The sequence below is a fragment of the Mastigoproctus giganteus genome, chromosome 11 (genome assembly GCF_048544385.1).
Source record: "Mastigoproctus giganteus isolate SK-2022 chromosome 11, ASM4854438v1, whole genome shotgun sequence".
In the NCBI taxonomy this organism is placed as follows: domain Eukaryota; kingdom Metazoa; phylum Arthropoda; class Arachnida; order Uropygi; family Thelyphonidae; genus Mastigoproctus; species Mastigoproctus giganteus.
Window position 1 is genome coordinate 50,693,012 of NC_143585.1, and position 576,716 is coordinate 51,269,727.

At 37.2% G+C, this 576,716-nt stretch overlaps 1 protein-coding gene across 3 annotated transcripts; it reads right to left on the bottom strand.

The window, feature by feature from the left end:
• Positions 1-31,947: 31,947 nt before the first annotated feature.
• LOC150078005 (teneurin-m-like) lies at positions 31,948-433,102 on the bottom strand. Of its 3 annotated transcripts, none has more exons than XM_090385355.1 (28): positions 432,926-433,102; positions 234,176-234,263; positions 106,537-106,725; positions 86,511-86,583; positions 82,035-82,237; positions 79,592-79,681; positions 62,607-62,875; positions 60,350-60,461; positions 60,145-60,249; positions 59,633-59,827; positions 59,339-59,548; positions 58,850-59,035; positions 58,490-58,636; positions 56,377-56,581; positions 56,055-56,081; positions 55,697-55,816; positions 55,189-55,465; positions 54,619-54,886; positions 54,245-54,385; positions 53,601-53,850; positions 53,053-53,288; positions 52,669-52,826; positions 51,172-52,216; positions 44,345-44,610; positions 43,047-43,355; positions 38,948-40,550; positions 36,598-37,484; positions 31,948-32,693 (listed from the first exon to the last, which is right to left on the bottom strand). In XM_090385355.1, the coding sequence occupies exons 3-27, from the start codon at positions 106,676-106,678 to the stop codon at positions 36,634-36,636; spliced, it is 7,488 nt and encodes a 2,495-aa protein (XP_090241481.1). In that variant the 5' UTR covers positions 106,679-106,725; positions 234,176-234,263; positions 432,926-433,102; the 3' UTR covers positions 31,948-32,693; positions 36,598-36,633. The 3 variants fall into 3 exon arrangements, with proteins under 3 accessions (XP_090241481.1, XP_090241483.1, XP_090241484.1); XM_090385357.1 differs by lacking the exon at positions 432,926-433,102 and adding an exon at positions 361,195-361,219; XM_090385358.1 differs by lacking the exons at positions 234,176-234,263; positions 432,926-433,102 and adding an exon at positions 148,942-148,995.
• Between the last annotated feature and the right edge of the window lie 143,614 nt (positions 433,103-576,716).

Sequence of the window (576,716 nt, forward strand, 5' to 3'; positions counted from 1 at the left end):
ATTAGACCTGAATGTTAGGGGGGTGGGGGAGAGATACAGGTGGATGCCATTTCATTTTAGATCATGTGATCTCATTCAATATATGTTAAGCTGGAACTCTTGGTTCTCCCTCATGTGGATATGAGATTTTCATTGAGGAATGTTTGATGGAAATTCTTTGACCCTTTTGGTTACTACAGTGTTCCTAACTGATAATACTGAATCATCATTTCACCTTAAGGAGGAGCCATCTTGTTGCATATATTCAGGATACTTTTTTAGAGCAATTACTAAATTACAAGGAAGAAACACCTTCGGATGCACTTTATGACATTGATAAAAAATTGGTGATAAAGGGAGTATCTTCAAAACTAAACTGATGGTGGAAAAAGAGAAATCAAGTTTACATGGCATTGCGTCAGTAAAAGAAAAATCGCCTAACCATTCTCTGAGAATTTTTCTGGGTCTTAAAATTCAAACTACCCACTTCTACAATACCAGTTTTGCTCCACAAACTTCCATCTCTTGTAGTGGGGCTGGCTGAAGGCAAATTTCTGCACATCTGAGCAAGAGGGTGACATCAGCTTTTAGCCTCAATCCATTCAAAGCCTTAAACACTAATCAGGTCTGGTACCCAGATGCTGCAATTTACCGAGACTTTTTTTTTTTTGTTTTCCAACCCTGTATGTAGTACTCATTTTACTGGAATCAGAATTAGATCTCTGACCGGTTTTAAACAATGCAAAAAGGAAAGGTTGATGAATTAACTTTCAAGTGACCAGTGCACTTTATATATTCTCGAATTTTTGATGCCCTCGTGAATAACACAGTAGAACCGCACAACTTCCAACACTGGGACCTGATTTCGAGCGCCATGGATGACGAAGGAATTTTTAAGGACATTTTTATGAACATGTTTGTGTCAGTCAAAGATAGCACGTTTTCTCCAGGAATAGCGGATTTATCATCCAGCAAACCAGGCAAAGAGCACATGCAATTTAATACCGAGCAATATATACTAAATAGCTGATGCGCCTAAAACATTCAACATATCGATGTCACGTACGTGCCAATTGCTCTAATATTAGAAGATTTATCCGATGGCTCGATATTGTTACAGATCCGAAGTCAGTCTATCGTTAACCAGAGATATCCATTCTTAGATCCCTAGTGTGTCATTCTGTATTCTAGAATTAGCTGACATCTATTCCGATTCCAATCTGCTTAATAACCAAATTGCAGTGTATGCTAATGATCTCTCAATTTTGTTCATTGAATGAAAATTACTAATACCATACTTGCTAGATTTTCTATAGGGATATATGAAAATGAATTCCAAGTCTTCTCAACTAAATCTGCTATGATGATTTTCCTCAGAAAGTTAAGGCAAAGTATGTTGTTGATAACATGGTAAAGGTAAAAGCAAAACCTCGCTATTATCTTCTGTATCTCCAGGCAAGACTGGAATCTCAAGAATAGGACTTGAAGATTGCTTTATCTTACTGTAAATATTTGGTAGCATAGAGTAACTCGTAACTTTCCATTCTAAGTTAGACATTGTTCAATTTTGCTTTTGCCTTAGCCCTCATGGATAACACTGTATAATCAGTCTTCACCTGAGACCGACCAACTCAACCACATTCTGTGTGTGTGTGTGGAGAAGAGTTCGAATGACGCTAGAAATTTTTATGGATTATTTTTAACAACGTGGTTGAGTTGTTAAAACCATGCTAATCTCAACTGAGGCTAGCATGGTTTTTCCTCCCGGAAACTCGCTGGAAAAAAAGCAAATCAACCGCAGAACACAATTTGCAGCCATTATACACTGTAACTGCCACTTTATTAGGTACACCCTTGCTATGCACACAAATGGTTTGTCCCACAATGTTGCAAGTCACATGACCACAGTTGTGAATATAAATGCAGCAGAACAACCTTTCTAGTATCAGTTAAGCGTACAAACCGTAGCGAGAATGGGGAAAAGGAGTGATCTAACGGACTTCGAACGTGGCATGGTAGTAGGTGCAAGAAGTGATGGACAAAGCATCGCTGAAACGGCAGTTCTGAACTTTTCACGCACCGTAGTTTGAAGGATGTATCGAGAATGGTGCAACGAACAGAAAACACCCTCTCAACGGCACTCCTGGGGAAGAAAATCACTTATTGATGAGAGAGGTCAGATGAGGATGGCTAGAATTGTGCAAGCAAACAGACGGGCCACAATGTCGCACATCACATCAGAATACAACCTTGGTGCACAGAACAAAATATCGCAACGGACCACTAGTCGCACTTTGTCGCGAATGGGCTACAACAGCTGATGGCCACATCGCCTACCTTTGTTATCAATGAAGAACAAGAGAGCACCCCACCTGTGTACACAGCAACACCAGCACTGGACCATCGAGGATTGGAAAACAGTTGCTTGATCTGACGAGTCGAAGTTTCTGGTGCATCATTAGCATTAGTAGAGGCATATGATGCAAGAAAGCAAGCTTATTCAGCATCAGCCAAAAAAAAAACCCCCACTCCCATTTCACCCCTCCGTTCGTTCGAAATACCTGTCCAGTTGAGCTTTAAATTTGTTTAGGCTATCAACTTCAACAAGTGATGGAAGTCGGTTCCACCAACCAACCACCCGCTGGCCAAAGGCAAATTTCCGCACATCTATCCGACATCCGTCCTTCCTCAATTTGGATTTATGCCCTCTGAGGTGATTATTCTGAGCAAGATGAAGAATCCCATTGGCATTGAGCATGCTCAAACCATTCAAAGCCTTATACATCTCTATCAGATCACCTCGCCGGTGACTAGTCTCCAGACTCTGTAATTTGCAAAACTGAAGCCTTTCTTCGTAAGAGCAACCCTTTGTTCCATTCACTAATCTTGTTGCCCTTCTCTGTACCCGTTCCAGCAGCTCTACATCCTTCTTGAAATGAGGCCTCCAGACCTGTATACAGTACTCAAGATGTGGCCTAACCATTGCCTTATACAAGGGAATAATCACCTCCTTATCCCTGCTAGAAAAATTCCTGTATATCATTGACAAGACACCATGAGCTACTCTTGCAGCTCGTCTGCACTGCTCAGAGAACTTCATATCTGCCTGCACAATTACCCCCAGGTCCTTTTCAATCTCCACCACTGTCAGTGTAGTACCGCAGAGTTGATACGTTACTCTGGGGTTACTGTTTCCCATATGTAGTGCTTTACATTTGTCAATGTTAAACTTCATTTGCCACCTCTCAGCCCATCTGTTCAACCTTTCCAGATCCTGTTGCAGCAGCATAGCGTCAGTAGTGTCCTTAACAACCCTGCCAACCTTTGTATCATCTCCAAACTTGGACATTAAACTTGATATCCCATCATCAATATCATTCATAAACACTGAAAACAACAACGGACCCAACGCTGAACCCTCAGGAACTCCACTAATAACATTAGTCCACGTTGAGCAGTGTCCATTGATTACCACTCTCTGTCTTCTGCCACTCAACCATCCCCTTATCCATAGCAGCAATTTGCCTCCAATGCCACACTGCTCCAATTTGTGCAGCAGTCTTCCATGTGCAACAGTATCAAAAGCCTTTCTAAGATCCAAATATATAATATCAAAGTTATTCCCTGCATCCAGTTCTTTTGTGACTACATCATAGTATCCAATCATTGGTCAGGCAAGACCTGCCCTTAACAAAACCATGCTGCGTCTGAGCTATAACTGAATTCTTGTCTAGATGATCCTGCAATGCTTCTTTAACCAGTGCCTCCATTAACTTACCTGGAACAGAAGTTAAACTAACAGGTCTATAATTACTTGTGTCAGCCTTTGATCCTCCTTTGTGAATTGGGGTTACATTTGCACATCTCCAGTCTATGGGTACCTCCCCTGAGTCCAAAGAAGCTCTCATAATTATGGCTAGGGGTTTGCTTACTTCCTTTGCTGCCTCCTTTAATATAACTGGATAGATCCCATCCACCCCAGGTGCCTTTTTTATGTTTATCCTCAACAATCTCTCCTCCACTTTCCTCTCAGTTATTAGAAAATCATCTAGCTCACTGCCAATGTTTACTTTACCTACATCATTCTCCTTCCTGAATAACTCCTCATGCGTGAATGTAGATGCAAAATACTCGTTTAGATTGTTAGCCACCTGAGCAGGATCCTCAACTGTTGAGCCATCAATATCCAGTGGACCAATCTGATTCATCCCTTTCCTTCTCGAGTTTAAATATGTAAAGAACTCTTTTTTGTTTTTCTTTGTATCCTTTGCCAAGGATTTTTCGTAGTCTGCCTTTGCCTGCCTAATCTCCTTTGTGACTTGGTTACAGACCAACTTATATCTATCATAGGCTTCCATGTCACCCATTAATTTGTATGTATCCCATGCATTTTTCTTCTCTGCCACATGTCTCATTAGTTCATCTGACATCCATTTAGCCCTAAACCTTGAACAATATTTCTTAGTTGGTATGTAAAGCCTGGTAGCCTCCAAGATTAGTTCCTTGAATGCTTCCCATTTTGAGTTCGCTGTTGGTAACATCATCAGTTGGTCCCACTGTATAGAATTTAAATACTGTCTCAGACCATCATAGTCGCCTTTACGAAAACAAAAACCCTTCCCTTTACCTCTGATGGTAGTTACCTCCTTGAGTAAATCCCACTTCAACACACTGTGATCACTGTCACCTAGTGGTTCATTTATCTGCAGATTCTTAATGCATGAAGAATCACTACTGATAATCAGATCAAGAGTATTGCTCCCTCTTGTTGCCTCACGAACATGCTGATGTAGAAAACAATCATCCAATAAATCCACAAAAGCCTTGCTAGTGTGTGAGTGACCAACCCACAAATTCCAGTCAATATCTGGGAAATTAAAATCCCCCATTATAAGACTCTCTGATTTACTGGTCCACTCTATTTCCCTGTACAATATCTTATACTCATCAGAGTCATTAGGCCTATAGCACACTCCTACTCTCAATTTTGATTTCCCTATGCTTATGTCACACCAAACTGACTCGACACTGCCCTGGCCATCGATGTCGACTGGCTTCACTTCCTTGGACTTTGTGTTTCTTAATTAATAGCATAACCCCTCCTCCCCTCCTGTCCTGTCTATCCTTTCTATACACATTGTATTCCCCAAATTCCAGTTCCGCATTACTTATATCTGTGAGACACCACGTCTCTGATATCCCAACAATATCTGCCTTTGATGTTTTGAGCAATACCTCAAATTCATCAAATTTATTTACCAAACTCCTAGCATTGGTGTACACGCAGGTATACATGCACCTGTTTCTATTCTTAGCTACCCTAACATAACCCATGTGTTTACTTGTACCGCAATGACTCCCAGCAGTCGACGAATGACTCCCATCATGTTGACGAAAGGCTCAGAATTTGGCGAAAACAAGAAAGCTGGCAAAATTGGTTGAACTGATTCTCTGAAATTATATTTACAAAGCATTTTATACCAAATATCAACTTTACTGTCTCAAAATCTCATCAAACATCTCATACTCGCCAGACATGGTTCTCTTAATGCTCTTTGTTTTTGATTTCTTCTAGTCAACTCAGCCAACTGCACTTGTGTGTACTAGATTGAAGCCATGTTTGTACAACTGCCGTAATTATCAAGATATAAGATAGAACGTATGCACTACACTATAAACTGCATGATTTTTCTCCTACCATGAACACTAGCTCGTTACTATTGAAGATATTTTCTCAGAATTACAAGAATTTTGTAATTCTGAAATGTAGATTTTAATGCCCCATCATTAAAATTTCGTGGCCTCTTCCTGTGTGTTTGTTTTCTATCTGCTGTTTCCTGAATATTATGATCTTGTTGCAGTTCTTGTCTCTGCTTCGCTTCTAATGGTTATCAAACCTACAACTCCATCACCTGATTTTGACTGTTTCGGGTCCACTAATTCCTCTGAGGGATACTGATACTGGCATCCATCCATGCGGAATCATTTTGCTGGCACTGTATTCGCACTGCGGGATTTCTACCCTAAATGTTTTTAAATTATTATTTTTTTTTCTTTCTACTATTTTCTTCTTTTTCTACTGTCCTGTTAGATAAGTGAAAGGGGATGACCGTTTGTGGATGTGTTGCTGCCAGGGTGTTGACGTAGGATTTTGTTGAATGTTTGCAAACTCTCTTTAGACAATCAGTGCGTGGTAGTTGAAAACTTAACTGCGATCCTTCTCTTTGTGATGTAGACAGGTACTGGGCAGGCCTTTCTGACGATCACACGCTTGGCATTAAATTGGCTAAAAACAACAAAAAACATACACTGCACGAATATAATATTTTTCTGAACATTTTACAAAGGTCTGTACCATGATAGAGTTGAACTGGTGTTTAGGAGCCTGCTCAATAAGGAACTATACATGTCTACATGCCCTTACAATGTTGCAACCCATTTTTTGCATGTGAGCGTTGGCATCTAAAATGGCTGGATATCAAGTACCAGTACCCTCGACCCAAAGTAAAAGTAAGCAGTTTAAAAGTATTAGATAAATTGTTAGAAGATTCACAGAAGAGGACGATAGTTTGTTTTTTTTTCTGTTGGGTGGTCTATGAGTTCTTCTTTGCATCATTTGCAAATACTAAAACCATCAGTACACTAGGCTTCACAACAAAATTTACATGAAAAGACTGTCCATAGCTGAAGCAAAAATGCCGGTAGGTCATATTAGCGCCCTCCCAGAAACTTTGGATTTTTGACACTGGGGAATTTCACTTCATACCAACCCTTATGAAAAATATGGATCGCTTCCATATTGTAGACAGATTCCAGTCTGCTTAAAATGCTATATATAAAACAAATCTTAGATGCGGGTCTGAAACGTTTTGCTGAGAGTAACCGACATAGACCCTTGTCCTTAGCACAGCTGTAGAATCGCTGTCTTCCCTACATCGGCCTTCGTGGGTAGCGCAGTTAGTGTAATCATCGTTCTCCCCTCACGGGTGGAAAAGACCGTAGTTCGAATCTCGTCGATGACATGAAAAATTTTTATGGACCTCTTTCACAGTGTGGCTGAGTTAGTTGGTCTCAGGAAGTAATATGTTTTTTTTCTTATCAATCCAGAAACTGGAGTTCTCCATCCAGTAAACAGGTAAACGGACATAACATGCTATTTACAGACATAATATAAACGACGCAGTATGGCCTAAGTCTCTGATGCGCCTAAAACACAAACGAATAGCCAATATAGAATGGTTATCTTATTAACTGTTAGTCAGTTAGCCATTCTCTTAGCTTTAACTCAAACCCAAGTTAAATTCACAAAGTGGTAAACTCACCCAGGCCCTTTCCACTATTGTGATCGCTAACAAGGAAACTAGCTAGAGTTTTGAAGTTTGGCATCACGCTCATTTCACCTTTACCTTTCTGTGGCACTTAGAGCAATGATGATAACGAACTTGTTGGAATTGACTTAGCAATAATCATCATCATCATCGTTATTATTATTATAAACTTTTTCTCCTTTATGAAATTTTTTCTTACCCCTTGATGTGTACTATTACCAAGTACATGGGGTGGTTGGTTGTGTCCGGTTACTATTATTATTGTTGTTATTACTGTTAGCCGAGGAACTCTCTTACTATCCTACAGGGTGTTCCGGATCATGACACTCTGTAGTTCTATTTAGTGTCCTCAGCGAATCCTATTGCTTCCACGTTCTTATGAAGGCTCTTTGGCACCGTTCCCGTGGTTGACACAGTGATCGCGATGATCGTTACTTGTCCCACATGCCACATATCTTTGACTTCCTTTCTTAGGTCTGTGTACTTTCTGATAATTTTATCGTATGTTTTCTGGGAATTGATACTGTTAGGCACTGCTATGTCGATCAGGTAGGTAGCCATTTTCTTCTTGTCAATGAGGATTTTGTCTAGTCTGCTGTGCTGGATCACCTTGTACATTATTATGACACGGTCCCGGTACAGTCTGTCAGTAGAAGTCTCTAGTATAGTCTGAGGCTTGTACTTGTAATACGGTAAACTTTCTTTGGTCAGCTGGTATTTTTGCACGAGCTTCTGATGTATTATCTTGCCCACCTGGTCGTGTCTGTGAGTGTACTCCATCTGGGTGATCGCCTTGCATCTTGCGTTGATGTGCTGGATAGTTTCTGGAGCCAGTGGCATCGACGACGTGTACCATCTGTTACTCCGGGGTCTTTGAAGATGTAGTTCCTGGCGTTTGTTACCGGGTTGATCCTGCCAGTAATCGTATGCTTGTCTCAAAGATTAAGCCATGCATGTCTAAGTACAAGCCTAAGCAAGGTTGAATGGTGCACATGAATCCTTTGGTCTCTGGGTAGAGCCTTCCTTTCGTGAGCCAGGCGTTGAAAGCCATCTTATTTTTGTAGTCTTTGTTGGAGGTCATTGTAGTGTCTGCCATGGAATATTTTCTTCTTCCATCTTTCTGTCTTTGTTTTTTTTCTGTCTGTGTGAGTGTGGTCTCCTTGTTGAGGTTGAGTTTTGTCTGCCATTTGTCTATCTTTCTTATGGCTTGGTAGATTAGTGCTGTGTTTTCCTGGAAATAATCGTGCAGGTTCTTAATCGCCTTCTCTTGTTTAACGAGGTCAGTCACTCCCCTCTGTCAATATACAAAACTTATCGTTGTATATCTGCAATTTGGGTGACTTCGTCTGGGGTCAGCCACCCAAATCGCTGTTTTTCCTTTCAATTTAGGTGATTGACCCCCAGAAGAATTCACCGAAATTGCAGATATACGTAAAACGATAAGTTTTGTATAATTATCCTTCTCTATACTGTCTTTTGTATATTATATAATTTGCGCGAACGCATCTTAATTTTGTATTTAAAAATTAACTTCTGGTTAGCATCACGAACTCGATTCCTGGTCGGCACTTTTCGAATGATATATTATTTATCTTTGTATAGTCAAAATTCGATATTGATGTAGTGAACAAATATATGCATATTCGGTTTTGGTTAGAATTGATTCTTAAGGTACAGTGCAATAGTTTTCAGTTTTAAATGTTAACGAAATACCCCTCAGACTAGAGCAGCACACAGCACACTGTAAATTGAAGAGCTCAGAGCAATGAGCTTGTTTTGACTCGGTTCGAGGAGGGAACTACCGAGTGAAGTCCTACGAATCAAAGTCTTATCCTTTGCACTACGTGTGGCGTGTATCTAGTCTAGCAGGACTTATAACTGAATATAACATTGACTTAGTAAAATTTCAGGATATTCCTTTTCTATACGCAGAAAAAGTTAAGCGGAAATTCAGTGTTTTGATGGAAGAATTTCAGTGATTGAAGAAAAAGTTGATGTTCTCAGAGGATTTGAAATGAGTGACCCATCAAGTACTCACTGGCCCACTTCAGCGCTCGAGCCTGTTCAAAGACTAAAGGTACTGGCTTTGGATAGATTCGCCAAAGGAAAAAGGTGCTACTTCCACAGGAAGTAGCCCTCGTGAGTAGCATAGTTGGTAAAATCGCCGTCTTCCCTACACCGTGTGCAAAAGACCTCACTTCGAGTCCCGTCGATAACTTGAGGAATTTTTATGGGCCTTTTTCACAACGTAGATGAGTTAGTCGGTCTCAGGCGAGGGCAGCATGGTTTTTTCTCCCCGAAAATCGCGTTTTCCATTCAGCATACAGAAAATCGACCCCAGAACACACGCAATTTACAGACAATACACATGGAGCGATATGGCCTTAGTCACTGATGCTCCTAAAATCCTACTCAACAACAATAACACAGAAAGTAGCTATTTTGATGATTCTGTTTTGAGAAAAATGGGAAATCTTATGCAAAAAAGATAGGGAAAAAGGACAGAGTTATTGCAAGAGTCAAAAGTTGTTATCAACTTAGAGTACAAAATATGATATTGTTGAAAATGTAGGTACTGCTAATGACATTAAAGATAGGCGATCTGAGGATTTGATACACGCATATGAGGTAATGTTGAAAAAGCCGTCAATTTGGGATAAATTTGAAAGCGTTGGTAATTTTACCTAGGCATGATAGAACAAAGCACACGATGAGAACAATTTGCTAATTTAGTCCTGGAGAACTGGGTCCGTTTCACAGGTAGAATTTTTGTCAGCATGCCCTGCACTTGTTTACATGAGGGATTGTTTTAACATGAGGGATTGTTTTAACATTTATGTTTAATGGGACAATTAAATATAAATGGTGTAAGAATGCATGTATTTTCTGATGCTATCGAGAGGTGTTAGGCAGGTCAAAAAAAAAAAAAAAACGCTAGCACGGGGAATACACAAGTAGTTTAATGGCAGTCATTAGCAAAGAGAAAATGATTTTTGCAGGGCCTTTATTTGGACATTCAGTAACCTGGAAAGCAAGGTGCGAGCGAACGATCAGTGTCCTTATGGGACAAGCAATTATATGGGCTTAGTTAGAGTTATTAAGGACAAACACACAGGAACATATCTACTTCCTTATACCCTAATAGTAGGAGCAGAATAAGTAAATTATTTCAAGTAATGAAAACATAACAGATTCCTAAAGTATTAAAAATATGGTGTCACTCTGGCAAAAGGGATGCAAATTTGAATAGAGTGAATATTTATAGAAAGGACGAGGGGGGGGGGTTGCTCTTGGTTAAGGGACACACAGATTCTAAAAACTCTCTGGATTTACAGGAAATGTTCTTCTACTGAGTGAGAGTGGCAGAACATTTATAGATTTACCGGATGCCTATTTTCTATACCAACATGCTAGAGAGGCAGCAAAAAAAAAAAAAAAAAAAAATACGATTGAGATCCTTTCACGATGATCGTGCATTACTCCCTGAACCGATGACTCCAATAACCATGCTTCCAATGTCATGTCGACCACAGAAATTCTACTGACCAGTGTATAGTTGCCTCTCACCTTTTTAGCAATTCCCTCATAGAATGAGGAAATATTAGTGTTTCTTTCACCCAAGAGAATCATCTTAGAATCTCATAATGATCTCATTAATTATCCTCTTTCAGTCTCAATGAGGTAACGGATACTTTCGAGAAAAGCTATGCCTATTTAGTAAAACATCGCACGAATAAAAGCGCATATGTCACATTCACGTTTCTTCTTTTTAAAAGATTTTTATGCCTTTTCTGAGATTAGATGATTAAATAAAAATTGCTCCCCTTCTTGAAACACAGACAACGAAGCCTGGAGTGCAGTTATCCGATTTCTATGTGCTAAAAGTAACCACATAAAAATTTATTAGAAACCGCGATCTTTATATGATCTTCAGTCATGTGTAACGGATAAAAGGTGATTTTCTATCCAACACACAGCTCTGATCTTGTCCCTATTCACATGATCTGGCCTTTGAAATTAAAACCAAAATTTTACTTTTTTTTTACATTATTATCGGTCTATTTTTCTTAATCTTTCTTTAGCAACTATTTTCAGAAGAATATATTTTTATTTCTTACGCAATAAAATCGAAGTTAATCCAAGTAAAAATTCTTTGTTGTTGGTCTTCTCGCATAAGATGATCTTTAAGTAGTATTCAGAAGTCTCATTTCGCCAGGCTAAAATTAGCCACATCTTCTTTTCACCATCTTTTGCCAAGAATTAAAAAATTCCGTTCCTCTCTTTTAGTAATTAACGTACTTCATTTCAAAGTGGCTTTTCAGCAAGTCTTTGGCTAATTTGAATAACAATAGAAATCTACTTAAGAAATTAATTTTCTCTTTAAGATGTTGAAAGTTCAGCTGTGTAAAGTTTCATCCAACGTTAAGTCTTTAAGAAGTAAACAATATCTATGAATTAACCAGAGTTTGCAATTTCCTTCTATCGAAAGGTGGGAGGAAAACCTGATTTTCTATTTAGAACTTCAAAGAGTGCGTAAAAAGAACTTTGTGTAAAGTAATCTTCTCGTACTTTTTTTTTGACTTGATGTTATAAAGTGCGGTGTAATTGTTGTATCAAAATGAATTTAATGAAGTAGGGACTGCTGCAGCAACCATAATATTCATTAAGATGGCCGAAAAGTAGAAAATTTAGAGTTACTTTTGGAGTGACTAACTTCGGGTTGACTATAATCTCGTGAAACGTCTTCGTGGATACCATGGTGATTATAATCACCGTCCTCTCCTCCCACACTGGGTGGAAAAGACCCCTGTTCTAATTCCGTCAATGAATCTCAAAATTTTATGGACTTTTTTCACTTCGTGGCTGAGTCTCAGGCGAGGATAGATGTGATAACGCTCGGGTGGCCCTAACATGACATTTTGTTTTTTTTTTTTTTAAATGGGCGTATTAAAGATTTCTTGAGTTAGAAATATGAAGTCGCTGAATTAACATCTATTGAGCTATTACGCACAATTCATAACAGTAGTTTCCTAGACTAGATTGTTTACTAGTACAAAAACTTTTTTTTTTTTTTTTGGTAGTTGTTGGCGCATCGGCTTCTGTGGCCATATTGCACCTCCCAAGGTTTTTGCAGTACTTTGATCCAAGCCCGAGGCGGGAATCGAACCCGCGACCTTTGGGTTGCCGGGGAGAGAGAGAGAGAGAGAGAGAGAGAGAGAGAGAGAGAGAGAGAGAGAGAGAGAGAGAGAAAAAAAAAAAAAAAAAACCTTTATAAATGTTAAAATACTGTAGTATAGTTGACTTCATAAGAAATCAATTGATGTATCATATGATGCAGATGCCCTATTTATTAATCACTAATTGCGACTGGCAATTTGCTATGTGACCAAAAGTTAATGCAGATTTTTAGGATAAAATTAAAACTTACTTAAAAAAATGAATAAAATCTGGCCGATCATTTCTTGTGATTGGCCAGCGGGCAGAAGGTAATAATGGATGATACTAGCAGTATTCCACCAGCCACATGGTAGAAACTTCTGTTAGTTGGTGAAGTCGGGCCTCGATGTGTGCGGCACAGATTCATTTCACGGCGTGATAATCAATGAAGTGATCGTTCTCACTGTAATGACTGAAGATGACAATTGCATAAGAACGATGGATAATGTTGGGAACTGGGCAGCAAGACTCGGGCTATCAAGAGTGAGCAGATTCCAAAAATCCTATCTGAGGATTGCGAATCGCCATTCAGCTCGTTGAAGGTGAAGAGGATGTTGTTATTTGATTTTTAGGAGCATTAGCAACTAAGGCTATATTGCTCCGGGGATATGCGGTGGTCATTTCCTGACCTTTCCGCATCCTCCGTATTTGGTGGTCACGGGCTCGAACCCCGGTCTGATCAAGAAGCGTGTGCTACGCACTGTTGCTCCTGTCCACCTAGCTACGGAGGCGCCAAAGAGGATTAAATATTGCCAGAGAGGACAAGTGATTATGAAACTTGCAAGGAGCAATAATGTTAGAAATACTGAAACCAATGTACGATTGAAGGACATGGGAATCTTTTTCACTAGAGTTACAAGGCCTACGCCAAGAATTATTGTATTTAACGTTGAAAAAGGAATTCAGCAGCAAGAACTGTTGAGTGAGTTGTATGAGCGGAATTTATCTGAATTTGGGATTCGGAAGGATTGAGTTTTTAAAGGAGTGTACAGTGCTCATTAACTAAACCTTTATATTAGGATTACCTAGAAAGTCACTTTAACTACCCATGTATATTCTCTGTAAATTGCATGTGTTCTCTGGTCGATTTACCTGCTTTGCTGGTAAAGCAGGTAAATGGACAAAAAATCCATTTTTTCCGGGAGAAACCCTTGCTATCTACGCCTGAGACCGACTAACTCAGCCACGGAATGAAAAAAGCCCATTAAAGTTCCTCTCGTCATCGATGGGATTCGAACCAGGGCCTTTTCACATCCGGTGTGGGGAGGACAGTGGCGATACCACTATGCTACCGGCACAGACGGTGCTTATTAACTATGGAAACTTCCTTTCTAGTAACTGGACATGGCTACCTCAATCAAACACTCCATCAGTTTGGTTTGCATCACACGGATCTCTGCTGCTACGGGAATACAGAAGATTGGAGTCACCTGCTGTTTAATTGTGCAATCTACGACGATTTAGGGTGACGCTTAGAAATAACATTCCAGATCTCTCTCATATATCTAGTCACACCGACCCAGCAGGTCGAGATGCTGAGGCTTTTGCAATTACTAATGAACTAGCACAGATTGTTCATTTACCTACAAGAATACCGGACAATCCTAATCATACAGCCAATACGCTTGATCTTTTTCTCACAAACAACCCTTCTAAGTACACGGTCGAAGTGAGAGGTACTTTAGGCACTTCAGATCATAACTTGGTGATTGTCTCTTCTCCAATGGAAACTTTATCTCATGGCTATTCCCAACCTCGTGTTGTTTAGCATTACAAGAATGCAAAATGGGATGACCTGCGAGACTTCTTTTCTTCTTTTCCTTGGTCGGATTACTGTTTCAAAACTTCTGATGTCAACATTTGCTCAGATCGTGTCAGTGAAATTATTCTTGCAGGGGACCGCCAGAGGGCTGCCTTACTAGTCGGACGTGCTGATCAACGCTAAAGGAAAATGTGCTTAAATATGCGTTTTAATTATAGTTATTGCCATAAAAAGTGTTCTCAACTAAAGAAGTCAACTAGTGGACTCTCACGGTAAGAAATTTTTTAAATTTCAACTGGGAATTTAGCAGGCTATTTGCGTTTTCATCTATATCCTTTGTTTGCGAGACCGCAGTGGTCACCATGTGGCTGGCAGCAAGGATATAGAGAGGCGCCAATATAAAGCGGCGGCCACGTAAATACCCTGCATTTGACTGGGGAGGTGCCCCAACTTGTGCTAAACCCGAGCTGCAAGAGCGTTCCATCATCTGTGCTGAATTACCGTTACTGTGCTAGTGAAACATGTATTTTTTGTCTTCCCCCCCCTCTGCAATAGACATACCGTGAACAGAATGGATCTTAGCAAATATACGTGTAGTGCAAAAACTGATGTCACCACTGTTATCGGCGCCAAGAAAAACCCCCAGAGAAATTAACCCCGTTTTCCTAGGGCCACTTATATACTAGGCTGTTTCCCCCCCCATACTAGTGGGGGAGAGCCCGAATCTTCGCCTGCAGATCACACGGCAACAAATATACCCACGGACTAGTGGTTTATATCCTCCAACAGCTCTCAGAGCCCTCATACAAAATAACGCGTCTAGACCTCACTAATCCGGATAACTTCGAAAATCCGAAATGGATACAAACATGATGGGAGAACCACACGAAAAAGATTGTGACTCTGACTGTGAACAAGTTAACCCTGAACACCAATTCCATACTGAAGAAGTTAAACCGACACCTTTGGCTAAAAGAAAAAATAAAAATCAAATAGTCTCTAATTCGGACAGAGCAACTAGAAGCCAGAGCCAACCAAAGGACGCTCATGATGATCCTGGCTCCCTACAACCAGGAAAACAAGTTGAAACCAAGCCGAAGGATTCCCCCCTGGACTCTGCACTCCCAGAGGGATCCCCCTTGGATCAAGCACGCACTCTCAAGACAGCCCTAGAAGACCTATTTAGGGACCAGAGCAACAGAATCTCAGCAGGTCTCAGACGCCAAATTGCTACTTTATGGAATAAAATGGAGTCCGTTTTATTCCAAACATACTTAGAATCTGAAATAGCCACAGCTAAACTGCAGGCTTATAAGGAAGGAGAAGCAAAAAATATGCCACAGCGCACTCTCTCCTATGCAGATGCGCTGAGGATACCGGCTCAGTGTGACCACACAGCCACCCAACCAATACAAGCCAAGGAGAAATCCACCACTCGGCGACCTAACATTGTAGTGTTGAGACCCCTTAATAAAGTGGACAAACATTCTAGTGAAGGCATTAAGCAGGCAATAATTAATAAACTCTCCGATGACCTAAGGACCACGAAAATAAAATCGGTACGAAAGACAAGGAATCCAGGTGTAATCATCGAAACAGAGACCACAGAGGAAATAAACGAAATAATAGCCAACCCCAAGATAGCAACCCTGGGACTCAGAGCGGAACCCCCAAGAAGGAAGGGGCCCTCCATCCTTATATACGACCTTGATAAGGATATCAAACCCGAGGAGGTCGCAAGAGAACTGTTTGATAGAAATCTGTCCAAACATTTGCCAGATCAAAATCTAAATGATCATGTGATACCCAAGCACACCATCAAGACCAAGTCCTCGAGCACAGTCAACTGGTCGGTAGAACTCAGCCCGCTGGCTTGGCAAATACTTATAAATCAGACTAGAGTTTATATATATTGGAGCGGCCACCGATTCCGCGAACATGTGGCTATCATCAAATGCTACAACTGCTGCAAGTTCGGACACACATCGCACACATGCTCCCAGGCTGTGCGAACCTGCGGCCACTGCGCTGGCAAGGGCCACAACTTCACCGACTGCCCAAATAAGAGCACAGACGCCGTCTGTGCAAACTGCAAAAGTCAGAAAATGGATGCCTCCCATTCCCTCAGAGACAGCATGTGTCCCATATACCAAAAATACAAGAGCTTGACCCAATCCAGAACAGATTATGGCACCACACCATAAACAATTCAACACTAAAGTAATCAAATTCTTCCAGCTAAACGCTCATAGAACCAGGGCAGTGGCCGACCAGGTCAGGATGAAAGCCGACGACGAAAATATAGATATCATCATACTCCAAGAACCATACGCAGCCGCCAATCAAGTAAGGGGATACCTTCTACAATACAAGATCATACAACCTGAAAATGAAATCCCCTCGGCCGCTATTGTGGTCAGAAACCCAGATATAACAGCTACCAGGATCACTCACCTCTGCACGGCCTGGGCAGTCTGTGCGCATCTTATCTCAGCACTGGGAGCCTTCTACGTCGTAGCCCTTTATTGCCGCCCTGGAGAGGACATAACGATGGCTACAAGGTACCTAGAACATGTAACAAATATCCTCCCTGACCAGAAACTAATAATAGGAGCGGACGTGAACTGCAGGTCACCAGCTTGGTACAGCCATACCCCGGACAGGCAAGGGACAAGGAATGGGCAGCGCCTGGAGGAATTCCTAGCAACATCAACGATAACAGTGCTAAACCAACCTAATCAACTACCGACTTACTGCAACCTACGATGGGAATCAACCATCGATGTCTCCCTAGCCACTAGAAACATTGCTGGCAATATAACAGACTGGACGGTTCAGGATGCCTGGACAACGTCCGACCACAGGGTCCTGACCTTCCAACTCAACAGAGACCATCAGAGACAATATCCTGAGAGAAAAATGCTGCAGAGATATGCGGTGAACACTGCAAACTGGAACCAATTCAGAGACACCCTAATAGCAGAAAAAGATACACAGCAAGCTGCAATTCAAACAATCCAAGACCCTGACCAACTCCAAAAAATAGTCACAGCGATCATTACTAAAGCAGCGAATGCTGCCATAAAACGAAGAAAACCTGCCTCAGGTGCTGTACCATGGTGGAGTCCGGAGCTCCAGAGGCTCCGAAGAGAAGTCCAGGACAAACGAAAAGCATTCCAGAGAGCCAGACGCTCCTGGCCTGCCCCTGAAGTGGATGCACTACGGGAAATCTACAAAGAGGCCAGAAACCAGTACACCTCGCTCATACGCAGAAGTAAACAACTCTCGTGGGAAAATCTGGTCGCAACCACTGGCAACACTGACCCCTGGGGGGTGGTCTACAAAGTAACCACTAATAAACTTCCCAGGGGAGAGGTAATTTCAACCACCATAACACCACAGGGAGATGCTACCAATTCTTGGGAGGCATCTGTTAACAATATTTTGGATGCAACCTTCCACCCTCATGTAGACCCACAGACACCCCAACAAATCAAGATGTGCACAGAGAATGACGACTACCGAACAGAAGACAGGGAACCGGATTTCACAATAGAGGAACTACAAGCGGCTGCGCACCTTATTAAAAGTAAGAAATGTCCGGGTCCGGACCTCTTGGAGCCCGAAATCATCAGGAAGGTGGTGGAGATAGCCCCTGACATGCTACTGAACCTCTTCAATCTATGTCTCCAAACTGGAACCTATCCGAAGGACTGGAAAAAAGCAAATATTAAACTCATAATTAAAAACCCGACAAAACCACCAGACCAACCAACTTCCTACAGACCAATAGCCCTACTAACAGTCTGCAGTAAACTCTTGGAACGACTCCTGTTAACCAGAATACAGGCTCACTACCTACAGGCAAACCTAATGTCCCCAAACCAGTACGGCTTTAGACCGGGAACGTCGACTGTAGATGCCCTGAAGAACGTCCTTGCACGTGCAGCTGCCACAGAAAACAAATATTTCCTGGCTATCTCTATCGACTTTGCTGGGGCGTTTGACACCCTTTGGTGGCCGAGCATCCTGGCCCGGCTCCGGGGGAGTGGGATGCCAGGCAACCTCTATCGAGTAATCCAAAGCTACCTCTCCAGTAGACTCATCATGGTGAATGCTCCATATAAAATACTCACCAGAAAAATCAACAGAGGCTGTCCACAAGGCTCCGTTTTAGGACCTACGTTATGGAACATCGTTTTGGATGAATTCCTAAATACCGATATTGGAGAGGCGTCTTCACAAGCCTTTGCAGACGACCTCATCTTGATGATAGAGGGAAACAGCAGAATTCAGCTGGAAAGAAAGGCAAATCATGCCCTTAAAATCCTACAAGAATGGACCAATATCCACTTCCTTAGGATCTCTGCAACCAAAACGGACTCCATTCTCCTCAAGGGTGCCCTAGATTACAGGAGACCCCCACAGATTAAGATTGATGGTATCACATTACGACTGTCCAAGGAACTTAGATACCTGGGAGTAATACTGGACCCCACTCTCTACTTCCAGGCACACTTGAAATACATCCGTAAGAAGATACGGGGCTATACAGCCCTTGTTACCAGAGTCGCAAAAAGGGATTGGGGATTGAAAAAGAAGACCCTCAAGCTGTTTTACAAAGCCGCCTTCCTGCCGATAGCTACCTATGCTTCCGGAGCTTGGTACCCCAAAGTCACCATGGCTGTAAATCGCAGAATCCTCGACTCTATCCATAGAGCCATGCTGCTCGCTATAACCCGGGCCTGCAGAACAGTTAGCACCCACGCGCTGCAGGTGCTGGCAGGAACCCTACCTTTAGACCTCGAAGTAGCTAAATGTGGAGTATTATATGAACTCTCCAAGGGAAGAGCCTGCACCTTCGCCGGCTTCGACGCAGATCCTACCACAAATCGTTTGACTGAGAAAAAGAGACTTGCAAATCATCTCATGCAAACCTGGCAAACCAGATGGGAGAATTCCCCAAAGGGAGAAGTCACCAAACGATTCTTCCCCAACGTTGGAAAACTCTATCCAATGGCTCCAGCATGGTTCACGCCGGGACTCCACGCGACCTTCCTGCTAACAGGACATGGTGCCTTTAAGGCTAAACTTACAGCCCTGGGCATTACAGATGACCCTACTTGCTGCTGCTGTGGAGAGCTGGAGAGCTGGCACCACCTCATGCATGAATGCCAGCTTTATGATGACCTCCGCTGCCAACTCATCACTCGGATCACTTTTTTGCCCAGAGATAGAGAACAACACCTCCTGGATGGGAGACAGGAATATATTGCCTTCTCAAAGTTCGCTGAAGCCCTGTACAGAAGAAGACGGGACCTGAATGCACATTAGCCACATAATGGCTAGAAGCCAAAATGTGCATAACACCAAAGATGGACTACTAAGCAACCATGAAGATAGACAAAAAATCTGAATGAAGGACGAATAGCAGCTGTTCTGGCGGCCTGAGCCAAGCACTAGCCTGGCTCTCCTTTAATATCCCTTCCTGGCAGGAGGACGAGATGACCAGTCGCCTCGCCCCCTGCTACCCCACCTTTCTTTCTGGTGAGGCATGGGCATGCCTCACTGACCACCTGGGGGAATCTCTTCTGTGTCCCCCATACTTCTGCCTTTTCCCCCCAACCTTCTTCCTCCCCTCCCCCACTCTATCTATACACAACGCGAGCGCCCTACACACTAAATTTAATCTAGCAAAAAAATAATCTTCGCCCAGTCTCGGCCTAATTATCCTACGCAATGCCCTACTCCTGCCATATGAATGCATGCACACGTGCTGTATGCAAACATGCAAAGTAATTACGATTGCATGGTGCGTATATATTATGTATCACTGTTGTGTATATGTGCATATATGTGTATGTGTACATAAGTTTTTTTTTTTTTTTTTTTTAGGTCCTAGCTGCCGAAATCTCAGGAAATTAAGCGGCAGGACCTGCCAGAGTAAAGCTTAGTCTACTGGTGTTTCCTGGTCTGCCTCCACGGGGCGAAGGTGGGGCAACGCTGGGCTCCAGCAGGGGTCCAGCGGCTAAATGACCAGATGAACAACGGTACACGACATTACACAGGTACAATACCCACACACTTTTAAACCTCTGGCATTCCCAGGAAACTGGTACACCCACAAAGAAAGCAACGCGGAGATGGGGGAAACCCCTGGGGCCGCATGACAACAATATACCTTACACCTTACACCTTACACCTTATTCTTGCAGGAATGGAATCCTTTATCCCACACTCCATTTTAAAACCTCGTCCCTTATCTAAACCTTGGTTTTCCAATAAATGTTCTAAGGCTGTTCAAGAGAAGAATGTTGCATGTCGTAATTGGCTTGTTTCTAATTCTTCAGTTTCATTTTCTGCCTACACCAAAGCTCGCAACAATTGTAAAGCAGTTATTCATCAGTCCAAACTAGCGTTTGAACAGGCTAAGAGTAGAAAACTTGCTTCTTGCCCTAATGGTAGCCGAGCATTCTGGTCTCTTGCCAAAGCTATTGGCCGCAACTTTTGCCCATCTCTGTTCCCACCTCTGTCCAAACCAGATGGTTCTGTTGTCACTTCAGCCAAGGATAAAGCTGACCTGCTAGTATCCCATTTTTCTTCCAGCTCATGTATTAATGATCTTGGTAAAACACCTCCCACCATTCCCAACACGCTCCATTCAATGCCTCCTGTGGTCTTCCGTCAAAAGGATATCAGAAGGATTTTGATGAATCTTGATGCTAAGAAAGCTCCAGATCCTGATGGTATTTCTCCACTTGTTCTCAAAACCTGTGCTCCTGAACTTACTCCTATTCTTTGCCGCCTTTTTTCACTTTCTTATTCCAAAGGTGTTTTTCCTTCTGCTTGGAAATTTGCTCATATCCAGCCAGTTCCTAAAAAGGATGACAAATCAGTCCCATCCAATTAACGTCCCATTGCAATTACTTCTACTCTTTCTATAGTAATGGAGAAATCAATTAACCGCCAACTCTTAAACTACCTAGAAACCTTCTGTCTGATCAACGATCGCAAGTATGGATTCCGTCAGTGTCGATCCACTGGTGATATTTTGGCTTATGTTACCCATTTATGGACTAATTGAATGGAAAGGTTCGGTGAAACACAAGTAGTCGCTCTTGACATCTCAAAGGCTTTTTGATCGTGTTTGGCATAAAGGTCTTCTAAACAAACTTCCATCTTATGGTTTGCCAACTGTTTTTAGTAATTGGTTATCCAGTTTTCTCTCTGATCACTCACTGAGGGTGATGGTTGATGGCTCTCTGTCTTCTAACTTCTCCACTAATGCCGGTGTCCCCCAAGGTTCAGTTCTTTCCCCCACTCTTTTCCTCTTGTATATCAACGACCTTCTTCCATTGACTGGAAATCCTATCCATAGTTTTGCCGATGATAGCACATTGCATTCAACTTTCCATTTGGAGAAACCTTGTCCTGCTCAATCAGCTTCAACTTCTCGAAAATCTGCTACCATTTCCTTAAATGCCGATCTTCAGGTGAAGTGGGGCAAAGACAACTTAGTTGATTTCAACCCTTCTAAAACTCAGTCTTGTCTTATATCTCGCAAAAAGGAGTCTTCTGCTCCTATGTTTATCTTTAGTGACACTCCGATTTCTAGGCAAAATGATATATCTCTTTTGGGGATTACCCTGACTTCTAATCTCTCTTGGCACAAGCACATTACAAATATTGCTTCTTCTGCATCTAAAAAACTTGGTTTTCTCTTTCGCTCTCGGCGTTACTTTTCTTCCAAACAGCTGCTCACTCTGTATAAATCGCAAATCCGCTCTGCCATGGAATATTGTTCCCACATCTGGGGTGGTGCCCCCAAAACCTCTCTCAGGCTTCTTGATTCCATTCAGAAGAGGGCAGTTAGGTTAATTAATGATTCATCTGTAACAGAGTCTCTCCATTCGCTTTCTCATAGACGTACTGTTTCTGCTGCATGCCTCTTCTACAGATACTTCCATGGGCAGTGTTCTTCTGAATTGGCTTCCATAATTCCCGCTCTCTTTTTCAAAATAGTCCGAACACGTGTCGCCACCAGCCAACATCCATTTGCTGTCCAACTTCAAATTCACAGAACCAACTTTTCATCTTCCTCGTTTATTCATTCAACTGCCATTTTCTGGAACAACCTTTCTTCGTACGTATTTCCTGAAAATTACAATCTACAGAAGTTCAAGTGCAATGTCAACAAATATCTTCTCTCGTCTTCTCAACCTCCAACCCAAGCACGGTACTAAGTACTATAGGTTCTAATACCTCTCGTGTGTGGGGTTCACATAAAAAAAAAAAAAAAAAAAATATGGACATGTGCACTTTATACACATGTCCACATTGTTCATTTTGACATGCAAGCCTTGTCGGTGTCACAAGGTAAAAAGCCAAGCCCTAAGACTAGTTTTAAACTAAAATTAGTTTTTCGTTTAAAATGAGAATAGCAGATTTTTTAAACAGAAAGAGAGATTATCCTCCACTCTATCCCTACTTTTTTAAGTGATTGGTACATGCAAAGATTCTAAGGCATTTCAGATATCATAGGTCATCAAAACTTTTATGTGTAAAAAGTTCTCATATTTATTAACGTGTTTTTAAACACACTGTTTTTATTTCTTAAGGGTTTCCATATCATGTGAGCTAAATACGAATGATTTTTTCCCTCAGATTTGATAAAATATACAGGGTGTTTCAGTTAAACGTTTCAGAACTTCTAAGAGGGGTAGGGTACATCCTGACAACTCGAAATCATATAGCAATGTGGGGTCGGAAATGCTTTCCTGAAGCGGTGTTGTACACAGAAGCACCATAAAGAAAAGAGACCGTAAGTGAGAAATCGTTTTAATAATACATGAAAAGAAGCAAAAGGTACATGGATTAAAGTAAGTGTTCGAAGTTTCTTCAACCTCGTATTGCTTTCGCACAGTGGTACCTTGGAAAATGTGCTACAAATCCCCTTTTTCCTGCTGAAGTGTTGTTTTCCGATGAGGCATCCTTCACAAGGGAAGGAATTTTCAACACGCATAACGACCATATCTGGGCGGTCGAGAACCCGCATGCAATACGACGTCGTGCAGCACAGATTCGATTTTCGGTCAATGTATGGGCCGCTATTATGGGAGATCACCTCATCGGACCTTACCTGTTACCGTGTCGTCTAACCGGACCTATCTACTTGATCTTTCTGCAGCAAGTATTGCCACAACTTTTGAGAGATGAACAGATTTCTGCATCGACGCAACAGACAATGTGGTTCCAACACGATGGAGCCCCTGCCCATTATAGCGGAGATGTTCGTAACTACCTGGATGTCACATTTGGTCAACAGTGGATCGGACGTGGTGGTCCCGTGCGTTGGCCTGCTCGGTCACCCGACATGTCTTGATTTTTATTTCTGGGGTCATATGAAATCGCTAGTTTATGACACCCCTGTTGACAATGCTGAGGAGCTGGTTGCAAGAATCGCAGTAGCTGCCGAAGAAATTCGAAATTCGCCTGGAGTATTCCAGAATGTTCGGATGTCCATGCGTCGGAGATGTGAGGCGTGCATTGTAGCCCGTGGAAGAAACTTCGAACACTTACTTTAATCCATGTACTTTTTGCTTCTTTTCATGTATTATTAAAACGATTTCTCACTTACGGTCTCTTTTCTTTATGGTGCTTCTGTGTACAACACCGCTTCAGGAAAGCATTTCCGACCCCACATTGCTATATGATTTCGAGTTGTCAGGATGTACCCTACCCCTCTTAGAAGTTCTGAAACGTTTAACTGAAACACCCTGTATTTTGGGGATTCCATTGGCATAATCTGTTTATTTTACCGTGGTTCATTTTTCCATCCTGCTATTCCTGCTTGGGCTTGGAGTATAATGGATATAGTCACTTACCATAGAAAATTAAATAAAAGATTTGTGCGGAACATACTTTTGAAAAATATTTGTGTGACAAAGTTTCCAGTTGCACACCAGTTTTGAAACAAAATAGATTGAATTGGATGCGTTTTGATGTGGTTAGTTGTTAGGAAAATACTGAGACAGCCTTCTGTCCAGCTGTTTATACAGTAACCACTGATCGTCTTTAGGAACAGCTTATTCGTTTTCTATAGGTTAAAGGCTCAATTCCTAAATTCACAAACTTCTGTACGTGGGGAGAACAAGGCACAACAGATGAGAAATGGGATCGTCTTTTTCAAAATCGGAATACAAATGTTAGCGAAGAGAGAAGTATCCTTCCACATCCTAAGACTTCGTTCCACAAACTGATGCAGCAGTTCATGGAAACAGAAAGACACACTATCGCAGTGCCGCAGTCTGCGCGGTAGCACAGTGGTATCGTCACCGTCCTCCCCACACTGGGTGGAAAAGGCCGGAGTTCGAATACTATCGATGACGCGAGGAACTTTAATGGGCTTTTTTCACTCCGTAGCTGAGGTAGTCGGTAGATAGGATGGTTTCCCCCCCTAGAAACTGGGGGTTTTTGTCCAGCAAAACAGGCAAATCGACCAGAGAACATATTAATTTACAGATACAAATACTGGTTTATATAATGAATTACGGATGACCCTTATATAATAATAATAATTAATGTGGCAGTGTCGCAAACCAAGGCACGGTCTCAAGGGTGGAGACAGCAATTCTCCAGGAATGATCAAATCTGAAAAGCTGGAACAGAGCCGTTCTTGAACATCCTCCATATTGTATGGTCTTCTTTCCTCCCAACTTCCATTTGTTCGGCAGATCAAAGAAACATATCCGTGGCCAGGTTTAAATAAAGTCAATATGGTCCTCAGCCGTCTATCTGAACAAAATCCTTGGATTGTAATATTGAATTCTAATATGAAAGTAGGGCGGATAGCAGAACGAATAGATGCTTAATCTATAGCAACTTTAATCTATAGTCCAAAGATGGATAGATCCACGCCTATCTCACTCTGGCTGATCCTTACAAATAGGAACTGTCTGAGGGACATGTTCTAATACCCTGGAAGTCTTCGACAGCTTAAGTATTCAACCGGATAAAGACTAAACAGTACTAAATTACAACACTAAACATGACATAATATTCACTATAATTCATTTCACTTCCTATTAAAGCACCAACTAACAAACTCAAATTCAAAACGTCATATTTTGCGAAAGTTCATACAAAATTAAACATAGATATATAATATAAAAACATACTTATCTGCCTGTTATATTTTCATTATTTAATTTATTCATTATCTCGCTGTAACAGTTTCCTCTATCCCAATCAAAACAAATATTAAATTTTAATTTAAAAATGACAGTCCTGTACTATAAATGCATTCTTGTTGAAAGCAGCAGAATGAAACATCCGCACGCAAAGGTGAACTAACGCCACCTACTTCCTAAAAACAAATGCAGTAGAAGGTTGGCCAGTCAACAGTACTTAGTCATGATGATTGGTTAATGACGGGACCAGTCTATATATAAGAAAGGTATGATGCCATTCTTTTATGATGCAGACATCTATTTAGTATTCTACCACACTTTCTGAGTTCTTTTTCTGTATAAGATGAAACCGCGCCCTAAAAATACAGAGGAACAGTTGTGCATAATAAATTGTTACTATCATCACTTATTATCCTAAATTGCTTTCTGGTTCATGTATTCATTAAGTGAATAGTTTACTAACCATGGTCTTTGGAGTTTTTATTTGTTTTCTGTTTTTTCCTTCTCGCTTTGAGTAATTCCTCATGCCTTCCGGTACGCACATTTTGATAGATATGCCACCTCGGGGGTGATATATGAAACCCATATGATATTTATCAAAGATAATTAATAGTTTATATTTATTCAGTTGTCATAATAAACAAAGGAGTTTGTTTTTTAGCAGTCATTTGTATGCAAACAACGATTTGTATCCGAAATCGGGTATTTTAAATGCGTACGATAGTAGAAAAGAGAGCGATTCAGCCCTTCTTACTTTTGGATCCGCTGATGCAAAGAAGAGAGAGAGAGAGAGAGAGAGAGAGAGAGAGAGGAATATAAAGCCTGTGAGACGTAAGCAAAGCCAGATAAGCGGACAGGAAGTCTTTCTTGAACATTGCCAGGACGACCTAACCAAACAGCAGAAATTTCAGCAGTGCGTAAGCATTTACGGGAGAGTGGCGGCAAGGTCATTGAAAGATCCGTCGGAGTCCCACGAGTAAACTAAAGAAAGAGGACATAAAATGTGTACGTGCTAAGCATTTTGTTCATGAATGTCCGGAATAACAAACGAAACTCGTGTCGCTGACTGGAAGAGGACAAAGTTGACTTGGCACACCGACAAAGTATGTGAGAGACGAGATAGGATAACCGTTGCTTTTTATTTCGTTTCAGAGTGGGAAGGGAGGAGACCAATTGTTCCAACGTATACTTACTGTAATGAATATGAGTCACAGCAGCCCATTATGTGCTGCTAGAGTCTTTTATTGTTTTTTAAATTTTTGTATTCTGACCAGTAGAAAGCACTCACTTAATTGGGAAATGTTAGAATAGATTAAGCAAATCTGATTATTCAAATATTTGGAAAACATTGCCGTATCATCGCATGTGCAGTACACAACATTAATTGATTAATTACACCTGGTTAATCTTATGATGCTTACGTATTTCACCTTGAGATTCTTCGACTATTGAAATACTTCCATCAACACTATACACGAGCGAGAAGTTCCCAGTCCTGCGGTGTCAGCGCTGCATCCTTGAGGTTTTTCTCGAAAATAACGAACCTGCGTTAACTGTTGGAATACTACTGTCTGCGTTCAATTATTTGTAGGTAGTGCAGCACCAGTGCAACCCGTTGTGAAGACAAAGTTTGTTCTATTGCCAGCATAATAGACTATTCCTCACACTCAAATGCGTACGCTTTCTCTTTTCACCAGCTTCCTTGGAGCCATCATGATACACTGTAAGTGAAGTTATAATAAAGAAACAGGGCACAGATATGATGTGAACTTATTCATAAACAGACTGGGGCCCTTGACATATGAGTTCCCGATTTCCTCTAATTCATCTGCACTTCACTTCAGAATACACTCTGGTGCCAATCACTTTTTAGGCTGTTAAATTCGCAGTCTGTAAAATCAAGATCTTTAAAATGGAAGGGCTTAGTGTAGTTTTAAAAATTCGTTTATTTCTGATAGTTAAGGACTTCACGAGTCACATAATAATATATAGAACATGTCGATTACTTAACTTTTATTACGAATATGAACAAAAAACGTATTACCCTAAAAACTGTGTGCGTACTACTAATCAAAGAAGACAAATACAGTAGACTTCTATATTTGAATCAAACAGGAGAAGCTCAAGGTACGTGTTCTAATAGATAATTAGTATTGGTATTAGTAGTGGCAAAATGACGCAAGGAAACAACCTTATACAGAATTGTCCAATAACAAAAGGAAAAACTACCTATCTCCTATAATAAGTTGTCAAACTATTCCTTATATTTATTCAAACTGCCCACCTATCTGCACAATACCAAATGAAGTTTGTTCCAACAGCTGAAAGCTGTTGGAACAAACTTCATTTGGTATTGTGCAAACATTCCAACAGCTTTCAGCTGTTGGAACAAACTTCGAGTTCCAAACAACGAGTTCCAAAAGCTTTCAGCTGTTGGAACTCGTTGTCTGAAAGCAATATTTCGCACTTCTGTCCTGCAGCCATCCTCTCCTTCCTTATGTGTGTCGTATGAGAAGGAATAAAGGATGTCACGAGTATTTGGTTTACTCAATCCAGAAAAAAGGCCTTGAGCGCCGGGTATATTCACAATGAAATAATATTGTACCAACCAGCAAACTGTTTAAAAATAAATAACTTTAATCTGAGAATTTTAAATACATATATGTTATTATTTGGTTTTTAGGAGCATTAGCAACTAAGACCATATTGCTCCGGGATATGCGGTAGTCATTCTCTGACCTTTCCGCATTCTCCGTATTTGGTGGTGACGGGCTCGAATCCCGATCTAATCAAGAAGAGTGTGCTACGCACTGCTGCTCCTTCCCACCTGGTCATATACATATAAAATAAAAATTAAAGACTGAGAATTGTATAAATAAAAGCGCTAAAACTGTATACAACGCTGATTGGTAAAATATTAATTAATTATTCAATCCATTGAGCCTTCAGCTCTTCGATGAGGCCTCCTCGCCTAGTTTACAGACGTTACAATTCACAGAACTGAAGTCCATCTTTGTAAAAGTACCCCTTTGTTCCCCTAATTAACCTTGTTGACTCTTCTTTGCACCCGTTTCAACAGATCCTCATCCTTCCTCAAATGAGACTTCCAGACCTGTGTGCAGTACTCAAGGTGCAACCCAATCATGACCTTGTACAATGGGATAATCACCTCCTTGTCCCTGCTAGCAAAATTCCTGTATATCGTTGAAAGAACCCAAGAGAACCTAAATACCTAATAGTCCTGCACTTCTGACAACTTCATGACGGATTACACAATACCCTATAGGAGTAATTTTACAGTCCAACATGAAGAATGAAAAAGACCGTACAATTTTCCAAGCGATAATTATACAGTAAAATGTACAATTACCATTTGTACAGAGAATTTTGAAAGCAAAATCCCTTCTCTTTATACAATAGCTACATATATAAATAAATCTCGTATCAATACACTATGATCACTACCATCTGGTGGTTTCTTTACCTGAAAGTTCTTAATACATGAAGCGTCACTGTTAACAATTAGATCAAGATTATTTGCTTCCTCTTGCCTCTCCAACAAGCTAGTAAAAAAAAAAGCATTCATCCAGTAAATTTAGAAACGTTATGCTACTGAGGTGCACGACCAACCCACATATGCCAGCCAATCTCTGGAAAATTAAAATCGCCCATTATAAGACATTCCGATTTATTGATCCACTCTATTTTATCCTTGTTTGGCCCACATTCTTTATACATGGCTTTCAATGGATAGAAAATACTGTTATTAGGCTGTTGGAGCTATTTGTCACTTCCAGATAAAATTAGCAACATAGCAGTCCCAGTTATTTCTTTCTTTCTTTTCCAGTGTGCTGTGTTTTGCTTAGTTCAGTTTCCTAAATTATTCCTTTCGCATTGGTTACTACAAAGAATGGTAATAACATTGAAAATTTATATAGTGAATAAATTACTAAAGGCGCTACAGGAACCGAGTTTTTTTAATAGTTCTCTTTTGAGCAGTGTTGAAGTGCATACACTGCATAATTATGACTTGTAATCGATAATTAAGATAAATATGAGTATATATTAAACAACTCTACCATTTGGCCAAATTTAAAAGAATAGTTATTGTTACAGAAAAATGTTCGTGTTTCATTTCTACCAGTTGTCTGATTTCATCTGGGAAGCTCAAGACACGAGCGCTATTATTTGCGTGGAATTACAAATAAAAATGGACAGAGAGAGCTCTTTCTCTCGGTGAAAGAAGGAAATAACTTTGCAGTTAATTCATTTTTTTTCTCCTGTTAATTCATTAAAACATGCCACTTTCATTATGGCAAGAGATAAAAATCAAAAAAATTTATTCAGAAATGCATAGCGAAATAACGAAGATATGGATTGAAAAGAGAACCAATGCCCTTTAACTAACTCAAAGTCACGCGATCTTCACAGATTTTGTTTCGGAAGCCATTGCAGTAATTTTCGGAACAGACGCTTGCGATGAGAGAGAGAGAGAGAGAGAGAGAGAGAGAAGAGAAACAAAAGTGACATAAGAGCATGTGCGCTTGTTATAGCTACAAAATAGACCGTTATGGATAAATTCACCTTTGTTATTTAATTCCCTTAAATCTGAGAATTCTAGTGAAGTTTGATTTTCGTTTTTTTCCAGGCATTCTGCAATTCTATCTTTCATTTTCTCTTCTCTCTCTAGCTGTACACTCATTATTTATTCTAATTCCTTTCATTAGATTTAAAAATTTTAAATATAATAGTATAACGCACACTGAAATAAAGTACAGCGATAATAGCGCTCCACGTGGTGACATCGATGAATCGAATTGCAGGATAAGAAGGATATCACGTTAATTTACAATTTGATATTTGTATGCATATATCGTATATGGAACATAACATCTATTGGGGTTATTATATAACTTGTCCAAAGATGAGTAACATAAGCCAAAAGATTACCAGTGGATAGACACTGATGGAATCCATATTGTCGATCATTGATCAATATGTAAGGTCGTATGCAGCCCTCGCGATTAGAACAAGAGATACGATTGCTGATCTTCCACATCAGAAATTCTCTCAAGGATTCAGTGTCTTAGCTACAACCTTTGGTTTCATAAATATTGTGTTTCCCACAGTTGATTGGATGTAGTTCAATCATGCCAATAATTGGTAAGAGTTTGTCCAACGGTGGATGAAGTGAATCAATAGCAATATTGTATTTAAATTGTTAAATTCTGTAAGTTTTGTAGATTTGGTTCTCTACTACATTCTGTAATAGAGAAGCGTTCAATTATTGCTATTTTACAACTATTCTTGTTCAATTATTGTTATATTGCAACGGACATTTTGTAAGTTTTTAGTAGGATTCATAGCTTAGGGTTCAATTTTCTCTTCCCGTTTTTCTTTATTGTGTTTCTTTTTTCTTTTATTTGTTTTTCAAATCAAAAAGTCTGCAATGAGGAACCAAGTTAGAAAATGGCAATAGCAATACTTAAGAATCATTCCCGTAAAACATCTCCAACAAACAACCTCGTTTGAATCGGATATAAAATTCACAACAAAAATAAACAAAATTATAAACAAAACGAAAGTCTTAAAAAAGTTGAAACCCGTTCTTTCAATTCGACAGGTGCTCTTCGAAATGTATTCACTTTCATACAATAGCCTATTTACTGATTTTTTTTGGTATGCTTTATTTTGGCACATACTGTACATGAATGGAGAATCTATAGTTAATGCTTTACAACGAGTTTAGATTAAAGGAAGGATATTTTTTATATTCATCTAGCAGTACCGGCTTGAGGTTTAATTTTGATGGAGGCGTGGCACCTACCAAATATTAAAAATAAGAAATATGGCCGTATTAGAATTTAAGTTCGTATTGAGAAGGAGGCGATCATCCTAGGCATCCTAACGTATACTTTGAGCCGGCCCTACCAACAGGACTGCTCAATGGAAAAGGCAAAAAGAAAAAGACTTCGATTCACTTATAAAGTTTCTGAAACTCTTTGTGTTAGTTTTTGCGCATATGCAGTGTTCATTTGAGATCTTTATTTCTTGGTTAGAGGTGTGAGTGTTTGTGATTATTTCCCCACAAATCTCTGTAAACCACTTCTATTTCTGGGTTGTTTTTAACGATTTTTTGGTTAATCTGATAATGTAATTAAGACATAATCTGCACTATGCTCTACCTGGGAAGTTGGATAGACACAAACCACACTTGGAGTGATGTATAAATATTATATTTGTGCTCTATAGGCCGTCGTACCTCAAACAACCACCTTAGTGGCGGATGAGGTCATTAATTCACACAATGCTCAGTTGGAAAAAACTTGACCTGTTATTAAAAATAACAACCAGGAAACCTTTTATACATTCTCTGAAAGAAACTTCCACATACCATACAAGCAGTATTAACACTGCATCGTAAAGAAGTTAATAATATAAGACAGAACCACTTCATTGAAGATTCCTGGGAATCAAAAAAGACACACCATTGGCATTGAACCCGATTTCCGGATGTAACCCGGATTCGAAACACTTTCCACTCACGCACACACACACTTTTTTTCTCTTTCATTCTCTCGAGTACATTTTCAGCCTACAATCACGTCACGTGATCGGCTTTAAGCAGTTCACCAGTGTCCTCGCGTTTTATATTTTTTTTTCCTAGATTGTTCTACAAACCCTGTTTAGAAAGAATAGCAGTCTTTTGTACAGCTATGAGTCCATGGGGAAAGAGCACAATGTTCTCAGAAAGTTGAGCACATTATCACCACTGGTATGCATGTGATTTGTCTTTAAGAAGGCATGAAAGTAGCAGGCATTTCCATCGATCCTTCACATCAGTCTTCGAGGCAAGGCGCTGATCTTTGCCACAAACACAAACTCTGTGCAGAATAGAGATGCTCAGCAACTCGACAGGAATTCGGTTTAAGATTTTTCGGCTGGAAAATAATCACCGACGAAAAAGACAACGAAGGGTCGAGCAGGCATGTTTTTCAACTGTCTTTTTTCAGTAAATATCCAGCAGGGACGTATATGGCAGAAAAAACATGTAACACCAAACAAAGATTTAAAAAAAAAAGAGAGAAAGAGAATTACATCGGTCAGAGGTCAACAGGTTATAGTTGCGGTGGACGGAGAGGCATGAGTACTGAGGCATGCAGTGCTTCCGGCATCAGTCCAAGCGACTGTAAATTTGGCATTTTTGGCAAAATGTATCTAGAGGGGAAGAAAAAAGGAAAAATTACATAAATATTAGATTATGACTGAATATAAACAGCATTATCTTTCAGAGGTTTCTTATTTCAAAACTTAAATAGACTTCTAAGAAACTTTATCCCAATAAAAGTAAATATTAATTAAAAAAAATACCACTTTAGTCAGGTGTAACTCGTGGTAGCTAAGAAATCAAAGATTAATAAGAAAAAAATATATTTACTTAAGACATAATATACACTTCTGTTTGTTTGTTCCTTTTTAAAATAATGTTGAAAATCCTGTTATCTTAACTTGATATTATTTTGAAATTGTTAAGTTCTGCAGATATTATTTCAAACACGTTAATTTAATTATTTTCTGCCTGTCTTGCTTGAACGACACACTCTACTGAAAGGACTTTTGCAGAGCGAAACGTTAAGCTTCCAACATTCTTGGTGGTAAATTAAAAAAAATCGAATTCCAAGGTAAAACTTCTAACTTGTTGAGGTTCACTTTTGTACGAGTGAGGCAAGTTGCGATTGTAACAAAACATGGAACAAAACTGTTATTTACTTAAATTTGTTCACTCCGTTTTTATCCAATCGTAGCCGCCACGATTGGACAAAATGGTTGTCATCTAACTCATTTAGCTATGAAGAAAGGAGTACCACAAGAATCTCTTTTGTACCATTGTTTTTGTCTCTCCTTTATGCTACATCACTGAAGTAGTTTCATTGGTTAGTCTCAACTTATCGTATGGAAAAAGTGAAGATCAACTCACTACAATTATTGTCATTCGCGTACTTTGCAGTTCTCAGGGTAAATAATATGTCCCATTGATCATTTAATATCCCAGTTTCTCAAAACGATTATTTGTACGCAGTTCACTCTATACCATGCACTACTGTAACTCGCTGTACGTAGTATTGTCGATATGTTACTTATCACGTGATTATCACAACGGTATCCCAATTTTGTGGCCTCCTCAGAGTCAGATCCTAACCCCATCGAACATCTTTGGGACGAAATGGAACGTTAGCTTCGGGCCAGGCTAACATGCTCGCAATAAGTAGCAAGAAAATTGACCTTGAACGAAGAATGGACCAAAACACCTCCTTCCTCTTGTCAGAAATTGGTTCGGAGTCTACCAAAGAATACAGTGCGCAATTAAGGTCAAACATTACTAAGTATTTTATAAATAAAAGGTTCTTTGAAGCATGCAAGTGTTGGGTTACGTTTGGCAATATAGTGTATATGTATGTATTTTTTTATGAAAACCCCAAAAACGAAATGTATTAGAACCTATAGCACTTAGTACCATTATGGGTTGAAGGTTGAGAAGATGAAAGAAGATACTTGTTGACATTAAACTTGAACTTCTGTAGATTGTATTCAGGAAATACGTAAGAAGGAAGTTGTTCCAGAAAACGGAAGTGAAGGAATCAATGAGGAAGAAGAAACGTTGATTTGGCGAGTTTTAAGTTGGACAGTAATGGGATTCTGACTAGTTGCGGCACGTGTTCGGATTGCTTTGGAAGAGAAAGCAGGAATTATAGAAGCCATTTCAGAAGGTGCCCATGGAAGTTTCTATATAGAAGGCATGTAGCAGAAACAGAACGTCTATGAGACTGTTAGAGTTGGGTTGTCAATTAACTTGACTGCCCACTTGAATGTAGTCTAGAAGCCTGAGGGAGGTTATGAGTCACCTCCCCACATATGGGAACAATATTCCATGGTAAGATGGATTTGTGATTTGTACAACGTGAAGAGCTGTTTGGAAGAAAGGTAACGCCGAGGGAGCGAAAGAGAAAACTCAGTTTTTAGATGCAGAAGAAGCAATACTTGTTATGTGCTTATGCAAAACGAAATTAAAAGTCAGGGTAATCCCTAATAGAAATATGTGATCTTGTCTAGAAATCTCAGTGTCATCGAAGATAAGCACAAGAGTAGAAGAATCCGTTTTTATAAGACAGGACTGAGTTTTAGGGGAACTGAAAACAACTAAGTTATCTTTGTCCTGCTGAAGAGAAAGAACTATATCTGGAGATCAGCATTTATAGAACTGGTGGTGGATATTCTACAAGTTAAAGCTGGTTGTGCAGATCAATGTGTTTCTCGAACTGGAAGGTTGAATGCAATGTGCTTTTATCAGCAGGATTTTCGGTCAATGGAAGAAGATCATTGATGTACAAAAGGAAAAGAGTGGGAGAAAAACTATTAATAACTGTAATATAACTATCATATTTTAGCTGAACTTCTGCAGTCAGTTTGATAAATAAATGTGTTATAGGAATAAATAAATAGGTTATGCACATACTTGTAAAACACATATTTTGGAATAGTATCGATTACATCTTAATCCGGAATGAGTAATACGTTCATTAAAAAAGTAATGGGGAATATTCATTAGCTGGTTTCATTCACTGTAGCAGGCTTGCCTAGCTAAAACTCAGCTTTTTATATAAAAAAAGTATAAACTTCCATATTAGATAATATATTAAATATTTAATTAAAGCTCTATCACATTAACACACCTATTTGAAAACCGATATGAACAGATTATAAGCAGTGAAGAAATTACAGACAGAAATTTTGAGAAATTAAATAAAAATAATAAATATCGATTGTCGAAAAGTTTATATATTCTTTCTTTATAAACTTTGTTTTTCTACACTCACTGAAAGAAAAAAATTAGAAACCTTTATTCAATATCCAGTAAAGACATCTTTTTCTCGAATTATAGCCCGTACATGAAGTTGCATGGCTTCCACCAGCTGCCTGAAGGAGTCTAGCTCCAGGTCTCACCATTCTTCAATCATGATATTTGCCAGCTGCTGTATTATGGCCCTTAGAGAACTGTGAAGCCGAACTGCCCTTTCGAGCATATCCCAGGTGTTGCATTCAGATCTGGAGAATTAGCGGGCCAGGAAAAATGTTGGAAATCTTGGGAATGTTTCTCAAATCATTCAAATCCAATTTTTGCTCAGTGGATAGTTGTGTCGTCGTCTTGAAAGAATTTATCTCGGTCAGAGTAAAAATGAAGCACTGCAGAACAAAGTTGGTTCGATACGATAGATAGATATTCATTGGACGTAATAAATGACCTTCCAACGGTATGAGTGGACCAATCCGTACCAACAGAACTTACCTGCATACCACGATACTACCTCCAGCCACTTGAGTACTGGGCACGCGATAGTCTGGATACATGCGGTTCACGCCACACTTTCATCTTGCCATTGGTACAGAAAAGTGTAAATCGATTCTTCACGCCATACTGTTTCACAGTCGAGTCTTGGAGTTAGCGACACCACTCCAGTCGAATCTTTCGATTTCTTTCGAATTTTTAAATTAGCTTAATAGTTCGGTTGGAAATGAGTCTTTCTTTGGCGAAATTGAAGTTTTCAGTCATTGGCTACATATTGGACTTTTACTTTAACGAACAAGTCGCTTTAAGTCCCTGTGGTCTCGTTCTTGGAGTACCGAATTTCTGCTGCAATTATTCCTTTCAGAGCTTCTTCTCCTATCGTCTTCCACTCATTGTGTACTATTGACATGGCTGCTTTTGACACACTGGTGATTTCCTTTGTTTTCTCAATTACTATTGTTAATAAACGTGCCCCAACAAGAATATCTTTCTGATAATCGGAAATATTACCTGTCTTCACCATTACAAGACTAAAAAGCACCATAAAAGTGTGCGTACGGTTGTTATCTGATACCATATGATAACTGACATTTGCATAATGTACCTTTAATTATCGTTTGATTCCAGTTGCAAAAGGTTTCTAATTTTTGGGGTAGTGAGTGCAGTTAGTGGGACTACATATAACTCAGAGCTTAATCCGAATTAATTCACGAATGATTTACGTTCAAAATATAACCAGAATTTATTCAATAAGTTTATAGCAGTCAGAAGTCTTACCTGCAATAAATTTTCTTCCTTCTGTGGATTTTAGGCTTAAGGTTTTTCTGGACTCTCTTTTTGAAAGATCACTGTTGTTGGGTCGTCTGCGAGTTGGGGATATTTGTGTATGTCGTGAGCGTCCGTAGAAAAGTAACTTCCCACTACACCTATGGCCATTAACTCTTCTTTTTCTGTTTTTGTCCATTCGAGAGAACCCCGTTGACCACTACGTACTAATTCAATTTCTTGTTGCCACGCTTCTTCGATGGCACGTTTTCTTGTTTGTTGGAGTAACCTCTGTCGTTCTTGTTCTAGCGTGGTTCCGTATCGGATGTTTAACAAAACACTTGGACTGTGCATTTTCAAGTCCACCTGACCACTTTTCACGACTACGTTCGCTGTATCTACGGGGTGCATGGTAACATTGAACATCGTTCCCAGTCTCTGTAGCTGATCCCAATCCTCCTGCATCTTCTTCAACTCTTCTTGAACAAAGAAAAACGAATCCTGTCCGTGGAGGGAAAAATGGAGGTCAACCATGTGGGTCTCGTTAAACACAGAGGTCATGACATCGCGAAGGATCGGACTGGCCTCGTTCACTACGTGCACGATGGCTTTGTTATGTTGTTGGGAAAGAAGGATTCCATCCCCTAACACCGATGGTAGATTTGACACCTCTGAGTACATGCTGTTTAAAAACGATTTGTGCCCGCAGATTTCGGTTCTCGGCACGGTACTAAAACGCGAAAACTCACGCGCCACCACTTCGGCTGTACAGCTTAATCCGGAAATTACAGGAAGGCTTTGATGTAATGTCAATGTCTGCTCCAGGCGCTGTGTTAGAGTGGGTGTGGGGAGAACTTGATTCATGTCGAAACCAAGGAGAGCGAGCCACTCTGATATATCTGCACAGTAAGAAAAAAACATAACATATAAGAATGATTAAACAATTTTATTGGTCTAAAAATTCTATGTATCGTGAATATATTTTCTAATATTTTACACGAAGTAAAGCATAAGGAAGGTTCCATTTTCATCTTGAAAAGTATCAATTCTATCAATTCTTGAAAAGTATCAATTCTATGTAAAGGCTGGTTTGAATATCGGTGATCTCTCTCTCTTTCTGTTGATCTAAAGTCATCAATTTCGAATTACAATAATTCCAAATTGACGAGGGAGATAGAACAGCGATACCAGACCAGCCTTTACACATGCCGAAATATAAATCTTCAGCGGTAATTTGTATTTGGTCGAGAAATTTAAAGTGATAAAGTAGCAGTTATGGGACATAGTAGTGATATCATGGAGTTTCAAAAGGGCATGAATGTGAGAGCTCGTGCGTTGGATACTTTCAAATCGAAAATGGCACGTCTTGTCAGTTGTTCACGGCTCACTTTGGTTAAGGTGTACAAATCCACCTCCTGCCGACAGAACTGTAAAGGATTATGCAAGGTGTTCGTGAAGAGAGAGACGGTGCATTGCGTTTGTACGGGCTCAACGGGCAGGTCTCTGTGCAAGCGTTCACACCACATTACAATATCCCAAATGAATATGCGCCGCACACTCAGATGTATGGAGTTCCCATAACAGACGACTCAAGAGACACCCTCTCCTTACAGCTGATCGTTGACGACGAATGCTATGGTATCATTCACAACGCTGATTGGACACTGAAGAGACCGGCAACCAACGGTCCAACGTATGGACCAACGCTTCACTGGTGAGAGCTACCGGCAGTTCTTAGGGGATCATGTCATGTACACTCTGCCATGTTTCATTTTTTCCCGGACAGAAATGGGATCTTTCAAGACAATAATGCATCGTGTCATCGGGCCCACACGAGTGGTTCGCCACAGTGAAAATATCAACCATCTTGATTGGCCTCCAAATTCGCTTGACCTCAGTCCAATTGACCTCCAGTGGGATGTTTTGGAACGGGAAGTGAGCCTCATGGACACGCAAATCCGACACTGTGGAAAACCTTGAAGCCATTCCTAAGTGTAGTCAATGGTGTAGTCCTAGGCGTTGTGAATTCCTAGGTGAATAGAATAAATTATCTGTGCGAACGGTGTCCTAACACGGTATTAGGTAGGTGGTCATAATTCAGTGATCATTGAGTGTAAAGTATAAGTAATTAGAATTCACCTTGATGGATGCTCTCCTGGGAGATAAGAACTCGTTCAAAGGTAATGTATTTTAAACTTTCAAAGCATGTATATTGGTACAAAATTTGTAATGACTTCTGTAAATTTACATGGATTGATAATCAAATTAGAAATTTGTGTCCTAGTTAAAACACAGTATTAAAATATAGCATTGATGTATTATGTACTTAGTAGTTTGATGACCGAATTGCATGCAAACTCACCTGTTAAATGGTTATCCACGTCCGTGTTAACATTAATTGGATCATTATTGTTAAAACGATAAACGTGGATGTTATAAGGCCACTTTAATAATTCTGGAAATTCCTCCCATCTTGGAGTCAACCACTGTGGTCCCTGAGGATCGTACACTTTCCCGTGAAAAAAGATTAATTTTGTCAATGGATCGCGAATACCTCCACGAAAATCCAGCGGTAAATAGAAAGTTGGATTCGTGTCCACCATAACTTTACCAAAGGGCGTTCTTCTTATCTCTTTGAGTACAACAGCCTCTGGTGTAAAGATGGCCTGAGGTGTTCCAACGTGATCAGTAACAATATAATACTTGATTGTATCCGTGTATATATAAATAAGATGATCGTTGGTGTCATACAAAAGAGAAAATGTCATCTTTTCTTTAGGCAAATGTACATGAGTCACTTGCAGAGGATTTCTAGTGTTGGAATAGAAGAATTGAGTGATATTCCCACGATGGTCCTTCCTGGCACAGAGCCTCTCGTTTGAGTCGTAATAGTAGTTGACCTCGTAGTGATTTGCCTGGAATGCGTGCATTAGTTGGCCCTTGGCATTAAAGGTAAATTTTTCTTCTCCCCTTTGAACCACAAATCCTCTGGCATCGATGGAGTACATATGAATATCGTTGTAGCCAATTAGCCGATTTCCATCGTCGTATCGCATAGATACTTGAAGTAAACCTTCGGAGATGCTCTTCATATTCCCATTGACATCGTACATGAACCTCCACTTACGAGGTCCTGTCACCTCTTCCAGAAAACCATCAGCAGTATAAGTATAGTTTACCGACAACATGACTCCATCTTTACCAATTTTTGTGTTGGTCAGTTTGACTCTGCTGTTATTATCATATTGCAGACTCAATGAATAGATCTCCTTGTTCCATAAAGTAACAGATAGCATTGTCATTCTTCCATACGCATCTAACGCTATTGTTTTCGAATAATGTCTCATTTCGTCTTGTATAAAGATACTGTTGATCTTTGGCCTATGCACGAGAAATTGTTGTATCTGTTCCAAGATACCAGACTGCCCATTGTACCTGTATCTACTTTCTGGGATTATTTTTCCATTGATCTCCGATTCAACCGTAGTAATCTGATTCTCATGACGAAAACGGAACTTGGAATTACTAAATCCTCCTCTTCCTCCGAATCGTATCCTCTCTTCCTTCAATAGTGTTCCGTGATACCTATAGTCCACCCGGATATCGGCATCCTGGAGAGTTTTCAAAGTACTTTTAACCAGGGTCTTCTTATCGTAATAAGCGAAGTCTGTTCTTTCTCTTCCACAGAAGATGATTTGTAGTTTCCCGCTGTCATCGTAAATATACACCACTCGACCTTTGTTTTCCGGATACAATTTAGCAAGCACTTGGCCCCGATCATTGAAGTGCAGTACATAAGGATTCCTAACTCCTGGAGCTAAGTACAACAGCTTGTAAAATCCTAGAGATGTTTGAGTAGCAATTTCATGTTTATGTCCATTTGGAGTGATCACTGCTTGAAGACTTCCAGCATTGTCGTACTGCAGGAGATAGCGGCTGCCACTTGGAAGGATTACTTCGCTTGGCTATAAAAAAGAAAAATATTATTAGAGAAAGTTGTACAAGTTATAGATTTTTCATCAATAAAACTTAATTTTTGTTTACTGGTTTACATCAATGAATTTTAACTCCAAAGTCCTTTTTAATTACTCTAAGTTTACTCAAAGTGTCCTCACAAGATGATGAATAATTCACTCCTTTTCATATAAAGTAGCGTTGAGGATTTCTAAGCATCCAATAACTCTAGGATTACAATATAATCCACCGATTAACATAACATGAGATCAACCGCAACGAAAAGTGCTTTATAAATTCTTCAGATTGTATTTTAATCCTATTAACAAATAATAAAATCCTCCCATTATTAAAGATAATCCCTTTAGGAAATTTTAAGAAGTGGAGAAAATGAAGCGACACTTATTTTATGCCACGACAAGGATGAACTCTACCATTTTGTGACTTCGGCACTGCGTGTCACTCCTCATTTAATGCTTTAACATGTTTCGATGTACCAAAGACTGGGCTTTGAGATTTCCTCCATTTAAAGTTTCAAAAGACTTAAAACAAACACAGATTAGAGAAAATGGAGATCTTTTATTTGATCTGGTATTTTATACAAATGGTAAAACTCCATTATCATTACTTCTAATGGATGGGACAACAAACAGATGGAATCGACAATTTGGATGGATCTAATAGCAAAAGTTAATAGATTTTCGCCAAGGTCATGAAGTCAGCACTCGAAGTTATTAGTTTATGGATGAAGTATTTTCCAAAGAGTTTGTAATCTCTATTAGATTAATTGATTTAAAATTAGCACCAAACCTTCTTTATTATTCTATTGATTTTTTTTTTATCAGAAGCTTGTTAATAGTCTATTGAAATGTTGGCATAAACAGTACATTTGGGTACCAAGAGAAAAACCTTAAGATTTACACAACAAGACAAGAGCCACACTTGTAAGCCTCTTTCTATTTTAAAGAAGAGGTTTACAAGCACACCTTGATGACCTAGAAGAGAGCTCAATATAAAATTTCATAAAAATCCATCTGCAGGGTGTTGAGTTGTTACATACAGAAGGACAAAGAAATAATACGAAGGTTGATCATTTAATTCATGGACTGGTGCAAGATTTTATGTTTATAGCGCGAACTTTCCATAACTGCCGCTAGAGGCGCTCTGCCTGATCGCTACTGAGCAGATTGTGTGCACATGCCAGTACTTGTCGAGCTAGTATTGTGTGAAGTGTGTTTTTTATCCACGTGTCACTGTCAATTGTTTTGAAGCAAGGACGGCCATATTCCGATGTAACCGAACTTTACGGTGTGGAATGGTTTCTCCATCAAGACAATAACAGGCACGCTAATATTGTGCAGGCAGTGATCACTGCCACAGGTGCAAAGATTCTGCCACATCCCTCTTATTCAGCGGACTTAGCCCCGTGTGATTTCTTCCTGTTTCCACGTCTGAAGAAAGCTCTGAAAGGCAGACGTTTCGCGTCCGACACAACGATGCTCGCAGAGTCACAACGGAAGTGCGTAAGGTTCAAGGGGAGAGTATTTCGAGAAGGAGAAATCCACAGAAGATTCAGATGATGACAATTAAGATAAGATTTTGCACTAGTCCGCGAATTAAATGATCTCCCCTCGTAATTGTCGGATTTATAGTTGTCCGATTTTAATGAAATTCAGAAAAAAACTTTCTAAAAGAGTCAAATTTAAAATTTAAAAAATCCATCCACTAGTAGTCGAGTTATTACATTCGGACAGACGAAAGAAAAATAATAATAGCTTAATTTCTATTCGTACGATTTTTATGACATTTAGAGGGCTCGAAAAATCTTTCTAAAAGAGTCAAATATGAAATTTCGTGAAAATCCATTCACTAAGAGTTCAGTTGTTACATGCGGACGGATTGACGGACAGACATGGTGAAGATGCATTAAAGTACCTCAAAAGACATGTAGTAAAAAACTTACACATCTTTATAATTGAAAATTTACTGTGGATCCTGGAAAGGGTCTGCCATCACTAAATAATAAACATATTGTGTATTTTTGAAGAAATAAGACAGTATGTTTAGAAATTCGAAGGGACCTACCCGGAATACGCTTGGGCATTATATTAGAATAATACAATCTACCCTTTAAATGATAACATACACAGGAAGTCAGATAAACACAGACTCCATTAAAGACAAACAAATAAAAAAAAATAGATATGTTGGATGAAAAAGGAAGTGATGTATAAAACGAAAAAACTGAAAATATCTGAAGAGACAATAAGGCAGATGGATAACCGAGTGACAGATAGATAAAACAAAAAAGGCACGGGAAGGACGTAAACAGAAACAAAGAAAACCAAGAGAAGATTTTCAGATTTCTTGAATATCTTCCTTTATTGTTTTCCTTCGACTCAGTTGGCTTCACCCCCAGCTCAACTGCATTGCATTAGTCTCCTATTTATGGCCCAGCCAGCATTAGAGATTGGATAAGAAAGGGAGGGATAAAAAGGGGCTCGTACCGTTCCTGTTGTCTTCTTGTCATACTTGTACATAATCCCATTACTGTCGGAGTAGCGTACTTCCACGAGACGACCCTCGATGTCAAAGTCGTAGCGACGAGACAACACTCCTCTCTTCCAGCTGGTTAGTCGGCCGAAACGGTCGTACTCCACGTGCACCGGAGTGACATTCTGGGCGGACTGCCATTGTACGGGGTGGTCACGGGTGTCGTAACGCGCCGTCACTAGCGGTGAATGTTTCCTGTCGTACACGGTCTCGGTATGTTGCTCCTTGTCGAATTCGGTCACAAAAAGGATGTCCCCGTTCACCTGAAAGAAGCAATAGTTGGTTTTGAGAGAAATGTTGGAAGGGATTTCTGTTAGGGATGGGGGTGGGGGAGGAAGAACGAAAACGGAACAGAACGCGGAAGTTCTATTGAAAATCCCCGGCTGAGTACGTATGCGGAGGTCCTACGACTTCGGAACAGTTCTTATTGTTGGAATGTTTCATCTCGTCTGCTTCGTGTCGGTTGTCGTCTGCTGCGACGCATTTAAATGTTGATTTCATTTCTAGCGCGTGTTTCATTGTTAACCAGCTATGACGCGTTGGAATTCAGTTCGTTTCTCATTCGCAGTCAGGTGAAGATTGCGCGTATATTTGCAGCGACACTTTTAGTGAAATTCTTCAATTGCTGACCTCGCGATCGGGATTTGATTTTAGTGTTTTCGTTTTAAAATAAAATGTCTTCCGCTGTTTTAATGGAAAACAGATTTAGAAAATAACAACGAGGAGAATTGGATTTATTAACAAATTTTGGCTATGTAGTGAAGTAAAGGACATTAAGAGCGATTGCAGAGTGGACAGTGGTTGAAGAATTAATTGGCGAAGATTTTTTGTAAGAATCTCGTAAAACTTTATGCGATGTAAACATAAAAACTAGAGTGAAATAAAAAGAGAAAGATAAAGGATAGTTATGAAAATGATATTAACAAAATAAGAGTAGATATACTCAATGACCGGATTTTGGCTCCACTACTCATGGGATTCAGTGTCCTGCCCATATAAATTTGTAAAATAAAAATAAAATATCGATTCTCCAATATTTTGGAGAATCCGAAATTATTAAAAATGGAGTCCGATTCTCCAATATTTTGGTAAGATAGGGTATAAATAAACAGGCATTATGAATTCGGATACGCACAGTATTTTATGGATTCCAAATTAGAATTTAAAGACATTATTAAAGACAAACAGCAGAACAATTATTAATATCCGAGTTATATTTCGATAAAATGAATTATTGTACAGAAAAACTGACCTTTAGTTTTCTCCCAACACGTGCCACTCTCCTCTCCTGTCCGGTTCCTTCTGTATAGACGTAGTAATGCCACTGGAAGCGCTGAACAATATCGTCACTCATTGTGATTTTCATGCTTGCAGGCACTGGAAAGGTTTCTCCAACGACCAGGCTATGGTCAGCCAAATCGGGGTAAGGGACGGTATCTATTTCCATTGAAGATGAGTCCGCATATGTCACACTTAGACTTCCATCCGAATATAAGATGAGTCGCTCTTCGGTGGAACCTACGCAGTAGAAGAAAATTGCCTTCACTGCTGTGGAAGGATTTTAAACAAGACAGGTATAATTGGAGACTTAAATTATCTTCATTATTGGCAAGATAAATCAGTGTGATCGCAGAATTACTAAATCACAATCATTAAAAAGTTATAAAAGTAATAGAGTAATTCTAAACAAAAAAAAAACCTGATATCTATTCCAACCTCAGTTCTACCCGGAGTTAATTTAATTTTCTGTGTGGCCTTTATTAAATTCTATTATTCTACACTGCTGAACAAAATTAACAGAACACATAGAAGCTCATGCAGCTTGCGAAAAACCGCGACAAAATGTAGTTCGGTGATGTACCATGACTAACGATGAAATGAGGGCATAGCGAGAAACTTCGGACAGGTATAAGAGACATTTATAGGGGTTGTATAAGAATTTCCAAAAAGATGGCATTACAGAAGTCGATACAAGATGCTCGAAAATATGGTCACATGACATCAGTACTGCGTATGATATACCTCCAACAGCTAAACAGGCCTGAACGCGGTCGATCATGCTCGATATAAGGGTTTCTATAAGATTTTGTGGCAACAAATCACATTCTTCCACCAGCACAGACCTTAGCTCACCAAGTGACCGAGGAGTTGGCTGTCGGCGTGCAATCGCCCCACACATGTTCGATCGGATTCAAGTCTGATGATCGTGCTGGCTACGACAGTCGTTGAATGTCTTCAGTTTCAAAATATTCCTCCACCACTTGAGCTCTATGTGCAGTGACGTTGTCATGCATGAAAAGAAAATCTGGGCCAAATGTACCCCTAAAAGTCGCACGTAGGGTTCGAGGATCTGTTCTCGGTACCTCTGCGCAGTTATGGTATCCTAACATAAACATGAAGAGAGGTGCGACGTTGATCATTATTCCGCCTCACACCAGAACACCGCCTCCACCATAAGTGTCCCTTTCTCTGATGTTGGAAGGATGATACCCATTCTTCGTTCTTTCAAGATGAAATAACATCTAGAATCTGTTTATAGGCTAAAACGGGACTCATCAGAGAACAGAACTGTACCCGATTTTTCAGGCTCCAATTCACATGTTCATGGCATCGGTTTCGACGAGCTCTGCGATGGTTTGGGGTTAATGGGATGCAAACCACTGACTTTCTTTCGTAGATTCCTCTTGAATTGAGATTTCTTAACACAATCTGGTTGAAAATGTTTTCACCTTGTAGTCGCAGCAACCTCAAGAGACAGTTGGTGACATGCCATCGTAGGGTTCCGTATTGCTGTTAGAGCCAGATACCTGTCTGTTCTGGTTGAGATAGCCCAAGGGCGACCTTGGCCAGCTCTTCCTTTAGTGGTTCCTCTCTCCTGAAATTTCTTCCATAGTGCCGAGACGATACTGCGTGGCACGTTAAACCAACGTGCCACCTTCGCCTGCAACTGCCCGGCTTCAAGTCATCCAACGGCCAGCCATCTCAAAGAATCATCTAAATGACAATGATTTTTCATCCTGAGTACTGGAGATATGGCTATTCCACTGAGCAAGACAAAAAAAGGGAATGAATGGCTTCAACCCGCGTTTAATAGGCATGAATAATTTGCATAATGTGCAGCTCTGTAAGGTGATAGATCGATTTCTATCGGATACTCGGAATTTGCATGCCAGGATGCCCATTATATCAAATATTTGCCTTCGGCGACACTATTCTCAATAAAATATCCATGAAAAACATTTTTTTCTGTTAATTTTGTCGAGCTGTGTTTTGCCTTTTTAACGTAGCGTTGAAATTAGCGCAGCCGGCTTATTCCTATGAAATCATTGTATGGCAATGATTTCGTAGGGATACAATTCGTAGGAAAACGCGATTGTATTTACTTAATTCCTAGAGTAATGGAGAAAACAATTAACTGATAGCCCCTATTCTGTTTTGAACTCTTCCACTTGACATCGATTTATGGATTCTGCCAATGTCGATTCATTGGATTTTCACTTACGTCACTGAAAATAACCACAAATCATATGGAGAAAAGTTAAGCAGTTGCTCTTCTAATAAAACTATGTCATTTTGGAGCTGCATACAAGTGCCTCATCTCCTTGGCGATGTTAATGAGGTCATTATTATTTCACTGGATAAGTGAAATGGTTAATGAAATGGTTAGTGAAATGGTTTCACTGGTTAATGAGGTCATAGATTATTTCACTGGAAAAGCATTGATATCTTCCCAGTCTATAAGTGCAAATCTCCGTGATGGGTAATTTTGACTCCATTGGTGAGAAAGGTTATCGAATTCGTGGTTAAGGATATGTTACATTAAGGAATGATATCTTTAATGAATCACTTTATGGGTTCCTGAAGGAGAGGTCTCACCTACCAATCTAGTTAATTCTTACGATTATGTCAGGAAACAGTTGGATGCAAGAAACAACTTTGATATTATTTACCTTAGCTTTAATAAAGTTTTTGACATCTGGTTTCCCCAAGAAAGGTTATCATGTGAACTGGAGCGAATTAGGATTATTGGTAAGCTCCTTTGTTGGATCAGAAGCTGGCTAAAAGACATGAGACAGAGCGTCGCCATGTAAACTCCTTCAGTGATCAATATTAGCACCAATTCTGTTTCGCATATTCCTTAATGACATTGATGAAGTTGTCAAAGGTTTTGATGATTTTAAGGTAGGAAGGGTGGTTATTCTGTCATTCTATTTGCGAGACCCAGAACTAGGTCATTTTGCTTCAAAACACGACTTAAGTTGGTTGCACAAATGGTTTGAAAAATGGCAATTGAAGTTTAACTTCTAAACGTTATTTGTAAGGCATGGGAAGAGAAGTTAAAAGTTATTTAGTGGAAAGGAGTTAGGGGCTGCAATTCGCTCAGAGCATATGGTATTCTCTCTATGATATATAAAAGGATGTTATTATTCCTATGTATAAGACGACTTTGAGACCGCGTTTAGAATTTGTGTTCAGGTCTGGAGGTCACAGTTGAAGAAAGGCATAGGGCTTCTGGAAAGGTTCAAAAAAGGGCAAAATATTGGTAAAAGGTACTAATCAGTATCCATATAATGGTTTAGAAGGTGGTACTGCAAAGTTTTACAGACATCCCAGCGGGGAGTGATGCAAGAAGCAAAAAAAATCAGCTTACTTGCATTTCGCCATTATAATATAAACTTCTCAACTAGTTGTAATACTTAAAGGTTTCGTCCTTTCAGTTACTCATTCCACTTGTACAAGCATATCTTTCACTGATCTTCTTATATTTAGAAAATGCACTATGTGTCATAAGTTTGGGACAGAAATACATTAATGTAAGTGGCTAAAACACTATTTTAATATAGTCTATATCTAAATCACAATTATAATTTAGTGTAGATACATCTCTATCCTTTAATACAGCAAAAAATCCATGCGACAAGCTTTCTAGCATTATTTGATGAGTTTCACCGAAAATATTCCTGCACTCCAACCAAGAAATCTTCAATCCAGCTTGTGAAATTAGCCTGCATAGTCGATTTCAAACGCGCCTCTCCCATTTATCCAACAGATGCCAGTGGGGTTTAGATCGGTTTGTTAGCTGCCATTCCAGTGCTATCACGTTCTCTTCAAATCAAACCATCGTACATTGAGCTTTATGGAAGGGAGAATTGTCCTGAAATTCTCCGTTTCGTAAAACGCAGTGGAAGGGAGTCTAGATTTTCCTTCGTTGTAAAATTCCAGCGGCCAAAGAAGTCGGGCACCGTCAAGAATATCACGGGGAGACAGTCGATTCATTCTACCATCTACAAACATCATCGGTCCAATGTCATAACATATCATTATCCGATGGTGTTCCAATGCTTTTCGATAACATAATGTAGACATTGTCCTCGAACTTCTGAAATACTGGTCTGTAAAAACGTGATCGACAGGCGACACCATTCTTTACTCGTTCACGATCACCCAACATCCCTTAAAGGTTCAACAATCTATCAAAATAAGTTTCTCCCTCTTCCTTCTTTGACACAACTCGGGTCTGCGCGGGTAGCACAGTGGTATCGTCACAGTCCTCCCCACATCGGGTGGAAAAGGCCCGGGGTTCGAATCCAGTCGATGACGCGAAGAACTTTAGTGGGCTTTTTTCACTCCGTGGCTGAGTTAGTCGGTCTCAGGCAAATCGACCATAGAACACACGAACTAACAGACATAAGATACACAGCACGGCAGATGAATTTCATTATTCGGGTGGCCTAAAAATAATAGTTTGACACAACTCTCGCAGTGGTTATAATCACCATCCTCCTATGTCATGTGTAAAGGGCCTGGGTTCAAATCCTGTCAACAACATGAGGAAGTTTTAGTGGCTTTTTGTCAGGCTGTGGCTTTAGTTAGTCCCTGGCAAGGGTAGCAATTTTTTTTAAGCCAGAAACTCAAGTCTTTCTTCCAGAAAACAAGAAAATCCAAACATAAATTACTAGGTCTTGTGAGCTACAGCTCGGGTAAAACGTAACTTAAAAGTATTTTGTTGTTGTTGTAGGCCATATTGGGCTGTATGGCTGTATATATTGTAAATTGAGTGTTTTGTGGTCGATTTTCCTTTGTCTGAACGAAAAAACCCGTGTTTCAGAGAGAGAGAGAGAAAAAAAAAACAGGCAACCCTCACCTAAGACAGTCTTTATTCTTCAAAGATTCCTTTCATCATTGTCGAAATTCGAATCCCGGCCTTTTCTACCCGGTGTGTGGAGGAAAGTGCTTATACACACTGTGCTACCCAAGAGGGCAGCTCTTTTTGTGTTTTTATTCTTTCACACCTAATATTTTGTGAAATACACTTCGCTCATTTGCATTTCCTGAAATTTACAGCATCCAGGAATTAAATCCAAACTTTCTTCTTCTTCTTCTTTGGTTCTTAGCTGGCAGCTGGGGGAGGCGGTTGGCCACGCAACCAGTATGCTGCTGTAGGTGCCGCAGGGTTTCGGACTTGCTCTGTGATGTTCTTCCATACCTTACGATCCATGGCTTCAGTCCTGGCCTGGTTAAGGTCGAGACGTCGGCTCTTCAAGTCATCTTCCACTTGCTTGGCCCACGTTTTCCTAGGCGCCGTCCGTTGGATGCTCCATTGGGTGGGTCGTTGTCTCCAAAGGAGTGTGGATGGTATTCTGTTCGTGCCCATTCTACATACGTGGCCAAACCATCTGAGCCTTCGCTTCTGGATTTGGTCGGCAATGGTTGGTTGCTGTTGGCATCTGGCGCGGATGGTATCATTAGTGATGCGGTCGCGAAGAGAGATGCCCAAGATCTGCCGCAGGCATCGCATTTGGAATACCTCAAGTTTGTTCAAATCTAACTTGAGACAAATCCATGTTTCCGATCCGTAAAGAAGAATGGGCAGGATCAAAGTCCGGAAGAGTCGGATTTTAGTCTTTGTGGAAATGTTGGTCCTCTTCCATAGACACCATTTGAGCGAGGCGAACGCAGTGGCCGCCTGTCCAATTCTGCTGTGGATTTCCATGGTGGATGCAACTTTCTTCTCCTGGACCAGCGACCCAAGGTATTTAAAGTCCTGCACTTGCTCGATCTGGACGCCTTCGAGATAGATGGTGGTTTGCGACCCATCTGTTGTCAGGGCCTTTGTCTCACCAGCATTGATCTTCAAACCGTATGGCCGGGCAATGCGGGCAATGTCGTAGAGGATGTCCGTGGCTTCAGCGTCGTTACCGGCAAGGATAGCACTATCATCAGCAAACATCAGGTCAGTCACATAGTGATCCTTGTCATAATCCAAACTTTATTTATCATTATTACCAAGTGGTGTTGTCCCATACTCATATACAAGATTGAAATATTGTCAGACACCCCACAACCCACATACAGAATTTCTTTGAATATGTGGGTGCCCAGATAACAGAAATTAGGATTTCCATTCAAAATTTCCAGACAGCAAATACACCAGACTCAATCTCAATTACCGTAGCGATATTCAATCAGAAACACGAACCACGCGACTCTGAATCTCTAAAGTGAACCGAATCCGACAAACCCTAAGGATGTAGATCTTAGACTGGCTGTTCCCCAGCTTCGCACTTTAACTAATTAGTCAACAGAGAACCGACTGTCATAGCAAGTCTGTAGCAAATCGTACAGACTTGTAATTTCCAACCTAATCCTGAACAGCTGAAGGTTTCATCACTGCAAGTCCTGCCACAGAAGTGTCATAGTCTCCAAACTGTTGTTCACAATCAATCTTCAACCCATCCACGGGTACTAGAACACAATAATTTCATTAGCTGTTCCTTGTGTCATTGCTACTAATCCATTCCATAGAAAACGGGGCACAGGTACTGGACTTTGGTGAATTCAACGCATCCTTAACTCTTCTTCCTCAGGATATACGAGATCTCGTAGTTCACATACACAAATATGGTAGAAGATAAAATACAGCCGAATTAAAAATTTATTAGTATAATTTTTCATAATAAATAATTTCCAGTACAAAAGCGCTAATTTAAATTTAAATTTGTAAAAAATTCAGTATCAATCTCCACCTTTAATAGAACAACAATAACGGAAAATGAAATGCACTTTAAGAAGGCTTACCTATCCTTGTAGTGACATCGGATCCTTTGATTAAGAGAGAAAGTGCACTTTTATCATTTCTGGTGACAGTCACAGATGCTCCTTTAGTGCTAAGATTGTACGACAACTTTATGGTCTCGCCACTAGGGGTAATCGCTTCGGTCAACCGTCCATATTCGTCAAAATCGTACACGTACGACCTACCAGAACTATCCGTTTTACTTCTAAGAAGACCAGTGCTGCTGTGATAATCAAAAATATTCTTGAAGTTATATGGAGTGGTAAAGCTCTGGAGCATGCGCATTCGTGACATCTCTAATCGACACTTGCCACCCTGAGTATTCTCGATCGTATTGACTTGATTACTGTAATCCCTAAGGATGTAGATCTTGTTACCTGCAGCATCAGTAACTGTGCTCAGTTTCCCAAAGCTCGTATTCACGTTGTAGGAGAACGTATACACGGTCTTTCCAGTCACGATATTCTTCGTAGCGATGTGTTGCCCGTGTCGATTGAAGATGTAAACCTCGTGAGTTTCCGGAGCATAGATTTCGAATTCGTTCAGTTCGTTGAGTTTTGGCAGAGATGAGGTGACCGAGCGAATTCTTAAATTTCCCTGGTCACATATGTGAAGGTTACCATCAGGAGTTACAGTGATGGAAGAGATGGTGTTTAACTTGGACGTCGCTGCCAAGAAGTGTTCCTCATTAAAACATCTACAAGTTTCGTCCAGACAGCTACACTTGGACTCTGCACCGGCGAATTTTGCTATCCTCCCATCACTCCCAATGATTCTAACTCTGTTGACCATCTGAGAATCGCTTTCGGCAACGTAGAGGTCACCACTAGGGGCAAACGCGATGCTTTGCGGAGATTCAAGGTAGAGATCGGTGGCGAGGTCACTTCTGTCGCGTCCCGGGGCTGGGGACGGACACTGGAGAGGTCTACCAGCTACTACCTTTAGACGTTTGTCTTGAGTTAACTTTAAAACCATATGATCGTCCAAGATGTGTAAGGATCCATCTAAAGGGTTCATAGCAAGCTCGGTGGGCCATCGTAGGTTAACCTGAGAGAGAAGGAAAACAAAATCTATTACCTAAAGATAAACTCCTCCAACAGAGATACTTAAAATAACTTCAAATTACTATTTTAGCTTTTATTAACTATTTATGACAAACTTACAACATTTTAAGTATCAATCGTATTTACAACACAGCTCTTGTGATTTTATACATCTAGAATAAATACTGTTTTATGAGACTACAAATGTGTAAATGCTCTTATTGGAGGAATTAAATATTTTATGGAGGCCATAACAGCTATGATAACCAGAATTTTGTGGCATTTACTGCTCCGAAACTTTTCCAATAGTGGATATACATAATGACGTAAAGTGGCACTTTTGAGAAGCAATATTCAGTTTTAAACCCGGTTTTATTCCACGTAGAGATTAAGTTTGCTGTTTGTCATACTCGTAAAAGTTGTACAATTACTGATTTGGCGAGAGAGGGACTTTACCTGGGATAAACTCACAATCCTTCCACAGGGAACTGGCTTCCAGTGGCTTTTATGGTAGTAATCTCCGATGATGGTATGAATAATTCCCTTTCTGTCAACCACCCTGATGTTCGTCCCATCAGCAATGAACATTTCGTTATTGGCTGATATAGCTATTCCTAATAACAGAGATAAAAAGGGGGGGACTTAGAGGGAAAAGATTGAAGCAATAAAAACTATAATTTAAGTCTGCAAGTTTCTCCAACTTTTCACGAAATTTAACTTACAAATTCGTTGTATAAAATTTAAATGTGAATTAATATATCAAAGAACATATTATAACTATTTTCTTTAATGGTGTATATTTGTACAGTTTTTTTTTAACTTTAATTATAATTTTAATACCTTTAGGATACGCTAATTTGGCATCTCTCGCTGATCTTTCATCACCACATAAATCTCGATCTTGAGGCAAGCACTTTTCTCCATTTCCCACAATGGGCAGCGTATTATTTCTTCCATTTACCACACCTTCCACGGCAATAGTTCGTAATATCTGATGACGTTCTGGATCCGAGATGTATAACTTTCCATCCAGAGGTCCCACTGTGAGATGGTAACTGTAGGACACTTGAGCTGGACTAATAACAATAGTTCTTTAATTATTAATATTATAATATTTAAATTTCTTAGTACGTTTCGAAAACCATAAAATAATTAATAATATTAATTTAAAGCTTTGATTTTTGATATTCTTTTTAAATATTTTTATAATTTAATAATACTTAACTTTAATATTATTTAAATATTTCAATTAATTTATTGTGATATCTTCCAAATTGAAAGAGTACAAAGGACATTATAAGATTTCAGTTTAAAATAAACTCGTGCAATTTATTACATTTAAAACATTAAAAACAGCGTGTCTTATGGAAAAGATTCAAAACCCTTACCTTAATTCGACAATAGTTTCTGCTCGGCCATCAGGGGTAATTTTTCTAATCAAGTTAAAGTCTCCAACATAAATGCTCCCATCTGGACCACTAGTTAAGGCAACTGGCGCTAGAAGGCGTTGTTGTTTGGCAAGACCGTTACAATTGTCACACTGTAATGGCCGTTGGTGACCATCGCCCATTGTAGTCAGAAGTAATTTGGGTTTATTTTTGAGATAGATATTACTGCCATCACCTTTCTGTAAAATTCCTGAAGAATAAAATTATCGCATTGTGAAATATAGTTGTTTATAAAGTTCCGTACAAAAATAAGAAGTCAAAAGTTTATAACTTTTGACTTCCTTATATTATTTTTACATTTATACTTTAAACTTCAAATTACGTACACTAGATGGCAGCACTCGAAAGATTCTTTATATTCTACCTGTATAGCGTGATATTTTCACAAATATTTGCTGTTTCGTTATAAAAAATATATATAAAAGTAAGTAAGTAATATTTAATTAAGGATTTATAAGAAATCTTTACTTCATATATGAATTAAGGAGATTTATATCTTACACAACCTCTTATTATATCTCTTTTATACAAGCGAACGTAATACCAACAGCGTAATTTATCCTGCACCTCTTATTTCCACTTACCTTCATGAAAATTATATTTATGATGGATAGCGAGATTCCAGCCACCAATATCCGAGATGCTCATGTCATGACCACTAACTTGGGTCGTTTGAACTTCCCATATGGTCTCTGGGCACGTGCTGTATTCATAGCCTACGTGGACTGCAAGAACATGGAAATATTAAGTGAAGTATCGAGGTCAGATGAACAAATATAGATTTTTAATAAAAATTATATAGTTAAGTTGGTATATATTATATACATTTCGCATATTTAAACAGGCACACATTTATTCATTCTTATTTATAAGTGACAGTAATTTTCCAATAAGAATATTAAGACTAAATTATTAAGATTAAATATTATTGATTCAACTAATCTTGTCAATAACAAACCTGTTGCTGTTGCAGCCCCGTATACTTTCTGTCTATAGATGTTTCTTCTGTTCCAAGCGTAAGTAAACTTGATCCCTGGATCAGCCTCAAATTTCTTCTCAAACAAAATACCTTCGATAGAAATGCGTAGATGTATCAGTCTTAAGGCAGTTGGCACTATATCGGGAGTTAATTGCAACTGGATGGTAGATAAATACCCGGCAGCACGGCTACTGTGATATACGAGATACAGATCAGTTCCAGGGATGGGTAGGCTTTCCTGAATAACCTACAAACAATGAGATGGAGTTACTTTTAAGTCAGAGTAACAGAATGCGGCAGAAAACTTAAATCACAATAACAAATGGAGAAAACTGAGAATCTTTTTGAAATGCTTTATCTTTAACTAATGCTTTAACAATTATAATTATTACATTTCATTTTATAACTAGTTATGTTTAAGGGAGAAACATTTTTAGTGACTTAGTACTTAGAGTTATAGCAAGGATAAAGTTTCAAAGAAAGGACAGAATAACAGTTTCTCACGGAAGACTATGTCATACACTTTTTAATATAAATGCAAATATCTACCTGCGATTCTGCCAAGACAGAGCTTTTCTCTGGACACCCTCCTTGGAAACCATGTTTCCATGTTGCTAGGACGACGGGTTTCATAATATCGTAGTCATGTTCTGTGCAAAGTGGTGGTTTATATTCGTGCGACTTGTCTTCCTTCATCCTCATCACTAGCTGATCGATGACTACAATCTCATTCCAAGGTACAAGCACTGTTAATTCACGAGGAAGGAACGGATCCCTTTCGAAACCTAACTTCACTGCCCCACCACCGTTCACCAGCACGTCAAACCTGATATGAAGTTTAAAAGAAACACTCCATCATTCTTTCGCAATTTCAGAGTTGACAAAGCAATGTAAAGGTAGTTCTACAATGCCTGTCCAAAATATTTACGCAACCTTATATTGTTAACGGTATTTCTAACTCTTTTGTGAATCTGAAAAGGTTTTTAATGAACTAAATTTATTAGAATTCTTAAGAAAGAAGTGTTAAATCTCTAGAGAGAATTAAAAATAAGCTTACCATCCTGTTTCTTGTGTCATCGTAAATCCGGTATGTGAGCTGCTGGTTAGACTCACTCTTACTCCAATAAGACCACTTCCTGAAGGGCCAACCACCTGTCCACGGATCACAGAAGTTCTCCTAAAAATGAGATGAGAGAAAATAAATAATATTTACTTTAGTGGAAATATGAAGAAGCAGATTATGCGTGATGTTTATGTACACTGCGAGCGTTCTTTGGATTCTTGGGATGAAAAAACTGAGTTACTCAGAACTTATATTAAAAAATGCACACATTTTAAAATGCTTTAAACTAAAAATGATTTCAACCATCTTAAATTGGAAAAAAATGAAAATTATAAACAGGAAGAGCCCCTACCTTTTATTGAAATGGCTCCAAAACATGCTGCATCAAAGAAAAAAAGAATAAAAAAATCACAAATTAGTTTTAATGGCAAACCATTTCTAATCTAGTATGCTAAACACGAAAAAACGTGATTTATTTCTAAGCAACATTAGCCTTTCACTAAACAACATATGTTTTTCTTCACGATGGAAAATGTTGAAGTGTTAACGACTGTTAAGTAACCATTTATTTTAATTAGATGCATCGTTACCCAGTTAATAGACAATTATTTTACGTACCCCTCCACATTTCTTATTAAACGATGGTAACACAAAGTGTGAAGTCTGTTTCGTACCTTCCATTAAACGCTGTCTTCCTAGTGTAGTTCTGGACAGATTCTTCGATAAGAAACTGCATCCTTTCAAAGAAAGAAGCTGTTATAGCGGGAGGTTGCTTCCGTAGAAGAATATCTAAAGGGTCTGCTGCTGTGACACAGATGGGGGTGTTCTCACAGACGCTCTCCGAGCAACACTCGCTGTCCGCACAGTCGATAAGACCATCTGAAAAAGAAGGGGAAAAAAAAAGAATGACATCCTGTCACAATAGATAGGGTCTTCTTCCTGCTAAGCAATCGTACTGTATCAGTTACTTGGTCTTAAGAATACTACAGAAATCGGTAATTGTTGTCACTTCGTGGCATTGCTTCTGTGGGAAGGGGGGGGGTCAATCATTTTCACTGCTGATTGAGAGAAAAACCAATACAGTAAATGCGGATGTAGGGAATTATAACACCCTAGGAACATTTAGAGCAAGAAATCTTAAAAGTCATAATATGGAAGAAGACGTACGTTCACTTATAGATCTCAGCGTGTTCTTTTTGATAAATTGCGTGTATTTTAAATGTCCAGAAATTACGGTGATTATATCTGGTTATATTTTAACTATTCTTTTAATCTATTCTCCTGTAGCTTTCATATAAGGGATAATGACCTTGTTTCATCCAAGCTCCCTAGTGATTAAATTTGGTAGCTGACGATTTTATAATAGCTCTTTTGACTGTGTGGTTGCCTAGCCTGAAAGGACATTGAAATAGGTCCACTTACTCTAATGACAGCAAATGGACTGCATCGTGAAAATAAAAGCTCGGCTCAGCCAACAGTTGATTCTTGGATATGTGTGTAGTTGACATGGAGTATCTTTGTAATGATATGTAACTTGAATTTTACATTTTACAGTATTAATTTCCGAGATGGACAGTGTCCATTGGACTGTTCCTGACTATGGTTGTACGAGTGTAACAAGAGTGACAGACAATGAGCAAAACAACCATCTTGAACAAGATCTGTGGAGCAAAATCCATGGTGGATATCAATATGTCATCTCTGTAATTGTTCTTACTCTTCAGTCGGTTTATTCTTTGCAGAACGAAAAACCAGAAAACCCAGAAGGAAAATTTACACAACCCTCGATTGAGACCGACTACCTCAGCCACTTTGTGAGAAAAAAAGTCCAAATCACTCCTCATGTCATTGACGGGATTCGAACCGAAGTGGGAGATCAAATCTATGATTTTAACCATTGTGCTAACTGCGAGGCTTCCCTCCTGTGGCTCTCAGTTTCCTCGACTTGAACCACATCGAAAATCTTTGGGATTAGGCTGTAGTTCGCCGTGGGATAATTGTCCAGACGCTACATAGATAACGTGGCGAATCATATCTTCAGATATGATGAACTCATAACACCATGCCATAGCGTATATGGGCAATTCTGCGGGCCCTCGTGAGTAGCACAGTTGGAAGAATCGCCGTCCTCCCCACATGGAGTGGAAAAGATCTGGGTTCGAGTCCCGTCGATGACTGGAGGAATTTTTATGGGCCTTTGTCACAACGTGGCTCAGTTAGTCGGTCTCAGGCGAGGGTACACAGTTTTTCCCCCCCGGAAACTAGGGGTTTTCGTCCAGCGAACAGAAAATCGACCACAGGGCACACTCCATTTTACAGACAGCATATACAGAGCAATATGGCCTTAGTCATTAATGCACCTAAAACCCAACTATTCTGCGGACCATAGTAGTCCGACTGTGTATTAGGTATGGTACTGTTTCACTCTCTTTAAGGGTATAATTTAAATATCTCCCGAATTCTGTGTTTTTTTTCCAGTAAGCTCGTTTAGTTTGTTTTCTCTTCTGCACACGTTTATACAATAGTTTTAACTTTAATTAGCAGTGCAATTTTTTGCAAAGCAATTCAATTAGAGTGATATTTATTCAACTATTGTCGCTACCGGAGTTGTGATGTCAATGAGCTTTTAACAATACATAGATTGTCTTTACTTCTTGAGATTTCTTTCGTAAGGGGGTGTTTGTTGTTAAACGACTACAAATTTGCGCCGTGTAATCTATATAAAATAATATCATTAAGCCGTTTCTTCCTGTTATATACGAAGATGATTATTGTAATTAGACGTACCATTATCATTATCCTGTCCATCTTCGCACTTTCGTTCTAGGGGAATGCTGCAGTCTTCTCCATCCCAGTCCATGTCACACTGACAAAGCCATTCGTCTTCCTCTATAATGCATTCTCCATGGTTGTCACAGCTCTTCGGACATCCCTCTGAAATCAAAAGCAATGATGTTCATCGCCCAGAAACCACTAAGAAAACGAAAAATCGAGTAGAAAGACATTTCATTTTTTTTACATTTACTACAGCCTCTCCCATAACAACTTCCAGACATTTAATCACGCCTTCTGGTGGCAAATAACGAACTATTACGTACAGACAGGCATGTGTTTAAAAATTCAAATACTGTAGAAGTCGAATCTTACCAAAGGTGCAGTGTCTGCCATTCCAGCCTTCGATGCAAAGACATGTTCCATTCCGACATTGTCCATGTTCCAAACAGCGTGGATCACACAGTTTTTCGTTGCATTTTGGGCCGTTCCATCCTTCCATACATACACACATCCCTTCTTCGCATCTTCCCTGGAAGCCACAGTCCAAATCACATTTTTCTGGAAGAAGCAATTGCAATCATTACTCTGTAATTACATTTGCTTTTGGAATCCGGGTAGTTATGTACAAAGACTACTCTATCATTGCATACTGCAATGGTGACTTATTGAACTATAAGGGGGGGATGTTTTAAGATTTTAAATTCCTCTTTCGTACCGTTCGTAAAATTTATGAAGGTTTACCGTATTATACTCTAATTACTGAAATAAAATAAAATAATTAATAAAACAAAATAAATTTAATTAAAAAAGTGATTATTTTAATGCTTCATAGCCTACTTATGAAATCAAGCGTACAATTACCTTGAGAGCAATCTGATCCAGTCCACTTCTCGTCACAAACGCACTTTTGTTGGTCTAGGTCATACTGACCATTCCCTGAACAGTCGGGAAGGCACCGTAGAGCATCAACATCCGGTTCGCTGCAGTCAGCTCCTTTCCACCCTTTCCTGCAAATGCACATTCCACTAAGACACACTCCGTGGCTTGAGCAGTCCGGGTCCAGGCAGTCGACTACAGAAAATGGAGTGCGTTTTCAATTAGCAAGCATCTTTGCGGAGTTATAAATGAAACCTTAATAAGAAGTTATTGGCTTACCCCTTTCGCAGTGGATTCCCTTGTAACCAGGGAAACATCGACACATTCCATCCGCACAGTCGCCATGTCCGCTGCAGTCTGGAACTTCACATTCGTCCTCCCTTAGTTGGCATTCTTTGCCTTTCCATCCGGGACTACACACGCATTCACCTCCCACATATTGACCTCTACCAGTACAAAGAATAGGGCACATTCCTAAGTAATAGAATAATTGGTCATCTCAGATGAAATTTCATCACCACTCAAAACTACAAATAATTTAAATGTTACACAAAGTGGAATATTTTTCAACAGAGTTGGTGTGTACTGTCTGTCGAAATATTTATCGTGTGTTGGTGTGTATGGGGAGAAGGATAGAGGTTTAGAGTTAAGCACAGATATGAAAGTACATTTTAAAATGGAGAAATGGTTTTAAAACCATTTGTTATATGTTTAGAAAATTTGAAAATTAAGATCCAGAAAAAGACAATATTTGACTGAATTATACAATACTCACAATACTAAATACTTACTATAGGCACAGGAATCCCCCGCATAATCAGGGTTACAGACACAGCTTCCCATCACACAGGTCCCATGTCCGTGGCAATCATAGGGACACGACAAACTAGATTCATCTGGAAGACAAAGTCAGAGGCCATGAGACCATTTCAAAAACCATCGATTTCACTATTAATTTAATTTAATTTAATTTTCTCATAAGAGGAACTGCCTTACCAGTAAGTCTAAGAACAAAGGCTACATCTTGGGTCTCTTCTCCATCATTATACACCGAAATATACCACAGACCTCTATCCAGGAATTGAATGAATTCGATACTATACAAGTCCTGTAAATAAAATACATCGAACTCATCACAAAAATGTACTCTAAAAGAAACAATACAAATATAAAATTAAAAAGCAAAAAGAGTTCAAATACCCATTTATACGATGTGGTAGAATATTTACAGAAATATCCTAACGCACAAATATTCTAACGGAAGTCGCCTGAAGAAATAAGCACGCAGACGACTTCCGGTTATCTAAACCAAACGAAAAGCATTACTATGAAAACAATTTTTAAACATTTCCCTTAAAAGGTTCAGCCATATTCGAGGAGTCTAGTGTTTCTGGAAAACCTTAAACACTTTTAAGATTAATTGCAAGACTCTCTTTCCGTGAACGCGAAAAACAACAAACTCTTTAACTCAGTCTCTTCCTTCGAGTTCCTTCAACTGATTTTCCTGCTGCCTCTCCAAAATGGAACTTTGACATCGCGATTGTTGAGGCGTTTATCACGCTACACCCTCGAGACTTGCTTCGCCTGCAACGGGATCAGGAACCAGCTGACACGTCATATATTCACATTGTTAAACATACGATTAAGTCGATCTAGGCTAAAGCCGGCCAAAAGATATTTAGGAAAAGGAAAAAGCTGTTCTCGGAAATGAACCTAATCTCGTATTCTGACAATGCAACTTTTAATACGCATGCGCACTTTTTCCCTTCATTTTTATCGTCTGTGAAAGTGTTCTACGGTGCAGAATAAACAACCAAGAACATATTTTTTTTGGATGTTTAGCCTGCTAATGCCATTTTACACCGAGCTATTCGTTGAGAGAAAATAAAGGAATATTTATCAGATAAATGCTTGATGAAAATTGATTCCGCTTCCCCTTTTATTTTTTTTACACGACAACCCAATCATCAGATTGAATGTCATAGCGACAATGGAAAAATTTAATAGCTGAAACATGTTTATTCAAAAGATGCCAATGTCGTCTGCTATGTGTGGATGCAGATGTACACGTTTGGTTGTTGTGTGAACTATAAACCAAAAAGAAAATAGTTTATTTTAAGAATTTTATGGATTATGTATTGACATGACATCAGTTCATATAGTGGTTATCTACCTATAATTTAGAAACAATATATTTAATAAATCGAACGAGTTCCTGTACTTTCTACACGCAGTGTATATTGTTATTTTTCAGGAAGCTTATTAAGCCATGCTTTAAAATCAACAGGGACGGAAATGGACATAGATTTTTCAATAATCATCACTGGAGCAGACGATATGACAGAAATTGGCATGTTAAGATGCAGCATTGTTCAACAAACGCTTTGGCAACAATCAACCTTGCAAGCAGACGACACAACCAACAATGGAAAACGTTGGTTTTCACAAACATTCACAAAACGGTTCATTAAAATCAAAGGCTTTGGCAACAATCAACCTTGCAAGCAGACGACACAACCAACAATGGACATTCACAAAACCGTTACATTAAAATCAAAGAAGATTCTAATATATTTTTATCGATATTTTTGTAAACAAAGATAGCGTTACATTAGGATAATTATTCTGTTACTGAAGAACCTGAAATAATATTACTCCAACTCCATTTATAGCTTTATATTAGTATGCGATTACAGCGTTGCAATAAAGTCTCGACAAAACTAAATCAGTAATTATATTCACAGTATATTACCGTTGTAATTCGCTCGCGTTTATTACCTGTTAGGTGCTTAACAGATTTCTGAAGTCACGCAATCAAAGCGATGGCTTTTATTGAGACGAAGTGTGAGATTCGCTTACCTGGAAAGGAAATAATTAGAATTCATGCACTTGCTAGACATTCCTGTTGGGAAATAAACAGATAATCCAGGGCTTTCGGGTATTGCAACATAGATAAGTTAATATAGATGCTCCATTACAATTAAACTTCTGGCGGGTTTATCCAGTCGGTGAAGTTTAATTTCAGTGAATTGCTGAGTAATTCTAAATTATACAGTTATACTACGTTCCTTAGAGATTCAAAATGTGGTTAATCATGTAAGTTTGGCCTTCAGTTCCTTTATACGCTTACACCACAAAACGAAGTTGGGTTTGTTGTTAGACTTAACTAGTGAGAAATTGATTTAGAGCACTATATCTAATTTTATAAGCTAAAAATAGCATTAGGCGTTGAAATCAATGCAATGATACTCACCCTACCAGCTCTTCTATTTCTTCTTTCACCAGATCCCAAAATTTCCATGAAATCGTATCTTGTATGACTGGGTATATCATTTCGACGCCCGAATACTCCAATCCGGGCACCTTGAGGCACTGTGTAATTGAACTTTACCAAGGAAGGATTTTTCTGTCGGAGTTGTACGTTCCAATGCCCATAAGAAGGAATTTTGTAAGCGTGCAGCTTTCCAACTCGAACTTCAGCGAATACCTTACTTTTTGGAGGGTTGGAAGAGGACAGAGGACCTGAAATGGAAATACGATGTACAAATAAATATCATTCGTACCAGCGATTATTTAAATTCCTCTGACTTTTTAAGCAATCACCAACAGTCATGTCCTAGCCGAAGTCTTTGCAGAAACACCAGCAGATGTACCTCTTTAGTGATTTTGAACTTCGCGAAGAATGTTTAAAACTGTCATTCCAATCCACACTCGCTCAATTTAATTAAATGTCTTTATTCGCTAGATGGCATTGTTGTTAGTGCGTGTGTGTGTACATGCATGTGGGTTGGGGGGAAAGAGTGGCGGTAGGAGACTCATTTCTTGCGATTTTCTCCACTACTCTCTAATTCACTGTTTCTGAGAAAGACTTCAGCTTTATTAAGACTAAATGAAGCGCAGATTGCTTCTAAGATAAGTGGAAACGCTTGGAGTGAGGTAGAAGTAATTCTTTTGTCTCTCTGAGATTACTTGCAAGCAAACAACGATGCCTGGTTGGCGTTTGATTAAGCACGTTCACTTTTTTTTTTAAAGTTTGGTAAGATCCTTTTGCGTTTTACCTCTTCTTCCGATTTTTACTCAAAAACAGTAATAAAAATCGGTGGTAAATCCCTCATTTCATGTAGAGGAGCTGCAAACTAAAATATTTTATTTATTTTAAAATGTCCCTTGGTGTGAATTGTCTCTCTACTGGTATCTATTTCTGCAGCCGGATCATTTATAAAATAAAATTAACTTTTTCCTTTTTTTCGTTGACACTAGATGGCGCAACAAGTAGCCTAAATATTTTCCAAATGTATTTCTAATGTTTCCTTCAAACAGGAAGCATAGTTGGTAAATGTGGCTGAAAACATCGATTTTTTGCTCTATCAGAATATTAGTTTGAAAGAGCGTAGAAGGAAGAAAATAAAAGATTTCAAAGTTTAAAGATGTAACTTTAAGTTTGTCAACATGTACACAGAAAGACCATTTAATTGTCTACTAATATTTAATTTAATTTAATTCTTTACTATTCATTCATGAAATTTAAACTCTCTAGAAAACACCAGGCAAGAAGAAAGTCTAGTTAATTTATTTTTAAAAAAAAAATCAAATATAGTTAATTATTTATTGGAAATTTGCTAATACAAAACCTATCAAACGAATTCTCTGATCTCGAGTTAAAATATTTTTGTTTTATTGTTGAAAACTCGCATTTCTGAGCGCAAAGTTCAGATCACGTGGTCTGAGCCGGATGTGTGCTATTATTCTGTGGAACTGACGTCAGCATTTCTGGTAGAGAATTAAAATTTATTTCTAGACAGAAGTCTTCTCTTCTAGTTGATCTAAACCTCGGGATTTATATATATTCGTGCGTGTATGTATGTGTATTCTATCTCAGATATATATGTTTCTATTGCAATAAGAAGCGTCTACCTTTCTTTCTTTCTTTCTTGCCGGCACTGCAGACAGAAATCATTTTCAGTTTGTTCCAGCGTTCATTTTAGATTCATATCGGGAAGATTCTTTTATTTATACACCACTGCAGATAGCTGCGACTTATGAGGGAATTCAGCATATCTCCAGGTCTTGCGGGCACATCATCTATTCTATTAAGTTTTATCCAGTCTTGAGAAGAAGAAAGTTTTTTTCGGGTGCTCGAATTGAAGTAGCTGAGAATAATATCCAGGAGAAGCATGGAAAGAAAAGGCTGATGGAGAGAGAGAGAGAGAGAGAGAGAGACAACGAAAAAGAAAGAGAGAAAGTGAGAGAGAGAGAGAGAGAGAGAGAGAGAGAGAGAGAGAGAGAGAGAGAGAGAGAGAGACAACGAAAAAGAAAGAGAGAAAGTGGGAGAGAGAGAAAGAGAGAGAGTTTATGTTCACAGGTCCTGTAGAGCAGTTTCTGTATTTTTTTATGTATTAACAATTAATTAATATTAAAACAAAATTTTATTTAAATTAAAATTAATGGGGGATTTTAACTTCCCAGGTATAAACTGGAACTTGTGGGTTGGTCACTCACACACTAGCAAGACTTTTGTGGATTTATTGGATGATTGTTTTCTACATCAGCATGTTTGGGAGGCAACTAGAGGGAGGCAACTAATACTCTTGATCTGATTATCAGTAGTGATTCTTCATGCATTAAGAATCTGCAGATAAAGGAACCACTTGGTGGCACTGATCACAATGTGCTGAATTGGGATTTACTTAACGATATAACTACCATCAGGGGTAAAGGGAAGGGCTTTTGCTTTCGTAAAGGCGACTACAATGGTCTCAGAGATCTTTGAGGTTCTATACAGTGAGACCAACTGATGATGTTACCAACAGCAAATTCTAAATGGGAAGCATTCAAGGAAGTAATTCTGGAAGCTACTAGGCTTTTTGTTCCAACTAAGAAATACTGCTCTAGGCAATACTGCTCTAAATACTAAGAAATACTGCTCTGCTTAAATGAAGTAATGGGACTCGTGGCAGAGAAGACAAATGCATAGGATGCACATAAATTGTCAGGCGACACAGAAGCCTCTGATGGATACAAGCTAATCTGTAATCAAGTCACAAAGGAGGTTAGACAAGCGAAGGCAGATTATGAAAAATCTTCGGCAAAGGATGCAAATAAAAACAGAAAGGAGTTCTTTACTTATATAAAGAACTCCTTGCTGTTTTTGCAAGATCACCAATAGTTGAACCTCGATGGTTCAACTATTGGTGATCCTGCTCAGATAGCTGAAGAACTAAATGAGTATTTTTGTATGTTTATCAAACTCTAACAGATGTTTGATAAACATCTGTTAGATGTTAACAAATGTTAACCAGATGTTTATCAAACTCTAACAAGGAGTTAAAAATGATTTTGTAATAACTGTGTGGAGGAGAAATTGTTGAAGTTAAACATAAGAAAGGCACCTGGGGTGGATGGGATCTATCCAGTTATATTAAAGGAGGCAGCAAAGGAAGTAAGCAAACCGTTAGCCATAATTATGAGAGCATCCTTGGACTCAGGGGAAGTCCCCAAGGACTGGAGATGTGCAAATGTATCTCAAATTCACAAAGGACTTCTGTTCCAGGGAAAATAATGGAGTTACTGGTTAAAGAAGCATTTCAGGATCATCTAGACAATATTGCAATAATAGTTAAGACACAGCATGGGTTTGTCAAGGGAAAGTCTTGTCTGACCAATTTGATCGGATACTATGATGTGGTCACAAAGGAACTGGATGCAAAAAATAATTTTGATATCATATATTTGGATTTCAGGAAAGCTTTTGACACTGTTGCGCATGGTAGACTATTGTACAAATTGGAGCACAATGGTATTAAGGGTAAGTTGCTACAATGGATAAAAGGATGGTTGAGTGGGAGAAGACAGAGAGTGGTGATCAATGGGTACTGTTCTACGTGGACTAATGTTATTAATGGAGTCCCACAGGGTTCGGTGTTAGGTCCACTGTTGTTTTGTATATTTATCAATGATATTGATGAAGGTATATCAGGCTTAGTGTCTAAGTTTGCAGATGATACAAACGTTGGCACGGTTGTTAACGACAGTAAATACAGTATACTACTCCAACTGGATCTAGATAATTTGGGCAGATGGGCTAAGAAGTGGCAACTGAAGTTTAACCTTGACAAATGCAAAGTACTGCATATGTGGAGAAGTAACCCCAGAGAAATATACCAACTGGGTGGTGTTACACTCAGGGTAGCGGAGAATGAAAGAGACCCGGGGATAATTGTGCAGTCAGATATGAAGTTTTCTGAGCAGTGCAGAGAGGCTTCCAGTGTAGATCATGGGGTATTGTCGATGATATACAGGAATTTTGCGAGCAGGAATAAGGAGGTCATTATTCCCTTGTATAAGGGAATGGCCAGGCCACACCTTGAGTACTGCATACAGGTCTGGAGGCCTCATTTTAGGAAGGATGTACAGTTGCTAGAACGAGTACAGAGAAGGGCAACAAAACTGATGAAGGGAACAAAGGGCTGCTCTTATGAAGAAGGCTTAAGTTCTGAAAATTGCAGCTTCTGGAGAGTAGGCACCTGCGAGGCGATCTGATTCAGGTGTATACGGCCCTGGATGCATTGAGCAGACTCAATGCTGATGGGATTCTTCTTCTTGCTCAGATTACAAACCTAAGGGGGCACAGATTCAAACTGAGGAAAGACAAATGTAGAATAGATGTGTGGAAATTTGCCTTTAGCCAACGGGTAGTTGATTGCTGGAACAAACTTCCATCTGTTGTTGTGGAAGTTGATAGCTTAAATAAATTCAAGCCAGAACTAGACAAACATTTGGAATGAATGGATCAGTGAAATGGAACTGGGTTTTTTTGGCTAATGCTGTATAAGCTTGCTTTCTTGCATCATGTGCCTCTACTAATGCTAATGCTAATGATAATTAATTTTTAACTTTTTTTATTTTAAATATTTTCGGTGACCCACTACGAATTATCTTCACAGTTCACCGGTTGAAAAACCCCGCTGTAGAGTATGAAAACACGATGACACGCGAATATGAGCATTCCGTGTGCAAGCTGCTTACTGCTGTCTATCCATCCGATCTTAAGCTCTTCCCCGAACTTATGTTCTGATCAATTTTGCAGCGGAAGGTAATTAGCATTAGGGCGAAAATGAATGAGAGCTCGGATTACGAAGGATGGAAAGAGGAAGGAAATATAAATATTAAAAAAGGACCAAACGAACAGGAAAGCAAGAAACTACGATGGGGGAGGACCACACAGCGACTATTACTACATGTCGAGTCACGCAACATCGCATTTCCTTCCTTGTCCTCGTAATTTGAATTAATGCGTACAGTGGCTCCCCCTCTTGGAAACTTCCTAATGAAATAAAATTTCTAATAATTGAAAAAAAAAAAAAAAAAATGGGGTGCAGAAATATGATTTGATATTTTTTGTGCCAAAATATTTGATGTACGAAGCGTGAACATTTTGTGGACCACCCAGAAGTTTCCAAGAATGATTTAACATTCAAAAATAAACGCAACATTCCTTGTAAGAAATATTAAAACTAATCACAACTACATTCATCCAACAATACCGGCATTACCTTTATTTCTGAAGCCTTCGACTCTGCCGTTTCCTTGACAACAGCTGAACTTGGCAAGATATGTAATTTTCAGTAGATTGGTCCATAGTGCGCATTGCACATGGAATAGTAACCGAAATGAACAGAGGAGAGAGACATTTTATAAAGATAAAATGAAATCTTCCATCCCCCTACACAACCCTCCCATAAAACGTGAAAGTTGTACTGATTGACTTAGACCTACTGCATCTCCAGTACACCATTTCTCTAAAAGAGAATTCCTTAGAAAGAAACACGATGGTCTACCATCCGCATTTCTAACAAACTGAATTCGAAGAATTTCCACCGTTAAAAATACCGAAGGAAGAAAAACAAAAATTTGAAAAGGAAACGAAAGAAGAAGGAAAAAATCGTTTATAATTAATGCCTAAAATTATGCTTCTTCACACAAATAAAAATAACACAGACAACTGCGCTGTCTCACGAAAATATAAGACACTTAGACAAAGGAGGTGACGCATGTATCGGTGCAGACTGAGAAAATCAAGGGAAATAAGGTTAAATAACTGTATTGGACCTGGTAAATCTTTAATGTGTGAACAGAACAGACATTCGTTTCTCGGATTATCATTACAAGGATTAATATGGTCCACAGAAAGATACGGGTGTAATGAGAATCATGTGAGCTGCATAGTAATTCTCTGACAAACCATCAATTTTCTACGAGTACCTTAAGGAAGGACTGCTACTATCATTACCCCCAACTCGCCAGTAATAGCATTCTCCAATATTTTGATAGGGCAGTGTACTTCGGATTATCGTTGATAAGAAAGCAATAAAAAAGTTCCAAACTCTGATCGGATAGTTTGACCTTTTGATTCTCAGGACGCGCATTAAAGACAATTACGAGGCTACTCGCGAAGCGCATGCAATCTATACGAAAACAGCGGGAGCATGAATTTTAACTCGATCCACGCTGAAACAGGATATAAGGATCTTCGCGTTGACAAACTTGATCAACTCCATGCAGAATTTCCTGTTTTTGTGGTGGTGCCTCGCTCTAAACAGTGGCTTCCTTCTAATAATCTCTCTCTCTCTCTCGCTCTCTATCTATCTTTCCTATTTGTTCCACGCTTCTATTAGCAAGTTACAAACTTTCCTGGCATGCCATGAAAGGTCTCCCAAGTAAAGTCTTGGTAGACCACTCTAGGAAATTAACACCTTCCGGCTCTGGTGCAATGGCGATAATTAGAGGCACAAATAAATAACCCACGCTTCCCTCCCCTTCATCGGGGTTCCCTCATGTCTCGTACTCTTCTCAGCCAACACGACATGACGTGCAAATGTATCAAGTTTCAACCATGTGATTAGGCAGTGTCGGCACTAAGCCTGAATAGCATAGAAGCGAAAATTAATTCGTTTTCGAAGTGTGAGCAGTTATCCGAAGGGGTATTAGATAATCATCATTAGAAGGGAGATACTTCAACGTCACCCACAAACATCTGTAACTACCAGTCCACACGCGATGAATGAGTTTGTTTCCTGTGATCTTCTAAGGAGAGCTGCTCTTTGCAGAACTGTGGTAGATTTGTTGGACAAAAATAAACAGTTTAAAATGTTCCAACTGTCAAATATAATTCTTTAAACAGGAGCTGTAGCACTTAAAAAATATATACTTTGTAGAGTCTAAAAGAATTGGAACTTTTCATCAACCAAACGACCATTAATTTCCATTTTCAAGTCTGAGCATGCGTGAACAAGCTACGCATTCGCAGACGTTGCGTATACGTAGTTTTTTTAATGGATAATCCTAATTTTAACCTTTGGTGGCGTTAAATTCGAAATTATTAATTCATCGGATGAATTTGAAAACATTGGAAACAAAAATGGAACGAAAGACATCGATAAATTTGTTAAGCAGCCCGTGTCGAAATCCCATGTCTTCTCTTTTTCCAAGATGCTCGTCATTGATAGCGCAACAAGTAGAAATCTCCAGTGGATTATGCAGAGATTGGCCATAGCAACACAATCGCGATATAAAAGAATACGCATTTATATTCCTGGAGATTTGAAAACGTAATGGAAAAAACACTGAGGATACGAAAAATAAATGCTTCTAAAAAACCATAAACTGAAGAAAAATCGGATTGCATTTTATTGTACAACCATATGTTTTTTCTTCTCTCTCTCTCTCGTTTCCAGATAGGATGAGCAATATCATGGGAATGAATGCAATGTTTTCGTAATGTCCTTACTGATTCGAATTCATCATAGGATGTATAATACAGAAGTAGACATCAAAAAAAGGAAACCCTTTCATGCATATTATCGAAACGAGATATACCGAGATAGACAAAAGCCTTGAGGATTTAACTAGAATGAACCGTTTCAGCATTAAAGAAAGCTCCACTATCAGTCTTCCGTTGAATATTGAGTTGGTAAAGCTGCGTCGTAGTAGAAGCCATTTATTTCACCGCAAAAGATTGTTTTGAAAATTGAGATACAGTCTGCAGATAGATCTGTTATATCCGTGATATATGAACGGCGCCATAATGCTGCTCATATATGAAAGATATCATATTGTGCTTTGATCATTTTTTAGTATTTTTATATGTCTTCCAAATGGTGTCATAAGTGAATAGCTTTATGCTTCTGGGGAATGGATCATAAGACTGGAGAGATGTCTCTTTTATTTTGAATAAAGGCTTTGCATTCTCTGCTGAATAAAGGAAAATCATCTTGTCTTGGAAGAAGAGAAGATAGCGTTTAAGTAATCTATGATTACAATTATGCGTCTATCTGCTCACTAAATGCTACATAAAAGGATACAAGTAATATATAAACAATGCTTCACTGAACGTCTTAAAGAGATTTCTTATGACATCTAATATTTCTCCACTTAACGAGAGAATCAGAAACTTCTTATACTTCATGGCTTGTTCCCTCCTAACAGGTTTCACTGACCACCTCTTGAAACAGTAATTCTGTGGAGCCTCATCTATCAAACGGGTTACTCTGCTCTCTCTGCTAGCTGGTTAATTGGATAATTTTGCTTTTTCATCCCATAAACAAACTATAGAATACATCCCATTTAGAAGTTCTGTTTATACTTCAGTTCTACTACGCAAAGGTCGTAGGAGTTTAAAATTAATCGTTTTGACAAGAATAGAATCATTAACCATAGTATTTTCTTGAAATATGACTCACATATTTTAATATAAAATCTGCCTAATATTTTTTTTCCATTTTTCTGAATGATCCCCTTAAACTGATTCTGCAATTTCCCTTTACTTTTGATTCACATCACTAAGATGTGATCAAATATATAACGATAATATTTTCACATAATTGCTCACTGAAACTCAAATGAATAACATCGTAAACCAGTCTTACAAAAGAATCAGCATCATGAAACCATTCTCAGATCTAAGAAGAGCACTTAGATCCTTAGTTCAGATCTAAGAAGAGCACTCTCTCAAGCTCTAGTTTTACCTCACCTGCAGTATCCTATATAATCTGTACAGCATCTGTCTACTCATACTAATATGGTTAAAAATATTCAGCCAAATCTAATTTTCTTAAGCTCAGTTATAAATCTGGATGCAGCTATAAATGTATATTTTGAAGACTACCTAAATGTTTCCTCTGTAAATTGCTGAAACATGATCCAAATTCCATTCTCCTATATCAACACTACTTAAATACCTAATTGAAATTGGAAGCCATTTTATTTGTGCGCTATTGTATCTGAAAATACTTATCCTATGATTTGAGATTTTCTCACTTCTTCCATTCCAGGACCTCTTCTTTTATTTATTTTATTTATTCTTTTTCTTAAAATTCTACAGTTTGCTATTTCTCCTATAATTCCATCACTCTTTCTTCTATCATCCCATCACGCTTTCTCTTATCATCATCCCATCACTCTTTCTCCTATTATCATCCCATCACTCTTTCTCCTATAATTCCATCACTCTTTCTCCTATCATTCCATCACTCTTTCTCCTATCATTCCATCACTCCTTCAATTCAATATTTCTTATAATTCAAAATTTTTCTCTTTCTCCTGTAGTTTCAGATTTTATTCTTTCTCCTACATTTCATATTTTACTATTCCTCTTATGATTACGAATTTTTCTCTTCTCCTTACTTCTGTGCTTCAATGTTTCCTCTTAATTTCTGTAGTTTTATGTTTTACCATTTCTCTTACAATGCAAATTTTCCTATCTCTCCTGCAGTTCCGCACTTTTGATTGGCTATTCACATTTTCTTATTTTCAAATGCCGAGCGGTTTAACAAATTGAAGATCTTTCTATGTAAATTTGTGTATCGCATTTCTTCTTAAATAGAGAATTTCAAAAGTAAAACTAATAATAATACCTGCCCCTGTAGAGGATGCTGCCCAGTAAGGCACTTCTCTAACAGCTTATAACAAAATCGCAGCTTGTTTACATACATCGTATACCCATAAAATATTTGATTTTCCAACAATGAAATAACACAAACAAAACTTATTCTCCATTTAAATCTGCTTTGAAATGTCTCTGCTTATTATCTTCTATTTGAAGTAAGATGCGCGGTGCTGTTGGAGATAAGAAATACGAGAGAAAAAAAATACAACCTTTGTGTACTTTTCACACAAACAGAGAAAGCCAATCCCGTCTTAATTTACGAAAAGGTACTTTTATAAATCTAGTATGGCAAAAGGAAAAAAGAAGGCTCGTGTTTTTCCGCTTCAAAGAACACTTCATTATATCAAATTTTATGCGTCTATCCACCATATTCAAAGATTTCCGTGCACTTCACAATCAACCATACAAGTGATTCCCTTTTTACGTTATAAGTAACAAACCCTCCCAGGAGCTTATTATATTTGCCCCTCCTCCCCCCAAAAAAGGAAACGAAAAACTAGTATATTGGAAAATCTTAAAAATATATAACTGAAAGGAAGATGGTTTTGATAAGATCTTTTTCTTCACTGAAAGAAAGATTGCTTTTCTTGTTGACGAGAAGCAAAAAAAAAAAGGTCTAACTTTATCTATTTCTTGTTTTACATCGATTCTTACATTCTCATAAAACCTGAAAAATAATTTAACTCGGAATAAAACGAACGTAGGGGAGGCGTGTGGCAAAGAAAAACAGAGAGATGGGAAGAAAAAAAATTAGCCTTGCATTCTCGTTTATTGCCCCAAGGTCTAGTCATAAAACAACAGTAAACGTAGAACGAACTGAGCTGCATGAAATTACCCTGGGAGTTTCAATTCGTTCGCCATGGTAGATTTAAAGCAATATACTTGATATTTGGTTGTTTGCCGGCGAGAGGAGGAAAGAATTTAAATCTGAGGACGAAGGTATTGCAGCCTTTTCTGGTGTGTGTCCTTGTTTTGAAGGGTGCACAGGGAGGTCGGTATCCTTGATCCCATGTGATGACTTTTAAAGAATTGATATTTTTAGTTTGTGACCAGCGAACAGTTCTCGATTAAGCCTTTTTTCTTTTAGACTGTTATAGTCCTCCTTAAAATGTTTTAATAAATTGGGTAGAGCTACTAGGATTCAACAACTCGCTTTGCTATTTATAAACAAGGCCTCTAAAGTTTGAATCATGGAATATACAAGTTGTTCCAATCAATACTTCGGTTACTTTGTTATTTTTTTCGCCCATTTCGTGCTCATAATTTATTAGGCTATTTATTTTTGGGTAACTACACGGTAGAATAATCTTAAAAGCGCTGACCAATAAAGAATTGTGGATTTGAGAATCGGAATGTGACAACATAAAGCATCATCGCTTGTAACCTAGAGTGGGTGTAACAATGCTAATTTGATTTCGAATAGGTGAAGCATTATTAACCCAAAAAGTGCCTTTAAACTTTATTATTTTAAGGCAATCGAATAGCCATGGAACTTTATAGGTGGGATTTTTCCGTAATCCAAACTGTGGCTGGAAGGAACACGACTATTACTGTGGTTATGTATGTTAGTAGATACGCTGCCATGTCATTTTATTAGAGAACCCAGCGATTCCTCTCGGTGAAGTCATTAAAGATGTATCATGGGTCATCTAACAGTCATGACCTTGGAAGAAGCATGATCATAGGCGCCTGTCCAATCAGCAGGCGTGGGCAATAACGGAATTCACCCATGAATAGACGCTGAATGTGTCAAGGGTCGTCTTTGATGGTAGTGGTTACTGTGGGACAAAGCTAGCAATTAGTACAGACAAATGACTGTCTAATCCACAAAATACACAAAAATTGGAAGGCAATATTGCAATGCTCACATATGGTATTTTGTAAGGTGTGGGACGTGCTTTCAGGATCGATTCAGGAACTGAAAATAATGAAAACGATATCAGGAATGTTTTATCTAAATATTCCCAATATCGTTTGTTTCCAAATTAAATTACAGCCCTTTTGTGTTCCAGAAACACTAAGAAACAGAACCAGGAAAAGTGGAGAGAAGCAGTTATAAAAATCTTAGAACACAAAGCCCTAAATGCGTAGAGGCTGTATTTCTGCACTGATATACCTAGATACTAAAACGTGCGTGTGTGCTATCAAGCCTAAATAGCGCAAGAACTCAGTATTTCATTAGAAATGGCGTATCTTTGAGGCACCGAAAACATTTCTAAATAAGAGTGAGTGATGAAATGTCGACCTCTAAAAACAAATTTTAAACCACACTTAAAATTGACGAGATAAATCAATACAAACTGGACAACATCAGAGGATTCTTCCTAAGCGAGGACAGAAAGGGGGTGTTTCTATCAACGTTGATAGGAAGTGACAGCTCATCGCTAAATCTGATAAAGAACGCTGCTGACACTTTCATTAAAGTAGGTAATAACAAAGATAAGACTTTCAACAAAATTTCCTCACTACAAAAAAATAAGCAAGCAGGAAAAGTATACTCGGCAGGTAATCGATGGCTGGGGAGACCCCAAAGAGAGGATTACACACGTCCATTTCTCTAGTTATGGGCGTGAGCGTGGAATTTTTTTGTTTTATGCTTTATTTTTAAGTGTAGCGCCTTTGTAATTCCAAATCCCTTCTAATGTTCAATCAGAGTAAAGATTTTTTTTATCCCAAAACACTTTTATATCTCAAAAGGTAACTTTTTTTTTCTGTCTTAGCTCTTCACGTTGTTTGTTAATAACTAATGGTTCTTCGTTGGAAGGACTAAACAGCGGCCCTCGCCAATCGCTAGTTTGTCCTTTGCGAATCTATTTATGAGAAAAACTGTTCGAGTTCATAGGCTCTGTACTTCCTCAGGCTGTTTGAGTCATCTATTCTAATCTACCTACTACTTTATCCGCCATTAATGTATTCTAACGAATACATTAATGGCTAATAAAAAGGTTAGAATAAATGGCCAAGACATGTTAGAATAGGTTAGAATAGATGGACAAGAGTCGGGACATAAACTCCCTCCTATCTGGGCGTGGGTAAAGTTCCACACTCTCCCATTAACTACTAATTCTTAGTTTTTTTCTTGACATCATCTAGCTTTGAACTAAGTACCTCAGGTTCTCTATGCTTAATATCATTACCTTACGTTGGGACATCCGTCCTGCGTTGACCTTACTAAGGCGTAGGTTGTTACAGATTATGATGTCGACACTGGTTTTAAGTGTCAATACTAATTTTCACATTGCTACTCTTCTGTTATACCATATGAGTTCATCAACCAACAGAATCGATTACGGTTTCTGGCTTTGAGCTTCATGAGCTTCATTTTCCACGCGTTCGCGATCCTCCCGGAATAAATAGCAGTATTCAAATACTGAACATTGAGACAGACAAGAGATTCCATACTGTGCTCCAAACATTTGATACACTACAGACATACGCAGGTGTCATCATATTTCGCATTGATATAGGTTCCTATGACAACCAAATGATTGCTGTTTCATATCGCCTACAACGTAATGAAACTTTAGTGAACTAGCAAACATTAGAGAACTAATCATTAGAGTTAAAGAACTGTCTAATTTTAAAAGAAATCTTAGTTCAATTTTAACCCAACCAACGTTATCTAATGTTTCGAAAGTGTGAAAAAGAGAAAATAAAGAATAAATAGGGAGAAAATAAGATAGTCAGAAAGGAGGAATAGTGATGTCTCTTTTTATGGCGAAATATAACGAGAAATAATGGGAGAAAACGGAGAAGAAACTGAAAGAAAAAGAAGAAGGAAACGGAGGACGGTGAAGAAAGGATAAAAAGTAGAGACAGATTCAGTGAGAGAGAGAGAGAGAGACGCGATGAATAAGTGATGGTAAGAAAAAAGTTAGCACGAGAAGTTCTCTTCTCTTCTAAATTCAATTCGAGAACAACGACTTCTTTTAGGTGAACTCAGTTATAAAATACCTTGCATAGAAATGTCTAACAAATGGCGAAAATACAGAACAAAGCCCTTAGAGTGGTGTTGCCAGGGAATATGGTTACGTTCAGCTAAGTGTACATAAGACATTCACCAGAGGAAACACTACGATACGGTATGAGAATGGATATATATCACCATGGCAACGCATCAGTGGAGAAGATAAATCTAGATAAGCAACGACAACATCATGCCATATATATTACCTCGAGCTCCCAGCGTCTATATTAGATAGTGTTTTCGAGATATGAACATATGTTGGAGCGCTCTACCATCCGTTTCGTTTACAAAGTGTCTTCAGGGATTCAATTCGGAACAAACGAAATCTCGACTGTCATAGAGAGTATATTTTTATTTAGAGCATCAGTCAGAGTAATAAGGGTGGAAGAAATTGGTGCATGTACGAGCATACACTGTAGAACTAAGTATTGTCTACGTATGCGATTTTACATTGCTGTCCTTCCATGTCTGTTAGTTCAATACACTTGTTTTCACTGACAAGGCATTATTTAGTCATGTGGTAGAAGTTATCGCGGATAGACATACAATTAGAGCTGAAACTTTCTATAAAGTGTGAGATTTATAAATAAATAAATTAATTAAATACGTTAAAATATTAATTACGTATTTTTCGCCCCAAATTAAAATAATAATATAATTTTAAATACTTTGAGAAAAATAATTATGATTATGGACACGGTTAGGTTTTTCTGATATAGTTTCAGATATTTCTCCAGTACAAAAGAACTCTTAACTCACCTTAATACGATGAAAACTTACGTTAAGTAAGTTCAAGGTTCCTTGAGAAAACTGAAAAGGTTTTTCATCCATCAAAAAAACCCCCGAAAAACTCTTTTAATCGTTGGTCGTCCGGGACCACAGGCTGCTTACATTTTTTGATATACTGCAGTAGTCAAAGGACACCCCCCAAGATGAAGATATGATACGGGCAAGTAACTGTAAGATTAAGGTATGCTCTAATTAAAATAGATTGCGGACATTCTAATTAATTTCACGGTCGTCTGTACATAAAGCAGGGAAAGAAAGTAATTATTTTAATCTCATTAGATCCTCCTTTCTTAATTATACATGCAATTTTCTCTCTCCTAGTCGTTAGGAAACTTCCTAGTAATTAGACCATACATTAGAAAACAGTACGGTGCTAAGAGAAGGTACGCGCCAGACCGTTTGGAAAGTGGAGATTTATTAATTGGTCTTCCATCCCGCTAAGATAGTTGCTGAGCATTGTATACAGTAGCGAACCAGTAATAATGCTCGTTTGGGAGGGTTGGGGAAACTTTATTATAGATTTTATTTAATTTAATATAATTCTATTGAGTTCTATTCAAGTATTACGAGTCAATTTAATTAAATTATAAGTTAATTTGGTGTGTTTTATGGTACTATACAAACCTTAGTTTGTATAGTACCATAAAACACACTAAAGTTTTTGTTTGCAACAGCATGGAGCACACTCTGCCCTCATAACAAGATGCCTTGGTATTTCACAACTTCATAGAAACTCTAAATACAAGCTGGAATAAATTATAAATTGTTTTTCAAAAACTTAGCTGGTTTTAGAAAAGCTCGTACACATATGCTTATGATTTTTCTTTAGAAATTCAGTTATATTTTAATATTAGAAGAAATCGTGATGACTGCTGATTTACTACAGCTTTACGAGTTTCTTAATCAAACATAGAAAGCCAACTTGATATTTATATGTCACTTTTATGACACTAGAAGCATCTGAGAAATAATACTGAGCGAACGGAAATTAGTTCATAAAACTGGACTTCGATTGTGCATTTTTTATAACAGCTAATTATATTAAGCAGACATTCTAACTTTCGAAAGCTTCAAAAGAAAAAAGATCATCATATAAACCTATGTTGACATTTCTTGTAAACTTCTTTTTTTTTTATCGAGCTTTTATATGTCAAGAAAATTGCACTTAGGAATTATTTGTTTATAATCTTGACGTTCCTTTTTTTTGGTCTTGTTTTTCAGTGCGGTTGAGTTCTGTGGTTTATGTTTTGATCAGCCAAGTCAGCTTCTACTAATCCTGGACTGTTTTGTTTCTAGCGTAAAGAAATCTGACAAATGGGCTATTTATGGTGTAGTGTCGACAGGTTGACAGCGAAGTACGCTTAATCCATCATCTGTTCCTTTTTCTGTAGAACTGACAGAACACGATTAATTCTAGTCTTGTGCAGCACAGAAGGAAAAACATTTAAGACAACTTTCTTTATTCCTTTCACAATAAAAGTAGAAAGTGACAAGAGCACGCAGAGAATTACTGCGAATGTATTTGCGTTTCTTTTCCCTTCTTTATTCTGCGTCTATACTCTTTTTCCCTTACTTGGCCTGCCTATTGCTTTAAATTATCATTGCATTAATATAAACCTACCGCGAAATACAAAAGAAGAGTTCCATCTTCCCAATTGGTAGTCTACAATTACGCACGAGTCAAAGACTACATTTCTCCATTGTTGAAATTGACAACTAAAAACACGTATCGTCTGCTACAGTCCGTTTGCAGACGATACATGTTTTCTCGGTGTAACAATTTTTACGCTTAAGTGGATTAGATGGTTAAACTCAAAGGCAATTTTATGAAGGTAATCTCTAAAGACTGAGTCTGAATGGGGAATGGCTGAGCATTTTGAGAGGCGTCTATCAAAGAGGGGGAAAAATTGTCCTTTGGGTGTTTTCCAAAAGGCTATCTGTAGCTATAGAAAGAGGCCTTATTTATATAACAAAGTATATGAGAAATGAAATACACTAATGGTTAGAAACAGTGATTTGCATAGCAACGTTAGAGGCTGATGACTCAGGGATGGTTTTTGTTAGGATGCTTAAGAGAAATTCCCCGAAGTCATTTGCATGCTCGAAAGAAAAGCGTATAATGGATATAACTAAAGAATGTGTGTCCATTTAAATAAGCCATCGTTTGTTTATCTAAACACAAAGGAAAAAACTTAAATGCATAAATAACTCTTTAATGGTAAAAAAATACACTGCCTTTCCAAAAGTTCTTGCCCCTAAAACTTTTGGAAACTTTATAATATTTTCAAATATGAGAGTTAATATGCCAGTAATAGTTAATGATTTTAGCACCTGGATGGGTTGAGGGCTGGGAGGATTGAACTGAAAGAACTTTGAAAAGAGTAAGCGAAAGAACAGAGCATTGTGGATCTAAAGTTGCGATTCCTAATTGCTATTTAATAATTAAAGAGATGCATTTTGTACTTATTTGAATTAAATAATACATTACTTAGCTTTTTTATTAAGTATTTATGGTTTAAGTATTATTAAAATGACATACTTTTTTGCCGTACTCCCAATAGCTCAGTTTCGTCTCTCATGAGAGGACACGCATGCGTACTATCCGTTTGCCATGTGGAGAAACCTAAAGCTATAAAAAAAGAACAGAAATGCATTTAGTGGTAAATGAAGTTAAAAATTAAAATACAAAGAAAGAGAGAGAGAGAGAGAGAGAGAGAGAGAGAGAGAGAGAGAGAGAGAGAGAGAGAGAGAGAGAGAGAATATAATAAATCTAAAAGTATTTCCATGGAAAAGCATAAACGTATTTTAATGAAAATTCACAGCGCACTTGAAGATGTTGAATTTACCACAGAAGGGCTGTTCAAAAAGTAGTGGAGTACTGCCATCTAAATACGTTCATTATCAGGAATCATGTGGTTTACGTATAAAAGTAGGGAGGACAATTTTTGTTAGAGATTTCGAACCCAAACTTCTCCCAATGATAAACCATTAAGGAGGACTAAAACAAAATTTCAGGAATTCCTTAATAGAACTGGAGGTAGTGAATCATTCCGATACGTCAAAATTAAGCACTTTCCCTTCGGAAAAGAAGTAGCATTAATTTTATCAGAATTTTAATGAGCACCGATTACTTTGCTAGTTCAATTTTTCCTTTCCTTCTCATTTTTCTTTCTTGTCTCGACCAGCCAAACGTGATGAAAGATGGAAGGGAATGGAATTTTAATTACCATTGTGCCGTTTCTTTAAATAACTTCTCGCATTTCGCTGTCACAGTTCTCATTCATTCTGCGACATTTCAGAAATATTCTGGATTTTACGCAATGCGCGATATTTCATACATTTTCCTCGACGCTCTTCGCCTGTTGCTGATCATTTGCATATTCCTGTTCGCTTTTTTTGATTTTTCTCTTTTTTCAATCGCAGCTACCAAATCAATAAATGCTTCTGTGGTCGTAAACTTCAGTCGGTTTCTTCTGATATTATCCCATCTGTATTTGAGGCATGCTGTGGCAAAAAACAACAAATTGTACTTCGTTTAAAATGCTTACATTCTTACAGGAAGCCTATGGTGAGGATTCTATGAAACACAGGAGGAGTAAAATGGGCACAAATCTTTCCGTGAGTGTGTTGAAGGCATAGTCCACTTCGAGATCATACCACAAGACAGAACTAATTAAAAAGGTATACAAAAAGTGCTTTCCTGTCTTTGAGATGCAATCAAGAAAAAATGTCCCGAGAATAGTCTCGAGGGGAAGGGATTGAATTTTGCTTCATGACAAGGTCCCTGTACACAGATCCATTTTGGTTAAATAGTCCCCCACTACGTATGAAAGTTTCATTGGCATTAATTAAAAGAACAGAATAAGCATTAAGCAATGATGCTGAGTTTAGTCTTCAAATAAGAATACAGTACTTACATAATTTGCAGAAATTAATTAAAGCAAGTCCTCGTTTAACGCGATAACTACCTCAAAGGTACTGCGTTAAGCCAAGATAATTTCCTTTTAAAAATATACCTGTAAGTACAATTCAAATTAAAGCGAAGACAAAGTAATGACTCCTCATGACCTCAGTTGCTTTGAAGCAAGAACAAAACAAACAGAAGTCGTTTGGTGGGTAGTGTATTCAATTTTTATTGAACCCAAAAAAGTAATGAACGTAATCTTTTCTATTTACATAGAGAAAGAATGAGTGAGACATTAAGAACTCTAGCAACCTATTCTTTTGATTCATTTTATTTCTTTTTTTCCTTTCCTACCATATTTTTTCTTTTTTCTGTGTATCGACTCTTTTTATTCCTCTTTCGCCATATACAACGATAATTATCAAGTGACAAATGAAGAAAAAAATTATGATCGCCATAATTTTATTCCAGTAGTTAAAATCCCAAGAAAATGAAAAACAAAACCCTTAATACCATCTTCTTTCTTGTCCCCATTCGAACACAAGTCTTTAATTAACAAAAAGCCGGCACAGGATCCCAGAAACCAAAAATAAATTTCTTCTTTAGCAGCAGTCGGGAAGAGCGAAATGTATGAAATATGTGATTCAAATGCGTTGGTTCTGTTCTTGCTTTTTTGGCTATCTGCACATCCTTCTCCATCCATCAACTTACCACCCGCTAATGCGACATTTGGGATTAAAACATAGCCTGGTCTTGAACCTCTGATGCCCTAGCTAGCGTCTAGCGTCGTAAGCTGAGAATAGGGAATTATGGGAACTGACAGAGGTATCAAGACGGGTCACAGGTCGAAGGATTATCCTGTCGTCAACTTCCATCACGGATGACAGAAAGACAAAAGACAATGTATAGGGTCTTAAGGAAAACTTACCACACTTCTATTTGCCGGGCTTCGTTACATATTAAACAGTAAAAATGATTCTCAAACAACATAAAGGCATTTACAAGGTGTAGTAAAAAATAATACGTTGCCTTTGCCCTTATAATAGTTTAAGTTTGGTTATAAAAGTGTCTAACTCACCTAAAAAACAGGCAAGGGCAGTTACAAGAAGCAGTGCTAAGAAAATAAAAGCTATGGCAGTACACTTCCAGCTACAGTGAGATGAAACGGTTTTGCCAAGGTGGAAATGAGAATGGGAAAAATGATTCGAAGTGGGTCGCCTGAGAGCATTTCTAGATGAAAGGACGGGACCGGAAGGCTGAGAAGAATACGCTAGATGACACCTGGAAAACATAAAACCATTAAATTATTCCTAAATAAATAAGATTAGTGAAAACAAGACCACTAAGTTAAGCCTAAAATTTCCTTCGAAGCAAAAGATAGATTTTAATCATTTTTAACGATTAGATTTTTAACAATTAGATCCACGAAGCATTAATGATTTTAATCATTTTTAACAATTAGACAGATGATTTTAATCATTTTTAACAACAATTAGATTTTTAACACGTAGATCCACCAATCAAAAGATTGATTTTAACCATTTTTAACAATTACATTTCTAACAGTGGAAAAGATAGAGTTTAATTATTTTTAACAATTATATTTTTAACAATTAGATCCACGAAGCAAAATACAGATTTTAATCATTTTTAACAATTAGATTTCTAACAGTGGAAAAAAAATTCTTTAAAAGACCGTTTCAAGCCAAACAGTGTAATATTTTTAAATATTATTATCTGTGCGAGAAATAAGGGAAATAAATGTATGAATTTGATTCGCAACAGTGCTGCTAATGCAAATTAGTCCGAATTAAGTAAATTAGCCGGTTATCCCTTTAACGATAAATGAAAATTCAATCACAGCTTAGATTATTTGTCTAGCAAACACATTTTCACATAAACTGTACACACCTAAATTAATTAAACCTGATTCAGTTAGTGCTACTTACTTAGGTTAACATAATTGCTAAAACACCTTTCAACACCAAACACCTGAATAATTAAGAACCATTGAGAGCATCGGGCTGTTTATTTTAGCGAAAACTCATTAAAGCTTCAGAAGCCGGTAGATGTAGTCTATTCTAATGAAAAGATGATCGGAGGAAGTTTAGCTGCGAACGAGCACATAAGAAACAGGTGTAACTCTTCAAAGGGATTATCTCGACATCTCTCAGTTACGTTAGACTATTTGTGTCTTTATCTGTGAATATGTGAAATTATTATTATCTATTAAATAAATTTGCAAAATAATCGAAGAAGGTATTTGTAAAATGATCCATTCGTAACATGGTTTGTACCGTCAGGTCTGCTCATGCGCTGACATGAAGCTATGGCATTCTTTTGATTGCTGTTTCAAAAAATTCCAAAACGTTTCGAAACCTTTAGAACGTTTAGTACATATAAATTAATATATTCACTCACTACCAGCTTTATTAGCTGCCTCAAAACATTGTAAACAAATTGACTAATTGTGACAGCCGAATATGGCTATATATATATATGCAGCCCTACCAAAAGTATTGTGGCATGCCTCACAATATTAGTCTACCTTGCTCTAGAAGTCTCCTTCAGTATCCGCATGCTCTCTTTTTGGTAGATGTATCTCTTTGCAAAACCGATCATGTGTAAGTAGTGCTGGTTTCTGTTTTTTGTGTTGTCTCACTGAGCAACCAACCAGAGAGAGTTGCTAAGTGGCCAGTTCCCTGTCACGTAAAGGCGAGAGAGAGAGAAATTCAAGTCCACAAGAATCAGATTTTGGAAAGGAGAGGTATCCAACGTATCTACATCCAATATATCTATTGATCTCACAACGAAAAAGGAATCTATCATTAGCAATCAAATTCGCAATTTAGTCCCACACTGGAGTGAAGCTTCCAGTGTTAGCTGTCCCACACCGGAGACTAGTGTAAATGATTATGGAAATCAGATGATGTGGCAATGAAATCCCTTACAGGAAAAAAATTCCGGGATCAGCTGATCGTATTTCAGTGTTCTAATCGCGAAATTTGGAGGACAAGTAGATGATGGTGAGGAGATGAAGTCAGAAGAGGATTTTTCCATGTCTTTTGAGAATTCCCACGATAAGGGGGGGGGGGCTGCAGCTGTGATACCTCCCCTGCAAGTTCCACGTAAGAATGGATGAAACTCTCCATTATCAGTAAGAGCTTCACACAGGAAACAGGAAGACGGTTCCCTGCGCTGAGGCAACGCTGCCTCTGGAGAGAGTGCCCTGGAGCCATCGTACATAGGACGTTGTTGGAAAGGCAGTAGAAGAAGTTCAGTGTTACAGAGTAGCAGGGTCAAGCCCTCAAGAAGACAGTAGAGTCCTCTGGTTTAATTTGTGTGTCAAAGTCCACATAGAGATCACAAAGCCTAGAAGCACCTGGTACTTCATTGAGGCTTAGCCTTAAATGTGGACATTTGGTTGATAAACTGAAATGGATTCTCAACACTTTCCCGACATCTTTGAATTTATTCATCGACTCGTAGACTTTCCATTGTATCGTGTATACTTACAACTTTCGGAACCGACATTCTATAACGCATTTCTGGTTTTATCCACTCAGCACTCAAAAAATTAATTACAGATGGTATTTCAGTCTTTCATGATTGCACTAAAACCACCATCTTGTACATTCTTTTTAAGAATGATGATGCGGACGGAGAAGTTTTTCACCAGGAGTCTTTAAGAAACAAACAAACCACAATAGTTTCGTTCTTTCATTTGCTATAATTTAACTCTTTAAATATTTCCATTTTAAATCGACCAAATTCTGAACTCATTTATGTTCATTCAAAGGTGTAATTATTAATCTTATTCTTTTTCTTAGCTTTCATATAAGAAACATAATAAGCATAAGAACTCTTGGTGCTTTTTTGCAGTTTCTAAAAGCAACTAACATGGGAATTATGTCCTGCCACTACTTAACGAGGCTCACAAAAAAAAAAAAAAAAAAACCCCTGAAAAAATGAAAGAAGGAAACACAAGCGAATTTCCAATTCTAAACTCGTACAAGCAGAAACTAAAAATGAAAAGTAAAAACAGCTTCTCATTAATCCTAGCGGTTCGATATATGCTCATTTTGTGCCATGCCAGATATGTAACGGTGGTTGCCTTGGTAACGCTTTCCCCCCCCTGCCCCTCCCACCATCGCCCGAACCTTCCATGGTGAGCGCGTTACCAACGATGTCATCAGTTGCAGGAAAACAATTGAAATGACTTTAAAAGCGTAATTCTTAATTAAGCTTCCGCTTCATTGAGACAATGAATTATGGCCACCGACAGATGTACACTGCTTCTAATGAGAAACCGTTGGAGTCCTTTCTGGAACTTCTTCATTAATTGGCATATTAATTAAAGCTAACTGTTTTTAAAGTGTATGCAACACGGCCATCCAATCGAGACATTCTTCCCGGTGAAAAATAACATTGCTCGCGTCGTGAGGTTTTTGTGGGTAATTTGTGCCACCATACTGAGGTAATCATTTGTGGCAGGCCATTTGTCGCCACTCTGGACAGCACAGAGAAAGAGAGAGAGAGAGAGATAGTGAAGTGTATCTGAAAACGTTGTCGCTAGCGGCAGCACCTTGTCCTGGTAGTTGATAAATCATTCGTTGGTGTTTTGGTAAGGAAGTTGGTATGGTTTCATTACTTAATTAACACGCCACTGTGATTATGAGGTTTTCGGCAATTGATTCGCATGAAAGGACTTTCAGTGCACATAGAAAAAAGACAAAAATAAACACCATAGTGGATTCTTACACAGAGATTGAACAAGCGAAATAGTAAATTGAAAAGAGGCTTATTATGGAATGAAAATTAACAATTTATTTTAATGCGTTGCTGATAAAAATTAAATAAACAGAATACACGAATAAAGTTATTGTAAAATTAATTACCTATCCTCAATTAAAGCAGTCCTTAATGGACCTTAATGCCTATGAGGATTATTATTGCGTCACCCAATAATAATTCTCATAGGCATGGGGTCACAGTTTGTATATGACCAACTTTTGACTACTTTACTGAAGTCATTTGTAAAATCTGCATTAAATAAATAGTTTAAATCATACTGGCTATAAAAACACACCAAAGGTCAATACAACCCCCCTTTCAATAATGCTAAATGGCTCTAACTGTAACAAGTCAAATTTTGTGTGTTCTGTGGTCGATTTTTTGTTTGATGGATGAAAAACCCGAGTTTCCGGGAGAAAAAAACCATGCTACCCTCGACTGAGATCGACTAACTCCGCCACGTTGTGAAAAAAACCCATAAAAATTCCTCTCGTCATCGACGGGACTCGAACTCAGGTCTTTTTCCACCCGGTATGAGGAGGACTGAGATTCTACCAAGTGTGCTACTCACGAGGACCATATATAATTTAAAGCAATGTCTGAATAAAATTGGATTTATTAACTAAAAGTTCAAGAACACAAAAGTATTTTAAATTACTTTTAGAATTCGGTAGATTTTATGGATTTTACTTAAAATGATTGAAACTGATAATTGATTTAAAAAAAAATCTGAAGAATGATATAATTGATAAATACCTACCTGTCTGGACTTCTTTTAGAATGGTCGTATCCGGTCATCTTGTAAGGAGTCGCCATATCTTCTGAATAGGGGCCTATAAACATCGAGTAACAAATCAGTACTAATTTAAAAAAAAGAAAAGAAAAACGTATATTTTTATTTTTTATATCCATCTTTTTTATTTCTAACTTATCCATGCCTTCGATTTAGTGTTACATTTCTTCAATTATCACTTTCATTTTCCCTTCATCTTCGTACTTGCATTTGTATACACTTTACAAATTATATTCGAAATTTCACTAGCTTTTCTGTCAGTAATTAGATGCAGTATCGATCTGGTGAAGTTTATTTTGCTCCATTTCAGTTTGTGTCATGGCTGATTTGATATTTTCTAGCTAAAGCAAACAACGCATCAGTGTTGGCTCCCAAGAGTTTTCATTACGTGGATATGTTTATTTTCTGTTGCTCATCTTACTGATACCGTATAATTGGATTGGGATGGTGGTAGTGAGTGCTTGTGAGCATATGTAAGTGTACACACATTCTACCTCTCTCTCTCTCTCTCTCTCTCTCTCTCTTGGGATTTAGAGAGGTTGACTTCGTAATCGGAGCAAACCACAATGGACCAACGCATTGAGCTATGTTCAGGAAGATAAGGTCACTTGACTGTAGGCGGAAATTACTGATTATATGGATGATATGCCATGTTTGTTGGAGCATATACTGGCGTACCTCCATGTATGTATTATAATCCCAATTTACCACCAGCACTGCAGCTAAATTGGCTATTGTAAACACCCCGCACAATTAAAATAAATCTGTGGTAGTAAACAGCAAGCAGATAACAGTAAATTTTTAAAGACCATCTTTATTGGATTTATTTCTTTAAAAAGCCTTCCTCTAACTAATTTTCTCCAGATTATAGACTGGATCGAATCTGATGTTAACGTCTTGGCAGGCTCTCAGTTCTACTAGACATAGGTCACGATTATTCCCGATTTTCAGTCCGCGCAGGACCAAATGTACAGAATGGGTATTTATGAGACATGCTTGATGCTGATTGATTTGCTGGATATTAATTTAGTTCGAACTTTTCTCCGTATGAGATTATAATGTTCTTGGAATCTTAGGTCTTTGTCAATGATATAGCAAGATCCCTATCACAGAAGACTGGGAATTACCTTGTCTTATATACAAGCACTACCCTACTAAAAGAATTCGCACGCCTCTCCTGGTGTAGTGAAGGGTGTGAACGAGAGTCATGCAAAATAAAAACAGGTTTAAAGTGTGCAGGAAACAGTAGAGATATTATAGAATGAATTGTGGGATGGTGTGTAAGGTTACATAGTTTCAAAGAGTCTTAATTGCCGGCTGCCATATCAGCAATTTGTTTATGCGTGCTGCAGCCACAAGTTTGAACCATGCATAATCAACCGTAGCTGATACAGTGAAAAGATTAAAGGACCAGAGCAGGTGGACCATAAAGTCCTTCATGCTACAGCCCGATAATGCAGCCCATATAGTGAGCAATTTAAAAGCCCGGTTTCAGGAAACGAAGTCCAACAATGCGCCCAACAGAAAAAAAGATTCCAGACTTAAATTCGATCGAACATCTTTGAAATGAATTGGAACGCTGGATTAGGGCGCGGCCGATACATTTCGCTTCTATGGCTGAACAGGCGAAAGCAGTGAAGGGGGAATAGACACATATTACTTGATATTACACGTACTCCCCTGCTAAAAGGAACGGATAGAAAGTAATCCAAGACGAATCGATGTTATTTGGAGCCAAAGGTAGGCATTCATTTATCAATTTGTTAAATTAAAATTCCAGATGTAATAATGTTCGAATACTTTGGTAGAGAAAGTGTGTATCCTTTCCTTTAGAATTCATAAGCAGGAAACAGGTTACACTGGCAATTTTTTCTCTATTAAAAGGTTAGGGCCAGGTGTTTCAAACAGTTGACAAATTTCAGTGTGGGTGCATGGTCTGCCACTCAGCCATTTAGTTTATTACATAAATGGTGCTAAATTACTAATGATCCAAGTCGGAAATGATGACAACTTTTTTTTTAATAATAGTATAATTTGACTAAAGGAACTTAAAAGCTCCTTCCATCCTTATACAAAGTATCCGTCAACTTCGGCCAGCAAGGATATTGGAACGTGGTCATTTTCCCACAGTGTAGGAGGGCACCGACGCTATCTACTTCGCTACCCTCGCGATCTTTGAGCGAGGAGGATCCTATGAAGTAGGTGAAGTATAGAGAAACTTCTAAAGAGAAGAAAGAGACAGAGCGTTGCGTGTTTGGATTAATTGAAAACGCATGTGAGGTTGCCCAGTGAATATGTTTGTTGAGGGTATACCGAAGATGGCACTCCAGTGTACCATTAACAAACCGAGTAATTCAACCCTCGTAATTTAACGTTATCTGCAAGCATGCTAATGCAAGTTGGCTGAACCGAAGGAACAGAACAAAGTTCATTGACGAAAATATTGAAAAGTAATGCCCCACACGGATTACTGACTCACCCCCGCTGCTTGAAGTGTCAACAAAAGAGTAAGGAATAAAGAAGAGTAAATACTAGAAAGAAAAGCACAGAGAAAGTGGTTATTTATCTAGAGGTACTTGTGCTTATAGAAACTACTAAAGCCATCTATCATGGTGTTCTTCGTTGGCAATACCATGATATGGCAATGGGCCAGTAGGCTTACTACCGTTAGCAACAACACTTGAACGAATGGGAAAATTAAGTTTATCTACTTTAGTCCATATCTAATAGTATTACTCAAAAACTTCATCACTATGTCAGTTCGTTAAGCCTGGATTTTTTTCCTTTTACGTTTAATATTGATTTGCAAAACTTCTGTAGTGTTAAACGTAAAATTGATTTAGTTTTTACATTAAGGAAAAAAACCGAGATGGAGGGAGGAGGAGGTTGAACTTTGTGAATATGCATTTCGTTCCAGCATCTTCGTTTTTTTTTTCTCTCTCTCGCATTTTTTAGGTAAGAAAAATGGCGTTTTTCCGAAAAAGAAGACAGCATCGTCTTATGAGAAGTTATGTTTATTAAAATATTTCTTTGGCAGTCCTGTCATTTTTTGCTGTTTTTCCCGGGCAGTTAAAGTTTCTCGAAAACAGTTTTTATCCGAATCGCTAATGATCCAATACGGGGGGGGGGGATTATAATAATAATAACAATAAAAAAAAAAAAAGAAGACAGTTGGGGAGGGTAGTTAAGGAGAGAGCACGTGCAGGATATGTCTCCTGCTCGTTTCCAGCTGTTGGTGTCATTTAGTAGGGCTAGGTGAATAAAGTTTTTTATTTTTTTCTTCCTATTTTTTGAATGAGTTCACGTGGAACCAATAAGTTCCATTTTTATAGGAGGCGCAAAAAATACGCTGGGAAGTTTGTTTCACTGATGCTGCAGCCTTATTTTTTTCATCTCTGTGTTTATCTCTATAATAAAGAGACATTTTGTGTTTTATGAATCTTCTGGAGGATTAGCGACGCACATCTAATCTCGTCAACAGAGCATTCGAGTGTTATTTAGTGTGAAAGATTGCTTTTTGAATACGAGTGACCACATTTTATAGATAAATTCTACTTTTTTTTTTTCATTTAATTTGCCGTCAGAGGGCGCTGTCGCAGAAGGGTTAGTTTATCAGTTAACGTTGGTATAGGAAATTTTAGAAGAACTTTAAAAAAAATAAAGATGATTCTAAAAGAATTGAGTATTGGTGTTTTCTCTGTTTTTTTTAGGCAAAAATTATTTAATTTTATTTTAAAAATAAGAAATTTTTATAAAATACACCATTTTTAATTCTAAATGTATTGAATATTTCAAAACAAATTGATAATTATATGTAATAGTCGAAATTTTGGATCTGAAATTAGCATATTTGAATAGTTAATAAATTAAAATTTAGTTAAATTAAATCAAATTAAAATTACTGTACTTGTAAACGTTCCAAGAATCAGTAAGGTAAGTTGATTTTTCTTTCTAAGTTGTAGTCTTTTTCTACATAATCATGCGATTGCTGAAGGCTTTTCCGAATTAAGCTTTTTTCTTAAAAATTTAGGCTTATTGCGGTCATTTTTAAGTTCAATTAAAGACACTTATCTGCAGTAAATACCACAAGAACCGGTAAGAGGATTTCATTTGTGTTGTATGTGGGAGGCTTAGTGATTACCTACATGATCGTTCGGTTGCTAAAGGCTTTTCCAAAGTAACTATGGATAGAGTCTGCTAATGTGATGTAATGATTGCTCATTCTAGGGAACCTTAAAAGCGGTATCTTTTAATGGATTGTACTTCGAAAATCCGCCTTGCCCCAATGGTTGAAGTGAAAAAAGAGTGTTAATGGATATTTTTGTTGTTGTTACTTAATAGGTGAAATGGCTAAGGGGGTTGCTGCAAAGTACCACAACTAAAAGCAGAAGGCAGAAACGATTTCTTCTATTCTTAATGGCTCTGTGCCATCACTTAAATTTGAGAGCGTAACTTGCAATGTGCAGTACTGTTTATTTTCTTAGATTTCTAGGCCTATCTAATGTAAAAATATGCGAATTAATGGTGTTTATTGCGAAGAAAGCCTTGATAAAAATCATTCCTCTAGTATAGTATTTGCGTAATGGGAAGAGATATTTCGTTTCCCATTACCAAAGTAAGTTTATCAAATTTTGGTAACCGTAAGACTAAAATTTTTTATTTTAATTTCTTGAGAGGGTGCTGTCGCTGAATTAAAATTATTAATGCATGGATAAGTTTGTTTGATAAACTGAGGAGTATTTGTAATTATATTTCACCAACTACTAGTTGTAAATAATTCGAAATTAATATACACTTTAATTAGAAGATGAGAGAAATAATTATAAGTTATAATTATTAGTTTCAGAAATCTCCCAAAGGATCTATACGCTAATTATACCACGAAGGGTCTATTGAAAAATTCTGAGATCTTATTTGACTCCTTGTGATTTTTAAATGTTTCCTAAACTGCAAACTTATTTGACAACTAGAAGGAAATTACTAAAAATACGACTAGAATTCCGGAAGGCATTTCAATAAAAAATTACAGGCATGATTCGATAAGAAGAGATAGCATCGTTACAATTAGATAATTCAGTCGGAGGGAGATTAATTTGAAATGGAAATGTTCCAATAATGTGTGAATAATTTATGTGTGTATTACTGAATCTGTCTCAAAACTTTTCTGATAGGCTCTCGTAAATGTTGGATGAGTATATTGCAGTGCCTCTGTTTTCTTATTATTCATACAGGACTCTATACCACTGTGGGGGGGGGGTGTTTATGAAAATGTTATTTTATATATTTGGTTATATTTATTATTTCCCCTTTTAACAACTCCCCTTTATAATAACTCCCCACTTGCGCATCTGACTATACTTTACAGAAAATTTCCAAGTTCTAGGGGTTTGTTTGTTTGTTTGTTTGTTCGTTATTTGGTTTTTAGGAGCATTAGCAACTAAGGCCATATTGCTCCGGGATATGTGGTGGTCATTCCCGGACCTTTCCGCATCCTCCGTATTTGGTGGTGACGGGCGCGAACCCCGGTCTAATCAAGAAGCGTGTGTTACGCACTGCTGCTCCTTCCCACCTGGCTACGGAGGCGCCTAGTTCTAGGGGAAAAATCTCCTTGAGGTGTTTAATTCCCTTTGGATAGGCTTTTTCTCAGAATAACAAAGAGACACACAAATGTTGTATAATAAAAATACAGTTTATTGGACACTTTTACATAGATACATCAAACAAAAGAAATTTATTAAGCTCATGACCAAATAGATTTAATTTCATCTTCTTATGACAAAATGTATATGAGCAAAGTATTTTGCCTATTGAGCAAACTCAAGGAGGGCTATTTCCTTTACATAAATCATAAACAACTATCTCCACCTTTAAACTAACAAAATGTTTCTACTTCCTTACTCCTGAGTTCAATTGACTTTCAAAGAATCTATTAACATTCTCCTTTCATTACAAAACAATTCCTACTCCAAATTGATAAGCTCCGATACTCTTAATTTCAGTATAAATCATTACTCTGTTTTCTAACAGATTATAGCCTACAACCTTCTCTAATCTAGGTAATTATTATTACTATCAAATTTCTACAATTAACTACTTGCACATTCGGGGGTTACTGACATCCGTCTATCCCCTTCCAAAATTCATACTTAGTCATTCACTTATTTAACCAAATATTAACAAGTATCAATCACATCAAAAATTTTATATCTATTCCCTTCCAAAATTTATCTATATGTATATTGACTTGCCCTGGGTAATGTCCTTCAGTCCATAACATTCACTAACTTATTCATTACAATAAAGTACTACTTATACATATGTGTTCAATCAAAAGTTCTGATAAATTGGTTATCAAGTGTCTATAATCGATGTGATGGTGAGAGTACTTAAACAAACTAATCACTTACTGACATAACTTGGCAGACTTCACGGTACATCCTTCTCTAAGCGAGTAGGGGATTCTTTCTATCTGGGTCGCATCTCACAATCACTGGGGGAGTTCGATATAAGATACTGGATTCCTTCCTGGGTACCTTTTTATTTCTTTATGGACGCATTAATTTCATCTGATCAGAATGGCTGTACTCTTTTTGTCCGGCTTCGGATTTCATCAGCTCCAGCGTACTTGCTCTCAGAATATCAGGCAATATCGTTCCTTCATAATGGAGTTGACTCCTTCTCATCTACTTTAAGGATCTTGAAAACTTTTCCCTCTTTTCTATGGCACGTGTTCATCTCTCACTTCGAAACTCAATCTACTTTTGACTGACTGACTGACCGACTTCTGCACCTCAACTTCATCTTTCCACTTACTCGACTGCCTCTCTCACTAACTTATTAGATCAACGACTTAACTGTTCACCTAAAGCTTATCTACCCCTCATACTGACTACACATTAAACTTAGCCACTTTTCTCCACCGGCTACTCTATCTAAAAAAACTCATTCCTTTCTTTTCTTCTCCAACTCTCATCTTACTGCCCAACTCACTGACACTGACTCACTCTCATCTTACTGCCCAACTCACTGACACTGACTCACTCTCATCTTACTGCCCAACTCACTCTTTTTCTGTCCGTCTCCATCCACAAATTTTTCTTACCAGTCTGTCACGCCTCTCCACAGTGTTCTACCAATCTCCTCCTTCCTATATTCATTTTTATCCTTTCATTTGTTGGCAGGTCAGCCAGTCCCGTGTCACGTGATTCACAAACCCCTCTCCTTTTTTTATTTCCTACCTGTTGACATCCGTTGAGCTCTTTCATGTAGGCCGAATGTATCAAAACAACTCCTTCTGGGTCATCACAGCTTGTCTCAAAAGCACTACAGACAAACCACAAATGTGTCACTGGAGACCATCGCGTCTATTTTTAGAGGCTTGTGTGTGCGTTTAGCCATATGCGTTTCCGGTGCGTGACCCCTCATAAACTTGTTGCGCCGTACCACCTGCTGGGCTTGCTATAGTATTTTCCGTCAGTTTTCTGTTTTGACGGATGCAAAGCTAATTTTTCTGTTTTTCGTTCTTCCTACCTTTTAAGTTTTACAATCCTTACTGGATAATTCTTGTTTATAGAAACTGACGCTATTAACATTTCTCCCAACGGCAAGAATCCAAAAAGGAAAACTAACTTCAGAAGTCAAAAAAAATATTTTATTTTTGTAAGATTTTCAGATCTTACACCACCAAGTCCTTTATGGTAATAAAGCAGCTAAAACCATTTTTGGACTGCTATTTCTCGGATATGTCCAATTTCACCAATGTAAGGGGGGGGAACAACTTAAGATCGGACTAAACTCATTTCCATCTGAACAACAGCCCAACTAAAGAGGCACCATTAAAAATTCCTCCAGTCTATGGCACGATTCGAACCCGGACATCTTCAAACGAATACCAGAAGGCACAATCACTCTGCTATCACGAATATTTTACCCATTGGCTAAATTTGTGTTTCTCGTTCTCTGCCACAAAGAGGAGTGCTTCCAAACACCGGCATATTTTTAAGAAGAGTTCTACCGTTATCTTTCCTTATTTATCATCTGATTCGGACGGATTTTGTTAGTGGTGGAGCGATAAGACGCGAGTTGTTGTTTAAGGCCACCATGTTTTTCTATTCACGTTTGACACAATGTGACTTTTTGAATTTGGGGTTTCCAAGGTCGTGTTGACATGGCACCCTGTGAAGAAAGCTCGTATCCCTACAACCGAGGATTAATGGGTAAGAAAAAAAAATAGGAAAAAAAGAGAATATAATACTGTAAAACTAAAATTTTATTTAATGGATAAAAACAGAAATTTCAAATATAATAATCCGGTATGGATTGTTTTGTATATTACTAACAAACCCACATTAGTTGTTTTTTTTTTTTTGTTAGCTTTTAGCTTGAATATCATTCAACATACATTTGCGACAAAGAAATAACTTATAACAAACATGGACGGAAGATGTGACCAATGAAATATACTTTGCTGTGGTATCCTGGCAACTCATGTAGCCATCTTTTCTCTCCCTTTCTCTCTCTGCCATCATTAAGCTTACGAAAAGAAGGATTCACGTACTTTGGATTTATCTGGCATCAAGAGTTTAAATTGGCAGGACAACAACTGCTAACGAGTGAGTTATTTATATCTTTCTTGTAGTGGAAGAATTGTAACTCACCGTTACAACTTACTTTTCTATCATTCTTCGAAGTTTACTGCTTTTTCGTTTTATAGAACCTCTCGGAGTCAACAATTTGATCATAGTTAGAATTTCAACAGAAGCAGAAAAAGATAGTTATTGGAATAGAAAGTAATATTTCTACACACTGAATTAAATCACAATCCAGAATTTTTGGTATTCGTCTTCGGGTTAAAAAAAGGTTTATTTTATAAATATTTATATTCGTTGAAAGCGTGGAGATATTTAAGGATTCTCCTGGTTCGTTTAAACTAAGGGATTACTTGTTTGAAAAGAAGGTACGGTGAATACCCTCTTTGTTCGAAATTTCACGAAAACGTATAATTAAGATATATAATCCATACAATGTTTGATAATTATTAGGAGGAAACAGAAATCAGGCTTCTTTAGTGCCTACGAATAACGAACAAACTTTACAATGGGCTGTTTCCATAGCAACAGAACAGCGTCTCGTTAGATGTTGCAATATATAACTGCATGTTTTCTGGTGGGTAGCATTTGTGCATCAACAGTTCCAGCTTTGCGCTATTGTCGCTTTATTAGTCAATCAGAAAATTGTGCTTTCCATGGGGAAAAAAAGGAACACTGTATTGTTTACTAGTAACACCAGATGGTATTCATTTATCAAAAGGATCCGTTAAGGTCTTTAATTAGTAAGAAAATTATTAACCTTCCTTACAGAGGACCTGATTGAGGTCTATAAGGCTCTGTGAGGCAATAGGAAAATGAAAGAAGGAGAGATTTTCACTGTTATAAAGGATTGCAGAACTAGAGGCCATATTTTTTTCAATTTACGGTGGAAGAGATTAGACTGGATTGGTGGAAGAGGTTTAGACTGGATTTTAGCCAGCCAGTTGGCAACTTGTTCCAGCTGATTACTGGAACAAGTTGCCTCCGAGAGTAGTTGAGGTTGACAGCTTGGAGAAATTCAAATGTCAACGCGAGGAACTTTCTTATCTACTTTTTTATATTTTTTCTTTCATATTTTATGTTTGATTTATTTATTTATTATTATTATTTTATTTATTTTATTATTATTGTTTTATTATTTATTATTATTCCTAATAATTAAAAAAATTGTTTTTTCCTAATAAAAATCCTTAGTGATTTTATATTAGGATAAACAAACAATAATTTACATTTAGATGATAATATCCAGGTACTGATACCATTATCTTTACGTGTAAACTGTATTCTACTAAATCTTTTCAAGTTAGGCTTAGCCAATCTTAATGAAAATCGTTCTTCCACATTTTTTTCCCCTCTCAGTCTGGTATTAGAGATTAGTCGGTGGTTCTTTTTGTGTTTAATTTCATCTAGGGTTGTCTTCCAATATTTTGATCCAGCAAGAAAAAATGGCAAAGTGTCTTTTAAAACTTAGGAGGAAATGTTTTCTTAAGTGCTGAGTCCTTGAAGCGCCAAAAAATCATCTAACGAACGTTTTTTTTTCCCTTTCTTTCCCTTCTTTTTCTTCTTACGGAACTTAGTAGTATCGACCTTAATGACTTTGTGCCAGCAGTGTTGTTGAAAGAAGATGGTGGGCAAAAACCTCCCCAGACGTTTAGTGGCTGACTTCCAGCTGTCGGTGTCATTTAAGTTGGAGTTTTGCTTTGGCAAGCACTGATGAAGTGCATGTGTGAATGGGAAGGGGTAAGTACGTGGTTCCACTCTGAAAGCCTAATGATAGCTTTGTATGGATCAGAAAGACAGTGTTGATAATACTCTGGAGATTTATCATTTCCAACACTAGTTCCACTTAATTCCGAAAGATGGCGCGATCACTCAGATAAAAATTGTTGTAGAAATTTCCACGAAGTCATATTTTTGACAACTATTTCCTCAATTTTAATTTTTCAACACGAATAATAATAATAATAGCAAATGATACACAAATATCGGTCATTATTATTATTATTATTAAGAAAGATACTTTTCGCTATCGACGTTTCGGAATGCATGCTGAATTCTTCTTCAGAGTGAAGATCGATATTTGCATTATAACATTATACATATGAGGGACTATCTTGAATTTTCAACTGTTTTCGAAGAATTTAAACTTCAAAGAAAAAGCTTGCCTTTAGGACGAGTTGCATTGGTATTGCACTATTTTCAACGAATAGTTTTAGCTATAATAGAAATAAAAAAAAAAATTAAAAAAAACTCTTGATTTCGTATACCGCACGATATCTTACCGAACAACTTCTTTACAACTCTTTTGTCTGGGTGCTGGAGACTTACCTTAATAACTGATGAGGGACCAGTTAGTCCTGAAACAAGTTGTCATTGCAGTCATCTTTTACACAAATGGCCAATTAACCTATCAGTGAGCCATCTGTTCGAAAATAGTGCAATACCAGGGTACCTCGTTGAAAAGACAAGTTTGTTCTGCTGTGAAAATTATGACCATTGAATTGTCCGAGCAATTTAAATCCTGCTGGCAGCAGAAATAGATTAATGCAAGCATCTTATAAAGAAGAAATCTCACCTTTTTTTTTTGTATGGATTCTTAAAGACAAACCGATCAATTATAGGAGTGCTGGATTGCTCTCTTAATATTTCTGGATTGTAAAATGCTGAATTTCAAAAAAAAAAAATGTGGTAAAAGATATTTTTGGCCTAGTTTTCTTTAACTTGAATAAGTTCTGGCGCATAATTGCTAAAAATTATAGAAATAAGGAAATTTTCTGTATGTTGCACTTATTGAGATCCTAAAATAGGTAGAAGTATGAATTCCGTCAGTGTCGACCAACTGGTGGTATTCTAGCTTATGTTGTCCAATTCAATGAAAACGTTTGGTGTCTTTTGATCAAAGTCTTTTATTCGTGTTTGGCATAAAAGTCTTCTAAATAACTTCCATCTTATGGTTTGCCAATTTTTTTGTAATTGGATATCCAGTTTACTTTCTGACCGCTCACTGCGGGTGATGGTAGATGGCTATAATTCTTCTAACTTTTCCACTAATGCTGATGTTCCCCAAGGTTCAGTTCTTTCCCCTACTCTTTTCCTCTTGTATATTAATGACCTTTTTCCATTGACTGGAAATCCTATCCATAGTTTTGCCGATGAAAGTACATTGCATTCCACTTTCCATTTTGATAAACCTTGCCCTGCTCAATCAGCTTCAACTCCTTGAATATCCGCTACCAATTCCTTAAATGACGATCGCCAGTGGTGCAAAGACAACTTAGTTGATTTCAACCCTTCTAAAACTCAGTCTTGTCTTATATCTTGCAAAAAAGATTCTTCTGCTCCTATGCATATCTTTGGTGACACTTCGATTTCTAGGCAAGTCGATATATCTCTTTTGGGGATTACTACGACTTCTAATATCTCTCTGGGCACAAGCACATTACAAATATTGCTTCCTTTGCATCTAAAAATCTTCGTTTTTCTCTTTTGCTCCCGACATTACTTTTCTTCCAAACAGCTGTTCACTCTGTACAAATCGCAAATCTGCCCTGCCATGGAATATTGTTTTCACATCTGGGGCAGTGCCCCCAAAACCTCTCTCAGGCTTCTAGATTCCATTCAGAAGAGGGCAGTTAGGTTAATTAATGATTCATCTCTAGCAGGGTCTCTTCATTCGCTGTCTCATAGACGTACTGTTTCTGCTGCATGCCTTTTCTACAGATACTTCCATGGGCACTGTTCTTCTGAATTGGCTTCTATAATTGACGCGCTCTCTTTTTAAAAGCAGTCCGAACACGTGCCGCCACCAGCCAACATCCATTTGCTGTCCAACTTCAAACTCACAGAGCCAACTTTTCTTCTTCCTCATTTATGCATTCGACTTCCGTTTCCTGGAACCACCTTCGTTCATACGTATTTCCTGAAAATTACAGTCTACAGAAGTTCAAGTCCAATGTCAACAGATATCTTCTGTCGTCTTCTCAACCTCCAACCCAAGCACGGTCCTTAGTACTATAGGTTCTAATACCTCTCTTGTTTGGGGTTTTCATAAAAAAAAGACTGTACATTGCAAGTGTGAAAATGCAGTTCCATATTTTGCCAATAGATAAGAATGTCGATTTAAGAAGACATTGATAAATGAAACAGAAAGAATTATTACACTTATTTGTGACCGGAACGCTAACGATACCCTTTTTGTGCAGAAAACGTGTTCGGTGAGCTTTAAATTATTGACTTCTTAGAAAAGAGAGCAAAATTTAAAAAGGAATAAAGTCATGAAAAGATTAAGGTAGTTAAAAAAACAAGTGAATATATAGGAGCATATCTTCAATTAAGTGAGGATAAAAATAGAAAGAGAAAAAGAGAGAGACAGAAAGAATCCTAGTTAAGTTCTACCACACGCACACACTGAGAATTCCACAGAAATTGTATCCTATAAGTTTCCATTTTCGTGCAGATAGCTGTTATATGACAACTTTACTGTTTACCAGAGATTTTGTTCATCTCTAGAGAACAAGAAGTATTTCTAGTCAGCCAGCATCGAATTTCCTATTCGTTCAACAATCGAGAGTTGGGAACCAGTTGAAATGTTTCTTCACAGCACTGGATGTCTGAAAAAAGAAAACTTTCACTTATTTCTTCTGCGTACTCTGCAGTGTTTTTTTACAGCGATAAATTTCTCTGGAGAGTATATAAACAGAAATGATTTCGCAGAATTTCCCATCAGTTTGCTAAGGGCAAAGAATCCGAAGTACATAAGATGCTAGTAGATCTCCCTCACTGATTTTCAACCTTGCATTGGCACGAACGTACTCTTTGAATGACACAACAAATAAGTTCCTCGTTACGGGAAGTGACGTCAAAGCTGCATTTTTCTTCTAAAATATCGAAGGAAATGCTGGAGAAATAGGCCCAAGATTGATTTTCATCCCCTTTGCAGAAAATAGGGAGTTCCAATTATCTGGTACATACTGCCGTTCAGATGCACACAATGCAGACTAATTTTGATAATTCAAACGGTTTAGGCATCACCCTAAGCTTCAAACTATATTCAGTCGTATTATTCTTGGGTAATGCAGTGAGTATAGATAGAATACAACTCAATCCTACGCATGCTATCTATGAGTTGGCTCGTCCGGCATCAGCTAGGGTATTAATTAATCTTCAATAACGGTACATTCATAATCCAGTGTCGCGAATTCACGGACACTAATGAGAAATAGCTGCAACTCATACAATTGTCGTAATGTACGAAGGTATTCATTCTTGCATGGGGAAAGATGATTCTCTATTAGTGACGGTGATATATTAACATTAACAGACGTAGCGAACACCATGTCAGAAACAGATTAACATTAGTAAACAACTCATTTAATTAGCCAGTTGGAGTATCGGGTTACTTGTAACTCATGATATAATAGACGCTAGACAACAATATCTGGTTGCACAATGTTGAAGAAGACCAACGGACACGTGAATCATTGTCAGACGAATAAACATTTATGCTTCACTATTCAGTTTAGCGTATCCTTTACGGTGGTTGTTGAATGGGGAGGGAGGGCAGGGAAGAAGGAAGGCAAAGGCAGGAGAAATTTGGGAAACTTCTATCCACGTAAAAGTATCCTCTCTTGGGATTCGACTCTTACTGCAGGAAGTTTAGAACGGCTACTCAGCCAACCAAGACCAGTGTGTTCTGCATGGTTTGATGAAAAATGAAATCTATCGAAAATAATTACGTTTTGCTATTGGAGTTGAAAAATGGCGAGGGGGAGAATTACAGATTCATTGATAAGCGTCGTGCGAGTATAATTAATTTTAGTTAGGGCGCCTATTTTTAAAGGGAATTAGCCGCACGAATCTGCTTTATATAATGTGTTTTCCATTTAAAGATATGCACAATATTAGCATTTTTTTTCTGCAATTTTTTTCTTGATTTTTATATTAAAATTAAAATTATATTGTTGTGAGTTTCAAATCGTGGGAAAGCAATATGTAATTTGGAGATTGCCATTTTCTTGATGGAACAGTGATGTCATTTATGAAAAATCAGGTTTCGTTTTAATGGGCTTTTGTGGTTAGCCCAGTGGGAGCACTAAGTGAATTGTAACCATTGAGCGTGATTTGTAGGATTTTGAATGATGAAAAACCCAGATATTCTAGTTCTTATCCTGCAATACAAATCAGAAAATCGTTTTTTTTTTTTTATTTATCCAGAAATCAGAAACTCTGGTTTCTGATTTTAAAATACAAGAAGATCGACCACAATCATGCTCATACAGATAGTATACTTACGTCTCGATCTTTGGTGTAAAGCCAAAATAATAATCCAAACCAGTTTATCCAAAAATAATAATCCAAACCAGTTTGCCACTTCCATCGGATTTTTTTAAAGTTTGTTACAAAATGAGGCTTAGTAGACCAACGAGTTTAAACGGTGGAATAAGAGATTTAATTATATAGATAACGTAGGTGCTTTCTACAGTTTCTTTTTCCCCCCATTTTTTTCTCTTAAAACAGTTCTTAACAGCCGTGTATCAAAAAACTCTCATGGTAATAGAATGAGTTCATTTTTCAGTTATGCGTGGTGATACCCTCTGGTGTTTTCAATTAGAAACAAAAAACTAACAATGAAATCAGCACGCGACAAAATAAAAAAAAAAAAAAATAATAATAATTCCTAACGTTGTTCTTTTTTATTTATGACATATAGTGGCTCCCTCTTTTGTTTCTATCCGAGACAAGCCCAACTACAAAAAAAAAAAAATATATATATATATATAAAAAAAGACTGATATTCCATTTTGTTCTCTATGTATGGTGGCGCCTCCTGCTTTTTTTTAAAGTCAAAATAATCGTGTAATTTAAAAAAAAAATACTGAAAATTAAGCAAACAAAAATCGGTAATGTATTATTAACTTTCTAATATCTACCGATAAGAAATAACGGAATTAATTGGCTTTTAACAATTACAAATAGAAATTAAACTGGTTTGTAGTGCACCTCTCAAGAACATCTGAAATCTTTTGACTTACTTAAGTTGATTAATCAGAAATGTCATAAACAGAAGGGAATGTAAATGAAGGCACTGAAACATGGAAAACGAAAGTTGCAATCTTTAGAGTGCATGCGAAAAGTACGGATGCCTCCTTTACAAATTCTCAAACCCAGTGTCTCTCTTATCGGATTCCCAAGCAGAAGAAAAGTGCTCAATATCTGTCGTCATTAAAGCAGGTCATTCACCCTAACAAGTCATACTTAGAAACACTTAAATTATTAAAGACCCAAATAACATTAAATTTTATCAAATTTTGCAAATATTCGCATTATGAATGTAAGAGAATTGACAGAATGAGTTTCAGTAAATTTAAGTTTCTGCGCGATGAAAGTTTAAACCTCGACAGGAATGCACATTTAATGCCAATAAAACCTATTAAATTATAATTGCGAAGAATTTATTGACATCGTGAACAATGTGGTTAGAAAGGAAAGATGATTTCTGCGCTAGTTTGTTTCTTTCTCGCAATTATAATTTATTATGAAACATTCCACGTTACGTTGCTCTATTATTAGAAGGTGATTGTTAAATGCTTCACTGGCTATTGTTAAAATTATTCTTTAATTGTGAGAGATCTCTGATGATGGAAGTATTAAATTATTCTTGAAACGTCAGTTGGAAGAAAATTAACCTCCTAAAAATTATTAAACGCAGTTTCTATTTCTTTCCTTTTCCCACACTATCTTTATTTCCAATTTTTCAGTCAAGGCTCCTACATAATTCGCCCTTAAAAATATTTAATAAAATATAAGTCCATTACGTAATAAAAGGTTAATTGTTAAGCCGAAAATGTGCTTAAGGAACAAGGTAGAAAAGTGAATATTATTCTTTTTTTTTTCTAAATTTCTTCTTATAACTGGGCAAGGTATTTCGCAGATTAATGAAGAAAAATGACTCGTACCACGTCATGTAGAAAACCAACCAGTCTAGAAACTGTCACAGATCCTTCATTTATTCCGGCTAATGTTTCTTGATATATTCATTAAGGGCAAGACTCCGAAAATGCCCCGCTACTAAGTCTATAATCCCCTCTTCTTAACGCTAAATGAACTCGGAAATTAACAGCAGTGGTGGCACTGTGAAGTGTTCTTCTACAACAGGAAATGGAGTATTAGCGTATTAGTTGATGTGGAGCCACAAAGCATGAAATATATGATGCAGTAAACGATTCAGACAGTGCCAAATAATGGGACGGGTCAAGTGTGAATCAAGAAGAGTTCTTCGCATAATTTCCCTAACTGCTTCTGAGTCTATTTGCAGAAATGGTACAGAGATTAAAACTTCCTCCCACACACACATACATGTCCACGTGTCTCAGTACAAATGATTATATCTTTCGGAAGTGACCATCCTCATGAAATAATTTCACGGATGCGTGAGATTTCCGAGAATTTTTCCACTACAAATCAACTCGGGGTGACACTTTGAGGGGTATTACGCAGCCAAATATGGCAACCCTGTATTGGTTGTTGCTAATATAAAATTCTTTAGATTATAAATTCTCTAGCAGTTTATATCAACGGTGGTTTGGAAGTATCAGAAGCGCAGCAATAAATTTAAATACTTTCAAGTGACGAACTCAATAATGAAATCCAGGCATGTTAATAACTGTGAGCGTACTCTAAAAATATACAGAACTCGAAGTTTGTGGATATGTGTATTCAGAAGGCAATACACGACGAACAGATGATCTATCATGGAAGTCCTTTATTTAATCATTCACTTCGATTCATTATGATCTCCTAGCCGATGATTGCTTTTAAATGAGGCTCTTTTAATTTATACAATTTATTCATAACTAGATAGCATTATCACTTTTAAATTAGATTTTTACTCAATTTGAAGCGAGCCGAAATAGATCCGAATTCGATTCCACGTACACTAGTGTGCAAAATTTAAGGACCAGTCAGGATTTCACTTGTAGCTTCTCATAGGAGTGGCCTGGATATGGGAAAAGCATACCAAAGGAACATCGCGAGGTACAGAAATGATGAAGGAAACAACACCGACACAACAATGGAAACAAAACGGTACAGAGGGACTTTATTCAAAAATGGCAACATAGCACTGGCTGCCATGATACAGTTGCATCACTGCCAAAGATGGAACAAAGGGAAGAGGTGGTCCTCAGTAGGAGATATGGCCACCCCTAATGTCGGTGCAGGCTTTGCATCGCCTGTCCATACTTAGAACAATGTTGTTGATAAGTTGTTGCGGTAACATCGTCCATTCCTCTGTTAGCGCCACCTTCAGCTGGTGAACATTTTCCGGTGAGTGTGGACGTGCCGCTAGGCGTCTCCCCAGAGCATCCCGTATGTGTTCGATGGGATTTAGATCGGTAGAACGGGCAGGCCAATCCATTCGAACAATGTCCTTACTTTCCAAAAGCATATCAACAGCTGCAGTGCGATGGGGTGCGTTATCATCCATAAGCACGAACTCGGGGCCAATGGCACCTCAGAACAGACGCAAATGGGAAGGATTACTTCAGTACAGTAGCGTGCACCGGTTACAGTACCGCCTTCCAGTATCTGGAGTTGTGTACATCCATCCAAGATAACGCCTCCCCAGATGAGAACACCTCGACTGCCATATCGATCCCTTTCAGTGATGTTTGCGGGGGTGATACCGTGTGCAACCTCTCGCCAGATTAGCTGACGTCAAGAATCGCTGCTGAGACTGAATCTACTCTCATCAGTAAAGAGTACCTTAAGTAAATATTTTGTGGTTGTAACCTTTAGAAATAGTGTTGGTCCTTAAGTTTTGCTCACCAGTGTATTTGCTGGTTAGACGGGAGGGAATTTCATGATCTCTTATCACAAATTGACCGAGTTAGTCGAATTCAGGCTAGAATCATGTGGTTTCTTCCATCGGAAACTCGGGTTTTTCATCCCGCTATGCCCTCAATTTATTGTTAATGTGTAGTGCCTATAAATTGAAGATATAGATGGATAAAAAAGCTCAGTTCTCTTGGGGAACCACATGATTCCACCTCAAGTTATAAACCGTCTAACGCACTCCTACTTCAAACATTTGTTATTTAAGGGGCCACGTCCATTATTTTTGTTAGGAATGAAACTTTTGTAAGTTTTACATCTTGTCAGAAATTTACTTATACAACTGAAACTAAATGTAAAAAAAAAAATAATTTGGCTAACAGTACAAAAATGGAGCTTGTTTACAAATGTTTCTAAACGTACCCACTTAAAGAAATAATCTTCCATTACTTTGTGCATTAAACACAAAAGGACACGAAATAATAATCCACATCGAACAGTCACTGACGATTCTGAACAACTTTTATCATCGTTACAAATAACGGATCAAATTTATTACTATTTCTCCTCGTTTCTTCGGTGAGTTTGGCAAAGAAGCTTTATCACATCATTCGAAGTCAGAAAATTCACTTGTGTGCCTGTCAGCTGTTTCTGTCAAAGCACGAGAAACAAACGGCATTAAAACTGAACTATGTTGTGAGAAGCATTACATCTCCATGGTTACGCCTTGCGCGGTACGTTGGTTTTTTACCAATGAAAGAATTGGGCGGTCAAAGGCACATCATTTTAATTTGTTTAAGGAGCTCTCAATGACTGCTGTTTTCAAGATGGATCATGGTGCTATCCACGGAAATATCACGCGTAATATCACTACCTTTTAAAATAATGAAGCTTCTTTTTTGCAGTTTTTTTTTTAAATCGTGGTGATAGGATATTGAGAAAGTTTCTTTAGAATTTGTAAGTAATACGTTAAACATTTTATATCAGAAAGAAAGAAAAAAATCCACGTTATCAAATACGTTGTCAGCTTCGTTTTGTATAAATGAACAGTAGCGCCTCCTACCATTCTTTTTGAAAATAAATCTGTCAAAATTAATATTGTATTAATTAATTAAAATATACTTTTTAAATCCACATTATCAAACACATTGTCAGTTTCGTTTTGTATAAATGAACAGTGGCGCCTCCTACAATTCTTTATAAAAAATCAACCAAAAATATTAATTAATTAAATAAAATATATTTGTTAAATCTACATTATCAAATACATTGTCAGTTTAGTTTTGTATAAATGACCAGTGGCGTCTCCTGCTATTCTTTTTGAAAATAAATATACCAAAAATAATATTAAATAATTAATTAATTAATTAATTTAAATATATATTTTTTTCATTTATTACTATTAAATTTTATTATTCAGACTAGGAGAACACAGACAGTACATACACTCAAAAGAAGTGCTTATTAAATTTAATTTTAAATTGAAATTAAAATTTTACTTAAATAAAATTACATTCATAATTTGTAGCCAATATTGGGGAAAAATTTATATAAAAAAACAATTGTAAACTAACCGGTGACAATGAGTGCAGATCCCTGGGGTGGTCCAGTTTCAAAGGGAGGTTCAGGATATTTATCAGGATCACCGTCGTGGGAACAGATTGGCCTTGGGGTTTTGGTACTAGTAGGAGCTGGTCTATACCCTGTCCTGCCCATTGACGCGGTTTATGATGAGACCGCTTAATAGTTGGTACATAGAAGATCTATAAAAGAAAATGAAAATTTCTCTGTTAGTAAGAAAAAGCCAAAATAAAAAAAAAAAAGAAAGCTTACTAAACAGCAACAAAAAATAGTCAGATGGACAAGACAGGAGAAAATGGATTAAAGGCATTTTTAGGAAGTTAAGAGAGGTCTATAAATCATATCGACGTCAAGAAGAGATTTTGATATACATTATTTAAATAAATGCCGCAAGCAGCCGGAAAAGTTTTTGTGCGAATTCACTATCAGGCTTATATTGCTGATTTTAGTTTTGAGATCAGCTTCTAATTCGTTCTTCGATATTTTTACAAAGAATTGCGTGTTGTAGAAACCATAACTAAGGCATAAAAGTCCGTTTCAGACAATTCTTAAAAATGACGGATGTCAATTGAGCAAAAACAGTTTTGTAAGGGATGTCTTGCAGAACCATATAACCGCACCACACTTACGAGATGTGATGCGAACAACAGAATCACATACAGCTCAGATTTTTTTCCCTTTTTTTATCTTAACTTTCTTGGAATATATATCTCTTTGTCTATCAGACTTTTATAGACACAATATATAGTTCATACGATTGTGTGAAATAAAGATGCAAACACCTGTTTCACAGTTCTTGGTATTGTAGCTTCAAGTTCTAGGGCTCCAAAGTGATTCCCCTAATTTGAATACGTTTCTTTTGCAGTGCATCTTGCAAATGTAGTGAGGTTTCTAACGATATGTCCAGCCAGCGCATATTCTTCGTCATTCGGAACTTATTAATATATTTATTTGAAATTTTTGCCAGAAAGAAAGCTATATAAGCAATATTGTTAAAACCAAGTGATACAACATTTCCATTAAAAATTATTAGTTTCATAAACATACACTAGGTTCAGGAGAAAAAGTTTTACCGATGATGTTTTTTGTATTTTTGTAATTTAATCAGCTCTATTCGAAAATTGGCTTCGACACAGGTTACTTTTAATCAAGCCAAGACCATAATTTGCTTAATAAACGAAATCCGTTGCTACATCGAGGCAAAATAATCAACATAGAATTCAAAGAAGTTTTCTGCTGCTATTACGAGAGAAACCAATGAATTCCGAGTCTTCCTGATAATACAATATCCTACGTGCCAGAGGGGAGGAAAAGAACTCTGGGTACAGATAAATGATAGCTATTGTGCTTTAAAACTGAAGTGGTGTTGAAGGATAGTAGGTTTATGTTAACTTTGCTGGGCCTTTTAGAGTCAGCAGTACCAGTAGGGAGCGTTCGTTGATGAAATGAGCTATCCCTGCAGCTGGGGTCCCCCAATAAGTAATCTACTGGTAATGTCGGGGTGAGGGATCGGATCCAATAGCGAGAATCTGTGAATAGGTTTCACTCAGCCGACCGTAATTCTATGTTTGAATACAGACAGAAATGTATTCAAGGTAGAGGGACATTAGAATAGCTAAAAAGAGAATAATGAAAACAGTGATACGTATTTATGGAAAAAAACGGACTTTGCCTGCTCTTAGAAGAAGGAATTTCTGTTATTCAGTTAATGAAATATCTGATTCTTTTTTTTTTTTTTTTTTTTTTAGCTGCGAGAAATTAAAGAATAGAATTTATAAAAGGCTGCGTTTTTCACTTTGGATATAGGCTTTTTGTTAAATGTTCCTCAGGGAATACATGGTACTCCTAATAGTTTTTCAGTATAATAGGATTTCCATATGAGTCACTACTTTTAATAATTGCGTTGTTTAATGTGGAAATATGTAGATTGAAATAATGGATCGTTTGATAAGTATAGAATGTATTATATATATATAGTGTTCCAAGCAGCTTTTCAGTAAACTAAGGAAGTTAAATATGCGCTATACTTTGATTTTTTAACTTTTCATATCTGGCATAACTTTGAAAATTTTACCTTGGGAAAATAATGGAGAAAAATAAATGTTGGACACATTTTAGGACAGGGTACTGAGAAAAAAAAGGCTGTGGTTAAATCTTGTGATTAATAGAAGGGACTACTTCCTAAACTATCTGGGAAGGATGATAAAGGGGGTGTCAACGCATTAGGCTGTCTGCAGTGAAGCTGCATGGTTTTTTTTTTTATCCCGTTTTATCTCAGTTTCCTATTTTTAAGGATGATAAACCCTGAAACTCGGGTTTTTCATCCGAAAAATAGGAAACGGACCACAGATATACACCCGTTAAAATTAGATATACTAACTCCCCGTGTCTTTAGTTACCAAGTATATATATAAGCTTTCTTATCTAAACATCGTTAAAGTTTTGGAAATTATTCTTGATTCTTTATGAAGAATCAAGAATAATTTTCCTTTTCAGCTGAGTCATCGCAAAAATAGGTAATTACACAAAACTAAATAAAAATAACTGCCAAGCTCCATAATTTCTCTCTCTCTCTCTCTTCCCCCCACTTCTATCGCTATATTACTATTTGCATTCACCGACAGGCGCGCATTGCACCCGCCAGCACATATAATTAGCTTCTCAGGTCTTGAGCTTTCTCGCTGAAGCCAATTGCTTAGCAGAACAGGGCAAGAAATTAATGTTACCGTGTAAGGGAGTAATAACTAAAAAGGTTTCTCATTCGGTCTCTTCCCTTTCCATCAATAGGAAGACTAAGTATTGCTGCCAAAGATCAGAGAATGATTGCGCAAACAGGCTTTGTTGACTTGTTGATGAATGTATGGTATGTTATCAATATCCCTATAGCTATCATAAGGGGAAAAAGCGTAATTGAATCGTGGACAAACAGAAGCATGCAGAAAATATACAAAAGCACAGAGTGCCGACAAAGAACCAAAGATACCTAAAATTCATACAATATTAGGGGGAAAAAAACATAAAAAGTCTGTGCGTTCCTTTTATAAAACATTAGAAACTGTTTCTGTAAGAGTGATTTCATGTTCCAATGATTTTTTGTTAAAAAATACCATGGTCATTGTTTAAATTATAAGTTCTGATCAAATTTTCTTAGAACGTGAAATCACCTTCTTGTGCAAGAACTGTTTTAAATGTATCGGCAATTATTTTGCAGCATTTTGCATACCAAAACATTATTTAAATGCACTAATGCAAATTAATGTTTGCTAGTAGATAACTCCAGTAAGCTACATAATTTCCATTTACCGAATCACATCTAAAATCTTGATGATCTTTCTAAGGGAAAAGTTACATTGATATTAAGGACCAAATCTCTGTGCTTAGGGGATTGCTAATGCCTTGCAGTTTCGGAGAGTTGGTTATAACAGACATATGTAAAACATTAAATGAGGTAGTTGGTACTCAAGCGCGGTTTTTCTGTGTCTTCCACGCAATTGTATAAATGTAATGGGTTATTAGATTTGGAGGATCCGGCAAAAACGGAAACAGACCAATTGGCTATCTATTACTGGTTTCCATTCATCTTAAAACCACCTCATCTAACCCTGCACAATGGTTATTACAGTAGCATCGGATGGTGATCACTCCTTTTCCACCGGGAATAATCATCATCATTCGAAATATTTGTGATTTGTTTCACGTATCTGTCCTTCTACCTATATGGGTTTTTAAAAGAAAATGAAGAACCCTTAGAATTTAAAAGAGCATACTTAACATTAGTAGACGGTGAGATAGCCAAGGAAACACAGAGGAATAATGCCATTTATAGAAATTTCCAATAAAATTATTCATAAAATTTCGCACCGATAAAATATTCATAGACTCCAACAGAATTATTCATAGAATTCGGAGGATTGTTTTAGATTATTTACGTATAAATTTATAAAATATATTTATTAACTCATTGGAATGCAGTCAATAGGATTATTTTTGAAATTTTTATAATTCGTCTTTAGCGTCTTGGAATTAGTTCTAAAATTTGTAAATCTGTTCTTAGAAATTCATTAAGTTATTTATAGAATTATTTTGAACAGATGGATGGGCTTAACTTTTTATAGGGTGGGAGGGATGCCAGTTCTTGGTTGTTATTATATTATGCCAGTTCTTTGTTGTTATTATATTATGCCAGTTCTTTGTTGTTATTTTTAAATTAATTTTTTTTTTATTTTAGCTATGATCGTATTAGGCGTCGCTATAAATTGAAAAAATATACAAAATCGACCAGATATATGCTATATATCTTCTCTACTAACCACGAGGGCTGCTCTGCTTATGAAATACCTATTCTTAAGTATAATTGTTTTTTCCACTTGTCACTGGTTTGGAGAAGTCTGGGTTCGAGTTCCGTCGTTAATTGAAGCAATTTCTAAAGGCGTTTCAACTGGGGTTGTACTTAACCCATCTCAGCGGAGGGGAGTGAATAGGATTGTCCCTTTCAATTATTCTGTGTTTTTCAGTCCCCAACATTCAAATTAACCACACGTGTGCAGATATAATACATAATGGCGCAATATGGACTAAGTTGCTGATGTATCTAAAAATCGACCATAAAAATAAAAGACATCCTCTCGCTATCACTTCCTTTTGTTGTTAGTGTGGAGACAACTGTCATCTGGTCCGTCACCCATGGACAACTCAATTTCAGTACTCGACAGCGTGACTTTATATGCTTATTACGTGCAAGGAGACAATTTGAATTACAAACTACTTTCTGTTTCTCAAGTTAGGAAACGAAAACAATTGGAATTAATTTTCAAAATCACAGAATGAGCATCTAAAAATTCTTGCTGAATTTTTACACAAAGAAAACTACGAATGATGGGGAAAGGTCAGGGAATGACCACCGCATATCCCGGAGTAATATGGCCTTAGTTGCTAATGCTCCTAAAAACCAAATAACAACAACAACGAAGAAAACTGATACTAGGGCTAACCAAAATGCAATAGAAGTGAAAAACGACTTTTAGTATTTTAAAAAAAAAAACAAAAAAAAACCCCAGTTGAGGAATTCCTTTTTTTATCTACTCTGAAAAACTTTGACGTTGGCCAACATCACAGACAGTTCCAGATGTCACTCCCAAACCACCAACACTATTTCTTCCCTTTGTTATTCTTTCTCTTTCTCCGATTTTTCTTCTATTTTATCTCAGATCAATTTTCCTACCACGGAGAAGCGCAGAAAATATCAAAACAGTGTCAACAATCTGCACTCTTCCTTTCAATGAAGAGGGTATTCCCCACAGACCGACCACCAACCTGATAGAAAGTGGACAAACTTTTACCTTCAGTACTCCCAGTGGGAGAAGCGTTCCGAGCGCGATCTACTATTAAGTCCCTGCGAAGCGTACTGCTAAGTTAGTCTTTCAACCCCGAAGTGTTTCAAGGTTGGATGAAATATTTAGTCTGCTTAGAGCTGCTTTGGATGACGCCACAAACACAAGAAGCATTTAGCCCCGCGGAGCAGGAAAAACGTGGCTGTTCTTGGGAAACCAGAATTTCATTTTGGTTTGTGATCAGGCGTTTGAAACGTACTGCAAACAGAACAAGGAACTGCAATTCGCCCGCGCACACAACATAGTTCCAATCAACGATGGTGTTTCGAAGACTACTTCAGGGACATTTGACACAAAACACAGTTGACAAAAAAGAACTCGACTTCAATTTCCCTATAATGTGAGCTTTTGCCTTTTACTGCTTTTTTTTTGGTCCTTACCGTTCTTTATTTTTTTTTTTTTTCAATTTAAAAAGATTCGGTAAGTGTTTTATAATGTATCTTTTCTTAGGAGCTTACTTATTTCGATTCTGTGTACAGTATATCGCTTTTCTCGCATAGAATTCAATTTAGAAAGTGTCAATAAAGAAAAAGAATTACTGAATTAGGAATACCAGATACTTAACTGTAGCTCGAGTTCGATGCGATTTTGATTGTGTCTGTAAGTTGCGTGTATCCTGCTGTCTGTTTGCCTTTTTTTTTAGATGAAAAACCCAAGTTTCCGGGAGATAAAACCAAACAACACCTGGCTAGAGACACATTAACTCGGTCTCAGACGAGGGTTATTTGGTTACTTTCTCACATCTCAGGCGACCTGAAAGTGAATCTGGGCTCAAACCCGATTTAAATGGAATTCGTAGCCACTGTTCTAGCAGCGAGGGGTGTGCTTTTTATTTTATTTGAACATTTTTGTAATTTTTTTGTATTTTTTCTTATGCTAGATACAAATGTTGATTATTAATTATTTTTATGTATATTTGATCCAAACATGTGTACATAGAAATGTTGGATTAAATGTTTCGTGTGGGGGAAGAGGTTTATGACTAACAGATCAATTAAATTGAAAATTATCATGTAAAAAAACGGAGCTTAGACAAATTTCTATTGTTTTATGTTTGTTGAAGACTAGCACGTAATAATTATAGGGTGGTTATTCTTTCTGCTGCGCCATCCAAGAGTGATTTTGTGTTATATGCGTATTAATATAATCTTTCAGATAATAATAAACATATTTTTGGTCAGTTCAATTTTAACATTTCATCCGTCAAAAATCACTAAAGTTTTGGTCATATTTTAGGAGCCATACTCCTTCTCTGCATTTTTCTTTCAGCTATCATTTTCCGAAATGTCTTGCAAGCAATGTTTCGAGGGTAATGGCCAGGAAAGGAGTATTTTTTGGAAAAGATTTTCGATCGTTCTGACGCAGCTGTGTGGCTACTGCTGACCACTCTTCCATTCGCAAGAATCTCCTGGAATCTGGAGGCGGGTGGGGGGGAGTGAAGAAAGAGAGAGAATAGATAGAAAAGGAAATATTACACGGGATACCAAGAGACCTGAAGTGAGGTAGACAAAAATACAAAAAAAATTATATATATAAATCAAAAGAAAGAAAGAGAGAAAGCTTTCCGGAGAATAGATTAAGACTTTCTGATATGCTAAATTCGACTAGATTTTATTTGGAACATGAAATAATTTGATCAATAGCTTGATCATTGAAACTCTAGCCTTTGAAATTACTACAAACTAATGCTGAGAAATATTTTATTTGCTTTAATTAATTTCTTAAGGATATTATGTACAATAAATCGCTCTTTTTAGTGAAAATACAATTTACAAGTGAATTATTAATTACTTTTCAACACTATCTGTAATTAAATCTGCATATATATAAAAAAAAGAAATGAATTCACTCTTTTAAATTGTATTATTAGAAGGAGAACTAAACAATTTATATCTGAGAGAGAAAGAAATTAAATTTAATTTCAATAATTTAATTACACTATATTAATATATAGTGCAATTAAATTGATGGGGTAAAACGGAGGAGATCTGATTAGGAGAAAGCACTAGCAAAGTGAGAAAGCACTAGCAAAGTGAGCTAAGAATGGGAATAAGGAGTTCTTCCCATGTGTGAATACAAAAAAGAAGAGAGTAAATCAAATAGGTCTCTTAATTGGTTGCAGTGTAAGGTCCATAGAAATCCCAGCGGAAATGGCAGATGAGTTGAATAGATACTTCTCGATGATATTTACAGGCGAAAGCAAGCTAGCCTCCCTGAGGAATGTTAAGGAATCAGACTGCTGCAAAATAAGTGATATAATGATCTCAGAGAATGGTTTATTATAAAAGCTACAGAGGTTAGAGGATAGCAAGGCAGAAAATGGTATATATACAGTTATACTGATATATAATAGTTGTAATTAAAAAGGCTTCATGCGAGTGTATGTGGGGAACGTCAACGGGAGTGTCATTAGACTCCGAGAAGATCTCTTTGCACTGAAAAACTGCAAATATCATACCAATCTGCAAAGATGGTGCTAAAGAAGAACTGGGTAATTGTAGCCCAGTGAATTTGATTTGCGTAGTATGGAGAATTATGGATTCTGCATTTAAAGATGCACTTCAGAACTACTCGACAAGAATGGTACCTTGAATAAATCCCAGCATTGTTAAGAGGAACTTGGTCATTGGGGTAAATTACTGTGATGCAATCATTAAACAGTCAGATGCGGGTAACAATTTTGACATTATATACATAGACTTTAGTAAAGCTTTCGATAGCCTCCTCCAGTGCAGTAAAGGGCGATGGTTCCTTACACTGTTGTGACTAATAGTAATACTAATGCAAGCATTGAGGGAAGGTATATAAGCTAAAAGAAGCTGGAGTTGGTAGTGGTAAGGTCCTACGCTGGATAAAAAGTAGGAGACAAGTAGTTGTCTTAAATGGTCAGTATTCAAGTTGGACCAGTGTAACAAGTGGGGCCCCTCAGGGTTCGGTGTTCGAAACAGAAGAGAACCTTTTTAGAAATAGATCATATCCTATTTCTAATTTTCATAAATGATATTGACGAAGGTGTGTGTCAAAGCTTGCTAATGATTTGAAGGAGGGAAGTGGGGTTAACAGTTCGAGTCGGGGAGATGTTGGGTAAATAAAGTCTAATGTTTCAACATGTAAGGTAGGAAACAGAAGTCCAGGAGTCTAGTATAAGCTAAAGAAAGAGCAGCTAAAGGTGTTTCAAGAAGAAAAAGGTTAAAATAAGGACGACCAAATCAGTGATGAGTGCAAATCGAAGCACATGTGAGGAACGGCTTAGAAGGTCTGGACTGCAAAACATCTTAAGGGAGATCTGAAGAGGTTAAGTAAAATGAAGCATGTGAGAGAAGAACCAGGGAAGAGTCCAAATTTAAAATCTTAGAGAATGGCAGAAGATTCGATCTCATGAAGTTTATCTATGTTCAGAGGGTTGTCGGACACCGAATAAGTTGCCTCTCAATGTGGCAGATGGACAGCCTGTCGGTTCAAAGCGAAATTGGATGGTTACTTGTGGAAATAGAAACTATGAATATTCTGTTTTATTATTTTTATTTATTTATTTTAGCCGACAGAAAAAGTCCACTTCTTTGAATTCTTTGGCCTTACTAATACTAACTAATACAGTACATATATGTAAAGAAATAAAAACTGCATTTCCAAATGTGCTGCCATCTATCGACTCCTCTGAAAATCTTAGAAATAATTTTGAGAGATTTTTTTTTTTCCCAAGGGCAGAATGGCTAATGAGGCTATCGATGCGGACCAATTGAGGTATTTATGTAAGTAAAATCAAGGACGAATTTCAGCTCCCAAACGTTTTTCTATTGGAAGAATGACATTTTTATAATATCCTTCACCCACCTATGAACACCTGAATATCTTAACGTAGTTAGTGCCTAGAACAGACAAGTAAAATCAAATTTTAAAAGACAGCGTCATTGGGAATTTAAAATATTCGATGCCACATTCGAAAGAGATGCGGCTGACTTCATTTTCTTTGAGGATAAATATGGAAATTCCGTTCCTGATGCCTGCTATTTGAACCTTTCCCCACTGGCAGGTTGTTAGAAAGAAAGAAAGAACGAACGCTACTTTATGAATTTTGTCACGCATTTTGACTTCTTTCGGGATCGCGCAAACATCAGCAGACTTAGAATGTGAATACCTTTTCACGGATGTGTCTTCTGTCTTCTTCGTAAAATATCTTTTGCAAGATTCACTTGAATCGAGTATCAATAGAAAAGTCTCAATTTCTTTCTTGTTTTCCACTGACGTATTTTGCTTTTCATTAAGGTTTTCATCTTTTCCAGCTTTAATATCTTTGCTTCCCATTTTTTTAAAGAATTCCTTTTCTTCCTTTTCTTTTTTCTTTTCTTTCACCGCATATCCCCCCTACCCTTACCAACCAGAACATCTAACTAGGACAATAGTTGTTTGGACTTGAGCTGCAGAATTCTTCAAGACATTTCAAAAATCTAATTGACTCTCTACCTGACGGGAATTGGTTTACGTCAGTCCAGCGCCGAAGGCGCTCTTGTCTTGAATTTCAAAGCACTAATCCATAGAGATCACCTAGAAAAATCCCCGAGGCTAATACATAATTGGATTCACTAAAACAACATTAAAATCACTAAAATATAAAAGCATAAATCGATAACTTTACTGTCCTCAAGCAAACATACAATCCTTTTCTATAGTGTTGATGAAAAAATATATGGTAGAGGTTGACACAACTTTAAGCAAATGCAATCGCATTGAAGATACATAATATCCAATCATCATGACTCCATAAGGGAAACCCTTGGAGAATACAGAAAAGAAAATAGAGAATTATAGCATTTGACTTAGCAAAATTTTGGACGAAAGCATAGTTCTTTTGCTTGCAATGCTTAAAGGACTGAATAGCGGAGGTTGTTTTGAATTCATATCCTCCATCTATATTAATATTTCTTCAATATTTAGAAAATATTACTTAATTGTGTTATTAGAATAACGTAAATAAGTATCAGGATGTGGTTTTTATCCAGGCGATGGAAGTTAAAAGTTTTGTCATTTTCTTAGTAATTCACAAACTTCCCCCACCCATTTAGAATTTTTTAGACCACTGTCATGATCTTTTTCCACATTGAAACCAAACCAAGTTAGTCCATATATGAAACGGGGTGGGTGGTTTACTTTTCCAGAAATTTAAGTTTTTCATTCCAGAAGAACACCGATCACTGAATACATAGAATTTAAGGTTTACAGATACAGTATTATATCGATACTTGGGGCCTTAGTTACCTTAGCACAAAATCTACGACAACCAACCATTATGACAATATAGTGTTTCTTTGTATGTCGCTTAGAAAAGGTGAGAATTCGACTATATTTGTCTGGCGGTACCAGGGATACTCCCCCCCCTCCAACTCCGTGATGGTATCGCTTTGACGCATACAATACTCTGTAAAGGCTAGAATGTGAAGAATGTGTAGTTTTGTGTGTGTGGGTGGGTTATGCTGTTATGTTGTTCATCTGGCGTTTTCGCCTAGGGGCCCGTGGAATACCACCGATCTCTTGATTACCTTCGAATGGGATGGGAGAGTAGCTGCAGAGTAGCCTGGGGCTTTGTATGGAGTGAATTCGACTGTGGACATGTGCATATGTAAGGGCAGCACTTGGAACGTCAGTTCAGCTCGCATTGCTGTGAAAAACAGAATCAACTGTAAAGGGCCAGAAATGTGATTGGTGTAGGTTTGTGTGAATAATGTGCGTGTTGTTGTGTTCTGGCCACTTTTCTACCCAGAGTCACCTGGACAGATGATTCTGGGTACTCTTCCACACCACGGGAAAGTGGGCTAGTCACAGTAAAGCACGTACCGTCTCAAGAGAGACTCTGACCCACCTAGTCTTGCCAAAAGGTAGACTAGGATCCTCTAGGAACCCATTTCAGAGGAAAGAGAAAACAAAACAAAACCACCCATGGTGCAGGTTAGGAAAAAAACTTAAATTAGGTTGCACTAGAGCGCTTGAAAAAAATATAAATAAAAAATAAATAAAATAACGAAAATAAATTTAAAAAATTGGCTGCATTAGAGTGGGAACTCCAGGAAGAGCGCTTGAACAAAAAAAAAAGTTAAATTAGGCTGCACCACAGTGAGACTCAAGGCACAGCGCGTCGAGAAAAAAAATTCAATTAGGCTGCGCTAGAGTGGGAATTCCAGGCAGATCACGTGAAAGAAAAAAAAAAGGAAGAAAGAAAGGGGCTGCGAATATTGGGTCTCTTCAGTCACTGAAGAGGTGCGGTATCGTTAGGTGCCGTTACAACAATGTAACTCAGCTTCCTGCGCTCAAAGGCTTAGGTAGAATAAGATTGAAATGCTTTAGATTGTGAGGCGTTTGGAATAGAGGCTCTGGTCGATGTTCCGAGATATCTGGCACAGCCTGCGGCGAGGTCCTTCTTAAGTCATTGTACAACCTACATTCGAAGAGAAGATGTTTCCAGCTTTCTGGGCTGCCGCATAAACAGCGAATCTGTTGGTAGCAGACCCAGCAGATGTAACTTTTCGTTGAGGGACCCGTGTCTGGTAACCAAGTAGGTGAGAGAAAGCCAAGTCTTAGCCGTTTTCGAAGTTTTGAAATTGACATCAGATAAGAATTTTCTGGTAAAGGAGCCCATATGTGAGGTATCCCATCTAGACTGCCGAATTCGACTGTGTCATCAAAGACCTTTGTGAGTAGCACAGTGTTTATAATCGCCGACTTCCTCACACTGGGTGGTAAAAGCCTGGGTTCGAATCCCGCCAATTACACGAGGAAGTTTTGAGTTTTTTCACTCCTTGGCTGAATTAATCGGTTCAGGCGTGTAACTCGAATTTTTCTTCCAGAAAACCAGGCAAATCGACCAAAAAAAAAAAAACTACCATATTAGGGCTTTCCCAGAAGGAACTGATCTGCATGTGTCATATATCAAATTGCATGTGTCTGGTCGATTTGCTGGACGATAAACGCCAGTTTCCTGGGTTAAAAACTTTGCTATATCTGCCAGACACCGACTAATCCATCCAGGGAGTGAAATAAAGCCCACAAACGTTCCTTGCGTCATTGACAGGATTCGAACTCGGTCCTTTTTAACACCACGTGTGGGGAAGACTATGAATTATGAACATTGTGCTACTCGCGTGGATGGGCAAACCGACCAGAGAACACTCCAATTTATGGAGATGACATATTCTACGTATGTCATGGATGATATTGTTCTCGGGTATGACAGATTTTTTTTTTTTTGTGCCTTGAAAGAATTCCTCCCCTCTCTTATTAATTTTTTTTCACAGGGAACTATTAATAGCCAATCTCAGAAAATTTCTGAATCTCAGTTCACGTATATTATTATTATTTATTAACTTTTTCAATCCCCTGTACAGCGTTGAGCTAGGAGTGTTGACCAGTATAGAATAGATACAATTTACAGATGTGTTAATCTGATGCCCATGCATTATTCTCATGTCCTTAGTTACCTCTGTTTTACCTTAAACAGCTAAACTCTAAATTTACAGTGGCGAAGTAATTTTTAATCTTAACATGTTCCTATTTCTGTTTCACTTTTTTTTTAGTACAGGAAAAATTATGAGTTTTCTTTTTTTACTCTAAAGTATAAGATGTTCTGTGGTTTCTAAAGTCTGCATTTCAAATTTTCACCGAATAAAAAAATCTTAATACAGCGCCCAAAGATATGTGTAGATCTAGAATATCTAAAACATCTGAGTGCATTAGAAGTGGCGTAAATAAAGTCTGAGAATTCGGAAAAGTAATTAAGTGTCAGCGCATTAAAATTAAGGAATTTAGAAAAGCAATTAAAATATTTCAGTTGGATACAGAATTGTTTAACGAAAAAAAAAAAAAAGGTACTCTAAAGGGAGTGTGTAGCAAATGGGAATTCTTTCAGCAATTATGGATGCTAAGAGTTTCTTTTAATCAAGAAACTGACTTTTATGAAATATAATTGCGTGTTATTTATTATTTCTTCTATTACTTTCTTATATTCGCAATTGGTATTCTAAGTTTGTACGTGAAATTTAATGAGATGAGTAGCTTATGTACAGCATCGTATGCAGATTTAATAAAACGAAAGCCTTGTCATAATTTTCGACGCATGCGCTACTTAACTTCTGTTCAATGATTTTCAAAAGAAAGAATAAAGAAATTCTTTGATGATGCATTATATCTGCATATCAGCACACTGCGTATATTATAATTAAAGAAAACCATGTTATCCTCTTAGGAGAGGGCAACATGGTTTTTTATCCCGGAAACTGATCTTTGGTCACCAAACAGGCAAATCGACCTCAGAACACACATAATTTGCACGTATCGTATTATGTGAAGAGCAATATGATCTAAGTCCCTGATACGCCTAATATACAACAAACCAAGGGTAATCTCGAATTATCAAATATAATAAATAAAATAGGAATCCTCAAATATATATAGATACTATTCTTATCATACAGAAGTTAGATATTTCGATATTTCTTCACTTTATCACGGTTTTTTCTTAATTTTTCCTTTTGCAATTTCATCCGAGCTACCACAGGATACAACTATTGCTATTCACCCTAAGTAATCGAATGTCATTATTGTCAAACCAGGATTTAATAATAGGTTTTATGGATGATTTAGAAGTTACTTATCAGCTACTTCGCTGAAGAAGAAATTTTATTGGCTTTATGGCCAATAAAAGTTCTTCCTCATCTGGATTTCTGGTGGAAGAAACCATGCAGTCTCATGGTTGACCATGGTTTCTTCTACCGGAAATCCAGTTTTTATCCTGGAAAACAAAGAAACCGACTAGGAAGCCATACAATTTATAGACACAGTATACTGGCACTTGCCGGCCTAAGTTTCCCAGCCACAAACTCTAAATAACCCAACTCTTTGATCATCAGGTAAACTGGAGAGCAGAAGGCAAACCTTAAACAAACTATTGATTGACAGTCTCCTGACTTGACTAGGCATAGTCAAGAAACAAAATATATTTCTATAAACAAAATTTCTTTAGATTAGAATTAGAAAAAAAGCGTCCCTATTCTTTAGGGATCTCAGTGTAAAATCAAGATATCAGTTATGGCCATTCATTAGCTTCATTCTCTATCATATTCTTTTATTACGCGACAGCAAGGTGATGAAGATGTCCTCATGTACAACCCGGAGAAAATTCACAAAATTCTTCCTTCAAAGACCTGCGCTGCAATTTATCGTGATCCATATTTCCTTGGCTTTACATCCGATAATAAATTTCAGCCGCTGTATCTCGAAAGAGGAAACAATAGCAGTAGGCATAAAACACGCCACCTGTTGGCAAGCAAATGCTCCAACGATCCCCGAACAGCCATTTATAACAACCGCAAGAACTTTAAGTCGCCCATCTTCCAGTCTACGAATAGATAAACGCCCAGTAAAGCCGCATATATCTTTCTATAAACAAGCTCTCTAGTGCTGGCAATGAATGAAGGTGACTCACCTATACATCATCACAGAGGAAAGAAATAGCAGTCTCATGTACTGCCTATCAAGAGAGATAAAGGTGGCTTATCTGCTATCAAAAAGTGCACGCGGGGGAAGGGATGACTGGGTCGGCTCCATATGGACCTATTTTTAAAGTTGACTACGGTCCCATGCGACATACACATGCATGCGATAGATTTCGACTTAAACATCGCTACCCCGAAGACGTCACTTCACACTACGCCGAACTTATAGAAGCGGTGATAGCTAGCATCAGCGTTACGAACTCACTCTTCTTTATTTCTCCTTGGAATTCTTTTTTCGTTGATTTTTTATTCATATTATAAAGATCACACTTTTGGATGCTTCAATTGTCCTTTCACCATTCTCTTATTGGTTTGCCATCTTTGCTAAACTCATCACCCGAAAGTAAGATCCGGTGCATGCATTTGATAGGAATTTAGCATTTGATCGATGCTTTTGTAAAACGCAAGCATCCGAACAGGCATTGATAAAGGTTGCGATACTTTACGAACTGAATTATTTTTGTTAAGAAAGAAGATGGCCCAGACTAGAAAGAGAATTGACAATTCTGTCTGTGGTATTTTCGCTCCATCCTTTGGCTACTTTCGTTATTTTTTCTGTCATTCGTTTTGCTGATTTTCAGTCTCTACTTTTCCTTCTCTTCCTTTTTATATTTCTTTAAAAACGTTCTCGTTTGTACTAGGGGGAAAAACAGTTTGGTGCTGATCTCTAACGGACCTGAAAGAATTCTTGTTGTCAAAAGACAGTTTGGTAATTCTAAGGCTATCACATCTGCTGAATAAACCGAGTAATTCGAAGGTCTTCCTTCAGTTCTGGAAAGGTATCTAGAGGATGTGGTACAATTCTGATGCTCCTTTTCCACAGAAATTCAAAACCACAGGACGATACACGTGGTTTTATTTTATGGTATGAAGGAGAATTTTTTTTGCTGTTTCTCTGATCGTTCTTATTCGAAATTCTGCAGCACTGTGCGCAATCGGCATAATATAGCCCAATGATAATGGAATATTGTGATAATATACAGTATGCATTTATCAGCATAGTCTCTTCCAGCTCCCTCGAGGATAGCTCCCTGCATTAAGCACTGGTATCCCCCACAACAAGCGAAAACGCCCGGGTTCGAATCCCCTCAATGAAGTGAGGAACTTTATTAAGCAGTTTTCACAACGTTGCTGAGTTAGTCGATCTCAGGCACGAGCTGTATGGTTTTTACTGCCATAAACTCCAGTTTTTCATCCAGAAAACAAGAAAATGGTCCACAGAACACACGCAATTTGCAGACATAATACATACGGTACAATATTCCACGGCTCTCACATCTGCTGAATAAACCGAGTAATTCGAAGATCTCCCTTCAGTTTTGGAAAATGCCGAGAGTCGTGACAAATCTGATATATATGGAGCATGTGGTACAATTCTGAAGCTCAGAATTCATCTTCTAAGTCGCTGATACACATAAAACCTTACAACAACAGCTTTTCCAGCATTTTTTTCTCTTTTTGAGGAGTGGACTGAGAGTTTTATATTGGCTGCTTGGTTGTTTAATTGTGAAATCCTAATGCAACACTCTCACTGTTCGTAAGCGGTAATAATGTTGGTACGAAATTCATGACAAAGTTCTTCAAAGCAGTCTTTCAATTATTAACACGTAGTAACTTGTCATTGCGTCTGATGAGAGGTTAATAACCCGGAAATGCAACGTCTGCGCAGCGTTGACAGTAGCTATCTTCACCAAACATTCGATTCAAGACACTGAAGGTAGTCCGGTTTGGGGTTCATCCACTACAGTTTCCCTAAAGTCAGAAAATAGTTGACGCCCACGGAAAATATTAGCAAGCATGGATTCTAAAGCCATATTGAATATTTCTGTGGAAGTTTTCCATTTTTATCAATTTTTAATAAAGGCCATTTTGCGATGGTCTTTATTAAAATCTATATTTCATTATTGTAGAGCTGTTAGCCCACGACAGCCGTGAAAAGGATTTCGAACATTTATTTTATCACCAACTATTTTTCTAACATAAGACTTGGACTTTGTAAACACAAAGGTGGTTTGTTGATCAAGCATTTTATTAAATCTCTCTTTCTCCGTTTTAATCAGTATTTCTTTATTTTTTGTTGCTTCTTCACACAGCATCAAACTGTTCCTCAAAATCAGTTATCTCGACCCTTTACAGAATTCAAGGGCTTCCTTTCTCTTTCTACAGAGGCAATTTTCGAGCACTTGGAGAAGGAGACAGTCTCTCATCATGTGTTAAAGATCAGTGGCCAGCTGTGATTGTTACAGAAACTTGTGTACGTATTGCTTCAAATGGAAAACGATCACACTCCAGCTGTACTTTGATGGATAGCGAACCGAAATAAGAGTTTTATTCTTTATACGCTGTTAAACACGATATTCGACATTAAAAAGAATAAAAGAAAAAAATTAGATAAATATTTGTACTTGGGCAAGGCACATTACCAGTAAGTATGAACTCTACAAACGATAATAAGCCAGTGAACTGCAAATTCGCTGCGAAAGAGAAAATGGAAAAATATTTACTCTCTTACTGCAACAAATTCCAAACACGAACAGATAACAGTTTCAATACTTCCTTGAAATTTTATGAGCATCTGTTCCATTTCGGTTGTGCCAGGAATTCTTACCATGTTTCTAAATAATTATTAGTATTAATTTATTTCATTTTGCACAAAATGCTTAGCATCACCTGAAGAGATCTTCTTCTGGTCAAGTAGAAATAGGTTGGGCTCATTGACATTTACTTTGACTTGATCTCTTCTGCTCATTGACTTGACCAGAAGAGATCTTATTCTGGTCAAGTAGAAATGGGTTGGACTCATTGACATTTAGGCAACTATGTCCAGGGGGCATTAGTATATCGTGTTTTGCAAACGTGTGTCCCATGGTCGGTCTTCCTGAAATTTACAGTCTTAAGAAAAAATATAAAGAAATAATGAAATAAAAGCATAATAAAATTAATTTTAAACATTATCAGTTGTTAACAAAAATGAGAATGAACCAGGAAACTTATTGGCTGATTAAAAGTTGTAAGGTTTGCGGGGATTCCCAATTAACTTAAAGATACACTAGCAGACTGATGAAGAATAATTTGTCTTAAAGACCTTTAGAGGAAATCCCGATAAAGCTCCAAAACGTTTAAAAGAAGACAATCATTGGAACACAAAGATCAATAAAGTCAATAGATATAAATACAAGCCCAAACTCCACACTAACATTAAGTCCGGAATGTAGTTTTCTCTTTACTATTTTCTAAGGTCGTGATTACTCTTTGTGAGCACACAATCGAAGTTAATCGAAGTTAAATCGAAGTTTCCGACACAGTCCAAGTATTATCCCGCTTGGAAAGACGATGATAAGTAAGTTTTTCATACATTCTTCGTATTTTCTTGAGAAATTATTACTTCCCCGAGGAAGAGAAAACGAGCGGGAGACACCATGATGGGGAAGGAATGGAAATCAATGCAGTGATGCCAGAAGCAGAGGAGATGTGCAGATACATTCACTTTACACCCAAGCGTGGCGGAGAAGATGAAAAATGAAGGGAAAAAAAACCTTAAGAAGAATCAAGGAAAAGAAAAGCGTCCTTGTTTACTGTGGATGTGCGGCTTGAGATGATTATAGATATATTCGGAGTATGAGGATGCGTGACGCAATACAGGACACAGAAAATGGGTTTGGAGGTGCAATTGCTCTAACCACATAGAGTTAAGAGTAATCCAAAGTAATCCAAAATGTATTCAAAGCGCATGCAATCGAATTTATAAATCGAGGTTTGCATTAGTTCGTTTCTTCTCTCTCTTTTGAAATACTTTCGATTAATTCGTTGTGCTCGTAAACTGTTAATTTATCAGTTTCTTTAGTCAACGTATCGATTAAGGATTAGCTACACTATCTCACCAAAAATTGTAGATGATCATGAAATATGCAAATATTGTGGCTTATAAAGGTGATCGTCGGAAAGCTCGATATTCATTTAGGAGAATGATAGTTGGATGTAATGTGAGGAAAATATCAGTGTGCTATTTCTCAGGACTTAAACATTCCCAAGTCCACAATTAACTAAGTGAAAAAGCAATGGAATAACGCCCCATATCACAAAGAAATGGTGGATTATGAATGTATAGTTTGAAGAGAACAACATACATTGGAACACTGCAGTAGCCAGCATAGAACATAGATCTCAATCCAAATGAAGGTTTGAGATGCATTTGAATGCAGAATGAGAGTACGACAAAGATGGTCTTCTTCACTGAATTGGAAGAATGATTTAAAGAAGTAGTGGAGTCTAATAGAAAGTCAGTAGTACAATACTACTGGTTTTCTTCTAGAAACTAGTAGTCGTCTACGACGCATCGTAGAAGAAAAACAGTATTGGGATTCTCCAAGTGGATTGACTTCAGATAATGATCTTTGAATGTGCAACACATCAAACCTTTTTTTTTCAGCAGAACAGATTCTCTTGAGATTATTAAATCGAAATATTTCTGCTGACGCTACCATGCACTATCAAAACTTGAAGACAGATTGATTGGATGGGTTACGAGATTTATTGCAGAAGAAGAAATTCGTGACTTCCAATTCCACTAATATCGAAAATTGAAATCAGCATAGTATTAAAAGAAATATAATGCCACTGCCAAAGAGAATGTACAAAAATCATTTTCATCATAATTATAGGCATTGTAAAGATGTTGGGATGCTCGTAGAGAGTCATAAAATTAGTATGCTAAAGGTGACCACAAAAAAACTCAAACTATTATATTAGGACCACCCATTATTTCTAACATACCCATATATGTATTTTATCTGCAAATTGCGTGGGTTCTCTTGTCGATTTGCTTGTTTTGGTGGAAGAAAAACCCCTGTTTCTGGGGGGGGGGAGCCTGAGACCGACTAACTCAGCCGCCGAGTGAAAAAAGTCCATTAAAGTTCCTCTCGTCATCGACGGAATTCAAACCCGGGCCTTTACCACCTGGTTTGGGGAGGACGGTGACGATACCACTGTGCGAGCAGAAAAAGGTGACCACAGCACTAAAGATTAATGATAAAATATACTTATGACCATCCCATCCGAATGGGCTATACCGGATAGCTCAAAGTATAAAAAGCGAGCAATTTTCTAAGCTGGATCAATGGTAATTTGCATCGGGTCGTGCAAGTCAAAGTGAAAAGTAGCAGTCACTGGACGTAGTAACGATATCACGGAGTTTCAAAAGGGCATGATTGTGGATGCTTCCATATCGGAAACGGCATGTCTTGTCGGTTGCTCACAGACCACTTAAGGTGTACAAAGCATGGTATCGAACGGTTAAACCACCTCCTGCCAAGAGAAGTATAAAGGATTACCAAGGTAATAAGATTAATAACACGATAATAAGGTGAAGGATTGAGCAAGGTGTTCGTGTTAAACGAAGGGTGGCGGGTTATATGGGCTCAACGGCAGATCACTGTACAACAGTTTACATTGCAGTACAATATGGGGAATATTTAAAATAACTAAATGCACAAGGCATAATACTTTAAGAGTTTAATATCTATATAATATCGGTGTGTAGATACACCATAGACAACTCTTAAAAACTACAAAGTAGTTATTGTGGGCATCATTTGCTCTTTCTCATATTGTGCTCTGCCTTCACGACGAGTTGCCATGATAATGCACTACCTCGAATAAGTAACGCTTCACTAATAGAGAAGACTATTGTTACTTATTCTCAGTGAGTACCACCACCCAGGCATGTTTCAAGGCTATTGGCCTTGAAACATGTCTGGGTGGTGGTATCTACACACCGATATTATATAGATATTAAACTCTTAATGTATTATGCCTTGTGCATTTAGTTATTTTAAATATTGTCATATACACCTTTTGGCATCTCTCATATTGTGTGATTATCTTCACAACTGGGTCGTCATCTCTGCAATATCTGGGTACTTGCCTGCCCTCACGGATTACAACAGTCTTCTCTATTGGGGAAGCGTTACCTATTGGAGGAATTTGAGTGGTGTGAGTTGAAGAGTTACTGTCCCTTTCATTCTTCGACATGTTTCTTTTCCTCTTCCACTACTACTATTACTTTCCCTCTACCTTTTTGCTTTTCTAAGTCTAATAGGGACAAATGGTTTGAGTTTTATAATTCATTTGTTTGATCTGGTCCAATGGGTTTTTTTCACATTAAATTCACAATAGCCTTGAAACATGTCTGGGTGGTGGTACTCACTGAGAATAAGTAACAATAGTCTTCTCTACTAGTGAAGCGTTTCTTATTCGAGGTACTGCATTATCATGGCAACTCGTTGTGAAGGCAGAGCACAATATGAGAAAGAGCAAATGATGCCCACAATAACTACTTTGTAGTTTTTAAGAGTTGTCTATGGTGTATCTACACACCGATATTATATAAATATGGGGAATGCAAGAACAATATCCGAAATGGCGATGCTCAGCGCACTCAGAAGTATGGCGATTCCACAGCAGACGATCCAAGACGCACCCTCTCCTCATCGCTGATCATCGTTGAAGGCGAATTCTGTGGTGTCAACAACACAGAAATTGGAAGACTGGAAACGAGTGTGCTGATCGGATGAATGCAAATACCTGGTGCAACATGCTGGTGGATGCCTTCGGGTATTGTGCAAACAACACGAGTCCATGGACCCGTAGTGCATGGTGCCCACTGTCTAGACAGGTGGCGGTAGTTGCTTAATACGGGTTATGTTCTGCTTGCAAGAATTAGAACCCCTGGTATGTATAGATCAACTTTTCAGTGGTGAGGTCTATCGGCAGCTCTGTTTGCGCTTGTAGCACAGTGGTATAGTCACCGTCGTCCCCCCCCCTGGTGGAAAAGGCCCGGGTTCGAAACCCGGCGATGATGCGAGGAACTTTAATAGGCTTTATTCACTCCGTGGCTGAGTTAGTCGGTCTCAGGCGTAGATAGGAAGGTTTTGTTTTCCCCAAGAAACTCAGTTTCTTGGGGAAAAAAACATTTGAAATGTGTTTTAAACACATTCGAAATGTGTTTTAAACAATTCAAAGCTTGTGTTCAGCACTCCATATTCGCCATCTGATCTGGTAGAGCCAATCCCTTGCTATCGAAGAAAGTGATCAAAATCACGTTGGATTTTGATATTTGGAAATGACTTTTTGTGTGTCTCGGAGAACGTGCAGATCTTCTGTTTTCCCAAATCTGTTGTCATAATTGCTTTTCCTATGATCGGAAGCGTTATTATTGGATGTCCATTGTGCTTCCAGATCCTTACTGCCCTTTTGAAATCTTGCAACAACACTGTGACAACTCAATCTCACTTTCCCCAACTGGAAACAAAATTTAATTTTCGTTCTTTCTTCCATCAACTAACACAAAGAAAACAATTTGAACAACAAAACGACTGCATGTGAACGACTTACGAAATGCAATTGACCTTGTAAAGGGAAACAGAAACCGACCATAGATTACCCACCATTTAAAGATGCAATATACTAGCTTCATTATATATTCACTCAGCTCATTTTGGAATTCCTCTTTAAAAGATAAATTACAAAAGAACAAATAAACTGTTATTTTTCAAGGGACTCTCTCTCTCTCTCTCTCTCTCTGAATACCATTGCATTTTGCTGATCACGTATGCAAATAAAGAGATGGTCGCCCCTCACTGACAAAAATCTGGTAAAACTTCCATATTGTCATTTTCTGCCTCACACACGTTCTCAACTAGTAGACATATGAAGTCACCGACGCCCAACAGAATATCCAAAAGAAAGAAAGAAAGAAAGAAAAAAAGAGAATGAGCACGTGAACTAAGCGCGCCATTAATCAGCCCCTGCTCTACCGCCCACAGCTGTTAGTCATTTGTCAATGCACAGTGTAGCCCTTGATATCTGGTTACTTAACACTCGTCAGATAGACTTCTGTCCGCTCAGAGCTGTTCATTCACTGTTTCACTCGCCGACAGTTGCAAGAGTTACTGTGATGGAAGGCGGGAAGAGAAAGGGGGAGAGAGAAATGAAGGGTGGAAGAGGAGGGATGGTTAGTGTGTGTGTGTGAATTCTTTCTTTTATCGTAAACCCCAACAACAACGGTGCATCTCTTCTTACATTTTGGTTTCCTGAAATTTCGAATGAAATAAAAGATTTGGACCAGAAAACAATGAGAAGAGAGGATGCTGGGAATTTAACGCTGGCGTTCTACATGAGGGAAACAACTAACTGTTATTTCTGTAGGAGGGAGAACAGCCTTTAAACAAAACATACGCAGAAGTGAAGATAGTGCTGTAGCCAAAATAAATCATTTCCGGTTGAGTTTTGCTGAGATATTTTACATAATTCGGGAAGCGTTGGCCAGAAGTTATGCAAGGTCACAAGTGCAGTTCTTTGCTTCTAGGAACAACAAAGGGGAGAAAAGAAATCCAAAGGAAAAAAGCTCTGACAAGAAAGAAGCTCTCAAAAGATTGTCTAAATTCTATTCTAGTGAAAATCGTTTGTAATTTTAGTTTTAATTTATTTTATGATGACAAACAGCAGAACATATTTGTTTTTATAAACCAACTGAGGTTTTTATCAAGTTCACAAACCGAAGTTTGTATTATACTTACAAACCGAAGTTTATATTTCTAAAAACATTTTTTTTCTCCCTAATAATATTTCTCATAGATCATACTTTCATAACGAGCTGCCTTGCTATCGCATCAAAAATATGCATCTTTCGTAATGAAAAACATCATCGTCAATATTTTTAATAATAATGCATTATGGGAAAATTTTAATTCAGACTTGGGTTTATATACACTGAGTGATCACTGAATTATGACCACCTACCTAATACTTCGTAGGTCTTCCTTTTGTCCTCATTACAGCAGCTCTCTGACGTGGCATTGATTCAACAAGATGTCGGAAGCGTTCGGGAGGAATGGCCAACCAAGCTGTGTGTAATGCGGTCAGCAATGCAGGTATGGAGATGATTGGTGTATCGAGACTCCTAATATGCCTTTCCATAGTGTCCCAAGTGCTCTATGGGATTGATATCGGTGGAGTTCGGAGGCCAATCGATATGCTGGAAGTCAGAACTGTGTTCCTCAAACCAAGTGCCCGATGGCTTCACAACAAGTGCCCGATGGCTCAACGCATTGTCATCTTGGAAGACCATCGCCATTCGGGAAAAAAGTGTAACATAGCGAGCTGTACACAGTCAGCAAGCAGTTGACGATAGCGAAGGCCACTGATACGTTGTTCCACATGCACCAGGGGTCCAAGTTCCTACCAGTGAAACATGCCCCACACCATACAACCGCCTCCATCGGCCTGCACTTTTGGATCAAGATGGATCATGCATAATGGATCAAGAGCCTCGTGTTGTTGACGCCAAATCCGTACACGACCATCATGATGGATCAAGAGTCTCATATTGACGCCAAATCCGTACACAATCATCACGGTGTGGAGTAAATAACGTGACTCATCCGACCAGCACATCTTCTTCCAGTCTTCTAATGTTCAAGTTGCATGCTCTTTGCACCAGGCGAGTCTTTTACGCCGTTGAACCTTAGTAGAGGATGTCGTAGGGGTCGTCTGCTGGTATAGCCCATACGTGCGAGTGTGCGACGCATGGTCATGGCTGATATTGTTCTGGGTTGGTCCATGTTGTATTGGGTAGTCAACTCTTGAACAGTGCTGCGCCTGTTCGCCTGTACGAGTTGTCGGACCCGGCGCTCACCTCTAACATCAACCTTTCGCTGACCTTTGCCCTTCGCTGACTACGGCGGCTCTCGAACACCCCACCAGTTCAGCCGTTTGGGAAATCGCGTCACCAGATCGTCGAGCTCCCACAATCTGTCCATTATCAAAGTCCGATAAATCCTTCCTTTTACCCATCACACTCGGAATTTTACTACCTGCTGAACCACTGACACCTTATCTATGCTACGTAGGTTGACTAACTGCGCACTCTCGTACCTCACGTGGTCAACGGCTCGCATTCAGTTTTCATAGGGGTAGTATTATTCAGTGATCACTCAGTGTATAAGCCTAGTGTAGCAAATTGTATGTTTATATCCACAATAGCTCCATAAGGCAAGAAGATTTTAGACCAAAAGAATAGCACTGTATTCTATGACATCTCATGGATTGGCATACCAGGCATGCGCAACTCTGTGCCAGCACAATGGTCACTCATCTATGGTAGGGTCTTAAAAAGATGATTCTTGCTATCCATTATGCATTTGTGGTTCTCCTAGACATAAAACTTTTTAAACTCTTTCTTTTTTCCATCATGCAGCTTTGCATTACAACCACCTTCTGATGAGATGTGAATATCTTCCAAATTAGCTGTCAGCTTGATGGCACGTTTCTACATGTTTCTTTGTAAAAAAATCCTGTTTATTTGTAGTGCAAGTCTAAGGAAATGCTAAAAATGCTATATTTCACCCCATCGATGAATTACTTTTTTTATCTGTACTGTTTTTTTATTAGTTAAATTTTTATTAGATGAATTAGTTTTTTTTATCTACTATTAATGTTAATAATCAAAAATGACGGATATGTCAGAGTCACGTTAGGCGATTATCTAACCTAGATGATTACTGTAGCTAAAAAAATAAAATAGGATCGTGTGAAGAGCCTTGAGGGCCTCCTATATGCAAAACGAAATGATACGAAGTAACATCAGTCACCTAAAGTTCTGCTAATCACTGACCACACGAATAAAATATTTTTTTCATAAAAATAAAAAAAACATAAATGACTATATAAGATTAAAATCATAAATTAGATGTGAAATAATTAAGTGAAAAAATATGTACGACTCATTTGGTGATAAAAATATACACAATTCACTTATGACACGAATATTTTATTTTCATAATTTACAGTTAAAAGTCATTATATTAAAAACAAACCCATATCAGTTAAAATAATTTTAGGATCATATTAATTACATTTTTATAAAGTATCCTGAACCGCATTGAAGACTACTTTATTCGTTCGCTAAAAATAAAAGGAAACTCCTGTGTTGCACGCTGTCTTGTACTACACATTGATAATACACATGTCCAATAGATAATCTTTAAAATGTACGGAAAATTACAACTCCTTAAGTACAATCCGTCCACAGAAAAAAACTAATAAAATCAAACGCAGATAATAGTATCCTACTTAACTATACCAGTTTGACTACTTCATCTGCTGTTCCATTTCAGGAATACTTCTGCCGATATTTCCAAGAGCCAGTTTCGCATAAGAACAATTTTCGATCAAATAGTAAGGCATTGTAAAAGCAGCTGAATGTGCTCTCCAGGACTGTTAAGTTATGCTAAATCTGATGGCTTAAGTAAAGAGAAAATGGAGTTGAACTCAGTGTGAAATGGTTGTGTCACTCACCACAAAAATGGAGGTACAATGCCGTTTGGAGTTGATGCCTCACCTACTGTGAAATTGATGCCTAACTCGGTATGAAATTGATGCCTGACGACCTATGAAATTCGCACTTAACTCGCTCTGAAGTTGGTTTCGCATCTCTGTGAAAATAATGGCCGTCTTACTGTATAATGGATTTCCTCTCTCCTAGAAATTGATGTCCAGCGCATTGAGAAACTGGGTGCCCTACCGTAATGTCCTATTCCCTCTACTGTTACGATCCTTATGGTCGAATAAAAATTGGATTCGAGTGAAGTTCGACTGCACAATCCTCATTAAAATTTCTTTTAACGCTATTAGCTGTTATTGCGAACTATTTTACGATTATGAATGATTGTCATTAACAGTAAAATCAAGATCGAGTTGTGATGATTTTCTTCTTGTACAGGAAACTATTTTGGAAGCATTTTCCCCACAGTATTCCGCAGTGGATTTTCAATTTTCTGCAGTTAGCAGTTGTCCAGGGAAAAATTAATACCAAGAGAGAAAAGGAAGTCTTGTTTTATAGATGCAGAGAAAGGAAAGCGATATTGGTAATACGCTCATAGCAAAAGAGGTTGGAAAGTATACTTAATCCAAGATAATTTTTTGTCTGTAAATCTGAATTTTTGTTTACATTTTATTTTCTATAAATCTTAATGTTGGAGATAGTCATGAGAATAGCTAATTATTTTTAAGTGTGAAAAGAGTGGATTAAAAGTGATAAGAAGGAATAATTCCCACTCACAACTGTCGAATGGGCTGACGACCAGGATTTCAGAAGCTGATGATGGTTATTAGAACTGTTGTGATTGTTTTGAAAATCAAACTCTATCAAAATGGTAAAAATAGAATGGTACTATCATCGGAAACGGTGGTTGGGCTAATTAGCGAAAGATGTTTAATAAAATTGAATAACAGGATCAAAATATAGATTTTGAATTCTTTCTGCATTGAAAAGTAGAAGTCAAAGCGAAGCGTCTTCTCTCATTATGCATAATGAGTCAGAATGAAATTATCAACTCGGATGTAGCTGCATTCTATTAACTATAGAAAAATTGTGATTTCTCAACTTTCCAATATCTATATTATTCTTTCTTTAGGCTCCTGAAAAAGCATGTGATCCTTGTACAGATCTCTGCAGATCTGAGTAGCTGACTGAAGTGTGTTGTGTTAGGTAAAGAGAGAATGTTTCCGAATAATATAGACATCGCCAATATTTCTTTCTTAACCTCAGCAGAAAATTAACTACCTATCATCTAAACCAACTTGACATATGCAAATTCACGGAGGGAAAGAAACAGCCTGAATGATTCATTTATATTATAATCTGAAAAAAAAAATCAAAGTTTTCAATCATATTAATCTATATTACCAAATACTTCAGATGAGAAATATCCAGATATAAAGATATACAAGTATATAGACTTACATCTATCCAAATTCTAGCAAACAAAGAAGCAATCGTGCACTGGTGTGAAAAACTTATTGACAAACAATATTTCTAAAGGTTACAACCACAAAATCTTTGCTTAAGGTACTGCTGCTTTTTTTCTTCTTCTTTACTGATAACCGTAGATCCAGTCTCAGCAGCGGTTCTGGACGTCAGCTAATCTGGCAAGAGACGTCACCTCTTCTGGAAAGGACGTCAGCTAATCTGGCAAGACGTCAGCTAATCTGGATCTGGCACACGGTATAAAACCGAAAACATCAATGAAAGGGATCGATATGGCGGTCGAGGTGTTGTCGTCTGGGGAGGCGTTATCTTGGATGGACGTACACAACTCTAGATACTGGAAGGCGGTACTGTAACCAGTGCACGCTATTGTACTGAGGTGATCCGTCGACATGTGGGTCTGTTCTGAGGTGCCATTGGCCCCGAGTTCGTGTTTATGGATGATAACGCCACAGCTCATCGCACTGCAGCTGTTCGTATACTTTTGGAAACTGAGGACATTGTTCGTATGGATTGGCCTGCCCGTTCCGCCGATCAAAATCCCATAGAACGCATATATGACGGGCTCTGGGGAGACGCCTAGCGGCACGTCCACACTCAACAAAAAATGTTCACCAGCTGAGGATAGCGCTGACAGAGGAATGGACGATGTTACCGTAAGAACTTATCAACAACATTGTTCTAGGTATGGCCAGGCAATGCAAAGCCTGCATCGACATTAGGAGTGGCCATATCCCCTACTGAAGACCACCTCTTCCCTTTGTTCCATCTTTGGTAGTGATGCATCTGTATCATGGCAGCCAGTGCTGTGTTGCCATTTTTGAATAAAGTCCCTCTGTACCGTTTTGTTTCCCTTGTTGTGTCGGTGTTTCCGTCATCATTTCTGTATTTCACGAGGTTCCTTTGGTATGTTTTCCCACATCCAGGCCACTCCTATCAGATGTGACAGGTGAAAACCTGACTGGTCCTTAAATTTTGCACACCAGTGTATAATCGTATAGCTTTGATAATATTTTTTCACTAATATTTTCTGTTTGGTAACAAGAATAATTTAAAATATTTATAGTGATTGAAAATCTGTACCTTTCTTTCTTCTTTTTCTCCCATTCTCCCTCCCTATATATAAAAGGTACCCAGCCGTGTTTTATGGTACAGTAGAGAATACTTCAAAGACATCGATTCGTGACGTCCCGATCGATAGTTAACTATATTGTATTTATCTAATAATTTAATAATAAAACATCCTTTCATTTTCTTTTCTTCTTTTTCTGCGTGGGATTCTTCTATTGTATGCAGATTTCACACATGTTGGACACAACAAATTTGGAAGCGAAATTAGGGAAGGTAATATGGCAAGCATCGCAATGAAATTAACCATCTTCTTCTCATGTCTCCCTCTTTCTCTCCCACCCTTTCTGCAGAGCATTTCACCATAAAGTGAAAATATTTTAAATTAAGAAAAAAAAATTAAAAAACAGCTCGAAAAACTTTTATGAATAGACCTGGATTTTTGCTCGACATTCCAGGCGGAGAGACGCGATGAAAATGCGTGCTTCGAAAATTATTCCCGCGTCTACGTTATTCCTTTTATTCTCTTTGGCATGTCCTCAATCACCATCACTCTGCGGCATCGACACTTGTCCTGCACTACTCATGAGGAATGCGGAAACAAGCAAACGGAGATGCCTGAAATACTTTCTCCCCACATGTCGTAAGAAGATGTTTAGATGAACTGCAGATATGAGGCTTTGTTTGGAGTTGTCGAACGACAGTCTCATCTCCGTAGTTACGAACATACGCACACACGCACGTACACACCGAATACTTAGCTTCTTCATATAGTTTTATTACTTCATAAAAATTTCTTACTTTTATTAGCTTCATCTTGATTGGGAAACTTTCTCACCGAACTTGCTATATAGTGCTCTTTTTGTGGATAGGGTGTACGACCTAGGTTTATTTCCTATTTTACTGTAGTTATGCCTGTTTGGAAACATATCCTGAAACCTTGCAGACTATTGATTATTTAACCACCCTGTATATGTAGTTTCACTGCATAACACAGGAGTTATCCAAAACGGTACATTAATAACAAGAGAAGGAACTTTTACCCTTTAGGATTCGATGGTGTTCATTGGTAGGAAATATTTATTGAGGACTACTGAGTATATTATTATCTCTCTCGTGATTATAGAAGTAGTTAAAATAAATGAAATATATATTGATAAATATGGAAAATATATATTGATAAATATGGAAAATATATATGGATAAATAAATGAAAACTTCACAACAGTTTTATTGCCTTAGCTTGAGGGAAAATATAGTTTATCAGAACTTTAAGGTATCATAATTTCAGAACACCCTTCAAAGATATATTCATTACTTATTTATAATGTCCGTTTGTGAACCCATGCATACGTTTTCTTGGTAGGAGCTTTCATTTCGGCACTTCACATAGATCTCTTCCCAAACGCTCTTGGCAAATCTATCATAGAAATTCAAAGCAACAAGCTGGACATCAGCCATTGAGGTTCCCTATATTGATTGATGAGAGGAATTCCCATTGAGCCAGAATTCAGTAAAGCGGCAGTATTCCTATCTTACAGGTATCATTGTTTCTGAATTATTTGGAATTCAGTTCTAGTAGTTAATGCCCCTTCTTTAATAGTAGTGGAGTCGATAAGGGTCTCGTGATTACAGCCAAGGTGTTCTTAATTAGACAAGTACAGTAGTCTCTTCTACCAAACGATATTTATTTGAATGATACTGAAATAAATAACCCTTATAAATAAGTTTCCTATGGTATAGAATTGCTTTTTAACAAAGAACCAGTGTTATGTGGATGGAGATAGAATAGAAGAAAATAATAAAAGCGAGAAGAAACAAGGGGTGGCACTAAGATAGATAATATAAGAAATTAACCATAAAATGAGTGAAAATGAAAAAAAAATACGGAAAAAGACAGAGAAAGTAAGAATTACTTGTGATGATCCCGGCACTAAAAGTATAAGAACCTAAGTACTTTGGTGCCGCGTATGGGTTGAAGAGTGAGGAAAAAAAAAACAGACAAAAGATTGAGAATGGAATGACATAATAAGATATTTAATCCCAAAATTCAACATACATTTAAAAATCCTACGGATAAAAAGATTCATATGAGAGTAAATGCCAATATTCCGATTTGTAGTCATTTCAGGAGACAACTTAGACTAGATTAGGCTCAATCTGGGTTATGTGATGTCATTTCAGATCGAACTGAAAGTGAAACATCGGGGTTTAAGAATATCTTTCTTTTCTTAAAATATATATATCTGTTTAAAAAGTCTTTGAGGTCTTGGAACTTAACTTTTGGATTAAAATAAAAAAAAAAAACTAAATAAACAAAAAAGGGGAAACTTGTTCATCAAGAAATTAAAGTATAAGTTGAAATCTTCTATGTTTGTTCAACAGCAGAAGACAAAGAGAAAAAAATAAAAAGAAATGAAAGAGAGAGCGAGAAAGGATAAGGCGAGAAGGCATTATTTCTCCAGACGCTAATTACGGATCAACTATGACGGTCAGCTTGTGGCGACGTGTATAATTTGCAGCTGAATATCAATTTATTGTTTGTGTACGGCATACTGTTCTGAGGATTAGCGAAGCTTATCACGACTTCTAAATCTAGTAGCACAACACCAGCTCTGGTTGGCTGTGACTTCGTAAATAGCTACTCTTGTGGAGACTCAGCACGAGATAGCAGGGGAGAATTAATTGCAGGAGACCGCAAGAGCTCTCAACCGTGAAATATGTAAAGGTCTATAACAACCGCCCATGGAACTGAAGTCGTTTCATTAAATGTGCTTTGCTGGCGAGATTCTGTGCAGATAGATCCTCCACGCTTCTATCATGCTATTAAAGTAAACGGTCCTGTTTCATCGAAAACACTTGGGAATGCGTTTTAATTCTCGTGGCTGCTCCTGCTAATCTCAAGGAACTGTGGTTTATACGAGAATTGAAAATGTAACCACCCCCTCGTCACATTTGTGCAACAGATGGACATATAGCCTGATTAATTTGGTGTTAATTTTATCCATGATCGTGTCTGTGACCGCAGTTTCATGTATTTTCAGCTGCGGTAGTTAATTGTCTGCTTATCTATATGTCCAATGCTCTGACTGTCTGTGTAGTTAGTTACACTCAAGTTTAATAAATGGTGCTCTTTCATACACCACCTATTCGATATATATATTTTTTTTATTCATTCGATATGTCAAATAGTTCTCTTCTGTGTTAGTCGTCAAATACTAATTTAGAAAGGACTAGCCGAGCTGATATGCGTGAATAGCTAAATAAAATAAAATGGATTTTTTTTTAATAAAATACAATTTAAACCATTCAAATACAATTTTTGAAGAGTGGGTAGTTGCATTATTATCTTGAAAGAATCCTCTGCAAGCTGGATAAAAATGAAGGACTGCAGGGTGACGTTGGTCCAGTACCACAGATATTCATTGCAGGTAACACAACCTTCAAATAGCATGAAAGGACCCTGTCCGTACCAACAGAAAAATTCCATACCTAACGCCCCCTTCAACTGCTTGAGCAGTGGACACGAGACCAGTCTATATGTATAGCCTCGTGAGGTTCACGCTACACTTTCACCCAAGAACACAAAAGTGTAAATTGAGACTCGTTAGACCACAATATTTTTTTCACTGTTCTACAGTGCGTCGTTAGCGTACGGGTACTTGTACGTCCAGGAAAGCGTACAGCATTTATATGCTACGAATAAACCTGTGATCATACCATGTGACAACTTATATTTGCATATTGTATGTTTAATTACCTCTTGATGTCAATTTCAAAAAGGTTTCTAATTTTTGGACGGTTAGTGTATGTATAGTTCTGGAAAATACAGAGTAATTAAAAATAGTTGAATAGTTTTTGAACTACATCACGCTTGGGTAGTGTACATGGGGTCTTCGATTGAAAATATACACTAAACTCTCTCAGCAGTTGTAAATATTAATTTTAATTTTAACTAATGAAGTTCCTCGCTACAATTCAACCATGCCGGGTGAACAGCTATACATTTTAGTTTTAATTTTAAAATTCGTATCACTATGAAGCTAATAAAGGGCTAAAATATGAAGCTAATAAAGTTTCAATTGCAGCGTGTTTGATAAACACGCTGCAATTGAAACATCTCGGGTGATATACAAGACAAAATCAAATACAGTGCCATGTACCTGAATTCTTGAACTTTGCTTCCTGTCATGTTTCAACTGAGGCATTTATCCCCAGGGAACTCAGCAGTGGCAACTCAAATGTGCGACATAGCTGTTGCCAATTTAGTTCACATTTCAACAATAATCTGTCATACTGCTTACTCTGTACTTAGGTAGCGCTATAAATAGGCCCAATCGGCTGTTGCTTGAGTCAAGCGAAGACAAAATGGCAGACAAGCGCTAGTAATGAAAATTTCGAAGTATGAGGGAGGAGTCTGTCCGTTGTCTACTCAAATATGTTAATATTTTTTCAAGCTACTGAAGCCCAATTGATTTCTTCCATGACGGGACACTGATTGCGTATAAACGCGGTGTTCTTAAATAGGATGATTGCTCTTTCTTTTTTTAATTTACGCCGGCTCAAGTAAAGTTACGAGTCATCAATATATTTCATGGCCAGTTGGTATGTTTCTCTTGATTAAAAATCAGAATTCTCAAGGAAAAGTTTTTGGTCTCTCACCTGAGACCGAATAACTCGGCCATGATTTAAAAGTGCCCATGAAAGTTTCCTCTATGCTAAGAGGAAATTGGAATTGAACCTAATTCCAATTTCCTCTTGTTTAGCTGTTTCCTCTGCTTTCTTTTCCACACAGTGGAAGAGAGCAGAGGAGCTATTCGCTTTGTATATGAACAAACCCTGTATATGAACAAACCCATTACCCATTCACACAACGAAATCGGTGGCTAGTTCCACGACAATTTTGTGCACGCTATCGATTATTCGGCCTTCAAAAAATCTACACATTACATAAATGGGGAATTTAAAATCCCTTAAACCACTTTGTGCAGATATCTGAGAGAACCTCTTTCCTCTGTAACAACTTTTGCCTGTCCGAACTGCAAATTTTTCATCACATCATGGTGGATGACAAAATGCAACATTGTCGGATTCTCTGTTGGTATAATGGATTAGCCTGTTGATGAAGATTCCGATAATGTTCGATATGGTTAAGTAAAAACCTGCAAATCTACATTGAACAAGTTAGGGATCCCCATAAAATGAACGCATTTTCTGCTATCGGAGCTGAAAAAACGTTCTGCGTCGAACGAAGAGTGACAGGTATTAATTAACTTGACATATGGCTGAGATCCCAGCTGGCACAGGTCAAATCAGGTGTTTTTATCGAAAACTTGGCGTACCTTCATATGGAACTTTATTTTCTTCTCAAGAAGCTAAAATTATGCTACTTTACAAACACAATATGATGTTTAGAAAGAACTGGGCTTTAAATAAAATATTTTAAAAATTGCTACGAGTTCGTTCATTGCCTAAAACAAATTTTAGTTGTTTATCGTGGTTCAGAATTTATGAACTTCAAGAGAGGAGAATATACATCAACAACACCGAAACATACGAAAGAAAGAGACACTTTTTGGTGTTTCCAATACCAACGACACATTTGCTGGCTTGGATACAGAGATGCTGTTGATAGAGCAAGGTGGAAAAGAGTTTATTCTAACCTAAGATGTTCGCAGAACTTTTTTACAAGTACGCAGAATTTTTACAGTGCATGTTTGCACTGTAAATCTCTTCGCTGTAAACTTTTACACAAGTACAGCAGGTACGTGTTTATCTTTCTTTTTACCTTCTGGCTGGTTTTCTCACTTGGATATTTGGCGATGCACGATTTTAGCTGCTTGAGAGGAAAGGCGGAAGGACAGAGCGATATTATGTATCTGCTGAAAGATAAACAGTTAAGGTCAGACGCGAGTAGCCATATGGATATTGTGAGAATAATAATAAAAACTAAAAACCGCAGTCACGTTAGCAGTCAGCTTCAAACAGAAAAATCTCGCTCATATTTCATATTTGAAAGCCTTCAACAAACATTAGTCCTCGGGGTTTCTTGTGTGTTGTACTAATTAATCCTCCTCATCTTCCTTAATTACCAAACAACTAGTAATTACTTTTAAATTAACCCAAATATCACACTTTTAAGATATTTATTCACTGATAAGGCATTAATTTCTCCTGTACTATTGTATGACAACACTCTGACAGATTTAAAATTAGCATACAAGGAGAAAAGAATAGCGAAGGAGGAAAGAGGTAATTAGAAACTTAGTAATCTCTTTTGCAGCTAACGGCAGTTAAAAATCTCATGTACTCGTATATTAAATAAGAACTTTAACTTTTATATAGAAATTAGTTCTGAGGTTTTAAATGTTATTATTCGATACAATAAAATTCAATAGAAATTGAATCAATCACAAGTACTTTATTAGTTGGACTTTGAATGCTACTGATACCAAAATAGGTTTGATAAAAATTCTCTCTCTCTCTCTCTTTCTTCGTATACTTAATTTTGGCATTTTAAGGAATGAGAAAACAGTCGAAAAACTGTATCAGTGTTGACAATGAAAGTTTCAAAGATTGCTGAAAACTTTTTCTTAAGATGAACGCACTTACTATTGTGTATGTAAATCCTGTTGACAATTACTAATTGTTCTAGAAGAGAAGTTTTAAACCGGATTAAGTAGAGACAGCAACGCTTCCAAAGAGAACATCGCGTTTATACTAAAAGAGAAGATTGGAACCTGTGAGGTGTGTTTACATTTAACATTGAAGTGCACAGGGACTAAATCCCTTGCAGATATTAATTACGTTTAGGTGAAGGCTCTACTTTACTTCAGACAGGTTTCTCGCGAAATTATATTAGGTTCTTGATAACTAGAAGCGATAATAGGTAAGCCTGTTTATGATAATTTAGTAAGTTTGAAAAAAACTAAAAGATTTTAGTCTCTCTCTCTCTCTCTGTTGAAAGTTTAACGTATAAATCCTTTCTTAAAAGCTTTGAACAACCAAATATAAAACCAATGGGCTGTAGCAGGAATTGTATGAGCAAATATTAGCTGCTCAACAAGCTATATTCTTCGAATAATAAAGAATAGTCACTGAAGAGTCACTGAAGAGTCACGCTCTCAGTTAATTACAAGCAGAGAAACAATATGATTAGCCTTCTTTAGTCTATTAAATGTACGAGAAGTCTTATAGATAGCACCTGAAGTCAGTTTGATGTAATAATGGCTGTGACATGCAGAGGGGTTATAATCCATTTATTTCCACGCGTGTGGAAAAGGCCTGGAATTGAGTCCTTTCAAGATTGGAATAACTCTTCTAGGCTTCGTTTATTTTCCTTCAGAAACTAGAGTTTTTCATTGACAAAGAAACTCCTTTTGACCTTAGTTTCCTTGCCTCGAATTTTAAATTAACAACTATAATTAGTTCATAGAGCACGCTACAACATTTAATAAAAATAAAATGTACCTCTTATTTAAAAACACATGATAGTTTCTTTCATCACTAGACCTCAATAGTAACAACAGAGTTCATCCTCTTGGATTTTTCCTTTATTTTTTTTTTCATTCACTAATCATTTATTGTAATCCCTTCGCTGGCTGCTGACCAGCTGTTCTAATGCTGCTCAAATTGGAAAACATGTAACTCGTAAAGAAGGAAAAATAATAATAAATTAGTATACATTCCAAGAAGAAACCGGTGTATGATTCCAAATGTACTGAAAGGTTTACAGCTTTTCTAAGGAAAAAAAATGTTTAATTTCAGACGTTAGAGAAGATGAGAAAATACCCAAAAAAGGCTCAAAAGATGCGTAACATTTTAAAATAATGTACTCGTTTCTTGTTGTTGTCAACCACAAAGAAATTCCATTTCGTATCTTATTCTTTAATACAAAAGCAAATTTTAATTGGACGTCAGAAGATTAATTTATGTCATCACTTTCAACGGAACATAAAAATTTGAGATTTCAAAAGTAAAAATCTTTTTTATTTTGAATAAGATTCTTTAATTCGACAATAAAATCCAGTCTGTGTGCGTAATAATTTCTTATTTTGGCTCGATGAAAACTAACATCTCATAAATTTCGAAAGGAAACGTCCTTCTTGGAATATAAAAAAATAATAACAATTTTTGCTGAATGGTTATAAATATGAAAAATGACCGCGTTAATTCAGATGACTCTCTTTAAATAATATTAAAATGGCTCTTTCATAAAGGGCTTCAACGTTTTCACTTCATTTATAATAGAATATGTCATAAGAGCGGACAATGAAAAATTAGCTGACAATTATTGTCATAGAAGTGTCATGCATTGCTCGCGTAAATGTCATTTATTTTAAGAGGATGGTAAATATTAAATGATAATATAAACTCAAAATAGATAAACAAATAAAAACAGAGAAGGTGGAGAACGAGAGAAGCTGGACCGCAAGGGTAGCTGGAACTCTAGTGAGAGAAAAAGAGAATAGAATTGACTAAGAGAAAAAGAGAAGAGAGTTGACTAGAAAAGAAAAGACTGAGATGGAAAGAGAAAGACAGAAAGATAGAGAACGATAAGAGAGAGAGAGAAGAAGGACAGAAACAAAGAGGAGGAATGGAGAGAGACCAGAGAACCAGATAGAAAAAAGGGGAGGAAAAGAGAACCACAAAGAAAAGACAGAGAAAAAAAACATATTTCAATGAAAAGGAAACACAGATGGAGAGAGAGAGAGAGAGAAAACCGTGAGAAAGAGGAAAGAGAGAGAAAGAAACAGACACAGATGGATGAGAGACGTGCAGATTTTGAAAGGAGACTGTAAGAAACAGAGAGAGAGAGAGGGAAAGAAAGAAAAAGAGTGGGAAGAAGGACAGAGACAAACAGGAGGAATGTAGAAAGACCAAAGAAACAGATGCACGAACAAAGGGGAGGGAAAAGAGAAACAAAAACAAAAGACAAAGAAAACAAACATATTTCAATAAAAGGGAAAGACAGGTGGAGAGAGAGAGAGAGAGAGAGAGAGAGAGAGAGAGAGAGAGAGAGAGAGAGAAGACCGTGAGAAAGAGAAAGAAAGAAACAGAGAGAGAGAGATGGATGAGAGAGACATGCAGATTTTGAAAGGAGACTGTAAGAGAGAGAGAGAGATTCAAGGCTATCATTATATATGCGTATTCAGCTATTTTTGGTCGCTTTCTTCGAGCAAAACATCCTCCCAAATCAGACTCATTCAACGCGGATGCAAATAACGACAACGGGATGATTATGCGCCATTCTCAGCACTACAAATGGAGCCCCCGTTGTAGTAAGGTGAGGGATTATAGTAGATTACCCAGCGAACTCGTTGACGCTTCTCTCCTTAGCCACCCCACACGTGGTGAATACGCGCATTAAACATGCACAATGGCACACTCATAGGACAGGAATGGGACTATCTGGCGCAACGGCGGATCCTCTTTTCTCTTCTCAGAGATAACCAGGCGTGAGTTTGCTCCAGTTTGTCGCTGTTTTTTTTTTTTTTTTTTTTTTTTGCGAACTTTAATATTAGATCTTTAAATTTAGAACTTTAAATTTAGATTTTATTCGATATAATTACGACATAAAAAAGAATTAAGCTGGATTACTCCAATAATTAACGTACTCTAGTGAGCTCTTAAAAATAACTCTCTCTCAACACACACACACACACACACACACACACACACACACACACACACACACACACACACACACACACACACACTTAGAGCTTCGTACGACGTTATTAACTTTTAATGAGCATTACACTAACGCATTTCAAAATTTCGCGAGGCATAATTGCCAATTAGTGTCAAATTAATTTTTAAAAATATCTCCAGATAAAAGTGATGGGTTCAGTAGGTTTATTTACCATCCCATTTTATTTCTGTATTTCCGGCAGCTTTTAGAAGGAAGGCGGAAAAATTAAATTCCATTTATTTTACGAAATAGTTTTAGGAGGAAACCGTATTGAAACAGTCCATCATGTTAAAATAAATAACTAGAATCGTATCTGGAGATCGCGCATTCGTTCCAGAGAGAGAGAGAGACTGTAATGAGGAATGTATTGAAGCAGCTCGTTTTACACGCTAACAGAACGTTACCATGGCATCCCACTAACTAATGACGTTAAATTTAAAAAAGATCTCTCCATTGTTGTGCATATCTCTTAGGAATTATATAATGGCTCCATCTTTATCTCTCTCTCTCTGTCGCTATGGCAATGTATATCATAAAATATACGCGTTTCTACTTTGAAATTTCCAATTCCGTTAATATTTTAAGTACTAAAATAAAACCCACAAAGATGACGTCACATACTGATGAAGATGTTAACGCTTAAAAATGACACTTATGGAATTGCTATTAAAGAACAGCGAATAATTTAAGTAACCTCATAAAAACATTGAGAAATATTATTAGGGTGAATCGTATATGCATAATTGCGAAAACAGAAGTAATCTCAGTGCATTTTTATCTCGAAGCGCCACTTGGAATATTAAACTTTAAAATTAGAATGAATATTTAAATTTTATGTATGGTTTTGGGGTGTCTCTCTCGCTCTTTCTCTCTGTCCTCGCTGTGCTTGGCCGCAATGGAGGTGATGCTGTACGATATTCACGCTTCCTGACTGCTTCTGTCTCAAACATTCCTTGGCAGATGATTACGGTCCTTGTAAGAGCACAATGTTCATGCCTAGTGATTTCAGCCTGTGTCTGAAGCAAGGCACGCTATTCTCTTCAATCGCAATCCAATATTGCTGTCCTTTACACCTCTTACGTAATGCAATAGGATTTTTTTTATCTTACAGTTATTTAAGAAACCTTTCGAAGAATTTTTTGAACGTCAAATTTGATAAATGTTAAGGGTGAAGCGCTTTTAACTGAATTTCCAGCAGCTTTAATTACATACTTTGGAGTAATGAGATTAAAACATTGTCAATATTCATTTTAACGAACTCTGCGCCTAAATATTCAAATAACAGATAATTTATAACTTTTAGATTTGGATAACTAACGATAGTTAACTTTAACAATTATAGTAAACAACTTTTATTTATTTATTTACAGAATGTCGTGTTCCCACTGAATAAGTACGAATTCTTTAATTCCAAGGTGAGAAACAAATATGACACAAGACGAACAGCAAAGTACAATCTGTATTTTATAAAAAATGCTTTAAAAGAGATTTATTCAAAAAATGTATTTTTAAATAATATAATTTTAGTGTAACTTTGTTTTAAAATTATTATTTTTAAACAAACTACAACAAATTTTGGAGAAAAGAAGAGAATTCAATCTACCAACATTTCTGCTCTTTATTGATTATGAAAAAGCATATGACAATGTAAACCGGGAAGAACTTTGGCAGATTCTACTTGAAGAAAATATCCCAACCCAACTCCGGAAAGCGATCCAAAGCCTATATAAAAACTCAAAAGTCTGCATAAAATATCCTAATGGCCAACTATCAGACCTAATTAACACCAATAAAGGAGTCAAACAAGGATGTGGACTATCACCGAATTTATTTAATATCTAATAAAATCCAAATTATTTAATAAAATCCAAACTATATTATATGCTGATGATCAAGTTATAATTGAAAAATCCGAAGATGAACTACAGATAGCAGCAAATGAACTTAATAAAATATGTAAAAAGTACGAGATGAAAATCACCTCAAAAACAAAATCAATGGGATTATGTGGAAAAACATAAAGAGTCAAAATTGTTATTGATGATAAAATAATAGAACAAATATCTGACTTCCCCTATTTGAGAAATTTAATATGAAATGAAGGGAAAGACATCCACACTAAACTACAAAAATATAATAAAATGAATGGAATGATTAAACGCCACTTCAGAAAACAAATGACAACTGAAACAAAATTACGACTGCACAACATCACTTCAAAACCAGCCCTCTTCTACAGCTGTGAGACTTAGGTCATAAATAAGAAAGATGCACACAAACTAGAAGCAGCACAAATGAGATTAAGACCATTATTAGGCTTTACAAGACTAGACCACCAAAGAAATTTAGATATCCGCGAGAAATTAAAAGTAGATAACATAGTAAATGACATAAAACGGTATCAGGAAAAATGGATCAACCACATAGAAAGAATGAACCCAGACCTGATCTCAAAATTAGCCTTTAATTATAAACCTACAGGCAAGAACGATGTTGGTCGACCAAGACAACGATGGCGAGATCAAGACCACCTCCAAGAGCTACAACGGAACAGGTCTTAAAAGACCTAAGCCGGACCAAGTTCATGATGATGATTTTTAAACAAACTTTCATGAATTTTAAAATTCTTTGATCTATTATTTTTTACGATCACTATCCGACAGAAAGTGAGATGATTTACTTAAAAAGAAGCTTTTGCTATTTTTAATATTAAATTATTAAGTCACAGTAATTAGCAGCCATTGGACTATAATTAATTGGACTATAATCAGAACTCGTTAACTTTATATGAAGTTAGGGTTATAAAGTTTTTAACATTTTTATATTTTTAATACTCGGTATTTTACAGTTAAAACAATCTTAGCAATTAAACTTTTCATTTTTAACTTTAAAAGAATCATTAACAATAACGCAGAGTGGAAAAGACCTGGGTTCGATTCCATCAATGATGCGACGAATTTTTATTGACCTCTTTCACAACGCGGCCGAGTTAGTCGGTCTCAGGGGAGGACAGCATAGTTGTTTTTCTTCTTAAAACTCTACAATATAAACTACAACATTAACAATGACGTTGTTTATCAGATGTTCAGATAAAGTTAAATCAATATTTTTTCCAAATTGGAGTTAATACTTTCTGCTAAAATAGGGAAAAGTAAAGAAATCCAAAAAACAAAAGCGAATATCTGTTTTACCAGAGAAAGTTCATGTTTCAAATAAACAGAGAAAGTTTATTTCTCTGTTATTAGATAAACCCAGAAATGAACTTCAAAGAAACAAAGTAAAGGGTTGATATTTTTAAATAATGACTAACCCTTCATGATTCAATCAAATTTTATATCGAATTTAAAACAAACTCAGTTCGTACTAAGAGTGCTTAATATATATTACTGCATTTATGCAATTTTATATTACTATTATTACTTATTAAGATTAAGACGGTACATGTTATTAATCCAAAGCGATTACTTAACTACCGAAACGCCATCTAGCAGGTATCGGTGCCGTTAATAACAACGCTGTCGGCGAACTTTCCAACTAAATAAGGGCCGCTATCTGACATTACAATATAGCAAACTACATCAAGAGATTAATCAGGTAATTACAATCTTTTCGCTAAAGCAAGCCCCATCGATGCTTTCCCCCCCAAAAAAAGAAAGCAAAAAGCTACGCTGTCAGAGGGATATTCCGAAAGCAGAAACCAGCGAGAAAGAGAAGAAAAAAGACGAAAGAAAGAGAGAAATCCCCGATATCTCCAACCTCCAGACTGCATCGGAGACCTTATCTTGGTATTCGTTCGTTGGTCAACTTTCGGTTACCGCAAAAACCTAAGAGACAGCGATGCCGCTCGTTATGGGGGGGAGGGTAAAGCGAGGACTTACCTTGTCGGGATCGCTGTGACACCCCACATCCGTCTGTTGCTATGGCTAGCCACCGGCAGCACCGCACACAGTGACTCCGAAAATGCGAATGTGCCGAGAGGCACCTCGCGCATGTAAGGATATAGCTGGAAGGTTAATACAGCTGGCGCTTTAGAAAGCCAAGCCAGTCAGAGAGAGAGAGAGAGAGAGAGAGAGAGAGAATGAGTGACTCTATAACCAGTGGCACTCTTAGAACGACACACAGAAGATGCGGAGGAAAAAGGATGGATGAGAGAAATGACTTTGGAAAAAGGAGAAAGCGACAGTACGATAAGTAGTTAGATATGTAGAGAGACAGAAAGATATGGTGGAAAGAAAGATGAGGAAAAGTTAAAAATGCAATGGCGCACACAAAGGCCGTTGGTGATAGATGAGCGGAAAACAGAAAACAAAAGAGATATTCAAGAAAAATGTTCTGACAATAGAGTTGAAGAAATTGTATATAAGTAGGCTTAACTTCTGTTGACAGCGATAACCGAATTTTTTTTTCAAAAATATTATTAAATGTTATTTAACTTATACTTATAGCAGTTTTTTTTTTGTTACTTACTTATTTTGATTAATTAGACGAATTTCTTAGAAGGAGATGAAGTGATTTTGCTCATTAATCATGCATATGGAGAGAAAATTAAAACAAGATACATATATCCGAAAGCTCCACTGTTTAGGAAATGTTCGATTAGTAATTTTTAGAATTCTTTAACTTTATCGATATGCCGTTTTAAATATGGTTTCTGATTTCTTTTAATATGGATATTAATTGTGGGCTTGAAGAAGCTTAAACTACTGACATAATAGCATGGATTCTAATTTAAACAGATTGTAATAAGTTATTTCAGAATGATGAATTACATGTTAAGATCGATGTATGGGTTTTCTTTTTTCTTTTTTGAATAAATTATCAAATAGGATTGATAATTGTTCTAGATTAACGACAAATATTAAGATAGAGTTTCTAAAAAGAAATTTTATTTTGCTTTTTCAATTTCTAATGTCATGTACTTCGTAATTATTCAGAAATTATGTCAGAAAATTAAAATTCTGTTTATTTAGTTTCTCGAATTCTTTAGTATCAGATAGTATGAAGGATGCTCAAAAGGTTCTAAGAACGAAATATAAGAGATATAGGTACAAAATTCTAGGTGTTTTTTTCTTACTTTTCAATATATTCACCCCCGAAGTTTAATACACTTATTGCATTTAATCCACAAAAAAATCCGGCAGGTTGGACATTAAACCAAGCTTCCTTTGATGCTTTTAGCTCTTCATCATCTTTAAAATGAGTTCCACAAAGACGAGGCTTGAGATTTCTGAACAAATAATAGTCACTTAAGGTCACGAGGGGATGATTTAATTGTGCAAATCCATGTCCATGAATTTTAGCCTGTGAAACGTGGGATTTTTGCACAGGAGCATTGTCATGTAGAAGCAAAACGCGATTATCCAAACTTCCTCGTATTTTTTATCCGAATTACAGCTTTTAACTTTGGGATAAGCCTAATATAATAGTCCCCTGTTATTGTGGTTTTAGATGCAAGGTAATCAATTAACAACAATCCTTTTGTGTTGCAGAAAATTGAGGCCAGCACTTTTTTTAGCTGATGGTTGGGTTAAAAATATATTTTTGGGGGGTTGGAGATCCTTTGTGCTTCTACTTCATTCTTTCAAGAGATAAAAATGTTGAAAAGTTTCATCATCAATCACCAAACGTATGTGGACTAGCAAAAATTAATTTTAAATTCTCTCTTTGATGGCTCCACTCTTTGATGTTTTTCCTGGATGGAAAAGATTTTGTGAACCCATCTTGTATAAACTTTGGACATTCCCAAGTGTTGTTAAAATTCTCTATGGGAAATGCTAAATACATTTTTTAAGTTCAAACAATTTAATTCTTCTGTTTTCTAAAATATTAAGAATTAAACTGTTTTTAATTAAAATATTTGGATCAGTAAGTTATAGGGAACACAATTAAATGGAAAGTAAAGGGAAAATGAGGAGGTAGAATAGTGAAATTAAAGAAATAAAATCTAGCAGTAGAGAGATAAGGAAAGAATTAAATAGAAATGCGGATAAAGGCAATTCTCGGATGCCACATCCGCACACAGAGACACCGTGGTACAAAATAAAAAAAAATAACACTAAGTTCCCACTTCTTGTTCTCCAACTTGTTGCGAATTGGTAATGCAGAGAAGAATTTTTCAGCATGTCCTCCAGTACGAATTCCAGTGGACGTAAGCTATTAAATAGGCATCAACGTTTCCCGTTCTCATTACGAAATCGGCGACATCAGTGTTATCGTTTTCTGCCGTACAGAATAGAAAATTACTTCTATTCTTCTTTAAAAACGCCTAAGGCGTTTTTGACAGATAGCTCGCTTTCAGGAAAGAGGGGAGAGTAACCATGGTAACAGTGACACGTGGAAGATCAGGATGCGACCTCAGACCTCTTGTTGCTGAAATCTTGGTATCTAGGAAGACATTTACGTTGAAAAGTTCACTACTTATGGTTACACATCTGTCTCTGACTGTGGAAACAGTCGCGCTTTCATGAGAGAGACGTTTTCAAAATGAGTTGGTGAGAAAGACAGACAGACAGACATAGAGAAAATGCAGTTAGAGGCAGAAGAGATTATGATATCGAATATAAAAGAAAGACAAGAGAGAGTGCGGAAAATATAGAAGGCACTGATGAGAAATAGAAATATAAAGTTATGTGAATTAATCTAAATATTCGTTCTTTAAACAGAACTAATATAAGAAATGATTTTGCGACGTTCTCAACTTATTATTTTCTTAAAATTTCTTCAGAATAAAAAGAAATCAAGTAAAATAATAATCTTTCGCAGTGAACATATTCCTTTCCATCATCATCTGCTGAATCATTGCTCAAAACTCTTCAAAAACTTTAAGATAGTCTAAGAAGCGTGAGGGTGTATCTAGATAAGCTTCTTTCTCCCCAAAAAATCCAGAATATCTTACCTAGTCTTCAATCATCTTTATGAGAATATATGTAGCATACATTTTTTATCAACGTGGCTGAGTTAGTTGGTCTCAGGCGAGGGTAGGATGGTTTTTGCTCCCAGAAACTTGGGTTTTTCCTCCAGCAAACAGAAAATATACATAGGACCGCTTGAAAGCATCCATTAACTTTGCTTTTGTCAAGAAATTCGTTGAGAAAGCTTTACAAGCAATGCTAATTGCCATTTAGAAAAGACTAAATCTTAGATTTAGTTTCCCCAAGCCCCAAGAAGGGTCGTGGCTTCATCAGAATGTATATAAATATTCAGAACAGTAGAATATGAAGCCACAATTCTAGTTTTTCATTCTCACCAGTTGTAGTTGCATATGTCATTCTGTTTATCAAAGAAAGGGCATTCGGTGAGTTGAATGCTCTTCCGTTACCACAAAGACAGGAAATATAATAGTAAATGGTATGCCTTGTGTTGATACTTTTAGCAAATTCTTGAGATGTATGTAATTCCTCTCTGTCTTCCTCTTATAGCAATTGCTTGTTTATCAGTACTTCTAACGATACAATAGAATCTGAAGTGAGAGTTTTCATCCCACATCAAGTTTCTCCTTCCGATCATACTGATTGCCCTTAAATCCTCCTCGACTGTCCTGAGAAAACTTTCTTATCTATTGGCAGGGAATGAAGTCACTTAAGGAAAACTGGCTGTTCGTCTAGATGATCGAGTTGGAATACGAAAGTACCAGCATCTTCCAGACTTTTTCCCTGTGGAATGTAAATTCATCCGGTGATGCTATCAGCAGCAGTGAGCAAATTTGCAACGAGGAGTGAAGATCTACTATGCCGATTCGATGCGTTTGGGGAATACGGGGCGAACGAGATCACACTCTTGGTTTAAAGAAATCTGTGTTCGAGTGACCCAGCAAACGCACCGCCTTCTTTGTAATTCCGCAGATGTCAATCACCTCTTGTTTATACAAGTCAAAGATATTGCGGTATTCCAGCTATGCGTTTGAGTTCCGATGCTGTCTAAGAGAACAACTGGAAGAAATAAATCCTGCACAATTTTATTTTGTGCTTCAAAAACTATTAAAACTATATTAATATAAAACTAGAAACAACAAAAAAAAACACTCAGCAACGAAAAATATTCTTAATAACGTTCTGATTCAGCAAATAACAATTACAACTCTAAATCTTTAATTAAAAACCGAAAGAAACAAACTTCAGACGTAAACAGAGAAGAGAAAACATTATCACAAAGCCCATATCTTTTACGAACTAAATCTTCTTCATGCAACAGCCAATTATTTTTTCATAAGTGAGAAAAGAGAGACTCAGAGTTCTTCCTTAACGTAATAAACATAGGAGACTTCAACGCTGGGTGAAGTGTTTACCTCGAAAGGTGTTTACCAGGAGCATAGATGGAAAGGCCAATAGAGAAACAGAAGAGGAAATGAATTATAGAAGAGTTCAGTCATAACTCCTACACGTCCCAGAGTGATGGGCATTTTTGTGGCCTGCTTGTTTGTTTCGGGAAGTGACTTAGCAGACATCAACATCAAAATCTCATCTCTGTAAGCAGAACCATCTGGATGTGGAATTCAGCGATTCTCATTGGAGGTATAATGGTAGAAGGTAAAGTCGATTAAACGAGATAAATGTTTCATGATATATCTTTAAAATATTCAACTGTCTTGCTGTAGTTTAATGCTCTGCGAATAGGAATCCAAATTTATTTTCTGTCTTTTCTCAATGTCTCTTAACTAGACCAATAATCATTATATAAACAACAAATTTATTGATGTTTCTCGGTGACATCATCATTATAACCAAAGAGATGGCCACTTGATCCATCAGTACAACCATCCATATTGACTACGTGTTGTACTAGAGATAAAGGAAATAGAGGAAAACTCATAACTATAGTCGATATATGAAATCCAGTAAATGTACCTCAATACAGAACTAGCAAGGTCACCTCTAAAATGCAACGTCTAATGCTAAGGTTCAGAAGATGCTTTCTTTGAGCTAAAAGTAGCTCTTACTCACTACCACCTTGTAACATCAGCACCGTGAAGTGTCCTTTTTCTCACTCAGAGCCTCAAGAAACAATCGAATACGCTCAAGATTTTTACTTTTAAAGTAGAAGACCCTGGTGCGTAATACTCGTGTGATGGAGTGAGGTTTCAGAAGGTAATTTTGTTTTAGAATGGAAGTGCTAAGGAATGAATACATTTCTTCAAAGTTAAAAGAACATTTCTTAAAGTTTCTTAAGAGAATGCAAATTTCTTAACGCTACCCCAACGTATAACAGTATGCCCATTACTTTCTCATTACATTACAGACTCGATCCGGACTGGTGAAACATCCTGGTTTCCTTTTAGACAATAATTTGAAGAAATGGACTTCAAAATATCTCTCTCTTTCTCTTTGTTCGAATTTCTCTCTCTCTCTATCTATATTTCTATTTTAGAAGTGATAAAAACTGAGCAAGTTCTAACGTTTCTTAGTTATTTCAGTTTGAAATCGTGGATATTTGGAATTTCTATTTGCTTTCTTATCTATTTAAAAGAATATTAAATTAAAAACGTAATAAGCAGTTAATTAAAAAATTATAATAGGAACACCTTTGGATGATGCTTGAATTTTATTTTAATTTGATTATTAGAAATACCTTTCACTAGAATGGGTACAAATTAAAAATATTAAATCAAATGATCAAATCGGATTTTATTGATATAATTCTAATAATATCTGTTGTGTGAACTGTTTTTCTACTACTTAACAGGGCATATAGTGTTTTCTTCAATGACCAGAAGAGATCGATTGATGACATGGAATTCAATGATGATTCATCTTTGTAAATTGCTAAGCTGAACATTTAAACCTAACAAAACGGTTGATGTGTTTATTTCTGGAGTGAGAGAATTTGCTTTTGTACTACTCTTGATATATCGGTGTCAAACCAGCATTGAAATGAACCAGTAAAATTCGCCTACACCGGGTGGAAAAGACCAGAGTTCGAATCCGGCCGATAACGTGAGGAACTTATATAGGGTTTTGCACAACGTGGCTGAGATAGTCGGCCTCAGGTGAAGGTAGCATGGTGTTTTCTCCAAACTCTGGCTTTTCGACAAATGTTTGCAGATGAATGAATAAATATTTATTGTATGTAAAGACAGGATACAATGCACCCATCACGGCCTGCTGCCAAGAGTTTCACATGGATAGTAATATAATAAAATAACAAGATAAATAATTTAATAAAAAATAGCAAAACTAAATAAATAAAATAAAATCCATGAACACCAATACCATGTGAACCAGTTGTCCATACATCAAGATTACAGGATTTGTGGCTCATAGATTACAGTGGCACAGATCAGTTTTTTTTCAGAGTTCGCAGATAGATTTTTACAGTTCAGATTCGTCACCCTACTGGGTGGGGAGAAAATCACGTGCCTTCATTAAGATTCTACTCCTGTACCGCTTGTCACAGGAAAACTGGTTCAGATCCACGTCCAGCGATTGTATCGTCGTTAACATTTGTGTGGATAGAAACCTGTCAGATTTATGTAGTCTACCATGGGTCGATCACAGCTGTGGCTTTGCCCTCAGCGCAGGAGGAGGAACTCTCCAGCGGATCACGTCCCAGATGTTGGGAACAGAGATCTTTCCCGTGAGCATCTTCACAGCGAAAGTTAAGCATCTCTGCTCCATCTTCACTGGCAGTTGTTCCAGACCGAGAGCAGTGGCCACAGTTGTATTTCTCTGCTGTGGAGGTAATTGAGACTTCCATATGGCCAATTTAAATAACCAAAACTCGGCTACAGATAGTAGCTTTAGTGTAGTTTTGGTCGCAGAACCCCAAATTTCTGCTCCACAGAGGACGCATTGGAAAATGACGGTCTGGATGAATTTCTTTGTAGTGCTTGAGTTGGTAACATATAGAAGGTATTGTTTTGCCGTCCAGCGATTTCGGCTCATTTGTATGCGTAGATGTTTAAGTTGGTAGTTGAACCGTAACTTTACTTCGAAGATCACACCGAGGTCCCGATGCTTTGCTACACTTTTAATGATTTTTACTTTTTTGTGTAGGCTGAATCACTGTCTGAACAGACTTCAATGAAAAGACCATGCAAGCGGACTTGTCTGGATTAATCTTCAGACCAAAGAATTTGAGGTAGTTTCCTAGTTGTGCAAGGCTGTTGCTAATTGCATTTCTACATCTTGCACGTTATCCGAATGCTTTATTGTGGTTAACATCTTTAAAACGTCCGCATACGTAGCCGAATAGTTAGGAGTGCGAGTGAAATAGCACGCGGTCTTTGAATTGACTAGTGTTCAAGCCCGTGACTGCTGAATGCGATTAACATTTGTATTGATGATTTATTGTAAACTCCACTGACTTGGTGGTTGTGCCGGAATATAAACAAGAACATTATGTCGGTCCAGTTGTTTACTAGAGGGACAAGGATTTAGGCCATATGCAAAGCATTATGGCCGAAGTCGCCTATGATTAAGGTAGAAGATTTAAGATAACCTCGAATTTTAACCCATCCTCGTGCTTGTATCAAAATAAAACGGTGACTACCATCCTTTACGAATACTCTGAAATTAATCCATCCTGGAACAAACAGAAAAGAATTAACAATTGGGTTCTTTTATCTGCAAGGGCGCAAATCAAAAATTCTTATAATTTAATCAAATGAAATCCCCTATTAAAAGTCAAAGTCCCAGGTACCAGAAAGCTTTAATGCGATGCGTTTTTTATTAATCTAAGTTCCTTGCACACTTCTCAAGGTAAAAAGAAAAAAAGAACAGCCGTTCTATAGGGATTTATCACTTGTTCCATCATTCATTCAAATCACCTAAGTCTACAACGGATGACAAGCTTTGCATAGTTTACTTCTTATTCTGAACATATTTGCCTCCGTACATGTGCTGTTAAAAGAGCAAGGCGGCATTTTGGAGCTAAAAGATGGCAAGTGAAGGTGGTTGCACTGCGTTGGCAGCTTGGGATGTTTACTTTCCATTAACACTACGCCCTGTGTTGGGGATAAGTCTGCCTGCTGCCTAGTGTAAGAAAAATCGATGCTTAAACTAAATACCCTTGTACAAATAGCTCTGTTAAACCGAACAAGTGGGTTGGTGTAGCTGCCCGCCGAAGTCAAAAGGCAATTGTAAGATGCCGCGTATCATTCCAGCTGTTCTAAATAGGAAATTAAAACTTATTTGGCGAAATAAGGGAAAAAGAGATTTAATTTGACTTCAGACTAGATTTTTAAATTTATCGGAAGTTGTTTGAATAAATCCTTAGAAAACTACTGAGAACTGCCAAAGGTTTCTGAAGCTGAAATTTGAAGGAAGAATGTCTTAAGAAAAACGAAAACTTCCAGAGTGATGATTAGAAACTGCGGTATTCTTTTAACAGCAAAGGCATCCTTCTTTAATATTAAGATGTAAATCGGGAAGGTCCTCACAACAGAAATTATTTCAGCCTATTGGAATGCGACCAATTCTTCCAATTTACGAAATTTTCTTAACGTGATCAAAAGAATTTTATTCTAACAAGATACTGTAATTACTGCTACAAGATTACTCGAGAAATTTCTCCTTTCTTTTACCAAACACGCAACCCCACTGAAGAAAAACAAAGCTAGAGTGCAGACAACTGGTTAACGATTTAAGAAAAATACAAACTTGCCTTAGAACGAAGCAAATTACGACAATAAAAAAAGTTCCTTTTTCAACCACTTCTTTCACGTAATTTGCAACAATTAACCAACCTCGACACCATCTTGTTTCTTCAACACTTAGCTTACAAGTCGATGAAATTACGATTGCAAAACAAGGCATTTAGCGAGCAACTTTCTTAATGAGATTAACCGAGGAGGAAACAGATGTGAAGAAACCTGTTTTCATGCGGATTGTCTCAAGAGAGCTCGATAATATGTATGTTCCTGACAGACCACATAAAGAAAAGAACCGATTGCAAGGTCCTCTGAGTTAAAGTAGGTTGGTTAAGTCTTCGAGACTCCCAAATCGCATCGCAGTCAAAAGAAGTTTCATTAAAATAAAATTAGCATTGGGTAATGATAACCGCGAACTTCCTCATAGGATAATTCATTTTCTTTATCTATTCCATTTTTTATTTTCTGTTTTTTAAGCGCACTAATTTCTTTATCTGTCTCTCGTACGTACACGTCAATTACAGACTCGCTCTGAAGACAACTCTGCACCATTTCCAGCCATCAAAAGTATTTCCTTTGGCCGTGTTAATCCAATGCATTTTATGAAGGACAACCAACTCCAATTAGGTGTTATCCCAGCACGGTAGCTCTACAGTTGTCAGACGAGCTTAAATATATCCGGAGTGCCGAAAGAGAGCGGCCTTTTGACAACCCCACTCGTAACTTTATGTAACAGACATATGCTCGAAGAAGAACCTATCTTCCAGGTCTCGGAGGACAACAAAATTAATGGCTTCCCTTACAGGCAGAGCATCCTTTGCATTCTTGATCAGACTGGGCTGTCGGCTTGACAGACGAATACGTGTGACAATTGTGCGGCTCCGAGAGGAAGGTATTAATTTAGATAATGGCCAAAAGCCGAAGCCTCTGGGGATGGATGCGAGAATGGCTGGAAATGCAATTAAAAATATACGTTTATATTTCGATAAGAGTACACATACTATATGTAAAAGTGGATATATTTATATTTAATTAAAAAAAAAATTCTGCATTTTAACTGATTAAAAGGTAAGATAGAAATAGAGAAATTGATAACAGAAAGATAAAAATTACAAGAGGTGAAAGGAAGTTGTTTTCACTCCTTTACCTGGAAAAAGATAGAGAGAATAAACACCGAGTAAGAAAGAGAAAATTTTGTTAATACCAACTAAAAGAGAGCGAAAAGACAAAAAGGAACTGAAAGAGACAAATCGAGAAAGAAAGAGACTGAATAAAAAATAAAGAAACATTGTGGAAGGTACTGAGAGAGAGAGAGAGAGAGAGAGAGAGAAAGCGAGAGGAAGAAGGCACAAAAAGAGAGTGAAAGGAAGAGACAAATGCAAGAAAAAAGTGAGAAAGATACCAGAACAGACTAAGAGAGAAAGAGAAGAAATTAAGAAAGCAAAAGAGCGCGTGTGTACCCTGCACGCACGAAAGATGTTTTATGTGTAACATTTTTTACGAAAATGGTAGTAAGAAGTGATATCATTTGCGTCATTTCCGTCTCGCATTTTCGTTACTAATCGGTTTTATCGGTAAGTAAGAACGATGATTCGGTAGAGTGAGTGACTGAATTAGCATCTTTATCTAATTTAGAAAGTGATGTCATTTCCGTTTCTTATTTTCGTTACCAATCTTTTTACTTCAGTCCGAAACAACGATGTAACGTTTTATGCTCACGCCAGCTACTTTACCGTATCAACGTTAGTGACTGCATTAGGAAGTGACGCAATTTGCTTCTTTTCCTTTTTACATTTTCGTGACAAATTGGTTTTGTTGATTCTTGATATTTTCACATCAAGAATCAATAATCAACTGCAATAGCATCATTTGGGAAGTGATGTAATTTCCGTCTCTCGTTTTCGTTATCAATCGGTTTTACTTCAATCCGAAATAACGATGTAACGTTTTATGCTCACGCCAGCTGCTTACTTTACGGAATCAACATCAGTGACTGTATTAAGAAGTGGCATAATTTGCGTCTTTCTTTTCTGTTTCTAATTTTCGTGACAAAATTGGTTTTGCTGATTGTTGATTCTTGATGTGAAAACATCAAGGATCAACAATCAACTGCAATAGCATCATTTAGGAAGTGGTGTAATTTGCGTCATTTCCGTTTCAAATTTTTCCTGACAAATTGGTTTTACTTCAGTCCGAAATTTAGTAGGTCCTGCCAAAGATTTTTCACATCAAAAAGACAATGAGAAAGAGAGAAAGATACAAGCAAGTGAGCAAGCAAAAAGATAGAATACGGAAGCAGAAAGGAAGAATGAGAAAGAGAGAAAGATGCTTAAGCATATTAAGGAAAATAATGAAGGAAAGAAGATACCAAAACAGGGTGAGGGAAAGAGAGAAAAATAGGGGCGAAAATAAGAGAGCACGAAAGGCAAGTAATAAACTAAATTCAGAGAGTGAGAAAGAGAGTTAGAGAGCAAAATGGAGCAAGAATTAAAGTGATGGGACAAGAAAAAGAAATAAAAATCGAAAGGAAAGACAAGAGGAAAAACTGTTATCAAAATGTCTGAAGCAGCAGCAAGGAAACTCAGGCAGTGTGGCTTCATGTTGCGCCTTTGAATTTCGTTTGTTCTAATGACGGTTTGTCTTTTGCGGGATAACAAAGCGTATAGGGAATCTCGAGTGAAACCCACCCCTGCACTGCCACTTTAAACACCGAGTAATTATCTCCTTGAAACGATTTAAAAAAGTATTTATTTCATCCGCGGGATTCAATTTCGGATCTCTGAAACTATATGGCAGACGACGGAAGAAATTCTAAACGAGGAGAGACAGAGAAAGATAATAAACAAAGAGGAGAGAAAGAAAATGGAAATATAAGTTAACGGGAGGTTCAAATGAAGAGAAATTGATGGAAACAGAGAGAGAGAGAGAGAGAGAGAGAGAGAGGACAGAAGTTTTGCTTGTCACTGCCATCTCGGGCCCGGTCATGATGAAAAGTATAATTACGGCCTCTTGTCGACGGTGGCGCAGTGCTTCCCGACTGTGCCATGTGTCAATCGCCGAGCACCCAACCGCGAGATGACGTCATTAGCAAAGGCGCGCGCCAGCTACTTTTTGGGTGGCGGCCGCGATGATGTGCGAGCTCATTACGACTTCGTTTGTCTTTTAAGATATGACGGAACGATTCGAAGAAAACAGGTTGCCGTAATTAATGGCAGCCAAATAAACGAGGCCACGCGCTCAAAGGAGAAACACTGCGGAGCGGAACCGAGTCAGAAAGCCCGGGCATGTCCGCTTCTTTTCGTACACAAGAGAGCGCCAAACGCATTCAGTGCGAAGGTAACTCGCTCAAAGTTCTCAACGCAGCGGTACAACCCCACTGACGGCTCTCTTTAAAGCAAAACTTTGTTATAACGAGTCGGTTCGATTTCGCCCAATGTTGCTTTCAGCCTCCCACATTGATCATTGCACAAACACGCTCTTGTTATGTTTGGCACGCGAGAGAGAGAGAGAGAGAGAGAGAAGGAAGGAGGAATAAATAGAGAGAGGATAGAAAGGTAGAGAGAAAGATGGAGTCGATAAAAAGATAGAAAGAGAGATAGTGAGGAGGAGAGAGACAAAGAGGAAGAAAAATGATAAATAGAAAGGGAGAGGATAGAAAAATAAATAGAAATAGAAACAGTGAGGAAGAGAGAGAAAATAGATGGATAGAAAGAAATAGAGACAATGGAAAGATAAAATGAAAGGGGGGCAGAAAAGGAGAGAGAGAGAAGGAGAAGAAATAGAGAGAAAGTTAGATAGCTGGAAAGATAGAAAGAAAAAGAGAGAGACAGAGAGGAAGAGATAGAAAAAGGAAAATAGAGAAAGGGAGGAAGAAATAGAAATAAATAGAGACAAACAGGAAACGAGCGACAAAGAGAAAGAAAGAGCGACAAAGAGAAGGAAGGAGAAGGGATAGAAAGGTAGAAAGAAGGAGGGAAACAAATAGAAAGAAAGAAAGGGAGAGAGAGAGAGAGAGAGAGAGAGAGAGAGAGAGAGAAAGACAGAGAGAGGGATGAAGAAATAGAGATAAAGAGCAAGAGAGGCAAAGGAATATAGAAAAAGATGCAGTGTTAAAAAAGGAGAAGGGATATAAAGGTAGAAAGAAGGAGAGAGACAAAGAGAAAGATTGAAAGAAAGAGAGAGAGAAAGAGAAAGGGAGAAAGAAATAGCGACAAAGAAGAAGAAGAGAGAGAGAGAGAGAGAGAGAGAGAGAGAGAGAACGAGGAATGGGAAGGGGAAGAAACAGAGAGAAAGAGGAATGGGAAGGGGAAGAAACAGAGAGAGAGAGAAAGAGAAACAAAGACAATAAGGTAGATGGGAAGAAATAGAAGGAAAGATAGTGAAAGACCGACAGATAGAAAGAACATGAGAGATAAAGATGCAGAGACACACACAAAGCGCGAGCGAAAAGGACAGAGAAAGGGAAACCGAAACATAAAGAGAAGAGAAACAGAGAGATAGAAAAAGAAAGAGAAAGAAGCAGAGGAAAAACAGAGAGATAGGAAAAGAAAGAGAAAGAAGCAGAGAAAAAACAGAGAGATAGGAAAAGAAAGAGAAAGAAGCAGAGAAAAAACAGAGAGATAGGAAAAGAAAGAGAAAGAAGCAGAGAAAAAACAGAGGGAGAAAGGAGAGAAACAGAGTGAAAAATGAGAGACTCATATGTCGAAACACAGAAAGAGAGAAGGAAAAAATAAATGGAAGAAACAGAGTCTCATTTCTTCCACCTCTCTCTCTCTCTCTCTCTCTCTCTCTCTCTCTCTCTCTCTCTCTCTCTCTCTCTCTCTCTTTCTTTCTGAGACTTGTAACAATCTACAATAACTGCGTGCAGTTATTTTTCAGCTTCTCTTTATTGTGTTTATAATTCTTAAGTACTCTTTTAACGTTCATTTTAGACTAATTTCTATCTTAAAATAATTCTTCCGAGAATAAAAAAAAAAAAAAAAACCTCATTTATCACGTGACGTTTGTGTCTTGAGCTAAATCTAACACAAACGTGTTTGAACAAACTGCATCTAATTCATTTCCTCCTATATTTTCGACTCACTTTCTCACCTCTTCCTAAATCGATTTATCTTCAATAACTCTGCCAAAGTTCTCAAACCAAAAATAAACTGCTCATCATAATTGTTAACCAGGAAAGACATCGTAGGGACCACCCATTTTTATTTGGAGGTTTAAAGAACAAGAAGAGAACGAAATAAGATTAAAAAAAATTCTGTAAAAGGAATCAGACTCCGAATATCCTACTTCACTTGTCATCACATCTGGAAACTTTTCAAATGAAAATATCAAAACGAGATTGTGTATTGGAGATGCCATTTATGAAATCCCTAATCACCAAATTATTTAATAAAAAAAATTAAAACCATCATTAGCAAAACAAATTTTATTTTATTAAAAATACATTATATCACCAACACATTATTTTTTGCTTAAATCACATCTTTCATTTTCTTTATACTTTTATCCATCGTAACAAAGAGTTTTTTCGAAAGATTTTATTTCAAGTATGGCCGCAAGTACACTGGCTGAAACCCCTCCTCCTTTCTGTACATCATCAGTTTTTTTTCTCTTAAATTTTCTGGAACAATTGCTTTTTCTCTTAAGAGTAACAATTAATTAGAAGAGTCTAAAAAAAAGCCAGTAAACCACTCTTGTCGGATGTAAGATGCACTTCAAAATTATTTTTCTTAATTCTTTTGTTTTAGGGACTACACTGTAGGCATATACAACGCGAAGATAACATTTTTAAAGATACTTTCGTCTTTTCTTTTTAAAAGTGCGCACTAAGAACGATTTAAATATATTAAAATATATTTTTTTTAACAGAAAACAATTAGAATTTTCTTACAACTTAATGTTCTACCTAACATTACTAATAACATTATTCGTGAGATTTTTTTCTTTGTTAAGATTTCGGGGAAGTTATTAAATTAGAAAGTATAATTTCGGTTTTGTTTAGAGACCAACAGAGAGGATGCTGGTTATATATTCAAGAAGTTTTCAGAATAAGAAATTCTCTTTTGCGATAAAAATTTAATTTAATTTTATAATTTAAATAATAACTGATTTGTATAATGGCTGACGTAGTTCTTTGTAACAGCTCATATGAGGCGTAGTTGGATAACATTTTTCTGGGAAGCATTTCGTGATGAAAACATCGTATTTAATTCATCTGCCTTTTTCTACCCTCACAGAATGATTATGGACGCCCAAACAAGTTATTTACTGCATGCAAGAGGTTTGATTAAAAAGTGCGGTGAATTTTGCATTTTTCGACAGTTAATCTCCTGCAAACATTTGTTCAATCGAATCTACAATCAATGAAAAACATTTTGGACTCCATCTGTGAACACTTTTAGACGATCTGTTGTGTTTGTTTTGATTTCTTGAATCGACTCAGTTCGTCTTTTTTTGGTTTCAATTTTGGGAGTAGTCAAAAGTTACATGGTTTCATATCAGAAGAATATGATGAATATTGAACCATAGGAAGGTTTCTCTTCGTCAAAAATTATCCAAGGCAAAGGGGACAATCCTTTCTTCCCATTTCGGGTTGTTTACTTTATATGACATTTCTCAACGATTTTAAAACATCTTGGCAATAGGCTGAATCAACATCAACACTTCGTGGAACGAATTCTTATAAACTATTCCCTTCAATGTCCAGAAATGGAGTCAGAATGAACCCTGACATGTGATTTTGACTGTTCATCTTCTTTGGCTTGGTGACGATATTATTATCCACGGGGAAGATTGAATCCTGGTCTCTGGATCATATCCATACGCCCAAGACTCGTTACCTCTTATAATTTTTCGATTAATATGCAGGATTCAACATAGCTTGCTCGGATGCATGGAGCAAACTTCGCATAGAATGAAAGGAGAAGTGTATAATAAAGAATAGCAAGATTTTACACAAAAATAGACTGCATAACCACAATTATGGTTATGAACTGAAGATTAATAAATATTCAAATTGGTATTAATCATTTTTAACAAAAGAGACAATGGCAAACACAAACTGATGACTGTTTCCATTATCTAAATGTTTGTGTGACAAACACCTGCTATTCTGTCTCACACTTTCATTCTTTCTTGCGATTATTCTGCATAGTGCACGTGGTAATTACGAGGAAATATTAGAAGAAATGAAAGAGAATAGGACAGAAGTTAAAGCTATTGTAACAAGCAATCGAAAACACAAAGAGCGTCTAGCGTGACAAAGTGAAGAAGAAGAAGAAGAAGAAGAAAAAAAAAACAATTTCTTAGCTGAACACGACTATGTAAACTTCTTTGATGTATTCTAATACTAAGTCCCGCCACAGAAATCAAAGTAAATGTAATTAGTTCACGAAGGTTTCTCATTTTACCATCTGGTTCTTCTTATGTTCCCTTGTAAGTGTGGCAAAGATTATCGGCTTGCCTCCTGCCTCGTTTAGCACTGAACATGTGGAAAAATGTATTAAGACATGTACGTAATGGAGGTAATGACTTAATGGATCGTGCTTTCTCTCTCTCTCTCTTTTTTATTTCATCCCTCCTCCAGGTTGAGCCAGCCGATCACGTGACTGGATGTTACAGTGGGGAAAAAGGAACAAACTCTGCGAGCGTTTACACATTTTGGAAGGCATTGATTGGGTCTCTCTTTAATTAGTTCGAATTGCACACACTAGATGTTAATGTTGGGTTGATGTATGGCGGTTACGATAGTGGAGACTGGCGGAGGTAACGACGCATGGAAAAAGAAAGAGAATGAGAGTGAAAGAGCGGGGAAGGGATGGGAAGGTGCGACTGAAATGAGATAAGGTTCTTGTATGTGACGATGGAAGGGAGGGGGTAGGGAAATGACAGATCTAATACCCGTCACTCTGTGACAGTTATTAGCACGCGGCTGCAGATACAGCATCTTCTGTGGTCATTATGACTCCACACACGAATCCATTGTGTATATGAGGTTAAGGAATCTTTAATTACCAGTAGTCGATGATTATACATTGTAACACGGTGCCCATTAACCCCCTAACTGCCGACAGATTTCTTCCTAACTGGTTTAACATGAATCTCATAACGGCCATCTTGGACATTGTAAGGAACATTAGCTGTTTCTCTGGAAAACTCATTCTTCCAATGTTTGGGAGATTGTTTTTATCTAATTATGTTGGCATCGTGACTTCCAGCTTCTCTTTTATGATACAAAAGTTTAAACCATTCTTGCGCAAAAAAGGTTAAAGGTTAATAATCGGAATGAGAGTCTAATTATTAAAAAAATCTCAGCAGTTTTGCACAAGAACTATTGATTTTTTGAAATGATTGAATTTCAAAGCACTTTTCAAATGCGATTGAAAATAGAATACTTGTGTTGAAGTCTACAACAACAAAGCGATTGCAACAACGAACAATTTTAATTTAAATTAATCTAATATTTGAATAATTTGGAAAAACACTAGTTAAGATAAACGTGGCTCTCTTTCATATTAAAGTAAATATTTAAGAAGATTAACGCATGGAAAGGATTGCAGAACTTGATTTATTTATTCAAAGCGATTTATTATTCGGAATTCAAATTGAAGCTGCTCTTTTGAATGCTGCTTTTGGTTAGCGTTGTTATTAAAACTATTTTTAAGAACTGTTGCTAGGAGTTAAAGGTATTTCTTAAAGTTATTTTTAGATATCCATCCCTCAGTTTTTCAAAAAAATATCCATCCCTCAGTATTACAGCGCAGTACAGTGCGCAGGGCGCTGCATGATATCGATTACCACGATCTTGTTAAATCCACAAGCCACTAATCATTCCTATTTTTCAAAGATATTCAAATTAAAACTGAATAACAATATACTATTTTCTGTTACATTACTTAAATTCTTTCAATTTGAATAACCTAACTTGGACCTTAGACCAATTACAACTTACATTGTTGTAAGATGGATAATTACCACTCTTTGGAATCTCTGGAACTTTGGTTAAGAACCAAATAAATTATATTTAGGATTATTCAGTTTACGTTGAGGTTACATAACTTTGGGCAACATGCATTTCATAAATTTATGAACCCTTTTATCGTTTTAATAAATTATTTATCTTCAACATTTCAGGTGAAATATGGAATATGACGGGTCAAACTGCGCCACGTGAAAAAAAAATGGCTTTCTTTACCATTTAGCGCATTCTAAACAGATTCCTAAAGTTTTTGAAATAAGATACTCCAGACTTATTGATATTCCTTATATAGCTTTCTTCTCAAATTCACTGCAAGCCCATAAAATACACTCGGAGAGTCAACGTTTTTCAAATAGTGGTCATAGAATCATTCGCGATAGTGGTGGCCATTGTGAAAAAGAAAAAGTAAAATGGCTTTCAGAGAGCTCTTCGGTGTGGCCAGTTGCTTGAAAGGTTTTATTCATCCTTGAAACTAGATACTTTAGTAGTTAAATATAATACCCCAAGTCCAACTTAAAGATAACAAATTTCGCTTCATACAAATATCCGTTTTGAGGCGTAGTCAAAGTTTGAAGAGAGGAGAGGGGAAATGATCGTATTTTATCAAAATAAAAGTTGACTGCTAAAGAAAACTCAGTTTCTACAATAAAGACAGACTGGATTTTTTCCCCCAAAATTAAAAAAAGAAGAAAAATCACAAAGAAAGCTAAATTAGGACTTCGAATTTAAAGCAGATTCGAATTGTGATTATTTAAACAATTTTATCGGATCCAATGCAATAAAAATCCCAGTTGAGGAAGTCGAAGGAGGTGGTCTTTAATTTAAATTAAAACTTACGTTCCTCATATTTCAAAGAAGCCATTTTAAGGGATATATATTACAATTTAACCACCTAGGAACATGCATTATAATTACATAAGGACTAATTAATTTAAATCGCTCTGTCCCTGGTCTCGTAAGTGAGTGTAGTGACCTACACAGATCAACTAACGCAGAAATGAAAGGACATATTAAAATTCCCTTTCAGGAAACGACTCATTAAAATGCATTTTGGAAAGTCTTGTTCCCATGAATTGCTCATTAAATTTAGTGCCAACATTTATGTGGTCGAAGTTAACGACAGTCCTGTCCCACTTTATTGTTTACTTCTTGGAAGTCGCGAACTGTGGTAATAAAGAAAAAGTCTGTTTACTAGTGAGATGACGTAATCATTTGGGATAAACAGAATTGCTCACATTTTTTCAGGATTAAAAATAAAAGTGAAAATAAAGCTGTTTTTAAATATTACCATACTTGTGGTATGGTAATACCACATTACCATACAGGTGGTATAATCATAATCCTTCCAACACAGGGAGGGAAAGACCTGGATTCGAACCCGTTGAGGAATTCTTGTGGTCCTTTTTTACAACGTGGCAGAGTTAGTCAGTCTCATGCGAGGGTAGCATGGTTTTTTTCTCCCGGAATCCTGCGTTTTTCATCCAGCAAACAGAAAATCTACCACAAAACCCGCACAATATGGCCGAATTTGCTAATGCGCTGAAAATCTACAACCAACCTACGTATTCCGTTTTATTCTGAGTCTAATAGAGTAAATATAAACTATTATTAGAAATAATTATTGCTTATTTCTGGAGTTATGAGGATTTGAACACGCGACATGCAAGATTCTCAGTTTGGCCACTAACAGCTAGGCCAACGTTAATCTTTTGTTAGATGAAAATTAGTGCACAAAATAATATATTTAAAAATATATTAAATCATTATTATTTGTCACCCAAATTTTGAGTTTTCATTCTGTCGACCCCCAAAAGAAAGAAGAGTAAATGCATAATACGGGGTTCATTTTTTAAACTGAATGGATATGAGATGAAAACTGAAAATATGTAAGACAAAATTAGCTGTAGAAGAATATTTCGAAACAAGTTGGTTAATGCTGTTAACTAATGTTAACACTGTGCATTACATTTCAGAGGGGGTTCGAGTTTTGTTTTCTTAAACATATTTTTATATTTTCTGTGATTAATAGAAATTAAACGTAATATAATCTCCTTATTAATTAAGATATAACTTTTTAAGAACACAATAAAGCTCTGTAGTTTTACGTTCTCCAAACAACCATTTAGTTTAATTATAACCGTATAATATTTATTACTCTTCTCCCTTATACTTAATTTTTAAAGTCTTCTCTTTATATATACATATATGTATGTAAAAAAAGATTGAGAAAATCAAAGAACTGGAGGAACAGAGAGAGAGAGAAAATTGATAACAGATATCTAGCTTAGTTCTAAGGTAGGTGGATTGATGACACACACAAACTTCCTCTAAACGCAATAATACCTAAGTGATATTTATCAGTGAAACTAAATGCGGATCGAGGCCTAGGATAATTTGCGCACAAGAACTGAAATAAGCAGTAGGGACTTGTAGTGGCACGTTCATTGTCTGGAAAAAACCTGTTTACCGATCACTCGTTGGAGAAAACACACGGGGGGTACTCTTAAAAAAAACATTTTCACTGGTTACAATAAAGTTTATCGCCTTTCTTTAACGCAGTACTGAAAAGTAGCCTCGTTCCCGCTAATTGGCATCCGTAACACCCCCCCCCCCCCGGAGGTGGGAGGGAGGAGATGAGTTGTGCGAGTTTCACAATAAAATTAATGCTTTGGCAACAGCGTTTGTTGTTTACTGAAAGTACACTTAAAAAGACGGATGGCTTCCGATAAGACGTGTCTATTTATTATATCGGCCGAATTCGACAGATCGAAGAAAACTGGGGTTGCAATTTACATAATAAAAAACGCCAGAGGAATTCCAGATTGGGGTAATTACCTCCCTTAACATTTCTCCTGTTTGTTCCGCTATGGACAAAACAGCGGCAAGATCCGCATTCGTTAAGAAACAGTGAGCACGCGCGTGCGCCCACACACACACACACACACACACACACACACACACACACACACACACACGTGCAGATTCCACCACAAGTGTAGGATAAAATTTAGGGCCATAAAAAAGTTCATTAGGGTTCGTGATCTGAATCGGCTGAAGATGCAAGGGAGGAGCGGTTTTCTCTCGAGCGTAGCACTAAGTATTCAAATGAGCCAAGACACTTTGAAAACCTTCCCTTTTCTCCTCCTTCCAAATGCGGAATTTCTAATTTGGTGAGGGTATTGTCTCCGGTTGCGTTATGAGGTGGGAGCCAGATTAGAACACAAGCGCTGTTTAGATTGAAGGGATGAACTCGAATGAAAACAAATAGAAAAACCGTCTTTGAAAATGGCTACATTGGCAGGACACCGTTCAATGGGCTACGGTTTGTAGAATCCGAGTTTAAATTTAACATCTTTTTCTAATAATAGATAAAAAGAGAAGAGAGAGAGAGAGAGAGAGAGTGCGTGTGTGTTTCGGATTTATTTTACACACGAAAAAGAATCAATACCTCAGTGACTGTGAATTCTCGTTATTCAATTTGTTCTACACTCTTCGCAGAATATATATGGGAGATGAATTCATTTCAGAAAATTTCTATAATGTTCTAATAAAAAACTGAGGAGGCAAACTGCTGCTCGCAGTATGTCTTCTGTTGCATAAAAACTTTGACCTCTGAGTGAACCCTTCATCTTCATTTGTGGAACAAACCAAAATCACGAGAAGTCGTATTCAGTTCGGAGAATAGTGGGAAATCATCAAAGATTTACTCTTTCCATCGTTACAGAAATGCGTTCACAGTAAGTGGAGGATTCGATTATGTGTTTTACAGAAAGATCCTCCAACTCTCCTTAGCGGTAATCTGTAACTACTTAACGATGATACTTCTGGATATAAACCTAAGTGAATGAAATCCTAGACAGACGGAATGTTTAGCCTATACGACCATTCTTTGAAGGTCCTCAATGCAGTTGCTGGAGCATAACCAACTTTAGCAGCCATTTCCCATTGCCTATCGACTTCCATTTACGAAGAAGCAACGACGTTTGTCTTCATCAATGGGGTGAATCTCTAACACGTAGTTTATCATACCCACTTACCTTCCATATTGAAATGAATATATCCACCACAGTAACATGTGGACATGTGTTTTGTCTTAAGTAAGGCAGCCTTTAAACGTTAGTTCAACTCCGCCATGGTTCTACGTGATGAAATACAAACTCTGTACAATGGCCAGAAATGAGGGTAGTGCTATGTTTGCGCAGTGTGTATTGTTTAGTTGTTTTAGCCACTTATCTGCCAGGAAGCAGCGATCACCAGGAAGGCTGCTTCCTAGTACCTGTCCACACCACAAGGAGGCGAGCCACAACTAACAGCAAGATAAAGAAATGCATCGCGCCTCTTGAAAACCACAGAAATATTCCTTTGTGCAGATCTTTCTTGTTAAATATAGCTCAGGGCACCCACCGCACGCACTTACACACTTCTCCATCCAGTGAAACGATTTTTACATTGACAACGTACAATTAGGAAACTGCAATTGCTCCTATATACCTTACACCAAGCCTTTGAATAGCCTCAAAAATCTCTTAAAATTTAAATATAAATATTTAAATTATTCTAGTAATTATAAACAGATGTGACTAGCATCCCGATGTTGTTGTAGTCATAAAATTAATTTTTTCTGCACTTGGAAATGCGAAAACAAATTTGAACTATGTTAAGATGCCTTCATTTGTAATTCGTATATTGAATAACCAATTCGCAATTTGCTATCACAAGAAAACAGAGTCGCTTTCTTAGCGGTAAAGTCATATCGGAAGAAAGAAAAATCTAAATTTATATCCGAAACTTTTAAGAAAATTCAAAGTTGTCGGAAACGAAGGTAAAAGCATCTTCCACAACACTACAGGATATCACATCAGTATGTAAATAAAATCTTCCATCGCATCTCGAAGACGCGATGTTATTCACATCTGCTTCCAATTACCTAGCCACTCAGAACGCTAACTAGCTTTCACAATCACGATATAGACGAATAATGAACTTTGAGATTTGCATACCTTGATAACCAGGTGAGCATCCAACGTATTCAGGGGGTTGTGTGCGTTCTACATCACAGGACATCGAGATAATACCTTGCAGAAGTTATTTTCCATCTCGATGGTTGCATATTTGCTGGAGAGGCAGAACATATTTAGGTTGCGAGGGAAAAACCGGAAATTGTGAGCACAACTACAATAAAAATGCATCCTGTTTGAAGAGGTGGTGTTCTTTAAAGTTAGTCTGGTAGCAGTAACCTGACCACCGATTTAAATTAGCAACGCACAAAGCCTAAATTCGAAACCATCAAAGGAGTCATTCAAAACAACAAAAAAATGCTTAATGTTATGCAGTTATTAGCTAAATATAGAATATCCTTTTAAATCCCTGGTAGTGAAGCATCGCTTGCAGCGTATGAATTTTAAATAAATATTAGCATAAATATTAAACTTCCTATAGAGGAATCCATAGCAAATTTTCCAAGTTTACTCCATATTTTTTGCATTTGATTTGCATTCATCAGAGAATATTTAGAAGATAACTTTAAATATTTAATTAAGCAACGTCTTGTCTCCTTACAGATATTCGGAAGTCGAACAGAATTTCATCGAGTATCGAATTTACACATTGGTTTACAAAACTAGAGAAGAAAAGATGCGAAATTCTCGCCAAGAGTGCAAATAGTGGATAAAAGTCTGTAACTTCCAGACGGGAACAGAACCAGCCCTTTTCCACCTTTAGAACTATATTCAGGGTAAGTCATAAGTAACTTTAAGCATTTTAAAATGAAACTCTAGCTTTCGACAGGAAACATTTCAACTGTTTGGAGAAAACGAATGTTTTGAACATTTATAATAAATTCAATTTAAATAATGCCAGTGTCTATGAAGATTACATTAAACACTTTTTTAAGGAAAGCTGTAATCTGATTTGAGTATTTCATTATTTTCTGAAAATGAGATAACTGAAGAAAAAAAAACCCAAAAAAAAAAACACGGATAACCCATCTCCCTTTGTTTTTCCCTTTTAAATTGGTGACACAGTTTTTATTAGTCTCTGAAGGATTCGATGCAGCAGTAATGTCATAGTCCCACACGCTGACTAAGAGATAAAACGAACAGTGAGAGAGAGAGAGAAGAGATTAAGATTTTTTGCAACGCGGTTGACAACGACTGAGAAGAAATTTAGTATTCCGACAGTGATTGTCTAACACATGTGGCGTTCGGAGAACTTAATTTGGCTCTCGCAGATAAAATATGGCAGGCCGTTATATCTGTAGCCACCAAAGTGTTAAAAGCTGTCCTATCATGCATACAGATGATGGCTATTTATCACCAATACAGTTACACCCTGGAGCATCATCCTACCTCTCCCTGTCTTGAGGTAGCGTCTCCGACAAACTGTGATTAGAACTTTGTTTTCTTCCTTATCCTTCTCTCCTTCTCACAGAGCGCCCATTAGAAAACATCTCATTTAATCAACTTAGTAGTTGAGAATTCACTTTGGAGGTTACAAATTTTAATACGTCTCCCTTTTCTCACGCACTTGTGTTGTTTGCTAACACCTTAAGCAAGTTATTACGGTATAATTCACCAGCTCAAAATGATTATCTCTTGCATCTGTATTCTCCTAAAGATGCTAAAGATTTATCCAAGACTTTGCGCAATATTCGAATTACCTGAACACGTACTGATTATGATTTTCAATAAGGACCCTGCCCACAGAATTTGTTTCTATAGAAATGGACTGACTCATTTTCTAGGCAACCGAAGCTAAAGATAAATATAACGGATATATTTACCTTTGCTCTTCCTACTGACATGATGATAAACCATGTGCTACCCATGGGGGTTGCGCCCAGTCACGCACTGGTTGGAACGTGAATATTACGCAGGAAAATCGGAAGTTAACTTGGGGAGGCGCAAATTGTAGTTAGAAGGAGGGGAACGCAACTTGCTACGTCAGTAAATCCAACACACACATTTGCTTTGATCATTAACAATTACCAACATTTATAGTAGTTTTAACTTCTCGTGACTTTGTGAAATAAAACGATTATTCATTTGTAAAATAAATACAAAATAATCTTTATGAAGACCATTCACCAAAAATTCAGAGGATTTCTTTTGTTTGGATCCAAACACAAAGGATAAAAGCCTTATCGTTGGATCTAAACATAAGACAGGAGTCTTATCTTTGGATCCAAATTAATAAATAAATATTGCGTTGAATTTTTGATGTAAAAACATCTTTGGCGGCACCTACTTAATTTTCGGACTGAAGTGAAACCATTGGTAACGAAAATGCGAGACGGAAATGACGTCGCTTCCTAGATAACGCTAACGATGCTAACTCAGTCACTAATTTAACAGATATTTATTTAAAGTATACCCAGTAAAATAAAATAAAATAAAATATTTCCAGAAGCTTTCGGAACTCGTGTCCCTTTCTCAACTGACAGAATTTTTAAATACATTACAAGCAAACTGTGGCACGTTACTCATTCGTCATTGTTGTAGCACGGACGTGTGCTGCCTTGCGCCAGTGATCATCCATCAATAAAACGGTTGTCTCCAGGATTGGATGTATACGCATGCCTTTCTGGCGATTTAATGCCTTAGGGTTGTTCATTATGTTTAGTGACTCTAGCCATAGGCGGTGGCGAAAGTGTCGCGCGTGGTCCACTATCTCAAAGTCGCGCTTGGGGTCAAGATCGTGGTTGGTAGCCCAAAAATGTTCTGCAAGCGCGGACTGGTCAGTTTCGGCAAGCCGGATTGCTCTGTCGTGTTCCGTGAGGCGATCCTGGAGACGTCTCGATGTCTCACCTACGTAGCAACTGTTACAGGCCCTACAGGTGATACGGTACACTACATTGCTGCGTAAGACAGGTGTGACAGGGGTCTTCACACTGGAGACAAGTGAACGTAGGTTCCTACCTGGTAATTGTACACATTTTATGTTGTAACTTCTCAGGATCTTCGAGATACGTCCTGACACTCCTGGATAGTACGGAATGTAGGCGGATGATATGCCGACTTGCTTCGGAGGTCTTGGGTTGGAAGTAAGCTCTTGTGCCTGTAACAAGCATCTGTTTAGTACATGGGATGGATAACCGCATCTGGTTAAGTCCGCCTTCACACGGGAGATCTCGTTACGTCTAATTGTGTCGGTGCTGGAATGGCTCCAGGCCCTGGAGAACAGGGTGCGGGCAGTGCTATTGAGATGGCTTGGAGCGTGGCCGGACCCGTAGTTGGTGAATTGACCGCACCACATGGGTTTGCGGTATACTGAGGTCTCTAGATGTGGGCCTACGCGATGCACTAGCACGTCCAGAAACGGGAGCGAACCGTCCACCTCTGATTCTACGGTAAACTTGATGAAATTGGATAGAGAGTTGAGGTATTCTAGTAGTACCGTTTCAGAACCACGTGGTATTATGGTAAAAATATCGTCGACATATCTACACCACGTTGTAATAGGTGTAGGTGGGTTCTGGTGTATCTGCTTCTCCAGATCTTCCATGGCGATGTTAGCTACTACGGAACTGACAGGGGCACCCATAGCAGTGCCATGTACTTGTTTGTAGAGTGAGTCTTCAAAGGTGAAGATGCTGCTAGAGAGGCATAGGTTGAGGGCGGTACAGATGTCATCAGTGGATAGTGACGTCCTGGATTGGAGGCTTAAGTCGCTCTCAAGGAGCCTTCTGGCGCAGTGCACGGCCTGTTGGACGGGAATCGAGGTGAATAAAGAAACCACGTCAAATGATGCCATGACAGAGTTATCAGGGATTGAAATGTCCTTAATGGTGTTAATGAATTCACTGCTGTTTTTAACGGTGTGAGATGTATTACCTATAAGAGGCGAGAGGAGGCTCGCGATGTGTTTGGACAGTTCATACGTTGGGGCACTGCAGCAAGACACTATAGGTCTGAGAGGAATACCCGGTTTATGGATCTTTGGTAATCCGTAGAATTGTGGTAGTTGACAGCCAGTACCACGATACATCCAATCCTGGAGACAACCGTTTTATTGATGGATGATCACTGGCGCAAGGCAGCACACGTCCGTGCTACAACAATGACGAATGAGTAACGTGCCACAGTTTGCTTGTAATGTATTTAAAAAATTCTGTCAGTTGAGAAAGGGACACGAGTTCCGAAAGCTTCTGGAAATATTTTATTTTATTTTATTTTACTGGGTATACTTTAAATAAATATCTGTTAAACTATGGACCCCAGTACTCCAGGCCCATTTGTCACTATTCGATCACTTTATGGCCATAATACCTACAACGATTGTGCACAGTTGCAAAAATGCTTCCTCTCAATAGCTCGCTACAGGCAACATTTACGCTTCGCCCACAGATGCAAAAGCAATCGAATTATACCTAAAGGGTTCCGATACAAAGCCCCGTTCCACAACTCTCATATGGATCGTGCCTGCTTTAACTTCAGCCTGCGCACGTTAAATTTATGGATATCCCATCTCCACCATGAAATCAGGAACGCTGACTACAACAAGTCCAGACTGTTACAACATATACAAGGTAAGGTCTCGCCTATTGTATTTACAAACCTTATACATACCATCTGCCATCGGGCTAGTCAGACCTCGGATACCTACCGTTTACGCCAACAGCGCAAGTTCATAAACTTGAGCATAGAAACTAACTCCTTAAAGACGAACACTCGTTCAGACGACACGACTTCTTTCGTCTTGAATCTAAGTAACAAACAACTGTCCAACGAGCAGCTGAGTGTTTTATCAAACGGTATGAAATTCGCCGTTATACCATCGAAACCTCCCATCACACAGCTCGCTATGGGCATAGAAGCCAGTATTACCAACCTTCCCGAAGAAACTGCCAACGAGATCCGATTCAAGACTGCCGCAGTCCTCCGCAACACTCGAAAAACGTGCTCAAACCTCAACCACCGCCAACGTGCCGCCCTGTCATCTATAAGAAAAGACAACTCCATCGTTGTACTTCCTGCGGATAAAGGGCGCCGGACTGTTGTGCTGGACCGATCAGCCTACCGAGAGAAAGCCTTGGCCCTATTACTCGATCCTAACGTATATGAACCTCTACCTGATCCTCCCGTTAAAGTCTTGAAACGTCTGGAAGCAAATGTTAATAAACTTGTCCACGCATGGCTTAAAGATAAGAAGATCCCGACCGCGACTCACCATCTTCTGCGTGGTACTGGCTGTCAACTACCACAATTCTACGGATTACCAAAGATCCATAAACCGGGTATTCCTCTCAGACCTATAGTGTCTTGCTGCAGTGCCCCAACGTATGAACTGTCCAAACACATCGCGAGCCTCCTCTCGCCTCTTATAGGTAATACATCTCACACCGTTAAAAACAGCAGTGAATTCATTAACACCATTAAGGACATTTCAATCCCTGATAACTCTGTCATGGCATCATTTGACGTGGTTTCTTTATTCACCTCGATTCCCGTCCAACAGGCCGTGCACTGCGCCAGAAGGCTCCTTGAGAGCAACTTAAGCCTCCAATCCAGGACGTCACTATCCACTGATGACATCTGTACCGCCCTCAACCTATGCCTCTCTAGCAGCATCTTCACCTTTGAAGACTCACTCTACAAACAAGTACATGGCACTGCTATGGGTGCCCCTGTCAGTTCCGTAGTAGCTAACATCGCCATGGAAGATCTGGAGAAGCAGATACACCAGAACCCACCTACACCTATTACAACGTGGTGTAGATATGTCGACGATATTTTTACCATAATACCACGTGGTTCTGAAACGGTACTACTAGAATACCTCAACTCTCTATCCAATTTCATCAAGTTTACCGTAGAATCAGAGGTGGACGGTTCGCTCCCGTTTCTGGACGTGCTAGTGCATCGCGTAGGCCCACATCTAGAGACCTCAGTATACCGCAAACCCATGTGGTGCGGTCAATTCACCAACTACGGGTCCGGCCACGCTCCAAGCCATCTCAATAGCACTGCCCGCACCCTGTTCTCCAGGGCCTGGAGCCATTCCAGCACCGACACAATTAGACGTAACGAGATCTCCCGTGTGAAGGCGGACTTAACCAGATGCGGTTATCCATCCCATGTACTAAACAGATGCTTGTTACAGGCACAAGAGCTTACTTCCAACCCAAGACCTCCGAAGCAAGTCGGCATATCATCCGCCTACATTCCGTACTATCCAGGAGTGTCAGGACGTATCTCGAAGATCCTGAGAAGTTACAACATAAAATGTGTACAATTACCAGGTAGGAACCTACGTTCACTTGTCTCCAGTGTGAAGACCCCTGTCACACCTGTCTTACGCAGCAATGTAGTGTACCGTATCACCTGTAGGGCCTGTAACAGTTGCTACGTAGGTGAGACATCGAGACGTCTCCAGGATCGCCTCACGGAACACGACAGAGCAATCCGGCTTGCCGAAACTGACCAGTCCGCGCTTGCAGAACATTTTTGGGCTACCAACCACGATCTTGACCCCAAGCGCGACTTTGAGATAGTGGACCACGCGCGACACTTTCGCCACCGCCTATGGCTAGAGTCACTAAACATAATGAACAACCCTAAGGCATTAAATCGCCAGAAAGGCATGCGTATACATCCAATCCTGGAGACAACCGTTTTATTGATGGATGATCACTGGCGCAAGGCAGCACACGTCCGTGCTACAACAATGACGAATGAGTAACGTGCCACAGTTTGCTTGTAATGTATTTAAAAATTCTGTCAGTTGAGAAAGGGACACGAGTTCCGAAAGCTTCTGGAAATATTTTATTTTATTTTATTTTACTGGGTATACTTTAAATAAATATCTGTTAAACTATGGACCCCAGTACTCCAGGCCCATTTGTCACTATTCAGTCACTAATGTTGTTTAATATTAAACTATAGAGGGCGTAACTATCGAAACACGCCATTAATGACAACATACTATAATTTATTAAGCTGAAGTGTTGATAAATACTCATAAATAAAACTTGCAAAGTGTAATCAAACATCTGACTTAATAATATTAGATATTACTCCACCGGAGGTCGAAGTCTGGCAAAGAATCAATGAGCAACACACGTATTCCATTAACAAGTAATTAGAAAGGTTACTCTAACACTTCCTTGTTCATGTCAAAAAATATTCTTCAACTTTTATGCTTAATATTTCGCCATGGGTGAAAATTCCTAAATGGAGTTGTTAATTAAATGAATTACTTCGATCTTATTTAACAGGCTCTTTCTAATTAATTTAATTTATTCAGCGTGCTTTGATTTGATTTAATTCCAGTAACGAATTCCTTGAATATAACCCAATGGTATAGGTAAATTGTAACACGGAGACCTCTAGTGGAAGGGGTTGTAATTTGATTTACAGAAGGTAATCGGCTTAAGCGATTTTGAATTAAAAGAAATTAACTGAAGATGAAAGACGTGGGTTGGTCTCACTCATCGTGATAATTAATTATGAAACTAATTTATTAGGGAGTCCAAGATGCGTAGAAACCCCGTGAACGCACTACGCTTGAAAATGTGATAAACAAATTATGACGCGCAACTTGAACATCCCAAACTGGTATTTGTAGGAAGTTTGTTTTAACAGCCAGCTAGTCAAATAAGAGGAGAGTATCCATATATGGAAACTGCATGCTTAGAAAGTGGAAGATGAAAATAAATTCATTATTCATTCATAAGTTTCCTGAGGCAGGTTGAGAAGCTTCGTGCCTTAATTCAGGGTTTAAATAGTGCATTTCTCATGAATTAAGTTGGTAATTGTCTTCTATGAGTATAACTAAGTGAAATTAAATATAATTTCGCCCATTATTAGAATAAAAATTGATAATATGATACAACGATCGTATAGAATATATGCTGGAAATTTCTTAGCTGATCAAGATGAGAACAAATTTGATTTTATTGAATGATATTGAAGTATTAATGTTTGGAGTTAATATAAGTTTAATCTTATTTTTTAAAAAAATTTTATACGCAGGACAGTACTTTGAACCTTACCAGGGGGAAGCTGTGTTAGGTCAACTTGTTATTAATACATTTCACGAAGGTGCGATTGTCTTTTAGATGTTTTCCAATGAGTGCAAGATCTTTCTGGTTGAACTTGGGACATTACCAATCTTTGGAGGTTTTTTTTTATGTACAGACCATGTAACAAAAGTGGTGTGATGCTAAGACAAACTGCCTACAATTAAGCTTTATAGACCACGATACATTACCAGACTGTGTGAGATGAAGACAAAACAAAAGACATAATTCCGGAAGGACTAGAAATTCTGATAACTCAACGGCAAGTAGGTCATACTCCGCACATTTGTTGTTCGAACTGCTGAAAGTGTCACTCTTGTATGATGTTAATCGATCCTAATGGACACTCAGTTTACCGAGATGTAAGCCAATAGTGGACGTTAGGGATCGTCTAACAACTGCATCCGCGTGCTAAATTACTTTAGGCTTAGATACAGACAAACTATCCGAACAGTAGAGAAAGGACTGCAAATAACGCTGGAGATGGTTTCGGATATGACATACGTACATAACAGAATGAAAGAGACACCATCGAATCCTTTGATATGTGAAAGGTAATTAGTTTAATAAATAATTGTTAAGAACGATATGCTTTTTGCAGATGGTCAAAGCAAAATATATAAATTACCAACTGTGCATTTCGCTTTTTAATGAGAATCCCACTCTTTTTACACGCTTACTTTTATTTTAAAATTGTTCGTTTTCCTTAAACTCAATTGTGACTAATGAAATGGAGATAAAGCTTTTTGATTTTAAAGTTATTAAACGTAAATTTATTCAAACATCTTTTATAGTAAACAAAACTGGAGCTACTAAGATGTAACTGCCAGCAGTAATGTAACTGGCTTACATCAGCCAATACTCTAAGAAGGCAACATCATTTATTTTGTAAATGTTTTTATATCACGAGAATGTAAGATGAAGTATTTGTTTGAATATATACTTGCATTCTCCAACACCCATCGAACTTACATATTGTGTCTCTAGAATGGAATCATCTGCTGCTACCACCAGATTCCAATAGAACAGATGACGGGCAACCCATCTGAATTGTTTACCTACCCCCTCCTTGCTAACGATCACACGGGGAGCAACATCGGGCACGCTCCAGAGCTCGCGCTCGCAATGGCTTGGTGGGTGGGGAGTGTCAAATGACAGTATTAACTGGCCCGCATTCCATGAGGTCCGTATAATATCACGAACTCTTTATAGGAGACTGTGGTCCTTAATTTCAGGAGAACTGTTATTTTGGCAATTTTCTCTTTCATCCGAGTCTTCATGAAGATGCCTGTTATCTGCAGCTAAAGTACCTGGTCGTTGGAAATGCCCAGATTTTAAGATATTTTGACGCTAAACTCAATGTGTAGTTTGCGACAGCTTGTACAACTATCATTGGTCAGGAAAGTGATAAGGCGCCCTAACTATCCTTAACAGAGGCGGCACGTGCAAGCGCGAGTCATAATCTATCCCGAATAGATAAAACAAGGTTCAGCGGTTTACATTATCGGTGTTTACTCAATGAAAGCCATCGTTAACTGAGATGGAATCGAATCAGTTACAATGGCATTTACTGAACCCAATAATCTGCTCAACCAGTGTAAGGATATACTGAATGATAAAGTGTTTTAACGAACACCGAGCTTTCTACTTATCTTAAAAATTTGGGAAACTTTTCTTTTTTGAATTTTGCAATAGAATTTCTCACATAAACCAACTCGAATCCACTGTGCTCCCTCTCAAGTGGAATTCAGGTAACGTTTTTGCCTAACCAGATCAACAAGTAGGTGTCAATGACATTGGAGACATCGGAATTCCTTAGATACTGACTCTTCACTACCGAGTTCAAATCACGAAAAGCCCTAGAAGAGGGTGTAGCTGGTTGTATATTACTTAGTGTTGAAAACTTGGTGCGCACGTTCATGACCTCATGAGTGCTCAGCTTCACCAAGCCCTACTCTTTCATTCCTGTTTAAAGAATTCATGTACAATCTCTCATGCCACCAGCAAAACTTTCTGCCCCCCCAATCTCTGTCTCTCTCTCTCTGTAAGAAATTGGATGATATGGAATATTTTATGTAGGTACGAAATCCGTATTATAGTTGAACGAGAAAATTGAAGTAACTTTTGGAAATGAATGTATGAAGGTTTTTCATCAGCATTCCTCAAGAAACAAGAGGAATTTTCAAGATTTAATTTGTCGAAAAATGAATTTCTGAATAGGAGAAATGTATTACAATGCAGTTCTGGAATAAATAGAAGATGCTGTATTTTAATTCCGTTTTCTTAAAAGAGACGAAAATAAAACAGATTTATACTTCAGATACAGTGCTGAAAGACGTTCGAATAATTACGAGTATATCAAATAAGTTAAGTATTTTTAAAGACAAATACAATTAGGATATTGTAGTGCATTTAAAATAAACTCTAATTATGTGGAATAAAATGTACGTTAGAAATATTACCAAACATATTCAAACCAAGCTAATTTGACTTTCTGAACATCTGCGAAAATTGAAAGAACAGTTGTAAAGATGAAATATGAGAAATAAATTCTTAAAGCGAACCGAAAATACATTTATTCTCAGTTATAATTGGGGACGGACATCTTATCATTACTTGCTTCATTAATAATAACAGCAGAAGAAATAATTAGGAGTGGCAATGAGATTTTAGCATTCGCACCAAAAGAGACAATTATAGTCCATCTAGGCAAGGTGCCAAGGCGCTTCTTACAAACAAAACGTATTATTTAGCTTAGACAATGTGTAATTACATCGCTTAAAACAAATGCTTTCTGAGTCAACGCCTGCTTGGAGTTGAATAAAAATCAAAACTTATTCTACTAATTAATCAAACACTAACAACTCTGTCGCCAACTGTCACAAATAATCATCTTAGATCGAAAATGATAGACAGAGAAGACATTTAAAATTATCGTTTCTTGTACTCGTGGAGTTTGTCTAACTTTGTTTCTCTATCAAACAGAACCTAATAGGATTTCCAATCCCAAAACGTGTGGAATTTTCTAACTAGCCAGGCAAAAAAAGAAAAATATATAAAGAAGAATCACACGCTGCTAGTAGGATGTAATTACCTGTTAGAAGAAGCGTGTGATTCCCTCTGATAAAGTTCTATATCCTGCTTTTTTCTATGGATCTGAGAAGAATATCCTCCTGGTAATATCTGTTGGATAAAGGGACATTAGAAGTCCGCATGCCGTTGGTGAACGTAAGGGTTGTTTCGTAGTTCAGCAAACATTCGGAAATTTTTAAAGCTGAATTTAAAAAATATTTTTTTTCTTTTAAGGAAGAATGGGATTCGTTTGAAATTTGATTGAGAAGCCAAAAAACATTCGTCCAGAAATGAAATCATAAGTACAAATTGACCAAAAAAGGATAGAAGCCAAAAAACTGAACAAAACACCTCATGATCAACAAAGGGAGTAATTTGCAGAAACAGATATCGGAAAAAAATTTCCACATTCTTAATATAATATTTTCTTATGATGATCATAAGATGGTATCATGAGATCTTTAAGTAAGTTAGTGATTCAACAAGGGCTGCATGCACTTTTGTTTTTAAAAATACTTGCATGGTACTGATTGTGATTTTACGTTCAGAAAGTCCATGCAGATTACATCTTAAGGAGTCTCTCTGAGTCATGTCCAAGATCACTCATTTATTCATAGCAGATTTTGAAATCTTTCGCTCATTTGTATGTGCGTGAGCCAGTTTTGTTTCTTCCTGTCAAACACTAACTTGGTAGTCACAGGTTGTTCGAAAATCGAAACCACATTGCTTTTCTCCATCCTCGATTTACCCATATTACTTTATATCTATGGGGAGGTCATCATCTATGCGGTTTCGTGCTGTATCCACTACTCCTACATGAAATTTAACCTCTTGCAACATTAGTTATTACTTTCCTAAAAAGTGCATCTAAAAACTTTCTTTGAGCAACCCTGGTACATCCCTTGGTACACTGTTTGTCAAAATTATAGAACAAGTAGAAAAAGTGGCGTAATTCGTGCAGCTTGGGATGAATCGGGACAAAATTTGATATAGTGGTGTACCATAGAATAATGATGAAATGAGGACACAGCGAGAAACTTCGGACAGGTATAAAGGACACTTATATGGATTTTATAAGAATTTCCAAAAAAGGTCACATTACAGAAGTCAATACAGGATGTTCGAAAATATGGTCACATAACATCAATACGGCGCATGATTCCCTCCAACTGTTTAAACAGGCATGACAGCGGTGAACCATACTCGATATAAAGTCTATAAGATTCTGTGGCAACAAATCTCATTCTTCCAATAGCTCACACTTTAGCTCACCAAGTGACCTAGTAGTTGGCTGTCGGCGCGCAATGCAACACCCGAGGGCGTCTCACACATGTCCGATCGGATTTAAGTCTGGTGGTCGTGCCGGCTAGGGCAGTCGTTGGATATCTTCAGTTTCAAGATATTCCTTCACTGCTTGAGCTCTATGTGCAATGGCGTTGTCGTGCATGAAAAGAAAATCTGGGCTAACAGCACACCTAAAAATTCGCAAAATTCGAGGATCTGTTCTCAATATCTCTGTGTAGTTATGGTACCCCTATCAAAAACATGAAGGGATGCGGCCATTCATCATTATTCCACCCCACACGAGAACACCACCTCCACCGTAAGTGTCCCTTTCTCTGATGTTAGAGGGATGGTACGGCATTCTTCGTTGTCTCCAGATGAAATAAGGTCTGGAATCTGTTTTTAGGCTACAAGGGGCCTCATAAGAGATCAGAATTATATCCCATTTGTCAGGGCTCCAAGTCGCATGTTCATGACACCAGTTTCGACGAGATCTTTGGTGGTTTGGGATTAATGAGACATAAACCTTCCTTGCGTAGAGTCCACTTGAAGTGAGCCTTCTTAAAAGTACTACGATTGGACCTGTTTTCACTTGTGACCGCACAGTTGACAACAGGACATCATAGGGTTCCGTATTGCTGTTAGAGCCAGATAGCGGTCGGTTCTGGTTGATGTAGGCTTCGGTTGACCTTGGCTGGCTCTTCTTGTAATGATTCCTATCTCCTGAAATTGCTTCTATAGTGCCGAGACTACACTGTGTGACACATTAAGTCAACGTGCTACCTCCGCCTGCGACGGCCCGGCTTGAAGTTGTCCAATTGCTTGCCATCTCAAAGATTCATCTAAATGATGATTACTTGCCATCCTGAGTACTGGAGATGTGGCTCTCCCACTGAGCAAGCCAAAAAGTGGGAATAAATTATATGGTCGCAACCCGTGTTTTTATAGGCATGAAAATTTGCATAATATGCGGCTCTGTAGGGTGGGAGATCGATTTCTATTGGATACTCGGAATTCGCATGTTAGGATGCCTGTTATAACAAATATTCGCCTTTGGCGACGCTGTTAACAATAAAATATTCATGAAAAATATTTTGTTCTATGAATTTTGTCGAGCAGTGTAGTATAATCATTTATAGCCTATCATCTGTTTTTACTGCTTTAAGAAATTACTTCCGAAAATTGGTTTTCTGTTTTAGATAAGATTTAAATAATTTGAATAGTTAATGTGACTGTAAATACTTGAGTAAATCGAAGGTAGTAAATAATTTTTATACCTAACGGTCTATCTACTGATCAGTGAAATGCATATTATTGTAATTAATATAATTTTTAAAAGGTTCCCTTTGGAATGTCTAATCATATTGAAAACATTGGAAGTTGTACATTAAGAAAGTCTAACAATATTCAATGTATCATAAATTTAAACCATTAAAATCTGCATCGCAATATGCAAAGCCAATGAAGACTATAACCCTTCTTCGACAAAATAGCAAAGAGGGACCTAAAACTCTTTGCAAAGAAAAGTACTGACCACAGCCTCAATTCGACTGATAAATACTATGACAATCTTCCAGAATGTTGTTATCATGACACTCATGAAACTGTTGTCATAGTAACAAAAAATCGACAAAATTCATATTAGGATATAAACATTAAACAGGAGTAGCCTACTACCATCGCTGAGTCGCACATCCAAGGTAAAGAATGAAGGAGAGAGAGAGCACTTTGTAGGAATTGAACTCATCCTCTTCAGTTGGATAAATGATGTTCTTGACAAGCAGTGTGTTATGTTACAAAAAGAATCTGTTTTTCTGTTTTTCATTACCCAGTGCTGTACGCTTGTAATCTAAGCCATACGTTTTACCTCGTTTTTTTTCGAAACGAAAGTTCCAAAACTTTTGTTTTCTGTCATTTATAAGGATAATAAATCACTAGTAGTTTTTGTGGTAAGAAAGTATAGGTTGCAGACGCAATGCTTTCTTTTAGTTCATAAATAAGGTATGTTCTACCAAATATAGAATTATCATACCGTGTTTGTAATCCATGAAAAATTTTATGGCATCTTTCATCGCACTTGTAGTTTTTAAAATTAAAAATTATTTTAAAATCTAGGCACCCAAAAGAAGATAGGTCTTTAATACTCCGCCTTGTTGTGGATATAAGATTTTCATTAACTATTGAAAAGATACAGAAAAATGCAGAAAGAAATTGAAATCTGCTTTAAAATACTTGTAACATCTCTCATCCCGAAGCCTGCATAAAAGATGTAAGATGTATTATTTCTGAATGATTTTTCACATACGATAAGAAAGATAAAAATAAACCAACAGAAACCAAACGTTTCTTTAAATTAAAAATGAAGCAAATATTTATAGTTACACATAATAAAATGTATGTTAGCTATTATCAACAGTTACCTCCATCTGTTTCCGATATAACTTTTAAAAAACATGAGCGGTTGTAAAGCTGAGAAGGTAGATCATTGTCTTGGCAAGAGCTGCGAGTCATTACACGAACCTTAAGGAAATATTACAGAGGTAAAAGAATAATAAAAAAAACTCAAGTCCTCTCATTCTCTCCCTCTCTTTCTTTTTGTTCAACAATCGGAAAAGCGGTAAAAATCCTCCGGGCTCTTACTCTATTGAAAACACTCCAGAAGAAAATGGAAAATGACTGTCATGAATAATGACAAAAATACCTTTTTTTTTCAAATCACTAAATACGTTTAGGAGAGCACTGATGGTTAGTTGACAGAGAAGTTGACTGATGTTAATATAAAAACGGACGTTGAAGCCAAAAAATGTCAAAGTAATGTCATCGTAAAGAAAAGACAGAAGCGGAAAATAAATTACTACAAAAGCAACTTCTCGGTTGTTCGTTGATCCAAAAATTATTCTTCAATTTAAAGATAAATGCATTATTACTGATGTAATCTTGTGCATCCTTGTATCACCTGTCTAAGGGAAATTTTGCAAAATGTCTTGTGATGGTCTTAAAATGTTTATTATTTCTTTATTTTTTAGAAAGTTTTTCAGTCCAGTTAACCCTGTAAATGTAGCTATCCTGCAATGCTATCTAGCTCAGCAGAGAAGTTTACCGTGAGCGTTAATCTATCAGTTGTAATGCCTCGTTAGAATTTCTCGAAATATCTAGTTACCTAATTCTCTTTGACCACATGCCAAATTATTCTGACCACATTTTGAGAGTTCAGCTTTTATGTTCTTTGAATTATTCGATGCGAAAGGCGCTTCATTCAAAAGGCACTAAAATTTGCTGTCGGCTTCTCTGTACTCTTTGACATAAAAGAAATATCTTTTTCCCCTCTGGAGTAATTACACTGCACTGTTCCAGACATCATTGTCTCCAGTTTAATCCTCCAGCTTTCATATTATACTAAAATACAGTTAATTTACATAAGTGTCTGTGCTTTGCACGCTCTTCAAAGTCCGCAAAGAATTCTCACCGAACTCTTTTCACATAATAAATGCGTCTTGGCTCTTTTCAAGAATTTGACTTCTATACAAAATTACGACAGACAGAGGATATTCAAAACTTTATGGCTTAGTTCTAAGGAATACGTTTGCCCCGAAGTACTGTGGTAATGTTAATAATCTCCATAATTTCCTGTGAGATTTGACAAATCCATTGGGTAAAAAGAATGTGAAAATTATTATGAAAATTAGCATCTAAAAGCTTAAAAACAACCGGGTATAGAATATTCAGCTAACTGAAATGTAATTTTCATCTATAGAAGTGAACTTAAGTGTATCAAAAAGGTATATTTTTCTCAATATTACAAGAGTGAAAGAAAATTATGACTTCCTCTTCTATTGATTTAAACCTCCCGAACAAGACAATGAATATATCTGACTGAGAGAATTCCTTACGAAGGTATTTGCTTCCCTATGTTGATAGTAACGCTTCAGTGAAGAAGCATTGATCCCTGGGAGCTGGTAAGATTCGCAGTAATCGAACAGTTCTAAGGGATCAGTCCTCCTTTATTGACTCACTCCCCCGACTTCCTAATTGAATTCAGGCCTACCTGTAGCAGATAACACTGCATCATTTATACAGTCTTCAATAATACTTCTGGACCAACAAATAGAACTTTAATTCGCGATTGTTTTCATCCATATGACATTACTGAAAAGAAGTTTGTTTACACACGTGCCGGAGAATAATCATTATTATAATCTACATATTCTGACCTCCGCTGCATAATGTTTCTGAAAACAGCATAATAATACAATTGGATGATGTTTTTCTCAATCTCTGGTGGTGTGACCTTTTTAATGTTGAGATTCAGTACGATTCTTATATGCTTTAAGGCTTTCAAACAGGTACTGCCACGCCATGGACTCCACTGCATGTTTCAGCTTCAAGAGTACTAGTGTAGAAATGAAAGGAAGGAAAATGGCTTCGCATAATATAGCAGAATCGATGCAGCAATAGGCGACCATAAAATGCACAAACATGGACTGCTAGACGTTGAAATATGGACCAGATATAGAGAGAAAGTGAAAAATGACAATTATTGATAAAGAGCTGTATAGAAATATGAATAAAGGAAAGTAAAAATAAATAATAAAAAGGGTGATGTAATCTTCCTAAAAAACAGTAAATTTTCCATTTTGTCATTACTAGCGATGTTCGATTATTTTGCGTGAAAATTGAACTGAACCTCGCAAAATAAAAGCCATTTTTACTTCGTTTTATACATTGTGGTATCTCGATCATAAATGGAACTATGCATTTTGCTCTTCTCTTTGCTTATTTTTATTTTCAGCAGTGACGACAAACGTTTAATAAAGTTTAAGCTACACCATCTTGTGTTAGTGGTTCTTTAGGTGTCTGTTCAACCAAATCATAATGGTCCTAGTTTCGCTTCACTGCTAAACTCTTTAGACCAGTTAATTTCCTTTGAAATGCAATAAAATTAGAGGAAACGGAAACCCACATTAGTGAGGGACATGTGCTTTCGTATGCATATTAAGTTAATCTGTGTAGAAAGAAAAAAAGAAGCTCTCAACGACCACGCAGGAAGTGATGCGCGTCAGGAACGCTGTCTTCGCGTGCCGCTTTGTTTCAGTTCAGAGAAGTTTTTTTTTTTAAATCTTAAAGGAATAAAAGTAGCAACAACCATGTTCCTGAAGCTATCCTAAAGGCCTTCTTTCATAAACATGTGACTTAAGTTTGCTGAGGTAGTCGGCGATAGAATAGATGTTTTCTTAAAAACTTAAAGTCATGTTCTCGATTGTTCGCACTACCCGATATAACTCATGAACTGTACTGGAAAGCTTCAAGATGATTAAACTTTTTAACATTTTGTGCAGTTACCATTATTGCAACATTAATAGAGAGATACAATTAATCACTTCTTTGTTCATTTATCAATTTAATCTAAAAAACAACAGTAGCTTTATTAATAGTCTTATATAATTCTCTCTCTTCTCTTTGTCCACTTCACCAGTTATAAATAATTATTATTTTTGTCCTTTTGTTTATGATGATAGAGAAACAATCCATCGTGTTAGAATACAATCATAATATAGTCAAAAAAATAGCCTCAGTCTTTATCATAATTTTAAGAACTACCCTGAACTACCCTATAGGTACATCTACCCTATTCATAAAATGGAATGGTCTTTCAGTAACCGCATCGCGTGTTGGTATTATGAGATATAGAGAAGATGGGTAGATACGTAGGAATGCTGTGTGTATGTACAATTCACTGAGCAGCACAATAGATTTAAGTGTCTTTGAAAGTGTCATGGTAGTCGGTGCCACATTTTTCGGCATGAGTATCTCGGACACTGTAACCCTGCTGGGATTTTGCGTGTGGCTGTGCCTCAGGTGTATCGAGATTTATCCAATAACCAAATATATTAAGGTACCGGTGAACTTGTGGTTGGAAAGAACTCGTTGATGTGAGATGTCAAAGGAAAAGACTTGTGCTTGATAACAGAAAGGCTGCTGTTAGTCAAACAATAATCTAGTAAAAGAATAGTAACCAAAGAACCATTTCAGAATGCACAACTAGTCGTTCCCTATAACGGATGGGAGATCGCAGTCGACAACCAAACGGCGTTCCACTCCTTTCAGCATAAAACAAGAGAGTACGGTTGCAGTGGGATCAGGAACATCAGCATTAAGCATTGGAGAATTTGAAAAACATTGCCCTTGGTCTGACGAATTCTGGCTCTTATTTCAAATTGACGGAAGGACCAGACTATGGAGAAAACATCATTAGTCTATGAATCCATTCTGCCAGATGCTAATAGTACAGGCTGATGGTGGTGGCGTAATGGTGTGTGAAATGTTTGTGGTGCTCATTAAGCCCTTCTACACCGGTGGAGCAACGTTAGGATTTCACAACTGATCTTTTAAATTATTTCAGATAAGACACATCCCTTCGTAGCTGCAGTGATACGCTAAACCTACGAGTAACTTCTTCTAACAGTATAATGCGCCCAGTCACAACGTTAAAATTGTGCAGATCGGTTCCAGGCTACTGGAACCAGTTCTGTACAAATTTCTGGCCTTATTCACCCGATTTAAATCAAATTGAGTATCTGCCAGATAAAGTGGAACAAGGTCCGTGGATAACAGAAAGCTACACCCCACTTCATTTTCTACCGCTTTTATCGAGACTCCACGTAAGTGTCCTTTTCTCCGATGTTAGAGGGATGGTACCGCATTCCTTCTTGTCTCCAAATGAAATAACGCCTAGAATCCTTCTTTAGATTAAAAGGACTCCTATTTTATTGTGAGCAGTGTCAGAGGAGACACTTTTTCGTATAAAATATTCATGAAAAGCATTTTGTTCTGTTAATTTCTTTGAGAAGTGCAAGAATATGTACTATATATATATAACAAATCTGTGTATGTAATATCTAACCAGTTTCTGTGTAATAGGAAGTACTTTTTTACCAGAATAAGCCTTGTTGATACGACTAAATTATTTTAACTTTTCGTTCCCCCTCTTGTAATCTCAGCTCAATCACTATGAAGACCTTCCTTCCTTACGTAATAGGTTTACACACTTTTAGCCTTCTTGATCGGATACCTCTGGGAGACCAACAATAGGTCTTTGTGTCTCGGCCTCTTACTTTATCGATTTACACCATCTATGAGGAAAAGAACTTTTTTCAATGACAAGATGCAAATTCTTATTGAGAAACGCTTCTTCTTTTATTAGACTATTGTAAAATGCTTTCTGCTGTATTGGACAAGGTTTCAACATACCATTAAATTGGGTTTTTTTTTTTAGAAAACGTTTCAGAAGGGGGAAAAATACATTTACTTGAGTTCCTGTAGTGTGTATACATTCGCCTAAACAACAAGATCTGAATGATGAATAATACTTCCAACAGTGGCGCCATCTGCAATTGAAACGTGTACATATTTGGCTCATATCCCATGTCTCCTGAAATATTGAGCTAGTGATGGATAGATGCTGTGGAAAGTTGCACTGCAGGTGATTTATTACTATGGATTTGTACTTTCTCCAAAATAAATTCTGCCTACTTCGATTGTAGAATAGATTAAAGCGAGGAAAACAAAAGCGGCTTTATAAAATATACTCGAATGTTTTGGTATAAGTAGCGGCTCTCTATCGTATTATACCAGTACGAATATATTTCCCAAAAAATGAGAAAGCGCTACAGATTTAAGAGTTTGTTTGAGACTTTTTGACTAAAATGCATTGATCATCAGTAAATAAAGTAGTGGGGATAATTTTAAAAATAAGTATGCCACTCACATTCTGCAATGTCAGTTTTTATAATCGATAGCAGTCAGTTCGATGAATTCACATCTTTGCAAAGTTTAAATCTCAGTCTCCCTGAAGACTATGAATCCTTTTATAGATGTTTTCATCCAGATGCACAGTTAGCTGCTTACCCGATGGGAACATGGTATTTTTAGGGGTTGTTTAGATGAAACGCGAAGAAAGATGAATTTATGTGTCATGGGGGGGTTCAAAAATGGAAGAACCAGCATTGAACATGACTCTGTGTCCATCAACATCGGCATCAATAACTGATGTGAATATTGGTACAGCATCTGTTATCATCATTGAAGAGAGACGAATTACATTACAGTCAGACATCTTGCAGAGGCATTGGCATTATTTAGGAGAGCGCACAAAGAATTTTGAAAGAACATTTATAAATGAAACATGTTTGTTCACGTTGAGTCCCTCGACGCCTTACTCCTGAAGAAAGGCAGATTAGGGGTGACATCTATATTCGCCTCAGAATCACTTAACAATAAAAGATTATTTTATAAGCAGAGTAATCATTGGGAATGGGTCCTGGATCCACCACTGCTATCCTAATTCAAAAACAACAAGGTTCACAGTAAAAGCATAGCACATTTCAACCTCCAAAGAAGATGGGGTCGGTGAAGTCTGCTACCAAAGGTACAATCAACTTTGCGATATGAAAGGCATTATTCACACTGATACTGTTGGAGAAACGTTGTACTCTGTATGGTCAATAAATCAGAAAGTGGGTCAGAAAAGACCTGTTTTTAAAATTTCCCGATGGCTACTGCATCACGAACTATAAGCGTGCACCCAGCTTTAGTTGTTGAGGGAACACTACATGAGTTAAGCGTCAAAACATATATTCGCTCTCCCTTAATTCATATCTTGCCCGTGTGACTTTTTTCCATATCCCAAGATCAAGGCTGAATTAAAAGTTCTCCATTTCCCATCGAACACTGAGCAAATAAACTCAGCTATATTAAATCATCTTTCACGCAACGCTTCTGTTAAGTGTTGTATGAGAGATGATAGAAAGTAATAACAAACAGTCAGAAGCTCATTGAAACAAAGTTTTATATTTTTAGTTTATTTTATTTCAATCTTTATTTTGATAACTATTTATATGTCCAAACGATTCACTTGAAAATCGATGTCTTTCTTTTGTAATGAAGAAGGATTGAATTTGTTTTTGGAGAAATAATCCACTGACATACTTCACATCATCATCCGAATGAAACTGTTGTCTTTCATTGATCTTTCAGAGGTGTAAAGGTGTATGAGTGACAGAGAAATACCTTGTGACTATAGGGTGGATTTCCATCGAAACTGATTTAAAGTTATCTACATAACAATTTCAGAAGACAATCTTTTCAATCAAGATATTTTGACACTTGGATTGTTACTCTTTGCCATCATATTTTGTTATCTTGACTTTGATTATTGCATTGACTGATTTTCTATTTCCACAATAATATGTTCACTTTTTTGTATATGAATAGTGACAATATACTGGTAACTACTTCTCGGTAGCCATACTAGCACAGAGGATTGTGACCAGATTATATCCAAGATGCCATTAGGCATTGTGACTTTGAGGGCATTGAGTCTTTTTTGTTGGAACAACACAGTTTTATCGAGTTTTTGGTAAAAACAAACAAAAAGCCTTGTCAAATTGACTGGTCATGCCTATTATGCACTGATATGCATATATTGGGGGTGGGTTTCAAAAAGCACAGTTAACCAATGCGTGATTTTACGATTTTAAGCCTGAATCACTGTAAACAATTGTTTGAGCAGAATTTTTGCACGGTTAACTGATAATTTTTTATTGTTTTAGAATTAGCGCTGAGGTAAAAAGTAAAGTCTAGGACAATGAACAATGTTTGAATAATATGCAAACCAATTCATGATTGATTTGCATGTGTTGCTGTATGAAAAACTGAGTTTCCTGGTGTAAAGCTAATGCGACCCTCATCCAAGACTGGAAAAGCCAGTCACAGAAATTTTCTTTCTGTTTCGAAAGGCTTTGAATAGACGTTTTCCACAAGCCATGAAAAGGACAAAGATCAAAACCACTGTACTACATGCAAGAGTGGTTGAACTGATAATAATGGTAAATTGTTGCTTTAGCAAAATTGCCTTTGCAGTTTTGATAAATGTCGGTCTAAGGTCATGAAGCATCAGTTTATTGTGACTGTAAATTGCGTGTATTCTATGATCAGGTTTTTCTTCTGCAGGATGAAAAACCTGAATTCCTGGGGAAGATATTGTGCAACCCATTCTGAGATCGACTAACTCGGTCACTGTGCATCCGTCTCCTATATCACCAGATTTATCACCGCTTGAAGAGCATCTGTTATTGACCATTGAGGGGCTCATTTTGGAGACTACGACTTCTTAAGGTATGATTAAGTCAAGACTGAACAGTATTGAATTCCTTCATCAGTAGGCAAGTAAGTTAGACTACCAGGATCATACATCGAGAATTTTCCAATGAGAGCTTTATCTATCTGCTGTAAGCTCGCCCTCGTGGGTTGGTAGAACCGCAGTTTTCCCCACACCGGATGGAAAAGATCTGAGTTCGAGTTCCGTCGATGAAGTAAGGAATTTTTATGGGGCTTTATCACAACGTGGCTGAGTTAGTCGGTCTCTGGCGAGGGTAGCAGGGTTTTTTTTCTCCCAGAAACTCGGGTTTTTCCTCCAGCAAACTGAAAATTAACCACAGAACACACGCAATTTAGAGACATAATATATATGGTGCTATATGGTCTAAGTCGCTGATGGACCTATATCCTTACAACAGTTGCATATGGACACTGACAAGCTTAGACTCATGCGATATTAGCCCCAGATCAAAAACATCTAAGACTGAGTTTAAGACAACTCCAAAATTGAGTCCCACTGAAGAAGAAAGAAGCTTGACAACATCGTCACAAAAAATATAACGGACATTATGCCATAGAGAATTCTGATTTATACTCGTACCATCTCAAAGTTTTCATCCAGTAAACAAGCAAAGTGAAGTTAAAAACATGAAGCTATACGCAGTTATAAAAATCTGCTATGCTGTAAGAAAACTAGGAAGATCCTGTGAAGTGTGAAATAAGAATAAATAAATAAGAAATTGCTATTTATTCTGTGCCTTTCAAGTTGGAGAATAAATAGGACGTACTAAAAGAGTTTCACCGAAAAGCAATAAGTTTTGAAAGAAGGAATTCACTCAGATATTATTATTCTCCTACAGACGCGTGTCATCGAATCTGTGTTTCCATGGTCGATTCGAAACTCGGTGCTAATGAAAGAATTTCTTTTCGGCAAAGATTGTTTATGAGAATTCCAGCAGTGTTCTTATGAGTCTTAGTGCACTGTCCAAGGCACTGTTTATTAGATGAGAGAAATTTACAAGGCCTTATGCGTCATTACTTTTACTCCTCATTTTATTCATGAAAGTATAATCCTTTGGGGTGATAAGATTCTTATTATGGCAATCGAAAATCTAAACAACGGAAAGAGAATAAAGAAAATGTAATTTTCTTAAATAAAATAAAAAAAATGAATCTTTTGCGATAAGGAAAGTAGAGGTTTAAGTGAACAAAGGTAAAAGGCGAGCGAAGAGAGAGAGAGAGAGAGAGAGAGAGAGAGAGAGAGAGAGAGAGAGAGAGAGAGAGAGAGAGAGAGAGAGAGAGAATATTAGACGAATTATTATTACTTTTTTATAAAACCACCAAACACGAAAGGTATCAGAGCCTATGGTACTTAGTATTGGGCATGAACAGATGGTTGAGAACACAGAAGGTTCTTATTGATACTAAATTTGAATTTTTGTCTATCGCAATTTTCGCGAAATGCACATGAAGGAAGGTTGTTCGGGAAAGCAGAAGTACAAGGGATAAATGAACAAAAGGAAAAGTAATTTCTGTGAGTTCGGACTTGGACTGAATGGATATGAACTATTTTAGTCACGCGTTCGGATTGGTGTGGAAGAGAGTGAAGGAAATAGAGATGCCATTTCAGAAGAACAGTGTTCGTGGATGTAACAAAAAAAGGATGCAGCAGAAACAGAACTTCTCTGAGACCGAGTGGAGAGAGACTTGGTAAGAGACCGGTCGTTAATTAACCTGTCTGGCTGCCCTCCTTTGAATCGAGTATAGAAACTTGAGAGAGATTTTGTGTGCACCACCCCAGATATGGAGACAATATTCCATGGTATGGAGTATTTGAGACTTGTGCAGAGTGAGAAGTTGCTTGAAGAAAAGTAAAGCCGAGAGCGAAGAAGAAGAAACCCACTTTTGTTTGATGTAGAGAATGTGATATTTGTGATGTGCTTATGCCAGAAGAGATTAGAAGTCAGGGAGATCTCTAAATAGAGATATATGACCCTGTCTAGAAATGTTGCGTTATCGAAGATGAGCATTAGAGCAGCAGACTCTTTTTGCTAGAAATAACCTTCGACTGAGTTTTAGAAAGATTAAAGCTAACCGCGTTTTTTCGCTCCATTGAAGAATTTTCGGGAGATTAGCACTTAAGGAACTGCTGGTGGATATTCAAGAAGTTGAAGGTGGTTGTGTAGGGCACGATTTTTCGAACTAGAAGATGGAATGTAGCGTGCTACCATCAGCAAGACTATGAAGAGGATTACCAGCTCACGAAATAAGGTCATTGGAGAAAGACTGAACCTTGGGGAAACACCAGAATTAGGAGCAAAGTTAGAAAACAGAACTCCGTTTTTCAACACTTATAGTGAATGGCCAGAGAGAAAATTGAATACCCAGCTGCAAAAAAGTCTGCACGCCATTATATGGAAGATTGTTTAGAAGACAACGTCAAACATGATAAAAAGCATTAGAAATGTAAAAAGTAACTGTTTGAGTTTCACCAAATTTTTTCGCTGACTTTTTTCAAAGGTGAGTAATATAAGACAAAATATCACTAGCAGTGAATCGATACTAATGAAATTTACAATAGCGATCATTGATAAGATAAAATATTTCTAGATGGTTTAAGAGTTGCATTTGATAGATTTCTCCATTAATTTCGAAAGAATAAAGTACAATGGGAGAATAATTGGAAGAGAGAGATTTTTGGTCCTTTTCAGATTTGTGAGTGGCTGGATATGAGCAAATTTCAAAGCATAAGGAAAAATATCAATGGGAATAAGAAAGTGTAAAACGCCAACACAGAACAAGAGTAATCTCAGGAGCACACTGGAGCTCTCTTTGTATCAAGATAGTTTAGAATTCTTCTAACATCTTTCTGTCGGAAGACCACTGGAAGCATTGAGTGGAGTGTATTGGGTACGACAGTAAGTATATAGGTCTGCCAAGATTGTCGATATAAGAGTTAAAAGAAAAGTAGGATTAATGAAAGTTGGAATTATATTTAGTTGATGATGCAACAGTACCACCAAGTTGTAAATGAGGTGAGAATACAAATGGACAGAAATGGCAACCAACAGATCTGGCAAGAGACAAGAATTCCAGACTATTATTTCGGCAAGAATCAAGTTTTCTACCATTATTCGTAAAGTCTAGTTTGAATTGATTAATAACTGTTTTACAATAGTTGCGAGCTTTAATGTAGCAGAAAATAAGCGCTCGAGATTGGAATACAAGACAATTGCGATATGCTACATTCTTATCTTGAGCAGCTTTAGCACATTTATTGGAAAACCTTGGTTTTCCAATAAATATGCTAAGGCTGTTCAAGATAAGAGTGTACAAGGAAGATATTTTTAAATGTAATGCAGAATAAAGGATTTCATCTACACAAGAATAATTTCACTGACACAACCTTAGCAAACATTAAGATTTAGACCAATGTTCCAACCAAGGAAAAGAGATCGTGTAGCTCATCCCTTTTCGCATTCTTGTAATGATAGAAAAGGCTGAGAATGGCCATGAGAGAGAGAAGCTCATGGAGATGAGATCATCACCGAATCGTAATATAAGGTGCTTGGAGCATCTAACATTTGATGATAAAAATATCAAGACTGCTGAGTGCGTGGTTAAGACTGTCTGGTATTCTGATAGGCAAACAAAGAAGTGTCAGGTCTTTAATAATCGCAAAATCCTCATCATCTTGACCAGTTGGGTTCGTGTAATTAGAAAATTGAAGCCAACTGGAGTTACGAATATTAAAATCACCGAGGAAAGTTACCGCACTGTTAGAAAAATTAGATTGGATGAAGTCGAGTTTCAAAGAAAGGAAGTCAAAAACTTCTGAATGATTAGGGAACGGAACTATGCAAACCTGGTCCTAGACCGATTAATTCGATCATGAATTGAAAAAGCTCTTGAACGTTCATCTGATCCAGATAGAACATATTTCTCAACTCCTTCTACACAGTATGAGAGAGCGTTGAACTATTTACTTCGCTTCGCGAACAAAGAAATTTGTCTGCTCTAAAGACATCTCTTTTTCTTAAGAAAGGTTGTCTTTTAATTATTCTAGGAGAAGGTTAGGCTATTTCATCTCACAAAAGAGGCCACTGATAAAATACACCCAACATATCAACTGGTCATGCTGCACCGAAAGAAACACATTGGTATAAGAGATGATTATTAATGAGAAATGGTGCATTTCTATGTTCCTGGAATGAACAGCTTTGAAAATGTATACCCAAGTTTCATTTACCCACTCACACAATCTTACTGAAATTCTCATTAAAGTAATTCGGATTTTTGAAAAGAAATCACATTAAAATGAGAAATGAAAAGCTGATGAAGGATGTCTTTAATTATATTACTTAATCAAACAGTATTTATTATAGTTAATGTATAAATACCTTCAAAGTTGCAAGGGTCATAAGCGTGAATCCACGTATTTTTCATTAAATGTCTCTCAATAATTTCTAAAGATCATTACTAATGTTCATTTTTTTGATTAATTCATTCCAAAGATAAACATAAACTAGACGTGAAGACAGCCTTGAGCAGAGAAAGGCAGACAGCTAATGTAAACAACCCTTCGCTGCAGTGCTGTAAGCAATATTGCAGTCAAAGAATGGCATGGACTTTAAAGTTCTCGCTAGTAATACGAGGTCAGTGATTATGTATATAAAAAGCTGCTAAACGTACTAAAGTAATTAGCAGGATCACATATTAACACGGTGAATTTACAGATAAAAAAGGGCCAGTAGAAATAATTCTAGTTTGGTACAAACCGTGAATGCATTGGATTTATTGAATTGCAGGGATATACTTTAGAAATATTCATTTCAGCAACTTGCTTATTTCTTCTTATTATTTCATGCTTATTTCTTCTCTCCCAGATGAAGCTAACCGAGAAGAATAAGCAAACAGCTGAAGAGATTTAATTCATTCATGGATCATTAACAGTCAATGACAGACGGCCCCTGAAACTGATTGCTGGTGTTCCATAAACTCTCCTCTATCACAATACAGTCTTGTACATCACATCAAGGCGGTAAAACAAAAAGAAAAAAAAATCTGTCTTGTTAGAGTCATCCAAGTCCGAACTTATAAGCTTATGTGTATTATTATCCATAAATTGCGTGGGTTCTCTGGTCGGTTTTCCTGGACAAAAAACCCTGAGTCTCCGCAGGGGAGGAACTTGCTATCTACGCCTGAGATCGACTAACTCAGCCACGGAGTGAAAGAAGCCAATAAAATTTCGTCACGTCACTGAGAGGATTCGAACCCGTGCCATTTAAATTCCGTGGGGGAGGACAGTGATTATAACCACTCTGCCACAGCGCAGACCATCACAATGATAGCAAGATGGGCAAAAGTCTCACAAAGAGCAATGATGGTACGGTGATCATATAACATTTTAGGGAAAGCGTTTACCACTAGTCCTGCCTCGTCGAAAAATCTGCTTAACTTATTAGTATCGGCACCGCTTACCATTATCAGAGATTGGATCAGGAATGCAGCAGAAACAGAACGTCTATGAGACAGCGAGTGGAGAGACTCTGTTAGAGATGAGTCATTAATTAATCTAATTTCCCTCTTCTGAATGGAATCTATAAGCCTGAGAGAGGTTTTGAGGACACCGCCTCAGATGTGGGAACAATATTCCATGGCAGGGCGGAGTTGTATAATAAATATATAAAAATATATAACTGAAATATGTTTTGTATATTTGTTACCTTTGATAAATTAAGATAATAACAAAAATTCTCAATAAGGACTTTCGCATAGCAGAGATCTACTATTAAGCTTTTTTTCAAGGGCCTGCTAACAAACAGACTGGTCAATGTGAATTGTATGTTTTTTTTTAGAGAGCCAAGCAAGGTTTAGTTGCACTGTCCTAACTGCAATTACGATCCAATTGCCGTCTTGGGTAGCACAGTTGGTAGAATCGCCGTCCTCCCCTCACCGGCTAGAAAAGACCTTAGTTCGAATCCCGTCGATGATGACGTGAGGAATTTTTATGCACCTTTTCACAACGTGGGTGAAATATAGTTGGTCTCAGGGAAGGTAGAATGTTTTTTTCTCCCGAAAATCTGGTTTTTCATCCAACAAAAAACAGGCAAATCGACCACAGAACACACGCAACTTTTATAGACAGTATAGGTGGAGCAATATGGCCTTAGTCCTGATGCTCTTAAAATCCTACTATAACATCGCACAATTATCGAAAATCAGTAGTTCCCTTGGAATGGAATACTGAATTTCCTTTTGAAAAGTATTGCAACATCCATTTCTAATAAGGTGACATTATGGTTGAGATATAAGCAGACCCGTTGAGATATAACTTTAAAAAGAAAAAGTTTCTTGCCAGGAATAAGCTATAAGTTATACATTGAATATATATTCTACTTGTATCAACAAAATCAGACTTTAAATACGTTTATAGCGATTAATACGAGATAATGTTGATTATTTATTAATGATAAAATTCATGAACTGGTTGTTGAAATGGCAGCGTGTTAGAGTTTAATACAAAAAATGGTTTTGCTGTTATTCAGAAGGTAGTATAGTCTGATATCAATTTAATAGTTGGCGCAGTTGGTAGCAATAACGTAATGAAGTGAACAAAATGAGTTTGTCATTAACAAAAGAAGAGTCTAGACTCATAAAAGAAGATCATCAGTCACTCTCACAGCAGAACATCGCTTCCATCGAACAGCCAATTGAAAAGGCTCGCTAATTGTCTTACGGCCTTTTGAGAAACTACTGATATGAGTCTAACTATGAATGTTTTTAGTTCAAGAAGGGAAGCGATGATCTCTTTTGATATGTTTAGGATCGTAGAAAACCTCAAATTCGTAGTGCTTCGAAGTCCGTTTCTCATCACCTAAAATGATGGTACACAGAGAAAACTTTCGGTTTTTCCAGCCCTAAAAGAACAAGCCATCTATTACGGTTAAATATAATTTTATTGAACTTTTTTCACAAAAGAAATGCGTCCAAACAGACCGCACATCTAACTGCCCATATGGAGTTACTTGTTCAGTAATTCCACGTGAGAGAGAGAGAGAGAGAGAGAGAGAGAGAGAGAGAGAGAGAGAATATATTGAAAAATTTAATAGCATTTGTTACTAGAGAATCGTCATGGTTACAGATATTTTTCGATAAGATGCTCTTCGGTAAAAAGACTTTAATTTTAACAGAGAAAATCCTCCACAAGATTCTTCAAACCCTCTAAACAGACAAAGTTTCATATTGGAGAGTAATTGAGAGAAATTATTGCTTACATGTCTTCACGTTGCCAAGGCGCTACTAGTTTAGGAAATAAAGTTTAGAAGACACAATCTCAAAGTCGAGTCGGCACAGTTACTCTGCTGACTCAGTGTAATTGGGTTTTGGAGAGAAAATGAGATTTCTCCTGAATTACTTCAGAAAAGAAATAACTTCAGGCTGCTTGCACCAATTAATAGTGCGCTGTATTATACATGGATGCGTAGCAAGGAACCCTTCTATAATTAAGAATAAGGAAGCATTGCAATGGACCAATGTACATGTTCCTCTGATCAGAGTGCGGAAAAAAACGCAAAAAATGCGGTGATGAATTGGAAAAATAAAGAAACATCGATGTCATTAAGAAAGAAGTGATGGATGGGAAATTGGGAGTAAAAGATACAGATGAAGGAGGAGGAGGAGGAAACCAAGAGAAGGCGAAGAGAAAGCGAAAAATAATTTAAAAAAAACTATTTACGAATAAAAGTTTAAAAGTTATAAATTGAAAAGGTTGTAATTAAAAGTCATCAGTTGCACATGATGTCACGCATAACTGGTTCTTTCTTTTCTGAAGAAGAAAGTCGGTGATTAACCTTTTCTTCAGGTATTGCAGAATTTTTTCATCTTTAATAGAAATAATTAAATCTTTCTAATTACCCCTCGATTTATGGAAGTTAGAGATTCATCGCACAAACGTTTATAATAGCAATGAGGCATTATCTTTGTTCAGAGCTGTTAGTGTATTTAAAACACAGAGTAATTGCATGTGCTGACGTGAGAATATTCATCTATTCTCCAATCATATATATATATATGATGTTATAATATGCATATACACTTAGTGATCACTGAATTATAAACAACTACTTAATACCGGTTGAAACCCCATTCGCAGAGATAACAGCCGCTATTCGCCTAGACATTGACTCCGCTAGATGATTGAAGACGTCCATAAGTATCTGCAAGATTTTCCACAGGGTCGGAATAGATGATGGTTGTAAGTCCATACGCCTCACTTCTCGCTCAAAAACATCTCACAGGTTTTGGATTTCGGTCAGGCAAATCAAGATGGGTGATATCTCCACTGTGTTTCTCTAGCCATTCGTGCACACTGCGATTCCGATGACACAGCGCATTATCATCTTGAAAGATTCCGTTTCTGTCCATGAAAAAATGCACCAGCACACTCGTTTCCAGTACTTCAGTGTCCAACAAACGTGTTGTTGTTGTTGTAGTAATATGGTTTTACGAACATCAGTGATTAAGGTCATATTGCTCCGTATATACTCTCGGTAAATTGCATACGTTCTGTGGTCGATTTTCTGTTCTGCTGGACGAAAAACCCGAATTTCCGAGAAGATAAAACCATGACACCCTCGTCTGAGACTGACTAACTCAGATACGCTGTGAAAAAGGCCCATTCACGTCAGGGATGGGACTCGAACTCAAATCTTTTCCATCCTGTGTGAGGAGGACGGAGATCCTGCCAACTGTGTTACTCTTGAGGGCGATCAGCAGTGAAGACAGGGTGTCTCTTGGGTCATCTATTGTGGAACCGCATATGTTTGCGTGTGCGGCACACCTTCATTTGGGATATTGTTCTTGCATTCTTCATGTTGTATTGCGATGTCAACTGTTGCACAGTGACCTGCCATTCAGCCCATAAAACGCTCTGCACCTTTCGCTCACCACGAACATTCACCTTGCTAAATCCTTTAACCACAGTGGGCAGTGAGACACCAACAAGACGTGCCGTGTCCCGATACGAAAGCACTCGATGCAAGAGCTTCCACTTAACAAAATAACAGAGATTCTAAACATGGGCTTCAATATAACTAGGCAAAACAGTTGAAAACCATGCTGGAAAAAACTACATTTATGCATTAAAAGCAATTATCTTTTCAATAGCAATGGTATACATATGTAGATTGCGTATATTCCCATGAGCATCTTACACTATTAGTAATTTTTTTCTGCATTATCACAAAGAGAGATTTGAAAAATGGAACCTGCAATCTAACCTGGATGCTTTGAATCAATATTATATATATAGATTGTGAAATAGCTATTAATAGCCAACGTTACTGGGACGCTAACACAACACGTTTATAACATCACGAAATCATCTATAAAATATCAGCTAAACGTAGACATTTTTTTTTCAGTAAACTTGCCAATGGTGGCCTACGTTTGAGCAATTATGAATCATCTCCAATACGGCGCAGAAAAGTATATTTTGCAGTGTTCAGTCTTCTTTACAAATTAATACGCCATGACATTAATAATTACATTTATGGTGATTTTACCAGAAATTTTATAGCTATTGGTTATAGCTCATAGCAAGAATTTGTTATAGCTTATTTATCAAAAATATTAAGATGTAGTAGAGTTTATAAGAGCGCAAACTCAAATGGTTCGTAAGTTCATATTTAATTAATTAAAATTAAATATTAAGGTGACCCCCTGCCATCCTATCAAATATGTGAGATTCAATTTTATACCGTTCTTGGTCCTGCCTATATTTAAAATTATATTTTGTTGGTATCTTTGTAGAATTAAATTTAATTTGTTGATTGAATTATCTAGCCTGGAATATGAGTTTTGCTTAAACTCATACTGATTTTTCATCAATATATCCCCACGAGATTTTATCACGCCTTACACAGACGTGGAATTCTGGCGATTAAGTTCATAATAGTGTCTATAATAGTCTAATAATAATCTCGACTAACATTATTACAAGATATCTGCAAGGTTTCCATACATTTTGTGAAGATGGGCAGGCTGCACGGACTTGACGGTGTAGATGATTCAATAAAAGCTCTATTGAGTTTAATTCAAGCGATTGGGGCGTACTTACTATAATTTGCAATAGTCCCTCCTGTTTATTTATTAGAAAATCCCTGCTCATTGTCTTGTTGCAATATAAAATTTCTTCTACAAGGTCGAAGTCCAGAAGATATTGTATTATGTTCGAGAATGTTTTATAGCCTTCTTTTCTTAAAATTCTTTCAATTCCTTATATGAGACGATCAATTGAATTCTTTCAGTTGATCGTCACATATAAACTCTGTGCTTTGATTCAAAACCTTCAAATTTATATTCATCCTTCGACGGTGCCTTTCTCCACTCTTGTCCAATGTTGATGGCTCTTAGCCCAAGCCAAACGTTTTTTTCTTTTTTCAATTTTTCGGTTTTAATATCGCTTTTCGGACTACTACACGACATGAAGTATTGCTTGTTTAAGATGAAGTTTTACAGGGGATGCAGACACAGGAGTTTCTCTATTCCTATTGAACTCAGGTCGGATTTCAGGTACAGTAAGTCATCGATTGCTTTCAGAAATGTCTTTGATTGCTTTCAGTCTTGTCTTGTGCTTCCGTTGTTATGCACCGTCGTTCTGATTGCGGTTTCTCCTTTAAACTGCCAGTCTTCTTGAATCGTCGAATGGTAGTTTGTGCTCCTTTAAATGAAACACTTAGTTTTTTTCCAGTACTTAGTATTAGTAACGACCGCATGGTGCAAGAAAGCCTATGGCTTATGCTGCACCAGCCAAAAAAAAAAAATCCGAACAAAACAATGATAAAAAAAAATAAATAAATAAAATAAATAACTAAATAATAATAATTAATAAATAAAAAAAATAAATAAAATAAAATAAAATATAAATAAAAAGGAAATTAAACCCACCATCCTATGCGCTTCCCTTACCCGAAAGTACTATCCAGATGACCTTTGAATTTCCCCAAACTGTCGGCCTCTACCACCCATGAAGGCAACTTATTCCAGTAATTTATAACTCGCTGGCTAAAATAAAACTTCCTGCAGTCCAATCTAAACATTTCCCCTCGTAACTTGAACTCATGTCCCCTAGTTCTAGCATCATTTATAATCTTGAAAATTTTGTCCTCATTCATTTTACTGATGCCTCTCAGAACCTTAAACACCTGAATCAAATCTCCTCTAAGGTGTCTAGTTTCCAAACTCTGCAACGCACATATTCGAAGTTTTTCTTCATAAGGACGCCCTTTTGCCGATCTCACCAGGCCAGTTACCCTTCTTTGCACCCTTTCAAGAAGCTCGATGCCTTTTTTAGGTGCGGTCTCCATACTTGAACACAGTATTCCAAGTGTGGTCTAACATAAGCCTTATATAATGGGATTATCACGTCCCTATCTCTACTTGCAAAAGTTCGATAGATCATCGATAGGACACCATGGGCCTTCCTTGCAACCTGTTTACAATTCTCAGAGAATTTCATGTCTGACCGTATCGTAACACCCAAGTCCCTTTCCTCCAGTACTGGGTTTAGTTGAACTCCACCAAGTGAATAAGTTATTTTGGGATTACTGTTTCCCAGGTGTAATACCTTACACTTTGTTGGATTAAAGCACAGCTGCCATTTTTCTGACCATTCCTGAAGTCTATCTAGGTCTCTCTCTGAAGAAGCTCAGCTTGACAGTGATCATTAACTACTCTACCAATTTTAACATCATCTGCAAATTTAGACATCACGCCCTCTATCCCTTCATCAATGTCGTTTATGAAAATTAAAAACAACGGTGGTCCTAATACTGATCCTTGGGGAACCCCACTTCTTACATCAACCCAATCTGAGGAATAGCCATTTATCACAACCCTCTGCCTCCTGCCCTGAAGCCATCCTTCTATCCATCTAAGGATTTTCCCAGTGATTCCAACCTGTTCCAGCTTATAAAGCAACCGCTCATGTGGGACTGAGTCAAAAGCTTTGCTGAAATCTAAATAAACAATGTCGAAATTATTCCCTTAATCCAGCTCGTGAGTGACCGTTTCGAAATAGCGAACCAGATTAGTTAAACATGATTTTCCCTTTACAAAACCATGCTGAGTATCCTTGAGAATTTCAATTCGATCCAAATGATCCTGAATTCCACCCTTGATCATTGCCTCCATGATTTTCCCTACTACTGAAGTCAGACTGACAGGTCGATGATTTCCCACTTCACTCTTAGAGCCAACCGTATGTATGGGAGATACATTTGCACTTTTCCAATCCAAGGGAATCTCCCCAGAGTCTAGTGATGCTCGCATAATTAGCCTCAATGGTTCAATGCACTCGCTTGCCGCCTCTCTTAAGATTATAGGGTATATTCCATCAACTCCAGGAGCCTTACTGGTCTGTAGGCTCGAAAGTTTTTTCATTTAATAATCTTGCGAAATTTCAATATCATTAATTACATATTTTTCAACTTCGCTCCCACAATTTCCCATTGCCACAAAAGGCTTTTCATTTGTAAATATCGATGCAAAATAACTGTTGAGTTCATCTGCAACGGCAGCTGGTGTATTTATTACTATCCCCTTTCCCTTACGTAAAGGTCCGATCTGGTTTGTCCTGCTCTTATTGGCATTTATATATGTGAAGAATTCTTTATCCCCCCTCTTTGCTCTGTTTGCTAGTGATTTCTCATAAACTGCCTTTGCCTGTCGAACCTTTTCTGTGGCTCTATTACACATCACCTTGTAGCTGTTATAGGCTTCAGTACTTTTTATTGCTCTGTAACCTTTCCATGCTACCTTTTTCTGCTCAAGTAATGCGGCAACTTCACTATTCATCCCACTTTTAACCCTTCTCGTGGAGTATTTTTTAATAGTATATACGCATTCAAGACATCTGTGATTAATGTTTTAAAAGCGTACCACAGTTCATACTTCTTATAGAATAATTTTCTTTATATAGAGGTATAATAACACTTCCTTTCTCAACACTTAGTTCCTTATTTCTTGCCATGTTTATCACGAAACACAAAAAAACTTACACCAAGCACTCTTACTAAATGACGGGTGTTCATTTTATAAGTTACAGATCTTACTCCTCAATTTATATTATTGCAAAACACTCTAGAATCATGTACAATCTTCTATAATATTGGAACAATACTCCCACTTTCTAAAAAATTCTGTAATCACCTATAATGTTTTACCACTTTCGGGAATCTTCTACAATGTTCATCCACATTCAAGAGTTTTCTACACCTTTCTGGAATATTCTCAAATATTTTAGAAATTTCTTAAATATTATTTAAGTTTTTTTGGTTTTTATACATAATAGATATTATTTTAATAAAATTAGTAAACAAGTTGGTCCTCTTTTAATAAAATCTTTAAAAATTCAGAAATATGAAACACGATGCGAAACTTTTAGGCGTGAGTGTACGTGAAATCTTTGAAATTTGTACAGATGTAAGCCTTCCCTCCACTGCTTCAAATTGATCATAGTTTGAGTCGGATAGACTCAATACGTGGGTAGATGAGAGATACAGAGATAGAACCAGGCAGTGATTAAGATGGACACAGAAAACACGAAGACTGACAAAGAGGGAAAGAGAAAGAGAGTTAAGGACAGACGTGACAACCGAAAATATGAAAAGAAATGTAAAATAAGAAGGAAATTAAGAAAGACAGAGAAAGAATAGAAGGACTGAGACTTCCTCTGTTTACTAATGAATCATAATTATTACGATCTCCTCCTAAAATTTAACAGTCTGTCTGGGAATAAGCTGAGAAATTTTTCCTCTAAATAGTCGGTATGTAAAAATTCCTTCGCATTCTCCATTAAAACTTAAGTACGTTAGGACTAGTCGACGCTGTCACTGAAAGCAATTTAGATGGTTATTAAGTCTAAATAACGAACTGCTTGATTACAGCACTTCACATAGAAACAAAGTTTGAAGACGCAGTTGAAAAATCTTCTGTCCTTTGATACATCTGAGGAACTCTTGGAAAAGAACGAGTCTGTTCAAAAAAGAAAAAAAAACGAAGAATATTCTTTGATTCCTTAATTGTTAATGCGTATCTGGATGTGATGGAAGAATATTTAGCGCGGATATAATCATGTCAGCAAAGCGCACAACCACCCTCCCCTTGTGAACGCATCAAATAGTTTTTGTTTACTGAATATAAAACGGAACTCAATCTGAAGGGATCTCAGAAGTAATTCAGCCTTTCCCATGACTAATGGGCACTTGAAAAGGAAATGACACGTCTTGCAACACCTCGATGAATAACAAGGCTCCAAAACGGGAGAAGGAAAAAATCACATCCGAATCATGTTGTTATCTACGTCTGCGTATCTTATTAGTCATTCAAATGTTGCATAAACTCAGCAGTTTTCCTGCAGTTAAAGAGGCGCTACTCTGATTTGCTTGTGCCCGGCTCTTTCAATATTAATGTAATGTATATTTATGTAACTCAGAACAGCATAAAGCTCGCAACGAGAGACACACGTTTGTTCCACCATCTGGCGCCTTTCTTCATAGCAAAAGGCGGGCGGCCAGGACCATAAATAGTGTTACTTCAACACAATCCTGAGGATGGGAAGAAGGAGTAGCTACCATTTTTCTTCTTAAGATAGCTGGTGGTTGAAGATGCTTTTAAAGCTGCCTTCTATCTGCAATGAGGAAAGTCTGTTCAGAGAGAGAGAGAGAGAGAGAGAAACAGAGCTTTTTACGGTATATCTAGTAGAGAGAAGAGGATGCGGATTGTTTCATGAAATATTGCTCTTTAATGCACAACTCCGCAGCTTCAAGGACTGATGCTGAGTGTACAACTCATCTTGCTTGGATTCGGCGAGAGATTCTGAGAAAAAATAATGCTTATAAGAAATGATTGGGAAAAAGTAAGGTGGTTATGAAGAATATTGATGAATTTTCGTTCTCTATCCATTCGTGATGGCCACAGCTGCCTAAAGATTTCAAAGTTTTCCCTTTTATCGAGTTTGTTATAAAACAAACCGGATGTCTCGAATACTCGTTGTTGTTGTGGTTGGGTTTAGGCGCGCCGGCAACTTGGATCATATTACGCCATATATAAATATTTCTGTAAACTGTATTGTTCTGTGGTCCATTTGCTGTTTGCTGGACTAAAAATCTAAGTTTCCGGAGAAAAAAACTATACATTCCTCGCCTAAAACCGACTAACTCATCCACGTTATGAAAAAAAGCCAAAAAAAAAATTCCTCGCGTCATTTACGGGATCCAACTTTAAGTTTTTTCGAAGATCCTGTGATTGGAAACAGGTTGATTATGCGGAGGCCAACAGAGGCTGACAGGCCTTGAGCAGAGCAACATAAAACCTATTATTAGTCAAAAAACCCAGTACAGCAGTGGTAACCAAAGAGACATTTCGGAACGCGCGACTCGTCCTACATTGTTACAGATTGGTTATCGCAATGGATGACCGAACTAGGTTCCATTCTTGTCCGAAAAAAGCAAAAATGTGCAGCTACATTGGGCTCGGGAACACCAACACTGGACGGTGGAAGATTGGAGAAGTGTTGCCTGGTCTGATGAATCGCGGTTCCTGCTGTTTCACGATGATGGGAAGACTGGAATATGACTAAAAGGGCATGAGTACATGGACTCGTCCTGGTAGGCGTAAAAAAATGTAGGCTATATAAGCAAATGAAGTAAAAAAAAGTAAAGTAAAGCAAATAAAGTGGTGGCGGGGTAATGGTGCGGGAGTATTTTTGTGATACACATTCAGTAGCTTGATACCACTGTAATGCAACATTCAGATGCCAAGTTACATGGAAATTGTTTTTGACCAGATGTATTCCTTGATGGCTGCAGTGTATCTATCTACGAATGGGTTTCCCAACAGGATAATGCGCTATGTCACAAAGCCAGACGTACATAAATGGTTTCAGGAACATGAGAGTGGATTCAGCCTACTTCAGTATCTTCCGCAGTAACCAGATCTAAACCCAATTGAGCAACTGTAGTACGAAGTCGAACGAGCACTTTGCAGTAGAGAGCCACAACCATCCATTTTGCAACGACTGTTGGAATCAACTAAGTCAACATGGACCAGTGTTCCTGTGGCACGCTTTTGAGACCTCGTTGAATCATAGTGAATCCAGTTTGGTCTGAGGGCTAAAGGCCTCAGGTATCCATGCCTAATAAAGTGGACACTCGTCGTAAATTGACCTGAGTTGATGGATTTATGAACCCCAAAATTTTAAGTCCGCAAAGTCTCTCTCTCTCTCATGTCTTAAATCACAAAAGAGGAAATCCAAAGTAATCATCCTCATGAATCTTAAAACTATACCACTGCTTGAATTTTTCTTTTCGATTGAGCTGTAAAGTATAAAATGAAAAATTATTGTACTCACATAGTCACTGTTTACCACAATAAGTACTATAGGCAGCTTAGCGAAAATTTTTAATTTAACAGCTCTTCGAAAGAGAAAAACTCTTTCTTAGTCTTGTTTAATATGTTTAAAATAGAGAACATTCTTTGTGAATATCTTGAACTGTTAAAGGATATTAAATTGTGTTGTCAAGAAGGAGATTCGTCCCTTGAACTGTTAAAGGATATTAAATTGTATTGTCACGAAGGAGATTCCAAAAACTGTGATTTATTTAATTTAAACTGATTTAAAACACATCGCGGAAAGAATAAAGTGAAGCAGTTCCTATTTCTAAACAATTGTTTTCAAAACAATTCCTGGTTCGTATATTTGTCTCAAAAGGTAAAAGCATTATCACGTTAATGGAGTTTAATCTTTGGAATGATGGAAGAGTGTTTCTTGGATGTAATAGGGGGTTCTTTTTTCGTTATTTTTCGCTTTGTGTTTCTATTTTCTTCAAATACATAATCGTAGGTGCACTGAACTTCAATTTCAGTAAATTAAATTAATTTGAAACATCTGTAGACTAAACATTAAGCAGTGTGAAGACTGCATTATTTCTGAACTTTTGCTGATGATTTTCATTTAGGAGAAGTTGAGGTTTCCTTGAAAATATATACTGAAAAAGACTTCGATAATTTCCCTCACTTCAAAAATATGATGAATTTGACTCTTAAATATAAAAGATCAAATTCGAAGACTCTAAAGATAAATTACAAGCTTTATTTGATGATTTTCAAGGGAAGTTTCATAACTTGAGAAATTGAAATCCAGTTTCGCTTATTCTATGAGGTCATCTATGGTTGGTGCGATCAAAGACAGCTGTACGATTCCCAATCTTCTCCTTCTCCTCCTCTCTTCCCTGATTACTGATATACCGTCTACTTGGAACTACTAGAATTTCAAGAAAAATAAGTGTCTAAAGCTGATATATAAATCACAATTTACGATTGAGCTTCGGACGCAAGCGCCAGAAATAAAATATCCTCGAGTCAAGAAGCATGCGAATCATTTCAATTTCCGAAATATATTTCTATGAAACCCTTTACTCAATAACCGAAATCGTGAAACCTAAACACTTTGCAGTTCTTACGAATCAACACATGATAGAATTACTTCATACAAACTTCATTACACCTCAACCAGATTTCAAACAATTTACAACCGGGACAAAAAACCACGAATACTCAACTTCTTCCAGTAATCGTTGGAGATAGACGTACCAAAAATCAATAGAACTGCTAAAATTTTACGGATTTTGTAAGTATGAAACTTAACAGAAAAGGTGTTTTAAAAATAGTTAAAATAATTCGAGGGCTGTTTGAAAAGTAGATGAGTTATACGTTTTTACAGGCATAAATAAACAAAATAAAATATCTATTGTCACCTAAAGGTCCGCTATTATTAATGCTAGTGTGTGTTTAAGTTCGAAGAATATTTGGCATAACTGAATGTCAGATGAAAGTATTTTTTGCTTGTTATTTTCCCTCTCCCTTCGCTCTCCGCGTGGGTTCCACGTAAAAACTCCTACTCTCATATATCATCCACAGCTGCTCCCCCTCTGTTTTTGCTTCTGTTCACTGTCAGCTAAATCCACACAGATAAGAGAGTGCGCTCGCAAATAATACGGGGAAAATAAGGGGATAAACCTCTCTTTACCTGTTCGCCATCAAGCAGAGAAATCCGACAGCAGAGGGAAGACGAAAGAGACTGGATTGCCACACCTCATTTGCTGAACGCCATCCCAGATGCCTTCATCCATTGCAAGGATATTAACACAAGCAAGAGCACCTCTATGGGACGCCATTAACGGTAGAAGCTACTCACCGCACGTGGGTAGCGGTGAATTATCGGGGCGAAAAGGTGTGTAAATGGAAATGTTTCTTTCCGTTGCAGATTCCGACCATGGGGAAAGAGGAAACACCGAGTAATATTGTACGTGTGGGTAGTCGACGGAGGGTACCCTCCCCCCTCCCCGAAGAGAACATTATTCTAACGGTCTAATTTAGACAACATCCCCCGAAACACACAGCCATCAACTCTTTGCTCTCCGCTTGGAGAAGCACAGAGGCAGAATGAATCCAAAATGAGCAATAAATTTTGGTTCGGAGGAAGATCGGTTTCGTAGAATAAGAGAGCAATATCTAGACCGATGGTTAAATATAAATAAATAATCAGAACAGTTCGATAGATGGGAGATCTTCATTTAGAGATCTCCCATCTCGTAAAGAGTTCAGTGAAATATGTCTTTTAAGAACCAGACATTTCTGTTCTCCAGGACTAGCGGACGAGTTTTACTGAAGTCTAATAGTTACATCAAAATTGCAACTCTCGCATTTGTTCGCTGACTTGATGATATTCTCAATCGCTTCGGTAAACGCCATCCATCTTAAATGTGCACATGCGTCAATCGTGCGGATGAACATCATGTGTTTATGGACGCGTGCAAAATAAATGCGGAAAAATATCAAATTTCCAAAGTCCAAAGATCAGCTTATTCTCTATCTATCTATCTATCTATCTATCTATCTATCTATCTATCTATCTATCTATCTATCTAAACTGATGATGTTCTAGTCAGGCAGATAATATTAATAATATCAATAGTCCTTGAAAGTTTAAAACAATTCGAATCATGGCCAAATTTGTAGGTCTCGGAGGAGAGTTTCGTGGCTTTTGTTTCCGAAAATTCAGGTTTGTTATTAAAAAACACTCGACTGTAGAATGCGCACAGTTTACAGATATTACATACCCGCCTCGTGTCCTTACATGCTTCGAGAGGCAGAATTGATCTATTCATGACAACTCTCAGCCACTGACGCCCATAGACAATTCTAAGGGCGTCAGTGGCTGAGTCAATTTGTCATTCGCTGCCTAATTGGAAATGTTCCAGTTCGAATCCTGTTGATGGCGAGACGACCTTATTTGATATCTTTTAAACCTGGGACAGTTTCGGGTGGAGATGTAACATTTATGTACTCTGCATATAAAAAATATAGCATTCCTTGAAGCCCAGTTAATTTCCTCTGATGTTTTATAAACATTCGAGTTTTTCATCCAAAAATTATCTTTCATTATGAGAGCCTAGCAAATAATTTAACCCATTTTTTTTTTAAAAATCTACTTACATATCTAATATTTTTTAAGAGTCTAATAATTGTTAATAATATTTACAATTTTATCTCTAATGCGTCAAAATTTAAAGCTTAATGAAACAGTTTTGTTTTTGTTTAAATTTGGCCTGTAAATGTATTCGTGGAGGTACTAAGCATAGCGTTATCAAAAAACTCTATCGTTTCTTATAGCTACAAAACAAAAATAAATATAGAATAGCCATCAGATTTAACAAGCAGTATTTCGACAAATACCAAGAGCTCTGAAATAAATCCACTCCTTCCTATTTTTCCAACTAGTTTAGGTAATTATTTCTTTTTATTTGATGCGGGTACTGGAGATGATAGATGAGATTTGGCACTCTGCTTGTAGCTTCCGTTTACTACTCAGAGTTGGCAAACACTTCGCTATATGGATGACAGAGTGCTGGTAAATAGTTCTTTCATACTATCCACGGCAGTTAAAAATGAAAGCAATTTAACTAACGGGCCTAAACTTGGACTGTTTTCTGCATTTTCTTTCTCTTTAGCTTTTCGTAGCGTTGAGCGAATTGCTCACAATATTTTATTGGAAATATGGTGAACAAAACTTAAACTGAGTACACTTACGGTTAATTTGAAATCGCATAAAATTATATTATTTAAAAGATGTGAAGCCAATAAAATAAACTGTTTATTATACGTTAAAGTTTCGCACATACTTAAACATACATACACTAGTGGTCAAAATTAAGGTAGCAATCACCATCAGACCTAGAACACAGGGAAAACTTGTTTTATGACAATTATAAGCATAGAAGCAAAGAGTAAATTAGATACGCTCCTTATAGATAGTAGTATTGGAATCTTAGACAAAGGACGATATGGCAGATGACTGTATCAGGTACTTTGCATTAGTCTTTGCAACTGAAAGAGCATTTGAACGAGGAAGAACAGCACACAACAGTCAGAGTGCTGTAAAATTAGTGATATAATATAATTAACTCTAAGAAGTTGTTCTTTTAGTGTCTTACCAAGGAAAGCTGCTTAAAATTCTCTGATAATTCGAAGGCTGCTGGTGGTCGGGGGAGGATTAATGACCAAAGCCAGTCCACATTGCTTCAAATTGATTTGATTTGGGCCTTTCCAAACATGACCTCATCTGATCTGAAAGGTGAAAACTGCAATTCAACGCTTTTAAGCGTAGGATCGCTCACCTGTAGAAGCCAAGGAGTAACTTACCAACCAAGAAGGCGCATATGCCATCAATGGTTTATCGGATCTTTGGAAATAAAGAGGAGGACATAATTAATTCTCTACCTAAGACGATGGTGCCACCGCACTTAGAATATTCCATTCGAGTCTACAACAACAAGGTTGCATCTTCTGAAGGTTACTTTCGGGCAGCGTGTCGTAGGTCACTGCAATAAGTTGCCTCTCCCCACTCCACCCAAGATAATTGATGTTTAAAATTTAGTATAGTTTAAGGCAGAATTGGTGGTCTCTTTAACGATAGGAAAAGTAGGAGTGATTTGTATGTTTTTTTCTTTTGCCGTTTTAATACCAATATGAATTTTTTGTTTGTTCAATATAATCTTAAATAAAATATATTATATTGGCTAGTTTTAAGTTCCTTCACTCATTTTACGTATACAGTAGAGCCCTTTTTGGTTTTACTGTATATGCTAAAGGGATTATTCCCGTGATATAAAGTGAATATTCGAGTGAAAGAAAAACATGCAGCGAGCTTTTACATTAGGGAAATGTGAAAAGATATGTAGGGAAAAAAGAACTACATATAGATAAAAGAAAATAAAGAGAAAAAATATAAATAAAAAATGGTAAAATTGCTGAAAGAAAAATACGTAAACAGCAGAAGTGGAATAAATTGGTTTTATTCTTAACGCAAGTAGTTTAGCATTCAGTTGTACGCCTGGGACATTGCTACGTGACTTCTTTCTCCAAGATGGATTTGTCCCTAAGGCTGATACATGCTCTTTACTAAATATTATTCTGTTTGCTGGCGCAGATTTATTTCAAATAAGCCAAAAGCAGGAAAGTCAAGACAAGTGTACATCAGAATGCAAAAGATACAGAATCATTGTGCATCTAGAAACCCGTCCGACAAAATCTCGACACTGCACACCTCTTATTAGATGATCTCTACCGGACTTGACTGCTCAAAGAACAAAAGAAGAAGCACTGGAGATCTTTTCTTTTTGGCAGAGAAGCAATTACGCTTTGAATTGAAGTTTAAACTGCAAAATCGCTAACGACTTGCTCATTAATTCTTCTGTTGCAGTGAGGGGGGGGGGCGTTATTACAAAAGTTAGCGAGTCCTAGTAGCTAGACAATTTCCTACGGTTGTACTGCACCCGTTAGTTGTAATCCTCATATTGGCCACGTGCATCTGTTCTTCCCTGTCTCTGTCTATAATCCTTTGTAATTGGTTCCTTGGGGCCGCTAGTGTGTGGAAAATGGTACAAAACAAAGGTCATTAGCAGCCAGGGGATGAGGGGGAAGGAGAAGGATGAAGCCTCCGAACATCCCTTACACGGAGACTGAAAGCTATTCATATGAGTGCCCTAATGCGCACAGAAATTTCCCTCATCTTTCGGGAATTAGCATCTTCCACTATAACTCTGCCTCATCGGAGTTCAAATTGAGGAGTAATTGGCTTGCTTTCGATCAAATCAATTCCTGCTTTTCACGCCTATCCTTAAACCATTGCAAAAGAATCGTAAGACACTAATCCAAGGAATTTTCCTTTCCTATGCTTACGTATTAACCCCCTCGTTTCTCGCCTTTTAAAACTTGTAATAAAGATAAAACTCATACGTAATTGAAATTGTTATTCTATTTCTGCTTCCTTTTTCCTTTGAAATAAACAAAGTTTTCGATTATTTCAAAATGATCGAAAATTACTAACAGCCATTTTACTGTATAATCGAATGATTCCAGTTAGCAATAAATTCAGTCCTATGCTTAATAATCCCGGTTAACGATCGATTAAATTATAGAGTAAAATAATCCTGATTACCAATAAAAATCATTATCTAGTCCAATAATCTCTGTTAGCAATATAAAATCCTTATCCAGCCAAATAATCTGTCATTTTATAGTTGAAAACCCCCATTTCCATAGAATATTTTTATTGTTAACAATCCAAGTTGCCATATCATTATTCATAGATGAAAAATCGAAATTATTGTTATAGAATTATTCTATAGGTGAAAAATCCCAGTTGCCATAGAAATACTCTATAGATGAAACATCCCAGTTAACAATAAAATCATTCCTGTAGTTCAAATTAACAATAAAATTATCCTATTTTCAAATAATTCCAGTTAACAATACAAATCGTTATTGAGAAATATTCAATAAGTTTTATAATTTGACTATTAATATACTTGATGTATAAAAACAGTATTTTTATCATACACTCTTAAGCGTCTGTATCTTATACTGGAAGCCATTAAAAAGCCCAGGATTACTGGAAAAAAATCTGTCAGATACTAGACTACCGCAACCTCAGTTGTTTCTAACATATGTTCCCGGGAAATACCACAGATTCCATCACACAGATAGCGCTTGAACTAGATAAATACTACAAAGTGAATACCTACAGAGCTCTGAAACCAATAGAAACATATACAGTTCTGCAACTAAAATACCAAACAGTCAAAAACTGATAACAACAATAATAATAAGACGGCTTAAAACTCATGGCCCTCGAGTTGAAGCCCTCCTCCGGGACCGAAGGATTCATGCTCGCCATCCGAGACCAGGTAATCAACACGAGGAACTACAGGAAATAAATCGCTAAGGGCCCCGGAGTAACAGATGACAGGTGTCGACGATGCTACTTGGTCTCAGAAACAATCCAGCATATCACATCGGGATGTAGGATTATTGTCCATACGGAATACATGCTTACACACGACCAGGTCTCCAGAATAATACATCAGAAGCTAGCGCAAAAATATCAGCTGATCAAAGAAAGTGTGCTATATTACAAGTACGAACCCCACTCCGTACTGGAGAGCCCCTTCTACCATAGTTAGGCTCATTATGGCCATGTTGCCCTTGCGCCGTAAAGCCCCCCCCCCCAAACAAACAACAACTAGAGTCCCCCACTCGAAACTATAATAGGGCCGTGCCATAATAACGAACAAGACGATCCCGGACATAACCCTCATCGACAAGAACGAAATGGCTACCTACCTGATCGAAACCACAGTGTCGATCAGGTAGGTAACCATTTCGTTCCATTGCCACAAAGAAATGTGGCAATGGAACAAATAATGTCCATCCGTATCACCGACATTGTGCCAAAAAGCCTCCATAAGAACCTAGCAGCGATAAGAGTTCCATGAGCGTTCTTTCTGTAGTTCCATGTAAGCAGCAATGGGAGTTCATTCTAGAGTTCCATGTAAGTGTTCTCGCAGAGAACTTACGAACACCTGTACGATAATGAGAGATTTCCCCACGCACGTGATACCAGTATTCATCGCGGGATGCGAAGAAAACCCATTAGGAGAAGAGACAAAGAGAAAGATAATAATAATGTATGTATTGATATCTTGAAAACTACGAAACAAAGGGAAACAAAATTAAGACTTATCTTTAATAAAAGAAAAATAATTATAATTTGGAAATTGAGAAAATTCTACCCAAAAGGACAGAAAAGTAGACTGAATTTTAGAAAAACATATTTATTGAATAATCGGCTATAAAAAAAGTCATATCATCGCATGTAGGTATATACCGTGTAGTGAAATCATATATTTTTGCTAGTCATATAAACATAAATACAAAATATTTTAATATTTCAAATTCTGTAATGAACTTCGGGTCAAGAGGACATGTTGTACCATGTAACCTAGGTAGCAAACTCAGAAGAAAAACGTGGATGTCACGAAATCTGAGCATCGAGACATCATCATCATGACAAAAGAAGGGGAATGAGCCAAAAGTTATTCATGAATACATAAAAGCTGAACGTCTATGCTGCTCCTCCATTCTGAATACCAAATAATATTTTAGCTAAGCAGTTTAGATAGAATTGAGAACAGAAGATGACTTCTGATCGGGACGACCAACTGAAGTGACAATCTCAGAAATGCGCCAAAAATACTGAAGACTTAATTATGCAGGGTTCAAAAATTTGAGGACACTGTACACAATCATGATGCAGATCCACAGGGAATTCTTTGAATAATTATAACTCGTGAGGAACGTGGATTTATTTTCCGGTATCCAGAAATAAAGGACCATCCAACATTCAAATAATCCCGGTTAACAATAAAAATAGCTATAAATTCTAATAATCCCAGACAACAATAAAAATAATTATAAATTCTAATAATCCCAGACAACAATAAAAATAGTTATAAATTTTAATAATCCCAGACAACAATAAAATTCGCTATACGTTATAATAAGCCCAGTTAATAATAATGTTGGTTGAAATAAAAGTTATTAAACTGTCAAGTAATCCCTGTTAACAATAAAAAATCGCTAAATATTGAAATAACTGCAGTTACCAATAAAAATCGTTGTATATTCAAAAAAGTCTCATCTATCAATAAAGTCAATCTGTAATCAAATAATTACATAACAATAAAGTAATTCTACAATTGAATAATATAGTCCCAGTTAAAATCCCATTCCTTCTTATCAACAAACCCGAATATATATACATATCTTATACTGTATTTACAACGAAACAATATTTATTGTGTAAACTTCGCCATGAGCGAAGTTTTATTAAAAACAAATAAATCACAGATGAAAATCATCGAGGGCTCTCAGTATTGGAATGACATCTTTTGACAAGGAATCAAACTAACATTATGGAATTAATTTTTCTGGCAAGAACATTCCAAAAGAATCGGATGATGTATCATTAATATATCGCTGATGTCTTGACAATTTATATGAAGAAATAGTAGCTATTACTACTATAACGGACACTTATCTTAAAGGATGTTAATTGATGTGTTTTAATTTAATTATTGTGCGAATATCTTAGTTTTTCGAAGATGCCTTTGGATGATTACTGTTGACCTCCATTTCAACTCTACTACACTGATATCCGATGCTTCAAGCGAGGGTAAAAGAATGTAAAATTTCCTACTCATAAATCAATCGCATCCCTCAAGGACAAAGAAAAAGTTTTAAAAAATATTCAGCAAAATAATCCAGTTATTCCTCAAAGTGTATGTTCTCGAGAAGTAGTTGAATCTTTCTCTCTTTTTTTCCCTCTATGCACTGTACGTCTTCCATCCCTACAGCCAGAGCAAATCTGAAAGTTAGGAAGCACCACTCTTTTTTTCTTCTTCTTCTTCTTCTTCTTCCGAAACTCACAACACAAGCACATATAAAGCACGTATAACAATGAGAAGGTGACAGGACATGCCTCGCGCGTGAGTGTCAGCGATAATGGAAAACTCTCTGAATGACACCGGCCCTTTCAATGTCCGTGAATAATAGTGACAGTCGGAAAGTTCACTTTCGCATTTAAGAATGGAGATACCCCAGCGTAGCTACACGCAAAAGATACGGAGAGGTGTGGAAATTTCTGTGCTCGACACGTCACAGGACGACACCCTTTTAACACTATTTTCAAGAATTCCTTTTCGATTTAGGTGCCATATTGTATGCAGATATTGACCGAGAGGACCACGAGACACAACGAATGTATTCAGGATGCACAATCCACGCTCAACCAACCGTTTAGGATTTCTATGCTCGCTTTAAACCAGTACAGAAGAGAAACACAATAGTAAACAAGGTCAAGTGGGTTCAAACGATCTCCAAAATCCAACTGCTACGTTTTCTTATATTAATTTGCGTTTTCAATTAAGCACGTAATGTATTAAGCGGCTATTTAAATTACAAAATACGGTTCGTGTATAACTAGCAGCAAACCAATCGATTTAAATCCTACCTTGTCTGTTTATTTTGGAAAGAAATCTAAAAGTTCCTTTCTAAAATGAAAGGCAAGTCTGCTGTAGAAACATTGAGAACACGCAAGCAGCTGTTCTCCCAATAAATGATCTCCACAAAGTTTAAATGGTGTTGCACGCCAAAAATGTATCTACGGTTAAAAGGCGGATAGGGTTGGCACGCATTGTGCTTGCTAAAAAGAATGGGAGTCCATTGTTATATGGCTTTTAAGGGCACACTAATATGGTTCTCTTTTAAAGAACTCTAAGGCTGCTTAATAAGATGTCTAGGTAATTGACAACCGAAAAAAAAGTCGCTCCCTAATGGAGTAGATTCAAGAGCTTGTTACTACAGGAATACTTGTTAGCATGCTTTCGTGGTTCCCCACGCGGATGAAAAGAATTTCAGCTTTAGAAACGCTGTAAGGTTAAGATATTCTTTTCCCAAACTTCAGAACGTTGATTTATATCAAAAGTGATTTTGCTTACAACCAAAAGAGTTCATATTTCAATAGAAGATTGCCGAGATCAAAATATCGGTAACTTTAAGAATAAATGCTAGTCCATAGGTTCTTAATAATTATGAATTGAATGATATTGAGTAGAAGATGGCTGTCCTTTTCGCCGTACATCAAATAAATGCCATTACAAACATACCCATAGTCTGTTAAACTAATTTATTTAATGTTTTTCAGTTTTTTGGATGTGAAAACTAAGTCCACGATAGTTAGTATATTGTGTCCATAAATTGTGTGTATCTTATAGTCAGTTTGTTTGTTTAGCCGGATGAAAAACCCGAATTTCCATGAGGAAAAACTCAAGATAAATTTCTCAGTACTCGCCTGAGAACGATTAACTCGGCCACATTATAAAAAGCCCATAATGATTTCTGCCATCTCGACAAAAATACGTTTTAATTTCAGCCAGCATCAGGAATCGAACCCAGATCTTTTCTACCAGGCGTGAAAGATCTCTTCCATGAAAAGGCGAAAACCGTTATAAAATCGCCCGAGACAAATTGACAGCACAAAAACGCTGGAGGAAAAAGTTCCCTCCAATAGACTGAATTTCAATTCAAACCTAAACTTCACCATCACACATGCCACTCATGCACGAAACTACCTCTGTTCATCTTGCCTCTTATTTCTCTCTTTCTCTCGTTAATAAACTTAATCCGCAGACAGTTAAACCCGTTCTGTTTTACCTTAATCTGCAAGCGAAGATTCCATGAACGTTTAAGAAATATCAGTTTCTTTCCCCAGCACCGAAACGTGTGAGGAAACTTTCAAAAGTTGTCATTTACTTCTTTTAAGAACTGAAGATATGAATTCTCCTAAATTTCTCCTAAAGATATGAATAATTTGAAATATTTTTCCCGTTACGTAATATCAACATTTATTATTCAAATTACGACAGTACGTGATAAATATCACGTTCTGGTATCCATAAATTATTGAAAAGAAATATTAGATATGCGATAAACATTCAGAGAATTTACTAAAAAAAAAAGTTGCCTTACTCTACTTTAGGACACATTACCCAAAATTATAAAACCTCTGTAAACTTAACTATATTGTTTTATGTGACAATTCCATGATGTTAAGAGGATAGCGCATTTTAGTATGCATAATAAAAACCGTACAGCAAAAAGCGGATCCTATTTCCTTCTTCGGGACAACAAGGTGACAATGGCAGGAACTTTACGTAGATAAACTGAGGAAAGACATTGGTCTTTAACTTTTTAATGGAAGAGATTTGACCAAAAAAACTTTCATTCCGGTATCTCCGTTTACTGTATTTTTTCTGTTTTAATTAAAAATAACTTTCTTTCATCATTCTTGTTTTCATCTTATATTCTTTGGCAATAATTTTGATGTTATTAAATTCAAATCTATACCTTAAACATGTGGAACTCCTTCTTTGATTTTTTTTGTGTCCATGTACTTACATTTACAGATAATTGCCTCACAAAAGCAATATTAGGGTAGAGGAGAAGCAGAAGACTGTATTTCTGAAGCTCATCAGTGTTCTGATTCATTTTTCTTTTCTATTTTCCTCAATTCAATCTCTAATTCAATCTTCATATTTATAACTCCTATTTGTTAATATTTTGACTGAAATTCTTAAAATGCCTTGAACTATTCTCAGGCCATTGCGAAGGCAGCTGTGACATCACTCTAAAATGTACCTCCCAAGGGTATAAACTAGAAAACTTTCCTTTTTTCAGCCTCTGAGCTACATCCCTGGTTTGGTTCGATAACAACAGCTGCTACTGCTGCTGGTGTGAACAGGAAAACAATTTATTACCCGTACAGGTTATGCTTACCTTTATTTATTTTTTGATTCTTCTCTTTCCATTTTTTTCTTAATCTTTCTTTAAAAAATATTGTTCGTTTTTATAACTCCTTTTTTTTAAATTTCGTATATTTTTCTTACGTTTATTATACCAAATTTTTCTCGGTTTTTATTATTTAAACTTCAAAACTGTATTTAACTTTATTAAACTTTATTTAAACTTCAAAAGTTTAAGATTTTCGGTTTCAAATTATTTAAAACTTTTTGAGATTTTCAATTATCATTTTTTTAATATTTAATTTTTTTTTCTTTCTTTGACATTTTAATTTCTGTCTCAAACTTCCTTCCAGTCAATCAGTCGTATTAAAACTTCGATAAACAGTCAAATCCTATTTGTTATCTAACGTACACCAAAATTCTCTTAAAGTGTCTTAAAGATTAAAACTGCATTTATGCCATTACTTGCGACTTGGTGTCCTACGCATAGAATGCATTAGAATTCCATCCGTCCATCTATGGAAAAACATTAAATCATCACTTCAGTTACCCTATCCTGGGAATTTGCAAGATTAAACTCTTACCAGGGCCCTGAGATATCCGAAGTAGAATTGAAGAGAGTTTGTGTTTGGCTTCATTCATTTTGAGGAAAATTATCAGATACGGAAACACAACTCGTGGAATGAATGAAAATGAAAAGTCCATTAAAACTCTCCCCGAAAAAAATGAGTCCCCATGCAGTAGGATTCTGGAAACAACAAAGATGAAGATATACTGTGAATGAGTAGCCTTCGTGATGGATGAGAGGGAAGCAAGATTACTTCATCATTTCCCCATTTTTGTAGGCTGCCCCTTTTCACCTAAATGCACACAACCTTCTCGGCTGATCAATTTTCCGTGCCTGGCAACACCACTACTGCTATGGTTTCTTTCAGGGAGGTTGTCTCATTAGATACGGCGCGAACTAGATGAGTCTCTCTCTCTCTCTCTCTCTCTCTCTCTCTCTCTCTCTCTCTCTCTCTCTCTCTCTCTCTCTCTCTCTCTCTCCTACTTGCGATGTTGTGTATTGGAAAATCTCACATGCGAGTATTTAAGGAAAGAAATATTAAAAAAAATCTTCTTCTTCTGGGCAATATTTTCTCCAATAATTTAAGACGCGCACTACTTTTTACAACCCTCCAATGAACTCAATAAAGAATGAAAGATTAATAATGAAAGATTGGGTTGTGGACCCCCCTCCTTCCCCCTACAAAAAGTAATCTAGAGATAAGCAAGGAACAAGCAGTGATAACCCTCACTGTTCTGCTTCTCTTGTTTTACCGGTAATTTTACTCTTGAAAACGTCAATCTGCATTTCTTCTTTTTTTCTACATTTAGTTCTAAAATGCGTCAAATACTGAGCTTATATAATAAAGGATGGAAGAAGCATTTTTAAAATTCCGACGATACCATTCTGCATTTTTCTAGCATTCTGAAGAGGAAAATTGGTTTTAAAATTGATATTTTATTATTATTTTTAAAAGTTTATCGCTATGGATTAGGACAGATTAAGAAAAGGATTATCATGATTGTCATATTGACTTAAATATTAACGCGTAGGTTAAGCTATATGAAATTTGTTGAAAAAAGAGATGGTAGATTAAGACCTAAACATTAACGGGTGAAGAGTTTTAAAATTAAAATGGATGAAGAGACACTGGAGAACGATTTATCAGCTTTTGATTTTTAACTCAAAATATAATACATCTGGTGGATTTCGATGCTCTGAATCGAATCTAAGTTTAAAGTCAGATGCTATCTATCACTCACAGATTTAGAGGAAAATGTAAGAGTACGTGAAAAATAAAACATGAAATATCATGGATAGGGAAAAAAGGTCCACCTTCGAAATCAGCGTTAACAATACATTAAGTCCATTATATTTCTACGGAAAGTTTTTCATTTTGTTCAGTGTTATCCAATAAAGCCGGATTACTAAATACAGTAAATAGACTGCTGGAAATCAAATAACTCTGGTTTATATTTCACTCGTTGAAATATAAATACAAAAAACCAGCTCAGTATATACATACATTGAGCTACATTGACACCTTTTGTCCTTAATAATCCCGTATACATCTTGACATGGACACCACAAGGTGTTTCAGGGTATCCTGTGATACTATTACTCATGCGTTGCACTATGTCTCCATTATATGTACGTTCATTGTCAGATGGGTGGTGTAGCATCGAATATTCTTTCCCAGCAAGTACATGCCCAATTGAGATGAGATCGAATGAGTTGGGCGGTCATGGGAGGACGAAGAACTCATTTTCATGTTCTTAAAACTAGTCAGCAATCTGCCGGAACTTGTAGCATGGCGCGCTGTCTTGTTCATAGACGCCGGAGTTGTTTGGATACGCTATCATCATGAGGAAGTGTACTTGGTCGGCGGCGACAGAAAGGTAGACTCTCCCATCGAGCAGTTGATTATCGGTGATCAGAAGACCCAGAGCATACCACGAAAATATTCCCCAAACCAAAACACCACTGCCTTCAGCCTGCCGAACACACAAAAAGTGCATCCGAGTGCCATGGCCTCATGTTGCTTTCTACAAATACTGAAACGCCCATCAGCATAGTAGAATTGGAAACGATATTCATCCGACCAGGCGATCGATTTCCACATTTTGATGGCCCAGCGTTGGTGATTAGGTGCCCATGCAAAGCGCAGTTTCTTGTGCCTTGCAGAGAATATGGTTATCCGTGATGACCATCGACTGCCATGGCCTGTACGAGCTAATGTCCGGCTCATAGTCCATATTCATAAATTTATTATGACATCACAAGTTTCAATATAAAAATATTGGTCTTTCTGAAATACTGCTATACGAAAGAAATAACTAAGGAAACATGCCGTTCCCTGTTGGTTCCCCCTGCTTAATAGTCTCTGGAGACGGGTACACCAGGCGAGAAAAGAATTTCAGAGATCACAAAGAGACTAGTCAGTAAATGAAGTAAATTTACTTAAGAGATGGTTGTAAAAATCTGGGGAACTCTTACACAGCCATGATTAGACAAAAGAAAAAGACTGCTGGCAAGCCCTAGTTGGTATTCCAATAATGCCGACCCTTGGGGCCTGGTATTCCAGATCGACACAAATAAACTGCTAGATAACTACTAAGAAACTCCTAACATCATTAATACCACAGTTATGACTGACGGTACTCCAATCTTTACTTGGGGAGGATACGTAAACAAGACGCTGGATGCCCTGGTCCAAACCGATAGCCAGGCCTTAACGTCTGATCAAGTAAAATTCTTGTTTGATAACGACTTATACAGCAAATAGCACAGAACCACCTTTCATATTAGATGAACTAAGAGCAGCAAATGATAGGACCAAGATAGATAAACGTCCTTCCCATGATCTCTTAGCGATCGAGGTTGTCAAAAATTTCACTGAAAGCTACTTAGACTACTTACTAGAATTATTAAACAATTTCTTAGAAACAGGAATATTCCCTGACATCTGGAAGCAGGCAAATCTGAAAAATCCGGAAAAACGGCTGACAGAACTAAGTTCCTACAGGGCTATAACACTTTTACCAGTCCAAGGCAAGGTATTAGAAAGATTACTACTAAACAGGCTGACAATTGTATAAGCTGATATATACAGGCTGACAATACAACAGGCCGCTAATGTGAAGCAAACTAGCAGCTCAGAATGCAATTTGGTTTGAGCCAGTGTTGGAATGAGATTTGGCAAATTCTCAAGATTGCGACACGGCAAAGGGCCTTAAAAGGACAGAACATCCACCTGAGGCACACCACAACTGATTTGGAACTGCCAGGCATCACCTACCGATCATGATAGACAAAGTCCCAATTTGTCTTCTTAACGCGTAGCGTGGTATTGCTGACACTGATCCTCTGAGGACTGGTGCAGAATCCGAATAGTTATAAGGCACCCTGGCCTTATGACTTTATCCTTCTTGCCCCTTGTGGTTTCCCCTCCCTACTACCTACTTCAACTCTCCTTCTACCAAAAGCCAATCTGATGGATGCCTTCCCCTCATCGTCTCTTGTATAACTGTAACTCCCTCTCCCGTTCTTGGTCTTTCTCCCCCTGCGCTCCTCTTCAACAAAAACTTCTATTTTTTTTTTCTGGACGCACCCTGGGAAGCTCAGGAGATGCTAGGGTTCGCCCCGCCAGAGTAATAATTTCTCCCTACTTTCTGGCCCTGCCATACTTGCCGATGGACAGGCAACAGGGAGACGTTGGTGTTCTCCTGCCACCCTGGCTAAGAGATAACTTGAACAACTTAAATCAGTTAACTTTAATCAGTCTTCTGAACTAAGATTTTAACTTGTACGAATGATTGATAAATATCAATATGATTAAAGCGAAATACTTATCTATATAAAAAAGAATAACGAATTCTTTTCAGTATCTTTTCAAATCAAATTATTAAATTCAGCATAGTAAATGAATTAACTGTAAAGGTCATGTAAATGATGAAAAAGTAAATGAAAATTTACATAAACTTAATAAGTTGAAGAGCACATAATGGAACTTTATACTTTGTTTCGCTTGTTAATAAACGTTCTGTTGTTGACTTTTAAGATCAAAGAAAGTCTTTTCTTTTTTGTTGTTGAAATAAGCACTGCTCTAAAGAGCAAAGCATCCGTTTTCCTTCTTAATGGCTGCTCTCCATATTTTAAGGCCTAACAAGCGATATTCATTTATAATAAGAATTAAAAAAACTGTAATCCAAAGCTCTTGTAAATTTTATAAAAAAAAAAAAATAGAGAATTCTTTTGAGAGAAACGTATACTGAAACAGCATCCGAGTAAACAAATTAAAATTTGCATAAAAAGCCCGGACTGCATAATTAAATCTAACAGAGAAATTTCAGGTGATGCTAATGGTTATGGTATAATTATTTGCATCTTAAGAATGAAACTATATTACATCAGGGAATACTGAAACGACGTTAATTGAGTACGTTTGGCTAGAAAATCCTTTTAGTTAATTAAAAGAGCCTGGCCATTAGTAGTAGTAGAAGTAGTAGTGCAGATAAACCTGAGAACATGATAATTTTGAATAGATAAGAAGCAAAGATGCAAAGAGAATAAGAGAAAAGGTGAACACACCGTATTCGAATTAGCATCGTAAATATAATGGAACGAGCATCTGGATTAACAATTATACTCTTGTTTCAGTTTCATGGATGCTTCTTTCACCTTCTAAACGTAATCTGTTCAGATGTAACGCTTTTCTACTGCATATTTAAATCTACACTAAAACAAAATGATGCGCCTTAAAAGCTGGGTTGTTGTCGACGATAATCGATGCAAGATCGAGACCATATTCTTTCAAAATGCCTTTAAACACATCTCTGATATTCCAGCAGACTCGCTTAGCCTGAATCAGGACGGATCATAGAGTTCAGGAGCCCCGTGTACAAGAATTAATGTCAGGGATTCACGATTCTCCTTGCTGGGACTAAAGTCAACCTTTATTTGAATTTGGTATCTTTTCAATCGTAGGCCTGGGTGCATTACACCCCTTCATTCCTCCCCTGGAAGGACTAGACATGTTCTTCAGTCCTGGTACTCCGTGGATTCATCATTGTACTGTACACAAATGAAAAGCTTACTGGATTGTATTTAAAAAATAAATTTTGGCATACACCAGGAGGTTCAGAAATATTTCCAAAACATAAGGAATTTTGAATACAATCCGGGAACTATCGATTACGCCTCATACTTTAAGTTAACGTCAGCCCCATAACTTACCAATAATAGACAACCACAACAGTCTTTCTATTGCTAATAAATCATCACTCTGAAGTCAAGTAACGTATCCTTTGAATTTTTGATAAACTAGTCAACGAAATCAAAAAACAAAATTAACACCAAAATGCCAATATAATCTATCATATTTATTGATTTTTAATTTACAGAGCGCTTCTACTCTTTATAAATTATTCACAATTCTTCATAAATTATTTTTCGAACTCAAAATCACTCTCCTTATCAGAAAAGGGTTAAAATTATCTGAGATGATAAAGATCTCGATTAAAATCTTTTCTGGTTAATCCAACGTGTTCTCATCCCCAGTTGAAGCTGTCTGTTTGATAGAACAGGCTTTAGCTCATGTTTAATTGAAAAGGTTTCAATGAAATTCTTGGCAAACATCATCCCACATCAAAGCAACCGTAGCTGTTCTATTGTGCCAACAGGCAATTCTAATCATCCATCTGGCTATGAACCCTGCAGGGAAAGACAAAAGATTTCAGAAGAGAAAAGCCCATTCTCTATCCACCATGGTTCAATTTTATGTCACTATCCACACACAGTGAGGCGTGTTCTAATAATAGTCCGGAAGGCCCTTTTGTTGGAACTTTCCAAGCGTAACGCCTTCAATGCCAATATAATCTATCGTCATACGTACACAGTGCATTTCAAAGACCACCATCATTCTGAAAAGTGAAGCCAAACTGTGTACAGTAATATGGAAGGCACCTACATTTTTTTCTTATGTTTTCACCAACACACATTTCAATCATATAGATAGACACCATATTTTTGTTTCACACATCGCTTGGATGTTCTCACAATATATGTCATAGTGATCCTTCCCATTTCGTAGCTAACACCCTGTCATTTCTAAAAGAGGGGAGCCCTTTTTTCCTAAGCTCTGCTTTTAAAGTGTCATATCCATCAAAATAAGAGGGAACACACAGTGTCTGCTATATACACACACGCACGTGGATATTATTATAATGATGGTTTGAAAAAACCATAACGACAAGGGGTAAAAAAGAAAAAAAAAAAAAAAAAAAAGGTGCACGAGAGCTACTTTATTTCCGGTTTACCAAGAGAAGACGGAAAACGTTGTTAAACAGCACGTGCGTAAACACTTTCTCAGAGGAACCTAGTAATTTTCTCATTGCTCGGATCTCGAATATAATAAGTGGAGGTAGTCGGTAGTGAAAAACATACGTAGCGCGTGGGGGGGTTAAGAAAAGGGGGGGTACAAAGGTGCGTAGGTGTTTATTTGTACGGTAAATTCATAACCGAGGCGAAAAATATTTCCGGAATGATGCTGGATTTTCTTAAATGACTCGCTATGCACGTCATTATATTTTCTTCCGGTTAAACCCTTTTTTTTTTTTTTTTTTAAATCTTTTACGCTAGGGAATATTGAAGCTTATCTTTGTACTTGGGCGTGGGCTGGATAAAACTAGTATCCGTGCATGCTTTTGCTTTCAGAGGCCATTAGCACGTTCTTCTGCGCAGAACTCGAAGGAAAAAAATCACTTTGGCATTAGGTAGAATAAGATTAAGAACCATTGCCACAGCGTTTATGTTTGTTTACGTATTTAATACCTTCTAAGGGGGTTAAAAACTTACCTGACGAATGATTGGTTGGTTGTTGCTATAGTAACGAAACTTCACAGATGGTTTCCGCTTTTGAATTTTCCTGCTTCTTTTTTTTGAATCCGTTTCTTTTTATTTCACCTTTTATTTCAATTTTAATTGGCATTATATCCATTTATTTAGTTATTATCTTCATTAATATCCATTTATTTAATTATTATTATCATTAATATTCATTTATTTAATTATCATCATCATTAATATCCATTTATTTAATTATTATTATCAGTGATAGATAATAATACGTATTACGTATATAATAATTCGTATTTGACACTTCCTTTTCCATTTAACTTCATACTAAGTGTCAATTGGTCTAATTCAAGGTTGTGTTATCTCGCATCAAGAAAGAGTCCTACGATAAATTTGGTTTTGCGACCGTAACATATGGAATTTGAACATATTGAATAAAACTGTCAGCTACTATTTTCTGTAGAATTTTTGTTATCATAATTATTATAAATGGTTTTGTTCATTTAATTATATCAACGAAAGGAAAATGCGCATGCGTAATTTTCAAAACAGATACCAGGCCATGTCATCACTTTATCATTTTCTTGCATATGAACAATAGCTGATGTCGCGTCTCCCGAAACCATTTTGCTAATCATAACAGGGGTGAGGGTCCCTAGAAACTCCATGAAACAAATTATTCGAAATGTATCTAGAAATCTTCAGAGAATGCACTCAATGAAGTCAGTTAAAAATTATTAAAATTGTTTGATTGTTTCTTTGTTGATGTTGGACTTGAATTCCTGTAGATTGCGTGAAGGAAGGAAATAAATATTGAATGGATGTTGACTAGTTGAAGCATGTGTCCGGACTAGTTTGGAAGAAAGAGATGGAAATAAGAAGAGCAGTCTATAGATACTTTTTAATTAATGTAATTAGTTTGCATTACATTATTATGGCCTATTTTTCCTAACAAAATTGTTTTGAATAATGATTGCATTTTGCGATTTTTTGTCTTTTTTTTTTTTTTTTTTTTCGTGTGCTGGTTCCTAAACTTTAGGGATCAGTGTATATAGTATAGAAGATCGTTGTCTTTTTGCAGCACAAAGTAAAGATCCTTATAATGTAGGATCTGCTGTTCTACGCTCAGCACTCACTTTATTAGGCACTCATATCAAGCAAAGCTCCTTGTCTGCAACGTAGTAGTGATTGGTCTTTGCAGAGTCCACTAACTTCCGCTAACGGTCTGTAAGTATATTGGGTCCATGCTTACTGGACAGCAATCCACAATTCCCCAATATGCCCAATAGTCATTTCATTGTTATCTGACACATGCTTTATGGGACTGAAGTCCGGTAAATGTGGAGGCTGTTAGAAAACGTAGAAGTCCTTATTACATCCCTCAAACCAGTGCGATTAAATTTTAAGAACTGAAACTCATGCATTATTCTGCCCGAAGCAATCTTCTCCTGAGAGGTAGTCAGCATGATAGGGTCGTCGTGTGTAATGATGCTTAAATAAGCTGTGGTGTTCAGGAGCTGGTCAATGAGAACCAAGAGACTTGCGCTCCGAGAAAAATATGACTCAAACCAAAACCCCACCACTACCCTGTTATGGGTCCACGGTTTCGTGTTACTGAAACTGAGGAGGATTCGTTGAATCAGCAGATCTTTTTACATTCGCCTAAAGTGAAGTTCTGGTCCTCCATTGGCGATTGGAAACATTTCTTCCTGTTGTGTGTGGAAAGAATAATGGTGTATGGGGAGATTGTCTACTGCCGTAATTTATACAGTACAATGTCTGATGCATTGTAGTGCGAACTAGGCTGTTATTTCTCTCACGATGATGTAACTTTTGGCACATACAATCCATTTACAATCCTAGTAATAATTCGCTCTCTTCGGTCTTTGAATACCAACTACTAGCTTTGTCTATAGTTCATACACTATGCACATTCTACATTTTGGCCATTACAGAAATGCTAACAACTGACCCCCAGGCACCTATAAGCATTTCTATTTCGAAGATTGTGAAGTACCTTCGATTTGTCATAGCCTTGTCTATAGTATTTTAACCACGACAGATGGAAATGTTCCATTTCTCTTGGGGATATGCCGTATAGGGAACTGGTTGTTGGTTAATTGGTTGTCGTATGCGAATCAGCATCTTAGGCCATATTGCTCCGTATACAATGTTCCTGTAAATTGCGTGTGTTCTGTGATCAGTTTGCTGTTTTCCGGACGAAAAACTCCAGGTTCCAGGACAGAAACCATGCTACCCTTGCACGATACCGACTAATTCAGCTACGTTGTGAAAAGACCCATAAAAATTCCTCGCATCAATGGCCTGATTCGAACTCAGGTTTTCTCCACCTGGTGTGGGGAGGACTGTGGTTATACTAACTGGGGACCGACCCAACCCACGATATCGTATAGGGAGCAAGTCTTTTTTAAATTGCATATCCTTCTAGACTTTATGTGCCAAAAGAGTTGCTCCTGACTGCTCTTAAAGTTCCACTCACACGACGTACAAGTCCACTTTGGAAAGAACAGATACATCATTTGGATAAAGATGCCTCGTATAATTTTATTAAAGATCAATTGCTGTTTCTGGTAATATAATCAGAACACATTTATTTTCAATAGTACGAAAAATTCTTTTGAAAATAACGGAAGGAATTTTTGAAACGAATTACGCTAAATTGAGTCGATCTTACTGAATTTCTATTAAGTCTTTTTCTCTCATTTTTCTAAAGTCCTAAATTGAACGTGTTCCAACGAGAAAAAAACAAACTAGAAATTGAAAGTCAGCTGGAACCTGTGTGGCCATTGCTGGCGCAGAAATCGCTATTTTGACGAGAAAGTCATTGAAAACTATGGAAGTGCATCTGAGAAAACAGAAAAGTTTACACGACCGTACGAAATGAAGGAAATCGTCGTTCGCCCTACCCTGCCACAACAGAACATCCCTTTAGGCCAAGCACCAGCAAGGGTTGTGAGCGACAAACGTAAATTTGAAATTCCGTACGATAAGCACAGAGTAAGTTCTTGTTATTGATTTTTATGGCAGCTTTAGTATCCAACTGTGTGGCATTATGTGGGCAATCTCCAAGTTAGGGGGCGACAAAAATGGAACCGTACCAACTTTTGCGGAGAGCTCCCATGTTCCTCACATACTTGGGCCACGTGTTGAACATTTTTATCTCTCGCTAGCGTTGCCAGAGCGCTCGCTCGGGAACCACCTTCAGCTAAAGTCCGACGCTATTTACACGTAACGTCTGCAGCTACACAAATTCCCGCTTTGGCCGTAAACCTGGTTCTCCACGAGCTCGTAAGGGAGGAAAGGTAGAAATGAAAGGAAGTACTGAGTGCATCAAAGTATTTTGTAAGGACTACCTAAGACGCACTGCCTAAAGTCCGTACCTCAAGACAGACACAGAGGCGTGCATTGAAATATTTCAACGAGAACGGAGAGAGTGAATTTGTCTGCAACTTCGTGAGTAGGGGAAGGAAATAGGGGTGGGATTCGCGTAAGTGTTTTGATTATTAGTAAATGGACGCTAAAAGAGGTCCGCGTGGCAGTTAAGACGGGCTATTACTGTCTGCTTTCCTCCTAATGCCGAATATATGGGGCTAATGTTTGGAAGGTAGTGTGTGGCCCTACGTAGAAGATAAGAAAAGTCTATGAGTACGCTAAAAAAAGTTTCAAACTGTTTCTTATTATCAAACAACAACAGAGAAAAATTGATGTTTTCATGCTCGGCGATAACAGATGCTTGAGGATCCAACGGAAAAGTAGCTTTCGACATAAAAATTTCAAAACATACAACCGAAAGCGTAAGTGTTCATTTCCTTAATGTAATTTAAAGATAATTACCTTTAAATAAGTATCTGTCAGTTGGTCTTTGAGGAGCGATCCTTCAGGAATTCTTTCAGACCACTCATCGGTCACGTAGAATTAATCCCTGGAAAAATTCAAAAAGAAAAATAATTCGTCATAAATATCTTCAGCTATTTCTCTGTAAATAAAAATTATTTTAAAATACTATCTTACAGGGCAAAAAATCCTAATTTCCGGGCGAAAAAACCATGCAAAATTTTTGATTCAATAGTTTTTATCTATAGTTTCAGTCCAAAGTATGACTTAGATCCAAACATACATAATCTTAGATCCTGAATGATTGATTGGTTGGTTGGTATTTGGTTTTTTATGACCCAAAAACGACAAGGCTGTATTGACAGATTTGACAGATTTTAAAATCCATGACAGATTTTAAAATCCAGAAAGATATACCTGTTTAAGATCCTGGATGAAGAGAAGCGCCAAGAAATGGTTGGTTTCAATGATTCCTTTGTGGTTTTAATGTATAGAGGAACAGATCAACAAACCTTCTTCTTTGTATTTGTATATAAAACTGTGAAATAATCGAGCGTATTTTATAAAACATTTTATGTGCTATTGTGACATTTTTTCAATGAAGCTTATTTCAAGTTCTATAGAAGACTTCCCGTTAAAACTATCGTTCTTCACTAGCAACTTCACGGATAGTTAAACTTCGATCATTCCGGATCAGATGCAGAACACAAGCGATTGAGTCACTGGTTTTCAAAGTTGAAAGGCGACCATAGCGAGAATCATCTTCGACGGACATGCGGCCATCTTTAAACTTTACAGACCACTGAAAAGTGGCAGCTCTGTGCGACACAGAAAATTCAAGTTACAAATTGGTTCCCTCGAACTTTTTGCTCATACCTCACACTGACGCCTCATAGCTTAGTGTATTGGTGCTTAACCTACACCTAACTCACTGCAATTAAAATTTTCAGAATGAAATAAAAAGTTCATAATTTTCTTGAAGCTTACACGTAGGTCAAATTTTCTACGATAACAGTAGACACCTATAATTTTATTGAACAAACACCGAGATTCTGCAAAGCTTGGGCTTTGTCCCACTTGCACACAGTCCACATGAATCGACAAATAGAGGTAACAAAAGTCCTTCCTCTGAATTCCCAACGGATGGAGTGTTCTTTGGTGTCAAACTGCGCAAGGCAGCTTTCTTATTTTCTCTCTGAAAGAAAGCAAAGATTCCTAGAGCAAAGCCTTAATTAGTAAGTTGAGAACGTAGTGAAGACTTTTCCCAGTGGTATTTCTCCTCTAGCGTCTTGCCTGTGTCTTGTCCAAACAAACTAGGGTTACTCTTTCTTCATGGCTCACACAGGAATGAGAAAGGTGGAACACAAATAACGAAAATAAAGCCACTTCCTCTGATTTTTATGTTTACTACCTTTCTTTAATTAGAATAGTTAGTGTTTAACTTTCTTTGATTTTAACCAATACTCTTGGGACCCCTTGATTCCTAGCTTTAGTTACACAGTTGAATTTTGGATGATCCGCAAACACGTAATAATATGAAGAAACGTTTATAGCCAAACTTTTACATCATTATTGGGATTACTTGTTACCCATGAATCCCATAAAGACAATAGTTACATTTCTGAAAGTGCAGCTCAACTTTTGAAGTTCAAAATCAATGTCAACAGATTCCAAGTATCTTAGGTTTTGATTTTTTTTTAATATTTTCCTTTTAATTGTTAATTTTAATAGCTCGATAGATGGCACGATCAGTCAGATGCTTAGCAATATATTTATTTATTTTATTTATTATTATTATTTTTTTGTTTTCAAATTTTTCAATTCTGCCTAATAATTGATAATAAAAATGATCATAAGTGATAAAAATGGCAATTTTGTATAACCATCAGCATCTTAAGTATGTACTGGAGCAGGTATTATAATTAGAACATTTTTAAACAATAATTCAGTTCATGGAAAATAGGAATACCGATTACCGTATGCTTCGGACTATAGGATGCACTTTTCTTCCTAACTTAAAATTCGCTTTTGTCTTATAGTGCCAAAGCACCACTAGATGTGTACGGCAAGATTTTTCTTTTAGATCAGACTGTATATTGTTCTTACTTAGCATGCATGTGAGGAATTAGGTACATCTTACAAGAGCTCATACTATATTCCTATTACAGGGAGAGTAAAACTGCCTTCTTCTAAAAACAAAAGTCCTTCAAGAATTAGCAATACTCTTAATGCTATTGAAAATCAGGCTCTCTTTGAATTAAGATCATAGCATTATATTTGCCATTATAATTTGACGTTATATAATGTCAAATATAACGAGGATGTAAATCATTGCGAACAAAAGAGGAGAGGAGATCAATGAACACCTAATTATGAGCTGACTCAGCATCTGTAGAACACCGGGAAGAGATTTTATTGAGTAAAATACCAAGGGTATCGGTTCAGCTGGCATCTAATATGGAAATTTTCTAGATATACAAGTAGATTGTAGAAATGGTCGGAACAATGTACTGGAGCCTCTCAATGGCGGTACAACAGACTCATTTAAACTGAGGACATTCAAAAATTTCTTACTGAAGACATATACACTCACTGGCTAAAGAATTAGAAAACTTTGGCGTCAACAGGTAATTAAACGTACGATATGCAAATTTAAGTTGTCACATGGAATGATCTCAAGTTCCTGGGAATCATATGAATACTACGCTTTCCTGGGCTTCTTAGTGGACAGCGCCAAGCCTGCATTGTGGAACAGTAGAAAAAGATCATGTGGTCTGCGAAGTCTCCATTTACACTTGTTTTTTTTGGACCAATGGTGAAGGCGTGGCTTGAACCTAATGAACCCATGCATCCAGACTGTCTCGTGTCCACCGCTCAGGGCTGGCAGTATTATCATGGTATGAGATATGTTCTGTTAGTACAGAATGGGTTCGCTCATACCGTCAGCAGGTCGTGTACAATGAATATTCTTCTGTTGTATCCGATGAACTTCACCACTCTGCAACACTTCATTTTTACCCAGATTGAGATCGATTCTTTCAAAACGACAATTCAACTATTTACCGTATGAAATCTTTATTTGAATAATTTGAGAAACATTCCCAAGATTTCCAACATCTACACTTGCCGTCCAATTCTTCAAATCTGAATGTAACTGAGAATGTCAGGGATATGTTGGAAAGGGCAATTCTCTACTGACGACAATACAGCAGCTGACAAATTATCCTGATGGAAGAATGATGAAACAGACTTCCTCAGACACCTGGAATCCATGCCACTACGTGTACAAGCGGTAATTCAGAAAAAAGGTAGCAAGCAGCTCTACTAGACATCGAATAAAGTTTCTAATTTTTCGGCCAGTGAGTGTATTTCATGAAAATGGCAAGATAATAAATTTGAATCACACAGCACTGATCATTTACAGCTCTTAACAAACTTATTATTATCCACTTCAAATAATAAAAATACGATCTCGTACTAAGCCTAATTGCATAACGCAGAAATACGCGTATCTTCATCGGGTTACTGGCTATTTTACGAGTTTCCTAATTTGAGGAACAGAAACTGCAGGTTGTAAAAGCACCACGTGAATCGTTACTAGAATCTCGGTCAGTTAGCAACAGGATCTGACTCGTTTATTAATTCTATTTTGTATTATTTTTAATGAGTCATGAATTTAAAAGCCGACTTAAGAAAAAAAGAACTTAAGTGAAAACTTCTTTCCCTGTCTACCCTTACTCTAATTACCCAATTAATTACTACTTAACTTACATTGAATTGCTGATTTATTGTTGACAGACCCAAAGGGTATAATTATTTTTAGCTTTAAGTCATTCTCGTTTTGCGCTCTTCCAACATTCACTCACTCCCGAGGCTAAAAAGAAATTGAATATTATTTCGATAAATCCTAACTGTGCTACTTAAATGTTAATAATGCTAATGCCCCATAATCTGTCTAGCCTGTAAGGCTTAAACGGTGAGTAAATTATAAAAGTAAATTACCCTACCATTCAGAAACATGTAACTGGATACTAAAATTAATATTTAAATGGCCCGGCGAATGCTAAAAACCAGAAGAAGATTAAGTAGCGTCTGAAGGACACGAGATTATAAGTATTATTAATTAGGTATTTTACACACACGAAACAGTTTAAAAATATCGCAGATTTGTAGGTAAATTAGGGCGAGAACAAATGGGAAAAATAAAGATAGCATCTTACCAGGACCAGTGTGTTCACGGACTCTATTTTAATTATCTTGGGTGAACTATTAGGTAAGGGAAATAATTAGTGACTAACAAGTGTTTTCTTTACTGTTAAGCACGGTACTTAATTCTTCGTACTTTCTTTTTCGAAGCAATGCAAGAGACTGGAAACATTCTGCGCTAATTAAAAACCCTGTAGTTCTGGGCTCTTTTATTTATAGTTTTATTTCTTTTTTATAATTTTATGTTTTATACTTAAAATGTGCTTTTTATACCCATAATGATCAATCGTAGGGTTTTTCAAGTCCTGTAATTATAATTTTTGTTGGTGTTTTAGCCTGGCGTGGTTAATGAAGTGAGAACATCGGTATTCATTCAAGTACTCACTTCTGGCTATTTTAATACAGCTACAAAAAAAAGTGAAGAAATTCCAGTAGATGGCGCCACTTAATTTCGCTGTTTATTTGGGTAATATTTACGAAAATAATTTAGATGGCGCCACTTAATTTCGATATTTATTTGGGTAATATTTATCGAACATTATATAGATGGCGCCACTTAATTTTGATAATTATTTTGGTTTAGTTTTTAGCGAAAATTACTTAGTGTCCATCTAAGGTTAAATTAAATTTACCAATTATGATTAAAGATTATTAATTTTAAATCCTCTTTTCAAAATTTTAATTTAGCAAAAGGATAAGCTCTGTGTATAATAAATAAAGAAATAAAACAGATTAACGTATAACAGAGAAACAAATTCAATGAGAACATTGACATGATCGTGAATAGATTTTTATTTTCATTTCATTATAAATGCGAATATGACTATGCTGGTGTCCAGAATTTTATACGTGGATGGAAGCATGGTATGTTTAAATTGCACTTTTACTATACGTGGTAACCTTGGAGTTGTTTAAAAGGTTTCTGTACGGCGTCTTGCCATTTCGTGGGAAGCATTATAACTCTTCCGCATGAGGATCTAAAGTACATTATTAAAAAGAAAAACGACATTGTCAGTTGACGTGTCAGATCATTGAGAACTTGTTGGTCCGGATGTAGCGGATACTTTAAGATACCATCTTTCACTGGCCATCTGAAAAACAAATGGAGGTAAGACACGCTCACCACCAACGTCTGGTTCCATTCAGGAAGGAAAAATGGGATGGACCGGAATAGACAAATGATGGACAAGGGGTAAAAACACAATGAGTTTGACGTAAAAGGAAGAGAAAGAAGAGAGGGAAGATCAGTAAAGACAGCCTTCAGATAATGCCTGAAAATAAGTTAGAAGACAGGGTGAATCACGCAAAGCGAGGTGAAGCGAGGAGATAGATAGATAGATAGATAGATAGATAGAGAGAGAGAGAGAGAGAGAGAGAGAGAGAGAGAGAGAGAGAGAGAGAGAGAGAGAGAGAGGTACCCAAAGAGAAGGAAAGAGAGCCAAAGAGAAGATAAAATACAGAGAAAAATGGGTTAGAAAAGAAAGAGAGACACACAGAGACAGGCAGACAGAGATAAGGAAGAAAAGAGAGAGAGAGAGAGAGAGAGAGAGAGAGAGAGAGAGAGAGAGAGAGAGAGAGAGAGAGAGAGAGAGAGAGAGAGGAGAAAGTAAGAAAAAAAGAGAAAGGGGCATAGAAAGAAAGGGAAGGAAAGAGAGGGGGGAAATAGAGAGACAAACACATAGATAGACAGAGTCAGAGATAATAGAGAGAGAGAGAGAGAGAGAGAGAGAGAGAGAGAGAGAGAGAGAGAAAGAGAGAGAGAAATATACGCAAAGAAAAGAAAAAATAGAGGAAAAGGATAAAGCGAGACAGAAAATGGGAAAGACAAGGACTTATACAGGAAATATAAAGAGGACACAGACAGAAATGGAGATAAAAAAGAAAGAAAGAGACAAGACGGAAAGAGCGATAAAGGAAGATATGAAGACAGAACGAGTGAGAGAGAGAGAGAGAGAGAGAGAGAGAGAGAGAGAGAGAGACAAAAAGACGAGCACGTCAAGAAGTGTATGAAAGGTGGGACTAAAATGCATGCGTTGGTATGATGCTATGAGCGGTCCACTGAAACGCATAAATAATACTTGTCAATCGCTACTTTGGTTGACGGTGGAGACTAAAAAGCAGCATCTCTGCCACTGATCACGTGGAGTGATAAAGGCCATTGTTATTCACCTCCACATAGGCGATGCTGCCTGAGCTGAATCCCTAAATGGAGGCGATGTTTGAGACCGAGGCATTACTTATAGATTTAGAAATAAATGGCCTCCAAGGACCGTAAATTAAACATGAACTTTAAGGTCACTAGGGTTTTCTGTCAGTTAGAGCATGCAGATAGAGAAGATGCAACTCATGAAATTTAATGTATTTCGCAGGCGTTGCCACTCAGGCATCGCTATCGAGCGGGTTTCAATGAGTTTGCCCTCATCTTGTTTATAATTCTCTGTAATGGATTTCGCTTATACAACGAGCGCTTTAGAGAACGAATTGACTTCGAAACCTTACCAGCCGAATATTCCGAGTTTATTGACCTCGTCGTTCACCCTCAATAATGCTTTTGTTTGTACGCCACCTGGATTAGATTTATTCTCGATGCATTTATTTGCATTTCATTTTACCGTGGACACTAAATACAAGTGCACCAGTAACATTCTGCCCACTGCATTGTTCTTTATAAATAAAATACCAATAATACTTATCCTACTGTTAGAACTGTTATCATTAATACATATTTTAATAGCCAGTTATCGCCAACAAAAAGTTAAATCCAAAATAAGAGGATTTTAAAGGGTGTTATCTGATTACCATCCGAATCAACTGCTTTATTTCTAATCGAACAAATTTGTCGCGCTGCTTAAAATAGCAACCGTTTTGTTTTGCTTTTTCTTCTTTCCTCCCCTAGTTTCGGCAATTTATTCAATGATTTCCTTGGTTTCCCACTTATCTTATCTATATCACTCAGATCTGTGTGTATTCTCTCTATTTAGAATCACCTGCGTGTTTTTATGCAATTTCTGCACTTATTTCGTGATATCAAAGTACTTTGCAATAACTATTAACATTAGGCAATAAAACTTTAACAAGCTCATGTTTTAAACTACAGATTGTGCAGCATGATATGGCGCATTGTCGTGCTAAATCAGAAAAGGACCCTCGCAAATTGTAAATTTTCAATGAACTGCTTGGTATTTCTTGTTTCAGGAATGGCGACTAATGCTTCAAGTTTACGAAAAACAATCCCAGTGGTGAGAGCATTTCCTCCAAACTTCACAACTGGGACGACACATTTTGATATTTAAAAAAAAAAAAAAAAAAACAGCTCTCATTGATAGAACAATTGGTATAATCACCACACGCAATTTACAGACATATTATATACGTCCGTCACCAGAAACTTAGGCCATATGGCCTAAGTTTCTGATGACCCTAAAACACTATTAAATCAAACAAGAAATTTTTACTAAAATACCAGCTGATCAAAGAAAGTTTTCCGTATTACAATAACGGAGAAGACGATCCCGCACAACAGACTAGACATAACCCTCATTGACAAGAATGAGATGGCTACCTACTTGATCGACATAGTGGTGTCCACCACCAGCAACCTACGAGAAGTACTTAGACATAGGACAGGAAGTCGAAGATACGTGGCATATGGAACAAGTAGTGACCACCGGACCACCGTATCAACCACTGGCATTGTGCCAAAGAGCCTCCATGACAACCTCTCAGCAATAGGCCTCCCCACGAATACTTACATGGATCTCCAGAAAGCCGCGACCCTGAACACCTGTAGAAATTGTTATAATAATAATTACAGCGTTCTCTAGGCATCTTCCAGGCCCACACACAGCCATCAGATCGCAAAAACCGTTTACTACTCTGATTCGACAGTAACCAATTAATTATTCACTAGTTCAATCCATGAATTGCGTGCTGGAACTTTTCCGCATAATCTAGTACTTAGCAACTCCATACTTGTTGTACTAATATCAATTTCTGTGGCATCCTTGTATTCCTGGCTGAGAGTATTCGATGTAGACAGAAGAGTGATACATAAATCTCTTCACTCCTTCCTTCCGGTCACTTTTTGTCAATTTTTTGTGGCGCACCCGAGAGTGTCGCAATTTTGCTTCAATGGTAGGATTGGATTGATTGCTAATATGATGACTCCCGTTGGGAGTCGCCAAGTTCGATGATTCGACCGTCCTAATGTATTTTGTTGATCGGCTTATTGGTAGCGTGGACGCATTTGCTTTCACAACATTTCTGACATTTAATTGGTGGGTATGGTGCATTTTCCTCAAATCCCATGAGTTTTCGATACTTTTGGCAAAGTATCGGATACAGATCAATATAAATCTACCTGGTGATCTTCTTCTACTTTGAGCTGGATAGAGGCAAAGTGCCAAAACCAAAATAAATTAATAACAGCTGATTTTTTGAGCAAATTTAATTTAGATTCGTCTGGAGGTGCTCGCATATCTGATGTTGGATTTCTAATATCTTGGTGAGGTAGTGTACAACGTTATAAAATATACGTACAAATAATGTATCGTTAATTTAATTACAATACGCCCAAGGATATTTCTTTATTAACTGATCTATCATAGAGATAATATGAAAAATAAGTTACATTTATATGACCTTGTCCTTTCCATATTCTTAATAGAGATTTCATTAATATTGCAATTATTTTATGTTTATCATGTCACAGTAGTTTGGATTATACTGTGATTACTCTAAAAAAATATTAACTGTTTACAGAATTAACTGGAACAAGTTCTGTCATGGTATCAGTTGATACATCAAAGAGGACTGCAGATTGATAAGGAGTTAATCCTTTAAGAGACATCAAAGCTAAGTTGTTCGACGTTCTATAAGACTTCTAGTCTTACAAGTTTTACTTTTATTAACAAAACAGAACTCTCTAGAGAAACTTTTTAAAAAGAAATGGAGACAATTAGATACAGCCCCTTAGGAATAGTTATAAGCCGACAGGTGAAAAGTAAAAGTCTAGAATTACGGATAAAGCAGCGGTGTACATAAAACAAGGACTCTTTGAGGATGCGACTTTAGAATAGACAGCTTAGGCATAAAGTGGGAAGACTGGCTGAGCGGATGAACATTAGAGGGCACTTTTGGTTTTAAAATGCAAAGCAAACAAAGCAAAGTGAATAATTATATAATATAAGGTTTAGACGAATAGGAAAAGGCAGCCAATGAAAAATGACAGTTCTCATTGGATAATTTGTAATTATCCTTCATCACAAAGGTGATGAAGCGGACGAGTGACTTGATTTCGTTTTTCTCAAAGTAGGTTTTAACACTGCTATGGAATGGAGCACGATAATGCTCCATTCCATAGCAAAAGAAGGGATCACTTTTTGTAGCATTACCAAAGAAATACGAATTGCAAAAATTCGTATTTCGTATTCTGTTACTTATTAGGCAAATTATTATTAAGAATGGGCAAATGAAATGAAGAGTATTCTGAATGAAGAGCTCTCCTCTTCTGTTTGTCCTTTCTGCACTCATCTTACTCCCTATATTCCAATTCTAAATTCCCTGTGACACCATGTTTCTGATAGTAAAAATAAATCTAATTCTCGTTGTGATAATACTATTTTGTAATTTTGAATCTCTCTTTTTCTCTCTGCATCTATTTATTTATCAATCTGTCAGACTAACTTTTCTCAACAACATCTCCAAATATACAACAAGCGTTTGCTTTTCTCTAGATAATTCAGATAATAACGTAGTATAAATCTCTTCTCCTATGTGGCTCCTTTCAAACTATGGGCTTCATGTTCTTTTATATTTTAATAATCCCAAATGGAATGTTATACTGAATTTTTAATCCTCTTTAGCTTGAACTAGTCGCTTAAATCTCGTGATCCCAAAATTTCCATCCAAACGCATCGCTGAAATCACTCTCGTAGGAATTAAATCTTTGTTCCTCCTTCTACCTTAAATTCCTATCTTTTATCTAAACCAAAGTTTTCCAATATATGTGTTAAGTCCGCTCTAAATGAGAATAAGGCATGTTCACTGCTGGCTTGCATCTAAATCCTCAGCCTCCTTTTCCGACTAAGTCAGAACAGTTGCAAACAAGTTGCAAATCCTGAAAAGTCCATGAACCTTGCATTGTGTTCATATGCCATGGGGGATATCTTGTCCCTTGTGAGAGCCATTGGTTTAATCTAAACAAAAATACTGTATTTGTTGAAACTTCACGTACTATAACGACATCATAGTTCAACCTCTGCCTAAAATTATCCCCACTGTTTCAACTTTAATGTCATCACGAGTTCATTAGTAACCAACTTGCAGTCTAATAATTACAAAATTTAGCTTATTTGCAATTGCAAATTACGCAAGTAGTTTAAGTGAATGAGTGTATACAATGCAACAACCGTTGGTAATTAGAATTCATATCCCCAGAGCGATCGTCACTCGTAGTGCTAACAATAAAACCGATTATGAAAATGCTGGAAGAAAATAATTGCAACACTTTCATTTTATAGACCCTTTATTACAAGGTCCACTTTACCGTGCCAGAAAATGTTTATAAAAGAGAAATTTCCTACATTTTGTGCTGACAAAATGTACTCATTTACAGGACTTTGCTTTTCAGAGTGGCTAACGTTTATTTATCAGTCTAACCAAGGCTGGTTGGTGCACGCACTGCCAACTGGCTAAAGGGTATATGTCATCATGAATCTGGCCAAAGATCTAGTCTTTGCAGTAGTACAGTTGATGTAATTGCATAGTTGAGTTTGAATCCCGTCAAAGACACGAGGAATTTTTATGGGCCTTTTTCACAACGTGGTTGAGTTGTCAAAAAGACTCATAAACAAGGCCCGTGTTTGATTTGTTTCGTTCAACAAATTGAACACAAGCAATTTAGACACATACGCCATACTGCATGGAGATGAGTTAATATTTGGGTGGCCTAATATGACATTTTTTTTTTGTTCCTTTCTGATGATCCGCATTGTCGCGTATGTGTTATCCCCTCAGTGCTCCTAAAATTATGTGTATGATGGGTAAAGGTGAGATCTTACCATGTGAGGCCGAGGTCCAGTGATGGTCCACTTGGTCTGTCCTAGTATCGCCTATGAAGGTTTGACTTCATTTCTGTTCTTCCGTTTTAGTGAATGCAAACTGTGTAGATTAGTTGAGGTTTAGCTTGCAGCTAATAGCTTGAAAGTACTCTTCCAGGAGTCAATTATTTGCCACTCTTTTGGTGATAGACGATAAAATAGCTGGCTCTGTAGAATCAATAAAGAATTTTATGTCGTCTGTATATGAGATAAATCTCTTTGATGTGCAGAGAAACGTCTCTAGGGTCACAGTAAACAGTGTTGCCAATAAGTTATTTCCCGACAGGACACTCCGGGAGTTCGTAATCTCACATCGAAAATTATTATGGGATATGTTGGGTTTCCTCTTTTGCAGCAATTTCAAGTGTAAGATTTAGATCTTACAAATTAAAATAGAAATATTTGTTTTGCTAAAATAAATCCAGGAAGGGCGATGGAAAGTGAGAATTAGCATTAATGCCCGTATATTAAGTTAAAGATAGTAAGTACTAAGATTGGATATTTAGTTTTAATGTAAATAAGGTTAAAGTTGGAAGAACACTGAATTTAGGAATGGGCAGGTTTAGACGTGTGAATTAAAATAGTGGGTAAAGGTAAACAAGTAATTTAAATAATATAAAAGAACAAACAGGGACAGCAGGACAAGGTAGAGGGTGCCATTTGAGAACAGGCGAGAAAGGGTTGCTGAAGGCAAGAACAATAGGGCCATAAAATGGGATTACGAAGCGTCTCTTTTGATCTAAGCCACCGTTTGGAAGTAAACAGGAAATGAGTGGACGTCCAGTGTTCCCATCAAAAAGAAACGGCGTCAGGCTGACTGATAAATTTGGATAAGCTCCATATATTTAGCAGAGGTGAACACGAAAATGAGAGTTTTGGAGGTGAACAGGCAAACATTAAAAGGGCATACTGCCGTGTGAAAAAAAATAATAAGAAATTTCTAGAGAAGGTTTGTTTTGTGCGCTAGGGAAACAGCTGGGGTGAGATGCATTAGCAAATAGGAAGGAACGAAAAATTAAACAGAGTATGGGGATTGGTTGGAGTCCTTGGAGGAGGTGTTCCATACTTGAGGGAAAAAGAAAAGTTCGGGGAGAAGTAATTGAGCAAGTGTTCACTCTGTATTTGACTTCTCTATGGTCAAGGAGAGAAAAGTCGTGAGTTCGCGGGTTGAAGTAGAAATAGATTTTTTGGTGGTCAGAGTTCACATCTCGTGGTAGCAGGATGAAGAAGAAAAAAGAAAAAAAAAAAAAAAAACGTGAGAGAAAGAAAGCCTGGTCCGGCATCAGAAGGCACTGCCTATCACTGCCTTCCAGCATCGGAAGGCACTGATAGGCAGTGAATGCTGTGGTTAAGTTTAAGGTTAAGATAAACGTGCAAGAAAGAAAGTCTGGTCCGGCATAGGAAGGCAGTGATAATGGCCAGTTGTGCAGATAAGTGAGCCAAGAAGAGAAAGAAAGTCTGGTCCAACATCGGAAGGCAGTGTGCCCAAGAAATGGAAGAAATCCTGTGTGCCACTAAGGAAAGAAGAGTGCCCGAGAAATGTAAGAAAGCCTCTCAGCCACGAAGGAAGTTTGAACGCAAAGGAAATTGGAAGTAGTGGCCATTCCAGAACGTAAGTGTATTCCTGTTTTTTTCTTGAATCCTGAACTCAAGGACTCATAACCTAGCTCTGCAAGGAATCGAGTGATAGTCCTTTTTTTTTTTTTTAAAAAAGAATATTCCTGTTGTATTAGGCAAGTTAGTTACTAAGGTTGATATAATTTGTTATGAATGTTAATGATTATGAAATAATGTAAGAGTGGTACAGGGGTGATAAATAGAAAGTAACAGTATAAAGGAATGAGTAAAGAAATTATATTGATAAGGGTAGTACTGTAAGGATATGTTAACCTATATCGTTAAATTAGGTCAGGTGCCAACACAAAGATAACATACCAGATGAGGTGTAAAGAGAAAGAAATTTTATTAATAGAGAAACCTCGTGAGTAAAGAGGGATGACTAAGGTGATAACTAGAGAGTAATTAAGGTAGAATGAGGGATTTATTAAAAAAATTTGGCATGGCAGTGGAAACAATAAGTTGATATTTAGGGTAGGCTGGCCGTTTCAAATATAAGGAATGAACATCCTTATGACTCTCTGAGCAGGTCTTCTTGGGCGTTGCAATATACCTGAGTATTTCTCACTGCAATGCCCAAAAAGAACCGCTACTAATGTTTTTTAGATACGATCACGTGCTGAAGAATGCGATTACACACTTTCAAGAGGCGGTCCAAGATGAAATTGTTACAAATCTTAGCCAAGAACACAACAGATAGCAGGGTTATATTATATTAGAAATGAATTTATGTGGGCAGTTTTTTCTATCCCTTTTATATCTGGTGTGGGGAGGACGATGTTATACCCACGGTACTACCGGTGAGGCCCAATATTTAAGATTTAATAGTCAGAAGACTTATGGGAAAAGCATGATTAGCTCGAAAGATATTTTTGTATATTATTACGGAAGAATCCTGTTTATTTTATTATTTATGTTTCGTCTGTTCGGTACACTGATGCGAATAAATAACAGGCGAACGCAACCGATATTTAAGATCGTGTGGTAAAATAAATATTCGTATGCATCGCGATGTTTCAGAGAAAACGTCATAATGACGTAGGGGCACGTCACAGAGCAACTCTTAATGGTAGTCAGTGTTAAGTTCTTTACTAGGAAGTCACAGTTATTTATGAGCTGTACATCACACACAGCGCCCGACTGCTGGGCAATTTAACGTAAATGGCGTCACATTGCAGAGTCCCTGCTGAAGGAATATTGCAGTAACAGCCAATAATTAACGTCGGATCAGGTAGCAATAACTTTACGGTGCTTTCCCCAGACATCTCGGCCCTCCAGTTCCGTCTGTTCGTTCCTGTTTCAATTTATGGCTTTAATTGCAGCGAGGTGACAGCTTGCACGGCAACTTGATATTCTTATCTGTTTTTAATTGTACAGGAATGAAAACTAGAACTTACTCGAAGTTCATCGATTTACTTCCAGTTTTCTTCGCGTGTTTTTCAAACAACTTTTAGCAAATTTTTCTGCGCTTATAAAGTTGATGAAATATTTAAATCACGCATCAAATTACGTTGATGAAATAAGAAAATTACGCATCAAATATCCATCATAATTTCCACGCGTATACCTGGAATGAAATAAAATTGAAGAAGTCTGTATATTGCTTGCGAATAATGATATTTTCTTATCAATAAATATGCATAAATTTTCTGCTCTTGAACTGTGCATGATTTGCATAGATATGGCTTACTTATTCCTCCTAAAGTTCACCAACGTATGCAAAATTCTAAAATCCCTGAATTCGTTATAGTTTAATAAATATTTAGCAAAAGATGCGATCTTGATAATTAAAAATAGTTTCTGCCAGTGATTACTTATGAAGGTTTTGCAAATTGCTTATTTCGAAAATCTTCCAGCTCTTTGAGACTCACCACATCGGTTAAGAATCGTTGCATAGATAATACACTCTTGGCCAATTTTTTAGGACCATGAACTAATGGCTCGTTGGACCGCAGTTGTCCCAAATCCCTGCTCCTGCGCAACATGGCATGGAATCAAAAAGGCGTTGAACAGTAAGAAGATTGGTCCATTCATGTAACAAAACTGTTCTCAGTTCGTGGGGTGAAGTGGACAGAGGATTATGATCAATCTTCCATGGTCCTAATAAAGGACCATGAAAGATTGATCAGGAAGATTGACCATGGTCAATTACAAGGCACAGGAAGAGCAGTCCGATACCGAATCCAGGGGGATGCTAAAATCAAATGGCCACCTTGCTTTATAGTATTATAAAAATTTTGAAATTCTGGAACATGTCACAGTTATGGAGGAGGTATTTTTCAACTCTTTCTCCGAGTGCTAATTTACTTGCCTCGACTTGTATTACAAGACGAAGAAGCGCATATGGCACAATATTTCAAAGGAAAGCTCAAGAGTATTCGCTTTTGGAGGCTGTTCGAAAGATTATTTTCGACCTTGTCCCTTTTTAATTAAAAACACTGACAAAGATGAAACCTAGAAAAGCAAGTCTGGAAGACATACAACGGTCATAATATCTAAAACTGAGGACTGGGTGCTTGTAAAATATCATGAGTTGCCATAGATACTGATGCGCAGAGTTTCGCTGAAATTGAAAGTTCCAAGAATTTTATTGGAGAAATTAATGAAGGAAATATGATTTTCCTGTCTGAAGATTCATTTACTTTGGTCATTAGCACATTCGAAATGTTGATGTATTTGGGACAGGGAGGATACACTAAGCTCATAAATAACAAATCACAAAACATAAAATATCACTGGAAAATTAACACTGCACGCGTCATGCTAATCCAGATTTTAATTTTGAATTTGTAGAATATTACGATGAAAAATAAAATATAGTTTTTTCGTCAAAGCAGTAATTTTTAGGGACGCAAAAAGGGGTAATTCTTGTGAGCCGTTTATCTAAAAACAACTACAACGAACGACAGGTGATTATTATGCAAAATTAATGTTAGGATTGCGTGATGCAAATCAAGCTAAAATGTCCAGGAAAGTTGACAGAAGGGATGTTGCTTCTCAGTGACAATGTCCCATACATAAAGACTGAAGTCGAACTCGCAATTGAAGAACGTAGTTCTGAAACGCCTAGCTACCCACCCATCTGATACAATAATTCAGATTAGAAGATTATCTCTTTTCATAAGAAACCCAATATTCGTCTAAAACGTTTCATTCTGAATGAAATTGTCACAATGTTCAAAGAGTTAATATAACGTTGCCCCGTTTTGTATGTTTGAAAAAGCTTTTATGTATATTAGTTCAAATGTCAAAAAAGCTTGAAAAATGTATGTCTAATACATATTGTAAATAAATATGCAAATAAGCTGAAATTAGTCTCTATTTGCAGCATCTCTGCTGAAAATCATTCTAGCGATATCGTACATACTTTGCTAATTTTATTACAACCAAAAGTGAATTAACTTTCTGCTTTTTAAAATTCTGCAACATACAGTTCCAAAATAACACCACTATACGGAAAATGGTGGGAAATTATTTCCAGAGGGTCTGCAGAGATAGGTCCCCCACCTCTCCATTCCCAAAGGAGTGTGATGGCGCTGTGAACATCGAGAACAGTCTGCTGGCTGATATGTAGATGCAGTTCTCGAATCTTACGCTCTCTTATGTTGCATTCTGAATAGAGTTTGCACTGCAAGTACAAGATAATACATTGCATTCTTAATTAATATTAATAAGATATGTAACAAAAATAGTTCAAATATACACTAAAATAAGAGAGCTATGGTAAACGAGAGTCCATCAAGTCCGGTGTTTCCACTTAACTTGGTGAAAGTACTTTGTTCCTTCCTCCTGCTAAGTACTGAACCCGTTGGCTTTCCACTTCGATTTTTCGTCTCGCTTTTTATCCGAAAGACCAATCTTGTCTGTTTTAACTCAGATTAAAAGTGACTTAGAACATCGATGCGCTGTCATTTATCGTGGCACTTACCCAATACTTAGGTAAATTGCACACACACACACACAACTTGGCCCGCGGCAAGAAGACTTTCCTCGTAGAACGAAGTTTGTTTAGGAATTCAGCCGGTGCATCCCCAGTAGGACATTATAATTTCATGACCAAGGAAGAATAGAGAGTGGTGAGGGTTTCTCCTGAGATTTCGGCCTTTATTTTGGTTCATGATGATGGTACACAGAACAAATAAAGAACTTTGATGTTTAACACTAACATAATTCGCTTGTAGCCAAGTGAATTGAGATGGAAATTAATGTAAAATGTTTTTAAAAAATCCGATATCTTCATGGTTGAGGAAATTTTTAAAGAGAATGGCTGCATAACAGCAAAACCATCATTCAGGAGTATTTGTAGAGTTATGCAAGTTCTTTTTGTAAAGCAATTGGTTATTGTAAAATAATTAAAAATAGTAAAGGAAACCGTTGCATAACAATTAGAAATGTAACTATTGTGTTATCATTATTTTGAGAAAGAGTATTATCTTCTGAGAAAGAGATGTGCAATTAGCCTCGAAACGTAAACCTTGTTCTGCTAATGAAATCAAAGGTTTTAGTGTTCTCAAAATGTATTGCCTCATTGGGTAATCAAGTGATACTTTACTGGATAAATCGAGCTGCCCAGGTATTGCAATACATTTTTTAAATAAATGCCATTGCTAAAAAGGTTAACTTTTAATCTTTATTGAGACGCAAATTTTTGAAAGTAGTGCAATCCCAAGGCAACTCGTTAAGGCAAAATTTGTTTCGCTGTCAGTAGATTTAAATTCCGCTTGCAAAAACTCAAGAGAGTTTGAGAAATCTCTGCTTTTCATAGAATATAGAATAATGATACTAAAATTATACATTTATCTACAATATAATCTGTAGTTATTACAGAATAATCATATGCAAATGACTTAAACGTGGAAGTTTATAATAAAAAAAGAAACCAGTGGAAAAATACGATTCTATAAATCTAGTGGCTTTTCTAACACAAAAGAATCGACTCTTATTTATTCCTAAAAGGGTTTTATTCCCTGAAATACCGCTATCGGATTTCTTTCTTTAAATATCCATAAGGTCCATGCGCAAACACACATACGCACGCACACACACACACGTACCGATAATTTTAAGGAAGCCCAGCAGATCGAGAATTTAGCAATTCAGAAACTGTCTCTAGGGGAAGACTGAGTTTTTCTATCTTTTTTTCCCAGCAAACATATCCAAGGCAGAAGGCACGTGGATGGCAGCTTTGATTGATAAAGTTCTTGGACGGATCAACTACTTACAACACGAGGGTTTTTCCAGCTGCACGTGCCATTGCAGCGTTGTCTACATTAATCACAAAAGTAACTTTACGTACTTTTTCTCCCCTTTTCTTGTTTGACCGTTTTCGTTCGTTTGCTGTATCTACGTGAGCCTGCCCTCGCTCTGTGAAAACTTTAAGCTATTTCGGGTGATTGGTGTTATACGAATCCCATGCCCTTTCTTCTCACTGATTCCTTCTTTGTCCCCTGTACGTTGGATACTACTTGTTTATTTTCCAGTCTTTCAGACCTGATATATAAATCCTCTTTTACATTAGAACTGTAAGTTTAAATGTGTTGCTCTTTCTTTTACAAATTATTTAGGACAAAAATAAAATATAATCCACGCAAAGTCTTTATTTTAAAACATGGCCGATGCAAACAAAATTAAGCTACGCAGTGGAACAAACTGAAATTTTAGATTTTACTACTAAAAAACACGTCTACTAAAAGATGTCTGCTTCTTTAGGTTGTATATTTGAAAATATGCTATATTTCTGCTCATTTATTATCAAGACCAATAACAAGAATGTCTTTCGCTCTTAAAACTTATCAATGAAGTTTACTTTATACACCGAGAACTAAAAAACTCGTCTAGCACATTTGTATAGCCTCTAAATCCTCTTCTGTTAAAAGCGATTGATAGAAGTCCTGAAATGTTCGTTTATAATAAAAACTTCGCTGCTTTTTCATGATTTTCTTTATAAAAAGCATTCATATTCTTTCCGTTAATTGAATTTGATTAATGAACTTCAGTTTATTCTCTTAATTTTATCGGTTAAAAAAACACAATATGTTTTCAATCAGCACTTTTCTTCTTTAGTAATGGATTATCACTCGTAACCACAGGACCTCAGACAGGCCAAGAGCCTCTGTGAAAAGATTATATGGTAAATAGTTCAGAGGTGTGAATAAACTTTTGTCTTTATAGGCACATCTCAACAGAGAGATTGAGTTTTAAGAAAGTTGATGTGAGAATTAAAAGAAGCTTGGCATCAAGTGAACCCCAAGTTTTTTATAGAAAGATTTGTAACTTCTTTACAGGTTGTGTTCCAGTAAGAGCGACTAGATTACAGGGAGAAGTTTTCTAGGAACTGGAGATAGGGGTACACTTATCTGGATTAGTTTGGAGGCTAAAAAAATTAAAGGTTAAAGTATTCAATAAACACAGCAAGAATTGATATAAGAATTGTTTTGTTGTTTCTCGGACGTGGAGGATACAGCTCAGATTTTCATATCGTCAGCGTAAGCCTTTAGAGGTACTTCCATAAACACAAGGGATGGAATTAAGGCAGAAGAAAATGCTCCTCCGGAATTCAAGCTGATTAATAAGAAAACAATCTTTCGACTGTATATTTCAATAAAGAAAGGATTCTGAATAATCCTATAAAATTTTTCAGGAAGGTTAAAGAGCACCTGAGGGACGAACAGCATCTGATCCTGAAAATAAGTACGTATATACAAACGATGTAAAGCTGGGTTTAGTTTATAGCGTCAGACGAAAGAAAAACGAAGTTTTGTAAGCTGACGACATTTAAAACACCCTTTTTGACAATAATAAATATGAGTGAAAGAAGAAGATAAGATTTCAAAAGGTTGATGTCTTTCTTTAGGTGCAGTCTTTATACCTGAACACAACATTCCAATTATGGCAAGTTATTAATAACTCTTTATAAATGAGTAGGTTTAAGTAAATTTTCTGATAAAAGATTGCCTTAAAATCTGCTTGTGTTGTAATCCTCAGCTTCGTACAGGTCTTCGCGATCCTTTTCCTGTCTCCTGTAACTTCCTCCTCAACCAGGATATCACATTTCGGTGGATATTCTTCACCTTACTACCTCAGCCTCTGATCGATCCTGTTCCACCGCAATGAATCACTCATACGATGCGCCATTATACGTACTCAGCTACTCTTAGTATCCATGTGCAATCAAAATGAGTGACCCGCTGTCAGACCGCACTGTTTAACTTACTGTTTACCATCCTTGCTTCATTTCTTAAGCAGACCTGAGATGGTCTCCCCGGTTGCATTCTACCCATCTGTTTAGTCCTCTGTATCATCCACTCGATCAAGAGCTTCCTTAGAGTAGAATGTTGGATCCTAAGGAGGTTAATCAGGACACTTGGGAAACTTTTCACAATCTCAAGAGACATCATATATACCACCTTTAACTGCACCTTAATGGTGTAAGTTATATAGAGCAGTTTGACTTCATTATTTTAATGGCTGACTCATTTTGATCCATCCAATGAGTTCTTTTGAACCAGCTGGGCATAGATATACAGCAACTGCGTGCCAATAAGACCTACAGAAATGCCATTTTTCAGCAATCTTGTCAGCTGATGAAGAACCTGTGGGCAACTTCATGTGCCACTGTTCCAGCAATATAAAAATTTATATTTACTGTGTATATTTTAGTATGTTATTTTTGTATTTGTATTGTTCTGTATGTTATTTTTGTATTTGTATTGTACCGTACTTATTTATCGCATTTATTTTACTTATTTTATCTTCCCTACTAGCATTTACTGTTGTACAGGGGTGAAGTTGTGTACTTCAAACAGAGTAAATAAATAACATCACCCACACTGCATCAGAACAACGTGCACATGCGCACATGTGTACACTATCAGGTACTTGATCTACGTGAAAAATTTCAGTCCTGTACTGAAATATAAACTGTAAAAAAACTTTTATATTTCAAAATTTTTAATATTTCTCTATTTTTTTATATTTCCTTGTTTTTTTTTTATATATTTCAGAAATCAAAAAATAAAATGTATAAGCAATTATAAATCTCTACTTTTATCAGTCGTCTCTAGCATTTTGATATTTGGCGCCATCTGGTGGAAATTGGAGTCATTACAGAAAGAAGTCATTGGGATCATGAAAAAATCCACTGAAATGGACTGTGACTGAATTGTGACGGTCCCTTGACGATGGTTCCAGCCTTGAACTTACGAGTACACAATGAACTTTCCGTCAAAAGTTTTTGAGACGTCCTCAGTCGGAGTTTATCGGTGAACGTACTCGTTTAGCCCAGAGTTCAGAGTTGATCAGTCAATGCAGAAGCAACTAAATAGTTAGACAACGCTAGTTACCTGGATGTTTCTTAGACGCTTTTAGCCATCCTCTCTCTCTCTCTCTCTCTCTCTCTCTCTCTCTGTTTCCTCTTACTAAATGGCTTCTCAGTGGCCCATTCGTTCCACCTTTCACTGAGTAGGAAGACCTCCTCCTCGTCTGGCAGTTGTGATTGATGCTGGTCTAGAATAGATCAAGTGCTTACGACGAAAAGGGCTTTTCCATTGCACGTGCTATTCCTATTCTCCTGGGATTAATCACCGAAGTGGTTCTGAGCATATTTTCTTCTTCTTTTTTTATAACCTGATTTTATTTTATTTTTTTTTCTCTCTCTCTCTCTCTCTCTCTCTTTTGAAAACTGTGGTGTATTGCAGGTTAGGTTTAATTTAAAAGTTGACATTGACGTGAAAAAGCTCACGTAAGAGGGAGAGAAAGATGACAAGAGATTTATGTGTTTATTGGTTCCTACCTGCATACTGTGTATTTCTGTCGGTTGTTCGCAATGACTTCAATTCATCTCGCCAAGAAACATTAACCAATACGGTACAGGAGGAGAGAGAGAGAGAGATCTTCGGAATCCGTCTGTATAGAGATGTCTGAATACTTAAAAACGAAACTAAATCCACGAAAAGATTAAGCTGTAACGACTCCTGAATTATTGTAATAATTATACAAAGACAGTTTTATTTTTAATTCATTTTGTACGCAGAAGAAAAATTGCTTATTGATAAAATCAACAAGCTCAAATTTTATTTCTCAAATTCTTTTACAGGACTTATCTTTTAATATGATAAGAAGTGGCTTTTACAAATATACACATTGAGTGGATAGAAATTATGGGGTACCTACCTAGTAAGGTGTAGGCCCACCTTTCGCCCGGATAAGGGCAGTAGTAAGGCTAGGCATTGAGTCCACTAGTTCACGAAAGCGTTCCACAAGCATTTCCATCCATGCTTGATGCACTGCTGTCCATAATTCCGTCGTATTCCTGGATGGAGGATCCAAACTCGAACGGACCTTTCCACAGTATCCCAAAAGATGTTCGGTGAACGGGGAGGCCATTCCGTGGTGGTAAAATCTGCGGAATGCTCTTCGAACCATGTTATAATCACCACGACTTTGTGGGGACGTGCATTGTCCTGTTGGAAGAGTCCATTGCCCCGTGGGTACACGATGACCATAAAGGGATGCAGATGGTCTGCAAGGATGGACACGTAACCTGGACCGTTCAGAGATGAGTCTAGACGTAACAAAGGTCCCAACGTGTGTCAGTTGAACACGCCCCAGACCATTACCGGCCGTCCACCTCCTTGTTGACATGATGGGTGCAGAGCTTCGTGCGGTTTCCGCCAGATACGCTCCTTCCCGTCTGCTCGAAATAACTGGAAATGAAACTCGTTGAACCAGGAAACCCATCTCTAATCATCCAGTGCCAATGTTCTTGCGCCCATTTGAGGCGTAGAATCCTGTATCGTGGTGTTAGCAATGGGAGTCTGGTGGGTCGGCGGCTCGCATAACCTATTGCTGCTAATGGTCGCCTGATGGTCTTGGTGGAGACCTTTCTGGCACCTACCTCGTTGAAGTCAGCGGTAATTTATGCCACTGTTGCTCTTCGGTTGGCTGAAACAATGCGAGACAGGTTTTTTTTTTTTATTTGATACCTTGAAATCTATATAGTAACCACACAAATTTTGGTTTCGAGCTGACAATTCATTTCGTTTTTTTCTTTTCAGTGCTAAATGAAGTGGTGTCGCAATGGATAAAGTGGAATGCAGATCAGATTCGGTTTCTCTTTCTACAAGGGAAAACACCCAAACAAACCATGAATTGGTAGCTATTTATGAAGAACACTGCTAGATTATAGTATTATTGTTCATGTTGGTATAAACAATCAAAATGTAAGAGAACCTAAGTGCATGATGGAAAAATCACAGGAATCTCGGCAACTGCTGCAACAGAAGAGAGTGTTGCAAAAATTGAGACATTAATCCTGGAGGATCGCCATATTAACGTCAAAGAACTAGCTCTGGTTCTCCAAATTAATGTAAGGTTCGTGGAGAACATCACCCATCAACGGTTGCCTTTGAATGAGGTCTGATAGATGGGTTTCCAGACTTCATTGGCGGACCAAGAGGGCACTGACCAAGTACTGGCCACACGCATAGTTTTGGTGCTCCGTTATTTGTTGTGCCGTTTATTGGTTTCAAGTGTGACAATTTCATTTATTTTGTGTCCATTGAGTTCCTCTTCTCAAGATGTGTCCATGGATATCAACTTCGTGATGATCGGCCAAGGTAATCGAAAGTTATGGTAATTTTTATTAGCGTTGATCTCGCCAGGTCACAACGTGATTTTGCATTGTATATTGTTATTTTGCCAATTTTGTTAAAGTGAATAGTACCACAAATAATTCCTAAATATTGATCATAGTAATTATCGGGAACAGTAATTGAACAGTTCTACAACCACATGTAACTTTCATGATGAATTTTGGATATTTTGCTAGCTTTCCTTGTTTGACTTTAGTATGCTGGTTAATAAACAAAGGCCTTTGTTCTCAGTGTACACCACGCGGTCAAGCTCTGATTGGTCAAGCCCTGTTTGAGTGACCGTTAGCGGTCACTCAAACAGGGCTGCGTTGGTAGCTACGTACCTCAAGAGTTGGTAGCTACGTACCTCAAGACATCTATATCCAGAATATTTATTGGTACTAATTTTATTTGATTTAAAATATGATAAGTAGAAGTTAATTATTTCATTACATTTAAGATATTGAGATATTGATTTAAGATATTAAGATATTGATTTAAGATATACATTTAAGATATTGATTTAAGATATTAAGATATATATATAATATATATATATGTATAATATGCAGAGCCGTGCTCCCAATGGCTCCCCAGGACGAACAATAAACCAAGCTCATCATCCAGTATTCTTGATATCTAGGGGTTAAGACTTCCCCCCTCCCACTCGTAAAACTCCGAGACTATGAACTAAACACTGCACCCCAGCAGCAAAGCAACTCAGCAACTGCCCTTCAGAACCTTTCATCCCGCGGATTTTCATCCCGCAGATTTTCATCCCTCAGATTTCATCCAGCTGTAAAAAATTATCTTGGCACCATTATCCAATTCTGGATATGGGAACACAAGACCTGGAGGAGATGCCAGACAGTCAACAAGGCCAGCCAGAGGGTCCCCAGACATCTATCGACAAGCGAGCGGTGAAACCTACCCTAGACAAACCAGAAGAACAGGACGAAACCAGACAAGCCACCACCTGCAAGAGGAGAAACAAGAGGTACAATACTGAAAAACCAGACCGGGAAATGGGAGCAATAGTGGAGCAAGAGATCGACAGGAACCAAGCAAAAACAAGGGGAAAAAATCTCCCCCTGGATCTCTCGTTACCACAGGGAACAGTCCTTGAGCAAGTGCTCATCCTGCGAGCCACTCTAGAAAACATAATGAAAGATAACAGTAGCAGAATTTCTTCAACCTTAAGAGCAGACATAGTCCTTCAATGGACTAAATTAGAAACAATCCTCCTTCAAACAAATGTGGAGCACCAGAGGGCGCTTGCAGCCCTAGAAGCATATAAAGATGCTGATGGTGGCAAACAAATGCTACAGCGCACCCCATCATATGCCCAAGCGCTGAGGTAAACCCCAAGTGAGAGGGAAAAAACTAGCGAATTACAAGTGCAAAAGAAGAAAGTACACACAAAAATTCCAAATATAGTGATACTGAGATCTGCCGGGGACAGCAACCAATCAAGTGAGCAAATCAAACAAAAAGTCATAGATAATATGAAGGAAGACTTTCAAAACGCCAGGATAAAGTCTATCCGCAAAAGCAGGAACCCAGGGATCGTGATTGAGACTGAGAGCGAGAAGGAGATAGAAGAAATAAAAGCAAATGATAAAATAACGACATTAGGGCTAAAGGCAGAATTACCGAAAAAGAAAGGCCCAACTATACTAATATTCGATGTAGAGTATGACATGGATCCGCAGCAATTAACCAACGAGATTTATAGAAAGAACTTACAGAGCCACTTCCTAGAGTTGGAACCCTCTGAGCTGATTTTCCAAAGTTCAAAATAAACGCAAAGAACGGGATGGGAGTAAATTGGACGGTGGAACTGGCGCCATCTCCTTGGCAAATCTTTAGCACCCAAAACAGAATTTATATAGAATGGAGCAGCCTGAGATACCGGGAACATATATCCATTCCCAAGTGCTTTCGCTGCTGCAGATATGGCCACACCACTCATACTTGCACACAAAGAGAGCCGACCTGCGGCCACTGCTCTGGCAAAGGGCATGAGTACAATACCTGCCCCAACAAAACCGACGCACCAACCTGCGCAAACTGTAAGAGTCTGAAACTGGAGCACTCACACTCCATCCGCGATACTGGGTGTCCGACATACCAAAAAATCAAGAGCTCCTACCAACAGAGAATAGATTATGGTCACACACCATAAACAATTCAACTCCAACGTTCTCACATTCCACCAGCTCAATGCACAGCGTGCCAGAGCTGTGGCGGAGAAAGTCCGACTAAACGCTGACGATGAAAACGCTGACATCCTCATAATATTGGAACCGTACGCGCACCAAAAGCAAGTACGGGGATATCCTATTAAATACAAAATCGTGCAGTACACAGATGAAACCCCATGGGCAACTGTAATAATCAGGAACCCCCATATCACGGTCACAAAAATCCCACAATTCTGCACACCATGGGCAGCATGTGCCCACCTTGTCACCACCCTGGGAAGTCTTTATGTGGTTGCTCTATACTGCAGGCCAGGGGCAGAAATCGACTATGCGATAACATACCTGGAGAATCTTCAAACTGCACTAAGCGGACACAAGATACTAGTGGGGGCAGACGTCAACTGCAGGTCCCCCCCTCTGGCACAGTACCACGCCTGAAAGAAGAGGCTCAACGAATGGGCAAAGGCTCGAGGAGCACCTGGCCAAATCCATATTTGTTGTTAAAAACCAACCCTTCTGCCTCCCGACCTTCTGCAACACCTTATGGGAAGCAGAGATTGATATAACATTAGCCACAAGAAACATAGACACCCACATCACAAATTGGACAGTTAGAAACGCCTGGACGACCTCGGACCATCGTACAATAACCTTCACATTAGAAAGGAACCTGACAAGAACAGCTGCCGACAGGCACATGGTAAATAGATTCGCCCTCAGCAAGGCAAACTGGGACACCTTCCGAGAGAAGGCCAGCAATAAATACCTGCACACACTGAGGGAGCAGGAATGCGGAAGCGAAAATCCGGAACGACTCCAGAAGGATTTAACAAAAATAATAACAGAAGCAGCAGAGAAAGCCATGAAGAGAAGAATCCCCATTGCAGGGGCCAGGCCCTGGTGGACTCCAGAGCTCACACGAATGAGGAAATTAGTACAACACAGAAGAAAACAATTTCAGAGGGCTAGGAGGAATTGGCCGCAACAAGAAGTCCCTGAACTCAGGAACCAATATAGAATCGCTATAAATTGTTATACTGAACCGATAAAGAAAAAGAAAAGAGAATCATGGGAGAGGTTGGTACAAGGGTCAGGAAACAGCAACCCCTGGGGGGTGGTATACAAAATTACCACTCACAAACTCCCCAGGGGGGAAGTCGTGACAGCCACCAAAACAGCACAAGGAAATTTAACCATAACCTGGGAGGAGTCGATTGGGAACATCCTGGACAACATCCTTCAGGATGTTGTCCAGGATGTTCCCAATCCTGCCAACAACACTAGCAGATGAGCAGCAGGCTATCTGCCAAGCAAACAATTGCTATAATAATGACCAAATAGATCCCCCCTTCACCTCAGAAGAAATTTAGGATGCAGCAAGCCGCGCAAAAAATAAGAAATGCCCTGGACTGGACCTAATTGAACCGGAGATGGCAAAAGAAGCAACGGAACATATACCGGAATTACTGCTAAAACTATTCAATTGCTGCCTGGAAGCAGGTAAATTTCCACTACAGTGGAAAAAGGCAAATTTAAAACGGATCCTAAAAAATCCAACAAAGCCACCAGAGACACCTAGTTCCTACAGACCCATAGCCCTGCTACCAACCCTCAGTAAAATATTCGAACGGCTGCTACATACCAGAATCACAAGCCATTATAATGAAGTAAATCCTAACATGACAAAGCAATACGGATTTACTCCTGGCAAATCCACTATCGAAGCAAAACAGAATCTCCTCTCTAGAGCCACCCATTGTCAAAGGAAATACTTCCTCGTCATCGCAGTGGATTTGACTGGGGCGTTCGACACCCTCTGGTGGCCGAGCGTCTTGGCGAGACTCAGAGCTGCCAACCTTCCATTGAATCTTTATTATTGCATGAAGGATTACCTGGCTGATAGAGCAGTGCAAGTTACCACATTTATTTTATTTTATTTTTTATTTTATTTTATTTATTTTTTTTCTTATTTTTATTTATTATTATTATTTTTTTATTTTATTTTTTATTTTATTTTATTTATTTTTTTTCTTATTTTTATTTATTATTATTATTTTTTTATTTTATTTTTTTATTTTATTTTTTTTTTCCCTCTCCTCGCCTCTCCATGTCGTGGGGCATGCCCCACTTAAAATGGGGGATCACTTTCCTATCCGACCTCCTCTTCTTCCTATTTCATCCCCCCCGTCTACACCCTCCCTCCCATTACTTTGTCTTGTACAGCGATTGACCCACATGTCCAAATTTAAATCACATCAAATTTTGCCCGACCTTTTAGGCTCTCTAGAAATAGTTCTTTCAGCGTAAAACCCCACGCAGCACTTTCTAAATGCAATTTTACTTAAATCAACAGCGATAACTCCAACCTTTATTTTAGGTCCTAGTCACCGAAATCCCAGGAAAGTAAGTGGCAGGACCTGCCAGAGTATAATTAGTCTCTTGGTACACCCGGCCGGCGTCCCCGTCGCTAGGTATGGTAACGCCGGGTCCCACTGTGGGCCCGGCGGCCAACAGGCCGGATGAACAATGGGCACAACAAACTACATACCACATGACCCATACATTATTTTTAAACCTCTGGCATAGACAGGGTACTGTCACTCGATACATAGAACATACGCGCAGATGGGAGAAATCCCCAGAGCCGTCAGACCCTCAACGTACCTATAACTATACCTATATGATCACAATACGTAACATCTGCACTCTAGCACAACTTCTCACTGGGAGTTTAGATGCCCCTCAAATTGAAAATCTTGTAGTTAGGCCCCGCCCTGGAGCCCGCCTCCACAACCCTCATAGTCTCCGAAGCGCTCTCCACCACACGGACGGATTAAAGCGGATGTTTCCTGCCAATACTCTGGAGCTGTTTAGAGACCTCAAAATAGACCCGGACAGGTACTGCCACGAGAAAACTTACAGGAAGCTCATTGCAGCGGATCTGTATACGAAACTACAGATATGATGAAGAACGTAATTGAAAAAAGACTTCAAGTGCCCTCGAACTCATAAAAAAAAAAAAAAAAAAAAACTCATAAAAATCTTAAATGAACGATATATTATATTTCCAAAAGATTCTTATAGGACTGAGGGTATTCCTTTTGTTCAGAGAATAAAAATGAGGACCAATTCATAGTGTAAATGACGATGTCATTTTTCTATGTATGTACATTGTTTTGTAATTTTGTAATTTTTCTATGTACATATATTGTTTTGTAATTTTTCTGTGAATGCATGATGTCTGTATGTAATTCTTCCTCTATGTGTATATATCTTATGTATTTGCTGATATTTAATCCCATGTTACACTCTAATAAGTGATGTTTGTATGCGCCACCCTCCTAGGAAATTTCTGTACAGGGGTGTTTGTTAAATAAACTGATAATAATAATAATAATAATAATAATAATATACCTACTTCATTGGCGGAGATGGAGGAAACCCCCGGCGCCGTCAGACAACTAACACTTCATTACTCCGCTATGACTTCCAGAGTTACCAGGAGGAACTGGGGCTTGAAGAAGAAGACACTCTCCCTTTTCTACAAGGCTATTTTCATCCCGGCTCTGTCATATGCTGCAGGTGTGTGGTACAACAAAGCAATCACTGCAGTAATCACGAGAAAACTAGACACCATACAGCACTCTATCCTCCTGACTATCTCCAGAGCGTGTTGTACGGTTAACACCCACGCGCTCCAGGTCCTCGTTGGATCCCTTCCCCTGGATCTGGAAATTGTGCACCGTGGGTTGCTTTACCAACTGTCCAAAGGGAGAGCGTCCACCTGCATTGGCTTCATCACTGATCCAACAAACAACACAAGTGCTGAAAAGAGGTGTCTAATGACACATCTGTTTCAAACGGGCAGGCCCGATGATCCAACTCCCCCAAAGGAACCATAACACGGAAATGTTTCTGGATGTACATCCGATAAACCCAAGCTAGCTTGCATGATTCGCTGCAGGCCTCCATACCACCTTTCTTCTCACGGAACATGGTTCTTTCAGGAGGAAACTCTACGACTTGGGTCTCTCAGATTCACCGCAGTGTCACTGCGGAGAGGAAGGAACCTGGGACCACCTCATACATGAATATCCTACCTACGACGACTTGCGCCGCTTCCTCATGACAAAGACCCGGTTCACACTCAGGAACCAAGAACAGCACGCACGTGTTGCAAAATGAGGAACACTACCGTGCCATCACACTCTTTGCGCAGGAGCTCTTTTCAAGACAACAAACTCTTCCACGACCATAGAACCACAGACTGACACCTCTTAAAGCTACCAGTATAGCTTCTCAGCAAGTCTACAAGCCCACAACGGTCAATCCAAATCCTCTAAACCCAACGAATCTTAAAAGACAATACACTACAAGAACCAGAGGAGAGAATAAGAAAAGAATTGGAAAAGAAAGGAAAGGAAAGGAAAGTGGAAAGAATAAGGTAGAAGGAAAGAAGTAAAAGATAAATGCTTTGAAGGAAAGAAAGGAGAACATATTGACTGCGACAACCAAACCTGGACGGGATTCTGTCCCATGCATTATCATCTTGGTGGAGCTTAATTTGAGTGCAGAAATACCCCCTGCACTAGTTCTATCCTCCATCCCATAGTACCCTACTGCCAACACGCCACCTGGCGATCTAAATCAGGCACTTTGCCTGGCCACTTTCATTCTTTCTCTCCGGTCTGGGTGGGGGGAAGGGACAGGTTTTTTTTTTTTTTTTCGTTTTTTTCGTCTCCTCTCCTCCTCGCCGCCCCACTTTTCCCTTCTGGTGGGGCATAGGCCTGCCCCACTGACTTCATCGGGGGTGCCTTCTCTATTGCCCCCATATTTCTGTCTTTTCCTTCCAGTCTTGAGTCTTCTCTCCCCCCCATCTTAATGCAAGAGATTGCCCCACACATCTAAATTTAAATACGTTCAAATTAATTTTCTAGGTCTTCCCTATTTAAGTGACATCATCCTTTGCAATTTGAAATAAAACTAATTAAATTAATTATTTTTTTTTTTTAGGTCATAGCCACTGAAATCTCAGGAAATTAGGCTGCAGGGCCTGCCAGAGTAAATAACTATAATACTGGTGTACCCGGTCTGCCTCCACGGGGAAAAAGCGGGCAACGATGGGCCTCAGCAGGGATCCAGCTGCTAAAGGACCAGATGAACAACGGTACACAACCCTACACATGTACAATATCCATACAATTTTAAATCTCTGGCATTTCCAGAAAACTGGCACACCCATCACAAAGCAAGCAACGCGGAGAGAGGGGAAACCCCTGGTGCCGCTTGACACCAAAAAAACTATACGCTTTACTTCGTCTTACCAAACCACAAGACCAACCCGGCTCATATAGGCCTATTGCTCTGCTGTCAGTGCTAAGCAAGCTCTTCGAAAGATTACTACACCACAGGATAGAAGCACATTACCAACAAAAAAAAAAATATATATATATAATTACATCTAGCCATATTTATTTGTCTGTAAATTGTGTGTGTTCTCTGGTCAATTTGTCTGTTTGCTGGACGAAGGAACCCCGATTTTTTTGGGGGGGGGAAACCTTGCTATCTACTCCTGAGACCGACTAACCCAGCCACGGAGTGAAAAAAGCCCACTAAAGTTCCTCCCGTCATCGACCGGATTCGAACCGGGACTTTTCCACCCGATGTGGGAAGGACGGTGACGATACCACTGTGCTACTCGTGCAGACAAAGAAGCACATTGCCATGTACAGTATCTTATATGGGACGGCACCTGAAAGTCAGTTCAGCTCCGCGTTTGTACGCTGTGATGATTACAGATCACTGTAGAAGACCAGAAACGTGTGTAATATTATGTTTGTGTAGTGCATGTTGTTGTATTGTTTAGGTGTTTTTGGCCTCTTTGTTAGCAGGCAGGCGATCACCTGGAAAGCCTGCCCAATGTCCGTCTACACCACGGGGAGGTGAGCCACAACTACGCACGTACTGTGGCGGGCCCCGAGTAGTTCGCAGGACTCATGTCACAGATCCAATTCGGGTTCAGAAAAGACCGATCCATCGTAGACGCACTAGAAAGAATTGCGGAGGCCACCAAACACTATACTTTCTCCGCATCTCAGTGGATTTTGCTGGTGCCCTCGATTCTTTATGGTGACCCAGCGTGCTGGAAAGACTTCGATAGGCAAAAATCCCGAACAACCTCTATCGATGCTTACAATCTTACCTCCAAAATAGAAGAGTATCCATTACCACTCCTTACTGCCACGTTACCAGACCAGTTCATAGAGGCTGCCCCTAGGGTTCTGTCCTGGGGCCGCTCCTGTGGAACATGGTCCTGGATGGATTCCTCAATCTGGATCTTCCCCTTGTCGCCTCCCAGGCTTACGCCGATGATTTGGTGTTGCTGACTAAGGCTGACAGCAGGGCACAGCTAGAACTAAGTGCAAATTGCACATTTAATATACTCCAGGAATGGACCAAACTGCACCTCTAACCATCTCAACAGCCAAGACAAGTTCAATCCTACTAAAAGGGACCCTTGATACTCGACGGCCTCCTAAAATCAAAGTCACTGGAATGACTATCAAATTGTAGACACAACTGAAGTACTTCAGGATTGTACTAGATGGAAACCTACGTTACACTCAATACCTGGAGCACCTTAGAACAAAAATTAGAAAACTATTGGCACTTATAGCCAGAATAATCCGCAGAGACTGGGGCCTGAAAAAGAGGTCCCTCTCCCTCTTATATAAGTCAGTCTTCAATCCAGCCGTGACATATGCTGCAGGGTGTGGTACACCAAGGCAAATACGGCAGTGAACAAAAGAAAGCTTGAATCCACTCAACGCTCCATATTACTTACGACTACCAGAGCTTGTTGCACTGTCAGCACCCACGCGCTCCAGGTCCTGGCTGGATCCCTTCCCCTGAACCTGGAGGTTTTGCGTTGTGGGCTGCTGTACCAACACTCGAAAGGAAGAGCAGTAACCCACATGGATTTCACTGTTGACCCAGCAATTAGCAAAACATTACAACACAAACGACTTACAGAATACCTAAAAGACACCTGGCAGAACCAATGGAATTTATCCACCAAAGGAATCGTTATCAAGAAGTTCTCCCAGATATCAGCAGGGTGTATCCACTCTCCCCTGCATGGCTATCTCCCGGACTATACACCACATTTTTACTGATTGAGCATGCAAATTCGTGCAGCTTTGGGAGAAAGCTGCACGAATTTGGTCTCACAGACAATCCATACTGTGCCTGTGGACAATAAGAATCCTGGGAGCACCTCCTCGATGAGTGCGATTTTGAACTATGTTCAAAAAGTATAATTTGTTTCAATCTTCTTTCACAACTACTTTTGGGTGAATACAAATATTTTTTGAACCTTTTCGTAGAAGACGAGAAATTACATGAACAGCAGAACAAAAAATACGATGACATCGTTACCAACACATCTTGAAGAAAGTACAGAAATGAATCCGGCCCCTTTCCTTTAAGAATCCGTGCAAAAAGTAATATTTCTTTCTTATAAGATGCTTGAAGAATTTTCTGTTCTTTTATTCTGTTTTTCGGCCAACAGGATTTAAACTATATAGATAATACAATGGCATTAATTCTCACAGAAGAACAAACTTGCCTTTGCAGTAAATTGCCCCGGAATTGCACTATTTTCAAACAGATGGACTCTTCAAAAAGTTAATTTTCCATTTCTTTAAAACATCAGACTACTATGAGAGCTTATCAAAGAGTTTCCTCTCCTTATAAGGTTAAACTATGTCTGTATATCCGAAAGTAAGCAGCACTGTCATCCACGGTCTGAAATAATTTAGTTAATTTTCTTACCTTTCTTCGAAGAGGTTGATAAAAGAATTCTTCAAAGAAGTTCACATCACCAGTTGATCATTTGTCAAATACTTCAGTTTTCTGTCAAATTAATTGCGAAAGACCACCATCATGAAAATAGTAGGTGGCTTTGTAGTACGGTTCTATTTATTACAATGCATTTTGTGAACGTCATGAAAGTTCTGGGAAATGCAATTCAAGTAATAAAAGAAATTATGAGTGGGCTTATCACACTTTTGACACATTCTCTATTTATGTATACAGTTTTGTCAGAGTAATTCCCGTGAGTCATCTATAACAACCAAAAAGACATCAAGATTCGGAAAAGACATTTTTGTTTCCATACCATCCACCGCACACACACACACACACACAACGGCGAATACCGACTACATTAAATTAATTAGAGGACCCTGTTCAGAGTGGCAGGTCTGACAGATGAGTTCCGTAGTTTGTGTGGCTTCTTGACAAACGATCTCCCACAGTACTGATGGAGGAAATCAAACGAATTTCAGTGAATGCATCCTCCTAGTCCATCTGAAGTTGTCATACGTAGTGGGTGGGTAATACAACAGTCGATATTCATTGCGAAGAAAGAAATAGGGAAGAAATCCCCCATAGCATTCGATGAGAACTGCAAACCGTTGGACTAAGAGCTGATTCGTTACTGAATCCATAAAAAAATATGTAGAGGTTATCGACAAGACTTTTCATCATCAATCAATAACTGCAGACAGTTTCGAAGTTCAAAGAAGCCTGTAGAATTCTAAGGGTTAATACACCCCCCCCCCACGTTCTCTTCCCACACTTTTGCAACCTTCCCGGTACAATCCGGTTGCTCAAATATCCATACAGAGCACGGTGTAGCCGGGTTAGTATATGTACTGGACTTGTTAGCTAAAGTCTACGTACCATAAATGCCTTAAGCTAAGTTGTAACCCCCTCCAACACGTTAAGATTACGCTGTAAGAATGGACTTAGGACGGTTAATGAGGCGGAAATGCCTCAGCCAGACAAGTTATAGTGGCATTTACTGGTGCAGTAAGTAACCCCACGAGTGTGTCCGCTAAATCCATAATGACACTCAGACGAAATACTTAAGCATGATTACAAGAGTACGCTCCTGCGTGAGCCCATGGGAGTGAAGTATCTTACTTCCACGCTGGTGGATGGTTATACTAGTCTTCCGCACGTTAATCAGTAAGTGCTTTAATTATTCTGTACAGAACTGGTCGCATTGAATGAAAAGAAGGAGAATGATTTTTTTTTCATATTTCTGGGACTTGTTTGAATGCAGCAAACGAATTTTAATTGATTGTCATATTTGGTGAACAGAGTTACAAGAAAAGCAGCACACACACCTTGTAGAATACGATAAAACGTAGCACACGTGATCATATCACTTAACAAACTATCAAAGACAGAGAGAGAGAGAGAGAGAGAGAGAGAGAGAGAGAGAGAGAGAGAGAGAGAGAGAGAGAGAGGAGGAGGAGGAGGAGGAGGAGGAAAACAATAGAAAGGGAGAAAGAAATAGACAGAGAAGAGCAAATAGAGAGAGCGAGATAGACATATAGATAGAATGCAGAGGAAGACAGAAAGTGAAAAGAGTGAAAAGAGTGAAAAGAACAGAAGACAGAAAGGAGAAGAAGAAATACACAGGGTAAGAGAAAAGAGAGACTGATACAGAGAGAAAGGCAGAGAAAAAAGACAGAAAGGAAAGGCGGAGGAAAGGAACAGAAAAAGGGGGCACATGAGAGAGAGGAAGATGCAGAGTCAGCGAGAGAGACAGATAGACAGATATAGAAGAATTGCAGAGAGAAAAGAAGACAGAAAGGCGGAGGAAAGGAATAGAAAAAGACAAGAGAGAGAGAGAGATAGAGGGACAAAAAGGAGGAAAAGATGAAGACGCAGAGTGTGTGTGTGAGAGAGAGAGAGAGAGAGAGAGAGAGAGAGAGCGAGAGAGAGAGAGAGTTACATATACAGATATAAATGGCAGTAAGAAAACTAAGAAAGGAGGAGGAAAGGAATGGTAAAAGACAGGACAGATAGAAATACAGAGAGGAGAAAGAGAAAGACCTAGCGTAAGTGAGAGAAAGAACAAAACCAGAGAGAGATTTTATAATGAAGAGTACGAAGAATAGGGTCTGCTACTATTAGAATCAAGATTTTTGAAATGATGCTGAATCAAATTTCGAACAGAAGAACGTTCTGTTCAAGTTAATAACTTTAAACTTTAAATAACTTTAAAATTTTAAATGATTAAATAAATTATTCCGTGCAGTTTTATGTGAAAAAAAAACAATAATGAACTAATTCATTAAGAAAAAATTCGTAGTTTATAGCACTTGAAAAATATGACAATAAATAAGATATTTTTCAAGTACTATTTATATGAAAAATATCTCAAAGTAGATGCAATCTTTATTATTTCACTTTTTATTTTTCTTATTTCTGCTACTTTACTATTCACAGCTGAACAATCGTGACTGCAAATCATGAATGACGCCACAGGAGTGGAAAAAATAATTGAAAGAAACCATCGCCAGTGGAATTTTAAACATGGTTTTTCCGTTTGACGAATTACCACAGCCACCCTTTCTGAAGTCTGAAATAACAAAGAAATTCTTTCCATTCTTCCGATAATATTTAGTAACAGAACCAAGCACAATTATCGCAAGACGCAGCTGTCTAAGAAAATTACATCCAAGGACTTTGAAGTTTATGAAAGTACTTGAGCAGCAGTATAAGGAAAGGCTTTCGTTTTGCCCGAAGTATCACAACACCATTTCCGATGAATTCAGCAAAGCGAAGAAAATATCTTATTTACCAAGATAGATCGTCTCTTAAGTTCTTATTCATGTCCAAATTACTATTCTCCTATAGCGTGATTAAAGGCTTTTTCCTCCTAAAGATCTGCCCGCACAAAGACAGTGAGAAAATGACGGTGGATGCTCCCAAGACACACTTGAAGACAGACACGAGGGAAGTCAGCTAAAATTAATATTATTATACCAAATCTTTATGGGTTTGCGACAAAGACCGTCATATTTCTCTTCTCCTTGATGAAGAACTATCAAAAGAAATTATTATTACATTAATTTCTCCGGCTATTCATTTCTATTGCATCCACTCAGAGTCACATCATCAGTGGCTGGATAAGTGAGATCCATCAAGTGGAAAATGCTTCTGAATAATTTATTACGTTCATACTGTTTATGGGTAGCTTCGGGGAGTACTAGATGGGGGTGGATACTTAATAGGCGAGGATTTGTCATTATTTATCTACTAATTTATGACAAATAACCAGCACTTGCGAAGTCTGAGAACCATGTGGCCAATCAATACGTGTCAGCGAATGCGTCTAGGTGCATGCCGCAATGATATATGGCTTTCTGTCTCACTGCTCTTATTTCCCTCCCACCCCCCCTTTTCTTCTTCCCTCGTATAAAGCATTACTGAAACAGAGGGAACACTTTAAGCTTAAAACAGGGACACTCAATGAGCCCTTGATTGATTGATTGTCACTGCGGAAGACAACTATTAAGTTAGCATTGGAAAAGGGTTCAAAGTGGAAGCGCTAATGCCTTTTTAAATATTTTCAAACCACCCCCTACTGAAGAGGCGAAACCGAATCTGAGGCTTTATTCTATTATAATACTTTATTACTGGACCACTTTTCCAATCAGGTCCATTACGCTCAATAAAGTTATGAGAACATTGAAGTTGCTTTTGGTAATTCAACTGTAATGAACTGGCCGTGATTGTTAAATAAAAACGTATCCAAAGTCGGAAAAGATTTTTATCTGTAAATTTGCTTGCATTCTATGATTGGGAGTCTTAAAATAGACTCAATGGGATGAAAAACCTGCGAACTGGATGAAAAACCTGGTGACTGGATAAAAAACTTGGGTCCTGGATGAAAAACTTGGGTCATGGATGAAAAATAAAATTTTCTTTTATAAAAATTATGCAATTCTGGTCAGAGACCTACTAACTTATCCAGGGGGAAAAAAGAAACCTAAAAAAGTTCCTACGAGAGGAGGTTCGAACCCCCAGCCTTTACCACAATAGTCCTTTGAAATGTGAAAGAGTCCTTTGAAAAGTGAAGGTGAAAGACAGTGAAGAAGAAAACACAGATTGTGAAGTGCAGAAGCGATGGAAAGTCACTGCAGGAGAGAATGGATGACTGTAACCGAGAAAACGAGTGTGGGAGTTACTTCCAGTTTGCCTAAACAAGTAAAATTCTCCAGCAGACATGGAAAATCCTCCACACAGACGAACTTGCTTTGCTCGTAGCATCCAAGAAAATAGATTAATGGATAAAGTTCACCGTTTGTACGCTATTAATTAAATCTAATGAATAAAATTAGCGTTTCTATGAAAGCGCCCCCTGTCGGCGTTCTTTCTAAAGAAAAATCATTTTCAAACTGCTCTCCAAACATCCCGAAGATAAATTTATCCTGAAAATGTTCTTATTTTACATAAAGAGCTATTAATTTAGAAAAATAATGCAAGAATTAATCAGAGAAGTAATGTATTGTCAGTATGATTTATTTGTTTGCTCATTCTTTCCCTCTAAACGCATTCCACGTATTCATTGTTTACAAATATTTGCGAATTTGAAGCTGACAGGATGAAATCTGAAGGATGAAGATAATCTAAAATAATAAATGGCTTTCGTAGCTTCTTTCTGAAATTAATTAATGGCAGGAAAATTAAAATTAAGTTGCCACCATATTTAATTAATTCATTTTAATTATTATTATTTTTGTTTGTTTCATAATCTTCCGAGTTAATGAATAATGAGATAAAAAAAAATAATTCAACTTTTAAGCGTAAATATTATTAACATTAATTATTCGGTGATATTTTAATTGAAAAATAAATATAAAATATTTATTTTTCAATTAAAATTTTCATATTTATTTATTAATAAATAAATAAATATGAAAATTAAAGAGATATTTTATAAAAATATGATTAGAACTATAATTTAGTTAATAAAAATTACTTTTAACATATCATTTTTAAATTTTTTTCTGATATAAAATAATTTAACTACGAATTTCTAAAATAAAATTAACTGATATTTATGTCAATATCTGTAAATTGAAAAGAAAAAATCGATTATTAAAAAGTAATTATTTTTTGAAATTTTTTAATTTTTTTTTTGGAAAAATTCAAAAAGTCTGTTTTTTTTTCAATTTTTTTTTTTTAAACAAGAAAAAAAATTCAAAAATTCTTTGTGTTTTTTAAATTTTAAAAAAAAAAAAAAACAAGAAAAAATATTTTTCTTGCTTAAAAATAATTTACTCCTCACTGCTATAATGGCGATTGGCGAGCGAACAAAATGACACGGATATCGGAAGGTTAAGCAAGCCATTATACTTGATGGTGGACGTCGGTAGCTGCAGCACTTTATCGAGTTTCCCTCCCACTACTCAGCCTTAGAGTATTTAACCCTGTTGACAGAGTCTTTTAAGGAGACATCGAGTAGAAACTAAAGCGGCAATCTTAACTTTTGTAAATGCGTTTTTCCGCCATTTTATGGTGGTCTGTTATGGTCTTGCACGTATTGTTGATAGCGTTTTCTGAGGGATCCATATGGCAGGGAGGGGATGTTAAATGCACCACAAATGTCAGTAGATGGACGAATCATTGCAATTGCCATTGGTGGTCTGTGAGAGACTATTCGTAGTCATGTTTGCTTTCCAGTCCACAGTAATTTTCGTTATTGTAGACTGAGTTTGGGCCATGCCATTGTCAGCAAAAAATATAAATACTGTAATGTATTGCACTATTATTTTGAAGGAGGTAGTATAATATAATATTAGTAATGTGGATTGGAACCAGAAAAAAAAAAAAAAAACAGTAAAATACTAAAATAAAAAAAATAAAAATAGTAAAAAGCGAAAAAATTAGTAAAAATAAATAACAATCAAAATAGTGAAATTAAAAAATAAATTACTAGAAAAGTTTACCATCAGAGTTTAGTCATTGCGATATATAATATATCTTACATGGTGTACTAAATTTTATTTTATATTTCGAATCCCAATATTATAATTTTTTTTTCTAAATTAAGTTTATTTTTTAAATTACACCTTTTTAAAAAAAATGTTTTGAAATATTGAAAGGTTCGAGTTTTTTTCTATTTTTTTCCTGTTTTTACTTGTAAAGTTGCTTTATCGTATGAGATGCTATAATATACAGATTGTCATAGGATGTTTTCCAATTTTTGATGTACAGTATTTTGATATTCTTTGGTGATATAATTTTATAAGTGTAAGTGTGGGGGGGGGGTGATTTTGTGATAATCATTTAGAAAGGGAAAAAGGGGTGGCCAAAAGGTCCGAAGACTGATGTAACATTATTATATGGATAAGCATTTAAAATTAATTTATCTTTCAATAACAAATAATTAAAGTTCAACTGATTTAAATCACATCACGTTAATATTAAAACAAGACGTTATCTGTTCATTTTATATTACTTTCTGACATTTTACATCACAGTAGTTTACCAAATACAGCAGCTGACACATACCTTGATGGAAGAATAGACAAATGTGGTAAAAGGAAGCCCTACTAGAGATATTGAATACAGATTTGTACTTTTCTTTTGACCAGCGAGTATAGATGCACAGTATATATAGAGAAAGTCCGTAGGTGGCTGCAAACATTTTAAAGAATAGCCAAGGGGTCAAAACTCGGTGAGAAAAAAATCCATAAAAGGAAACGAAGTCGATTAAATTCCACAAATAATTCAAACGCGAAAGTTTTCTGAACGATTTTATTTATTTATTTATTTATTTTGGCAAAGACGAGAAGAAAGAAAGTAGATCTATCAACTACAATGGGTAACAATTGAACTATAGCGTTGGTAACATTCATAAGAACTACCTCAATACAAAGAACAGTGGTCTCGGCTAAAGATACAACTCCGAGAAGAAAAAAAAATAAATAAAAATAAACACAAACAAACAAAGAAGGAAGAGAAAATAAAAGACAGCCAAGAGATATACTAAGAACATTGCCATGTGACTAGACCGATACGAGAGACACAGCCAAGGAGGAGAACAGAGATAGAAAGAAGAAGATAGAACTATTACATCTAGCAAAAGCCATTCATCCTCTCTACATTACGGGAATAAGCACAACGGAGCGACGAGAATCGGGGTTTTCCGATGTCAGTCTGACGTCTCTTGGGGAGGTCAAGATGAAATAGAAGAAAGAAAAGTCATCTACCAAACGCGGGCATCTTACTGCGTGCGTGTGTGAGTGCGCGTATGGTCTCCCATGTTGCCCATTGCTCCATAGTTTCATATTCACGGCTGGGGACAATATGCTGAGAAAGGCCCCTTTTAGATATGGTGTTTGGAGGCAACCGACGTCTAGTAGACAAAGCTAAGATATCTGTGACGTCAACCAAAGTATTGGTTTCAATTTCGCTTTCAAATTCCAATTTTTATTACTGTTTTTCGCTTAAATATCTGACAAGTTATTATAACTCGTATTTCGTGGCATTATAAAACGCATAAGAATGGTATTTCTTTAATAAAGACAGAACCACTAGACCTGCCTGTGCTGTCACGCAGCGCGTGACATATACGCGTTTAAAGCAAGCACACCATCGTTATTTGCGTGCTTACAATGTACTACAATGGCATTTAGATAGTAATCTATTAAAGCAAGCAAAGAGAGAACTTCACTTACGTAGAAAATCATGCTAAAAGATAGATAGAGAAAGCACATTTTTGTTTCCTCAAAAAGTTTAATATTTAAAAAAATGGTCATTTCATCATTGTATCGTAAAATCACATCATAATCCACATTTTTCTGTCTGCACGTAAATTATAAAAGAGAATATTTCATAAAGTTCCTTATATTTTTATCCGATTCGCTGGGAAGCATGCCTCTCGTCGTAGGCCCCGAAGAATCCATTTCTTTAAATGCGTTGCTTTGTTCGTTTGGATCTTGGTTGAGCAGTAAAGAGTTTTATTTTTTAATGCACTGAAAATTGTAATGTCCAGGCATTAATTATCGATTCTATTTGAAGAAAAACTTTGCATAAAAGTTATATTTTTATTAAAATTTCTGCGTGAAAATATCAACCATTATTCACAACTGTTTTTTCCCTTTTCAAAAGACAAATCAAAGCTCTGACATTTAGAATGCTGACAGTGTTTCTGTCGTATGTGATTTCGCACTCGTACATTGTTATCGCGGTATTTATTGTGTTTTTCGCCTTCTTCTTCTTCTCGTACTTATACTCGACTTCTTTCGTACTTATCACGGTTCCGTTCTAAGAATACAAGACGAGAAACACACCTCTTCCCAGAAGAGGAGTTGCTCCGATTGTTCTCTTTGTTCTTTTGTTATTCGCGATGAAGCAAAGACTTAAAGAGTGCTGAATAAGATGTAAGATGGAGAAAGTTTTCACACAAAGTTTCTTACAAGATCGGCCAACTTCGTAATTTTGTACAGTACCGTACCAAAAGTATCTGACATCCTTTGTGAATTTTGTGATCTCTTAAAAGATACACCGTAATTTAGCAATTTTTTTGGGGGATGAAAAATCAAGACGTCCTTCCAATGATTTTGGTTGGGGTGTGAAAAAAAGCAACTGATCCTGCGCTGAAGGAGAGTTTTTACTTCCGTTCTAGATAAAAGTGCATATATTTGTCCTTTGTTCTTCAAAGCTACATCCACCTGTAGCTTTGAATTCATTGGAGGGACAGCTGCGCATAAACCCAATATGTCGATTACTCGTACTAATAAGAAACAGTGTTGTAATGCGTTATTGCCAAACTTCATGGACTCGAGAAGAGTGGTAGAAAGTGTTATGGAGTGACGAATCTCGCAACCCAATATCTCTTTCCAGTGGACATATTCGGGTGTTTAGATCGCTAGGAGAGCTCTTCGTGTTGGAGGGTACTCTTACCATGAAGTTTAGTGGAGGCGAACTGATGACTCCACCCAGACACAGACTCCACCCAGGAATTGGGTTGAGTCTGTATCACAACAAAGTTTTTTAAGTTTAAACACGTTCGGGTGACAGATGGTAGGGTAAAAAGGACTCCTTTGCCCTTCAACCAGCACATTTCGTTTGCTCTTTGTTACGGTTGAGAGTGTAATTTTTCGATGGCATTGCAAATAGGAGGTATCTCCAAAATAGATCAGCGTGCAATGGTTCAATTCTAAGTATGAAGACAAAGAACCACAAAATATTCATAACAAGGAAAATTATTCAAACAGTTCAATGAAAGGCAAACAACAGATATCAAAGATCAGATTTCTTTTGGTTTGAGCGAATAAAGAAGAATGCATTTGATTGGTCGATGTTTGGATCTATATTTGCCCGATATACAATCTGTACTTGGGAAGTCATCACGATGTCAGAACATTTGCAAACGGCCAATTCTCATTAAGAAATAGGTTAGTGTAGTCTGATAAACGATCCCGATTAGGCACTTAAGAGAGGGGAAGACGGAATTACCATAACTGGTGGTTCTCATTTTTCCAGGGCTTTACACATGTATCAAATCGATTGCCTGCTTAAGAGAAGAAGGGGAAGGGAGGGGGGGGGGTGGTTAAGGGAGGAGACTCTGACGGCAAATGAATCTAAAAACGACCTCTTCCTTCTCATTTATATTATTCGCCTCCCCCTCCCCCATTTTTTCTCTTTCTTCGTATTTCGCTACCGACTTCTTTCCGTAATGGAAACTCACGTGCAACCTAATCTCCCCTGTCATGCGACCGCTACAGTTTTGACGTTTCGCCAACTCGTTATTTGAAACAACATAATAATTAGGGTCGACGGAGTGGAACGCGGCGACAGAATCGGGAGTACAAAAGTGTTACTAGTTTTGGAGGAGGTGGGGGGGGAGGAAGTTCCGAGATTTTAGCGATCCCATTTCGACTCCGAGGTCGGCGCTTGTAAACACGTCCGCCATGGTAAAGAATACAAGATGCCCTCAGCAGCTATTCGGATTTTCACTCTAATTAACTCTGAATAATAGGATGGGGGAGAACTCTTTGGGGTAATAATCTACATCGTCTTACAACGAGTTTAAACATCCCCTATGCCCTTTTGTTGTGCGCTCACCAAGGGATTGGAAATCATCTTGGTACCATATTGAATTCTTCTATCGATAATTAGTGGGGTATTTACATATCCGCGTTTGGATTTTAATATTTGATCTTGGGGAATGAAGGCAATGATTGGAATTGTACGAACTGCGAGTCAGTTTTAATTTATAAATGATAAAAGTTTCATGGTTTAGACTCTGTGTTTCAATATTTTATGCGCATGAGAGTACCTTAATAGCCATATTAAGGGATTCATGCAAAGCTCTGGGAATACTGTAGAGGCAGATTATTATCGTTGCTGTTTATGTACCAAGAAGCTGAGGCAGTTTATATTTTATAAATTAAGTAGAATACATTTTCTTTATAATTTCTATGCATAACTCTTTATATGGATATTCAATGGTGGATTTAATGTTCTGTGATTCATTTAGTAAATGAATTTCACTTTACCACGAGTAGCATTGATATTGAACTATTTTCAAACAAATGGCATTGCCAAAAGGGAATAGGCGATTCTATTTTGTTTAAAATCTCTCATTTCCGTAGCTAACCTTTCCCACTTAACCTGTGCTATTTGTTTAAAAATAGTGCAATAGCAAGGCAACTCGTTGTAATCTGAGTTTCGCACTGTGCTTACTAGACAGCTCCTGCTTTCGGTTACTTAGGAAAACTTTGGATCCTGAGTTCGAGAAGTATACCACGGAATGTTATTAAAGTTTGCGACAGCTTAACTAATCAATATTAAGACCTGGGTTCGATTCCATTAAAATAAAAGGTAATGGGACTGTGGCTAAGTTTAGTCGATCTCGAGAGAAGGGGGACATCTTTTATCATTCCATAAAGATGAAAACCGACCGAATATAAGCAATTTACAAACACCATACACTAGCGCCTCATGGCCTTAGTAATCTGGGCACCCATATCCTTCTCGGAAACATTTTAAAGGTTGAAAGAGACGACCTGAAGAGTGGGACTTGGAAAATAGTGAGTATTTCACCGAAAACCGAGAATCTTCCCTTTTAGTTTTATTTTTCTTTTATTTCTTCTCTTCTTCTGGGAAGTCGTCATCCACGATGCTAAAACAGAAACTTGCCAACGTTTGCTACTACCTTTTTCTTTTTTTCAACTGGCGTGAATATTCAGCAGATGACAGCGACTTCTGCTATTGCTAGAGATATGAAATCAATACGCTTGGCATTTCCCGTTTATTCTTTATTTTTCTTCTGCTTCCCTTGCACCCTCACCTCACTCTCCACTCCCCTCCTATCCCCAGTATGACAGACGAAGAATGGTACTCTGGAAGCGAATAACTAAACCTGCCGTACTGAGAGAGAGAGAGAGAGAGAGAGAGAGAGAGAGAGAGAGAGAGAGGATTCTCGGCAAGCTACGGGTGTGATTTGTTTGCCGAAGCGGCGACGGTTTTCTCAGAACAAAGCGTGTTTTGTCTGCCAGAGTTTTACTACGATCGTAGGGGTCGAGGACTGGGTGATCACTGAGCTGTTGAGAATTTCGGATTTGCTTAAAGCGACTGAAGTACATTTCTCGTATAAGAATCACTTTTGCCTCTCCTTTGCCTGTTTTTTGGGGGTTTTCCTTTTGTCTGCTGGAGAAAGCTGCTCTTTTTCTTTTTTTTTTCCCTTTTGTCCAGTCCGATCACGTATACATTTAGTGAAATCAAGCACCGGAGACCGTTTCTTCTCCTTTAGGATTTCTGCTATGTGATGCGCATCGTTATTTTCCCCATCCCTCTTTCCGTAGTCTTTCATTGGATAAGAATTTGAAAATCGACATTGAAAAGATGAAGACGTAATCGAGTGATGGTTATTTTTGCTAAGGGAACGAAGAGATAAGTGAATTTTCGTTTTATTTACACTTACATAAGTACTTATACGCTTTTTATCGATACTTCTTCTCTTAAACATGCATCTGTAGTTTCTGCGATACAAAGTTGGCAATATTGGCACCCAGCTTTTTTTATTAATTGAAAATTTACTTCAATATATAGTTATTTATAATCGAAAAATGTCTACAAATATTTCATTCTATAATACATTAATTTTGAATAATCTTTCATAAATAAGATCTGACGTGTTCCACATTTTTTTTGTCTTAAACTACTTAAGCGTGTTTAAATACGTCTTTTACCATCGACACTTCCAGAGAATATTACAAAAAGCCCTACTTAGGCATGCTTCACATAATAATTTGAAAGTTTTCTGAAAAAAATAAAATAAAATGAAAAATGCGCCTTCGTTCTAGAATATTTTGCTGTATGTAATAACCACTAAACATAATGGCAATAAGGGTAAATAACGCGGAAAGGATTCCGTTGTTTTTAATGCTATAATGCATTACCTGTTTTTTTTCCTTTTTTTTTTTTTTAACCTTACAAAATGCGGAAGTTCGTATCAAACCCCTCAGTCCAACGCGGTGATCTTCTGGCTGTTAGAACTTAACTGCCTGAAAGGATGTATTTCCGGAAATAACCGTCTCTACTTGAAAAGTTAATGGTTCATTCTTTCCAGTCATAAACTTTTCCTTCTTCGTCTAGCAGTTAGGGCGTCGCTACTTTTATTTTACTAATTTTGTCGCAAGCAGAAACATCTAAGGGCTTAATGCGAAGGGACAATAGCGAAAAAAACAGCAAAACACTCCATTAGTGCTCACTGAGAAAAAATCACTTAAAAAAAAGGAGAGAAAAAACGATTGGTTTAAAAAAAAAAAAAAAAAAAAACGCTGGAAAACTTCAAAATAACAATGGGAAAATAATGCGTTCCACGTGGCCATTAAAGTTGTCCTTTTCAACAATTAAAACACAACAATAAGGGGCGCTAACAAAACGTGCTTCAAATCGAAGCAGACGAATGAAACTTACATTAACAATTTTCGCACGTGGCTTCCAACTACGCTCTCTGGTGTTATTTTACGTTAAATCTCAGGTCAGCCCATTATTGATCACAGTTTTTATCAGCCACTGAGTGATTCCGAATGACAATCTGTTTTTCCATTTTTAATGTGTTATGATCGGGATTTCTGATGCAAACTTTATTGGAAATTTGTATTCTTAATGATATCTATCTGTGACAGTTCCGGTTACGAATCAGAGCGCCGTCTAGTGACGGATGGATAATATTGCGCAATTATCTGATTTTCGATGTTGTTTGAGTTGAGAATTACAAGGTTTTTAATCCAGGAGAATTAGGTAGAAGGAAGTGGATAATTGTTCTATACACAGAGCTCGATACACCATTTCCTGAACCTTTTAATCCCTATTTTCCGCCCACTTCTTAACGTTGTTTTCTTAACCAACTTCTTAGTTGTCAGTCTCAGCCAACGGACCATCAGGATTCTTTTATCTAGTTGCGCTAGACACATCGCCTGCTTCTGACGGGTCATTACTACAGCGGTCACTTTGCTTTCACCTAAGGACACAAACAGTGAAGGCTTTCTTTATCCAGGGTGGTCGTTTAGTATTGCCCGGAAAACAAACTGACAGCAGTTCCCCCTGGTTTCGAATAAATTTGTCTAGAACGTCATAGTAAGTGGTCAGCTGTATATTCTCAGCAAACGCGGGATTTTAATTGACTTCGGGCTTTGATAAGGTTGGCCAAGATTTGGTGTATTACGAAATTACGAACTGACAATCACAATTAATTAAAGCTTTGTTAACTCAATAATGGTTGGTAGAGTTCACAGAATGAGCATAAATCTAAAGAGGTCAAATGTTTAATTGTAATAAATGTCTTTGGGACAACAAACTTTGATGATATGTCATACAGACCTGCCATTAGGGAATTCTAACAGTCATATTACAGTGAGGCTTTTAAGAGTAGCAAACATCGTGCAGTAAAGTGGGGTCATCAACAGAGGGCGGGGAGACTGAAGTTTAGACTGCCAATTTAGTGAAGTTGTTGTCTAGACTGGATTATTCGTTAGACAAGACAATTTACTTGGCTTGTGGTTTCCTCTAAGCTTTTACCGATGACTCACCTAAATGCAGAAAGCAAAATAATCTGTTGTCATGGCGACAGCTGACCAAGTCAATGGAGAATTTTTGTCTTTTTCATATAGGTTATTTTGCGTTGGAAAAATTCAACGGTTTGGATTATCTTTTAGGGGAAAACAATATTTTTTAAAGGTATTCTTAAGCCAACTGTGCTCTCCAATGTTTTTTCTCCTATCCTGGAAACAATTACATCACAGAAGATTCTAAAGATAAGACCTTGATAAATGAATCAATTAAGCAGTTCGCTATGCACCAGATTAGATATCAATAGAAGCTTCGACAAGACACTCCCGGAATTCAATCACAAGCATTTAGTGCTCGAGGCACGCTGAAAGATCAAACACACAATTGGTGTCACCCACCAAGGAGTCGTGTGTTAAGTGGTTTGGTCAACCCTGTTCTCATCGAACCCTCCAGGGTGACATTAGCACTGGACATTAATAACCTTGGGGGATGGACATAGCACGTGGCTTCTTTCAGAAGTTGATATCGGTAGGCTGTCACAAAGATCGTTCTCCTTATATAAAAAATAAAAGTTAACACAGGTTGGATAGAACTCATAAACACCTCACAGTCCTGGTAGTTTTGTGGATGATAGTATAAATCTTTCTTCTTCGGGTAAACGTAATTTGTTGATGCATACTGCGTAAATCATTAATGATTTGTAGTCTCACAAACACACTGGAAAAAATCCAAAAAGAAAAATAAAAAGATTTTAAAAAATTCCTTCCACCGGACGAAGTCATTTCATCTCTCTTTATGACTTCCACAAGAGGACACTAAGACTAACTAACAACATCTTGGCGTCGTCGTAAATGTAAATATTAATATATTTATTGATGTAAGTGCGGTTTATGTTCTTGTTTTTGTGTGTGGGATAGCGTGAATATGGATACCTGACCGATAAGGATTCGGGAAGAAGTAGGAGAGGGACTAGGAGAAAGGGGGGGGGAAGGGAAACAAGAGAAGATATACGTATGCCTGCGGAGTTTTTCACCAATGCGTTCTATCATCCTGTCTGAGTATGTGGCACTGATTGAAATTTATGTGTTTTAAACTACCATCCCTTGGGATGTGAGCACATTACACTTACGGCTTTGCTCTTGATGTGTTTCACTGAGATGACCAAAAATTTGATTGGATTTAGACCATGGTCATTTATTTATGTTCCGGGCGTATTCCGTTCTTCTGAATTTTATCTTGTGTGTGCGCGTGGGGCTGTCACGTGAATCTTTCCTGCCTCCTTTTCGCTATCGGGACGCTTAAGATTTTCAGAAAAACGTTTTTTTCTTTCTCTCTCTCTCTCTTCTCCTCCTCGTACTTTGCTGATTGTAAAAGCAACCACTTCTGTTGATAGTGAGACCTGTTTTGTCGTTAGCGAACGAGCGTCCATATTTTTGTTCAGGACATGGAATGGAAAAGGGGGAGGTAAGAGGGAGAGATAGACAGAAGTGATATCGTAGTGGTTCTGAATACATTATTAATATAATGTCGTCTTTGTTGAGTGCATCCTCGAGAGGTTTTTTTTATGGTTTCTTATTCGCTGGCAGTCTCCCTTCTTCGAGTACCTTCGCTTCGAATATCTTGTGTCAATAGCTATGCACGTGTTTAATTCAGAGTAATGTAAGGATGGGAAAGATGGCTGGTTGGGACAGAAAGTGAGCTCAAAACATCCGTTAATGGGATAGGCAGACGTTTTTTATCTGGTTTTCGTTTATCTCTTTATATTATTATGTTCTGTTTATCCTTTATTTTTTGCTGACAAAACCATAAGAATTTTTGGCACCGTAGGAATTTCAGTAATAGAGAAAGTATTTTTTATGAATCATAACGAATTCGGAAATAAAAAAAGAATAGAAATTTTTAAAATGAGAAATCTAATATAGTTTGTGAAATACATATTCGGACGATTGGTCCACTTTCACTTGTAGTGTATGAATATTTATTCTAATATACATAATAAAAATCATCCTTTCTTGCCCATTCCATCTGCATGTAGAATAGTTTACTATCCTGACACACTGCCTTGAAATTATTTAAGCTTGATATCATCAGATAAACATATCTATACTACCTCCGTCCTTACCCCAATTAGCAGTTTCCTCGAACCCTTAAAGTATCCTCAATGATACTGGCAAAAACCCTTGCACCACCTTTGTTCAAATGAATACCGTCTCCACAAAATAGATTGAGTCTACCTACAAGAGCGAGACACGCTGATAAAAAAATCTCTCCTAGAGCCTTGCAGTCCCCTTCAACTCCACAGGGCTTTCAGCATATCCCTCCTATTGTATCTTTGCAGAATTGCAGACACATACATTCTGACCTAGCTTGCGCCATTTTTTTCAGCATGGTGATAAAATTTCTCCCCAAACCCTTGCGAAGCTTCTAATGTCTTGAGTTAATCCACAAAGCTTTCGGCATATAGACCCATCTATTATGCCTGGGCAGAATTGCAGACAAATATACATGCTGGCTTAACTGTCGGCAATTTTCCTTCATGCAAGAGCACCATCTTGGTGCAGCGTACATCTAATTATTCAAGTGTGCAGTCTTTGTATTCTTACTTTAAGTATAGTTGACTACGACATAAGGAAGGCTTACTCTGAAGGAGAGACTACTCTCCTCCAGACTACCTTCAGTTTTTTGAGAAACATTGAGACATCGTGTACTAATCATGCGTTTATGATGAGCATTTTATTTTATGTATCGATCATATCGTGATCTTTCCTAAGAAATCGTGATAGCAATGATGCATTTAATATTCATCACGCTTCACAGAATATTTCGCAGGTAGTTTTGTAGTCACCCTATATAAGAAACAAATTAAAATCATTAAATGATTCTAAGTTTTGCATAATGAAGAAAAATTTATCACACAATTTTAACAAAAATTCTAGAAATCATGAACTCTTCACGCTTCTAAGTGGAGAATTTTAATGCACATTTTGAAGGTTTCTATATCGTGGGTTCTCTGTGTACAGCCAGTTAAATTTCCATCGCCCAACTTACGAGAAGCGTTAATGGAGCGGCAAGGTGTTAACACCACCAGAGTTTGATTATCTCCGTTCAATATGCTGCTCATTTTCCACCGAGTACGATTCAAGAGACTGAGAATTAACAATGTGGATACACCGAGAGATGTTCTATGATTCTGTATTATTCACAATGAATTGCTACGAGTAGCGTTCGTTCATTTCTAAAGTCGTGAAAACGCAATTATCTCTCGCTATGGGGAATTTGGCCTGAAGGCTTTCAACCAGCACCCCAATTGCGGACATTTAATCCCGAGCAGTGCCTGATGCATTATTGGACGCTATGACTGCCGGACAATCCATCTACTGTTAATACTCCGCATATTTTCTATCAAATCTCCCAGAACACGTTCGTTGGAATCAATCGTGTAAAGGTTGCCATTAACAGTATTTCAATATAAGTTCATAACGGGATTGCATTTGTATGTGTGACCAAAATGGGTGTATTTGGTCATACTTCGATATCGCTCAATTATTGGAAAGATATCATTTTTCTCCCAATAAAGAAAGAGTATTTCTTTATTTTAAAATATAGTATATAAAGTTGTGCAAATAATTACATAATTTATATCCCTAGTCAGTGATAATCATTATCCGGCCTGATTATTCAAAGCATCAGACCATTGACTAACTCACAACATTGACTAAAGCATGCGAGTCACATCACTAAGCATCATGATGCTAGTCACAGGCTGGGTCATAGATGTTAGGCAGAGAGTTGTAATTATATATAATACAATATAGATAGATAGTTACAATAACCATCGCATATTGATAGTATTCCAGCAGTGGGTAAATACGAGTACGTTTATTTCCAATCGCTATGATATATTCTAATTTGTTTAAAGAAAAACTTCATTATACTTCTTTTTTCGCTTATTAGTATGTACATTATTGTTATTTATTTATAATAAAAATTCATTATTTAAGTTAATTTTAAATAGTTCGAATATAAGTTTATTTTCTTAATTTAACTATTATTTTATTATCTAAGTACAAATATATATTTAACCACCTTTTCTTTTATCTAATGTTAATCTTTATAACTGCAAAAAAAGAAATAGCATGGTTATTTTTAAAAAAAATTACGTAAAATTTCATGAAAATTTTATGCAAAGGCAAAAGTCAGACATTAAAGTCAAGGGAATGCTCAAAGCTGACTGATAATAGAACTTTCAGCTTTGTGAACTTCAAATTCTAAACTCATCCTTAAGTAATAATTCTATTTATATTTTGTTTTATATTTCCTACTTCACTAATTTATTCATTATTTAAATGATTTATGTTTGGTAAAGCCTGATAATTTAATATAAAAGTTTTAAAACATTTTAAAAAATATCCAAAATTTTCTAATTTAGGTAGGCCGACAGATTTTAATGATCAGAATCATGGCTGCTTAATTAGCAAGTCGCTTTACTAATTACTCCTAATTAAAAGCTGAAATTATAATAAAAATAAATTTCACTGCTACTGCTTTTTATAGTATTAGGTGTGCAAAGTTATTTTCTTTTAAACATAAGATATACGAATTTAAATTTTAAAACGTGTGCATCGTATAAAACTCAGATGAAGTACACGATTTCCACAGAACTTCTTGAAAAGTTGGTGCGCTTGTATGTCGTTCTGTATATTAATGAAGGTCATTGCAAGCAGTCAGAAGTACTTTCCATCATCCTTTATACAGAAAACTACCCTTGTGAGTCAAAGGATATTCGACACCCCCTATTGAAGTAACATGTTCGGTGATATTCTCTCTTCTTCCCTGCTTCCTGCTGTATCTCTGATGGACTTCCAATATGCTTGGGTCTTGTACCTTCGGTATTCGAAATGGAACGGCGGGGGGAAACAAAGTCGTAAGGGCCAATGGATCTCGTGCACTTCATTCGTTTTCCGAATCGCCATCTCCATTTCATGAAAACATTTCTAAGAATAACTGAAATGCAAAAGAAAAGAGAAAATATTTCTGTGTCATCTCAAACTTTAGATCTCTCGAATCCGAAATCTGAACCTTCGATGTATGCGGCTTTAAATAAACATGGGCAGTTTGAAATGTAAAAGGATGGTCTTAGAAATAGGCAGATAGAAAGTGGATTGCCGAAAATAACTCTTCTGGAAAAATATGAAAATAAATATCGTTAATAGAAGAAGAGAGATTCTCAAGTCGATATATTTCATATTCTTTGAAGCGTAATATAAACGAATAATTTTTAGAGTGCGAGGGTTGGACAATGAATATTTTTTGCAAACATAAATATCCATTATATGCTTATTATCTCTCATTACTGAGTTATGTGCTTATAAATTTGGAAACAGAGGAACGGGTTCTTTTTATAATAATCATTAATAAGTACAGAATAAATCATTTTTACACTACATGAGATGCACAAGGTTGTCAAAAGTATTGGGAAATCTATGTGACCAAAAGCACTATTTGAACGTGGTGTGGGTCCATTTTGTCCTTCAATACAGCAGAAACTTTGCATTTTCGCAAGTTTCAATAGAAATATTTCGCATTCTTCAAGAAAGAAATCTTTTAAAATTGTTTGCGAAGCTGGCCTCCATGATTGATTTCGCACGCCATTGAATTCATCCCACAGTGATCATTGGGGTTGAGATCGGTGTACTAAGCCGGCCATTCCAGTAATAGCACACTGTAAAAGATTATCGATTAACCCTTTTCTAATAATTAACAATTGCTAGCAACTCTGCAGATTAAGTTCACATGAAAAAACAGTTCTCCCAACAGAATGCTAATATGGAAAATTTTATGGACTTCGACACTATTTTCAACTGTCACCAAGCGGCCGGATAAAAAGATGGAAAGATATGTAAAAACATTCCTAAAATTAACTGCTTCTCTAACCAATAAAGAAGATAACTTTCTTCCAAGCAATGTTTCTCTTGGTTTCATTAAAATAATTGCACTCGAAGTAATTTCATCTATGCCATTATAAATGATGAAAGTGTACGTAGAATTTATTGACTTACACTGAGAGAAAATAGAAAATCGTAGAATTTTAAAAGGAATGAACATAATAAGATGTTTTCAACCAACTCTGCATTTACTGGAGGAGAAGTGGAGAATTAAGTATTCGGTTCATTCCAAATTCAATTATTTTAGACGTCTCAGTAACTGATTACGATCATATATACGAATCCACCTTAAATCTCCATTTTTTTAATAATAATTGTGATGAGTGAGAGACCTCATCATGATGGCGATGGGTTTAATTTATTAATATTATATGAAAGCAGATCTATAAAAGAAACATTGAATTGAATATAATTTTTTTTCTTATACCAAAACCAATTGCGGATTAAAACGCAACTTCAGGAATAGAGAAAGTGTTTTGATATTACTAAGTGAATGATGAACTTGTTTCAACTTTTGATTTTTAATTCGTTAAATATTTATTTTAAATTCATTTGATTAAAACGATGCTAAAATAAATATTTCTTATTTAGCCAAAATTTTTATTAAATTTATCAAAAAAAGTCCTTTTTAAAATCAACGTGTATTAAGAAAGATCTTTAATCTTATATATAAAAAAAAACTAGCACTTTCCATTTCACCTGTCCATCCCCTCGAACAGTTTGTCTAGTTCTCCCTTGAATGCATTCAAGTTACCCACTTGTACAACACAAGATGGAAGTTTATTGCAAAAATCGATTGCCCGCTGGCTGAAAGCAAATTTCTGCACATCTATTCTGCAACCGTTTGAATTTATGCAACCTCATGAGTATAGTCTGAGCAAGAGGAAGAATCCCATCAGCACTGAGCTTGTCGAATCCATTCAAAGCCTTAAACACCTCAATCAGATCGCCTTACAGGTGACTAGGCTGCAGAGCTGCACTTGCAGAACTGACAGCTAAATACGGCTTTTCTGGTAAGAGCATCCTTTTGCTTCCCTCACTAATCTTCTCTGGATCCGTTCCAGCAGCTCTGCATCCTTCTCAAAACGAGGTCTCCAGACCTGTATGCAGTACTCAAGATGTAACATAACCATTACTTAGTACAATGGAATAATCACCTCCTTATCGCTGCTACTGGCAAAATTCCTGTATATCATTGACAAAAACCCCATAAGCTGTCCTGGAAATCGTCTGCACTGCTCATGAGTGTGGTACCACACAACTGGTACTTTAATCTAGGATCACTGCTATCCATATGCAATACCTTGCATTTGTCAATGTCAGACTTCAGCTGCCATTTCTTAGCCCATCTGCCTAATTTTAGACAAGATTGCATCAAGTGTTCGTGCCATGCAATCTAAAGCACGCATTCAGACACACAGCCATGTTGCATGTGTACAATTGAGTTCGAGAATGGAAAAAACAAAATATTTAACTAACTTTCAACGAATGGGTTCTTTCAACAAGATAATGCGCCATGTTCCAAAGCCGGAATTGAATAGAACTGGTTTCAGGAACACGAGAGTGAATTTAGCTTACTGCGATGCCTCCCCCCCCCGTCATAAGATCCCAATTCAACTGAACATCTTTGGGACGTGGTGAAACAGTCTGTTCAGAGTGGAGATACACCACCCATCCGATTTTCACAAAACTGTATGAAGTAATTGAGCCAACATGGATCAGCATCTCTATGGCACTCTTTCGACAACTCCTTGAGTCCATGCCACGAAAATTCCAAGTAGTTCATAAAATAAATTAATGTTTATAGGCAAATACACAAATACGGGTATGAAAGACATGTAGTTTCTGCATGTGTGTTCACTGGCCAATTTGTATGGTTTGCGGGATGAAAACCCCGAAATTACTCATGGAAAAATCCTCCCTTGTCTCACCTTACGTGGCCGTCCCAGTCAGTTATTCCTTCCACCTAATATTGACTCAGCGCAGTCCCAATTGTAGAAGATTTTCCCTCCAATTGTTGAAGGAAATCGAACCCAGAACTCTTCAAATTGTGCAGCAGACTGCAATTAGGTCGACATGCTACAGAAGTTATATGCACATAATAGTAATTCTAAGATATTAAATGATAGATAAACTCTTATTTATTTTAAACTAACTTGTATATGTAATCCGCGGGATAACCTGGTATGATAGCTTCGCCAAGAGAAAAATCGTTTCGTTTCACGTTAACTCAATATATATCTTAATTTTAAAATAAATAAAATTCACTATTAAACTTTTAATTAAAAAAATAATCATCAACATACTAAATTCAAATGCGTATTAAAAAAAAAAACCCACAATTTTCCAGATATTTATCTCTAATTAGGCATGATGCGTGACTTCCATTGTAGGAGGTGTTTAGAAAAAAATTATAACGACAAAATAATCGCATAATTATAACAATTACCATTTAAGTATTACGAATCGTATATATGAATATTATATTTCATACGAGCAGTAAATTTTATTGCAATGAATACAAAGAAAGGGAAGAAGTTGAATATGGTTAACGGTGCATGAAGAGGTTCATCTTATCTCCTTTCTTTGTATTCACAATGCGTCCTTTACAAAGTAGAACTATTGAAGGATTTCATACCCCGAATCCGTAAGTGTTATGACCCAGAATTGACGACGCATGAAAGTATAAGAAAGAAATCAATCTCACTATGTCATTTATAGGTTTCCAGTTCGGAATACTGATTTTTCTTTTATTCCTTCTTTATCTTCGCCAAAAACTTCAATTGCTTTAGAATTCCTCAAAGTCCACACGCTTTCCAATACGCAACAGCCGAAAGTGTCCACCATACGAAAAATATGAAATCTCACAAATAACTGAAACGCATATCTCAAACGGCACGGGCCTAATAGTGTCGGTACGGTTCGGCTTCCGAAGAATCCGCGCGCTGTCACGTAGGTGGTCGCGCTGAATCGTGCGGGTGCGCGTTTGCTTATTTCTTTGCAACAATTGAGGCAAGAAAGAGCGGCCCCAATACGATCGAGATGACACTATCCGGAGAACTAGTTTTCAGGACCTTGAGGAATGTCTGATTCGCATACTTATTTGGCCCGGAAATTATCAGAATAGCAATGTACACTTAGAGTGAGAAGAAAGCGCCACCTAACGTCAAGAATGTAAATCTCACGTCTTGGGACATGCAAATATTTATATAGCGTAATGTATAGAATTCATATAAAGAAACAAAAATAGATGGAAAGTAGTTACTGGTAGCCTAACTTTGTAAAGAAGTTTTATTCCGAAAAGTTGGTGAAATTTTGGAGAAGAAATCAGTTTGAGTTTGTATTTAAATTGGTTTTGTTTGAAAGACACAAGCGACCGAAAAAAGATAGGAGATAAACAAAAAAATTATAATAATAAGAGTGGAATGGTTTTATTTGAAATTTTTATGGATTTAATTAATTCCACTAATTAAAATACACAATTTGTAAATATACAGCGTATGAATTGTCTTGTAAAAATAAACAAAAGAATATCCATTTGAGGCAACGTTGTGTTCATGCAAAAAATAATTATTAAAGCCAAAATCTTTATAATAAAATTTTATTATAAGAAATTAAATTTTTAAAAATTAAATTATTTTCAAAAATATTTCCAGCAATGGTTAGAAAATATAAGTTTATTATAACACCTTTCTTATTTATTCAACTTACTAATTTTAAGACTTAATATAAATATTATTATGTCATTTTTGTTTTTTAACGAAAAATATCACATTCAGGCACTGTAGTTTCAAAATAATAAAATAAATTCATTAAATAGAACTGAAGGATGAACTATTATTTATTGTAATTTAGAAAAAATACTGAAGCACAGCAACTTGAATTAATTAAAGGTAGATTCTTAAAAGAATTGTTAAATGAAATGAATCTCAAAGTGTACACCTTATAAACTAAATATCAGCTTCCCATAATCTCTTCAAACAAGAAATGGTATCCCAAAAGAGAAAAAGGTTGAAGTAATCAATGATCGTTGAGTTAAGGCAAAATTAAGCTTGTTTTCTTGTAACTTCAATTATTCATACCTCAATTATTCATACAATCCAACCTATGAATTCCAGAAATATGTTCTATCGTGAAAACAAACGAAATGTGATGTCTATCATTTTAAAAATGAAGGATGGAGTCTGTTGTGCCTCATGAACTGTGAACTTTGATAATATTCAACACATTTCCCGAGACTTAAATAGATTTATCAGGCAACAGCTGGAAGCAAAGTGTGTGTTCTATATTGCAGCTGTGATCTATCTAAAATATAAATCAAGGCAGTAGAATGGGTTCCCTAACACCTTCAAGGAATACAGCTAGCGCTTAACAACATCATATTTCAACAATTTTCTTATTTATTTTTCTTTGTTATACAGTTGCAAAAGCTGTATGGGGCCGATTAATGTAGATCACTTCATAAATCTTTGGTTTAAGAGATGTAGAGAATTTATCCATTCATTTCTTAAAAGGAATTAAATTATCTGCGATCCATAAGCTGCGCTTAATTGTCCCTTTTGCCACTCCATATACAAAACTAATCTTAACTTTTACCACACGCATAAATTGATTGTTGTTTGCTGAGCTAAGAATAAGGCCGAGCAGGGCCGGGTGTCTCTTTAACAAATGTTTTAGTTTTGTTGATGAAATTATCGTTGAAAGTCGTTTGTTTCGAAAGAGTGAAAGTGAAAGCTTAAATAACGGGCTTCCCTCATAAAAGCAGAGTTTATTTATTGGCTTTAATCAGACTAAGGATTCTGTTTTTCGTTTGTTTTCTACATCATTTATTTTTTATATGCATTTGCTATATCTTGAGCCATTTTTCTTGTATTCATGAGCGTCCTTGTTGCTTCTGTCATGCATGCTTTCAATAATGGAAAGCTGGCTTTTATGGGAAAATCCTGCGTATTAGGTTGCCCTGGATGGAGTGTCTTCGTTTCAATCTACTATCTTGAAACAAGATCGGTGTCACTCGAATTATACGTGCTATCTGCTCAGAACCCATGGGGTTAGAGTGCGATTCGGATCACATTTATATTATATGTGAGTGGACCCTAGGGTATTTTGACCGAGGTATTTTTATTTTAAGTTGCTCTCTTGAAACAGGCTCTGTTGTTAACCATGTTGAAATCTGTGGAGATAGAATCCATAAAGTCTACTTAGGACGTATTGTTTGATTTTTATTTCTTTCTGGACTTTCACCATTTTTGCTAAAAATAATAATTTTGATATTTATTGTTATTGTGTTTTTCTTACTTTTCTCTTTAGAGGGCCTGAGATCTTCAGGCCTAAGTTTTTCGGTTCGGGAAGAGTTCTGTAATGTGAAAAACTGTAATGTGAAACCGGAGTTTTGAGTGTAATACAGTTCAGTCTGTCCTGGTTGTGTTTGGTCTACCAAACCCAAAAGCTAGGCATGAAGACGGATTTCGATATTTAAATCCAAAACTTATCCAATTTTATTTATTTGTTGGGATTATTTAGGATCTAATTATCCTTTGTACGCTAATAAACTAATTAAAATACTGTATGAAGTTAAAATAAGTTCACGTGGAAAAATTTCCACTTTTATTATAAGTACATCTCTGTCAAGAAACGACAGGTAACATGAGCAAAGAGAAATAAAACCTAAAGGGAAGCTTAATAAAATAGCTAAGATAGCTAAGAAGAAACAGTAATTAGAAAACGAAGAAAGAAAGAAAGAAAGAAAGAAAGAAAAGGAGATGAGAGAGACAAATAGAAAAATGGAAAGAAAAGAGAAGGAGGAAAAATAGAAAAAGGGAAGAGAATAGAAAAACAAGAAAGAAGAAGGAAGTAGAGAAAGAGAGGCGAAAAAAGTGAAATAAGGAAATTGAAAAGAATGATGTTAAACAGAGAATAAAGAAATGAAGAGAGAATGAGCGAGAAAGTCAGACAGACTGACTGATAGGCAAAGATAATCAGAGGAGAAAAGAGGAAATATGGAAGAGGTAGAGGGAATAAAAAAGGAGAGAAAAGAGAATAAAGAAAAAAAAGAGAGAAAAAAGATAAATAAAAAGGGACAGAAAATATAGGGCGGAAAATAAAGAGACAGAAGAAGGAAATAGAAAAAAGGAAGAGAGAAAGGCAGAAGAGTGAAATGGGGAAAGCAGAAAGTGAGAGAGAGGTAAACATAGAGAAAGATTAAAAGGGAAAAAAAAGAGGCGAGCAAGAAAGCGAAAAAAAAAAAAAGAAGAAATTAGAAAAGAGAGAAAAGAAGAACAAAATAGGAAAGAGAGAGACAACCAGAGAGATAAAGAGAGAAGAAGAACGAAAGAAATGAGAAAAATGAAGAGAAAATAGAAAGACAGAGAAGGAGAAGAGAAAGGAAGACAGAGAAGAAGCAGAGAAAGGGAAGACAGAGCAGGAGAAGAGAAAGGGAAGATAGAGAAGAAGAAGAGAAGGGGAAGATAGAGAAGGATAAGAGATAGGGAACAGAGAAAAGAGTGTGAGAGAGGAGAAGAGAGAAAAGAGCGTGAGAGAGGAGAAGATAAAAACGAAAGAGAAAAGAAAGAGGGAAATACAGATATAAAAAGAAGAGGAGGAGAGAAAAAGAGATAAAGATAAAAGAAGGTGAGGGGGGAGAAAGACAGAGAAAACGTGAGGAAAAGAAAGCAAGCCATAAAGCAGAAATTATGAACAAAATTTGCGTTTTCTTTATTGATAACTCAGTAGTTATCAATAAAGAAAAATAAAAACATCGTAAAGAGAGTGATGAAAAAGGAGAATGAATTATCTGTTGGCAGAGAGAAAGAGAGAGAGAGATTAGCAAAATGTCATTTGTATAAGAGCCGAATTGGCTGAGATTATTTAGAGAAAGAGAGGAAAAAATCTGCTACTAAGAGTACAACTGCACATTGTCACTCCACCCCTGCTTTGTTGAAATCAGGGCCGTTCGTGTGATTAGTTAGTACCTCAAAAGAGCATATCTTAATGCGCAGCGGCTGCACATGCGTGATGATTAAAAGCCTTCTCTACCCAGAGTGTATTAGGCCTAATTACATATCGATCAGGAGTTTCACTTGCTTCCAATATATCTATGCCGACAAATTACATCCTGTGTGCTCTCTCCCCGTGTATGTGTGTGTGTGTGCGCGCGCGCGCGTGTGTGTGTGTAAGTGTGTGCGCGCGCGCTTCCGAACTACACGGAAAACAGGGGTGTGATGTATTATGCATACCCTGGCCTCCGAGTGAGTCCCAGCCTACTACGGTTCGTATCTTCTGTTCTTCGGCTTCCCATCGCCCCAACAAATACCATAGGGACACGTGCGATAGCGCATGACTCAATGGACGCAAAGAGGAAACGCGGCTTTCTTAGGAAAAGTAGCCATCATTGGTTAGTACGTGATGCGATGGAGTTTGGTACAGGATGGAAGAGTCGAGCACAAAGAAAGAAAGAAAAAATGAGCAAAAAACGAAGTGTTTCCACCAGATAGGGATTCTCTTTTCCACCCCGAAGCCTTTGAGGGTTCGTTTTAATCAAAGGAGACACGAAGATCGGTCGGAATATTTGAACGATGATTAATTTGGGGGGAAGGGGGGGCGATGTTCATTTCAATAAGCATCGATTGCATTCAGGGAACAACCCATCAATATCTGGATTACCTGAAGTAGATAAGTTAAGCGGGATTTATTTCACTTAATGGTGCACTAATTAAAATTTTTTTTTTCGAAATTTAAAAACAAAATATTCTTAAATTCGTTTTCTCGTATTGATAATAAAATAAATAAAAATAAAAGTTTGTTAACATTTATATCTGAAGATTCGAAAAGAGGATTTTTTTTGTTAAAGATTTCGTTTTTTCTCTCCCAATTAGAGATAATGGGTTGCACCTTCATGATCTAATGAGACTAAATGGATGAAAAATCAAAAGAATAAATATTTTATGTAGTTTTTGTTCCAGTGAAGAATTTTTATTACAATTTACTTCATTTTTTTTTAAAATAAAAACAACAAATATGAAATTCGATGCTACTAAAATATACCTATTAATAAAAACGACTTTTGCGTTTACAATGAAGGGTCAGATAACTGCGTCGTTCCTTTTCCATTCCTTATGCAAATGATCGAGATAAAGATGAAAACCGAGAGCATTTTCGGTAATATTATCCTGAGTTTAATATTTCTAGCAGAGTTGGCACATGAAAAACTTCTTCTTCTTCTTCTTAGTCAATTCATTTTTCATGAAATCTTTCTTTCATTCAGTTATATTGGAGTCATTTAGTATTCTAAATCAACTTTGGTCCGATATTGGAAAGATGCAAGTTGCTTAGCAACACATCACTTGTAACTATGTGGTTAAATTTATTCGCAAACATTTCCTAGGAAACATGACTAAATGTCTGCGAGATTCAAGTATTGCTCAAGGAATTTCTGAGATGTTATTTGAAATAAATTCCCTTCACAAAAAGGTAAACCAAAGTTATCGAACATGTCGGGAAATACAAGAAATGACAGCTCCTACGTGGAAAAAAGAAAAAAATCCTCTTTTAAATACTTAAAGCAAGGAATCGATAAAATTATTTAATATGAAAAAGTATTTAGCGTGAATATACACTTCTCGGCAAAAGTTAAGGCGTAGGTTTAGTCGAGTTTGCTCAATTATAATTTACGAAGTACACTGCTTTACCAAAATATTAGAGAACCATAAATCCAAATATTTCTTTTATAATTTAAATGAAACAGCCAGTCACGTGATACTCTAACTCAGCCATTTTCGCTGGAAGTAAGAAGATCAACGAAATATACAGTAGGTGGGCTGAGACGTTGAACTTAGCAACGTCCATCCGAGACATCGTAGAATGCCATATTAGCAATCAATCTGCTCGTGTCATTGGAGAAAAACAGCAACATCAACGATAACTGTAGTATAGAAAGAGCGCTTTTCTGCTTCAGCACGACAATGCACCATTTCATACTGCACAGCCTGAATAGAGAGAGATTATTATTAAATATTGTATTGATGAACGGTTCTTTGTAACCCTGGTGGTCAATTACGTTTAACAATGCAGCGCACGTACTAAATAATTTTAAACATGGACTGATTATAAGTTCCAGAGCAATCAAAACGAACTTGTAAATTTACTATTATAAATAACAACGTCTTACTGCGCGTAGGCAGATTCTATATTTAAACTAAATGTAGCTATTATCTCGAACTTTAAATTATTTCCTCTGCTGACCGGTTTAAACAATTCACAAAATGTGAATCGCTAACAAAGCACTGTGTGCCTTTGTTTAAATTCTGCTTCTCGCGCTGTTGCGTGCTAACTGGGTGCATGCAGCTTCCAGAGGACTGCGAAAATGCGTTGCTGGAATATATATCACAACAGGGTAGATACATTGTTCATATGCTGTAAGCAATTCGAAATATTTATAATAAATCAAGGCTTCAAAACAGAGAGACACTTGTATGTATTTTCGTTGCAGATATTATTTCGCCAACATGGTCGGAAATGTAAGGTGTAGCTAAGTGTGAATAATGGCTGGCGTGCTCACGTGTCATAATACCGTTACTCGGACAGAGTCTTAATAATAGACTTTGGTAGGAATATTCTGTGTTTCTATAATTACATACATTTCTTATGTATACTCTGATTCGCGAAGTGCAGTCGTATGTTCAAAAAGGCAGAATAAGAGAAAATATTCAGCGAATGCTTAACCTGATGGGTTGATGTTTTGGAGAGTAGCAATTGGGGTTATTGAAACAAACATCGTGCACACTGAAACGATCGGTGGATGAAGTCGATTGAGAGGAGGAAGAGGAGAGAAAGCGAGAATTTACTTGGAGGATACCAGCAGATAAATGCTTAAAAGATTAATGAACTGAAAAAGATGAATAGATAGATGATAAAATGGGAGGAAGATATATGCGAACAAAGGAGAAAAGAGGATAAAGAGATTAAAAAGAGAAAAAGACCAAGACAAATAGGGAGAGAGAGAAAATCAAGAGAAAGTAGGTGCTATGAGTAGGTAGCCACTTGAGATTGGCAGATTGAAATACGGATGGGAGTTCGTCTGGATATAGTATAAACATAAGGGTCTAGGGGAGAACCTTGTGGGACTCCGTGTTAAATAGTAATAGAAACGGAAGTCCTACTTTGACGATAACCGATGGCAATTACTAAGGAATGGAAACAATCATTTTTTAGTAAATTCAAACTGATAGTAGGGGAAACTCGAACGGATGCGAGCTTTTGAAAATGAATCATCAAAGAATAAAAATAAAAAGGTTGGCTTTTCCAAAAAAAAATGAATTGAATGAAGTATTATTATTCAAAAATGACCGGAATCCTAACTGATCTGGTTGATTTCCGCAAATTGCTTCGACATGGATCAGAATTGGGATTTTGAATTAGTTCAGGCTCAAGCAAACGAAGAAGAGTATTGTGGACCAGTGATTATCTTGATCTGATGACTCAGAGAAGGTTACGTTTTTGATAAGAAGAAAAACATAAAAAATAAGTAGAGCGCAAATAAGAGAAAGATAGAAAGAGAATAAGAAGCAACTAAGACAATGAGGAGTTATTATATTGTGTCTGTGAGGTATATACACCGCTTGAAGACGAAATTTAGCAAATCACGTGATATGGGGACAACAAAGAATGCAAAGTACGAATTCTGTCTCAGGCAAGGTTCCTTTTCATTCCTTTTCATCAAACTCCAAAATAAGCCAGTTTTTATTTTTTTATTCAGAGCAGGCATACCCTAGATCGATCTAGGGTCGCTAACTGGCTCTTTTTATAGTATAATTATTATTCCAGGCTACTGAACTCCAAACTATAAAAAAAATTACAGGTAAAAGGTGTAAATAATCTAAAATGACAAAAATATTGATGCCACTTTATTAGTGCCTTTTTTCACATGGCTAGAGAAAGAGAAAGAAATATAATACAAAATAATACAGGGCAATAGGGGAAGAAGGGGCAAAGGGAGAGAGAGAGAGATGTAATACAAATATTTGGAACTTAGACATGACCATAATTGCTCGCTGTAGCCAATACTGTTCATAATTCCGATGTTTCCACCACAGTGGCACGAATATATATCGTACGGGGGATGAATTATTGAAGTTGGAGATCAACCAACACTGCCTTTTCAGGCATCAGCAAGTCTAGTGGACTAACCCCCATATTAAATTAATTCTCCGCATACCACGAGTGCTCGCTATATAAATTGAGGTAATAGAAATGCCATTAGGATTGGAAATACAATATTAAAGAGGTTTCACTGGACACAGGATCGATTTTTAAAATATCCCTGGGAACATCAAAACTCACGGAAGTGGAACTGCTCTGTTGTATCGACTACTAATGGCGCAGTAAGCGAAATGTCTGTTATTTATACTTCACTGAAACTCCTATATATATATAATAGATAATCAAATAGTCATAAAACTGAAAATGGCTGATAAATGTAACCCGCTTTCGTCATGCTAGAGAAACGCGGCATTAAAAATTCCAAACTCTAATCATTAATATTTCTAACATTACATATGCACAGCCCTATTGTAAAATTTACATTATAAAGGAATTCTTATATCTGCAGACGATCTGAAATCGGCAGACGATGCTAAACGATTGTTAGACGTTCTATTCATTGTTACGTTTATTGTCATTTCATCTCGCGACTGCGCGTGCCTGCCATTGTTACGTAGCACATGTAAGTTTCGCAGGGCTAAAGTTTTATTTCCCAAGTGTCTTGCGTATGTATTTGTGCGGTTCTTCTTTGTGAAATAGTGTCAGAAACATGATACGCATTATATAAAGCCCCAAACACATTAAATGCATCGATGCAAGAATGTCCTTTCCTGGTAACTTTAAAAAGATTTTTATGTTATTTGTACCGAAGGTGCTGGAGTTAATAAAGCATGCAAAAATTTACAGCTTGACAAGTGCGCGTTACCTCTTCAAAGGAAAATCATAAAACTAGTCGGTGGGATGCTTTAATGTCCAAGTAAGGAAATATGGCTGCAAAAGAAGTAGCGAAATGTACGAAAAGATGTTAAAACGATCAAAGTAAATACCTGTTTCGTAAAAATCGATGGTTGCTTGAATTTGATACACAGACGCATTGAGAGAAAAATCGAAGAAATTAATTTTAAAAAATACACTCTTAATCCAACCTTACCCTCCAAGAATTTGTCTAGTTCTTTCTTGAATTTATTCAACCCATCCACTTACACAAAAAAAAGATGGAAGCCTGTTCAAACAATCAACCCACTCGCTGGCTGAAGGCAACCATCCTTCCTCGACTTAAATTTATGCTCTCTCTCTCGTGTGAGCAGTCTTAGCAAGAGGAAAAATGCAATTCAGCAATTCACCTTACTTAATCCATTCAAGGCCTTAAACATCTCAATCTGATCATCCCGCACGTGCCTGGTCTGCAGAAGCTGCAGTTTGACCAAGTTGCCTTGACCAATCTTGTTGCTCTTCTCTGACCCGTTCCAGAAGATCTACATCCTTCTTAAATTGAGGCCTCCAGACCTGTATATAATATTCTAGATGCAGTCTAACCATGGCCTTGAACGAAAGGATAATCACTTCCTTATCCCTGCTAGCAAAGTTTCTATATATCATCGACAAAACCCCATGAGCTATCCTGGCAGCAAGTCTGCACTGCTCAGTGAATTTCGTATCTGACTGCAAAAATTAACTGAGGTCCTTTTCATTTTCTACTACTGTGAGTGGGGCTCCACACAGTTGATAAGTTACTCTGAGATTTCTGCTACCCATATGCAGCACCTCGCATTTCTCAATGTTAAACTTCGACTGCCGTTTCTCAGCCCATCGACCTAATTTTTCTAAACCTTGTTGCAGTAGCATACTATCATTACTGTTGTAAATCACCTGTCAACCTTTGTATCATCTGCAAAATTTGACATTAAGCCTGTTTGCACCTTCATAAATATCATTAATAATTTATTAATGACATTTATGAAGGTGCAGGGTTCAGTTCTGGACCCACAACAGTGGGCCCAGCACTGAACCCTGGGGAAATCCACTGATAACATTAGTCCACGAAGAGCGGTGCCCATTGATAACCACTATGTCTTCTTCCAGTTAACCATCCCTTTATCCACAGCACTAACTGGCCCTTAATGCCACATTGCTCCAGATTATACAGCAGTCTTTTATTTGCAACAGAATCAAAAGAATTCTTGAAATCCAAGTATAGTCCTCGTAGCACAGTTGATAGTATCATCGTCCTCCCCACACCGCGTAGAAAAGACCTGAGTCCAGGGATCACGTGAGGAGTTTTTATTGGCCTTTTTCACAACTTGGCTAAGTTAGCCGTCTCAGGCGAGAGTAGATAACTTTTTTTCCTCCCGAAAACTCGGGTTTTTCGTCCAGAAAATAAAAAAATCGACCACGAAACACACGCAATTTACAGACAGTATACATGTAGCAATATAGCATTAGTCGCTGATGCTCCTTTCCCCTACTAAAACAACAACAATCCAAGTATATGATATTAAAATTATTTTTTGATATCCTTCGACAGTAGCTCTGTCTCTAATTAAATTCCACATTAGTACACTGTGATCGCTGCCACCCAGTGGATCTTTTACCTGCAAATTCTTAATGCATGTAGAATCACTGCTAATTAACCAAATCAAGAGTATTGCTTCATATTGTTGTCTCTCTCTAACATGTTTCTGTAGAAAACAGCCATCCAAAAAAATCTACAAAATCCTTGTTAGTGTGTGAGTGACCAATCCACTAATTCCAGTCAACATCTGGAAAGTTAAAATTCCCCCATTATAAGACATTCTGATTTACTGACCTACTCTATTTCTCTGTATAGCTGTTTGGTGTTCTCATGACAGTCATTAGGCACTGGTCACCCATGTTGATTGGATGCATTGGCTTAGATTTAATATGCTTCTTAACTAAGACATAACCCCTCCACCTCTCCTGTTTTGTCTGTCCTTCCTGTATACGTTGTACACTCCATAACTGTGCAAGAATCTCCTTCACCTGTGGCTATTGTTAATCTATTAGTCTGTGTATCCTCCCCCCAAGCTAGCAGTTTTCGGACCCACATAACACTGCCTCAATAGCATCAGCAAATATTCTTGCACCCTTTCTATTTAAGTGTATCCCATCCCTGTAAAACTGTCTCTTCTGTTAACAAGCACAGACCACGCTGAGGAATATTCTGCTCCATGAGCCTTGCACATTCTTTCCAGGGTCGAATTGGTTGACAAAGCTCCTAACATGTACTCCTTCCTATAAGTCTGGGAAAAATTGCAGACACTTTCAAATTCAATCCTAAATCGCGACTTTTTCTCAACATTGCCCTGTACTTGTTAAAGTTACAAAATTGACAATATGACAAAATATTGACAAAAAATATTTTACAATCAACATTAATAATTATAAATGCCATATTTATTAATATTCATTAAAAATTAAAAATTCTTAGCTCGTGTTCGAAAACCAAGGGAACAAAATTACTTGTTTAAAACCTCTTTGAATTAATTTTTGTGAAACGCCGATTTCGGTGTTCTCTGATTTAATTCAGAAAGACATACAAAGGTCATCCCACAACCATTACATCACAAAATATTACAAATGCAGATACCACGGACTAATTCCCCACATGCAGATAAAAATACAAGCCTATCATGAGCTACCTACCATTAAGTGAGATACCAAAAGCCACAGCACCAAGTCGTACATAATTAGATTGGCAGATCGTCAAAAAAAAAAAAAAAAAAATAGAATGAAAAGCGAAAAAATTATCAACGAACAAAGAAAATGCTATATAATGGTGAGAGCAGATAAACACAATTATCTAAATGAATGTTCGCATCAGTTAGCCAAAAAGGGGTACAATTTTCCGGCTAAATGTCCATCACAAGGCTTTTCCCCATATTACCACGTGACGCGTGTGAATGCGAAAAATGACAAAATCTAATTACAAATAAATGCACGTAAAACACACTCCCACTGTTTATCCGTTTCTCTATGCAAATGAATAATCATGAAATTGCATTAGTCCTGCAGGTGCAAAAGGCGCCGATGATATAATTGTAGATTTTCAAATCTCCTGACTACAGTCGTCATATGGCATAATGGATTAACCGAGAATTTTCTATTTGTGGCCCACAGTTACGCTTGGGCTCCTTCCCACTGCAACCCAATCCGCCCAATTACGATTCGGCTGCTAGTAATTCTAAAGGAATTAATTGAGATATATAATGTCGCGTGTATGTCGACAAGGGCGCGTGCACTACAAGAAACCCTTGTCAGATTCTTTATCCGCAGGACATTCGAGTTAACGCTCTTGAACGGAGGGTCTAAATGAAGACGTATTAGGGAGACTAAAGGGGAAAGTATTCAATAATCAATTTTTGTAACTCCCGTTCACTGTACAGTACTTAAATACACTGCTCTACCAAAATATTAGAGAATTAAAGTAACCGCGAAGGCTACAAATTAGAAATTGTTTTTTTTTTTCCTCTTCTTCCACGTTTACAAACTCCGAGGTTTACAGACTGGAATGCAGCTGTACAACCCTTTCTCTCAGTCTGTAATGTGAGATATTAGTTGATAGATTTACCTATCGCGCGGCATGAAAGGTGTCTGTGATTTTACACAGTGGTTCCCTTCGATTTTTGCTTATATTCTGAGAAAGACAACGTCTATATATTCTTTGCTATTCTAGTCTTGCAATTCAGATGATGTATTTTAAAAAGGAAGAGAATAACGGTCCCTCCTGTATCCTCTAGTTTATGTACTGATATAAAGATCTCTTTTACAAATTGCTCGCCATCTTCACAACGAGTTGCCTTTGTATTGCACTACTTCAAATAAAAGCGCTGCCCTATCAAAAGGAAGCCCCTGGCACTTCACCGTGATGATATTATGTACTAAGTTCTGTACTCCAGTTTACGACATAATAAATATCATTTATTTAGAGAAGTACTCATTATTCAGTTCTCCGCCTTCACAATGAGTTGCCTCCGTATCGTATTTCTTCAAAGAGTACTTCCTTCTTGAGATAAGGAACTGAAGCAGCTTATTGTGATGGTAATAATAAACCGTTGCCACATTCCGCATTGGCTGAAACCATAATCAACGGGCTTTAAACACTAGCATGGACTCTCAGACATTGCATTTCTATTGGGGAGAGTTTTTCCCTGATATGCTCGAGTATATGAACACAACAGGTTTAAAAACGATTTTAGAGAGGTGGGTAATAAATAGTTGAACGTTAAAGATCTTCAGAGGATTGTTGTTAAAATGCGTTATCAATGAGAAGTTTAAAATTTATTTCCCATCTCTTCTGGGAGCCTGAAATCAATTTATATTGCTGATCCGTAGAACCCAGCAGAGACTATTTGATGCTATATTTACCTTCTCTACCAATAGCATTCCTTTTTCTCCCTGTGGACAATGAATTCTAGTTTATGATAAGACTGATTGTAAACTCCTATCTAAAGGAGAACTGGACAGGTGTTTTCTCAATATCTTTTTTGTACCAACGTCTAATGCTATCAGCTGACAACTTTTACAGCAATGTGTGGCCGATGTAAGTTCAATGAACCCTAACGTTTCGGTGTATTTACTACCAACTTGGGATTCTAATGGCGAATGATATCTGCTACAGTTAAACGAAATGAATGTTCTCGATGATGAAGTCATTATAACCTGAAGGTATTTGAAATAGATTCATTTTATACGCTTCGGGTTATTATTTAGTATAAATACCTTAAAAATATCATGAGATTCGTTAATGCATAGAAAGCTGCGGATGTTATAAGTTGAGAGAGTCACCAATACTTTTGGCAGGGTAGTTACATTTCTAGTAATTTCGATAGAGATTCACTTTGTTGCACGCTATGAAAATCGATGGTTGTAGAAACTATACTTTAATATTTGGTAAAAACATATTTTTGAACAAATAAAATATAAACATTTAGTGAAATCTTTTAATAATTTAAATATTTAATTAATTTTTTCCCTATATTAATCTATTTTCGAAAAATCCTTAATGAAAGATGCGTTTTGCGCAGGCGCATTAGAGCTTAAACGTTATCATTCTTTATGCGCCTGCGCAAATCGCATCTCTCATTAACATTAAATTATAGAATATCTTAAATATGGTACAAAAGCTGCAAAGTTTTTAAAGGTTTAAAGAGGTTGAAAATAGAAGGAGAAAAAAATTAAATATGAAGACTGCGGTTTCCAGTCTGGAATGTATTTCTCTAAGGATATACATAGAACTGATTCGTTTTTCTTTTAGATTTATCCATTTTCTTAAATTTCTTTATTAATTCGTGGCTTCTAGCGATGAGCATCCACTGAAATCCAGACATTTTACATCCAGTTCTACCTATACAGTTCTCTCACTGCCAAAGAATAAAGCCTTGTCTGAACCCCCCCACCTCCCTCAAAAAAATAAATAAATAAAATCCATTCCTGCAACTAATACATATACAATGGCATTTCATATGTATTAGAATCAAAGAAACAATATCTATGTGGGCACCTGTGCATTATCTTGACGAGTGAATCCGTACCCCAGATTCCAAATATTAAATCTTTTATCCAGAGATTGAAATGTAAAGCAGAGTTTGATGAAAAAGGCCTCTATTGCAAAGAGGAACATCTTCAACCAAGAAATACCACTGCATGTTTTCTTGTAGAAATCGTACAAGAAATGTAAGTATCTGTTTATATGTAAATCAGAAATTTTAACAAAATGCTTGCTGTAATCGCGAAATCATGTGCGCCTATCTGTGAGTTATGTTCTGAAAGACAGAGGGAAAAAAGGATATTGGTTTAAAAGGAAAGGGGAGAAAACGTATACACGTATGCTTTAATTCCAGTGATTAAACTTAGATCGAGTGTATAGCCAATTCTAAAATAAACCCCTAAAAATAATGAAACAAAAAATCATGAAATTACAAAATCATGAAATTATGAAATTATAAAATCATGAAATTATGAAATCAAAAAATTATAAAATCATGAAACTTAGAAATCAGAGAAAGGGGCAAAACTTATAGAAAATAATGAAATATAACACCGAAGCCATAGAAAATTATGAAATCATAGAAAATTGCAGAAAAGCATGAATATTGAACTACGGTGACAAAAAAAAAAATCAATGGAAATATAAAATTATACAAAAAAAGTGCACTACTTGTAGGTTTTTCCTGATAATTCTCTTCCTCTATCATCCTCGCCTTCTTACATTTTCTGTGTTGCTGTCAAGCGGGTTAGGGTGAGGTTCGCAGCTGAATGGTGGTCCTGAGCATTATAATCGGCGCATATCGGAGAAGGATAGGTAGGATGGATACTGTATGATGGAAAGCGGGGCGATTGCTGCCGATCTTCCGTCAGCAAAATTGCTGAGGCGACGATTCTTTCAAACTACAATAGGAGTAGAAATCTCGCTCTCACAAATACTTTATGTAGTGGAAGAAAGATAAATGGCGAAAACGGAACTGTGGCTGAGTCTGTATCCGACAGACAATGGTACCACACACAAGTGGGAGGGAAAAAAAAAAGGTAAACTAGAGAAACCAAAGGATATGTTGGCAACGTGTTAGGAACGGAAAATATTAATTTTTTTCTTCCTTATAGTGGTAATAACTCAGGAAAAAAAAACTATTCGTTAGGGGACATCATTTTTAAGCAGCTAAAATCTGGCCCAGTTCTGTTTTTTTGCGTAATTTGAAGAAGTTAAAGAAACTAAGTGCTAAAATCTTCGTTTAAACTTATAGGATCTTAATAACTATTTTTTTTTTCTACAGTTATTCAAGATTTTAATAACACTGTCTCTGGTTAAGTGCCTTTTTTCTATTGTCCTCTACGATGTCTAGATTTTCATGATTTTAAGCTTTTTGATGAATTCAGAGTTTTATAATGATATGATTCTCAATGATTCATCGATTTTAATAATAATATGATTTTCAATGATTCATCAATTTTAATAATAATATGATTTTCAATGATTCGTCAATTTTAATAATAATATGATTTTCAATGATTCGTCAATTTTAATAATAATATGATTTTTCTAAAATTTCATAGATTTTCTATGATTTCGTAAACTATTATTATATGACTATCTATGATTTCGTTGAGTATTATTATACGATTTTCTAATATTTTATTGAGTATTATTATACGATTTTCTATGATTCCATACAGTATTATCACATGACTGTCTATGATTTCGTAGAATATTATTATATGATTGACTATAATTTCATACAGTATTATTATGATTGGCTATGATTTCATTGAGTATTACTATATGATTGTCTATGATTTTGTTGTCTATTGTTGTGCGATTTTCTATGATTTCATACAGTATCATTGTATGTTTTCTAAGATTTCGTACAGTATTATTATATGATTGTCTATGATTTCATATAGTATTATTATATGATTGGCTATGATTTCGTTGAGTATTATTATATGATTGTCTATAATTTCGCAGAGTATTATTAAATGATTGGCTATGATTTAGTAGGATATTATTATATGATTGTCTATGATTTTATACAGTATTATTATATGATTGGCTATGATTTCGTTGAGTATTATTATATGATTTTCTATGATTTCTACAGTATTATTATATGATTGGCTATGATTTCTACAGTATTATTATATGATTGCTAGGATTTCATTGTGATTTGCTATGATTTCATACAGTATTATTATACGATTTTTAAGATTTCCTACAGTATTATTATATGATTTTCGATGATCTCGTACTGTATTATTACATGATTTTCTATGATTTTGTATGGTATTATTATATGATTATCTATTATTTCGTAGAGTATTATTATATTATTTTCATGGTATCATGAATTTTATGATTTCTAAAAACTTTTATGATTTGCACAAACTTTTATGATTTGATTTTCATGATTTCATAGATTTCTGTTTTGTGAATTTCTACAGTTTCTTAAATATTCACGATATTTTGATGTATGGTTTCATAAGATTTTATGATTTTCTGTACGTTTTGTCATTTTTGTGATTTAACGAATGATTTTTACACATATATTCTTTCAAAGGTCGTATACTTTGTTAAAATGTCCTCTCAACAGACTTTTCTTTTATTTTCGTCGGACTAATTCTCTAATTACATATTCATTCCTCAAATACCAACGTAGCTATCAATGGAAAGAAAATCCAGCAGCAGACCACATTAATGTGTACTTAAAGTATTTCAGCACACGTTTTCTCTTTACAAAGATAAAATATCTTAGAAAGGTAAACACGTAATAAAAAAATTGCATTTGCAAAACTCTAAGCAAAAGAAAAAAAAATCTTCGCTCGTCATTCTTACAGTGATACACAGTAAAAAAATGAAAGCGTTTAAACTCATATTCCACCCAGAGATGTCATTAATCATTCTTTTTTGAAGATTGCTTTCTGCTATTGTTCAAGAAGCTGAAATTTTTTCCTATGGTTTTCTACCTTTGTAACGTTTAAAAATTCATTTTATTGAAATCCAGAGCATTCAGATGGAAATTTATGAGTTAAAAACGGAAAGATTATGTTTTATAAAATATTGCTTTTTTGTATGTAATTATATGTCAGTATATGTTGCCTTCACAGCAACTGAAACGCAAAATAGACTCTGAGATTTGTGCACTGGGGGCCCCTGTGTTCAAGCAAACATTGTTGCTCACCATTATATTCGATGATTGACGTTAAAGCTAGTTTTTTCCTCTTCATCATTTCAGGCGAAATCGTTTTATTTATTTATTTTATTTTTTCTCCTATTCGTGAAGAGTTGTATCCAAACGTGCAGGGATTTCTTAAAACAAGGAAGCGTGATTAATTTAAAGATGATGTTTGCAAGCGTGTAACTGTCTATTCTGTAAAACGAAGGTACTTTATAAACATAGATTTCCTATTATTTCTAAATGTAGGATCACTTACCTTTGGGTAGTTTTTCATTTTAAAACTGAAGAATTATTTTGTTTACTTTGAAGAAAGAGGATTACATATTTTTCTTACACATTCACAAACGTATGATATAATACAAATGGTGTTTTCATATTACATGTTCCCTTTTCTATTTATCGATCAGTAATACAGCCCTATCTAGTTACCAGAAGGATAGGGGGGAAAAGATCTTTTTCTTTTCTGGATATTTTTACAGATGAAAGTAATACATAATTGTTTCCAAGCTCGTATTTAATCTTCCCTCTCTGCCTTCAATCTCAGGACGATTCCTTTTTTTCACTGCTTTCTGTAGAGAATTGAATGTACTATCATTAGTGTGTGCAGCACGTTCCACAGTTATATTAAAACTACTATAAACGCCAAAATGATAGGGTCATCAATTTCTTATATATTTCTTTGAACTTTTCATTTATCTTCTCGATGTTTTTTTCTTAAGTTCCTTTACTTCCATTATTCAGTTTTTCTAATTTCATCTTCCATCCCTGAAAACCAGAGTGGTATCTATAACTGATTAAAAGCAAACGGTACAAAATTTCTGCGCATACTCAAAGACTTCTTCCATACGAAGCGCTGACTGTCCAGTCATTAATGGCGCCTCAACCCATTTCATCTGTAGAAACTTAGGTAGAAAGAAGCAGAAGGATTTCTGTTATTGCTGCACTAAACATTGATTATTTAGAGTAAAAAAAAACAGATGCTTTGTTTCAGCAAGATGGTGAGCCACCACACGTTTCCAATGAGATTGCAGAGCAATGTCCAATCGTTTGAATAGAGTGTAGAGGACCTGTTCTTTGACCGACAGCTAACTTCGATCTCCACCCCATCCCCAAATCGATCACGGTGGAATACAAAAGCGTGAAAGAAAGAGAATTTAGTGATAATGCCATTAACTGAGTGTGCGTAGGGATTTAAGATTTCTGTTACTGCTGCACTTTTGCTCGCTTGCTCGAGCAAAATGCTTTTCCCTGAACTACCTTATCGGCACAACACGTATTAATGAAATAAATAAATGACAACACAGATTAGTTAACCCGCACCATGTATGAATTAACGCTAAAACCTTTCTCCAAACTTTGGCACAAGTTCATAGAAAACAATGGCGTTATTATATCTCACTGGAGCCTTGTGCAAAATTTCTTTTTTAAATATCCAGGGCATGCAACTTAATTAAACATCCGGTTTATTTAATTATCTTTTGAGCATCCGTGATGTTCGGCTTGTTGACAGTCTGTTACCCTCGTGGTTTGAGCGGCTGCCTTTTACATTCATCTTTGTCAGGGTTATCTTCTTTGTATAAGACCCACTTGAATACTGGTCATAATAAAGATCGATACGACTTGTCCTTATTGGAGAATCTCTCTCTCTCTCTTTCTCTCTCTACTGAAATCGACTGAAAGCCCATGTTAACAGCTGATGGGGAGGCTTACAATATTCGCTGAATACGATTTGCATCAGAACTGTCTAATAAGAATCAACACGAACTACGGTGTTATTAGATTAAAGGTAAGGTAATTAGAACCTTGTGTCCCTAGTTACAATGTAGAAAACCAAAGAAAGAACGACCCTAATCCGTATTAAGACACGTAGGGAATTTGGTATGTCACGCTTAAGATTAGAATGATTTTCTTAAGAAGAGTGTATTGTAGATGAATTGTTCATATTTTCAAAAGGTCACGCTGTTTCGGTCAAAGATATTTTCAATAAGTCGATTATAATTCGTTTATTTTTAATAAATTAAGGGAAAATGGTTGAGATGAAGGTGAAGCTGTAATTAAATGTTTGCAATGGTGTCTCTAAGAGATATGCAACTTTTCGTTTGTAAAATTAACAGAAAAAAATGTTCTACTTAAAATGATGACACATTAAAAATTGAAAATGTGAAATTTAATAAGTTTTCTATAAGACTTTCATAATCTAATACTCATAAAACTAAAAGTTACTTATAAACCCTTTTTTAAGTACAAAATGTATTGGAATAATATGTTGTCATAGGTATAATTGATATCTTTCATAGATTTGTGGAATTTGAAATGTAAGTCTTCCAAGATCATTGCCATTCGCAGTTATGAATGGCAGGAGAGGGGCGATTAGTTAATTTTTATGACTTACTTCCAGCGAAAGAACTCGAAAAGGGCATATCGCAAATCATGCAGAGGATCTATACGGTTTCTTAATTTACTCTTGATTGCAACAACACTTGAAAATCCTTGTTCACAAACGTATGGAGTTGGGAAAGGTAGAAGAGACTTTTCAGCTTCCTGAGATGGAACAGGCTTATCCTTGAGCTGTGGGAAAAATTCTGAAAGAATGAGGCTTTCAAAACGTTCCTTTTGCATTTGATTTTCTTGGAGATCTAAAAGCTCTTCTTAAAATCCTAGTATATCTTCTCTACAGAAAGGGTATCTACAGAAGGTATATCTTCACTACCTATACAGAAAACATATTTCTGATCCAACTATATTGTTGAACGTTGACATTTTCTGGTATATATCTGTTCATTTCTTCCTGAAGATTCTTCGAAGGACTCTCAAATACAGACTGAACGCGAAGTGATATCTGTAATGAATCTTCCAACATCACACTCAATTCTGGAAAGGCAGCTGTTTTTTCTTTGGCCAAGCTTTTTCGTAAAAAAAGCAATAATTTCACCGATGTCAACCATAGTTTTATTTCAGCCCTGCATCTCTAAATTCGGTTCATTCGAGTGAATGAAGATGTCAGCTATGTATACCGACTTCGTCACCCAAGCAGCATCCTTGAATTTTTCTTAAAAGTGATATTTCTTCTCCATTAGGAAAACTGCGACTTCAGTTCTCAATTGAAGAACTGGTTTCAGGATCTTGCCTCGAGAAAGACAACAGACTTCAGAATGAAATAACAAATCCTCTTCAGAGTGAAACAACAAATAGTGATGTGATCCTATTTCTTTACACATTTTATGGAAAATACCTGGGTCCAAAACGTTGGCCTTTAAAAAATTCACAATATGGACAGCATCATTAAGAGCCATGTGTAGCTCCGGCTGCAAACGTTGGGAGGCCAGAGTTTCCCGTTGTAACAGTGAATTATGATAACGTCAGGATTTTCTGCCATACAGTTTAACCAGCCAAGGCAATGTTTCCTGAGAAAATCATTCATTATTTTTAAAAACGTCTTCTTCAGGGGTGGGCGTTGACATGGCCACTCAGAAGAGAAATTCCCCAAACACACTCTCATTTGTACCTCAGGAAAACCATGAGTTGAGGTTCATTTCCAATGTCAACAGCTTAATCGATCTGCAAAGAAAATTTTCCACCTTTTTTCAGAGCCACAGCTAGCTGAACCCAAATATCCTCTGACATGAGATCAATTCATCGTTTAATAGTATTATTGGAAAGCTGTAGTGCTTCTAGTTTTTCTGTCTATATCTGCTCCATAAACAGTTTTCACCATTGATATTGTCGCTGGATTCACCAGCGACAATAGCAATGGTCTATGAGAATAACGAAACAGTTATTCTCATAGACCATTCTCATTTTCGTTATTCTCACTGGGCTATGAGAATAACGAAACTAATGAACGTCAAACAATTATTGTTCTTTAGAAGCGAAGCATTTGATAATTTAAACGGATTTTAATAATAATATCTTGCATACGTTAATTTCATAAGTGAGGTGTAAGTATCTCATTAAAAGTGAATTTCTTTGGACTCAATTACAAAGAGAGAAATCCTGTACTCAGATTTGGCCACAAAGACACCTAACGAAACGAAATCAAAACGAGCAACCTGTAAGACACGGTTCAAATGTCTCAGAAACAGTTAACTGAAAAGATCTGAACAGCCATCTATCCTACACGAAGAACTTACATGAGTTTAATTCAGAACAACGTCTAATTATAAAGAGATCCCTAATATCAAAGCAGAGCCTTTATCTTTGTCTGGCATACTTTAGTCACAAGGATTAAACACATCATTCGGGGATTACCCATCTATTCGGAGTAATAAACTTTAAGGATTAAATTCTCCCTGAACGTAGATGAGACTTTAAGGAAACTAATTATAAATTTCCGTTCTGGTCGTTGTAATTAATGGTCTGTTTATGGAGGGAAGGCATTTTGTTGTAACTGTTCACAGAGATTCCAATTAATCTTCGCTACTGTAATGGAGGGAGTATCTCAGACGTAACGGGCGTCTAATTATTAGGTAAGCTATCTACTATACAAAGGACCGAAACTAGGAATTTGCGGTAATGTCGGTCAATAGACTGTCCATATTATTCTATCTCGAACAGACAGACTGATGAGCTAGATGTCGAAAACAGAAACCAATCAACAGGAGATTTTCGTAAGAGGAAGCGTGTCCTTAATTGTTTTTACATGACCAAACACGCTTATGTGTACCGTAGCTTAGAATTTAAATGATATTTAAATATATCAATAGAAGATGGATCGTTAAAATAAACTGTTTTTAATTACTACAGTCTGTCTGACACATTTTGTACTTGCTAGTTATAATAAATGGACCCTAATCGAGAATTGTTCCAAATATCGTGAATTTAAATATGATAAATGAATGGCAAGTATATTTTTTAACTGAATCTGCATTTTTTTTTAAATAAAAGGTCACTTAGATGTGCATTTGTGGTAGTTTTTAAATGTTTCTTGGGTATATTTATAATTCTGAGGGCTTTCGAAGAGAGTGAAGCAATTCAACACCAAAGTCAAGAGGTAAAACATCGCAAGCCCGATAACAGAAACATTCGAGAAAGTTCTCTGCCAAACTGACATCTTTTTTTTTTTTTTCACGCCTCTCTAGCCTGGAGGTAGAAACAATAAGTATTACAAGAGCAACACAGACAAGTCGGGGAGGTAAAAATCGATAATTTTCATTTCATTTTCACGCAAGATTCGTATCCATTATAGAGCATCAAATATAAGATGCACTGGCTGCGTTTCTGCCTCACACCCTGGAGCGAACTAAAAAGAACAGTTTTATTTACTACAAAACTTTTTTTTTCTTTGTTTCCATTCACCAATGCTTTCGGGTCTTTCTATTCTTCTACGACTGTTTGTAAATGTGAGCTCGTTGTAAGTGCATAGTCAGCCAAGAGCCTCAATGAATGACTGCATCTACACATACATTCCGACGAATGTAATTCTAAAATGTGCTCAACATCAGTTCTTTCCTTTGTAGTTCGCTTAAATTGCATTTTAGAGTTTTATATGCTTGTGAGAATAATAAGATTGTTTACATTCAACTTTAGAGAAAAAAATAAATAAAAATTTCACGCGGAAATGCCTAAATTTTCTATCAACAGAATTGTCTGGAATAGACACAGGAATATACAAGGGTGGACAAAATATTGGACACTGAAAAGGATTGCAGCCCGAAAACATAAAACTGCTGCCTCAAAAATAACTACAGAACTTAATGTGAAACTCGCCAATCCACTTTCTAGCGAACCAGTTCGGCGAGAACTTCATAAAGCTGAAATTTATGACAAAGCCATTATTGCCAAGTCACTCGTTACCTGTGGTAGAAAGAGGATTAAGTGGTAAGGAGCACAAAAACTGGACACTCGATGATGGAAACATCATAATTTCAAACGAATCCTCGTTCACACTTTTTCCAGTATCAGAGAAAATTTACGTTTGGCTAATGCCAAAGGAAGTGCATCAGCTTGTCTTTTTCTAAATGTCAAACAAGTAGGAGAATTAACAATGGATTGGGCAGCAATATCTTGGAATTCGTTAGGTACTGTCATCACCCTGAACTGGCCAGTTGCTACCACCTTGATATTCTGAGTGACCAAATTCATCCTATGGTGCAAACATTGATTCCCACAAATGGTATCATGTTTCAAGATGATAATGCAACAACATACACACAGCTAGATGTGTTCAATGTTCGTATGAGGAGCATGACACTAAGGTTAAGCAACTCCCATGGCCTGCACAGTCAAAGAATGGCCCAACATGATATTAATGCGTACCTGTAAATCCTTGTAGTTGTTTCCATTAATTTGCACACTTCTCGTAAGAGATTGATTTTTGAGATTGATTTTTGATATTTATATCAAAAAGGTGCATAAATTTAAATTTATATTTTCAATGTTTTAATTTTAATATCCTTCTAGAAGACATTTTGTTTAAATTTCAGTCCATGGTGCGCGCCCATCATTTTAAAAACGGAAAAGTATCATCTTATCTCGCTTACAAGATGTTTTCCTTCATCAGTTCTCAGTTGGACTCGAATAAATTTTTGTCATGTCCTCTCTATAACTTGATGTTGGTAATGTTAACTGTGGTAATGTTAACTGTGAAGTATGGTCAAACAGAAAAAAACATTTTTTAATCCCAGAAAGCGTGAGCTTCCTAAGTGACGTCATTAATTCGGAAGAGTAATTATAAAAATCAAATACATTTATTAAAAAGGTGCATGGCAGAAAATATCGATATAAAATTGAAATATAATTTTAGAATAGAAATGTTTCAAAAATAAACTAATAAATAAGAGTTCTATAATTACAGTAATTTTTAGTGTATTTTTCAATTATTTATGTCTTTTGAATCTTTTATTCTCTCATTTTTAAATAAAATCATCGGAAATAGAGAGAAAAAGATAATCACGAGCAAGTTCCAGAAAATAACACATAAATCAATGCATTTGGATTAGTATGGTTAAATTAAGTTTGAATTCAGATGTCGTTTTGAAAAGCTATTATTAAACCGCTTCGTTCAATTAGAAATGAAGAATTACAAAGATTCTTAACTTAATGGAGCTGCAGTATAAAATGAGTACAGCAATATGCATTTACGAAAATCTCAAAGAGCAATGAATATTAAGGTAAGTAGTCAGTACCAAGACAGCGATTGTGAAGGAAAATATTTCTCCAGCGACATAAATAAATAAATACAAAATATGAGATGAGAGGTAGATGATTAATAATTCTCCTATTTTGGGGCGTACTTTGATTAATTCTCCACAGTCAAATGCACATGGTGGGAACATCCATTATGTTTCCAGCGAAGTCCTGCCTGCTGAGAAAACTAACCAAATCCGGCAATCCTTTGACAGATAATAAATAGCGAAATATTGGAGACTACATCAACGTTTAATATGAAAATTGGACTTTTGAAAAACTGTAATGGAAAAGTAGTCTTCGGTCTATTTTATCCTCTTAGAGATTCGGTTACAGAATGAAATGAATTAAACTATCAGATAGAATTTGAAGAAACCGAAATGAAGTACTCTATTATTAACACGTCACTGGAATACGCATGCGTAGAAGTATGACTGGGATAAACAGAATTTTTCATCCTTAAAATGAAGCCGAACTTCCAAATTGAAAATATCTTACGATGCTAATGACAGTCGATAGATTTTTCGTTCTATTAATTAAATTTCTTCTATTTGTTGAATATATAAATAGTTCCAGAGGGGAAAATCGTTAACTGGTAAACAGAAAGTCGTGCAGTTTTTATTAAGGTAATATCGAATTTAGCATCCTAAAGCAGCTGTATTCAGGGATAATTATTTACAAAATAAATAAATAAAAAATTATCCTATAAGCCGGGTGCTGAATGCTGGGCGTGGTTTTAATTTGGAAATGGACTTAATAATGTTTTGTGCGATTGCCGGGGGATGGTCAACCTTTTCGGTAAACATAAAGACTGATGTCCTCGATATAAGAGTGATGTTCATGAATACAAGTTTCATTTGAATCAGCCGTGCAGAAATAACATATTTTGTTAAGGTGATTGATGAATACGCTTACATTAATGTAGTGTTTCTATTAATAATTTATTTACATATTAGATTAATTTTTTTTCTTGAGACTAATATAGAAAAGTAAATTAGTAAATGCAGATCCCTATTGTGCAAACTTGTAACATCTTATCTCTCTCTCTTGAGTACTGCATACAGGTATGGATGCCTATCTGTATCATTTGCCACTGCTAATACCACTACTCTGCACTGAGGAGTCCATTACGTCTATAGTCCATCTAGTTTGTTACATCCGATATATACAGACAGCCAGACCGATTGTTTTTTTATTATTATTAAAGTATTTTTTGATATGATCAATATATACGAATAAAAAAAAATATACATGTATAAAGTCAACACCTTCAATCACATCTGTTCAATTATACATAGCTGTTATATAAATAAACAAATCAAAGGAGAGAAGGGCGAAGGGGTAATTTAAATCCGCTCTAATGGTATCTGCAAATTTCTTCTACGCTGTAATTTTAAAAGATTTCTACACTTTGTTTCCTATTCTTTTTGAGACTTTTAGACTCGAGAACGAAGTGCCTCTCTTTCTTACAGGAAGTTCGCTTAGTAGAGAGTAATTTGTACTGGCTGCCTGCAACAGCAGTTAATGTGCACATTGTGTTGCATCAGGCAATATTACACGTGGTACACTTCCTATTCTCGGCAATTCATCTCGAGAAAGAGACAATAAAGAGGAGTGGCTGGATGGAATTCTCTTCCCTCCCCCTCCCTACAAACATTATAACATGATGACTTCAGTTTCAATAGTCTCCCACTCCCTATGTATGTGTGTGTGTGTGTGTGTGTGTGTGTGTGTGTGTGTGTGTGTACTCGCTGCCAAACTGGCCTAACGCCAAAATTCGGGTCACGTTTTGTTCTTGTTTAAAACTTCTAGCGTTTCCTTTGCAGGTCTACAGAAACTAGAACGGTTGTAGCACAGGGCGAGCTACACCTCCTAGTGTTTCGTATGGGAATTGTGTCGTTTCTGCTTGTAAAGAATGATAGGGATGAGTATGATGCGGGCGATTAGTTGGGATGCTGTATAACTCCAGGGGATCGCGGGAGTGAGTGCCAGATGGCTTGGCTATTCGACTGAATTATGAACCACTGCACAAAATGCTACCAAGGTTAGTCAGGAGTTGATATCTAATCCGATTCTTGCACTCGGTTATAGATCAGGATACATACGTGTGAAGAAATGGTTATTAGACACAATAAGCCAATGCAATAGGAAGAAAGGAAAAGAAAATCTGTAGTGTACAATCAAAGCTAATCACCCCAGGAGAAAGAGAGCACGTCAAATCATTCAACCTGAAAACTAAGTGGATCATTCTGAAGAAAGTATTTCTTATTACAAAATAATAATCGCTTCATTGATATAGCATTCCTGTATGAAAATGAAGAATTTATTCAGCATCCCAACTAATCCCCCGCATCATACAGATATTATTTCACTTCTTTATCCAAGTAAAGGTCGAAAACGTGTCTGGATATAAACTGTATCCTTTTACTTTATCTCTATCTAAATGGCATGTACACATCATCCACACATTGCTTTAGCCTCACCCTAGTGGATGAAAGACGAAGACACTTGCTGAAAGAATTGCTGCATCTCCACCTAATGTAGTCATCCAGCAAACCTTTTGATCAATTATTCATCAACACCAGGGAGTGAGTTTTGAGATCCAAACATAGTCATAGACATCCTGGATGAAAGAAAAGATCATACAAAATGGTTGCAGTATTACCTGTGCCTTTCGAGTAGATAAAACAGCCAGACAAGCTTTCTTCTTTATGTAATAACTTAAAACCGAGCTTGAGCAGGCAACTTGCTTATATGTAACTTAACTGTTTCCTGTCTTGCCGGTCAACTGTTTTTCCGATGGTGGCACACTGTGGATCATTCTGAAGAAAGTATTTCTTATTACAAAATAATAATCGCTTCATTGATATAGCATTCCTGTATGAAAATGTATACTTGTATACTTTGATATGATTCACGAGCCAGTTAATCGGTGGGATGGGTGAATATTATCTATTGAAGTTACTCCCACGACCGTTTAGGGATATCTTACCCAACTGATATTATAAATAAAATCTACTTATTTCTCAAATGAATAAAATGCGTTGAAACAATACGCTAGTTTTCCATCTCAGACTAAAAATTGTTCACGCTTAGTCAGATGGAGTTTGTATATATAGGTTGGTTGAAGGCTTTTAGACGCATCAGTGACTTATTGCACCGGCCATATTGCACCGTATATAATGTCTCTAAATTCCATGTGTTCTATGGTTGATTTGCTGTTTGATGGACGAAAAACTCGAGTTTCAGCAAGAAAAAAATGCTACCCTCGCCTGAGACGGACTAACTCAGCCACCTTGCCAAAAAGGCCCATAAAAATTATTTTATGTATATAAACAAAGAGAAAGATTAAAAAATTCTCACTGTTTAATCAATATATTATGGCCTTATGATCTCAAATTGACTGGAATTAAATAATATCTGTCCATAACTACATCTACATGCTCCTAATATACTCATTCTGATTTTGCTCCTAATCCAAATCAGTATAAATGCGATATAGTATGTAATTAATTAATGTAAAGCACATTCAGTGGTGTTCTGTCTGACAGGTTAGTGTCCACCACTTGTTCTTTGTTTAGTTTACAAAGGTTCAACTTCAAACATTGTCGAAAACCAACGGAATTCTTAAATTTCTCTTCAAACCCTCCTCCGACTGGAAACGGATGGATTGAGATTTCCTCAGCGAGTCAGTCCAGATTTTTTTGTGCACAGTATACGAATCGGTCTATCAATACACACATTTGTACAAACATAACACTCCATAAATAATACGAATTAACATACTATAAAAACTGGATACCATGACCAAAGTAATCGATGCATTAAAAATAAATAAATAAAAGAAAAAGAAAAAAATCGAAAAGAACACCGGAAGGTTGTAATGCGCTCTTTGCTCTATCTGTGCACGTGCCAACGATAATATCTAGCTAAATTAGATTTGGCTAAATGTAGGAGGACTAAACACAGACTTCACTTATGGATATTCCTTCTGAAACTGGAAAGCCCATTAAACGCCTCCGTGAGGCAGAAAAATTTTTACCTGTAGTGACTTAAGAAGATGAATCCAGACGCTTGTCTTCACTGCGCAAATTGTATTCCTTCCGATAACTGTCAATCTAATGTTTTAAAACTGTTATTATGCGAGTTATTCATAACAGTTTACTAATTCATAACAAATAACAGTTTACTCACCGTTTACTACTGAATTCGCATGGAAAACAAGGTTAGAAGTTAGTTTAAATAGATCTACTCGACGAATCTAACAAAATAAAATATATGAAGTAGGACAAACTTATCTTACATGATCTCCCATGTTATAGACTTCGTCTACCTTTTTCGGTTATGTGGCCAACTCGAATAACTGACTCATTATTCTCAAATTTCACCAGTAATCCAGGATCTCAAAGTTTCTGTTCTCCTTTTACACTGCCTGGTCACTTTATTAGGAAGGTGAGTTCACAGTATGTTGGAAACCGCCGTTGGCCCGAATCACTGCTCTGACACGATGTCCTCCGTGGTGGTTTCTCCACTCGTTTGGAGGGATATAATACACAAAGAGATCTATCCAAGGAGATAAACGTACAAGTTGTGGGGTATACTTAGTCCTCAAAGATGTTCGGACATCCTCTAACAATCATAGCGCCCTCCAGTGGGATCGTGAGATCAAACGTATACTACGAAAACATTTCCCTAACTGTAACAGCAGTCTACACTGCCCACGGTGTTGTTTCTTCCATTGGTGTTGAAAAGTATAAATCAGGACTAAGACCACAAGACTTTTCCCACTCCTCCTGGCACCAGTGCAGATGGTTGGTGTCCGATATTGGCAGATTCAGTGAAGATTTCCCTACTCTCGTAATGCATTCTTTGCAAGATTCTTCTCATGGTGCTGGTATTGATGCCATGTTTTCGGCAGTGAATGCAGAGGCTTAATTGTTCGGTCGGAAACAGCAACCAGGATGGCTACAGTTGATAATCAGCTCCGGACATCGACCACCCATCTCCGCCATCTTTCATTTTCTTCAGCAGATCTGTGAGTCTGTTCACGGATGTCTTTCAAACGTTTTTACAGCTGTTAAAGATACTAATAAAACGATTCCGCTTTATAGCGCTTCTCTGCACATATCTACGTGACCTCTTCATTTTGCACATATTTCCGCATGTAGTCTAAACATCCGTGGTTCTAAAGGCTCAATTTGGCCATAGCAGCCCTTGCGCCAATAAATCCCACTCCAACAATTCCGTAGTTCTAATACGTGATGTGTATACCAATGACCTTCCTTCATCGATTGAAAATACTTTGACAGCTATGATCATTGATTCAGATTCCCATTTCTTGTTTAATAAATCCTTAAAGGATTTATTAAACATTTAATAAATCCAGCCATGACTTCTACGATATCCAACGAGAATTCTCTGAATAGGAATTCTCGAGTTTGGAATCCCCAAAAGCGAGAAAAATAACCAGATAACTTTAATGTTATAAAACTCAATAATTTCTTAATATTGAAATTAAATCTAGAATAGTTTTACTTATAATCACCTTCGATAATAGCTTGAAATATAGAAATTATTGGATTTTTCCAATTGGAATAATCGTAACCTTTGATCTTCCTTGGCGCAAAATTAATACCTTTCTCAGAATCCAAAAAAGCTAGGTCTGTCTTTTTTTCTTCCTTTTTAAAAAGGGGTATCATTTCTTTCTTTTATTTTCTGAATAAACGTTAATCCTAGATGAATGGCAAACCAGTCTCTCCTAGAATACGAATAAAATTCTCATAAAATCTCCCTAAAATCTTGGACTCTGTTTAAAAGAGAGCAATTAAGTTAATTAATGACCTTTCTCTCACCAAATGACTCCTCCCCTTATCACAGACATTAAATTTCAGCTGCATGTCTTTTCTACAGATATTTCGAACAAGTGTGGCAACCGGCCAACATCCATTCACGGTTCAACTCCCAACTCACCGAACTAATTTTTCTTTCTCTTCATTCATCTCCTCTACTTTCGTTCTTTGGAATACTCGTCATATGTATTCCCCTAAAATTGAATAATCTACAATCCACTCGTTTCATCTTCTAGCAATCTAACTCAAAGTTCGATATGTATATTTTGTAGTGGCATACATTAATAGCGAGAAGCAAGCTCTCGTTGTCTACTCTGTTTCGTAATTCAGCAGAAAATTGTGATGTCCTCACATACCTAACTTTCACCTTAACCAATCGGAAGGAGGAAAACTTCATTTCAATGTTCCCATATCTTTTAAACTAAACATTTTTTAATAAAAACAAAATTCAGTGACATTATGGTCCATGAGTCTACAGTGGGTTATTCGGATGGTCAACATTACAGAGCAGCATTGACCAAAACAAACTCTAGCCAAGTCTGCTTATTCCTAATTGGGAGGGTCGACAGGGTTTTTAGTATTATATAAACATCAGAAGAAGAAAAAAAAAGATTCAAATTACACGTATTTCTAAAATAAAAGAAATTATAATAAATAAATAAAAATAATTGTTTATACAAGTGTATCCAATAACGGAAATTGCATCACTAAAATTACATCGCTGAAGATTTGGTTTTGGTGGTCCATGGTGACACAAGAGCTGATCTAGAGGAGCGCGCAAATTGTGCACTAACTAAGCTCCAGGATTGGGCGGCCATTCACCGACTAAAGATCTCGGGAGAGAAAACAAAATCTATATTGCTCAAGGGAACGCTCCAGCTACGAAGACCACCGGTTATTAAAATTGACAACACCTCCATAAGATTATACCCAGAAATCAAGTATTCAGGAATCGTCTTAGATATGAAACTAAATTTCCATCCTCACTTGAAATACATGTCAGAGAAAATAAAAAAAATACTCGGCCATGATCATCCGTATAAGCCGTGCAGACTGGGGGCCTTAAGCGCCGGGCTCTGGCCCTTATCTATAGTGCCACATTTGTCCCAATAGCTTGCTATGGAGCCTCAATACGGCGTACTAGGGCCTCCCTCGACCGAAATCGCCGTAAATAAACTAGACTCCATACAGCGTTCTATGCTCCTTGCCGTAACAAGGGCGTACCGTACAGTAAGCACCCCAACTCTACAGGTGTTAGCTGGATGCATACCCCTACACCTAGAGGTAATAAGAAGAGGATTATATCAACGATTGAAGAAGAGTATTCCCACCGAAACAGCAGGCATCACTCTTAACCTTGATAACAACCCCAAACAAGAAAGGAAGAGAATTTATTAAATTATGTACAGGACCTGGCAAGAGACTAAGACACCACCAACAAAGGATTAATAACCAAAAAGTTCATTCCATCTGTGAACCTCATCAGTCCAAAGCCTCCTCCCTGGTACTCACCAGGCCTCCATACTACATTTCTCTTGACAGGCCACGGACTCTTTAAAGGGAAGCTAACATCCCTAGTCATAGAAGATGATCCACTGTGTCACTGCGGGGCTGATGAAACGTGGGATCATGTAATGTATGATTGCCATGAATAAGGTTTGCCGCTAAAATAATCCCCGCATTGTGAGCACCTGATTATAATGGACGAGCAGCGCTAAACCGCCTTTACTGAGTTTGCGCAGTCTGTCTTCACAGCTAGACGGGTTAGGCACCCAAACACCACCTATTGAAGATCAAAATAAGAAACTTCCTGGATATGACAGTCCTCTCAGAGAGGGAAAAAAAAAAAAAAACTCCTTCCTTCGTTCGTCCCAGGAGTGACACAACCACCAGCACAGCTCAGCTGCTGTCATTAGGCCTCCCTAGCCACGCTCCCTTGCGTGGTCCTTTCCCTCCACTCCCCGGGCGGGAAGGGGAGTTACCCCCGGTCTCCCCCCCTCACCACCCCTCTTTTTCACTCTGGTGGGGCATGGGCCTGCTCCACTGACTTGGGGTCATCCTTTCTATGGACCCCGTATCTCTATCTTTCCCCCCCCCCGTCTTCAGTCTCCCTCTCCTTCTCTAACTTACAACTAGCGTCCGAATCAATTCGAAATTGCTTGAGCCCTACACCCAAAAACTTAATAACATCAAATCGCCCAACTAGTACTCCTTTTGTTTTGGCTGACCCCTATCTATAGAACAGATATAATGATGGGAGGTATACTTTTGAAGCTTTTGGGCAAGAGCTTGGCGGAGAAATCAAAGCACAGCGCTTAAGTATTAGTATTAATAGTGGCAAATGAGGCAAGGAAGCAAGCGTATACAACATTAATAATAATAAAAAAAACTACTCACCTCATCTGTAAGTCCCCTTTAACAATTTATCTAATCCTTCCTTGAATGTATTGAAATTATCCACTTCCACAACACCAGATGGAAGTTTTTTCCCAATAATAAATTTTTCTCTGGCTAAAAGCAACTTTTCACGCATGTCAGTAGCTGAACTATCGGTTGCTCACGACCCACAAAGCATGGTGTCGAACGGGTTAAATAACCTCCTACCAACGGAACTGTAAATGATTACGCAAGATAGATGCTCCAGGTGAGCGAAAGGTGCAGCGCGTTGTACGGGTTGACGACAGGTCACTGTGCAACAGCTGACATGCAATACAATATGGGGAATGCAAGAACTATATCACAAATGGCAATGCGTTGCACACCCACAATGCTGTGGAACTACAAGTATGGAGTTCCACAGCAGACGACCCAAAAGATTCCCTCTCCTCACCACTGATCACCGTCGATAGCGAATGGTTGCCATTAACAACACGCTGTTTGGACACTGAAGGACTGGAAACGAGTGTGCTGCAGATCGGATGAGTCCAAATACCTGGCGCAACACGCCGACGGGCTCCTTTATGTGTGACTCAAGCAACACGAGTCCATGGCTCATCGTGCTCATTATCCAGACAGGTGGCGATGTTTGTTTAATATGGTGCATGTTTTGCTGGCAAGAACTAGGACCCCTGGTGCGTATGGACCAACGGTGCACTGGAGACGTCTACCAACAGCTCTTCAGCGACCACGTGCACCCCTGCCACGTTGCATTTTTTTCCCCGGACAGAAACGGGATTTTCCAAGACGATAATGTGCCGTATCGTAAATGGATTGACAAAGTTGGAATGAGTTCTTGAAAAATATCGATATGATATGAATTTTACACCAAAAAGACAGGATTTTTCCCCCGATTTTTCACTCATTTCTCACCAAGTTTACAACGGACTGCTTCGGTATCGTTCTGGTATTGTATATATTTTTTCGATCTGTGTTTCTTTACAGAAAGTTTAAATTTCCATTTTAAAAGATTTCAGCTTAAATTTCCTGAATGAGCATGCCATGACTAAGCACTATTATCATAATAATGAAGGGCAGAAAGCTAAATAGAATTTTCAACGCATGATGTGCATAGAAGAAAGAACAGGACAGAAGTTAATCCAAATGCTTCTGCTCTGTAATATTAGATTTCACTGGGCCAGCTTCTCCATTCATTCATAGGAAATGTTATTAGGGGGGTGATGGTACGCCTGGGGTACTTAAGTGGAGAATCCTGGGGGGAAATAGGGGCTACTGATTGAAGTCTGTCGTCATCGTGGACTTTTTTCTTCCAAATTTAGTTGATTAGCCCATACAAGAGTTAAAACTGGCAGAGAAACCTGATGCAGGATAATGGAAAGACTCGCTGCATGAGATACACAGAAAGTTAATAAACTGAAGAGTTTAATACCTAAAGCACCAAAAATAATAATCATCCCGACCATATGATACAATAATCATTACGTTATATAATTATACAAGAAACAGAAACAACTTTACCCCAAGTTGTCTTGATATTGCACTACTTTTAAACAAATGGAATTGTCAATAGATTAATCTATCATTTATTTAAAAGCTGAGACACTGCTATAATAGCCTATTTCTAGCCTAACTAGTCCTCATAAGGTGTCCTCAAAAAAGCAATCTACCATCTGACGAGAGTCCTATAAGGAGATTATCTACGAAGAATGCCATTCGTCTTAGGCGGTCGAAAAAATTCGAAATTTTTTCTGTTAATTCTAAAAACCACTCAAAGCCAGATTAGAGAATTAATGCTTTGGTACATTTCTCTGAATTTGTGAATGTATAAAAGTCAAAGAAATTTCTCAGTTTGTTTTATTATTTATTGTAATAACAAATGTAATTATAAACTTCGCTTAGTAAAATTCGTAATCTATCAATTTTTCTTTCTTTAAAGTACCGTTTTTCCATTTTTGAGAGAGAGAGAGAGAGAATAAAAACACGCCCTTCAACATGTATAAATTTGTTTAGATCTCAATTTAAACAGGTTTCCAAGATACGATAAAAACAAAGTTCAGCATTACTGAAGAAGTCCCACTAATGGCATTTTTAAAGCGAAGATTTACTTTTCCTTTAAACATAATGCAAAAGAACAGTATCTTTTGATGTATGGTGGAAGCTTAAAACTCGTTTGGATAATGCGAAAGACCTTTTGCTTTCTTAAAACCTGCATTAAAGAAAGAAAATGCATTTTAAAGAAATCAAATTCTCCTTACCGAAATCTTGAAAGTTTAAAGTTTATCAGATATGCGTATGACCGTCAAATATTACCAAATAGAGCTTACTTGCTTTCTATTTTTTTATCACTACTTTCGTTTTTTTTCTTTTTCAATTTGTATATATTATTTAAAAGTTATCTAAGAATTCAAAAGGTCGCTCTGAGTTTTCTACAAGTTACATTTCGGTGAATACAAAAGTTTATCCAGGTATTTTGATAATCGCATTTTAGATTCCATATTTACAAAGTACCATAGTTGTTATCTTTTGAGAAGGCTTTTACGATTATAAGAGAATGCAGAAAATCCTTGAAGAAAAATATTTCTATAACGGTATTTTAAGAATATTAAATCTATTTATATTATATTGCATCTGGAAATGAAGTTTTCAAAAGTAAAATGCACGTAACCTAGCAACAAAATGTACGTTCTCTTTATGAGAGAAATAAAACATCATTAAAATAATAAATCTGATAGATTATTTAGAAATTTCATTTATGGGTTGTTTGTATAAGATGGGAAGACAGATTAGTTGGAAAGACAGATTGGTTGGCTGTCTTGTTGGTTAATATTTGACTGATCGACTAACTGGGGGATTAATAGCTGTAGAACATTGTAAGTACATTCTACAAGCGTATAGCAATATGGTTCGTTTGTATAAGGTTTAAACTGCCTTATAAATACAATAGGTTAATGCTCGCAATAGAATAAAGTTCACTTTTATCAAGAGCTGCCTTGGTATTGCACTACTTTTAAATTATATGGCCAAAAGGCCATGTAATTTAAAGGCCATGTTTTTTCTCAAAAGCTGAACTTTTGAGAATTAAGCATATCACAGTATAAATAGCCTTGCTGGCCACAAAAATCACAAGAAAAAAAAGGAAACAATGTTTTTATGAGGGGGTGGATGTGGGGATAACGATCAACCAATGGTGGATCGAGGATGTTCTCGGATTTTATTCCTGAAACTTTTAGGGTGGAAGGGAGGGAAGTTCGTGGTCCGAAAAGGATAGGAGTAATGTCACTTAAAGGGTGACAAAGACTAGTAATTAGAATAGTATAACACGTACATCACAAGGTTCGATTAATATATTATGCGTGTGGTGATAGAAAGAAAGAAGATAAATAAAATAAGCGAAGGGTGTAACTCCTCTCTCTACTCTCATTTTATACACGACTGCGATATATTTCAAAGCTCGTGGATGTTTACTCTTAAAATTATTCCTGCATGCTTATATTGACCCAAACACAGTAATACAAGACACCGCCCAAAATCTAATTTCTTTTCGCGTAATTAGTTTCAGCTTCCTTCAATATCAACTTCTATCTTCTCTCTTTGATTCTGTCAGCTGGCGTGTGCAAATTTCTCATATTACACCTAACAGTCTCTCACTGCATGACTGATATGTAATAAAGACTGGAAAATAACCCGAACTTCTAAATGAGCACATTCCACATTCCAGCGATGTATCTTTATTGCAAGCGACTTCCCTAGTGGGATTTGGGATCACGAACCCACACCAAATGCGCAACTGCGCTTCACCCGCCGTTTCCACGAACAATAGTTCAAGCGAAACATATTTCATTACCCCTTTTTTTTACTCTCTTTCTCTCTCCCTCCATCCGTGTCTCTTATTGTCGTCTTCTTCGTGCTCTCTCTCTCTTTCTCACCACCTTCCAGCTACGGTGACTCAAAGACTGTATTGATATCGTACGACCCGAGTCCTATATTAAATTCTAGAGCATACGTAGTTCGTCAGACGAGGCAATTACTCCACACTGGTCGTACAGGGCTCGGAAAAGGCTAGCGGAGGCCAAATGAGATATCTATGATAAAATTATACCAAATGAATTACATCTCTTGGGCTGCCTTGAGGCCATTACACTGCATCCTGACGTGAGTGAACGATGAGTTAATGAGAAGTAATTACTCTAATCTCCTTGCACTGCAAGGTAAATCAATTACCAAGACCAGTAGTGGACATCTGGCGCTTGTGGCGAGGGAAAGCGAATGGCTCAGACGCTAGCCAGGAACATCAAGAGGGAGAAGGGGGGGGGATTTGTAGAGAGGGAGAGGGTCATCTAGGATAGCGAAAGTTGGGGGTTCTCTAAGCACACCACACACCTATGACGTCATCGCAAAAGGGTACGTAACACGCTGATTCCAGGTCTCCTTTACCCACCTCTCCCCCTCGCCCACCCTCTCCTTTCGTTCCTAGATTGATACTTGACTCAGGATGTGGTTCTAGTCTGCTGCAATCCGCCGGAACAGGCACCGCTTGGCGCGCGGATGATTGATGGAAGTAGACGCGTAGGTAGTTTTTCAAGACTTCATTCTTTACCGAGTTATTGTTGGCTAAGGTAATGAAGCGACAGTGATGGAGAAAGAAACAACAGTAAGCCTTGGGGGATCCGCTAATCCCACCTACCACCGTTATGCCGAAGGATCCTCAGAGCGCATGTGTACCATCGGAGGAAGCGAAGCGGAAGGAATATGGATGTCCAAAAAGAGACACAGACCGAGGTGGATAAAGGGTGGCGGATGCAGAAGGGTATAGGGAGGGGGAAGAGGAGGGTTTCCAGCCTGTCCTGTTAGCTTGATTTATTGAGTCTCCCGGCGAACAAAGAATGCGCATAGTTCTTTATTTACAGGTGAAGTTTACGAGGGTGTAATCAGGAAATGTGTCCGAATATATCTTTTCGGCTGATAACCCAATCGGTGTAAGGTGTCGCTGCTTCTTACTAGAAAGATAGGGAGAAAGAAAGAAAGAAAGAAAAAAAGGAAATCGTTTTTATTTGGCACAGATGACTGAAGAGGAAATACGGACAAAAATGAGAGTGAGGATGATTTTTTAAAACAAAATGCATCTGTTTGCAGCTTACGTATAATTAAGAAATTATTTCACATAAGAAGAGGACATGTTTAAAATACAGCTTATTCTTTTTCTTGCAGAAAAAAGGAAAGAAATAAAGGTTGTTTTTTTTTTTCTTCTTGTAAATAGGATATAATCAGTTTCTCGTGTTTTGATCAGTTTCTTCTTAAAGTCACATGTGATGGATTCTTCAGTGATGGTGAAGACGTGACCCGCACTGTTCCATTCTCTATTGAGATGAATGAACGCTTCTGGTCTGTGATGGTGGAATTCGAGCAGAATTCCGCTCTACAACTTCCCCCATAGGCTCCACTTGAGATGTTCTGCTGATGTTTCAATAAGAGGCACGTCTTCCCTGCTTATTGTATGTTTCAAGCAGAAGTTGTAAATGATACCCTTCGCAGCAATGAATAAGAAATAAAGGGTTTCCTTTATTTCTTATTCATCGCAGCATCCAAGGCGTACTCGATCATTTTGTTGTTCATAGGATATCAGTTAATGTACTGTGACTTCTGGTGATGTAAAAACAAAGGTTGGTGCACGTGAGGATCCGGTGACATTTCCAATTCCTTTTGCTGTTGTGGTGTTTGGAGTGGTGGTGTCAGGAGGAGGTCGCGTATGGTCCTTAGTACTGCCCACGTAGGAAAAAGGAGATGATCATCAGTAGCAAGATTCGTTATCTTTTTATTACAGAAAGTAGTTCTGAGAGCACAGCTGAAAGCGATTCCATGAAGTGTGATGAAGATTTAGTTGCTTCCAGAGGTTCAGTGAGTCTTTATATAAGGTGGGTAGTTTGAATGGTGCTGGGACCATATCCATTCTTAGGACTGTTGATAGAGTTAGTCCTGTAGTGGATGTTGCTCGTAGTTCATCATAGTGACAGAGTATGTGTGTTTCATTTTCAGTGTCTTTAGAAGAAAAGTGGTCCGGAATGCTGTGATTTTGTCTTCAGGGTTGATCCCTGTTTCCCGTGAGTGAGTGGCTGGCAGAGTTTAGAGAAAAATTTCCAGTTGGTTTTGTTCCAGAGGAAGCTAAATGAGGGTAGACAGACAGAGAGCAAAATAGATAGACAGCTACAAAGACAGACAGAGAAGCTGGAAGGAGAGAGAAACAATAAAAACCAGAGTTGGAATAAATGGATTGACTGACACACACACAGGCAAGGAGAGAGTGAAGCAATAGAGAAAAAGACTTATAAACAAGACAGACATAAAGAGATAAAAATATAGAAAAAATAGAAGACAGATCAAAAAGAGAAAGGGAAGTATAAAATACAGAAAAAGAGCAAAAATAAAAGAGAGAGAGAGAGAGAATAGTACATAATAGATAAAGGTAGTTAAACAGTAGATCAAAAACAGGCGCAGATTTACATTCCACTTATGTGATGTAGCTCGTGGAATAGTAAAATACGTTGATTATCCGCACGAGTATCCATCAATCTCTTAAATGTGTATTCAGGCTTGATCACTGTAAACAAATTAGGTGATCGCATATCCAGTGGAAAATGGAATTCAACTCACCCATAATACAATATATGATTTCTTCTGCGACAAAGTAACATAATGGCTAAAAACAGACCCTAATAGAGAGAGAGAGTCTGTTAAAATATCTGAAATTTTTAAAATGGTAATTTACTTTACTCAGCCTTTCTAATTGATTGTCATTGAGTTATAAATATTAGTCGAAATATTACTCAAGTCATGATTTATTCTGTGTTTCTTATGTCAATATTGGCTTAAAAACAGAGAGAGAAAGTAAAAGAAAGAAACATCCGAATATTTTAAAAATGCAGTTATAACGAATAATATTAAAATTAGCCGAACCAGTTGTTTGAGATTGTTCCTTACACTTAGAAAACCCATCTGTACGAGACATCCGTGGCACATAAAACTCCCTACTTTCTGTTGTTCTACTCGAAAGTTTTTGTTTTCAGCCAAAGACGTCACATATCTGGAGAATGTCGCAGTATATGTGTGTGTGTTTGTCTGCCGAACAAATAAAGACCCTAGGGGAGTTACAAACAAAAGTTCAACAGTGACATGATCTTTTATACGGACGCTGATGTATAGCGGAACGTACGAGTGTACGGAACTAGCCTCCCTAGCGTGGCTGACAATAGACACTGACAGTACACACAGGAAGCATTAAAAAAAAAAAAAAAAAAACTCAGACGTCGTTCACCAAAAATGGTTGGGCCTTATTTGGAACACAGTTATGCCATTAAGGTCTCTGTTTTTCCTGTATTTAGATGACTATTAAGATCAGAAAATAATTTACAATTTATCTTTCCCATAGGTGACGTTTCGAGATGTTTGTAAATGATTCTTCGTCAGGAGGAATACATTTCTAATGAAGGTTATTCGTGGTGCATTATTTGATTATTTTTAATTATATTAAAATATGCTGCATTCGAAAGAAGAAACCGTTTATTCCATCATTGATTTTTGATAAAGATGGCGCTAACTTCGCCACAATAGTTTCCCTAAGAATACCTGAAAAAAAAAAAAAGTAATATTTCGATGTAGTTGTGTGAACTACGTATTCCTATCTCGATTTCAGATTTCAAATGTTTCTTCTTTTCTATGCATTTCTTTCAAGCACGTGTTTAAAAGAGTAACTTTGCTCTTTCTCCAGTACATCTCATCACATGTATGTAGATACATACCGAGAAAATGTCTTTTCTGCAATGAGTTTCTCTTTTTCTTTTTTTTTCCCCCTTTTTTTTTTATTCTTCCACTATCGACGTATGTCCAGGTGCCCGAATGAGATAGCCTCAAAAGACGAAATATAGGTGGTGAATGTTTAATGTAATATGGCAGCTTTGAAGTATGGAGCAGAAGAGGGGAAAAAAGAAAAAAAAATAAGAGCAGCCTTTGTAATCTCATAGAGCTGCGCATTGCATGGAAAATGCGGGTTGCCATGGTAATATACTGTCTCTCAACCACTCTTGCCTTTTTCATTGTTTGCAGAAATGCGATATTATGTGATGGAAAAAAATTTTGTCTCTGGCTTTTAAAATGCTATTTAAGAGTAAGAAGATGCGATATTTGTATGCTTTTTTTTTCCTTTTTATTTTAACTTTTAATGTTTCACTCTAATGGATAAAAGAGGATTAGCGCTAAATAAAATTTGAGGAATATCTTTACTGCATTTCTGGTAATATTGTTAACACTAATTTAATAATACGCTAATAATAATAATATATTTCTGGTCTCGCTCTTATTATTATACTACATGTGTCACAGATAAAGCAAGTAGCATTCTGATATCAAATAAAATATTAATGTAAGAAATAAATAAAAATAATCCTGGACATATTCATTCTTTAAAATAGTGTGTTTTTTTTCCCCATTTTAATGGAATGAAATTATCAGCAATATATTTTCGGTTTAGAAGATTAGCAGAGGCATATGATGCAAAAAACCAAGCTTACACAGCACCAGCCATAAAAAAATCTTCCCATTTTACCCGTCCATTGGCTCTAAACGTTTGTCCACTTCTTCCTTGAATTTATTTAAGCTATCAACTTCCACAACGACAGATGGAAGTTTGTTCCACAGATCAACACCTTCTGGCTAACGACAAATCCCAGCACATCTTTTCTACAACTGTCTTTTCTCAATTTGAGTTCATGTCCCCTAAGGTTTGTAACCTGAGCAAGAGGAAGGATCTCATCAGCATTGAGCCTGCTCAAACCTTTCAAGGCCTTATACACCTCGATCAGATCACCTCACAGGTGCCTAGTCTCCAGAACTTATAACCCTTTCTTGGTAAGATCACCCCCTTGTTCTCCTCACCACTCTTGTCCTTATATGTACTCATTTTAGCAACTTTACATCCTACCTAAAATGAGGCCTACTACCCCGAATGTAGCGGAGAATGAAAAAGGAAATTTAATAACATTAGCCCAGGAAGAGCAGTGTCCGTTGATTACCACTTTCTCTCTTCTCCCACTCAACCATCCCTTTAACCATAGCAGCTTGCCCTTAATGCCACACCGCTGCAATTTGTACAGCAGTCTTCCATGTGCAACAGTATCAAAAGCTTTCCTGAAATCCATATATGATATCGAAAGTATTTTTTGCATCCAGTTCCTTTGTAACCACATCATAGTATCCAATCAAATTTGTCAGACAAGATAATCCAATGCGCTTTCACGTTAAACTGATTACCGATTAAAATATAATTTTAGCATTATTTCCATAAGATTCGCTTTCATGGTACTGGCTTTTTGTTTAGTTTTACCAACGTAATAGCAATTATTATTTATCCGCTGGATAAACGTATTATGCCTCACCCACTGAAAAAAACAACGATTTACTACCTCTTAAATCCCCTAGATATGCAAAATGTGCAAGAGATGAATTTTTAATAATGAGTTATGTTCCTAGCAAAGTTGCAATTTTGCTTCAGGTAGAAAATCATTAAGGGAAAAAAAAAGCATCAATAAGAAATTTCAATCTGCTGTACTGGCTTTATCCCTCGTCAAGCATTAATACCTGGATTATTATCCCTCCTGAAAGTGCATCGTCTCTTCTGCTCTAAAGTACATTTTGATCTCCAACGTTTCCCAGGATAAATCCTTCATCTTTCATCTTCTAAGACATAATAACGAACAGCGTACAACTGAAAAACTCATTGGCTGGCACAAAAGATCTAATTTGAACTCCTAGGGCGGAACTTTTCTCAGAGGTGGACAGAAGCGCTTGACACTAGAAAAGAATTGAACAGTATCCAAGACGAGAGAGAGAGAATTAATGTTTTTAAAAAGTACCTCCTTCTCCCTGTCTCTCTACATATTCCTAGATCTTATGTCTCCACTCACTGAAGCACGAGATGCAAGAATAACTCGCAGTTGTAAAGGGGAAAGGGGGGATTAGAGTCTACTCTTCAAGAACGTATGGTTTCTTATCCGGCAAAAGCATTTTTAATGAACTAACACACCGTATTTCCCTGACGTATTCGCTCTCTCTCCCTTTCTCCTAGCGTAGTTTGAAAATTAAATGTCCTTACACCTTGTAAATATTTATGGAATTTGAAATTAGCGAAAACAGGGAGACTAGAAAACCCAGACGAAATAAACATGAAATATGCATGGAAATTGTCTCAAAGTTACTGAAGAAGTTTCCTTTTTTTCTTTCAATTTTTTTCTCCCCTCCTGCTGATGTTATTTCGATGTCTTAGAAAGGTACAGTAGATTGCGGTGATGTAAGGAGCACGTACTAAAAATAGCTGCGAGGGGCCTTAAGTCTGATTTATATCTCTATCAGTTATCTACCTCCCCTCTCCTCCCCTCCCATCCCCCCTTGGAACATGCTAAAACAGCTTTTCGCTCAAACGACTGGAGAGTAGAATTTAATCAGTAAATCTATTTGGAAAATGTCGACTACATTAATTATTTTTCGGAATGTGACCAGCTAACGGAATTATTGTCAAATAGCGATAATTGATGATGACGTATAGACCCTAATCTAAGCAATTAGTCACGGGAGTCCACGAAAATTTTGATGCCAGTATTTTTCAGTTGGATAACTCCGCTACCGAATTATTAGATGTTTTGTATTCTCATCTTCTTTTGCCAATGTGAGATTTAGCCGGATAAATATTAAAAACAAACTTACTTGTCTCTGCCAGTAGAATTTTGTCAGACTATTAATATTTCTTCATAAGATATTCATACGCGTCCTATAAATCATTCTTCTTTGGTAATCAGATAGCCCAGTTGAAGTGGCTACTGCTATAAAAACATTGCACACCTTTCGGACTTGAACTTACTCACTCTGGTTAACTACATCAAAGAAAACTGTAAATGCAGTATTAGTTATAAATTGATGTCATAATATTATCACTTGGATCCGAGCAAGAATCTTCAGTAGAAAATCGTAGAGATTTCATACCAGGTATAAAGAGTTTTCCCTTCCCCTCATCTGTACCACCGAGCCCTCTGCTGCCAACAAGATTATCTCTCTCTCTAATTTGGCACAATGGAAAACCTGTAATCTCCTTTACTTTTGCACATAAGTGTAAATTTATGAATAATTCTCTAAATTACTAGAGCGCAAAGGCCTCATTTTTAGAAAACGTACGAGTATCTACTTATAATCATTACGTTTAAAACAAATTCTTGAAGACAAATTTCGATTTGTAAGCCTGGGCCTGGTATTTTCAAAATCTTTTCTATATTAAGTCTTCATTTAACATGAAAGATATTCAAATGAAACAAAAGAACGGTGAATTCGAGGAAGGTATCTGAGACAGATTAGAAATTAAAATTAATCTCGAAAAAAAATATTAAATTTAAAAGAGATTTAAATCCAAGGAAATAATTAGAAACGATTAAAGATCTTCTGCTAATCTTTCGCAATGGAATTAATGTTAGATGGAACTACCTGGATTTTTTTTAAGAAGGACTTATACAATTAATTGAAGAGACATTTTTCGTAGAATTAGTCTACATTAATTATTGAATGATGAATAGGATGAAGTCCAGAAAGAAAAATAATGAATAAATACAAAAGGAAATTCATCTCAAAGATGATTTAAGGCTCTTAGGTGCAAGGATTAGTCTGGTTAGAGTAAGAGTCGAGGAAACTAAGGCTCTTAGGTCACTATATAGTGTTCTAAGTTTCATCTACTCTATGGTCAATTTGTGTGTGTTACAGGATGAAAAACCCAAGGATCTTTAAGGGAAATAGTAAATAAAAATGCAATCCTTAACTGAGACCGAGACCATGATGTGAAAAAATAACAAAATTTCCTTCCATCTTGATGAGAGGAATTATTTATTAATTTCTGTCCAGGATGAAAATAAGCCAGGGACCTTTTTTCACACGATGATAGAGCATATTGTGGAGTTCGTGGAAGGAAAATTACTAGCAATGATCTGTATTGTATGCACTGTTTAATTACAGAATTTCTTTCTGTCTATTTGTATTCTAAAAATATAGTAATTAATCACACAAAATTACTTGTATAACGAAATCAGTATAAAAATCATAAAAGTATCACAGAATTCAGTGGACTGGCAGCTAATCAGCCAACAGATGTGGGCGGTGGAATAAGAACATAATTATATAGATGGTCCATAAGGCTCCCGTGCTGAATTACATACTTTGAGCTCATTCGATATTAATAACCCAGGACAAAAGAGCAAACACGTATTGCCAGGGTGTAGCGATAAGAGGAGTAGGATGAGATGACTTTCCCTGGATATGGGGAGGGCAAATACCTTTAATCAACTAAAATAAAGGAGGAGAAAATGAAGCCTTGATCCCTCGTCACTTCACAGATTCACTGAGCACACTGGACAAAGACTTCTTACCTACTGAAACCTTCTTTCCTTTAGTAAACCGTTCCCCAGATCTGCTTAACAGCAAAAATCACTAACTGATCATCTATCGACGAACTAATCATAATTGATACTTAAATCATAGAAGATTTCCATTCAACCGAGTGTTAATTGGCAAGGTAACACGGGAAGATAAATTGAAACCAATGATCAAATTACCTTTGGGAATGTATTAAATCCATTTTGCACATTAGAACTTTCTGATACTTGTAGTTGCTCACATAAACCCCTCGTTAACTGTGAGATGTGTACGATTAGTGTTAATCCCAGGAGTGGGGCTAATAATAATTGAGCTATTTAATATCGGTATTGGAATCTCTCCCGTTTGGCCAATTTACGACGTCGGAGAGAGCGAACAATTGAAATAGCACAGTTGCAATATTCTGGTAAGATACTTGGCTTTCAGAAGACCCTACGGCACACTGGGGTGCTGTTGATATTATGACAGAAACTACATTCTAAATAGAAGAAAAGAGAAATGGACAAAGTTGATTGTTTTATTCCGCAGAGCCGACACAGTTTCTGACACTTCGCTAACTATTGAAAACTTACGATGTAGAAAAGGAAGAATAAGAATTCTGTTCCTTTGAATTACTTTATTATTTAGGTAAGCCAATCGAAGAATTTCAGTCGGTCTATTGATTATAGAAGTGCGTGTGGGATTTCTCTTCTTGCTTAAAATATTGTTTACTCCCATTTCGAGTCCAATACCACAAGAAGGGGAGAACTAATTAGAACCACATCTTAATTAATCTTCGAAAACACATGTTCACCAAAACGTACTGAATAATCTTACATATTCAACAAATGGATATCTAAAACAAATAAAAGACCAAGTCGTACCATCCATATTCAGAAATGCAAACGAAAAGTAGGAAATTGCTTTTAATTAAGAGGTAGAGAAAGGGAAATATCTTTGAGACATTCTGTTTGAAATGGATTTCAGGAAATAGTTAAGTTCCTCTGAACAGAAACTGGCAAATTCAGATAGAACGAGATGTAATTAAAATACGAAGTAAATAGCAATATTAACGCTTCCAGTAAAGACACTCCAGCCGCGCAATCATCCAGTGTTGCATAAGCGTAGTTAAAGTCAACATAGAGCCTTCGGTGTCATTATTAGACTCGATACAGACAATGACTACGAACTTCGAACAAGTGGAAATAGCGAAGAATTCTTTGAAAAGGGTAATATTTATCTTTTAAGAGAAATTCGTTATTATCTAATGATAGAAGGATGGATTCATCTATGACTTTTAATTACTGGATCCTCCTGATGAAAGGAAAGACCGAGCGGGCCACAAATTAACATCAGTCCACTAATCTTCCATCAACTCAACATCCACTTTAAATATTCCTAAAGGTATTTTATAAAACCCCCAATTTCATAAGATTTACTGAGTACCAAACCTTAACAATATTAAAATAATAGCTTTTAAATTTCCAATATATTAACTTTTAAACTCATTCTAGAATAAAAAAAAACATTACCGAATAAAAATATTTAAAGTTATAAAGATAAAAAGAAAATTTAAATTAGTTTTATAAGTTACTATTTATTATTAAAAATAAATAAACCAATTTTTAATATTAATTATATATTTTAAAAAGTAAAGGATTCGGTATGCTAGTCAAAAGAATATGAATTCTAATCGCATTCAATTTGAACAATACACAAATTAAAAGTTTTAAATTTATAAAGTCTATCTTTTTCCCTATAGGCTTAGAAATACGTTTGTTTACTTTTAAGAATATAATTTATGTTTGTTTGTTTTTTTTGTTTTGTGGATGTAGATTCTTTTGGGATACTTTGTGATCAAACACCATTTATTTCTCCATTGAGAAAAAAGTATTCATTTTATTCCACGGTTTGTAAATGCAAATGATTTGGCATAATAGAAAAGCAATGATTTTGTATAACTAAAAGAAACTACCTTTCATGATACCAAAAATCCATGCGCAAGCCCAGTACCAATGAAGGTATTTTATTATTTAGAGGCAATTATATACCATTTATGGTACCATTACGATACTGTCTGTGCTGCATAAATATTTAATCTTAATTTAAGAAATAATGTTATAAAAAAGAGGAGCATTAAAAAACCGGTTTTTAGTTTACTGCATTAAATTTAAAGGCTAGGATTTGATTACTTAGAAAATAGAGAGAAAATTCGCATCCATTATGCAGTAAATTCAATTGATTGAAAGGAAATGTAGATTGAGTGTGTGGAGAGAGAGAGAGAGAGAGAGAGAGAGAGAGAGAGAGAGAGAGAGAGATGGGTTTACAGTTGCATATAAAATGAACACATAAATCAATAAAACCCACTATAACCTGTCGTAGTGGTCTGAATTTAGGCTACTGCTGCAGGATAGATCGGTGGATTACAAGTTTATCTCTCTAACAACAGCGATTGTGATTCTAATATCTCATTCTACACGAAGCACGAAATAATTTCCATCTACATTTGATAAATTACTTAAACATATGCTGTTTTCCGGTAAGGTTTATTAGCATCTTTGATCTCCTTTTTTTTTCATATCTGCGATGAACTGGTTCTATTTGTAGTCATATGTCATTTATATATTTTGTTTATTTGTTCTTTCACCTCTTGGACCATCTGGAGAGTTATGGAAAACTGCCGAAGTCCCAAATAAAGTCTTCATAATTGAAATCTGAAAAGAGTAGATACTTGTTACCATTACATTTGAATTTCTGTAGATTGTAATTTTCTGGAAATGCATGTAAAGGAAGGTTGCTCCAGAAAGCAGAACGGATGAGGGAGGAAATGAGTTTGGAGATGAACAGCCAATGGATATTCATTGGTTGAAATAGGTGTTCGGACTGGTTTGGAAAAAATAAGTGGGAATGTAGGTACTAATTAAGAAAAGTAGTGCCATAGAAGCATCTACAGAAGAGGTATACAACAGAAGGAGTGTCTGCGCTGAGACATGTGGACTTGTGTTATTGAAAAGGGCGGCTGCTAGAACGTCAGTTCAACTCCTCGTGTCACTGTGAATAAAGTACTACTGTCAATGTGCCAGGCATGTGATTTAGTGTGGTTTGTGTGTATAGTGCGTGTTATTTTGTGTTGTTCTGGCCACTTGGCTGCCCAGAAGCAGCAATCACCTGAAAAGCTGCTTCTGAGTACTTCTCCGCACCACGGGAAAGTGGGCTATCCATAAAGTAACTCTCAACGTCCTATGTGTGACACAATTCCCACCCACTGTGCTACACTCTCAGAGTTATAGAGAGTCAGTAGATGTTGAGAGAGAAAAGATTAATAAAGGTAATATTAGTGATGTGCATTTGGCCAAACAGATTAGAAGTCAGGATTGCGAGTCAGGGTAATCCACAATAGAAATATATGATCTTGTCTAGAAATCTGAATGTTATTGAAAATAAATACGGAAGTGGCAGGCTCTGTTTTTTCGAGAAAGTCTGGAGGGGTTCTTTTTCTGCACCTGCCAAAAACAAAGGAAATTTATTTTCATTCATGCCTCTTCTCATCTCCAAAAAGTGAATTATCCATGTTTCTCTTCGTTCTTCGACGATAGCAGGGGCAAGTGTCTAGTTTACAAATTAAATGTGACTGTATTCGCGTGAATTATCAAAGGCAACCGAATTTTCAGAGCCACAGTTCACAATGGGCTGCACAGTTTTCAATCGTAGAGTACGGACTGGAATCCACAATCTTCTTACTTGTGGTTGAGCACGCTAAAATTGAAGCAGCCGGACCATAAGTCTTCTTCGTCCTGTTGAAGAATTACCCTCATTTAAGGAATTGGCAATAGATATTCAAGAAGTTGAAGCTGCCTGTGAGAAGCAAGGTGTGTCGAACTGGAAGGTGAAATGATGAGTAATGTAATCATCAAAGCTATATAGGATTTGCCATCAATAAAAGAAAACTTTATTACGCAAAACCTTAAAAACGGATCTTAGAAGTAGAAAGCTTTTCGTCTCTTAGTGTCCCAAACTTTTGAGGATGTAGTATATGTAGTATTCTAAGAGTTAAGAGTGATTACGTTCTCCATTGTATCGTGTGGGTTGATGTAACGCTGTTATTATACAAACAAAGTCGAAACTTTCACGTGATCTAGCATTAAACAGCGATATCTTGTCTGAAAGAACTTTATTCATGCCCTAATAGAAATTAAGGAGGTTTATTTCTGCTATTACAGTTATATTTGTTTGTTAGTGTTTGCTCAGAGGCTACTAAAATCATGAGGTGTCAGTGAACTCTATTCTTGGTTTTCCGGATAAAAATCAGAATTTCCGGAAGATGCATCTTCTCATATATTTTTCATTGTTAGTTCCATTACTAGAGTTCCTCCTTTCCCCTCTGAGCGGCCCTGGATTTAACTGAACAATTACCTACTTTGGGCTCTCTCTCTCTCTCTCTGTCTGACGTATGGCATTAATAATCAAATGCCTTGGCCCTTTCAGAAGGGACTAATGCAAGACAGGCATAAATTACATATCCTTATCGGAAATTCAGCAATAATACATATTCATGAAGCGTCTATGCTTTAGATCAATGTTTACGCCCGCTCCATGTATCTGAGTCGAAGGGGAGTGGCACAGATTTCAATGGTCACAGGTCTGTGCACTTGTAAACAGACTGAAATCTTGTTTCTTACGCTAGAATGAGATTTGGGGCCGTATTTGTGTGTTTTTTGTTTTTTTTTTCGCAAAGATATAATAGGGCCCTTTATATTTGTCATCCGAGCGAATAGAGACATGCTCATCTTCCTAAAATAGATTGCGGAACTCAACCCAAGGGATATTAATCTAGTAAGAGTTACAAACTCGGGAACCGAGATTTGAATTCTATTTAGCCACTCTCGGATGGAAGTGAGGACTCTTCTGATGTGTCACCAGGTTTTTCATCCAACAAACAATTTTCAGGAAAAATATGCTTTTCTGCTGGCTTTGAGTCTTTACAGCATCATCATGGGACGAAGGGTATTTGAGAGTAGTATTAGTATTAGTATTAGTATTAGTAATGGCTGCATGGTGCAAGAAAGCCTATGGCTTATGCTGCACCAGCCAAAGAAAAAAAACGAATAAAACAATGATAAAAAAATAAATAATAATAATTAATAAAAGAAAAGGAAATTAAACCTATCATCCTATGCGCTTCCCTGACCCGAAGGTACTATCCAGATGACCTTTGAATTTCCCCAAACTGTCAGCCTCTACCACCCATGTAGGCAACTTACTCCAGAGTAATTTATAACTCGCTGGCTAAAATAAAACTTCCTGCAGTCCAATCTAAACATTTCCCCCCCGTAACTTGAATTTATGTCCCCTAGTTCTAGCATCATTTATAATCTTGAAAATTTCGTCCTCATTCATTTTACTGATGCCTCTCAGAGCCTTAAACACCTCAATCAAATCTCCTCTAAGGTGTCTAGTTTCCAAACTCTGCAACCCACATATTCCAAGTCTTTCTTCATAAGGACGCCCTTTTGCCGATCTCACCAGGCGAGTTACCCTTCTTTGCACCCTTTCAAGAAGCTCGATGTCTTTCTTTAGGTGCGGTCTCCATACTTGAACACAGTATTCCAAGTGTGGTCTAACATACGCCTTATATAATGGGATTATCATGTCCCTATCTCTACTTGCAAAAGTTCGATAGATCATCGATAGGACACCATGGGCCTTCCTTGCAACCTGTTTACAATGCTCAGAGAATTTCATGTCTGACCGTATCGTAACACCCAAGTCCCTTTCCTCCAGTACTGGGTTTAGTTGAACTCCACCAAGTGAATAAGTTTTTTTGGGATTACTGTTTCCCAGGTGTAATACCTTACACTTTGTTGGATTAAAGCACAGCTGCCATTTTTCTGACCATTCTTGAAGTCTATCTAGGTCTCTCTGAAGAAGCTCAGCTTGACAGTGATCATTAACTACTCTACCAATTTTAACATCATCTGCAAATTTAGACATCACGCCCTCTATCCCTTCATCAATGTCGTTTATGAAAATTAAAAACAACAGTGGTCCTAAAACTGATCCTTAGGGAACCCCACTTCTTACATCAACCCAATCTGAGGAATAGCCATTTATCACAACCCTCTGCCTCCTGCCCTGAAGCCATCCTTCTATCCATCTAAGGATTTTCCCAGTGATTCCAACCTGTTCCAGCTTATAAAGCAACCGCTCATGTGGGACTGAGTCAAAAGCTTTGCTGAAATCTAAATAAACAATGTCGAAATTATTCCCTAAATCCAGCTCGTGAGTGACCCTTCCGAAATAGCGAACCAGATTTGTTAAACATAATTTTCCCTTTACAAAACCATGCTGAGTTTCTTTGAGAATTTCAATTCGATCCAAATGATCCTGAATTCCACCTTTGATCATTGCCTCCATGATTTTCTCTAAGTATTTGCTATTTGCATAACATCAATGGTCGGTCCAGATATAAATAAAAAAATCCTAAAAAATTCAAATTAAAAAAGTTCTCATCAAATTAATCAAAAAAAAATTCAAAACATCCTACAAAATAAAATTTTGGAAACGGCCAAACTTCAGCTAAAAATGGAAATAACATCCGGCTTCAACTGCGCGTGAAGACTAGTGAGGGAAAACGTCATCAGCGCCATCTATGGAGTAATCATATTTAAACGATTTATTCGAAGAAAGATTTTTATCTCCGGCATATCTACAAGTCGAGAGCCATTCACGCGCTTACCATTATCACATTAGAGCAATGCAGCATCCGGGTACTTTGATTAAATGAGAAACTCCTTGATTTTCATCACAAAAACCCCGCTCGCAGATAACACACATCGATCAGCGCAGAACACGACATTGAAAGCTAAGCCCAGAAAGCAGATAATACTCCAAGGTCCTAAAGTCTAAAAAGTTTTATTCATGCCCCCTCCTCCTCCTTTACCTTAACGTAGAACGTTTCTTCCCGTTTTTCGCACATTCTGAAGAAGTAAGCGTTAAAAAGGAGAGATGTAGGTCTTCGTTTTTTCTTCCCACCAAAAAAAAAAAAAAAAAGTTTTGCGAATGACAGGCGAGTAACTCTTTCACCGCAAAGAACTTATCAAGCACATGCAGCATCCCTACGTTTTACTGCGGAAACTACATCCCATCGTAAGACATCCGGTTATCTGTCACCTGCAGGTGTCTTACATTGGATGCAGAAAAGAAAAAAAAATGAAAAAAAAGAGAAATATCTGATCGCACAACCGGCGAGATTGGATTTCAACGAACCTCACCGCTTACCGTATCAGCGATGTAAATCTCTTTGCCCGAGTACCAGGAAGCCAATTTCCTGCGTGTGGAGACAACACTGACGCTCTTCTGGCCCCCTCTGTTTTTCTTTAGTCGCTTGTAATAAGGCCAGGAAGCATTGAAGTTTGTCTGATTTTTCACGTCCTTATGTATATTAATGTACGCGATAGGCAAAGATGACAACGGCAGAGAACGTACGCGAAGTTATATTCAAATCTGTCTTTCCGGCTCTCTTTCCTTCCATCTCTCTCTCTCTGATCATGCGTGTATCTATTTAACAAGCTCTTTGTTTATCGTATTGATATCATATATTCAGGGGTAATTTTCCCTGTCAATAATCAACTTATGTTTCTTATATACAGAGATTTTTTGTGACGTAAACTATTGTTTAATCAAATACCTCCTCCTCCCAACAGTGCAGAATTCCTACAATCGTTCTTTAAGAAATCGTTGCCTTTGTTTCGCATTACTGTCTGCACCTCAATCAGATTTTTGATGTGAAAACATCTACAGGTCATCTAACAATGGAATGTAACGAAAAAGCGAGACGAAAAAAGAAATTGTTCGCATATATTTGTATTGTTGCAATCATATGACAAATATTTATATTGTTGAAATCATATGAGTGCATGAGTGTGACGTAATACTATTCAACAAATGAATTTCGATAACCTCTTCTAACCCAAGGATATTTTAACATTAAACATCTTTCGTGCATACAAGGTATACACGCTTTCTCTCTTTTTGATGTGAAAACATCTTTATCGGCATTTAACAATGGAATGTAACGGAAGTGTAACGGAAATTAGAGACAGATTTGTTTGGTGTGGTCGATATTTCTATTGTTGCAATCATACTTCCTGCAGGAAGAATGATTGCAACAATGGAATGTAACAAAAAAGCAAGACGAAAAAAGAAATTGTACACTGCAGGAAGTACGATTGTGATGTCATACGATTCTATAAATGGATTTCGCTAACCACTTTCAAGCCAAGGTAAAACATCTTTTGTGCGTGCACGGCACACACGCTTTAATTTTTTTAAATTAAAATAACCAAAAATAGGATAATCCCAAAAAAAGAATGATCGAACTGTAGGGAAGATGTTCATGCACCTCCCAACGAAATCTATCCATACCAACATTGTTTATAAGGATAGGTCAAATGATATGCCGTCGTCATCACAGCCATTCGAAAGATTTTGGAAAAAAAATGGAGGTATTCAATATTGTTTATGTTTTTGCACACGAACGTATACAAAAACAATATGCATTTCTAGCACGTGCATATAGAACATCTGCATTTCTTTTATTATTGATGCGAATATATCTTTAGCGACACATAACAATGGAATGTAACGAAAATGCGAGACGAATTTATATTGTTGTGGTCAAAATTCGAACATAACAGTACAAATCAACAATGCAATCATACTATTCTACAAACAGATCTACAATTGTGACGTCATAATATTCTACAAATGGATTTCGCTAAAGCCTTTCAAGCCAAGGATGTTTTCTCATAAAATATCTTTCGTGCGCACGGTTGGTACACACGGGTTTTTCCTCACTTGTATTGTTTTCAGATTCAGTCTTTCTTTGAGTACAGGATTAATGCAAACTAAATTCCAGAAAAAAGACAATCGTGGAAGAAGAAACTGTCCAACTTATCATTGATATTGATTAGCACAACCAAGCTACTGCAATAAATTCGCGGTTTATTGTTATCGGCACAATTTCGAATATTATTACTAATTTATAATTAATTAATAAGAATACTATAAGTATGTAGCTACACAAAGAACAAATTCACTTTAATATAAACAAGTCGCCATCTGGGATCGAGGCTATTGTAAACAATACAACAATCCTCTGACTTTTTTTATAAATACGATTGTGACGCATCCAACAATGCTTTTAAACAACCAATCCCGTTCCAACGTGCATTTCATAGAAATACGAGCACGCGGAACAGCTGTGGACATTTCCATTGTTAGTCTCTTGGGTATTGTAACATTTCCCGCCTTTTATTGTAGATGGGGATAAATGTTTGGCATTTAATTTTACTTTCCTCGAAACGTTAATGGGGTTGCGTTTAATTTGTCAACCCGAACGAATGACGCATACAATTGGAGACAGAGAAATTCGGCTCAGTCGCTTTCACTTACGGGAATTAATGTACCCTATTTATTGGTTCGTACCAATTACGACAATATTTGATCAAAGACGTTCGGATAATTGGGAAATAGCGTGTTTCATATTAGAACAGACAGGGTAGCGGTATGTAGGACATAATGAAATTTATGCAAATATTTGGTGGAAGAGAATTGTGGGTAATATTAAGCATATTATGTTTATATATCCTACAGAAGAACTCCATTAGCTTAATAAAACTTAATAACACGCAATCTAATAAACCAATAGGTGTTTTAAATTTATAATTATTATTTATAAATTTTTAGAAAACTGAATATATATTAATCATATGCCATTAAAATGCAAATATAATTTATACGATTTTAATAAGTTTTATTAATATAAAAATGGTAATTCTACTTTCCAGATGCGAATGAAATAATCGATATGAAAAATAAAATATGGCTGCCATCTTGAAAGTTAATAAACTCACTAAGCCCATCGGAATAGTTCAAATAACATGCAGATTTATGAAATCGTATTTAAATCAATCTTTTGGCGGAAACGACAGATCTAAGATCAGGATCTTGTTGAGTCTAAGATTAGATTCTGACCGCGGCATTCATTCTGCAGATATGTACCGAGCAGTGTTGATAGGTTCAGCGATCTGAAATGCGCCATTTTTACATAAGGGTACTAAAGGGACCTGGGATTTAGACGATAATACTTATTTTAGATATAGCGAAATTGAAGAAATTTAAATAACAGAAGTTTGGAACGATGCGGACGTTGGCTGAATGTGGAAGAACCGAAGTATGGATTATAAATCATGGAAAGAAAGCTCATATTCGAGAAAAAACGTATATCTATAGAAATAGTGTACAGAATTGCACGCTGTTGATTGATTGGTTTTACTGGAGCGGTATTCTATGTCGAACAAAGATCAGACCAACCAAATTCCACATGCTTTTCTGCCCTCAATAAGCAACGAATAAATCTTTGTTATAAAAGTAACGTGAGTGACCGGCCTGATCGCGCTCTCCTACAGGAGAGCGCGGTCAGCTACAGGGTGACTATAAAATAACTTCCACGTTTTGAGGCCCTGTATTTCCTACTTGATGGAAAGTGTCGAAATGAAGAATATTTCTTTATTAAACACGCGTTAGAAATACTGTATTCAAAGTTAGATGTAGTTCAGGTTTGTGCCATCAGGTGTAGCATGACTATTTTTAGAATAAACAAACAAGTGGGATATATACCGGTGCAAATTTTCCAACGTTCCTTCCACTACTAACGTCTACAACGCATTGCGCATGGCTGGTCACCGATGAAATAACAGATAAAAGCGTTTCGCCTAGACTCTTGTTTATCTTATAATTGCAGTCGCTTTCAGCTGTAGTACTGTCGTGGAGAATCCTTTATAATCTCTGGACTTCTGGTATCCCTTTAACTAGAAATACGTTGGTGCTAAAGCCGGAAAACGTGACGGCTTCTTCGAAGGAAAATAATCTTTAAGCATCTTCTTGGCTTGTAGGCCAGTATACCTTGGCGTTCTGTTTGACCAAAAGATGTCCTTTGTCAACCAGATAGACAAAATCAATAACAAATTTCCTCGTCTTAGGTGGATCTCATAGCAGCATGTGCTACACGTTCGGCATCCCCTCATTGTTAAAAGATTCATCCTCTCTACGATCTACCCCGTCATTCTCTATGGTGCGGAAATATGGGCCTCAGCCGCGCCCACAAACCTTAAGCGAGTGTACACCACTGAATAATAGCTTCTGAAAAGAGCCAACACCAAGTTTCGGCTGCCTCCTGCTACCACAACTACCAAGATGGCACGAGCACTCGAAATCCCGAGGGTGAAGACTCTGATCATGGAAAAGAGGTTAGTCTTCACAGCCAAACTCCTCGCAGGTCAGATATCATCTAATATTTGGAGCTCCTGCTCTTGGAGGATCCCACAGCCAAGCCTAAGAGAAGACAGGCTCATTAATGACTCACCTCTAACAGAGTCCCTCCACTCTCTCACAGATGTTCTGTTTCTGCTGCATTCCTTTTCTACAGATACTCCCATGGAAACTGTTCTTTTGAATTGGCTTCTACAGTTCCCACTCTATCTTCCAGATCAATCTGAACCATACACATGCGCATAAAACAACTTCAGCATTGCATTCGTGCGTGTACAAATGCTTCATCAATTCGCCATCTTGCGTATCTGTCCTTGACATCGTGGATAAATGACTATTTTGCTCTCTAAGAAGGGGTTATCGCGAATTATCTTTGATTCGAACTACCGACATCTAGCGGGTGATCTAAAAATCGTCCTTAACATCGACAATTAATAATTCCGAATTTGCTTCTAATATTTTTGCTCGTAAGTGCACTTATACAAGTACTTCTACATTTTGACTTCCGTTTCTATAAAATAAATGTTTTTTTTTTTTGGTTTGCAAATTGTCTTCCAGTGATTTACATTTGTAATCTGTTCATATCTTGTTCATGCTTGATATGTTTCAATCTGCAACGTGCGAGCTGATTTGATATTTTACCCGCTGTTTTTCTAAAGAACATTTGAAAACCAGCTTTTCAGCGTAATGATAACTATTTTGCATATTTTTTTCCTAACGACTTCTCTTACAACAGCAGTACGCCACTCAATTTCTTTGGTCAACGTTGCCGTGATCACCAAGTTTGCTTAATATTCTTGGGAATCGATGACGCGCACAAAATCAATCTTAACTACGGGGACGTGGTAATGACTGCCACCTTAATGTTAGTGACAGTAGTTGGTTTAAAATTGCGCTCTTATTTAAAACTCTACTGAAACGAAAACTTAATGCACTTTAATGTTTGATATTTATGCTTTCTTCCCAGTATCTGGCTTAGGAGGAAAACAATGTAAAAATGAAACATAAAATAGAGATAGAAGCAGGTTTATTTAGAGGAAAAAATGGCGCTTAATCTGACTATAAATCACAATTGAACGTATCATGAAATGTACTTGCTTTGCATTGTTAACCTCAACAATGCAAACTTGCTTTGCATTGTTGAGGTTTGTCAGCCATTTAGTTAATTGTTACACGTGGAATAATAATTATAGGAATCATGTTTTTTAGCTTTTTTTATTTCTTTGTTGCTTCCAAACTATTGAAGTTTTGTGCTCAATGACATAACATAAAATATTATTTATTTAAAAATGAATTAATAAAAATTGCTAAAAATTAGCTAAACTTTTCCTTTTCGTCTCCATTTGGTACATTTTCACCTGGATATTATCACAGCAGTAAACAGTAATTGATGAACTCAGTTATTGAGGTTATGCTATTCGACATCAAATATCCGATAACCAATTAGGGAAATTATGTAATTAATTAACTAATTACGTACATAATCTCGGTAATTAATGCATTTCTTTTAGATGGAAATTTGCCTAAGCGAATATGTGATTGTGTCAATAATTTGTCACTCTATTAATTGGTTATATAAAATTATTTCTTTTGGAATTGTTGGTTGAATTAGGCAAACATTGCAATGACCATAAAGATTACGTAGTTTATTTATTTTTTTATAAATCTATTGAAATTTGATATAATAGATCCGATTGTCGTTGATTATCCTAATGGTTTCTAAGCGTTTACTCTGGTATTCATTAATCAGTTCAATCTGAAATTAGCTGTGTTGAAACTTTGAACTTTCAAGGCAAATTCTCAACTACTTGTGTATATCGGTTTGCCCTTTTAAACAAATATCGATTGTGCATTGGAGTTGCAAATAGATGAGCAGTAGCGTCATTTAAGTGTATATTTTCTATCGCAATACGCTTGGGATCTTTAGTAGCTATTATAACGATGATCATCACGAATGCGGAAACATTTGTGGTCGAAATCAATATTTATAGGAGTAAAAAGTAAAGATAATAAATTGATTCTGTCGATCAGACAAAATAATCTGCTTATAGTCCAGCTCAACCACATAGGTCAAAGAAATTTACAATTCTAAAAATAATACAATTATTAATCGTATTTAGCAGTCACGCGAGCTCGAATCATAGTCAACTCAAACGCGTAGGCTATTGCACTATCGCTGTCAGCCTCAAATGGAATAGGAAAAAATAAAATATCCACCTATACTTTAAAGTGAAGAAGTTGATATTTTTTAAATTCCAGATGGTCTTATATCTCTCATGTCTATATTACACAATAATACTCTATCTATACTATATTTGTCTTTCATTCAGCAAACTATATACAGCACATTGTTCTTTATTTCCTGTCAACGATCCTGCTGCAGACCTACCCATTTGCCAAATTATTAGCACCAAAAAACCAAGGATACAACCCGTATAATTCAGCTCCTCCTACTGAATTGGAAGAGTTTGGGCATGTTGGTGGATGAATTTACAATTAGGAAGCACGGCTAGTTTCAGTCACGCAACCCACTTTTTGCCACTCTATCGAACTGGCCTCCATATGAAGAATGGAGTCCAATTAGGTAGAATGTGTCTACCTAATTGGACTTTTGACTCCAGTGTAGGGTTAGACCAACACGACGAGTCCGTTGGATTGCATTGTGGTTGCTTCCTCAATGGATGACTTGTGCTGCTGTGGTGTTATTGTGGTTCCAGGGACTGTACGTGGAGAGTGCTTGAGGTATTCCCGTTTACTGTTAACTGCTGTATTGTTGTGACGGTTCAGGTTTGAGGAAAAAATTGACTTCTTCATTGTGACCACAATTCCTGGTTTTTACTTCTACTTCCTGATAATTGTTCATCAACAATGTTCAGTGGTACAGCATTGTAAATAGATTGCGGTGCTCTCGGGAAAGCTGGTTGGAACCGCATAGTACAATAAATAGAAAAGAATACCTAACTGGACTCCGACTACATAATTCAGATTCGTATATCGCGTACAACACCACATCATGTTCATTTCTAGCCATTTTATAGAGTTTGCATCATCACAATGAACCTGACAGAGTTGAACTGGAGTTCGTAAATTGCCCTGCATTAGAGTCACACACGCATATTAACATGTTACCAGAGCACGGTGTAACTGTCCAGTCGCAGGGGAGGGGCGATGGAACCACAACAAGCTCACCATATACCATAATTCGCTTTACGGGGGAGGGAATTTTTCTCCTAATATCCTACCATTCCTGGTGATGGTTCAGAACATCGCAAAAGAAAAATATCTACTATTTATTTACAGCTCTTTAACGTCTGTCATTTATTTTAAAGTAGTTCAATGTCAAGGCAACTCATTATAAAGTGCTTTTCGTCAGCTGACAATCATTGGAGAGATCTGGATTTTAATAATATCAGAGCCCGGAGGAATTCTTAAAAATCTCTTCAGTGATGACTGCAGTTATCCGATCTCAAATAGAGAATAAAGTATATCCATTTATAACATAAACAAAGAGAAGGAAGGAAGGAAGTCAGAAGGATCCTGACTACTGCTCTCATATTGGTACCCTAAATTCTAACATTGCACAGCAACGACATGGAAAATCGACAACAAATATATAGAAATCTATGCAAAATTTAATTATTATAATATTTTAAGCAATGAAATGCAAATTTTTCGTATACGCATGTACTTCTCAAGAATCCTATAAAATCTTGGAAAGAAATAAAATCAGATGACCAAGCACACCGGTTTGCTCAATAGACAACCATAACCTGGAAACTTTGGATGATAAACTCCTCTATTCAAAGGCAAAGAATTGGGATAGAGTAGCAATTCCCGTACAATTGGTGATGGTACCCGAAGCTGTTGAAAAGCAACTTCACATCACACGAACTTTGAAATTCTCACAAAGATTGATGGCCTACCTTCTCTACTTCAAGCGAAGCATGACATTACCGTTAGGAATATGCCTATACCGGCGAATGCTTTTATTCATAACCGATAACCTCAACCGCGGAAGCGAAGACAGCAAGAGAAAGACAGACAGAGAAGGAGAGAGAGAGTAATATTAAAGCCTTTTTCTCTCATATTCGAACTGAAGTAATATCAGGTTTTAAAACTAAATACGCGGCACTGTCTTTTTCGATAACATTTTATGTTTTTTTCTTATTTTCTTATTCAAAGAAAGAGAGACGTAATTTATGAAAGAGAAAGTACGTCAAAAAAGCACAAAGTCAGGAAAAAATACTTAAAAGCAAAGAGAACAACTGATTTAAGTTCGCAGACATAAACAAAGGCCATAGAGATCTTTATTAATATCTAATAATTGCTGAGCATCTTTTATTATAACGCTACAATTGCAATCGGAGAGAGAAAAAAAGCATCATTGTTCTCTGTAACCATGACAACTATGCGGATACAGTTACGTTTCAGAGGCGTCTATTATTTATCCACATTATCAATTGGATACGGCGATGCTACAAAACAGGGTTGTAATCAATGATCTTCAGAGGATGGCTTGGTTCAGTTAATCATAAATGTTTGCCGTATTGGGTGAAACCGGACCAGTAAGGGCGTGATAGTCCATAGGATGAATTAATGGACACATCCACCTGTCCTATCTCACCACACAATAATCTATTGCAGCTCACGTTATGTAGCACATATCGGCTACTTTTGACACACAATCGGTGATACTCAATATTAATATCTTTCTGTGACAGCTCTCTCTTTCTTTCTGATAATTTTCTCATCTTTTTTTCGACTCTCACTGTCCCCAACATTTCTGGTTTTTGTATCCGGGTCCATCGTCGCTGTGCATAATGGGAATGGTAAGTGTGATGGAGACAGTAGAATGCATCATAAACATATAGTTTATGATGCATTCTGATTGACTCTGATTTATCCAGTTGAGAAGCGCATCCCCTGCAGTTGTTCTGGGATTGCTAACAACAACGTCCGATATTCTGAACTCTCTCGCTGGAATAGGGGTGGTGATTACCATTGCAGACATTTTCCTTCAAATATGCCTGCAGGTGATAATCAGGAGCACTGAAGTCGGGTGACCCTGGAAGCCAAACGCTACGGTTCATAATTCGATCTTCGCACACCTGCTCCCAGAGCAGTAGAGAAGCAGACAGCGCGGGCTTTGTGTAGTCCTCCTGATAAAATGCTCCTTCCTTATCAGTCATCAGCATTGCGTTGAGTGAGCGATGCCGAAGTAGCTAAATATCTCGAACAACCATAATTCTGTAGGCGTTCGCCTTCAGCACTTTGGGGGTTCTATGACAGGGTTTCGGAAATATATTGCACCACTCTGAGAAGGTCAATGTGTAGGGTATTAGGTAAAGTCGCGCAGTCCCTTCTCCACACGCACACGCCTAAGAATAAAATGCATTAAATGTTAAATGAAACAAAAAAGAGTAACTGCCTTTAGGTTTCATATACTACAAGACCAAAAGTATTAGGATACACAAACACAAATCACCGTCCTCACCACACCGAGTAGAAAAGCTCGGGTTCGAATCCCGTCAATGATGTGAGGAATCTTTATGGGATTTTTTCACCACGCTTGAGTTAGTCAGGCTCAAGCATGGATAACAAGGTTCCCCGTCCCCCAAGGAATTAGGAGTTTTCGTAAACCTAGCACACAGTAGCGCCAGAATTAACATCCGCGACCCTTCTAGGCATACTTTCTAGCAACTTCGATAGGTATCGGCTGTTATTCGCATAAAGAGCCGTTTTTACACCGGCTGCGGTAGCTGAGTGGATAAACGCGAGGGTACAGTAGTATACACATTTGAGTTGACCATCGTTCTAGCTCAAGCGACTGCTAAATTTGGTAATGTTCTTGTATTCTCTCTTTCTCGCTCTTGCAAACTCCCCTGATCCTGCATTCATCCCAGAGTGTCAGAAGAAAATTTATTTATCTTAACTCATCATACAAGGGTCAGTTTGGCTGAGATCCGAGCTCTGAGTGGCCAGTCCAGCTTTTTCACGTCATTGTTTACAAACAGATCTCTGGTCCTCGTTGTATGGACCCGTTTGCGTAGTACTTCCACAGTGCCCAAGTACAACCCGGCGTTCCTTGTTTCCGGCACTACCCCCAATGGGCCAAGTTCGAACCAGCTGAAACAGCCCCATACCATTAGATCGCGCACACCAAACTTCACGATGCATTCTGACAGGAAGCGCCCTCCGAACAATCTTTTTTGCAGTTCAGGTATCTCGTATGGATAACAGCAGCCACAGTGGATGTTGGGAAGTCCAACGAGTCATATTTGCGCTCTCAGAGGAGTAACTGATCAGGCATGCAACTATTATCCTAATTTAGAAGTTCCTGTCCACGACCTACAGTGGCTTCTGACGTACAGAACACAACATTTATTGAAGGGTGTCCCAATACTCTTGGCCATATAGTGTACATAACACGTATAGGATAATATATTTAGGAATAACATCCACATTCATCAGAAATTAATTTTTGAGAAAAAGAATAACAGAACGAACTTTGCGTACGAGTTGCCTTGATATTGAACTACTTTCGAACAAATAAAACTTCCAAACACAATTAATAATAAAAGCTATATTTCACTTTATAAGGATTTTGGATTATACGACATCCAATCAATCAACTTTTGAACTGCTTCAGTCTAAAGAATCGTTACTCAATAAATCTTTATCTGGTTTCTTAATTTGTGGCGACAAATTCCAACAACGTGTGTACTCCATTGTTATATTTCATCAATAAACGTTTAAAAAAATACGATTGCAAATATCTTCCGTTATTAATTGCAATAATTCATACGTCCTGCGTCCATCATTAGCTCTAATGCCATCCATATATAATAATTACCGCTCCTTTCTTTGTAGTCAAATAATAGAGTGCGCTCGAAGCCGCTGTTGCCAAATAAGTGTCTATGGCCCATTCTTATAGAACCCATAAATTGTCTTTTATTACATTACCGAAGTAACCAAGTGCAATGACTCCTCGGGCACAATTTCGAACATTTCTATGATAATAAAGACTATGTCTCGGGGCGCAACAAAAGCTAATAAAGATGTCTTATAAATGGAGCGATATTCAACTGTAAAACTACACTTACCATAGAGTGGTGGTGGTGGAAGCGGTTCTCTTATTTTCTTCAGATAACTTTTCTAACAACACCGAATCACGATATTCGATCGTTACAAATGAAGAGGGTTTGCGTTTTCGGCAAATATTACTTCCTTCTTGAATCCCACACTGTCATCGGTCTTGTGGGTTACGCTAGATTACTCTGGACATCCACGGTGAGTTTATTGATCAAAGATGGCTACCCAAGAACTGATCGGTCTTAAAAGGATTTTTTTCTTGTTGTTGTAATTCTTTGGAGAAATATTCCAAATAACAATACGCACTCTTTTAAGCGTGTACTGAGAGAAGAACGAAGTTTTCCTTCAGCACGAGTTGCCTTGGTGTTGAACTGCTTTTAAATAATCGCCAAACGATTGTTTTTATCGTTTGGCCAAAAAAAATTAGCTATTTTGCAATTTCAAAATTAAGATAACCTTGTAGGGTAATTATTACAGAAAGATTTTGAAGTATCGGCCTACAGAAGTGGGGTCTTTTTCAAATACAATTGCACTTATAAGAGATAGGCATTGGTGTTGCTATACGTACCTCTTCTCTCATTAATGTAGTCTTTACCACAATAATTTCTAAAGTGTTTAATAGAACAATATGTTTGCTACACCTTAAACCTAACTAATAGCGCTCATTAGCGCTAATTATTACTCGTTGTAGTCCGCATTTACGCTTCCTGAGCGCACATGCTCTCGCAAGATTTAAAGAGCAAGGCGGGTCAGATCGGAGACGACCATTCGCCATGAATGGGCGAGGGCTGTTTTAGAACTGCGAATTACTAAATGAGTTCGCGTTTAATGCGTAATGAGCAATATTGTAATGTATAACAGTAAACAAATCAAAATGGGAGATAAGTGCCAGGTGTTAGAATTAATTTTATTGTAGATGCTCACTCGACAATTCTCTTTGTAAATTAACAATTTGAGAAACGAGATACTAAAATGAAAATTTTGAACAGATTTTCCATAATTTATTTTTAAAAAAATGCATTAATTTTTTGAGATTAGCATTTTTACATACGCTAATTCATTTTGAAAATTTAAATAATGATAATAATGTATTAATCAATTTTTGATCATAATTTATTAATCAATTTTGATAATAATTTATTAATCAATTTTTGATAATTTATTTATAATTTATTAATCAATTTATATTTATAACTACTTTTAAAAATTAAAATAATCTTTTATATACTTTTTTTCTTAAAAAATAATCATTTAATGCTATTTAATACTAGATAGTAAATTTTTGTTTCAATAATTTATAAATAAATAAGAGGGCGTTCAAGAAATTATTTACCTTCCTATTGAGAAAATCAGATAGAAAAAAAAAATTAATTTTCAATACACTAGATCAGCAAAAGCAACGTCCAAATATCTTCTTGGGTCTTTTATGATTTCCCTTAGGTTGTACAGTAGGGATGCATATGATTTCCCAGTGACTGTATGCTTTGTTCCACGTAGTGAATGTACAAACTTCCCTCAGCATCCCAAAAAAAATGGTGGCCATAATCTTGCCAGCTGAAGGTTGTATCCTAAACTTTTTGGTTGGAAGAGAACCCTTGTGCTTCCATTGCATTGATTCCTGTTTGGTCTCAGCATCCCAGTGATGAACCCATGTTTCATCTCCAGTAACAATTTTGAATATGAAAGTTTCAGGATACTTACATAAAGCTCTGAATTATTACAACACCGTACTCTGAAATGCGCCTGAATAAGGGTCAGAAATCTGGGGACCCACATTGCACTGTCCTTAGTCATCCCTAAATATTCATGGAGGATAGTTATAACTGTTCCCTCAGATATATCATATTCCCTAGAAATTTGGGACGCCTTTAAACATCTGTCATTCGGCACAAGGATTTCCACTTGGCACATTTCTGGAGTGGTCGCTGTCACATGCCTTCCAGGACGTGGATCATCTTCAATGGACTCTACCCCACTTGAATTGTTTTGAACAGAATTTCACCTGGTACTCTGAAGGTACATTGTTTCCATACACAGCCGCTATCCTTTCATGAAAGGCCTTTGCCTCATTTCCTTCTTTTATGAGAAACTTGATGACTGAACGATGCTCCAAATTCACCAAATCAATAATTTGATACAAATGTCTTCCTTTTTTATGTTACAGTAGCACAACCTAAAAACAGCAGGATGAAAATTATTAGTATGGTTCAAGTTGAGATATGTAGGAACATAATAAATCATGAATCATTGAAATATAACTATGGTGAGTACCTTAGGTAGATAATTTATTGAACGCCCCTTGTAATTAACTTAAAATCGTAAGTAAACAAATGTCTGTTATTCACGTGATTAGTCCAAATGATTTGTTCATTAAAATTCACTTTTGAATACGTTGCGAAATTTCATTTCTAAAAGAAAACGTCTTTTGTCTCATTTGACCAATACCGATTTTTTTGGACTTTTACACAGATCCAGTCTTAACCTCAATGTCTTGAAGACACGCATTTTCCCGAGAATAATGAATGGCTATTGTCAGTATTGGCATGTTTCTTATTAATAACGTTGTACCCAATTTATTCTCAGAGGCAACGCAATGAAAGATGTTTTGGAGTTAATCAGAGGAATGTTCGAGTGTGCTTTTTTCTGTTGGTTTCGGCCTTCGGCCCCTTTTTCTTAGCCTGGTGCCCTACAATCATCTTAGCAGGTAATTTCTTACTGTAGTTCCTTAGACAAACAATTCCAGGATTCGTATTTTTATTCCACCGGGAAGCAATTACGAATCAATAATCACTGCAAAACACCATTAATTTCTACAGTTGTGGTGGTGTTAGGGACTAGACGAAGGCAAACCACGTCTGGTCATTAATTGCTTACTAACTAGTTCTAATGTTCCGATCATCATTAAGTAAAAGAGAGTTTATGGAGGATTCTTAGATGAAAAATATGAAATTCTTATCCAATTGGTCTTTGATCCAATCGTTTCCGACAACATAAAGCGAGGAAAAATGAATATTTAGAAGAGAATCGAATAGAGAAGAGTATACCATGGGTGTCCAACCTTTTTTTTTTTTTTCAACTAGGGGATCAAAACAGATGATATTCTGGTTGCAGGCCTCATGAACAGTTCCTTAATGGTTGACCTTATGAGTCGCACTTATGAAATTTGAGGATCAATTTATGGATTGACGAATCATGGTCCATCCGACTGGATGGTCATATTTGGAATGCAGGATTCGTGGAGAATGTTATTTACTAGGGTGTACTGAATACTGCATATCATTTAGTGGCTTAGTTTAAAGATATGAGCGTGCAATAGCTTCATTGGCCTGCCTAAAGCTGTGTGTGGCGTTAACCCTTTTGGGATGAATTAGAACGTCAGCAAATTTCTTGGTAAAAGCTCAAAGTGTAATATTTTTTTCTCCTTCTTACTTTTAACCCTCTACAGTTAACTTCTGATGGATCGCTGGGTGCTGGGGAATAACCCCTAAAAAGAATTTATGCACCGCTAGCGAAACTGATGCGATCGCTTCATTTCTGTTTCGAAGATCTATATTTTGTGTTTTCTTTCTTTATCCCGAAGTTATGAAATCGAAGAATAAAAGAAAACTATTCCGCGCAAGAGAAGAGGGAAAAAAATAGGAAATGGAAAAGAAAAGCGAAGAAGGAGGAAGATTTGTTTGAATAAAAAAAAAAAAAAAGAGTAAGAATATGAACGGATGAAGATAAAGAAAATATAGACATCAAAGATAGAAAGATAGTATGAAAAAAAAAAAGAAAAGAAACGAGGGAAAAGAGGCAGGTAGATGGATAGATAGAAAGAAAGAAAATTCTCCAATAGCGGATAAAGATACAATGCATATGCTGTGTGAAGAGACACGACGCATGGATTCTGCCAAAATCTCCATCGGGTTGAACGCCCATTATTTCAACTGTCGCTTTTCTTCGCAAATTCCGATCGAGCAATGGAACGCGACGTACATATTTTCCCGCTTTGTGCACATGCTCAGAACGAGTTATATCATTTTATACGGCATGCCTTGTAAACAGAGAGGCCCAGTATGTTGATCGATGTCCCCTGTCCTGATGAACTTAGGGCTTATTTCCATTCACATCAGCCACAGGTCTGTGTTCCGAGGGATGACTTTGACCTTTACGCTACTGGCTGTCTGCGATAGAGCGGCTGAAGGTGAAATACGAGTGACGACGCTGACAGCGATGGCACATTACGGTTAGAATACGAGTCGATTGAAATGCAATCGGGTGTGAAAAGAGCCACTTACATACCCTCTGCTTCGATTGGAGTCGGGCTTCCAGTTATAGATAGACGCTTTATGAACTCTGCGTCCAAATTTTATGTGAGGAGCCTACAATATTTTACTGCTTTACTAGAAAAGTCCGTGGGTGGGCTTCTCATCTGAAACAGTAACGCAAAACCCCAGCGTGCAATGCTAATATTCATAATTTTCGTTATGTAAACGTAAAATACAAGAAATAAAACTCTTTCTTGTGCATCAAATTGTTGCTTTTTATTTTAAATGTATTCTAGCTAATAAATGAAAGATTTTTACAGCCAGAGAAATAACTACTTTATCTGGCTGTAAAAATAATCCTTTGTTCTCTATACTAATCTCGTTTTTCTTCTCTTCCTCCTTCCCAAAACGCTTACACCCTCTCCAGAGATGTAAACTGGTATACATTGCCCAAAACACGGCCTAACTGTTGTTTTTTTTACAATAGTATAACCAATCTTTACCTCTACTATCAGCCTGTATATCACTGACACAGCTTCATAAGTTGTCCTGGCAAAGATAGAAAAAAATTGGTGGATGGCTAGACACTGACGAGTTTTAATAAATATTTAGTAAAATCGTCATTTAACTGGAATTTTCAAGATAAAGATCTGATAGCCTCTTTTATTGTTCCCCTTCGTGGGTTTTAATAAACAACCAGCAGTCCCGTGCAGTGAAACCTCAACACAGAGATCTCTGGTTGGTTGTTTTTGTAGGGTTTTATGCGCATAAGCAACTTAGACTGTATTGCGCCGAATATATTATGTCTGTAAATTGTAAATTGCGTATGTTCTGTGATCGGTTTGCTGAATGAAAACTCAGAGTTTTCGGGAGGCTAACTTAGCTATGTTCTGAACAATTCCCATAAAAATTTCTCGCATTATTCACCGGATTTGAATTCAGACCTTTTCAACCGATGCAAGCAAGACAATGAGTACACCAACTGCGCTACCAACGAGGACAAATTGAGTTCGACTGAATTAGCCAGCTTGGATTAGTCATAATCCAAGTTTTCTACTACTTTGAACATTTTTAATTTATTATTATTAAAAATAATAATAAATTTAAAAAAAAAAACACATAAACAAAATCATATTACACGACTGTCTGCCTCTGTAATTCAAACAAAATAAAATTCTCTTTCAATGAACTGCAACGACGTTCATCTGAGTTGAGTTCTGTGCGTTGGAAAAATGAATACAAGATAAGAAAATAGAGAAAATATTGGACTGAAGGCACAGTTACAGAGTGCGCATGCAATAAAATGACTACTGTGCTTTCGTACGTTTACTATTTCTGTTCTGGATTCGAATCTCTTCTCTTATTTTGGAAATTTTAAAATAAATAATGAATTCTAGGCTATATTTCAGCATGACCAGAGAAAGAAACATCTTAATAGCATATCATGTTCTCTCTCTCTCTCTCTCTCTCTCTCTCTCTCTCTCTCTCTCTCTCTCTCTCTCTCTCTCTCTCTCTCTCTCTCCCTCTCTCAAACTGGAAATAACTTCGAACAAACAAACAACTCGAATGAATGGATGGCTCGACCCTGATAGATTTTAAAATAAGTGAATAAACTCAGTAGTGGGATTCAAAAATTTTAGCACCCATTCCGCTCTCCTTAACCCCCCCCCCCGAGGCAAAATTAAAAACTAAATAACTCGTTGTAGTTCGATTCCATGAAGCTTCTCTACATAACAAAACAAAAACCTGAACTAATTTACGAAACTGCTTCTTCTACGAAAGCGAAATCAATTTATTTAATTTATGCAGTTTATTCCAATAACAATACATTTTCATGCTGACATCAGTCCTTTTATACAAAAATGGATTGCGCTTTTCAGTAATCCTCTCCCTCAAGACTTCCTGTGGAATATACAAATGGTGATTCTTACTCAGACAAAAGCATCGCTTTAAGAATTTCCTCTTCGTTATCCCAGCTTCTGAATGTAGCTTGTGATATTAACATCTGGAAGCTGATTAAGTTTCGCTTAAGAATCAGAAAGAAACAGCTGTGGGTCAATTAGAATGTAATTATAGCTTTGGGCAACATTTACTCCCTTGGATCTAAGCATATACTTCGTATCTGATTGCTAATTAATGCAATTCATTTATCACAACAAAACATCCTCCAGGTAAAAAAAAAAAAACTATTACTGGGCTTACTGTTTACTTACACACCACGACATGGACTTGTAGTTGAAATAACGCTTCGGTATTTTCTTAATTTCCATTAACATCACAATAAGAAGTCTAGTAGGAATTTTCAAAGAAAGGCCTACAAAAAAGGGGAGTTTTCTATTAAAAATATTTAAATATTAAATATTCTTGATTATGCTGGAACCTTATAAAATCTTAGTAACAAAAAAAAGAAAAAGAATTCCAACAAAATTAATATCTTTAGCTTTCCCTAGAAGGATCTCAGTTTTTTTCATGAATTTTAATACTCGGAGTATCATGTTATAGATGGTGAAGACCGCATCAAAATTATTTTTGCACGCGAGAAGACAAAAGTATAGTTGGAACGTAGTAACAATGGTTGTTGTTGTTACACCCTAGATTTTAATTAGATGTTTAATTAGCAACTTCTTTTTTTAGCCTGGAAACTAGATCGGATTTTGAGAAAGAAGCAAGATCTTATTATAATGAAGATCTCGTGTGGTTCTTTGCAGCGAGGAGCACAAAAAATGAATAAATTTTCCAATGGGGTGAAGGTTAGCTGATGATTATCTTACAGAATAACAAGCTGGCTGTAATATGATGTTTACAAAAGGCTAAGTGAGGAAAAGACGCCTAGGATTTTGTTTAAGGCGTTTATAAAAGAAAAGGCTACTTTTATTTGAGTCTGACTTAAGGAGAAAGAGAACAGAAAGAAGCAATTGTTGTGGATTTGTCAAAGTAAATAATGAACTTACTTTGGAGCTGATTACGTCTTAGTAACGAAAAATATTTATGGCTTGCGAATGTAAATCATTGAACTGAACGCTATGAGCATGCGCAAGATGAATACTCCTGCATTAAAGTAACGAAAATATATTTGCCAAAGTCATAGTCAAAACGTTCTTATATTTTTTTCTGTAGTTACTGCACTCTGTTGCCAAAAGCAATATTTGCAGTTTGTATTTACTTTTTAAAGTAAGTTTGCATAATATGAATTAATGATAAACCTGTCACAAAAGCATCCAATTTTTTTTTTTTTTTTTAAGTTTCTAAACGGTTTACTAAAAGGGAAAGTAGTTCTGATACAGTTCAGAATTTGAAATGGTTTAAACCATAGTGCATTACAAATATAAGAATGCATGCTGTGCATAAATAAATAAATAAAAAGTACAAAATGGAAAAATATTAAAATTCTCATAAATGAAAATTATAATATGATTTTAAATTAAAAGAAAATCTTAAGAAAAGTTTAATTTTTCTACAACACTTTTGTAAACTTAAATTTTAATTTAATTTTTTAATTTTTTTTATTAAAATTAAAAAATAAACTTCATTAAAGATAAATTTATTAATGCACCTCTTTTTAATTTATAAGATGGTACTTTTAGATTTTATTTAAGAGTAAGTAATGTTGTCGTTGCCATAAGAACACAAAGTTCAATTTTTTTTCTATCGGTCGTAATATATTTTATTGAGTTGCATTATGACGTCACTTGAAAAATTTGTTTTAATCCAATTGCACTTTTCATGATAGAGGAAATTCGTTTTTTGGAATCATTTTGATAATTTTTAAATCTACTGATCTCTAGTTTATAATGTGTTCTAATGAAACCTATTTTAATTCGCCAACAATCACGCTTCTTCTAAAATCTTTCGATGTTTGATGCCATATAATATCCACCATCTATCTAGAATATCTTAAAGACTCATTTCGGAAATAATTTACAGATAAAAAGACGTGTTTGTTCAACCGAGATTGCTGAAAACGTCAAGTTGCTGAGTATTTGAAAAAAGTCTGCTAAATCACGCATAATATGAGTCCATATTTGAAAAAAAAGCAAACAAAAAAAAACTAGAGATAGCGCTTTTAATCATGGATGTGTAAATAAACTAAGTACATATTTGACTAAAAACAGCCCATCAAGATAGTATAAATACTTTTTTTTTATACATATCAGGAAGTCATTATGACGTAGAAGCCTCAAAGAGTGTTTTAGGGTAGCCGATTAATGCTTGCTAGAATATGGTTGGAAAAACATTATACGGAAGACTAGCTTTAATGATTTTCAATCTGTTCACACACCTCACTTCTTCCAAGGCTTCTGCCACCATAAAACAGCCAACTGCTATACACATGCGGTGCCCAACAAATTATCTGTTCGCCATCAATGTAAACAGCTATTTACTATCAACCGTACTCAGCTCCTTTCTGCAAGTTTATCAATGTATCGGTCTTGCACCAGGAATTCAGTTTGGTAACTGGGACGTAACAGATTTTAATTGCTACTTTGTAAAAGTGAAAATTGTTTGCCTACGTTTTGAACACTTGAACAGGAAAAAGCAAGTTTTAAAAGAAGCCCTATGTATAAAAAAAATTCTTGACGGCGTCAAGATTTATAACTCCTACCTGTAAAGGTAGGAGCCATATAAGCTACAAGCGTCAGATAGTTGTAAAAATATGTCAAATTGTGACAAACGTCTATTGACATAACATTTGCCAAAAGGTCCCCCAAAAGCGTCTTTAAAGACAAGTGTATGCGAACTTCGTGGACTCTCCATCATCCTCTATCTTCATGGAGATGATTGAGAGTTCTCACAAGGATTCGTATATGAAGATGGATTTTTTGGTTAAGTGTGAGATGTCAGATATTTAGCTTTCCCCTAAACACACACTGACCCTAAAAGACAGCGCTGTTTCTCTGGAGAATTGCGAGAAAGAAAGAGACATGTGAGCTATTGATATCAGGAACTCTCCTTTGTAGATTTATGTAAACTGCTTCACTTAGACAAGGACTACGTGAAAAACTGAATTTGCTTTACTGGGAGGAGTTTAATGCGGATTTCTTCTAATCTCCAAGGACTGCATTGCACGAATGATTTCGGGAGAGGGCGGGGGGGGGGGTTAGACCTCAAATACGATTACCTTTTTTGATATAAAAATACTTTTAAAACAATCATTTTATTTTGATCAGGCATTGCGTGTATGCATACTGAGACAGCTTTGCATTAATAACACCTAATTATCACCTGGTTGCGTCACTTAGCGATACAACCAGGTATGTCCCAGACCATTACATTGAGAACAGCATACGGGGGAGATAACCCACCTGTCCGTCGGCATGGATGGGCTTCTTCCATAGGGGAGGAGCTATCCCTTTAACTTTCGTTTTCCAGGTGGAAATTTTCCTATTATCCACTTTCTCCACCTTTTCTCCAATACTCGAATTATCACACCTCCGCGCTCCTTTTATAATAAAAACAAAACTTGCAGAGAGTAATTTTTTTCAGGGGGACATTCCTGGCAAGCTTAGGCGACGCTCAGGGTTCTCCCCCAGCCAGACACTTTACCTACACCCGACCTACCTCCTCGTGGCGATGGGAGGGCAACGGAAGGTTCCACCAGGGGATCACCAAGGTTCCACCAACGGAAGGTTTCCCCCTACCACGAGCACTGCACTATCTCTTGCCTTTACAACAGAGTTTTATTGCGACAACGTATACTACGCGCAGTTGGGGAGGACCCCGGTGCTGCTTGATAATAAACACTGTACACTATACGTCCATCCGCATGGTGCAGTTGGGGAGGACCCCGGTGCTGCTTGATAATAAACACTGTACACTATACGTCCATCCGCATGGTGCAGTTGGAAAAGCGATTCATCGGACAAGGCAAGCCCTTTCCAGTTACCCATTGCTCAATGGCAATAATCCTGTGTCTACTGTAGGTGCATTCGTTTGCGACAAGACGTCAGCACGGGTATTCTGGTGGGCAGTCGACTGAGATAGCTAAACGGTCTAGTGTCCGACGCATGGCCCACTTTGAAATGGGTCATGCCAACACCATGTTTTAAAGCGTAGTCAATTGCTCTACTATGGCAAGACTGCTAGACTGGACAGCGTGTTGGATCCTCCCTCCTCTGAAGAAAACAATCTTTATTATACATGGGATATACGATACACATCCATATACAATATGTATCTGCCACGGTCAGGAGGCTTCTTCACAAAAGTTAAGGGACTACATAAAATGTGCCCTTTAGACGTAGGCGGCAGACCCGAGTAACTCTACCTCGCTCATCTGAATCCAGTGATCAAATCCCTCGTTGAAATTCGGTTAATTTACTCTCTGGTCCATTCTTCGCCCGGTCTACTGAATGCTGTAGTGCGAGGCTCTGCCCTTATATGGAGATTGTGAGCTACCTGTCACAACATATGAAGTAATGGTTGATGGGAGGGGGATGCAAAACTATCTCAATCTAAACAGGGTGTGTCAATTAAAAGTCACTCACTAATTTTGCAGGTTTAGGCTTGTCATCTGGACCGTTTTGTGATATTTTGGCTGAAATATTTGATATTTTGTTAAAATTTTATTAGGTATTACCGTTTAGATTTACGATTTATAATTTTAATGGGAATTTCTAAATATAAAATTGTGTCTAATCAACTTTTTTTTTTCTTATTGGGGAAGCTATTCTGCCTCCTTTTTCGGTTTAGTCTAAAAAGGTCATCGCTGTACTTCTGAAACGAAAGTAAATCGCTTTTGTCTGAAGAAAAAAATTACAGTGGCTGTGTGTGTAATGTTCACTCTTCAAATACACGCGCTTTTGACAGTTTCTTTCTCATCTCAGCATGCTACAACCGTTTTGTTATTATATTTTTATTATTTTTTTTTTTAATTTTTCAAAATGGCTTATGCTCTTTTCAGAAGTACACCAATAATATTCTTAGACTGAACCAACGACGTAGAACAACTTTTCCATTGAAATCTATCAGCCCAAGACAAGAAAGGCTCTTGGAGTTGATGGCATATATCCGATAAATTTGAGGGAGGTGGCCAGAGAGTGTATTGCATCATTGAGTTTAATTATGAGAGAATCTTTGGTCTTGAAGAGAGATTACTTTGGATTTGAGAAGTGCTAACATATCACCAATATGTAAAGGCGGTTCTGAAAGTGAAGTCGGAAACTACAAACCGATAAGTCTGACTTCAGTAGTAGGGAAAAGCTTAGAGGCAATGATTAAGAGTGCAGTCCAGGATCACATAGATATAAATGACATTATGAATTACACAGACCATAATTTTGTTAAGGGAAAAACTAATTTAACTAACCTGGTAAATTATTTTGACACATTTATTCATGAGCTAGATATAGGGAGCAATTTCGACGGTTTATTTGAATTTTAGCAAGGCATTTGGTTGCTATATATAAGCTGGAACATGTTGAGATTACTGAAAAGATTCTATTATGGATTGCAGGGTAGAACGCAATGGGTTGTGATTAATGGATACTTTTCAGATTGGTGTGACGTCAGAAGTGGAGTTCCCCAAAGATCGGTTCTTAGACCACTGTTGTTTCTAATTTTCATAAACGATATCAACGAAGAGATAAAGAGCGTGATGTCAAAATTTGCAGACGACGTAAAGTTTGGGAGAGTCGTCAATGATCAATTACCAAGCAGCGCTCCTCAGGATGACTTGAAGAAGCTTCAAGAATGGTCAGAAAAATTGTGGCTATATTTTAATGCAACAAAATGCACGGTCTTATACTTTGGAAACAGCAACCTGAAAATAACTTATACACTTGATGAAGTTGAATTAAAAACAGTAGAGAAAGAAAGAGATTTGGGAGTTTTTGTATGGTCAGATATTCAGTTTTCTAAGCAATGTAAACAGGCGGGCCAGGAAAGTCCATGGTGTCCTATCGGAGAGTTATCGAACAATATCCTGCAGAGATAGGGAAGTCATAACCCCACTGTATAAGGCAACTGTAAGATCACCTTTGGAATATTGTGTTCAAGTATGGAGACCTCGTCTAAAAAATTATATTGCGCTTCTTGGAAGGGTCTAAAGACGGGCAACTCTCATAGTGACATCAGAAAAAGGGCGACCGTACGAGGAATGGCTTTGATTAAATGGGCTACAAAGCTGGGCAACCAGGCACCTTATAGGAGATCTGATTAAGGTTTATAAGGCTCTGAAAGGGATTAGTAAATTGAAGGCGGAATTTTCACTGTTATGAAGGATTACAGAACTAGGGGCCTTATCTACTATCTACTTCTTTATTTTATGACCAAATTACATTCACAAACAAGGTCAGTGCCCTTTCCTATTTGCTTTAGAGTCGCTTAACCCGGCCAGATGCATCTGGATCCTACAACAGGCCCTCGTACCATTATCACAGAGCTAATGGGGGACCATTATTCCAATTTACACGCGAATGGCCCGTTTGTGTTTAAATCGCAGTTGTGATAGTAATCAAGTCATATCTGAGTAGATGAAGATGTTAATAATTTAAGAACTTATTACTTCAACTGAATCATTTAAAAAACTTGGTTAAATCGCAATGATATAATCTTAAAATAAGACGCAAGATTTTTAGAAAAAGATTTAAATTTTTTAATTAAAATAATTATAAATTAAAAAAGGTTTAAAAGAAATGAGATTTTTTCTATTAATTAATACAAACATTTTAAATAAAACAACAATATACTTCTCCATCGGAGAGTACGTTTTATTTTGGGTAGTGCAATGCTAAGGCAACTCGTGGAGGAGTGCCTTCACAATAGAAGATCGATATCCTAAGCAAACTTAAGACTGTTCAATGCTTCCTACAGAATGAGGAGACTCAAAGTTGGTTTCTTGTAAGCAGAAAAAATAAAAAAAAATCCAATTCATTCGTCGAGTGCGAAACTAACTTCAACTTCAAAGTTTCTGCAAATGAAGGGTACTTTTTTGAGCTAATTCCTGAAAAGACGTAGTGGAGACATCAACGCCACCTGGCGTGTATTATAAAAAGCAGATCTTCTAACTAGCGTTGCAGAAATGGTCAAAAATAAATTACTTTATCGTCACCAAAGATCGCTACTCTCACGAATTTTTCTCGCGTGTAATTAAGCTACCCAACCACCAAAGCTGCTCTCTTTTTTTTCTTTTGTGTTTTTAAATATTTGTTGCGTAAGAAATTCTCCGACTATTCATTCGGGATTAGGATAGCATATGTTTGCTTTTGTTACTAAATTGCGTTTTTTTTTTATTTATGAGGGCCCTCTCTGATCATAGTGATAATCAAATCATAGTGGGAATTTGGCAACCGAGTTAAATAAGATGCTATCTGCTTGCTGGAAATTAGAGGAAATGAGATTTTGTCCGTAAATGCTCCACTGTTGTATTTTTTTAAATTAGTTGGATCTTGTTTTTGGAAGAGTAAATTAAATGTTGAACGAAAAGGTCTCCGATATTGCAGTGGCATAAAACGCGTTTTAAATGTTAATGTCAGAACAGCCCCGAGTCATTATGGGTTAAATAAGTAGTGAAGAGAGTTCTTGTTAAATCGTAATTGGACTGGGAAAATACTGACTGCTAATACGGTTTCTTAAGTAATATTTTTTTAAATATTGCTCTCTGCATTCAACGGTAAAGTAGATGGTGATAAATTTCAATTGTAGTTTAACGCATGTCCACGTACTAGTTAAATTCTAAGTTCGTTCCATTTTTCTGTAATTTTATCCATAGATAAAAAAAATCTATTCTTGGCACATATATATAGTAATAACCATACATTATGAAATGTCATTATTAATATTAAACATTCCTTGAGCGGCATGGTGCGTAATTAAACTCTTTTATTTGAAGATAATAAAGCATCAAACCTAAGTTGGCTTAATTATATTTATTTCCGATTTGGAAATAGGTACATAATGGAGTCAAACGTTTCGTGGTATTTTCTTACAACTTCTTCAGTGACAGGTATCTTTGAAATGTCACCCTCAAAAATATGAAATCCCGTGCAGATCTCAAGGACTTATCATACAAGTGAAAGGTCCCTCTTACCTGGATGGTGTACTGAGTATTCACGCGACCATTTGAGGGTTCGCCGCTAAAGGTGAACCTACGCACCCTTAGGTGCTCCACTATTATGGTAGGATAAGGTGATATTATTACAAACATATCTATATAAGCAGAATAATATATTTATACACTGAGTGGATATTTATTATGTGCATTTATTAAGCTCCCTTCTGCCCTCAGAACAGTCTGGATTCTTGACACAGACCCAATGAGGTGTCGAAAGCATGCTACAGGGATTTCAGTCCATGCTGATTAAACTGCTTCTCATAGTTTTTATTGTAAGTTAGACAGTTGCAGATTTTTCTCCGAAGAGCTCATCCCACAGGTGCTCGACTGGATTGAGATCTGGTGACTGAAGAGGCCAGTGCAGTACCCCTAATTTACTCTCTTTCTGGAACCAGTTCTGTGCAACTCTGCCCTTTGTGACATGGAGTATTATCCTGTTGTAAGAACCCATCCCCAGATGGAAACAAAACACTGCAACCATGATCCCGTTGTTGCTGCAGTGTAGCCGTTGCCTGGTCGGAAACAGTATACAGATAACCTGAATGATGCTCCGATGGTATTAGGAGGCCCAATGTGTACCACGAAAACACTATCCACGCTATTAGACCACCATGAAGGCCTCCGTAGCCGAGTGGTTAAGAGCGGGAGTGCAGTAGCAGACGCTCTTTGAGTAGACCGGGGTTCAAGTTCCATGACTGCTAAATACGGTCGATCTGGCAACCCGCACTGGACCAGCGTGGCAGATGATGGTCCATTTCCCTCAACATGAATTGTTGAGAAGGCTTCCATCCTGCAATGGATTGATAATGACTGCAATTTTACCAGCCAACGCTATTGATACCTGGCAGAACGGATCCATTTCGTAGAAGAGGTAGTGGGTGTACTTTCTGGAATATTATTCAGCATCACTCTATAGTTTAAAATTTATAAAATGGTCATTAACGTGCATTAGGGTTGTGCTCGACCCACGAAAGGTTTTTCGCTTCAGTGCACGATTAGATACGATTATATAAAAATGCTTTCTGCTCGGATGACTCCAATAACTTTTATTTAACAATTATTAGATCTTTATGCATGACGTGGAAAAACAGAATACGTTATGGATACACTATCTGTCTGCCCATCTTCTGCCATGCATTTCTTTGCCGTGTATAATTTGTCGCCATAATAACTGGTTTCGACAGTAACAACCACCCTAACGGAAAAGCATTAGGATATTAAATGTATATGCATAGCCAGATAAATGGAGAAACTATAGTTAAACTTCATATCCATTTTAGCATTTTTTTCCTATTATTAGAAAGCGAAAGCGCTGTGACTGAAAAACTCCTCTTTGGAATGCTCCATCCCTTTAAAACTGTTCTTCCTTTAAAGCGTATTTTCTCTTCAAAATGCGTCTTTCAATAATAATAATTTGGAGTCAATAAATATTGTAATATAGTGTACTATGCATATTATAATTATTATTGTTCATTAAAAGGGAAAAAAAAACGTCTCCTGGCTTGATCGCAAATTTGACGAAAAACGAAAGTTCTGAAACCTAAGATGGATCATTGGGAATTTCCTTTCGATGCCCATACCCCAACCTAACACCTCAACACGCACAATGAAAAAGAAGAGAATTGACACGAATACAAAACGAAAATTCTCCACTTGTACTGTCTGAAATTTATTTTTGTCGTGATCCATTGATAACAAAAGCTACATTCTTATAGCTTAATTGACAAAAGAGAGTTCTTTGTTGGGAGAACTCTTCTAGGGCTTGAAGAGTTTGCACGAATACGTACACAGCTTATTGACGCACCACAGTATAGCTATTTCAGAGGGGAGATTGAACTTTGAAATTCCCTTGAGTTGAAGGGCTCTATATGCGACGAACAAAGGGAACGGGAGATTGTTTGTTCGACTAGACAATGCTAAAGGCATGCGAACGTACTGAAATGAAGAATCGAAATTCCTGTACAATTTGGTCCCCGAAGTAATTACTCTATTGGTATTGCACGTTCAGTGTATGACCAATTGTCGGATGATGTGCCACGTTGTCCGAACATGCAGATAAAGATGACAGGATATTTTGCGATGTTCCTGAAACATCAAGTAGAATGACACTTGAATAATTATGGTTTCCTTGTTAACTCGCAATTGGCATCGCCTTGAGAAGCCTATGGGAATAACTAGACCTGACATTCGTGGATACACTGTCCAAAATAGAATCTTTTGTTCAACTCCCCTTTTATAATCCATATAGGGTTCTGATCGCTTTCAATAACGCCATCCTTTGTTATTCTTACTTTCTACATAAATTCAAATGAAAATGTTATTATACTTCCTACCCTCTCTCTCTCTCTCTCTTCTAAAATGCTACATCAATCCATTGTTATAACAAACCCATTCTTTCCCGGGGCTCATTTCTTGCAGAACAGGGAGAACAATCGGTGAATACACGATCTTTTGTCTTAGAAACGTGGATTATGAACTACTAAATCATATTAAGTTCTACTCTGTAACGTTGTTCGTCTTTCAGCAACAAATCCCAAGAGCCCTTTGAGTCTTTTAAACGATATTTTCATAAACTAAATTGACTCCATAAATTCTAGCTTCTCATTTGCTGAAAACGATCCTGCATTCAACCAAACTTAATAAAATTTAATTAATCAAAGTTTAATATTAAGATATTTATAAAAAAAGTGATAGATATCGCTTTTCTCAATAATAATATCGTTATAAATAAAATAAATAAAAAATTACAATAATTATTGATAAATATAATTGTTTCAGCTCGTTTATTAATAATGTTTTTTCTCTAATTGATTAAATGGGGATTTTACTCATTTTTATTTCTCTATATATTCCTTTCAAAACCAAAGATTTACATTATATTTTCAAGGCAGGACTAAGACCGCTATATCCAAAAGAATTAACAGTTTACAATGATGGGATGGGAGTGTACCTTAGTGGAAGGAAAAATTCGAGAATCACGAAGCAGAGGTGCACCATCGTCTTACAATCCGGATATCGACACTCTTATAAATGATCGCATTTGTCTTTAAGAATCCACAAAAAAAAAAGGATGGCATTCTGTTATTCTCTTTTTCTAAAATACCATTCTTACGAGGGTGATCATTTAATTCACGGACTGGTGCAAGATCTTATCTTAATTATCATCATCTGAATCTTCTATGGATTTTTCCTTCTCGAATTACTCTCCCTTGAATTTTACACACTTCACCACCGTCGACCCCATGCAAGACATTTTTCTTCAGAAAGACCACGAAGTGCTTCCGTTGTGGCTATGCAATCATCGTTGTGTCGGACGCGAAGCGCTTGCCTTTCAGTGCTTTCTTCAGTCCTGGAAACAGGAAGAAATCACACGGGGCTAACTCCGGTGAATAAGGGGGATGTGGAAGATGCCTGGAATTGTCTTGATGGAGAAACCACTTCAATTTGGAATATAGCCGTCCTACCAAGACACTCATTGCCATACGCTTCATTCATCTATCTCTTTAACTGTTTTCGATGCATTTAAGCCCCGTCTGACACAATAACGAGTCTCATATCACTGCTCAATCTGTATATTCAACATGATACTTGATTCAAAATGATCCTCAGTGACACGCATCTAAAAAAAACCCTCTTCACGCAACGCTAGCTTGACAAGTACTGGCATGCGCACACAAGAGTCTGCTCAGTAAATGATTACTCCTCGTACAACATATCAAACTTACCATTGCAATGAGTTGCCCTAGTATTGCACTACTTACAAATGGCCTCTCCAAAAGGTGAATTGGCCATTTGTTTAAAAAATGAGACTGTTATGACAGCTTGTTTTTCTTTTTTTCAGAATTAACTGGTCCTTTATTAGATAGCAGAGGTCGTCTTAAGTGACAACAAATGGAAATCTTTTTATGTAATATAACTATGTTAAAAGCACTACAATCCTATGGCAACTCGTTGCAAAGGCAAGTTTCTTCTGCTGTGAGAACTAAGACCATTGCATTATCGAAGCAGTTTTAAATCCTGCTACCCTCAAAAACAGCTAGAAGGATAAGACAGTTATTATAAATGTTTACAAATATAAATAAATTCGGTTGTTTTTGCTTAATATTGATTGAAATGAACTCGCTAAATAGCTCAAAAACTAATTACACATCTCTAAAATCCGGCATCTCTAAACAACCCAAGGTGCCGAATTTTGAAGAATTTATTGTACTACTTATAATTAATCCTCTTTGTTCACAGTCAATGCAGGGCAGATAAGTAGGTTATTTTAAAGACACCATACTACTTTTGATACGATACCTGCAAAAACTAGTATGGATTTTACATTCAATTTTATCGTTTATTCTGTTCTATTATTAAAAGAAAATTCATAATTCCGTTTGCAATTGATAATTAAAACGATTTTAGCAACACTAGTGAGTATAAAAAATATATATTTTAATAGTAGACACAATTTTGAACATTCACAGACTGTATCAAGCTTATACCCTTTTCTTTCAACTTTCTTGTAATGATTTCTAATGAGTTCCGGTATGATGTATGCTTATCATCCTAGAATTGTGCTGAATGGACTGGAATGAAAGAGGGTATTTAATTGTGGTTGTGGTTCAAGGGTGTGCACTTGCCTCTTCCAAAATGGGAGGAATTGAGCACTTGGTATTTATTTGTATTGGTAGATGGAGTTAGCCTACGTTAGTGTTTATTTCATGTAATAAAGTGAACAGCTGTCATCTTCAGAGTCGGCATTCTTCCGGCTCACCTCCCTTTCTTTCTAGCTGACATCACCTCGGCTTAAGTGAAGTAAAAACAAAGTTTTCTTGTATTCTCTGAGCAAAAAAAAAGCTTTACACTTGACCTTCTGTTCGGGCTAATCCTATTAGAAGCGAACTGGTGGATGAGCCCAAGAGGGGGATACGAAACAAAAGAGAATTACATGGGCACGTGCTCGATGCCAAACAACCCTCTTCTACGATATCAAGATCCAATCTGTGCTTCTGGCATTTTTTTTATCTTCTTCTCCCTTTAATAGGAGGTGTCTGGGTTACAGTAGGGAACCTCATGGACAGTTCTTCGCCGCCGGACATGCCCGATGGCTGTAATGCACAGATTGAACCCGGCCAAGGAGAAAAAAGAAAAAGAAAAAAAGTGGCTTCTTCTTCTTGGAGAAAAATCGTGCACGCTAGGCTAAACGTCACGGTACAGTGGTGATGTTTGCCATCCTTTTCCTCAATAAGGAGGAGGAGGAAAGACCAGATTACCCAAGTCGCTTCGATCATGGAAAGATAGAGAGGGATGGTTGAACATCTCCTTATTGTATCCGAACACAAGAGTGTTTGCCAAGATCTCTCTATTTGTATTTCGGATCCTTTATTCCTTTGATTTTCGTTATTATACTCTCACGCTCACCCTCGCTTTAATTTTGATTTCTCCATTATGTCATTACCTCTCTCTCTCTCTTCATGTTCATCTTTTCTTCTTTAAATATTTCTTATTTTATCTCTCACCTTCTTTTCTTATATCATTCCTTATCCCTTTCTCTCGATCTTTTCTTTCCTTTTGCTTTCTACTATTTCTTTTTACTCTATCATCTGTCTATCAGGAGATAGACAGATCACGTCATGTGAATCTATCAGCTTTTATCCTGAGTAAGTGTCCCAGTTTCAAATGTCCACTCTAATTAGGGATGACAAATCTTACGTTACTTTCAGTGCTGTTAAAACGATGAACATATTCTGTTGTGACTAAAACTGCTACTAACAACTATCAAGAATGAAAAAAATAGTAAAATAGCTATATATTTTTTCGCTTATAATTAAGTGAAATTAAGAAAATGATCCGTGGACTTAGACGAAGTTCCTAAAAATCGGAGATGAGCAGAAATCCCTCCAATTTCAAATTTACAGATTGTAGTTATGAGGATGAAATATGTAACTACAAATCTGTAAGTTAAACTTCTGGTCTGAGACAAGGTTAGTAGCCACTTCCCCCACGGAAATTCAGATTTTCCGTACAGCAAAACAGTCAAACTGACCACAGAACACACGCAATTCACAGACATACTGCGCATGGGTAAACGACATTCTTGGATGGCCCAAATATAACAGTTATTTATTTATTTATTATTATTTTTTTTAATTTCTCTGATAAGGAAAAATGAAGTCATTAATTAAAATGTATTGCAAGAGCATGTGGAAGGGAATGCACTTAAATAAGAAGTACATCACAGGCTTGTTAACAGGAAATCACCGACATGATGCCTATTAGGTTAAGGCAAAGTAAGCGGACACAAAAGATTATTTTGTCATAGTCCTTTAGACTTTAGTAAACCGTTTTATTCAATCCCCACACTAATCTATTTCATAAAAACCAGAGTGATGACCATTATCAGGTAGTTTCTTCAGTGGATAGAAAGCCAGCCATTCCAACTTTTCTGCATTCATGTCTATGAACCATTCTCGAACAGCAGGTAATATGGCATGGGGAATTATCCTGTTTTAACAAACATAGATGCATTCTAAAGAACTGCCACATCTTAGGGAGCATGGAATCGTCCAAAACGTTAAGTTATGTTTTGGTGTTCATGGTTCCCCGCACAACCATCAAAGTCCTGGGCCATAGAATGAGAAACAGCGACACACAGTAAGCTCCACCTCCACCTCCTCCAAACTTCACTGTTACCACAATACACTCCTTCAGCAGACGTTTTCCAGGCATCCTCCGCACTCATAACGCCATATAAGTGGAAGAGGGAATAGCGATATTCATCACTCCATAGAATTCATTTCCCTTGCCCTTCTAACCAATTTGGCGTTCGTTGCACCAATCAAAGCGAGACCGCTGATTGCTGTTGGTGATGTTGGGCTTATGCGCCGCCGCTTAACCATGAAAACCAGAGAAAACTTTTAAATTTAAAAAATCATAAACGTTTAAATAAAATCGTTTAGAATAAATGAAATTTTTATAAAAAAAAAAGTTCCTCTAAAGAATATATAAAATCACAAATTTTTATGTTTAACTTACAGTCCAGAGATTGCTGGTGATTATTATTTGGGCAAGTGCAAAATATCCGCTGCTTCTATCGCTCATCGTGACCTGTGGTCACCATCCTCCTCGGAAAGATAAATCACACCTGTCTGACACCTCTGCTAATCTTTTATCGGTTACTTAAAGAATATTAGCGATATTGAAAACAGTATTTTTTCTTAAGCAAATTCCCCTTCTCACATTATCCAAACACTAATATATTTATTTTACTGTTCCTCCTTTTTTATGTCTGTGCCCGGATATGTTTAAGCATCGCTAATGATTTAAGCAATTATGGATAATGTGGAGGAGCATCTATCGATCATTTGTGCAACCACAGGAGAGCGAGTCCTCCTCTAGAAAATATTCCTCTGCTCTAAAGAATACGTCAGAATACATAGTCATAAATCACTAGCGGTCCTCTAATTATGTCATCAACAATAAACCGTCTCTTACTGAGCAAAGTTATTTTACGCCATTGTGCAGTTCCTATGGCAACGTCGCATTCTTGGGATGACTGCTGGCAACAAAAATTTTCATTTTTAGCCGGCCCACGAAGTCTTTTAGAGTGGAATTTTCACTCGCTATGTCGCGAAGTAGGGATTCTAATGAATTATGTGTAAAAAATAATTACCCTTTTCTCTGGAGTGTAAAGGGTCGTGTAATTTTGAAGTGTTTCCTGTGGTTAGTGAGTCATCCAGATGATTAACTAGCTCACCCCCGAGAGAATTATCTTAAACACTCGGTGACATCGTAAGGAACTTCATTAGGGATTGTTTGTACCAATGAAACAATAATATAAGAGTAATTTGGCGAAAACAATTCATCCAGAGTCATGTATGTTTAAATTTGGTTGTAAAGGATGCACGCAGATGTTGTTTTGCTTTTATATAAAGCATCTCTCTCTGTTAACATTTTACTTTCTTTCTTTATACTTTCTCTTCTTGTTATCATCATCACACTGCTTTAAAACCCCTGGAAACATCGCGCTCAGTGGAAATCATACCATTGCCTCTTAAACTGCAGTTTCTGGAGTAACTGCAGACGAAGGTGATCGGAATAAAATTCACTGGCTGTCCTCAAAATGTTCTCCAACTAATGGAAGTTTCTCCCTTCCAATCGCCCTACAAATCCAAAGCATTCATAACATTGAAACTTTCCAAGACAGCAAAATCTACAGACACTCTACCGATGGAAAACCTTCAGAGTCCAGTAGAAAGTCTTCATCCTTCAGTCGTAAATGAATCCTTATTTTACACCTTCGCGATAATAAATCTAGCCACATACCACTCGGGGTCCGTGGAAATCAACAGTACACATGATTTATTGGCTAACTGGAGGGTTCAACAGATGATCGGAATGCTGTTGGTTGCTAGGTATCGACGTTCATGGACATTTTTTCCATTTAACGCATAAAGATATTTTTTGAGGAAAGGTACCACCTAGGGAAGAATCACAGAGAACAGAAACTGGTTTAAGATAACCAAGTGACATCATTTGTGAATTGACCTAAAGCAGGATAGTTTAAAATCGTGTGCGCGGAAGATATCAGAGTTTTCTGAATTGTTGTAGAAAGTAGTGGCTGTTTATTCTCTTGGAAAAAGATGTCGTTATCATGATTGAAGCAGATGAATAAGGGCTGAAGCTGGACATCTTGCTTTTCAAGATTTACTTTTTCAAAAGCTAAATCCTTCTTCATATCAAGGACTTAGCTTCTGATTTACAAGTAATGAGGCTTTGTTTCTTCTGGATAGATGATTACTTTCATTAAATCGGATATTTTCTAGAAAGGATCTTGTGGTCCTATCTCCAACAATGGACTGCTAATTCTGCTTTGGAACTGAGAAGAATATGTCATCCTGGATATGTTCTATGATGGGAGATGATGGGTGCTGGTCCATGTAGTTAATATGGCTTCTCTTGCACTGTCAGATTGAATCGTAAACCTTTTCTCTAATTCTGCCCAAAGAAATATTTAGTCAAGGAGTTCAACTAACTGAAATAGGCTACTGAAAGAGAATCTTGGAGAGGAACTACAGGATTTCCCTGTGTCAGTTCTTTCTTTTCTTTGTTAGTGCCCGCCTTGGTACAGTCGGTACACCATTTATTACTCGTTTGGAGAGGACTAGGTTTGATTTCCTTCGATGACGGGAGGAATTTCTAATGTCCTCTTCAATCAAGGCTGTAGTACGCCGATCTCAGACAGATGGAGTAGGTTTTCTCCTGTTTTTGTTAGTGACAATAAAACTATCAACCCCTCGAATCTCCATTGGCGCATTCAAAGCAGATGGATATAGAATTCGGGTCAATCAAATCAAAAGTAAATTAATAAAATTTATAATCAGAAAAGCTAACCTAGGAACAGAAATCTAGGTTAGATTTGTATTTGGCTGTAATACATAAATAATAATTAGGCAGAATATTAATTAAGAAGTTTAATTAATTAATTGTTTTATTAATTATATTATAAAAAACTCCTTTTTAGTTTTGACAATAATAAAGTTATTGTTGGATTTTTAATTTTTTACCAATCTGTTATTCAAAGAAACTGCTGAGATTATCCACTCTTTTACTTTTAATATTTTAGTTATTAAATAAACATTCTGAAAGTTATGGTTGTATGATTCGCAGCCTCCTTCTTTGCCATTTCCGATGTTTCTCAAAATTCCATCTTCGATAATCAATCCCTCAAAAAGATATGTTCAACGAAGGTATATTAAAATAAAATCTGCGTAATTTACATAGCAAAATACGTGAAAAAATATGAAATAATAATCAGTGGTTGTAATTTATCACTACTCCCATTGTATATCATTATGTACGCACCTCGGGGTTCTTTATCCGTTCTTTAGCTACCAATTTAACTAAGAGCCTTGGCATCGCTAGATCTCTCCTCTCTATCTCAGATCCTTGTCTAAATGTGCAAGCTATGGACAGGTGTTTCAAAGATGAATGTACGTGATGCGAATGATAATTTCATTTACTTTAATGTTATTTCGACTGAGGGGAAACGAACAGTCGAGATGGGATCCACATGGGTGCATAATACTTATCTTTGAGAGGGTGGTTTCAGACGTTTCTTGTAATGGAACACTGCTAATGACCACAGTAATTTTGCTAGATTGCGGGTCACTGACTAATTATATGAGGGATAAACAATAGAGCAGAATACTAAGTGGTAATAGAAAACAAATCTTCAGGAGTGTGAATAAAACTAACAAATCGATTTGACCCCAAAGATGGAGCTGGAGTTAAGCCTAATGCCCATACCTGACTATGAATAAATCCAAGGAACTTCAGATGCGTAAAACCAAACAGATCACTACAGACGTTTATCAATGTACAAACAATTTTTCCTCGCTTTACGTTATTTATCCTAGCTGGATATGAGGGGGTCGACACCCACCAGACCATTAGTTACCGAACTTCATACGGTCCAAACATGAACTGCCAAGACAAGCCGATTTACCATTTATTCCTGAAAAATAATGGCGTTCTGGCTGAATATAAATTATCGCGCGTGCCATCTTAACTACCTAATTACCTGACGGCTATTGTGTTAATGACAGAGCAGAAAAAAAAAATACAGACGGTAAGCGCGAAACCGCTGGTCCAGCAAGCGGAAGCTGTTGGGGTGCATGTGACCTGTTTAGTAATCGCCTTTTGCATTGTTTGGTAGCACCTGGATTTGGCTGGTATGGCTGATAGGGTTCCTTGGACATCGGCGGGCGAAAACAACGCTTTAAAGATCTACGCGTAGATTGGAAGCCTAATTATGACGTTAGATGTCAGGGTTTATCTTTCCCCTGCAAGACATTAGTTGGAATGCGTGTGTCCCTGATTGCTATTACTCATGTACCCTCCTGGAAGATATATTTATGGTTGATATGACAGCTGCTAGCGGTGCGTCACGCATAAAGGTCACAGTGGTACTTGCTTATCGATTTTTGCCAGCTTCTAGAATGGTTTTATTAAAGGGACCATTAAATTCAATTTTTTTTCGATGGTAAAGGACGTAGAAATGATCGTTGTACGATAGGTTAGTTGTAAATGTTTGTCATACACGATGTCAAGTTTTAAATCTTCTGGTTTATTACGTGTTGTTGTTGGTTTTTTTTTTTTTTTCATTAGATTTTTAATGTCTTTGGTATAACCCGTGTCTTAAGGTCTTGACGACTGTCTCCAGTGTGTTCGTTCATTTCTATCACGTATGATGTAGCAAACGAACGTTAAAGCGAGATTCGTGTTGCCTTAATACGCTGGATAACGCTAGAAGGTAAAGGGATTAACAGGGATAAACACGAAGTAATTGTGCTTTACTTCAAACAGCGCTGTCGTTTGGCAACATTCCAGTGCGTGGAAAAATACATTGTTAAGATGTGACAACATGGTACGTCATTAGCACGCAACAATGAGATTCTTTCAACTGATAAACTACAAGGCTGTCTGTGTAAGCTTCATCACAGAACGAGCCTGTCTAAAAAGTAATCTTATTTCAAACTGATGCGAATATGTTTTAGCGGTTGCAGGACCCACCTACTCTTTTCTCTTGTCACAAACGCTTATCTCACACTCTTGTCTGAAAAGTACGAAACAGAGAAAGAAGAAGAGGGGTGAGAAAGAACGAAGACAGAACTAAGACTTTTATAATGACTAAAGAGAACACTCAGGGTTTGAAAAAGCAAAGATTGTGTAGGTACACGTGACCACACTGTTAAAGACTTAGAAGAGAAAAAAAGAGAAAGCGGAAAAGATTAAACTTTGTTTTTATCTGCTATATTTAGAGTACAGGCGAATTTATTTTCAGTGAATACTGAATAAAATACACTGCACGTATATGCTGTGTATTATTTGAACATTAATTAAAAATGTATTTTTTTTTTTTTTTGGAGTACATGATGGATTTAAAAGAACGGCTATAAAACATTTTTTCATTAACAAGATACATTAGCACCGTATAATTAGGGAAACGTAAGAAGTGGGAAAAATATCAGTTGGTTATATTAATTCATTCCCATCAATAAACAGATGAACACTTCGAATTTTATAATTTTACACTTAGGGAAAAAAATTGTCCAAATAGTACATGGATCTCATTATAGAAGAACTTCACCATGGATTTGGGGTCGATAATTTTTTCGAATTTGAAGACTGAGTGTAGTGTTGCTGCTGAGTACCGGAAAGCTTGGTCTTTGGTTCAAAATGACGATACCAAGACTTATCTACTATCTCGAGATTATCTCCAGCTTTCGGATGGTGTGGACTTTTTAACCTCCGTTTTCTAGATATTTAAGATTCATAGTCAGATGGCTTTTGATGATCAACTTTATCCTTCCTTTTTCCTGCGCTCTTTGTATATCAGTCATCGATTTATTATTTTTGACTAATTAATTAAGACAAGAATTATGAAAAAGAAAACACTGTTTATCAAGAAATAAGAAAATGATAAAATTATGGTAATTTCTGATCAGGTGCAATATCACTGTTTGCAAAGACACATGAATATTCAAATAAAATATATTTGGGGAGTGTAGCATGCTATGTTGCTTAACCAGGTTTGCTTCACTATAATAAAGTTAGCTGAGGGTTGAAATCTGTTGGGAATTTCATCCCTAAAAGCTTCGTCGTATTACTCAAGGCAGTGTATAAAATCCATGTGATAGATTAAAATCAAAGCTCAGTTGGGAAATATTTTATCCATCTGCATTTTGCCGAGGTAACTTCTGTTGTGCATGTTCTGCTATGGTAGAGGTGAGGGTCGATATCCAAAGAAATGAACTCGTGTTAAAATCGTTTTCTACAAGAGCTGTATTAGCTTTCTCGATGTGGAGTTAAATTTTAAAGATTTTTGTTTGTTTTAAAGATGGCGAAGAACGTCTTAGATACTAGCGTTATTTCTTGGTTAAAAAGTGCGTTCAGTATTTTTTCCAGCGTATTCATAGTTGTCTTGAAACTGGAACTTTTTATCAATGATAATACCAAGCATCTTTGATATTACCAAGAATCTTTTGCCAAGGAGCATCCTCTGAATGCTGTGCTTCCAGATGATCGTATAAAGTTTTGGTACCAGAAATTATTTTATTATATAATTGAATTTAATGATAAATATAAAAAGTGTGATCCAACAGGGGAGGAAAGTTAGAGAAAAGAACAGTCGACAACAGATACTCTGGAAGATACGCGATAGAGAATTTCCAAATCACAATAATTTCCAAAGTTATGGAGAGTAAAGTTGTGTATCGATCGATCTTCATAAAAGTATTTGAAATGACAAAAAAGAAATTCTTTTTGGATGTGAGAAACAAATGTTGGTATTCATACAAAAGAAAAAAAAATGGAAAACAGAAAATGGAAAGACTGGGCCAGATAACAATGGGGATAGGAGAGGAATGAATTATACATAGACTCTGGGAATTCCAGGAAACTGAGATCTACCGATCTATACAAAAGATTATACTCATACCAAACACCAGATCCTCGAAAACTAGATACCATGCAGCGCCTATTGAAGTCGGTTATATTACTTTCTTCCAAATTATTCTTTCACACGTGCATTTTGTAATCAGTTCGTTATATAAATTAAAGAGTTCTGTGGGACAGAATGTAGTGCTGTTGTCAGGCAATTACCAAACTGATATTAACTTCCCTGTCTTGGAATACGAAAAAAAAGGCACTTGCCTTTTGTAGGAGAAATGTAGAGGATCGCTATCTCCTCTTTCTACGCTATATGGGGGGAAGGAAGCAAGCTGAATGAAAAAAGAGTGGTTGCTTTGTTAAAATATAATCAGCTTTAGTTAATTAAGTTATCTGAATTGAAGTCAAAGAGGACAGAAAGGAATTAACTATGCGAAAGTTAAGGTCAGATAATAGGTAGATACTAAGATAGACTGATAGTAGCACAATATTATTATCCTCTTCTGTTTAGGGATTGTTTTAGAAAGCACAGGTAGTCAACGAATTAATCAGTTTAATAAGACCCACGTAACAATTTTAAAAGGAATTCTAATTATGTAAATGGTAAATAGCTAAACGTATTTACTTAACGTGAATTAATAATTGAATTATTGCTTGTTTTGAAATAAATGAATGTATTACACTAAAAAAAATACTTTTTTACATTCAATTTTTTTATAACAGAAGAGATATTTATTATAATATTTACTCTGAGCTAGTAAATGTGAAAAATATCGGTTTATTGAAAAATACTTATTCAACATTATTCGTTAATATTTTACTTTTAATAAATGTTTTTCTTCACTTCGTTCAATGCATACATTCAATGCAAATCAGACAGTTTTTAAATTCTGTACAGTGGGATCAACTGACGATGTTATCAACAGTAAATTCTAAGTGGAAAGCATTCAAGGAATTAATCGTGGATGCTACTAAACGTTTCATACCTATTAAGAAATATTGTTCAAGGTTTAGGCCTAAATGGTTGTCAAATGAACTAATGAGACTCGTAACAGAAAAGAAAAATGCATGGGATGCATATAAATTATCAGGCGACACAGGAGCCTATGGCAGATATATCCTAGTCTGTAATCAGGTGACAAAGGAGGTTAGGCAGGCGAAGGCAGATTGCGAAAAATCTTTGGAAAAAGATGCTAAGAAAAACAGCAAGGATTTCTTTACTTATATAAACTCTAAAAGGAAGGGGATGAATCTGATTGGTCCACTTGACATCAATGGTTCGACTGTTGATGATCCTGCTCATATAGCAAACAAACTGAATGAGTACTTTGCATCTACATTCACACATGAGGACTTATTAAGGTTTGAAAATGGCAGAAGGTTATCAAATTGTAGCAGGATACGTCATGATTTTGTTATAACTGAGAACAAAGTGAAGGCGAAATTGTTGAAATTAAACAAAGGCACCTGGGTTAGATGGGATCTATCCAGTTATATTAAATGAGGCGGCAAAGCAACTAAGCAAACCCTTAGCCATAATTATGAGAGCATCCTTGGACTCAGGGGAGGTCCCCACAGACTGGAGATGTGCAAATGTGTCACAAATTCACAAAGGGGGATCGAAGGGTGACACGAGTAAGTACAGACCAGTTAGTTTAACTGGTCTGTAATTTACCCGGAACAGAAGTTTAACTTCTGTTCCGGGTAAAATAATGGAGTCACTGGTTAAAGATGCATTGCAGGATCATCTAGACAAGACTGCAGCAATAATTCAGACACAACATGGGTTTGTTAAGGGAAAGTCAAAAATTTCATTGTTTATTATGATGTGGTTACAAAGGAACTGGATGCAAAAAATAATTTTGATATCATATATTTGGATTTCAGGAACGCTTTTGACACTGTTGTTGCGCATGGAAGACTATTGTACAAATTGGAGCAGAATGGTATTAAGGGTAAGTTGCTACAATGGATAAAAGGATGGTTAAGTGCGAGAAGACAGAGGGTGGTAATCAATGGGTGCTGCTCTTCGTGGACTAATGTTATTAGTGGAGTCCCACAGGGTTCGGTGTTGGATCCTCTATTGTTTTCTATATTTATCAGTGATATTGATGGAGCTATATCAGGCTTAGTGTCGAAGTTTGCAGATGATACAAAGGTTGGCAGGGTTGTTAATAATAGTAATGGCAGTGTGTTACTGCAACAGCGTCTAGAAAATTTGGGCAGATGGGCTGAGAAGTGGCAACTGAAGTTCAGCCTTGACAAATGCAAAGTACTGCATATGGGTAGAAGTAACCACAGAGAAACGTACCAACTGTGTGGTACTACACTTAGGGTGGTATAAAATGAAAAAGACTTAGAAGTAATTGTGCAGTCATATATGAAGATTCCTGAGCAATGCAGACAGGCTGCCAGGGGGCTTTGTCAATGATATACAGGAATTTTGCTAGCAGGGGAAGGAGGTTGTTGTTGTTATTTGGTTTTTAGGAGCATTAGCAACTAAGGCCATATGGCTCCGGGATATGCGGTGGTCAATCCCTGACCTTTCCGCATCCTCCGTATTTGGTGGTGATGGGCTCGAACCCCGGTCTAATCAAGAAGCGTGTGCTACGCACTGCTGCTCCTTCCCACCTGGCTACGGAGGCGCCGGGAAAGGAGGTGATTGTCCATCTGTATAAGGCAATGGTCAGGTCACGCCTTGAGTACTGCGTACAGGTCTGGAGGCAACAAGATTGGTGAGGGAAATGAAGGGATCCTCTTACCAAGAGGGCTTAAGTTCTGCAAATTGCAGCGGCTGGAGACTAGGCACCTGCGAGGGGATCTGGTTGAGGTATAAGGCCTTGAATGGGTTGAGCACGCTGAATTCTGATGGGATTCTTCCACTTGTTCAGATTACAAACCTAAGGGGGCATACATTCAAATTGAGGAAAGACAGAGGTAGAATAGATGTGCGGAAATTTGCCTTTAGCCATCGGGTGGTTAATTGCTGGAACAAACTTCCATCTGTCGTTGTGGAAATTGATAGGTTAAATAAATTTAAGGAGGAACCGGAAAAACATTTAGAGGGAATTGTTTTGTAATTTTCTTTTTATTTTTTATTTTTTGGCTGATGCTACATACAAAGAGGGCTCCGTAGCCGAGTGGTCAGGAGCGGGAGTGCAGTAGCACACGCTCTTTGAGTAGACCGGGGTTCAAGCCCCTGACTGTTGATTACGGTCGATCTGCCAACCCGTACTGGACCAGCGTGGCAGATTATGGTCCATTTTTCCTCAGCATGAATTGTTGAGGAGGCTTCCATCCTGCAGTGGGTTGATAATGGCTACACTTTTACATACTGGATGTGGGACAAGGGAGGCGCTTCTAGCAATGAGGACAATTCTTGAAAGAAGAATGGAAATGAATAGGAGGACATACATTACTTTTGTTGATATACAAAAAGCCTTTGATAACGTAAATTGGAAGAAGTTGTTCAGAGTCATGAAAAACTTTGGTCTGGAGTGGAGAGACCGAAGGCTTGTCTTGTATCTGTACAAGATACAATGTACTGAAATAGATATTAATGGTACCATAAAGGAAGCAAGGATCAGGAGAGGTGTGAGGCAGGGTTGCTCTTTATCCCCGTACCTTTTCAACATGTCCATCGAGGAATCCATAACAAAAATTAAGCAGGAAGCAAAGGGTATCAAGATTAACGGATAACAGATTCACTGCATCAGAATCGCGGACGACATAGCATTATTAGCTGACTCAGAGCAGGAGCTGTATAAGATGTTGGAAAGGCTATCATTATGGCTACAAGATTCACATCTAAAGATAAATGCACAAAAGACTAAAATACTTGTCATCGCCAAGCATGACGAACAACCTCAAACAAACATCAAAATGGGAAACAACAAAGTGGAACAGTTTTGTTCTCTAGGGAATTTCATTACCCAGAACAACAGGTGCGCTACAGAGATCAGAAGAAGAATCACCCTTGCCAAGCAAGCTTTCAGTAACGAGCAAAATATTCTAACCAGCAGAGGCATCGACAGGGAGACCAGGAAAAAGTTTTCTAAGTCATTCGTTTGTAGTGTGCTGCTGATGGAAGTGAAACCTGGACATTATGCAAGCAAGATATCAAGAGACTGGGGGCATTGGAGATGTGGGTCTGGAGGAGGACGTTGAGGATTAGCTGGACCGAGCCACGATCTAACGAATCTGTGTTGAACGAGATGCAAGAAAAGCGGCAGCTACTCAAGACGGCGGCAAAAAGACAATATAATTTTTTAGGACACACCCTAAGACATAACAAATTTTTAGTGAATATCTCAGAAGGGAAAATATTGGAAAGAAAGAAAGGGGACGACCAAGGAAGAAAATTCTGAAAACCTAATGAGGAAAATGAACTTTAGGGGATATGAGGAAATGAAACGTTCAGCAGTAGACAGAGATGTATGGTTGCAGGGACAAAGCGAAGCCTTTAGAGTTTGATGATGATGATGATGCAGCATCAGCTCACACACTTGCATTCTTCCATCACATGCCACTACTCCTACTACTACTACATCATATGGAATTTGGAAAGTGATTTAAAACATAAAGTTTTTTTAATTCACGATCTTGTTTGCGCATGCGCTGGTTTCTGCTTGGTGCATGCGCACGAATCACTTCTAACAATATAAACAAATCCAAGTTTTTAATTAAAACTCGTTCTTGATCAGCTTTCATATACCGAGTGACATTTTTGTTAAATATTTCCATAAAAATCTAAAGGACTATACGGAAATGACGTCACGGGAAGTGTTAATAATACAAAACATTTATCCAGGAATAAATTTCACCACATTGAGTGACATGTCTCTCCTGTCTAACTTCTCGATGTTGAGGATGGGCGTAAATCGTTTGTCATGAGAGGATGGGTTTGTCAAGAAGAAGTATTTTCCTTAGCCGTCACTGTGCAGCTATTTATTTTCCAGTTAGTAAAGAAACCTTTTAAGAAACTCTCTCGTCCTTATAATATTAAGAAGCGATCAGGGTGTTTAAGTGTATTTCGAAGACTTTTTCTCTTCACTAGTTATGGAGTTAGAACTTCATTTATCATCAGCATGGAACAGAAGACGCCCTTTCAAAGGGGAAAAAAAAAAGAAAAATAAACAAAAAAAAAATGAACCTACAAGGGCAGGCGTCGTTCTGACTGGAGTAAGTAAATTTTGAAGAGTTTACGTGATGAATTATTAAACTTTGAAAATAATATAAATTACCGAAAACTAAATTGAAAAGACCATTACTGCCCTAAATAGTTTGATATTCTTATTACCCAAGTCTGTATTTTCTCTTTCCTTTCTGAATACCTTCTGTTTTCTCTTTCTCTTATCTTCCTACAAAGTTTTGCTTCCATTTTAATGTTGAACGTATTCGGTTTGTTTACATTTTCCATTCTGAGCGTATTTTAATGTTTCTGTACCAATAGCAAAAGAAAAAAAAAGCATCATCCTAACTTATTGATGTTGTATTTGCCGTTTTGTTCAGGTCACGCATCATCCCTTTGGCCAGTAGAATGCAGTAAGTGATGGATTTTGCTTGGCCAGCATAGCCATTTATTTCTTCCACTTCTACGTCAAACAGACAAATAAAAAAAAAAAATATATATATATATATATATAATCTCAACTACATTGACCAAAAACATTTTCCCGGTTCTGACGACTTCTGTCTTTGCCAGGAAGTGTGGGAATATAAATTATCTTCAGGAAGTTCGATAATCAAAGATCGTTCTATGACTTCTTCATTAATTTCAGTTTGGAACTAAGTAGAAATAAATAAATCTTAAAAACTTCAGTTAAAAACGATCTCTGGTTCGTGGTTTTAGATGTAAAAACAGAAACAAATCCAATAATGTGTTTTTTTTTACTCTTTATATTTAGTTTGAAGTTTTAAAAGGCACCTTAATTCTCTTGGTTTGTTTGGAATACCACAATCATATTTGGTTTTAAACTAAAAGTAATACTGCACATTCAATAAAAAGTATTCGCTTTTGAATAACAACACAGATCAAAAGATCTCTTAACTCTGAATACATTCAGCAAGTTTCAAAGCGGAAGTTTGGCTAATGGAAGAGTAAAAAGGAGGATTAAATTCCAGATGCTGCATTCTCATATAAAGATATCTAGAACCACTTGCTTGTAAACATTATATGGGGTATTATCTATGCACTTTTATGCTGCCACATAGAAACAGTTGTAAACAACACGACATTGAGTAAAGTAAAGGAGGTACTTTCTCCTTCACAAATAACAAACTTCCCATTTCAAATAATACAACGAAAAAGATTTCCATAAATGTGTTTGATGAAAGACTCAATAATTTTAATTATTTTTTCTCTTTTATTCTTTACAATTGTTTTACGTCTAGTTTCATGTCTGTTTTTATTTTTGAATCGTTGAAAATTATCTTGTAAGAAAAATCACGAGATGAATAAACGAACGAAGCTATTGATTTGTGGACCTTAATGGGGTCTCCGAGAGTTCACGGTATCGACTGTTTTTAAGAAGCGAACTCTTCGGACAGTTTTATCATAAAAACGAACGAATTCGCATCGTAAAAAATCCAGCAATAGAGTCTAGATACATTAAATATGCGCACGTATACTACCATTCATCTATACCTCAATATTCTAATGTTGTGTGTTTTAAATAATAAATCAAACCTAGCTTTTTTTTTTTATTTCGGGTTTCTACCCCAAGAATTCAAAATCCCTCTACCATATTAAATTGCACTGGTTTATATAAACCACTAAAAAATGCTTTCATATAAAATGCCCCTGGATGGTAGCTTAGGGGATGTAAGCCATAGTTTACTAAATCTGTCAAAAATAATCATGTGTATTTTAGTGAGGGATGGAAGATGCTTTGCATGAATATTTCGCGTCTTCTTGCCTTGATGGGTAAAAAAAAAAACCATGCTCGCACTACGTTCAATAAATATATAAACAACCAGATGAATTTTAAAAAATTTGCAACACATGTTGAAAAAGTATATATTATTTTAATTATACGTGGTTATCTAATTAAAATACTACACAGTTTGCAATGCACCAAAATTTTATTAAATATAAGTACAGAATTTAACTAAAATTGTTACAAAATATGTTAAAAGTATCCATCTTGCTCATATAGAGATGTACTCCTCTTAGTTTGTCTCACCATTTGAAAAATTGCAGTTCTCAATCCTCTATTTAAAAGTTATGTATATTGTTTCTATTAAGAACACATTTTAATTAATTACACTCGTGCTCCCCGATATAAAAAAAAAAAAATAAAAAAAAAAATAACGTTCCAGAACTACTCCCCGCCCCTTCATCGATTGTATGCATAACTACGTACGTCATCAAAGAACCAGTACAAGTTCTGGAACCTGTACTGGTTGGTTAAGCGCTGACGTTCTGTTCTGTCACGAGTCTACTATGACTGGCTCAAAGGCTGTCAAACAACCAGCCAAAGGTCACAAGTGGAACAGCCACGTGTGGTTGTTCCACTCGTGAAGCCATGAATCCAGATGTCTCGTATCGACCGCTGAAGCGTAAGAGGTTGTATTAAAATTCATAGACGTGAATTAATAAAAGTTTCAAAAGATGATCTGCTCTGGAGATATGAGCGTATCTCGATAATAAATCAGAAAAATGGAAAACATTTTTCTGATTTATTCAGATACACTCAGCGTGGAAACTCAAATTTATCACTTCAACCAGAGATGCCTGAGGACATCAGATAGAAAAATTTGAAGGTGTAACTGTCGCAATTAATAATCAGGACATTTGTATCAAGTGTTTTCTCTTTTAAATAAAGAACAAAAATTAGCAGGTTCGATTTCCAGATACATCTTTATGTGACTCTTAGCACCATGGTATGCAGCAAAGGTATGCACCATGCAACCCGGTTGCATGGTGCATACAAGCATCGTATCCCGAACGATCGATATATACACCGTACTATTGGCAGGGTGTGTATATTGACGTCTGATGGGGATCACTCTTGCCATGGCGCAACTCCTAAAGAACCGATGAATATTCGACTCTCAGTTATTTCCTCCTTACCCTTTTAAACTATTGTGTCCAAAAACTTAATATTTATGACAAAGACGCAATAGTTTGCACAATAACTCTTGCGACGAATCGTGGGTGTATGGCTATGACCTGGAAATAAAGTCTCCGTCTTCTCAATGAAAGACATCGCTTCCCCAAGGCCCAGATCAACAAGACAGCCTCCATCAAATGTGAAGATCATGCTTATCGTATTTTTTTGGCTTCATAAGGCATTGTTCTCTATAAAATTGTCCCGCATGATCAAAGAATGAATCAGAAATTCTGAAAAATAGTTCTTCGGAGAAAAGGGCCGGAAAAGTAGGCTTCAGGGAATTGAAGTTTGCATTATAACAACGCCCCTGCTCCCTCTGCGCTTTCATTTCAAGATTCTCATCCGATGCGCTTCATTACTGTGGTCCCTCATCCGTCAAACTCACTGAATTTATCTCCCTGTTTTACTTTTTTTATTTCCCAAGCTTAATTCCCTTAAAAGGTCACAAGAAAGAATAGATTCAAAGGTTTCTGCGACTTCAGGAATGCTTCCAGAAATAGCAGAAGACTTTGAATTCTATTATATATATATAGTGTCAAGGAGACTACTTCGAAGGAGATCCTTATGAACATATATATATATATATATATATATATATATATATATATACACTGTGCTGCCACTTTATTAGGTACACCCCTGCTGTTCACACAAATGGTTTGTCCCACAACGTTGAAAGTCACATGACCACAGTTGTGGATATAAATGCAGCAGAACAACCTTTCTAGTATCAGTTAAGCGTACAAACCGTAGCAAGAATGGGGAAAAGGAGTGATCTAACGGACTTCGAACGTGGCATGGTAGGAGGTACAAGACGTACTGGACAAAGCATCTCTGAAACAGCAGTTCTCCTGAACTTTTCACGCACCACAGTTTCAAGGGTGTATCGGGAATGGTGCAACGAACAGAAAACATCCTCTCAACGGCACTCCTGTGGAAGAAAATCGCTTGTTGATGAGAGAGATCAGAGGAGGATGGCTAGAATTGTGCAAGCAAACAGACGGGTCACAATGTCGCACATCACGTCAAAATACAACTTTGGTGCGCAGAACAAAATATCGCAACAGACAACTAGTCGCACTTTGTGGCGAATGGGCCACATCGCGTACCTTTGTTATCAATGAAGAACAAGAGAGCATGCCTCATGTGGGCACAGCAACACCAGCACTGGACTATCGAGGATTGCAAAACAGTTGCTTGGTCTGACGAGTCGAAGTTCCTTGTGTATCACGTTGATGGAAGAGTCAGAATTTGGCGAAAACAACATGAAACCATGGACCCGTCATATCTGATGACTACTGTGCACGTATGGCGTGGGGAATGTTTTCTTGGCAAACGTTGAGTCCATTGATACCCATAGATTCACGTCTAAATGCCACATCGTACATAAACATCGTTGCTGACCAAGTGCATCTGTTCATATTGACAGTTTATCCTCAGTCAGATGATGCGCCGGTGCTCAAAGCCCGAATCACTATGGAATGATTCCAGGAACATGATGAATCTTTGCTGCAGTGGCCCGCTCAGTCCACGGATCTCAATCCTATTGAACATCTTTGGGATGAGCTGGAAAGGGCTGTTCGCTACAGGCCTACACCTCAGTCGAATCTCAAGGAACTGCGTGTCACACTCATGTCTGCATGGTACTCCAGTCCTGCACAACGTATTCAGCATCTTGTTCAATCCATGCCTAGACGAATTCAGGCTGTTTTGAAGGCTAAAGGAGGCTCAACACGCTACTAGGTAGGTGTACTTAATAAAATGGCAGCACAGTGTATATATATTTTTCGAAGGAGATCCTTAAGAACAGACGGTAAACTTCATTTACCAAATATTGTTAAATGATTTTATACAGGAGGATGTATAAAATCGACGTACACCTGAGATCGTTTTATATCAAATCCTTATATTTGCATGCCAGAACGAATTATATACATGTGCATTTTATTAGTTTTTAGCTCGATTTATGCAAACATAGACTGTTATATAGGATTTTCTTTAACTTTTGTTGGCCACTGTTGTCAATAATCACTTCTGTCTCTTATTATTTACGGGGAACATACTTCGCTGTATCAACCAGTCAAAGCAAAATAAACATTTGGTAAAAATTTCTTCGTGGTAAGGAATCAAAATGCATTCTTCTCGAAGGCAATCAATTTTCAGACCATCCTCGCAGAAAGCCGTTGGGAAATCGAGCGACAGAATTACAGTACCCATGATCTCCAAATAATTGTCAATTAAAGAGAAAATATTCAGATCACTCGTACCTTGGTAATAACGTGAGGGAAGAGCGAAAGTGACCCTTAGGCTTTCATTTCTTCTAAAAAAGAAAGCCACTTTCGCTTTTCTTACATAACTTATGAAAAGAACTTAAATCCCAACGACTAACCATCTTGAAACGCCTCGGTCCCGTACTGGCAAGGAAGAGATGTCCATGGTTTAACATTATTGTCCACTTCCCTGGCAGTAAGCGAGGTTTATGGTCCTTTTTATACTGACTGCTATTTGAGATCCGTACGTGGCTTGAATAATAACGTACGGTTATAAATTTTAAACCTTCACATAAAAACCTATTTGCCACAGCACTAGGACCGATCCGATGGATGTGAAAACTATAGCTACAGCTCACAATAGTTCTGCAACACATAAAAAACTACTTCTACTTGGAAAACTCAGCCACAGACACAGCCGCTATAAAACTGTACAGCAAAGTTTCTTATATAGGATCTTCCTCTCTCTGTCTCTCTGAATTTTAACTTTCGTTTTCATCCCGGCCTACCGTTATGACTTTCTGAACCACTGGCAATTTTTCACGTACCTATTTTATGTCATTTCATCAGTTTACCGCCAGGTGGAGCTTCTAAAACGGCTCTATATAATTCTGTTTTATTTGATTTCTGCTATCGGGGATGTTCTAGGGAAGCTGTAGAGTCGTAGGGAAGATGAAACACGCTATTTAAGATAGACAATGCTTGTAGACATATTTCTTCTCGAAGGACAATCTATGGACATTTTTACGAAGTGTACACCATAAAGATAAAAATTTATAAGCGTGTTTTATCAGTGAAAATAATTCATAACTGAATTTAGCCTTTCTGCCATCGCTTATTTGTAAAAATGATTTTTTTTTTATTTTGTGCTGCTGCTGCTGAACCCGACTGCATTTTTATAGAGCAAAAAACACTGTCGGGGGGGCAGGAGGGTCTTTTATACCGATAGGCTTTAATACGTTGATAATAATGGGATTTTTCGGTTTTCATGGAAGCCATTAGTTGTTTTTTGTATACTAATGAGATTTCTTCTTTTATCGTACGAGATGCTAATAAAGTTAATGCATGTGGCTCAAAACTTACTTTTAAAAGCCTGCATCCATTTAAATGGTTGTCCGATACCAGAAGGAAAAAAATATATAAACAATAGCTAAGGTCATATAAGTTTAAATGTTATACAAAAGAAAAAAAAATAAAAGTATATATTATATATCAAATAATAAACTAAATACAGGTTTTGACGCTTTAAAAGTTATTTTAAGCAAAATTTAAATTTTCATTAATTATTTTATATTGTGTATTTTGATATTTCATGATAAGTTCCATATTAGTAATCGTTTTAACTAAGAGGGCTGTTCATGAAGTAGTGGCAAGAGACTGCTACGATATGAATTGTTATTTAAAAGTGCTTGAACCGTTTTAAAAGCACGTAGTCTTCAGCCATCCTTAAATTTTTATCCTGCGCTCTGCATTCTTCAACTTAAAGCTGGTGATGGTATCAAACGCATCCCACTTGATCGAGTAGTTCAGGAAGCCGAAGATTATTTTGAGGGAATGAAATAATAAAATACTTGTATCTGAAGATTACTTATTTTAAAACCAAGTTCGATTTTTGTTAGAATGTAATGCCACTACTTTCTGAGCAGCCCTTTGCTTAAATGACCCTATTTAAAGTTTTATTTTATTTTGCTAACATAGGGTAACATACTGCCATTTTAAAACTAACTTAATAAACCTTTTGTCATACTATTTACGTCACGCGACAATTTATTTATATTTTGAATGTTTTCAAAAGTGTTTTCTCCCTTTTAAGACTTTAATTTTTTTTTTAAAATTAATTCGCAATCATCTTAGTGCGCCTAATTAGAAAATGAACTTCGATGAATTTAATCTTTAGAATTTAAATAATTTTGATAAATTAACTGCGTTTTTTAAGTATCTTGGTTTGTATTTGTTATTACTCTATTATATAGTAAAGCCTTGGAAGAATAAAACCAAGACAGGCTACTGTACCATCTCAAACAATCTCCGAGTTTTCAAAAAAGTGAAGAAATGCAGAGTTCCTTTTGTATTTCTTCACTTCCAAAGCTCTCGGATGCTTCATTCTCCACGATATAAGGATAAAATAGCACTCATTTTTCCCCAGAAATCAGTAGCCTTTTTAGCCCCGTTTCTTTATATTTCTAAAGCATATCAACCAATCTTATACACACCTTAATTTTACACACGATTAAACACCAATAGTGTCTCGGGGAATGAACGTTATTCATCTTATAATGCATGCATTCGAAGCAAACGCATAGAAAGAAACGCTAGTTCAGAGACCCCTCCCTTATCTAAGCTAGCCTGCATTGCAAATTGTGTATATAGAAAACGCATTTCTCTTTCTTTCTTCCACTCTTCCCAAAGAAGCCTCATCCACAGAGAAAGTGATATAGCTGCAAAGGTTATTGTTTTCGCTGAGATGAAAATATTTTCGAATTTATTTTTGGAATATCTTTAATTTTATTTCGTCTGAATTTAAATCAGAACTTCCAGAGTTTGCCTTAGAAGAGATCTCAACAAAGACTGAGTGGATTTTTATTTTCCGAAAAGAAAGATAATTAATTTCAATACTCATGCGCGGTTGCGTGGAAAGAGAAATGACAGAGAGACAGAGAGAGGTTAAAAGTATTTTTGGAAAGATTATGCTTCGTGGAGAGAGAAAAAGAAAAAAAAAAGGAAATACAAAAAGAAGCCAGTGAGAGAATAAAACGATAGAATAAAAACAAGAAAGAGAGATTTATAAATAAGGGAAATGTATGGTTGATTTAGAAATATCTGCTGAAATAACTTGGACAGATTGAGAAATGATATACAGTAGGTGCCAAATTAAAGTGAAATTTTCTAGCGCTTCTAATAACAAGACCATGCAAAAGAGACTATAAATTGGTAGTGTGTTTGGATCTTAGAAGAGAACACAGTTTTTATTTCCCCTTGTCCTCCATGAATAGCGGTTTCGTCACTTGTTTCCACAATTTTGGGTTTGAATTCTATGGGAGACTGCAGGGAGTGAGTACAGTTTCTTCTCGTGAATCATTCTGAGTTTCATATTCAACCTGCAAATTAGCCTGAATCCTTTACGGATATAAAGCACTTGCGCAATATGACCTAAGTTAGTTTGGTGCTTTAAATCACCACAAACAACAACCTTCCATCTTTCACCTTCCCTTTGAGTTAGCTGACTTATTTTGCTGAATGAAAATTAACTAAAATAATAGATGAGTCCATATGCATCGTCTTCCGAATACCGGATAAATCTTAATCTATCTATGACATCGTTTTAGAAGCTATAAATATTATACTAATATCTAATTAATAATATGAATGTTATTCTGCATAACAAGAGAAACGTCAAAATGATAGCAATTCTTCAACTAGAGAGGCATTTAGGAAAAACCTTTAGATATGGTTCGCCACGAAAGATTGTTGTATAAACCAGACTAAACTGGGATTACTGGTAAGATTCTTCGTTGGATCGAGGGTTGGCTAAAAGATAGAAGACAGAGAGTAGTCGTAAATGGGAATTCCTTAGGGTGGACTAGTGTAGCAAGTGGAGTCCCTCAGGGAGCAGTATTGGGACCACTTTGATTTCTTATTTCCTTGTTTTGTTGAATCAAATACCCACATGGAAAGATATTTAAAGAAAAACTTCGATAATTCGGTTAATTCTTCCTTATAATAGGACCGCGTAATAAAGAGAGGAAATTAAATTGCCGGGCTACTCCATTGTGGACTCAACAAAATCCACTCACATTGAGCATAAGCAGATGAGCCGTTTAAACTGCTGTAAATGCCAGGTTGTAAGAGAGTAACTCAGATCTTGAACAGATATTTAAAGCACAAGGCGAACATATTTTGCATATAATTATTCTGGGTTTCCAAGAATAATTATATACGAACTTCTTCAGGTATTTACAGCGCTACTTCCCAAATTGAGGCATACTAGTGTATACAGCACAGCAGTAGGAAACAAATCTTGTTTCCAAAGCGCTTTCTTGTTGGTAACCAGTGAAGGAGTGTGCAGAATATCGCCACATAAGGTTCTGGTTTAACAAGACAGGTAGCCAAAGAAAGGCCCTGAAAGGAGAACAAATTAGACTTTATCCAGACAAGATACCTCTCTTGTACATGATTACTTCTTGAAAGCGTTAAGATAATTTAGATAAAGCGTAGGGTGAAGTGCTGTGTGTTGTAGCGCTAACTCCTTCCCTCTTCTCTTGAGAACTTTAATCATCGTTGTAGGTCAAAGTTGACGGTTTCAAGATGCACATGCTGATGGTTCATTAGAGTGTGGCAGTGCGTTCTCTAGAGGATTTCTGCTACCATCATGGGGTCAAGACTCTTGATATCCGAGGTGAATATTAGACTTCGAACGATACAACGCTCGTGTAAGTGTGTAAACTCTTCGAGAGAGTAGCCTGTTCCTTGTTAAAAGTCTTGGAAATTTTATTTGTGGATCAAATTTCTCTAAGAATGTAACGAAGATTAAGCTACTACAGTAAAGAAATAGATTTACTCATATAGAAAAAAGTTTCTCAATTTTTAAGAAATTTAGAACCTTCCCCGTCTAACTCAAGCAACTACGATCGCTGTATTTACAACTAGATATCTCTTAGGTCCTAAAATAAAGCCCAATAAAAACAGGTGGATTAAATAAAGGAGAAAGCTCAAAACGAAAATACTTCTTCCACCAAATATATTTCGTAAAATCCTACCAGATCTTTTGTGGGAAAATTACATCATAAATTCCATTACATTGAGTCTTACAAAGACGAACTTGAACTTGCCTTCAAGACATTTTTGTCTTCTTATATCGTTGTTGTCCAAACCTTAAAGTTATTAAGCCTTTAGGTTCTTAAAATGAAAGTCTTTATACCGGTCATAATTTATCTTAACAGCTGATGTTTAATTTGCTTCTCCAATAACTACCATTTCAGATATTAGGAGTTAAACTCTTCTCTCTAATAATCGCTGTACTTGACGATACGATGCATCGTCTCTTCATAACATTCCCTTGCCACTCTCGCACAACATGTGTGGCAAATCTGGCGCGAGCCAACATAAAAGTTCCAACAAAACTTCCTCTCATTTTCTCTCGCTCTTATCTCGAAGAGCTTCCGCCTTCAATAATTCAGTCGCTTCTTTCCAGTACATACAACGTGCCTCGCGCCTTGCAGCCACACCAAAAGTGCCAAAGTAAGAGGCAATTATTACTGTCATCGCAAATTGAATAAAAGTTAAATACGATACAAGATGCAAGTGTGTAGAATTCAATCCTCAGTTTCGGATAGACGTCCCAAAGTTAAAAGTTTTCTTGTAGGGGACCCAGAATTAGCTTAACTTTCAAACATCCCCCATAATAAACGCAATTCTAATATCGTTTTACCAAACTAGTTATTTTTAAAGATAACTACAGCTGTTTTAGTTTTAAAAGTAATAAAGTGGTACGTTTCACATAGTGGTAAAGAATGCCACAAGAAAATGGCGCATATGTGGCACCTCTTAATTTCAAACAGGTGCAAGGAATGTCGGTTAACAAACACAACGCAGTAAGCTGACAAAAAGGAATTTTTCTTAGAACACGCTGCTAGCATTCGTCTTGTTCTTAATAAGATAATTCAATTAAGGACATATTCGCTACGCAATGGTGTCGTTCTTCTACTCTGTAACCGGTCCATTTTCTATTTAAGAGATGTTACAAGTGTTTACAAATGTTTAGTAATCCTGTTACCCGGTGTAAGAGGATCGATAAAAGAGAGAGAGAGAGAAAAAAGCCACGCAGACAGAGAGAGTCATCCTCAACAGCAGTATTCTAATCCCCGTGGACCGAGATCTACCATAAAAGACTCTTCAGCAAACCTTTCTCATAAAATATTAACTAACCATCTTCGTTTGTGGCTTACTCTGAGACCAATGCGAATTGTCTAGTGGCTTTATTTTTATTCTTCGAGACTTCTTCGCGCAGGAAAAACAGAATGCTAACAGATTAAAAGTGTCAATGAGAAATAAAGAATTTCTTTCTGTGGGGAAGGCAAAAAAAGAAACAAAGATATCTTTTAATGGAACACGGTTAATGAATTGAGCTAGAAAGAAGAGCCAAATTAGTTGTTTCATCAGTTTAAATTTAATTTTCTGCCTGTCCCTAGGGGGCGTTAGATGGCGTTTTATTTTGTAATCCCTCGTGAGGCTGGCAGTCGCTGTACAGTGGGTTTAATAAGTGCAGTGGTTGCATTGATTGAATGAAAGTTATATAAATGCGTATAAACTTAAGAATAAAAAAATAGGGGATCAATAATAATAATTTTTAGCGTTCCTTGGTCCTATTGACTTATAAAATAATCGAAGACAAATAAAATGAAACAAGAAAAAGGAAATTTCTCGTAAGATTATCCAGATGCGCCCTACAGCTCTGTTAAATTTAAAATAAACTATTAAAAGAATAATTTATTTTGTTTTATTTTATTTAAAAACTTAAAAGCTTGGACTTTTATTTTGTTTATTTTTTTTACTTTCATTTTTTATTTTACTTTTAAATTTTTTTAATTTTAATAATGTTTTTTTGATTTTATTTAAAAGTAAAAAAATTATTTTGTTTTTCATTATGTTTACAATCATTAAAATTAATAAAACTGCATCCTGCATTATCCCTGAGGATTCAGATTTCTCAATCTGAGAGTTTTTCACATATGTCAAAACGAAGAAGAAAAGAACACGAATCCGATCGGGCTCCTGCGTCTTCGATAACCCAGCTGATGTTGCGGATGAATTGAACAGTACTCTGCGTTGATATCTGCAGACGAAAGACCTTTTATGGTGAGGAGAAACTGTGCGAGCGAACCTGGGAAGAGGAAAGTTAGCGGTACCGAAATTACATCTGAATGTTTATTAGAAAAACAGTTGAGTCAAGGGGCAACTCCTGGAATTGATGACATATACCCACTCATTTGAGGGAGGTGACAAGAGAATGCATTGAGCTATCAAGATTAATTTAAAGGGTATCGTTGGACTTGGGAGAGACCCCTTTGGATTGGAGAAGTGCTAACATTTTCAGCAAAGCATTTGACTCAGTCCAGCCCGAGAGATTACTGTATAAGCTAGAACATGTTGGAATACCAGCTGAATCCCAGAGTTGCAGGGAAGGGGGCAGATTATGCCTCTGCCTTCTGCTTTGGTTAATGGTTACCGTTCACATTAAATTAAAGTAAGAAGCGGGGTTTCCCAAGGAGGGGTACTAGGGCCACTGTTGTTTCCGATTTCAGACATGTAGCTAGGAAGACCCAAGGTGTCCTATTGATGATTTATCTTATATTTTCTAGTAGAGAGAGAGAGAGAGGGGGGGGGGGTCATAATCCCACTGTATACGCAGTTCTAAGGCCTCAGTTGGAATAGCTTGTCCGAATATGGAGACCTGACCTAAAAAAAAGAAAAGACATAGAACTTCTTGAAGGGGTCCCAAGGAAAGGTAGCACCCTTGGTGCGATTTGGGCTCTGAAGCTTGGCATTCAGGCACCTTAGAAGTAACCTGATTGAAGTCCATATGGTTCTGAGAGGACGGTAGTAAAATGAATGAAGGTGGAATTTTCACCTAATTCCAGAACTAGGAGTCGGTGTTAGGTCCACTGTTGTTTTGTATATTTATCAATGATATTGATGAAGGTATATCAGGCTTAATGTCGAAGTTTGCAGATGATACAAAGGTTGGCAGGGTTGTTAATGACAGTAATGGCAGTATGCTACTGCAACAGGATCTAGATAATTTGGGCAGATGGGCTAAGAAGTGGCAACTGAAGTTTAACCTTGACAATTGCAAAGTACTGCATATGGGTAGAAGTAACCCCAGAGAAACGTACCAACTGTGTGGTACTACACTTAAGGTGGTAGAAAATGAAAAAGACCTGGGAGTAATTATGCAGTTAGATATGAAGTTTTCTGAGCAATGCAGACAGGACCTGTATGCAGTACTCAAGTACACGCCTTGAGTACTGCATACAGGTCTGGAGGCCTCATTTTAAGAAGGGTGTAGAGCTGTTGGAACGAGTACAGAGAAGGGCAACAAGATTGGTGAGGGGAATGAAGGGATCCTCTTATCAAAAGAGGCTTAAGTTCTGCAAATTGCAGTGGCTGGAGACTAGGCACCTGCGCGGTGATCTGATTGAGGTGTATAAGGCCTTGAATGGGTTGAGCACACTGAATTCTGATGGGATCCTTCCACTTGTTCAGATTACGAACCTAAGGGGGCATAAATTCAAATTAAGAAAAGACAGATGTAGAATAGATGTGCGGAAATTTGCCTTTAGCCAGCGGGTGGTTAATTGCTGGAACAAACTTCCATCTGTCGTTGTGGAAGTTGATAGGTTGAATAAATTTAAGGAGGAACTGGACAGGCACTTGGAGGGAATAGTGTGATTTTTTTTTTTTTTTTTTTTGGCTGATGCTGCATAAGCTCATACACTTGCTTTCTTGCATCACATGCCACTACTACTACTACTTTTTCAAATTAGTGGAATAAGTTGCTTCCAAAGATAGTTGAAGCTGACAACTTGGGGAGATTCAATGGTCAGAAGGATAAGTACCTACGTGAGGTAGGAATCACACAGGTAGTTTAATTAATTAATTTATTTATTTAATGTTTTGTGGGGTGCAGCAAACGCCTGGAGCTTCCAAGACTCCTTAGCGAATCTAAAGCGAGAGTAGTACTAATCTGGAGCCACAAAATTGTTCGCAGCTCTGGGTGTCCTGAGTAATGTCTTTGGTCTGTATAAAACTAATTTCAAGCTGTCTTAAACAAAAGGAAATAAACTCCAAGCCAAACTAGAAGACGTTGTGGATACAAATTTGTTTTCCTGAAATCACTGGCATTAATAACAAAAGTGTGAATTTAAAATTATTTGAATTTAGACGAAAATACTCAATGAAGGTGAACTTTTTTAAATGTTCGCAGTTTTGTGCATACGTTTGGATTGCCTTTTTGCCATTTATAATCGATTTGTTAGAATGGCAATGCACAATTACCTCGCTTAATATAATAATTTTCTTCCGTAAGGCAAAGTCCTGGCTAAAGCCAAGTTTACAAAAGATTCAATAGAAATGAATTTGAGGGAAATCGTTTACTTTATGAAGGGCAGAAAAGCGCACCTGATTTGCTCTTCTTGGTACTTATTAATTGCGCGGATTTTTCGCAACAAAAATCGATGCGTGGTTAAGAGCCGCCTCTAGTGGAAAAGATAAAAGAAAAGAAAAATCAATTCTATTATTCTGTTGATTATTTCGCGCCAGAAGCAAAACGTGGCTAAAAATAAATTCCTTACCACAGCTTCCCCACTGCAGAGCGCAATCAATTAGAAAGATATAGAAAACAATAAAGGTGCCTATCCAATCACTGTTCCATCGAAGTTATGAGTTAGTATGATAATGGCTGTGAAAGATATTAGGACAATGCTGATGGAAGTATAATTTCAACAAGAAATATTCGAAGAAAGACAAATTCGCCAATCTCTTTTAACTTCTTTGGAAACTTTCAGCTCTGCGAGCATCTCTCTTTCGTTCTCCCTCCCTCTAGCCATAAGTAATAATACTCATTCACTCTCAGAACCATTTAAATCTAATTACATACAAACAAACACGAAGATGTTCTCAAGCAATAATTCACTTAATGATTCTCCAGAGTCCGTCACCGACCAAGTGAAGAAAATCGTGGTAATCTTAGAGATATTAAATCTTCTTTCGTTTCTTTTACTGGCGATTCTTACCACCATAATGTCTGCAGATGACTGAGGGCTGTTAAAATATCTCTACGTAATTATTATTTGGATTTTCGATACAAAGAATGGTCTGTCAGTAACAGAAGGAAGCATTAAGAAAGGTCTTGCTGTTGTGAGTAAACCACTATCCCATCTTCTTTGCAAAACAACCATGAGGGGTAGGATTAGCCAATTATAGATTATAAACAAAGAGACCATGCTCGTAGATTACTCTAGACATGATTACATTCTCTCATAACTTTATCAATATTGAAATTGAACAATCTTTGCCTTCAAAAGGAGTTGACCTAGTACTGCACAACTTTTAAACTAATATGGCATCTCCAAAAAGCTGTCTGCTAACGATGACGTCCCACACGACTCACTAAACACCTCTAGGATTGTTTTCTTCAGAATGCAATTTAATTGGCCATTAACGAGCTACAGCTAATCCTCAGACTATTCAAACGTAGTGGCTCTGCAATGAGAGAAGGAATTTTCGTTTACGGTTTACAGTTCTGATGCGTAATTAAATTTCTTTTGTCAGGTTATTCTTCTGTACGCTGCGTTAGTTATTGGCATGAAAAATGACCAGAGATATCTGGAGTAATTGTTTACAAATGTTATATGAACACTTTCGCCCCACTAGCTTTCTTGGCAACTCGCCGGCTCTCTTACTCTTTCCGATTTTCTCTGCGTGTGTGTGTGTACTCAGAATTACTACTACAACTATCGTTCTCTCCATTCTAGTCAGGTTATGGGGGAAAGACAATAGCTCGATGACACAAATGGCCAACAGGGTAGAAATTTCTGCATTAATCTCCACGATAGGCAGCTCTACATATCTTTCATAATATGAAAGAAAAGGAGGTTTTTATGTGGCGATTGTCCTGACCAGTTACTTTGCAGAAAACATTTCTTTACGTCTAATCCCCTTAAATTCGATATTTTATGCGAAAGAATAAGTTTTAATGATTATGGGGATGCCAGAAGAGAAACCGGGCATCTCTATTCACTAAGAATTGACGATGGAAAAAGATGATAGGACAACTGAAGTTTCTGTGACCCTCCCCCTCTTCCACAATAACCAGAAAATACTATTGCTTCAATTTAACCTGGTTCCTCAACTCTATTTGTAGCTTAAATACAAATTGTTCTATTTACTATCATTAAAATGCATGATTTTATAAATTTATATAAAAATTTATAAAGCGCATTAGCCATTATTATTTTTTCTATATGTTTAATTATTTAAATAAACTTCTAATTATTAATTTTAATGTTTAAGATAATCGTAATTATCGATGTTAATTATTTAATTTTAAAAACATAAATAATCTCGAATAAATTTAAACACGAATTTCAATTTTAGGCTTAAGTTATTTCTTATATAAATAATAAAAGTATTTATTTTTTTACATTTTAATGAATTCGGTTTCTTTAATTTAAAAACAATTTGAAAGTATACGTTAAGAATGAACTTCAGTAATTAATTTAATAATTTCATATCAGTGAAATACTAATTGTATTCATTCTGTTTCAAAACTGATTCGAAGGCAAGAAACTCGTCAGAAAGATAGATGAAAATAGCGCAGAAGCTGGGAGATTTGACGATATTTATCTCAGTGATATTACCTCTCAGAATTTTTGGTTTGATGGGATTGCAACCCATTGACCACATGATATAATCCAGCCAAAACAATATCCAGTGTCCATTCTACAGATAAAAACTAATAAGGAAATAGAAACAGAGCGGAACGTTGGTTATTGAATCTCCACGTGATGGTGTACGCTGATAAACGAAAATTGTCCAAGAACACGGATATTACGAAGGGACTGAACTTTAGAAGCAATAGAGCGAATCTGAAAACCGAATCATCAAACGAAAGATGAGAAGGAAACGAGTTTTGATGTTGCAATGAAATATCGACTGTAACCATCAAGAAAACCAGTTGAAAGACACGAATCACCAAATTGGGTTTGGGAAACTTCCCACGATTCAATTTAATTAAGACAATATTGACATTTTATTAATGTTGAGAGGAATTTGTCTTCACAAAGCCCACGAAAACGAACTTTGAAATGATGTACATTAAAATGGATTGGCTGAAATAAAAAGTACAAAGTTCAACCCATTGACCACATGATATAATCGAGTGCGGCTTGTAACGACAAGTCCATCACTATAGTCCATTTAAATGACCTTTAAGTAATTAGGTGAAGTTCTATGTTAATAACGCTAACGAGTGAACTAGCAGTTTGAAACTACAAAACGTCTTGTGTACTCCTGACAAAATTCTTCTCCAAATGACCTTTCAAAAAAATAATTGAAAAATTCAGAAATCATTTTTAGTTCCTTGCCATGCAGGTGCACATTTCTGTAGAACTTCAAGGTTATAAAAAAAAAGCATTTTAAATAGAGCACTATATAAATCTAAAAGATTTGTACGAAATTTTCATGAATTTCTATTTAAATTTTAAAAAATAATAAAGACATTTTTATTAAAACAAAATTAACTTATAATTTTCTTTAAAAATATAATATATTTCTTGATCACAAATTTAAAATGAAATGTTAAGCTACGTTAGATCCTTGCTATAGTTCTGGGAACTCAGTCTCCAGGTATCTGCTATGAATACTCATTCATTCATCTTCATTACTGTTCCAACCTAAAGTTGGGTCAGGTGAGTCAAAGCTTTCCATCTTTTTCCGTCTTCCTAGATCGTGTTTTCTATCATTCTCTTCCACTCAATTCCCTTTGTTTCCGCATCTTCTCTAATCTGAGCTCTCTCTCTCCACCTCTTTCTAGTTCTTCATCTCGGCCTCTTCTTGTCCATTTTAATCTCAAACAATCTTCTTGGTAATCTGTCCAAGTTCATACTCTTCATGTGTCCAAACCATCGCAAAACGTGATGTAATCATTTTCTCCCTCAGACTTTTCTATTCCCAAATTCATTCTTATATCAGTATTTCTTATTTTATCTCTTCTTATTTTAGCTAGCACTTTCCTTAGCACTTTCATTTTCATTACTTGGACTCTTCTAGAATCCTTTTTATTCATCCTCCACATCTCAGCAATATAGGGACCAAATATGCCCTATTTATCAGCTTTTTACACTTTCTTGGAACTTCCCTAGCCCATAACAGGCTATTAACATTAAGAGAAGAAAATAGCTGCTATTCTCCTAGTTATTTCCATATCTAGGCTGTCCTTTGTCAATAAACTCCCTAGGTGCTTATAATTATCCACCACTTCCAACATTTCCTTCCCCGTTTTCACGCCTTTGACACTCACTTCTCCCCTCTGTCCATCACAATCTCTTTGCTTTTCTGGCCACTTACCTTTAAACCATATGTGTTAGTTTCTCTCAAAGTTCTTTCTCCTTGTTTGCCCATGACAATAATAAAAAGTAGTGATGACAATACACTACCCTGTCAAGTCCATTGGACATTGAAAACCAATCTGAATCCCCAGATTTTGTCCTCACACAACTTTCACACTTTAAATACATATTTTAATCATTGTTACCTTCTCCTTATCTGATACCATTTTCTCCAAACTTTCCCACTCTCAGAAAACTCCCAGTGTCAATCGAAATGTTTTTCATACATTTTATATTTTAGCTAATGGCTTCGCTGACTCAATAATGAATGACTCAATATGTATTTAATTTATTTTAACAGTGGAACTGAACGTAATTTTCAGTTTAACCTTCACGAGATTTGTTGGGACTTCTATTGGAATGATTCAGCACTGCAGGAAAAAAATCGAAAACCAAAGAGGGAAAAAGAAAATCACTCGAAGTTAAATAAAAGCCTTGTTAAATCCAATAAATCAGACCCCAGTGGAATGGACATGTTGCACGGAGAGATAAAGAGCTGGTGGCCACACGAGGGTCAGAAGCAACAAAGCAAGAAAAAATCGTCATAGATCAGGTTGAGGAACAAACGTGTGGAAAGACAAGACACCGAAGCTATTGATTTCCGAAGGAAGGTTAATGTAGGGAGCCCAAAATAGAGGGGCATTTTCACTTTGTAGAGGTGACTAAGTATATAAGAAAAACAGAGACTGCTTTAGATAATCTTCTTACAAGCTCAAGATTCTCATTTTAGATTTATTAAACACCCTGGAACTTTAGTTTCATAAAGTTGTTTGTAATATCGACTGCTTTACTTTTGCACTAGAACAGTTGTAATCAAATCGGGGTGAGCCTTGTCTGATGTAAGATAAGAATAAACTCAAATATTGTACGCTATTAAAACAATGTTAGTACGATAAATATTAACATGCAACAACAAAAACAGTAGGATATCTACTGTAATGGAAAGGTAGTGTAACCTTCAAAGAGTGCACGAGCAATGGATTTTACAGAAAGAACTGTAGTGAAACAAATCAAATTAATGGCTCGTAAGGTAATTCTTCTGACCAAAACATTATCTAAAAATACCTCCAAGGTCTTATATCTAGTTGGGCACGTTCGAGGAACAGAATACTGCATTTATTCTTTGAAATTTCACGCAACTTTTATTAGTTTCTGAAATCGAAAAATTCATCTCGAACACGCAAGTTAAATGAAAAATATATTTTAATTTCCTAAACAATAAAAGTTCAAATTGGATGGTACTTGTAGCCCTTAGATGTAGTTATAAACCGAGATAGCTATTACCGCAATACAACAGAACAGTATTCAAATTAACCTCCCATGTTTGTGTGTGTGTGTGTGCATGGATTCGTCACAATCGCTCATCCTAGCCCAAATATCTTAGCAGGTCATTAAGAATAAAAGGTCTGAATAAATCGTATAGAATTGATATAGAAGAGTATTTGAGATGATGGGAAGTTAATGCTTAATGATATTTTAAAATAAAGAATAGATATAAGCTGAAAAATAGCATGAATGTTGTCTATACGACGTTCTATTGGCATTATTGCAGACTATATCTCCAGATATTTGGTCAATTTTTGACACCCAACCCATGACTCATTCATTTGGTATCCACATTCGAAAAGGCTCTAAAGATTATCAATTGTACAGTCATGATTCAGTGGCGGGTATGGTGTGCACTACACTCCAAAAAGTATACAGACACACGTCGGTTTCACATTGACATCGCTGCCACTAACTTCAATAGTGCGTCTGTCCTCCTTTGGGCACACTTCACCCTCTTGGGTAGGCTTTCCATCAACCAAAGATAGATTTTTGTGGGTATAGGCCAACATTTCTCTTACAGAACAATGACCAGTTGTTCAGGTACTATTGTGCGTTGGTTGGTTGTTGTAGGGTTTTAGGCGCATCAACAACTTAGGCCATATTGCGTCGTATATATGTCAGTAAATTATGTGTTCTGTGATCGAGTTGCTGTTTGGTGGATGAAAAATTACAGTTTATGGGAGAAAAAACCATGCTACCCTCACCTGAGAGCGATTATCTCAACCACATTGTGAAAAATACCCACAAAAATTCCTCGCATCATTGACGGGATTCGAACTCAGGTCTTTTACACCCATTGTGGGGAGGACAGTGATTATACCAACTGTGCTCCCCACGAGGGCACCATTGTGGGATATGATGGTCTGGCCTTCGCTCAACGTTCCATTTCATCCTATATTTAAGTACTGCATAGGGTTCAAATCGTAACTCTGAACCTGCTGTTATAAATGTTGTACATTTATGTCCATGAACCATTCTAAGAGATAACAAGAGGTGTTTATCCTGTTGACACAAACACGGATCTTCACCAAATACCTGTCACCACATCGTAGGAAGCTCGGAATTATTCAAAACGTTAAGGGGTCGTTAAGGTCCAAATTTCGGCATTCATGATTTCCCGCATAAGTACCAAAGATCCTTTGCCATACCATGAAAAGTACCTGTACACCATAATGCTACCTCCACCGAACTTCATTTGTTGGCACAATGTTCAAAGGTGTTGGGATTATGGTGTGGAAGGTTGGCACTCCAGCAGCAGCCGTTCTTCATCCTCGTCGCCCGCATTTGATCGCGATAGGTAGATTCATCACTCCATACTCCCTAGAACAAATTTCGACTGTTGTGTGAACCAAATGCTTTTTAGCACCATGCAGGGCAAAATCATTACCTGGTTGAGGTTGGTAATGATTTGTAAAAAGAAATCCACCTAATAAGCAACATGAACGCTATCGCAATATAAAATAAATATCTTATAAAAAATAAAAGCTAATTTAGTTTGTTTACTGTTCAAATTTCTTTTTTTTTTTCCCTATTGAGTTCTCAGTATTTTTCTTGGAAACTGTCCTTAGGCTTCTATCAAAATGCGAGTCCTACCCACTACCAACAAAACTGCTAGATCAGTACCATCATATTCCTCTTAAATTTTGTTACAGCTTTGACACATCTTTTAGATATGATCCAATCAACCGTTGTTTTTCATCCACCTCCATTTGGAACCCTTTTCAACAACAACAACAGCATCTTACATCGGGCTACTCACAGTTAAAATTGCAAATAGAAAAAAGATTATCGGGTCAGTTAAAAGGAATTCCTTTTAGGGCATAAATAATTTCTCCGCTCGCTACAACAAAAGTTAAAAGACAGCCTGAAGTATCAAATAAGTAAACGTAAAGCATTTACGTGTTTTCATAAATGTAAACCATTTACCCAAAACCCAAAAAGGAAAAAATGAAATCACAGCAACTATTAAAACACGCTGATGATACATATTTGAATCCATTTCCTGGCATCAAAGAAGACATCTTCCTCGTGGGTATACACAGCCTATTTCGAGAGCATCAAACACACTTTCACCTTTTATCTCCAAGAAAATTCACTCTAATGGCAACGCTAAGGAAAAGAGCTTAAGGGAATAATAACCACCACCAGCTACTCAATGACACCTTCGTGTCGTGTTTGCTAGAGCAATGACTAGAGCAGACAGGTGTGACGGTGAAGACAAGCGACGAGGCGGAAGAGAATAAATCGAACATCTAGAAACAAGTAGACGAGGTGTTGATGTGTAAATTCTAGCAAAGTGTATTAAACTTAGCTGTGTATCAGCTTCTGCACAGCCTTTCTCCTCAGAGTACGCTGTTGTAAATAAACTAAAATTCGCATTCTGTTTGCGACGCAAAATAGCGCTTGTAACTTCTCTTCCCTTCCCTCTCTCTTTGACAGAGCCATCCTTCTGGTTGATCAGTTTCGGCAGCAATGTCCTGCAGTCACGATAAACAAGAAATTTCTGTAAAAGGACCGACTACACTATGACAGGTTTCTTGACAAGAGACGAGAAGTAATCGGACTTAGAATTCTACGCGTGTGTCAGCACAGTCGAGCAAAAATCCAAAGGTGTAACAAAAGAGCGTTCATTTCGCATTTGGAAAAACCGGTTGGTTGTTAATATTATCAGCTAAATGCAGAACTCTGACAAAAAAAGAAGAGCTTTTTTAGAAGGATGGTAGATAGTGCGAGATCGATTCTTTCAAATGTGTGTCGAATTGCTTCTCAAAACGGCTGGCAACACCCTATCCTCCTGTTTGTTATTTGTGCAAGGGTTTCATTTCTTTTTTAACCATACAGCGATTCGTTTTAGTGTTGCGTAACTCTTAAACTGCAATGTATATCTATATCTATTAAGTTCCAGGACTAAGTCCATCAGGACCATGATGTTAACAACACATTGCATCCGGCTACTCTAAATGAAGATTGGAAAAGGGTAAAGGATTATCGGTTCAGTTAAGGATTTCCTTTTAGGGATGACTAATTTCTCTCCCAACAATGTGCTAGCTGACCTATGTGACTACTTCACTCTACAGAGTCATTTGTGAATCGTCAGTTCTTCGTATAATTGTATTATTCGAGGGAGTTGTCGTTGTGGTAAGTGATGGAAAACAGAACAAACAGTAAATTGTTTTTCAATGTTGGTAAAAAGTGTGGATGAAACCAGCGCATTGGTGAAACAAATGTAGAGTATCGATGCTCCATCTCGCTGGCATGTTTCTCTCTCATTTTCAAGATTTATGGAGAGGAGGGTGGTCGTGAACATCTGGAATACGACGGAATCTTGTTCTGTAATAAAATCCACGCTGAGAGGAAGCTATTTGGAGGTGTAGAGGATTAACAGGAATATGATAAAGAATTGTCTGTTCAAGGCCAATGCAAAATGATTAAAAACCTTTTGTTCTAACATCTGATTTCTTTAAAGTGACCGATTCTTGTATCTTAATTGCCAAACTTTGTAAGAATATGTTTCATAATATACTGACAAGTACCTCTGCATTCATTAAGAACAAAGAAAGCGAATGATTTTTTTTTAAGTGAAGTTTAACGAATCTGTGAAATTCCTACATACGTGTGTCTTCAAACTCCCAAAGACGTGGACAGAAGGAGGGATTAAATTGCTATTGAGATTTTAAAACAAAGCTCGCTTCCAGTACTGAATATTCCTAAGAATATTTTAAGAAAGGACCAGTGCCATTCATTTTACAGAACAGCCTGAAAAAAAAGCTCAAGAATTTCACCACAGTACGATTTACTACATAAAACATTTCGCTTTCTCCCTCCCTCCCTCCCTCCGATCCCTCCCTCCGATCCCTCACTTTTCCCTCCCAACTAGTAATGCAATGACGCTCTTTGTTGCTGCACTTTTAAGTGCCCATTGCACCCGACACACAGGACATTTTCGAGGGAAATTTTGCGAATGCATTTTCCATGCCGATAGAACCATTTCCAATGCATCAGCAGATCCTTCTAGAAAAAGAGATCGGGTCTTGCTATTCCACAGAGCGTGCGCAAAATAAACTCACTTTATTAGAGTCTGCTTCCATGGTCTTCGATGGCTGATTTACTTATTTCTGAGAGATGTGAATAAAATTAACGCACCCTCCACTGGGAAAGAACTTGTAGAATACAAAGATTCCACGAACGTTTTCTTGCATTTTAAGTTCTTTTATTCTTTGAATGATGCATTTCGGGACATTATCATACCTAAGAACCCCAATTCCATCTCTCTGTTCATACATTGTTCCATGGGTGGAAATTTTTAAATAATCTTTCTCTCTCTCTCTAAGAATTTTTCCATTTGTAATCGATTGGAAAGACATTGGCTAGTCATTCTCTAAGTCACTCTGTATCGACAATGGAAGATGATTCTTTAATTTTGTTTAAAAATATTAAAGTGCAATATTCTTCTTGCGCCTCCAGGCACTGTGCTGTTTGTCCATCCCTCTACATTTTCCGATATCAGCAGATCGCTCTTCTACGTTTCTCTCCCGAGGCTCTACATCGTGATAACAGTCTCAAATACTTACATTTGAGAAAAATTTGTAAACTTTCATTATTAAAAGTTGAAAATAATGTTCAATAGTACTTCGTTGTCCGTAATTGTTATCCAAGTTCCATTTATTTAAGCGACACTTAAAATGTACTCTTAATGATGTCTGAAGTGGCGATTTAGAATTTTGTTCTTTAAAATCGAATTTAAACGATACCCATTTATGAATATTTTATTTCTAATTTAAAATTTTCATTTCTGGTTATTAACTATTTGTGTTTTTTACGGACGTCTTTCATTTATTTAAATTTAATTATTATAATATATTAATTATGTTAATTATTAATATAAATTAATATTAATGATTTTAAGGCGTACTTCTTAGCGTTTATGACATTTTTTAAAGTCGATATACTCTGTTCAAGTCAAAATATTATGACTATCCCCGGATTTTGCTGTTCCTTCTCTCCTGGTGGTATGTGTCGCGCTGAGAATCGGTAAATGCGATTCTGTAGGTTCGTGACATGCGTTCCACACGAAGTATTTGATCGACATGGGCAAAGGACGCGATCTGACAGACTTAAAATAAGGGATGATTGTTGGGTGCCAGTTGAAGGATCGCAGAATTAAGGAAACTGCGAATTTTGTGGGCCTCTTCGCAGAGTGCTGTTGCTAAGGCGTCCCAAGAGTGGACCGATAAAGAACATAGCAGCAGTCGCCGGCCAATGGCAAATGCCCTCTTCTTCACAGCTCGCTATTAAGTCCGTCATGCTGCTATAAATTGCTTCATCATGTATCTATGTTACTAATGTGGTTATGCTTGACACGCATGCATCTACTTTCTGCTAAATATGTGCGCTGTATTCCCCCGTCTTTTTCCTTCAGCTACGTATTTTTTCCCTCCAGCTTACTTCTGCTACTATAAGGTTGGGCTTCACAACCCCAGCCAGCTCAGTGTGATTTAATAACTTTTCCTTGCTTTTTATCTTTCTACTATCTATTTCTACCTTTCTTCCCGTTCGTAAAACTATTAGTGTATACGAGGGTGATACGAACGTTCCTGCTATCCTCCTTTTATCGCTATTTTCGTTTGTATTTAATTAATTACTTCCTTTTCCCTTCCCTATCCTCAATTTAATACCTCACCCTACACCATGTGCTTGTTCTAAATTACAGCATTTAAATCCTACACAAAACTCTACACCTTTCTTCTACTACTATGGACAAGTATAGAAACGCAGTTCCTGATACATGGTCAGGTGTAGTCCCCTGATGAAATACCTGATCGTGCATCAATATTTACTTCAGCTGACTTCAGATTCTGCATATTTGCCTTACCTGTATTCGACTTTTATCTAAATATGTTCCCCCATATCTGATGACAGCATTACCACTTTTTACTTTATTTTATTTTATTTGTATTATATTTTACCTTATTATTAATAATTTTACTTTACGGTTCACTCACCTCCTATTGGCTTTGCAATTCAGCCCATAATTTTCTTAATTCATCATAACGTTTAGGATATTAACATTCTTTTACCTTTTACAAATCTACTATACTTCTTTTTCTACTGTCCTTACCCTTCCAGTCACTGGCACTTTGTGTGTAATTTTCACATCCATCTATGCATACTTATATAACTTCTTACATACGTAAGAAGTGGAGCTCCCCAAGGATCGTACTAGGACCACGTAGCTATGCATAGTATCTTGTGGAGGAGGGCTTCAAATGCTAGTTCAATTCCACCATGGTAACTATGTTGATACAGAACCCTTTAAAACGGACACACTGGAACCATTGTTGTTTCTGGTTTTCTTAAATGACATTGACGAAAAGATGGAAGGCTCGATGTCAACATTTGATGAGCGGTTAATGAACGCTTGGAGTACTGTGCCCAAGGGTCCGAAGGCAGCACTTAAAAAAACATCGAGCTTCTCGAAAGGATCCAAAGGGACTCTTTCGAGAAGCTTATGGCAACGCCTGGTGAGATTCCGCAAATGGGCTCCGATATGAGGAAAGAGTTGGAAAATGTGGACCTTAGAGCGGAATCATTGAGGTCCATACGGCTCTGAGAGGTGAACTATAATAAAACAGAAATGTTCAGTTTCTTTTTTTTTTATGTAAACCCCAAACACGAGAGGTGTTAGAACCTATAGTACTTAGTACCGTGCTTGGGTTGGAAGCTGAGAAGAAGATATTTGTTGACATTGGTCTTGAACTTCTGTAGACTAATTTTCAGGAAATACGTATGAAGGAAGGTTATTCGAAAAACGGCAGTTGAATGAATAAACGAGGAAGATGAAAAGTTGATTCTGCGAGTTTGAAGTTGGACAGTAAATGGATGTTGGCTGGTGGCGGCACGTGTTCGGACTGTTGAAAGAGAGAGCGGGAATTATAGAAGCCAATTCAGAAGAACAGTGCCCATGGAAGTATTTGTAGAAGAGGCATGCAGCAGAAACAGTACGTCTATGAGACAGCGAGTGGAGAGACTCTGTTAGAGATGAATCATTAATTAACCTAACTGCCCTCTTCTGAATGGAATCAAGAAGCCTGAGAGAGGTTTTGGGGGCACCACCCAAGATGTGGGAATAATATTCCATGGCAGGGCGGATTTGCGATTTATACAGAGTGAGCAGCTGTTTGGAAGAAAAGTAACGCCCAGAGCGAAAGAGAAAACCAAGTTTTTTAGATGCAGAGGAAGCAATATTTGTAATGTGCTTGTGCCAAGAGAGATTGGAAGTCAGGGTAATCCCCAAAAGAGATATATCATTTTGCCTAGAAATCGCAGTGTCACCAAAGATAAGCATAAGAGCAGAAGAATCCTTTTTGCGAGATATAAGACAAGACTGAATTTTATAAGGGTTGAAATCAATTAAGTTGTCTTTGCCCCACTGTAAAAATACCTGAAGATCGGCATTTAAGGAATTGGTAGCAGATATTCGAGAAGTTGAAGCTGATTGAGCAGGGCGAGATTTCTCAAACTGGAAAGAAAGTGGAATGCAATGTGCTATCATCAGCAAAACTATGGATAGGATATCGGGTAAATTGAAGAAGGTCATTAATATGCAAGAGGAAAAGAGTGGGGGAAAGAACTGAACCTTGGGGGACACCTGCATTAGTGGAGAAATTAGAAGATAGAGAGCCATCTACCATCACCCTCAGTGAGCGATCAGAGAGAAAACTGGATAACCAATTACTAAAAACAGTTGGCAAACCATAAGATGGAAGCTTTTTCAGAAGATCTTTATGCCAAACACAATCAAAAGCCTTTGAGATGTCAAGAGCAACTACTTGTGTTTAACCGAACCTTTCCATTGAATTAGTTCATAAATGGGTAACATAAGCCAGAATATCACAAGTGGATCGACACTGACGGAATCCATACTGGCGATCGTTGATCAGACGGAAGGTTTCTAGTTAGTTTAAGAGGCGGTGGTTAATTGATTTCTCCATTACTTTAGAAATATCAGTTGCAATGGGACGATAATTGGATGGGAGGGATTTGTCACCCTTTTTAGGAACTGGCTGGATATGAGCAAATTTCCAGGCAGAAGGAAAAACACCTTTGGAATAAGAAAGTGAAAAAAGGCGGCAAAGAATAGGAGTAAGTTCAGGAGCACAGGTTTTGAGAACAAGTGGAGAAATACCATCAGGACCTGGAGCTTTCTTAGCATCAAGATTCGTCAAAATCCTTCTGACATCCTTTTGACAAAAGACCACAGAAGGCACTGAATGGAGTGTGTTGGGAATGGTGGGAGGTGTTTTACCAAGATCATTAATACATGAGTTGGAAGAAAAATGGGATGCTGGCAGGTCAGCTTTATCCTTGGCTGAAGTGACAACAGAACCATCTGGTTTGCACAGAGGTGGGAGCAGAGATGGGAAAAAGTTGCGGCCAATAGCTTTGGCAAGAGACCAGAATGCTCGGCTACCATTAGGGCAAGAAGCAAGTTTTCTACTCTTAGCCTGTTCAAACTCTAGTTTGGACTGATTAATAACTGCTTTACAATTGTTGCGAGCTTTGGTGGGCAGAAAATGAAACTGAAGAATTAGAAGCAAGCCAATTACGATATGCAACATTCTTCTCTTGAACAGCCTTAGCACATTTATTGGAAAACCAAGGTTTAGATAAAGGACGAGATTTTTTTTGTTGTTGTTGTTTGGTAGTTGTTGGCGCATCGGCTTCTGTGGCCATAATGCACCTCCCACGGTTTTTGCAGTGCTTTGATCCAAGCCCGAGGCGTGATTCGAACCCGCGACCTTTGGGTTGCGAGGCAGACACTTTACCCACCCAGCTAATCCCGGCTGTCCAAACCAGATGGTTCTGTTGTCACTTTAGCCAAGGATAAAGCTGACCTGCTAGCATCCCATTTTTCTTCCAACTCATGTATTAATGATCTTCGTAAAACTCTAAAGTGGAGTGTGGGATAAAGGATTCCATTCCTGCAACAATAATTTCACTGACACGATCTGAGCAAATGTTGACATTTTTTTTTTTTTTTTTTTTTTGGTAGTTGTTGGCGCATCGGCTTCTGTGGCCATAGTGCACCTCCCAAAGTTTTTGCAGTACTTTGATCCAAGCCCGAGGCGGGATTCGAACCCGCGACCTTGGGGTTGCCAGGCAGGCACTTCACCCACCTGGCTAGCCCGGTCGGCAAATGTTGACATAAGAAGTTTTGAAACCGTAATCCGACCAAGGAAAAGAAGAAAAGAAATTTCGCAGATCATCCCATTTTGTATTCTTGTAAGGCCAAACAACACGAGGTTGGGAAGAGCCATGAGATAAAGGCCCCATTGGAGAAGAGACAATCACTAAGTTGTGATCTGAAGTGCCTAAAGGACCACTCACTTCGACTGTGTATTCAGAAGGGTTGTTTGTGAGAAAAAGATCAAGCGTGTTGGCTGTATGGTTAGGATTGTCCAGCATTCTTGTAGACAAATGAACAATCTGTGTAAGGTCATTAATAATTGCAAAAGCCTCAGCATCTCGACCAGCTGGGTCGGTGTGACTAGAAAACGGAAGCCAGCTGGAGTTGTGAACATTAAAATCACCAAGGAAAATTACCTCACTGTTAGGAAAGTTGGACTGGAGAAAGTCAAATTGCAAAGAGAGGAAGTCAAAGAGCTCCAAGTGATTAGTGGAGTTGGGAGAACGGTAGAGACAACAGATGAATTTGACACAATGAGGTAGAGAGATTTTAAGCCAGAGAAGATCAAAGAGAGGAGATTCCAAATTGCCAAGTCTCTGAGAGGGAATATCAGAACGGACATATGCACAAGTACCACCTTTGAGGCGAAAAGAATCATACAGCGAATAATTTGGGCAACTGGGATGAGCAGTAGTTGAATCAACCGATAACTGAGGTTGTCTCAGAAAAAATCCATGGGGTTTGGCAGAATGCAAGTGGAAATGGACATCGTTGAGATTAGAATTCAGACCACGTATATTTGTGAAATGAATTTGGATGTGTTTGGGAGGTTTGATCTTTTCGCAGATAAGCTTGCTTTATTAGTTTGACAATTCGTGGTGTATTCAATAGTAAAAAAAGTGGGTGGGACATGCTGTATGAAGTAATGAAATTTTTCGATATGGCGTACATGTGGTAAGAATATACCCAGATCCTTGACATAACGTGGCCTCGGCAATGCTCCCCGCATACACACTACTCGGACTCCCTCCAGTCACTATCTGGCAGAGTAGAGGTAGCAAGCTTATACACTAGCTGATCTGGAAGCCTCCTAGAGAGTTACCAATAGGTTCGGTCCGGTGTACTAACTAGCGGCCGGCCTGCGAACACCGTTTTAGAGCTGTGCCCACGAAATGTAAGGAATATTGGATCTCGCCATGATGTTCATCATAACCTCAAAAGTCATCAATCATACTGTATGATGGAAGAGTTAGGGAAGGGTTGACCGGAACTTAGCTCTAGAGACTAAACATGGGTTCCACCACTTCAAGCCTCCAATAAGCAAAATGGTGGTATTTCACCGGTTGATGAGAGTCATCTCCCACCTAGAATTGCCTGGTAACACAGAGGGACGGCATTCCTCCATGTGGTGTGGGCGCCACACCTTGACCCCTGCTTACGTTGGTTCACACCTGGGTGGTCACCCACAGCGTGCTTGTGCATGGAGGTTATACCCAGGATTAGTAACAGTCCCACCATCGTGAAGGTGCAAGCAGAGGATATGGTTGTCATAGACCATCCGGATTTCGCCGAAATTGGGTCCACTTGACTCGAGTGTCACCCGAATATCAGTTCCATCAGTGTTTTAGACTCCCAGGTAGCAAGTACAGCTTGTCTGGCATATCTGAGAGAATGTCTGTGACAACTTCAAGACCAGTTATAAATGAAAACATAAACTATGGCCACAAATTGAATATACGAAGGAAATAGGTTAGGCTGGATTTCATGGAGTTTTCTTTCAGCCAACGAGTTGTTAATTATTTGAATAAGTAACTTCCTTGAGTAGCTGATGGAGACAGCTTGGGGAAATTTAAAGATCAGCTGGATAGGAGCCTACATGAGGAGGGAAACGCACTGGTTTATTTTACCTGGAACTTAGCAGCACCATTTTGGCTAACAGTAAACATTTTCAAATTAAAATATCTACGAAAATTTTATTCATGAATATTTCTGAACGTTTTATTTAGGATTATAAATGCAACACTATTATTTCATCGGCTACGTTGACTAGAGACACAAACGTTAAATGGATCAATGTACATTTATTGAGGCAACGCCCTCGTGCTTCTAGTTAAAGCTTAGACCAGTTTCTTGTCAACAAAACGCCAATATTCCCTCGAATAAAAATTCGTTCATCCCAGAAGGCTCTATCTACAGTTCATATTTCTACACATATTTATGCCAATTCGCTATCATAAAATCGCGAATCGATTTCGTAATTTGCTAATGACCCTTAATGGTATCTCGACTATACCAATCTCTCCGTGGTTCCAACTTCGTAATGGCCTACAGACGGAAGTATTTATGCAAAAAAGCATGTTAACGAACCATAGAGAAGCCATTGTCATCCGATGTTTACTTGGCACATAAAATGCGATGTATTACGGATTCTATTGATTTTCTGTTGTTTAAAATGCCTTTCATTCGCTATCTGCTCATAACAACTTCCCTTTTTGGAAACCAAATTACAGGGGGCTCTACTCTAATCAGAGCCCCCCTATTAAAACACTATACCTCCCCACCCTTTTAGAAGTCAAATGCATAAGAATAATCATCAGGAAAATGTCATGAAAATTATGCTGATTGTTATAATGTTGCCTCGATACTGTTGCCAGGATGACTGTTGCCATAGCTGCCAACTATCAAAAGCGAAAAAAAAGAGAGGCACTTCTGTGCTACTCTTCTACTCTTTCTTGCTTAATATCGGTAAAATAGAACAGGGATCAAAAGCGAATATAAAGCTATTAATTTCTAGAATTGGAGAACTAGAGTGGTGCCACACCTTAATTGCCATCTAAAGACAAACATACAAAGGTAAAATGCCATGTTACTTCCTCTCTTTGTGGGGTCTCTGCGTTTATATGCGTAATATTCCACTAACAACTACCCGTTGCTCTTGGAAACTTGGCGCCAGAAAGACACGAGTTGGAGGGATTTCATACTATTTGATAAGCGAGGAAATATCATTAGGAGTTTATTCGCCACATTAGGTTTAATCTCTCCAAATGATGAGGCTGCTCTCGGGACAGAAAAGGCAACTAGAGCTAATTTTTCTAGTGTTTAGAATATGCATAGAGAATCATTGAACATGGATGACAGTCATTAATCTTTCACTAATAGCGAGTTAATACCAGTAATGCTTTTAATGTTTATTTCATTACATTAGAGTCTACAATTCGTGTTTGGGGCAAAAAAACAACAGTTAAGAATGATAGACCAGGGCCGATGCTGATCTTTCAGTAAAATTACTTATTTTTGGACTGTTGTGAAGTTCTCTCTTTCTCTATCGAAGTTGTTTCTCTCTTTCTGATTATTTTAAAGCGAGTTGATATGTTCGTATCATATCTTACGTTAATTACACACGTTGCCATTTACAAGAACCTACATTCACTGGCCAAAAAATAATTAGAAATAGTTTATTTATTTATTATTTTCATAGTTTTACAATTGGTCTATGGAAAATCAAGTTAATACCCGACATAGCTGTACATGTATGGGGTCACCATTCTGGAAGTACAGAAGTCGTCCGCTGATGAACTGCCCAGCAGCTAAATGTTCTTTGAAGAGCTCGAATTACCATGATCTTTAAGTCTGATGCAGTCAACCCTAAAGATGTTAATAGGGTAGCGGATGTTCTGCACCAGACTCCCTTGAACAACACTGTCGCAGATGATAAAATGAGTTGTCTTCCGTACTGTTGTCCAATTAGTTGTTTTAGGCTATTATTTTCATTCTAATATCTGGTCTTAAGTTAGTGACATGTCTCCAATCATAGCCCTGCCCCACTACTTGTACATCCAGAAGGAAGAGAGAGCCATCTCTAGCACAGAGGAGGTCTGGTTTCCTAAGATCTTCCTCAGTTTTGTAGTGTGGACTTTTGGACCTCCCATTCTTTGTGACTGACCCTATTCTGGAGAGTGTTTACAATCGCATCATGTCTTTTTATCCTCACCCCGTGTGTCTTATTGCATCTTTGTGCAATATGGGCAAGGGATTCAGTAGCCAAACATTCAGCCCTGCAGTTTCTATCCGTACTTCTTCCTCTAGATGTTTTGGAGAGGGCGGGAAGAGAATTAATCCTGGTTTTGATCAGGTCAATGTATGCATAGTCTGACAATATTGTGGTACCGTCCCCTACCCACCAATGCTGGAGGCAGACATGACATGATTCCTTAAGGCCAGAGTCATCAAAGGACCCGTGTAACAAACGGCTTTCGTCTCTAATCTAACTCTCTCACCCATCAATAATTTATTCACTCCTTTTAGTTCTTGTTGGATGGAACTCCAGCAAGAGATCTTATCAAAGATGAAGATGAGTATCGCAGCTTTTCGAGGCGTTCTTTCTTCACCAGGGGGATGGTCCATCTTAATGATGGACCATCCTCCCTGATGAAGAAAGAACCCTACCCTCTATGCAATATCTAGTAGGGCCGCCCTCTGCCAAAATTGAAGCCAGTACACGTTATATCATAGATTCCAAGTGTTTGAGGGAGTATTGCTCAAGATTTGTCCATTCCTTGTTCAGGATATTCGTCAACTGATCTATTTTGGTCAACCTAGAACTGTCTAGCCAAACTAATCTTTCCAACACATTCCAGACATTGTCAAAAAACAAAATAATTTTAATTATTTTGTTTTTGTATTATTATACTCCAGCACCAGTTGTGCTGGAGTATAAACAGTTAAAGTGGTCGATTTCTAAAACTCTTGAAGTAAGCAAATCGAAGTTATATTTCTGAGTCAATTAGAGTAAGCTTTCAACTGATATATGATTCATCTCGCTGATGGAATTGCGTAGATAGAGCACAATAATAAAGAGAGAAACCAACTCTCTGTTTTGAACGATATTATTAATGGATTGCCATGTAAAAGATGTTATGTTTATTGCGATAGTATGAATGCTGAAGTAACAGAAATATCTTCGGTGATTAGATGAAAAAAATATTATACAGTAAGCACCGAAAAATAATAACAAAAATGAAATAATAGAGAGAGAGAGAGAGAGAGAGAGATTGTATGTAAAAAGCGAGAAACACAGTTTGAATAAAACGATTGGGATAAAGAAGGGGAAAAGGGAAAAAGAGCGAAATGCAAATAATGAGTAAGAAAGAGAAATAGCACGAAAATAAAAGAGCAAAAGTAAAGTAGAGAGAATCGATTTATTTAGCCGTTCCTTCAACTTGAAGTTTTTATCCTGAGCAGCGTGGCTACAGAAATAGTTTTCTCTGAACGGATTCTATGTATGGGGAAACAAAATTACGACCGCAATGTTTTTTCCAATTTTTCGCAAGGAAATCAGTTGCCTTCGCACTTTTGCTACATTTGTTTCGTTGGCTTACGATTTAGCACACCGGTATTGAAAATTGGAGCTTTCATTTTGAAAGTTCTGCAAAGTCAAATCTACCACTCCACGCTTCACTTAAAGATAAGACCAACTCGTAATCTTCCTTGTGAGGTCAGTCAAAAACAAAACGGTGAACAAGAATTTAACAACAGGTAAACAAAATATGAATCGCAAGCATCGTTTGACATCTCATTTAACATGAAATATCAAGTAAGAAATATAATATCTATTTAAAGCCATTAGCAGCTTCCATTTCGTGAGCGTTTTAAAATAAGTCCCAGAAGAACTGTATCATAACATCCACCAATAGTGAAACTCATCTAATTCACACTTGCTCAAATCTAATCTGCACTTTGATCAACGCTTACGTGTTGATCAAAGTGCTCTTAACTGTGATGAAAGGCTCTAGAAGAGAAGAGGGTCCTAAAAGCCGCATAATATGGTATTCAGGAAATAATCAATGAGCGAAGGATGCATTGACTCTTTCTAGATTGCTCTTGAGAATCGAAAGTGACTCTCCAAATTTAAAATATGCTTAACATTTAAAAAATGTAAATGTTATTGAATAAAATATAAATTTTATTGATTAAAGCGAGCGATCAATTCCTCATCCATAAAAAAAAAATGTTTCCAGTTAAGAATTTCTCGATAATTACTTTAACTACTTCCTATTGGTATCTTAACAAATCACGTGATCACTACCGCGGTTATCTGAGCAGAAATTGTGACCTATTTACTACTCCAGATAAACCATCGGCTTAGCTCAAGTTCTTCTGGCTACAGTGGCGCACTCTAACGACATATTTCTCGCTCTTCAAATATCCCTCCATTGCTTTTGCCAAGTACACTCAATATGATCCTTAATTCTACTCGCCCCTCTGGTTATTTTTGCCTAAAACAGAAATATTTCTTGTATTTAACGTACGCGACTGAAATAATCTGAAAAAAAAAAAAAGCAATTGATTTTTCGAGTGTAGTCATCCATAAAAATGTACCAAAATCGCTAAGCCATATGGGAATAAGGAACTTGTTCATTTTGTTTTTAATTTCCCAAGCGTAAAAAGGCTAATTTAAAATTCCACTGACAGTATTCGCGATTATGTGAGACCAAAGTGGGCGACGTGGATTAGTACATGATTCATAGACAGAGTCCGCGTATTGTATTCACTGAGGATTTTAAATGGATCTCTCGCGTAAGTTTTAAATATCCCGAAATCGATAGATAAATCAAGCGCGTAGTTAACAGCGCTTTAATCTCGAACCAAAAAAACTGAGCAGATAATAGCTTAACAGCCCGAGTGTTTAGACCGGAATAGAATAATGATTTACCAACTTACCGAGTGTACCTGAGGAACAAAATATGGATGAACTGACAATGATCCAAATAGCGTTATCATTAACAGTCGGTAGATGGCGCTGATTGAAACCATTTAGTCTGTCCAGAAGCGATTGGACACGATTATTAGAAATCAGCTTGGACATGCAGAAATGAGATTGAACACGATTAATTAGAAATGAGATTGCACATGATTATTACAATGAGGTTGGACATGTAGAAATGAGGCCGGACATGATTATTAGAAAGGGGATTGGATATAATTATTAGAAATGAGACTGGACATGATTATTCGAAATGAAATTGGTTGTTGTTGTTAGTTTAGGTATTTATTAGGCGCATCGGCAACTATGGCCTTAATGCGCCAAAATGAGATTGGACTTACAGAAATGACATTGGATATGATTATTAGAAATGAGATTGGACATGTAGAAATGAGGTTGGACATGATTATCAGAAATGAGCTTGGGCATGTAGAAATGAAACTGTACATGATTATTATAAATGAGCTTGAACATGATTATTATAAATTAGATTGGGCATGATTATTAGAAATGAACTTTGACATTTAGAAATGAACTTTGACATTTAGAAATGAACTTTGACATTTAGAAATGAGACTGGACATCATTATTAGAAATGAACTTTGACATTTAGAAATGAACTTTGACATTTAGAAATGAGACTGGACATCATTATTAGAAATGGCATTGTCTATGATTATTAGAAATGGCATTGTTTGTTGTTGTTGGTTTATAGTTTTGTTAGGCACATTGGCAATTATGGCCATAGTGCATCAAAATGAGATTGGACTTATAGAAATGAGATTGGATATAATTATTAGAAATGAGATTGGATATAATTATTAGAAATCAGATTGGATATAATTATTAGAAATGAGATTGGAGTTATAGAAATGAGCTTGGGGATGTAGAAATGAGACTGAACATGATTATTAGAAATGTGCTTGGACATGTAGAAAGGAGGTTGGACATCATTATTAGAAATGAGATTGAATATAATTATTATTAGAAATGAGCTTGGACATGATTATTAGAAATGAAGTTGGACATGATTATTAGAAATGACACTGGCTATGATTATTAGAAATGACACTGGATATGATTATTAGAAATGAGATCGGGAATGATTATTAGGAATGAGCTTGGGGCTGTAGAAATGAGACTGGATAGGATTATAATAAATGATATTGGATATGATTATTAGAAATGAGGTTGCACATGATTATGAGAATTGAGATTGGACATGATTATTAGAAGTGAGATTGGAATTATAGAAGTGAGATTGGAATTATAGAAATGAGATTGGATATGATTATAAAAAATGAGACTGGACATCATTATTATAAATGAGATTCGACATGATTATTAGGAATGAGCTTGGGTATGTAGAAATGAGACTGGACAGCATTATTATAGATGAGATTGGATATGATTATTAGAAATGAGATTGGATATGATTATTAGATAAGATTGGGATAAGATATTATTGGATAAGATATTAGATAAGATAAGGATATAATTATTATAAATGAGATTGGACATGTAGAAATGAGACTGGACATGATTATTAGAAATGACACTACATATGATTATTAGAAATGAGCTTGGGGATTTAGAAATGAGACTGGACATGATTATTAGAAATGAGCTTGGGGATCTAGAAATGAGACTGGAAGTGATTATTAGAAATGAGGTTGGACATGATTATTAGAAATGAGTTTGGGCATGTAGAAATGAGTTTGGCCATGTACAAATGAGTTTGGGCATGTAGAAATGAAACTGGACATGGTAATTAGAAATGAGATTGGATATGATTATTAGAAATGATCTTGGACATGATTATTAGAAATGAAGTTGGACATGATTATTAGAAATGAGGTTGGACATGATTATTAGAAATGAGCCTGGACTTGATTATTAGAAATGAGATTGGGTATGATTATTAGAAATGAGCTTGGTCATGTAGAAATGAGCTTGGACATGTAGAAATGAGACTGGACATGATTATTAGAAATGACACTAGATATGATTATTAGAAATGAGCTTGGGGATTTAGAAATGACACTGGACATGATTATTAGAAATGAGCTTGGGGATCTAGAAATGAGACTGGAAGTGATTATTAGAAATGAGGTTGGACATGATTATTAGAAATGAGTTTGGGCATGTAGAAATGAAACTGGACATGGTAATTAGAAATGAGATTGGACATGGTAATTAGAAATGAGATTGGACATGATTATTAGAAATGAGCTTGGACATGATTATTAGAAATGAAGTTGGACATGATTATTAGAAATGAGGTTGGACATGATTATTAGAAATGAGCCTGGACTTGATTATTAGAAATGAGATTGGGTATGATTATTAGAAATGAGCTTGGTCATGTAGAAATGAGAGTGGATATGGTTATTAGAAATGAGAGTGGACATGATCATTAGAAATGAGAGTGCACATGATTATTAGAAATGAGGTTGGAAATGTAGAAATGAGATTGGACATGGTTACTAGAAATGAGATCCTTACCATGAATTGCCTCCATACCGTCCTACTCTAAAAAATACTGGTCCAGTCAAGTACCGTTTATTTAAAGGATAATATGAATACCAATACCGAAGTTTAGAATATTTCAGGGGTGTTATCGGTGGATAAGCACTAAGAAAACTTGATCAACCCGATAATGAAATATAGGTTATTTATCAGTTAATAAACAATATATATTATTACAGCAACTTTGCATAAATTGCGACGTCTCAGAAAATATCTAGTACGTTATCAAAAACAGTCTAAACTTAATGGATCATTTAATTAAATAGAGTACATTTGATTTAGTCGAGAAACAAAATAATAAAATCGCATAACAATTTCATGAATGTTTTGCATAAGCTCCGATCACTTAAACCCACAAAAAAATCGCTCGTTTTTAACACTTTATAAAAAAACCTCTCCATCTATCTATCTATCTTCTACCTCTATGTCTCCACAGTTTCAAACGAAAGTAAGGGGAGCAGTAAATTGCAAAGAATAATTAGGGTTAAATCATCCACAGCGGCTCCAAGTATTTGATTAACTTCGTCTGTTGCCTGGCAATAATAGTTTCCAATTTAAAGTGAGCCAAGAGGAAGAAGAAAAAAGAAATACTCGAAGAAAAACGGAAAGAGAAATACTTTTATTCTACAAAACTCGAACATGCTCCGTCTCCAAGGAAGCCAGAACTAACAGTGTATCTGTGAAGGGCCTTGTTAGTCACCCCAATTTATTTCCTTCTCCTAATGGCGATACGGCAACTTTGGTATTTAGCCGAAAGTGTCAAAAAAAAGTAGATAATGTAGGAACAGCCTTAAATGACAGTGGCATTACTTAGACAGGAAGGAGACATCTGGCGAGTAAATGGCGAACTACCATATCTTGGTGAAGGTTCTTAGAGATAAAGAAAACAAACTATTATTTAAAAGGTTCATTTATTATCGCAGTCTAATGGCTTCTTATCCTAACATACACGCATTCATATACACACACACACACACACCCGATTCGTTCAAGGACATTATTTGTCCCTTTTCTTAAGAAAAAAAATATTTCGTGACTACTTCTTCTCCTCTACATGCAATTCTTAGACTTACTAAATGTTATTTATAATATAAAAAAGTAGAAGTGCTAATTGAAGTTGGTTTTTCGTTTAGCTACCATAAAAATGGTTTTCCAGATATTGTTATAAATCATCAATGTAGCTGGTGAGGGCAGTTATGTAAGGATTGATGATCTTAGAATGAGCTGTATTACAAATAATGAGTTCTTAATGTAAGTAAAGAAACCAATTCAACTTCTTGGTAGGAAATGACTTTGAAAGCTCATTCGCATTGCAATTTAATGCGTTGCTGTATATCAATTTCCAGCATCAATATTTATTTAACTCTACAACTCGTGCATGATTTGTTTATATAATAATAATATTAATTATTGCATTTTGTGTGGGATTATGGTTGGTTTGTTTTCTTGGTTTTATGAAACGTAATTAGAGAATAAATTAAAGGAATTCAATGAAGTTTATGGTTTTTTGAATTAATAAATCGAAATTGGTAATTACAGTTTCATAATAAATAATTTTCTTCGTTTTTATTAGATTGTTATGCCAATATCTTGTAACTTATGCGAGACAATGCTTTTTATGTCATAAAGAATAAACAAGGCTGGAATATGAATTATTCAAATTAAAATAAACTGCTCAATAAGATTAATTGGAAATTCGGTTTAAAGATGAATTCATCATTATGGCAATCGGATAAGTTCCACGCATTTAAATAAAGTTATCTTATATGCTCTTTTTCCTTTCTGCACTGAATTACAGTGTATTACCCTTCCCTCCCCCAGTGAAAGGGATGCTTCCTTTTTTTTTTCTTTTCATTTTTTGTTTATTTTTTTTAGGATTAACCTACTTTGAGGCTTGAACATCTAATTATAAGGAAGGGATGCGCCTTTTCCATTAACACTTCTGATCCCATAGGGGAAAAAAATTAACATTTCTCATTCCATAGCGAAAAAATTCCGAAGACAATTTTTAATATACATGAGTGAATGTTTAAACAAAAAGAATAATTCTTATGCATAATGCATAAATCATCTTAAAGAAAAAGGATATATTTTTCATAGTTCAAGAAGCATCCTAAGAGGAGAAAACTGATCAACCAGTCCAGTGCAAATTGGTTGGTTGATGTAGATTTTTCGCCAAGGTAACTAAGAGCACGAGGCTTCGGTATATTATGCCTATATAAATTCTATGTCAGTTTGAATATTTGAATGATGAAAAATGCGAATTTTGGAAGGAGCTAGGAGAAAAGAAACCTCACCAAGGACCAACTAACTTAGCTAGCACGCTTTTGGATTGTTTAAGGTAAACTCAGAGGCAATTAAGGGTACGAAACGTCTCGATATATAGTGAGTATAAACTGAATGTATTCTAGTCTGTTGTGCATATGGGAGGGAGGAGAAGGTATCCAAACTCAGATCTTTGCAAAAAAGTGCAACTGCAGCATTACCATGGAGGCGGGGTAACCACCACACGTGAGAGCAATATTCAATTTGTAGAGTTGACATGGAAATTTTATTATTAAAAATCTAAAAGTTATTTAAAAAGGAGAGGATGGATCTTGAATGATATTATTTAGGCATATAATATCATACTGGTTAAAAGGAATATATTTCATATCTTTTTCTTCAGAGTAGAAAAGTTTCTTCAACTTTTCAGAGAGGAAAGTTTTACACTCTGAGAAAAGGAAAAAAGTATGGCTTCGAAACGTACGAATGTGTGATTATTTTTCTCCTAGAAAAAAAAAAAAATGAAAATACGAATTGATGCGACAAAAAACTTTAATCAGAAAAATTTACATATCACAGTATGTTTCCCCTAAACTTATGTATTCATGGTTTCCCTAGATATTCGTTTTTTGATGTGTATTCGAATCCAAAAGAATTCAAGATGATATTTTAAAAAGTTTCTTAAGAAGAAATATATTTTAAAAGTCAGTATTGGGTTCCATTACGACAGCTCACAAAATTCGAAATTTATTTTGGCAGCTTTAAAGGTTAAAACATGTAAATCAGCCAATATCGTAATTAAGTTCAAAAACTGACTTTTCTTTTCAAAGGTATATTTGCCTTCTGCGAAAACTTTTCAAATACATCTCATTAAATTCTTTTTGAATCCAAATGAAGGATTATGATACAGTTGAAAAACGAATATGTAATGCTATCTGAATGAAAAACATCGTGATATGGAAGCTTTCTATGATTAAAATTTTGCCTCGCATCAAGTAAAGAAACTGAGTATTGAACATCGTAAAAACTTGAAGTTCATACTCCACCATTTTTTGTCTCGAAGGCAAATAAACAAACGCGCTTGTTTGTGCGTTCCCGCACAAGAAAATTAAAGCAGTAATCTTAAGGATCTTCATGGAACGGGGTCCCATCAGTGTGCTTTTTGGTGAATACATTATCTTTTTAATCAGAGTAACGCTGAAATATAAAATAAACAACACAAATGAATTTTTAAGTTTCCAAGTGGTTGATACTTCACGCTCGGTATGTTTACAGAGAAATAGGTAGATCCGTGCATTTTTCAATTTCCGTCAAATCTGTAGAATACTTTGAAGGAAAACAGCGCGCTTGTACTTTTTATTATTGCTGAGCTGGGGAACTTCATTTGGTTTTTCTGATTTCTTTCTTTCTTTCTTTTTTTTTCCTCGCAGAGAATTTACTTTCTTTAAATAAAAATACATGATCTTATTTCCCCGAAGCAAATGCGCTGTTTGCTTTAATGGTGTTGACTAAAACATACCGAATTACACAGGGAATGTAAAGTCTTCATTTCATTCAAAGAGGAAAAAAGTTATTGTTTTTGGATGTGTGTGTGTTTGAGGTAAGATTTACTAGCCTCATCCCTACCTCTGGAGAGAGAGAGAGAGAGAGAAGCGACAATGTTACATAGATTTATTTCAAGTTACACGCAAAGGAGTTATCTTATTCCTGAAAGGGCCTGCTTCCTTGGAAAACAATTTGTATTTACTGGGTATCAAGTAGAATTGTTGTTAGAAGGAAACGGAAAATATCCATTAGAAATGGAGGCCACCATAGATAAAATTTTAGCTCAATAATCAGTCAAGGTCTGGACGTGTCTTTGACTTTAAATGAAGAGCCTCTTTGCAGGGTTAAGCGATATTAACCCAGTCGATAATACAGGTTTTATTGAATTGTATTTATACTGTATGATGTTACTTAGGTGAGATAGTTTTAAAAGTTTCATGGAGTCTGAAATTAAACGGATGCTAAATAGTAACAAGATTTCATATCACTTATCTCAGCTAATACTGAATGAGCACAGATTTGCAGATATTTAATTTGATCTAAAAATCTTGATTTGTTCAAATATAAACGTGATTAATCTTGAATTGAACAAACCGAGTTGATCTTCGATTCCTTAAATAGCAGCATAGCGAATAGGAAAATTCTAATTTATATTTAGAAATTCGTACGCATTAGGGATGGAGTAATCGAAATAGTCTTGAATTGTTCAAATATAAATATTGTTAATCTTGAATTGTTTATAATATGAATTGATGTGTTGGGAAAAATCTCAAAAATTAAGTCTAAATTGATCAGAATAAAAAAAAAGTAACAAATGAAACACAAATTATGTAAAAGAGATTTATAGAATAACTGGACTCCCACTCTGATTTTTCAATAGTTAAAAACATTGGTCCATTCTTTATAAAACCCTAAAAAGTTGATAATCAACGCATTGCAGTAAAGGTTTTGCGATGGTGCATAGTTAACGAATTCACCATGGCATGCGTCAAAGAGATTTATTAGCTTCCTTTATTCTTAAGAGTTTCATCTAAGTAAGGTAATTAAGCACAATACTTCGACTCCTCGTGTATTTAAATTGGCTTCTTATATAGAAGAGCGTGGATTAAACTAAACAGATGATAAATGAAGTTTCTAACTTCTAAAACCTTTTCTCCGCTCTGGTAAATATCTCAAGTAGCGTTTGTAATACTTTTAATTCTAGTGTCTTAACTGTGAACTTTGGAGAGCTATAATACATCTCAGTATTCTAATTATTCTTAAGGTAATGTCGGATATTCAATATCGTTAAGGGATAGCGGTTTGAAATTAGTTCTTGGAACTCCGATTAGGAAAATTCTCATTTCATATATTTAGAAACTTGTACGCTTTAGAGATGGAGAAAACTTTTGGTTTGTTTCTTGGTTTAATAGTATGGAGAGCTCAGAAAGAAATATATAAATTAAAAAGAAAATTTTCCGATGTTGAATTTTTTAAATAGTTTCTCTGTCATTTAAATTCAACGAATATTAGCTTTGTTCGCACGTATAATATGTATGCTTGTTTTATACATCTGTATTTCCTAGTAATAATTGGCTCCTGTGACTTTGGAGGTTTGATTTTTAGTAATTAGTTTTAATCTTGAAATATAAACTAAGACCATAATCACTGCATCCTGCGTAGGATGATTCTGATACGAAAATTGTTATCCTCTTTGTGTACACGGTTATATAAAATTTATACAATAAAATATATTTTGAGCTATTCCATAAATTGATGCCTCTATAATACATTTCTTTGAATAATGAAACATTTAGTGGAAACTGGACAAGATTGATTTTAATATTTCTCAGAAAGATTGTGTGTATATTTATTTCTCCACCTACCAAAGGAAAGAACATTTTTTTCTGTTTGCCATTTACTGGATCACCTTAATATAAATTGGTCACATTGGCTGACCCTTTCATTCATCATAATGGGAATTTGACTTATTTAAAATATTCATATTGACATAACAGAAAAATCTAAATAATAATAAAAAAAAATCGTCCATTCTGCGAATATTTATAAATAAACGTTTCTTAGTAACTGCTGAATGCTTTAGTATGATATGATTCTGTATTTATCTATACACTCGTTTAATTATTTCTAAGAATTGTCGTGTGTATTTTTTAAGTAGAGATCTCATTTTATCTAACATACCATTCGCTTAAAAATATCGCATTTCTGTTTATTATAATTGACTCCCGCTTCTTTCTAAAAATTAAAAATTACAACCACAGTTTAATTATAATTTTAACTTTGAAGTAAAGCGCATAAATGAATTCACATCAATTGGTAAGAATACCGAATTTTAAGCAATTTTATATTAGAATAAAATGTCCACCTCCATTACTACTACATGCTTTCCAGTAGAGCATCCTCTACAGGGGTAAACGAATATAGTGACTCACTTTTGGCTGTTTATTATGTTTATCTGGCTTTATTTCTACGAAAATAAACATAGAAATTAATTACAATCGGTTGGTATAAATAAAGAATTTTAAGCAATTTTATATTAGCTTTTAAAGATTGTATATCTCATTTTATTCCTTATTGCCACATGCTTTCCGACAGAGCATCCTCTACAGGGGTAAATGAAATGCACTTAAGATTGCTATATTTAATACCATTCATATAACACGTGAAATATTTTCTCGTTGTATATGAGTAGTATTAAATACAGTAATAATCTTAATGAAGAACAACCACCTAACGTTCTTCCCCAACTATAATAGAAATACACTAAATTTTGTCTTTCTCTGGCTTTGTTCTACGAATATAAACAAACAATAAAATAAAAGCATTACTCTCTATTAATACATGCTTGGAATTGTTCGCCAGTACAATGATACTTCCCCTCATTGCCTTTATTGTTTGGGGGTTTTGTCGTAGATGGCAAAGGCCATCGTCCTCTGACTATGATGCCCACCGACAGGAAATGAACAGCGGTAAAGGTAATACCTCCGACTGAGAGAGCGTCTTCAGAAGCCTATTAAAAGGTCACAAATAACGGATGGCACGTGGAGCGGAGCACCCACACTTAATGCTTCAACCTCACTTACTCCGTCCAACCGGTTAGCTTAACGACACAAACCTGAAACTTCCTTATGTAGAGCGCGCTCAATGCATCAACTTCCACGTTCTCCGGTGGCAATACACACACACATACAATGTTAGAGGAATGTGGCCGAAGTAAACATAGCGACGCGCGCAAGCAATCAGTACCATATAGCCGGGCTTCGAGTATCAAACATACATACAACCCACTTACCTCTCACAACAGTCGCTTCTTACAATTCCACCTTGATACCGGCCTAGGTAGGGATGGGGGGGAAGAGGAGTAGCGATATGTTAGCTTCACTGCACGGCTTAAACACAATCCCGAATCAACTGTAGCTATTCTGCTGGAGACAGAAGGGCACGTGCCGTACGATCACACTTCCTTCGACACTCTGCGCTGTTAAAGCTCGCGAGCCCGCACGCCTCGGGAATAACAAGGCAGGCGCAGAAGCTGGTAGCTAATGAGAGTCGATCGATGAAGCCTGGGTAGAGAAGCTGCCACCAGGGGTAGATGGACATTACGTGCTACGGAAGAAAAAGGGGAGGGGAAAATACCGAGGTTCCCTTTCCCCGATTTTTGAGTGCAATTCGGGCAATTATTTCCCCCTTTGAAGTTCTGCGGCTATTAAATCGAAGTTATAAATGTTAGCAACATTTCTCTCTGTCTACGATAGTACGAAGGTTTTACTTTTAATGTGCCCCGAGCAATTTGGTACTCGGATGATGTGATGGGAAATATGTTTTGATTCCTAAAGAATATTTACTCAAGGTAACTTTTCCATAAGAAGTTCAGTGCTATCCAATCCGATGACTTTTGGTTTGTTTGCACTCCTTCTCCAAATCTTCTTAAGATATTAGCGCTTTGCTTTCAACTAAGAAAACTTTCGAAGCAATTCTTACTACCTTGGTGGTGCTCCAAGTGAAACTGCGATTCTTTGTAGTTTGTTTCTTGAAGTTTATTTCAACCACATAACTTGACGTTAGTTGGATTATTCGGTTGGCCAGTAGGGGTTTAATGAGAAGTGTTAAATTAAAAAGAGAGATGAAACGATGGGGAAAGGAAAGAAAAATCCAGAGAGTAAATGTGGGAAGAGACAAAAATAAACAATAAATAATTCAGTTAAAAGACTGGAAATAAAAATAAATAGATGAAAAGAGGTTTGGAGAATTTAAAAAGAAATTAGTGATGAGAAGCGAAGTTTAAAAGAAAAGAAAAATTGAGGAAGAAATGGTAAAGAAAGAAATTGAACAGAAGATACATAGCGAAAGAAACAGGGAGAGAGATAGAGGACATAGAAAAAATGGAAAAAATCACGAAGCGAAAGGTAGGAAGTGTAGTGACACAGAAGAGATAACAAAAAGAATAGGGAGAAAAAGACAGTAAGACAGATTAAGAGGGACAACGAAAGAAAGAGAGAAAAAATGGAAGAAGCATCAACGAAACAGGAAAATAATTATACACTTCTGAAAAGAAATTTAATAGTTTTCAAAATAACCGTTTAATAAACTCGATTCTGTTCTATTTCTATTCCGTTCTCGATTCTATTCTCCACTGACAGACGCATAGTAAGACCCCTCTATTTAAGACCACCCACAGCTGCAAGACATGCAGAACGATATACCCATGCAGAAATGTTCTAATTTCCATTTGCCTAAATTACTTGATCTGTGTGAGCAATTTCAACTTAGTTTCACAGATGGTAACTGCACAACCTCGCCCATATTTATAGTGTAAGTTTTCGACCAGCAATACACCACTGGGATCAAGAGGAGCTCAACTACCCTTGATCAGATTCTTACGAAACATTCTGGGGGTATTGAGGATATGACAGTGCAGAAACCGATAATAGGTGGCGACCACAATGTCATATAATTGGGGCTCTCAAAAGACATTTCAATGTTCAAGGAAAAGGATAAGACTTCAATTTCAAGAGAAGGGACTATAACGAAATTCAGCACTTTTTGGGTTCTATTATTTCGGCTGTGAGAGACAAATGCATTATGGGAAGTTTATAGTTAATACGGGCTATATATGCCCACGAGAGCATATAGATCCAGTTTCATTTAAAAAGATGGCACGTGAGTCTATCAGTCCGTTAGCAAAGTTAGTGAGGTCATTAGACTCTGAGATGATTCTTCGACTGGTGAAGCGCTATCTTCCTAATCCACAAAGGGAGTACCAAAGAGATGATGGGAAATTGAACCAGCGAATCTGACTACTGTGGCCAGTAATATCATGGAGTCCCTGGTTACGAATATGACGCAATATCGCCTCGATAAGAATAGAATCTTAAAGGGATCATAATATGGGTTCGTGAAAGGAAGGTCTTTTCTGACCAATGTGGCTAACCTGCTATGGCAAAGTCATAAAACATTAGTAGACAAAAATAACAAGTTTGAAATTATAATTTAAATATTAGTAAAGCTTTTGTACTGCTCATCCAAGATATTATTTCTTAATCTGGGGAAAATGGAATTACAGCGAAGATACTCAAGTGGATCAGATGAATCAGAGACTGGCTTCAGGATAGGAAATCGAAGGTGGTCACAAATGGGTATTCTTCAGAATTGAATAGTCACTTAAATGGCTTCCCTCTAGGATCAGTGTTCGAGCTCTTCCTGTTTCTGATCTTCCTTATGACATTGCTGAGAAAGTACAGGAGAAGCTGTCGAAGTTTGTGAATGATCTGAAGTTTAGAAAGATGATTAATGGGCAGTTGTTGTTGTAGGGTTTAGGCGCATCAGAAACTTAGGCCTTATTGCACCGTATATAATATGTCTATAAATCGCGTGCGTTCTGTGATCGATTTTCCGTTTTCTGGAACAAAAATCAGAGACACCTGGAGAATAAACTATGCTATCCTCTCCTGAGGCCTACTCACTCAGCCACGTTGTGAGAAAGGACCATAAAAATTCCTCGACTCATTGGTGGGATTCAAACTCAGGTCTCTTTCTCCTGAAGTGGGGAGGAGGGCGATTATCCCAACTGTGCTACTCACGAGGGCCAATTAATGGGCAATACTATGCTATGTCGCTTCGGAATGACTCGAACCGGTTGCAGATATGACCTGAACAAAGATGGCTATGGTTTAAAAGGCTTTGCATCTAAGGAACAGAAATGCGAGAGTAATTTACAGACTAAGGGGAAATGATTTATGGTGGCTCAATACGTTAAAGACTTAAGGTTAGAATACAATGAAAACATCTTTAAATATTGTATTCAGGCCTCACTTAAAGAAAGATAAAACTTCTGAAGAGGGCAAGAATATCTCAGAGGGTCACAAAAAAATTCCGTTGCCTTGCATAATTTGTTCATCTTAATACTAATCCTACAATGTCCACTAGTGTACTCAACACGGTAATTAATGAAGTGAAAAGATGAACAATGACGAAAGGCAAGATATATATCGGAGAGAGGATTGGGAGAAAATGGAAGAAAACTTCCAACGTGCTGGATAACATTTTTGAATGATTTTACTTCAAGTTAGGATTATCAAGAACATAATCTAAAAATAATAAATTAAACCTAATCCCACATAGAACACTTAAATATGCTCTTTAAGTTCCAGAACCAATATCGAATTAAATAATTTCTCGAAACAGACCACTCGAGTGATTGATGGGATCACAGATTGGGTTAAATGTGCACCACACTCTTAGGACACCGAAAGCCAATGAGTACTAAGACATGCCAAGGTGTCGATTTACATATAACATGCCACACTAAGTGAAACATTAAGTGCATCCCACTAAATGGTCGCGCGCTGCTAATGGACCTTCGGTTTATTTATAAGACGCTAATTAACATTTGGTAATTATAATATAGCAATCATCCATCAAAGATATATTTATGAAGAGTGGTTAATATTAATGGAAGGCATACAAGCTGCTCTTAGAATCCTCAGAGGCAAATGTATACCTGGCATCAGTGGAGGAATGCTCGCTATTTCGATGCATAATTCACTTCTCGGGTATAATGGAAGGTTAAGCATCCTACAGGACCGTTCATTCAAAATATCTGCATTCCTGAAGTTGTTTCTCTTTCTTCCTAACGTAGAGAATTTTATACATATTTATTTATTCGATTATTATTCTAATTAGAGCGTAATTATGGTCGGGACTTCATGTGTGGCGATGTATTATTTAAGCAAACATGATAAAGATGGTGGATACGTGCGGTGGAATCCAACGTCGTAATTCACACAGAGAAGAAGAAGAAGAAGCAAAAAGGAAAAGATTTCTCTAGACCCAGACGTGTCTGCATGACATAGCGGTTTTAGTTCTGCTTCTATACAGAAGCAGTTGTAGCAGTTACTGAGGAAAGGCTTAAATTTCCCAAGAAAGAACACTGCGAGATGTTATAAACTCAACAAAATATTGCAAGAATACCGGAATATTTTAGTGTGTTTGGATCTAATGTTTTTACACGAGATATCAACATCGATATCGTTTTTTTAGGAGTATAAGCAGTACACAATGTACTGACTCCTCATAGCCTTAGTTTATTTGGCGATTAACACCCATACCTAACTTAACTGTTAAGATCGGAGCGCTGGGCAGGCCAATGAAGCTTTTGCACACCCACATAACTTCAAATAAAGTCAATACAAGCTATGCAGTGCGACATGGTGTATTGTCATGAGGAAAAAGAAAAGGGCCTTCTCCATACTGCTGCCACAATCCAAGTACAGCGATGTTGTCTACAATGTACCATATGGTACATTCTCCACTTTCTCCACTTCACTCACGGATGTGACAATACGCATTAGTAAATAGCTTTTAAATATGAGAGCTGTCACAAAACCATTTAAATACAACTTACTAGATTTAAGGGCCCCTATTTCTTAGAAAAATCAAATAAATCGTACCTAAAATCTTATTTTACTAAGTATTACAGCGGGGATGTTTATTTTTTGAAGATAACCGCATGGAATCCTTTGCGAATGTTAGCAGTACATTTTGAAATTTCGGTTCTTTCAATTATTGTAAGTGGACCGAAAAAAAATGTATTCGTACTTTGAATTTCATTCACTTTGATTCGCCAAATTATTCGTCTGTTGTCTGGGATACCATATGGAGGTTGAAGTTTCGAAATGACTTTCCTTAAATATTTTTATTACACAAGGATTTGAAGGATGAGCTTCGTTTCTTAAATAAGCTGAAATTCGAGGAAACAGATAGAAACATAGATAAAGGACAAAATAAGCAATTTTCTTCTAAAACTTCAGTAAAGCCTGAATATCTAAGAATTCTTCCTTAGATACTTAAGAAATGCTCTTTTTACTCTTGTAAATGTAAGAAAATAGCGCGAAAAAGAGAACGAAATTGAGGGACTTGATAAATGCTGAAGAAAAAAAAGATCAGATAGAAAAAGACGCAGTATAATCCATAGGAAAAAACAACGTTCAAAACAAGATAAATTAGGCTTAATTGACACATGAAGATCACCTACACAAGTCTCTTGGGTCAGCCTTGGCAACTTTCCTTTCTCTAGTTAAGCAATTACGAGGAGTTTCTGATTACCTCAGTTGAGGATGCGTGTAGAGGATATTCTGACGAACGCGGGACACGCGAATATGGATCTACACATAAAATCTCTCACATTTCCTTAGAATGCTTCTCTGGAAGAAAATATTTTGTCTACGATTAAGGCAAATTGGATTTTGGTAGGAAAATTGCTTTCAGCGAAAAGTAGTGATTTTTATGAAGCTCGTGTGAAATAAATTGATCGCCAATCTACCAATTTTTTTCTTTCTTTCTTGCACATCTTCTTTCTCTCTAATTGACTGCGCTGCTTGATTGCAAAAGTACCTCCGGAGTATTCTACCACTCGCTTTTCTACAAAGATGCAAAATTATCTCAGTACTAATTCTGCGTGCTGTATATGGCTGGAATTTTACAGAAGGGGCCCTTACCCTTTCAATAGCGTGTAAGGGCTCCTTCTTTAAATTTTTAGCAATATAGAGCACCCATAATCGCAACAGTGCTTTATGTCGTGTTAGAAGACACATCGGAACATTGTAGTGTCCAGCACAAACTACCGATCTAAACCCAAATGAACATCTTTGACAGGAAATCGAATTCAAAATTAAAAAATACATAATTATAAGGGCCTCATAACTTTTTGTACGAATGTGTTTGAAAAGAAGTTATTAAATGGAGGCGTTTTGAGAAGAATTTTATTTCAGATCATACTTTATTAGCACCGTTGTTTGGGCTAATAGAAAACAAAGGGGGGGAAATAGAAGAAATGAAGCGTACGAACACCCTCCCAGCTCTTCTATTTCTGACTAATCGCTATCTACTGAATAGTTCAAAAAAAAAAAAAAGAGCCAACCAGCACTGAAAAAATCCATTATTTTACTCGTTGCAAGATTTAAGTGTGTCAAGCTGTTTTTTATGGCGGTTCCGATGTTAATTTATTATTTGAGACTTCAACTTCTCACAATTAAATTTTCATTATACCATTTTTCTCACAAATCTTGCACGGCCTATTTTTTCCTCCCGTTGATATTCTGTCCCTTAATAAATCCTACTACTCTTAACGGCTTCAAATACTTTGAAAACTTGGTGAGCGTTTTTCGAAAAGTTTTTTTTCGGGTGCCCGGCTAATATTCATTAATTACATCGAAAACATTTGCCAGCACAAATTTTGTATTTTCAACAGACACCAACAGGGGGCTCTATTGCGATACCAGTATCTCTGAAAAATCTACATCACTTTCCGATATGACAAAATATTTTAGCTACTGGCACAAGGAGATCAAAATCTTGACAGGTGTTCCATCATCCATCACAGGATGACGCAACGTCATATCAATATTGTCTCGGGGGTTATTCTAATTTGCATATGGATAGGATGCCAACAAAAAAATAGCCTGTCGAATCTATGCACACACAAGGCATCCAGGGAAAAGGCATTGTCAATTAGCGAACAGATGTGTCTCACAACAAAGGGTATGTTGTGTCTGTTAAAAATGTACTCCTTTGTGAAATGCTTCTCATATACAGGGTGGGTATAATGAAAATGATCCAATCTATAAATGGCAAACCATTGATCTGCCAAGATGAAATGTGAATGGACCGTGGCGAAACGAAAGGCACAAATAGTTCCAAAAAGTAACCCCATGGCGACGCCATTATTATTTTTTTTTCTTCTTTTTATGGGGGTTTTTCTGCCCCGTGACGGGCACTGGTTCTATGTACATGGGGTGGTTGATTATGTCCGGTTACTGTTATTATTTTTGATAATATTACTGTTGGTCGAGGAACTCTCTTAATATCCTACAGGTGTTCAGGATCCCGGCTTTCTGGAGTTCCATCTAACAGTCCTCTTATTATTGCTAGGTTCTTATGGAGGCTCTTTGGCATGTTGATGGTTGACACGGTGATCGGGATGGTCATTACTTGTTCCATACGCCACAGTTCTTTGACTTCCTGTCCGTTATTACGACACGGTCCCAGTATAGTTTGCGAGTAGAGGTTTCAAGTAAGGCCTGAGGATCTTACTTGCAATATGGTAAACTTTCTTTGATCAGCTCGCATTTTTGCGCTAGCTTCTGATGAATTATCCTGGCCACTTGGTCGTGTCTGGGAATGTACACCGTCTGCGTGGTCATTCTGCATCCCGCTGTGAGGCACTGGATTGTTTCTAGGTCAGGTGGCATCTTCTACGTGTGTTATCTTTCACTCCAGAGTCCTTGGCAACGCATTTTTGTAATTTCTGGTGTTGATTATGTGATCTTGGAAGGCGAGAATGAATCCTTCGACCGCGGAAAAGAGCTTTCCTTTCGTGAGCCGGGTTCGAATCCCGTTGGTGAGGCGAGGAACTTTTATGCGTTTTTTACTCCGTGGCTGAGTTAGTCGGTCTCGAGCGTATATAGCAAAGTTTTCCCTAAAAAAAACCTGAGGTATTTCATCCAGCAAAACAGGCAAATCGACCAGAGAACACATGCAATTTACAAACACATTGGTATATGAATTCGCTTTCCGGTGACCCTAATGTAATAGTTCTTTTTTTTGTTGTTGTTGTTGTTGTTGTTTTTTTTTCCGGAGTCAAGCGTTGGAAGTTCTTATCTATGTAGTCTTAACGGAGGTCATTGTAGTGTCTGCCATGAAGTACTTCTTCTCCATCTTTCTATCTTTGTTTCTTCTGTCGGTGTGAGAGTAGTCTCCTTGTTCGGGTTGTGTTGTGTTGTGTGCCGTTTCGGCTCTTTGTTTATTATTATGTTGTTGCTCTTATATTATTTCTCCCGGGGGGGGGGGGTTCCATCCCGCAACCAGTATTGCTACCAAGTATACAGGGCGGTTGTTACGTCTGGTGTTACTGTGTTCACAATTGAGACTTTCTGGAGTTCCTTGAAGGTGTTCGCTGGGAGACCTATTGCTGCTAGGCTGTTATGTAGGGTCTTTGGCACCATACCTGTGGTTGACACAATGATCGGGATGGTCGTTACTTGTTGCATATACCACATCTCTTAGGTCCGTGTACTTTCTGATCTTTTCCTCCTTGGTTTTCTGGAGGTTGCCAATGCTGGGCACCCCTATGTCAGTCAGAGTAGCCTTTTCTTTCTTGTCGAAAAGGATTATGTTCGGTCTGTTCTGCAAGATTGTCTCATCCGTTATTATGAAGCGGTCTCAGTAGAGCTTGTGGGTTGGGGTCTCTAGTACTGCCTGAGGTTCGTACTTGTAATAAGGTATACTTTATTTTATCAAGTGGTATTTCCTCGCTAGCTTCTGATGTATTAACCTGGCTACCTGGTCGTGTCTATGAGTGTACTCAGTCTGGATGTACTCAGTCCGCGGGATCACCTGCATCCCGCGGAGATGTGTTGGATTGTTTCTGGGGCCAAGTGGCATCGTAAAAATGTGTCATTTGACACTCCAATCTCTTTGGCGATGTATTTTCAACAGTTTCTGGTGTTGGTTACTTGGTCTTGGATGGCAAGCATGAATCCTTTAGTCTCGGAAGAGCGTCCCGCTCGTGAGCCATGCATTGGAAGTCATTTTATCTATGTGACCTTGATGGAGGTCATTGTAGTGTCTTCTTTGTCCATCTTTCTAGCTTCGTTTGTGCTGTCTGGGTGGGAGGGGACTCCCTGCTTAGGTTGAGCATGGGGTATACCGCTTGTCTATCCTTCCTTATGGCCCGGTAGAGTGCTGCAGCGTGTTTTGGGAAGTAGTCCTTCAGGTTAGCTATCGCTGTTCTCTGTTGCTCGATGAAGTCTATCCGTTCCTCCCTCTTTCCAAGCTATTGTCAGTCTCGCCACGGCTGACTTTGGGTGGTGTTGGCGGCTCTTGGTCATCATTGTCCTTGTCTTTCTCATGATATCCTCCAGTTCGGTTTTAGTCCAATCTATGACCCTGAAAGAGTATGCTAGCACTGAAACTGCATAGGTGTTTATGACTAACTGTGGTTCAGCTTTGCTTTGCTCCGTTCAGATCCTTTCAGCAGGCTTTTAAGTCTCTGATGGTATTTTTCCGTCAGGCAGGCCTTGCTTTCCTTGTGCTCTAACTGCTGAGCCTATATATCATCCCCAGGTATTTGTAGCTCTCTCCCTCTGTCATGGCTTCGACCTCTTTACCAGTCCGCAGCTGGTAGTTTCGGCTAACTAATTTCCCCCCGATCCAATCCATGACTCTTGCATTTATCTAGACCAAATTCCACCCTAATATCATTGCTGAATTCTTTGGTGATCCGGGGTGGGGTAGTTGCTGGAGTTGCTTCTGGATTGCACCGTACAGCTCGATGTCATCTGTGTACATTAGATGGCAAAGAAAGAGTGTACAGGTTTTTCCTTCCTTCTTTGAGTTCATATCCATACTTTCTGTTATGTTATTGAGCATGGTGGATAGCGAATTGAATGCTAGACCACACAGAAGGCCACACACTATCCAGTGGTACTGTTATTTCTTGGAAGCGACACCAGATGTTACTACTATCTGCCTCACCTTTCAGCGGACCTACCTCACCTTAAGTTGAGGGAGATAGGTTAGCTGAAGCGACTTTCGCTATGGTTTTATTATTATTTATTATTGTAATTTGTTACTATTATGATTATGTTTTTCTCTCAAAGTGATGGAAATGCGTTCGATTCCGCCAAAGCGGGACTCGAACCAGGCTCCATCAGGCTGGAAGTCCAGTGTAGTACCACTGAGCCATCCTGCCCGTTTCATTATTATTATTATTTCTTTCTTCTAATATTTTCCCATATTACAACGGGAATGCCACCACTGAGCCATACGTGGGGTCGTTGTTGTATCCGATTACCATTGTTGGTCGAGGAACTAAATTACTATCCTACAGGTGTTCAGGATCGTAGCTTTCTGGAGTTCCATGTAAGTGTTCTCTGGGAGGCCTACTGCTCCTAGGTTCTTATTGAAGTTCTTTGACACAATGCTGGTGGTTGACACGGTGATCGCGATGGTCAATACTTATTCCATATGCCACATTCCTTGGACTTCCTGTCTTAGTTCTTCGTAGCTCCTGATGTTTTCCTCATAAGTTTTTGTGAGATTTTTGCTGTTGGACGCTGCTTATCAAGTAGGTAGCCATTTACTTCTTGTCGTTGAGAGTTATGTCTGGTCTGTTGTGCGAAATCGTCTTGTTCGTTATTATGGCTTAGTCCCGGTGTAATTTATGAGTAGATACAGTCTGGAGTTCATAATTCCAATAGAATACACTTTTTTTGATTAACTGGAATCCGATTGGGCTAGCTGATTATTATTATTATTTTTTATTTATCCACGAAATGCGGACCACGCCGAGCTATGTGCCAGGAACTGATTTGCAATCTAAGGTAGGAGGTATCACATGCACTCATGCAGAGGACATTCGGGCTCGACCAGAGAAAATTTATAAAAAGTGTTAGATTATATTCAGAGATTGAAATTATATACAAAATATGAAATTATGTACATACTCTGAAGCTATATAACTATTTGTATAGCTGTATAACTGAGTTATACAACAACTATAAAGATAGTTGTATATATCTGTAATTTATATATTTCACTGTATCAACCGTATCAAAAGTGTTGATTTTGTTGTTATTTTCATTTGGCCCCTTAGCCACCAAGGCACTCTCCTGTTGCCCGTCACTAATTCGGGGAAGTGGGCCAGGGCAAGAGGAAAGAACACAGCGAAGAGTGGAAAGAATTATATTGGGAATCAGACTGTTAGATAAGAAGAGAAGAGGACCATCACTTGAGTGCAAGTTCCAGACTAGGAACTTGCACTCAGGCGATCTGATTTAGACTAGACAAAGATAGTAGCAAATTTAAAATTGAGAAAGGTGTTCGACGAGGAGACACAATGTCTCCAAAGTTGTTTACTGCTGCCCTTGAAGAAGCTTTCAGAACATTAGACGGGTTGCAGAAAGGAGTCAATTTGAACGGAGAGTACATAAACCATTTACGATTTGCAGATGACATTGTGGTCATAAGCCACGATCCTAAAGAATTAGAGAAAATCTTAATCAGTTATGTAGAATTAGTAAGGATTTCGGACTAAAGATGAATATGGCTAAAACAAAAGTAATGACGAACAAGTATGCCACGGAAAGCGATATTATGGTTGAAGGAGCAGTAATTGAAAAGGTGAAGTCATATACTTATCTGGGACAAGTCATTAACTGTAATAATGATAAATGGCTGGAAGTCAAGAGAAGAAGAAATTTTGGATGGATAACATTCAGGAAATATAGTCACATACTGGAGAGCAATATCCCAGTTTGTCTGAAACGTAAAATAACGAACCAATGTATACTCCCCACCATGACTTTGGCACTCACCAAATGAATGGAAGAGAAGCTGAAAACTACACAGCGAAGAGTGGAAAGAATTATATTGGGAATCAGACTGTTAGATAAGAAGAGAAACACATGGATTAGGCAGCAAACTCAAGTAAAGGACATTCTTATCAAAACTAAAGAACTAAAATGGTCTTGGGCAGGACACATAGCTCGAAGACATGATGACAGAAGGACTAAGAAAATAACAGAATGGTACCCATGAGGAGCTAGAAGAAAACCTGGAAGTCAACAACGGAGATGGACAGATGAAATTCATGAGTCTGTGGGTAGTAAATAGATGGGCATTGAACAATACAGAAGGAACTGGAAAGTTGCTGGAGAGGCCTTCATCCTGCAGTGGATTGAAAATTCCTGATGACGATGATGATGATCTGATTGAGGTTTATAAGGCCTTGAATGTTTGAGCAAGCTCAATGGTGATCAGAAACTTGGTATTGCTCGGATTACGCACCCGAGGTGGCATAAATTCAAATTGGGGAAAGATAATTGTAGAATAGATGTTTGACAGCTTAAATAAATTCAAAGAAGAACTAGACGAATTGTTGGAGGGGATGGGTAGGTGAAATGGGAAGTGTTTTTTTTTTTTTTTTTTTTTTTTGGCGATGCTGTATAAGCTTGCTTTTTTGCATCATTTCACAGAACTAATACTAATGCTAATGCTTGCCAGTAACGGCCCCGATAGAGAAAAAAAAAATGATAGACAAAACAGGAGGAAATGGAAGGGGTAAAAGCGCGAAAAAAATTGAAAGGGAGCATGGGGGTGACAGTTCGAGTTTTAAACAAAAGGGGAAGGCACAGGAGATGGATAATAGGAAGACTGTCTCCTGGAAATAGGAAAAACAAGGGGGCAGAGGATCCCTGCAGAGGCAATCTACCTTCTACTGAGGGAGGGCTGTTAAGAAGCAGACTCGGAATTAGGGCGGTAGGACCCATCAGGGAAAAATAAGGTGGGGAGGGAATGGGCAGTGCCCTTGGGAGGTGGGGAATCGATGTCATAGGGCTAAAGTGCGCTGTGTGGGAGGACCTGCCGTGTTCGTCGTGGCGAGAGACATTCCCACGCCGGCCAGGCCAGCTGGAACCAATATCTGCATCCCAGGAAAAAGAAATCAGCATTGCTTCAGCACAGGCACGATGGGGCTTCCAAAAGATGATTCCCCTGCACTCATGAAAAGGAGGGGGTACCTGTTTACACGAGTACACAAAATACATTCCCAATTTCCACACACATTTGCACACCTGCTAGTCATACAAGAAACAGGACGTTTTAAGATTTTTTTTGTGACGTTTATTCAGGGCATATATAGAACAATAACTTTACCTAATATTCACGGCTCACATTCTCTCCTTCTTTCATACAGACAGCACCCTGAATATGGACAGCGCGCACACGCTTTTTTTGTTTTGCTTTTTAATGCAGAACGGAGTCACTCATTTGGCCATCGCACAACTAACGGATATGACATCTCCACACAACACTTTGCACGGCTTGGCCTGCAGGTGTACTTTTTTTTGACATACACGTATTGTGATCGCACATTTATGGAATATTCTCACTTGTTCTCATTTACACAACGTAAGTAATATCACTCATTACACTGCTCAGAACACGAACGACAAATTTCTTTTCTCTGTGTGTCCCGGCGAAGTTAATACTCCACTTTCACTCAAGGGGGTTCATCTATGCAGAACAGGCCCACACGCCCAGCAACCAGCAGCACTAGACCCGCACCCAAATTACCTTCATCCCGGTCATCACATATGCTTCACCAGTTTGGTACAAAAAGATAACCACAGTGGTAAATAGAAGAACCTTGGACAGCATCCAGCGGTCAATAATTCTGACAATCACACGAGCTGTCTCCACAGTCAGCACGCACGCACTCCAGATTCTGGCCGGAGTCCTCCCGCTGGACTTGGAAATCATCAGATGCGCCCTGACATATAATATGGCAAAAGAAATACCATGCACTATCCTGAACTTCACGTTGGATCTCGCCAACAGCAGGAAACTTGAAAAAACCAGACTTCTCGACCACCTCCGACAGGAATGGCAGGATCGGTGGACAGAATCCACTCAAGGTGAAATCACCAAGAAGTTCCTCCCTAGCGTTAACAGAGTCTTTCCAAAACCCCCGAGTTGGTTTCAACCAGGACTCCACGTCACCTTTCTGCTCACGGGGCACGGGCCATTTAATGCAAAACTATCTAGCTTCCGAATCACTGAGGATCCCCGTTGCCTCTGTGGCCACGAGGAGACATGGCAACATCTCATGTATGACTGCGACCAGTATGAGGACCTGCGATGCAGGCTCACCACTGCTATCACCTACTTCCCGCAGAACATGGAACAGCATCTTCTCGACTCGGAACAAGAATACAAAGCCCTTACCATTTTTGCACAGAAACTCTTTGCTAGAAGGCGAGCACTTATAGCAAACCACCATGCACAGCACCCAGAAGCTGATGATGAATCCCAAAACCAGGACTAGAGAAAACCGGAATACACAAGAAAACTGTACCAAATAACCCACGAACATGACCATCATTTAGCCTTGTTCACGAGAGAACTGACAACCAGGAAGACCTACGTCTGAACCAGAGACAACCTGACACAGGACTTGATTCATGTATGACCCTGCGACTGGGATCTGACTCCCACATTGAAAAAAAAGAACACCAAAGAAGATCCGGTTCAGATCGCTTGGACCCGCACGTGCTCACAACTGTCAATGCCTGTGGCGATCAGTACCGGGCTCCCTTGCCTGGTACCTTTACTCCCTTTCCCCTGGTGGGGAGGAGGAGACAGTCTTGTCTCCTCCCACCTCTGCCAACCCTGATTCTTCTCCTGGTGGGGCTTGGGCCTGCCTCACTGAAAATCCTGGGGTCGTCTTCTCTATCGTCCCCATACTTCTGTCTTTTCCCCCCAGCCTTCAGTCTCCCCCCCTACTCTGCCTAATACGCCAGCGTATAACCCCACACAAACTGCAAAAACTTAACTTCGTCCAAATTAAATCGCATACACCTCAATTGGCTTTTCTAATTCCAGCGCTCACCCCTACAGAGTTTTTTTTTTTTTTTTTTTTTTTTTGGCCCTAGCCACTGAAATCTCAGGAAACTAGGTGGCAGGGCCTGCCAGAGTAAAATTTCATTCTGTGTACCTGGTCTGCCTCCACGAGGCCAAGTGTGGACAACGTTGGGCCTCAGTAGGGGTCCAGCGGCTAAACGGCCAGATGAACAACGATACACAACATTACACATATACAAAATCCACACACTTTTAAATCTCTGGCCTTCCCAGTGAACTGGTACACCTACAATGAAAGCAACGCGGAGATGGGAGAAATCCCTGGTGCCGTTAGACATCAATACACTTTACACTTTACACTTTACTTTACACTTACCCAAATTACCTAGTATTACTTGTGCATGCATGCCCAGCAAATAGTCCTCCCCTCTCAGAAGAGAGGGTGGCAAGGAGGTCCAACTTATTTTACAACCAAGAACATAATTCATAGGGTAACAGGCACTGTACACGCAGAACCATTTGTTTCCCACATACAGACGTACACATGCAATAAACTCATTCACACTACACTCCATTTGCACCTGCAAGGCGTGCACCATCCACACTCGTGCAAACATAAGACAGGAACCACCCCCAGTAGTCAAGTTCGGTTGGCCAAGTCCAGGAATTAAACGAGGTTGCCTCAGGGACAAGCAGGGGCACACAGCTTGTCAATCCGGAGCACGAGGAGTCACTGTTAGGATTACCCTTACTTTTATCACGTGGCTACTATCGGTTTTGCTGCTATGGAGGTGGAACTGGTACCTGCAGCTCTCAAGAGACCATGTGCGTCCTGCCATGGTGCATTTTTCCCATTCAGAAACGGGACCTTCCAAGATGATATCAAGATATTCATTCTTCACGTGATTCTGCTCTTCGGAGATGCATCAACTGATAACATTTTTCTAAGGTTTTCGTTTTGTAAAGCTTATCTTCGAGGAATTTATCCTGTTGTATGCCTAATCTGCTGAAGATTTCTGAGGTATATGCCGGAAACATATCTCAGAGAGAATTCAGATTTGTAAGGGTTAGACAAGCGGAAGGCGAGAGTCAGAATGATCTCTTCCCGCCTTCTTTGGTCCAGAGATTAAAGCTGATACAGTTGGAGCATCTGTTCGGTCTGTTATGAATTCCTCTCGTGACGTCAAGGTTACCTGGAAGTTCTTGTCGGAATCTAACAGTTGTCTTGAAAGTATGATCTATTCTGGCAGATAAAGGAACCACTGGGTGGCAGTGATCACAATGTACTGATGTGGGAGTCACTTAAAGATATAATTACCATCAGGGGTAAAGCGGAGGGTTTTTGCTTTCGTAAAAGTGACTACAGGAGTCTCAGACAGTTTTTAAATTCTGTACAGTGGGAACAATTGATGATATTATAGGCAGAAAATTTTAAATGGGAAGCATTCAAAGAACTTATCTTGGAAGCAGCTATTAGACTTTTCATACCGATTAAGAAATGTTGTTCAAGGTTCATGCCTAAATGGATGTCCGATGAATTACTGAGACTCGTGGCAGAGAAAAACATGGGATGCATGTAAATTATCATGCGACACAGAAGCCTATGTCAGATATAAGCAAGTCTGTAATCAAGTCACAAAGGAGGTTAGGCTGATCACGAGAAATCTTTGGCGAAGGATGCTAAGAAAAACAGCAAGGATTTCTTTACTTATATAAACTCTAAAAGGAATGGAATGAATTTGATTGGTCCACTCGATACCGATGGTTCGACTGTTGATGATCCTGCTCAGATAGCTGATAATCTGAATGAGTATCTTGTATCTAAATTCACACATGAGGGTGTACCAGAAGTTTATCAAACTCTAATAGGGAGCTAAGTGATTCTGTTATAGCTGAGAGAAAAGTGGAGGAGAAATTGTCGAAGCTAAACATAAGAAAACACCCGGGGTGGATAGAATCTATCCAATTATATTAAAGGAGGCGGCAAAGGAAGTAAGCAAGCCCTTAGCCATAATTATGAGAGCACTCGGGGGAGGTCCCCACAGACTGGAGATGTGCAAATGTGTCAAAAATTCACGAAGGGGGGGGGGGATCGAAGGGTGACAAGAGTAATTACAGACCAGTTACTTTAACTTCTGTTCCGGGTAAAATAATGGAGTCACTGGTTAAAGATGCATTGCAGGATCATCTAGAGAAGACTGCAGCAATAATTCAGACACAGCATGGGTTTGTTAAGGGAAAGTCTTGTCTGACAAATTTCATTGTTTATTATGATGTGGTTACAAAGGAACTGGATGCAAAAAATAATTTTGATATCATATACTTGAATTTCAGGAAAGCTTTTGACACTGTTGCCCATGGAAGACTATTGTACAAATTGGAGCAGAATGGTATTAAGGGTAAGTTGTTACAATGGATAAAAGGATGGTTAAGTGGGAGAAGACAGAGGGTGGTAATCAATGAGTGCTGCTCTTCGTGGACTAATGTTATTCGTGGAGTCCCACAGGGTTCGGTGTTAGGTCCACTGTTGTTTTGTATATTTATCAATGATATTGATTAAGGTATATCAGGCTTAGTGTCGAAGTTTGCAGATGATACAAAGTTTGACAGGGTTGTTAATGACAATAATGGCAGTGTGCTACTGCAACAGGATCTAGAAAACTTGGGCAGATGGGCTGAGAAGTGGCAACTGAAGTTTAACACTGACAAATGCAAAGTACTGCATATGGGTAGAAGTACCCCAAGAGAAACGTACCAACTGTGTGGTACTACACTTAAGGTGGTAGAAAATTAAATAGACCTTGGAGTAATTGTGCAATAAGATATGAAATTTTTTTGAGCAATGCAGACAGGCTGCCAGAGCAGGTCATTGGGTTTTGTCAATGATATACAGGAATTTTGCTAATAGGGAAAAGGAGATGATTGTCCCTCTGTATAAGGCAATGGTCAGGCCACGCTTTGAGTACTGCGTACAGATCTGGAGGCCTCATTTTAGGAAGGATGTAGATTTACTTGAGCGTGTACAGAGAAGGGCAACAAGATTGGTGAGGGGAATGAAGGGATCCTCTTACAAGAGAGGAATAAGTTCTGCAAAATGCAGCGTCTGGAGAGTAGGCACCTGCGTGGGGATCTGATTGAGGTGTATGAATCAATTGAGCAGGATCCTTCCACTTGTTCAGATTACGAACTTGAGCGGACATAAATTCAAATTGAGGAACGATAATTGTAGACTAGATATGCGGAAATTTGCCTTTAGCCAGCAGGTGGTCGATTGCGGGAACAAACTTTCGTCTGTCGTTGTGGAAGTTGATATCTGAAATAATTCAAGGAGAAACTGGCCAACGTTTAGAGGAAATGGATGTGTGAAATGTTTTTTTTTATTTTTTTGGCCGATGCTACATAAGCTTGCTTCCTTGCCTCGGCTACTACTACTGCTGCTACTCCAAAACCCTGACAAACTGAATGAAGTAGTGCTGGCTTAATTATTTTAAAACATTTTGAGTAGTGCACAGATGGAAATTGATCGCTGCAATTTAAGCGATTTTGAAGTCTTAATCTTTGAAATAGTATTGACATGACAGAATCCCCAACTTTTGGGACCATTCCTGTTTATAGTATTTGTTAGATGATATGCGTGCTGCATATTTTGAAAAGTGGGGATCCATCTAAACCCACCTTTTATCAATATCATAAATAGATTTCTGATCTGTTTATAATATTGATAAGGTGATCTCTAGATATTTCGATATCCACCATCTGTGGCCTAGGTACCCCACCCTCCTAAAGGGGGAAAGTATGGGATGAGGGAGGTAAGACTACTGAAAGTTAATTTGTTCCATTTGATGAACAAGCTTACGGTCCATGTCAGTGTGATGCAGATGGTGAAACAGAATCCTTCTAGACGTCTTCAACCTGTCGATAATAGACTGGTTATGGACTGCCTTTTTGTTTTGCAAGAAACATGTCTGAACCACTGGTTTTAAGACTATAAAAAATACCGATGAATAAATTGATTGTCTAAGACGAGTAGCTATATTTTAAAGAAAGGTACTGCAAGGAAATTATGCATATTCATTCGCTGATGTTGACACGCCACTTTCTGTGGTGTGATTAATAAATAATGTTGAGTGTATTCGCTTTGAAAGGAAACGTTGCCGTTTCAAATATTAATTGAGTTGTTTATGGAGAATTTACTCTCGAGATAGAGTGATTTGATTTTCCTACGTACCAAAGCGCACATAATATTGGTAAATGAATCAGAAATGAGGCACAGTTGCGTTTATTATTGCACATTAAAATTCCGTCTACATTGTCAGATTTAAAAGTTAGGCCTGTAATTTCATCCCAGCAACAAAGCTGTTCAAATATTTACAGAATATTACAGGTTGCTCGAAGGATATCCAAAATACTCCACTTTTAAATAGAGGTACAGTATACTCAAGTGAAATGGTAAATGTCTCGTTGAATAAATGATTATTGAGAAGGGCTTCTCTATAAATGAATGCTTTCTGCTTTTATATAAACTGTCCTCATACTGCATACATAATCCATTTATGCGATAATCAAAAAGAAGTTGTTGTTTAATCCAAACTTCGTTACCTTACCAAAATGAAATTCATCAATTTTTATACGAAACTCGTCAAGATAAAGGAGTGGGTCCTTGGGGGATTCTCGTTGATAGACTTATAAGACATTATTAATGGAAAACCTCAAAACTTTGTAATGAAAATATCATTTCCCAATAGGTAAAGACGTCATGGTTTTAATAGATGGTACTGATGATGCGGAATACAAAGGAATTGTTCCAAGGATCAGGAATGCGACCCAACTTGGGACCATCAGCAACCGCTTCTGTCCATTAAGAAAACGACATCACTCAATGACATTCAGTATTTAATATTTACTCGTTGCTCATCCATTCTCGCACATCGACTGACTATGAGAAGATTGTACTCCTGCGCATTTCTGCCTCATTGAAAACCGCTACGAGAGTAATGAAATAAACCCACCATCACAGTGGTTAAAAATGAATCGCGCTTTCTCTACTATTAATGAAAACGTAAAATAAAAATGTTTTTAATATTAAAGACATTCACATTTAAGTGTTTGTTCCTTGAGTTTTGAAAATCGGTGTGCTTTGTGTCTTCTTCAACGGTTTATTTACTCCGTGCGCGTAATTACTTCGGGGATTGTAATTAAAATTTTACAGTAATACCTTAATGTTGTTCTTACCTTTGCCAATTAGTAAAATACAGCGATTTTTCATTTTCTTTAAAGGACGCTTGGATGAAGCTACTTCCTTAACCTGACTAAAAAGGAAAATTACAACTTCATAAAAGAACCTTGTTATGGAATGCTCAAGAACGTGGAGAAAATATATTAAAAATAAGAAACTACATTCAAAATAAAAAGTGTAATAATCTGAATGAAGAGGCTTGCTAATCAGAAGCAATCAAGAGGGTCGTTTTTTTTTTAATTTTTAATTCGGAGCACCCAGAAACATCCATGATAACAAGATGGGTCAATGCTAATTATTATCTGCATACCGCACGGCCTTCTCCAGTTTGCCACTTAGCCAAAATGGTGCCGGTAGTAGATTATAAACATAAAGTGGCAAAAAATGAGAGCTCTTATGGATAAATATTTATGAATATAAAAAGCAAACTTTATATATCTGTAGCCAAGCGGTACAACGCGGATACTTTGCAAGTGCTAACTATTATATACAGGATGTGTTTTTGAAAGGTCTCATCAAACATTGGGAGCATCTTCCAGGGATGAAAAGAAGTTCGTATTGACATAAGTCTGGAAACGTTTCGCTTCGAATCATAGCTCATTTTCTTTTTTTGCGTAGGATGCATTAGGAATGGGGCTAGCTAGTAAACAAGAGCCTTGAGGCATCCCATGAAAAGGAATCTCGTGGATTAAAACCAGTGAGCGTGCAGGCCATGCAGTTGGTCCACTGCTATCAATGTGACTTCCAGGACTTATTATCAAAATTTTCTTGAGCAATGAAGGTGAAACGTGAGGGAGCCACATCATGCATGAACACGTTTGACCTCTTGTTTCTAAAAGCTCTTCTCCCAGCAATGCAGATAGTTTCTCCTCCTCCTCTTCCTCCTAATCTTGCGAAGTCCACCAGAAAAAATACACAGTGGATAAAAGAAAGTTCACTACGCTGCAGAACTCATGGACAAAACATGACTAGTGAATAAAAATCATTTTGTGACAAGGGCTGTACTCACTGCATGCGATATGGGCAAAGTTAGCGCTCATGAAGAATTTCCCATACAGTTGAATATGAAACTGCTGCTACATTTCACGTGTTAGTTCTATAATCCCCTTGATCGTCACTTCCATCTGTTCTCTGAAGCAGGCTTCGGAGAGTTCTCGTTCTTCTTCAACCCATGGTAACAGGCGAAAAGGATCCTGTCTCTTGAAGACGACCATGGATGGTTTCAAAAATATCATTGGATGGTCAGATTAATGGTTGTAGCTGTCCTCTTTTGCTTTTCCATAAATGAAATTAGTGGCTACCATTTGCGCGTTAGAGTCCCGATTATTCGTGGTCAGGATTAAAAAGAAATGTTGACATAGGTCTGAAAACGTTTCTCATTAGAACAAGTTTCAAAGTTTGACAAGACTTACGAAAAACCCTGGTTTTTCATCCCTCTAATGAGTGCAAAATTCCACTCACCTAGATCAAGTGGAACTTTATCGCGAGTGTAGATCCTTACTTCCTTTAATTATTTTTGAAAACTAAACAGCCTTTTTCTAACCAACGAACATCGAATGGTATTAAACCCGCAAAACTCTCCACCCTTTATAGTTTTGTACAATTCTTTTCCTTCTCTGAAAAATCATACGTTACCGTAAGACATAAAACAAAAGAACCACTCATCCCGAAACAAGCAGTCGGTGCGCAAGTTCCCATGGTCCTCTCCAATGACTCAAATGCGCTCCAAATAATCGCACGAGACGGTAATTGATAATCACAGAGCTTAAACGAATTATCCATAACTGCAATTTCATTCTCCATACCCATAAAGAAACTTATCTGCTTACTTTGGAAACACGTGGCTACCCCGTGAGCTCGTTCCCCCATCGAAACTGTAGGATTATTCATTGGGCCCGCATCATTAGCATTTATAATGAACTACGGAATTATTAAGGCTCCGAAACTGCACACACACACACACACAGAGAGAGAGAGAGAGAGAGCCCTCGTCATCGGGCCGTACAGTTACACCAGGATGGAGCCACGGCATTAACATCTCCAGTCGGCTGTGCGGGTTACATTACAACTGTCGTGTCATGTGGTCGGGTTCGGTCTTCCCCCCAGTGAATTATGGAATTTGCTGGGAATGTTATGCTTCATCTAAAGCGTGGTGCATCCTTCCTCCCGCTACGTTATTAAGGTCTTAATTATGGGGATACAATTGACAGCGTGTTTAGATTTACTGGTGTCATAGGGTTTTCCATGATGTACATTTGCCATGCTCCAAGTATTCTGTTTTCTGTTGTAACGCCAATGGTTAGCGGAACTAATCCGGGCTGACGTTTTGTTGGCCATTAGAATAAGGGGCAGAAGTTGTTTATTTGCAGAAAATTTAGTGATTCGTGACTTGCTTTGTAGGATGTGGCATTGATTCTTTACTACTCGAGAGGATTGAGTTAATACGGCTTGTTTTAAAAGGGTCGCTGTTGCTGCGAGGTTGACAACCAGGGGATAATTTCCACTCTCTTAGAGCACAGTGGTGTTAAGTCTCAAAAGTGGTAGACAACTTTCTTAAATACCCAGTGATATGTTTGTTAATCCTTCTTATTAAATACACACCTGCTCTGTAATTATCGATATTAGGTTTTAACAAGTACAGGGAGATTTCCTTTGTAATTTGAGAGGAAAGATAAAACTGGATACTTTATCTCTTTACGATTTATTTTTGGTGGAAAGTTTGTTAGAAGAATATTTGGTTAATGTCTAAGATTGTTCGTTGTCAGATGTATGTGGTTAGATTGGTCTAATGTTCAATTTGTTTTGTAGTTGGTAACCGTTGCTAAGAGACCAAAGCACAAATCCATTCTGCTCAACTCTCCAATAAGTTAAAACACACGGTTTTACTGTTGTCTAGTAGGAACCAATTGCACTATTTTGTAACGTATGACAAAGATATATTAAGATTAATTGTTGCGTTGCCCTGGACTTTTTTAATAACATGGTGGAACTATTGCAGAACCATTCGGAACTCATTGCGAAGTTATTCGGCACTGTTTATTTTAGAAACATAGGAATACACTATTTTTCAGTGCATTCAGACTTCTTTATCGTTGTTCAACGTGAATTCCGAAGCGTCTTTAACTAGGCCAAAAGTGTGAAAGTCCGATGGTGTAAGGTCAGGACCGTAGGTGATGTGGAAGTATTTAAATTTCTCAATTCGTGGTGGATGGCTTCTATTATTGGTTATGGAAGGATCGATCTCTTTGTTTATGTTTAAAACAGCGGTGTTTAATAATAAATATGGGAGCGAACAGTGGTAAAACTTTTCGTTGACTGAACTAGTATTTCACGATCTTCACCAAAATCGATGCGTCGATCTTTCTGATCATGAATTCCAAGTTCTAAGATGAATTTCACTTAGTTAAGTCCTTTAGGTCGTACAAAATGGAATGACGCTTGACTTTTTGAATAGAAGAACTTTTAAATAACCAATATTGCCAACTTTATAACGCAGATTTTACAATTACACGTCGAGAAATGCGATTTTGATATCAAGTACTTATAAAAATGAAATTTAGTGTACTTATCGACTCCCTTACTTACAAACACAATCCAAATAATAACAATCCAACTTAAATCGAATACATTTCAGACTATTCTTTCCAACTGGCTGTTTTTATTACGGATGGCGTGAAAGAGAACCAACAAAAGACGGATGTAAAATTCTTTAAGTAATCGATTTATCGAAATCGGGATAACGCAAGCTTTTGAATTGCAGAAGTGATGCTGTAGCGCTAAGTAACCCTCTGCTTGGTTAATATCGATCTCCCGTCATAATGGGTCAACTACTTGTCTAAGCTTAGCATCCCTCTTGTCTCAACTATTTTGCATCGCCTGCAATTAGATTAGCGCAGTCAGTGGCTATTTATATTCAACGCGTTCCTCTATATTCCTTAAGACATTCGGACGCGTTCGAGGTGGTTACATTGCACGAGGTTATCGTTCAGAACGAACTAATTAAAAAAACTCCGAATTCGTTTTAAAAGAACATCAATCTAACGATTGCTACAGCAGTTATACCTGAACCGTGGCGCCATCCTGTGGACAGCTAAATAATCATTAAGAATTACATTAAGAGTTTTTCTCTTAACAACCTTCAAGTGCTCGTGTGATTATGTGATATGGTAGTAAACAACACGATTGATGTACACAGTAAACACCTTTAGTAAGCACCGATTAAACCTTTATGTATTCAATTTCCAAAGGTGGATGTTTGGAAAAGTATTTGGTCATCGAAAAGCATTTTTCATTTGGTTCGAATTCGTGCTCGGTTGTGCGTATCGTCTACCTGTCTCTATAAGAGAACATTAATCTCAAATCTTATCTAAAATTAGCCTCGCAGCCTCAAAACTTTTTAAGGTTTTTATCCTTAAAATTTATGAATTCTTGTACACAGAAAGAAGTCCTGTAAAGAAAACATAATTAATCTTATAATATTCGCAAAGGCGGAACAAATCGAAGGATTTTCGTCAATAATCCTGTTATGGGCAAACCTGAGCTAATTAATCACACAACAAGCTGGGGTTGACGTTAAACGCTCTGCTACACTGTTCTTCATATTCTGGAACAAAACCATTAAAAAATGGATACTCTTACGTACATCTCTTTTAAGTAGAATATAATAATCCTTTCCACCGGAACACATAAAAGAATTCTCACGTGTCTACAAATAAACAAAAAAGTTAAAATTTATGAGGCCCAATAAAGCAAGAAATGCCTGAATGCACTTAATACCAAAACTTTTGGAACATCTTTCGACTTAAGAGAGCTCAGCCTTCTCTCACTGTCCTCCACATCTAATTATTTCTTGTGGGGGTTATTTTCAAGAGGGGGGTTACTACGAAATAACTTTTTAAAAAACCGTTCATCACCATCTGTAATCTGTAGGACTATCCTGCGGCTTCAACGTTTCGAGAGGTAATCCCCACGCTTCTTCAAGAGCCAATAATCACTGAACAGTAAAGAAATTTTGCACATTCGAGCGAGAATTGAATTCGGGACTGTTTTCATTCTGTACATTCTCCAGAGGCGAGTTTTATTAGCCGAATTAGCGCAGACCACAGTGTTCAAGTGTTGTTTGTGGTAGGCAAGAAACGGAAACCAAAAGAGGTTCACCAAAAAGTATTTGAGACAAGCAGACCGTCTCATTTTTCTTACGCACTGTTCATTAAGCTAATTAAACGCTGCATTCTCTCTTCCAGTAAATTTATATACACTGCACTAATTAACTAATTAAAGCAATTTATGATACTTATTATATCTGTCTCGGTAGAATAAGAGGATAAAGAACAATGGCTGGAAGCTGATAGTAGTATTGTTAAGATGGTTCTTGTACATCTAGAATTTTCAACTGTCTGGTAGAATACGATAAAAACTGTATTTATTTTTTTTTTTCAAAATTCTAAATCTCTATAACACGTTGAGTCGCGAAGCCACAAAGAAATCCATAAGGGAATTGAAGCCGCGTGGCAAACCTCTTACCAGTAATTAATCGTATTTTTTGGTGTATTTTTAACATTCGTAATACGGATGTTTAGAAAAACTCCTGAATTTTAAAGGATCTTGAAATAAATCACATGTAAAGAATCACTGAAACTTCCAACCAAGGAATCGAACCTTTTGGTCCAATTTTTAATTCCATAAGTTGAGAATTAACCCAAAGGAAATAGGCTAGGGGTTGGTCCTTCTTTGGTTAGACTGGGAACTTACGACACATCCTTCGTAGCTTCCTCTTTTTCGATTAACTAAGGATTTCGTGACTTCTGTTCCATCCAGTAACATAGAGTGATCATTAAACAACTTTCCACGATGAATTTCAATTTCATAAATGGTCAATTTATTTACCATCTCAAGGGGAATACAAAATATTGTTGAAAAATCGGTTTGGGACGAAGCATTCATAGTCTTAATTCAAGTGATCGATGTACCCACCTCCTTTTCGATTACTGAGGTATAATCGAGAAACAAAATTACCCAAAGCGATCCACCAACATAAAATTTGCGTTTCATGGATGGTTTTAGCAGGATGATAACTTCTCAATGATAAATTCATCATAGGGAAGTTATTTTATGCTCATCCTGGGTATATAAGTTGAATAGGCCAATATTCGTTTATAGGAGTAACTAATCGACATGTTTTTCATTTCCGATTGTATTAATTCCACAACCGAACTTTAACAACTAAATTCAAATCCAATATGCCTATAACAGAGATCCAAGCGCTAGTTTATGGCAATAATTTACCGAGATTTCCAGTACTCAGCATGTGCATCTCATCAATAGTGAGATTGCCAAGCGCGAGCCACCAAAAATGATACACACCAGTCGCTTATGTGTCATATTGGAGCTAGCAATGCAATAACCGAGCGTGGCAGTAATATTTGGTAATGGATCTGTGTATGTTTCCGGTAAAGCGCGTTCGTAGGGGTTAGTGTGCAAATTGTAACCCCTACGTACGATAAAACAACGCTACATTCCCTTTCTTCCCCCTCCCCCCATTTTCGTGCTGAAGCTGTGTGTGTGTGTAAGGTGGAATATTAAAGATACTAAGAAGACGCTTGGGAGAATAATACCATGAGCAACTTGCAGGAGTTATTGCAGTACATCCCCATTAGCTCAGCCATCACGATAAAATAAGGCGGGCCAAAGGAATAATAAGGGAGAAGGAACATGGGAGCTACGTGGGGGAGATTTATGATGGATTTTAACAGCCTTTTCTGCATCCAATGCGAGCGAGAAATTTCGGTTATTATAAGCAAATGACACACGCGCAGAAAGGTGGGTAATGCGAGGCTGTGATATCAGAATTTTGCCATTAGAATACCAACTTATTATTGCCTATAAAGAGAACCTCCAAATCTGGTTATTAATAGAAATAATAACTTTATTATAACTTCGAAACTTCCGAAGTTTTTTCTTTATCTTGAAGATAAAATGAAAGAGGAACGGAATAAATGAATGATTCAATCTTTATTTACAATTAAAAGAGATATCTATGCAATTAAAACAAAAATAATACGAACAGAAGGGGTCTGCAACACTAGGCAACCCGATGATGCTATAATCTGTAACGTTCTATCTCTGTAGGGTACCGTTCCTTCGCTTTATCAAGGTTGGCTGATTGGTAAACTCTTCCTTTTAAAGTGAGAGCGCTCTTGCAAAGATCATTAATATAAATTATAAAGCAAGCAGAACGCACGATGTGCACAGTCCCAGAGGTGCTCCGAATTCCACGTGGACTGAGTCACACCGATCCCATTAGTATTTGGTTTCTACGTTGACCCAAATACGGATCGAATCATTTTGAAGGGACATCTCTTGCAGGACTGTTCTCAGCCAACAAAGCTATAGACTAATCTAAACCTGTTTGGAATCTTTGGTTTCTGGAAAAAATTGGAAAAAATTTGGTTTCTACGTTGACCCAAATACGGATCGAATCATTTTGAAGGGACATCTCTTGCAGGACTGTTCTCAGCCAACAAAGCTATAGACTAATCTAAACCTGTTTGGAATCCTGACAAATGTTTTAGAATAAACATATTTCGCCAATAAGGGCCATTCGCTCTCTTTGTTGCTAAGGCTCTTTGATTTGGCTATAAGAATAGTTGTCATTTAATGACGTAGCAGAGAGAATTCTGATAAAAAGACGCATCAAAAAAGAGGTATATCTTATAGTGAACGGGCAATTTATTAGGTACACCTACCCGTTTCATGAAATGGAGCGCTCCTCCGTTCACAAAGTCACGTGTTTGTGCCGTGAAATATAAAGCAGATGGGCAGATACTTAAGGATACTATACGTGTGCAATTCAATGCAAGCATGGACAAGATGAAAGACTTAAGTGACTGAACGTGCATGGTAGTCGGCACCAGACGGACGCGCCGGTATCTCGAAAATCTTAACCAAGCTGTGGCTCCGGTATATTGAGGTTAGTCCAATAACCTTTCTCCTCACATCTTTACCTATAGCCACGAATCATGCATACCTTCCCACGGGTTACTTCTCTGTCTTAACCCCTAATATAGTCCCAACCTTTTTGACCACATTCCTTCTGTAACACCCCACCCACTTTTTATATTTCTTACTTATTTACTATTATTTTTTTCTAGGGTTTGCCTTTTGGTACCACATGGTCCCAGATGGCATCCCTGTATAGAACTTCGTCGAATGGATTAGACTTCCGGCTCCCACGTGGCATGGGATGGAAGCTTGCCAGCGAATTTCCAGGTGAATTTCTGATGGCTCTTCTAAGAGGCCAATCATACATAATAAAAAAACACAAAATCACGCAATACACATAACAGGCTATGCAGAATGCTTCAACCCATTCTGTATCAGCAGATTGTAGGGCAATCCCTCCAGGAACTTCCTAGACAGTGAATAAATGTCCCATATCCCAAGCTCCATTAAAAAATGGCGATCTGAAAACAACTCGTTGATGCTAGACGCCAACGGAGGCTGGCAGCACTTATGTAGGGCTACAGATATTCCAAATGACAATCCAATAATATAGTGGCAACAAAAGAGGCATTTCAAAACGCACAACACGTTGTACTTTGTTACAGATGAGGTATTACAGCAATGGCTAAATCAGGTTATTCTCCTGTCAGCAGAAATAAGATGTGGTTACAATAGATTTAGGAACACCAAAAGTGGACATCCGGGGATTGTAAAAACTTTGCCGCTATGACTAATCCCAGTTACTGATGTTTCAAGCTTATGTGAGGGCAGAATACGGTGAAAACATCACGAGTCCATGGGCTCATCCTACCAGGTGTGAACAACGCAGGCTTATACCGGTGCTATTGGCGTGAGGGGTGTTTTCGTAGTGAGCATTGGGTCCCTTGACACCACTGGAACAAACATTTGGATGACAGCGTTTATCTGGAAATTGTTTCTGACCACATACCATCATGGCTACAAAATGGGTTCTTCCAACATGATAATACGCCACTTACAGAACTATTTCCAGCAACACGAAAGTGAATTCAGTTTAGTGCGGCGGCCTCCCCAGTCATCTGATCTCAATCCATCTGAGTCCCCGTGGGTTGAGATGGAATAAGCTTTTCAGAGCAGAGATCACAACCCATCCAATTTACAATAACTGTGGGAAGCAATTGAGTCAACGAGGACCAGCATCTCTATAGCACGCTTTCGATACCTCGTTGAGTACTTGCCACCACGAATCGAGGTAGCCCTCAAGGCTGAATAGGACCTACTTGCTGTTACATAGAGTCCCTAATAAAGTGGCCACTGAGTGTATTCAAAGGCACAAAGGACTATTAACAGAATTCGATAAAGAAAGATTGCACTGTTGTCATTGGTTTCCTGCCATTAATGATTCGAATTAAATTGGCATTTTGGACAGTTTCCTTTGTTGATGTGACAAAGTTTTGTTCCACTTGAATAGTTAGGTAGTAGTCAAAACAACAGGATATGCAGTAATGAAAATCCTCATGAAGCAGCCTTATATCTTCAAAAAAAAACTAGAGTGTGGTGTTCCGTTTGAACTCTTATCAGTGATTGGATCTCTCTCTCTTCGAGAATGCAACTGATATAAACGTATTATTAAAATTATTTGATTGCATAATCTAATAGTAAAAGAATTAATAAATTTTTTAATTTTCTGATCTTTGGGACACGCGAATTTTTAATCACTCTGGAAACAAAATACACGCTCGTTGGTTAAAATATTCGAAAATCCATCAAGCAAACTCAGTTTGTTAATCTTGGAGGCGCTAATATTGATTAACGTTAAGAGTGTATCGGCCCCACATGACATTTTCCTGACATTATTATGCTGGTCACCTAAAATAACAATATTCCTCTTCGCCTCAGCCAAGTAATTGCAAACTCCTGATAAAATCTACCGACAAAACACAAAGCGATTTGTTCACAGCGCGATTACAAATTGAACATTGATCATAACATATGCTAAACACGCGCCCAGACATGAGTCATATCCTTCGAGAGAATCCAGAAATGGTATAAACAAACCATTCTCGTCACTTGACTTTATATCTAGGATATTACTGTTATCTTCCACGAGGTTTGCACAATGCCCATTAACTAACGAATATTAATTTGATTTTCAATTAAATCCGTTGTCTTTTGTGATAATCTTCCTCATTAAACTCAATTAGTTCTAAGGATGTTCTTTAAAAATGTAGGGAGCCTAAAGCATGTATTGAAACACAGATGGAACTTTAGAAAAAAATTGGGACATTAAAGCTTCCGATGGGGACATCTGGGACCGTGCACGCAACCACTACCAATTTTACGACATTTTTAAACGCATAACGTGATAGAGTTGAATTGAGGTGTTATGACAACACGTCTGATTACTCACGTAGCCAGTAGGAACCACGAAATTGTTACCGCGTCCGTGTTCAGTGTCAATTATACCTGAAGGATGTTTAAAGATTTATTATTTAAGAAGTAGTCTTTTGATGCGATCCAATGAATTTTTAATTCTGCATCAAAGTGAACCTTCTCTTATCTCTACATACGCTCTGGAGAGGATGTATTTATCGCTCAAACTATTATAATGATTCAGACCTCTAGCCACTGTCAATGCATGGAAACAGATCGCACGATGCTGTTTAAATATTCTGCTTTGCCTGAGATCATCAAGAAGCTGTGTGGGAGATGCGTTTATCAAAGAAATGACATGATAATAACCCAGAATGTTGGATATTCTGCTGGGGTATTCGGTTTTATATACTAACCTTCAAAAATAATCGCGCAACACAGTTACTTCCAAAAGTGATCGGCCCCTTTATTTTCCACGTACTGGATCCAGTTACTATGGCAACAAGTTACAAGGGCCATAAAGGTGGCTACTCACTTTCCCAATTGCCTATTTATTCGCTTCGCTTCTATAACAACGAAGCCAAACGCATGGACCTAATAACATGGCAATCCCCTACGATGATTCTACAATCTATCACCTTTAATCTTTTTAGTTACGCTCCCCAAGAAAATTACAATAAGGTCACACCGTACAAAAAAAAATCAACAAACTTAATCAAATTTTAACTATAAGAAAAAGGTGTTTAATTTAAAGTATTTTAGAATAAAAAAAAAGAACAAAATACGTCAATTGTTGACGTACCAAGCATTTGACGTACGATGGGGCTTGATACGTCGAAGTTGACGTCTCGAGTATTTGACGTAAGATGGGGCTTGTACGTCAATAGTAGACGTATAAAACTTTTGACGTATGACGTTGCTTGATACATCAAGGGTTTGACATTTTTGTAGTTTCCACCTCTCTAAAGTCATAAAGAATGAATTCAGAGAGGTGGATTTATAGCATTCCTAGATAAATTTTACAAAATCTTCTTTCCAGGATCTGCAAGCAATGAAAATAAATGCGACAGCTGGAGTAGAATTGTAAAGTAAGTTATTTTACAGTTTAATAATCAAGCCACGCAAATGAAGTTTATCATTCAGGAATAATTAAAATTGCTTGCATCGTGAAATATTAAAACACTGAAGTGAGTAAAGTAATTGAGTTACATTTCTTTGTCATTGAATGCATGAAATAATACGTGTTTGATGGGAAGTCTACCGTGTGTAGAATTATTAATTGTCAACGTAGGTAGGTTTATATCGTATTGATATAAAATGCTCTTACTGGCGTCACTTCTGTTCTTTCTTTTGACTCATTTATTTCATATCTGGGTCATCTTAAAATAGCAATTTTTTCTTATTATTCTCCTTTCTCGGCTCGCTTTTAATGCAGTAACGGCATTATGATAAATTTATCCGACACGAAATGGAGTTAGGGAGAAATCTTAATTTAGAATTTGCGTCTGTACTTAAGACAGATGGTGCCATTTGCTAATAAAATGGTGCGTCACAATAGCTGTGTAGAAAGCTTTCTCATTTGAACGAAATTGCTGGCATTATGTAGAATAACAGAAAGGATAATACAGCCCCCCTCTCGTGTGCAAAGATGTTTCGAAAGTCCGCGGTCATTAATTGGTGTCAGATGGGTTTCATACAGTTGGCGCCAAGGTCTCGTAAATCCACCATCATTAGTGGAACAAAATGACGGTTATCATTCGCATCGCGTTTATGAATATCTGTTAAAAACAGGGAGATGTAAGGAATTACCTTAATCCATAGATTCTCCAATCTAAAGCCTTCACTTAACTTTAGCGACCTCCAAGGTTCTCTTTGAACTTTGCAATTCGTTTAGAATTTCTAGAGGAGTAGGTGTTTGTTGCTTAATGTATCCCCACCACTTCTCAGTGTGCTACATGACTTTAATACGATTTAAGATGTGAGAGATCCATTGGAATGAATATTACATAGTCATGTTCGAAGGATAAAGTAGATTGAGACAGTTGCTGGGTTATAAGATGTAAGTTTTACTTCATAGTGATGAGAAACTGTTCCTTTAAAAATATCTCTCAATATTTTCCCTGAAGAATGCATTGTTTGTTAAATATTAAAGAGCTACTTGCTGGCAGCGCGACTTAGTACAGTATTACTATTAGCCATATAGGGCAAGGAAGCCAGAGGCGTTTGCATCTTTCTTTTTCTAAAAACAGTGAAGCCTAAATCTGGAAAAGAATTTCTTGTTTACAATTACTAATTCATGGTAGAAAAAAGCCAATCTGTTCAATAAGTAATGGAATCGATATGCAATGCTCTTTTTTTTTTCATTCTTTCTTTGAAAAAGGAAAACGGTTTTTACTAAGAAAAATTACGTGTCCATTTTTGTTAACCACCAATAGAAGCATAAAAAAACTAAGTTTTTAACGAAAAAACAATTGTTTAATTCCAAAAAATAAAATAATTATTTAAATATATTGATTGAAATCGCCTCCTCCAATAGAAAGAGATTATGATTTATTTTTTTTGAAATTTTCACTTAAATAAATTTTATTTTAGAAATATTGAATATTTTAAACGGTGCTTTAATAAATTTCAGACTATAGAACAATTTTGTACTTGCAAAACAAATTAAAGTTTTCTATTTATCATTAATATTACTTTATAAATGATAACTAATACTTTACTTTTGATGTGAAAACATCCTTGGCAATTTTTCGAACCGAAGCAAAACCGGAAACGGTAACGAAAACGCGAGGCGGAAATGACGTCACTCTCGTCATTTCCGTCTTTTGGGGTGGAAATGACGTCACTTCCTAGATGACGTTATGAGGCTAAATCAGTCACTAACGTTGATTCGGTAGAGTAAGTGGCGGGCGTGAGCACAAAACGTTACATCGTTCATAAATTCGATTCTAGCTGCTCGATTTTAAAAATTTTAATGGTTTTGATTTTACTGTTTTTTTTTTGTTTTTTTTTACGTAATTTAATTAAGCGTTTAGGGCATAAGCCTCAAGCTATGAAGGAGTCTAGACTATGTATAAATATAGTGCAAATGCATCAGGAATACATAGCTGTATCTGAATAAATCAGATTATTAATAAAACGGCATCGTTTTAAGTTATATCTCATATTGTGAATACCTTCACAACGAGTTGCCATGATATTGCACTACTTCGAATAAGTAACGCTTCACCTAAGGAGAAGACTAATGTTACTTATTCTCAGATGGATACCACCACCCAGACGGCACCGTTTCAGGGCTATTTGATGTATGTATGTGAATATCTACTCGAATATCCACTTGTCCCTATTAGACTTAGAAAAGCAAAAAAGGTAGAGGGAAAGTTATAGTAGGAGTGGAAGAGGAAAAGAAACAGTGTAGAAGAATGAAAGGGACAGTAACTCCTTCAACTCACACCACTCAAAAACTCATAAACTCCTCGAATAGGCAACGCTTCCCCAGTGGAGAAGGCTGTTGTTACCTATTCTCGGAAACTCCGGACATCATCAAGCTCCCCCTAGCAGCACTGTTTCAGGGCTATTTGGCCCTTCGTCAGTGAGTGGGTAGGTACCCAAGTGATGCAATGATGGCAAAACAGTTATGAAGTATAACTCCACAATATGAGAGATGCCTGATGGTGTATCATGTATTTAGACTCAAGCGTTTAGGGCATAAGCCTCAAGCTATGAAGGAGTCTAGACTATGTATAAATATAGTGCAAATGCATTAGGAATACATAGCATCAGGAATACATCAGGAATACCCACCCACCGAAGAAGGGCCAAATAGCCCTGAAACGGTGCCGTCTGGGTGGTGGTATCCATCTGAGAATAAGTAACGTTAGTCTTCTCCTTAGGTGAAGCGTTACTTATTCGAAGTAGTGCAATATCATGGCAACTCGTTGTGAAGGTATTCACAATAGGAGATATAACTTAAAACGATGCCGTTTTATTAATAATCTGATTTATTCAGATACAGCTATGTATTCCTGATGCATTTGCACTATATTTATACGTAATTTAATTATTAAGTAAAAGTCTACTTTTCTGAAATGTGACCTTTACATGTAACCTTGCATGAAAAAGTACTAATAGCAAAAAGAAAAAAAAAAAGTAGCTTTAAATTTCATGTTAAGCTAGCACATCCAATTTAACATCTAATCGGGTATCTTCCTTTATATTCTTATTCGCGTGTGTAGTGGCCATTTTTTATTTTGTTACTGCGCCCAAATATTATTTGGATGTAACGTCACTCAGTGAACGTGAATATAAATCTTTTCTGACATATTAATGCAGTTTTCCTCACGCTACACGTCTAGGATGCGCGAAAATTCAAGTGTAAACACAAAGCATCATATATTTTAACATGAAAGTGTTATCTATGATACTGTTGCAAAGATTTTGCCGTGTCATTTCTCCAGCTTGGGGATTTGAATACGTTTTTAAGTGATTCGTTTTTTTGTGTGTGTGTTGTTTTATGTCTTATTAAACACGAAACAGGATACGTTGCACGAAAGCATTGTAAAAAGAGAGTTAAGATATCCATTAAGAGTTAGGTGAGGATTACGCTGAAATTAATGATTCCTTTATTGCTGCAACAGTTACTTTAAATGAGTTTTAATCATTTTCTTCGTAAGAGAACATTGAAAAGATAATTCCAGGTAATAAACAGAAACTGTATCAAGAATTTTGCGCTTGACCCAGATCCCCTTATAACTAATTCAGTGACTATAACAACAATTATCAGCAGCTCCCTCTATGAGCAGCCATTAACAACTAGGTCATTCCATGCCATGACGTTAACCGGTATTCTCACTCGATATAATTAAACAATATTGTGGAAATTGAGTGAGTTTGAGGAGATGTATGTCTATCACATATTTTAGCTAATGATACACGAATTACTCACAAAACAAAATCTTTGAAATACAGATGAAAACATTAATGTTTAATGGATAGTTTTCCATAACCAAGGTCAACGAAATTCAAGTAAGGCAATCGCGATAAAATATATATTCATAACTGGATATTAATCTCCCTCCTAGCATTATGTGTGAACCAAGTCATTTCCTGTATTGCCGAAGCAAATTGGATTGCTTACGAATGTAGCCACGCTATCATCCCAAGCTTCTGTGATCCAACAGCAATCGATTTATCGTCCAAAGGAGCAGAATGAAGAGTTGCCCAACCATAAATGTCTGGTATAGATTCAGCCAACAATCGTGCAAAACATTTAATTTTCATTTAAAGCAGATATTACGCCACTGTAATTTTATTAATTTGTTTTTGTTGTCAAAGAACCTCAGTTGAAGTCTTTAGAAATTCCTCCAGTGATAGGGATCATGCCTAGAGCTCACCAAAGGAGTGCAAGTGGCAAAATGTGTTCATTAGGAATAACAGGGCGAGAGACAGAAATAGGAAGTGTACAAGGAGAATAATTATAAAACAGATGAGAATAATCTATTGGTAAAAGGCGTGTATAGAAGATAATGGAGAAGAGTATTCGCAAATAAAGAACCTGCAGGTATAAAGAGGATATAATCGGAAGGCAGTTTTGTGATCAGTTGAGACAGACCAAGGTAAAAGTAAGAAGTAGAGAAAAGGGAAACACGGAGAGGTCTGTATAAAAGAAGATAAGGAAAGAGAAGGATGAGATAAGTATGTCAGGCAAGCGGATCGATGGCAATTGGATGTCAACACTGACTTGCAGGCAGTCAGAGGTGAATAAAAAGAGCGAGATGATGATGATAAAGCATCGGAATGAAGCCACTGCTAAGACTTGTGCCAAGTAGATGCACGGCAAAATCTTTTCTCCTCAATTCTAGAAGAACGAACCAATAATCTGTGCAAAATCTAAAAACCTTATTTCCACGTTATTCTTAACACATTGGCAGAATACCAAAGAAGCCACCATCTACAGATCACCGGGGGAAATGACGTTTACTTGTGAAGCATTTCTTATCATTATGGTCTTAAGTTCGTCGTTTCTTTCCCGCATCTTGCAAGACTGGAAACGCGAGTAGCAAGAACAGCTGTTCGTTTTCTTATGGAAATCCACCAACAGAATGGAAACGTCAAGAATGCGAGAAGGACGATCGGGTATTGCATGCATAAGCAAAAAGAGACATCTGCTACATTTGGTTAACAGATAGCAGTGGGCGTTGGATTGTACGAAGGGGGGGCGCTATTTACATACCTATAGACATCGAAGGGAAATGTGCAGCGCTGGATGGAACCAGAGAACACACACACAAACAGGGAAGAGCACGCAAAGTGAAAGAACTAAAGACACGGCCAGAACGCTGCATCAGGGAAAACATCGAGGGAAGCCACTGGGTGGGAAATTAGAAAAAAAAAAAGAGAAAGAAACCCAGAGTGGTTCGTTTGCATCAAAAATTGAAAAGGGGTGAAATACGGGTAAAATTTAATTATAGAGAGAAAGAAGAGGATATAGATGTGTGTGACAATGGCTAAGATCGAAAATAAAAGTACATCTACGTTATTAATCGGAAGGCATCACCAGCAGTCCCTTGGAGGCTGTTTCCTTTTGCGTGTAGAATTTATGAAAGCAGAAAATTTAAATAAAAATTCACTCCCACCTCTCTGGGACTATTGTTATAAAGCTTTTCTCCATTTGTTAACTTAGTAGAAATGTAAGCAGACAAAATTTTAATGTCATCGATATTCCCTCGAAGACTCTATCGAACATTGCCCACAGTCCGCGGGCGAAATAATCATTCTTGCTTTTGTATACATTTTAGGGACCGTTAAAGGAGAACAAAATTCGTATCTAACTTTGCAAACATAATAAAACTTTACCATTTTCATATGCCCGAAGAGCATCGCATTGCTCAACATCCGGAAAACTGTTAAACAATCCATTCTTTACACATTCTTAGAAAAGAAATTTAATAGAACTCCCCCTTCATTGCCAATACTCCGAAAACTCAATCGACTCACTGTCGCGAGCATGTCAGTTATTTGGGTTTCGCCTTCGGGGGCTCGATTTTTCCCTTGCGAGTCGCTACTTGTGTCGGAAACTTTATTTGTCGTCTAGCAGGAGTTTCGATCACATGTCCGTCTGTTTCTATTGCTCCATCAAGGGATCGATTTACACGCTACCACTCTTCAGCCATGCACTCCATCTGGCTTTGTTCTCGGGAGGTTTATCTCCCCTTGTGTTTCGTAGTTATGACCCTGTTTCGGTAAATGGGCGGAATGGTGTCGACGTTGAATAGGTTCATGTTCGTGAGCGTGTAAGAGCGAGTCGACGTATGAATGCTTCGAGTATAGCATTCTTCTGTGTACAATTTGAACAGACACTTAAAGAAAACGTCACAGTTCAGTTAATTACCCTCCCGGTGTTGTGATAAAATGAAATACTTTTTCAGATGTGAACGTTTTATTTTTTGTACCAATGAAATTTATTTTCTAATAATTTAATATTTTTAAACACCCTTCCAGTGAAATTTATCATCCAGGGATGGATAAGTGGACTAGTAGTGAGGTTTGGTTTTCAATCCGACCAAATAAAATATAGTCACTGCAAAAAAAAAGCGACATTTATACAGTATTTATTTGTCGGTTTAATATATGGTTTCATCCCTGGATGAAAATCAGCTTTTTCTCTTTTCAGAGTTTCATTTAAAACGAAACTCTGTGTTTAGGAATTTAAAACAAATGCTAATTTTAATTTTGAATTTTTAAACATTTATGTATAAGTGAATCATTATTAGGAGCCCCTAGTAAATCTGCCCTTATTTGATAAGTCGTTTTGAAGACAGGCAGTGTTCATAGCAAAAAAAACAGTCAGTGTCACCAGAGGAAAAATCAACAGAATCCTTAACACTGTAGAATTCTCCAAAGAATCTAATAATTAAGTTGAAACAGTAGTGTCAGCTATCATATAGGAGTCCTCACAGGGCATTAAAAAATTAAGATTCAATCCATATCGCGTTTAAGCGGTCCACGAACTTAAAGAACCTGATAAAGGCAAAGAACCTGCAATGACTAGTTAAGTTTATACGTAATTTAACCAACATTCCAGGCTATGTTGTTTTCCCTGATGAAGGGTAGTTCATTTATCTGGTTAGTAAACAGTTAAAATAATCGCTTCACGAGTTCTGTGAATCCCCACATCATTTCTAAGGTTCCTTGAATCCAATTAAGGAAGTTTGGTGCAATATGTCAAGAAAATGTATTGTTCGACCAATTTACAAATTCTAAACTGCACCAGGAGTTTAACACCTTTTTTTTTGTTGGAAGAAGAGAAAATACATTGCTCGATCCAACAAGAGTGTGTCACTAGCCATACATTCAATTGAACCATCAATTTATAGCTATATAAAGAGACCTTAGTGACGTATAGTGATTTCGCCACTTGGAGAAGCGTGGGTTCGAATTCTGTCCAAAAGAGAAGCAGTTTCTAACGGCCTATACCGAGCTTTTCATCCCGCACCACATGCAAATCTGCTTGTGAGCCCACAGCTCCACAACACACACACATTCGGATTTATGTAACGTTCTGAGACCTTAAAATAATTATTACTAATTTTTGCTTGTATAAAAGCATTATTATTAAATAGGCCGTTTCGTTTACAGTAAAGATGACTTCCCAAAATGAAACCCAAGTAATCACCATGACAACGAAGCAAACAATAGAAATCGGGAGTCCGATAAGCTTAGCCTGATTCGAGATAATTAGTTTTAGGTAGTATTGTGAATACAGCGTATATACACTCTAGTTGCTCTATACAGAACCAGAATGTGGGCATTTACATCTCAATCAATAGCTCTTGCGACAGCTATGGTGTGGGCAGAAACACCTCCATGGCACTAGCGTGATCTCCAACTCTCTCCAGCTATTGAGTACAGTGTTCTGATGCAGGCGACGTGTTGGCTATCGTTTGTGATAAGTTCCGTCCACACGACCACCAACGTTCGCCTGGTATTTATAAATTAAGGCTAGCGTGACGCGCACACGAAGCTGTCATTTGCATGTCTCTTATGAATTGTGACTATAATTAAGATATTAGCGCAAATAATGCGAAGTGACTTACATTAAGCGAGCATTTCAAGGTGATGTACGACAGAAATCATTTTCACTCTCTCAAATTCCCTTTCTATTATTCCTTACCCTTCGATTTAATTATTATCAATTATTAATATAAAAATCCGCTTAATGTATTTGTTTCCGAGTTTAATACTTCGATGCAGATCGTAAAGTTTAATTGCGTGAGCCATCGACAAAAGTGGCACGTGATCTGTGTATATTTAATTCGAGTTTTAATTATAGCGCCATCTATCCGTTGTTAAGTGAATTAAACATTAATATGCAGCTAAGAGCCGAGGGATGTGATTAATGAATTAATATTAATTTTTGGCATTAAACAAAAGTCAGTTTTCGATGATTAATTTTTAAGAGTCTCTTTTCTTGAAATAGTCATCGACGATGTATTAAAATAGTTATATTGATTGATTAAAATGTGACATTTGTCCAGTTGATAATTTAATTCCGAATATAATTAAACGACAAGGATTTTGCGTGACCGAAATATGTCGTTGTAAATAAAATATACAGAATTCCATTTCGCTGAGTGCATGAATTCTGAAGATTATTATTATTTTTTTTTAATTCTGTTTTACTGAAATATCGTTAAGAGGATTAATGGACTTCAGTATCCGCACACGTCTATATAGAAGGAAGGTACTTAAAAATGGCGCTTCCGTTAAAGGTTGTTCACATTTTATGGAAAGAATTATATAAAAATTGCACTCAACTTCCTGTCATTCAAACTGACTACTTAAACATGAAACTGATTCCCTTTCAGTAAAAAGAATTTGCGCCAAGAAAACTTAGGTCATGAGGTGTCAACATATTAAGTCTATTAACTACGTATATTATTAAATATGAATAACCAGTGTTTCCGGGAGGGAAAACCATGCAATCTTCGCACTAGATCGACTAACTCGGGCAGGACTGGATGCAAGGTGATGGTTTTAGGGGTTCGTTCCTCCCCTTTAACTGAAACCTGCAATGGACGAGACACATTGGAAATACGCCTCTAAGGTAAGGTGTCAATAATTCCTTCGATTGTGGAGTGGGTGGGATTTAGATTCATTATGCAGTTTTCTCTTGCTGGTTTCCCTGTTGGTGAAAGAAAAGTTAGTTTCCCGTGGGTGTGTGGGGCGGGAGGTGGGAGGAATCATGCGATTCCCTTTACTGGTTTCGGGTGAGGGATCGTCACACCTTTCTGGGGGGAGAACGATGAATTACAAAAGACAATAATAAAAGCTAAACAAAAGACACAACGATGGAAAAAAATAGAAGATAAGAGACATAACAAACTGAAAAAGAAATGTCAATTATAATAAACAATACCATTGCAGTATCGCTTTTATCCATTAAAAATAATCCCTCACATTCCCTGCAGTGGGATTTTCTAAGAACTCGGCCACAATCTATTAATCATTATGACACCGAGTTTGTGGCCAGAAAAAAAGATTCTACCTTTGTTCGGATGTATGTGCAATTGATGTGCGTCTTGGTCGTGTGCCGATGACAAGACTTCTCTGGCAATCCCCCCGCTGATGGCTTCTTGTTAGACAGAAGCTGGTGATCTAAGGATGACGAAATCCTTTCATGTAGCTTTTGTTCTAATTACGAACGAGGGGTCTCAACCAGTCGATGTCCGCTGTATCTTTTCTCATTAACGCTAATAACTCCTAACAGCTGTACAAGCTCGGCGACAAGTGTCAGTATCAGTGCGTAGCTCGAGAAACGAAACTGCTGCTGAGAAGATTAAGATGACTGTCAAAAGGAGGAATCTCAGCGAAAGGACAGTCGAGCAGAGCTAGATCGTTGTCTTCCGTTATTCGAAGAGTAAATAGAGCGCCAGATATTTAATCCGTGTTGCTGCACGCGCCTAATCAATAGTAACGACAAAAGGGCTCCGGGAAATTTTCATTTCTCCCGGCCGTCCTCAATTTTCTAGAATTTGCCGGCGAGCGCCACCTGTCGGCCGTTACGCTAACCGTGCTAAGCCTAGCACAAGACAGATCGTGAGACGGGAAATCACTGCTTAGGTGACTTCTTTGCGAATATGCCCTCGTTTGTGGCCTGTGCTGGGGGAGGGACGTAAATAGTCGCTCTCCAAGCGAGAATAAATGTCCCGCTAGTGACGTTAATGTGTGCTTGACATTGTCCGCCTTCACAAATCTAGACGTGATGACTTCGATAATGAACATGTGCAGTATAAGGAGAGGAAAAGAGCAGCACTAGACGCGCGTGTGTGTGACTCCATTTCTCCTTTCACCCCGCTCAAGTGTTCCCCATGACTTGTAAACAGGGGTATTGTAAGTCGCTACTCGATTCTTCTTGTCGCCGTTTCATTACCATTGACGGCTCCGTTTATCTTCGGTGGCCGAATGCGGGAAGCATGTTTGACGAGCAAAGTGTAGGACTATAATTGCGCAAACGCTTTCTGGTGTATTTGGGGGTGGGATGGAAGGACAGAATCACTTAAGAATGACGCTTCATTGATACCGTTTGCAGTTAACGCCTCTAAAATATATTTTTTAAAATTTCATTAAAAGTAAACGAAAAGACTCGCAAGAAAATAAAATTATATTTAAAAAGCAATTCGCACGCTATTGTACTAATCCAAATATACCAAAATGTAGTTAAAAATTTACTCGTTTGTTTATTAATTGTTGCATTTCAGTGCCATCTATCGCGAAGAAAGAAAAGTAGGAAAATTATATTTTCTAATTTCAAAGAAATTGCGTATATTGAAATAATATATTTATTATTAAATAATATATTTATATAATTTATTAGAATACATAAAGCAAGTTTCAAAGATTGTAGATATTTTGGTGGTTTTTAAAGTAAAAAAAAAATAATTTATAGTATGATTAAACACCTTTTCTTTATACTATTATATATATTCATTTACTAAGTACAAAAATGTCACGTGATTATTACGTAATTTCCGTTTCATAAATTTCCGTTTTTAATATGGAAGAAAGTTTTTAGTTTTCTATCGGAAGTTGAGAAAAACAGAAGGAGAAAAAAAGAAAATAACAAATGTCTGAGAGAGATGGGGCATATGTATCTGTAGATCGAAGAATAAGTGGAAATTTCATTAAGTCAAAACCAGTTAAATTAAATAATAATCTTTGTTCTCATCGATTATTGGCAGGGTTACCGCAGTGCATGTGCTTAGCATTTGAAAACTCCCAATACTAAACCTAAGTGAGAAATTCGTGCTTTGTATTTGCCACTTGGTTCCTTATCAAATTTGTGCCCTTCAATTTCACGTGTTTGTAGTGTATAAACGTCATTTTTCCCTAGAGGAACGTCCCTCAAACAATGACGGTTTCTGTTCGTTTGCTTAGTCCTGCAGTGGTTTCTTAGTTAGCCTTTGCCTCTGTAAATGCCAGGTCCGTATTCGACCTATTGTAAATTTAATACATTTCGCGTTCGGTCCTCCAGATAAACAATTCCTTTGTCCGCAACATCCGTGCCTTTAAATCTTTACTTGAATTGCATACCGACAGCCAATAAAGCTCACTCAGCCACCCCCTTCAGAGTTTACAGGGTCTGAAAAGTGCGGCCTCAAAAAGACATTCTTGGATGCGCATCATACTAAAAGGTTTTGTAAACTTCAACCAGTATAGCCTGAGTCAGCCAATTTATTAGATAAATTTTGTTTTATTTATATATGGAATAAAATATTTATTGGGTAACTGAAGTCTCTGCCAGAGCTGTATGTTTAATAAATATGCTTTGTATGAATAAACAAAAATATGAACAACATTCATATTGCATCTTTAGAGAATTATTTTATTAATAAATAAGCTGAAACAATTATATTCATTGATAAGAATTCGATTATTTTATTTTTTATAGCTTGCATGGATTTACAGAAACATTATAATTTCATTTTTACTGATGACAATCTTGCAGAAATATGGGCAATATTAATTCTGCTAAAAAGAAAAAAAAAATGACAAAATATAAAGACGAGACTGTTTTATTTTCCACTTTTAAAAGCCGCTAAAACGGGCCAAACTTTAAACGTGTACATCCATATATATTTGTGCATATAATATGTACTTTTAAAAACATTTTAAAATATATATAACATTCTATAAGCTATTATTTATTTTCATTTTCCAATTTTTCTCAATTTTTAAAATGTATATCAAATTTGGTGCAGTGTGAATCCCGCGAACTTTCAATGTCACTAACCCTTATCCCGAATGGATATCACCTCCGGTGTTTACCTCGTTATTATTCAAAATAATAAAGAAAAAAAATATTAAGGAATCTTTCAAAAACACTTCCTTGGGAGACTAACCTTGATGTCTTTGAACACTGGGAGAGTTCTTTACTATATATAGCCTATAAAAAGAAAAGTAATGGTATACCAGTGCACAACGAGCTGCATATTATTAATTTCTAGACAACAACCATTAATTACATAAAGTCAGTATGTTTTAATTTTAAAGGCAATCTCTATCTAATTGATGATTTTTATTTGAATATATAAAAGCGTTTTAGGTTAATGTATTTGACAAAATATATATTACTTTTGGATACTTTCTGCAATTAGAGTGTATTCATACACTGTGACTGCAGAAATTGTCCAAAACTAATGCATATTTTGTGAAATACATTGATAATAAAAATGACGTGATTAATCCAGTGGTTACGAAGCCAGACCAGCAATATCATGGACCTGAGTTCGAATCCCTACGAGACAAAGAAATCGCGAAAGTCGTTTCATTGGACCTATTCCCAAAGGTAGAAGTAACTGCTGAGGCAGAGAGTGGCACCATCTGGTGTCGCTCCCAATAACTACCACTGGGCAGAAGCTAAACATGTTTACCTACATAGATGGATGAAGATGAGAAGCAGAAATATTATTACCTATATGATGCCAGGAAGCCTGAGGCTTATGCTGCACCAGTCAAAAAAAAAAAAAAAAAAAATTCCCGAGTTACCCTGAGATAGAGAGAGAGAGTTAGAAGTAGAAAGGAATCACCAAGAAAGAGAAGAATGATGATATCCAGCTCATGACTCTGGAAAGCCCATACTCACCAGATGTGAGCCCCTGGGGCTTGAATATACTGCATCAAGTGTGGCACATGATAAAATGATAAAGTCACTCGCCTTCAAGTTTTGGGCAGAGGGTCGGCTCAAAAAGTCGGAAACTGTCTCCCAAGGAAGATAGTGAAGCAAACGGCGCTGTCACCTATATGGCTACCACAAGGGAAAAGGCAAGACCATCCAGCCCAATCAACTGGAAGTGCTTCTTGCGCAACTGCGCTAGTGATCACCCACGAAGGAAGAAAAGTCAACGCCTGAAGTGGAGTGGAGCATCAAAATTAATACAGTTATCATGCGAGCATTCTACGAGTTGACGAAACTAGATGGATAGGCCTCGTGGGTAGCACGGTTGGTAGAATCACAGTCCCCCCCCACACTGGGTGAAAAAGACTAGAGTTCGAATTCCGTCGATGTGAAGGTTTTTATGGGCCTTTTTTCACATGGTGGCTGAGGATGCCCTAAGTCGATTATGGTACTGTCTAGCACTCAACCCACTGTCCACCATGCTCAATAACAGCAAGTACGGATATACCCAAAAGAAGGGAGAAAGAACCTATACACCCTCCCTCACCTGACGTACATGGATGACATCAAACTGTATCCCTCACCCGAGAATAAACTTCAACAGCTACTCCGGATCACCGAAGAGTTGAGCAATGACATCAGAATGCAGTTCGGCCCATCTGCGACCCACGGAATACATAAAGGACATCCAGTCGGATGAAACTACCAGCTGAAGATATTGAAGCTATGACAAAGGTAGACTATCTAGAGAGATACAACTATTTGGGCAAGATGCAGGCCCACCAGTTAGAACACAAATAGATCAAGATCCGCCTGACTGAGAAATACGTTCAGAGACTGAGAAGCCTGCTAAAATTATATTTTAACAACAATTGGAATTTAACACATATCCCTACCGTAATTCATATAATGAACAAATAGGAATAGTTCATGATCTATATATTTAGTAAACTGATAACAAAAAGTGAGCTCTTTAAAAAAAGGAGCCACTTTTATGTGCGAACCGAGAACATTTCGTTTCTGCGCATCCGCCATAATGCTTATTCATTCCTCAGATCAGAGCACGAAAAACATAATATCCAGTGCTTCAACTACAATATATAGTACGTAGATAGCTTATGTGATAAGTAAGAAAAAATAACAATTGCCGGATTACTTTACTGATTGTAGGTCTGTTCGTACACAGGAAGGGATCAAATTCTCTCTCTATTTCGTTTAGTATTTTAAATCATTTCGTCTCTGTGGCACTGCCCATAGCGTTTATAAAAGTCCAAGCCATCCCAATCACTGGAATATCAAAATGCCGTAGACACCTGTAGATTTATGCATAAATCAACGCCAGAGGGAGCGCACGGATGACCACATTATTTTATTTGCATAATACAGGTCACTTTACTGACCAATAGTTTAGAATTTGTAGCAAACCGAACGGATTCTTTCGCTTCGAGGAAAAGTGCTTGGAGAATCGAAGGATGTTCAGAAAGAGCAGTCGAAGTAGCTATCTGGCGCACCTCACTTCCTTTTTAAAAAAGATATTAGTAGTTTTGGTTGCAAAGGAAGGTTGTGAAACTGCACGCAAAGTTTAGCATATAGTTGAGCGTCAAGCGGAAGTTTCAGCGTCTCGCGAAGCGATGGTCGATGTAGGAAATGGAGCTGTCATTTCAACTGGGCCGTCCTCGCTGACGTTTGCCATCCCGGAAGGGAAGTTTTCGACTGTTCACGCAAAGCCATCTTCAACAATGTTTACACGGTTGCCCAGGAGACTAAACGCGCATTCCATAAAAACATGGTATCAACAACAATTGGAGGGCTGCATGTGACTGGTGATTGTACCCTGGAAGAAGTGCATATCAGCCACTTTTATCGATTCCTCTCGAGGACAGAAAATGTTAGGTTTCGCTGCAAAAAAGGTGTGGACCATTTTATCGACACGCGAACAATATGTTTGGCCTGTGCGATGAGGTCAGTGTGCGCAGTTTTTCCACTTATGAAGACAAAATAATATTTGAGATGATGGTGGTCCTTCCCCCCATTTCAACCGGCCTGGTCATTAGGCCAAAGGGAGATCCTGAGAGAAAGGAAGAAATAATTGACTTCTTAAAGTGACAGTGTTCTGAAAACCTACTCGAGATGCGGGAAAATGGAACTTTTCATTCGAAATTTTGATAATAAATCAAAATATCGCAGCAAAATCTCATTTTATTATTATTTTTATTTTCCTTTGCACCATATGATTGGCGAAATTATTGGGATACATTGTGAGAATGGTAGAGGTCGAAAAAAATTATAATTGCAATTTTGATACAGTCACAATCTAACATATCACAAATTATCATTTCGATGCAGTGCCAGGATGTATTCAAAATGATAATTATCATTTTTGAGTAATTTTATTTATTTTTGATACGTGCCCTTCTGGAATACGTATCAAAATTTAATTTACCTTTATTGGAATAGGATTCGGAATCAAAGTCGAAATTACATTTTGAAATTTTGATAGTGAAAACTTGTTTTTTTTTTTTCAGTTTATCACAATAAAAATGAGCTGATAATTTAAAATTTTGTTAATTTTACGTGGCACTTTCCAGATATTCTGTATTTGATCTAATCAGAGAGAAAAATTGGTTTCCTGGCGCTAAGCAGACCTTAAACGAGTTTGATTCATTTGCACCGTTCTCTCTCTGTTCAAAGTCATTAAGTAGACCCAAAATGAAGCTGAGGATTTGTATCCCATACAGTTCATTTCTTGTATCGAAGGACAATTCCCACACCCGCTTGCGGGTTTATCACACAACTGCGATACGTGGCTTCTTTTCAGTGTGTGTGAACAGATAAATCATTTATCAATCTTGCTAGGCAAGATAACGAAGTCCCGCGATCTATTACCTCAAAGTACTTCTAGGTCTGTGCTAATGGAATTCAGGCGTTGCATAGCAAACTAACTTCTACAGACTTGCCTTTCTACCATAAAAAGGTTGAAGAAATTTTAGAGATAAATTATAATTTTATACTTCCTGTACTTCGTATAGGATTACTCGCCAATCTGGAAAGAGTTAATTTCAACTGCAGATTTTTATTTGGATTATGATAACATGCAGATGCATACGTCTTTACAATTTGGTGGTGAAACTACATCGATTTAAGTACTGCCATAGTCGAGTGGTTAAGTTAAAGTACTAAGTTACCTCTCCTCCACTTACCTCATGTTCAGAACTATTAGTATTCTGATTAACAGGCTTCCATCTATTGTTGTGACAGTGGATGGTTCGAATAAATTCAAGGAATAGACAAATTCTTGGAGGATGCTCGAGAGAGATGTGTAGTTTATTTTGGCTGATTCTGTATAAGTTTGCTTTCTTACAGACATAATACACATTGGTGGATCAATTTTTCTTCTCGGATAACCTAACATTAACAACTCGCCCGACACCGACTAACTCGGCCACAGCATGAAAAACTGCTATAAAAGTTCCTCCCATCCTAACCGATAATATTTTAACCAAATGAATCCACTCTATTCTGAAGTCAGGATCAGGGCAATTTATAGCGATGGCCTCACACTTTCAGGGATCTATGGATTGCAAAATACCCACCTTTCTAATAGCAGGCTTCCATTCTAGGAAGTTTGTAGGGGAATTTTTATTATTTGCCTTTTTATGAATTTAAAAAAAAATCAAGATCCGATGATCTCTTCTAAAAGCTTCTATAGCGCTACAAAGAAGATGGACTATTGTTTTCAAATGTTGCATTTTGTATTGTATGATTTGATGATTTCAGTTTATTTTCTTTTTATTATAATTTATTCCTTATCTTCCGATGTCTTTTTTTTATTATCATTTACTTTTAAGAGACTGCAGAAGAAATAAAGGAAAAAAATCTGAATCCTTATCTCGTGTGTTTCATGATCGTCCATCTTTAAGATTTAATTACAAGCAGCAGAGACTCTTTTATGTTTGAATTAAGCTTCCACATTCTTTTGATCTGCTTGACTCCTGAACCACCTACTCTACAATGAGCCATAATTATTTTCCAGATGTAGAAAGGCGAACTAATTAAATGAGACACGACAAAAGAAAAGCGAATCATCTTTCGTTTTTAAGTTTTACAAAGTTTAACGGTATTTTTAATTGGAATTCGGGTGTTTCCTTTTATCTGAAGAAGAACTTAAGCTTCTTTTCTGTTTATATGTATATGGAATTATCTTCTTCCGCTGCTTGGATTATTTTCATTTGGGCTCCCTATTTCTTAAATGCTTCTTACGATCATCAAAAATGTTGAGGTTTTAAAAAGAAATGGATGTATGAAGTAGACATTGGAACATGCGGGTTGTCTTCTCAATTGATGATCGGTAATTGAGTAAAAGTCTACCAACTGTAGACGTGCACTGCTCGACAAAATTAACAGAACACGTAGATAACGTGGCGTAACTCGTGCAGCTTGCAATGAAGTGCAACAAAATTTGGTATGGCGATGTGCCATAGAATAACGGTGAAATGAGGAGACAGCGAGAAACTTCCAATAGATATAAGGGAAATTATAGTTATATAGGGTTGTATATGAATTACCAAAAAAGGTCGCATTACAGATGTCGATACAAGATGTTCTAAAATATGGTCACATGACACTACGGTGTATCATCCCCTACCACGGCTAAACAGGCCTGACAGGGGTGAACCGTGCTCGATATAAGGGTGTTTATAAGATAGATTCTGTGGCAACGAATTCTATTCTTCCACCAGGGTAGACCTTAGCTCACCAAGTGACTGAGGAGTTGGCTTTCGGCGTGCAATTCGATGCCCAATTGAGTCCGTCCCACACATTGTCGATCGGATTTAAGTCTGATAATCGTGCTGGCTACGGCAGTCGTTGGATATCTTCAGTTTCAAGATATTCCTCCACCACTCGAGCTCTCTGAGCAGTGGCGTTGTCGTGCATGAAAAGAAAATTTGGGCCAATCACACCATCAAAATTCGAGGATCAGTTTTCGGTACCTCTGCGCATTTGTAGTGCCCCCTATCAAAAACTTGAAGGGAGAGCGGCCGATGATCATTATTCCACCTCACACGAGAGCACTCCCTCCACAGTAAATGTCCGTTTCTCTGACGTTGAAGGGATGGTACCGCATTCTATACCCTATTTGTCAGGGCTCCAAGTGATATGTTCATGGCACCAGTTTCAACGAACTGTGTGGTGGTTTGAGGTTAATGAGATACAAACCAGTGACTTTCTTGCGTAGAGTCAACTTGAATTGAACCTTCTTAACACAGTCTGATTGGAAATATTTTCACCTGAGGCGGCAGCAACCTCAAGAGACAATTGATGCAGGACATCTTGGGTTCTGTTTTGCTGTTAGAGCCACAAAGCGTTCTATATTGGTTGATGTATCCCTCGGGGGACCTTGACCAGCCCTTGTAATCTCCAGAAACTGCTTCCATAATGCCAAGACGATACTGTGTGACACAGTAATCCAACGTGCCGCCTACGACTGCCCGGCTTCAAGTCGTCCAACGGTCCACCATCTCAAAGAATCATCTAATCGACAATGACTTGTCATCCTAATTAGTGTAAACGTGGATATCCCACTGAGAAAGCCAAAAAACGGGAATGAAGTGATGTGGTTGCAATCTGTGTTTTTATAGGGATGAATAATTTGCATAACGTGCAGCTCTTTAAGGTGGTAGATCGATTTCTATTGAATACTCGGAATCTGCATGCAAATATTCACCTTCGATGACACTGTTCACAATAAAATAGTCATGAAAAACATTGTTCTGTGATTTTTGTCGAGCAGTGTAGTTAATTCCGCGTTGGGTCTCGTTAATTTGGTTCATTCAAATGGGGTTACACTCCCCTCAGAAATATTAAGGGGCTCCGAACGTGTTAAAAATCATTTCTAAATATGATTCACTTTTATATGTGCCAAACTGACATTATCATACCCTAAGAGTATGTTTACTAAAATGCCCATCAAGATGCTACGGAAACTTCGAGCAATATTAACTTTTCTTGGCCGTTCTTACATCAACTCCCGGCAAAGTAGTTGTGAGGTGGCAAGTTGCATCGATCCGATAGGTTCATATCAATGGTTGGGACTACCACATCGATCTTCCAGACATGACTGAAGAGTTTAATGTATCAAAAGAGAGTCACGTCAGCACTGCTAGTCTGCGTTAGAAATTACATTCTTTATGCACTAAAGAAACTACAGACAGCAAGTGCGCGGATGCAGTAATATAAGGCAATCCATTCTCGCTTTACGATGATGTAAAGATCGACATGATTGGGATCTTAAAATATAGAGAATCATTTCTGAACCAGCATCTTGTTCAAATCAAAACGACACTTGATTAACAAAGAATAGCTTAGTAGAGAATGAATGTCATACCATAAATGGAAATTTATAGGCTTATTTCACATCGTGGCTGAGAGTCTAGGGCTAACTTACTCTGGTTTCTATGGATTTTCTCTTTCAGAAACTGGTTTTTCGTCGCAATAAAAGCTGTAAACATGATAACTTCTGAAATGGGTGGAGAGAGAAAAATCACATTAAAGAATCGATCATCAAAAAGAGTCGATTCTTTGAGCTCAGAGATCAAAATCTATAACATTAAATTTTCTTATCAGTTCAGTAGTATTTACTTACGAAAATTTGGTGCGCAGCAATATGAAGTATGATCTCCACGAACAACGATACAAGTGGCCCAACATCGTGACATAGAAGTTGGAGAATGTCACCTTGGAAAACATTGACCAATGCTACTTGCACGTGTGCTGTGAATTGGGCAAGAGTGGTGGGGGTAGGAGGCGGAGATCAGTGAATAACCCATCATATCTGAAATGTATTTGAGGGATGACAGATATGATGAACGTGCAACCATGGAAGCTGATTGGTTTATGGCTGGTCGTGTGTTCTGTAGTCGATTTGTCTGTTTTCTGGAAGAAAAAAAAACTATGGTACTATCGCTTTAGACTTGTTAACTCGGACACGTTGTGAAACTGACACATAAAAATGACAAGTCTTTGACAGAATTCGAACTCCGGTCTTTTCCACCCGGTGTGGGAAGGACGGTGATTATACCAAATGTGCTGCCCACAAAGGCGCCATGGAAGTATGTCCATATTATATAGGCACTGACCGGATATGGCAGCCTATGTGGGCAGAGACTGCATTTCTGGCAATTAGCGTTTAAGATAAAGTAGAAAGAGCAGAAGCACCAGTCTTAGAACGGTTTAAGTGTAATGTCCTGCCACCAACATGCGATAAAGACAGAGGCAAATAGCTATTGTAATGATGGCTCCCACATCTTGAGTCCCTGTGTTGGCCCGGTATGCCGTTACCTTCTACATGCTGGATGACGTTTGTTTCAGTAGTATCTGCACACTTGCATAGCGCCATCGCTGGATCCAAACAGAAACTCAATTTATCACTGAAGAGTGATAAGTGGACGGAAGTCAATGAGCTTGCCCCATGCATCACTGAAGACGCTGAGGTGATGGAATGGCATCAGATGCAGCGAATTGACAAGGATGCAGGTCCCGCTTCTCGCAGTTGTCTGCTCATCGTGTCTCCGATCTGTGGCCTGTCAGAAAGGAGGATAAACGGATCCACCGATCCATTGACCCTCCTTTCTGGTGAATTATACTGCCACAGCCCTAGTACAAAATTATACACGTTGTTGCCTACAGCGTTAAACAGTTCGGGTATTATTATAATAACAGCGATTTACCTTGTTGGCCATCTTTCTAATAACCCAGTGATTCTGGTCCATTTAAAGTTTGTCAACTGTATATAACGTCGCCTTATGTATGCTAAAGGATTGCACACTCTTAGATGATCATTCGTTCACCATCAGAAAACAGCGGATATAATACAAAACAAATAAGGCTAAAGACAAAAAAATAAATAGCATAACGAAAAATCTTTAATAAGGAAACCTAACTTATATAAACCTGAACGATAAAGGCAGAAAAAATCTTTCAACACATGCGTACAATGATATTTAATAACTGACCTCTGGTTGGTTGATAAAATAAGCCCATCTACAAATGCATGAAACCGAATAATTTATATAGTCAGAAAGAAGATGTAGGTTAACAAGGAAAAAAGAAAAAAAAAAAACACTCGAGTGATCAATATTTAAATTCATAGAGCCTTGGAGAATAGGAATATTACGTGATAGCCACATAATGGCCTTTTCTGTTGATCATCTACTTTTGCTTTATTTATGAGGCGCATACCGCTTTCTGTCGACACGCATCGGACCATAATAGCAACGGCAGAAAGAAGTTCGTAATTGAGACGTAACTAGCGTGTCGCGCTTGTCACTCAACCTGGCTCTATTAGACTCGCTAGATTATCTCGAGCTTTACAGACATTGCCAAACTAAATACAGATTTCGGTTTTGGACAGGACTGCCTTTGTAAGATTTATCAGAAATAGCGATTATCTAAACCCAAAACATCCTTCCTAATCTGATTGCAAGGAAGGAACAGCAATACGCATAAATAAAAGTTGCACCAACTATGACAAATGACACGCCACTTTAATGATAGTCAAAGGTTTACGGCCTCTTTCGGGACCCTTTTTATGGAGCAGACGACACGCGAAGTTTCGTGAGAAAGTGCCGCACTAGGCGACCACATGGGGGCAGCACATTTCAACAGATTGGATGGAAATTGGATTGGAGCAAAAGTGTGTCATTTACATCACGTTCTTCCTTCGAGACCGCTATCTTGTTAGTGTCACGTGACCGAGTATTCTGTCGTCGGTGCAAAAGATAATTTCACCGCTCTATCCCCAACGTCTTCGTTTTGGTCTCTTGCAAGAAAATTGCATTGGAACAAAGGGTTTCCAACCCGCGAAAATAATCAGTTAATTCTTGATAGTTGCGAAGTTATTTTATTTTGCAGAGCGGGTGTCCAATCAGGGGACTCGCTACTGGCGGTTCTGATGACGAAATTATCCGCAGGCCTCTAGAGGAGGCCATGATTATGAAGATTATGATTTTTTTTTTCGTCGGCGTACTTTAGTCTGCATTAATGTCACGTGATTATTACGAATCGTGGGCCTCCTGCGCCCTCGCGTTAGCGCAGTGGCTTAATGACGCAAACAAACGGACTTATTCAGCATTTTCCAAAAAAAAAAAAAAAAAAAAAAAAAAGACTTATTTCAATTCATTACTGAAATTTGCCAAACTCTTCACCTTGGCCACCTTTGCAGTAACCTATTCTAACATTCCATAATACGCTGTCTGAAGGTAAACTACTGTTGCATCTCTAATTCATTTTACTTATCTTCAATCGAATTTCCTCCTTCCTTCCTTCTATTTACAAACCTCTGATAAATCAACTTAATGTCTGTCTGTATTGTAATCCTCAAGTCTGTAATACCACACTTGCAATTTGTCCAAATGCTTTCTAAAGCACCATGGCCTGGTTCTGATAGCCCCTAATGGCTAGCGCATTTCATATAATCATCGTCCTCCCCACACTGGATGGAAAAGACCGGAGTTTGAATCCCATCAACGACGCAAGAAATTTTTATGAGCCTTTCTCACAACGTGGCTGAGTTAGAAGGTGTCGTGCGAGAACAGCATGGTTTTCTCTCCCGGAAACTCGGGTTTTTCATCCATCAAACAACAAATCGACCACAGAACACACACACAACTTAGAGCCATATAGGGGCACACTATGACCTAAGTTGCTGATGCTCCAATAACACTAACAACAAATTGGTTCTGATCGTTAACCACTGTCCCAGTCTTTAACAGCAAACTTTAAGAGCTTTCCCTCATCAGTATCATAAAGATAAAAAAAAAAAAACAGGAGAGGTCCAAGCATGTCCCAAATTAGTGCGTAAAAATTGTTGGTTCTTTATTATTCGAGAACGACAGACTTCCATCATGTTTCCTTTTGGTAACGTATCAGACATTAAGCCCCTCTAGCACTCATTGTCCGTTGGAACCTTGGCTTGAATCTGATCCCGGCAAAGTAACAAGATGTCTAATTACATAATCAGTATTACATTCTTTGCCCTCAGATAGCGTGCATGGAAATTACACCCTCATTAAGCCAGAACTCAATTCAAAATATTAGTTCTGCAAAAGGCAATGTGACTTGATGCTGCCCGATAATATAATTTACTAAATCGTAGTCTCAATGGCTGAGATTATTTCCTTCCCTAAAGAGGGGGAAAATAAGCTCAACTTTGGCCTTCCTCCGGTCGATAACGGAACGTTAGTTGCCAGTGTTAATTCGCAAAGAGACTTTCCATCCTCTTTTGTTCTCAGGCAAATGTACGCGTCTTCGCTGATTCTATTAAGAATAGTAAAATGAATTGATGGAAACTGCTTCGTTATGGAGTAAGCTTTAATGAAAATTTTCCCTGTCCTTTGTCTCCATTTTTACCTGTAAACAGATTTACCAATAAATTGAATTAGAATCCATTAGGAACATGTGACAGAAAAGAAAAAGTTGTAATAATGTAAGTTAATCTCGCTGACATATTTGGAGAGACTTAATAGCAGATATAATTATACTTTGGGTAATAAATAACATAATTTATCGTGTTAAATTATATTAACTGAATTGATTTCTTAAAATCCCTCGGTGTTAACAACATTACAGTAAATAAATTAATTTATAATTTTATTCATAGATAACTTTCATCATAACTTTCTTGTTAGATCAGTAAATCCAACAAGATTTCGAAGCTGATTAGTGTTCTTATGACTGAACATTAACGCGCTTTCTTGCTTGCTTAGTGGCAAGAGGTTATCCTCTTTTACTTGAGTTTTCAAAGACAGCGTTGTCCTTTCTTTCGTGTGATCGAGTTTTCAATTACAAATATAACTCGTGCATCATTCGGAAAAGATTTAATTTAACGAATGATGTAATGAGTAAAACAATTTCGTGGATGTTTTTATTACTTCGGTATGCGTGATCAAATCTCCACGTAGACGTTATCTTTCTCTCTAACTATTCTTTGGACAGAAAAATTGAACGAACGTTAAACTGGAACCTTATTCGGTTTGGTCAAATTTAAATATTCTTATCTTGAATCTTGTGAAGTTGTGTTTCTTCGAGAAACCCTTCGTTCTGATTTTGCTTTAGGTAACGTTGTACGAAATTCCTTTGGAAATACAAGCAAAGGCTTCTGGGCGTAATTGATGTGAATACTTGATTAAAAAGCAAACTCGATGCATTCTGTTGCTGTCTCACCCTAAGTGCCCCCTCTGGTGCTTTTTGATGGGTGTAATTCAACTTAATTGTGTTTATTAGATACTTAATTAGCTATCAAATTAAAACGCAGTTCCATTATCCCTACTTAGAGTTTGATGTGCTTTTTTTTTTGCGACAAGAGTGTATCGCGAAGCCCTTAAATTGGATTAATTGAACTCAATGTTTCTTAACACTGTCCTGTGAGCATTTATAAACTATTTATCTTACTTCTTTAAAAATTCTTCACAAGAACAATAGAGAAAGGGTCATGCACCGTGCTGTTAATGCAAGGTAGTTCCAAAGCAAACTTTTGAACAAATAAACTTTCGCTTTTGAATGAAGCCTTGCCCATCTGATGGCAAAACATAACTCAAAGGATCGAGGCAGTTGTTGCTGTTTCTACCTCTTTAACGCACTGTTATTAAACCCCAATTTTATAAATCATGCATAATTTTAAGGGATATAACCTTAAAATTCCATAGGCAAAAGTTTCCCATAATCCTTTGTTGGTACATGGTAGTAATTGGCTAGTGAGACCAATAATTATCTTTCTATTCACAGATTTGCCTTTTATTTTTAATGGATGCAGCTCTTCGATCTTGTGGAGGCCATTTTTTTTTTGTAACCATGGCAACCTAGCTATCGATTGTTGAACTTTAATTATTAACAATTATTATCAGTGATTAATAATCATTACTGTCAATTGTTAATAATCATTAATACCAATTATCAACAATTACCAATGACACTTTTTAATAATTATTAAAGTTAATTATGAATAATTAACGTTTTAGTTTTTTTTTTTTTTTTTTTTCATTCAATATTACAATCCTTTGAGACAATTTTGATATCTGTCAACAGGTTCTAGTATATTGCAAAACAACCAGTTTTATTTTTTCTTTAGTAAAAGAACATTTAAATAATTAAGTTATTTAATTCAACTTCAAATATTCCATCTTTTTCCCCATTATGATATCAAAAAGTTATCTAAATGAATACTAATTTTATCCTTCAATTCAACAATAAGAATTGCACCTAACCAATGTTTTCTTCTAAGGAAGAGATGCTATCTTTTCTTACCATTTCCCTTAGTGCTTCATTAGCAATAGCTTTCTTTAAGAGAATTGGCACCGACAAGAATGAAAATGGCTACACTTAATCCTAATTCAATTACCTCCTCATTACCTGAAGAACGTGGCTTGGAAAAAGAGTAGTTGCAGCAATCTGTGATTAGGCTTAATAGCTGTCCTTGTGATACAACCCCAGGTTTTATTTCTGGTGGTTTTCAGGTGACATCCCCTAAAATCCGTTGTTTTTGTAACTCACATCACTACATCAGGTCCTCATATGCCCATAATTATAAAAAAAAAGGTTTGATTTTTCTCATTAAACACAGATGGCGCCACTTCAAGCAATTCCGAATGTTGCCACTACAATCATTATGGCGCTGGGTACGTGTTATATTACGTTTGTAGCATCACAGGTAGGACGCTCTTATCTCGAGGGCCCTAGTGTTTGCGTGGGCATCGTATGTTTTTAGTGAGGTCCCCTCTATTAACTTGCAGTTGGTTCATTTCCTTCTGTACAAAGTGATGCATTAGGAGTAGATCCATCAATGACAGATTTTGCGCCGTTACCATCCACGTGCGTATGGGCTATTCTCGTTCTCAGAGTGTACACCCTGACAAATGTGACGTCGTATTTTTATCACGAACCCCTCTCGTACTTGTCTGCACAGGAGATGAAATATCAGTAATTCTTCGGAAATACGCAAACAGAGCCATCATCCTAAGTGGGGGATAATAATTATGTAAAATGATTTTTTTTTTCATTAATTCTAAGCCTTCTAACTCTTGCTACCAGAGTGCTTGTTACTGCTATTCTTGTAATTAATTGAGTAATTAATCATCTTGGCATGTTCTTTTATCGTGATGGTTTTCTACCATATTATCTGTGGCTTGTCAAACGGTGATTAATTGTCACAAAGATCACGATATACGGTACGGATGAATTCGATTTTTACAACAAACTTACGATGAAGATATCTACGCATGCGCAAAAAAAAGGTGGCTAGCAATCTGTTTGATAGATCACTAGATCATTCACGCCAAAGGAGGAATACATCGAATGCCATTTTGAGATGTGGTTTTAATTGATATGCATAATAACCAATTCCATTTAATCCAAAAAAACGGTGAATAAACATGGATACTGGTAGAGGAGGAAGAAGAAGACATCTTGTGTTTTTTCCATATAAGAAAAACAGAATAAAAAAAAGGAAAGTCAAAAAAAGCATATGAGTTTTTTGTACCAAAGTACTCTTGGAGTTATTTTTACACACTTGAAACGCTGCAGTAATGGAGATAGTCTTGAGCAAAGAATCCCCAAATGGTCACTTTAGCCGATAGTCGACAAAAGTTTCTTTTTTCAGAGGTCAAAGAAACTATGTTTACCTAATCTAATCTGAGTTGTTCGGAGCGCGAGCTGTCCTGGGTCAATTAATAGCACGGCTTTCTAAGTGCATGAACACACAATTCGTCATAAAAAGCCGAGAACTCCAGTGGAAATAATGAACGTTTTTAAAGAGTGTCTTCGATAGGCTTAATAAGAAGTGACACTTTTCATTTAAGAATGGTGCACTGCTGGGGAGATCTCAGGAGTTCGTCTTTTTACCATAATGCACTTGTCACATTGGATTGTTCTCAAGCCAACTGCAAACAACACTTCTTCGAGAGTACAGCCGGTTATATCTTTAAATGGCAAAAGAGAGTGGATACGTAAAAATGATAAATAAAATCAAAGAACGTGACCAAAACGAAAGGATGTGTAGTCATGGGTGGAATGAAGAAAGAGAGAGGGGGAGAACGACGGAAAGAAAAAGTAAATGCCAATAGAGTAAGAGAATCAGATATGGGATAAAAAAAAAAAAAAAAAATAGGGAGGGAAACAAGTTACATTTCAAAGCATGTTCGATTTTTAATTGAATTTTAATTTTCTATAATTAATAAAAGTGTAAATTAAATAGTTAACTTGCTGTTAACTCCACATTTGCAATATTTACTTCCTTCTGGATTTTAATAAAAAATTAAATACGAGACGTAATGCTACCAACGCTTTCGTAATGTGCTTTACTTATTTATTTCTAGATTTTAATAACAGTTGAAGCATAACAAGTGTGTAACGTTTATGGTGTAATTATTATAATAAAAATATAGAAATAATTCATTATTTATATATTTAACAATTTTTTTTTTCCCCTCTAAATGCTGCTTACTACGCCATAAATTCGAAAGCTACACTCAGTCTACTACGCGAATTATATAAACAGAAAAATCGAAACTTTTAAACCATTTCTTCCAACACGTGTACAATAAATCAGAATAATGTCAATATCTAATATTTTATTTAGCATTCTGTGGTTGATTCAAGCATCCGTTTTATTTCGTGGAAGTCTTCTTACTTTGTTTAAATAAAATTTTCATCGCGCACACAGAAAAATATTGAATGTAAACAGCTAAAGTATTGCAGAGTCCGCGGAGCGAGAAATGGAAGAGCAAAACCACAATGCTATCGTTGCACGTATGGAGAAAGTGAAAATACTTTGTCTCGAGAGAACTTTCTTCCTTCTTATCCGGAGCTTGAGGTGGATATGTAGGTAGAAATCGTATAACGCGATCAAAGGACGGGCATCTTGATTCTGACAAGGCGATCTCCAATGACGAATGGCTCTTGAAGTGTAGATGGGTTTTGGCCACTGGCGACACAAAACGTACAGTCTGGAACTTTTCCGATTTTTGAAGACAAATAGAGTGCGGAAGCACATCAATTCTCATCGAAACGAAACAGAAAAAAAAACAAAAAAAAACAAAAAAACATGAGCATCGGGTAGAGATCAGGACGGATAATCATCCTTATATTTATACTATTATTAATTTATTTGTCGGCAATTACGACTTGTTTTCCTGATGTTGACTTTCGAACGGTTTAAGTATCACCACTATCATTTTTTTATTAACGTATAATCACTATAAATATAAAATTTTATCCTTCTTATTTCTCTCACTGATAGCGAGAGTATCATAATCTGGGACCCAGCAACGTTCTTTTATTATTTGGAGTGAATATGCGCAAATGTACTAATTAGAACTGTTCAAAGATGATTCCAGTAAACCATTATCTAAACACACGCAGGGAAAAAAAATAATAAAAGGAAAATCAGTGAGCTTGTAGAGTAAATTACCATCCGGTGGAAAGATGCTACAGAGCGTGTCTCATTGTTTTAATAAATTTTTGCTCTAATGCGTTTTTGCTGTCACTATTCGCTTTCCAAAACATCTGAAACCTTACATCAAAAGTGACATAAAACACTTATCATCTCTCTTAAGAAAGACGGCATTTTTAATCCGAAGAATCATAACCAGTATAAAATATCGTCTTTAGTGGTTGTGTTAGAAGTTTTTCTATGAAAAACGCATACTGTTTATATTTGATGACACAGTCGTATTTCATCATTTTCCTTTTTCTCTCTTTGGGCACTCCGAAAAGAGACAGAGATTAAATAAGTACAAAAGCGGGCTTTTATATATTACCATTTAGCTCCATAGTAATGAGCTAATTACGGTTCACTTAATAACAGTGTGATAATTAACAACGTGGGTTCATTTAATGTATTCCCGTAGTGTGTGTGATAATATATTTCCACATCAATTTTATCCTTAATCTTATTTTCAAACTCTCCCTCTCTCAAGATGCACCGCATCCGTGCATTTTCTTCTTAGCGCAGTTTAAAAGGGTCACACATTTAAGGTCTTCGTTGATGGAGAAGAGGCGACCTGCGTTGTGCCATTCTTTTGAATGGGTGAAACTTCCTTTGGATCTGTGGTGATGAAGTTAGAGCAGGATTCTGTTCTGCTGTTTCTTGAGTAGATTCCACATGGCTTATGATCAGCTATCAAAAGGAGCCACATCGTCCATGCTTCTTGTGTGTTTCAAGTGATAATTATGGCGGCAGTTAAGAGGAAGATGCTTGTTCTGAGTGAAGTTCAACTGGTTCTAGTTCAACTCCACCAAGTGTATAAGTTATTTTGGGGTAGCAGTGGATTCTGTTAGGGTAACCTCAAAGGTCAGTGCAGGTGAAATTGTTTTGATAACGGGAAGCGCTTTATGTGATGATGGACTTCGGAATTTCCTGTTGTAGTCTTGTATTCCAGGTTTCAATTGAGAGGAACCTACTGAGCCATTGTCATCCAGATGTGGTGCCAAAATGTCTCCAGTGAGTTAATACTCCATTCCAAGTTTAAAAAAGGAGATAGATGGTGATCCGTTGCAAGGTTGGCCATCTTATTATAAATTTGGTCGAACTGTGTGATGAAAATCTTAAAGAATTACTCCGATTTCTGATGCGATTCCAGTCTTCTTTTGAGATGCAGATATATTTCTTATTTCTCCATTTTCTATCGTTCCTTTGTTTTTTTGTTTTTTTCCTTGGGTGGATATTATTTATTGCTTTTTTTCGCTAATTTTCCATTGCCACCTACCTTCGATGCGAACCTCTTGGCCCTGGCAGCGGCGGCTCTAATTAAATCTGAGTGTTAACAAAGGCAGTTTCCCCATCAAATTATTATCAATAGTAATTATTAGAAGACAGAAATTCGAATCTAATTATTGGAGTCGTAGGCGTATGGTGGATTCACAATAAGTGGAAATTATTGAAAACATTTAGCTAATAATTGCCGAGGAAGCTATTGCGTAGATAAGGCGCACAATAACATGTACCTTTTGACGGGTCTCGTGAAATTACGTTATTGATTTGGTCCACTGCTTCTGGAATCTTTAATGGGAAAAGACACTCAGAGAGCATTAAGAGTTCCAGCTACCATTAGGTCAAATGATCCTTTCTTAGAACGTCCAGATCGGAGCGCTTTTTGATGTAAGGAAGGTAAAGTAAATGAAGAAATAAGATAAGGTCGAACAGCGGACGGTTTTAAAACGTTACTGAATACTAACTTCTAAAAGTGCTATATAAGAAAAGCATTTTTAAGCAAAACCAAGGACTTAGATATTAGAATCGCAACTCGCCTTCAACAATAGGAGACCCTTCATAACCTAAATTAAGTAACACAGTGAACTATATTTAAGGCACATTTAAAGTTTATTTCCTACATTACTTTTTTATTCTGTAATAACTTGTAATCACAGTACATCAACACTTTCGTAATGCAGTTTCTTTATTTCTTCCTGGATTTTAATAACAATTGAAATGCAACATCCACTTCACGTTTCTCCTTGATCCCTACTGCGCAGACTCTGTGTTCATGCCAATACTTGTCGTGCTAGTGTTACCTGAATTTTTTTTTAGCCGCTTGTCACTGACAATCGTTTTGAAGCAAGTATCATGTCGGACATACAGATTGAACAGCGATATGTGATTCGGTATTGTGTCAGACGGTGCTTAAATGCATCAAAAACAGTTAAAGAAATGAATGAAGCATATAGTAATGAGTGTCTTGGTAGGAGGGCCATATTCCGGTGTGAAGTGGTTTCTCCATCAAGACAATGCCAGGCCCCATACGGTTAATATTGTGCAGGCAGTTATCGCTGCCATAGGTGCTGAGGTTCTGTCACATCCCACTTATTAACCAGACTTAGCCCCGTGTGATTACACACTCTGAAAGTGTGTAAAGTTTAAGGGAGAGTATTCGAGAAGGAGAAATCCACAGAAGATTCAGATGATGACAATTAAGATAACATCTTGCACCAGTCCGCGAATTAAATTATCATCCCTCGTATATGAAACTTGGGTTTTGTACGATTGCATAGTCTGTTTGTAGGCGAAAGCACTGCTTACTAAGATTATTCTTAAGCCTAATTAGGCCTAACTCCCCAATCTGTACAGATGAATATATATTTACTTTTTCCACTGTTATTCTAAGCCCTAATGCATTTGTGCGTGCGTGCGTATGGACGGGGGGGGGGTTAAAGCTACTCTTCGCACCTAGCAACGGGCCCGTGACAGTGTAATATTACTGGTGCGTTCACAAGCGTTGTTACGTCAGATAAGGTCCCACGCGCACTTGATCATAAGATTGATTATTCACGCGCTGTGTTTTCGGGTACTTTGTTGAAGTAATCCATTAAGCTCGCGCTGGTGTCAGCACCAAAATTAAGCACTATTGTTGGATTACGCCCTTCAACATCTTTCTTTTAGGGTTTCTTTTTTTTTTTTTTTTTTCTGAAAGAGCGCAGTAGATTTAACAGGGCAAATGTAACAACGAAAAATTTGCAATCCTTGCAGGCCACTGGTTTCTTTGTTGAGAAATGAGGCTGGAAAAATGCTTTCACGTGCTATTATAACCATCGCAGTGAGAAAATTTATTCGCTCCAACACCTCCAGAAAATATTTTATTTTATTCTCGAAGTACGAGTCTGTTTTGCTGAATAACGTCTGTCTTTGTCAAATATTCCGAATATTATATTACTCAATTAATAAAATTTAAAAAGTTATTATTACAAAGAAACTTGAATATTATTTGTTAACTACACTGACGTCTCAGAAATAGGGCAGTTGTAATGTTGCTACGAGAATTTTCACTTCACCTATAAATGAAATGTTTTTTTTTTTTTTCATTTGGAACGTAGACTCTTGCAGGCTTTGTTAAGAGTTATAATAAATGGTGCTCATAATTTAATTACAATTGTAGGATATTTATTTCGCTGCTCCTGTACACTTTTTTCCTCTCTGTAATGTATGTATCTGCTCACAAGCAATACCACATTCACAAATATTATATAACAACGCACACAAAGCGTGCACTGACTGTCTAAAGCTAATAATACTGCATTAAAATTATATTTAATCTATGAATTTCTATTTTCCATGCAATTGCGGGATTTCCAGTTGTTCAATTTTAATAAAATTTATAATGACTCCACAAATCTTTCTATACAAACGAAATGTAAAATTTCATGAAAATCCGTCCATTGCTAGTCGAGTTGTTACATGCGAACGGACAGACAGACAGACCGATGGATATGATAAAGACAATAGGTGCCTATGCATATATACTAACGACCTTAAAAATAGCTAAAGTTATATTTGCTATATTATTTTACTGTTCTTTTAAATTAATTTATAAAATTATTGACAAAATGGCAAGTAGCGTTGGATAAGGCAAGGTTGGAATGGAACCCATTTTTTACTGTATAAATAGGCAATTTTAAGTCTTTTGTGATTTCAAATTCGGGCAGAGCTCAAAAAACCTGAATAAGGCCAGCATGACAACTAAATTTTCATCTGGAGTCTATAAGATGGGGTTTGGAATGAGACGTCTCAATTAATTATGTACGAAACATGTATTATTCAAATAAATTAATAATTTATAGTAATGACTACTTCAATGCTTCCAACGTGCACAGAATTGTCTAGAAATTAACGTAGAACGCAGCATTCATGTTCCACGCAATGCGATTAGTCCGTACCAAGAGAAACGCTGCACAGATCTCCTCCCAAGTTTACAATTGAGACAACACACTAGAATAGAAGTTTTCCAGGCATCTTCCATACCCAATTTCACTCATTTTCTGAGTTACTCATTTTCTTAACTATTAGTGCTTGAGTTCTCAGTTATCAAGCAACTTTAATGCTGTTTACTAACATATTCTCCTTTCATATTTCCTCTACTGGAAGTTCTTTCTCTGCTTCGTAAAACACTTTAGAGCTAACCTAAATCGTAGATCCATCACATCACAACTCCGCGATGCTTTAAGGAGGAGAAAAGATATTATTCCGAAAACGATACCTTCTGTCTCATCCTTTGTGGGAACATCACCGTTCAACGGATGGGTTTTCTGCTTATAAAACGATCATTTATCAACTATTCCAAGTATCTTTAGTAGATTTAAAAGCGGCGCATTTTTAGTATACACGAAGTATCATCAATTTTCTCCAAACTACGGTTTTCGAACATAAAATATTTCTGAATCTTCTTTTTTTTTAATTTTTCAACTGTTACTTAGATGCTAAAAACAACTATAAATATCGTACAAGAAGAAGATTTTGTTTGGAATAAACAATTTCTCAAGTTCTGGGTTTCAAAGGACAGCAATCTATCTTGCTAAAACTCAGTAGAACGATTAAGGAAAAATTTCCCTACGAGCATCTTTCTACCTCAAAAAGGAACTGTTTGACATTTGGGTAACGTATTTATCACGAGAAATATCATTTATCTGCATTTATGTTAGCAAGGGTCAGACAGCTGTGTCCAAACGAACTAAATCGAATCACGTGAGAAACTAACAATGAAACTGACTAGAAATCGTGTTATTGGTGCACGAGATTTGCTCGCGTTCACCGGAAATGCAACGTCATGCGCAGAAATGTCATTTCTGAATGCGCAGAAAGATTTAAACGCTAGAAATGGGTTCTCTAATACTCTGCAGTGGTGTGCATTTAAACTAGTTATCGATGAAAATAAAAATCATAGGAACAACCCTTAGATAAAACGCAAGAAGAGAAAGAGAGACATCTTGTGGCCAAATATTGAAATAATTACTTCGAAGAAAACATACAACTGATTTTCAATTTTTGTTTCTATTTTTACGATCTTTTCATTCTAAAACTCGAGTGTGAATTTATTTGTTAAGTCTCAGTAACATGAAAAGAAAGAAAATGGAGTAAAAACGCATTTCTTAAAACACGATGACGATTCTAATTTACCTGTTCTGTTCACTTGAGAAGTAACATCTGCTTCTCCCCGTTGGTCTTTAACACCGATGGGATTTTTCTCACGGTATCCAACCTGCTGCTTGACTGTTAAGATGTGTGGGATTACTAAATCACACTTTCTTCCTTTAAGAAAAGCAATAAAAGGGAGAATGCCTATTATGGAACGCGCAATTAATTAATTCGAAACACGCATGCTCTTCATTAAGCTCCGGTACACTAACACACCTTAAGGGGTTGCAGCTTCTTTAATTTACAGTTGAATTGAAGTGGGCACAGTTTTAAATGTATAACTAGATGCAGTCATCTGAATTGTGGAATTCTTGCCACAATTGGCCCTTTAAAATACTCGAAAAACAACTAAACATTCCTTTCTGCACACTTTAGTGATTTCAAATTGCTGCGCAATGTAATTAAATAAAAACAACACTGTATACAGACATGGAACCATGCAATGGGAAGGAGTTAAAACAAAAGAAAAGGTCAAGTTCGGAGGAAGCCATCTGTCTATACACAAAGCCATCCTTAACGATGTCGATACAGTCAGATCCCAAAGGGATATTCAAGTAAACCACAGGCATCAACAACATCTGGCAGTTCCTAGAGTACAGCGATGACCTTTGCAGTCATACTTGTGTACCAGAAGTAAAAGATGCAAGCTCAATAACTGGAGAAAATCACAATTTGAAAATTGCCAGGATTATTTTAAAAACAAATGAAAGCGATGCCACTATATTGGTCAGCAATATTGGCAAATTGATTATAGCTAAAGATTGCCAATTTGATAACTCGAAAGTCTCTTGGAAGAAAACCCATTTATTTTTCAATATAGTTTCTCCCCACCCTTAAGTCCCCCTTGGCTCCTTAAGTCGACAAATTTTCTGGCACAGTCCACTAGTTTTCGTAATCCGCCCAAATAAAATTCAGATTTTAACTCAAAGCAATTGTTGACTGCGTCCATCAAAGCATTGCCACTGTTGAATTTCTGTCCTTTTTGAGATTTGGAAATATAAAATAGTCAGATGGAGCCAAATCTGGTGAGTAAGACGGATACCGTAATAGCTTGAACCCACAGTCACGCAGTGTTACCTAAGTCACAAACGCAGTGTGCCGGTGCATTGTCTTGATACAAGACGACTCCTTTGGCCAATTTCCAGCGCCCCTCTTGAGCTTCAGTTACTTGCGGAAACGTCTCAGTAGGTTAGAATAATACTCGACATTGATAATGGCACCTCTTTCCAGGAAATCAACCATGATCATTCCTGCATCCCAGAATACGGATACCACGACTTTCCTAATCGACTTCTGCGCTCTAACTTTTAGAAGAGGCACAAGGGGGATGCTTCCACTGTTTCAATTGTTCTTTTGTTTCAGAGTCGAATTGGTGCACTCATGTTTCATATAGTGACATACGACCCCAAAACCGAGCTCTCAAAATGCTGCACAATCTCATGACAACACCTCACTGTTTCCCACTTCTGAGCTGCATTCAGTGCTTTACGGACCAACCTCAAAGAAACATTCTTCATTCCAGTGTGCTTCAATGTTATTCTGCTATCTGGCATGATCTTTAGTTACAGTACAACCACGTCGGGTCGGTTATGTTGTAACACAAACCATTACATGACTTTAAATGAAGAATGATTTCTTTTCACCCTCTTCTCTGGTATTAGTCTTAATGATGGAAATAGAAAGAACCTTACTTTAGCACGAGTTTCCTTGGTATTTCTCTCTAAATAAATGACTTTGCCAAAATAATAATCACTGCCCATCCCTTCTAATACTTTGTCTAATTCTTTCTTGAATTTATTCAAACTGTCCACTTCCACAACTAAAGATGGAAGTTTGTTCTAGCAGTCAACCTCCCTCTGGCTGAAAGAAAACATCTGCCCGGCAATCATCCTTCCTCAATTTGAATTTATGTTCCCTCCTGTGTGTAGTCTGAGCAAGAGGAAGAATACCATCAACATTGAGCTTACTCAATCCATCCAGGGCTTAAACACCTCAATAACATCTCCTCACGGGTGTCTAGTCTCCAGACGCTGCAATTTCCAGAACTGAAGCCTTTCTAGGTAAGAGCACCCTTTCGTTCCCTTCACCAATCTCATTGTCCTCTACATCCATTCCAGTAGATGTACATCATTCCAAAAGTGAGGCCTCCAGATCTGCATGCAGCACTCAATGTGCGGCCTAACCATTATCTTGTACAATGGGATGATCACCTCCTTACCCCTGCTAGAAAAGTTCCTGTATATCATTGGCAAAACTCCATGAGCTGTACTGGTAGCCTGTTTGCATTGCTCAGAGAACTGCGTGTTTGAGTGCACAATTACCCCAGGTCTTTTTCATTTTCCTCTGACCTGAGTCCTGAGTGTAGTACCACACAGTTGCTACGTTAATCTGGAATTACTGCTGTCCATACGCAGTTCCTTGCATCTCTCAATGTATAACTTTAATTCCCATTTATCTGCCTAAAATTTCTAAATCTGATTTGAAGTAGCATACCCTGATATTCCTGTCATTAACCACCTTACCAATCTTTGTATCATCTGCAAACTTTAACGTGATATACCTTCATTAATAAATCTAGACAACAATGGCTCAGCGTTGAACCGTGACGGACTCTACAAATAATATTAGTTCACGAAGAGTCCATTGATGACCACTGAAGAGTCTATTAATAACTACTCTATCTCCCTCCTCTCCCACTCAACCATCCCTTTATCCAATGTAGCAACTTGCCCTTAATATACCGCATTCTCCATTTTGTACAGCGGTTATGCGAAATGGTATCAAAAGCTTACTTGAAATTCATTTATATGACATCAGAATTACGTTTTGCATCCAGTTCCTTGGTCACTGCCCCATAGTATCCAATCAGATTGTTCTGACATGATCGTCCCTTAACAAATCCATGCTGTGACTGCATGTTTCACCCGATGGGCGATGTACGTGGAGACTTCAACAACTCAAATATGCTTTATGGCAAAAGTGAACAGTTGAAGTAATTTAGTGACAAGACGAATAATCTAGTTTTTTTACTCCTAGGTCACACAGCGCAAGTGGCGACATCCGCCACGGCAAGGAGAGGAGGAGGAGGAGGTTACGGCTGTTAGTTTTACATGGTTGTTAAAGATGGGCGATCCTCGTTCGTGAATTTCGCAAGGAGGTGGGGATTCTCTGAAATTGTAGTTTGTCCACTGCATTGTGATGTGCTTTCTGGACCCATTGTAAAGTGACTATAAAAGCTAATGCAGAAGAACTAAGAATAGCACGTACGGTCCATTTTTCTTACCAAACGACGCTTCGATTTTGCGGAAAACGTCGTGCCGATAATTTGTTTTTATGTCGCTTGGGGCGCTGTTATTCGCTGGTTTACTTTTTAATGATCATTTCTGAAACTTACTTTTTACGGTGTGGTTATAGAGAAAGGAAGGCAGGGATTACACAAAGCGGATGAATACGGATGCTTATTTTCAATTAAAGTTATAATGAAATATCGTTAAGCGAAGTGTACCTGTCGAGGAGGATGACACACACACACACACACACACACACACACACACACACACACACACACACACACACACACGAGAGAGAGAGAGGGGGGGGACGTGTACGTGAAGTTAGAGAAACATATTAAACAGAAGGAAAAGCAGAAAAGCAAGAAAGAGAGAAAGAAGGCGCACACACAGAAGAAAGACACAGGGATAGAGATAAAGAGAGATAATCGTACACAGAGAAGAAAGACAGAGATGCAAATTAAGAGATAGACAGATCTATATATATATATATATAAGAGAGAGAGAAACAATCGTATACAGAGAAGACATAGAGGTACAGAATTTAAGGTAGACAGATGTACAGAGAAAGGGAGAGAAAAACAAATTAGATAGAGGGGAAAAACAGAAAGAACAGATGGAGAGAGATAGAGAGAAAGCGGAAAGACAGACAAATAAAGAGAAGGGGAAGAAGGAAACAGATGTAGAGAGACGGGGAAGAAGGAAACTGACGTACAGAGTCAGAGAGAGAGAAGATAGACAGGTGTACAGGGAGAGCCAGAGAGATAATATAGGAGACAGGTGTACACAGAGAGTCAGAAAGAAAGAGAAGATGGGAGTCTGGTGTGCTCAGAGAGCCAGATATAATATAGGAGACAGGCGTACAGAGTCAGCCTCTGTGTACGCCTGTACACAGACTCTCTCTCTCTGTCACAGACAGAAAGAGAGAGAGAGAATATAGGAGACAGGTGTACACTGAGTGAGAGAATGAGAATATAGGAGCAGGCGTAGAGAGAGAGAGAGAGATGTACAGGGAGAGCCAGAGAGATAATATAGGAGACAGGCGTATACAGAGTCAGAAAGAGAGAAGATAGGAGACAGATGTACACAGAGTGAGAGAATGAGAATATAGGAGACAGGTGTATACAGTCAGAAAGAGAGATAATATAGGAGATAGGTGTATACAGAGAGTCAGAAAGAGAGAAGACAGGAGACAGATGTACACAGAGTGAGAGAATGAGAATATAGGAGACAGGTGTATACAGTCAGAAAGAGAGAGAGAGAAGATAGGAGACAGGTGTATACAGAGTCAGAAAGAGAAAGAAGATAGGAGACCGGTGTGCTCAGAGAATATAGGAAACAGGCGTACACAATCAGCCCCAGGTGTACACAGAAAGTCAGACAGAAAACAAGAGAGACAGAGAGAGAAGAAGACTGCTATACAAAGAGAGGTGTGCGTATGTCCCGGGTACTGTGCTAATAATATTCCTGGTTTTTTTTTTTTTTTTTTTTTTTTTAGCGACAATGGTAATTCGGAATGTGAGCGCATCTGCTGCACTTCCATCGAGCAATGAGGGGGGGGTAGGCCCTAACTCGGCGGGGAATGGCTAAAGCGTCAACTCTTTCTTAATTGTCCGCACGATCCGTCGGCGTAGGTGTGAAGATAAAAAACGGCGTTATCCGGCGAAGAAGAGAGTGGAAGCCATCAATCCTTATCAAGCCCATTAGGCGATGCGCGCAAAAACTGATTTCGGGCCCGCAGCTCTTAACAACATCTTCCGTCCGCGTGCATCGCAACAGTCAATAATGTACGGCGCATTTTTATCGTACGCTCTCCACCTCCGCGCTGCGGTGTTTCCCCGAGAAATGATCTCTCCGATTATACAAATACGGTAAAGACGAGGATGAGCCATCGACGGCATCGGAAACGTCGCCATTCACGTGTGGTAGGCGGGGGGGGGACGTGTTCGGCAATTGTAATGTGCCCGAAAAGCCGACGACGAATGTCCGTTGTCGGGCGGGAGGCGGATATTCGTTAGCAGTTTTGTGTCTTTGCAGCGACGATCCCCTACAAAAACGCGGCATTCCGATTTCCTGTCGGCGATTGTTGCCCGAGAGCGTCCCACTTGTTGTTGTCGAAACATATTTCATCACGTGGCCCGCAGCAGCGTGCCGGGGATTAAAGAAGAAAGTGTCGGCTCATAAATTTATAAGCCGCGCAAAACGGCGACATTTATCCTGCCCGGGAGAGACGCAAGAATGACGTACAGGCCGTAACTTCTCCTGCAGGAGCGCGAAATCGTCATTTTATTGAGCAGTGTGCCGGTTCGCGTGCCTTTCTATTGTTCGCTTTAAGTAGAGGCGCGCAAAGATCAGCGGGCGATCCACACGCGGAATTCGGTCGTAGGAAGCAATCGCAAATATTGCGCCGTTTAAAAGGGGTGTTTGGTGCGCCTCGATGAAGCACGTGCAATAGGTGGCAACGTGTGTTTAAGGGTGTGGAGCATTCTCATCCCCCTTTCTGGTCCTCCCGCTCCATTCGGCAATGACATTTCTCTTCCTCTTTTTGTATCTCTCTCTCTCTCTCTCTCTCTCTCTCTCTCTCTCTCTCTCTCTCTGTCTGTTCTCCTGTTTCCGTTCTTCGCATTCTTTATTACTTTCTCTCACTCTTTCGATTTCCTTTCATCTTCTTTGTCTTTCACTCATTTTCTCTTTCAAATTCTCCTCTTTCTCTATTTTTCTCTATATATCTTTCTTTCATTTTCTCTTTCTCTCTTTTTCCTCTAACTTTCTCTCGCTCATTCACTTTTCGTTCATTCTCTTTGACTTTTATTTCAGTTTTTCCTTTTCACTTCTTTTTTCCTTTCTCGTTTTTCTCTCTCCTTCCTTTCGCTTTCTCTCTCTCTCTCTTCACCTGTCTTTCGCCATTTTTTTTGTCTTTTTCTTGTCCTTTCATTTTGCCACTCCTGACACCTCTTCCAACTTCTATCTCTTATTATTTTTTGTTTCCCTGTTACCCTCTTTTATCATTCCAATTTTCTATCTTTCTCTCTCGTTTCCTCTCTTTTTCTTTCTCACTATTTTACACTTTCTTTCCATTGTTCTTTATCCTTCTTCATTTCTTATTTTCTTCCCCCCGTCTAATTTATTTCCTTGTTTGTTTGTTTCTATTCAAGCTGTCGTGCTCCTTTTATTCTTCCACCGCATTTATTTCCTTTTCTTGTCATTTCTCTCACGTAATTTATTCTTTCCCCCAAAACGCAGCTAAAACTTTCTGACTAGTAAATAACACTGTCCAACCCAGCGTGTAATAATTAACAATAAACTCTTTAATATTAGTTTCAAAGTAAAGAAGATTGACCGTGTTAATTGATGAAATCCAATAAAATGGAGGACGCTTCTAAAACTATCGTTAACCCACTTTACTTTCCGCTTTAATTACAAAAAAGCTACGAAACTAGCGAAGTTGACAGCGCATGCTCACCAGCCTCACTCCAAAAATGTTCAAAGAAAACAAATAGATAAAACTTCTTTTTATGACTTGAGAATTAACGACATGGAACTGAACTTTTAATGAACTTCAATTACAGCCCGGCACCACGGTCCGTCTGACAGTTGGATTTTGTCCAACGGATCTCTCTCTTTTTTTTTTTTTTTTTTTTTTTTTTGTAACTGGGGTCTGTCGGAAACATTTCTCCCGGAAAGGACAGGGGTCGTTAATGACCTAACCGTGAAATAAAACGTCGTAGGACAAACTTAAAAGAATTTTCAGTTAAAAAGAACAATACGTTCTCTTAAATGTAACAGAATCGTGCGGACGTAAAACCCCTGTCGATTATTGATCAACGATGGAAAAGATGCGTTACCATAGAAACGGAATTTGCGTGAAGATGCGTTACCATAGAAACGAAATTTGTGTGAAGATGCGTTACCATAGAAACAGAATCGCTTATACCTTTTTGAGAAAATAAAATTTATACAAACAAAGCAATTGACTATATACACTGCTGTTCAAAGAAAGTGCATCACCTAGGAATTTTACATTTCTAACCCCTTTTCGCGATGGTATGTAACATTAATGACGAGCATCACAAATAGAAATATAAACAAAAGGTATTTATTAATAGTTAAGGCAAAGCTAAATAATATTTGACAGGTGCTCTCAAAATATTCCAAAATGAGCATTTGCAACCTTTATACAACAGTTTTGGTAAACACGACAATTATGGCTGAAATGTTATCAGAAGCCCTCAGTTTGCTTCAGTTTATAATTTTAAATGGAAAACAAAATGAAAAGTTCACCAGGTTCAAATTAATATTTAGTTGAACCGCCTCTGGCCCTGATGACAGCACACACCGTCGAGGCATTGACAAGATCAACTTCTGAAGATAATCAACTGATAGTTCGTGGTTCCAAACACGAATTATGAAATTCACGAAGGGTCTTTGGTTTGTTTCTGGCAACTGCAGATTCCATACGATGCCAACAGTTCTCTATAGTATTCAGGTCCGGGCTGTTTACTGGCCAGCCAAGAGTTAATGGACCGTTCTTCCAATCATTTTTTCACCTGTAACAAATGTAAACACATTACTGTCGAACCTCTAATGCAAAAAAGAAGCTAAAGTAACACAGAAGTGCCTACCTACACTTTTCGCCCGATTACAAGGAGCAGAATCGTCCTGAAAGATGCAGTTACTTGGCAGGTTGAAATGGCCTCTAATGGTTGACAGCAATTTGCCTTCCAATATAGCCAGGTATCCATTGGCATTTACGGAACCTTTTAAAAACTGCAGGTGATACGAAATGCACCCCCGTATTAACTCGGGGGTGCATTTCGTATCACTTGCTCCTTTGACATGCTCCTTACACCAAATCAATCGGGCCTTTTTCATTTTTTTGTGTGAGGAGGAGCTTCTTAGGACGACGGGCTTAAAGTCCATTTTTTTTGAAGAGGCGTCTTCTGACTGTTACTGCACTTGCTACCACTCTTGTATTTTCTTCCCATTCTATTTTCAGCTCAGACGAAGAACCTTTACTGTTTTTAAGACATAAGCGTTTCAAAATGCTGGTCCCTTTTTGGCGTAGAGACACGTTTGCGTCCGGTTCCTTTTTTCCTATCAGCAGAACCAGTATTCTTGAGTTTGGAAAGATATCTACTCACTGTCGACTGATTACAAGACACTCTATTAGCAATATGACTGGAAGAACATCCTTCCTCACGTAAAGCAACAATAGCACTCTTTCTTCGTGGTGTCAACTGCACGTAACTCGCCATCCTGACAAAAGGAATGACTGCAACTCTTGCAGAGCGTGCTTATATAGCTGAAAGTAACAGCTGATGCAATATTACGTCATCATCTACGCGTGTCATCTTATCTGATGCAACTGTAAGAAGTACTGCCATATACATTATTCGAATGACAATTACAATTTTAAGGGATGATACATTTTCTTTGAGCACAGTGTATACGCCTTAGTATATAATATGGATAAAATAATTTTTATGGTATATGGGTTTATTAACTAAAAATAAAGGAAATAAAAAAATTAATTTTAAAATTTTCAGAAAAAAATCATTCCTTTGTATTAACAGTCGGTTTTTCATTAAGAAAAAAAAAAGTCTGCTTTCAACGTTTTCTAAACTTTTCTATCTCTTTCGAAACAAAGCTCCCCTTAACGTCTACGGTGGCGCCATCTTGCGGTAATCATAAAAATTGTCCCAGCAATTTCCAATTAATGTCAAGATCAATCCTTTATAGAGAACATAATGGCACGTTTATATCCCATCCCCTATTAAATCCCTTATCTACTCAGAAGTCTCCTGAAAGTTAAAATATCTGCGCACACTCCCCTTTGGTGCTCGCTAACATTAGACTGGTGATAATTAATTCGGCGCTGTGCACAGTAAGAGTGTCGTGCGCATACAAACAGTTATAGCAAACTAAGTTAACAAAATGGTCACGTGAAGCATCAACAATCACCTTTAAAGACACTGTTGACAATAGGCTCGTGAGGGTGTACGGCTAAAACAAGATAAAGAGGTCAAATGTCATATTCATGAGGTGATGGATGTCTTTAATACGAAATAGATGAAAGTCATAAATCATTCAATATTTACGACTTTTATCACCCGGTGCGCGTGCAAAATATAATTTATAGCGTCCTCTCTCTCTCTCTCTCTCTTAATACAAGTGAATTTTTAATATGTCAATAGCTTCGATAGAATTCTTAAAAATTAATTGTTAATTAAACTGCTAATAAGGGAGCTCTGTAAACAGAATGCGCTACTTAATTACAAAATAAGTTCATTAATATTGAATATTAATAACTGCATCTGCGCCACCTAGCGATAAAAAATGTATTTAGCGGAAAATTTATTTATTCTATAAAATTTCAATTGGCCCCGATCAGTTTAGAACGCCTGTCAAGAGATACGATGAGTTATCACCTCACAAGAAGCAATTAGCAATAATTATTAATGATGATGAAAATTCCATGTACACAAACAAATCCAAAAATAGATTTAAAATGTGTTCATTTAAACAAGGAGATAATTATAATCAGATGGGACTGAGTGTGATCCTGGGATAAAATGTGTATCCCAATGCGAACTTTGTTTTTTTTTTTTTTTTTTGGTTCATATAGATCGATAATGTTTAAATTTATTGAAAATTTTATTTTTAAATACTGAACATTTTATATCAATCTTTCTAACACGTTCTCAATTTCTTACTAAAAGAATACCAGAATGCGAATTTAAACAGTCCAGTTCTATGATAGACAATAACAGATGCCCTGTTGGAAGAAATAAGTCCGTGAGGACGCCTGGAAATATTTCACATGCGCAGGAAGCGACAAAAACTTTATTAACAAAGTTAAAATGCAAATAGTGACAAAGAAAAACGATATACTTTTATCATTCACTTCATCAATATTTCACAAAAACATTGAATATGTTTTTTGTTGAATAATAAACCCGCTAAACTCTCACATCTCGCGCATTTAATTACACTAAACTCTCCAATGCCAACTCAATATATTTAAAAATAAAGGCATTTAAACTGTTGCATCTTTCTTTGATGATATTGTGTCTACTTTCTTGTTCATTCATTATCTATCTATCTACGTTCCCTTTCCTGTCATTCTCAACAGAATGCAGTCTATTTAAACATCCCAATATACTAAGAGGTCACACTCTTGCTTTGAAATCCGTCCTGTTTAAAGCAACAAAGTGAAGTGTCTAAGATGCTTGTCTCTATTGAGGTGTCACTATATTAGTATCGAATTAATCACGGTATTCGTTGCAAGTCTCAAGAGGAATTAGAGCGGTCCCCACAGTATGCAAAGATGAAAACGTAATTAGAATGAACTGGTAACTTTGCTAGGAGTGTAATTATTCTCAAATGTCATGTGTCATCTCGCTCAATTATATCATTACCGTTAATAGCCACAGACTGCTGTTCTACTGAAAGACAAGTGTCAAAACCACAAGCCCGGGCGATGAATGTAACAGCAGGGGGCGCTTTACGACAGCTTGGAATAATGAATTGTAGATCGACAACTGGACAAATAGAAACTGAATATTAATTAATTGTCCCTGGAACATCTTTGTTTGTAAGGGCCAGAGATTAATTATCACTTACTGCGATAATAACCGCTGCTATAATTGATGACCTCGGCCATTACACACGTGTGTAGATGTGCGTCTGTGTGTGTAGATGTGCACGTATGTGTGCAAAGTGCTTTGTCAGTTTGTGTTTGGACTCTCGGGAAACTTTAACCATCAGCTGTTTTCCAATCAGGAGGATGCAAACAATAGACAGAGGTTAGGCCTAAAGCATCGTACCTGTTCTGGTGGTCTGGTCATTATCAGAAACCTACGAAGCATATAAAGATAATATTTTTTTATAGAATGCAGATATTTTGTTATTTTTGTAGGCGCAGTTTGATTTGTAGAATAAGTTTTATTATACAGTTCAAACCGAGCTAACAAAAAGTCATGATTTGCTCAATGACTTTGCAGACAGCGCCATGGTGGTAAAAATCGGAATCATTTCAAGTGGCGCCATCTATGCTTAATGAGAAAAGTCAAGTGGAATTCTTGCATTCACTCTCTATGATCTATTTTCTATTCTCCTTTATTTGTATGCACACGGCTTATTTGTTTCTTCTTCTTCTCTCTCTCACTCTGATTTTACGAATTTTTCTCCAGTTTCTCTTCTGGAGAAAACTGCTCGTCAAGCGCATAGCAATTGCAAATTAAATCTCACAGCACCACGCATCGTCTACCCCCGACCAGTATCAAAACGATGTAAAAAAGTGAATGCGCTATTCTTTTGCAGTCTATAATAAATCACTTTTATCTATCTCCATAGTCATTACAATTAGTTGTTCGTTTGTCTTTGCGAACCCCATTTCAATCTTTCGCACGACACTGAAATAAGTAGGCGGCCCCTGCAGAGTACGCAGTAAGAGTTGTGTGATGATTTATGTGTCCAGACTTAATATCAAAGATAAAAGTGGAAAATGCATCAAAGAAATTCTCTTCTAAACTACTAATAAATTACCATTTCGTATTTTGAAACTTTTCCTTTGAAACAAGATTAATTTTTTTTTGCTCGATATTTCTTCTCTGCTTTTTTTTTGTTTATTGAGAGAAAGATAACAAAACATGTTCCTGTGGTGGCATCTGCGGATTGTTACAAAGCAATAGGGGATGTTTTTAATCCCGTGTCACTAATTTATTCCCTTTTACACGAGCACATTCATCACAAACCTTGCTGGGCGTAATCTTTACCAGAATGTTATAAAACAAATTTATTTCTCTCGAGGAAGACGAAGATAGTAATACCGAAACCTATATTGGAATATCACAGAACATCTAAACTACTTAGCCGTCTCCTTCTCGTCTTTCATAATTAATTATAAATTTATTCTCATCGGCAAAGTTGAAACCCTAAAACTCTAGTCGATAAAAGTAAAATGTCTGTGGGTTTTCTCTGTTCATTTTCTAAATATTATTAGATGAAGTGCACTTAGCTTATCAAAATATAATTTCTCCACAATTTTGTAAAGTTGTGGAGAAATTTAAATTACTAAATTTTTCGAAAAACTCATTTTCATTTAAAAAAAAAAAAAAAGATTCTCAAAGACGGATGCTTTGTAAATAATTTCAATTGTTTTTCTTCTATATGTATATTAATTCTACTTGAAAACAGAAAGCAGTAAAATGCTTATGATATATTTCAGTTCATATATTGAAGAAATTTATTAGAACTGCATTCCTTCACTTCTCAAAATTACTGTTTTAGAAAACTGGAAATTTTCTAAATTCTCGTTTTCATTCTCATGAAATTTTGATTTCATTATAAAATTCTCAAAATCCTATTTCCGACCCCAAACAATTCTAAAAATCGTATTTCTGTCAAAAACAGTTCTCAAAATCATATTTCCGATCATGAACAATTCTTAAAATGTAATTTTCGATTTTTAAAGTTTTCAAATCAGTCTTCGATCTTTAAGGATTCTCAAAATCGTGTTTTCCATATTGAAAATATCCCAAGTTTTCGCTCAAGTAATCCATCCATTGCAAAAACTGGATGCTTGGGTAAGTTTTTAATTTCTCAAATGTCCAACTGTCGCAGCCTCGATTCTCAAAGATGGATATTTTTAGAGAAATATTGCCTTTCTTTAAGACATCTATCAAGTTTTCTGGAAAACAGACCTTATAGTAAAACAGAAGAAACGTTATTTTCCATAAGTTGTTACTCCTTGCCCTTCCACCGTCATTAAAGACCAACTTGTCGTATCTAGACCATTCCGTTACTCTTCTAACCGTTTCTTAAACGATAGTTTTGTAAATCTGTCAGAAAGAATTGATCGAATCAACGGAAAAGTCTTTGATGGTTGTCGAGTAGCCATTCATCATATTTTCTTAGAATACAAGACAGCTGTGCCATGAAACCTAAATCTGTTGAATGCGCTAGGGAGCTGGCCGCTTGTGGAGAAATCTCGTTATCGGTTGCTGATATGTTTCGGATAGAATATGGCGGGGTGTACATTGATGACAGACAAGCTAATGGATATTTGACACGCCTGATTTGCCAGAAAAGTCGATCTCGCCTCAGAGAAATCAACTGGACCTACGATCTATCTATCACTGTATTTTGACGTGGTACAAGGAAATCAATCGCAGAAACTGTAAACAATTCAAATCTCATTCTAACACTTGTTAAATAAAAGGTTTATAAATTATATCGGCTGGCTACTAATTAAATGAATCCTTTTACAGTCATTCTTCTCAGCGATAAACGCCCTGATAAAAATACGCCTTATAGTGATAAGATAAGTGTTTTCACTTGAATAAATAAATATTATTTTCTGGTGGACGATATGAAATAAATAGCCGATTAACTTAAAGCTTTTACTGTATTTAAGTTTCATCGTGCTACATTGTGTATATTTTAATATATTTAAGTTACTTTTGTGATATACCTAGGAGAGTTTCTTCCACAACGTTTTTAGGTATTTCTCGCGCTCTATAGAGATGTTCAAAATCACATTTTAGTTCCCTTAAAACTTGGAAATGGCAAGGCGACAAGTCCCCTATACACAGCGCTCAGCACTTTCAAGAACATTAGCTCGAGGCTTGTATAATGTTGCCGATGTGGTCACGTGCTATCAGTTAAACACCCCAGTCTGTTGTTACGTGTTATCAGTTAAACACCCCATTCAAAATATCAAAGAGAATCTTTTATAGCTCTTTGGGTTAGATCCTCCCCTGACAAATCATCATCCCAGAAAATTTACTTTCCAGGGTGATGATTTTTTAGGGGATGGTCCAAGTATTTCCATGATCACGTAGCGCATCCGCAACCATCACAGGATCCTTCACAGAAGAGAATGTCCTACCTAGATGTTGTCGTTGGATTTTTGGCTCAATAGCTACTATGGCCAAATTGCGCCTATTTCCAGCTAGCACAGTCAACCGGCTACCGAGGTACAATTCATACAATGATACCCATGATTATAGCGGCATCTACACTGCCTCTGTCAAGTGTGGTCTTCGGCAGCTGCCTATTCTAAGTCAACTCCCACTACAATCCTCTAGAACAAATATGCTTGATTTAATTAGTTGTCATGACGCATAATTTTTGTCAAAATATTGACTTTGAAAAAACCGCACAAAGTTTTTTTGGCCATCTGATAAAATTGTGGATTATTTGCAATAATTTCTCCATCTTGGCCCCTAGTATATCCTTGTAGTTACAGAGAGGAGAAACCATAAATTTCGAATTGAGACCTTGGACCATTTTCCTAAAACAAAAAAAAAAAATCTGTCCCTCATCTATCGAAAATCGACTAAGTTTTTTTTTTTTTTTTTTTTTTTTGCAGATTCTAAGTACATTAAATGTTACAACATTCACCTTTGCTGGTCTGTACTGCCTTAAATCAGTTTTGTCGACCATTCTAGCATCATCACGTACATCCTTATAGGTCAGAAGCGCGCGTGCCACGAGACTAAGCTAAGATAGCAATGAACCGGCGTTATTCCTTGATGGACTCGCGACATGTTGTTTGGATACGTGACTCCAAGGTAATGTGCAATAAATCATAATCCATTTTCACCTCAACTTATGCTTCTGACATGCCCCCATAGGTGTACTAAATGCAACAAAGCCAGACGTGAAAAAAGAAAGAAAATAAAGGAAAAGATCAGTCTTTGCTTCTGGTAGGTTTATCATCCCAAGAGTTAAAGAAACAAGAATGAATTTAACAAAAATAATAATCATTGTTTTGAAAGTTAGATGAATTATTTTGTATTCAGAAAGCTCCTAGATTTTATAAATGTGCGCACTGTCACAAGGACATGCTGGATATTTTATTTGTCACTGACGAGGAGTAAACATCGCCGTATATCTTGACCAAATGTCTTAAAAAGAAAAAATGAACTCTGATATGATCGTTGTCCCTTAATCCTATTAGATGCTGTACATTTTCCTTATCTGTAGCTGCCGGCTGCTACCTTTCGATGTCGTGGAAAGTGCACGTGATAAACAAGGTACAGACCCTAAAGATAAGGATTTAATGATCCCTAACAAGAACGTATAGAAACCGCAGCGTCCGGAGTGAACAGTTTCCACGCGCTCTTAATAATTTGGTAACTCGGTGCATTTCCGTTTAGCCTTCACTAGCCTTTTTAGTTAGATCTGACGAGCTGTGTCCATGACATAAAATATTGCACTTTAAGTACAAACTACCTCCTCAGCAGATAATTTCTTTAGCGATGTAAAGAAAGCAGCCGGCAACGGAGAACTCTCACAAGATGAATCCTTTTAATATTGATCGCAAGACATCATCTGTTTCCTTTACAACGGGCAAACTGTAGATTTACCGAAAACCGATATGTGTAGTGGAAAGAAAATGCCTTAAAAAGCTCTACAATTAAGTAACGTCTTCGTTTTGAAAACAAGTAAAAGTAAATGAACGGCCCACTAACTCAGAGTCTATTGGAAAAACTGCTTATTTTAAGCCATTTCGACCCCATTCATCAGCGCTTGGTTACGTTATATATAAAATATGTTCTTGTAAGGAATGTATTTTTTTCCCCTTGCATTTATGTCTGATGGAGGATTCTTGAAGGTAAAATCGTACCAGATATAAGGATTTAAAATGATATACGCATGCGTTATTTCTTTTATTTTCTTTTTACTGGGCAATGATGTTTTCATCTTCCATTTTATCATCCAGAATTTCTTCTTCCATCTTTTATTTTATATTTCACATTTTATCTTCTGTTATTACCATCTCGAAGGTGATCGATAGATTGTCTTCATTGACTACGCGAATGCGAAGTTTATTACTTCACTTAACAACTATCTTGTGGACGGCAAGACTACATGTATAGGAACAAACTTCGAACTACTACACACTGGCGTGGTGTTGGACCTTTTTAAACAAATATCATGGCACAAAGCTTATTTTTACAGTTATTTAAAAGATGAGACCCTGCTATGATAGCTTGTTTCTGGGCTAACTGGTTCCTCATTTGATAGCAAATGGCCTCTGTAGTGACGATTTTCAGGTAAGACAGAGGATGAAGTTAGATCACCAATCTATCTAATAAATCTTACTAGTATCTGTAGGTTGAAGAGACTGACCAACTCAGCCAAGTTGTGAAAAGGGCCCATAAAAATTCATTCCTCACGTCATCGACTGGACTCGAACTCAGATCTTTTCCATCAGTGTGGGGAGGATTGCAATATCTGGAATTTTTCGAGTCTCGCCAATGACGGAAGGAATTTTTATGGCCTTTTCCACAACATGGCTAAGTTAGTCGGTCTCAGGCAAAAGTAGCATGGTTTTTCTCCAGGAAACACAGGTTTTTCATCCAGCAAAACGGAAAATTTACCTCAGAACACACGCAATTTACAAACGGTATACACAGAGCAATATGGCCTTACTCGATGAGGCTCCTAAAACACTACTACAACAACAATCTTAAAAAAAAAAAACATTCATTATTTTCTTTTGGAATTTTATTTCACATACCCCCTCAATTCTAATCTTATTTTCTTATTTCAGCGGTCTTCTTATTATTTAGGAAACGTTAATCAACCCTTTACATTTCTCGCTGTTTTTATTATTTTTAATTTATTGGTCTACGGTTTCAGGCTGTCGATGATGATGATGATGATAACAAGTTTTTCATGAGCTTGATTTACAAACCGGGTCTGATATTTAGTGTTGGTCACAAATAAATTTTTGATGTACGATCGTAGGCGACAGTAAATCGTTTGGTGAGCTTCATAAAATGGCCCACTTAATTTCCATTAGTTTTCTTTCTCTTTCAACCCTCGTGGGAAGGTGAGTCCGGAAAACAGGCTTAAATCAGTAATTAAATTTGTAATCTCTTCACTTTAAACGCGTATTTCACACTAAATTTATGGCATTCACTGCAAATAGCATTCACTTTATCACCTGTGAACCTGTTATCCAGCCAAATGTGCTGTTGCAGCAATTTCGGTAGGTTAGTGCGGTGGCAAAAACTTAATGGGGTTCATTAATAATTTAGAGCTACTGACGCCCCCACATGACAGAAACCTGTGCCTTCATTTGTCTTGACATTGTAACCAGCCACTTACTTGTGGCGACATAGCCTCCCCACCATACATCATTGCGAGGTTTTCTTATTTTTCGCACCATAAGCAACTTTTGAAATGCGATAAATGTCCACTATAATTTTGACTTCCGTGATATTTTATCCCACAAAAAAATTTACCACCAAGCGATACTGTAGTTGATAAACATGACCGCCAGACGGCAGTCCACTAAGTTTAAAATGTTGCAGTCTATCAAAAATAGATTGAAAACATTACGCAGAATATTGGAAATATATTACCCAAAATGCCATGCAAAATATTATGAACACATTGGCAAAATAATTCGAACAAAATACCCAAAATATTACGCAAAATATCACAAAAAAGCAATCTACGCAAAGTCATATTCTCTTAAAACCAATATAATTGCAGAGCATCTGTCGATGGCGAGGAATCCATGCTGGAATTAAACTGTAGTGTGCGAGGTCGAAAAATCACTCGATTACATGCTTAATTGACTGACGATGTACAACTCGATATTCAAAAGCGAAAAAAGTGCTAGAAGAGAACATTATTTCATGCAAATTTATCAACGATATGCACTTGCGTGGACACAATGAATTTTCCAATTGATGAAAGCATTAGAGACAAACCCTTTGTTCTATCTACAATGGAGGTTCTTCAACACTGTTAAGTGAGAACATTTATCATTCACCGTCAAACATGGTTGATGTAAGAACGTGCTGTATAGATCACATAAGTCATTACCATCCCTTATTGAACAAAACAATAGTCTTTGTGAATGAGCCTATAGATGTCCAAAATGATTTATGACCATTCAGTTTATACGCCCAGCATGTTTTCACCAATGGGAAAAAAGCACACGCGCAGTAATAACGTTAAAGGCTATTACCCTATACATCTAGTGATTTTCAAGAAGTGATAAGTGAACTTTGACCGCTTTTCTCATAGAATCTTGGAGTAAAGCAGCGTAATCAAATAGAACACAATGACTTCAGTATTTTTTTACCTTTCTCCATTACGCTTACACATATCAACAGATCATCCACAATAAGATACTATTCTTATTGCAATAGTCAAAGAGGAAGAATCTTCCGGTTCAATTGGTGGAAGTTCCTCTTTATTTATTTCCGGTATGGAGACTAATACAATTCTGTAATACTAATCATTATTCTAATCATCAGCGAAAGTTGAAACAATGTCATAACCAAGCAGATTTTTTTTTTCTCTCTCATTAAGCATACTGCTTTTTGGGTTTAGAATAAATAATTTTTCCATCTTCTTGGTCATCCTCTACTTCGTTTCCAAATGGGCCTCCTCCAGCTCTTTAATATTTTTATCCACCTGCCATTATCCATACTACTTATATATTTTCCCATTTTTTTTCTATTATATATTTTAGATTAATTTTTAATATTCTTAATTCTTCGTGTCTTGTAATTTCATGATATTAAATGTTACTAGGTGGCGCAATTTAAGAGACAAATCTTATTACAAGAGCCAAATCGGAAGTAACTTCCGGTTGGTCGAGTGCCCAGTTCCTGTTTAAAACGAATTACTTCCTGTGTGGAAGGAGTTTATTTCGAAATTTAAAAGCATTACTTCCTGTTTGAGTGAAAACACTTCCGGTTTGAAAGATATCGCCGTTATTTCCGGGAAACATTTTGCAGGCAGCCTTCCTTACATTTATATTTACACCAATTCTGACTGAATAACTAAATGCGAATTTTTAACAAACTTCCCTCGCCTTTGACTGAATGGACCTTCTCCTAGACTCACGATACGAGTTCAAGGTAATCGAATGGAAACATCATGGGGTGACACAGGGCAGCTGCGAAATCTCCATCGCTGACACCATCAGTTGGTAAGATTAACTGTCCTGACAGTCGGTGGTCCGCCATTTATCAAAATCATTCTACGAATCTGACAGCCAGCTGGTCTATAACAATCCAAACCGAATCAGTGACTGACATCCGAGCTTAGGTGGTAATACAGTTTCCCCTTATCACCCCCTAGTATCTCAAATCATAACTGCTATAGATGACGGGCGAATTTTCACGCTAAAAGTCGACGAAAAAAAAAAAAACAAGAGGCCACTGAATAACTCTATTGCCAACTCGCGGAAAAAATCATTAAATATTCTTAAATAGAAATATTATATAAGCTTTGAAAACACAAATAAAAAAATAACTAGTGCCATCTAGGTCTGGAAAACATTTTTAAAAAATAACTAGCGCCATCTATCGTTCATTTAGGATAATCTCTCGTTGGCGCCATCTACCGTTTGTTTTTGTGTTAATTTTCAATTCTAATTTATTAATCGAATTCCACCGACTTAATTCAATAATAACTTGTGTTACGCCAGGGAATATTTATTCATTCGAAGTAATTTAACTTGTTTAAGAACAATTGACAATAAAAAGACTAAATAGCTCGCTAATTATTTTCATTTGATGTCACACGTGTTTAGTTTATGCGTTAATTAACTGACTTTTTATAACTTTTGGCAATTAAATTTGTGGGTTTTCATTAGAAAGAGGATCTCGGTGAACACTAGAATTATTAATGTCCCATCTTAGAGACAGAGATATCGGAGATAGCAATTAATAATGGATGTTCTGTTTAAAACTAAGCGTTCTGATATTCTGTTGTAGCGTGTCAATGCTACCTTTCCATTTCTCTTGAGGCCCGGTGGTTTTGTCACAGGTCTGGAGAAGACAGCAACTTCCCTGCTATATTAACGTTAATGAGAATCGAGACGATGTGGTCGGAAGAGAAGCGGACAGCTTCTAATTACGGAAATAGGAAGAATCCAAAGGTCATACTCATTAGATGAACACTCGTATTGCTTATTCCGGCCCTCTTGCAGAGAAATTTGAGCGGTAAAAGTCAAGCATCGACCGAAAAGGGACAAAAAAAAAAGTATCAGAAACTGCATATAGTTTCCCAGTAGTTTTATAACTAAATAATACATTGGGAAAATGCAAGAGACTTCATACATTTATTAAAAGCAAGATGGCGCCGTTATTCGTGAAAACTTCGCTATTAACTCTAATGAAATTTCCTGGAACAAAAAAAACACTTAAAAACTTTCTGCAGTGTTCATTTATCTCTCCCCATCACTCCCCCATTTCCCCAAAAGCGCCTTATTTCAAAGAGATATTTAATTAACAAATTACGTGTAATAATTGTTTTAGAAGCAAGGTTGAGTAGCTACGTTTTCAACAAAGCGTTTCCTATTACTTGCTAATAGACAGTTATTTAACGAGAGATGAAAGCTAAAATTGAATCCTTAACCGTTTATAATTAAACCGTGGATAGACAATGACGCCTACACGCAAGCGCAGCTTTTGAGCCGTCCCTTAAAACAAAACCGTAACAATGTAAGCTATATATAGCCTTTTCAATGCGTTTTCGCGCCGGATGTACCACGTTTTAGGCAAGATGAAGATAAATAGGTTACAAGGCGCTCTCATTATGATTGATGAGTATAATTTTGAATAATTAAACTCATAAATCATGCGTTATTTACGACATCTTATTAGTCTAGATTTCCATACCTGATGAACATAATATTTTATCCATAGGATACTGCTCTTATGATAAAAGGCAAATATAATTTTTCTGAATTATTCCATCACCTACAGAAGTCAAAGAGGAACTCGCTAATTAGCTTCTGAGGTTAATGAGAACGAATCAGCTGTTAATTATAAAACTTTATGACCATGCAACTTTCCAGGAGAAAAATTAGAAGCATCAATTTCGGCTACTTAGCGATATATTTTTTGAATATATTACACAGCTTCAAATTTTGGATATTTTAATTGAGTGCAAATTCTGTTTTGAAGAGGATGGAGAGGAGAAGGGTGATGTGGGGAACGCTCGAAGATATTTTTGTAATTTTCTTCTTATAGACTTGGATACCAACAAGCTTCATCAGCGTGTTTTTAAGAATATATCCACTCGGTTGTATATTCTTTTATAAAACTTTAGTACAATCCTCAACCGTCATAGATATAAGTAATGGCTAGAAAAAAAACAAGATCGTTGTAGACAGAAATACTTACTTCGGCTCGTAGAAGCGCCATTTCTTTGCTCTGTCACAAGAAACAAAGATAGATGGTTGACCTCAAGTTATCGCTACGACTGTATTCATTGCCTTACAAGATTTTTCCTCTTCTTGTTCCCTTCTTGACAACACCGAGAAGTATGAGTGATACCTTCCAGGCATGGACATATATATACGTTAATGCTGAGTTGAAGCCGTAATGTGTGTCTGCCTGTCTGTATGTTTATGTGCCATAAATAGTTAAGAAGGGTAGAATCGAAATGTCATTTTGAACAGCACCCTAACATCATACAATGGCAATGCTATAAAAACATCGTTCTTAATTTTTGGGCAACATTTCGTAGAAACCACTTGCTAATCTTTAACCTAAAACTATAAATACCATCGGTTGATAAAGAATAGTGTATTTGATAAGTAAATTATGAGAATTTAAATAAACTTTTGTGATTATATTTTATATTAAATTTTGCATATATATTCTCTAAGATTATTAATAATTACTTTATATGAACAGATTAGAGCAGAAATAAAGCATAAAATTGGAATTCGTGTTTAAAACTAACAATTTAAGCCGCAGAGTTGATTGGGAATTTCATATATCTGTTGGCTGGTTGGCTTTTTGAAAGTTTTCTCCAAAGGAAGGGAACCTATGAGGCGTGAGTAAAGTCTATAAACTCCTTGCATTTTAATCTGTTTGTTTATTTTTAGGGATAAGTTCCTTGGAGAAAATCCAGTACCTCCTGTAGGTTCCCAACTAGCATAATATTTCTATACGATTTTCAAGCTGGGACAGAAACTAGACCAGTTTCATCAGGGTATACTACGGTATTTACATTGAATTTCAACCAGTCATTTAAGACTAAATTCCACATCATAGGCCCAAATACGAATCCTTGTGGACACATCCTATGAATAATTCTCGTAACTGACCCAGAAGCAGACAACAATGCCTTTCCTGTTGTGGAAGTGATCCTTGATTACAGACTGCAGTAATCCGAAGCCAGATTGGAGAAAACGGGTGATCTATCAGACTGAAAAAAGGTATTGTCGTGGGTGCACGATTCAAGAAGCGAAAGACATAACTGGTTTCTCCAAAGCATCCAGCTCAAAGGATTTTAATGACTGGAAAGCAATCATGCGGTTCTTCCACATCTCAAAGGCGTTTTGTGGCAGAAAAAACAATACTTCAATAACAAAGCCGTTGTACTCTAAGGAGGATTGTATGAAAATATAGAAGAGCCAGTGTGCAGCAAATTACATCTAAATTCAACCAAGTCCAGAACTGCTCTATTTCAACCCATGCGCAGGGAATTGGAGAAACTGGGTATTGGCGGTTGCCTGCCTATTCAGAAGCCACGTTTCAGAGAAAAACAGAAAAATCTGCTTGCAATGGTGCCGAGAACGCCGTGATTGGACAGCGGAACAATAAAAGAAAGTCATGTGGTCAGACGAATCACGATACACTTAGTTTTGGACTGTTGGTAGACAGAATGCGGAGAGAATCTCACGAAGCGATGGACTCTGCTTGCCTTGTTAAGGCAACCCAAGGATCTGGTGATGATATCAGGTATGGGGAATATTTTGTTGACACGAACTGGGTTCACTGATACCGGTGCAAGCTCGAATGAACAATACTAAGGTTCCGTGCCATCCACCTCGGTAAATCCAGCTTTTGTATGAAAATTCTTTCAATTGAATTGCCGAAACCAAGTATATTGCAATGGCATTTAAATACCAAACAAGATGCCTTTAAGAAGAGTTTGTATTTTTATTTTATGTAATGACAATAGCCTTCCTTTGGATCATTTGAGGTAAAATTTGCCCCGTGAGGACCCCTTCCACCTTTCTCGAGTTTGAATTGATTTGGATCGCTAAGCCTTGCTGAATTCTAAAAGAAGGCTATGAATAGCAGGTGAGAACCACCATTTTTATTTAATAAACTATACGAAGTTAGGGTTGCAGAATTACAAAATAGATAATTTCATTTGGCTTAGCTGAAATTTATTTAAATGATGGGACACTGATATGATAGCAAGTTTCAAGTCTTTCTGATCGCTCATCAGACAATTGATGGCTTCTTTTAAATGAATCGCAGATGAATGAATCACAAATAATTTTAAATGATTCACAAATCCATTCCTTTCAAAGTAGTGAAACAACAAGGCAACTCTTTGTGAAGGCAAAGTTTCTTCCGCTTTCAACTATATTTTAACTCGTCTATTTAAATTTTGATAGCATACTGAAATTAATTATGCTTGCTAGAAACCGTAAACAAAACAGTGACATACTGAACACATTTTGAACGTTCGTGGAGTTTCTCCCTAACTTGGCCATTATGAAAACAGCCCATGAAAATTTTAACTGTTCGAATGAGACTCGAACTCAAGAATTTTCTTTGACTCTCACTACAAATCGGTCTTCTGATGACACTCTTTAGAAAATAGTTCATAAAACCAACTACAAAGTTTTCTTGATAACTCTGATTTTCTGGTTGTAATTTAACTTTTGGACGTCAGTGTAGTTGATTTAAACACTGAGTTTTTTCTTTTGTTCCGTTTAACACAGGGTGGGAGACCAATCTAAAATTAATTTTTCAGAAAATAAGATAGTTAATGTAGCTATAAATTCAAATCGCACAAATACAATCTGGAGAATCGGTATTATATGCTTAGAGAGCCTGTAACGTCATCAGAGGGAAATTAGCTTGAACTGTGTTCCATTTACACCAACATAGTGTCTTTATAGCACAATGAATATTGCCCAAACTGGTCTTTATTTGTCAAATCTGATTATACGGTGGATTTTCTTTTTACTTAAAAAGAAGGATGCCCGTGTGAGGAAAGACACCCAAAGATATCAAACTCTGTAGGCTACAGATCTTTAACTAGGTATCTTAAAGGTGATCAGCTTAAGGTTTATAAAGCCAAGTCAGGATAGTAAAATGAATGCAGATGAAACTTTCACGGTATTAAATGACGCTATAACAGCGAGGATACGTTCAAGTTAAGAGGAAAGATAGGACTATGAGTTCTTAGTGGAGGATGAAGGCTCAGAGAGAGAGAAATTCATTGGGCAGCTCCAATAATTTTTTGAGGGCATTCATTGCTGAGCCATACAGATTAATGTGACCTATGATGCCTCCAGCCGTCTGGAAGAATGGTGTTTCCCGAATTTGGTAAGGGACCGAGGTAGCTTTGATCGTTCTTGGACGACGGTTGGGTTACCCAATGAGACAGAAATACTAAAGCTGATCCTGGGATTTGAGAAACGTGGTCAAAAAGGACTAATCTCACACCTGTAATAAAAATGCCATCAATGGGCCACTTGTTTCTCCAACAAAAATGCTTCTGCCACTTCTCCATAAAAACTGAGAACTAATGAATTTCGTCAGATAAGTGATGATAAACGCTGGTGTTTTCGACTAACAGCAATTCAGAGAGTTGCTGAAAGATGATGATTTCACAAATTCTGCGTCTCAGAAAGAATTGGAGGTTTGATAACATTCAAGGATGTGAAAAAATTTACGCATTTCAAAATCAAAGGACTATGAGAGAAATTTGTTAACGAGTTATACGAATTAAAGATTTTTCTGCTCAACCACTCAGAATAATTTCGATGGAACCTTGGTACAGAGAGATATGAGCAAGACAAATCTTGGTTTCACCAAAATACCAAGACTACGCATTAAGGCTGGTTAATGTTTGAAGATTGACAGATAAATGAGTAACAAAGGATTTGATTTCTCGCTTTATACAGGAAAAACAAATTTACATAGAAATCAAAGTAACTTGAGTAATAACCAAATAACTTTAGTTGATAGAGAACGCTGACTGGTGCGCAAGATAAAACTAATAATTCGACCCAAATTAAAAATAAGGTGTTTTTAATTTTGTTTTTTTATTGTGATATTCAACTTATCCATATTTTTAAGAATTTATTAGTTCATTGCATTATAAAGAGATTATGCAGGATAGAAACGAGAACATTTTTCCAAGTTTAAAATAATGAACTTAAAAAGCATTCATGATCGAATTATTGTTAGAATAGCAGCTAACATAAACTCCTCATGATGTTTCACTTGCTATAATCAACAGTCGATTACATTTTTAAAAATAATCTGCACTACGGGTACTTCAATATCTGTAGACGGTCGCTAACTTCTGTAGTGATATTAGAATTTTGGAATTTAAAAGCGGGCCCACTTTCATTACGGTTTCATCATTCTCATCTATGCAACTCTTTTCCTAATTATTCCAAAATTTCTTTCAAAGTTTTCAAAAACGTTTTACAGCAGCAGCAGCAGTAACATTCTCTGGTCTGGAAAACTAAGAGCAAAGGAGTAAAACTCTAAATCTGCTTAAAACTAAGCTAAAGCACAGAGGAGCATCTTTAAAGAAAACATAAGTCGCGAGCCTAATTTAAAAGTGTAACGTCGTAAGCGAAAATTGCATGAGATTCGCCAGATGGCTTAAATTCTATTTGCACGTACACTCTTATGTGTTGCTATCTTCACAACAGCGTTAGAAGAATAATTTGTGGGTCTGGTGAAGCTACAGAATGAGTGTCAAAAATATTAAGTTTTCTTAGTAATGGATTCCACTACAGAAGACCAGAAAATAGGTTGTGACATGCCACTCCATTGACTACAGAACTTCCACAATATTCTAGATTCATGGCAGTCCTGTACCCAGTTTGAAAAATACACCTGCAAAAGATGTTTTCTCTAATGGATCGGAGTTGGCAATTTGTAAGTCGCTTATACATCTGGGGTGAATTCCTAATACGTTCCGATGAACGTCGGTGGTCAAAATGTCCAGCAACACACTCAACAGACTTTATCGCTATCATTACAATTAACTTGATGGATTATTTCACCTTACTCTTGGCAGGAAAGGATACGATCATCAATCTTTTAGCTAAGTGCTTCTGGTGACTCATCTGGCAGCATTGTCTTTCGGAGAGTGGAAATATCTGAAGACCCTAGAAAGATAATTCCAACCCAGGAATTTATAAAACTAAGCTTAAGTTAACCGGATTATCAATTAGGGATAATTTATAACTGGATTAGGCGTATTATAATACGGGTAAGTGTTTTTCATAATTAAAACTCTATTAGTATGCGTAGCTATGAGTAAAAACACTTTATTATAGCATTCCAGACAATAACAACAACAAAAAAGTGAATCCCGAAATGATTATTTTGATGGATGTGTGTGTGTTTTTTTTTTTTTTTTTTTTCACTCAAAATATATTTTTATATTTCGGCAAAATCTAAAATATTCAATCCAGTTTTTCAAATAGGGATTTCTGTTTTATCTAAAAAGTAAAATTAATTTCGAAAAGGTTGTCTTTCTTAAACTTACAATAAAATATATTTTTCATATAAAATTTAATAACTTCCGAAAAATTGAAAATAAACAGAGGTAATTGAAAATTACAATTTCGTATTTTTTTTTTTTTAAATCAATTTTTTTTTTTACAATTCTTCTGGCCCTTCCAACTTTTTTAAATCCGGCTTCCCCCTCCCCAAGAAAATCTTATTTCAAAAGTTGTTGGATGTTTCTCAGATCGATAGCAACTTAGTAAACAAAAAGCTCATTGTAGATTGGTAGTTCTAAAAAATCAATTTTTGGTTGTAAAAATTTACAAATTTGCCTTCCAAAAATTGTATTTTCAAATACAAGCTCGTGCTACTTCCAAAATTCCTATAGGTCAAAAATATCCAATTACTTAACTGGTGTCTGAAATATTTTCGTTAAAAAATCGAAAATTAATATTTTTCTGCTTTTCTTGCAAATAATTCACGTGATTATTTTACGTGCAGTAGTTTTCAATAGACTCGTAACGTTCAGTGATTTTTGAGGATTAGAAAAGACGGGAATTTTCCTTATTTCTCCAAGAACTTCTATATCATTTCTATTGTAAGTTTCTGGTTGTCATCTTAGGCAAAGGCTGACAGCGGAAAACCATTAGGCGTGGATTTATGTATAGAACGAACCATTCACTACACTGTTTTATTTATTTTTACCCCCAGTAATTTCCCTTAACAGTTTTCATCATTCCTGGCACTTCTCGCACGAGTTCGTCAGGAAACATTTCATCACTTTCTCTCTCTCGTACTTTCAAGGAAAAAACTACTCTCTCTCTCTCTCTCTGTTCTTTCATTTCAAATTTTATCCTTTCTAAGAAAAATTTCCACCAACTCAGCGTTTTTATTCATTGCGAATCCTTTATCGTGCCTTATTTCGAACAATGAATTTTACACATGAAATCGCATGACAAAGTAGTTTTTCGTTGCTACAGCAACGGGAGCACACTGAACTTGACTTCCTCTCTGCTTTTATTGCTGTAGTGTCTGCCATTTTATTGTCGGGAGTGTTAAAGGTAAATAACGGACCATGTAATTTAAATTGAAAAAGTTAACTTACAACTTAACTTTTCTTTCTAAGTCTGCATAGGTACAATAGGTTAAAAAAACCAAACAAAACGCTATTTTATTTGCTGATAACATACTTTAGTAAAGAATTTTTAATTACTTAAATTGCCTTACGTGTTCTATCAACGAGATAAAGTATTGTCGGAAATATTTAAAACATTATGAAAGTTCGATGTGGCGAGTTCCGGGAATAGTATTCATTAGATTGAAAATGAAAATTATGAAACCTTTCAACTATGTTCTATAAGTGGATTCAGATTATCTAGTTTTTTTTTGTTTTTTTTAATGCTTAATCTTTTTCATCTTAAATTGCCAATACAGAGTGTCTGTATGGGATTCTGTAAGGATACATTTACATTACTAACAATGAGCCATTTTTATACAGATAAGATCGATACGGAGGTTCTTTTTTTTTTTTTTTTTATTTGGTAGTTGTTGGCGCATCGGCTTCTGTGGCCATATTGCACCTCCCAAGGTTTTTGCAGTACTTTGATCCAAGCCCGAGGCGGGAATCGAACCCGCGACCTTTGGGTTGCCGGGCAGGTACTTTACCCACTCGGCTAGCCCGGTCGGCGATACGGAGGTTCCTAGTAAATCTGACTTATTATAGAAAAAAAGATTGTCCTTTTTAAATTTCAGGTTGCCTTAGAAACAGCGGTGATATATTTACATCTCTGTTTTGTAGATTAGATTAACCTTTAGATGAAGTTGCAATAGTATCACCAGGAAATAAAGATAAAGAAATTAAGGAGGGAGGTTTCTTGTTCTTAGAATTTCGAAAGCTGAAAAAGATTAGTAGAAGTAGTAGTGCCAAAGTATACTACATCTTATACTACATCACCTCCTCCCAAAAAAAAAAAAAATGAAACAAAATTTCATTCATCCGTAAATCACCACTGATAATTTGCCTACTTCTTTCTTCAATTTGTTCAAACTACTCACTTGTATACCACCAGTTTGAGGTTTATTCCAAACAGTTAATTACTCTCCGGCTGAAAGCAAATTTCCGCGCATCTTTCAACCATCCTTTTCAAGTTTAACTCCATGTCCCGTTATTCGTGTTGTCCTAGACAGAATAAGGATGACATCACCATTTATTTTACTCAATCCATTTAAAGCCTTAAACACTTTAATCAGGTCTCCTCGCAGGTTTCCCCTAGTTTCCAGTCCATGCAAATTACTGAACTGAAGTCTTTCTTGGTAAGAGTACCCTTGTGTTTCCCTTACTAATCTTGCCACTCTCCTCTGCACCCATTCCAACAGCTCCATATCTTTTCTGAAATGAGGCTTCTAGAACTGTATGCAGTACTTACGATGCAGCGTAATCATTGTCTTATACAAATGGGGTAAATCATCTCCTCAAGCTGCTAACAACATTGCTGTAGAACTCCATGAGTTGCCCTAGCAGCCTCTCTGCACTACTCAGAGAATTTTGTGGTGGACTGTGCAATTACCCCTAGGTCCTTTCGTTCTGCTCTACCTTGAGGGTGATAGCACCCAACTGATATGTTATTCTGGGGTTACTGCTGCCTGTGGGCACCACCTTGCATTTTTAACGCATGCTACACATCAATTGAAGCTTCCTAGAATACCTGCCAAACTTTTCTAGATCTTGTTTCAGTAGCTTACCTTCATTACTGTCATTAACCACCCTGCCAACCTTTGTATCATCTGGAAACGTTGACTTTAAGCCTAATATCCCTTCATTAATATCATTAATAAATAGAGAAAACAACAATGGGCCCAGGACCGAATCCTCTGGAATTCCACTGATAACATTATTCCACGAAGAGAAGTGTTCATAGCAGTAATTTACTACCCTTAATGCCACACTGCTCCAATTTATACAGCAGTCTTTTATGTGGGACTGCGTCAAAAACTTTCATGAAATCCAAGTATATGATACCAAAATTGTTATTTGCGTCCAGTTCCTTTGTTATCCCAATGTTATCTGCATCATAATAAGATTCGCCAGACAGTAAATGCATTCCTGTCTAGAATTTAACACCACTTATTCGATTATTTCCTCTGGAACAGATGTCAACTTCTGTTCCAGAAGAAAGTCAGCTTCGACATATTCATCAAACATATCAAAAGCAAGAACAGGCGTTGGAATCAAGAATAGAAATCAAGAAGCTGTCCCGCTCCAACATTTTAAGAATGTTTTGCTATAAGAGAGCTAACATCTTTGAAGTTTTACTTTTGTTAAAAAAAATCGAGGATGTTAGATTAGTATTTATAATTATTATAACATTTTTGAAATTATATTTAACAATGTGTATCAGGCATGGAATTCCACCTAGTTAGCACAAAAGGGGAGAATGAAAGTCAGTTTGCGTGCGTGTGAACATGCGCTTTATGTCCTCTATTTTTAAGTGAACAGCAGAACAAGCTGTTTCCTACACATAATTGAAAAGTTATTCACCTGTAACTGTCGCTTACCTCTCCCCTAGTATCACGACGGTGAATGTAATTCCCCCAATCGAATACGCTCGCTGTAGAGAAGAATGCCCTTCCTAATCACTGCCATAAAACTGCGCAGCATGCAAAATATGCATACCCGCCATGAATCATGCATGTACATGCTGAAGCATTAACAGAGGACATAGCGATAGATCATTATCTAGAGATAGTGGCGTCCCATGGCAACCATAAAAGGTGCTGTGTGACAAAGATTATAACCGTTGGATGCTACTAGTCGCTGTTCAAAACTCGCTTCTGGCTGCCGTGGGAGAAATGGTCCACGAAACCTCCACATTCATCCCGACATGATTGATGCGGAGAAGAATACAGTGTACCTCCAGTGAGGCTCTCCAAACGCTCGAGGGAGCCATATGCGAAAGTAATGTAAACCGCATAAAGCGATCAGACGACGCGCATCTTGATTCTGACAGACGATCAACTGTGATAAATGTTTGCCTCAGCACAAGGACAATTTTCTGGACCATTTCTACATTAGCTTCTGATCTTCAAGAGTTCGGAGGAAGTTTTTTTTTTGGAGGGGGGCTGGAGGGGTTCTAAATCTACATGAAACGAAATTAAATGTGTCCGCCTAAGTGAAATGATAGTCGCCCGTGAATGATATTAAAATAAAATTTGGGCTCCGAAAGGAAGAGAGGAGGAGGGGAGATAGACAGATCAAGAGGCAGAGGAGAACAAAGATTAAAATTATGAAGAAGAGAAAAATGCAAAATCAAGAATTTCAGCCAATGAACGAAAGAAAAGTTATTTGTAACAACGAAAATATTTCAAATAAGATTGATCGAAGAAACAGTTAGCGAAATAGCATGAGAGAAAGAGAGACAGACTGCGAAATTGAATATGCATTCGGATCTCGACAAAGATACTAGGGTGGTACCACTTGAAATCCAAAATGGACTACTGCGCATGCATTATTTGCAACCCTCTCTCTCTCTCTCTCTCTCTCTCTGTTTGACATTATCTTTGCATTAATTTGAATTAATAATTGCAGCTCTGAATCGAATAGAATCTATCAAAATCGTTATTGAAAATCATAATTTTTGAGTGACTATAATTAATATAAATTACTTAATAAATTGCCAATGATTATAAATAATCATTACTTATAATAATTTGATTCGAGATAGAGAAATTAATCATTTATTATACTTTATACGTAATAAGCATGATAAATGATTAAATATCACGATAATTATTAAATAAATTATAATTTGATAAAAGCTTAATATCTATATTAATCTTAGATGATATATCCTATTTCATAATAATCCTAATCCTTTGCATTAATCCTGACAAAATGAGGATAAACAGCCAGGCCTACATGACAGATGGACCATTAATCTTCTGTCATGTAGGCCTAACAATTCTGAAATAATCTAAGGTTTCCCATATTAATCTGTGATTATGATTCCTATTTAATAATTATATTCCTATTCCCTTGAGCTAATCCTGAACACTATGTAATTATATAAAATTATTATTTTATTTAATTCTCTATTTAATTACATAAAAGCTTAATATATATATATATATTAATATGATATTATATATCCTATTTCATAATAATCTTAATCCCCTGGACTAATCCTAACGAAATGAGGATAAACAGCCAGGCCTACATGACAGAAGGATCATTAATCCTCTGTGTCTAGGACAAACAATTCTCTAATTATCTTGGGTTTCCCATATTAATCTAAGATAATGAATCCTATTTCATAATTATAATCCAAATCCCTTGAAGTAATCCTGACTATATGACCTTATGAAATGAGGATAAATAGTTATGACACGAAGGATCATTAATCTTTTGATCCTTTGTGCCATGTAAGTGTACCCAATTCTGAAATAATCTAATAATTCTCGGTTTCTCACCAGATATCTATTTCTCAATCTAAGTTTTCTAAAGATATTTACTTACAGGTTAAATTCACATATCTATCACTCCAAGTGCTTCGTACGTTCCATGAAAAATTCATACCTTCGTTCTGTGGGTTTAATTTTTCCTCTAATTCTTTAATAATCGTGTCTTATAATCCTCCTCAGTTGATTAATTAAAATTTTTAGACTCTCTGATAATACTTAATCCCAGACTACGGCTCGAAACTTTGACCTTTTAGATTTTCTATACGTAATCTCTCTTTGGTTCGTCTTTCTTAAACTTGATCTGCTTTTTCCAGCCAGTAATGTTGCAGTCCAAAATCTTGATTTCTATTTCAATATATTTCCAATTAATAAAGTAATTGGTGAAAGAAAAACTTTAATCTTCTCGTAAATAACAGAGCTCTAATAACTTGTCTCTTGGATACAGCTTATCATAGGTAATCCCAATTAATAAACCGATTAATTGGATGCGACAGGACCCAGTGAGACTCCCGCTGGCACAAATCGAAAATACACGTTTTTAAGGTAATGAACTCGGCTGCTGTTGTTGATCAGAAGGAAATTTCATCTGACACTCCGTTCGGGTGACGCGATCGTGAGGGCACATCAAATATAGCTTTAGCGAAATGAGATCAATCTCGGAAGGCCGGAAACATGAAAGGAACTGATTCCAAAAAAATGCGGGTGGATTCAAAATCCATAAGTAATCGCTTCTCGCAAAATAACTCGATCATCTGTTCGTTATATTGTAAGACGCGACGCATATCTTGAGCCCGTCCTTTCCGCTGACCTTCGGCATCAGAAGCTCACTTTGATCAGCAACATCGGGAAGTTGATGAAGACAAAGAAGTCGCCGAAGCGCAGTGCCTGAAGTGACAAGATGTTCTTTGAGTTCCAATAATTCTTAATAAAACTTGTGAGGAGAGAGAGAGAGAGGAATAAATAGATCAGAGAAACATCCACGCAGATGCGTGAACTCTTTCTGGCAACTTGAATTAATATTTACAATTCTCTTTCTTTTATCGATTCAGTTTAACGATATCTGGTGTCACTTAGTAATTTAACTTAGGTCGTAATTCATCTCTCTCTCTTTCAAAAATTATGCTTTCTTTTATCTTTCTCTTTATCCTTTATTTTCCCCTTTCACTTCTCTATTTTTTTCTGTTTTCTTTTCTTCTCGCTTCATTTCTCTAATTCTGTCCTCATAACTCTCTTTCTCTTTCCCATTATCAATTTGAGCTTTATTCTTTCGCTCTCACTCTTTATTCTTTCGCTGTCACTCTTCATTCTTGCTCTTTATCATTGTTATCACTCTCTCTCTTTCTCTGTTTATTCCTTTTTTTCTCTTTCTTTCGCTCTCTTGTTTTTTCTTTCTCTCTCTCTCTCTTTAGCTTTCTCTTTTCCACTTCCTACCCTCTGTGTTTATCATTTTTTTTCTCTTTTTGTTTTTTCTCCTTTTTGTTTTCCTATTTTTACCATTTCTCTCTTCCTTCCTTTCTCTTCTTCCTGAGATAAGAAACAATAAGCGATATTTGCTTGACATCACAAGACTGAGAAAAAGGGGAGGGCTGCCTAAACAGGTAGTGCGGCTGACGTTGACAGATGGCTTTTAGTGTTTCTTCTTGGAAAAAATAAAACTTTCTCGCTCTCTCTCTGGACAAATAAATAAGTGAAGAAAGAAACTGTAGTGAACAATCTGGATCATCCGATTATTTCATGTCCCATCGAGGCATACACGTGGTCGACAATGAGAGTGAATTGGCAGGCAGAAAAACAGAAGTTAAAATTGCTTGGGCCGCGTACACTCTGGTGGTCCATTGCTAAGCAACCTCATCTCTGAGCAAAAGCGTAAATGATAATAAAAGAAATTTTCTGTTTACTCCTTAGACGATTGCATAAACTCAGAATGTTTTGTAAAGAAATATTCCTGACAACAAATCCCTTCAGTTCCCAGAACTGTTTTTTCTAATGAAAAATCAACGAAATAACCAGCATCGCTTCTTTCTATTAGGTCAAACTTGTTAAAACTCCTCATTTTCTAGTTCCTATGAAGCGTGGATACGTCGCCATAATATTCTGAGAACGAGCAAATCCCCTTCGACTGCAGCGAACACAAACTCTGACTCTCTCAACCCTCTCCAGCACATAAATAAATAAGAGCAACACGCTGTGCTCCCTAGGATTCCAGACTAGGCATCATCGTGCATCTATACGCCTACTACGACTGCCATCAATAATTTAATAATAATCACTAATTCAGGTGAAAGAAATTTCGCGGGGATCACGCAAATAAATTGGAAAGAAGAGTCGCTGCATTTTTAATCGAAACGTAAAGGATATCGAGTAGATTGACAAAAACTTAATTAAAGGAAAACAAGAAGAATATGCTTTTAAAAGATTAACAACGATGTTCATTTGCCTTCCCCGAAAGCGCACTTCATTAATAGTGGAAAAGTGAAACTGTTCTGCCATTGTGCTGAAAAAGATCATTCATTTCGGGGATTCGTTCTCTCTCTCTCTCTCTCTCTCTCTCTCTCTCTCTCTCTCTCTCTCTGAACAACAAAACAAACTTTGAACCTTGCCTTAACGGCAAGTTGCTTTGGTGTTGCATTAATGGGAATCATAGGCCTGAGTTTTTCGAATCCACGCAAGGCAAAAGAACATATGTAAGAACACATGAGCCTTGGAATGACATATTATTAATGTTTTATGAGAAGGTAAGTGGCCAAGAGAAAGCAGAGCTTGATGAGAACGTAAATATCCCAACGAGTGCAGATCTGCAGGCTTTATCATTGTTTAACCATTCAGGGTTAACAGATGAGTTCAATGAGTCATGCTTCGCGATTTTGTCTGATGTGAAGCAAGTTGGTGTAGCTGGAATCGTGTCCACAGATTAATCCCTCGTTTAGATTAACCTATCCGAGTTCTTTCTTAGTTAAGTTAATAATCCTATTTTCATTCTGGACGTCTAGAATCTCTCATTTTTCATCCACGACTTTCAATGTTTTTCTAAGTATATTGAAAGTGGGTTTGTAAAATATGAATACCAATAAATGTTAACAGCTACCAGTTTTTGTTTTATTGCATTGAATTATAATCTTGTATTCTTACGTTAAAACGGTCCCTCAGAAAAAATATTGTCGTTTATGGCCCCAGCAAGCATGCTATATCCACCTATTCATCTTCTGAAATGGGCATTATCGAATGAATCATTCGAATGATGTGAATAAAACGAAATAGCCAAATCATTTGCTATTATCGAATGATTTATTTGCTATAATACTAGCTATAGTCAAAATAATCGAATGATTGATTTTCAAGAATCAAAATAATTGAATGATTGCTATAATACAAGCTATAATCAAAATAATTGAATGATTTATTTGCTATAATACAAGCTATACTCAATATAATCAAATGCTTGCTTAGCTACTGTCGAAGCTATATGTAACGAACCCCTAGGGGAATGAGAAAAACGGTCGTTATATGGGAAGGGTTTTATATCGATTATTCATAAAATAGCATTAGGTTAATGAGAAATTGTACGGGACCAACCACATAGGACGTTAAATAGAGGTTCGCTATAAAGAGCTTCGACTGTATAATAAAAATAATCGAACGATTGATTTGCTATAATCGATTGTGATCTCTCGATTATGCCCATCGCTATATCCACCCTACAAAAAAATGAATGTGATTTGTGCAGGAATATCTGACTCTTAAAATTAAAATAAGTTAAAAACCATACTTGGGTTGCACGAGCTGTTCCCTCATCCTGTACAACACCGATAATCAGAGTTATTTTACAATTACAGAAAAATAAAAATTAAAAAATTCGAGGATGAAGTCCCATTGTAATATAGTGAAGTCCATAGGAGAAACAATCACTATGAGACAACTAGGAAAAAAACTCCTCTATAAACAGCGTACTGGGATGATAGATCAATTTACCATCTCATTAAGATAAGTTGGAATGACTTCAAGCATTTTACCTAAAATATCTGCGGAGTTTGCGTAAAATCGCCTAATTACAACAGTTTTAAAACTTGCAAGTTCTAGAGAGACAACCTCGCCCATCAGAGACTACGTTACAGCGTCATTACCATAAAAAGTGTTTTTTTTTTTTTTTTCAGCATTTCGCTAACAGCTCGCAGCCGAAGTGTTTTGCTAAAAAAATTAAGAGGATTTAATTAAAAGAACTGTAATGGTTCATTAATTGAATTATGGAACACTTCGCTAATGCTTTTAAACGATTTTCATGATCCTCTAAAAAGCAATTGGTCGAATCTTAAAAATCACTCGATTTAAACGTCCATTTAATATTAGGAAACTGATCGTTTTCTAGGGGATTTTAGAAGTCATTTTGATATTATAATTAGGGATATTAGTGTGGCTCCATCTATTGGCAGTTTGAATAAAACGAAGAAAAGGTTAGAACTAAGCGACGATTAAGCAATATCTACAAATTAGTTCATTAATATGTAAAATATATGATAATAAAATAGATATATGTATATTATACTACAAAAATTAATAGATATACTCTTAATTTTCTAAAATAATTCTAAAATAAATTGTAGAAATGTCTACACCTTTTAAAAGTACAAATGGTTAATAAATTGTGAATATAATTCAGTTTAGTTCCAGGAGATACGATAACTGGTTCAAACTTCATTTTAGGGAACATCGGGGAACGAAGTAATTTCACGTTTTCCTGATCTAATGAAATAAATGGTATCTTGTAATTGATGTGACAGCTAAGATGACTAATGATTGAGTAGCTGAAAGCTGTTCTCATAACACTGAAATATAGTGATTAAACGGAGATGAGTGGATTACTTGTGACATCTTAAGGGCAACAGAAATTAACGATACTTTTAGAAAAAAAAAAAAAAAAGAAGCAGGGACGATATCTGGATAGTTGCATGTATTGTTAAGGGAAAATAGCACAAATGCTCTCATAAACGAATGGAGGACAAACAATATGCAACTCTATTAGGCTTAGTCTTCTTATAAGTACAGTAGTAGAAAAAATATTAGGAGCATGCGTTCTTGAGTATGTGTAACTGGACTCGCAAAGAAGTGAATATAAAAACTGTGAAAGTTAGCTTAAAAACCCTCTTTTCCATCTCATTACAACTTCATCCAGTTGCTAGTTGACGAAAAGTTTAATCTGCCATTTAGAATTCATCGTAATATCGTACATTTCCTAGAACAGCGCTAGCACATATGAAAATTAAGTACTTTGATTAATTTTTATGCCGAGGCTTATCCGTGTTCTCTAGAGGTAGAGAAAGTACTTTTAATGCGACACGCACACCAACTGTAGTTTGCGTGACACCCTTTTCCTGAAACCTGAGATGAGAATGAATGCTATGGCTGTCATTACTGCGACATGTCATTTGTCATCGCCCTACAATGCCGTTCATTTCTCGCAGACTTCTGTTCACACTGCCGGAAGGATTTTTTTTTAAATTTTTTTTTTTTTTTTCTGCGTTACTTAAAAGGGATGTCTAGCGTTACTCAAGTTAGTTCTCTTAAGAGAAAAAAAAAAGTTCTCCAAAATTGTACTTCGTTTTGTTCACTCGAGTGCCAAAAGGAGAAAAAAAAAAAAAAGTTTTCCAGCATAACGATGAAAGTTAGCAAAATGACAGCCAGACACTTTTATTATGTCTCAATTAGTTGGAGCTGTTGATAAAACTAGCGCGTCACGTGCTCCGTGTGCCGTGCAATCTACATCGCGAGGGACGTGTGCAAAATAGTTATTTGCTGAGTGCAGTTCTGCGGCTGGAATAACTTTTCTTTGTTAATTAGGTAACAATATCTCTTTTAAAAGCACTCAAACAGCGACACCTAACGTGCAATTATTAGTAAAATTAACGAGGTAACAATATCCAATTCGCGTAGATTTACAACCGGCAACTGGGAATGACGTCACAATCACTGTTTCATGTAGATTACATCCAAAACGTTATAACAATCGCGAGATCTTGTAAATTGCAACAAAAAGGTGTTAAACACGGATTCATTGTTTAGATCATAACAATGATTCTTTTTTAGCAGATTAAACGAATTCATTGTTTAGATCATAACAATGATTATCTTTTAGCAGATTACATGGAATCATTGTTTAGATCATAATATTGATTCTCTTTTAGCAGATTACATGTATTCATTGCTTAGATCATAATATTGATTCTCTTTTAGCAGTTTACATGGATTCATTGTTTAGATCATAATATTGATTCATTTTAGCAGATTACAGGCATTCATTGTTTAGATTAAAACAGTGATTCCTTTTTTTAGCAAATTACATGGCTTAATTGTTTAGATCATTACAATGATTCAGTTTTTATCAGAATACATGAATTCATTGTTTAGACCATAACACTGATTCATCTTTTAGCAGATTACAGTGATTCATATTTTAGCACTTTACATGGATTCATTGTTTTGATCATAATATTCATTTTTAGCAGATTAAACGTATTCATTGTTTAGATCATCACATTGGTTCAGTTTTTATCAGAATACATACATTCATTATCTAGATCATAATAATGATTCATTTTCAGCAGATTACATGGATCCATTGATTAGTAAATAACACGGATTCATTGTTTAGGTCATAACATTGATTAATTTTTAGTAGATTACATGGCTTAATTGTTTAGATCATTACAATGATTCATTTTTAGCAGATTATACGGATTCATTATTTAGATCATAACACGAATTCATCTTTTTGCAAATTACACTGATTCATCTTTTAGCAGTGTACACGGATTCGTTGTTTAGATCATAATACTAATTCATTTTTTAGCAGATTACATGGCTTAATTGTTTAGATCATTACAATGATTCCTTTTTTTATCAGATTAGACGGATTCATTGTTTAGATCATAACACAAATTAATCTTTTAGCAGATTTCACCGATTCATCTTTTAGCACTTTACACGGATTCATTGCTTAGATCATAACGATTCATTTTTTAGAACATTACAAAGATTCATTGTTTAGCTGTTAACGCCATTTGGATCTATCTGCACATTACAAAATCACAACAAAACAATGAAGTACATGCAGATTAGTACTGGCTAAGAATATTTTACTTTTTTATTTAATTATTAGTCTCGAATTAAAGAAATTAAAGGAAACATGTATTAAACTGCCACTTTCAGTGCTTGGCCGCCATCGCTAGATTCAAATTATAATCTAGCTTTGTATACATATAAGATAATTTTGGGAAACAATTACCAACGTCCGATTACCATTACCGGTATCTGTGGGTGGGAGATAAGCCTATCAACACCGCCATCTAATGCAACAGCGCTGAGTGGTGTTTAGATAACATCCTAGCAGGTACGCCAAGAGAAACATCAACCACAGAGATCGCTAAACTCAATTGCAAACCTCTTTCAGATAACCACTTGCTCAGTACTTTCTCTTATCGCGTATTTCTAATTTCCTTTTTTCTCCTAGCCAAACTATTGAATAGTTTTATTACACAAACAAAGAAGAAAACAATTATCTATTATTATTATTATTATTATTATTATACAGTTAGCAAAAATAAGAAAGCAAAACATTACCTTTTCTGTCAGCTTAAAAGAATGAGTCAATACAAACCAGCGTGGAAATGACGCTTTAATTTGGAAGAACTGGAGATTATAATAATATAGTTGTTGATAAATCCCTCTAGGTGTCGCTTCGGCTATAGCGGGGAAAATTATCTACCGCATAGTTTTTCATCTAATCTAGCTTCCAGACATTTTTTTGTAGCATTCCATTGTTTATATTAAACAAAAAGAAAAAAGATCTTTCTACTCAGAATTTCGAAGTGCCTGCTAGTTATATTAGCAGCTTTGTAAAATATAAAGCAGCGACACCTAGAGGGATTTATCAGCAACTCTATTATTATAATCTCCAGATTAATACCCCGATAATCCGCACTAATCCTTTAAATTCAGACGCGGTAATAACTGAATTTAAAAAGTAATTTCGGAGGATTTACTTCTCAGAATTGCTGTCTGGGTGAATTTTTCAAAGCCTGCATTCACCAAGGCTACCAATACCCGACTATTGCCGGAGGGGACTAAGCAACCCCCCTTCTCCCTAAGTGCAAAAGTATCCTTTTTCAATGGAACATTTTCTTATTATTCTACGCTTTAAATAGCAAGGGGAAAAGTGGGGGAGGGTAAAGCACTCCAAGCAACGTTTTTATCTGTCCACAAAAAGAAAAAAAAGAAAACTCGATAAAAAATATCCTTTGTATTGTCTCATTTTCTGACAGAAAAAAAAAAAATCTTTAAAAAACAGGCAACGTCCTCCTTACTGTTAAGGCAGCCTCTTGCGTCTCCTTCATGGTTTGTTTGACTTGATGAACATTCTTATCTGTTATCAGCCCGAATGCTGTAGAAATTACTGTACCCCCGTGTGATCAGCGTCATTTCCTAAAGCTGGTGACAGGTTTACCACGTTCTTTTAACAAAGTGGCTCAATAACGTGTAACGTGCCGTCGTCATGGTAACCACTTCAAACAATGCTCCTTTTTCAACGCGGCCAATGGGGTAAAACTGGAAAGCCCGGTCCGTTCTCTTTCTCCCTCTCTCTCTCTCTTCTGTTATTACTTTTCTCACTCGCGACTTTAAATATACATTGGAGGGAAGAGCACGAGTTAAAATCACATTTTAATCAATCAAGGACTCCATCTCCTCTGTCGTCCAATTTGGCAAAATGAAGACAGTGCAACTCTTCACTCTGAGGTGCTTAAAATTGATCAGATAGACGCAGACAGAAAGAACCAAAAGAAAAAAATAGTTGGCGGGGAGGAAGGGATTTTTAAATGAAAATAAGTAACTCTTATGATACGAGAGATTATTAGCCTACGGGGCTAAATGAAATAGGTTTTCTCCTCCACTTTAAGGTAAAATATTGAAAAAGTCAAAGGATGAAGTCCTATTGTAATCAGCGTTAATGTTTGGAGTCTTTCAATGCCTTCAGGATGGAATGGTATCTAATGGAGTCCTATTGGAATGACAGCAGCTCTTTCTTGTTCTGTTCTTAGCAGAAGAGGCTCGTCAGGCCTCTTTAGCTCGTCAGATCTTAGTAATTAGTGAAGTTATTTTGCTGACTGTGTATTAACTAATGTTGGAAACGTTTTTCATGATGATGCAAATGCCCCGGTAAGCTTTGTGGTTTTAAGAATGAAAAGAGTAGTTTTTTTTGATTTCGAGTGCTACAGAGTTCTTGCTGTAATCTGAGCTTCATTTATCTCTGGAAATGCTACTAAACTTTATTAGGGCAGTATACGTTGATTTATATTTTCTTTCATGCTCTCACTTATTAAAAGATCATGATTAAGTATAATTATCGGGTTTTCAGATAATTGAAGCTTATGTTCAGATTTTCATAGCTTTGAACTATACTATAGTATCTTCTAGGTGTATGTTATTGTTTAAGAATATAATCAGTTAGCGTATTTAACGGTCAAATTCAACGCGTGTACTATTGTAGTTTAGCTTGAAAAGTCAGCTACGTCAGGCCTATTAATCGCACTAATATTTTAAACATATTTCTTAATTAAATGGCTGAATTATAATTATAAAGGTTAAATTTGAAACTTAGGTCTAATATCGTGTTTTCATGGTTCCTATCATCTTAAAAAAATGCAACATATTCTCCAATGATTGTACTGCTTGTTCTTGTGGCAGTATAGTGTGTTTAAACTGTCTAACGCTGGAGGAAAAAGCTATCCTGTAAAGCTCGCAAATCTTTTAAATGGGCCAATGTCGGCTAGACAACAAGTCTTGTCCTGACATCTCTATTGCCGATGATTCTCACCTTTGTTCTAGAAAGACGATTCCATTGAAAGGAATAGTCTTTCTTGTCACAGTGCATTTAACCATTGTAATCTACCTCGATATCCCAGCTAATTCTTCTCATTCTTTCAGTCATTCTTCGAATACTTTAAGGAACAGAACTTTCTTTAACCTAAAAATTAGAACTCTAAATTGAACATCTGTTAATAAAATGTATTATTTTTAATAATAAAGTATGTACGTGACATAACCAATGTATATATGCACGAGAACGGAATTCAAGTGCACTATGCCCCATTCTGAGCGGTGCTAAAAACTGCGTCCAAAAATCCCTCTCTAACTCCTGCAATGATGAAAAAGCATAGTTACAACCAAATTCTCTCGAAGATGACTTCTCAATAAATTTCAGTTGCAAATAGGCTAGTCCATACATTTGACTCAGTAAAACTGGATTTCTTAATCAGTAAAACTTAATATATATCTCATCCCATCCTGTTACACCCTTGAAGATCAAAATCTTTGTTCCTTTCCACTGTACTTTTTCACCTGCTCTGTGTTTATTCCTTCAACGATCAACCCACCTACTCTGACGACTTCTACCCACATGCTGAGCATAAGCATCTCATCTGCTACGTCTTCAGTGGAATCCAATACTACTTCAACTCATTCCTTCAAGTCCACTCGACCTGATTCTCATTTCATTAATGAAGTAGTAAACTTCTCTATCCAGAAATAAACTTTGTACACCACGATAAATAACCTTAGTAAACGAGCATTACGTTGCAAACCATTTCCTAGGTTCTTATTCAGATGAATAATGATTCAAAATAAGGATTAGAAATTGGCCTTTCTCTAACTGCTAACGTCATATCGTATGAGGCGTCTCCAATCCAGTGTTCTCACAGCCTCACGTTTCCAGCATCCCCCGTTTCCAGAGCCCCTTCCACAGTTCCCCTATATCTCTCCCCTCGTTTCTGTTTAAAGTCATCTAGCTAAACATCTTAATGTAAAAGGCTTCTTAAATCTTTCTTCGGGTATCGCCTATGTATATTTTGACAAATTTACACGTATTTTTATATGATATATACATTCTATTACGCTCTAGTGTCGGATCTTCGAACCCCATCTTATCTCTTACCTTATTTTACCCAATCTTATTTTTGAACCAGTTCCCCCACCTTCTCTTAATCTGCACATTTCCACTCATCAGTTGTCTACCACTTCCTATTTAAAATTCTTAGCATTCTCACCTTGAACTACATTCTTCACGGAATATAAGCTGTGTCAACATCCTAGATCCTCAAGACAACAGACGGTCTACCTTCCGATTTAAGTCAGTTCAAATGTAATTTTTTTTAACCACTGTCTCCTGAGTCAGATGACATAACCATCTTCTCCAATCATGATCTCCATTTAATGCTTCCATAAAGAGGCTCTTCCAACTTTCCTGATCTCCAGAAAAGTTAACGATAAACCGGAAATTCAGGACCATGCCTACGTCAGAAAGGTAAACGTTCCGTCTTCATGTAGAACAAATATTAAAACTCAAACATTGTATCACAGACCTGATGATCTTGCATTATACTTTGTATAACTGATTTATCTAAGAAATAAAACGACTATAGATACATTGCGTTTTCCATTATGCTGCATCTTAGGGCAAATCGAGAGGATGCTGCAAACGAAAAGAATGGATTACTCTGCTGCTAAGATCTCGATCGAATGTGGCGAGGAGCAAAGTTACCCATCTTATTTCTTGTCCTTGAGATAATCCTCGGTCCAATGACCTGAGAACACGAGGAAGAAAGAAGCTACTGTATCACTGTCCAGGTGTCACCTGCTGCGTCGAAATGGGAATTAATCTCGTAATCGTAATTGTGTCCGTAATTGAGCCGCTAGCCGCAACTTGAGCCAAATGATTCCGCTGGTCAAGTGGTCAAGCCCAGTCAGCGCACAGATGTAATGGGAGAGAGGATGAAAGAAAAGAAACTGAGATCGCGAAAACTGATATGGAAAGTGTTCATCTGCAGAAATTAATTCTGTAGGAGTTTGATAAACTCTCCTATTTCGGAATTCCAGAGATTGGAGTAAACAAAAATTTGTTTTCTGTAGACTGCTTCTGTGGATAATAGTAATTCGCATCACGCATGCTCTGATCACGTGGAAGTATACTCAAATTATGCGCTCGCTTGAAAACATTAAAATGTTTGAACTAAAGTTCAAACGCTTTTGTTATAACGATTATGATTGGTGCACATCAAATTATTTATAACATTCTTATATGACTTCTATAAAAGTCTATAAATATTTATATAAATAATTTTGTAAAATAAAGTAAAACACCTTAAAAATAAGTAAAAATGGAATTTTTATTTAGATTGTGTTTATTTTATAAACAAATAAATTGATTTTTTTATTGCTATATGGTAAAAAATGCTTATTCCAATCATTTTTGATCATTTGTATGGAAGCAAACAACTGAACTAAACACTGTTGCGTGCTAAGCTTACATAAGTAAATTTCACTGCGCATGCGTCTTTAATGTTCTTTAGGATTGAAGTCCAATGCAAGAGATCTAATAAAGAGACTGATTTCTTTTAATCCACGTTTCCAAAGTTTCTTAACAAGCATATATTCCCATCTAAATTCCAATTACGTAAGCAATTTGCAGCATAAAAAACAAGATTCTTTTTTTTCCTCTCTCTTTGCAATACATTCTTTCTCTCATCGTCTTTCAATTAGTTTTTTCCTTGCCCTTTCATCTCCTCACGATAATTAAAGTTAAAAGCTCATATTGCCATTGAGAAAAGAAGGCAAACGTCACGGATTTGGTGCAGTTTGGCATGAAAGAACTTCCTTTCGAATGCGCTTCTTTCAAATAACAGTAATTAAGACATGCAAAACTTCTACCGCTTCTCTTTGTTTAGAATTGAGGAGGAACTAAAATGGATGCATTTATTTTACTGATTGAAAGGGAAAAAAAGTTAAAAGACTCATAATAGGAGGGTTGGTATTTTTCTTTATATAAATATCGAACTATCTTAAACTTTGTTGCTAAGAAAAAAAATCGTGCTCACTTTCGGAAATTCTGTCCAATATTATTTACATAATTCATTAAATATTGACACGTTTGTACAATATTTAAGGAATATGGTTGTCAATTGTCTAGTTTAAAATAAAGAAGAGAATTCATTTCACGCTCACCCCAGTCGGAAACGATAGATGCGAATCTTTTACCGCAAGCACTTTCGAAGCGGAAGGAGTTTATCTTGCACATTAGCATTATTATAACGAGAGATGATTTCATCATTTTCTATGGTTAATGCAACTTCCCGAAGAGGATGAAATTTCTTGAAGAGGACACTTAAAGAACCCGTCGAGGATACGGGTAGAATGTGCTCTTGGGAGAAATATTTGGGGATATGCGTGTCGGTCTGTGTGAGGGCAAATACGAAGGGAGAAAGGAGAAGGTGGAACCTTGGAAACCAGGTTTAACCTCTTACAGAAATTTTTCAGAGTGTATATTTTAATGTGCGCGCGATCATTTTACATATTTGTTCCAATAAACAGACTTAAAGATTGTCTTTCAATTTGACCGAGACCATATTGTGCTATTGCGTGTTATGTTTGGAAATTGTGTGTTCAGAGCCAATTTGCATATTGGTGAGCTGAACGCTCCAGAATAATTCACACTGGGAATCCTACTCCCTCTACCTCAAATTGGCTAACTACAGCCTAAATTGAAGTGACTTTTCGGAATTCCTCTAATCAACAACGGGATTCGAACCAGTCCTCTCCATACAGGTGATGAAACCACTATGCTGTCAGGCCTTCTAAAGATTCCGACTGTATTTAAGGTTTGGCATTATTAGAAGAATATAGTCTTGTGGAAGGTCCTTGCAACTGCTTCTTAAAATTAATTTTCGAACAACACAATCGTCTTGCCTTTTTCTACAACTTAGGAGGAAAGGCTTCCGTACACTTCTATAATCGGAAATCTAAATATAGAGATTGGATTTCAGACTCAACTTTCCAATATCGAACCAAACATTCGTAAACTTGTGCGAACCATAAAAGCCAATACTAGCTTTAGATTAACAGGTATAAAGTATCGGTTTAATGATGGTGCTCGGCTAAGTTGCAAAATATCCTAAGTGTACAAACTGGGTGCATGTCTTTCAGTAACTTTTGCCATCCTACTGCGAACCACGAATCTTTTACTGTTGATGGTTACTGGAAAAGGTGGAAGACAGCCCTCGGATATTAGACTGGACTTTCTTCTCCAGTTAAGCTTGATTTTATCTGACCCTCTCAAGCTCTAAGTGTAGTAGTGTACGCAATGACCTCCTTGCAGGATTGTTCAGCCCATCGTTTGTAAAAAAACCATAATCTCTCAGTGGTATGCTGACATAGTCCATGATTTCTAGGACACCTAACTCAGAAAGAGATTGTTAAAGCGGGATTTCATCAAGACAGCGTCACACTTCGCATGCATCTTTGGCCGAGTTATCCCTCTTGTTCAGACATCGCATAATTTCAAAAGGAATTAGTTTTATCAATAGTTTCAGCCACCAGTTTTTCACAGTTTGACTTATTTTTATTGAGCTATGTCAAAGACAATACCTTGACTAGTAAAACCTTTAATATGGTTCTCCACGAAGGGTTACTACACACACTGGAACAAATTTGGTTCAATGGCAAGATCCATTGTTACATCAAGGGCTGGCTAAAAGACAGGAGACAAGAGTAGTCATAAATGGCATGCCTCGGGGTGGACCAGAACAGTAAGTGAAGCCCCTCAGGGATCAGTTTTGAGTTCAATTTTGTTTCTTATCTTCCTTGATGATATTGATGAAGGTGTGCAGGGGAAGTTATCAAAGTCTGCTGATGATTTAAAGATAGGAAGGCTGGTTAGCGATTAGAACCAGACTGTATCCATTAAGAACATCATAATATAATAAACATACCGCTAAAGATGAAAATTAAGTTTTAACAACAGATTTTCTAGACCAGAACAGCAACAAAACAAATAAATATTTTTATTATTAGTATCTCGAATGGTAGAGACGCAATGTTTCGAACATGTAAATGTAAGAGCATTTGAATAATGACTCAAACTTAACGAAAAAGGTCAAGAAACAGTGCGGGATGCCACTTACAAGCCACCACTTGATATGAGCGCCTTGTAGCGAAGTTTCCCATTACCAACACCTCTGTGGAGTCATTGCGACCTCCCCTGACGATCAAACAACCTGCTAGGTGTAGGAAACTCAAATCCACTTCACTCCCCCATCGTTCCAACAGCACGTACTCGCGAACCTGTTGACAGTCATTAAATTTAATAATGTTGACCACACGTATCGACCCCCTCAAGTACGTTTTGTGCCTACACTTAATTGTGCTAAGTAATTAGCGTATAAATGACAGCCTTTTCTTAAGAATGCCCTTCTGGGCCTTCATTAGCTTTGAATTCTACTCCTGGATGGCGTCTTCCATCATTAATCAATCGCGCGGCAATCGAGAAACTAGCATTGCTCAGTGCGAGAAGAAGAGAGGGAGGGGGGGGAAGGTTGAAGCGCGCGTGCGTCTGTCTGTTTGGCGAGGAATGGCACACCGATACAATGCAACCCCGTCGAGACATTGTCGTCTGGAAGAGAACTTGGCGTTTGGAACAGTGAGAGGCGCGTCTGATGGTAGCCTCTTGTGCGTGCTTGTTTGTATCCGCGTGTGCGTGTGTGAGTTTTGTTCTAATTACAATCGGAAGGTCTTCGCTTAATGACTTGAATTGTATGTTTTCTCATTAGTGTTAATAACCGCTAACAGTTGTACACACTTGCAGACAAGTGTTACGATCGTTTGGCAAACAATGCGAGGGGAAACTTCTGGTGACAAGATTACGAAGCACAATGAAAGGGAATGTTGCGCGATTCGCTATTAAATAGTGACATTAATCATGCGATTCTTTAACGACATTCTAAATTACAAGACCTGTCCACGCTCTGGGACTCGAAGTTATTTAATTATAAAACTTAAATGTCGACTTTCATTACGCATGCGTATTGGTAGAGCCCCTGTGAAAAAGTTCAATTCATCTCACTTTTTTCTTAGATTATTTTTAACTTTCTAAAATAAAAAAAAAAGAAGTTACTAATGGTCTATAATGTCAGATTCTTGAGGTTTAAAATGATCTTCCCAGTAGGAGAAATTCAAGACTAAACTGTAATACGCAGCACCCTACAATAATTATCGTATTTTAAGCCTTCACAACAAGTTGCCTTTGTATTGCGTATTGAGACGAACAATACGTATATATCCAATATGTATACAGTGTTTATAATAGGCTCTAATTTTCCTTTTCATTCGTCTAGGACTGTCCATTTTTTACATCGAGATACCCAGGTTTCATTAAATTTAAAATTAACTACATCTCTAAAATTCTAGGATATATTAATCTTAATTTACGCTTAATATATCCTCCTATTAATTAAGAGGTTTTTTTTTTATTTAGAAAACAAAAAAATAAATAAATTCTGTAAATGGAACAGTTTTTTTTTTTTTTTCATACAGTACACGCAATTAAATTTATGTAATTATTAAATAATTTAATGAAATTTAGTTAATTAATACTGCTTAATTAATTATATATTAATTAACTTAAGATTAAATTAAGATATTAAATAAAACAATAACAGTTTAGAAGGGAAACAAAGCTGAAAGCGAAATAGAAAATACTTTTTTTTTTTTTTTTTTGTGGTTAACCCTGATTTTAATTCAAAAATTTAATCAAAATAATCCAAATATAGAAATTACTGCTTTAGCTGTTATGTTAAAATTGGAATTATTTAGAATTTGTGTTTAGGAGGGTGAAAAATTACGGTTTCAGTACAGATACAGAGGGATACCAGTGCACCTGTCTCGATGTAAAGAATTGTGGGGGAGGTGGCCGAGTTTTTGACTAGGGGAACAAAGGTATGGCTAACAAAATAAAATACAATTTTATAGAATAGTATGTTAAGTAACCAGTTTTTGAATAATAATGGATATTTTATATGTAATGCGCAGTGAGTTAATTAAAGGGCAGTGTAATAACATAAGGGTAAAGGAATTACAACTAATAACGTGCAAAAAATATATAATTAGTCAATCAATCAATAAATAAAAGAATAATCATAAGCTAAGGTACATATTATCTTATAAAGAAGCCACAACATGACTATGGTTTATGGAAGCACAAAGTATTTCAATTAGCCAGGCAGTTTAGTACCACTTCGGCAAAAAAATATATATATATGTTTATTTATTTTATTAAATTGTTTTCTTTTAAAGTTGGTAGCTTTCAATAAAAACAAATTAAAAAAATATATTGTGTGTGGGTGTGTGTGCTGAGCACGTAAAGTGGAAGTTAAATGAAACTTCTTTTGAAACGTTTATTATTTTACGAATCTGCATGAATGCGAACCTCGGAGATATGAGATGTTCCGTTACCAAATCTAGTATGGCAAGTGTTGTGGCATTGGGTGATATTTAAAACCATTTGACCTCGATAGAGCCGGAATCCTTTGTTCTTGAGAGAGATACGACAGCAGTTACAGGTGATATTTGACTTACCTTCTTTGTTCAACTCCATCGCACGCTGTAATTTCTTGCGCTGTCGAAATAGCTTAGATCTCTCATTTTTACTCAATGGAGGTGGTTTCGGTGGTCATATTGCATATACGTGCTCTATACGCCTTACATCGTACACTATTATCCGTTAGCCTTTGGCATGATAAATTATAATTTTTTAGTCGAATTTTTTTTAAATACGGTAGAGAATGACGAAATAAATATTTTTGTTTTTAAATTTTTAAAATCGGACTGCTCGAAGCTCAAATATAGCGATTTAAAACTTAAACGCGACACGCGTGCGAGTTACACCGTGGCCGCGCTCTAGGGGTACTGTTTGCGTCTCTGCTACATACGGCGCTGCGTCGCTCGTGCTTAGTATGGAGTGGTACAATGCTGGGTGCTATGAATCATTTCGTGTCGCATTTTCGTGGCAATTTTTGTCAATCCAAGTTACTCCCGTGTGAAAACTGCCTGGGGCGCGCCTAAAGAATTTTCACTTCAAAAGTGTGTGATATAAATAACATAGTGGAAGTTTCTTGTCATCAGGACAAATATGCCCTTGTGGGTAGCACTGTGGGCGGAATTGCCGTTTTCCCTACACCGGGTGGGAAAGACCTGAGCTCGAGTCCCGTCAAGGACATGAGGAATTTTTATGGGTTTTTTTCACAACGTGGCTGAGTTAGTCGGCCTCAGGCACGGATAGCATGGTTTTTTCTCCCGAAAACTCGGGTTTTTCGTCCTGCAAATACAAAATCGACACGCAATTTACAGACAATATACACTGAGCAATATGGTTGCCGATACTCCTAAAAGCATAATACAACGACAGGACAAAATATAGACATCTTGGCAAGTTATTGACACCGAGGTACGATGTGCCAGTTGTATCCAGCATCAACTCACACCCACCAATTCAGAAACATCTCAATGTACAGAAGAGAGGGCCACATGCCCATATAGGACATTTTCGTCATATCCTAAAAACGGTTCCAAATAGTAGTTCCAATTCATCGATACTTAAGTAGTTATAGTAAAATGAAAAGTATTTTGTTAAATTTAAATAATTATTTATCATTATTTTCAGAGATTAACTTAGTTTATAAAAAATATTATCTTTTATAATGAAAATACCTCTCACTCAGTTGCACGTGATGTCTGAAAAAATTCAAATCTGAAAAAAAAATTCATATGATATAAAACAGACATTTCTGTAAGCACATTTACCTTTAAAAGCAAAGGCAGTAAATGATAGTAGAAGAGAGCAATGGTAAGAGGCCCAATGATGTCCAGAATCACAACAGAAAATCTTGCTTATCCGCCAAGAAAAGAGGGGCAAAAAAAGCCTAAATATGTTAGGAAATTATCTCAGACAATAACCATAAAAGCTGTAATTCTCCAAAGTTGTAAACATTTATTGAGAAATTGCATTCTTCCGTCTGACTACAAGCAATTTCCTCTTTCGTTTAATTTCATTGAACCGCAGCTATCTGCATGCACAACTCCATCTGTGAATGTGATAGTAAAACGCTCATCCATTTTGGGTTCTGTCTCGGAAATTGTTCATCACACTGAGTCACTCATAATGGCTTCAAAACACTATTAAGACGTTTATTAGAAACACAGACAGCGTTCGATGCTTATCTCGGACGAAGAAATCTGAAAAACTCTTTTCTTGTTAAATGACTTTTGTTTGTGGCGCTTCGAAGAAGGTGGAAGGAGGGTGGGCGAATAACAGATTACAAGATCGAACAAGTGGTGCATGCCGCTTTACTATTTTCCATTTCACTCTGCTCACTTATTTAATAAAAAAACAAAAAATAGCTGCGGTTGGCGTTAATAGAAGCAGCACTTAATGAATACAACATCAGTCATCTTCAGTTCAATGAACTTTCCTTGGCAGTCCAATCAAGCTTTGCCCTTTGATCGAAATTAATTTTCATACTCACTCGCCCAACGATATTTTCTGTTAAAAGAAAGTTACCATTGATGAACACTACTTAATCGATAAGTGTTATCAATACTTACCGATTAGCCGAGGAATTTAATAAAAATATTTCAATTTAAAATATCAGATCTTTGCTGGGTGTATTTTATAAAGTTTCCATGTGATTGCATTTCATTTCTGAAATTAAAAAGCAATTAAATCGTCCTGACGCTGAATAAAAATTATGTATTCTCTAGACCGGTGGGGGTGGGTCTCAAAGTGTGGGCCGCAGACCCATGGGGGTCCTGGAGACCCTTCCAGGACGTCGGCGAGGACAAAACTATTTTCATAATATTAAGACTTTATTTGCCTTTTTCCACTCTCATTGTCTCACGAGTGTACAGTGGACGTGTGATGACTTCATCGCTCTGACAACTAATGGAATTAGTTGCAACTTTTCAAACGAGAAATAAAAAAGCCACTGAAGTATCTTACAGGGTCAGTTATCTTATTGCATTGGAGAAACGTTCAGAATAGCTGAGACTAATAAAGCCTGGTACAGTTGACATTGCTGAATGCCTGCTGGATGAAAAGTCAGTAAAAGAAATGAGGGCACGCCACTTTCCGACGATACAGTAATTCGTCGAATTAAAGGTTTAGCTGCAAACGCGAAGACTGAGTTAATATCTCGTCTTCAGAATTGTACTTTTTGTCTCACAAATGGACGAATATACAGACATGGCTGGACTTTGCTGTTTTGCTTTTATTCGTCCACTATCAGCACCAACTAACCATCGAAGAAGATCTATGTGAATGCTTGGCAACAAACACAAGTGATGCTGAAATATTCAGTGTTCAATAACACCTTGAATATTTTTGAATCTCATGGTTTATCCTGGAAGAACTGTGTTGACATTGCTTTTGCACTACCTGATGGTGCAATGGCAATGGTGGGTAAAACTGCTGGTGCAAGCACTTCTACTGCATACCGAGGGTTGTTTCCAGGAAAAGGTTGGTTGAGTGGGAGAACACAGAGGGTGGTAATCAATGGGTGCTGCTCTTCTTGGACTAGTTATTAGTGGAGTCCCACAGGGTTCGGAGTTGGGTCCACTGTTGTTTTGTATATTTATCAATGACATTGATGAAGGTATATCAAGCTTAGTGTCGAAGTTTGCAGATGACACAAAGGTTGGCAGGGTAGTTAATGACAGTAATGGCAGTGTGCTACTGCAATAGGATCTAGATAATTTCGACCTCTAGATAGGATCTAGAGGTCGAACATGTACCTCGAAAAGTCATCACACTCCTCCAAACTGCATACAACGGTTTAACCAGCCAGGTGCGCATCCAGAACGATTTATCTGAGGAATTTACCATCCAAACTGGAGTCCGCCAAGGGGATGTAGCCTCCCCGTTGTTTTTCAACATCGTGGTCGACGCCATTATGAGGCAAGCATTCAGAAACAGACGGGGCATACAATATGACAAGGATCACTATGTGACTGACCTGATGTTTGCCGATGATAGTGCTATCTTTGCTGGTAACGACTCTGAAGCCACGGACATCCTCTACGACATTGCCCGCATTGCCTGGCCATACGGTTTGAAGATCAATGCTGATAAGACAAAGGCCCTGACAACAGATGGGTCGCAAGCCACCATCTATCTCGAAGGCGTCCAGATTGAGCAAGTGCAGGACTTTAAATACCTTGGGTCGCTGGTCCAGGAGAAGAAAGTTGCATCCACCATGGAAATCCACAGCAGAATTGGACAGGCGGCCACTGCGTTCGCCTCGCTCAAATGGTGTCTGTGGAAGAGGACCAACATTTCCTCAAAGACTAAAATCCGACTCTTCCGGACTTTGATCCTGCCCATTCTCCTTTACGGATCAGAAAGATGGATTTGTCTCAAGCTAGATTTAAACAAACTTGAGGTATTCCAAATGCGATGCCTGCGGCAGATTTTGGGCATCTCACTTCGTGACCGCATCACTAATGATACCATCCGCACCAGATGCCCACAGCAACCAACCATTGCCGACCAAATCCAGAAGCGAAGGCTTAGATGGTTTGGCCACGTATGTAGAATGGGCACGAACAGAATACCATCCACACTCCTTTGGAGACAACGACCCACCCAATGGAGCATCCAACGGACCGCGCCTAGGAAAACGTGGGCCAAGCAAGTGGAAAATGACTTGAAGAGCCGACGTCTCGACCTTAACCAGGCCAGGACTGACGCCATGGATCGTAAAGTATGGAAGAACATCACAGAGCAAGTCCGAAACCCTGCGGCACCTACAGCAGCATACTGGTTGCGTGGCCAACCGCCTCCCCCAGCTGCCAGCTAAGGACCAAGAAGAAGAAGACGAAGAAGAAGATAATTTAGGCAAATAAGCTAAAAAGTGGCAAATGAAGTTTAACCTTGACAAATGCAAAGTACTGCATATGGGTAGAAGTAACCCCAGAGAAATGTACCAGCTGTGTGGTACTACACTTAAGGTGGTAGAAAATGAAAAAGACCTGGGAGTAATTGTGCAGTCAGATATGAAGTTTTCTGAGCAATATATAGACAGGCTGCCAGGGCAGGTCATGGGGTTTTGTCAATGATATATAGGAATTTTGCTAGCAGGGAAAAGGAGGTGATTATCCCTCTGTATAAGGCAATGGTCAGGCCACGCCTTGAGTACTGCGTACAGGTCTGGAGACCTCATTTTAGGAAGGATGTAGATTTGCTTGAGCGTGTACAGAGAAGGGCAACAAGACTGGTGAGGGGAATGAAGGGATCCTCTTACCAAGAGAGGCTTAAGTTCTGCAAATTGCAGTGGCTGGAGACTAGGCACCTGCGCGGTGATCTGATCGAGGTGTATAAGGCCTTGAATGGATTCAGCACGCTGAATTCTGATGGGATCGTTCCACTTGTTCAGATTACGAACCTAAGGGGGCATAAATTCAAATTACGAAAGGATAGATGTAGAATAGATGTGCGGAAATTTGCCTTTAGCCAGTGGGTGGTTAATTGCTGGAACAAACTTCCATCTGTCGTTGTGGAAGTTGATAGGTTGAATAAATTTAAGGAGGAACTGGACAGGCATTTGGAGGGAATGGTGTGACTTTTTTTTTTTGTTGATGCTGCATAAGCTCATACTTAGAGGGGGCTTAGAGGGGAACAGGTATCCTCTGTGTTATCAGACACTCAGCCTAAAACACTGATGGATCCAATATCTCTCTATTACAGAAGATTTAGGAGAAGTCCGGTTGGCCTGCCTCCCTAAAATCCACTCATGCACACCTTCTCGATGGTAAGCCCTGTTACGTCACTTAGGTGGCAACGAACGTGTAGAGTGGTTCTCTTCAAGATGCCTGGTCAGCGTGAAGAGGAAAAGACCAAACCCTCCAGCAATGAGAGCACAACAATACAAATGGCCCTCAGTCCCCAGCAGCTTTCACTCTCCCTCTTACGGCAGCGAGAGGATCAGAGTGGAAGCAGAGGGTGCTAAGAATCTCTGGGTACGACCAGGCTGCCATGCACGGAAATTGAACTTGGCCTGTTATAACGTACGATCACTCATCGGTGAAGACAGGATATTAGAGCTGGAAAAGGAATTAGAAAATGTGAATTGGAATATCATCGGTTTGGCTGAAACAAGAAGAAGAAATGAATCACTTATAAGTTTATCAAGTGGAAATCTGCTGTACACCAATTGAAACAGTGAAAGGAGTGAAGGTGGAGTTGAGTTTCTGGTCCATAAAGATTTTAAAAACAACATTTTGGAATTCAAAAGTACATCACCAAGGGTGTCAAGACTAATACTCAAGATTTCTAAGAGGTACAAGCTAAAGATTATAATGATTTATGCACCAACATCGAGCCATGATGATGAAGAGGTTGAAGAAATGTACACTGAAATTGAGAGTCTTCTAGATGAGCAGAAAACCCACTACACTATTATTATGGGGGACTTCAATGCTAAGGTTGGAAAAAGGCAAAACAGCGCAGAAAGAGGAACTATAGGAAATTTTGGAATTGGTGAAAGAAATAAAAGAGGTGAAAGACTTGTGGAATTTGCAGAATCTCAAGGAATGTCAGTAATGAACACTTTTTTCAAGAAAAGGGTGAACAGAAAGTGGACATGGAAGAGTCCAAATGGATTAACAACTAATGAAATCGACTTCATCCTCACTAACAGAAGATATATTGTGAATGATGTTACCGTCCTGAATAAGGTAAATGTTGGAAGTGATCACAGAATGGTAAGATGTACACTTGATATAGATGTAGGAAAGGAAAGGAAAAAACTGACTCCAGTTAATAATACAAAGGTCTTTGAAATAACAGAGGAGGAGAAAAAGCAGTATGTACTGGAACTTAAGAACAAGTTTGAGCTTCTGCAGACTGCTCAGGACCAAGATATCGACGAGGAATATTACAACTTTCTGAAAGTGATAAAGCCCAAGAAACCTATAGGGAAACAGAAATCCAAAGAAGAAAAAATTAGTCAAGAAACACTTGTCATGATGAACCAAAGACGACAAATGAAGAACAAGAAAAACACTGACAGGGAGAAAATTGAGTATACTGAGTTATGCAAAGCCATTAGAAAGAGACTCAGAGAGGACATAAGAAGATTTAACACAAGAAAAGTAGAACAAGCATTAAGGGAAAACAAAGGATTTAAATCAGAAGCCATGAGCAGTAATACAGAAAGACAAATGATACTGAAACTGAAGAATAGCGATGGTGTACTTATAAACAGCAGAGAAGGCATAATTCAAATAGCAGAAGACTACTATAGAGAATTATACAAGGAGCGAGGGAATGATACCAGCAGTGGGGAAGATGGATTGGAAAGTAGCAACACATACGACATACCCGATATTCTTCCTGATGAGGTAGAACATGCATTGAAGAAAATGAAGAATCGGAAAGCCCCGGGGGAAGATGAAGTTACTGTAGAGTTGTTAATATTGGGAGGAAGAGACATAACACAAAAACTGGCAAGGCTCTTCACAAAGTCCATTAGAAAAGGTGTGATGCCTAAGCAGTGGAATAATGCAATCATAGTTTTGCTGCATAAGAAAGGAGATAAATCAGAAATTGGAAATTGTAGACCAATTAGCTTGTTATCCCATATCTACAAGTTGTTCACAAGGGTCATTACTAACAGATTAGAAAGAATACTTGATGAGAATCAACCGAAAGAGCAAGCTGGCTTTAGGACAGGATTCTCAACTATGGATCACCTTCACGTAATATCACAGCTAATGGAGAAAGCAAATGAATATAAAACACCATTATGCCTGGCATTTGTGGATTATGAAAAGGCATTTGACTCCATACAGCATAAGGCAATGTTTCGGGCACTGGAAAGACAAGGCATAGATACCCCATATATTATGATTTTGAAGAAAATATATGAGAGTGCTACACCCTTTATTAGACTAGACAAAGACAGTAGCAAATTTAAAATCGAGAAAGGAGTTCGACAAGGAGACACAATATCTCCGAAGCTGTTTACTGCTGCCCTTGAGGAAGCTTTCAGAAGATTAGACTGGTCGCAGAAAGGAGTCAATGTGAACGGAGAGTACCTAAACCATTTACGATTTGCAGATGACATTGTGGTCATAAGCCACGATCCCAAAGAATTAGAGGAAAATCTTAATCAGTTATGCACAGTTAGTAAAGATTTTGGACTAAAGATGAATATGGCTAAAACAAAAGTAATGATGAACAAGTATGCCACGGAAAGGGAAATAATGATTGAAGGAGCAGTAATTGAAAAGGTGGAGTCATATACTTATCTGGGACAAGTTATTAGCTGTAATAATGATAAATGGCTGGAAGTCAAGAGAAGAATAAATTTTGGATGGATAGCATTCAGGAAATATAGTCACATACTGAGGAGCAATATCCCAGTTTGTCTGAAACGTAAAATAATGAATCAATGTATACTCCCCACCATGACTTATGGAAGTGAAACATGGGCACTCACCAAAAGAATGGAAGAGAAGCTAAGAACTACATAGCGAAGAATGGAACGAATTATATTGGGAATCAGACTGTTAGATAAGAAGAGAAACACAAGGATTAGGCAGCAAACTCAAGTAAAGGACATTCTTATCAAAACTAAAGAACTAAAATGGTCTTGGGCAGGACACATAGCTCGAAGACATGATGACAGATGGACTAAGAAAATAACAGAATGGTACCCAAGAGGAGCTAGAAGACAACCTGGAAGACAAAGGCGGAGATGGATAGATGAAATTCATGAGTTTTTGAGTAGTAAATGGATGGCCAGTGCTCAAAACAGAAGGAACTGGAAAGTTGCTGGAGAGGCCTTCATCCTGCAGTGGATTGAAAATGGCTGATGATGATGATGATGATGATGAAGCTCATACACCTGCTTTCTTGAAACACATGCCACTACTACTACTACTTCAAGGAAAACAACTGACAGTATTTGTTGCCAATGTTACAGTTCGGGAGTTCATGCCAAAATGAGTACGTATTTTGGAAAACTTGTATCCACCACCGTGAGCTTGACAGCTTCTTAGTACTTATCTGATGAGATCGGTTGTAATATTTATTAACGAATGTGATTTTTTGATATTTTATAATGAAATGAAGATGTGCATAACTCAATGAACCAATATTTTCCAAAATGACCAATGCACGACGTTACAAAATCATGCATAGATAAAAGATCCATTACAAGTGCAAGATGGACCAATGGATCTTAATGTAACAGAGTACAAAAAGATCATTGACATGATTTCAGATTCCACATTGCAACTAACCTTTAAGAAACTACCACTTGTCGAGTTTTGGTGTACTATCAAAGAACAATATCGGCAATTATATGAAAAGGCTTTTAAAATACTCCTCCCTTTCCCGACTACATATCAGTGTGAGGCTGAATTTTCCTCATATGCTGCAACCAAAACAACACATCGCAATAAACTGATTGCAAGAAGCAGATATGAGAATCCAGCTGTCTTCTATTAAGCCAGACATTGCAGAGATTTGTAAAAATGTAAAAGAATGCCACTCTTTTCACTATTTTGTTTTATTTTTTTTTAATAAATCGATTTATAATATAAATGGATTTATTATTGTTATATTTAAATGAATTAATAAATACTTTAAATAATTTAAAAAATTTAAAAATATCTTTAGATATTTTAATATCCTACTCATTATTATTAATAAAAGTAATATAAATAAATTGTTTGATAAATGTGCTACTGTAAGAACTTTAAGGCTCTTTAAGCATTAAAAGTTGTTCTCAGATTATTCTTCTGTTGGTTAGTTAAGTAAAAGGGCGTGACGCCATTCGTCGTTTTAAATTTAAATTACCGATTTTCCTGAAAGGAATAAATTTAAAAAAAAATGTGCGTGTGCGCCGAGCACGTATAGAGGATGTTCAGTGAAACTTCTTTTGAATCTCAATGGAAGTGGTCACATTGCAAGTATACGTCCTTAACACGCATTACAACGCTCACTATTAGTCTTCGGCATGTTCAATTATAAAGTCTTCTCCGTCGAAAAGTTTTATGAAATACGTTAGAGAATGACGAAAGAAATATTTCAATTTTTAAAATCGAACTGCTAGAAGCTGAGATACTAGTAATAATGGAGGCGTGTGATGCAAGAAAGCAAGCATATGAGCTTATGTAGCACCAGCCAAAAAAAAAAACAAACAATTTCACACATCCATTCCCTCTAAACGTTTGTCCAGTTCCTCCTTGAATTTATTGAAGCTATCGACTTCCACAACGACAGATGGAAGGAAGTTTGTTCCAGCAATTAACCACCCGCTGACTAAAGGCAAATTTCCGCACATCTATTCTACAAGTCTTTCCTCAATTTGAATTTATGCCCCCTTAGGTTCGTAATCTGAGCAAGTGGAAGAATCCCATCAGAATTCAGCGTGCTCAGCCCATTCAAGGCCTTATACACCTCAATCAGATCACCTCGCAGGTGCGTAGTCTCCAGCCATTGCAATTTGCTGAACTTAAGCCTCTCTTGGTAAGAGGATCCCTTCATTCCCCTCACCAATCTTGTTGCCCTTCTCTGTACACGTCCAAGAAAATCTACATCCTTCTTAAAATGATGTCTTCAGACCTGTACTCAGTACTCAAGGTATGGCTGACCATTCCCTTATACAAAGGGATAAACACATCCTTTTCCCTGATACCAAAATTCCTGTATATCATTGACAAGACCTCCATGACCTGCTCTGGCAGCCTATCTGCATTGCTCAGAAAACTTCATATCTGACTGCACAATCATTCCCAGGTCTTTTTCATTTTCTACTACCCTAAGTGTAGTACCACACAGTTGGTACGTTTCTCTTCGGTTATTTCTACCCATATGCAGTAGTTTTCATTTGTCAATGTTAAACTTCAGTTGCCACTTCTCAGCCCATTTTCCCAACTTATCTAGATCCAGTTGAAGCAGCATACTGTCTTTAACAACCTTGCCAACGTTTGTATCATCTGCAAACTTGGACATTAAACCTGATATACATTCATCAATATCGTTGATAAATAAACAAAACAACAATGGGCCCAACACCGAATCCTGGGGAACTCCACTAATAACATTAGTCCACGAAGAGCAGTGTCCATGGATTACCACGCTCTGTGTTCTCTAATCAACCATCCTTTTATCCATTGTAGCAACTTACCCTTAACGACATACTGCTCCAGTTGATACAGTAGTCATCCAAGTGCAACAGTGTCAAAAGCTTTCCTGAAATCCAAGTATATGATATAGCGATTTAAAACGTAAACGCAACACAAGTGCGAGTTAGACCGCGGCAACGCTTTAGGAGTAGTGATTGCGACATGCGTCGCTGTTACTACGGCACCGCATCGCTCGTGCCTTGTACCGAGTGGTACGATGGTGCAGGGAGAGCGATGAATCATTTCGTGTCGCATTTTCGTGGCGATTATTGTGAATCCACGGAAGCAAGTTACTCCCATGTGAAAACTGCCTGTGGCACGCCTAAAGAAGTTTCACTTAAGAGTTAATATTACTTCTCGTGATCTGTATCTCTGTTTTCTCTAATAAAGATATAATCGAATACCAATTTCAACCATTTTTATACTCTACCCTAGTGAACGTGTAGGTTTATCGTTTTGATAAAATGTGTTGGCGACCATCAAGTTGTGCGTTTAACCTACTTCACTCTTTCAATCGTTACCATAAATGGTACTGCTATCATTAATTGTAACATCTTCACTGGATCTAAACATTTCGCAATTATTCCGCTCTCCATTTGGGCAATTTAAATCTGTATTAGTTTAATTTAACAGGCGGTAGGTATTAATATATGATACTGACTGCTTCATTCAATTCTCCAAAGAAGTTCCATTAGTACCATAATTTGCAATAATGCGAAGTTTGTTTGTGAATATGAAAGTTTCATCATTTTTGCTGAATCAGCAAACAATCTATTAATAATTAATTCATTTATTATAGCTATACATTGCAAAAACTGTCCATTAAGAGTTTACGTTTATGGTATGAAGTAGAAATTCCACTATAAAAATATTAGATGGATTGGACATGTTCTCTGGCTTCAGTGTTATGGTATTGTATGTAAGCTGGCTTGGTGATAACAGGCCCTGCTATTAGTCTAATATTTGCGAAGATATGCTGTATAATATTGTTCCTAATACCTATAGATTGCAAAGTGTGTAAATTAATTTCTTTTTTCTACGTAAAGTTGTGAAGAACTTGTCTATTTTACTTTTAATTAGATTTATTATTGTTGATTTTCATGAAAATTAATTACTAAAATTAATAACCGCTCTTATACCACGTGAAATTAATAATATAGATTATTAAGTTCACAGCCCAAAGCACTATACATTTAAGGTGACGTTTCAGGCGTCTTACCGATACCCGTCATCAGACCATCGGTAAGATTGTGCTTGACCATGAAGTCCTTCCAGTATCCGTGGGCATTTGTAGCAAACTTAGTACAATTTTGTGGCTTAATAGGGACTTCAAAGAAAGGGTGGGAGCATAAATCAAGCCCTACCTCCTAGAAAATGACTTTACCAAGTACTCTACAAATTAAATTTTGCAGTTACAGAAATAGAATCGATAAAAAGAGAAATGCTGGTTGTGCGAGTCAACTATGTCAAAGGAAATCTGGTTGTAATTCATTGGAGTGTGCGTGCCTGCACGTCGTAAACACATTGAGGAAACTTCTCATACATTAACAACGATATGGTTGAAATAATACAACACATTCACATGCTGTTAACGATTTGCTGGTGCCATTAATACGTCGTTAGAGATTAAATTGGACTACCGACTTGTGACCGCAGTTTTACGTTAACTGAACGAATAATCTAAAAGAATCGGTCATCTTCTATAATCGATTTCGGTTTTTAACGTCTGGGACAATGTCTGTAGGGTACAAATCAGTGGGTTAATATATATATTTATTATTATTGATAAATTTCACGCAGAGTTAGAACTCCAAAGATTTTGGTTCATCTTAGATATTTGATCTTTACACCTTTCTGTACTTTGCATCAAATTTTGCCAATAATTGGTAACAAAAGTAACTTGTGGTGGTTTCCACTCTCGTCGACCTGGAAGATATTATTACCATTTGTGCTGTTAGAAAGCAAACGTATACAGCATCAGCCAAAAGAAAAAAAAAAAACCTTCCCAATTTTTTCATCCATTCGCTCCAAAAGTTTGTCCAGTTCCTTCTTGAATTTATTGAAGCTATCAACTTCCACAACGACAGACGAAAGTTTTTTTCCCCAGAAATCAACCACTTAAAGGCAAATTTCCGCACACCTATTCTATAAGTCTTTCCTCAGTTTGAATCTGTCTCCTCAGGTTCGTAATCTGAGCAAACAGAAGTATGCCATCAGCATTCAGCATGCTCAAATCATTCAAGGCCTTATACACCTCAATCAGATCACCTCGCAGGTGCCTCGTCTCCGTATGCTGCAATTTGCGGAACCTAAGCCTTTCTTCGTAAGAGGATCCCTTCATTCCCCTCAGCAATCTTGTTGCCCTTCTCTATACACGCTCAAGCCGCTCTACATCCTTCCTAAATGAGGCTTCCAGACCTATATGCAGTACTTAAGGCGTGGCCTGACCATTGCCTTGTACAAAGGGATAATCCCATCCTTATTCCTTCTAGCAAAATTCCTGTATATCATTGGCAAGGCCCCATAGCTGCTCTAGCAGCCTGTCTGCACTGAAAAGAAAACTTCATATCTGACTACGCAATTACCCCCAGGTCTTTTTTATTCTCCACTTCATTTTTCTGGGGGTTACTGCTCGGTTTAACATTGACAAATGCAGTACCTTGCATTTGTCAATGTTAAACTTCAGTTGCCACTTCTCAGCCCATCTGCCCAACTTTTCTAGATCAAGTTTCAGTAGCATAATGTCCTTACTGTCATTAACAACACTGCCAACCTTTGTATCGTCTGAAAACTTGGACATTAATACTCATATACCACCATCAACATCGTTAATGAATACAGAAAATAACAATGGGCCCAACACGGAACCCTTGGGGGACTCCACTAATAACATTAGTCCACGTAGAGCAGTGTCCATTTATTACCACTCTCTGCCGTCTCCCAATCAGCCATCCCTTTAACCATAGCAGTAACTTGCTCTTAATGCCATACTGCTCCAATTTGTACGGACGATATATTTCTTTCATGTAGTAACAACATCAACAACCAGTACGAACTGTAAGAAGCAAAATCAGTAACTGTACACGCAACTTAAATAACTGAATAAATAAATTTTCCTTTTATACTCAGGGACGTACAGGTGGTCAGAGGAGTAGGATTTTCACAAGACATAGAAATGATAGAATGAAAAAAATAGCGCCGTATTTAGCAGTCATGTTGTCTTGAACGGTCACTCAAAACGGGTGTAGTTATGCAATCTGGTGCGTGACCACTCGGCTACAGTTTGGAATCACGTTCCATTTTTCTGAATTTTCAAATTTTTTATTAAAATAGGACTAACTTGTTTACAATTTTTTATTGAAATATTTTCTGTAATGTATAAAAATCAAAAAAGTGTAATAATTAAGAAATTTCTAGAATATTCCAGAAAAAGACGTAGAAGATTCCTTAATGTGGTAGAACATTGTAGATTATTCTAGAGAGTGAGAGTGCTGTTTAAATATTAAAGAAGATTGTAGATGAATCTGCAATCTTCTTTAATATTACAACTCTGTATAAAGAAAGTTATTTCATTTTCCATGAGAACTATTGGTAAAAATTTAGGTGTTTCATTTAAAGGAGTACAAACTACCATTCTGTAATTCAAGGAGACGGACAGATTAATGGACAAAGCACGCTCAGGACGACTGCACCTAATAACCGAAGCACAAGATAAGACCATAACACTGATTTATAAACGCAATCGACGACTCACTGTACCTGAAATCCAAGCTGAGTTCAGTAAGAACAGAGAAACTCGTGTGTCTGCTTCCACTTGAAACTTCGTCTGAAACAAGCAGGTCTTCACGGTTGTATAGTGATTCAAAAATCCTTATTAAAACTGGAAAATCCAAAGAAATTGGCTTGGGCTAAGAGCGATCAACGTTGGACAATTAAAGAGTGGAAAAACGTACTGTCGAAGGGTGAATCCAAGTTTGGAATTTTTGGCTCCAAGCGTAGAGTTTGTGAGACAATCAAGTGAAGAAAAATTGTTGTCACTTCTTTAGTGCCCTACAGTCAAACACAGTGGTGGTTCCATCATGACATCATGACTTTGGGTTGCTTCTGTTTTTCTGGAGTGGATGATATCGTTAGAACTGAAGGAATTGTAATAAAATAAGGATATAAAAACATTCTTGAACATAATGCAATACGTCCTCTTGTAATAATTTCATATTACAAGAAGACGATGACAGCTCTAAGCTGTGCAAGGACTTTCTAGCAACTAAACAACAATAGATGGTACTGCAAAAAAAATAAGGACCAGCGTTTCCCAAAAGGTGTTGGGGAAGTGAAAGTGCTGGTTCCACCAGAAAATAAGGGGCAAAAAATACATTAGAACAACAATTTCAAGTCTTCAAAAATTCCAATAATGTTTCTCAAAAAGAATTAGATATTTTTATAATAATTAATTATAAGAAATCACAGCATGTTCATATGTTAACCAAATGAATTACATGTACAAACTTTTGGCAGTGCTGTACCGATTGCGCGTGCTTTGTCAGTATCCCCAAATCGGCAGTCCATAGTGGAAGAGTCGTTGATCGCGGGTTTCCATAATTGGAGTTCCATAATTGTTTAAATATTATTAAAGGGTTCAGTGGCCATAAAAATCTTAAAATACTTTTTAGTACGTTGTTTATTATATCGAACCTTACATTGTCATAAATTGTCATACGCTGTGACTCCAAACTTTTAGGAGGGGTGTACATCGTAGAGGAACTTCGAGATCTGCTGACAAGGCCTTGTCAACACGTTGAACGTTAACATAATTGGCGCACTCTTTCTTTCCAAAAGGGCTGAGGCCCCTCATCTGAACGAACATCTCAGACGAAGGCCTTAGCCCTCATCTTGGATGCATCCATTCCTTTTAATTGCTCTATTTAAAAATAATGACCAAAGAACAAAAAAGTGGTAAACGGAAACGATTTGAAACAGAACGCATTATATCGCACACGTTCTTGGCGTTGATAACTTAATGAAGTCCTCGCGCGCTGTGAGCCGTGTGACGTCATAATTGCGGGGTTCTGCCTTACTGGTACACATTTCACCGGGCACTCGAAGGGTACCGTGCACGACAATTAAAATTATGAATGTGTAGCCGCACTCGGAGAGGAGCGACACCTATAATCGTTGTATCAATACATGACAGCCCCTGCTGCTTTATGGTTGTAAATGATGGAGGTTAATAGGAGTTGCGCGCAAAATGAAACCGATTATATGTGCCGACTACGAATGAATACCATTCTACAGTCAAACCCGTCCCCCTTTTTTTTTTTCTGTACTTTCATTACAACCAACTCACTTTATTTGCAACTGTCCCGACTAGCTGACTGCAGAAATGGATGAGTTCCGCTGCGAAAAATATTCTTTGGTTTTTGTTATTGCACGTTTGTGGATTGCAACTGCATTTTATTCTAAATTATGCAACTAATGCTTTTATTAACTTAGTGCATTTGAATCAAATAGAGTACCTATCGAGTGGTGTAAAGAGTCACGTAGAATACTTGGAAATATTACGATGAAACTGTTTTGTCTTCTTGTTCTCACATAAAGAACAATAAGGTTGAATTCATTTGCACCGTCCTAGAAAACGACACTGGTTCAAACAATTTTCTCAAAATTAAAGTTAACGCTCACATTGTTATTAGTTGGTTTCAAAAATGGACGAATCATTTTAGAGAATAGGAACTTTTTCGAATTTATATCAATACAAGGCCCCTCAGGAATCGTCTCTTGGTCCTCTTTATTTTCCATCTTTATCAATGGCCTTACTTGCTGTCTAAATCCAAGTGTTCAGTAAGTCACTCAAATAAAAGATCTTAGTATTACCTTATTGGAATCGTACAACTTCAGTGTTTGCTCTTTAAGGAATTATAGATGGATCCAAGTTTGTTGATGTAAAAAGGTGCATCAACATGGTTGGATTGATGTAGAAAAAACTTTTCAGGTGTCTCACTTAATCTATAGTTAAATCTGTATCTGAATTAACTGATCTAGTTTCTCTTGTTCCATGCCATTCTCCAAAAAAGGGGAACACGTCACGTGTCTCCTACAAAACTACAGTTTAAAAGGAGTGATGCGAAATGGATTTCTTGAGGTTTTTTTCTCAAGAAATTCTACTTTATTTAGCGAAAATCTTAGTTAACTTATATCGACTTTATCTATTAGAAAGTCTTTGTGCTCTTCAAGATTCATCTCCAACAGGAAGGCTAAGGGTTCAGGAATTTCATTTCTATACCAGAGATTTTTAGGAAAAAAAATACAAAAAAAAGGAACAAAGAGCAGAGAGAGAGAGAGAGAGAGAGAGAGAGAGAGACTAGGGCTCAGAATAGGCCATAATTATCAGTTTTTAAGATCTAAACTGATAGAATATTAGTTTGTGGGAGGAAGAATTTATTTTCTTGTTTTTTTGTTATGTTTTCCTTTTCCTTTATTTCCCCTATATATATTATTCCCCTTTTTATTATATCCCCCACTGACACATCTGACTTATGACTTCTCAAAGGAATTCAGGTTCTGGGGAATCTCTTTAATTATGTATAATTCCCTTCAGGTTGGCTGAGTGTTCAGAATAACAATACACACCAAATATTATAAAATATTGTTTATTGTACATATTTACAACAGGATAAATGATCAATTTTTAAACACAATAATATTGGACATTATCGTTTACTTAATACTTGTTATAAGTTATTAGGCATATCAATTTACATTGGTAGGGTTACTTCTCTCTATACCATATGATTAATAACTCTTTTAGGAAATTTTGTTAATGTTACTCCTTCAATAAAAATCAGATTCTTACTCTAAAGATCAATTTGAGTGTCTACACTCATATCTTCTGATTTATTTAATAACTTCTTCTTGCCTAGAAATATAATTGACAGACTTTCTCTAATCAAAGTTAACTTTTTACAACTGACATTATCTTTCGGACTAGTGTTGTCCATTTGGCTATGACTACAACAACAACAACGTTAGGTTATTAAACTCTTACTGGACCCTTACATTACAACAGGGTCTACTTAGAGTAATATAATTATTCCTAATGTCTCTCCTGTTCTTCCCTTCCAAAATTTTCTTTAATTATCCATCTCCTAAAACAATACGATTATCATATATCTATCTATTCCCTTTTGTTTAACGTCTTTCGACACTAATTCTTCACTAACCTATCCTTACATTAGGTACTTCTTTGTATATTTCCCACATTATCTTTCTTAAATTTCTTTTAATTCATTATCAGTGTCCCTACAGTCCTTTATATATGTATGAGGGTACTAATATTGTGTTGGGGGGAGTTTATTTTCTTATACACTTAGACAATAACAAACTGGCACGCCAATTGTTGAAACGGCAGTTTTGTTTCAAGCTCTAGGATTTATTATCTTTACAAATCTCATCCCTCCTTGGAACCTTCATTAGGCCGATGCTTAAGAAATTTATTTTTTTTCAAACCTTTCTTGAAGCAAAGGGGGATTTCCTCTCCTCCCTTCCAAGACCCACAAGCTATCCGCTGCACAGTTAATCGACACCCTTTCTTACTCACTCCCTTATTATTAAGGTTTTGTATCAGAAGATCCAAGTTGGAGGAAATGCTAATTTTCTCTTATTTTTGTTATTATCTCCCCGTCTCTGAACAGTTCCCGTGACTTATAGTTAATGCTTGGTCAATATCACACATAAAGCTCATGTTAAAACAAACTAGATTTATTTACTTGTTTATACAAGATATTTACACACTTTATATAATTCATAATATCAAATTTTCTACCATCCGCTAATTATTATACATGTTATGATGTCTACACCCATCTTTGTTCTTCTTACGATAATTTGTAACTTCCACATCTTCTATATAGAATGCTAATAGCCTTAGCAATACAATCATTTGAGGTTACGCATATGTACTTATAATATACAAGGGATAATTCCGTTAAGTTTCACCTTCATCCTATATACTCTAGAGAGGAATGTTCTACTGAATTTCTACAGAATAAATATTATACACTGTTATTACTAGATATACATTCCATGAACTTGACCTTTTTCAGGTTTCACAACTTTCCTTATTTTTCAGATACTTCTAATCACAGATGAGTAACACTCATACACTTTCTATCTATCTTTCTCCCTAATTATTGGCTCTAATTTCTATCACTTACAATATAGTGTTCATCTGGTTTCAGTTCTTTACTGACTGTCCTGTCCATTACAATTTTCTTTCGTTTATTTATTTTATAACACCGTTTCTGTTAATAAATATTCTGCATAAACTTGCTTGCTTTCCTTTTCTACCACCTGGATGAGTTTTCTTTCTTTTGTTTCTTCCGCTATTTCCTCTCTGGGCTTGGACACCGCAGACTCGTTAGGTGTGCTCCCGGCTCGACCTCAGACGTTCCTACCGCGCACAGGATCTTTCTCCAGGACTGTTGCTTTTAGCCCTCAGTGGATAACTCGAACGACCTTCCTTACTCTGACCATTCCTCCATTTTTCTATTATTTTTCCCACTATACTATCATTTTTACGGAACTTTCTATATGTGCTTCCCGCACTCCCAAAAATATCTTTCCGCCACTCTTACGCCTCTCCCCAGAATTTTTTCTGGATCCTTTCCTTCCAGGTTTCGGGACTCTGACTTTTTTTCCCTCTCCGCGCTGCTTCCTGCATCACCTTTTTGTTTTAAACCATCCCTTATTTTTCCTCCAATCATTAGTTATCTCTCTTTCTTCATCTTTAATTTCATTCGTTCATTTTTTTTGCGTCGTCCCGACCCGCATCTGGTAGGGCAAGCTCCCTTCTTTGTGTCGAGAACATCCGGGCGCTAAGCGATCTCAAGCACTATCCTTGGGATGACCATTTCTATTTATCTCTTCCGTTACGCTTCCTTACGAGACGCCGCCCGTGAAATTATTGAGTGCCTCCCATATCGGCCTGTTTGTACTTTGTTTACCGCTCGAACACGGTGAGCTCTCTGATCTGGAGTCTTCCTTTTCTGATGGAGTCCGAAACCGTTCTAGAATGTGGGCGTTCTTTTGTCCCCTGTTACCATAAGTTTGCCACAGCCCTTTTTCTGTACACACGAACTGCATCAAAACTGGCCTACCCATTGTATTACAGACCGGTCAGCGCACCTTCTGCTGTCACGCTAATCTGGTCTCTCTTTGAAAAGTAGACATCCCAAGTGAATCTGCTGAGTGCTTGTCTGTTAAAACATTAGATTTTTTTTCAAAAATTGGTAAATTATAAATTCCTAATATATATAAGAATGGTTCTTACAATATAATCAAGCCACTTACTTATTGAACTCGGTGGGACGTTGCCGTATGTCTTTCCGTCTTTCCCGTCAGGTACCTCGTATCTTCACCATCTGGAGCGGCATCTGACAATTTCCGGAGAGTTTAGCATTAGCATTAGTAGAGGCATTTGATGCAAGAAAGCAAGCTTATGCAGCATCAGCCAAAAAAAAAAAAAAAAAAAAAAAAAAAAGTAACATAAATAAATAAAAATAACCACTTCCACTTCACCCCTCTGTTCGTTCGAAATACCTGTCCAGCTGAGCCTTAAACTTATTTAGGCTATCAACTTCCACGACAAGGGATGGAAGTCTGTTCCACCCACCAACCACCCGCTGGCTAAAGGCAAATTTCCGCACATCTATCCTACCTCTGTCTTTCCTCAATTTGAATTTATGCCCTCTCAGGTGATTTTTCTGAGCTAGAGGAAGAATCCCATCAGCATTGAGCATGCTCAAACCATTCAAGGCTTTGTACACCTCTATCAGATCACCCCGCTGGTACCTAGTTTCCAGACACTGTAATTTGCAAAACTTAAGCCTTTCTTCGTAAGAGAACCCCTTTGTCCCATTCACCAATCTAGTTGCCCTTCTCTGTACTCGTTCCAGCAGCTCTACATCCTTCCTGAAATGAGGCCTCCAGGCCTGTATACAGTACTCTAGGTGTGGCCTGACCATTGCCTTATACAAGGGAATAATCACCAAGGGAATAATAATTGTAGGGCTGCTATGTAGATCTCGGCTTCATTCATTCTGCCTTCTTGATGTATTTCTTCTGTTCCAGTATGGCTACTCTCATGTCGGTCGGGCTTCAGATTCCATCAGGTTCTTAACACCGTGCTTGATTTTTATCTTTCTTTTTGGTGTGAGATCCCTTTTTATTTCTCTCTCTCTTCACTAATTCTTCTCAACTCCTAGACATTTCAACGAGCTAACATTGACTATGTTTTTCCTCCTTGTCCATTTACTTGTCATGGGCACTTACTAACAACACTTCGTTTTTTTTCTTTTTCTTACTGTTCGATTTCCCACTACACTACATTACTCTACGCTCTTCTACACTCCTGCATACTCTTTTTCTCTCCCCCACACTCCCCTTAAACTTCTCTATCTTCTTTTCCACACCAACAATCTGCTTTTGTTTTTTCTTTCTGCCTCTGTACAATTTTTCATTCCTCCTCCCCTTTTTGTTCTCTTCCTCTCTACATCGTACTCCCAGGCTGCCACGCCTATTTTTGAGGCTCCATCCAATTCTATCATTACTATCCAACTTTGTTCCGTTTCATTTGTTAGTATATTTTCTCAAACTGCCCTATAGCACGTATCTCAATCTTCTTTTTGAATATTCCTCCTGTTCCGTTCCCAGACCGTACACCCTTTGATGTTAACTGACCATCCCTCTAAAACACTCAATCTCATATAACGCCTTGCCTTCAATAGCGTCGGAAAACACGCGTCCCATTCTGGTAACCGTCGCGTCTAATTAGGAACCGACTGCTGGACAAGTACCCACTTCCTGTTTGTTCTCTCAGTGTTCTGATTAAAGCCTTGACTAGACAAATTCCCACTCCTTTTCCAGTGAAAGTCTCCGAACAACCTTTTTTCGCCTGTTCGTAAATGACCACCTGTTGCTTTGCCCACAGCCCTTGTTTGTCCCCGAATATGTTGGTAGTTGATAGTTAGTCCCTGCTATTATTACTTCCCCTTATTAAATTAATCTTACTAGTGAAATCTCCATTATTGTTACCTTATTTGAACTTGTAACAAAAAAATCCTTAAAAAAGTCTTTATTCAACTAGTTTGTAAGATTTTGTATCTTACAAGTTGTTCTCAGACCTGAACATACGATTCTGGTCATCATCATCATCTCTTGTAATAAAGTTTGTTCTTCCATACAAGATGTAATTAAGTGAATGCATACTGTCCGGCTTTCATCATTATTCTGGAGGTCTCTCTGTCTGTCTTAAACGAGCAGAAAGCCAGAAGGAACGAGTCAACAGCTGCACAAGACAACTTAGTTTTGGACAAGCCAGCTCAGGTAGGATTATGTTTAATCCAGACATTAAGAGAAGCAGAACAAGATACAGAGAAAGCCCTAATGCAGGACTGGTTTTGGAAGGTACTGAATACAGCCCACGTGATGCGTTCATCTCCATCCTCTTCCAGTAAATTCAAGTTCGGTGGGTGACAAACGGAGCAAATTTCATCACGCACGAGCTGCACAGAGTTAGCTCGGGGGCTCCTTTTGTGAATCCATTTTCACCGGGCAATCCTTCTCAACAAAAGGGATTTAAGGAGTAATAGTTAATCAAAACACGCTCGTTAATTAACAGCTAGTTGCACCTGTCCAGCGCGCCTTATCTTCATCCGTTAAAATAATCTGCTCTTTATTCGGTAGCGCGTGGGACACGAAGCGAGTGGCAATTTGTACACCGAGGTCAAAATTACATTCGCAGCTTCCTGTCGAAACCGCAAGGCTTTCTGGGATACAGAGACGACAGATCTGTGCTGATCCCTTCGTCTCCCTTTTTTTTTTGTTAATACTAACACCGTTCTTCTTGTGACTAGCTAATAAAAACACCCATTAGCCCCACCAAATTACGGGCGACCCTCTTAAAGTATGACGCTAAAAATAGTAAGGAAAAAAACAAAAGAAAAAAGGGGGAGAGAAAAGAAAGAACTTTTGTAAAATGCGAACTACCTATAGCAATAAATCATTCACCGGACGGCTTAGCGCTGAAGGTCTATTGTTTCCTTACAAGAACACTAATGACTTATACGATATTACCAGCCGAAACGCACAGAGACCATGGGTGACACATTATGATAAATGTGTACGGTCTAACAAAGAGAGAACGAACGATAGAGAGAGAGAGAGAGAAAGGGGGTCGGGACATTGTGACGGTAGCTGATTGTTTTTATAGTCGTTTGTTAGGATTTCACTCGCTGCATATTTTTAAAGAAATCTTCCTAACTATCCCTCCTCAGAGCTAAAGAAACACTGGTTGGTTCTTCACCTTTTTCCGATCAATTTGAAATGCTTTTAAAGTTTCTCGCTAATGCGACTAAATATTCTCAAACCAAATTCTAAAAAAAATTGAAGAAAAAACACGTTTAATGGCGACCACCATGTTGAAAGATACAATACTATAAAGGGTGCTGTTTGACCACTTTTATTTAAGTACTTTTGTAAACATTATTTATTAGGGTATAAATAAATAAATATAAATTATATATATATATATTTTAAATAAATTAATTAAAATTCTTAAACTTTTTAAATAAATGACAGACCACATATAAATTTTATATATTTTTTTAAAATAAATTAATTAATTCTTAAACTTTTTAAATATAATTTTAAATAAATGACAGACCAGTTTTTTATTTTGAGATTTCTTTGGAATTCGTGCATTGCGAGATTCTTTTAAAGATTATTATTCGCATTTATTTTACTTTTATATCATTTATTTATTTACGATATTTTATGAAGATAGCTTCATCATCGTCATCAGCCATTTTCAATCCACTGCAGGATGAAGGCCTCCCCAGCAACTTTTCAGTTCCTTCTGTTTTGAGCACTGGCCATCCATTTACTACCCAAAATCTCATGAATTTCATTTATCCATCTCCGCCTTTGTCTTCCAGGTTTTCTTCTAGCTCCTCTTGGGTACCATTCTGTTATTTTCTTAGTCCATCTGTCGTCATGTCTTCGAGCTATGTGTCCTGCCCAAGACCATTTTAGTTCTTTAGTTTTGATAAGAATGTCCTTTACTTGAGTTTGCTGCCTAATCGATGTGTTTCTCTTCTTATCTAACAGTCTGATTCCCAATATAATTCGTTCCATTCTTCGCTGTGTAGTTCTCAGCTTCTCTTCCATTCTTTTGGTGAGTGCCCAAGTTTCACTTCCATAAGTCATGGTGGGGAGTATACATTGATTCATTATTTTACGTTTCAGACAAACTGGGATATTGCTCTTCAGTATGTGACTATATTTCCTGAATGCTATCCATCCAAAATTTATTCTTCTCTTGACGTCCAGCCATTTATCCTTATTACAGCTAATGACTTGTCCAAGATATGAATCCACCTTTTCAAAATTCTTACTAACTGTGCATAACTGATTAAGATTTTCCTCTACTTGTTTGGGATCGTGGCTTATGACCACAATGTCATCTGTAAATGGTTTAGGTACTTTCCATTCACATTGACTCATTTTTGCGACCAGTCTAATCTTCTGAAAGCTTTCTCGAGGGCAGCAGTAAACAGCTTCGGAGATATTGTGCATCCTTGTCGAACTCCTTTCTCAATTTTAAATTTGCTACACTCTTCGTCTAGTCTAATAAAGGATGTAGCGTTCTCAACGATAGCTTATTATGGTTGAAATAAATATTTTCAAATAATTATCATATTAAAATGTACGAATGATTTATATTTTAATGAAATTAAAATTGGAGAACTATGTCCAGTCATTCCATAAGAAAACTTCTTGATATTGATCTTGCTGCATTTCTTATGAAGTTTTTCTTTCATTATCCGAGGAGGTATTTCACTACTTTCGAAACTGATTTCTGTTTCTCTCTGTCGACTTAAAATTTCTGCTACACTTTGATATTTACCTTCTTTGAATATCTCCGAGACAGTGGCTCCAATAACAGAGAGATCAAAATCTGCAATCAGTTAAAATAGCTCTTTGTAGTTGTTTTTACCTGATGTTGAGCGATTGAAGGAACGTGGAACCATATACTAGATTAAAAACAGTATTCTAAAACGATACCCTTGTTTCTTTATTGCGTCTTTTACGAAAGTATCTTTATTTCCTCCATATTTGTTCTCCTTCAAGCATCTACAAACATTCACAATGATTGTCCTGGCCTATCTATTTAGAGATTTCCCATGGCTAAACGAACAGTTCACTCCACTCCACTACAACAGTTTCTGAAATTATCGGTCCTCTCTACAATAATAAATAAATTCTATTTATACTGTGGAATAACCGATGAAGGTCAGAGGAGTCCACAAAATAGAGAAAATACAAGAACACCACCGTATTTTAAGTCACGTGGGCTAGAACTACGGTCATTTCAAACACATGTACTACTGTACTCCTCTGTTTAGTCAGTAGTACATTAGTGATGAAGAAATCTCAGGACATCCAGCACTGCATTAATCCTGGAAGATCACGGTCTTAGCGTCAAGGAGCTAACTGTAGAGTTCCAGATTACTGTAGGGTCTGTGGAGAAAATCATCCATAGTTGCGCCTGCTCCACGATAATGAGTAAAGTGTCTGCTAGATGGGTTCTTAGACTTGGCCCCATTACCAGAAGAAGAAACGGGCACAATGTGCAGATGAAATGTTGTCCATATGCCAGGAAAAGTAAGAGGAGTTTTGTCCTGAAACTAAACAAATGTCCAAACAATTGAATCATGTACAATCACCATCCCCCAAAAAGCAAAGGTGCAACCAAATACTGGCAAGATGATGCTGCCAGTTTTTTTGGAATCAGCATGGTGAAATACTAACTAGATTACCAACAAAATGGCTGTACTGTGACTGCAAAGTGTTATTCCAACCTGTTCATAAAGCTACGTGCTGCTATAAAAGAAAAACAAAGACGAGCAAGGTGTCAAAATGTGTGCGCTTGCTCCACGATAATGCCCTTGCGCTTTCTTCGTATGCTACAGTGAGGTGTGCCCACGAATGTGGGTTTGAAATATTACCGCATTCTACTTATTCCCCTGACCTCTAGCACCCTTGAATTTCGTCCTCTTTTCTATCCTGGAGTCCTTTCTTTGTAGAAAACACTTTGCTGCTGATGATGAAGTGATTTCTGCTGTCGAGTCGTGGTTTGAAGGACAGTAAGGGGGCTTCTACAAAACTGGCCTACGGAAGAGTATTGACTATGTTGACAAAGTGGTGTTTGTTTCAACCTTCTGTCACAACTACTTCTGGGTAAATAATATAACTTATTTAACTTTTAATTATGTCAGCTTTGTTATTATTAACTTTTAGTTTGTTTTTCTTTTCGTTTGTCACAAATTTTTCATACGTGTACTGCGAAAACATAAATATAACACACGCTGCGATACCATAACTTTAAAATATAAAACAAACAATAAATACGTAAGGAGGAGATGGAAAAGGGCATTGTATATTCGTCTCAAAATGAAAACAGAGGCTCACCTTCAGATAGCCCAAAGATGTAGACCCAACGAATAACCGCGTTGTTTGGATGTTTCTTTTCTGGCCGTACTCCGAGCAACTTGGATATTTTGGTATTCTCTTGCAGTATACATAAAAGAGCAGTCTTGAATTTAGATGTCGCAAAAAGCAAATTGCATAAAAACGTCACAAAATAAGAAGGACCGTATCCAAAGCTCAGTCATGAGGGAAAGTGTACATCAAACGTAGGAATAAAACACGTCCTAGCATAAAATACGAAAGAAACTGTGTCAACTGTTTGTTGTTGAGGGTGAATAAATAAAATTGCTATTTTCAAAAGTTTCTAAAAGTTTATTCTGCGTATACCATTGATTCAAGAGGTTGGGTTATAAAGTTAGAAGTTGCTAGTCCATATATACATATATGTAAACAAACTAATCATATATACAGTATTTCTTTTATATTTCATGTTTTTATTTAACATATTCTTCGTGTAGATTCATTCGTACCTAACTATGAGCAAACTAGGTTTTTTATGAAGTCTGCCATTCTTGTGGAGCACTTCACCGAGAGTTGCCTTGGTATTGTACTACGCGCTTCAAATAGAAAACAATACTACGAAGAAGTATATTGATATTTATATAATAAATCTTATTAATATCACAAAATGAAATAAATAAATGGCTTCGTCAATGTTTATATATTGTTCGAAATAGTTGAGAAGTTCATGAAGTTTAGATAAACGTCCGCATACCAAATATCACAATTAGGCCTCGATTTCTGAAGTATGTTTGTTCGGAGGTTCATTATGAAAGAGGTTCATTAAGGAGCGACACCATAAATGCCATTTGTTGTAACGTGGTCTGAATAGACTTCTGAGATTTGGTCTCTATCTATTAAACTATTGAACTTGGCCTCCAAGTCAATGATGACACGCTAACTAATGGTTGCAGGGTTAAGGATGGAAGTGCCGTACTAATGAGACGAAAATTAATTGCACTGTTTTAACAGCGATTAATCAACGCTTGTTATGATCCGTGGAACGAACAGGGCTGAAATAATATTACAGAAAACTCACTGCCTAATAATATTCCAACGTGAAACATCCTCAGGTGTACTACTTGATGGGCAAAAGAAGAGAGAGAGAGAGAGAGAGAGAGAGAGAGGCAAATTTGGCTTCTGCTATAAGAAATGAATATATTTCCTGAAGACGGTTAATTAGTGTCTGAGTCTGATTTCTCTGTTTTAATAGTGATTAATTAAAGAGTTCCTATTAATTATACAGCGCAGGTTACAATAAAGATTGATGATTGCCAACTAAGTCTTGTGAAAGTTAAATTGATTGACCCTCCTGACATGAGAGATGCATGCGTAAGCATGTTGCAGTTGAATGATTAAGGGTTGTTTGGCTTAGTAGATGTTTAGATATCAGAAGAATGGCCAATGATAGTAACTTCGAATTCTGATACTCAGCAGATATGAGGTGTGATCAAAAAGTTCGGGAACTGAACTAATGTTAGAGGTGAAGAAGTTAGAAGACAGAGAGCCATCTACCATCACCCTCAGTGAGCGGTCAAAGAGAAAACTGGATACCCAATTACAAAAAAACGGTTGGCAAATCATACGACTGGAGCTTATTTAGAAATCCTTTATGCCAAACACGATCAACAACCTTTGAAATGTCAAAAAGAGCAACTGCTTTTGTTTCGCCAAACATTTCCATTGAATTTGTCCACAGATGAGTGGACAAATCTTTCCGGCAATAAACTTTCTGTTTATGGCAGTTTGTGCTCGTGTTCTTAAAACTCTGCATCGGAAAAGATTGTTTTTTCAATGAACAGAATATAATAGAAGTCTTTTCGATAAGTACATAACTGTAGAACTTTCTAAATGCAAGAATTAAAATACATATTATAATTTAAAAAAAAAGAAAGCATTTCTGTCTTTTTCAAAGTTATTGTTGGAAGATGGTTGTGACGTTATTGAGTCCAATTATCTGTCCCATACCTTTTTTTTTCTAGTACAGTATACAAGACATAAGATAACAAGCAACGCTCTTGGTATATACCTGTTTGCATCATATAACAGGTTGGACTAAAAATACCTTTCGAGACATTAAAATTCTTTTTTTTTATTACAACGCAAAGATGCATTTATGAAAAGAGGAAACTATCACGGAATCCAAATTGTCTTTCACTTTTCTAGTCCAGAATAAAGAGGGGAAGACAGAGAGGGAAAAAACTAAATTGATGAAATTCGTGGTAGAAGAAGCACGGAATTATTCATAAGATTATTTTATTCCATGCTCGCCAAGTTTTATGTATTCCAGGAATATCTAGCCATCAGATGGAAGAGAATCGCTCCACTTTAGATGTTTACCTGAGAAAACAGAAATTTATTGCTGCAACACCATAAAGCAAAAGTATTCCTTATAAATGAATATAAAATAGTGTAATATCCCCCACCCTCGTGATGCAGGATGTTTTATTTTTAGACAGACAACATTGTTCCCTGACTATAACGGAGGGTTGAGCGTTGGGGCTAAGTTAGAAATTGCGCTACTTTGCTAACACGCATCAGGAAATTATGCGCACGTAATAAACGAACAGGATAATTTCATTACAACACAGATGTGCGAGCA

Coding starts and splice junctions, on each gene's coding strand:
- LOC150078005 (XM_090385355.1), bottom strand. CDS start 106,678: ATGGGCAGGACAGGGTATAGACCAGCTCCTACTAGTACCAAAACCCCA. Junction 60,462..62,606: donor GAAATAGAAGAGCTGGTAGG/GTGAGTATCATT, acceptor TTTTATTTACAG/GACTTGTATAGTATCGAATT. Junction 53,851..54,244: donor TAAATATAATTTTCATGAAG/GTAAGTGGAAAT, acceptor TTTATTCTTCAG/GAATTTTACAGAAAGGTGAT.